The sequence below is a fragment of the Apodemus sylvaticus genome, chromosome 11 (assembly GCF_947179515.1).
Source record: "Apodemus sylvaticus chromosome 11, mApoSyl1.1, whole genome shotgun sequence".
In the NCBI taxonomy this organism is placed as follows: Eukaryota; Metazoa; Chordata; class Mammalia; order Rodentia; family Muridae; genus Apodemus; species Apodemus sylvaticus.
In genome coordinates this window covers 52349770-52926485 of record NC_067482.1, presented here as the reverse complement: position 1 = coordinate 52926485, position 576716 = coordinate 52349770, and the positions used below count along the sequence as shown (strand labels likewise).

Below are 576716 nucleotides of genomic sequence, written 5' to 3'. Positions count from 1 at the left end.
TTGTGTAAATATACCACATTTTTTGTATCCATTCCTCCATTGAGGGATACCTGGGTTCTTTCCAGCTTCTGGCTACTACAGACTGGTTACATAAACAGGACTCTACATTTTGCTGCATAGAGGAAACACACCTCAGTGTCAAAGACAAAAACTACCTTAGAGTAAAAGGCTGGAAGACAATTTTACATGCAAATGGTCCCAGGAAACAAGCCGGAGTTGCCATTCTAATATCAGATAAAATTGACTTTCAACCTAATGTCATCAAAAGAGACATGGAAGGTCACTTCTTGCTGGTCAAAGGAAAAATTCAACAAGAACTCTCAATCCTGAACATCTATGCTCCAAATACAAGGGCGCCCTCATTCATAAAAGAAACTTTACTAAAGCTCAAAGCACACGTTGGTATAGCCATTCTAATATCTGAAAAATATACTTGAAAGCAAAACTAATCAGAAGAGATAAGGAAGGTGTACTGGCTGGTTTTGTGTGTCAACTTGACACAGGCTGGAGTTATCACACAGAAAAGAGCTCCAGCTGTGGAAGTGCCTCCATGAGATAGAGCTGCTGGGAATTTTTTCCATTAATGATCAAGACGGGAGGACCCCTTGTGGGTGGTACCATCTCTGGGCTGGTAATCTTTTTTTTTTTAATTTTTTTTATTTGGTATATTTTTTATTTACATTTCAAATGATTTCCCCTTTCCTAGCCCCCCCACTCCCAAAAAGTCCCGTAAGCCCCCTTCTCTCCTCCTGTCCTCCCACCCACCCCTTCCCACTTCCCCGTTCTGGTTTTGCTGAATACTGCTTCATTGAGTCTTTCCAGAACAAGGGGCCACTCTTCCTTTCTTCTTGTACCTCATTTGATGTAACTGGGCTGGTAATCTTGGGTTCTATAAGAAAGCAAGCTGAGCAAGCCAGGAGAAGCAAGTCAGTAAGTAACCCCTCCATGGCCTCTGCATCAGCACCTGCTTCTTGACCTGCTTGAGTTCCAGTCCTGTCTTCCTTTTGTGATGAACAGTAATGTGTGAAGTGTAGAATGAATAAACCCTTTCTTCACCAGCTTGCTTCTTGGTCATGTTGTTTGTGCAGGAATAGAAACCCTGACTAAGACAGAAGGACTAGTCAAAGAAAAAAATCCATGAGAGGATCTTATCATCTATTTCCCATACACAAGGGAACACAAGATCATCCAAGTAACACTGCTATATTTTAACATCATATATTTCTCTTGCATATTGATAGAGACTTCAGTACCACATTCTCACCAATAGCTGATCCAGACAAAAACTTAGACAAATGCTAGAACTACTTCAGATTTCCAACAGCTGTGGACAAAGTTTATTTTCTTCGCTGTGGATTTGCTAGCATTTTGCATTTGTTTTCTTGATTGTGGCCATCTGACTGTGGTAAAATGGAATCTCAATGTGGTTTCCTTTAATTTATAAATTTTAGTGTATGTGTATGGTACATTGTGTCACTACATGTCTATGAAGATCAAAGGATAACTTGTGGAACTTATATTTTCTTTCCTCTATATAGTTTACAATGATGGAATTCAGATCCTCAGAGTTGGAGGAAAATTCCTTTACCCACTTGAGCCATGTCCCTAGCCCTCAAAATGGATTTATTCACATCTACCTAATGGCTAAGTTCATTAAACTTGTTTAAAAATACATTCTGTCCTCATATGTTTCTTATTCTGAGAAATATTTGGTCATTTCATTAGCCTGTTTTCTAATTTGTACTTGTTATGGTCTGGGTGTTTAACTTCTGCTATCCTTTGTATATTCTATATATCAATATTTGTCTTAGAACTAAATGGCCAAGATTTTCTAAAGGTTAACTCATGTAGATCCCTTTTGGTTATTGGGTTTGGTTCCTAAGTTATTAGAGTGCCATTTAGAAGGTTCTTACTTAAACTATAAGTTCAAGTAGGTTTCTTACATTTCCCTCTATCAACTTTAGCATTTCATATTCTAAGTTAGTGTCTGACCCATTTTGGACTGAATTTGTTCTGACTGAGAGAAACAGAAATAAGTACACTCTTCTGCAGGTATATGTCTGGTCTGCTGTCTTTTGTTTAATACCCTGTCATTTTTTTCCTAAGTATGTTCTTAGTGTCTTTGATACTAACTATGGCCATATAAATATCTTGTGGTCACTCCAGAAATCATATATACAACTGGCTGAAGATGTTATGAGATGTGTATAATAACAATTGATGAAAAGAAAATACGAATTTAAAAGCAAACAATGAAGTATGTTGGAGGTTTTGTAGGGAAGAAAGGGAAGGGGTAATAATATAATTAAAATCTCAAAAATAAAATAAATAATTAAAAATTATGGTAAATGTCATATGAGTTTGTAGCTGAGTTCTCTATGGTACTAAACTGCTCTGCATGCCTGTTTTATGCCAACACAGTGTGTATCATGATCAGTCTGTAATATAATTAGAGATCAGGTATTGGGTGATAACTTATCTGAGGTTCTTTCTTTTACATATGCTTTTTTATGTTGTTTTTATATATAACTGGATTATTACAACCACAAAAAATCACTTCCTTATTTCATCTTCCTTACTTTTATCCCAGTGGATTATATAATACAAAAGAATATTTCAGAGGATATGAGATATCTTACTCCTTACCAATTTGAAAGAAGGGCAGTAGGTTTGCAAAAATCCATTTTGCTTTTGTTTGCCTTCCCAGGTATCAATCATAGGCTTAGACAAGCCTTCTATTACTTAACTATTCTTCTATCACAGGAAGAGAATCTGTAAAAACTCCATAACATTTATAATTCTGATACACTTAATGGTGTACCCAAAGTTAATGATACATGAATAAAGCATCAGTGTTTTTCAAAGAGATAAGTCAAACTTTAGAAAATATTTCATCTTATAGTTTTACATGTTTTAAGTAACTATTTCTGATTCAAATCTGTGCTATATCAGAGCAAATATCATTATTAACTATACTAGAATGAATTTTGCATTGACAATTATAAACTTATCCAACACTTGCTATATACCAGACACATTTTAATTATAAATATATATATCTGCCATCAGACCTGCCATATCCAAGGATTATACACCCCAGGATTCAGCCTACAGTGGGAGGAAAAATACTCAGAGAAAAAAAGCTGCATAATTACTGATCTATATTGGATTATTTGTCTTGAGATGGTAGCATCTTGACTGCACATATATAAAGTTTTATTTTTAATTTTTGTGTTCATAGTATGAATTCATGTATGAGTGAAGGTTAATGCATGCCATGTGACACACCTAGATGCCAGAGAAAAATTTTACTCTCAGTCCTTGCCACCCTGTTTAACTTGTTTTTGTATTATTACTATTAGGGTAGCTGGCATGTGAGAATCTGAGGAGTTCCCCATCTCTTTCACACATCTCACCAGAGAGACACTGAAGATTAAAGCTACATGCTATTCAGGCATACTTCATTTGAGTTGTGGGGCTCTAACTCATATCTCTACACTGGTATGTCAAATGTTTTACCCACTGAGTCTTGTTGTAGACACTGTCTTCTATTCTTAACCATCAACAATATATTTAATTGTCCTTTAAAAATCATAGTGTAGCAACTATTTTGATGTTATTTCTATTATCTTAGACTGTAGTATAAGGATGTTGTAAAATATATGAAGAAATTTTTAGATTATATACAAGTGATATGCATTTTATATACATATTTAATCATATAAAGACTTTATTTTATGTGGAGATTGAACGTCATAACTTGAGAATACAAAAGTCATTAGCTATCATCATTTTATTTTTACAGTTATGTGGTAAATGATGTACCATAATTGTCTATAATTTATGTTTTAAAACAATAAAGAACAAAAACACAGAAAAGCAAACTTACTCAGAGACATAGCGAGTATGTGATGTGTATTCATTTAAATTATGAATTATTCTGTGAAGATTTTTGTTTCATCTGCCCAAAACAGTCTGACATATGATTTCGGTTTTGAGACTATCTCTGGCAATAAAGGAACAGCGCTGCTAATAAAAAGAAAAATGATGCAGATGTATGCAACCAACCATCAGACTAAATGCAGAGAGCCCAGTGGAGGAGTTAGGAGAAGGACTGAAGGAGCTGAGGGGGTTAGCAGCTCCACCGAAAGAACAACAGTATCAACCAACCCCAAAGCTCTCAGGTGCTAAAATATCAACCAAAGAGTGCACATGGGGTACCCATGACTCCAGCTGCATACGTACCTTATTTGGCATCAATGGGAGGGGAGTCCCTTGCTCCTGTGGAGGTTCAATGATTCAGGATACAGGAAAGCTAGGGTGCTGAGGAAGGAGGCGATGGAGGGCGCACCATCATAGAAGAAGGGGGAGGTGGAAGGGATAGGGGGTTTAACGGTGAAGGGGGATAACATTTGAAATGTAAATAAACATATAACAGAAGAAAATATAAAGGAAAAGAAAAAATGACAAAAACATAAATTTTCAAAGTCCAGAAGGTAGACATTCATTAGAGGTGGCAGAAGAAGACCTAAGAAGAAACAGGTGAGGTTTGTGAAAACATGCAGTAGAAGAGCTAAGAGAGCAAAGAACAGACTTCATGTTATGTGAGTCTCAGAGGTGACAGCAGTGCCAGCGGCTCCATCCAAGGCTGTCTCAGCCCAATTAATATGGTATTTACATTAAGATTGATTAGCTAAAACTTTCTTTTCTCTGTAACAAATTATTCCTGGTCACCCTTCTGTATAAAATTTGTTTACAACATGAAAATCTCTTGCAGAAAGTATGAATCACAACTTTAACACAGTTTCCATGCAGAAATATTCAAGTGTATCCTTAATATATAAGCCAAGAGACCATGGATACTAACCAAGGTATCTAAATACTCAGTCTCAAATAATGCTTTCTAAGAGGAAATAAGAGTTTTTTCAGAATTCTTCTGTTGTCTACAGTTTCATTTTACTGGAGGATATTATGAACTAGGAAACTTTCATTTGTATGCCTAAATTATGATACTAGAGTACTGATAAATGGCAGAATCAAGCGTGATAGAAATTAATGCCTGTCTCAATCACAAGTTAAGAGGAAATAAAGCCATAAAAGAATTTAAGATATGACTCTAAAGACCCTTCATTGAATCAAACTATATTGGTTCTACTAATGAGACTTCTTTATTATTTTTTTATTTATTGAATATCATCTTCCTTTACATTGCCAGTGGTAAACCCTTTCCCGATTCCCCCCTTCCCAAAGGCCTCTACCCCCTCCTCCCATCCCCTGCCTCCATGTATATACCCCTCCACCCAACCCATTCCCACCTCACCGCCACCCCCCCATATCCCTTTGTTGGGCATCTATTGAGCCTTCACTTCACCAAGGACCACTCCTCCCACTGATACCCAACAAGGCCTTCCTCTACCACATTTTTGGTTGGAACCATGTGTATCCCTTGGTTGATGGTTTAGTCCCTGGAGTCCTGGGGCATCTGGGTGGCTGACATCATTGTTTTTACCATGGGACTGTAAACCTCTTCAGCTCCTCTGGACCACTCTCCAGCTCCTCCATTGGAGACCCCATGCCCAGTCCCATAGTTGGTTGCTAGCATCTGCCCCTGTATGTGTAAAACTCTGGCAGGGCCCCTCCGGAGACAACCATAGCAGGCTCTTTTTGGTATACACTTCTTGTCCATAATAGATTCAGGGTTTGGTGACTGTTTATAGGATGAATCCCCAAGTAGGGCAGTATCTGGGTGGCCTTTACTTCAGTCTCTGCTCCACACTTTGTCTCCTTTATTGCTCCTGTAAGTATTTTGTTCCCTAGCTCAAAGGAACCAAAGCACCTTCACTAAATTCCTCCTTCTTCTTGAGCTTCCTATGCTGGGTGAATTGTAACTTCTTTATTTTGAGCTTTTGGGCTAACATCCACTTATCAGTGAGTGCATACCATGTGCGTTCTTTCGTGTTTGGGTTACCTCACTCAAAATAACATTTTCTAGTTCCATCCATTTGCCTAAGAATTTCATGAATTTATTGTTTTTAATAGCTAAATAGTACTCCATTGTGTATATATACCACAATTTCTGTATCCATTCCTCTGTTGAAGAACATCTGGGTTCTTTCCAGATTCTGGCTATTATAAATAAGGCAGCTGTGAACGTAGTGGAGCATGTGTCCTTATTACATGTAGGAGCATCTTCTGGGTATTTGCCCAGGAGTGGTACAGCTGGGTCCTCAGGTAGTACTATGTCTAATTTCCTGAGGAATTGCCAAACTGATTTCCAAAGTGGTTTTACCATCCTGCAATCCCAACAACAATGGAGAAGTGTTCCTTTATCCCCACATCCTTGCCAGCATCTGCTGTACCCTGAGTGTTTCATCTTAGCCATTCTGACCTGTGTGAGGTAGAATCTCAGTGTTGTTTTGATTTGCATTTCCCTGATAACTAAGGATGTTGAACATTTCTTTAGGTGATTCACAGCCAGTCGAGTTTCCTCAGTTGAGAATTCCCTGTTTAGCTCTGTACCCCATTTTTAATAGGGTTATTTGGCTCACTGGAGACTAACTTTTGAGTTCTTTGTATACATTGGATATTAACCCTCTATTAGATATAGGGTTGGTAAAGATCTTTTCCCAATTTTTTGGTTGACGGTTTGTCCTATTTACCGTGTCCTTTGCCTTACAGAAGCTTTGAAGTTTTATGAAGTCCCATTTGTCAATTCTTGTTCTTAGATCATAAGCCATTGGTGTTCTGTTCAGGACCTTTTCCCCTGTGCCCACGTGTTCAAGATACATCCCCACTTTCTCCTCTAGAAGCTTCAGTGTGTCTAGCTTTATGTGCAGAAATCAACCCATTCTTACCTCCTTGAGACTTCTTTATTATTAGAACACATTAATCAAGTGATTTTGTGCTTCCTCACTTTTTAGACCACCCAAATATCAGCTTAGAAATTTATTGCTGGCTGGTAGTGGCACATGTCTTTAATCCCAGCACTTGGGAGGCAGAGGTGGGTGTATTTCTGAGTTCAAGGCCAGCCTGGTCTACAGAGTGAGTCCTGTAGTAAGCCTGGTATACAGAGAAACCTTGTCTCAAAAAAAATGTATTAAATATAAACAGTTACTTTTGTACCTAAAACAAGTTCTTCATGTGTGAATCTTCAAGAATTTGAGGAATTATTCTTTTGTAATATAATAATAAAAACTATTATTAGATTATAATAATCTAATAATTATCTTAGTACTGTTATTATTATTATATAGATAATAAAATAAATTTTCCATAGTACTTTACATGCAGATGTATCAACAGTCAGATTTACACTCTACATTTTACTAGCTAACAGAAAAAATAACTAACTTTTAAGGCATTACACTTCAGCTAGTAAAAAAACAGCTATTACTGCAATGAGCTTCTGCATTAATAAAATACCTCAAGCTCAGTGACTTATAACGCTGTATTTCAAGAAATCACAAGTCTAAAATGAGCTTCAAATGACTAAACTGACTCTAATTATCAAATATTTAACATAAGCCAATATTTGTTTGTTTTTTCTCTATTTTAGGGAAGAGGCAGGAGGAGGGAATGACTAAAAGCGAAGCTAAAGATGTAAATTTTTCACCATTTGAGTAGTGGCACAATATCACTTGACACTGAGAGAAATAGATCATCTATATGAGCAATTGAAATACATACCTTAATTATATTTATTTATTATGTATATATGTGTGTACATATGTAAATGCAATATCAGTTTCTTTATGTGATCCCAGATCAAACTCTAAATATTTTTGTAAAATTTACAAGTCAAAGTGAATATTTTTGTGAAACATATACAATTTATATAATGCAAAAATTTTGACAAAAAAGAAAAATTTGGATGGCAAACATTCCTGACATCAATAACCATAAAACAAGCTATTAAAAGGTTATACTTTGGACCTAAGATTATTTTTTAAGACAATGAACAGTTTAAAAATTGACCCAGGTGTATAAAATTATGCTAGTTGACTGGTTTATTTGTTTGTTTGTATCTTTTGTTTGCCTTGTTTGTCAACTTCACACACAGCAAGCAGAAAAGGTCATCTGGGAATAGTAAACTTCAGTTGAGAGGATTCTTCCATCAGGTTAAACTATGGCAAATCTTTGGGGCAATTTTTGATGAATGATTGATCTAGGGGATCCAGCACATTGTGGGAGACCCCATCTTTGCATAAGTGGTATTGGACTGTATGTAATAGAAAACCAAACGAGGCAAGAAGTGCAGGAAGCTGAGCAGCATTCTTCCCTGGTCTCAGATACAGTTCCAGCCTCAAGCTTCCAACTTCAATTTACATTCTCACATAGCTCAATAATGAACTGTGATGTGGAAATACAAGCCAAACCCTTTCCTCTCCAAATTGCTTTTGTTCATTCTTATTATAACATCAACAGAATCCTAAATAGAAGAGTAGTTGGTTCCAGGAGCAGGAATGTTCTGATCATGTTGGAGTATTTTTTAATAAATGTGGGAGATTTGGGAACTTCTGGGAGGAAATGTGTTTGAATTCTGAAATCAGGGCTTAGGATGCTGTGCTCATAGGAGCCTAAAAGACAGTTGAGAGAGAAAAGCTGACTACCAAGGCCCAGCACACTAGGCTTCAGAATGGATCAAGAACAGTAGCAGCAATAGATCAAGGGAGCCCTCTAATAACATTTTGGAAAAAATATGTCTGCTATCTGCCCTTGTGATAAGAACTGGTCTGAGGTTAATTTAAAAATAATTGACTAATTTAGTTAACAGAGGTGATTGCAAGGCATCATAATATTCAATCTGTGGCATGGTTAGATTATTCATGACTGTTACACAGGTCTACAATAAGAAAGAATATTTGCCACAGAGAAAATACCAAGGGTGCAGTTTAAGGAAAAAACCCACCAGTAAACTTAAGATTGCAACCAAGGCTTCTGCTGGAAGAGATAAGGAGGTTATTGCCATTAAGGAGATAAAGATTCTACAGTGGAACAGGAAGAGTACTCTCAGGACAAGACTCACGCAGCTAGGCGTCAGCTTGTGAAAAGAGATCCTGTGGCTGTCTTCTATAAAGCAACTGAAGGGAAGGGGTTTTGTAAATGGAATGCTAGGGACTAAAGTCCACTGCAAGCTGGGAGAGTCATGCTGGCTTTCGAGTCACTAAGAATTCAAGAGTAAACGTGTTATGATATACTTCCCTCTGCTTTCAGAGAGTTACTAAGGGCAGGCAAGGGGAATCTATGGATGCCCCAAGAGGGTAAGAGGCTCTGAGAAGCTCTCTTACAAAGCCTTGGAAATAAAGCTTGAGTTGAAGATAGCCCTCCTCATGTTGAGAAGCCAGATCAGTGGCATATCTTCCAAGAAGAGCTATACAAGGAATAGAAGCAGCAGATGAGAAATATTTATGTTATAGGCAGCAAACATGAAAGGGGAGAACCATTTAAGCCCTTTAACACTAACTAAAGCTGTAGAGGATTTGGTTTTGGTCCATTTGTGCTTGAGTATGGTGTGTTTTGCTTGTTTTTCATTAAATATTTTTCTTTATTTACATTTCAAATGTTAACCCCTTTTTTCCTTTCCCCTCCGCAAACCCCCTATCCTATTCCCCGTAACGCGCCCCCCCCCCCACCGCTCACTAATCCACCCATTCCTGCTTCCCTGTCCTGGCATTCCCTTACACTGGGACTTCGAGCCTTCACAGGGCCAAGGGCCTCTCCTCTCATTGATGTCCAACAAGGCCATCCTCTGCTACATATGCAGCTGGAGCCATTGGTCTCTCCATGTGTACTGTTTGGATGGTGGTTTAGTCCCTAGAAGCTCTGGGTGTACTGGTTGGTTCTTTTTGTTGTTCCTCCTATGGGTGTGTAAACCCCTTCAGCTCTGTGGGATCTTTCACTACCTTTGATCCAGTATTTATACCCCACTCCTCGTTTTGAAATGGTAGTGTGTATTCTGTGTCACTACCCTTTGAAAATACATAATTTTGCTTTTTGGTCTTAGAGGGGGTTACAATTAAGGGAATGTCTAAATCTCAGAACTGAAGTTGGACCTTTATGTGGTTTGAAGCTGTAAAAGACTGGCTGGGAAGATTTTGAAAGCTAGGCTAATTGTATCTTTGCATTACGATATGGCCACAACCCTATGAGAGCCATGGAGTGGAATGTGATAGTTTAAATGAGTATGTCCCCATAAGTTCATGTATTTGAACATTTTGTCGCCAGTTAGTAGCACTCTTTGGGGAGGTTTAGGAAGATGTATCTTTGGTGCAGAAAGTATGGCATTGGAGGAGAACTGTAAAATATTAAGGCCTGGTCCTCCTACTCACCTAGGGGATGTGAGCTCTCAGCATCTTGCTCTATCTGCTTTGCTTACCTCTTCCTACCATACAATACCCGCCGCTGTGGACCCCAACTTTCTAGAACTAAAACTCAAAGAAACTCTTTCTTCTAGAAGCCACTTGGGTCATGTTGACATCAACAAAAGCATGACTAATACAACAACTCAGTATACCAACTAATGGTTTTTAAACTGATATTGGAATATAAAAATAACTATATGCCAAACAGAAGTTAAGGAATGTTGATTGACATGGTATATAGCATTAATAAAACTTAACTTACATAGTATCCAAATGATATAACATTGAAAGAGCATTGGAAAAGGCATTTATGAACTAATGTTTCACAAAATATCCTAAGTAATTACATGCACATAAAATTTTAATTATTTATTTTTTAAAAAACTGAGGGCATAAGGGAAGTATAATCATAATACCTTACATTCTTGAAAAGAAAACAGAGATGCTTTAAGGTTAATGATCAAGTACTAGCTATCTCAAGAATTTCTTCCAATTTTTATGAGAACATCTGATACTCAGAGAAAATTATTCCCTTTAACAAAAATACTAAGAGAACTTCAAATGATATCTGTGATCATGTGAACCAAGTTAATATTTTTAATTTAGATTACCTTGCAGATGTTAAATATAGCACTTAATGTAAACTAGAATTGTTATAAGTAAATTTCTGGAAATGTTGATGATTTTAGCTGTAGCCCCAAATTATAAAATTAGGCAATGCTTGAGGAAAATATATGGGTTGTACAGCATATAAAAAATTGTTAAAACAGAAGGCATTCATTGTATCTAGGTATTCAAGTACTTGGGCATAATTTTCAAAGCCAATTTCTTTTATAGTATCAAAAATGACACTATGGCAATTACTAAATTTCATACATTAAAGAACTGCAACAGCATTTAACATTAAAATTTAAACATCTTTGATCTTTTACTTCAGTTAGGTGGCCCTGTTCATTACTGCATTATGGCTTAGTTTTTCTGACGGGTAGCTGGGAAAAACATGATAGAATAAGAATGCTGATACTAGAGAAAAAACTCAGTTGCTAAAAGTACAGACTCTATAAACTGGAAGACCTGAGGTCTAATACCTACCACCATGTAAAAGTGCAGAACATCATGGCACATGCTTCTAATTCTAACTTTACAGAGATGGAGACAATAAGATGCTAGGAGTGCGCTATCTAGTTTAGCATGATTAATAGATATCTCGAGGTCCATGCAGAGACCCTATCTGAAAATATACCTTGGAGAATGTAGGAAGACACTGGAAGAGAATCTCTATATGGACACACCTAACATGATATATATATCTTGTATGTGTGTATATATCATGTATGTATCTATGTATATATCATGTATGTATTTATATATAATGTATGTATGTATAATACATATCATGTATATGTGTATATATACATATCATGTATGTATGTGTATATATATATATATATAAATATATATGAGTGTATATATATACATATATAGGGAGGGAGAGAAAAGAGAGGAGAGAGAAAAAGAGAGATACCACAGATAAATATTTTAAACTTTTAGGTGCACTCTGGGTAAAGAAATTTCTAATTATCATGTGATGTATTGTGCAATGTTAGTTTATGAACCTCATTTATATTATGAACTTTATACTTAAGACTACTTTCATATCTACCTTCCTATATCAAATTTCAAGCTATGTTTTCAGTCTGGGACTTTCCATGGAACTAGAGATCATCCACTAACCATGCCTAATTGGATAACAGATTCCCAGCATCTTACTGTCTCTACCTTTTTAGGCTTAGGATTATAAGAATGGTGTTCTGCATGATGGAAGGTATACATATATATATACATATATATGTATATATGTATATATATATATATATATATATATATATATATATATATATATATATATATAGGCATAGGCATAGGCATAAGTGTAGGTATAGGTATAGGTGGAGATGTGAAGATATATATGTATATGAATCCATATATAAATACGAACATAAATGAACACAAACATATAGAGTAACTTGTTCTTATGTAAAAGAATTATGCTCTGAGACCCAGAGTAAAAACATGTGATTTATTTTTGTATATGTGTATGACTCTAATGCAATTTAATTTGCCTGTTATGAGCAGTAAAAGATTAATGACAAATATGCTTAGACGCACAGACAATTAACAAACTGTACTATAGAACATCATGTCAAAGTGGCCATTGGTCCTCAGCATCTGATATTGCACTGTCACCATTTTACTTAGGACAGTGGTTCCCAACCTTCCCAATGCTGTGATTCTTCTATATAGTTCCTCATGTCGTGGTGACCCCAACCATCAATTATTTTGTTATTTTATAACTATAGTTCTGATATTGTTATGAATCATAATGTAAACATCTGACATACAGGATATCTAATATGTGACTCAAAATGTAGCCTGATCCACAAGTGGAGAATTGCCGACTTAAAGAAACTACATTGTGCCTTCTTTTTTGGCATATCTTAATTGACAACAGCTCATGTTTTGCCCTTTTCTAACAACAATTAGTAAAAGGGACTGAGCCCAAGCACTGTCATAGCAAAGCAACCTAGCTGATTACTAAACTAGGTAAAAGAATAATAAGGGGCTGTCATATTCAGTATGTACATGATGAACAAAGAGAAGACATATGCACTAGTCTGGATGCAACAGTGGAAGTAATATGCTACTTAAAATTCCTAAAATGTGTGTGTATGTGTGTGCATGTGTGTGTGCATGTGTGTATATATGTGTATGTTATTAATTTTTCTTTGACACTTATATACATATACAATACATTAAAGTTACTAATAAACCCACCTTATCCTATCCCCCCTCTACCACTCAAAAGTCAACTTCTTCTGTACAAGTTTCTTTGAACATTCATAGCTTGATATTTTGTCTTTTTTTTTATTCGATATATTCTTCATTTACATTTCAAGTGATTTATCCCTTTCCTGGATCCCCACTCCCCGAAAGTCCCATAAGCCCTCTTCCCTCCCCTTGTTCCCCAATCCACCCCTTCCCACTTCCCTATCCTGGTATTGCCCTACACTGCTGCACTGAGTTTTTCCAGGACTGGGGGCCACTCCTTCCTTATTCTTGGGAACCATTTGATATGTGCATTGTGTCTTGGGTATTCCAAGCTTCTAGACTAATATCTATTTATCAGTGAGTGCATACCATGAGTGTTCTTTTGAGACTGGGTTACCTCACTTAGGATGATGTTCTCTAGTTCCATCCATTTGTCTAAGAATTTCATGAATTCATTGTTTCTAATGGCTGAATAGTACTTCATTGTGTATATATACCACATTTTCTGTATCCATTCCTCCATTGAGAGACATCTGGGTTCTTTCCAGCTTTTGGCTATTATAAATAGGCCTGCTATAAACATAGTGGAGCATGTATCCTTATAACATGCTGGGGAATCCTCTGGGTATATGCCCAGGAGTGGTATAGTGGAGTCCTCTGGAAGTATCATTCCCCGTTTTTTGTGGAATCGCCAGACTGACTTCCAGAGTAGTAGTACCAGCTTGCAACCCCACCAGTAGTGGAGGAATCACCAGTACCTGATTTCTCCTGACTTTTTCATCTTAGCCATTATGACTGGTGTGAGGCAAAACAACCTTGATATTTTGTCTTACAACACACAAAATTTAACTAAGACTCTCTGTGTGACAATGAGTTTATCACTATACACTGGAGTCTGATGAACTCATCGACAGATGGTGCTGGCAGTGACTGTCTCTCTTCCAGAAATACATTAACAGCCAACAATTTAGCAGGGTGGATCCTATTCCTGAGAACCTGCCCTTAATGTATGCTTCTGATGACAGTGACAGTCTTATGCAGACCACATTTTCTGTATCCATTCCTCCGTTGAGTCTTATGCAGATAAGTGCAAATAACTATAACTTCTTGAAACTATAGTTGCAGGGCTGTTTTGAAATGAAACATATTAGCTTGGAAAACTGGAATATGTAAAACATAATCCACACTTCAAATGAGGTACAAGAAGAACAGATGAGTGGCCCCTAGTTCTGGAAAGACCAGTGTAGCAGTATAAGACAAAACCAGAACAGGGAAGTGGGAAGGGATGGATGGGATAACAGAGGGAGGGAAGGGGGCTTATGTGACTTTTGGGGAGTGGGGAACCAGAAAAGGGGAAATCATTTGAAATGTAAATAAAATATATCAAATAAAATTAAAAAAAAAAAGAAATGAAACATAAAATGCCCACCTTCAATGATTTTTTAAGGGAGAATGTGGAGAAGTTTAAGCTAACTATTGTGTCTCTGTCTGTATATATTAGAGAGACAAGAGGGAGAGATGAGGAGGGAGGAAGGGAAATGATAAAGTATAAATTCGGTACATGTTCGAAAGAAAGTCTCATGGTGTGAGCAGAAGGTATTTTGGGTAAGTCATAAACAGAATTCCATGGAAACAGAAAAGGTAGATACTCAGAAACCAAAGAGAATGGGATTACAATAAAAGAGTTTTGTGCTAACCAAAATAAAGATCGGACTATTTTTGGTGGAGAAAGAAATGGCTTTCTAAAGTCTGGGAGGCAGAACTACAATAAAAATGATTGAATATAACATGACAGGAAGAAATGAGCAAGCTTTGTTCCAGCATGTTAGACCTCAGGCAGCCTGATGCTGAAAGTACGAGGAAAAGAAGAGTCCAATGTAGAAATAGGTTTCTAGAAAAACCTGGCGCTCTGTCTTCACCAGATAGTTTGGGATAGAAACAATACATCAAAAACAAGAGTAAGGATCCAGGGCACAAAGAGGAACCAGGCAACACAGAGTGAAAGTTGGTTTTACTTTCTCACAATCAAGGAAGAATCCTCACTGTAAACTTCTACTTTTAAGGATAATGTTTTAAATTATCTTCAGCATTGGTTTTCTCAAATTTTACATATTTTCCTTATGCCACAGCATCCACTTAACATGATATATTAATAATATGCTCTTTGTGGATTCTGAATAAGCTGTCAAAATACTCAGAGCTATCACATTTTTCTAATTTCAGTCACTTTGAAAAATCAAACTTCTCCATCAAAAGATGACAGCAAAAATTAAAAGAATAAGAAACACGGAATTTATAAGTATTCTGTACATTTTAAGTATGTTCATAATAACTAGATTATTACAAATTTATCTGTAATTGTTATATCTTTGAGTGCAGGACTTGGTGACTCAAAATAAAACATGAAATCCATAGAAATGTGATTTTTAGATCACAATCTCATATCACAGCCTTTTAAAGTCTTAGAAAACAATGTATAGAGGGGGACCAAAACAAAGACAAATTAATTGCACAATTTGCCAAAATAATTTATATCACATATTCAGGATTGAATAATAAGTTCCATAATATCTAAGCAGGGCCAAATAAATTGTCCACCCATAGGATAACAACAGAAAACCCCGGAGATTCTGGACACCTTCATAATGCAAAATCGGTACCAGCTCCTGGAATGAGGTCAAAAACTAGAGAAGGATGAGCCAGTCCTGCAAAAGAAGCAATGTGTTAATATCCTGAAGTAACAGGAACAGAAAAGGGATTCCATGGTCCCAGAGAACAACACTAGGGAAGTCCTGAGGCTGAGCCACAGAGTGCAGTTGTTGAGCAATTTTATAAATTAGCTGAAATCTTCTCCAAAAATGCAGCAAGGTAAGAAAGTCATATTGATGGGAATCAAGAAACTTCAGTGACAGGGAAAAAACTACTTACTAAAGGCTGTGTGTTAAACCATAACTGGTAAATATTTATTATTTTATTATAAGTTGGGTATATTGCCATTAGGAAAATAGGTGTATCAAAACATGATTTTCAATGCTTGACAGAAGGCAATGCAATTGTTCACTCTCTTTCCAAGGCTATTAAATTATGAACAATTTGAGGTGGGCTAGGACGGTGAGTTTCAATTTTAAAAGGGCTATATATCACTTTAGGATATTGATAAAAAGACAGGCACTGAATAAGAAAACCTAGTATGGCTGCATATCTGGAAGTCTAAACTGCTCCTATAAAATGTCTTTGCTGCTATACCCTGACCTGTACAACCTACAAACAGAGACACTTGAGGAAGTTATAATGAGTAAGGCTGAAAATTTTGAAACAAAAATATAGGAAATGTACAAGAACTAATAGCTAGAAATCTCCGATTTTTCTTTTCTTTTCTTTTTTATTTTTTTTATTTTCTACATTCTTCGTTAACATTCCAAATTATTTCCCCTTTCCCAGTTCCTCCCTTCCCATAAGTCCCATAAGACCCCTTCCCTCCATCCATTCCCTAATCAACCCCCTCCCACTTCTCTGTCCTGGCAATCCCCTACATTGCTGCATCAAACCTTTCCAGGACCAGGGCCCTCTCCTTCCTTCTTTTTGGGAATTATTTGATATTTTAATTGTGTCTTTGGCATTCAGAACCTCTGGGCTAACATCCATTTATCAGTGAAAGCATTCCATGTGTGTTCTTTTGTGATGGGGTTACCTCACTTAGGATGATATTTTCCAGTTCCAACCATTTGCCTAAGAATTTGAATTCATTGCTTTTAGACTCCAGAGAGCCAAATAACCCTATTAAAAATGGGCTATAGAGCTAAACAAAGAATTTTCACGTGAAGAATTTCAAATGGCTGAGAAGCACCTTAAGAAATGTTTAACAACGTTAGTCATTAGGGAAATGCATATCAAAAAAACCCTGAGATTTCACCTCACACCAATCAGAATGGCTAGGATTAAAAACCTACAGGCACACACACAGGAGGGGCGAACTCAAGCCAGTGACAGCAGGCCCAACTAACACCAGAGATGACCACAGCACACCATCTCCAAGCAGTGCAGGAAGCCCGCTATACACACCCAGCAGCCAGTAAGGAGGCTTTCCTTATTTCTTCCTTGACCAAGATATCATTGAGTATAGAATGGTTCAGCTTCCATTTGTATGTGGGCTTTTTGTTGTTTTGGTTGCTACTGAGGATGACCCTTATTCCATAGTGATCTCATAGGAGGCATGGAATTAGTTTGATCATCTGTTGAGGTCTGTTTTGTGACCAATTATAAGGTTAGTTTTGGAGAAGTTACCATAAGGTGATGAGAAGAAGGTATATTCTTTTGATTTAGGATGAAATGTTCTATAGATATCTATTAAGTCCATTTGGTCCAAAACCTCTGCTAGTTTCAGTGTGATTCCATTTAATTTTTGTTTCCCTGATCTGTCCATTGAAGAGATTGGAGTATTTAAGTCCCCCACAATTATTGTGTGCGGTGGGATGTGTGCTATAAGCTTTAGTAAGGTTTCCTTTAAGAATGCAGGTACCCTTGTGTTTGGGGCATAGATGTTCAAAATTGAGAGTTCTTGCTGGTAGATTTTTCCTTTGATGAGTATAAAGTGGCCTTCTGTATCTTTTTTGATGACTTTTGGTTGAAAGTCTATTTTATCTCACATTAGAATGACTACTCCTGCTTGGAGAACTGTTTTCCAGCTCTTCACTCTTAGGTAGTGTTTGTCTTTGACACTGAGATGCATTTCCTATATGCAGCAAAATGTTGGCTCTTGTTTATGAATCCAGTCTGTTAGTCTATGTCTTATTATCAGGGGAATTGAGTCCATTGATGTTAAGAGATATTAAGAAATAGTGATTGTTGCTTCCTGCTTTTTTTTATGTAATTGTTATGTTTGTGTGGTTATCTTTTGAGTTTGTTGAAAGGAGATTACTTTCTTGTTTTTTCTTGTGTGTAGTTTTCCTCCCTTTCTTCCTGTTTTCCATTCATTGTTCTTTGAAGGGCTGGATTTGTGGAAAGATATTGTGTAAATTTGTTTTTGTCATGAAAAACCTTGGTTTCTCCATTTATGGTAATTGAGAGATTTGCTAGATATAGCAGTTGGGTTGGCATTTGTGTTCTCTTAGGGTCTGCATGACATCTGCACAGGCTCCTCAGGCTTTCATAGTCTCTGGTGAGAAGTCTGTGTAATTCTGATAGGTCTACCTGTGTATGTTACTTGACCTTTTTCCCTTACTGCTTTTAATATTCTTTCTTTGCTTAGTTCATTTGGTGTTTTAATTATTATGTGACATGATGAATTTCTTTTCTGGTCATATGTATTTGGAGTTCTGTAGGCTTCTTGTATGTTCATGGGCATCTCTTTCTTTAGGTTAGGGAAGTTTTCTTTTATAATTTTGTTGAAGAAATTTACTGGCCCTATCATTTGGAGATCTTCACTCTCTTCTATGCCTATAAGCCTTAGGTTTGGTCTTCTCATTTTGTCATGGATTTCCTGGATATTTTGGGTCAGGAGCTTTTTGCATTTTTCATTTTCTTTTTTTAATATTTTTATTTTCTATATTCTTTGTTTATATTCCAAATGATTTCCCCTTTCACAGATCCCCCATCCCCATATGTCCGAGGAATGGATACAGAAAATGTGGTATATTTACACAATGGAATACTACTCAGCAATTAGAAACAATGAATTCACAAAATTTTTAGGGAAATGGTTTGATCTGGAAAATATCATCCTAAGTGAGGTAACCCAATTACAAAAGAATACACATGGAATGCAATCTCTGATAAGTGGATATTAATTAGCCCAGAAGCTTTTAATACCAAAGGCATTTTTCATTTTCTTTGATGATTGTATCAATGCTTTCTATGGTATCTTCTGCATCTGATATTTTCTCTTCCCTCTCTTGTATTCTGTTGTTAATGTTTGGATCCATGACTCCTGACTTCTTTCCTAAGTTTTTATGTCCTGAGTTGTCTCCCTTTGTGATGTTATTGTTTCTACCTCCATCTTTAGATCCTGGATGGCTTTGTTTAATTCCTTTACCTATTTTGTTGTGTTTTCCCTTAGTTCTTCTAGGGCTTCTCGCTGTTTACTTGTGTTCTCCTGTATTTCTTTAAGGGAGTTATTTATGTCCTTCTTGAAGCCCTCCATCAGCATCATGACTTGTGATTTTCAATCCAAATCTTGATTTCCTGGTGTTTTAGGGTATCCAGGGCTTGTTGTTGTGGGAGAATTGGGTTTGGCTTGTGCCATATTGCCTTGATTTCTGTTAGCAACGTTCCCACATTTGCCTTTTGCCATCTGGTTATCTCTGGTGTTAGGTGGGTTTGCTATCACTGGTTTGAGCTTGCACCTCTTGCGTGTGTGCCTGTAAGCCTATCTCAGCAACCTTTGGTGAGCTTCTTTCTCCTGGCACAAATTGCTGTGGTGCTGGAGAGTTGCTAGGTGGATGTGGAGTCCTGGTGCAGTGTGTCCCAAGTGATCCTTTACTCTGGTAAAACCTGCCTACCAATCTGTTGCACAGTCACAGAAGCAAAGATGGCAGCTGAGACTCACTGTCTTGTAGTTGTATTTGGGTATGTACCTCTGTGGCCCCGATCAGCTATGGAGACAGGCTATGCTGGCTGTCTCCTCCTCACTGGCTTCTGGGTGTATAGCTGGCTTTCTGCAGTGCTTGGAGATGGTGCACTGTGGTCGCTTGGAGATGCTGTGGCTGTTCCGGATCCAGAGGTAGAGACTGGAAGGTTCTTGCCAGAGGCCTCTGGACTGGATCCTCTGCTCTGCAGGGCAGGCCTCAACCTGTGTAGGCTGCCTCTTCCTAGCTAGCTGCTGGGTATGTAGCTGGCTTCCTGCACTGCTAGGAGATCCCAGAATTTCTTTATTGTTAAGAATTGTTTTTACCATCCTGGGTTTTTTTGTTTTTCAATATGAAATTGAAAATTGCTCATTCAATATCTGTGAAGAATTCTGTTGGTATTTTGATGAGGATTTCATTGAATATGGAGGTAGAGTAGGATGCTTTGGGTAGGATGGCCATGACTGGCCCAACTTGGAATCCATCTCAAGGGGTAGTTCCAAGGCCTGACACTATTACTGAGGAGCTTACAGAAAGGAGCCTACCAAGGCTGGCCTATGAGAGGCCCAATTGAGACAGATGCAGATACTTACACCCAAACCCACTGGATTGGAGTCTGGGTCCCCTCTGGTTGAGTTAGGGAAAGGCAAAGAGAAGCTGAGAAGGATGACCTCATAGGAAGATCAGCATTCTCAACTAACCTGGACCTCTGAAATCTCTCAGACTCTGGGCTACCAACCAGACAGCATGCAGGAGCTGGTCCAAGGTCCAGGGCACATATGCAGCAGAGGACTGCCTAGTCTGGCCTTAGTAGGAAAAGAAGTGTCTAACCTTCAAGAGACTTGAGACCCCAGGGAGTAGGAGGCCTAGTGAGGGGGATCCTCTTGGAGATAGGTGGAGGAGGAATAAGATGAGGAACTGTGGGACAATTGGCCAGGAGGGGCACAAAAACTGGATTGTAAGAAAAATTAAGTTATGAAATTCAGAACAAACTACTTAAAATCAACTTCCTCGCGGTAATGTCAGAAATACAGATCACTTATTTCTATGTGCTGCACCTACTGAGCTCATCACAAAAACAACAAAACAAAAACAAAAACAAAAAACAAATCAAACCAAATAAAGCCCCCCCCCTTAAAGGAAAGGCACATTTTCTAAACTAGACCTTCCCTCCAGAATGTTTCTCTATTACTTGAAAGGATAAAACTAGATCAGGAAATTTGGAGCGACCTCCAATACAACACAGAATACATATATTGCCCAGAGAATCAAGTGGATTCTTTCTATTGCCATATTTTAATATCTATCCCCACGGTGATTACTGAACTAGTCAACTAATTGTCTATGAAAACAAGCTCTGATCACAAGATCCAATTATACTTAAGCCTGACCAGTGCCCTTATAAACTTTATATAAACTGAAACAAATCTTAAACATTTTTCTATGCAACTGGAAATATGATTAACACAAAAAAGCCAAATAAGGGAATTTATAAGGACCCAACTTATTAAAACATAAATGTTAGCATTGTCTAAAAGAAATTAACAAAGAATTTGTCATTTCTGATTGATCTACTAAAATGTCTGTGTTCAAATATTTAATTACTTTGAGAGTTGACTCCTTTGTTACATGAAATAAGGATGTTATTGGAAAAAGAAAACTACCAAAACTTCCTAAAGCTCAACCTACTTTACCGTTTGCCATGGCAACGGAACCCACAAGGAAAAAATAGCTGATGTTCAACACTAAGAGGAAACAATGAAAGCTGTCTTGTCATTGCATATATTAGTCAGCCTACCCAGCATGGCATTGTAAATTCTCTCAAGATGATTGCTAGATTGTTGACATGAACTTCGTGTACTTTCATTATCTTCAAATAGACCAACTAGCTAGATCTTCCACCATCCCACACAGCAGCCCCAGTGTCTCAGCATCTACGAGGTGCGAGCATTCAGAAGAGTCAAATGCCTATGAGAACAGGTGCAGCCAGCTGTTTCTGACATGGACACCTCAGCCCTGATTTCTCGTTTCCAGAAAAAGTCCCAGGCTCCTTGAAACTCTACTTCCATGGTAAGTAGTAAGAACAAGACAAAGCACCACAAGAAATTAATAAGAACACAGCTAAAATCATCCCATATCCCAGATACAAAGTATCACTCAACTAGAATTATTATTATTCTCCTTTTTCAAAAAGTAGTAAGATGGAGGAAAATAATTTGAACCCATCAATCCAATATATTTGTTTGCGAGCAAGCAATACATCAGACAGCATTAAGGAAGCTTTCACATTTAAGTAACACACAACACGAGTTGCTCCTATTGTATCCAAAATAACATGCAAAGGAATCAAGAGATAGAAGCAGTAATTTTACAATGATGTTTTAATGAAAAGACCAATTTACTATAAAATACTTTAAAAGGAATTTTGAATTTAAAATAACATTTTTGGATGCTTGGAAAATGGTTTACTTGGTATTAATAACTGTTTATAATCTAGGTTTATCTCATCTAAAATATTAACAAAGACTTGTTTTTAAAAAGCTATTAACACCACAAGTATATGAATATTTTACCAGAAACAGAAACTCAGAGTGCTCAGTCATCCAGAGAATGGCTCTTTAAACAGCTTCTCTGGCATTGAATCATTCTAGTTTTGAATTAGTGAAAAATTAATGTAAATCTATTTGATTAATAATTTTAATTCACTGTCAAGTGCATAAAACTAATATACAACATCTTGTTCAAAACAATACTATTCACTCAAGAATATTTTAGAAACATCTAGAAAGATGGGTAATAGTTTACTCTTTTCATAATTAGTTCTGAGCCTGCTACAGAAGCTAGTCATTAAATATCTAAAATGTATTTAGCATAATTGATATATGTGCATATGTAATACTTCTGATTGGAATCGATTCTATAAATAATGCATGCCACTTACAGCATACATCATTTTGGTTTGTTTTCAATACTTATTTTAAAATATATGTGGTTTTTATTTCTGTATCTGATTTCTGAAAAACCATGGATAAAATATTCACAGAATCTTTTGGTATTTAATGACTATGTGATTTCTATTTAAATAGCAGTACTCAAAGAACTCAAACTACAGGTGTCATCAATCCTAAAAAACAAGTTAGGAAGTTTAGTAAAAGTTAGTTCTTATATCCCTTCATTATTAATAAACAGATGAGTCTGTCCTGCAGAAATGTAACAACCTGGCCATTCAATAGCCTCAAACAGCTTAGATTCCCATTTTGTATTTTTCCTTTACTTTAGAGATATTCTTCATTTCTATCAATTCACTTACCATTTTCTTTCCATTAACTTTAAATCACTCAAATATTTTTGGCAATTCCCTTTAGGGAGATTTAAATATCCCTCAATAACTAAAGGGCAAAGTAAAAGCTTGAATTAGAATCTTTCAAAATCATTACGTTAAAATTAATGTTTGATGCTCTATGATCTATTTCTCAATCTTTCAAATTGCCCGTTTTTTTTTTTAAAGCAAGTTCTTCAATAAATGTCTGAGTGTTCACACTCTGCTATGTTCTTGCTCTATCTGTTGTTTTATAGTACAATAATTATTTGGAAAATAATCTGTATTGTTGAGAAAATGTGAGAAATCTAATTTAGGTACTTTCCCATAGGCATGCTAATAATGCCTAGACGTATGTGAATGTGTGTGTGTGTGTGTGTGTGTGTGTGTGTGTGTGTGTCCTTGAGTAGGAGAGGAAGTAAGGAGATGGGGATGGCAATCAATTGGTGTGGGGCAAGAGAAGGCAGGAAGTGAAAATGGAAAGCAGAGGCAGGTGGAAGAGTGTCATCTCTGGTAACTAGCCTGTGACCTGGGACAGAAGAGGAACAGCAAATCTATGGAGATGACCCTAACTGAGATTAGTAACAGAGGAAGATATAGAGACGGAAGAGGCCACCTCGTGTGGCAAGACTTCCATAGTATGGAGGGGGAAATCAATCCAACCACAAAAACTTCAACCCAAAAATTTGTCTTGCCTACAAGATGTGCAGGGACAAAAATGGAGCCGCGACTGTGGGAACAATGACTGCCCCAACCTGAAACCCATCCCATGTGAGAGTGGCAACCCCTGACACAATTAAAGCATAACTGTCTCCTGAGAGGCTTCACACAGCAGTAATGGAGGCAGAGGCAGAGACCCAAGCCAAATATTAGGGGGAGACCGGGAAGTCTTGTGGAAGAATGGGGGATAGAAGTAAGCTAGTCACCTGGATCAAGGACACCACAAGAAGACCACACAGTCAACTAAACTGGGATTATGGAGGCTCACAGATCCTAGTCCCCCAACCGGGAAGAATGTGGGAACTGGACCTAGACCACTCCCTGCACATATGTGGCAAGTGTGAGCTTGTTCTTCATGTGTGTGCCCTAACGAGTAGAGCATGGCTGCCCCTGCCGTTGGATGCTCTTTACCTCACCTGGACTGCCTGCTTGGACCTCAGAGGGAAAGGATGGGCCTAGTCCTGCTGGGGATAAATACCCCAGGGAAGGGTGGTACGAGGGGGGCGTTTTCCCTTCTCTGAGGAGAAAGGAGGGTGAAATGAGGTAGAGATTTGTAAAGATGTTGTAAAACTAGAAAGAGGGGGGGGAAGGGGACTGTGATCTGGATGTAAAGTGAATAATAAAAAAGTGGAATTCTAAAATCAGTCTCATGAGGGGATTAACGTTGAAGAGGGAGGATTTTTTCTTTCTTTTTTTTCTTTTTCTTTCTTTTCTTTCTTTCTTTTCTTTTTTTTTTAATGTAAGGAAAGAGTAAACCACCAGACAAGGGCTGCATCTGGTAGAACCCAGCCATCTTAGGGAATGTTGAAGCTTAAATCATGCTGCAAGGTCAAGGATGGAGTTAGGAAATGCAAGCTCGTCCTGACCAGTTGGCAGCAAGTATGCGGAGGGTCTTCTTTGTTGAATGATTCCATGTGGCTGAAAACTCTAGACTGATGTCTGTTTCAAAGCAAACTTGAGTAAAAGTTGTTAGTTGTAATTGTTCATTCAGCCTATGATTGTGCATTTTTATAACTGAACCATTCTAAAGCGCTGAGTACAAGAACTTATACATAAACTGGTAACTCACAACTAGTAAATGTGGAATAATGACAATGTGCGACTAAAGATGGAGATCCCATAATACCAAAATTAATTTAAGAAGACAAAATGTGACCTTCTTAATTAAGAAAACCTATGTAAAACCTATTTTTTCTGACCCAGACTAGACTTAACCACCATTAAGGTTTAGAACTTTGTTTGCAAGTTGTGTCTGAAGAAAAAACAAACAACTAGTTACCTCATAAGTGAAGCTGAGTTCAAAGGAAGGGATTTAATTGTATACTGCAACCACCAGGTGTTTAATTCAGTCACACATCATTATAAGACATTTCCCCATCACGGGAATCCAGCTTTACTGCATATTCAATCATGTTTCCCAATAGGTAGTTTTGTTCAGTGTCTCTTTCTCACTGCTCTTATATCAGAAGTAGGTAACATGTTAGGGCAAAAACTCATTTTTGCTTAAGCGTTAATGTGTTTTGTGTATTTGCTAACTACCATTTATGTGATGGATGGTTCTCACTCAATGTTACGCACATGTGCACTTTTTTGAGAAACTAGATTTAGAAGCATATAAAAAAGTGAAAATATACAGGCTGTTAGACTTGAACAGAGACTAGAAATCTGACTTACATTCATGGAACCAATAAAGCATTCACATTCCACTAAAAATAGGTAGAAAATGTATCTCTGGAATGGACATAAAATACAGAGAAAACAGAACCTCCTCTTACAATATATGTTAAGTATTAAAAATCAAGCACACCTGTACATTGCTATAAGCCAGCAATTACTTCCATATATATTACAGAACACAAGGTCTACCTATATTCAGAGGAAAATGCAAAATGCCTTACAGACAAAACAATAACATTTCAAGTATAGCATTTCAAGTATAACATTTCAAGTATAACATTTACCCCACTTGCATTGAATAATCTACTTTGACATATTAATAATACAATGACAATTGTGCTTTCTCAAAGCACAATTTGGTGATCAATTTTTTCAGATAATAAACTAAGCTAGGAGATAGTTATTGCCTTAATCTATATAATTTTGCAAGCTGTGTACTTCCATTGACCTCCTGGTACAGCTGTATAATCTTGAGATTAAGGTTACACTGGTGAGAAAAAATGACAATTGGGCAAAGCAATGATGTTTGGACTGTGGGTCTTTGCTTCCTAACCTTGGCCATTCTGTGCCATAACAAAGCAGATATTTTCAGTCCTCCATAAATTACTACTTCTGTAGCTTCTATCTGTCTCTCTCCCACTGGGACCATAAATTTATTCTCTAGAGAGATCCAGACATCTTCTTTTTTTCACTGATTTTTATTAATCTTCCAATATTTTCTCAGTCATTGCCAAGTTCAGGTCTTGTAAGAACCAACTGACAATTCCAGCCATACCTCATCAACTTTTGCCCTAAATTTTCAGCATCCAGCATTAAAGCACATGTTTTCACAGTTTTGCCCTAAGCATCAATAAACCATGTTGCTCTATTGAAGATGAAAAGAGATAAATAAAAATAGCAGCAAGAAGCTTAGAAAAGTAGCAGTATGTTTTTTTAATTTCCCTTTGGATGCTATGGTGGATTTCTGTTACTATGGTAAGATACCTGAGAAAAACAACTTAGGAAGAGGAAAGGTTTTGTTGTTGTTGTTGTTGTTGTTGTTGTTGTTGTTTTGTTGTTTTGTTTTTTTGGCTGTGTTGGTGTGGTCTTGCTGTGTGGGAGCCTGAGCAAGACAACACATCATGATAAAAATATGTGGCTAACACTGAAGCTGAAACCTTAATTCTAATGCAGCACAAAGACCACATGCTCAATGGTTTCCACAAGGCTGCAACTTCAATTTTCATCTTTTCCCAATACAGTCAGAAACTGTCAAGCAAACTCACCAGATCAAATCATTTATTATATGGATGTGGAATTTAAATGAATATTTAGGGTTTTTTTATTTTTTTATTTTTATTGATATATTTTTATATACATTTCAAATGATTTCCCCTTTTCTGGGTCCCCACTCCCCGCAAGTCCCATAAGCCCTCTTCCATCCCCCTGTTCTTCCATCCACCCCTTACCACTTCCCTGTTCTGGAATTCTCCTATACTCTTGCACTGAGTCTTTCCAGAACCAGGGGCCACTCCTCCATTCTTTTTGGACATCATTTAATTTGTGGATTATGTCCTGGGTATTCAAAGTTTCTAGGCTAATATCCACTTATCAGTGAGTGCATACCATGATTGATCTTTTGAGACTGGGTTACCTCACTTAGTATGATGTTCCCCAGCTCCATCCATTTGTCTAAGAATTTCATGAATTCATTGTTTCTAATGGCTGAATAGTACTCCATTGTGTAAATATACCACATTTTTTTGTATCCATTCCTCCGTTGAAGGACACCTAGGTTAGCAGCCCTATTTTTAGTAGCCAGAAGCTGGAATATTTAGTTCTTAACCATTTTAAAATGTAGAGGCTTTTTTCACAGGGCCACCTTCTTTGGGTGACCCTTGATGGCCTCTTTTTCTCCTTCTGGTGATTTTCCGCCCCATTGGCACCTGTTCTTAGTGATGGTCCGATTCTGAAGGAAGTTTAAGTAGACTATGACTAGGATTTGATACAGGGACAAGATGTGTCCAACTTAAACAAAAGTGTTTCCTTCTTACATAAGATAATAAGAACTGGTGTAAATGACTTCTATGCTATTCATTGCCTCTTAGCAAGACTAACATCTGGTAGTTTTCCCAGAAGACTGTGTGGGGAACCAAACAGCTTTGTTTCTAGATATGAGACTTAGTCATCACATCATGTTCTTGGCAATTATCACACTTCTGTTATACAAAAATGTGGCTAACATGGACAAATAGTTCTCAAATGTGGGCAGACATTCAAATCACCTAGTGGGGCATAAGTCCTGGATATTTATGCACCACTCCTAGAGCTCTACTTTATTAGAGTTGAGTTAAGTCCTGACATCTGACTTTAGAACAAATTCCCAGATAATATTCATGCTTCCAATCCAGGGATCACAGCCTGAAAACAAGGACATAATTTAAACCCTGATCTTGTATGGAAGGTTGACCCTCTGTCTTGTTTTATGATAATATCCATAAATACCTACTAATATAAAATAAATATAATAAACATAATACATTATATAAACATATGTCTTATTTCAATAGATTATATAAATATACTATCCATAAATGAATATAAAATAGTATTTATAGGTTGTATTTTATACTCACTAACAATAATCTGAAATTTGCTTATTTCCCACTCCCTTAGATGATATTTGGAATATATTTGATTCATTGAAATACACAGTATGATATTTAAAGAAAAGAACTACAAATTTTAGCTATCTATTGGATAATAGCATTTTTGATTTTCAAGAGGAAGAAGTAAAAATCACAGTGTTAATGAACACATTTGTGTGTTCAAAATAATATTTCCAGAGTGACAGACAGTTGATTTTAAAATTGACATGTCAATAAAATGGGTTATTAGGCATTAACATATGTATGTGAATCAATTTCATTCTAAAATATGTGAGATATTTTTCCTTATATTGACAACCAATGTTTTGTTTTAAATCTCTGTTTTGCTGTATTGAACTGGTAGTGATTGTTTTTATTTTCAGAGACTGTAGGAAAATCTTGAACTTAAAGGAAAGGCTATCAGAACTTTAACTGTCGCAGGAGTGGCAACAGGGTTCTGTTATCAGGAGTGTTAATTATTTATTCACACCTGGTTCACCACTGATTAACAAAACCTATTAAGGCCTTCCCTTGAAGACCTAGCTGTTGACATGTATTTGCAGCTGTTGTTGATTTTTTTTTTCAAATTAGCACATTATGTGTTTGGAAAACAGACAAAAAACAGCTGCAATGTCTGAATGCATTTATTATGTACACTTCTCAAAATGCTATTCAGTTTGCGTAGTAAATGATGAAGTCAGGGGGAAATGTACTGTTAACTCTGAGCTTCTAGTGCTTCTGAGTCTAGCAGAAATGGAAAGATAAGCAAATCACATTAAAACTTCAGCTTGCCCTTTGAAAACAGATTTTGAACATTTCAGAGGTCTACAATTCAATAGTTACCACTAACCTGTGATACTACAGAGCAATCTTTTTTTAGTTTAAGGAAATCCTGGAAAATATGACTAAAATAATTAAAAATGAAGGTGGCTATATATGGCTGTAAGTGCTTATTAAAATAGCATTACTTTGTTTTTCATGTACTACAAACATAAAAGCATTTTTGGCTTCACAGCCCCTCCTAAAGTCTTCTACCTTCAGGTTATAAAAATACATGGTATTGTAAAATATTACATTAATGACTAAAATTATTTTTCTTTTGTGTTTCACCACTTTATTGTAGGAGTGAAATAGCTGGCATTTCCCATGATTTGGAAATCCTCTCCAAAGCCCTTGATTGATCTGGACTCAGGAAGACATTGGCAAAGTCCAGGGATTCCCCATTGCTTTCAGATACTGTGCAGACCAATATGCTGTGAAACATTAACAGAGCAATTGCAGAAGTAGTCTAGGATCTAGCTTAACCTTCCACTCGCATATGCTTCTCCTTTATACTATATTCCAAGTCACGGAAACAAGGTTACTCTTGCTGATCCTCTCTACTGTAGGGCCAATTTCCTAATGACCTGCCTGTGAGAGGGGACAGACAGTCTAGCAGGCAAAAATTCTTCTGTTATCATTGCAAGCTCTGACAACACAATGTTCTTTCAGTCATATGTTCCATGGAGTAATAAAAGGTGTTTTTTCAAAATTCCACTGAAACATATTCACATTCATCTTTATCAGAGACAGGTGTTGTCTAATTAGCATTATCTGTTTACTTCATGGTTCTTGTCACAGGCACGCTCACTAGATCAGACATTCACATCTGTCCATGTTATTAATTACACAGAAAAAAAGACAAGATCATTTTCAAATACCAATCATATTTCAGGCCACTGCTCTTTGTCCATGCTGTTTCTTTAACCTGAAATAAACTAAGCGTGGTTCTTTGCCTACATGACATTTGACTATGTCAGCCAAGTTACTGAATGCAGTCAGATTAAACAGATGCTGTCTGTTTTAAGCACAAGAGGAATTTGTTAGTAGCCATGCACTTACTAGAAAACCAGCCTTAAAAAAAAAAACAAAAAGAAATCAAGAACAATTCTGAAGGATTGAACACACACCACCATGAAGAAATTTACTTCCTGATGACTAATCTACACACACACACACACACACACACACACAATTTTATAGAGAAATATTTGATAGACAGTGTTACCCATCTGTGTATTTCATGCTGGTTAGCGCAGAGATAATCCGGTTTTTTGGAATGTAGAATGTTTCTTTTTGCCAGAAAATAAGCCATAGAAAATTCCCTACAAGTCCAGAAGGCTTGGATTTGTGTAGGTACAAAGATGACTCAGGTTCATGTTCAGGCCAAGTGTCAACTCATTTACAATGTTTCTTAGCAGCTTCAACAATGTTGGTCTTTTTCTTTCCTGTGAATAATTATAACCTGCTTGTATATAGTCTCTTTTGTTTATATTAGAACTTGTAAATGCACATCTAATTTATAATTTCTTTACATTATATAGGTTTTTTATCCACTGGGGACTGAGCTCATTTTCAGATTTTTATCATATGAAATATACTTTGAGCAGAAAGAGTAGGGTGATAATGGTTGGATTAAAGTTGGGATCAAATAGGCTTACCAACCATAATGTGTAGGAGACAATATATAAATACAATCGTTTTAAAATACACACTGTGTTACAAGGCATATATCCTGCAAATGTCCTCAGAAGATATGAGTCTGTACAGTATTTTTATATTTTGTAAATGGTTTTTACTATAAAACACTAACTATACGATGAATTAGCTTATATTTTCTCACAGTCTAATTCACAGAGATCATGTTTTATATTAAGTTTCTGCTGCTATGACAAATACTTCAAATTGAGTAATATACAAAGAAAGAGTTTGAGTTCTCTAAGTTCTGGGGGGTGGGACATCCTTCGGAACGGGGGTCAGCATCTGTTGAGAGCCTCCCTGCCATATCAAGAGCAGACAGAAGGCATCACATGGCAAAAGAACAGGAATAAGAAGCCAGAGAAAACCAGGAAGCAGAGCTTGATACCCTGACCACTCACTGACATGGTGATGAACTCACACCCAGAAAGAACACTGATCCATCAATATGGTGGGGCATTCTGGACCTATAATTTCTCAAGGGTCCCAGTTCCCAATCCCACCTACTGACAATTTCATTTCAGTGTGAATTTTGAAATAGATGCTCAAATCATCATAGTGTTTCCTATGGTTTCCAATGATTCAGCTCTGCTTCGTGGTTTTTATGCTCAGGTAAAATCTCCTTGTCTTGTTTCTTGTCGATAAAATGGGAGAAAATTGATGAAATACCAAGTATGAAATAAAGTTGTGATGAAGGGGATTACAACCTCATAGAAAACAACTAATAGGACCTCTTAGAGCTCCAAGGGAGTAAACCACCAACCATAAGGCATACATGGACTGATCTGTGGCCCCCGCTACATACAGAGCAGAGGACGTCCTAGTCTGGCATCAGTTGGAGGGGATGTGCTTGGTCTTGTTGAGGCTTGATGCCCCAGAGAAGGGTGGGTTGGGGGAAGCATCCTCTTAGAGGTGAAGGGTACGGCGGATGGCGTGGGAGGATTGTTTGGGGGGACCAGAAAGGGAGACATTTGTAAATGAAATAATTAATGAAAACAATTAGGTTGTGGTAATGTGGAACAATAACATCCCATTACTCCATCATCTTCCTCTCTTGCTCTCTCTTCCCTCCCTCTTTCTTATCTCTCTTTATCCTCTTGCTTAGTCTTTTAACATTCTTGATCTGAAAAGACAAGATGGCAATGTGTGATCTTCCCCATTCTGTGTTAATAACAAAAGAAATATTTTCTTTTGTATTTCAAGTATTTATTTCAGTGACAAATTTCCCTGAAGTAAAATAGCTGGCATCTCGCATGGTTTGTAAACCATCTATTTCTAAGGTCCCCATATTGTTCAAGAGTCAGGAGGACTTTGGAAAAGTCAAAGGATTACCCTTCAATTTCAGATATTATGTGGAATAATTACTTCCATATGAAATATGAACAGGACAATAAGAGGAATGGTCTGAGGTTGGGGTTCAATTAAATAACCTGTAAGGAATTGGAAAGTCCAGGAAATCACTCCAAGAGACATGTGTTTTATCATTCAATATATGAATGAGATAAATTCTTCCATAACTTGAGCTTTTGATATAATCAATGTCCAACCAGGACTTTGACTGTTTGTGACTCTGAATAAAAGCAAAACAAACAATAACAACAAATCTAGCTCTAAATGTGTGAATCTGTAAGGATGGGATAATCCATAAAGAGTGTGAGATAAAGTTGCATATTAACTAGAATATGAAGGACATATTGTAAAACTATTGCTCAAAAATATTAATGAAGTAACTTGTTTGCATCTATGCACTTATCTTGGTTTCTGCATCTCTCACAATAACTTATGTGTGCCTTTGATAAGCAAACACATGCTATTTGAACACAAATTCTTGCACTTGTGGCACAAGATTTTTTTTTTTTTTTTTTTTTTTTTTTTTTTTTTTGCGAGACAGGGTTTCTCTGTGTAGCCCTGGCTGCCCTGGAACTCACTCTGTAGACCAGGCTGGTCTCGAACTCAGAAATCTGCCCGTCTCTGCCTCCCAAGTGCTGGGATTAAAGGCGTGTGCCACCTCTTTTTTCCACTGAATCATCCACCTAGGCCTATGTATTGTATGACAAACTTTTCCTAGGTAAACACAAACAGACGCCTATTCCACAGATTGAGAAACAAAGGAGCAAAATATACATACTACCAAAGTCGAACTTGGTCAATGAGTTTTATTAGGGTTACTTATATTTATATGGGTGAGGGGTTTCTTACAGCAACTAAAATAACTCAGAAAGCTGTATCACCAAAGTCTAACCTAAAAATGGGTGACAGGTCAAAGAAGCTGAAAACAGAGACTTCTGCAGCCTGCAAGCAGCTCACCTATTTGGAGAGCAGTCTTCTTTTTGGCTCAGTTCTCTTTTCTGGGCATCTCACTTGGTCTGAATTTCTTCAAGGCAGCTCCTTCCAGGCTTCTGGACTCATACGAAAGTCTTCATACATTTCTATCTTTATTCAAGACTGGTGCACTATTTTCTCCAAAACCTAAAAGGTAAAATTAGAAGAATACTTGTTATTTTTAATTTCAATCTATTTTTTTCTGTACATTAATAAAAAATTAGAACAACTGGACTTCATTTCTTTTGTTACTTCTAAGTTATGTTTTTAAAATGCTAACAAAATCATTTGGCTTCAAAAGAACACCTTTATATTCTATTTTAAAATAAACAACCATGTCACTGAAGGTGATTGTATACTTGTATTTACGAAGGCTTTCATTTTGACTTCCAGTTTTCATTTCAATGTTAAAAATTTAGTGAAAAAAAAACAGTCTTTCAGCTTAAAATCAAGAGTCTACCTCAGCAAAGGAGTAAGAAAGAGATGCTCTTTGGGTTTTGTTTGATTTGGTTTGGTTTTTTTTATCAAAAGTGGCAACTCTATAGAAAATAAGTGATTACAAATATTAAATATAATTCTTCAATATTTGGCAGGATCTAATTTTATAGAATTTTATGCTTCCATGAACTATCTTACATGAACTATCTAATGCAGGATTCCCTTCTTAAACTAATTGCTAAAAAACAAAAAACAAAACAAAACAAAACCATGCCAGTGATTAGAACGGGTTAGGCACCTGATAAACTTGTGTAATGTCTCTTATAATGTGACTTATTGTTGTATTTGAACTTTTAGTTACTTTTTATTTATTTAAAAATTTTTTTACAATCTCCATGTATGTTTTGGTGGATCTTTCACCAAAAAATTCAGTACCATGGACTAAATTCAGTACATCTATATATTTAAGAAAAAAAATAGCAGCAGATGATGGTAGTGATGATGCTGATGAAAAGAATGTATGTATGAAAATGATGAATATTTGTGTGTGTGTGTGTGTGTGTGTGTGTGTGTGTGTGTGCGTGTGTGTGTGAAAATGTGTGTGTTCATGACTCAAGCTGTTCTTATGTATATATTTTGGGAAACCTTAGTCTATAAAATACTTCTTGTTTTTTAATAAGAGCCTTTTACTATTCATGAGATTGTATCACCTATACAACTACTTCTGCCTTTATGTTTGGGATTTTCAGTTTCTAAATTTCCTTAGAAGAGTATGGACCATTAATTCCTTCTTTCATATATTTTTGTCTTATGCTTAATTATAAAATAAAATCTATTTTATCATTTGAAATCTATAATTATAGAAGACTCTCTTGAAGTAAATGTGAATTTCTCCTAAAATATCTATTTGAAAAAAAACCAATCTGTTCTTTTTTAAAGAAAGAAATAACCCCTTTTCTAGTGTATAATTTAACAGCAAGCTTATGAGGGCTTTGAAACTCTAAAACACCCTGTCAGACTTAGCTCTAAAGACAAAGATTGGGAAAGCCAGATTCATCAGTCAGCCTCTCCCATACGTGGCATGCAACTAGGGAAATTAGACTTCTGAGCTTCCATTATTTCATACATAAAGCAGAAGTAATACTGCTTCCTTCATGGGGTTATTTTTGTGATTAAATTAATATGTGAAAAGCAACTAAAAAGAATCTGGAAAATGCCTAATGCTGTATAAGGATGGACTTATATCTGTCCTAATACATTATACATGAAATTCAGGTGGTAGATAGTTCAAACTGCAACACATTGTAATTTATTATCTTTTTTCTAACAGTGTTACTTGGGTTGACATACACCATGATCTTTCATACCTGTTGATATCATGGGATTGTGCATATAGAGAAAAATTATGATGTCTTTTATAGAGAATATAAATGCTATGACACTTCCTTTAAAATTTATTTAGTCCAAAAGGAAAAAAAAATTAAATTTAGTCAACAGTTTCATAAAAACACAGTCAGTGATACTCATGCCTACACTTTTAAACTTTAGAGGAATGAATGGTTCATTCTTTTGAAAACAAAGGATTAACTATGCAGTATAATCATAAATTGAGTGTGCTTGAGCAGGGATTCCATGCCAAGCATTGTATTCTGATTCGCGGTTTCTAGGAAATTGTCTAGTACTTTTGGAAACATGCTCACCCAAAAACACCATTTCTTTTTTGAGACATGTCAAGCATACAAACCCAGCTAGCCTCAATCCTTCTGCCTCAGTGCTATGATTAAGCTATAGTCCAAAAATGTATTAAAGAAAAGAAACTATTATTCATTAGTAATGGCTTGTAAATACATAGTATGGGAAAACATATTTTTTAACCTTAAATGGATTGTGGCCAACATGTAAATGTATCTAAAACATTATTATTCATTAGTAAGATCATACAGATATGTACGACTACAAAACCTGATTTGTACAAATAACTGAGGGGGAAGAAGAAATGAGAAAAGCTCTACAGGACAATGAATATGTAACTACAGATAAACCGAATGGTTTATTCCCAGTTTCTAGTCTATAGGTAAGGCCTACTTGTTTCTTATCTCTACTCTCACCTATGTCGTTTGTGTCCTCTCTTCCAAGACAATTGACAAATTCATACTGCTAATGAAAAGCTAATTCAAAAATCCTTAGTTGCATTTGCTAATTTCCACCTCAGTTACAGTCATTTAACTATTCTATTAATGACTACAACCAATGCAAGCAACTCTACCACTGCAAACATCATGCCTCGCCCCCTAGTCAGAACCCTTGCTTATAAAAATTCAAAATTCAGTGGCACATATATACACAGATATATCTAGCACCTTGTTACCAATTTCCAGCCAGCTGATGAGCCCAATTTATTTCTTCTTCTCCCAACTCTCTCCTATAATGTTCTCTCATCTTGCATCCTCTCTCTCCTACCACCAATGATAAATTATATCTCCCCCTCTGGTTTTTATACATCATATTCCCACCTTATTTGTTTTTCCAAACTCACTTCTCCAGTTATCTGCCACTATGGACCCTTCATTAATGTTTGTATATCCTTCTTCTAAATAGAGGAGTTATTGTGACAAATTCAGGACTCTATTTGGGGCTGCTAAGTCAATCAACAATCTCCTGTACCAACTAATTTGTCTGTCCATATTCTGCTTCCCAGCTGAAACCTACAGATACATCTTATGACATCTCATACTGTTTTTCCCTGTGTTTCCTGAATATTTTTTAGATGATGAAAAGAATTTTATATGTGAGTATTAGTTTTTTACATTTTTCTGCTATTGTAACAGAATTCTGAGTATGTAGCACATATGAGCATTCATTAATATTGAGCCCTTCTCTTATATGCTGATGCCACAAATATTTGTACGTCAAAACCAACGTTGTTGGTCTCAGTGAGTGCACTTGGCCTCTGAGTATTCACTGCAGTTCCAATTAAAAATGAAATTTATAAAATTTTTTATTTAGTATTTTAATTCCTTATTGTAAGAAACAAAAAAAAGAAAAATTTACTTAGCATTTAAATTGGTAACTATCTTAGATCACACAAATAGTTTATCCAAATGTAGAAGTAGTGTCACTTCTTTCCCAAAGTTAGGAAGGCAAAATCTCAGAGCCCAAGGTAAAATCTCAGAGTGTATTTGGTATCTCCTAAGAGTCTGCTTTGTTCCTTATACAGTGTAAATGGCAGAGAAAATCCCTTAGACCTCTTTTATAAGGGTGTGGATATTATTGTTGAGGACTTATGATCTTACCCCCACACACAAAGGCCTCTACCTTGCACTTTGAATAGACCTCTCCATAACTCAGTTTTGTACCTGAGTTACACTGATCATACAAGGGAACTACTATAACAGAGTACTGAACTTTTCAGAACTGCTAGCATTTGATAATATACATGCTTCAATCTTAAAAACTCAAAATTATTCATATCACCAACCATTCTTACCTGCAATACCTTTCGATATTGAAGTGCTGTCAAACTCACTGTTCCAGACACATGATTTCCATAATTCTTTCACTTAAAATGCTGATCGTGAAAAGCCTCCTTTGCTTTCCATGAAATGACAAGATCACTTCCCACATTTATTTTCTTAACAAAGTGTAACTGTTTTATTATTACCACTAATTTATTATTAAAATTTTCCAAATTGTTAATAGTATATCTGTCATTCATCATTCAAATAATAACAGTCATTTTTGAATCACTAATTTGCTAATTCAGCTCAAAATTCAAACCTGTATGTTCCTGAAGACAATGATGATGCCTTGGTATGCAACGGAAGTGCTTCCTACAGTCCTCCCAATCTGTCACTCAAGTGTCAAAACTTAATACATGAGTTTTAGTAGTCCACAAAGTCCATTTGACCGAAATCCTGGACTTTTCTATTTCCTCAACTAGCACAATGCAGTGGTAAATATAGTAGATGCCAATACTTCTGGCATATTGTTAGCCCATTATGGGAAATATCAGAGAAGTCAAAAGTAAAAATCAATACTATGGTATTTTAAAAATGTTTTCCCTTATCTATATCCTATAAGAGTTTCAATACCTCTTTAGGATACATAGACCATTGTTTGAGTTTCATGGTTTCTCTGTGTTAAAACACAAGGTTCAAGGTGGCATGGTATCCCAGCATAACTGATGTAATCTTAACTAAGGTGAATAATTAAGAGTTTTACAGAGAATATAAGTATTATTTTTAGACAAAAGACAGCAATTGCAAAGATAAAATAGAAATGAAATCCCAAGCTTATTAGCAAAAATAAATTTATGTCTGTGTGAATGGAGTTTACAAAGTATGCACATTGTATCAAACAGAAGAGATGCTTCAAAGGTAGAGAGGAAACAGATTTCAGAGGGCATTGAGTTCTTTGATAAATACTTGGTATTTTCGTCTAGAGATTAAAAGTAAGTCAATACAAAAGGTGAAGAGAGCTGACATCATTTATATTTTACTGAATGGAATTCCTTATAATGAAGGGGAGGAAAAACTCAAAAAGTGGAGACCAAAAGAGTTAAAAAAAAAAAAAAAGAAACAAATAAGAAATGGCTTAGAAATACAGAAGGAGACTGGTTAAATTTCTGAATATAAAAATATGAATGAAGAGAAATTGGTGCTGTTTGATGACTGAGGTGTTTCTCATGTTAAGAAATTAACATGGCTATTTAAAAATTGCAAATTTCTAATTTTTATGAAATAAAGAAACTAAAACGAAATTTAATTAATATTTGTGAAGCCTCCATGCAAATCCACGCTAAAAGCTAACTGACAAGGCTCTCTATCTCTTCAAAGTAAACCAACTACTTAGCTAGGCGCATTGACATATGTACTAACTCAACTCAGAAAATAATTATTGAACACTTTCCATGCATTGTAGATTTCTAGGCACTGTAGATGGGAGAATGAATAAAACTCTTGTTCATGCACTACTAGTGCTAGGTAATATATATCACACAGGAAACATCGTAAATACAGAATATGCTGGTAAAGTCACCATGATAGAAAAGCTGAACAGGAATACAGAGACAGAAAGATGTGTCAAGTAAGTAAAATATAATCAGGCAGCTCTCTTTGAGAAAAAGAAGATGCAAGCCAAGGTAGAAAAAGAAGAAAAAGGCCTTCTCAAAATCAGGAGAAGCCTTTTCAGGAGATGATTGACTCATGTAAAAGCCCTGCTCTAGAACTGTGTGAGGTAGTTTAGCAGGAGCAAAGAGATCTATAGCTATTAAGTGAAGGGAAAGAAGCCCAGATAATAGTCGGTATACTACATGCCTGTGTATGAACTCCATCTTTTACAGTGAATAGTGGAAGGGGGTTGAGAGCTCTAGGCAGAGGGATGACAGAGGTACAAAAAGGACAATTTGACTAATATCAGTGATTTATTAGTAAGAACAGAAAGAAGTATGTATAAGTGAAGCACTAGTATTTGCACCTCCTGCCTACTCTTAAAGGTACTGAATTACTCATGGGTTCTAGTCATGGGCATAGCTACTACCATTTTACTATATGAAAAATACAATGCTGTCGTCTTCTCTCACTTCCTCTCTGCCTTCCTCCTACCCTTTCTCCCTCCCTCTCTTCTTTCCTTTCTTCCTCCCTATCTCCCTTCTTTCCTTACTTTCTTCCTTCTTTGTTACATATTTTGATCTCTTTTGGAATTATGAATCAAACGTTCATCACAATGTTCACCCAAATCACACAGGAAATATTGAGACTTAGATTCCTTGATTGTAACATGTGTAGTCACATTCTTGTTAAGTAATTTTAATTAAAATATCCTTTGAGTACTCATCACTCCAGAACCTCCTCAGTTATGTATACCATTGTAGCAATTCATATAAGTAAATTATACTCTCTCTAGTGTAAATTGTTATGGAGGAACACTCTAACATTTTTAAATAACCTATTCAAACACATGCATAAAATTTTGTATACTATGAGAAAAATAAATGTAAATAAATTTATTATGGTGAGGAAAATTTTCTGCAATAAAATGTTTTTGAAAGTAAGCTGACTATACCCTGCAGAGAGGTAGGCAGCTGCCATCTTTTTCCTCAGTTGGACTGGAGAGGCGACCCCGGGATCTGAGATATCCCGAGTCTAAGACCTCTGGGGACCCAGACCACCTAGCTGTGGGCTGCCACCTGCACCCAGGACCTGGGCAGAGCAGGGGTTCATCTGTGTGCCAGCCAGGCGCGGGTACTGTGCCCTTCAGAGAGGTCAGCAGCAACTACCTTTGCAACTATTAGGACGGGACAGGAGACCCCAGGTACTGAGATATCCCGAGTCTAAGGCCTCTGGGGACGCAGACCACCAAGCTGCTGGCTGCCACCTGCACCCAGGACCTGGGCTGAGCAGCAGTTAATCTGAGTGCCAACCAGGTGTGAGGCCTGTGCCCTGAAGGATCACCTTGCCATATTTGCTCCCTGCCAGAGCAGATGGGCAGCACCAGGTTCGGTCCACGGAGACAACCCAAGTATAACATTGCTTGGAGCAAGACACACCAGGGCTCCAACAGCACAAAAGAGGAGGGCAACACAACAGCAATCTGTGCCAGGGGAAACCCAGTCATCCAGTGTTGTGGAAATAGCCTTACAGGCTCAAAGGAGGTTGAAGCACCAGCTATTGACAACAAAACCAACTAACACCAGTGAGAACCAGATGGCAAAAGGCAAATGTAGAAACGTTATTAACAGAAATCAAGGCCATATGGCAGCATCTGAACCCAATTCTCCATTAACAGCAAGTCCTGGCTACCCCAACACACCAGAAAAACAAGATTTGGATTTAAAATCACTAATCATGACACTGTTACAGGAACACATAAAGGACATAAATAACTCTCTTAAAGAAATTCAGGAGAAATTGAATCAAAAGTTAGAAGCCCTTACAAGGGAAACACAAAAATCATTAAAAGAAATTCAGGAGAATACAGATCAAAAGATAGAAGCCAATAAGGATGAAATGCAAAAATCACTTAAAGAAATAGAGGAGAACTTTGGTCAACAGGCTGAGGTCATGAAAAAGGAAACACAGAAATCTCTTAAAGAATTACAGGAAAACACAACAAGCAAGCGAAGGAGCTGAGCAAAACCATCCAGGATCTAAAAAAAGATGTAGAAACAACTAAGAAATCGCAAAAAGAGAGAACTTTGGAGATAGAAAACCTTGGGAAGAAATCAGGGACAAATATCAACAACAGAATTCAGGAGATAGAAGAATCTCAGATGCCAAAGATACCATAGAAACCATGGACTCAACAGTCAAAGAAAATGCAAAATGCAAAAAACTTGTAACCCAAAACATGCAAGAAATCTAGGACACAATGAGAAGGCAAAACCTAAGGATTATAGGCATAGATGAAAGTGAAGATTTTCAACTTAAAGGGCCAGCAAATATCTTCAATAAAATTATAGAAGAAAATTTCCCTAACCTAAAGAGAGATGCCCATGAATATACAAGAAGCCAAAAGAAGTCCAAATAAACTGGACCGGAACAGAAATACCTCCTGTCACATAAAAATCAAAACCCCAAATATACTAAACAAAGAAAGAAAATTTAAGGCAGTAAGAGAAAAAGGCCAAGTAACATATAAAGGAAGACCTATCAGAATCACACCAGAATTCTCACCAGAGACCATGAAAGCAAGAAGATCCTGGGCAGATCTCATGCAGACTCAAAGAGAACAAAAATGCCAGCCAAAACTACTATACCGAGCAAAACTCTCAATCAGCATAGATAGAGAAACAAAGATATTCTATGAAAAAATCTTTCCAGATTTTTCCAATATTTTTCCAGAAATCAGGCCTACAAAGAATAATAGGAGGAAAACACCAATACAAGGAGGGAAACTTCACCCTGGAAAAATCAAGATAGTAAACTTCTTTCATCAAACCCAAAAGAAGATAAACCAATTAAATATAAAAAAAATAACATCAAAAATGACAGGAAGTAATACTCACAATTACTTAATATCTCTTAATATCAATGGACTCAACTCCCCAATAAAAAGACATAGACTAACAAACTGGACACTCAGACAGGACCCTACATTTTGCTGCATACAGGAAACACACCTCAGTGTCAAAGGCAAACACTACCTTAGAGTAAAAGGCTGGAAGACAATTTTACAAGCAAATGGTCTCAGGAAACAAGCTGGAATAGCCACTCTAATATCAGATAAAATTGACTTTCAACTTAAAGTCATCAAAAGAGACACTGAGGGATACTTCTTGCTGGTCAAAGGAAACATACACCAAGAAGAACTCTCAATCCTGAACATCTATGCTCCAAATGCAAAGGGACCCTCATTCATAAAAGAAACTTTACTAAAGCTCAAAGCATACATTGCATCTAACACAGTAATTGTGGGTGACTTCAATATTCTACTCTCCTCAATGGACTGTTCAGAAAAGCAGAAACTAAGCAGGAACACAGTGAAACTAATTGAAACTTTGGACCAATTAGATTTAACAGATATAGAGAGAGAATATTTCATCCTAAAGCAAAAGAATATACCTTTTTCTCAGCACCTCATGGTACCTTCTCCAAAATCGATCATATAATTGGTCACAAGACAGACCTCAGCAAATATAAGAAGATCGAAATAATCCAATGCCTCCTATCAGATCACTATGGAGTAAAAGTGGTCTTCACTAGCAACAAAAACAACAGAAAGATCACATACAAATGGAAACTGAACAATACTCTACTCAATGATACCTCGGTAAAGGAAGAAATAAAGAATAAAATTAAAGACATTTTAGAATTTGATGAACATGAAGGCACAACACACCCAAATCTACGGGACACAATGAAAGCAGTGCTAAGAGAAAAAAACCATACCCCTGAGAGCTTCCAAAAAGAAAATGGAGAGAGCATACACTAGCAGCTTAACGACACACTTGAAAGCCCTGGAACAAAAAGAAGCTATTTCACCCAGGAGGAGTAGAAGACAGGAAATCTTCAAACTCGGGGCTGAAATCAATCAAGTAGTAATAAAGAGAACCATACAAAGAATCAACAAAACCAGGAGCTGGTTCTTTGAGAAAATCAACAAGATAGATAAACTCTTAGCCAGACTTACCAAAGGGCACAGAGACAGTATCCAGATTAACAAAATTAGAAATGAAAAGGGAGATATAACAACAGAAACTGAGGAAATTCAAAAAATCATCAGATCCTACTACAAAAGCCTATATTCAACACAACTGGAGAATCTGGAGGAAATGGACAGTTTCCTAGACAGATATCAAACACCAAAATTAAATCAGGATCAAATAGATCATCTAAACAGACCCACAACCCCTAAAGAAATAAAAGGGGTCATAGAAAGTCTCCCAACCAAAAAAAGCATGGGACCAGATAGAGGGCTTCAGTGCAGAATTCTATCAGACTTTCAAAGAAGACCTAACACCAGTACTCTTCAGATATTCCACAAAATAGAAACAGAAGGAATACTGCCCAACTCATTCTAGGAAGCCACAATTACACTGATACCAAAACCACACAAAGATCCAACAAAGAAAGAGAACTTCAGGAAAATTTCCCTTATGAATATCGATGCAAAAATACTAACTAAAATTCTTGCCAACCAAATCCAAGAACACATCAAAATGGTCATCCACCATGATCAAGTAGGCTTCATCCCAGGGATGCAGGGATAGTTCAATATAAGGAAATCCATCAATGCAATCTACTACATAAACAAACTCAAAGAAAAAAACCACATAGTCATTTCATTGGATGCTGAAAAAACATTTGACAAAATTCAGCATCCTTTCATGCAAAAAGTCTTGGAAAGAACAAGAATTCAAGGCCCATACCTAAATAAAATTATAGCAATACACAGCAAACAGGTAGCCAACACCAAACTAAATGGAAAGAAACTTAAAGCAATCCCTCTAAAATCAGAGACTAGACAAGACTGCCCTCTCTCTCCATATCTTTTCAATATAGTACTTGAAGTTCTAGCGAGAGTAGTTAGACAACATAAGGAGGTCAAAGGGATACAAACTGGAAAGGAAGAAGTCAAATTATCACTATTTGCAGATGATATGATAGTATACCTACGTGACCCAAAAAACTCCACCAGAGAACTCCTACAGCTGATAAACAACTTCAGCAAAGTGGCTCGTTATAAAATCAACTCAAATCAGTTGCCTTTCTATACTTAAAGGATAAGCAGGCTGAGAAAGAAGTTTAGGAAATGACACCCTTCACAATAGCCACAAACACTATAAAGTATCTTGGTGTGACTAACCAAACAAGTGAAAGATCTATATGACAAGAACTTCAGGTCTCTGAAGAAGGAAATCAAAGAAGACCTCAGAAAATGGAAAAATCTTCCATGCTCTTGGATTGGCAGGATTAATAGAGTTAAAATGGCCATCTTGCCAAAAACAATCTACAGATTCAACACAATCCCCACGAAAATCCCAACTCAGTTTTTCACAGAGTTAGAAAAAGGAATTCTCCAACTCATCTGGAAAACAAAAAAACCTAGGATAGCTAAAACTATTGTCAACAGTAAAAGAACTTCTGGGGGAATTCGTATCCCAGACCTCAAGCAATACTACAGAGCAATAGTGTTAAAAACTGCATGGTATTGGCACAGTAACAGGCAAGTGGACCAATGGAATAGAACTCAAGACCCAGAAATGAATCCACACACCTATGTTCACTTGATCTTCAAAAAAAAAAAAAAAAAAGCTGAAAACATCCAGTGGAAAAAAAGATAGCCTTTGCAATTAATGATGCTGGTTCAACTGAAGATCAGCATGCAGAAGAATGCGAATTGATCCATTCTTATCTCCTTGTACTAAGCTCAATTCCAAGTGGATCAAGGACCTCCACATAAAACCAGACACACTGAAACTAATAGAAAAGAAACTGGGAAAAACCCCTGAAAACATGGGCACATGGGGAATTTTCCTGAATAGAACACCAATAGTTTATTCTCTAAGATCAAGAATTGACAAACGGGACCTCATAAAATTACAAAGTTTCTGTAAGGCAAAGGACACAGTCAAAAGGAAAAATCGGCAACAAACAAATTGGGAAAAGATCTTCACCAACCCTACATCCGATAGAGGGCTAATATCCAATATATACAAAGAGCGCAAGAAGTTAGAACCCAGAGAACCAATTAACCCTATTAAAATGAGGTACAGAGCTAAACAAAGAATTTTCACCTGAAGAAAATCAGATGGCCAAGAAGCACCTTAAGAAATGCTCAACAAAACAAAGAGAGAGGATCGGCGGCGGCGGCGGCGGCGGCAGCAGCGGCAGCAGTGGCTGCTCCAGCTGAAGGGCCATCAGCAGTGGAACCAAGGCGTCACAGGGACCAGTTAGGCCCTGCGCCCACGACCACTGACCTTCGCGGACCAGCCGGACAGCAAGCAGCTGCAGTTGTGCAGCGCCTTTCCTGCACGGAGGCCACTTCAGAACTCGGCCTCCCACCAGTCAGGAGAGGAGGATCCATCTTGGTTCCATACTCCAGGAATCGGACAGACTGAGGTACACAAACATAATCCGAGGCCAACACCGCGGTGGTCTGAGCCCGCGGTGGTCTGAGCCAGACGGGCGTTGGCCTGCACCCAGGCCCTGGGCGGGTCGGGGGGCCATCGGGGTGCCAACCCAACCAGGAGGTTTTTTGCCCAGGCCTGCGAGCGCGCCGCCGCCATTTTGCCTGCAGGACGACAGAGAGCTCAGGCGGGCAGACCTGTAACAGGCATAGCCTAAGGCTAACAAAGCGGGGGTCCAGGCCCCAAAAGGCACAGGACTGACCCCAAGAACTGGGCGGCTTGGTGGGCCATCTGTGAGTCAACCCGCCCAGGTGATTGTTAGCAAAGCAGACTCTCCCTGCGCTTTCAGGGAGCGCGGGCGCACACGCCCGCCATCCTAGTCACCTGGCAAACCCAATTAACAGTCAAAGCCGTAGGGGAACTTTGCTCGGACCTTGGCCTCCCAGGCTTTTGCCTGGACTCAGGGACTGGGCGGCCAGGCTAACCTTGTGTGCGATAGCCCGGTTGGCAGAGCGGCTGCCCAGCGGAGTGAGCGGAACTCAGGGGAGGTCACAGTAGCATACACCGTCGGCACTCCCTGGGAGTGCACACGGGCTCCATCTGCTCCACAGACACAATCTGGGGCAAGGCCTCAGGCAGAAGCCCTTAGCTCTACTCTCTCCGCTTCCGGATCCAGATCAGTCTGGGCGGCAGCATTACATCTCCAAGTCCTGCAAGTGGCTAGCTGGGCTTCCGGGCGGCCAGCTGGGAGAAGTCAGTGTGCTCCAGTGAATCCAGCGGGCCCCAGCGGGAGCCTTCGGGTGCCTGCTTTGGGATCTGAACAGCCGGGGCAGCAGCACACTGTCTACAAGCAGTGCAGGAGGTAAGCTGTGCACCAGAAGCCAACTGGGAAGGGGCAGCTTGCACTGGTGAGTCCAGCACTGACAAGATAAACTAACACCAGTGAGATCTAGATGGCAAAAGGCAAACGCAGGAACGTCACTAACAGAAATCAAGGCAATATGGCAACATCTGAACCCAATTCTCCTCTACCAACATGTCCTGGATACCCCATCACACCAGTAAAACAAGATTTGGATTTAAAATCACTGGTCATGATGCTGGTACAGGAACACATGAAGGTCATACATAAAGAAATTCAGGAGACAATGGATCAAAAGGTAGAAGCCCTTGCAAGGGAAACACAAAAATCATTGAAAGAAATCCAGGAGAATACAAAAGCCAACAAGGAGGAAATGCAAAAAACACTTAAAGAAATACAGGAGAACTTTGCTCAACAGGCTGAGATCATGAAAGACGAAACACAAAAATCTCTTAAAGAAATACAGGAGAACTTTGGTCAACAGGCTGAGCTCATGAAAGAGAAAACACAAAAATCTCTTAAAGAAGTACAGGAAAACACAAACATGCAAGTGAAGGAGCTAAGCAAAACCATCCAGGATCTAAAATCAGAAGTAGAAACAACTAAGAAAACTCAAAGGGAGACAACTTTGGAGATAGAAAGCCTTGGGAAGAAATCAGGGGACAGAGATACAAATATCAACAACAGAATACAAGAGATAGAAGAAAGAATCTCAGATGCTGAAGATTCCATAGAAACCATGGACTCAACAGTTAAAGAAAATGCAAAATGCAAAAAGCTTGTAACCCAAAATATCCAGGAAATCCAGGACACAATGAGAAGACCAAACCTAAGGATTATAGGCATAGAGGAGAGTGAAGATTTACAACTTAAAGGGCCAGCAAATATCTTCAATAAAATTATGGAAGAAAACTTCCCTATCCTAAAGAGAGAGATGCCCATGAATATACAAGAAGCCTACAGAACTCCAAACAGACTGGACCAGAACAGAAATACTTCCCGTCACATAATAATCAAAACACCAAATGTTCTAAACAAAGAAAGAATACTAAAGGCAGTAAGAGAAAAAGGCCAAGTAACATATAAAGGAAGACCTATCAGAATCACAGCAGACTTTTCACCTGAGACTATGAAGGCTAGAAGGTCCTGGGCAGATCTCATGCAGACTCTAAGAGAACACAAATGCCAACCAAAACTACTATATCCAGCAAAACTCTCAATCACCATAGATGGAGAAACTAAGATATTTCATGACAAAACCAAGTTTACCCAATATCTATCCACAAACCCGGCCCTAAAAAGGATAATAGGAGGACAACACCAATACAAGGAGGGAAACTTCACCCTGGAAAAAGCAAGATAGTAACCTTTCATCAAACCCAAAAGAAGTTAAGCATTCAAATTTAAAAAATAACGTCAAAAATGATAGGAAGTAACAATCACTATTCCTTAATATCTCTTAACATCAATGGACTTAATGCCCCAATAAAAAGACACAGACTAACTGAATGGATACGTAAACAGGACCCTACATTTTGCTGCTTACAGGAAACACACCTCAGGGTCAAAGACAAACACTACCTTAGAGTAAAAGCCTGGAAGACAATTTTACAAGCAAATGGTCTCAGGAAACAAGCTGGAGTAGCCATTTTAATATCAGATAAAATTGACTTTCAACCCAAAGTCATCAAAAGAGACCCTGAGGGACACTTCTTGCTGGTCAAAGGAAAAATACAAAAAGAAGAACTGACAATCCTGAACATCTATGCCCCAAATGTAAGGGCACCCTCTTTCGTAAAAGAAACTTTATTAAAACTAAAAGCACACATTGCACCTAACACAATAATTGTGGGTGACTTCAACACTGCACTTTCCTCAATGGACCGATCAGGAAAACAGAAACTAAACAGGGACACAATGAAACTAATTGAAGCTTTGGACCAATTAGATTTAACAGATATATATAGAACATTCTATCCTAAAACAAAAGAATATACCTTTTTCTCAGCACCTCATGGTACCTTCTCCAAAATCGACCATATAATTGGTCACAAGACAGACCTCAACAAATATAAGAAGATCGAACTAATCCCATGCCTCCTATCTGATCACTATGGAGTAAAAGTGGTCTTCAATAGCAACAGAAACAACAGAAAGCCCACATACACGTGGAAACTGAACAATACTCTACTCAATGATACCTTGGTCAAGGAAGAAATAAAGAAAGAAATTAAAGACTTTTTAGAACACAATGAAAATGAAAACACAACATACCCAAATCTATGGGAAACAATGAAAGCAGTGCTAAGAGGAAAACTCATAGCCCTGAGTGCCTCCAAAAAGAAAATGGAGAGAGCATACATTACCAGCTTAATGACACACCTGAAAGCCCTGGAACAAAAAGAAGCTATTTCGCCCAGGAGGAGTAGAAGGCAGGAAATCATCAAACTCAGGGCCGAAATCAATCAAGTAGAAACAAAGAGAACCATACAAAAAATCAACAATACCAGGAGCTGGTTCTTTGAGAAAATCAACAAGATAGATAAACCCTTAGCCAGAATGACCAAAGGGCACAGAGAAAGTATCCAAATTAACAAACTTAGAAATGAAAAGGGAGATATAACAACGGAAACTGAGGAAATCCAAAAAATCATCAGATCCTACTACAAGAGCCTATACTCAACACAACTGGAGAATCTGGAGGAAATGGACAATTTCCTTGACAGATACCAAATACCAAAATTAAATCAGGACCAACTAGACCATCTAAACAGTCCCATAATGCCTAAAGAAATAGAAGGAGTCATAGAAAGTCTTCCAACCAAAAAAAGCACAGGACCAGATGGCTTCAGTGCAGAATTCTACCAGACCTTCAAAGAAGAGTTAACACCAATACTCTTCAAACTATTCCACAAAATAGAAACAGAAGGAACACTACCCAATTCCTTCTACGAAGCCACAATTACGCTGATACCAAAGCCACACAAAGATCCAACAAAGAAAGAGAACTTCAGACCAATTTCCCTTATGAACATCGATGCAAAAATACTCAATAAAATTCTTGCCAACCGAATCCAAGAACACATCAAAACGATCATCCACCATGATCAAGTAGGCTTTATCCCAGGAATGCAGGGTTGGTTCAATATACGGAAATCCATCAATACAATCCACTACATAAACAAACTCAAAGAACAAAACCACATGGTCATTTCATTGGATGCTGAAAAAGCATTTGACAAAATTCAGCATCCCTTCATGCTTAAAGTCTTGGAGAGAACAGGAATTCAAGGCCCATACCTAAACATAGTAAAAGCAATATACAGCAAACCGGTAGCCAGCATCAAACTAAATGGAGAGAAACTTGAAGCAATCCCACTGAAATCAGGGACCAGACAAGGCTGCCCCCTTTCTCCTTATCTTTTCAATATTGTACTTGAGGTACTAGCTCGGGCAATTCGACAACATAAGGAGGTCAAAGGGATACAAATTGGAAAGGAAGAAGTCAAACTATCATTATTTGCAGACGACATGATCGTCTACCTAAGTGACCCAAAGAACTCCACTAGAGAGCTCCTACAGCTGATAAACAACTTCAGCAAAGTGGCAGGTTATAAAGTCAACTCAAGCAAATCAGTGGCCTTCCTATACTCAAAGGATAAGCAGGCTGAGAAAGAAATTAGGGAAATGACCCCCTTCACAATAGCCACAAACAGTATAAAGTATCTTGGGGTGACTCTTACCAAACATGTGAAAGATCTGTATGACAAGAACTTCAAGACTCTGAAGAAGGAAATGGAAGAAGACCTCAAAAAATGGGAAAACCTCCCATGCTCATGGATCGGCAGAATCAATATAGTTAAAATGGCCATTTTGCCTAAAGCACTATACAGATTCAATGCAATACCCATCAAAATCCCAACTCAATTCTTCACAGAGCTAGAAAGAGCAATTATCAAATTCATCTGGAACAACAAAAAACCCAGGATAGCTAAAACTATTCTCAGCAACAAAAGGAAATCTGGGGGAATCAGTATCCCTGACCTCAAGCAATACTACAGAGCAATAGTGTTAAAAACTGCATGGTATTGGTACAGTGACAGACAGGAGGATCAATGGAACAGGATTGAAGATCCAGAAATGAACCCACACACCTATGGCCACTTGATCCTCGACAAAGAGGCTGAAAACATCCAATGGAAAAAAGATAGCCTTTTCAACAAATGGTGCTGGTTCAACTGGAGGTCAGCATGCAGAAGAATGCGAATTGATCCATCCTTGTCTCCTTGTACTAAGCTCAAATCCAAATGGATCAAGGACCTCCACATAAAGCCAGACACTCTGAAGCTAATAGAAAAAAAACTGGGGAAGACCCTTGAGGACATCGGTACAGGGAGAAAGTTTCTGAACAGAACACCAATAGCGTATGCTCTAAGAGCAAGAATTGACAAATGGGACCTCATAAAATTACAAAGTTTCTGTAAGGCAAAGGACACCATCAAGAGGACAAATCGGCAACCAACAAATTGGGAAAAGATCTTCACCAATCCTACATCAGATAGAGGGCTAATATCCAATATATATAAAGAACTCAAGAAGTTAGACTCCAGAAAACCAAACAACCCTATTAAAAAATGGGGTACAGAGTTAAACAAAGAATTCTCACCTGAAGAACTTCGGATGGCGGAGAAGCATCTTAAAAAATGCTCAACTTCATTAGTCATTAGGGAAATGCAAATCAAAACAACCCTAAGATTTCATCTTACACCAGTCAGAATGGCTAAGATTAAAAATTCAGGAGACAGCAGGTGTTGGAGAGGGTGTGGAGAAAGAGGAACACTCCTCCACTGCTGGTGGGGTTGCAAATTGGTACAACCACTCTGGAAATCAGTCTGGCGGTTCCTCCGAAAACTGGGCACCTTACTTCCAGAAGATCCTGCTATACCACTCCTGGGCATATACCCAGAAGACTCCCCACCATGTAATAAGGATACATGTTCTACTATGTTCATAGCAGCCCTATTTGTAATTGCCAGATGCTGGAAAGAACCCAGGTATCCCTCAACAGAAGAGTGGATGCAAAAAATGTGGTATATCTACACAATGGAGTACTATTCAGCCATTAGAAACAATGAATTCATGAAATTCTTAGGCAAATGGATGGAGCTAGAGAATATCATACTAAGTGAGGTAACCCAGACTCAAAAGGTGAATCATGGTATGCACTCACTAATAAGTGGATATTAACCTAGAAAACTGGAATACCCAAAACATAATCCACACATCAAATGAGGTACAAGAAGAAAGGAGGAGTGGCCCCTGGTTCTGGAAAGACTCAGTGAAACAGTATTCAGCAAAACCAGAACGGGGAAGTGGGAAGGGGTGGGTGGGAGGACAGGGGAAGAGAAGGGGGCTTGCGGGACTTTCGGGGAGTGGGGGGGCTAGAAAAGGGGAAATCATTTGAAATGTAAATAAATTATATCGAATAATAAAAAAAAAAGAAAAAGTAAAAATAAAAGAAAATTAATAATTAAAAAAAAAAAAAAAAAAAAAAAAAAAAAACAAAGAGAACCATACAAAGAATCAATGGATCCAGAAGCTGTTTTTTTTTTTTTTTTTTTTTTTGAGAAAATCAACAAGATAGATAGACCCTTAGCCAGACTGACCAAAGGACAGAGAGAAAGTGTCCAAATTAACAAAATTAGAAATGAAAAGGGGGATATAACAACAGAAACTGAGGAAACTAAAAAAAAAAAAAATCATCAGATCCTACTACAAAAGCCTATACTCAAAACAACTCGAGAATCTGGAGGAAATGGACAATTTCCTAGACAGATACCAAATACCAAAATTAAATCAGGACCAAATAGATCATCTAAACAGTTCCATAACCCCTAAAGAAATAGAAGGGTCATAGAAAGCCTTCCAACCAAAAAAAGCACAGGACCAGATGGCTTCAGTACACAATTCTATCAGACCTTCAAAGAAGACCTAATACCAATACTTTTCAAACTATTCCACAAAATAGAAACGGAAGGAACACTACCCAATTCCTTCTATGAAGCCACAATTACGCTGATACCAAAACCACATAAAAATGCAACAAAGAAAGAGAACTTCAGACCAATTTCCCTTATGAACATCGATGCAAAAATACTCAATAAAATTCTTGCCAACCGAATCCAAGAACACATAAAAACGATCATCCACCATGATCAAGTAGGTTTTATTCCAGGGATGCAGGGTTGGTTCAATATAAGGAAATCCATCAATGCAATCCACTACATAAACAAACTCAAAGAAAAAAACCACATGGTCATTTCATTGGATGCTGAAAAGCATTTGACAAAATTCAGCATCCTTTCATGCTTAAAGTCTTGGAAAGAACAGGAATTCAAGGCCCATACCTAAACATAGTAAAAGCAATATAGAGCCAGCATCAAACTAAATGGAGAGAAACTTGAAGCAATCCCACTAAAATCAGGGACTAGACAGGGCTGCCCCTTTCTCCTTATCTTTTCAATATTGTACTTGAGGTACTAGCTCGGGCAATTCGACAACATAAGGAGGTCAAAGGGATACAAATTGGAAAGGAAGAAGTCAAACTATCATTATTTGCAGATAATATGATAGTCTACCTAAGTGACCCAAAAAACTCCACTAGAGAACTCCTACAGCTGATAAACAACTTCAGCAAAGTGGCAGGTTATAAAATCAACTCAGGCAAATCAGTAGACTTCCTATACTCAAAAGATAAACAGGCTGAGAAAGAAATTATGGAAATGACACCCTTCACAATAGCCACAAACAGTATAAAGTACCTTGGGGTGACTCTTACCAAACATGTGAAAGATCTATATGACAAGAACTTCCAGACTCTGATTAAGGAAATAGAGGAAGACCTCAAAAAATGGAAAACCTCCCATGCTCATTGATTGGCAGGATTAATATAGTTAAAATGGCCATTTTGCCAAAAGCAATATACAGATTCAACGCAATATCCATCAAAATCCCAACTCAATTCTTCATAGAGTTAGAAAGAGCAATTCTCAAATTCATCTGGAATAGCAAAACCCCAGGATAGCTAAAACTATTCTCAACAACAAAAGAAATTCTGGGGGAATCTGTATCCCTGACCTCAAGCAATATTACTGAGCAATAGTGTTAAAAACTGCATGGTATTGGTACAGTGACAGGCAGGAGGATCAATGGAACAGGATTAAAGATCCAGAAATTAACCCACATACCTATGGCCACTTGATCCTTGACAAAGGGGCTGAAAACATCCAATGGAAAAAAGATAGCCTTTTCAACAAATGGTGCTGGTTCAACTGGAGGTCAGCATGCAGAAGTATGCGAATTGATCCATCCTTGTCCTCTTGTAGTAAGCTGAACTCCAAATGGATCAAGGACCTCCACATAAAGCCAGACACTCTGAAGCTAATAGAAAAGAAACTGGGGAAGACCCTTGAGGACATCGGTACAGAGAGAAATTTTCTGAATAGAACACCAATAGCTTATGCTCTAAGATCAAGAATTGACAAATGGGACCTCAAAAAATTACAAAGTTTCTGTAAAGCAAAGGACACCATCAAAAGGACAAATCGGCAACCAACAAATTTGGGAAAAGATCTTCACCTGCCCTACATCCGATAGAGGGCTAATATCCAATATATACAAAGAACTCAAGAAGTTAGACCTCAGAAAACCAAATAACCCTATTAAAAAGTGGAGTATAGAGTTAAAGAATTCTCACCTGAAGAACTTCGGATGGTGGAGAAACATCTTAAATAATGCTCAACTTCACTAGTCATCAGGGAAATGCAAATCAAAACAACCCTGAGATTTCACCTTATACCAGTCAGAATGGTTAAGGTTAAAAACTCAGGAGACAGAAGATGTTGGAGAGGATGTGGAGAAAGAGGAACACTCCTCCACTGCTGGTGAGGTTGCAAATTAGTACAACCACTCTGGAAACCAGTCTGGTGGTTCCTCAGAAAACTGGGCATGTCACTTCCAGAAGATCCTGCTATACCACTCCTGGGCATATACCCAGAGGACTCCCCAGCATGTAATAAGGATATATGCTCCACTATGCTCATAGCAGCCCTATTTATAATAGCCAGAAGCTGGAAAGAACCCAGGTATCCCTCAACAGAAGAATGGATGCAAAAAATGTGGTATATCTACACAATGGAGTACTATTCAGCCATTAGAAACAATGAATTCATGAAATTCTTAGGCAAATGGATGGAGCTGGAGAACATCATACTAAATGAGGTAACCCAGTCTCAAAAGATCAATCATGGTATAGATCAATCACTAATAAGTGGATATTAGCCTGGAAAGCTGGAATACCCAAAACATAATCCACACATCAAATGAGGTACAAGAAGAACGGAGGAGTGGCTCCTGGTTCTGGAAAGTCTCAGTGTAGCAGTATAAGACAAAACCAGAACAGGGAAGTGGGAAGGAATGAGTGGGAGAACAGAGGGAGGGAAAGGGGCTTATGTGACTTTCGGGGAGTGGGGGAAAAAAAGAAATGCTCAACATTAGTCATTAGGGAAATGCAAATCAAAACTACCCTGAGATTTTACCTAACACCAGTCAGAATGGCTAAGGTTATAAACTCTGGAGACAGCAGGTGTTGTCAAGGATGTGGAGAAAGAGGAACACTCCTCCACTGCTGGTGGGATTGCAAGATGGTACAACTACTATAGAAATCAGTCTGGACATGACACTTCCAGAGAACCCTGCTATACCACTCCTGGGCATATACCCTGAGGATTCCCTGGCATGCAATAAGGGCATATGCTCCATTATGTTCATAGCAGCCTTATTTATAATAGCCAGAAGCTGGAAAGAACTCAGATGTCCTTCAAAGGAGGAATGGATACAGAAAATGTGGTATATTTACACAATGGAATACTACTCAGCAATTAAAAACAAAGAAGTCATGAAATTTTTAGGCAAATGTTTGTAACTGGAAAATATCATCCTAAGTGAGGTAACCTAATCACAAAAGAATACACATGAAATGCAATCAGTGATAAGTGCATATTAATTAGCCCAGAAGCTCTGAATACCCAAGACACAATTAGCATAATAAATGACTCCCATGAAGAAGTATGGAGAGGGTCCTGATCCAGGAAAGGCTTGATCTTGCATTGGAGGGGAGTATCAGGACTGAGAAAAAGGAGAGAGGTGATTGGAGAATGGGTAGAGAGAAAAGGCTTATGGGACATATGCCGAGGGGGGAACTGGGAAAGAGGAAATCATTTGGAATGTAAACAAAGAATATAGAAAAGAAAATAAAAGAAAGAAAAAAGGAAGAAAGTAAGCTAACTGTGGAGTACTAAAGGTGTAGAAACAAAAAGGGAAGGGATATGGAAGTATAATAAAGAAAGAAATAAGTGTAATAGAGGGAATTGATGAATATGAAGTAATTACATGGATCTTTGCACCGTTACTATATGTGTAAAAAATAAAAGTCTCTTGTCCATACAAACTAAAAATGACATAAATAAAGTGAGCTTTTTTATCAGTTGATATCGGCAATGTAAGTTCATGACACTGGAGAAATGTTGCATGACTTTCTACTCATACCCGCCTCCATGCTAATGCTAGGGCTTAAATGAGTTGTAACTACTCTGACCATTTACCTTTGTGAGTTCCGATGCATCTAACCAGACATCAAAACTTACTCAGTCTTTATTAATCAATGTCATTACTATTATTCCAATAAAATTCCTACTTCCATTTCTTCTTTTTTATATGCAAATGTCATCAATATTTAGTTGTATTGGTTCTCTGACTTTTTAAATTGCAACCCCTGTTGTTGTTGGAATCACTAGTTAGATGAAACAGATGCATTTGAATCATATGAGTATAAAGAGTCATTTTTCTGGCCACAAGGGCACAAGAAATTAATCCTACTTCTGATTAGTTGTAAACTTGCCCCTTGCCAAGCACATTAAGTCAATGAGAGAGATGAAAATTTAACTTCCCTTGAATCATTGGTTGATTTATACAATGGAGAATTAAGAATTCACCTTCACTGCTTTCAACTGAGACTCCCTAGTTTTATTACTACTCAACCCCTTCCATATACAACTATTTCGTAACATTTGGTCTATGCTGGTATAATTTTTCCCATGACTGTCCACCCAAGCTTTTACTGGTTTCTCTTCCTTATCAATACTATTCTTCTCTCAATAGGTGTTTGACAAGGAACCCAGCTAGGAATAAGTCACCTGTCCAGGAGTCCTTTATCTTGTTAACATTGCTCTTTGCCCACAGGCCTTTCCTGGATCACGGATAATTTATAGTAGTACTTCTTACTACGTATGTTATGTGCCCTGAGGCATGTTGTTGAAAATAACTGTAATACAAAAATATTCATTTATTTTGTTTTCAGAACAACATTTGCTAAAAAGTAATCACAAAGTGTATATTGTCCCAAATTCTAATTTCCATAATAATTGATATTTATTGAATGTTTATTGTTTTCCATTACACATCCAAATTTTTTCTATGTGTTTCTTCAATTAATTATAAAAGGGAAACTTTATGAACCAGAGTATATGTGAGCTCTTACATCAAGGAACAGGACAAGGGTGTAGGATTAGATTCCAGATTCCAGCTTTGAGAAAAGCTGTACACTGAGTTCCTAATAAACTAAGCTAAAGCTATATCATTCTGCATCACAGTCATGAAAACCTGGCACAAAAACTCCATTAAGAAAAGCATATTTAACCTCTAGGCATGATGCAGTAGTGCCTCCTTGGTTCTCCTTTAAAAGCCACAGACAAAGGCCTTTCCTGTTTCAGACTTTTACTTAAGTCCTAGAATTATGAATATAACTAATGAGAATTAAGAAATTAAAAAATATTTATTGGGTCATTATTTATTTCTTTTGTAATTTTTTAAAATGTCTATTATATGCATCTCTCTGAACATACAAGGCAGAGAGCATCCTTTCTTCCAGATACGCCAGTGCAGCTGCTTTTTGATTTTTACTTTAATTGTGCCATGTTAGGCAGGGTGGAAAGTTCTTCTAGTGAGTAAATGCTTACCGACTAGCTGCTGCATAAGCCCAACTCAATAATAAATATCCATAATATATCTATGAAGTAAAGACCTGATCCCCTACACATGGATTTGGAATAGTAGGGGTCAGTGAACCCATGGGAAGAAGCTGTCACAGATAATAACAAAACAAGCTAAAAATGAAATCTTCCCTCCCTATTTCTGCTTCAATACAGCCTTCCTATTGTTTCCCCCATAATAACAACTACATTTCAAAATAAATTGTTGCAAGCCACAGCCAATCATAAATGCAGAAGGAATCAATTGTTTTGGCATTAAATCTTAAGATGAAATCAGCCAACCCAACAATTGAAAAGCATGAACTCTAGATTTAATCAAATGAGGACAAAATGCTATTGCCAGAAGACAAAACTGCAATTCTGTGCTTTAAACAATAGCTAGATTGTAATCTTCAGATATTAAATGGAAATCCTTAATTGAAAGATTCCCTTGTTGTTGCTGCTGTTCTTTACACTTAGGAAATGTTCCACAATGTCAGAAAAATCTACAGAGTAGATTCAAACTTGCTGAATAACAAGCCACTAGCAAACAGTTAATGAGAAGTTACTTTATGGTCACCCCTGTTCTAAGGGCTTTTCATACCTGGATTTGTTGAGAGCCTAGTAACAACATCCTGGTACACTAGGTTGGTTTTGCACATAGAAAACACAACAACCAAGCAAAGAAAGTGTGATACTGAGAAAGAAATAGTGCATCTAAGTATAGGTAACAACAAAGCTCAGATTCTGCCCGGACTTGCTTGTGCACACTCTTGCTGAGATGGATAATGTGATATGTACCCCAGAGTTGACTCAAAAATTACATGATCATGCTTTCGGAATAAATATTAGGAACCTTTGCAAAGCTGAACCCAAACATAATGTAGTTTAGCCATATGGCTGTTATTAACATTAATTAACATTTGTAAAGCATCTTCTGCATGTAAAGTCATATACCTCGGGGTAATGTTGAAGAGTATGTTATTAGTTCACCTGCATCAAGAGAGCAAACAAACAAAAAGGGCCCAGAGACCTGGCCATTTACTTATTCTGATATTAAGGTAGATCTTGTCTTAAGAGTTTAATGCTTTCAACACCCTGGGGTCACAAATATTAAACTCATCAGAGTCCTTCCTGACATTTATAATAGAAATTCATTAGTACATTTGCATGAGAAGCAAGAGGCAAAAATGAGGAACTATCTAGAAAATGAGAGTCAGGGAAAAAGATTAGAGCACCAAAGACTATATGCTGCCAGATGATGGTTAAAAGTATAGAATTATTTCATAGCATAAATATACCAATCAAATCTTGCATTAATTAATGCATCTTAATTTAGAAATCGCATGTCTAGATATCTAATATATAACCAAGTGGTGAATAGAATCCTATATAAAGTGATGAATTGCATTATGACCATTTTAAAAGTATCTTGAAACTATAATAATTCTAGTGACATTTCCCCTATCTCTTATCAAATCTTTTCTCTATCATGTGCTCTCAAGATGTCTAATCCCAGCTCAAAACAGATTAAAATACCTTACATTTGAATAAAACCTCACAACCTTCAGCAGATGCTCTAGCCCTAAGAGAGAAGGCAGAAAAGTTTTCACTGACTTTCTGCTAAAATTCTCTTGGGAAGTTCAGTGAACAGATGAGCCCTACATAAGGCCTAGAGTAAAATGTCTACAACCAATCTCGAGTCTCACATCGACTCCTTATTTTATCTCTAGAAAAGAAATGAAAAGATTAAGCATTCCCATCACAAGACAATTATCTGGGTGACCATCAATAGATTCACTTCATCATGAGACCCAATGTTCCCAGAGAGGGGAATGGGCCATTTCAATGATAAACATCCTATAAGGCAGATTCACTGGTTACAATTCCTATGATGGGCCTGAGAACTGACTCACTGTTTGCATTGCCTCCCAACCCTGACCCCAAGAGTTTCTTACCTGAGTATATATAGCAGAAGATGGGAATGTCATCACATAATGTCCAAGACCTATAATTGGGCTTTCCACACTTTACTGTAACCCACCATCCTGATGTTTCCACTATTGCATTAAATACCTTAATTTATGATTTTCTTGTTTTGTTTATAAAAAATGTCATGATTGCTATCATGTTAGAACCTGGAATAGGGATAACCTACCAATGGGTGCCCAGGCCATGGAGTCTCATATCAAGCCCCATAGTTCTATTGCATTTACTGAGAGCTGGAGTTTTACACTGACATCCTCTATTTCTTTTCCTGCGGTCCTCAAGAATAATGGTAGGATACACTGAGAATAAAAACAGTCTGAGATTAAACAGAATCTGCTAGGTCACCGCAGGCTCCAAGACTGCCAGTCCTAAAGCATAATGTCACTTAAGTCTGGCATGTTACCTCCCATAGCCTCCTCCCAGGTATAAAACCTAAGGTAGAGAGCTGTCTGGAATCCCTAGGCATCAGTGTAAATGGAGCATGCACACTTGAGATTCCAATCTCAGCCTTGGGGCGCTGGCTCTCCATGAGTCCTTGGAAACTATCTCATAATGTCTGTGATTATAAGGATTTTTTTTTTTACTAGCTATGAGAGAGTTCAATCTCATGAGGCTCAGTTGGGAGGTAGCTATAGCACCCAAGCTACAATGGGCTCAACCAGTAGCCAGTGCACAGAGAAAGTTCTTTACATTCACTATAATATTGTTCCATAGGGAATGAACAAGAGAACACCCCAACCACTGATCCCTTGTGGGAGGCTTTACCACGCTAAGGACTGATTACATGGTTACCCGTATAAGACAGCACAAAATTTGTTACTCTCTAATAGTTATGGAAGCCTGTGCATACATTTTCATAAATCTGTGTTTTCATAAAATGTGCTTGGGAAACTGGGCTGCCTTGGAAAGGTTCTTTGATTTCTCTTCAGGATGATTTTGTGTTACCATGACTCCTCTGATACATTCTCAGGTAAATTTGTACTCATAAACAAAATTTCATTTCCTACATTCTCAAATAAAATAATAAGTCTTCTGGGGGGAATGCAACTTTTCTTCCTGCCCACCATTGAATTCCCTTGACCTTCTTAATATATGAATCATCTGCTCAGTAATCAGATGCAGTGCTAAGGTTTTAAAAATCCAGAAAGTCATGCCCAAAACAGGTATGCTCTTGCAGAACTACAACAAACATAACACTCCTGGCCTTCTCTTATTCCAGCTTCTGCCTAAATAATTGTCAACTTAAATGAATGTCTGAAGCACCTGGAGCATAGAGCCACCTGCTCAAATTTATTTTACACTGCATATATAATATCTTTTGTATCATTTTTCAGAAGGATTTTAGAGCGGAAAGACTCTCTTCTAACATTTTTGAAATGTAGACATTGCACATCTTATGAAAAGCCCATGCAATGCATCTGCTAAAAACATTTGCACAACCAAGGTCAGGTCTATTTGTTTATCAGGAGGAGGGAGAAAGCAAATCTATGCATGATTCATTGTATTGGCCTGCTTTAATGGACAATTCTGATCCCTGCCAAGATCTGATTGATTGTTCTATTAATACATCCAAGGGAAAAAAATGAAAAATAAATCAAGCAATCCAGTACCAACTTGGTCATGCTGCAGAGACATGGCTTAAAAGACAAAAAAAGCAAAAGCATTCTCTAAGCTTTGCTGGGCACCTGTTGGCTTTCTGTTAAATCAAAGCTGTGTCTGTGCATTAGGCTGGTTTGTGTGACTGAGGAGGGCACGGGGCATGGAGGAGCCAAGCTTATCCTGCAAATGAGCATGAAAGGGCAGAGGGATCTGGTTGGAATGATGTAGCTGTGTCTGAACTAGTAAGGGTAGATGTTTCATTCCAGCCACTGGTCTGTGAGGAAATGCTTTCCCTTCTAAATTTCACCCCTTAGAAAGCTCTCATTAAAATAAAAATACAGCAGGGAGAATTGACATTTTGAGAAATGTATTTGTTAGTGACCAAATAGTCTACATTCAGATGAGTTATTTTTTTTTCTATAATCTTTGTTTACATTCCAAATGATTTCCCCTTTCCCAGTTTCCCCTCCTCTGCCCATTCCCCAGTCAACCTCCTCTCATTTCTCTGTTCTGGTAATCCCCTACATTGCTGCATCAAGCCTTTCCAGGACCAGGGCCCTCTCCTTCCTTCTTCTTGGGAATGATTTGATATGTGAATTGTGCTTGGGTATTCAGAGCTTCAGGGCTAATATCCATGTATCAGTGATTGCATTCCATGTGTGTTCTTTTGTGAATGGTTTACCTCACTTAGGATGATATTTTCCAGTTGCCTAAGAATTTCATGAATTCATTGTTTTTAATTGCTGAGTAGTATTCCATCTTGTAAATATACCACATTTTCTGTATCCATTCCTCCATTGAGGGACCTCTGGGTTCTTTCCAGCTTCTGGCTATTATAAATAAGGCTGCTATGAACATAGTGGAGCATGTGTCCTTATTGCATGCCAGGGCATCCTCTGTGTATATGCCCAGGAGTAGTATATAGTAGGGTCCTCTGGAAGTGTCATGCCCAATTTTCTGAGGAACGGCCAGACTGATTTCCAGAGTGGTTGTACCAGAGCATTCATATTGTACCAGGTTGTACCAGGACCTCATATTTCCAAGGTCCCAATCAAGCCAAGATAAGTCCAGAAAAAGAAAGGTCTTCTGGACTTATCTTGGGTTTCTGCCCCCCTGCCTCCCTGCCTCCCTGCCCCCTGCCCTCCTGCCTCCCTGCCTCCCTGCCCCCCTGCCTCCCTGCCTCCCTGACACTGTAGAAAGTTATTCATTAATACTCACTGCTCACAGAGTGAGTTTTCCTGCACAGTGTCCTGCAATATTTGTACTTGGTGGTAATATCATTCTCTTGGTATTTCTTTCCTTTATTCTCCTTGGTGGATGTTCTGCAATTTCATTCTTCAGTCCTCAGTTATCGATGTGCTGTGCACTCAATCAGTCCAGGATTCTGTTCTCTGATCTTGTTTCTATAAATGTGCTCACGAGAAGATGACATCTATAATATAGCAGTTACTACATCCATAGTTCTAATACTAAATCCTTTATAAATTAAATATGCAAATGCTAGTGATCACAGAGTCAACGGTCAATTGCCCTGCTATCTCCTCTTTGTAATCTGGAATACTTTTAGAAGCTAGGAGGCTAGAAAGAAGCTACGGAAGAATCCATTAAAGGAAAATCGCTAATAGGGTATATGAATATGAAAACAGACAGGATATTGGGGATAGAAATTTTTAGACTAAAAAAGTGGGTGGGGCAGATGAGGATGATGAAGAAAAGAGATAAGGAAAAAGGAGGATTTTTTTCAAAAATTTCATACAGAAACTTACTACTTTGAAATTCAACTTTTAAGATCAATTTTTAAATATAGCTAAATGCAATAGTTTAAATAATAATACTATGCACGGCTGGAAAAGACTACTACAAGAAGCCAAGTGTTGTTAAACAAAAATGTCCAGTTCAGGGAATAAATATCATCTTTAAACTTGTTATTCATGGAGGTCCGACCTCCATCCAAAAGAACAAAGCGGATTTCTCTAATTCTTCTTGGTTACCCATTGAAACTTTATAAAGAGACCATAGTAAAGGCAATAGAACTTGACTACAGATAAATAAGAATCAGCCTGTAGCTGAGATGGAAGCTTTCATTTCTCTCAAATATTCTTCATGGGTCCAGAAAGTATTGGGTGAGCAAAGGCACCAATGGTCCTAATTCTGTGTTAACTACAATATCAATCCTCCATCCAAGATGAATATATAATACTATAATAGAGTATAATAGAGACAAAATTATTATGTAGAAAATAATCATTCTCTGATTTAAACTTCATGCCTACTCTACAGAAAGCAATTCATTTATGGTGCTGTGAACTCCAGTCAAAAGTTCACACCTGGATCCTACTAGTATAATATATATATATATAATTTGTATACCTTTATACTAGCTTGGATACTATTTAAACACTCATGAAAAAAATAAAATTTTCAGCCTTAACCCTAGAAGGCCTTTTGAATAGAAACGCACTAAATGTAGAGAGATACTGAGAATGTAGAGGTACTGAGAATATTTGGTGTTTAATAACATTTTCTGGGTATTATATAGCCGTTCCAATCATGACCTTAATGAAATTGGACTTGCTTGCAGAATAATAGGCCTGCCAACAGCTAACTATGAGTGAGTGAGGAGCTCTCTGGCTCTGTTCTCCCCTGCGCAGAACTGGTAACTGCTGATAAATGTCTGTAAATGAGTAGCTGTCACCAGTGTAGAAGCTGACAAAGTTTTGAGGGTGCATTCCAAACCCATAGTTGCATAGACTTAACTCACTTTGTCATAACACTCTATGATTCACTGAAAAATGATCCCCAGATTCAAATAGTATGCAAAAATAAAGAGTGCTTTATTCTGCAGAAGTCCAGTATGCTGGGGCTTACCATTTACCAAAATGGAGACACCCAGGTGAGCTCACAGTCACATTAGGGTGATTCCAAGGAGGGGTAGGTGGCCTTTATCTTAATTGATTGCCTCTGTCTCTAGGGATATTCCAGAACTATTGCTGAGAGTTGGGGGGCTGGACACTTTTGCTGGGCAACCTAGAAATAGTTGCTGGAGAAGCCTGGAAACTGTTTCTGACTTGTTGCCCTTGCTTCAGGTCAGGTGGCAGGGCAACTTCTGATAGTGGGGCTTTTCTTAAGTGACTTGCCTGGACTTGCCCAGTTCTGGGAAACAGAGATCTAGATCTAGTCTTCTGTTTAAAGCCTCTCACAGAGTCAACCTGTCTCAGTCCTCTCAGTCTCAAAACAAAACAAAAGCTTAAAATATAAAATGGAACTTATAGGGAAGAGCAGAAGTTGATGAGGCAGAGGAGAAACCAGTAAGGAGAGAGTAATCAGCATATGCGGAATAATTCAATGAAAATGCTAAAGAACAACATAAAAAAATTTTTAAAAGAAGAGATTTTTCTATCTGCTTGACCTTCATACAACAAAGTATTGTCAAGCACATAAATTAGTAGAGAGATAAAGAAAGGAAGGAAGGAAGGAAGGAAGGAAGGAAGGAAGGAAGGAAGGAAGGAAGGAAGGAAGGAAGGAAGAAGGAAGGAAGGAAGGAAGGAAGGAAGGAGGGAGGGAGGGAGGGAGGGAGGGAGGGAGGGAGGGAGGGAGGGAGGGAGGGAGGGAAGGAAGGAAGGAAGGAAGGAAGGAAGGAAGGAAGGAAGGAAGGAAGAAAGAAAGGAAGAAAGGAAGAAAAGAAGTTTATTTAGATTTCCATCAACAGACCTATCCAAAATGTACCAATACCTTGTCTTTTCTCCTCTACAGGTCATGCATTTTTGCCTTAATTATTTTTGCCTTAATTGATTATTTTAAGTGATTGCAAGATAATAAGTCTTAAATGGCATTGTAATACCCCCTTCCTTTTAGTTAATCTTAAAAACCTTAAAATCTTCCTTCCACTTTGATATCACTTATATTCTACCTCTCCCTTTCTCATAAGGTTATATTCTTAAAGAAATATTTTTAATATCAGCATTATACCAATTTTCCTTAGGCAGAATGAGAGTGGAAATAATACCACATATTTCTCATGTCAAAATAGTACAAACAAATGTGAAAAAATTTGAAAAAAAATAGGGTAAGATTACCTTTCTCAAAATCAAGAGGAGACAAAGGAAAGAAAAATATATCATTTCACTTTAGTCCTCCTCACTGTGTTGACAGAGAGAGACAACTAAGGAAAACCAATAGGCTAATGAATAAGAGGTGTAGTGAAGGAAAACAAAACCAAACTGTAAAGCATCAACTGTGGGGTGTAACAGAAAATAGTCAAAGAAAACAGCGTGTGAAATGTTCTCAAGATGCTGAAGAATCTCTTCACTTCTTTAGAAAACTTTTCTCTTAAACAGATTTTTACTTGGGAAATGTGGACACATTAATCTTTTTCATAATTATATGTATTTTCATACATATATGTATTTTCATGCATTAGATTGCTTATGTGTTTGTACATTTATACATGTAAATAATAAATATCTGAATGTTTGTGGATCATGTGCAAAACTTCAGCTGTGATAATGATTTACCTAAGGGTAATCATTTTCATTACACAATTGTTAGAATTAACAGTTTAACAAAGAGAGGGCACACATTTCCAGGAAGCCAGTTTAGTAAATTAATAGGCTTTCAAAATGTTCCTGGCCATCATAATTAATAATGGAAAACAAAGAGCTATGTGGCAAATGAGAACAAATTTATAATATCTCATTTAAAATGCTTTGCAAAGGAAAATCACAGCTTTCAAATAAAAAGTAATTGGAGCAATGAATTAGTCTACATTTTGATTAAAAATTGAAAACTTCATGTACTGTGCAATTCACCAGCTAGATAAACAGACACAATAAAAACATAAAATGGTTTAATATTTATATTATTAATGAAGAAATGTCTGAAGTATTATCTTTGATAAGTATTTTAAAATTAATAGCAGATTAAACACCTCAGAAATGTCATGTTCCAAAAGAAATGTATTACATATTGTGTAATGTTGGTTTGGACCAATATAATCTTCAAAATCTGACAGGTTAGTGCTAGAGAGAGACCTCAGTCAATAAAGGATTTCTGATTTACACTCTGGAACCCACATAGAAAATCCAAATAGTATAGCAAACTTGTTATCCCAGCAATGAAGGACAAACAGAAAGATCTCTGGTACCTGCTAGCCATCGTGTCTAGACAAACGTACTATCTCAAAAATTACAGTGGAGAAGGATTAAGGAAAACCTTTGTCATTGACCTCTGTCTTACACACACACACACACACACACACACACACAAACACCATGCATACATACAAAAATAGGTCCAACAATGCAAACTAATGTGACACCTTCGAAACAGATTGAAAAAGTAGTAATTTATTTTATCTTTATGAGAATACAATGAACACAAATTTTAAATATGAGAATTTTATAGGTGCCCATATTCTAAATTATATATTATACTTACACATAATATTGGTGAGTACACTAATTAAAATAGTCACCAATTTCCAGTATTTCTTATTGGAAATAAATGTGTTAATACTTCTTGGTTTTCTTGCTTCCACCTTGGCCTTGGAGCATTTTCATTACTTGTTACTGTGTATATTCTGATTCATTGTCACCTCACACACATGTTCTAAGTAGCTATCCCACATGGTTTTCAGTAAGGACACTCCATGCTTCTTTGTTCCCTTGGCTTAATGTTACTCCCCTAAGCATCATCCTTCATGAAATCACAAATTAATTTATGGTTAGGATTAGGGTTAGGATTAGAGTTTAAATTATTAGTAATTACAAATAAATTTTGTATTTACTTTACAAAAAAACAAATAGCAATTTCCTTAGCCGGTCATCTCAGTTATTCACAATTTAGTCATGCATGTCTTTGTAGATAAGGTTCTCAAAAAGCTCTGAGGTATAAAAATCCTGAATGATATATGTTATATAGATATATTTGATATTTTACATTCTGAATTTATAAAAGTACATTTATAGTCATTAATGAATTAACTAATATTCAAATATTTCATACATAAAGTAATAAGTGCTAAGGGTTGAATCAAAGAGTACTTGTTGCCTTCATTACTTAGGATGTTTTGATCTCTTAAATCATTTCTTTTTTTTTTTAATGTTTCTTTTTTTTTACAGTGTATTTTTTTATTCGATATATTCTTTATTTACATTTCAAATGATTTTCCCTTTCATGGCTCCCCACTCCCTGAAAGTCCCATAAGCCTTCTTCCCTCCCCCTGTTCCCCCATCCACCCCTTCCCACTTCCCAGTCCTGGTATCCCCCTATACTGCTGCACTGAACCTTCCAGAACCAGGAGCCACTCCTTCCTTCCTCTTGTACATCATTTGATATGTGGATTATGTCTTAGGTATTCAAAGTTTCTAGGCTAATATCCACTTATCAGTGAGTGCATACCATGGGTGATCTTTTGAGACTGGGTTACCTCACTTAGGATGATGTTCTCCAGCTCCATCCATTTGTCTAAAAATTTCATGACTTCATCGTTTCTAATAGCTGAATAGTACTCCACTGTGTATATATACACCACATTTCCTGTATCCATTCCTCCATTGAATGACATCTGGGTTCTTTCCAGTTTCTGGATATTGTAAATAGGGCTGCTATGAACATAGTAGAGCATATATCCTTATTACATGTGATTCTGTGGCAGAATTAACTGGCAAAAGTAATTAAATATGTATGACTCTGAATATATGTTTTCATATTTATGCAAATATTTGCTCTAGTTAGTAATAAATTAAGTAGTAGAATAAATTAATACTAAAGACATTATTATTTTAATGTCTTCAAAATGGTCACTAACAAATTTTAATTTATAATTGACCTATCATTTTCATTTGTAGATCCATCTAATTTAGTGTTTTGACTGAAATTTGACCTATTATCATCTTATTATAGATATTTGCTTTTGATGTTGTTATTTTCTTATTTTGCTTTTATTTTCTTTTTCATACTTTACTTATATTAATAATTGTATTGAATATATTTAATATGTAGTATATTGTAAAATACATATAAGCACAAAAATGGTATCATGAAGTAAGATAACATATCCATAATTTTATATAGAAATCCTTTCTCCTTGACTGTTTTTGTAGGTGTTCGTGAGGATGTGGGAACTTAAGCAGCAGCTAAAATCTACGTATTTATCAAAGTGTCAAACACAGTATAGTAATTTTATTAATTGTTGTTCACAGTTAGATCTCCACAATCTCTCTTTATATATCTGCCTTTCAAACCTTGATACATAACAGAACACTTATTAGTTATACAATACAGTAATTTTTAGTATTTACGTATTCTCTTCTAATGTTGTTTGGGGTTTATGAATAACTAATTTTTTGGAGCTGGAATAAATGTTGGTTTCTCTTGTTTTATTGTACAATCGTTTTAATATTACTTGGGACATTTTCACACTTCATCTCTCAGATCTTCTTAACTGACCAAATTTTCATCTTAATCATTCTGAGTCTGCACTGTGGTCATGACTGTTGCTCATATGAAATGATCTTTGAGTTATATTTTCCAAACTGAAGAGATAGTTTCCATTCCTAGCCCATATCTAAATTCTTTTTTCTTGTATCTCCTACAATGTGGTGATCTGGATGATTCTTCCTATCTGGCAGCTACATTTTTTGTATTTAGTCTATCTAGTCTTTAATGGTTCTCATTATCTAAGGCTTGAAATAATATGAAACATTTAAATATATAACTGCAGACTTCAGCATATCACTGAAGTTGAATAACTAAATTTCTACATAATATATACATATATAAATGTCTAGTTGATTAAATAATTTATATAGATGATGTCTTTTATTCTTTCAGGTATGATTCTAATAATTTCTGCAATTCTCTGCCTTATATCAGTACTAGAATAAATACTAAAGAGTTTCTTGGCTACACTTAATTCATGCTGGACAACTCTGTTGGCAATATATTGTGTACTATGAATTGTCATTCCCTTAAACAGACAGAGTGTACACTAAATATATTCAATACAATCCCTGAAGATTGTTGGATTTACTTTCTGCCCATGACTTTGATCTCTATTATTTTTACATGAGTATACCCTTCTTTCCATCCACAACATCATTGTAATATGTCACTCCATCTTGTGATAGTGTAAATGCCACTAAATTGGATTTTTTCCCACCCCCTTGAGGCTTAGCACTTCTTCACAGCATTCTAATTTGTCCAGATCGCTACATTTCTGGATAATGCATGTAACCAATGATACATTTTTGATAGATTCTCCTAGAAACCCTGTCTTCAACTACTTTCTCAACCTCACATGCCACTCCTTCCTCTCTATCCCTTTTTCTTACTATATGATCTCTGCCACTTCCTAAAAATAATAAATTGTAGTACTTTATCACTCAATCACTGAAATTGTATAGGTGCACATAATACTGTTTTCACCTAGGTTTTGATATCTATATCTGGAAATAATGTTGCAGTGAATTAAAATGGTTTATTTTATCTGCAAATGTCATTTTAGAAGATGTCAGCCTGTAAGACAACAGTCTATTTAACTATGTTAATATTCACAAAAAGTGCCAAAATTTTCATTTCTGTTACAGATATGTGAATAGATATATTTAATAATGGACATATGAATAATGGTTCATTTTCCTCACCTCATACATGTTTAAAATGTCATTAAGTAAAGAATGATTTTCATTTAGGGTTGGCAAATTTAAATTACCAACCTGTACTTGATAGCAATAAAATATATTAAGAAAATTAGACGTCATATAAATTAGAAATTCCCTTCCCTGATTTCTAATATCCTGATTTCTCCTTGTCCCCAGGCTTATCCCAATTCAGAAAATTCTAACCTGAATGCCACTTAAAATAGAATATACACTCTTCCTTGTCACCATTGCTCAAAAAGCAAACTGAATGATGCTGGGATCAATTCTACCAAGAGGTTTAAAACAATACTCAATACTTAGTCTAGTATAATATTCAAAATACCATATTCTATTTAAGTGGGTTTTTATTTTATTCCTTCATTTCTAAAGGTATTTAATAAAAGTATAGGATTTGAAAAGAAAGAAAATAACGTGTGGGTATTTGGAAAGGCAGCAAGTATGTGAAGCATGCAAAAATAATGAGAAAAAGATATTTGCTGATCTGAACTTCAATAGCCTACTACTCCCCTGGGAAGATGTTTCTACAGACACCTCAATCATTTATACTACTAGCCTTTGCTTTGCTGACAGGTGTTACATTTTGTTGCTTTTTTATTCTTTAAGTAGGTCAAGAGCACATATGTTTTAAATACAGAAAAAAAAAGGACATAAAGGTTCCAAATAATATGACCTGGGTTTAAAAATTACAGTATTCACAGGACTACAGTTTAAGTTATTCCCAGCATGGCTTCCTGAACTTGCTGCATTCTCAGTAGAAAACCATCTGCATTCCCCACAATGTGTGTCGGGCTACCAGCTGCTAATTGGAGAAACATAACATGTTAAGCACATGGTGTGTCAGGTAAGGGAAATCATAATTTTCTCCTTGAATGTTAATTTCTGTTAAGCTGCATCTTTCCTTCTCTCCTCAATAGTAAACTCCAGGTATGCAGGACATAGACTTAACTACTACTACCACTGGGGTGTCATTTCAAGTACTCACTTGTCCTTCTGTTTTCAATGATTCATGGTGTCCACATACTCCAGAATCTCAAACAAAACCATTTTCTTGTTTTCTGTGTGCTTGAAAAATTAACTGCATGGCAGGCAGATTTACAAAGAACAACATCAACAAAACTCTGTTCAAGACAGATTGATAGTCCATGGGCTAATCAGCACTTATTAGATATGATGAAAAATATAAAGAGTAGGCACAGCAGTGTATTGCAGACAAAGTTTAAGTTGACACCAGATCTAATATTGGGACTTTGTTTAATTCAATTTATATGAAACTGGATGTCACTCTGTAAGTCAACTCTGCCTAGGACTTACTCTACAATCCAAGCTATCTTTAAGTGCATGATCTCCCCCACATTAGCCTCCCAGCTGATGTGATCACAGGCATGTGTTTCCACTCAGCTAAATATTCTGTCTTTGTAAAGGATGCCTGTCTCATGTGGAGAAAGTCAGTTGATCATTTCTTCAGAAAACTCAGAAGGAAAGGAGTTGTCTGAATAGATATTTGGCATAAAAAGGACTAGTGTGGGTGTTGTCAAGTTGAGAAAAATACTTTCATGGGGTTGCTTTAGCTCAACTTGGGTATTTTAACACTTCTTTAATCTTACAAAATTACAATATGCTCCTATTCTTTCATGAAGCACCCAAGCCAACGCTGTACTTAAGGCTTAATAAATCTAAGCCTTCAAAACGATCTCACATGGCAATTTCTTTGCCTTTTTTTTTGTTTTATTGCACTAAACTATAGATTTTCTTCAATGCTAAAAATGTTCTTGTCATTCATGCTTGGCAGATGTCATGAGCTGGAGACTCCCTGTAAGTGTTTAAAAACTGTATTCACTCTAAGAGAAATTTATTTGTTCATAAATGTCAACTGGGCTTTTAAGCCGGTAGGAAGCAATACCCATAAAACTTTAAAGTTTTATAAACTTTTAACTTTAAATGTAGTCTAGAGGAATACAAATTAAGCTAGCACCATATAAAAGTATACCTGTTTTTCGCTGTGAGGTACTTGCCTACAGGCACACTGTACAGTAACTCAAGTCATATGATCAAGCTATGTTTTACTATTTAGTTGTGTGACAAGGGGTTCAATCAGCCTGAAACATGTTGACACCTCGAATATGTGTGTGTTAGGAAATAACATAATGTTGGACCTTTGGAACTTGGGACTAAAAGCTCATACTTTATATTTTATGGGAAATCTGATAGCTATGCATCAGTAGGCATAGGTGGTGCAGAAACTTTTAAATTAAACATGAAAGATGTAAATTGTCAGGAGTTAGGTTAGACTTCGTTTTAGTGTAGTTCTATGTCTAGATAAAGAGGACTTACTTGTTAGGATGTTCTCTATAAAATTAACATTATTTATTTTTATTATAAAGCTAGTTCATCCTTGAAAATATTCACAAAAAAATTAAAACCGCACATACTTACACATACAAAATGACTAGAGAACATGCAATATGAAATAAATATATTTGGCTTAATTACTTCTCGGGGCACCCAAAGTTAGCTTTCTAATCAAATTGGCTTCTAAAATAATTCAATACTGTTCTTGCATTAGCACAACTAGTTCATAACCCCATTCATCCCTTTCTTCATTTATTAAAAATTAATTGAATAGCTACTGGATGTCAAGCTTTCTGGAACTTTGAAGGGCACTTGCTTCAGTCTATACTTTGAACTACCACAGATCAAATGGGTTCCTAAGACAGAGTTTGAAATCCTTTATGTCTTCAAAAAGAAAGGCATAGACAAATTAGGGCATATGGTATCATGCAGTATACATCTCACTATGAATACAGTTAAGCATAAGTATAATGGGTATAGATGTCGGAATTCTCAGTGTGTATGTTTTCAGTTTGTGCAACAGAAAATATAGGTACATATGCCTTTTATTGCTGTTCTGATAACTAAATATTAAGCCACGTACAATGTTCTTAACAGATAACAGGCAATTGGTAGCTTGGGGTGGGCACTCACACCTGAAATCACAGCCCCTAGGAAGCTGAGGCAGGAAAATCACAAATTTGAGACCAGCTTGGGGTAATGAAGTATTGTGACCTTAAAAAGGACAGTTATATATAAGTATTAGTGGAAACAAATATAAACTTCTCAAATGTATTTATTTATTTATTCATTTTATATCCTGATTGTGCCCCATCCCATTCCTCCTCTCCTTCCAGTCCTACTCTTACAGGTCCCTCCCACACTTACCCCCTCTTTCTCCTCAGAGAAGAGGATCCACCAATTGGATATCACCCCATTCTGTGACATCCAGTTGCAGTATGCCTAAGCACATTCTTTTCCACTGAGGTCCAAACAGGTAGTCCAGTTAGGGGAAGGGGATCCAATGGCAGGCAAAAGAATCAAAAATAGCCTCCACTCCAATTGTTAGATGATCGACATGAAGGTCAAGATTCAGGTCTGCTACAGTGTGTAGGGGGACTAGGTCCAGCCCCTGCATATGCAATGGTTAGTGGTTTGGTCTCTCTAAGTCCTGAGTCCCCATGGACCAAATTAGTTGACTCTGTAAGTCTCCTTGTGGTGTGCTTGACCCCTGCAGCTCTCTCAATTTTATCTGCCAACTCTTCCACAAGATTCAGTGAGCACTGCCTAATGTTTGGCTGTGCATCTCTACATCGGTTTACTTGTAATAGCTAGAAACTGGAAAAAACCTAGATGTCCCTCAAATAAAAAGATTAATGAAGAACATGTGGTACATCTACACAATGTAATACTATCCAGAAATTAAAAATAAACACATCATGAAATTTGCAGACAAATAGATGGAACTAGAATTATTTTGAGTGAGGTAACCCAAACCCAGAAAGACAGGTATGATATGTACTTATTTATAAGTGGACATTAGCCATAAAGTACATGATAACCATGCTATAATTCACAAACATAAAGAAACTAAGTAATATGGAGAGCAGAAGGGAGGACAGAGTCTCTCAGAAGGGGAAACAAAATAGTAATCTGAAGTGGACAGGAGGGAACTGGGTAGAAGAGGGGATGAAGAAGGGAACCAGGATGGGGATCAGGTGTGGGGAGAGGGGTTGTGGCAGAGGGCTGGGAGTGAGAATGGCAATTGATGGGGGATATCTCTGGGAGTAGCTGGAGACCTGGGACAGGAGAGGTACTGGGAGTCTAGCTGAGACCCCCACCAGAATGGGATCTAGAGACTGAAGTGGCTTCCTCTTTAGCCAAGCCATTTCCATTCTATCTTCCATGGCCTCCCTACACCTGATTCCCCCAACTCCTGCCTATTGCCTTCCCCGTTCCCTCTCCCATCCAGTTAGTTCTCTCCCTCTATCCACCTCCAATATCCATTTTATTTCCTCTACGGAGAAAATAATTCTTCCTTGGGTCCTCCATGTTATTTGGCTTCTTTGGGTCTTTTGATTATAGTCTGTTTATCCTATACTTTATGGTTAATAACCACTTATAAGTGAGTATATACAATCCATGTTCTCTTGGATCCTGGGTACTCAGGATATTTTCTAGTTCTATCTAACTTCCTGTGATACTCATTATGTCCATGTTTTTAATGGCTAGCTAATATTCCCTTGTATAAATGAAACACATTTTCTGTATCTGTTCTTCATTTGAAAGGCAGATAGGTTTTTCTCCAATTTCTGGCGATTATGAATAATGCTGCTATGAATATAGCTGCCCAAGTCTCCTTGTGGGATGGGGGAGCATCTTTTGGGTTTACATTCAGGAGTAGTATAGCTGGGTCTTGTGATAGAACTATTCCCAGTTTTCTGAGGAACCACCAGATTGATTTCCAGAGTATTTGTACAAGTTTGAACTCCCACTAGCAGTACAAGTGTGTTTTCGTTGCCTTACAACTATGGCAGCCTGTGCCGTTAATTGAGTTTTTGATCTTAGCCATTCTGAGGAGTATAAAGTAGTATCTCAGAATCCCTCTGATTTGCATTTTCCTAATAACTAAGGACATTGAACATTCCTTTAGGGGCTTCTCAGCCACTGGGGAAATCTCTGTTGAGAATTCTCTCTTTAGCACAATACCCCATTTTTCAAACTAGGTTATTTGATTTGTGGTGTCTCAACTGTTTTACTTCTTTATATATTTTGTCTATTAGTTCTCCTCTTCAAGGGTTCAGAATTTTATCTTAAAATAGTGTAAAGAAAGGAAAGAGATTCTGATATAGAATACAACAGTTTTGTGACTATATCTTTCAGTGTCTACATTCAGTATGGACTAACTACAGCTACAATGGGAATTGCAGAATGAAGGTAGGTGGAATGATGGGTTATCACTTGGGAAGGAGTATAAAGAAACCAAACAAAACAGGAGAAAAATGTATGCTTGCTGATTCCGAAGAATCGAAGGGCTGGGGTCACAGGATGCTGATTTATAAGATAACCAAAAGGAAACCTGGAGTAATGACTGGATTGATATGTAAACTAAAATAATGTACCTGTGTTCTGCAGGAGATGAGCAATCCAGAGAAATTTTCTAGAACTACTTGAAGAACTGACATAGACACAAGCAGGTAGGACATGGACAGGGAGATCTCTTAGAATAGCAAGCAGAATATAGATAGAGAAATCTCCAGAGAGAAAGCAGAACATAGAGAGAAGCAGACTGGAAAAGCTTTATCAAACAGAACACAGGTCATAAGCTTGAATCCATAATTTGACTTCCAGTCAGTCTTTTTGTTTATAATATATTTGCACATTCCTTTCTAATTACTTTGGAGTATTACTATGTGAAGAGTATGTAGACTTTTAAAGTTTTAAACTATCATCATGTATGATCTCATTTCAGCTGATATTTCTGAAGAACTCTTAAAAATAAATAGATGAGAAAACCTTTCAATTGACATTTCTCAAATTTAAATATTCATAAGGTGATTGATATTTAAACATCATCTAATGAAGAGCTCAATTTCAATGGGTGAATCAATGCAACTGATCCAAATTTATTAGGTTGGACTAAAAAGAGTAGTTTATCAAATAAAGAAATATTATTTAAAACTGTGTTTTAAATATATATGTATGTGTAGAAAATTCATTTTAAAAGATGAATCAACTTTTCTTCCACTAATAATACTGTTTCAATTTGAATTTTATATATGCTATAGAATATTTTTATGGCAGAGTATTTCATCTCTTTTGCTGCAGAAATTAAAAAGATGTTTTGTCCTTGGGAGAAAAGCTTAATATGCTTAAATTTTTTAAGAACTAAAAGAGCAGATTTTATTGTAGGAAATAAAACAATTTAGTTGGCCATGCACTTCATAGGATTTGCTATTAATTAAAAGTATATATTGATGGACATCTGCGTTCTTATTCTTGTGAATAAGGCTGTACACATGGAGGGATCTATGGCTCCAGCTACATATGTAGCAGAGGATGGCCTTGTTGGACATCAAAGGGAGAAGAGGGCCTTGGTCCTGAGAAGGTTCGATGCCCCAGTATAAGGAAATGCCAGGACAGGGAAGTAGAAATGGGTAGGTTTGTGAGTAATGGGGAGGAGGGATGGGATAGGGTGTTTTTGGAGGGGAACCCAGGAAAGGACATAACAATTGAAAATGCAAATAAAGAAAATATCTAATAAGAAAAACATATACACTGAAAACAGAAAGCATTTGTCTTGATTACTCCCCCCCCCAATAAAAAAGAAAAAAGAAAACTCATATAAAGTTAGGATTACCTGGTCAAAAGTAGCTGATAAATTGTCAGAATTCAAAGCTCTCTTAAACATGAAAAGCTTTAAAAAATACAGACTCAAAAGCCAGATGTCCTTGTATAATGATATTTAAGTCTATGAAAACCTAATAAATTCCTTTTGAATGAGAATTAAACATCTTATATAAATATACTTGTTTCATTACAGAATACTCAACACATTGCATTGCCTCTAGAATGTGAGAAAATGAATATCTTGGAGTCAACAGAAATACTATGGATTTACAAATACTAAGTGTGCTGACATAATCATTATGGGAAGAATGGTGCCATCCTTCATATAAAGTAGAAAATGCTGAGAAATCAAATCACAAAACGAACATATTCTATACTTACTTGTTTATCAATCAGGAAGCTGTATCTAAACAGAAATACAGTGTAAGAATTGTTGTTCATGAGATGGCTTTATGTCTAACACATCAGAAATGGAAAGCATTCTAGGTAAGACAGTACCAAAAAAAATTAGAAAAGGCACATCTTAAATCATGGGGAAAAAAATGCTTCCCAACCACATCTGCCCCATGTTCACCCACAAAATCTATTATTTTCCATTTCCAGGCAGATATTTCTGTTCTCACTTAAGTTCTCTTTGTTACTTAGCTTCTCTGGGTTGTGATTAGTAACATAATTATCCTTTATCTTACAGCTAATATTCACATATACGTGAGTACATGCAATATTTGTCTTTCTGACTCTGAGTTACCTCACTCGGGAATTGTTTTTCTGGTTCCATTCATTTGCCTGCAAATATCATGATGCCATTGTCTTTAGCAGATGGGTACTCCACTGGGTAAATGTACTATATTTTCTTTGTCCATTCTTTGGTTGAGAGATATCGAGGTTGTTTCTGGCTACTATGAATAAAGCTGCTATAAACTTACTTAAGCAAATGTCTTCATGATAGCAAAGCAGCAGCTAGTAGAATAGAACAAGATTTTAACCAACTCTACTCATAGATGGCTAATATAAAAAATATATAAAGAACTCAAGAAACTAGACATCAACAAAGCAAATAATGCAATTTAAAAATGGAATATGGATCTAAACAGAGAATTCTCGATGAAGGAGTCTCAAATGACTGAGAAACACGGGAGAAATGCTAAACATCCTTAGCCATCAGGAAAATGCAAATCAAAATGACTTTGTGATTCCATCTAAAACCTGTCAGAAAGGCTAAGATCAAAAACACAAGTGACAAGGGGAACACTCATCCACTGTGGGTGGGTATGCAAACTCATATAGCCCCTTTAGAAATTAATATGGAGGTTATTTGGAAAACTGGGAATTGATCTACCTCACGACAAAGCCATGTTGGGGCATATACCATGTTGGGGCATATACCCAAAGAACGCTATATCCTACCATAAGGACACTGACTTGACCTTGTATGGGTCATGGAGAGGCAACCATGGGCTCTGAAAGTTTAAGGTTACCCATAGCCATGCCATTTCTAAAAGGCAGTGACTTACACTACTCCTCCAAATGTCTCCCTCTCACATTCTCTCAGCTTCTATTTCCAAGATGACGGCAGAGCCTCACTTGGTGAAGTAATATAGATGTCCCACATAAGACTGCACACTCAGTCTCTTCTTCTCAGCACCTGTGCCAGTGTAGAGTCCATGCATTAACTGCCACCCTCTAAAAAGGAAACTTTCCTGACAAATATTAGAAGCAGATCAGACTGGCAAATTTCTTCATTTCTAATGTTAAGGGTTTTTATAAAACTTCTGTCTAGAGAAACTATGATAATTTTTTTTCACCAATTTTGGAACCTGCAGAAATTCAGTTTGTTGTACCTGAACCTCCTTTAATGGATTTGTAACATGAACAAAATAAGGTTTATAACACTCAAATGTTGCAGAAATATGCTTTATGCCTTAAAGGTACTGCTGTTGTAACTGATGTTGGTTTTTATTCACACTTGGATTCACTTGAATAAGCTTCATCTAAGAAGGTGCAGAAGGAAGAAAAAGAATATTTAAAAGAATATACAAGAAGTGTTAAGTTATAGAGATGAAAGTTAACAATGTGCAGCAGATGTTTTATGTGTCTGTTTTTAGACTGACTTTTTAAACTTGCTAATCTTTACTTATTTAGTGATTGTGCATTCTTTTTATGGTGTGACCATTAGTTTTTTGTTGCAAATGTCATTTTTAAATGTTTTGTGATATATATCTAGGATATGTTTGAATTTCATCCCTCAGTTAGGATGTTAAATTTTCCCTGCTGTTAAATAAATATCCTATCCTTGACATTATAATTTGTATACTTTGTGTGTGTGTGTGTGTGTGTGTGTGTGTGTGTGTGTGACTGTGTGTCTGTGTGTGCAGAAGTCAAAGGACAACAACTTTAAGGACACTGAGGACCACCATTTCCAGCAAGCTTCATCTACATGATCACTCAATCTCTAGAGACTTCCTCAATTTCTTATTTAATGACTTCTCTATTTTTGTATTCCTCTGTAAGAAATTGACTTTGACAATTCCTTTTCATTAACTCATCAGCTTATCTCTTCTCTGTTGTTTTCAAAACAAACTCTCAAATATTCAATTTACCTAGTGAAGACTCAGGAGCCAGATGTTGTGGTGAAAATCAGCTAGCTCAGAGAGGCAAACAAAGCACCCAGCTGAACTTCCTACTTCACTGATGTTCAGGAAAGAAAAGGCCCCTTCTTCTTCTCCACAATTTCTTAAATATCCTTCACTACAAAGAATCTCCTTATCTTTCCTGGGTTTTCTTATGCTCACTCCCTGTCAGTTGCTCTACTTCTTCATCTACTGTTGACTTTATTTAGCTCTTGGGTTAAAGAGCTAGGGCTGAGCCACACCACAACAAGGGACAGGTTTTTGCAGTTCACAATCTTGGGGTTCACCATGTTATCAAATATCCTGTAACACTTCCCTTCCGTTTTGTTTTTCTTCTTGAGCTGCTTTCAGGGTTAAGATGAATTTGATGAAACCATAGAAAAAATTTAAAAAGCAATAATTGTTTTTTATTCGATATAGTCTTTATTTGCATTTCAAATGATCCTTTCCTGGATCTCCCCTCCCCCAAAGTCCCATAAGCCCTCTTCCCTCCCCCTGTTCCCCGATCCACCCCTTCCTGCTTCCCTGTCCTAGTATTCCCCTATACTGCTGCACTGAGCCTTTCCAGGACCAGGGGCCTCTCCTTCCTTCTTCTTGAGGATATTTGATATGTGAATTGTGTCTTGGGTATTCCAAACCTCTAGGCTAATATCCATTTATCAGTGAGTGCATACCATGAGTGTTCTTTTGAGACTGTTACTTCACTTAGGTTGATATTCTCCAATTCCATCCATTTGTCTAAGAATTTCATGAATTCATTGTTTTTAATGGCTGAATAGTACTCCATTGTGTATGTATACCACATTTTCTGTATCCATTCCTTCATTGAAGAACATCTGGGTTCTTTCCAGCTTCTGGCTGTTATAAATAGGTGGGCTATGAACATAGTGGAGCATGTGTCCTTATTACATGCTGGGGAATCCTCTGGGTATATACTCAGGAGTGGTATAATGGGGCCCTCCTCTAGTATCATGCCCCGTTTTTAAATATGCATTTACCAGGTTAGTAATTTTTCTCATTTTTATTAGTTATTTGAGATTTTAATGCAGTGCACTTTGATAATATTCATTCCCTCTCTTCCTACTATCCCTAGACAAATACCTCCTTCAATATTCACCCAACATTTTGCCCTCTTTGCCCCTATATTCTTTGATATGCTGCTTCACATACCCATATATAGGGGTCCTATCAGCAGGCACACCTTAAAGAAAACTGCCTTTCCCACCAGCAGGTAACAACTGACAATAGCTCCTTAGCTAGGTCTGAGACTCTTTAACTACCTCCTGTTCTTATGGTGGGATTAGCTTGTGCAGATTTTATACATTGTGATTTCATCACTCCTGTGAATTCACATGTGCACCTGCTCTGTTGTATCCCAAAACATTAATAGCCTCCCATTATTTACCACCCCTGAATGCTTCAACAGTTCTGCCCCTTTATCCAGAAAGATCTCTGAGATTTTGGATGAAGGGGAAAACTCTCTCTCAGTCTCTCTCTCTCTGTGTCTGTCTCTCTCCCTCCCCCATCCCCCTCTGTGTGTGTTTGTGTGTGTGTGTGTGTGTGTGTGTGTGTGTGTGTGTGTGTTTTAAAACTGAACATTCTGCAGCCTTTTCTCTCTACATCTCAGTAAGTTGTGAGTCTTTGCGTTGTGCGTACTGCAAACGGGACTTTCTGTGATTAGTCTTAAAAGATGTCTTTATGCATGGAAGTAACTATAAGTTGTTAGCAGTTGGTTGAATACTGTGTGTGTTTAGCAGAATAATAGAGGTAGATTCCTCACTAGAGCCTACGACCTGTTGAGCCATAATTTCTTAGCTCGCTAATGGTGGCACCTGTAAGTTTCTTTTGTGAAATGGAACACATTCTTTTCTTTCGTCTATCCAGAAAGTGGTTATTTACGCCACTGATGTTCTTGCCACTATTGCACAGGTGGGCATATCTTACCAAACCTGATTTACTGTAGCTCTCAGGATTTCATGCTGGGTGGGGCTGAAGATTATTTTTCTCCTCTGATAGTGTTCATAATAATTCCAGTACTATGAAAGATAACCAGTAGAGCTGAAGCTTCCAAGAGAATGTGAGCTTGACTTCTGCATGTTCCCTGAGCTGCACAATTCATTCAGAGCAAGACTTAGATGCAGACCTAACTAAATAGCCAAGGATCTTAGAGATTCAACTTTTAAATTTTCTCCTCTCTGCTTTCATTTCATATTTTTGCTTCTTTCTCGCTCTGGATTTCCATCCAGAAAAATACAGCCTTTTAAATTATTTACTCTGCATTAGATATAAGTTAATTTTTCTAGCCAAAGAGCTAAAGAAAATTTATTTTATCTTTATTTATGCTGCTTAACAAGTACTTCCCCATCACATCACAACTATATACTTAGAACCATATATTTTCATTTCTCATAGGTTTCAAAGACATGATGAAAAAAATAACCTTTTCATTTATTTTGCTTAGCTAGTAAGACCATTACATTAAATTCCCTTATAATTGAACAAAGTGTCTGGTAACATTTTAAATAGCAACAATATTTACATATTTCCACACTGTGCTCACATAAATATTTTTACATATTACTTTGTAACTTTCTGTGTTTGCATTTTACATAACATTTTTATTTTTTCCAGATTTGAATGTATAATATAATTGATCCACTTGCCTATGAACTTTCTATTCCCTATAGAAGGTACAAAGGAAATAAATATACAACTTCAAAGTATGGCATAAAGACTCTCCTGAACCAGATATCAATTAAGCATATTTTCCCCATTTAACAATCAATTATTACCAGTGATATTGCAGCCCCCAATGAGAAATTGTTCATTTTCCCCTTCATGCCTGTGTTGCTCCTCAGAATTCATTTTCATTGGATGCCTAACTTCTATTTATCTCTCAGGAATAAGATGATGTGTCACTTCCATTCAGAAAACATTCTACACTGCTTTCTGATTTAGGAAGAAAATTACTTCTGTGATTTAATCACAAAATCTTTCGTATTTTATTTTAATCATCTATCTATCCCCTCAGCTTTCATCTCACCATTAACACAAGTTTATGCCAAACCTGAAGAGTACTAGTTGTTTTTAATTTTTGTTTGTTTTGTTTCAAGTGAGGTAGATTTGATTTCTTTTAATAAACTTCTTAACTCTTATTCTGTGTCTTGGCTTGACATAGATTTCATTTGTGTGTGTGTGTGTGTGTGTGTGTGTGTGTGTGTGTGTGTGTGTATGTGTGTGTGTGTAACACTCTGAAGAGCTTCCTTTTACATTCTTAGCATTGACAAAGATATTTTTGATTCAAATAGTATCAGCTACTACAGAAAAAAGAAAGGGGGACCAGGAGTAAGGCCGCAGTGGTTCACAAAGCATGTCTTTAAAATGCATATACTATTCTGCTCACCATTCTCCACCAAAACCCACATGATTCTGTCCCTGAGAGAAGCCAAATCCTGCCATGCCAAGAGGAGAGCCATACACAACATCTACTGAAAAGGAATGTGCGTCAGTATGTATAGTCTCTAAACATGCTATGAACTTCACTTTTGTATTTAGTCAAAGTTGATATGCGGGAGCTGTAGTTTCCACAAGAATGGTATGGTATGCCTTCAGGAGGTAAGCTTATTATGAAGCTGAAGCCCTCATGTTAGATGGATACTCTGCAGGCGCAGACAGGACTGAGTTCAATGCTTCTCTTCTCTTCCTTCTTTGGCCACAGAATGACATAAAGACCATTGAGAACCACGAAATTGTCCTCAGTATCTCTTTGATCTGCCAGCACTGTGATATTGTGTTACACCCTCCAGAATTATAGGGATAAATGTTTGTAGCCTGGATACCTAGTTAGGGTAATTCATTATAGCAAATCAACAGGATAATCTACTAATATAATCACTTATCCCAACTGTTACAAAAAAGTAATATAAAGTACTTGCACTATTATCACATAAAATGCCCAGTGTTAGAGTGTCACCAGGATTGATTTCTTCAGAAAACTGTGAGAAAAAAATTTTTGCTACAGTATTCTACTAGACTTTAAAAAAAAACCTGAAGCTCCCAATCTGCTTATGAGATCTTCACTGCATGTGACTCTATGGGCAAATTTTCCAGTTTTATAATTTTCTGAAGTCAGACTTAAATGAAAATTAGAATAGTTGTGAGAAATACTATTTGTAGGTGTAGTAAAGTTGATTCAAAATCACCCTTACTGTGTTATAAAAATGAAGCATTCTCAGGGCATTCAATGTTTGACAAAAGTAGCTGAAGTAATATCAGATGATATTATTAATCCATAAACTGTCTTTTTGGAAAGCATACCAGTAATACATATAACATTTTATTTTTAAATTAATATATTACCAATTAGCTCATTGTAGGATATTTTAGATAGAGAAAATACCAAGTAGAAAAATTAATTCTAAGAAGAAAATGTTAATTATGTTTTCTCTGTAATAGTAAACATTTATACATGATTTTCTCTGACTAAAAGTAAAATCTTTCTCATGCCTTTTTAAAACACCAATGTGAAGTTTATGCAAAGAAAAATAACAGCAACAATTTAATTGATAAATGACAAACAATATTGCTTGGTGCCTGTAGAATGCATTACTGTGCATATATGTGGCTTGAGTGGTATTTCCCCTCCCCAAATCCATATGTTGAAGTCCCAAGACACTCCAACTTAGACTTTAATCTAATTTGGAGGCCGGAAATTTTAAAGAGAATTTGGCTTCCAGTAGTCCTTAATCCAGTAAGGCTGACATCCTGTCCCTAATTTCCATTCAGGAAAAAAAAAAGTCTTGTTATTTGTATTGTGAGTCTAGTCACTAAAACCCATTGTCTGTGTCTCTCATCACTAAAATTATATTTGCTTTTAAATAGTAGGAAACAGTTAATGTATCTATTTTAAATTTTGCAGACTACCTTCAGTTTTTTTGTTGTATTTGTGCTTGATTTCATGTAAAGACTGCTTTTAGTCATTTCTCTGCATATGGACATTTCTAGTACACGTTTACTGATTTCTCGATATTTTTATAGTGAGCATTTTAGTGACTGAATTTTGGTGGTTTTATCTATAGTATTTATAATTGACTTCATCATTATAGACATGTAAGCATTTGCGGTGGAAAATTCAATATTTATTCAAAGATCTATTACTAATCTTATAATTAATGTGGAGTTTTCATCAAATACTCAAGACTGTCACTAAGAATTCTGTAAGGCCCCAATTTTGTACATATCCACAACAAAAATATGATGCAGTTTTCAATAAATAATGTAAGGACTAATATTCCTATATGTGTATCTTCCTACTTTCCAAAGATTTTCAGTTTAATTGCAGTAACTTTAGGTTCTTTATCTTCTGGTCTTCATCTCCTTCACTCACAGTAAGTGTCTTCATTAGATTTGCATTTGTTTTTAATCTTTCAAAACTATAATTGTGTATTAAAGAATGTCTCTCATTCGTCATTTGTTCAGGTTCTTGGCAACAATCATCTGATGTTTTATACTTAAAGGATTTTAATTCTAAATTTTGTATAAGTGTAACCCTGCAGTATCATTTTATGTATTTATCATTTTATGTCTACTATATTTGGCTTAGCATAATGTGTCTACGTTTTATAAAGCTGGCAGAATTTTCTTCCTATTGAATGCAAATACAAAGTAAAAGTATCATTATGGTAAAAACGCCAAGGACCAGTCTCAGCATGGAGAGGGGTTCCTGAGAGGAATGTCTGGAAGCAATAAAACAAACAATGTGTTATAAGCTGGCTACTTTTACCTCTGTGCTCTTACATTTTGAGATTCTAAAAACTCTCTGGATAGCTCATCTCTCACAGATCAAAAGCCCAGTCTTTTATTTATGGATTAATTCAGTCATTACTCAGATTCCTTCTGGATTATCCCATGAATCAGAATCTCAAGACACCAGCCTGTTGATTGTTAGAAAGAACAGCAAGCAGAAGCACAGAAAATAGCATAATTATGTGGGATCCCACCCTGAAGTTTCCATTCCTACCAAGCCTGGTGTTGTCCCAGGCTGACCTTGAACTCAGGAAACTTTATGCCTTTGTAAGCATAAACAAATATATGGAGTGGAGTCTATTTCTGACTCTGTTGTCTGCCTTTGGATCCCCTTTCCTGTATCTGGATTGCTTGTCTGGCCTCAGTGGGAGAGGATGTGTCTACTGCATCTTGATGTCTGGGGTAGTACCCAAAGGGGAATTTCCTTTCCCTGAGGAGAAGGGGAGGGGGTAATGGGGTGAGGAATTTGTAAGGGTGGGACTGGAAGGAAAGAAGAGAGCTGTGATCAGGATGTAAAGTGAATAAAAGTAAATTAAATAAAAAATAGATTCTTTTCTCATGAAAAATGTAATTGATATTGGAAGTATAAAATCCTAAGTTAACCTAAATAACTTCACTAAGACATACAAAATTTGGAAATGGGACTCTGAGTGGTGTGTGTCTGTGTCTGTGTGTGTGTGTGTCTGTATGTATCTGTGTGTGTCTGTGTGTCTGTGTGTGTGTCCATGTGTGTGTGTATATGTGTGTGTGAGAAAGTTTGTGACTATGCAGAGTATATTTTCCATCAGTCATAAGCTAGAAAGGAGATCATGAGAAGGCAAGGAGACATCTTAAGAAAAGTGATACTGAGAGACAGTAGTGAAATACAAATGATATGAGTAGAATTGTAGCTATGGGAAGATAAGGAACCAGCTGAAGAGGGAGGAGTTCTTGTGGAGGACAGTTGGGGGAAGAATGAATGAAAACTAAGTATAACTGCATATATGTGTGTGAACTCTCATGAAACACATTGCCTTGTATGCTAACCTTGAAAACTAAATGGAAGAACTAATAAATAAAGGCAAACAACAGTCAGGATACAAGTGCCTCATTTTGACAGCATTCATCACCTCCTATAGTCTTTTGAAGAAAACAACAGTTTTTAAGCTATTGTCTCTGAAATGAAAACCTGTGCAAACTTAAATACATCCATATTGCATTATCTATTGTTTCTTTAAGTGGAATAGGGTAGAAACTGTGTGGATCCAGAGTCCCGTGGGACAAGCTACCAATCCAAATGTAGATATACCCATGATAAGTGTTTAATTACTTTATCCTTTGCTTCATTATGAACATCAATAGTAGAAAAAAATGCAAGAAAAATATGAATCAAAAACCACTTTTGAAACCTAATTCTGTTTCACCTAAGACCCTTATATTTAATCTTTACCTGGAAACATGGGTCCTCTGTTGACTTCCATGTCTGATTCTATTCACAAATTGAACTCCGTTTCAATATCACTTTTAAGATGTCCTCACAGGATGAATCCGTCATAACTTTTTAGCCATAGACATTGAACTATGTTTGTTTTTAAAAGTTATTTTAACAAATACATTTCTGTTGAATAAATATCCTCACATTCATCTTCTAATTAGTTTGCTTTACATTACTTTTACTTTTTCCATTTCTTTTTCCTATCTTCCTTCCTTCCTCCCCCTCCTCCTCTTCTTCCTTCCTTCCATTCTTCCTTCCATCTTTTCTTTCTTCTTTTGTTTTGGTTTGGTTTATATTTTGTTTTTGTAATTTTGACAGATTTTATTTGTGTACCCCTGGCTACCTTGGAACTTGTTCTGAAGATCAGGTTGGCCTTGTACTTACTGAGATCCACCTGCTTCTCCCTCTCTAGTGCTTGGATTAAATGCACATACCACCATTAAAGGCATGACATATTAGTTTTCTTTAAAAAAAAAAAAGATGTCTTCACTCATTGGCCAATATAAAACAGCCTCCCACTCTTCTGCAATATTTACCTCAGTCAAGCCAAATTGATTTAATCTAGTTTTTATTACATATTTTTCACTATTATTTCTTTATTTTAGGGGCAAAGTTTGGGGATGTTTGCTTATGTGGAGTTGTTTATATGGGAAGACTAGAAGGCAACTTTTGGGAGTTAGTCCTCCATATCGCTCCCTAGGGGTGAACTCAGATTGTTAGCCTTTCTCTGCTTAGCCACTGCACTTGTCCAGATTTTAGTTTATACCACTGAATTTAAGATTGGACAAAGTTGTCAGTGTACTTGCTTGGGCACTCATGCCTGGCTGAATATTAATTCATGAAGAACCTTTGTCTTATCCCTGCACCTCTCCAGTGCCTAGAATAGTAAGGTAGTTCTCCTTTAACTTTGAAAGAACACAAATAAAAACATTTTAAAATCAAAAACCTTTGTAATTACTACTCTATAAAAACTCCAGCACAAGGAATACATTCATTCATGTCCCCATTCTGTTAGGAACATTGAATAAGAATGTCTTATTTTGATGACAATTTGTGTAATTGATTAATAATGGCGATGATTCAAAGCAAGAACTGGCTAAAGGGCTGTCTTTTTAAATTGCAGTGTTCATTATGAAATAAAGTGTTTGTAAATGCAGTTAATTCTATACTTGTTCTTCTGGTCTTTGGACAAATTTAATGGAACCAATAACATATTTCCTCGCTTTTAATTATTCACAGTAAGTATTTTTGATGTTGCCAATTTTCCTAAAGAATGGCAAATGCTGCCTTTTGCTCAATAGCTTTGATTGTGTGCATTACATGCTAAACATTTTCTTTTTATGTAGCAGTTATTAAGCTTGTCGACACCCACAATGTCCCAGCATGGCCAAACATCCCCCGGGATATCTTTACTAAAAAGACATAATTTTTGACTGTTCACTCTTTGAAAAGTAATATGTAACGTGTTGTAAATATTAAATGGAAAAGAACCTCCGTCAATTGGAAAAGTGAAAGATAGTGTAAAGTGGGTGAATTATCTTCAGTGCTGGCTTTTTAAAATGCAAATGTCTGGTGTGTTTTCAGTTCTATGCCCTTTCTTCTACTTTACTGGTATTGAAGTATAACTATACTTGCATGTTCATCTAAGTATGTGTCTTTGTGCCTCTGTGTCAGCAAATGAGAGTGGATCATGGTGAAATGTGCATCATTCTTATAGAATACTTTGCTCTGCAGAAGGCATGGTGCTATCAATGTTTGCTGAACTATCTCAGTTCAGTTCCCCCACTCCCAGAAAAAAACACAACAAAAAAATTAAAAAGTCATACTCTTTTCTTATTTCTCTCAACATAGCAATTCTCAGGCAATCTAATAAGTGTGCATATAAATCTAAACTATTATTCTTTTTAAAATACTTTTTATACTTTTCTATGAATGAAAAATGAGAGCATTGCATGAGATACAATAAAACCAATATGAAGTAGGCATATTTTACACTAACTGACCTGGTGACCCTTTTGCTACAAATAACATTAAGCATCATTGAGCACTTTGGACAAACTTTCATTTAAGTTCTCTCTCTAAGAGAAACTCAGCAACGTCTTCCCAGAATCCTATCAATAAATGCTGTGGTCACTTGTGTGGAAAATTGACAATGGCTTTGTTCCATGAGATACAGGTGCCAGGAAGAAGGAAAGAGAAGATTTTTAGCCTAAGATTCAAAATTCACAATGGGCCAGAGGTTAAATAAAGCTAAAAGACAGTAAGTAAAAAGATTGGGAATAGCACCAGCATAGTGGTCAAAACCAAACACAGGAAGATAGTACTTGGGAATAAGAATAGAGAGCACTTAGTTTACAAAACTGACATATGAAACAATATAAAGGTGATAAGTAAGTAGACAGAGAGAAAGGAAGAAATGTAGAGAAGGAAAAACGATGGAGAGGGATGGAGAAAAGGAAGGAGACAGGAAAAAGGAGGGAAGGAAGAAGGAAAGGGAGGAAGGGAGGGAGGGAGGGGGAGGGAAGAAGGGAAGGAAGGAAGGAAGGAAGGAAGGAAGGAAGGAAGGAAGGAAGGAAGGAAGGAAGGGAGGGAGGGAGACCGTGATTCAGAGAGGATAGATCAACAGGATTGGAACTTACCTCTGAAAGGCATAAAGAAGGTTAAGTGAGTTTAAGCTCTGTCAAGGAACTGTGTTGTTTTTAATTCATTACAGTTCTGATTACTAATATAGGATGAGATGTGGGAAGACCTTTTACTACCTGAATGTGAACAGTTCATATATACTAATAAGTTATTGAAAATGTATCTGCACTATATCATCCATCAGCAAGCCTTAATGATAGTATTATGAAAAAGGGAAGCCCTTTCTACTTTATATCATGAGAGAAAATGTTTGAGGATTTTTGAAATGTACACAAGAGTCGCACATGCTATTACATGCTAATACCAGCATTAGGATGTCTAAGGCAGGAGGATCATAAGTAAAGCACCCTGATAGGCAGGTTATGTAGCAAGTTTGAAAGTATAAGTTTATATAACAAGACTAGTTTTGTTTTGTTTAACATGTAAAATTTAAATCTGGCAAACAAGGAGAAAACAGGATTTGAACTCAGATCTCACTGAGTCTATCTTCTGAACGTCCCACCCACTGCACCTGACCTGTCAAATCAGGTCATCTTTACCCACATACAACCATTTAGCTCTCTGTAGCACTGATGATTTTAAATGCTGAATTACCTCATGGGTTTGTAAATCCTACATAGTACAGTCTAGATGAAGAAAGTCCTACATGGAGCAGTAGTCCTTTTTAGGGACTGATGAATAATGAACTCGTTCATCTGTGGGAGTTTGTTATAGAAGCTTCAGCAGACTAAATAGCGGTGCCCCTTAGTGTCATTTCCTCCAGCTATGATACCTGAAAATAACTCTGAATGTTATGAAATGTTCCCAAGCAACAAAATTGTAATAACTGAATTGGTAACTCACACTTTCCTTACTGTATTCCCTTGTCTGTCTCACTTACTACCTACTGGGAATATAATTCCACTGAGGAATTCAGAGACTGTTTCAGCATCATGATGCACAAAGAACCAACATCATTGCTAGCCAACTGTGAGCTGGTGGTCCTTAGATATAAAAAGTGGTTCATTATATCCTCAGCCTTCCAACTTGCACTACAGCCTCCAGACAGGCTAAGACCAAAGAGATGTAAGGGTTGGTTGATAACCACTATGATAAAAGGAATTCTAGGGGCTGGTGGCTAGGCACCAGATCACAATAGATCTCTCTTAGTATATTTATTTCTAAATGTCTATGCATGTACCCTATGCATGGGTAATTAGCATAGTGATTAATAATATGTTTGGTTAGTCAATCAATCAGGGGTATTCAACTTCTTAGTGTATTGAATATAATACAAGTAACCACTGTTACAAGGTAAACTATCAAAGTGAAAATAATCCGCATAAATATTACCTCTCCATTCTTCCTGATCATCTTCTAGCTACTTAAATATGTTCTCCCTAGATTGAAGGGGCTTTATATAGATTAGCTTCACACACTCATACCAGTTTCTTAGGTAGACTATGTTAGTATACCTATTTTACCAATGGGTAAGTTAAGGCTTAACTAGTTTCTAATAGTTGCATACACAAAAATAAAAGTTTTTAAAAATACATGTAAGTAAATCACCTGTTTTTAATGGTTATCATTTTGCTTTCAAAAGAATAGATAGATGGATACAGTGTATAGAACTGTGTACTAGTCGGGCAGTGGTGATGCATGCCTTTAATCCCAGCACTTGGGAGGCAGAGGCAGGCAGATTTCTGAGTTCAAGGCCAGCCTGGTATACAAAGTGAGTTCCAGGACATCCAGGGCTACACAGAGATACCCTGTCTTGAAAAACCAAAAAGAAAAAAAAAACTGTGTACTGGCTGGTTTTGTGTGTTGACACAGGCTGGAGTTATCACCGAGAAAGGAGATTCAATTGAGAAAATGCCTCCATGAGATCCAGCTGTGGGGCATTTTCTCAGTTGGTGATCAAGGGGCGAGGGCCCATTATGAGTGTTCTTATAGAACCCTGGGCTTGTAGTCCTGGGTTCTATAAGAAAGCAAGCTGAGGAAGCCAGAGCAAGAAAGCCAGTAAGTAACATCCCTCCATGACCTCTGCATCAGCTCCTGATCTGCTTGAGTTCCAGTCCTGACTTCCTTTAGTGATGAATAACAGTGTGGAAGTGGAAGCCGAATAAACCCTTCTTTCCCCAACTTGCTTCTTGATCATGGTGTTTTGTGCAGGAATAGAAACCCTGACTAAGACAAGCTGTATTTTTTGAATATATGAAATCTGTAAAGCTTTATAACAAAAAACATCATAGGCAAGAGTTACAGGACTGTCCCGCGCTACCGTCTCGCCAGCAAAACGACGCGGCACACTCAGGTTCCTTCTGTAGAATGCTTTAATGGCTCTTGAGAGGCAGAGCATAAGCTTACAACCACGGAGACCCCAACGGTCTGAAAAACCGTCCCTTATATAGGCTGGTAAGCCCGCCTAGGACGTGGCACTTCCTAATTGGTTGCAGCTCATCAGCCCATATTACGCCACGAGGTAGGCAGAGACCGAAGGACGTTAAATCACTTCAGGCATGCGCACTGATTTGTTCGCCGGTTAATGATACATTTTAGCTAGATGCGAACGCCACCTTGTAATGGAGTTTGCAGGAGCAATGGGCGGCCCCTCACATCTCCCTCTTTTTGTTTTATTATGCAGCAAATAGATCTCCCAATAGAGAGGGTAGAGACAGTGGTCGCACCTCCCAGCTAAAAATATTGATCAGACCATGTGCGGGAGTTATCCCTAGGCCTATTCTGGAGCCCGAGATACTCTCGACCTGTCCTCTGCCGTTTTTCTGGGAAAGGGAGACTTGGGCAGGCAACCCTTATGCGGAACAACATGTCTCTCAGAGGGATAGTGGCCCTCTGTGCGATACCTTGTTCAACAACCCTCCTTGGGTGCTGTGTTGGACACTCTGCCCAGTGCAATGAACCTGAGTTCCGGGCGTGCAAGAGCTGTCCGGTCAGCGATCTATTGCTTGAGCATAGTTAACCATACATCAGTGGAAGCCCCATGTTCCAGGGCTGCAAGCGCCTGAGTAATAACCACCTTGTCTCGCTTATTTTGGGTTCTGAGTCTGCACACCATTCATAGGAGAAACACCAGTCCACAGCAGACGGCCATGCCAAACAATCCAACCCCCACCCATTCTTTGAAATAGGAGACGGCCGAAGAGATCCAAGATGACAGCAAGACATGTGGAGTTGATCTGGAGCACGGCCATCCTTAATTCGCGAAGCGTCTGCTCAAACTCAGAAGTCCAATTCTGCAAAATGAACTGAAAAATGAACTGAAAAAGATTCTTAGACAAATTAGTAATGAATGTGAGGCTTTGGTAATTGGCCAAGACCTTGGCCACCAATGGGAAGAGATGATGCTCTTATCCACCCCAGTGTCTAGAATACCTTCAAAACTTTTGCCATTAACTTGTAGGAGCAGCTTCGGTCTATCTTGTAAGCTGACAACCAAATAGGTTGATGCCCTCCAGGGGAAATTAGTCTGGTTGGTCACATAGCGCCCCTGCCCTGTCAGCATGTCAAAAGTCCACTCCTGTTGTTCTGGTGTTAAAGATGCAGCATTGACTCTAGCTTGCTCTTGAGCTGCTTCGTGCCAGAGGGCCTTCCATTCCATGTATTGGCCCATGCTGCTAAGTGTGGCTTTGGCCACTGTCTGCCAATCAGCAGGTGTCATAGAATCTCTTGCCAACCTATCCAGTTGTGCTAATGTAAAATTGGCGCAAACGCCATACTTTCTGACTGATTCTGCTAATTCTTTTATCTGATTATATTCCACGAGCGCATATACCCGCCCGTCCTCTAGGCCTTCAAAAACAGGGAAGGCCGAGCGTAGCTTCCTTCTCACCTTATCAGGTAGGAGGGATAAGGATCCTCGGCGGACCTCATACAGAGGGGGTGCCGAAGGGACCACCTGTGAAGCGGCTATCCCATAATATGAATGTCTTTGGTGTCTCTTATTGCCCTGCAAATGATGATAACTCTCCTCTTCATATTTTGCCACTTCCTCATCTAGCTCAGCCTCCTCCTCAGAGTTGAGGCTTTCATCCTCTGAGCTTTCAGGGCTGTCTGAACTACTTAATTGCAGAGCTTTCAGCTCTCGGACGGGGTATAAATTAGTCCCCTTGTCCGACTTTTCAACAAATAAAGAGTCTCTAGGTTCCTTAAAATACACTCCCTTGTCAGCAGACTTTCCAGGAGGGCCGTTTTCCTTATCTCTAGGTTCCTTAGAATACGCTCCCTTGTCAGCAGACTTTCCAGGAGGGCCGTTTTCCTTATCTCTAGGTTCCTTAGAATACGCTCCCTTGTCAGCAGACTTTCCGGGAGGTCCATTTTCCTTATACTGGGCCCATTTTTTCCTTTGCGCGCCTAACCTCTCACTGCGTTCAGTTTCTGACATGCTATCCTGGACTTCCTCAAGAACACTTCCTCCATTCGTCTAACGAGGTCCCTACCTAGCTTATTCCAAGAGGCCAAAGTTAGTGAGCCGGAGCAGGCATCTGAGCGTTGGTTGGCAATCTAAAAACCTGCGCGGAAAGCGAAAGTAAAAACCTGCCTGGAAAGCGAAAGTATCTACTTCGGTCTTATTGCACTTAACACCAACCTTGATGGATACAAATGTTACCACAAGTGCCCCTAGAACAATAACCAAGGCCTCAATACTATCTTCCTGAAGCGGAGGAAACTCAAGCCCAAGTCCAGAAAAAACATACCTCTCTGAACGTCTTTACCTACAGTTCTGAAACCTGAATTTAAGGGGTCTCCACTTTGGTGCTGACGATGGTCTGGTCGTATTCCCGGTTTTTCTGCACCAGTTGTCCCGCGCTACCGTCTCGCCAGCAAAACGACGCGGCACACTCAGGTTCCTTCTGTAGAATGCTTTAATGGCTCTTGAGAGGCAGAGCATAAGCTTACAACCACGGAGACCCCAACGGTCTGAAAAACCGTCCCTTATATAGGCTGGTAAGCCCGCCTAGGACGTGGCACTTCCTAATTGGTTGCAGCTCATCAGCCCATATTACGCCACGAGGTAGGCAGAGACCGAAGGACGTTAAATCACTTCAGGCATGCGCACTGATTTGTTCGCCGGTTAATGATACATTTTAGCTAGATGCGAACGCCACCTTGTAATGGAGTTTGCAGGAGCAATGGGCGGCCCCTCACACAGGACCCACAGAGAACATTCAGATTCTTCAGTGAGTTTCTACTTTACAAAGAGCAATATGCAGGATCATATAACATAGTGACTCTGAAAATTAAGAAAATACTAATGACAAAGTTTTAAAGAGCTAAACAGAAATTGATTTCTAGGAAAAGTTACTTTATTTTATTTATATAATATGTACAATTATTGGTTATTTATTTATTTACATTTCAAATGTTAATGTTATCCCCCTCTCAGTTACCCCTCCAAAAACCCCTATCCCATCCCCCATCTCACCTGCTTCTAGGAGGGAGCACAAAACCCATCCACCCACTCCTGCCTCGATGAACTAGCATTGCCCTACATTGGGGCATCTGGCCTACACAGGACTAAGGGCCTCCCCTCCCATTGATACCAGACAAGCTAGTCCTTTGCTACATATGCAGCTGGAGCCATGCCCCCCCCATGTGTACTCTTTGGTTGGTGGTTTAGTCCCTGGGAGCTCTGGGTGGTCTGGTTGGGTGATATTGTTGTTCTTCCCATGGGTTTGCAAACCCCTTCAGCTCCTTCAGTTCTTTCCCTAACTCTTCCATTAGGATCCCCAAGCTCAGTCAGATGGTTGACTGAAAGCATCTGCATCTTTATTGGTAAGGCCTCTCAGGGAACAGTTATACCAGGTTCCTGTCAGCAAGCACTTCTTTGTATCAGCACTAGTGTCTGGGTTTGATGTCTGAACATGGGGTGGATCCCTGGGTGGGACAGTCTCTGGATGTCCTTTTCTTTCGTCTCTGCTCCACTCTTTGTCCCTGAATTTCTTTTAGACAAGAACAATTCTCTGTTAATATTTTTGAGATGGGTGAGTGGCCCCATTCCTCAATCTGGAGCTGTGCTTAGCCTCTGGATATGGTCTCTACAGGTTCTCTCTCTCCTTTGTTGTGTATTTCAGCTAATGTCATCCCTGTTGGATCCTGGAAGCCTCTTACTTTCCTACTCTGGGACTTTCTAGTGGCTACACCCAGTTCCCCATCCCCCACTGCTACACATTTCTGTTCAATTTCTTGATCCTCTCTACTTCACCCTGTCTCCTCCCATACCTGATTCTGAGCCCCCTTTTATCTTTTCTCTCCTCTATTCCCACCCTCTACCTTCCATAATTATTTTCCCCCTTCTAGGTAGAACTTAACTGAAGCATCCACACTTTGGTCTTCCTTCTTCTTGAGCTTCATGTGGTCTGTGAGTTAGTTGTATTGTGGGTATTCTGAGCTTTGGGGCTAATATCCACTTATCAGTGGGTGTATATTATGTGTGTTCTTTTGTGCCTGAGTTACCTCACTCAGGATAATATATTCTAGTTCCATTCATTTGCCTGTGAGTTTCATGAATTCATTGTTTTTAATTACTGAGTAATACTCCATTGTGTAAATTATACCACATTTTCTGTATCCATTCCTCTACTGAGAGACATCTGGGTTGTTCCAACTTCTGGCTATTATAAATATGACTGCTATGAACATAGTGGAGCGTCTATCCTTGCTATATGTTGAAGCATCTTTTGGGTATGTGCCCAGGAGTGGTATAGCTGGGTCCTCAGGTAGTACTATGTCCAATTTTCTGAGGAGCTACCAAACTGATTTCCAGAGTGGTTGTACCAGTTTGCAATACCACCAGCAATGGAAGAGTGTTCCCCTTTCGCCACATCCTTATCATCATCTACCATCACATGAGTTTTTGATCTTAGCCATTGACTGGCATGAGATGGAAGCAACATGATCCTCAAGAAACAAAGGCACAATTGTTCTCTGTTTATACATGTAAAGTACAAAGAGATTGGAGATGACCAAGTGGAGAACAGACTATAGCCTGAGAATCTGGAAAGCAAGATGGAATACAGTCAGTCAAGAAGAAACAGATGTATGTAGGCTGGAAGAATTTATAAGAAAAAGGTAAAGTTACAAATGATCCACTCTCCAACTCCTGATGGTATTCCATCACTCCTGTGATAGAGAAGTCCAGAAAACCCAAGTTAGATGTTAATGTATGCCACTGGTCCTCTAATGTAGCTAAAGTTTATATTAATCTCCAGCAGTGGCTACAGAACACACGGTTGACAAAATTAATGCTGATTAACAACCCTCTCTGGAATATTTAAATAATATTTAAATGCCTTTCGAAAATGTAAACCGTCTGCTAAAAAAACAACAAGGCAGGTCTTTAAGGATTTCTCAAAAATAATCAGGCTTCAAACCTCAGCTTGAGTCGCAATATTTTGACAAAATGTCAAAAGGAGTCAAATTATACATAAGCATCCCATGCCCCTTTACCCCCAGCCCTGTCGGCATCCACTTAGCTGCCCCTGCTTTCCCCAATGGCATTTTGTCAGAGTTTTTCATCCCGGTTTTGTGACACTCAGGAGGCGCCAAGTACCTGAAGGACTATCAGATTCTCATAATGAGATTAATTTTAGTTCACTTCAATTTAAAAAGCAAATCTATGTTGGGCTGTATTGGGGGGAGACAAAAATGACACTGTGAAATTAAAGGTCCTTGTCCCTTGGCAGGCTGATAGGGCTGACCTTGAATAGAAGTGGACGCGATTCTCCCTGAGGCACTTTTGTCTTACTTTTTTACCAGTCAGCATCCATTTTTCAGGAGTCTACAGCTCCCAGCTGTCTTTTTCTCTATTGTAGTGGAGGGAGCAGCCTGAAGTTGGGGAGAACCAACTCAGCTACCACATAGCTCCCAGAGAGCCAGGCGTTGCTCATCCACATAATTACAGTCAAAAATTCATCACCATTCTGGAGAACAGGAAACTCTTTAAGGGAAATTAACTATCTTGTAAATATCCTAGAGTAGTAAATGAATTAGTTAAGAACCGAAGACTTCCCAGGCTGTTGCTTCTTGAATTAGAAGAAGGTTTCCTTTCGTTATGATGCTTTTTCTCTTTTCTAGCACATGCCTAATAGGATGCTTAATTAAATATTGGGATCTGTTTCCAAAGTATTTCAAGGGAGGTTAATCTCCCACTCCACCACCATTGTAATAAAGTAAAATAAAATGTGAAATAAAATACAGAGAAGAAGTAAAGGTGTGAAGTCAAGATGGCAAGAAAATGTAAACTAGTGTGGGGTGTAATTGTGATAACAGACACCAAAACTACAAACTCACAAAATAAGTATTAATGAGCTAAAGGGCTTATTATAAACACAGTGTTCATAGCAATGAAATCTCACTATGGTATAAAAGCAGCTGATGGGAAGTATAATAAATGTCAGGTGTGCTCACAACAGGAACCTTCCCCAGCTTTTGAAAGGGGCATGCAGGAGGGCAGAGAAATACCCAGAAGTGCTTACAGTTTATTGTAAGTATTCATCTCCTCATAAACCCACAAGAAATGTTACCCATTCACAGGGTTTCTATGGAAGGGTTTAATTTCTGACTCCAGGATATGTAACTCATGTGATAATTACAAGTGTGGAAGTTTGGTAATTGAAATATGATTTGTTTTTTGTTTTTTGGCTTGGCTTTGTTTGGTTGTTTGGTTGGTTGGTTTATTTTGTTTGTGGTTTTCCTTGAGGAAATGCCTTGCCAGGGATCCCATGTAGCTCTAAAACTCCAGATCTTCATGTCTCTACTTCCTGAAGGATAGAATTCCAAATGTCCACCAACTTCCTAGCTATAAAATTATACCAGCTCTTTTATAAGTGATCCTTTAAGAAATGATCAATTCCCTCAGACTTTGCAACATATTCCTTTTTTTAGATTTATTTTTATTTATTTATTATATGTAAGTACACTGTAGCTATCCACAGACACCGCAGAAGAGGGAGTCAGATCTCATTATGGATGGTTGTGAGCTTTGCAACATATTCTTAATATTGGCAGTTTATATAAAAATTATTGTATTACCCAATATCTTTTTTTAATTCGATATATTTTTTATTTACATTTCAAATGATTTCCCCTTTTCTAGCCCCCCACTCCCCGAAAGTCCCGTAAGCCCCCTTCTCTCCCCCTGTCCTCCCACCCACCCCTTCCCACTTCCCCGTTCTGGTTTTGCCAAATACTGCTTAACTGAGTCTTTCCAGAACAAGGGGCCACTCTTCCTTTCTCCTTGTACCTCATTTGATGAGTAGATTATGTTTTGGGTATTCCAGTTTTCTAGGTTAATATCCACTTATTAGTGAGTGCATACCATGATTCACCTTTTGAGTCTGGGTTACCTCACTTACTATGATGTTCTCTAGCTCCATCCATTTGCCTAAGAATTTCATGAATTCATTGTTTCTAATGGCTGAATAGTACTCCATTGTGTAGCTATACCACATTTTTTGCATCCACTCTTCTGTTGAGGGATACCTGGGTTCTTTCCAGGATCTGGCAATTATAAATAGGGCTGCTATGAACATAGTAGAGCATGTATCCTTATTACATGGTGGGGAATCCTCTGGGTATATGCCCAGGAGTGGTATAGCAGGATCTTCTGGAAGTGAGGTGCCCAGTTTTCGGAGGAACCGCCAGACTGATTTCCAGAGTGGTTGTACCAATTTTCAACCCCACCAGCAGTGGAGGAGTGTTCCTCTTTCTCCACACCCTCTCCAACACCCGCTGTCTCCTGAATTTTTAATCTTAGACCCAATATCTTTTTATTTAAACACTTTTCATAGAACACATTCTGATCACAGTTTACTAACCCCCATCTCCTCTTGGGTCCTCCCCACTTCCCAGACAAATCTATCCACTCTTCTTTCTTTATCTCTTTAAAAATAAACACACAAATAAAACAAACAAACAAGACAAAAAAGAAAAAGCATGAGACACACATGCTTATACACATACACACACACTAAATCAATAAATAAACACAAACAAAACACAAAATTAGAGACATAATACACAAGCAAAGAACCAGTAGGGTATTATTTTTAGACCAACAGAAAGCATTAGGAGAATCTATATTCTATCAGTGTTTACATAATGAAAGCTCTTAAAAATTAACTGATCAGGGAGATTAAGTTGGAGCAGCATTCTCTTCTCAACTGTTGATAAAGGTCCAATACTGTAGATGAAAAACACCTCTTACACCTCCTCCTTATTAGCATATATTATTCTTCAATCTTTGACAGTTTCATCTATATCACCACATTACAAGGGACCAGGTAACAGTGAAAGAGAGGAGAGAAAGACTTTAAGAATCAGAAGATAGAGAGAAGTGCCACAAAATGTTTCTGTCCAGATAGCTGTAGACACCTGCCCAACATGGAAATCTTCAACATCCCATCATGAAGAAAAGAGATGCCCACAAGACCTCACTCATTGTAGCAGTAATTTACTTAGCTTATTTTTTTTTTAATCCACATAGGATCCTTGCTTTCCAGAAAGAGAAATCAAGAAACCTACATGCTTAAGTTTCCTCGTCAGTCTTTGGTGTTTTATCACCCGGCTTATAGTTAAGAGACACCTGAGTGATCTTGAATTGCAAAGTGAGCAAAGAGAAGCAAATACCACACACCGAGATTTACTCCAACAAAGAAGGTGGCAGTGAATGAAATATCATTAATTCCTATTGACTGGGTCTCTATATCCTAGTTTCTGTCAGTAAAAGGAGATCTTTCTGTTCTCTTCCTCCAAATGGTTCTCTTCGTCTTCCAGTACATGTGTAGGAGCTTCTATCACACCCTTCTCCTATTATGGCTTGGGATGAGTAAAAGCAGAGTACCTTGCCAGGCTTGCTCTAAACCCACAGAACGTTCTAACCTGACACACAAGTCTGCTTGAATTCACTGCATTTGTCTGATGGATCTAACCATAGAAGATCCTCTTGTGCACAGCGACTGCCCCAGCTGACCTAACACATCCTTATAAAAACAAAGGTGCTGTAGATGTTGGTTTAGTGATATTTTTACTACAGGAGATATAGTAAAGGTACATTTTGTCTTCAGATTTAAACTTATAGAAAGTCATAGCTTTAAAAGTTGATTGTCCTATTTTTAATACCCTGGCTTCATGGACAAAATCCAACTACTCGTGGAGGTCAAAAATGACCTGGCCAGAGGCAATACCACTGCTGAGCTCTGCAGACTAAATGCCAATTCCCTTGACTTGAATTTAATGTATATTTCTTCCAGTTCCTTGAAGGTTCGCTGTTTAGCTCAGACGAAAGACAGGACAGGAAAATCTTACCTTAGCCAGCTGAATTTCAACATGTCCCACCCTGGAGCCCAGTTGTCCAATTGCATAACTATTTGAAAAGTGTCTAAAAGACTTGTGCATGCTAATTCTTGTTATTTCAGTAAGGTTCCAACAGGGAAAGGGACCCATTGCCTTTATCCTTATTCATTGTTCTGTTTTCATTTTTGGTTTGGTTTGGGCTTTGTTTTTAAGGGTAGAGGGATGAGGAGAGCATTTAGATGCAAGGCACATTTACAGAGAGCTGCACAATTTTCCTATGCCAGTAGGTCACTACAACCCGAGGGTTGTGAAGGCTCCGTCTTTCACCTTGACTGATAGGAGAATTCTATTCTGAATCAGAGATATCACATGGCATTCTGCTTAGTGAATGGCTCAAAACCTCTATCAATGATTAATTATGTACCTGTGGCAAGTCATTAGTCAGTCTTTATCAAGTGCTACTTTCTTTACTTCTAAATTAGAACTAAAATATGATTTATCTGGCAGTGATAATCATGAAAATCAATTAATATAAAATATGTTTATTATAAGTATTTTATTTATTTTTTAACTTTTTTTTAATTCGATATATTTTTTATTTACATTTCAAATGATTTCCCCTTTTCTAGCCCCCCACTTCCCGAAAATCTCATAAGCCCCCTTCTCTCCCCCTGTCCTCCCACCCACCCCTTCCCACTTACCCATTCTGGCTTTGCCAAATACTGCTTCACTGAGTCTTTCCAGAACAAGGGGCCACTCTTCCTTTCTTCTTGTACCTCATTTGATGTGTGGATTATGTTTTGGGTATTCCAGTTTTCTAGGTTAGTATCCACTTATTAGTGAGTGCATACCATGATATAAGTATTTTATTATCATTATGTATACCACACACATTTTCTAGCAGCAGTTTATTTTTACATTTATTATTTATTCTGTGTGTGTGTGTGTATGTGTGTGTGTGTATATGTGTGTGTGTGTGTAGGGAAAGAGACAGACAGACAGACAGAGGCAGACAGAGATAGAAACAGGCAGACAGAGAGAATGGGCTGGAGAAACAGAGGCAGAGAGATCAGCAGACAGTTTATGGGAATTGGTTATCTCATTCTACCATAAAGAATCAGAGATTGAACTCAGGTTTCGACTTTCAAGCAAGTGTTCTTGATGAGCTTATAATGAGCCCTTCCTAAAGCATTGTTCTTTATTCTTCTGTTATTTATATATTTAATGTTTACATCCCACTTTGGCTTTTTATAACTCTCCCCCCACCTCTTCCCATGTGTGTGTGAGAGTGTGTGTAAGTGTATGAGTGTGAGTGTGTATGTGCATGTGACTGTTTAATGAATGTATGTGAGTATGTGAAAGAGTGTGAGTGTGTGTTCTTTGGGCAAACATGCATTATCACTGTTCTATTTCCAATTCATATCTTCAGACCTTCAATCAAATCTCCCCCATATGTTAGACTGACCTCAGTCCTAACTCACAGCCTACCAAGTGCTAGGACAACAGGGACAATCCTCTATACCTGGCTTTTCTTCAGCACCTTGAATCTCACATTGCTACCACAGTCTCCACCTCTGTAGAGGCCACTCAGGCTGTGTAACTGCTACTTGTGTTACAGAATGCATCGATAATGATAGAAGTTAAGAAGTCCACATCCAACTCATTACAAGAAACCATGTGGTAGGATAAGAGGGCATTTGCATAAAAGAAAAATGAGAAAAAGCAGTTTCACCTACTACTCATAAAACAAAAACAAAACTGATCTCAAGACTTTAGATCCTTTATATGGAAGAAGCCACAGGAAGACATAAATCTTTAATGTAATGTCAAGTGTAAATACTACTTTTATGGAGCTGTTTGACAATATGTACAGTTCAGAACAAACCAGAATTGTTTAACTTTTGGTAAGATTTTGTTTCATGCCTGACATAGCTTGACTATAATGCTAATTGTGCCTTCTTTTTTCCTGTCTGCAGAATTTACTCAAGGGGCCTGCTGACTCTGCCTTATTATTATGGCTTTCTTTTTTCTTTCAAACTAAAGTAAACTTTGCTCCTGTCTAGGAAGAAGAAGCAGGTCAGGCAGTGTACCAAAGATAGGAAGTTCTTTTCTTCGCTAGGCTGTAACCTCCTCCCTAACATTACTGTAGAACTACCTACATGGAGTAAGTATCAAAAGCATCTGCTGACACATTCTAATTGGATGGATGCACATCTTTCCCCCACGTAAAAAAAAAAAAAAAAAAAAAAAGATTTCTAGAGGAAAAGATGGATCTGCTTGTCTTATTAAGATACACTCTATGTTTAACAATCTGCATCATTAGGAAATGGCTACTTTAAATCCCTTAGGCGATTTATTATCAATGCTAAAGAACCAGACTGAATGTCAAAAAGCTAGTTGAATGCATTTTGGTAGTGGCAAATTTCAATGTAAAATGTTTGGTATTCATGTGAAAATCTATGTGCATATTTTAACTGTTTTTCTACCTTAATCTCCAAGTGTTTCTGATTCTTAGGTATGTCTAGCATCTTTTCGAAAGGTGTTTGCTGCAAACTGAACTTTGACTTGACTTTACAGTGCATTTTCCTGTCCCGCACCATGTTCATGGTTATTCTTAAACTGTAGATCTGAATAGGCCAACTTAAGTAGCTCCTTATGCTCCCCATGAAAGTAGTTAAAGTGAAGTCAACTAAATTCTGTACTTCAGTTACAATAGAGGAGACAAGTGGGTGTAAGTGGCAGTTAGAGAGGAGGTCCAACTATTAATCTATTAGTCCATCAACAGTGGTGAAAGGAAGATGATAAGAATAAGGCATCATTAATAATGTTTAATAATGTTCAATTTCTAGGTAGTGAAAATAACTTTCATAACAAAGATCTTGGTGGTATCCAAACATTACTATGTTAACTTCTGACCAAAGACATAGGGTCTCATGGATTATAAACAATTTAAATAAATCCAGCATTTTCTTAAAAACATGTTCATTGTTTTACTATTACTTGATGGAAGACTTTGTATTTTTGGTTTTTATCGATACTGGATTCCTATGGTACCCTTTTGAAAGAATTCCTTTAGACATTAAGTAAAATAACTTCCTCTGGAGGCTCAACTCTGTCTTATTGATCTCTACTTGGGCAATTGTGCCAATTTTGTGCTGTCTTTATTGCTGTAACTCTCATAAGTTTTTAAAGTAGAAAGTATGAGTTCAGCTTTCTTCGTCCTTCGATGATATTTTGTTTTTCAATTTCATATGGATGCCTAGGAGTATTTCCTCATTTCTGCAGACCTTAAGAAATATTTTGAATCTGGGGAATGATGTCATTTTCACCATCTATCCTTATCTTGTGTTTTCAATCATATTTTATAGCTAAATTTTAGTACACATTTTGTGTTTGTTTTATATCTCGGGGTAAGCATTTTAACTTTTTATGACATTGTATATAATCATTTTTAATATTATATTTGAATGGTCAAGTTGTTGGTAAACAGAAACCAAGGAATGGTATTTCCCTCCATCTTTTCCCACCTCTTTGCCCTCTGCCTTTTCTACATATTCCCTGCCTCACAGCTCTAGTCAGACCTTCCTGCACACTGTTGAATAAGAAGACTGAAGAAAAGATGGCCTTTCTTTGCTCCTCATGTTAGGGGGAAGCGTGCAACCTTTCACTGGTAGATAAAATGTTAGCTGTGGAGATTTTATGGATGCCCTTTACATCGCTTAGAAAGTTCTTTTTGGTTCCCATGATGCTAATAATTTCAATTATGAATGAATGAATATTGCCTTTTGTCATTGCTTTTCCATTTCTAAGGAGATGATAAAGTGTTTTTCCCTTTTCTCTGTAATGTAATTGTTTGGTTCATTGATATTAAGAATCAGTGATCTTATCTTCCTGGGATAAGTCCCACATTACAATAGGTATCAACATTATTATTGATGCTGCTTATATGACGATTGCTAAGATTTAGTTCAGGATTGAGCAATATCTATCGATCAAGGTCATAGCAGCTTTTTTTGTGCCCTCTCTCAGGTCTAAGTATATTGGTAATACTGGTCACTCCAGCGCATTTGGATCTTCTCCATCTCCTAACTTTGTGAAAGAGCTGCAAAACCTTTCCTCTAAAACTTGGCTGGAATTCAGCATATGGGCCAAGTATAGTCTTTCAGGGGAATTTAAATTACTAATCTGTTAACTTTTTTTCCACATCCAATCATAATATCTATTTTTTCTGCTGGTACCTTGTATCTGTAGAGACATTCATGTGCTTTCCTAAGTTATCTTATTTGGTCTTTTGGCTTATATCTTGTTTTGTTTCAGTTCTGGGGATGGAGAGCAGAACTTTGAATGCAGTATGTGAATGATTAGGTACTGAGCTATGTCTCCAGCTTCAACCATTTATTTACATGCAGTTTTATATACTATTATCTACTATTGCCCTTTCTTTTAAAGATAAATAATGTTCTTTTCTGGGTTTAGTAATTTGAATCTTCTGTGTCAGATAAATGCTGAATATATCTATAAATTCCATAAGCTTTACTTTTTTTTTTTTTTAGAAAAGAAAGAGACATAATCTCAATAAAAGATTTAAACTTACACATAAATGCATTTATTAGATCTGTGTTAATCTGAAACAATCTTTTTGCAGATACAATCAAACAAAAAAGTTCTTGGAAAAAATATGGCTTCAGCATATTTGTAAACCATGTGAAAATTTGTTCCCAAATAATATTTTTGGAAGTCTGAGTCAGTAAAAAATGTAAATTATTCAAAATAAGAACTGAAAAAAGATGAAAATATAATTAATAAAAGAGAAAAATCAGTAAGTCTGTAAATAAAAAAATGTTTTTTACTAAAATAACACATAATTTTAGTAAGTCAAAGCTCTTGCAGAGGAGCAGGATTTGGCTTTACATACCCACATGACAATTTACAATCTTGAATAACTCCCATTCCTAGAAATGTATCATCTTCTCCTGATATTTGTGGGCAATAGGCCTACAAACAGTATAGATAATTATATGCAGGCAACTAAAACACACATACAAGTAAATCTTTGAAAACTAACATTTGCATACTTCATTGAAAACAATTCAGACCTAATATCCAGAAGTGGCATGAGTGTATAAAAAAAGAAGTTTATACTTCCATGGGCGGGTATTTTATAAACTTTTGAAATCTTCTAAATTGCAATCTGGTATATTTATTAAATTTAAATTGTAAGTAGACTTAGCCAGTTTCACTTTTGGAATGTATTCTATCAACATAAAAGTACTACTTTTTGAAGTGAGATTTTACCAGCAAATTGACATTTGCCCATGTGTCCCCATATTGAAAAAGCATAAGCACACAAAAAAAGGAAAACATAAGTATTCTTCTAATCCTGACTTGGAGAAAGTGCACCAATAAATTAGAAAAAAAGCTAATTAGAAAGAAGGGCAAAGTAATGGGCTTGGGCTATTTTACATAAAGAACAAAAATAAAACTGCATGTTTATTCCAGTAAACAAAGAAGGATGCTATTAATGTGTCAGCGTTCATTTCAAGAAAAGACACTAGAAAGAGAGTGCATTGTCACTATATTCATTTGTGTTGTTTGACTTGTTATGAAGAACAGATGTTTAAGAATGTGCATTAAATAAAAACAAAGAAAAGAAGAAGAAGAAAATTATTCCAAAGAATAGTAAGGGAAAGGGGCAGTGGAAACAGGAAAGGCTGGTCCTGAAACAGCAGAAACACACCCAACAAAAGTCAGTGCTATTTATTCATCATCATGACTAATGTAGAATGAGGAGTGTGTGGTGATTCCTCTACTGTGCTCTGGGACATTTGCTTCAGCCTCTGTAAGCACCATGGCATCAATCTCCTCTTTCACATCTTCTCTTCCGCACCCACAGCTGTTCCCCTTTCCATGGCAATAGCATTCTGCCTCTTCATGGGCACTCGAATAGATACCCACCGTATTAGAGACATCTACTCTCAGTCAAGTTGCCAGAAGTGGAGTATATGAGCATCTGGTTTTAAAAGCTTTGATCAGGTTTCCATCAGGATGAACTATCAACTATGTTAGTTTGCTAGCAGTTCATAAATTAGAATTCTATTATATGTGTTCACACCAAAGTCATGCAGTAATCATGAAGGATCTTTCAATCTTTTATACATGGAAATGACAACGTCAAAAGTCCATGACTGGGAAGATCATACGTCCTAATGGGGAAAATCCTGCTCTGTTTTATTTAAATTTACATGATATGTCTGTCAATTTGACTTCTAAATATTTATGTCTATGCCCTCGGGTTTGTGTTGCTGTCAACGTGGGTGAGGGAAACTTCCTTTAGCTATGGAAAGCGTAACTACAGAGATTCAGAACCTGTCAAAATATAAAAATAACTGCTGGAAGCTGAACCCTAAACAGGAAATGTGTTTCTCCCCTTTCACGTCTTAGAAACATTTTGGAAAATGTGGAAGAAAGAATGTAAGAGCCAGAGAAAGTAGTGGAGTGTCATGGTTTGTGGTCTTCCAGGGTATGATGCAGCTCCGGCATGCTTGAACTTGAAGCAATTGTGATCACCTGGATGAGAGCTGTTCATGGCTGGTCCTATTAGGGCTCCATTTGTGAGGGAGATTGGACTTGTAAGGCCTTTCTCCTAGGTGTAGATCTACAGGCAGTTTAAGGTTGCTAGGGGAAGAAAAGACATTGTCTTCAGTGGTGCCACCACTAGCATGTTGCCCATGAACTTGTAATTCTTCAGTGGCCTCATAAACAAACCTAAGTAAAGTCATTATGTCACACACACAGAAAGAGATGAAGGGGCGGCGGCGGCAGCAGTAGCTGGTCCAGCTGAAGGGCCATCAGCGGTGGAACCAAGGCGACACAGGGTCCAGTTAGGCCCTGCGCCCACGACCACTGACCTTCGCTGACCAGCCAGGCGGCAAGTAGCTGCGGTTCTGCGGAGCCTTTCACTGCACGGAAGCCACTTCAGAACTCGGCTTCCCGCCAGTCAGGAGAGACTCACCTCCATCTTGATTCCGGGCTCCAGAGATCGGACAGACTGAGGTACACAAACATAATCCTAGGCCCAACACCGCAGGGGTCTGAGCCTGACGGGCGTTGGCCTGCGCCCAGGCCCTGGGCTGTTCGAGTGGCCATCGGGGCGCCAACCCAGCCAGGAGTTTTTTTTTGCCCTGGCCGGCGCACGCGCCGCCATTTTGCCTACAGGACCCAGAGTGCTCGGGAGGGCAGAGACGGCTAACAAGCGTAGCCTGAGGCTAACAAAACGGGGGTCTAGGCCCCAAAAGGCACAGGACTGACCCCAAGAACTGGGCGGCTTGGTGGGCCGTCTGTGTGTCAACCCGCCCAGGAGGTTATTAGCACAACAGACTCTCCCGGTGCTTTCGGGGAGCGCGGACGCGCACGCCCGCCATCCGGGTCACCTGGCAGACCCAATTAACAGTCATAGCCCTAGGGAAAGTTTGCTCGGTCCTTGGCCTCCCAGGCTTTTGCCTGGACTCAGGGCCTGGGCGGCCAGGCTAACCGAGTGTGCGCCAGCACGGTTGGGGAAATCGGCTGCCCAGCAGAGTGAGCGGAACACAGGGGAGGTCACAGCAGCATACACCTTCAGAGCTCCCTGGGGGTGCACACGGGCTCCATCTGGTCCACAGACACAATCTGGGGCAAGGCCTCAGGCAGAAGCCCTCAGGTCAACTCTCTCAGCTTCAGATCAGCCTGGGTGGCCACACCACATCTCCAGGTCCCTCAAGAGGCTAGTGGGGGCTTCCGGGCGGCCAGCTGGGAGAAGTCGGTGGTGTGCTCCAATAAATCCTGCGGGCCCCAGCGGGAGCCTTCAGGTGCCTGCTTCGGGATCTGAACAGCCTGGACAGCAGCACCCTGTCTACAGGCAGTGCAGGGTGTAAGCTGTGCACCAGAGGCCAACGGGGAAGGGGCAGCTTGCACTGGTGAGTCCAGCACTGACAAGACCAAGTAACACCAGTGAGAGCTAGATGGCAAAAGGCAAACGCAGGAACATCACTAACAGAAATCAAGGCAATATGGCAACATCTGAACCCAATTCTCCTCTACCAGCATGTCCTGGATACGCCATCACACCAGTAAAACAAGATTTGGATTTAAAATCACTGATCATGATGCTGGTACAGGAACACATGAAGGACATACTTAAAGAAATTCAGGAGAAAATGGATCAAAAGTTAGAAGCCCTTGCAAGGGAAACACAAAAATCATTGAAAGAAATCCAGGAGAATACAAAAGCCAACAAGGAGGAAATGCAAAAAACACTTAAAGAAATACAGGAGAACTTTGGTCAACAGGTTGAGGTCATGAAAGATGAAACACAAAAATCTCTTAAAGAAATACAGGAGAACTTTGGTCAACAGGCTGAGGTCATGAAAGAAAAAACACAAAAATCTCTTAAAGAATTACAGGAAAGCACAAACAAGCAAGTGAAGGAGCTAAGCAAAACCATTCAGGATCTAAAATCAGAAGTAGAAACAACTAAGAAAACTCAAAAGGAGACAACTTTGGAAATAGAAAGCCTTGGGAAGAAATCAGGGGACAGAGATGCAAATATCAACAACAGAATACAAGAAATAGAAGAAAGAATCTCAGATGCTGAAGATTCCATAGAAACCATGGACTCAACAGTTAAAGAAAATGCAAAATGCAAAAAGCTTGTAACCCAAAATATCCAGGAAATCCAGGACACAATGAGAAGACCAAACCTAAGGATTATAGGCATAGATGAGAGTGAAGATTTACAACGTAAAGGGCCAGCAAATATCTTCAATAAAATTATGGAAGAAAACTTCCCTAACCTAAAGAGAGAGATGCCCATGAATATACAAGAAGCCTACAGAACTCCAAACAGACTGGACCAGAACAGAAATACTTCCCGTCACATAATAATCAAAACACCAAATGTTCTAAACAAAGAAAGAATATTAAAGGCAGTAAGAGAAAAAGGCCAAGTAACATATAAAGGAAGACCTATCAGAATCACAGCAGACTTTTCACCTGAGACTATGAAGGCTAGAAGGTCCTGGGCAGATCTCATGCAGACTCTAAGAGAACACAAATGCCAACCAAAACTACTATATCCAGCAAAACTCTCAATCACCATAGATGGAGAAACTAAGATATTTCATGACAAAACCAAGTTTACCCAATATCTATCCACAAACCCAGCCCTAAAAAGGATAATAGGAGGACAACACCAATACAAGGAGGGAAACTTCACCCAGAAAAAAGCAAGATAGTAACCTTTCATCAAAGCCAAAAGAAGTTAAGCAATCAAATTTAAAAAATAATGTCAAAAATGATAGGAAGTAACAATCACTATTCCTTAATATCTCTTAACATCAATGGACTCAATGCCCCAATAAAAAGACACAGACTAACTGACTGGATACGTAAACAGGACCCTACATTTTGCTGCTTACAGGAAACACACCTCAGGGTCAAAGACAAACACTACCTTAGAGTAAAAGGCTGGAAGACAATTTTACAAGCAAATGGTCTCAGGAAACAAGCTGGAGTAGCCATTTTAATATCAGATAAAATTGACTTTCAACCCAAAGTCATCAAAAGAGACTCTGAGGGACACTTCTTGCTGGTCAAAGGAAAAATACAACAAGAAGAACTCTCAATCCTGAACATCTATGCTCCAAATGCAAGGGCACCCTCTTTCATAAAAGAAACTTTATTAAAACTCAAAGCACACATTGCACCTAACACAATAATTGTGGGTGACTTCAACACTGCACTTTCCTCAATGGACCGATCAGGAAAACAGAAACTAAACATGGACACAATGAAACTAATTGAAGCTTTGGACCAATTAGATTTAACTGATATATATAGAACATTCTATCCTAAAACAAAAGAATATACCTTTTTTTCAGCACCTCATGGTACCTTCTCCAAAATCGACCATATAATTGGTCACAAGACAGACCTCAACAAATATAAGAAGATCGAACTAATCCCATGCCTCCTATCTGATCACTATGGAATAAAAGTTGTCTTCAATAGCAACAGAAACAATAGAAAACCCACATACACGTGGAAATTGAACAATACTCTACTCAATGATACCTTGGTCAAGGAAGAAATAAAGAAAGAAATTAAAGACTTTTTAGAACACAATGAAAATGAAAACACAACATACCCAAATCTATGGGACACAATGAAAGCAGTGCTAAGAGGAAATCTCATAGCCCTGAGTGCCTCCAAAAAGAAAATGGAGAGAGCATACATTACCAACTTAATGACACACCTGAAAGCCCTAGAACAAAAAGAAGCTATTTCACCCAGGAGGAGTAGAAGGCAGGAAATCATCAAACTCAGGGCCGAAATCAATCAAGTAGAAACAAAGAGAACCATACAAAAAAATCAACAAAACCAGGAGCTGGTTCTTTGAGAAAATCAACAAGATAGATAAACCCTTAGCCAGACTGACCAAAGGGCACAGAGAAAGTATCCAAATTAACAAACTTAGAAATGAAAAGGGAGACATAACAACGGAAACTGAGGAAATCCAAAAAATCATCAGATCCTACTACAAGAGCCTGTACTCAACACAACTGGAGAATCTGGAGGAAATGGACAATTTCCTTGACAGATACCAAATACCACAATTAAATCAGGACCAACTAGACCATCTGAACAGTCCCATAAAGCCTAAAGAAATAGAAGGAGTCATAGAAAGTCTTCCAACCAAAAAAAGCACAGGACCAGATGGTTTCAGTGCAGAATTCTACCAGACCTTCAAAGAAGAGTTAACACCAATACTCTTCAAACTATTCCACAAAATAGAAACAGAAGGAACACTATCCAATTCCTTCTACGAAGCCACAATTACGCTGATACCAAAGCCACACAAAGATCCAACAAAGAAAGAGAACTTCAGACCAATTTCCCTTATGAACATCGATGCAAAAATACTCAATAAAATTCTTGCCAACCGAATCCAAGAACACATCAAAACCATCATCCACCATGATCAAGTAGGCTTTATCCCGGGAATGCAGGGTTGGTTCAATATACGGAAATCCATCAATACAATCCACTACATAAACAAACTCAAAGAACAAAACCACATGGTCATTTCATTGGATGCTGAAAAAGCATTTGACAAAATTCAGCATCCTTTCATGCTTAAAGTCTTGGAGAGAACAGGAATTCAAGGCCCGTACCTAAACATAGTAAAAGCAATATACAGCAAACCGGTAGCCAGCATCAAACTAAATGGAGAGAAACTTGAAGCAATCCCACTGAAATCAGGGACCAGACAAGGCTGCCCCCTTTCTCCTTATCTTTTCAATATTGTACTTGAGGTACTAGCTCGGGCAATTCGACAACATAAGGAGGTCAAAGGGATACAAATTGGAAAGGAGGAAGTCAAACTATCATTATTTGCAGACGACATGATAGTCTACCTAAGTGACCCAAAAAACTCCACTAGAGAGCTCCTACAGCTGATAAACAACTTCAGGAAAGTGGCAGGTTATAAAATCAACTCAAGCAAATCAGTGGCCTTCCTATACTCAAAGGATAAGCAGGCTGAGAAAGAAATTAGGGAAATGACCCCCTTCACAATAGCCACAAACAGTATAAAGTATCTTGGGGTGACTCTTACCAAACATGTGAAAGATCTGTATGACAAGAACTTCAAGACTCTGAAGAAGGAAATGGAAAAAGACCTCAAAAAATGGGAAAACCTCCCATGCTCATGGATCGGTAGAATCAATATAGTTAAAATGGCCATTTTGCCTAAAGCACTATACAGATTCAATGCAATACCCATCAAAATCCCAACTCAATTCTTCACAGAGTTAGAAAGAGCAATTATCAAATTCATCTGGAACAATAAAAAACCCAGGATAGCTAAAACTATTCTCAGCAACAAAAGAAAATCTGGGGGAATCAGTATCCCTGACCTCAAGCAATACTACAGAGCAATAGTGTTAAAAACTGCATGGTATTGGTACAGTGACAGGCAGGAGGATCAATGGAACAGGATTGAAGATCCAGAAATGAACCCACACACCTATGGCCACTTGATCCTCGACAAAGAGGCTGAAAACATCCAATGGAAAAAAGATAGCCTTTTCAACAAATGGTGCTGGTTCAACTGGAGGTCAGCATGCAGAAGAATGCGAATTGATCCATCCTTGTCTCCTTGTACTAAGCTCAAATCCAAATGGATCAAGGACCTCCACATAAAGCCAGACACTCTGAAGCTAATAGAAAAGAAACTGGGGAAGACCCTTGAGGACATCGGTACAGGGAGAAAGTTTCTGAACAGAACACCAATAGCGTATGCTCTAAGAGCAAGAATTGACAAATAAGAGCTCATAAGGTTACAGAGTTTCTGTAAGGCAAAGGACACCATCAAGAGGACAGATCGGCAACCAACAAATTGGGAAAAGATCTTCACCAATCCTACATCAGATAGAGGGCTAATATCCAATATATATAAAGAACTCAAGAAGTTAGACTCCAGAAAACCGAACAACCCTATTAAAAAATGGGGTACAGAGTTAAACAAAGAATTCTCACCTGAAGAACTTCGGATGGCGGAGAAGCACCTTAAAAAATGCTCAACTTCATTAGTCATTAGGGAAATGCAAATCAAAACAACCCTAAGATTTCATCTTACACCAGTCAGAATGGCTAAGATTAAAAATTCAGGAGACAGCAGGTGTTGGAGAGGGTGCGGAGAAAGAGGAACACTCCTCCACTGCTGGTGGGGTTGCAAATTGGTACAACCACTCTGGAAAGCAGTCTGGCGGTTCCTCCAAAAACTGGGCACCTCACTTCCAGAAGATCCTGCTATACCACTCCTGGGCATATACCCAGACGATTCCCCACCATGTAATAAGGATACATGCTCTACTATGTTCATAGCAGCCCTATTTATAATTGCCAGATGCTGGAAAGAACCCAGGTATCCCTCAACAGAAGAGTGGATGCAAAAAATGTGGTATATCTACACAATGGAGTACTATTCAGCCATTAGAAACAATGAATTCATGAAATTCTTAGGCAAATGGATGGAGCTAGAGAACATCATACTAAGTGAGGTAACCCAGACTCAAAAGGTGAATCATGGTATGCACTCACTAATAAGTGGTTATTAACCTAGAAAACTGGAATACCCAAAACATAATCCACACATCAAATGAGATACAAGAAGAAAGCAGGAGTGGTCCCTGGTTCTGGAAAGACTCAGTGAAACAGTATTTGGCAATACCAGAACGGGGAACTGGGAAGGGGTGGGAGGGAGGACAGGGGAAGAGAAGGGGGCTTACGGGACTTTCGGGGGGTGGGGGGGGCTAGAAAAGGGGAAATCATTTGAAATGTAAATAAATTATATCGAATAAAAAAAATAACAATAAAAAAAAAAAAGAAAGAGATGAAGGTAGAATGAGGACTAGTAAGGAAGAAAGATCAGCAGGAATGGGAGGGTGACAACAGATAGGACCAGAGATGAATGGACCAAATATATCATATACATATGAGAAAATGTCACAATGAAATATGTACTTATACATAATAAACATTAACCAATGTAAAACAAAATGGCAATGAGAGCATAGAAGGAAGAAAGAGATTTCATATGCACACACAGTGTGTACGAATGCCCCACAATAAATTGGTCCATTAAAAATCAGAGGGTAGAATATACAGCCACACACACTTACACACACACACACACACACACACACACACACAAATTTGGGAGAGAATAAATTATATGGGACAAGTCTAAAAAGAATCTTGCAGAACTGGAACATTAGCTATGCTACATCATCCTATCTTTTTTGGGAAAGTGAGCTAAGATAAAAGGAGGAAAAATAATAGATTTATGTTATTTTTAATATGTTTTCACAAATATACCTCATATCTCAGGAAATAGATGAAAATAATTGTACGTTCTTTTTTAAAAGAAAAATCGCCCAGGCCATTGTTTCCTAATTTAAAAATGTTTATTTCAAAACTATTTTAAATGCGCCGCATTGCTTAGAATCAGTCTAATGTGGAGAAGGGAAAAAAAAACTAAACATTTTTTCAATCACTATTTCTGTAGTGTGCATCTTTTCATACTTTGTATAATAGCATCTTTTCACTTTGTATAAAATTATTTCATTGTTAAATATAAATAAGATTATTTAATACTCAATTTGTGAAAAACACCGTCATCCATGATAGTGTGTGGTGTTACGTGAGTTTATAAATCCAGTCCTTCTTGAGCTATATGTTCTGTCTCCTTCACCAGCATCTCCCACATTCCTTCATCCCTATGATGTTCTTGTAGCTAAGTGTTGCTTCTCTCTCCAATGCTCTCTCAGGTTATGTCCAAAACACCAAGGACAATTTGCAGATCAGATCCTGCTTATAACATCTCTAGTCACAGCCACATCTAGATAATAATTACTTCCAAATATGAGATATAATTACTTCCAAACCAATTTTGATAGTTTCTATTTATGTCTAAACATATTCACAAATGTATGTATGTCTTAATGCATAGCTATTACAGATTTTGCAAAACACATTTATAAATGGATTAATATTTACATCCTTAAGGGGATCAAATAACAAAATTGATGCACAAAGATTTTAAATTGATAGCTATCGAATAATATATTTGGGTATAACAATATTTTTGAAATTGTTGTTATTTTCCAGAAAGAAATCATCATAATGAATCACAACATGCTTTCTTGTCTTATAATACCTATTTTTTCAGTGATCCTGTTGCTTACCATACAATTCTGTTGACCTATTCTCCTGTGGAGTCACATCTGTGTGCAATGGACTGGGTGGATGAGTGTGGGATATATGGGTTTACATTCTTGTGTGGACATGAGTATATGTGTAGGCATGTGTATAGTCTATTGTTTGAATGTGGTTTTGTGTGTGTGTGCCCATGTATGTATACATGTTAAATGAATGGGAAATGTTTTATCAATGTATTGGAAAAAGCAAAAGAAATAATGGGCAAAAAACAAACAAATAATGGGCTCCAATGGCCTGAGTAAATGTTTCTGGTGTTAACATGATTTTTTGATTTAAGTATAATGGAAAGAAACTAAAACTGGTTCCTACAAGGTGATATGCTCCAGTATGTAGCCTAGCAGAGAAAATTATTCTTACATTGAATGTGGTAAATTTTTCAAAGATTCATTGTTTCTTGGAAACCAAGGTGATAGGATATTTTTTAAAATGGCACTTCAGTCTTAAAAGAAACAAGTTAGACATTCATAGAGTGGATTCAGAGGAAATCACATGACTCATGTGAAAATGACATAGAAAATGAAGACCAAGATATCAGAGGTTTCATATTCCTTTTCATTACACTATGAGTCCATGGGAGTAGTCTCTGTATTTTAACAAAAGCAGCTTCTAAGAGACTATTCTAATGCCACCATTGTCAGTTGACAGTTATCTGTCCTGGAAAAATTACAGTATTTGCTAGCCTGGCTTTAAGACCTTCCTGGCATACTATAGGGTCATACACAAGAAGGGAACAAGCAATAATGATTCAAGTTTATAAGTGAAAAGAGCCAGATACTTAACCTAAGATGTAGAAGCCCCACCACAAAGCAAAGAATTAGAAGAATTTTAAGCCCAAAGGCATCCAATTAAAGGGATCCCTTGTCGATAAATAAATCCTTGAATTTAAAAAGGAGTGGAAGTGGTATGTGGGAAGGTTTTGAAGGAGAAAGGGGAAGAGAGGGTGCTGCAACTATACTGTAATCACAGAAGAAGAAAAAGAAGAAGGAGGAGGAGGAAGAAGAAGAGAAAGAGAAAGAAGAAGGAGGAGGAGGACGACGAGGAGGATGAGGACGAGGAGGAGAAGGAAGAAGAAGAAGAAGGAGGAGGAGGAGGAAGAGGAGGAGGAGGAGGAGGAGGAGGAAGAAGAAGAAGAAGAAGAAGAAGAAGAAGAAGAAGAAGAAGAAGAAGAAGAAGAAGAAGAAGAAGAAGAAGAAGAAGAAGAAGAAGAAGAAGAATTCTAGAGTACCATTCCATGGTTTCATTTCAATTATCCCTCATAGAATGAGATGGGCTCCTGTTGATGTGATCTGATGTCATTTCCCAAGTTAAAATTTATCTGTCCCATGAGTGGACACACATTCACAGTCTGTGCCCTAAGTTCTAAATTACTACTTCATCTTATATCAAACAATGCTGTTCAGGCTGTGCCTTGCCTTGAGTGACTTCATTTTACAAAATATTGTTATCTCTATTTCTCTGCAAATGCAGAAGTAGGAGTATACCTCTGTCTATTGGCACATAAACACCACCACCTGTTTATGTTATGTCCAGTGTTGTTAGCTCACCAAAATGATCATTTCAAACAAAGGTTATATCCAATTAAAAGTCTTTATTCCAGCTACCTGGGACCATATCAGTATTCAGAGTTCTAGGTATGACTCCAAGTATCTACAACATGGGGTTTTCAAAAGGAGAAGCCAAGGGGGGAGTAATTGCCAAAGCAAGCGATTTTAAGCAAGCAGTATAAACTGAAGGACTGAAAAGAAGTTTGCTAGAAGGAGATTCTGAATAAACAAGCAGTTTTAGCTGAAGCTAAGTGAGCAAGGACATCCTGATCTTTGGTTCCTAGGAGAAAGCTGGGTAGATTTCCATGGGGTTCTCCATCGAGGAAATCAAATTCTACTTAAATCTGAAATGTCCTCAGCAAGAATACAAGAGGAAGGAGCCTTTGCATTGCCTTACCCTGTCACAAAATCGTGGGGCAGATTGATAACCTTAATAAAAGTAAAAGGCAATGACTATGAACTGAGCCAAGAAGACTGCAAACAGGAGAGCACATGTGCTGTACACAGCACTGTAACAATAAGCTGTTTCTAAGAGTTTTGCACACAACTGATTAGTGATGCCTCTAATACCCTCACCTGAACCTATGAGCAAAAGGACACCTAGGCCTGCGAAGGATGCCTACACTCTCTGCCTATTATCTGGTCTCCCAGCATGTGCTTATGGGACTAATAGGTGGAGAACACCTGATTTCACGGGGATTGAAATCATAACTGCACACAATATAGGTACAAACTAATCTTTCTGGACTTGTCCTTCACCTTGACTCCACAGTCTGGCACCTCAGCAGTTTGACTCAACCTTGTAGCTTGGCTAGACCTCAGTGTTGCAGCACTTCCTTGTCTGCCAGCAGCGCTCCAGCTGTGTTCCTCAGCATCTTATCAAACCACCTGCAGTGTCACTTTGCATTTGTACCAAGCCTTCTGCCTCATTTTCACTAAGGTCTATTTGAACTCTTTGAAGACAGCGGCCCAGCACTGTATATCCTTTTGTAGCTATTCTGTAGCCTTCATATAGACATAGACATAGATAAAATAATTGTGCAAAGTGTGATGTCAGATCTGAGAAGTAATATTATTCAGTAAGACCGGAATAAAAGAACCTGTTTTTGGCAATAACTAGTTATCAAGAAAAAAAAATAAGATTATTTTGCAAATTACAGCCAAGCAATCTGACCCCGCTTGCAATAAATTCTGATAATACGAAAAGATGCAGGGTTGTCTGCCTATATCCCTGGCATTGCCTGTTTAAATAATAACATCGCAAATGCACTGCTCAGATTATTACTTTAGGAGTTGTACTTTCATTACTGTCATTTCCCAAGAGTTTGGTCGCGAAAGCCAAATAAGAAGATGAAGAACATGGGTGACAAAACTCCAGGGTCAAATTTTAGGGTCTTTATGGTTCAAGCACTTATTTTTCTGTATCACAGAATAATGGTGGAAAGCACTGCCAAACCGATAAGGAAAAAAAGTTCTTGGAATAAAAGCAATTCCAGCAGCTAAATGAGGCCATTTCATTTTCTTCTCCACTAGCAACTGATGTTCTGTGAGAAGGTGAGGCGGAAAAAGCATGAGTTTCCATGCCTTGACTTGCCAAAAAATATTTTCAATAGTTTTGATCTGGCAGATATGACAAGATAAGCTCAGCCACCTGTCCCATTGAGCCCATTAAAGAGACAAGTAATGGCCAAGACTGTAGAAAGGAAATATTAATATGTTCAGGGGAGGAAAGGAAGAGAATCCAGTGACACTGATTTCATCTTCAGGGTGTTGATCTGAGTTTTAGTTTCAAGCAAAAGAAGGACTGCCATTTTTAATAGCCTAGGTTGTTATTTATAACACAATTTAACGTTTTATTAAAATTTATCTCTATTTTCAATATCCACTGTGTTTCCTACTTTAATGAGGAAATGAGAACAATAGCATTTTAAGTATATTTATAGGCCACCACAATTCTAGTCATGCTAGATGAGCTTTATCCTTATTCTTTCTATAGGATCTATTCTTTTCTAGGTCCCCAGTTCTATTATTTTATTTTAGAAATCTGAATTGTAGGGAAGATGGGCTGTTACATCTCAAACTAAAGAAAAATGGCTAAGATGCTTCTTTAACATATCAAAGCAGACATTGACAACCAGGTTCTCTGAGCAACTCGCAGTACCTATTACCAAATCATGATGGCAAGTATAGTCTGTGTCCTCCCTAAACTCTCCAGCACAAGGGTAAGATTTCCTTCTCCCAGTTTCTCTGATTCCTATAGAATCCAGCCATTTAAACTACTCTGCCCTTTCTAATCTTTGACAACCACTCTTGGTTTCTGCTTTCCTGGTCTTTTGGTTTCTGGCTTTTCACTCTCCTTACTCCTTACATGGTATGGTCCAACCTGCTGGACATGTTTCATTTATTACTTTCTTTCCCTATTTGAACTCATCAGAAACCTCTGCCTGGGCTCTCCCTTACATCTATAATCAAAACCTCAACCTCCTAGGCATAGTCACTTATCTTGGGAGAAACTCTAGCACAAAGGCTTCAACAACCACTCAGTTAAGCTCTACTATATAGATGAATATATGTCTAATATGGAGTTAAGCATATCCTCCTGGAAAGAAATCTCCTAAGTTCAGTTTCAAGGTCATTGCCAGGCCCAGGATGACACAGTTCATTCACTTGATTTACTGGCTTTGCCAGATGTTGGCCACTTATAATCTGATATTGTCGGTTGGATTTTCACTAGGCTAACTCAAAACAAAGAAGTAAAGGTGAAATTAAGAGTCCGTGTTCAAGACCCAGTGCCTTTTGAACCCACTGTTGGGAATAATGCCTATTGTTTTTACAGTATTGTCTTAACCAACTTAGGTTTGACCAACATCATAAGCAACAATTTTACAAAGCCATGAATACCAGGAGTTCAGAAGCTTTATGAGCCAACGTAGAAGTCATCTGCCAAGAACAGAACCTCTATCTTAATGGAAATTCCTGAACAAAATAGTTATGTGATATGCTCAAGTCAAAACCAGCAATTTTTCATTAAGTATATGGTGATAATAACCTGACTGATCAAACCTTAGGGCTATTCAAAAGATAAAAGAAAATACATAGATAGGAAAAGTTAAGAGCTGGGTATAAACATGACTTAAGTATGCTAATATTTTTCAAAGTCGAGAGATTACGACTAGCCCATTTTGATTAGATCATATTTCTTCATCTTCTGCCTCATTATATTACATATCGATTCTGAATTATTCATTTTATCTTATATCCATATGTATACAAATGATGACCCAAAGCACTCAAAACAAGGAAAGAAAACTTATATTTATAAAGGATAAGTCATACATTGATTGCTATATTGGAAACTTTACATACATGGTCTCTTTAAATCCTCCAATAACTCTTTTAGAAGGTAGTTCTTCTGTTCTATACTTGTAAGAGACAGTCAGACAGTACTTTAAAGAAACTGGTCAAGCAGAACTTTTATTTTTTCTCTTACTTGTCTATTAAGGCTTGTCCATTATGATGTCTTTCATTCTGTCTCATCCAGAGAGTAAAAACAAAGTCTGTTACTAGCCTTATCCAGTTTATCCCTCTAAGCAATACTATAAATAAATAAAATCTGTAGCTATCCATTCCTATAAATACAATACTGTTTAATATGCTACAGCCCATTGGCTCAGAATCTACTATAACTTCGCTACCCTATGACTATATCAATTGCTTGTATTAAGGTCTTAGTTCCCCAGGTTAGATGAAAATGTTTCCAAATTAAAATAAACTAGTTCATGTTTTCCAGTTGTTTTTGTTGTGTATATGACATAAATGTATATGTGCATTTACATGTGTAGGAGTATAACTCTGTTGGGTGTGCATGTTTATGTATGTATATTCCTGTAAAGGCCTGAAGTTGATATGCAGCATCTTCTTCTATTTTATTTATTAAGGCACGTTTTCTCTGTGAGTCTTGGATCTACCACTGCAGGCAGTCTAGATAGTCACTGTCCTCAGAGATCCCTGGCCTCTGCCTTGGACTTTTAGGATTATGGGCAGTTGCCATGTCTGCCTCACTTTTTGTGTAGGTTCTGAGAATCTGAGCTCTAGTTCTCACATTTTTTGGCAAGCACTTTGTCCACTGAGCATTTTGTAAAATAGAAAGCAAGGGCTGGTGAGATGTTTGCTGTTGCAAGTGCTTCTTGCTTTACAGAGGACCTGAGTTCAGTTTCTTGCATTCACCATAGGTAGCTCACAACTGCTTATAATTCCAGCCCAGGAGTTATGTCACTTTTATCCAGGTACCAACACATGCATGGAACATACACACACACACACACACACACAGAGGGAGAGAGAGAGAGAGAGAGACAGACAGACAGACAGACAGACAGACAGAGACAGAGATCACGAATTTCTCCCTCCCTAGGTTCCTTCTTCATTTCCCAACTTAGACTTTGACCTTAGCTTTCCACAAGATATTCACCATATGTACACATATGCATAGACACAGTTGCATCAGTCCTGAGTAACTGGCCGAGGAGTAGTCTGTTGGGCAACTATGAATGAATTCCAATGATCTGATACATTCTGAAATTTCTTTAGGCCACTTTTCTTTATAATTGCCTTCACCGTCACTTTTACTAACTACAAAAGACTCAAAAATAAAATAAGATCTTTGAACTTAGTATTTGAATAAATATAATATTCTCCAGCTCCGTCAGACATTTAGTTCACATAAAGAGGTTCTGAATGCCATTTGACCATTTCAAGGGATGAAAGAAAGTGTTATAAAAATATCTCAAGTACACTGATGAGGGAATCCAATGATGCTGACAGAAATTGTCGTATCATTGGAATAATTGTACAGCCTTTTAAAATAACAAATGTGAAGATGGTTATACTTATTAGATAGTCGGCTCTAATTGACCAGTTTTCATAATGTCTTCAGTAATTTTATATCATAGCCATACTCTATAGGACTAGGATTCTATATAACATATACCACAAACATTTTCATACCAAATGATTTAAATTTGTAATTTATGTGTTATTATACCTAATACTGATTGTAGAAAGATCAAGGGAACAAAACAGCAAGGAATACAAAGTTGTTTGTGTACAGTGGTTCTGGAAAGAGTTGGGAGAAGGAACAAACAAGAGTAACTACATTGTATGAAATTCTCAAAGAACTAATAAAAATATTTCTAAAACACAATAGAAGATGCCAAGGTGACTTATCTCACAGTGTCTGCTTCCAGATTTGCATGCTTCCTGTTGCTATCTGGGAATGCCATAGGGAATAAGTTAGATTCAAGTAGAATTTTATGCATGAAATTTGCTAGTCATCAACCATGCTGCCATTTCCAAGTGACAAATCCTAAGTGTTGCCACAATGGCTATGAAAATAAGTTACTAAGAAAACAATCAGTGGCGAATTAGACAGATATTTTCATTCTTCTTTTGAACAGTTGCTGAGCTAGGTTATATATAAACTAATATAAGAAAAAGTGATTCTTGACTGTTGAAAAGTTGAAAGTAGACAGTTAGTTAACTGAGGTGGGGGGCTGTCAAGGCTTTACTTTCATGGATTTTATTTCCCTATTTGAAACTGGCAAATATGAAATTATAAAGTATTTGTTCTCCAAGCAACAGGGCCAAAACCATGTTTCTCAGAGCAAGACAGATCTTACCAGTTATACAAGTGCTCCCTAAAACCCTGGCAGATACAAGTAGAAAGGAGTCTTTTCACACCCCCACAAAGTCCACATAGTAGTTATGCTGTATTAATCTCACATTTGTGAGTAGTTTGTGCCTTCTCATCTACAATCTATGTGATCAATCATTGAAATGAAGATTTACTACATGCTTAAAGGATTCTTGATGCCAGTGACACAGCATGCCAAAGGGCTGGATTTATCCGAAACATTAGGTACCTCTCTGGAGTCTACCTATTAGCTAAACACTCTGGGTTTCTTCAAGCTATGACACACATATTGTTGTGGGATTAATACCACGTGTCCAATTAACCGGTCCATAGAATTTCTATATATTTTGTCTAACAGTATTCTGAGATCGACCTTGGTGTAATATTAAAATAAGAACAGCATTTGAATAAATAGACTAAGCACAGAAAGTTGCCTTCTTCAATGTTGGTGGCTCTCAAATGGATCAATATAATTTGAATAGAATAAAAGGGTTTTTGTTTTTGCTGTTTGTTTTATATAGCAGAGAACACAAAAATTTATTAACAATGATGCATGAAAAATACAGAAGTATATGTCATGACCTAAGTTACTTCATTAATAATTTAAAAATATTTTATTAATGCTTTAAGTATTTCATATAACACAGGTTACTCTAATTTACTATTAATTTATTTGATCTCTTGCCCAACTCCTCCAAACCCACCTTGTCTGAGAGTGTGAGGTTCAGTACTGTTTTATTCTGTCCTTTGAACATAATGGAATAATTATTTCTCCTTGTCTCTCAGGCCTGATAGATTTCAGACCAGAATTTAACATCAGTGTCTCTCCTGATCTCTAAACCTTTGCTTCCTGGATTGTCAGCTTGCTAAATACATATTTCTGGGAAGCTCAAGGAAATCCAGTTAAATCAGTTAAAAAGGAAATTGGGGTTTGGGGTGGCTCATTTGTTAAGAGCACTGGCTGTTCTTCTACAGGTCCTGAGTTCAATTACCAGTAACCACAAGGTGGCTAATAACCATCTATAGTAGGATACAATGCCCTCTTCTGGCATGCAGATATACCTGATTGAGAACACTCAAATCACAAATAAATACGTCTTTAAACAAAGACAGCAAAACAACAAAAACCCAAACACAAAGAAACCCAGAAAACCAGGGGTCTGCATAGTGCAATCCTGTGTCAGTGTAATGAACAGAGAAATAAATCTGAAGAGAGAGAGAGAGAGAGAGAGAGAGAGAGAGAGAGAGAGAGAGAGAGAGAGAGAAGAGAAGAGAAGAGAAGAGAAGAGAAGAGAAGAGAAGAGAAGAGAAGAGAAGAGAAGAGAAGAGAAGAGAAGAGAAGAGAAGAGAAGAGAAGAGAAGAGAAGAGAAGAGGAGAGGAGCAAAGATGCTGAAACTGTTCTGGTTCCTAAAGGCTTCTACCAAAGAGAGACATACCATTTTTGCTTATATGTTTTTGGCCTACTGACTCATTCGGCCATTCTTACTTCTAGATTTTCTGGTAGTATACTCTTTCCTTTGCTGGAGTGTAGAGATTTATGTGCTTTAGTCAATAATTAACAGTGACAAACACAGTTTTAGGCCACTAATGAATAAACCCGTGTTACTTTCAGCAGAGTACATTTTCTGTATATTACTTATCTGCCCCTTAGGCTCAGTAGTCTAAAGAGGGAGAAATAGTACAAAAGTACATACATACAGATCTTAATCCAAAAAGGTTATTTTATTAAATAATTTTATACATATTAGTAGCTTACATTCCTAGGGCATACATATCCAATCAAATATTTGTTTTATGTCACAGTTGATGGTACTCACCTGTAATTTCCTCAATAAAGAGGCTAAGGGAGGAGAATCATGAGCCCCAGGCCAGCTTGGGCTACATAAGGAGACTCTGCCTCCAGCCCTTCCTCTTACCCCTAAATTGTACCACAATTACTAATTACAATTATTTCAGTCACTATTATCATGGTTGTCATCCTGGCTTGTTTTTTTTTTTTTAAATCTCTGATGCATCAAAAGTAGAACAAAGACCTTAAAGAGGTTCTCATTCTGAGAATAAAGGGAAACCAAGAGAATTCATCCTAATGCTACTCCTGTGGACCGCTCACAAAGATAAAACACATGTAGTGAAGAAACCACGAGTGGGGTTTTTCATAACTATTGATCATGTGTCACCTCTGGAAACAACACTCCTAACACTGAAGGGTTCCTTCAAAACTTTCAAAGTTAAATGTGTTGCCTTTAAAAGTAAAAGAACAAATGAGATATTTGCTTTCATCTGGGAAGCAGGTCTATTTTTAAAAGGCTGTAACCAACACTGTAGCTTACCTAAAGAACTCTGAGCACAGACGCTTAAAATTAGTTGTATTTATAACAGAATTTTACTAGAAAAATAAAAGCCCACAAGATTAATTAAATAAGGTTATATACACGAGAACGATGGTCAGAGAGTCCACTTATGGGTAAAGCTTTATACACTAATTATGTTAGTCTTCCATTGTCATGGGAGTTGTTTAAGATAAATCAGTGCAAAGTCTTCAAGTCTAAAAGAACAAAATTGAATCTCTTGGTCCAAGCCACTTAGTAGCTATAATGCCTCTACATTTTTAAGTTCTTAGATTTCAATACCCTCTTCTATTCAATGTAATAAACAATGTCCATAATCTAATAACTGAGAAAACTGCTATCTGATAATCTTCAAAGATTAAATATTACCCATATTGAGTGTGTTAAGACTGGTGTCTGGCACAAAAATGAGCCACAATATGCTAACACTTTTTGTTATTAAATCTAGTACTGTTGTTCAACATCCATGAAATGAACAACTAGAACACTCAAGTTCCAGGAGCCTATTGCTCAGCAATAACACCTTCCAAAATGCACTGCCTGTATAACTAGTCTAGGTCTCACCCTGGTGTTAGGGGTCAGCGACTTGGACCAGGTCCAGCCAGGCAGTGCTTTGTCTCCCATAATCTCAACTGACAGATGGTATTCAGTTGACAGAAGGACTAGTCTAGTGGGTCTGAAATGGCCTGTCTCCTCTTCAAGCTGACTTAGATGATATGAGAGGAGGATGAAGCCCAGTAGAAACTGTTTTCTTAAATATCTCAAATGTATACTTTCCTGCTTAAAGGGAAGGGATGTGTAAGACTTGAATTGTTTGGGCTATATTTTACTGTGAGGAACAGAAGGTGCACTCAAAACTCTGCAGCTGTGGATTCCCAAGTGTTATCAGCTAGAAGTTTCTTTATGCTTTCCATGTTTCCTAAGCTCCTTTAACATTATGTAAGGCCTCCTCCGCACAGTGCTGGTGCTCAGAAGGTAATTAGGTAATATGGTATCCCTGTGTTCCAGAAAGAATGGTTTTGTGGGGGCATCAGCACACTGTAGCTTCTACTGTTTTCTATTGGTAAAACCAGTCTTTCTTTATTAAAGGGGAGGGAACAGAGAATGGACAGAGGAGGCGGGGAGGCATGGCTATCTGTACACATCAGTACACATCACAGGTGTCCGTATGGTCTCTGTATAATGGTGACTGCAGGATTGGGGAAGGGGGAGCGTTGGGTATTGGTTATACAAGACAGGGTTTCTCTGGGTAGCCCTGGGTGTAGACAAGTCTGGTCTAGAACTCACAGGTATGTCTCTGACCCCTGAGTGCTGGTATTAAAGGTATGTGCCAGCTTGCCAGATTTGTAGGATTTATTTTATATTTAAAGCACACACATGCTTTCCAAACTGGGATTTTCATTGTTTATCTGCTACCTTCCTAAACAAGTACTAAAAAGAGAGAATCTGTTCTTTTAAGTATTGTCAAAGAGAACATTTTACTTTTAGCTTCTTAGGTTTGATTTTTGATAGTGTAAAAGGAACTGACAAAAGACAGATGAGCAGAAAATACAAAACAAATTTAATTTCCATCATATGCACAGGGTTTCAGAGAAACCCTAGGAATTGGCTGGCGGGGGTGGGGCTTCTTTGCCATCTTAATAGAGGCTATGGGAGGGCAAAAATGTACTTCTAGAAGAACATAGGACTTAAAGGAATAAATGGAAGAGATGTTAGCTTCATGACAGTGCCTGTGCATCTTATCCAGGTGCTTATTGCCTACTGCGGCCAACTTTTCCACATCTGCTATGAGACTCACACCTCCATACTTTAGGGGAAAGGATGCATGAGAGTTGAATTATTTGGGGTATATTTTATGGAGAGGAACAAAAAGTGCACTTAAAACTCTGTCTGCAGCTGTGCTTTCCCAAGTGTTATCAGCTTGAAGTAGATCTTTATGCTTCCCGTGTTTCCAGAGTTCTTTTAACAGCAAAAGGAATCTCTCTCTCTCTCTCTCTCTCTCTCTCTCTCTCTCTCTCTCCCTCTCCCTCTCCCTCTCCCTCTCCCTCTCCGTCTCTCTTCTCTTTTTTCTCTCTTTCTCTCTCTCCCTCCCTCAATCTCCCTCTCTTTCCCCTCCCCCACCCCTCCCCCTTTTTCCTTCCTCCCTTGTCCTCCCCCTCCCCTCTCCCTCTCCCTCTCTCTCCACCCAGAATTTTGCATGTCTCTGTCTGGTTTCTGGGTCTGTACTTTGAACACTGATTCCACTCTACCTGTCTACCCCGCTTTCCAAGAACATAGCATAACACATTCCATGGCACAACACATTCTATGCTTTCTATAGTTTCTAAGCTGACTAAGTAGATGCTGGGGAAATTCTTAAAAGCCATTACACTATGGTGCTCAATGTCACTTAATCATGAACCAAAGCAAGTGTGAATCCACAGTTGTACAGCCTAACACACTCAATCCATATATATTCTTCTCTCCACCTTACCATTTGCAGAATCTTTTAGAAGGTGACCTAAAAAGCAGGTGGCATTTTAAGCACCATTTAAGCCATGGGGTGCGACCAGGGGAAACCTGGATTGGAAAGAACTTTAGTTCTTGATCTCTTGTAAGTGAAACTCTTACTCTTGCAAGTGTCCAGGTGCCTACCCATGAAAGCACACCCCTCCCTGACGCTGCTTGAAAATCTCGAAGAAGCTGATGCAAATGGGAGCTACCCTAAGTTCCAGCAGTATCACAAACTTGGGATAATTCAGGATGGAGGGAACAAGCATCTTGATATCTAAGGAGACTATTTTTTTGGTAGTGGAAGGTACACTGGCTTATAGAACTTTGAAAATCATGATTGTATAGGAAAAAAAAAACTGGAAATGGGAGCTCTACCTAATGTTGAAAGATACCTTTTCAAGTTCACTGTATTTTGCTCTCATCTCTGGTATTTTAAAAGAAGGTTAGAAGCAATGCTTTTTCTTTGTTGTATGAAAAGACAAGCTCTATAGCATGGGAAAGGCAGCGGTAGGTTCGACTTTTTTGCCCTGCAAATAGAAGGATATACTAAAGCTATATCTAACATCTGGAGAAAGAAGCAGAGAAACCCTCAGGGGGAAAAAAAACGGAACCTAACTTCAGTGCTGAATCTGGGTGCACATTCTTGACCACAGAAATAGTTCTGACCAAAAAGACTGCTATTAAACATTGCTATCAATTACTTATAGAAAAAAAACATACCTAATGTTTTCTCCAATAATCAAACTGAATTCGCACATTTGTATCTTCTAAGGCTAAGTAACAGTTTATAACACTATAGAGTTTCTGTTCCCCTCCCCCCCCCCAGTCAATTGGAGACAATACTAAGAATTTGCTACACAGACAAAACAGGAAATCAACGACACAACCACAAATATAAAAACTTCTTTTTCATACTTACAACCCACTGTCACTTGACAATACTTTAATAAAAGCCTTGTTCAAGGTGATAAACTCTTTAGCATTTCCAAGTAAGAGAAATAGCTTAAAAATGCCAATGTCAAAAGCCAGCAGGTATTAGTGTCAGTGCTTTTATGAAAAACGTATCTTGCCAATAGTACTGTCTGTCTGCCCATCACTGAGTAGTATATCTAAGGTTTTGTATGGTTCTACAGATGAAACCAGGGGTTTCAATCTTCATAAAAGTCTTTTTAATCCACTTTACTAAACAATGAGTACTGAAACAAACAGCTAAAATATAGTGCTGATTTCCAAAGAACATGGCTGTCTGAAACTCATTGACATCCCTGGATATTGGTTCTAGTGAGATAAGTAAACAGCTTTATTTACAGAGAGCCAAGCTATTTAGTTCAGAGATACACTCAATTCCCCTCCCACTCAAGTGTCCCAAAGCTAGAAAAGAGATTCATCCTACCTCGAGGTGTCCCAGAACTGGCACCTTACTTAAGACTTGAGCTAAAGTCAATGAACAGTTTCAGTGATAATCATTGGAAATCTCATTATTGCTAAAGTAACCAGTTATTGTTTTAAACAATTCTGGCCCAAGCAATATGGGAAATAATATACGAAATGGAGTTAGCATTTTACAGGTAAATCATAATTTTCAATGGTTTCTTCTTGTACAAGCATGGTCATTTGTTTTAATGCAACCTTTACTTGGGCTATTTTAATGAGATCCTTGTTCCCCCCTCAGATTTTTCATATATATAATTTTCATCAGTGGTAATTCCTTACAGTTACATTTGATATATTCTGCCTCTATAATGAAGAGATAATACATGTGTCCAGTCCATCCTGCAGACTGTAGGGCACATTCAAATTTACCATAGTTATTGACAAGTAATAGTTTCAAGTGATGCTCAAAATGCCAAATCCTTTCCCCAAATGTTTGCCTAAATTTGGCAAAATCTCCTTTTCTTTCCATCCTTAAGATTGTTGAGAATGTGTGAAAAATAATAAATATGAAACATCCTATAAATTGTTGTAAATAAGGCACAATGTCTCTCTCAATGTAATTAGTTGGACCTTTTTAATGTGACGTATAGGTTGGAAACCTGTGCAGATTGAATATTTTGGCAAATTAAAACTGTATAAATAGAAAAACAACCAACCATCAATCTTTGCCAATTTTAAAGTAGAAATCATTTTTATCAAGTTCCTTAAAATATTTTAAAACATTCTAATGAAATCTCAAAATCACATAATTTATGAGTTCATGTTTATATAACTAGATTTTATTTGTGAAGATTTTTTTTTAACCTTTGAAAACTTTGCTATCACACCAGCCTTGTTTTTGTGTTTTACAGTTAACAAATAGCCAATAAGAATCAGTTGAGTGCAGCATCTAACTTGTGTTCATTTACTTCTGCAATATATAGCTTACATACAAGATTTAAATAGCACAGAAGATGTTATTTCTTGGCTAGAGACCAATTAAGTAACCACTGATGGAAGCAGTTACTACCTGCCTAAAAGGAAGTCTGTGGTTTCCTTATTTAAATTGCTGAGTTTTAATGTCCATCAAAAGGCTGTTATCGCAATGAATTATTCAACCATTTCAGTCTACCACACTTTACTACTACATCCATGGATTTCAAGCTGAAAAAAAAAGGTAGTCAAAAGTCTCTACCCAAGAACTGGAATCTTTTTTTTGTTTGTTTGTTTTTTGTTTTTGTTTTTGGACATTTACAAAGTGTTATGTCTGCTGTTTAAAAGTATATGTTTAATGGGAAAGCGTTTATAAATACTGAGAAGGAAGACTGAGATTTTAAATTTACCAAAAGTAGTTAGGGAATCGCAGATCACTAAGGATGAAAGGTCACTGCCTTTGGAGATATCGGGTGTCATTTCCTCTGTTTGTCCCTTGGTGGAGTTCTTGAGTCACATTCTTCCTTTCCCTTGTACTTACTGCTTTATATTTCTCTCCAGGACTGGCTATCATGTTTATTGTATTTAACCTTTTCCTCGTATTCTTGTGAATAATAAAGCGTCTATTATAAATGAAAGACTCCCGACCCTAAAACCCTGCCGCTGGCACTTGCTTCTTAGCCTTACTGCAAACTTTGTTGTCCTTACTTTTTGCCAGTCTTCTTTTTAAAAGGCTTAAGTCACAAAAGTGACCCCAAACACTATTCCCGACCCCGCTCTGTCACCGACATTCTTTACTGAAAAAGTACTTGAATTGTTAAGTTTGGAGGGCGATGTTTGGCAAAGAAAAGCAATCCGGATTTTCACTGACATGTATTAGCATGGGCTATCTGGATTTTAATTAATTTCACTTTTATGTCTGCTTTACTTTATATGCAAGCTTATTACGGGGCATTTGCTTTTAAATAACGTACATCGCAAACGTTTCAGTCTTCCCTAAAACATTGTGCTTCCTCCAAACGATAACTGATCAAGGCAGTCTTTAGAACACTATTCCTTTTCGGTTTTGTCTGCCAGAGAAGCCTCGGCGGCTGCAGAAGCAACTGCAACCAGCGTCTTTTATTTCTTGCAGCCGGTTACACTTTTTGATCCCATTTCCTCCTGAACCTTGCCTCTCAGGTCGAGAAGATAAAAGCAGCCTCGGGTCTGAGAGACCGGGTGGGGTCTGTGGGTGGGAGCGAATCCGGATATCACATTCCCCTGGTGAGGTCTGCTACTGGGAGGATTAAGTCCCTGGGTTCCATTTAATGAAATTGCCGAGCACTTGTGACACTGGCTCTAAGACTGCGGAAATGGGGCGGGGGGCGGGGGAACTGCTGCTTGCCTTCATTCCCCCTGCGCACCGGCTGGAGGCTGGAGCGATGGTGTCAGCGCCCAGACAGGGGGCGGAAGAGGATTGGGAGCAGCGGCCGCCGCAAGGGCGCTAGGAGGGTGTCACCCCCCTTTACCCCCCTTTACCCTCTTCCCGCCCATTCCATTCTGGTCCACAGGAACCGCTCTGGGGGGCAAAGGAGCTGCCACTTCTTGGCTGCTCTGGCGGAAAGGTCGGAGCTGGCGACTGGTGGGGGAGGGAGCAGAACAAGGTTTCCCGGCCCAACAGCAGCCTGGCCGCGCTGCTATCCATGCAGCACACGTCGGACCCATTTCCCACGCTGGCTTGGCTCCGCGGCAGAGTCGGTGGGGATAAGTGGGGAGGGCAGGAGGAGGTTACCTCCCTCTCTCAGAGGAAACCACTCCAGTGTGAAGGACGCGCTGCACCCCTGTCCCCCAGTCATCGTGGAGGAAATATATGCAAACTCTAGGCAAGAGTAAACCACGCAGTCCTTCCCTCCATCCTTGCCAAGAGCGGCGGGAGAATGCTTGAAGAGGCAGAGGAGGGTTATTCAAGTTTATGGTCTGGCAAGGGATGAGGGAGTGCATAATGTCTTTCTGCCCACGCGATTGCCAGAAGTTTGCAAAATTCTAGTAAGGCGACGAGTGGAGGGAGTGCAAGGTGCACACAGCCACGCATCGGAATGCACGGCGCAAAGCCTCGCAGTGGAGGTGACGTCCCCCCCCCCCCTTCCCTTTCCAGTCTGGATCGGGAGAAAGCAGGCATTCAGATAAACCTCTATTCTTTCCAAATGTAAGGGGGACATCGAGTTACTGCCACTTCGTCGGCCGCGGAGGCGCTGCGGCGCCAGCCCCCTCCTTCAGACTGCGGCGGTGCACACTGAGCCTGCGCGCCAGGCTTTTCTCGCTGATGCTGCAGTTACAGAGCTGAGAGCTCTGGTGGCCGCAGCCGGAGGGTTACCGGGGAAGGCCGTTCTATCCGAGGAGAAGGAGGAGCCACCCCTCCCGGAAAGATGCTGCTTTATGGGACAGGGAAATATTCGTCAGCTCCTGGCACGTACTACTCACCGCTCCGTCCTCCGTGCTTCCACCCCCGCCCCTCCCGGGAGAGCTTAGAAACCACGGCCGCTCCCCCGCCCCCAAATACACTCCTTCTCGCTGCGCTCCTCCAAACAACCGCGCGCTTCCTTAGCTCCTAGACTTTATTGGTATTTGACTTATTTAAATCATTGTCTCCTCTGGTCTCACAGAGAGTAAAATTGATTCTGTGAGCATTGGATATGGCATGCAAATTTGTCTTTAAAGGGGCCCTTAAATTCCCAGCAACATTCTTCGAAATAGTAAGGACGCTACCCAAATACCACTTACAGCCTTCGTTCTTCTTAATCTGTGGGTAGAGAGTCTTTTCCTTCGATAGTGTGAAATAAATGAGAAGTGGGCTTCGGTTCGAAAAACACCACCAGCCCTGAAATCTGACTTGGCAGACTGCGGTGGTCATGACTGAGAACCGGGGAAGCCTCACGCCAGGGAATGGCAGGGAGAATCACGAGGCACAAAGTCAAAAGGAGAGAAAAGACGTTAAGCATACTCGGAACACAAAGTTGCCATTTAAGTTTATTTCCCTTATATCCAGATAGGTGACGCTACACTTTGCCAGTTACTAAAAGCTGCAGGCTCTGCTTAGAAAATAATATCCAGGCTTCTAGCATGTGTTTTATTCCCCAGGCGCGTGCACACACGGTCTATCCCCAGTGAGAGCGGATGACAGGAATTCCAAGCATTTAAACAAAGGCAGCCATTCTCCCCTCCCCAACCCAGACCTCCAAAGTCTATGCTCCAAAAAAGGATCCTCTCTGGCTCTCCCTGGAGTTTGATGCTCTCTCTCTTCACTACTGCAGCCCGTCATGGTTTTGCAGAACACAAGCTTGGCTTTCGGAACTCACGTCGTCCTCAGCCTACCAGTAGCAATTCATTAACCCAGATGCTAAATTGCGAAACGAAGACACGTTGCGGGTGGGAGTTGGGGGCGGGAGGGGCGCATCGTCTGAGGGTAGACGTGGGAGGAAGGTATACTAACACCCTCACTTCTGCTCTTACCCACACAGCAGGGTTTAGTGAAGGAGGAAATCTACCAGCCCTAGAGGGGAAAAACCATCATCCCCACCCCCACCCAAACTGCCTAAGGAGACTGGACTTTGACTTACAGGGGCTGAGATTGGGCAGTTCTCAGTCGGCCCCACGAACCGAAGCCTGGCTTCCCTGAGCTGCGCGGCTGGCTGGTCCTTCCTCCCGCCTCCTTTCCCTGGGCCCTCCTCCCCGGTTCTCTGCAACTGTGTAGTTTCGGATAACGCAGCCGCCGCTGCAGCGTCGGGGACAAGTCTGAGTCCGGAGCCCGCGGGCTTTCCGCAGCAACCACCACTTTATGCAAACTTGCTGGTTTCCGGCTAGGGGGTGGCGAGAGTAGGAGCTTCCCCGTGGAGATTCGGTGTCTCGGAACAGCCACAGCCGGAGAGGCGGCGGCGGGAGCGCGCGCACCAGACTCTGCTAGACGCGAAAGCGGACGAGACAACTGCGGAATTCACCCGCCGCGCCAGGGCACTTCCGAGACAACAGCCGACTGGCACTTTTTCTGCCTTTGGCAAACTAGATTTTTTTTTTTTAAGCTACTTGGCAGCTCTGTTTGACTCCACCTCCCCCTCCACCCCCGCCTCAGTGCCTTTGGCTTTTCTTTGGAAATCCGGACAGAATTGAGCATCTTTGTTAATTGCCGTTAGGAGTGCCCGGTCGAGAGCTTTCGCCGGGCCAATGTCGCGGGTGCACGGAGCCAGGCTTGCTCACCTTTGAACTGCAAAGGGATCAAGTTCAGCTCCAGTTCCCCCCGCATTGAGACTGGAAGAAGCTGAGAGACTGTGCTGGAGAGAGTGAGAGAGGGGGGAAAGGGGAAAGGAGAGGAGGGAGGAGAGAGAAGAGGAGGGAGGAGAGAAAGAGAAGGAGGGAGGGAGGGGAGGGATCGAGAGAGAGCGGGGAGAGCGAGAGAGGCTGCAATCTCCTCCCAGAATCGCGCACAGCGCTGCAGATCCCACTGCTCCAACACGCGGGCCGAATGCAGGTGAGGGAAGGCACGGACTCTGCGGCTGAGAATCCAAACTTGGGCACTGCGCGGTGCGCACGGTTCGGCTCTCGCCCCCGCGGGCGAATGGTTGCTGCGGTTTCAGGCTGCAGCTTCGTGACTAATGACCTTGCGCAGAGTTGTTAAGAAAAAAGAGAAACCCGAGCTCTCCGGGGTGAGAAGCGACCTACTCTGGGCGTCTCTGAAGATGGCTCGGGCAGCTCTTTGGCGCGCCGGGAGCACCCAGACGCGGACGGAGCTGTGACGCGAGGCTTCTTCGCTGCACCTTGCCCGAAGCGACCTGCCGTGGAATTTTTCATTCAAGATATGTTGAGTGGCTTCCCGGCTGCTTAAGAGGAGTTGAGACTGGCTTGTTGCTCGCCCCAGAGCCTGGAGCAGGAAGCGGCTCCTGTTTGTCTGGACCTCCGGAGTCTAAACAGAGCCTGGGTCTGGAGTGAGTAACTGGAACGTGAATTGGACTTAACTCGAGTAGCAGTAAGGACTAGCTCTGCTGTCTGACGGGGAAGGCTGCAGGTTTGCTCCAGTCCCGCTACCAGGCTCCGCCGCCCTCTTGCAGAAGCGGTTCCAGCCCCTTCCTAGGGCTTGGGAACTGGATCTCAGGATCTTCCCGCTGCGGGGATGACTTTGTGCAGGCACCGAGCCCGTGGCGCGCAGTGTCCCGTGAACTGTGAGTACTGCGAGTAAACGGTGGCCGGCGAGCGGGCGATTAGCACCCATTGCATGAATTATGAAACAATAACTTTCGGAAGAAGCAGGAGGAGAAAAAAAAGAAGCATCTATAGCTGCCCCCTCCCATCAGCAGACTCTACGCGCTACTCTGGCCCCCTCCCTCCCCTCCCTCTCGTTTCTTCCTTTCCCGGAGAGGAGGACCGAGGGGAGGGCAGGCGGCCAGCCCCGGAGGAGGGGGGTGCCGAGGGGGGTTGTGGTTAGAAGGAGCAGTAGCAGCAGCAGCAAGAGAAGATGCTGAGGATGCGGACCACGGGATGGGCGCGCGGCTGGTGCTTGGGCTGTTGTCTCCTTCTGCCGCTCTGCTTCAGCCTGGCCGCCGCCAAACAGCTGCTCCGGTATCGGCTGGCCGAGGAGGGCCCCGCCGACGTGCGGATCGGCAATGTGGCCTCGGACCTGGGCATCGTGACCGGCTCCGGCGAGGTGACTTTCAGCCTTGAGTCTGGTTCTGAGTATCTGAAGATTGACAACCTTACCGGCGAGCTGAGCACCAGCGAGCGGCGCATCGACCGAGAGAAACTGCCCCAATGTCAGATGATCTTCGACGAGAACGAATGTTTCCTGGACTTCGAGGTGTCGGTGATAGGGCCCTCGCAGAGCTGGGTGGACCTGTTTGAGGGTCGGGTCATCGTGCTGGACATCAACGATAACACGCCCACCTTCCCGTCGCCGGTGCTCACGCTCACGGTGGAGGAGAACCGGCCTGTAGGCACGCTCTACCTGCTGCCCACGGCCACCGATCGTGACTTTGGTCGCAATGGCATCGAGCGCTACGAGCTGCTCCAGGAGCCCGGGGGTGGCGGCAGCAGCGGCGAGGGAAGGCGCTTGGGGCCGGCGGACAGCGCCCCCTACCCAGGGGGCGGCGGGAACAGCGCGAGCGGCGGCGGCTCTGGAGGCTCCAAGCGGCGGCTGGACGCGCCTGAGGGTGGCGGCGGGACTAGTCCTAGTGGCCGAAGCAGTGTGTTTGAGCTGCAGGTGGCAGACACTCCAGACGGCGAGAAACAACCGCAGTTGATAGTGAAGGGGGCGCTGGACCGGGAGCAGAGAGATTCCTATGAGCTGACCCTCCGAGTGCGCGATGGGGGCGACCCACCTCGGTCCTCGCAGGCCATCTTGCGGGTGCTCATCACCGACGTAAATGACAACAGCCCCCGCTTCGAGAAGAGCGTGTATGAGGCTGACCTAGCTGAGAACAGCGCTCCGGGCACCCCCATCCTACAGTTGCGCGCCACCGATTTGGATGTAGGGGTCAATGGACAGATCGAGTATGTATTTGGGGCTGCCACGGAGTCGGTAAGACGGCTACTGCGCCTGGATGAAACCTCGGGCTGGCTCAGTGTCTTACACCGTATCGACCGCGAGGAAGTGAACCAGTTGAGATTCACAGTAATGGCTCGTGACCGCGGGCAACCCCCCAAGACCGATAAGGCCACCGTGGTCCTCAACATCAAAGATGAGAATGACAACGTTCCCTCCATCGAAATCCGGAAGATAGGGCGCATCCCACTTAAGGACGGGGTAGCCAACGTGGCCGAAGACGTCCTGGTGGACACCCCCATCGCCCTGGTTCAAGTGTCTGACAGAGACCAAGGCGAGAACGGGGTAGTCACCTGTACCGTAGTGGGAGATGTACCCTTCCAGCTTAAGCCAGCCAGCGACACAGAGGGCGATCAGAACAAGAAAAAGTACTTCCTGCACACATCGGCCCCACTAGACTATGAGACCACCCGGGAGTTCAACGTAGTCATAGTAGCTGTGGACTCTGGCAGTCCCAGCCTCTCCAGCAACAATTCCTTGGTGGTCAAGGTGGGAGACACTAATGACAACCCTCCTGTCTTTGGCCAGTCGGTGGTTGAGGTTTACTTTCCAGAGAACAACATTCCCGGGGAGAGGGTAGCCACGGTGCTGGCGACAGATGCTGACAGCGGGAAGAATGCAGAGATCGCCTACTCGCTGGACTCCTCAGTGATGGGGACTTTTGCCATCGATCCCGATTCTGGAGACATCCTGGTCAATACAGTACTGGACCGGGAGCAGACTGACAGGTATGAGTTTAAAGTTAATGCCAAAGACAAAGGCATCCCTGTGCTGCAAGGCAGCACCACGGTGATTGTGCAGGTGGCTGATAAAAATGACAATGACCCTAAGTTTATGCAGGATGTCTTTACCTTTTATGTGAAGGAAAACTTGCAACCCAACAGCCCTGTGGGGATGGTCACCGTGATGGATGCTGACAAGGGACGGAATGCACAGATGAGCCTGTACATAGAGGAGAACAGTAACATTTTTTCTATCGAAAATGACACAGGGACCATTTACTCCACAATGTCTTTTGACAGGGAACATCAGACTACATACACTTTCAGAGTGAAGGCTGTGGATGGGGGAGATCCTCCCAGGTCGGCCACAGCCACCGTCTCTCTCTTTGTGATGGATGAAAATGACAATGCTCCCACCGTTACCCTTCCCAGAAACATTTCCTACACGTTGCTGCCACCTTCAAGTAATGTCAGGACAGTAGTAGCTACAGTGCTAGCAACAGACAGTGATGACGGCATCAATGCGGACTTGAACTACAGCATTGTGGGAGGGAATCCTTTCAAACTGTTTGAGATTGATCCCACCAGTGGTGTGGTTTCCTTAGTGGGAAAACTCACCCAAAAGCATTATGGCTTGCACAGGCTGGTTGTGCAAGTGAATGACAGCGGCCAGCCTTCCCAGTCCACTACGACTTTGGTACATGTATTTGTCAATGAAAGTGTTTCCAATGCAACTGTGATTGACTCCCAGATAGTTCGAAGTTTGCATACCCCACTCACCCAGGATATAGCTGGTGATCCAAGCTATGAAATTAGCAAACAGAGGCTCAGTATCGTCATCGGGGTGGTTGCTGGCATTATGACAGTAATTCTAATCATTTTAATTGTCATGATGGCGAGATACTGTAGGTCCAAAAGTAAAAATGGCTACGAAGCTGGCAAAAAAGACCATGAAGACTTTTTTACACCCCAGCAGCACGACAAATCTAAAAAGCCTAAAAAGGACAAGAAAAACAAAAAATCTAAGCAGCCACTCTACAGCAGTATTGTCACTGTCGAAGCTTCTAAACCAAATGGACAGAGGTATGATAGTGTCAATGAGAAGCTGTCAGACAGCCCAAGCATGGGCCGATACCGATCTGTTAACGGTGGGCCTGGCAGTCCCGACCTGGCAAGGCATTACAAATCCAGTTCCCCATTGCCTACTGTCCAGCTTCACCCCCAGTCACCAACCGCAGGGAAAAAACATCAAGCTGTACAAGATCTACCACCAGCCAACACATTTGTGGGAGCAGGAGACAACATCTCAATCGGATCAGATCACTGCTCTGAGTACAGCTGTCAAACCAGTAACAAGTATGGCAAACAGGTAAGAGAGATCCCAGATGTGTTTACATATCTCAGAGTGGGCTGATCACTCAGAGACAGAACAGCTTCTATCAAGTTGTGTCTTTCCTTTATGAGGGTCCTTCTCCTTTGAAAACTCGGAGATTGACGTGCATTTATATGCCACTGATGTACCAGAGGCCTGATAGGACAGAGATGTGTTCCTGGTTTTGTTTGTTTGTTTGTTTGTTTGGGTTTTTTGGTTGGTTTTTTATTTTTGAAAACTAGAAGGTGGATTTACATGGTGTCTAAAGGAAAGGTAGTGTTTTATGCTTCTCCTGGCACTTGACAGCATTAATTCATATATATATATAATGTTTACAGAGTAAGTATGTATATCTTATTGGGAGAGTTCTATGTGAAATTTTTCTAGAGTTACAACTGGTGCCCATTCTAATTGGGCACTGAAAAGTTTTAACTATGTCATGAATCATGCCAGATTTTACAAGTCAGCAGACTCTGATTCATAGATATGCAGAGCAGGGGCAAAATTCTTGAAATCCTGCCGTAGTCATTTGATTGGATGAAAATAGTGGCTTGAAAGTCCTTAATGATAAGCAAGTGTTGTGCATAATTGCATTTTTAATATTTTGTATCTATAACAACATTTATTCATAATGATTTGGCTCCTATGTGGGTATGCAATCAGCACCTGAATTCTTCATATTCAATATTCCAAAGCTTGTAAACAAAATTAGGTTGTACTTAGTAGAATATATTTGTGTATGTTTGGGGAATTATTAGAAAAAAGAAAAATTATGTGTTACTTTTGTGTGTTATTTTGATATAGCTGTTTCCTGGCATAATGTGGGAAATAGCAATATTACATACATATCTATGTGTGTGTGCACATATCTATGTGTGTGTGCACATATGTGTGTGCACATATATGTGTGTGTGTGGACACATATGTGTGTGCACATATATGTGTGTGTGCACATGTGTGTGTGTGTGTGTGTGTGTGTGTGTGTGTGTGTGTGTGTATGCTTGAGGGGAACTGACTATATCAGATCTATTTTTATAGTTTGCTTGTGTGGTATGCATTATGAAGAAGTTTACTTTTTATGCCCACCAAAGTTTGCCACACAGCAAATCACAGCAAATAAAATCCTTTTGGAAAGTGCTGAGATGCTAGCCAGAACACTTCCAAAAAAAGTGCATCATGTGTTTTACTACAAAAACTGACCTTAGGAATTACAGTTACAACTTGTTAAATGTTGTAATATGGTGGTTTTCTGCCAGATATGTTTTGCATGTAGAATGTGTCATCTGAGGAGAATTGAGGTGAAGGCGAAAGTTGTTATATAGTCTCATTCAATATGTTATGGAGAATAAGTACTAATATTTCATAGTTTTCATCATCATTAAATATTAAAATATTTTCTATATGTAGCATTTTATTTTATAGTATTTATTTTGGACAAGAAGAAGCAGAAGTAATATACTTTTAAAAATACTCCATTAAAATACCCTATTAAAAGCAGTAAAAAAAAAATAGAGGTTTGACCTACTGTGTATGGAATAGCTTTTGAAAATGGATCTTTGGATGCAAGTAAGCTTGAATTATGTATTTATATGAAACCACTATTTGATATTGTGGAGAGTTTATTTCTGTTGTTTTTGCTTTACCTGAAGTTAAAAGCCTTGTGTTATGGACTGGTGTTTAATGTCTTCATCAATTTTGTAAATAAGAAAGACTATAATGAAACATACAGCATTTTTCCATGATATTTATATACAACATTATATTTCATATATTTATATTTACGTGAGGTCTTGGAAAATCCTTAGAAAACAATAACATAAGTGCAACATAGTGGAAGATGGCTTTATACAGACTATTTACATCCCCTTACCATGCTAGCAGTGGTTTTGCCCTATGACAGTGACATTTGCATTCTAAATTTCTTAATTGTGTGCTTTTGAATGGGTAGATAAAATGGCAAACTTACAGATACTGGATGCAAACTTGAGGTTTGTGCTTTCACTTAAGCAGTGTTTTACTCATTTGTTGGGGCAGCGCTATATTGTTGAATTTTAAAAACACTTAATGTCCAGACAACTGGCATGCCATTTGAAAAGCAAAGGGGTATGCTCATAAATTAGCTAATGTATGGTGCTTGCCTTTCAATTGAGCAAAGTCCATTTACCAAAAAAGAAAAGCCACACAGTCAGTGGAATGAATCACTCAGCTTGCCAAAGGTGACTTTGGAAAACTTGTGTGCCATTACGTATTCCAAAGATGTATAACGTTCTAACCACAAGCAAATAGCTGACCTACAATAAAATAAAGGCAAATGAAACACATTCCCCCTAATGTAATTAATGATAGTAATTGATAGCTTCATCTGCTCAATATTGCTCTCGGGGGACAAGAGATTCATTTCAAAGTTACATTCTGCAACATCTGACAGGAATACAGTCCACTTTGTCTAGATTTCTGTTTGTATCTTACACAGCTACTTTTCTATTTCTACTCTTAAAAAGATTTAGTGTTCATAGAATGAAGTCATGTTTGCTTTCATTAAACTTTGTTCATTAGCACACAGGATTTTGCTGTTTCCCTCTTTGAAAGATGAATTTATCTAAAACTTGGGACTTCTATTCATTCAATTTATTAGACTTGAGACTTGTACTTTTTAAATTTCTTAGGGATCCATTTAAGATGTGAAATTTCATTTGCTAGCACGCCTTTATTTTGTTTATAATTTCCGTGAACTATCTTATGATAATCCTTTATATACACTAATAAAATGGAAGTGACTTTTCTTTCAGTCTTTTCTGCATGAGAGTTGCGTTTCTCGTATGTGATATTAAGGGTTACATTGTAGTAAGCCAACATGTCCCCATAAATGAAAGTATATAAATAGAAATTATACACTCTTTCCCTTCTCCTTCGTTTTTTGGGTTGGTTTCACAGGCCCTAGAATCATTTCAAAGATCTATTAGTACTTTGACAAACTCTAGATGTGTGTTGGACAGTGGGTGAAATTGTTTCTCAAATTCACACATTGGAAAACTGAGGGGTGGAACCTAGCTTTTCATAGTTAAGTCCTTTGAAAACAAAAGCCTTTGCAGTCCACTACCTGATACTTTCTTGAGCACAGTGGAGCTCACCCACTGCACTTCTGACATGGTCTCTCTTGCATTTAGTTCTTCAGTTGCTTGGCAAACTTGGTGACTTGTAACCTTGTGATGTAAAGGAACAACCATGCATCTGATTTACTAAAAAAGAAAAAAGAGAAAGAAAATGCATTTCATTTATTTTTTTAAATTTGTATTGAATAATTTTAATAAAAATTCAAAAATTACAACAATTAAAGCAGGACAAATGTAGAGATTCAGTTCTCCGACTATTCTCAAATCCTACTGAGTTTATCAGTTGATGTGCATTTTAAAGATAATGACTTTATACTTAAAATGTTTTATAGCCTTTCTTCAATGAAACATAGGGTGATTTTTATAATTGGGGTTGAATAAACATTTATTTTAAAATTCATTTTGAGCTGATCACACTGTACTCAGGGAGAAAAATCTTGTTAACTCTACTGACAGTTTCCCTTCTGTAAGGTACTGCTGATTTAGTCCGAATTATGATCTCCTTAATTAATAAAATTTTGATCAGTGATCATTATACACTTAATTAAAATAATACAAGTGAACTTTATAAAAAGATGACTGTGATTTCAGAAGCAAATGGGTACCTTTCTGTTAGTATCAGAGTGCTCCATTTTACGAAAATTAACCATCAACCTGCTTGTGCATCAGCACATATATTTCAGCAGTAACAAATCTGCAAAGTGATGTAGGCTCTACACAGCATTCTGATCAATCCTCTAGGAGAACGCTTACTAGATGGTTCACCTGGCGATAACCAAGGACTATTTCATGAAGCCCAGTGAATACGCATATATTTCTTTTGCATTTGGCTCAGTATTCTGGACAGAAACCTCATAACTAATAGGAGAGGGACATCAACTCAGCAATATTACCTGAGGTTTTGCATGAGAAAGGCATATGGAAATCTTCATTCAGATATGTGTTCCACAGTTGATGCACAACTTTAAAGGGGAGTCCATATAGAACAGGTTGAATGATTTCCAATAAACAAATGAATCAATTAATGATTAGTTGATATGAGTGATTAAAGATACAAATCTATGAAATTTTCACAATTTCTAGGTGTCATGAGCTTTTCCCCTTTTTACACTCAAGCACACATTCTTATGTAGCGACTGTGGTCATTAGTGCTTTGTCTAGTGCTGATGTTCATACACTGAAGAGTTTATGATATTTGAATGTTGAACCTACACAAAGGAGAAATTAAAGCACACTACTCAACAGCTTATTGCTTATACCTAAAATCATGAGAGTTATCACAGTTTAAGTAGAAAAGGTAAAACCTTAGCAATTCTCTATTTACAGAAGAGGAAACTGAGAAGCTAGCATAAAACCGTAGTCAGATTATGTTTATAAAGTTGTTAGAGATATGACATAGACCAGAGTCCAAGTGTCCTCATTAAACCACTTTTAGAGGCAAAATATCCTTTGAATCTCAGTACGTTTCTTTGTGTAGAATGCAGCAGTGGCAAAAGTCTGTTTCGGTTTACTGATGTCTTTGCTAATATATTTGACTATAAAAATAGACCTTTTTACAACATAGTATAATTTTGCTCTCCGCTCTAAGGCTTGTGTAGAATTTAAAATTCCGAACATTGATTTTAGTAAAAATTCATAATTCTATATCTCATGAAAGGTAGCAATTGATGATGTACATGAAATAGAGTTAGTGTGGATTTGATTAGCATAGGCTCAGAAACAATTGACAGTACTTTAAATTAAGCCCAATAGTAAGGATGGCCATCTTCACTAGGAAGGCCTTTTATTTGAAAACAATGAAAATATTCTCAGTATTATACATGACCAGCTTTGTATATTCTTATTGAAGTAATTGTTTACTCTTTTTCACCAAAAAAAAACCCGATAACTGTTCTTTTGGCTTCTAGATTACTTGATGTGTCACCACTGATCCTAAACATACAATGACACACTGCTTTCCTTTTCCTTGCAGTTTGTTTACTAGCTAGTTTCACAGAAGAGTGAGACTTTTTTTTCACTTGAAAAAAAATAAGGTGTTGTGTTGTTGTTGTTGTTGTTGTTGTTGTTAATCAATGTCAATTTGCAAAGGCATCATATGTAAAGTGTAAAATTTACTAATTTCAATGGCTCTTAGTACTGGTTTTGTCATAGAATCAACTGGAACACCCTCATTGCAGGGGGCAGTGATAGGGGGAACCTTGTGCAGTAAGTGCAGTCAAACCTGGTTTACATTCAATCACAGAGAACCAACTTCCAGATTGTGGCATTGATTCCCATTCATTCATTTCCTGTGCCTCTATAGAAAGGATGAAAGCATTTGAGTGGATCTACAGTCAAGTTTCCTTTTAAAGTTTTAATTTATGTATTTACTTTTTTATTTTTTTAAAGCCTTTAAACTCTTGTCTGAAGCAGAGTCTGTGTCATGCGCGCTGCACGGGGCTTTATTTAGCACTAGTTAGTGGGAGAAATCACACACAAAAAAAGCTGAGCTGAAACCACTAAAACTAATCTTAATTATCACTTCTGGTGAATTAATGTTTTTAAGGGCAGAAGAAAGGTTTATTTTCAGGAACTTAGTGATGTTTGTATCAAGCTCTAATGCTGTGTACAAACAACAGAACCATTCCAGCTCCTCTGAACCCAACAAGTCAGTTTCCCCCCTTGAGCATATTTATTCTTCATAAATCTATAATTTGCAATTAAAAATTTTATCTATTTCCAGAACCTCTCTATCAGCATTGCAGTTGAGTGTAAGAGTTTAGGTAGATTTTCTACAACGTGTTTGGGTTTTTTTTGTTTTGTTTTGTATTTTTAATTTTAACCTACATAAATCTTTATTTTCCTTCTTTCAGATGCGTGTACATCCATACATTACGGTGTTTGGCTGAATTCCACTCTAATATGATGCTCCATTTTGCACCATACTCTGTGATCACCTTGCTCCTCCGACACCTGCTGGAGCCTGCCCTTGGCCGTGGGGTATCAGCCAATCACTGTTTGATCCCCTTGTTGTGCATTATGTTTTCAAGTGTTTTCTTCCCTATTTAAGGAAAATAAATAGTTCAAAAGCAAGTTAAGGTCCAAAGAGGCAGTATTAATACAGGCATGTATTGTTCACTGATGTCTACTCTTCTGCTCCCAAAGAGATAGTTAGCAACTGTTAACACTTGTTGGGAAAAGTATTAGGGAAAAAAAAAATCCCCAAAACATATTTCAATAATAATAATCTAAGACTTTGGCTTTGTGTAAACAAAGGGAAATCCAATTTCTTACCTTTTCATCTACAGTACACTAAATTCTCAAATAAAACATTAAACTGATCATTGCTTTTTCTGTGTCATGTGATCACAACTTCTTCCCGCTAGGCAGACAGTTCTTGCCAAATCTGTGTTACAATTCTGAAAGTTACTATGCAAGTTTGTGTTTTTACCCACTCACAAATATTAAAGACTTCAAGCACTTTAATAAAACATACTGGTCTGTGATTTTCTGTGTCTGTCACAGACACTGCAATGGGTTAAATTTTCCTTAATCTTGAAATAAACAAAGAACCTATGGAAGTTTCAAGAGGTGGTTGTTGTTGATGATAAATTCATTAAGAATTTTTAAAAATTTAGACTTACCAAAGTCACTGGAGACAAATTCAGAAGAAATATATACCTGCCAGTTTTGTAGACTACTTTTATAGGGAGGCTTTTATGTTTGATGTCAGGTAATAGAACCTTACAGTTGTAAAAATTAAGTTCCATTGGTTGAGACCTTTCAGTTGTAGGAGTGATGGTCTAGGTAAGTTGATGTACTGGCTGGTTTTGTGTGGCAACTTGACACAAGCTGGAGTTATCACAGAGAAAGGAGCTTCAGGTGAGAAAATGCCACCATGAGATCTAGCTGTAAGGCATTTTCTCAATTAGTGATCAAGGCGAGGGGGGCTCATTCTGGGTGATGCCATTTCTGGGCTGGTAGTCTTGGGTTCTATAAGAGAGCAGGCTGAGCAAGCCAGGGAAAGCAAGCCAGTAAGAAATATCCCTCCATGGCCTCTGCATCAGCTCCTGCATCATGACCTGCTTGAGTTCCAGTCCTGACTTCCTTTGGTGATGAACAGTGATGTGGGAAGTGTAAGTTGAATAAACCCTTTCCTCCCCAATTTGCTTCTCAGTCATATTTTGTGCAGGAATAGAAACCCTGACTAAGACAGTTAGCATTCTCTGAACAACCTTTCTACCCCTTCCCCACATGTTATGTTTGTGCATTTATTTGTTATATTGTACATTTATGTGTTGTATATGGTCTGATTCTTTTATAATTATTTGTTGCACTATCTGTCCCACCCACCCCATTACAATTTTCTCCAAGTTCCCAAGTAATGGATAAGAGTTCCACATCCCCCAGGTTTGGTTTGGTTTTATTCTACCTCATCTTGTGTATGTAAATAATTGTCAGTCTAATGGCTTTTTAACAAATAAGGAAGACTATTGCAATAGCACAGGAGTGTGAAGTGGTGGGAACTGCTGCAGCCCATACAAGTCCCTAATGTATACTTAAGGGTTTTTATACCATTAGCTGTTTATCTGATCTTGCAAAAGGGCCATTTTCTGAAGTATCATTGAGCTGGCAGTGAAATTCCTGAATAAAAAACTTAATTATCATTTGCCTCTCATTTTGTTTCGAAGTTAAGACCCAGGCTAAGAGTCTAGAGAGGAACCCAGAATCTGTTCTGCTTCTCTGAGATGCCCATTTCTTCATCTCCAAGAAGAAACTCACTTCAATAGACTTAAAATATAGATTTTGCAACAAACTGTACCAACTTACAAACAAGAAGTGATAGGAGTTACAAACAAAGTCCAAGGAGTTGGGGTGGGTAGACTGTAGAGTTTGTGCCCATGGGTGGCATTACTGAAAACTTCTACAAACAAGAACCCTCAATATTTGCAACTCAGCCTGTGGCATTTTCTTGAGGAATTGTTTGATATATCCAATTTCTACCATAAAATAGGAAGTTATGACATACTACTTGAGTAGCATATATATAAGATATATATTATTATATATTATATTTATAATATATAGTATAATATTATATAATATATAATATATATAATATTGATAGTTATTTGTACAGTTATTGTTTTACTTGTGTCTGTCTTCACATGAGACTCTTCTACTTTTGGTTCCTAGATAAAGGCTCTACATCTTAGCATGAGATCAATTAGGGGTAGTTGGAGAAACATGCTTTATTTGACACTGTTGAGTGGAAGTTTACAGCTACTTACTGATTTAATAAAACCAAAGCAAAACCAAAGCAAAAGCTCACCATCATGCTCCAGGATTTTAGGTTCCACTCATGCGAATGAGAAGAAGCAAGCACATCCTACGCGTTGCAGCCTTCGGTGACAGCAAACTTTCTGAAAACTTCATACCCAGTCCTTGCTATTTTTGCTGGTTTTGCTTGTTTAGTTTTCCACAGGAGTGTGTGCCCAGTGACTGAAGAGGTTCCTGGTCCCTAATACTATCAGTTTGGGGACACTTCTTCAGACTTCATTGTAATGACCAGAACTTAACTGTTAAAGGGTTGTCCATGCATTGAGGGAGATAAAGCCACCCCTGGCTTTGTATAACTTAGTATTTGGATATTTTATTTTAAAATAAAAAGGCAATAATTAATTCTGTTTTAGAAAATCCAAGGAGGAAGACGATTATACTGAATGGGTTCATTCATTTTAAAAAGTTATTTTTTAATACTAGTAATATTACTACCAGTTATTAGTACATGTAATATTTCTTTTAGTACATGTAATATTACTACCAGTTCAGGGTGTGGAGCATAAAATCCCTCCCGGCATGAACTTAATAAAATGTTTGTAAGACATAAAAAGATGGTCATTTTTATTTGCATTGTGCCTTTTAATTTTCAGATCAGGAGACAGTAAATACATCTATGCTTATTTGTTCTTCAGAACAAATTGGAAATAAAAAGCACCTTCATTATTTCTGTGATGAACGCTAATAAAGCAACCAGCAGCCTTTTCATGAATGGTGGAACTCAGCTTAAGAAGTTTACAAAATTGATGACAAAATATTCCCTCAGACTCAAAAATACTGAAAGCATCCAAGTGAAATTTGTGGTTTTGTTGTGTTTGGTTATTAATTTTGCTGAACTAGGTTTTCACTGGGTAAGCTCATAACTCACTGTGCACTCCAGCCATTTCTTGCCTCTGTCTCCTGGGGTCTTGGGATTAAGAGCCTATGTCACCATTATTGCCTGAAATTATGTTTTCAAATGAAGGGATTTTTGTAGACTTTAGAGTTATAATCTTCCCCCAAACAAACAGATCTCAAAAGTTCCAAAAACATGTGAAAGAAGTTTGCATAATTTATTTTGTGTGAAGGTATATGTCTGCAATCCTAACACTTTTCAAAAGACACTTTCATGATTGAAAAGTTTTTACTGAGTTATCACTTGAGGATATCAGTATTCATTGTCATGTTCATATGTAGTATTATATGCTATTAATGCAATATTTAAAATCAAACCTCCAAAAATTAATTTCAGCCTGACTTTATTTTTCAATGTATGTTAGAACATGGCCTCAAGACCCTTCCACATTCTTGATAAAGTGATTCCATAGCTTGTCTTTCAGTGAACAGCATTTAAGAAAATAAATCTATAATTTTGTATTAAACTTTTCTTTCATGTGTGATATTTCTAAAATGCTTTCTCTCTATTACCTCAAGCAAGAATGTGATATGGAGATAAAAAAAAAAAAGCACTTAAAAAATCGTGGCCATTTTTTTACACAGATAAGAATGGAAATTCACAGGTGGGAGGTGGTGGGACACGCCTTTAATCCCAGCACTTGGGAGGCAGAGGCAGGCAAATTTCTGAGTTGGAGGCCAGCCTGGTCTACAGAGTGAGTTTCAGGACAGCTGGAGCTACACAGCGAAACCCTGTCTCAGAAAAAAACAAACCAAAAAAAAAAAAAAAAAAGAAAGAAAGAAAGAAAGAAAGAAAGAAAGAAAGAAAGAAAGAAAGAAGGAAGGAAGGAAGGAAGGAAGGAAGGAAGGAAGGAAGGAAGGAAGGAAAGAAAGAAAGAAAGAAAGAAAGAAAGAAAGAAAGAAAGAAAGAAAGAAAGAAAGAAAGAAAGAAAGAAAGAAAGAAAGAAAGAAAGAAATTCGAAGCAGGGTTATGGTGCTGCCACATTTAATGCCAGTTCTCCAGAGAAGAATCTCTATGATTTGGAGGCCAGTCTGGTCATCACAGTGAGTTCCAAGACAGCCAGAGCTCCACAGAGAAATCTTGCCTCAAACCAAACCAAACAAACACCCCCCCCCCAAAAAAAAAAAAACCCAGACAAACAAAACCAAACAACCACGAATAAAACCAATGCAAACCTTCTACACCTTAGGTAGGGGATTCATTGTGCTCAGAGGTGCTACTACCCCTACCTAAATTTTCTCTACCATCACATTTTCCCAGTGCCAGGAAGCAGTCTTAACCTAAGGGAGACTCTCATAGGCCTTTGTGGAATAGAGTACTTAGGCTTTGTGTAGAGTTAGCTTTCAAATTCATCCATGCTGGCTCTGGGAATGATTATGATGGGAACATCTTTTTGTTGTTGTTGTTGTTGTTGTTGTTGTTGTTGTTGTTTGTTTATGCTTTTGTTTTGTTTTTTATTCACTTTACATCTAGGTCACAGGCCCCCTCCCTCCTCTCTTCCCAGTCCCACCCTTACAAAACATAAGACTGAGACCCAGGAGTGTTGTGGGAGAGTGAGAGGATAAAAGATAAAAAGTCAGAAGGGTTAAGGACACTACAAGAAGACCCACAGAATCAATAAACCATTGATCATGGGGTACACAGAGCCTGGACCACCAACCAGGGAATATGGAGGAGCTGGACCTAGACGCCCTACACATTTGTAGAAAATGTAGCTTGAACTTCATGTGGGTCCCCTAACAAGTTCATCAGTGGTTGTCTTGGTCTTTGTTCCCTGCCATTGGATCTCCTTCCCCCTACCTGATTGGACATCTGTAATTTAATAATGTAAGATACCCTTAGAGCTTGCTTGTGTGCCTCTCCTGTGAGATGAGAGTTCACTGCGATTCAGGACCCCTACTGTGTCAGTAGGCCACAGTCTGTCTTTTCCACTTGGCAGTGCAGTTTGTCACCCAAACTTCAGTAACAAGTGAACAATTCTGTTTTCTTTGCCTTCACTGTTGCTTCTATTGTAAAGCCCCAACCTATGAAGATGAACCAATGCTAATGTTTAAGGTGAGCACCGAAAGTTGTGGTTGCTTAACAGGTTTCATACACATTTGAGAGATGGGTTGGTTAAGGAGTTTTGTTGTTGTTGTTGTTGATGGTGGTGGTGGTGGTGGTGGTGTTTTGTCAACTTGACACAGTTTAGAGTCACATGGGAAGACAGAATCTTACACTGAGGAAACGCCTTTGTCAGATTAGCCAGTAGGCAAGCCTGAGGGGGCATTGTCTGGTTTGAGGGTGGCTTGATGGATGTTGGGTAGCAGTGGGTTGCTCAGTCCACCATGGGCAGGGGCGACACTAAGCTGCTAACTAGTGTTGGGTTGTATTGCAAAACAAGTTGGGTTGAGAGTTCTTCTTGGTGTATTTTTCCTTTGACCAGCAAGAAGTGTCCCTCAGAGTCTCTTTTGATGACTTTGGGTTGAAAGTCAATTTTATCTGATATTAGAATGGCTACTCTAGCTTGTTTCCTGAGACCATTTGCTTGTAAAATTGTCTTCCAGCTTTTTACTTTAAGGTAATGCTTGTCTTTGACACTGAGGTGTGTTTCCTGTATGCAGCAAAATGTAGGGTCCTGTTTACGTATCCAGCCAGTTAGTCTGTCTTTTTATTGGGGCATTGAGCCCATTGATATTAAGAGATATTAAAGAATAGTGATTATTAATTCCTGTCATTTTTGATGTTATTTTTTAAATTTGATTGGTTATCTTCTTTTAGGTTTGATGAAAGGAGGTTACTATCTTGCTTTTTCCAGGGTGAAGTTTCCCTCCTTGTATTGGTGTTTTCCTCCTATTATCCTTTGTAGAGCTGGTTTTGTGGAAAGATATTGGGTAAACTTGGTTTTGTCATAGAATATCTTAATTTCTCCATCTATGGTGATTGAGAAGCGCCTAAAGAAATTCTCAACATCATTAGTCATTAGGGAAATGCAAATCAAAACAACCCTGAGATTTCACCTCACACCAGTCAGAATGGCTAAGGTTAAAAACTCAGGAGACAGCAGGTGTTGGCGAGGATGTGGAGAAAGAGGAACACTCCTCCACTGCTGGTGGAGTTGTAAGATGGTACAACCACTTTGGAAATCTGTCTGACAGTTCCTCAGACAACTGGACATGACACTTCCGGAGGACCCTGCTATACCTCTCCTGGGCATATACCCAAAGGATTCCCCGGCATGCAATAAAGACACATGCTCCATTATGTTCATAGCAGCCTTATTTATAATAGCCAGAAGCTGGAAAGAACCCAGATGTCCCTCAATGGAGGAATGGATACAGAAAATGTGGTATATTTGCACAATGGAATACTACTCAGAAATTAAAAACAAGTAATTCATGAAATTTTTAGGCAAATGGTTGGATCTGGAAAATATCATCCTAAGTGAGGTAACCAAATCACAAAAGAATACACATGGAATGTAATCTCTGATAAGTGGATATTAATTAGCCCAAAAGCTCTGAATAACCAAGGCACAATTAGCATAACAAATGACTCCCATGAAAAAGTAAAGAGAGGGTCCTGATCCTGGAAAGGCTTGATCTAGCATTGGAGGGGAGTATCACGACAGAGAAAAAGGAGAGAGGTGATTGGAGAATGAGTGGAGAGAAGGTTTATGGGGCATATGGGGAGGGGGGACTGGGAAAGGGCAAACCATTTGGAATGTAAACAAAGAATATAGAAAATAAAAATATATAATTAAATTAAAAAAAAAGAAAAGAAAAGCAAGTTGGGGGTTTGGAGAGATGGCTCAGCTGACTGCTCTTCCAAAGGTCTCAAAATTCCAACAACCCTGTGGTGGCTCACATCCATCTGTAATAAGATCTGACGCCCTCTTCTGGTGTGTCAGAAGACAGGTACAATGTACTTAGATATCATAATAAATAAATCTTAAAAAAGAAAGAAAAAAAAAAAGAAAAAGCGAGTTGGTCTAGCCATGGAAAGTAAATCAGTAAATGTCATTACCCCAAGACCTCTGTTTCCTGGAGTTCATGCCGTGGTGGCTTCTCTTTATGCTGGACTGACTTGAAGCTCTGCGGTGAAATAAATCCTCTTCTCTGCCAAGTTGTTTTTCTGTCATGTTATTTAACCACAGCAATGGAAAGCAACCAAGGACAAGGGCCTCAGAGAACCATGCAAGCATATGGGTTGTCAGTATTTTTCTGGAACTCCTTATCTGTGGCAAAAAATAGATGTATGTACTCCCAAACACAGACACGGATGGATCTCTGTATCTGTCAATTTGTATATTTCTGCAGCTATTATTCATTTTCTATGCCAACTCAGACTCGCATACAAACGTTTCTGTTTCCAGCCTACCTCATGCCATGCAGTCATTTTAAAAGGTGATGTGCTGGCATATCTGGAAAGAAAAATAAGGGCGCAGTGAATCTATAGAGAAAAGAGGTCTAAGAGTAGGAGCCCAGCAGCAGCTGAAGGAGCTGAGCAGTGGAGTGAACACTGGAAAGTTTGACTATTCCAAAGCTCTCCAGGACTTTGGAATGCCCCGAGTTCCCCTTTTAAAATGTAAATGTCCTCTGTTGGAGTTTGGTTGGGCTTTTAGCACACCTGGGTGTAAATTGCTTTAAGCAGATAACTAGGTCAGCACATCCCAAAGATCAATAGTCCTTAAGAAATGGAAATTTTGATTAGGGCCTTAGGGAAGAGTGGTAGCTGGAGCCTCTAAGGGTGAGAACTCACTTAAAGCACCCAGTGTCTGCATCTCTAACTAGATTTCCTCTCGTTCTGGAGTGTGTGTGTGTGTGTGTGTGTGTGCGTGTGCGCGTGTGCGTGTGCGTGTGCGCAATAAGAACTTATTTAAAACAACCAATCTCTCTCTCTCTCTCTCTCTCTCTCTCTCTCTCTCTCTCTCTCTCTCTCTCTCTCTCTCTCTCTCTCTCTCTCTCTCTTTCCCCCTCCGTCCCCTCCCTCCCTTCCTCCCCTCCTTGCTCCTTCTCTGTATGTTTGTGTGAAAAGTTAGAACTCAATTAAAATAACCAATGGCCCTCTGTCAATCTCTGTCTGTGTCTGTGAAGGGTGAGAACAAATTTGAAGTACTCAGTGTCTGAAACTAATTGGAGTTTCTTGGTGTATGTGTGTGTGTGGGGTGGTGCCATTCATGTATGTTTAATTTTTTTTGGCATTTGTCTGAAAGTGATGTTCTGATCTGAAAAAGGCTAGTTCTTTTCTGATCTGCCCTAGGCTTTGAGTTTTGAGGAATGAAACTAAATGCCCTTTCCCTTTCTCTCTACAGCATCTAGCATTCTATTTGCTGTATTCTATTTTCTTATTATTATTTTGGGGAAGAAAGAGAGCAATGGGGTGGGGTGGAGAAGAAAACAAGCTTCCAGCTAGTGTGCCCACACTCCTCCTACCATCCTTATTCAGCCAGTAAAGTGAAGCAGTTCCCACTTACTGGGGTTTTGCTAGCATGCATTTGTTTCTTACCTGATTTTAACCTGAGGAAACTGAGATATAAAAAGGATAATATTTTTTCACCTTTGGAAGAAACTTTAAAGGGAATTCTTTTGACAAAGGTTTGTTCACAGCAGGGTGAGTGCCCAGGGATCCAGCTGTCTACACTCTGGTGAAGTGGACTAAATACACCCAGGCTTGTGAGAAAGTAGGGGGCAGTATATTAGTAAAAGTTTTGAAAAGTAAGGAGAAGTTCAGACTTTTAATAAAGAATACTGTGATGATTCTGTAGCATGATAAGCCTTGGGAAAGAATGTAATCACTGTGGGTTTTATAGTGTACAGATATTATAAATTATGATTCTTTTCATTTATAGAAATTTGATTCTAGTGTGTTATCCGTGTAGCTTAGAAGCTTTATTTATTTGTTTGTTTGTTTATCCTGGTTTGAAGAATCTAAAAGGTACTAGCACCTTTTGCCAGCTAGCCATATATACTTCATCATGGATTCCTGGCCCTAGAGCAGTGATTCAATCCATAGTCATGTTTCATTTTTTTCTCAGTTCTCCTTGGAAATGGCAAGCTTTTCTGCCAATTTCTACCTTAGATCCTCTGAAATTCTAAGTTTGCCTTCGTAGTTCACTCCTAGTCTCTGAAAAAACAGAAAATTTGTACTGGTTAAGGCATCGAGAAAAGCCCACCCTCCAGCCCTAGCTGGATCTGATTGACATATCCACAGGTAAGTCTTCTGCCAGTTTACACACTACCCCTTAATCTGGTTACACAACTGGTTTACAGAGTGACATGGAATAAATTTGGGACTTTCCTGTGCATCTTCATGAAGGAAGATACTGCTTCTAGTTTGCCAGTAGGTTGTCTCCCTTCTGAGAGACTTTGACACTTCAGAGGGCTTTCATTACACTTAACAAAATGCTTCAAAAATATTTGTCCCCATCAGTTTGACCCTCTGCTTGTTCGTTTCCATGACACTGATCTTGTAAAGAGAGACAGCTGAGGTACACTACTAGCTGTTGTCAGAAAGACATCAGAGTTGTAGCCCTGTGCCTGGTAGAAAAGGAGGTAGGATGTTGGATGCTGTAAATCAGGGAGTCTAAAGGAGTCTCCAGCTAATTTAATTATATCCTGGTGATCCTGTTTCAATTTCATCACTTCTTAAATCCATTTTGTCTTGACTGCCTTCTTGCTGAGACCTTTCCTTTCACTTTATAGTTAGCATCTAAAATCATCAGCTGCTATTCGCCTTGTACTAACCACCAGCCCGAGTACTGTGTTAGGGTATTCATGCTCTTTTCCGTACTAAAGGACTGTGGTTTAGGTATCTGTCTGTCACACAGGAGGAAGGGAACAAACCACGTCCTCTCCTGTCCACCGCCTTCTCTTAGTACCCTTCAGAACTGACTCACAGTGTATGTTTACCTTCATATCTGAGGGTCCATATTATTATAGCAGCAATGGTGGTGGAGTTCAGTTTACAATGCAACCATTTAAAATGTTTGATGCTTCTTTTATATTCCATAGTATCTGCTGTGTATTTTTTATCAGTTATCTGTGTGCCAGTGTTAGGGTATCTTTTTCTCTGTGTGTGTGTGCAGGCACATGTACATGCATTTATATATGTAAGTGTGTGAGTGTGTATTTGGACACTAGAGAACAATCTCCCACACTGCTTGTCAGTACCAGTCCTCCCTCCCCCTTTTTCTATTGTTATTGGTCAAGGAATTCCAAAACATCTGCCTGTCTCTGAATCACTACCCGTGGGATTATAAACCTGTCACCACACATGACAATATTATTTTTTCTTATTTCGAGTCTGGCAATTGAATTCCGGTCCTGATATTTTGAGGACACATAACTTTTCTGTCTGAACCATTTTCCCAGGCCTCTCAAAGGTCTTAATATTTTGATGAGTCTTTCCAGGCTGCCATCACAAAATACTGAAAACTGGGCACACTGAACACCCGGAGTTAAATTTCGACTTCTCTGAAAACTTAGATCAAGGTGCTTGTTGTGATCACAAAAAGAGAAAGAGTTTTGGAGAATATCATATATGGTGGTGTGGGGGAAAGGGGCGGCACCCTTGCAGGCCCATGCCGAAGAATCCCTTCCCCTGAGGGACCAGACACACACTGACCTAGTAGAGAATAGAATTTATTCAGGGCAGAGGGAGGGGAGTTAAGAGGGCAGTGGAGGCAGAGAAAGGCAAAGAGAAGGAGAGAGTAGAGAAGCAGAGGTCAGCCATGACCTTGTAGAGAGAGGGGGGAGGGGAAGAGAGCCCAAGAGGGGCAAGGGAGAGGCTGAGAGTGAGTGAGGTAAGAGGGGTAAGAGATAAGAAGTAAGAGAGAGGAGGGGCTGAGCAGCCATTTTTATAGTAGGTCAGGCCTACTATACTTGACTGTTGCCAGGTAATGGTGGGGAGCAGCATACCTGGCTGTTGCCAGGTAATTTGGGGATGGAGCTTAGACAGAACCCTAACCCCTAATGGTGCTGGTCAGTGTGGTTTCTGGAGAAGGGGCTCACTTGGCTTGGATGTAACTGCCTTCTTCTTAGTCCTAACTTCCATGCTTTTCCTCTGCGCATGCACAGACAGCAATCTCTATCTCACCTCTGAGAAAAACCCTAGTCCTTATCAGATGAGGACCATAACCTTCAGATCTCATTTAACCTTAAATGCCTATCTGGAAGTACTGACCTTCCAGGGTTTATGAAGTCAATAGATGGACTTGGAAATACACGGTTCTGTCCATAGAGGAGTTCATTCTTTATCTTCACTAGGACATTCCAGATTGGACCATCATCTTTTTTTTTTTTTTTCTTTTTTTTTTTATTTGATATAATTTATTTACATTTCAAATGATTTCCCCTTTTCTAGCCCCCCCCCACTCCCCGAAAGTCCCGTAAGCCCCCTTCTCTTCCCCTGTCCTCCCTCCCACCCCTTCCCAGTTCCCCGTTCTGGTTTTGCCAAATACTGTTTCACTGAGTCTTTCCAGAACCAGGGACCACTCCTGCTTTCTTCTTGTATCTCATTTGATGTGTGGATTATGTTTTGGGTATTCCAGTTTTCTAGGTTAATAACCACTTATTAGTGAGTGCATACCATGATTCACCTTTTGAGTCTGGGTTACCTCACTTAGTATGATGTTCTCTAGCTCCATCCATTTGCCTAAGAATTTCATGAATTCATTGTTTCTAATGGCTGAATAGTACTCCATTGTGTAGATATACCACATTTTTTGTATCCACTCTTCTGTTGAGGGATACCTGGGTTCTTTCCAGCATCTGGCAATTATAAATAGGGCTGCTATGAACATAGTAGAGCATGTATCCTTATTACATGGTGGGGAATCCTCTGGGTATATGCCCAGGAGTGGTATAGCAGGATCTTCTGGAAGTGAGGTGCCCAGTTTTCGGAGGAACCGCCAGACTGCTTTCCAGAGTGGTTGTACCAATTTGCAACCCCACCAGCAGTGGAGGAGTGTTCCTCTTTCTCCGCACCCTCTCCAACACCTGCTGTCTCCTGAATTTTTAATCTTAGCCATTCTGACTGGTGTAAGATGAAATCTTAGGGTTGTTTTGATTTGCATTTCCCTAATGACTAATGAAGTTGAGCATTTTTTAAGATGCTTCTCCGCCATCCGAAGTTCTTCAGGTGAGAATTCTTTGTTTAACTCTGTACCCCATTTTTTAATAGGGTTGTTCGGTTTTCTGGAGTCTAACTTCTTGAGTTCTTTATATATATTGGATATTAGCCCTCTATCTGATGTAGGATTGGTGAAGATCTTTTCCCAATTTGTTGGTTGCCGATCTGTCCTCTTGATGGTGTCCTTTGCCTTACAGAAACTCTGTAACCTTATGAGGTCCCATTTGTCAATTCTTGCTCTTAGAGCATACGCTATTGGTGTTCTGTTCAGAAACTTTCTCCCTGTACCGATGTCCTCAAGGGTCTTCCCCAGTTTCTTTTCTATTAGCTTCAGAGTGTCTGGCTTTATGTGGAGGTCCTTGATCCATTTGGATTTGAGCTTAGTACAAGGAGACAAGGATGGATCAATTCGCATTCTTCTGCATGCTGACCTCCAGTTGAACCAGCACCATTTGTTGAAAAGGCTATCTTTTTTCCATTGGATGTTTTCAGCCTCTTTGTCGAGGATCAAGTGGCCATAGGTGTGTGGGTTCATTTCTGGATCTTCAATCCTGTTCCATTGATCCTCCTGCCTGTCACTGTACCAATACCATGCAGTTTTTAACACTATTGCTCTGTAGTATTGCTTGAGTGGACCATCATCTTTTATACACTCTCTCATTATATATGGTCTTTATGTTCAGGAGCGCACACACTTTCCCACTTTTCCTGTCAAGATGAACCTCAAATAAGTTTTACAGTGATGAAAGACTCATATACTTTATCTTTGTGGGAAAAATATATGAATCAATAATATGTATGTATGCACATACATTTTTAAATACATTTCTGTTTCCTACATCTAATGTCTCATGTATATCATTGAATATTTCTGCAGTTTCTAGTTTTCATTGAGGTTTACTTTAAATAACATTTTAGCTATATTACTTTTGCTAGCCAGTAAGTGTATGTAGGAATACTGACTAATGAAATAGCAGTATCTACCCAAAACAATCTAAAAATATAAATTATTTTTAATGGCAATATTAACACTTAGAAGCAAATACCTAGGTTGTCTTAAACATTAAAATACAAATGAAAAGCAGGAGTTAAATCTCTTTCTGTCAGCATTCCTAGGCAAGGAAACAAAACAGCTGAGCATACCTTTCCCAAGGAGTACTTTCTGAGCTGCTTAGGCTGGTTATACATTTGACCTCCAATGTATAAAAATGGAAACATTTAATATTCTTCTGTTCAGAGAAATGGCAATAAATAGCACATGCACATAAGTGTATTTACAAAGTTGCATTTAAACCTGCTTTTCAGTATATTTTAACTGTTGATCACAAAGACCAAAAATACTTCCATAGATAACATTTCTGGTGTCAGGAATCAATCAAGGTAATGTCTATTTCTTCCATACCAATATAACAAGAGGTCAGAGATAATAAAATTTACTCCCCTCAGTTTGTTGGGTTCCCCTTTCATGTTCTGTTTGTAGCATGAAATACATGCTTATGTGTATATGTTTATGCAATATACATATGCAGAGGTGCATACAAACATATACTACCCATATAAAGGTAATGCAGTTAATGTTTAGGAGAACAAATTTTCAGTGACTAACATCTATATGCCATTTAAGTAGTAATATTCTCGGCACTTAGCAAATAGAAATGACAGAACAGGATGGAAAAAAAATAGTCTTCCTCCAAGGCGTCCTTGGAACGCCTTATAAATCACAATAGCTAAGCTTAGGTTGCACATTATATTCTGGGAATTGAGTAATGTAGTTTGCGTGTATAAATTCATCAGTTGAACACAACAGCCACAACGTTTCATTGATAGGTATCTTTATATTGTAGACAATGGGCATGGTGAGTAGGAGAGTTACTTACTCTGGGTGACTTACTCCATCACATAATTTGCAAAGTGCAGAGCTACAGTTCAAGTACAGACAATCTAGCTACAAAGGCCACATTCCCAACCACTGTGAAGAACAGGAAGCAGCTCTGCATTATAGACAACCAGTTTTATGCGAATGAAATTGCATTCGCTCACTTCTCTGCAAGGCTTCAGTGATATTCTAACCTTGCAATTTTGATACCTTTTATTATGTTCTTGAAATTAGGTCAGTCGGTCCATTTGAAAAAAGTAGTACCACCTTAAACCTCAATCAAAGTGCAAATTATAGGATGGGAACCTGTGTGTTAGACAGATGTATTCTCTTTTTTCCTTTCCTTCAACCTGCTCTTAAATTTTTCAGAAATACCCCATCACAGACTGTTATTTTAATATTCTCCAATTCATTCTCTATTCACAAAGTGTTCTGCATATCATTAGTGCGAGTAGAAGAAACAAATTCATTAATCTTCTGTGAATTACCATTTGATGCAAGATAGGAAATGCCTTTTAATGAAGAATAAAATTTTGACAACTTTTTGTGAACCAGTACTTTAGAAAAATAGAATATATATTTTCCTCTTGAGTTTTCAAAAGCATATATGAAAAAAGTAAAGGAGTGAATTAGTTCCAAACTATTTGCAATAACTAATTCTTCTGTTCCTTCAATATAGTACTGATTGGTATGCATACCATGAAAATATAGCTACATATATTTACAGGGGATATATTCCAAATCCTCAGTGGATTCCTGCACCATACTATATGTCTTGTGTCATGCATACTGCTAGGGTTTTGAATATTTTCTTCCCAACCTAAAGGAGAGTGTGTATATGTGGGCCTGCAGTAGTGTCCCCAAGGAGTCTAAACTCAACAAAGCATAAATCCATTATTGATTGGATACATAATTTGATGGCCACATTAGGAAGTGGCTGGACCTAGGCAGTAGACATGGCCTACCATGTTTCTAGTTTCTTTCTCTCTCTTGTCCTTGCCTCTTATCTATGTGAGGTGAATTGCTAGGTATCATAGCGTATGCTCTGCCATAATATTCTGCCTCAGTACAGGTCCATGTACAATGGAGCCATGTGACCATCCACTGAGAACTTGGAATCCAGAAGTCCAACGAAATCTTCCCCTATTGTTTCTTAGGTATTTTGTCACAATGATAAATAGTGAATAACATACATAGTCACTGAAACAAAATATAATTTATAAATACATACAGTAAGTTGAATAACAATAACAAATGATGATATAAAAAGATTATAAGGATATACATTAACGAACCATATTTAAAACTACAAACATTTTACTTTCAGAACTTTCTATGTAATATTATGACTGTTGCTAACTATAACCAGCTGAATCTACAAGTAAGAGCTACTATTGCTTATTCTTTTGATTGTTTAAAAATTCATCAGTTTTTATTTAAAATTTACATAAATTTGTGTAGAATATCTAAAATGCAAAAGAACAGCACGGAAGACTATACCTTAGTGATTTTTGCTTTTAGTAAAATAATGCTGTTTTACTTTTTGCCATGGCTACTGTCTAAAAGAAAATGTCAATGTATTTTCCATTGTTGTACATTTTCTTTTGACGTGAGAAGCTTTTCTAAAATATTTACATCTCAGTATGACCAAAAGTCATACTGTCAGAGGGTCAGTCACAGCCATCCTGGTGGGACCATGGTGGCATGGTGCTGGAGTGGTAGCTAAGAGCTCACATCTTGACCCACAGGCAGGAGGCAAAAAGAGAGCAAGACTGGAGCCAGGAGTGGGCCTTTGAAACCTCAAATCACAACTCCTCTAACAAGTCCAAACCTACTCCAGCAAGTCAACACCTCTTAATCCTTCTCAAACAAATTTGGTAACTGGGGAGTAAGCATTCAAATATAATGAGCCTATCTATGGTAACCATTCTTATTTAAATTACCACAGATGGTTAAAACAATCCACCTTTGCTGCTATTTCCAACCAAAGCAAGTGAAATACAATAAATTGCTAGGGGTGCAGTTAATTTCCAGATCATACTTGAATTCTTATGGAGTGCACACACCAACTCCTTTTCCTTCTCTTATTACTGCTATTTAGCCACAGAAAATATAAAAGCAGTCATCACGATACTCCATCACAGTTTGTAATTGGAGAACTAAGTTTGGATATCATAAATTTATATATATATATATATATATATATATATATATATATATATATAATCAAGAATATGAACAAAGTCAAGTCTTGATCCATTTTATTTGAGTGGGAAGGCTTGCCTAAATTTATTATCTGGAAGAGGACAATTATGTATGATTTCCTAAGCTTTACTAAATATATAATTATACCAGAGCAGGTAAAAGAATAGAAGAGTTTGAAGTCCTAGTGTGCTTTGCATTCTTGCATTATGCATGCTTACTGAAGTTCACCGGGTCGTCTATGTGTTTCTTGGATATGTGTTGATGTAGGGTTATTTTGTTGTTTGGAAACACTTGTCAACTCCCAGTAATAAATAAGATGAGCACTAATCTCACAGTGTGCAGTAGACAAGTACATATGCTTGTGAGTTCCTTAGAATCCCTAGCTACTAATTTTAAGTTTTGTGATTGTTCTCTTGTAAGAACAGTTGTCACGAAAGCACAAGGCAGGGCTTGTTGCCTGGTGGCAAGCAAAGATTCCTTTGCTCTGTTTAGCTTCTGTTTACATTCAGACATTGCTTATGATTTTAAAAACATTCTATAATATTTGCATTGTGACAAATATATATATATATATGTCATTGCATGCATGTTCATGTGTGTGTGCAAACACATATACACTACCTAAATAAATCTATATAAATTAAGTTAATAGAAAATAAAGAAGTTCTGGGTTCTGCATTTTAGTGAGATACCATATAGAGAAAATGGGAATAATTTATGTGAAGCCTAATTAAAAAAAATACCCAGAAGCATCTCTTATCTTTAGTTATGCCAGGCAGATAACTGGAAATTACCTTGTGTTCATATTTGATGGGACTTTTAAAACAGTCTTTGGTTTGTAAGGACTGAGAGTGCTGGTACATGTACTGCAGAGTTAGTTTTCATGCTGTTTAGTACCAGAAGGAAATTATTGAGCACATACTGCCTTGCCCAAGGAAGACACTGAAATCAGAAAGTTCTTGTTTCATGGAGCACAATTCTAAGTGGGAGGAAGATGCAGAGTTTCTTAAATTCATTCGAGTTGTTATCTCTGATGTTGAGCAAATCCCTCAACTCTTTTTTTCCTGTCTTTTTTCCTTTGTTCATCATTGAACAGTCTATCTTGTTCATCATGGAACATTTTATGCAAGATAAGAGAAACTCTATAAACCCAACTGTAGAAACTGTGGCTACTAATGAAAATGTTTCCTACTATACAGGATACTAAGGACTTTTTGATAAAGACAGAGGAAAATTCAAAATGAAGTCATGATTCCAAGTATTTCCTAGAAAAATTAGTTTTTACAAAAATGAATATCTTGTTACCAAAAATAGCAGAATTGTCACCTTCCATTCCTGGCACTCAACTGTGGAAGAGAATTGAAGACACATTATTTTATCACTCAGAGAAATTGCTGAAATGTCTTATGGAAGAAAAGGGAAGAAATACGCTTCAGAGCTAGTGGGCAAAGTCTCAATTCACGAAAAGAAAAAAAAAATCAAGGATTTTGCTCAAGGGTCCAAAAAAAAAATGTTTGGCTTATTTCTTTTTCATCACTTAAAGTGTGTTACTTGCTGGGCTTTTTATTGAATAATTGAAAAAAATGGGTAAGGGAGGGACTTTTTCGTCAAAGGCAAAAGGTAGTAAGAAATAAAAATACTGGGGGAGTAGAAATAGGAAGTTGTATCTTTCTGCCCTTTCACGATTTCCTCCATTTCTTCCTGAACTTGTAGTTGAAAAGGTTTGGGGAAAAACTCAGCCCTGAGGAAAAAGCTGGAGACTAAAAGCAAATATTCTGTGGCCCTTCACTCCCCTCCCTCCTCACTGGCCCCCATTCCCCTCACCCCCATTCTCTCACACACACTCACACATACATCACACAAACCACCACCATCACAGGTATGAGCACACCCATCCTCAGAAGCTCATGTCACTTTGTTGGTAAATGATCACTATTTATGCTTGCAAAATTAATTAAGAAGCAAGAGTTCATTTGATGAGAATTAACATTTAAGGGGACTATTAGATTTTTTTGAAAGCTGCTTTAAGGAAAACTTTTATTAACACTCCCCTGATTTCAGGCTGTGGCGGAAAAGAGGCTAGAAAGACAGTTTGGCGAGTTGGAAGCTTGGCACTGGGCCATCTTCCTGCCAGACACGAGGCTGTGGGCAAGCTGAGTCTCCCCATGCTACTCTGCCTCCTCTGCAGCAGCCAGTTTATGATCAGCTGAGATGCTGCTCTTTTCTTCCCCCAGTGGCAGCCTGACAGCTTTTGCAGGACTTCTGGATTCCTCCTGCCACCTCACAGGCTGTTTTCTGATGACTTCAGAGGGAGTCAGAGGTCAGGATAAAGCAGCCAAGAGATAAGAATATTTTAAACACTAGGTGTCTTTTCAATTTCAGTATCTAAGCTACCCAGAAGAAATATAGACCAGTGAATATAGATTTTTTTTTTTTGTTCAGAAAATTTCCAATATTTCTTGATTATGTAAATAAAAGTCTGTGAAGCAGAGGCAGAACTCAGTTTATTGGAGGTTTGTTCCTGTTAACTTGTACAGTTCTTAGGAAGGTGTACCTTAGATATGACTCTAATAATATTTCCATTATCATTATATTTCCATAATGTGTAAATGAATGTTGTTCTTTTGTGTATTTTATTTCTCATTATTGGTACCCTCTTATACAAGGAATGTACTCAGAAACTAATAGTCTTGTGTGGAGACTTATACAGGAATAGTAACATAGTATGAATGAGACTATAATGGGAACCATACACACCCTGGGGGAAAGACTTAAAAATTCTTCGAAACGTTGAATCTTGACAAGAAAATGGCAATATAGCTTTGATTCCTTTTTCCTCTGCAGTCTTGCATCAATACTGCACCTTTTCCTATGGGGCACCGACTATTCTCATTTGAACCGAATCAAAATGTATTTTGTGCACACCCTCATTTACAATCCAACTGTTTTTGTTCTTATAGATTTCTAATGGGCTTCCTCCTTGGCTGTTAATCTTTAGACACAGTTGTTTGGCAATCCTGCTTTACTCTATTTTAGTCTGTGTGTGACTTAGGACCAAAACAGAACTATTTCATTGTAACTCTTCACTCTAAATTCTTCACACTTGACTTTTGGTTATTTTTAGATGTCAGAACACCTTCAGATGAGAACTATTGCCATCACTGAAGAGATGGGAAGGAAAGCAGTCTAGGGTTTGAGATGCTTGCCCGTGGAGGACTTATGCAGATGTGTGTGATGACGGCACATTGCTAGCTTGTGTACCCCTTCCAAGGCCCTTATTGGGGAACATACCAACTCATCTGACTCTGTGTTACTTCTTTCTAAAAATAGAAATGTAATCTTATTTTTTTAAGCCTTGCATTTTTTTTTTTAAAAGAGGACAATGTTATATAAAGTGCTCTAGAATTGGGTTGTCTGCAGAAAAATCATAAGGATTACTTTTTAAACAATTTCTTATTATTTTTTAGGGGCTTTCCGGTGTTCTTTTTTGAGTTAAGCACCTATCATGTGTTCTATTAGCACTATTACTTGTTATCAACTAACTTTTAAATAATCCTGCCTAAGTGACAGGTTGATGACAGCTTTTAAGATATTGCCTCTCCAAGTTATATTTCTGTTCATAGAGGCTGCCAGAAAAGCAGAGAGGCCTGGTGTGAGAATTTTATGGAGTAACTCAGAAAAGAAATGCAGAATGCGAAGGGAAATACTTGGAGGCCTAGGTGAAAGTCTACCCTTATTCTTAATTTCTCCCTGATTCACGTTGTTACAGTCTATTTGGCAATAGACTCTTGGATTTGAGTCCAGCTGAAAATTAGAAATTCTTTGATGTCATGATCAACTTTCTCATTTCAGTTAATATGTATATGTGTGAATGTTATTTTATATGTATAGGTGTATGTGTGTGTATTATGTATCTATAGAAATATTTATATGTGTGTATATAAACACATATGTATATATACATATATACATATATACTGTATACGCACATGCACATATATGAAAAAATAATAGTGCTAGGGTAATTAGAAATGTAGAAACTCTTCTTTTCCAGGAAATAATGCAGGCCAATAGCCCTGGTCTAGATAATATCAAAAGAGAGAACACAAAATTACATCACAGTCACTTCTGGAAAGTATTGAAAAGAAGTAACAGGAGGAATGGCATTTTGCAATGGTCCTTGTCAGGTTTCAGGATAAGAATGTTGAGTGGATATCTCCAAAGCATGCTCCTGTTAACACACGGCTAGGTTATTCCCAAAGGATGCTCTTGCTTAACAATGTTCATTTCCAGAGGATTCCCTTAGACAGGAGTCCTGCAAGGTGGAGTGAGAGCAAAGGAGCCGGTGTTTAAAAGGAGGATCTCAGTGTGGTCTGCTTCCATTAAAATTCTGCCCACAATATTTTGACACATCAGCTTCCTGATTTTTTTTCCTGAGAACATCTTCCATCTCCTGAGGCCTTATTTTCAGTAACTATTCTTGAAATTTGTCCCATTTATTTTCAGCCAAACTTTGCAGAATCTTTTTCTAGTTCTTACAGAGCAGTGGTTAGAGCTAATACATTGATTGAAACATACCAAGGGTAGAATTATCCTGGTATACATTGGTGGCTTAATAAGTTAAAAATACGAATGGCTATTTGCAGAAATTGGTAATTGACATGATAAAAAAGAAAAAGCCTCAAACAATAGTTATTTCAAATGAATCTGCCTGATGAAAAAGGACTTTTTCTTTCATACATTGAATCATTCATTTCCCTCTTACATGTTTTTCATTTTTTCAGTTTCATGTTATATAGTCTAATAACTATAAATAAATGTCATTGCGCTGGGTTGTTCCCCCTTGAGGATCAGTGATCTGGGTCACTTCTATCTGCAGTGTTATGATGAACGAATCAGCATAGGGCAATGTAATTAATTATTTAAAACAGATTATATGATGTGACTAATATTTTAAATACTTTTATTAAAATTACCAATTATTTGCTGTCATTGTATTTATATTACAAATTTTAAGATGCTGGCAAAAATCAGGCTCTGTAACATTTAACTGTTTTAAGATCCTTTCTACAGACAACATTGGACAGAATCTAAGAAAATAAGGACACTGCGGACACAATCAGGAGACTAATTCACTTCCTGTGTGAGGTTAGCTAGTGCCTCTAACCGGCGCTTTTCAGTGGTTTCAGGCATTTTATTTATTTTATTTTATCTCTTATTATTCTAATAGATCCCTAGGGTCCCTGTATCAAATTAGGATGAGAATCATGAGTTAAAACACAGACTTCTCTCACATGATTCTAATTGTTAGAAGTTACAAATGGGTTTCCGTTTGTTTGCAATCTTTGTTGGCAGGGTTGTCTTTCTTCTAAGCAGGTAAGGAAAAACACTTTTCTTGAATTTTTCAGCTTTTAGAAACTGCCTGGATTCTGTGGATTTCGACTGACTTTCATATTTTGAGCCATCATTAATTAGTTTTCATCATAATATTTTATTCCAACCCTTATTACTCTGCCCCTCTCTGATACAGTTGAAGCAGAATGATTACACTGAGTCCATGTGGACGATTATTTTTTAACAATGTTGTTTATTTAGTTGATTGGAAATTTTAATTTTTCCTGTAATATTTTTTCCCAGTTTTTAATACATTTTTCTTATTTTGACTGTATTTTGTGTGGGGGTGAGAAGGTATACTCAGGTGCAGGTGTTTTCAGAGACAGGAGAAGAAATAGGATCCTCCACAGGTACAGTTACAGGCAGTTGTGAGCTATCCAATGTCTTCTGGGAACTGAACTCTGGTCCTCTGCAAGAGCAGTTTGCGTTATTAATAGCTGAGCCACATCTCCAGCCTTTTGCCTAAAATCATAATGCTTCTTTGCTCTGTGAGGGATATACATAGATTCCCTAAATTGTGGAAGAAACATCTTTGGGAATCAATCTCTTCGTCTATTTTAGGTTTAAAAGGTAAGCTCCAAAAATTGAATAACCTTACTTCATAAACCACATATTTTATATCAAAATGGAAAAGTTTTTATAATCAAAGATTTTTCTTTTATGATGAAAAGTTTATTTTCATATAGGAAACTTTAACCTATTTTGAAACATAGAATATGATTTGGCTGCCATTTTAGTGACTTTACTCTTTTATAGGCTAACAAGGCTGAGGAATTTTATTATTTCTTGAACTCAAGTATAAACTACCTACAAAACATATGGTAATTGTTTGTTGTCATCTGGCCGAACTCCACTTGGAAACAGTAAAGAGTATGGCCAACGTTGAGATAGAGAAGGTCGCTTTCAGCTGAGTTGAACACTGTGTATCCAGTAGGATGTTGTAGGTGGTAGAAAGTATAGTTGAACCATGAATGAGGACTTACCAAGAACAGTGTCTTTAAATCCTAGGATGGCACATGACAATGACCTCAATGAACAAACTGCATGGTGAACATTGTCAGGGCCATTTTGAGGGCAATTTGATAAAATTATAAGAAATAGGAGATTCCCCTCTAATTTACATTGTAGTTGCATGGTATCACAGAATGCCACAAGAATCATTCTTGGAGTACTACTTATCAAGTGATGAAGGGTTTTAATTGTTCATTATAAATGAACACTTGGTCAGTTTTCTTAGATGTATTCTGCTTACTTACCTGCACATGCATTTTGTATGAAGATAATGAATCCTAGATGCTGTCATTTTTCACATCAAAACAAAAGAAAACAACCACACCCCACCTCTGGTAAACACTTGCTAATGTTGATTTGTCTATTTGTTTTACAAAGTCTGGCAGGAATTTGTATCTCCTTTCCTGAATGAACACGTTTCAATAGGTTTGTGTTTTTTTCTTCACCATGGAGGCATATTGAAGGTGGGTGAAGGAAAAGTCAGTCTTTGCAACTCTGAAATGCATTAAGCTTCTCTCTTGATTTAACACAAAATGATCAAAAACACGTGCATGCCTGCAGTTATTCTGGTTTTTTTTTCTATTGTAATCCTGGTGGGCTTTTTTTGTAGAAGTGGTTCAGAATACATTATCTTTGAAGAGGATTCCAATTGTCAATAAAACATGCCTGTAACATTATTCTTCTACAGGGAAGCAAAAGAGAAAATAGATAAGTGACTATATCGTTCTTTTTTAATACAATGCCCACAAAACTCCATCATGACTTTTGTATTTCATACGCAACCCACTAGCCCTGCTGATAAAATTATGGTATCAAGAAAAATAGTAACATGAAGTCATTGAGTAACACAAGTGTGGTACAGTGGAGATTAGACTGTGACTTGGGTTTTGAAAAGTCTATGCCCATCTTCCTCTCTATAATTTTAGTGTAGAAACACCAGACTACTATTTGCAGGTTTCATTTTTTTTCTTGTTTGTAAAGGTGATTCTAATAATACTTGCACAGCTCTAGAGCTCAGGTGAGAGTAAATAGGTGAAAGTAATTTATAAATTGTAATCTGCTATACAAAGTTTATCTATATTTAGGGTACAGATGCTAAGGATGCTACTAATATCCTACAAGTGACAGGGTAGCAACTCAGGACATAAAATTATCCAACACCTGATGTTACCAATGAATGCCATGGAAGTGAGACTTCGTCTAATTGTGAGTAATACCTGACACACCAGACTTAATGGACGAGAAGCTTTTATGAAGAGTTGTCTAACGAGACTCTTGATGCATCAAGTGCTGAGCTGGGAAATACAACGCTAGCCTCTTCCTTTTATCTATATTTTTATTTAAAGATTTATTTTTATTTTATGTATTGAGTGATTTTCTGCATATTTATAAGTGCATTTGATGCATGCCTCTTGCCCTTGGAGATACAGGAAAGCGTATCCCCTAGAACTGGAGTGACATAATGGTAAGACACTATGTGTGTGCTTGGGATCAAATCTGATCCCTCTGTAGAAACTGAACATGCTCTTAATCACTGAGCTATCTGGCCAGCCCTTTTTTTTTTGTGGGTGTTTGTTTTTAATTTAGGCAAATGATTTTCCATTGGGAAAACCCAGCTATAAGTCAGAGGACATGGGGATTTTTTGTACATTTCTCATATGGTTTGGTTTTCCTAGCATGGAACTTGATCATACTGGGCATGGAAAGAATGGGTAGTATATATGCTATTGGTGAGAAATAGACAGCTAACCTCCAGCTTTCTTAAGTTGAACTTCTATGGAAAAGAACATCTATATTCTTAAAGATGAGGCAATCATAGATAATAATTTGGAAAGCAGAATTTTCAGAAATACTCTTGTATTTCTGTGTATTCATAAATCTGTACAGTTAACAAATTTTAATTTTAGATGCATAGGAGTTTTGTCTGAATGTACTTATATGCACCATATATAGGTACTTATATGCATTCCTGGTGCCCAAGAATGCCAGAAGAAGGTGAAGAAACTGATGTGAAGTATTTTTATTCACAAGCCCACTCCCCAATCCTGTATATTCTTCTCTTGAAATCGTTTGTGTTTACCAGATCCTCTGCAACTGGAGATACAAACAGTTGTTAGCCATCAGGTGGGTGCTAGGATTCAAACTCGGGACCGCTGTAAGAGCAATCAGTACTCTTAACCACTGAGTCACCTCTCTAGACCTGACTTTTCTAGATGTATTTGTATAAAGGCTCAGGTACGTGAATGATGGAGGGCATGCCTGTGTAGCCTCAGAGGTCAACTTCAGGTGTCAGTTCTTGCCTTTCACCTTGCCTGAGGCAGGATCTCTTCATTGTTTTTCTCCTGTTGTACTCCAGACTCATTGACCCATGAACTTCTGGAGAATCATTGTCTCCCCATCCTATCCCTTTATTCGTGTGCTCTCAGATTCCAGAGGCTGGATTGTGTTATGGTATGCTTCTGGCTTTTAGGTGGTTCTGGGGAGTCAAACTGATGTGAAGCATTTTTATTCACAGGCCCCCTTCCCAATCCTGTATATTCTTCCCTTGAGATCTTTTGTGTTTACCGGTCACATTAAAACATAGAAGGCATCTTGTTAGAAATTGTCTTTCTTCATTTATGTTGAGTCATCCATTCACTGAGTTCCTGACAGGTACTAATCTAGAGACAGAATAAATAAAAAAATTGAAAGCAAAATGATGTTTATGCTTTAAGTTAGTATTAGAAGTGAAAGCTACTGCAATACTTTACTGTGTAAAGCTTTGGGTGTATGAAGGAGTAGGAAGGAAAGGCTCACGTCTCTATGTATAGTTTAAGCTCTTTTAGATTGGGTCACATTCATAGATGTCCTTAGGACAAATTGGTGCTTTCTGACAAAGGGAAAAGGAAGAGTTAGAGCAATACAGAGAGAGACCCCACGTGGTAGGAAGGAATTGGTAGGAGATGAAGCTGTAATGTACACCATAGTTTCAGTTTACAAGGTCTTCGTGTATTGTGTTAAGGCATTAGAAGTTTACAGACTTACACAGTTGTCGAGCCAATGTTGCTATGAATGTACAAAATGAGTTAATTTTAAGAAAATCATTCTAACCATTATACCCTTGAGCGGTATGAGTCATTCAGAATTTTGTCTTTCAAATCCTTCAAAATAATATCCTACCATTGATTCTGCACCAATTCAATTATTTCTGAGTGAGCTTCATTTAGTGAAGATTTTTCTAAAACATTTTGATTTTCAGAAGTGATAGCACTTAACACACACCCTTTGCTAACCTATTCTGATTAGAGTACTGGAAGATCAATGACACCCACCAGACATATTTCGACGATAAGAGTCTCACATCTTTTTCTCAACCATAAACATTATTGAAATCCTCATACACAGTAGAAAATATTTCCTGTATCATTGGTATATAAAGTTAGAAAAGAGTTATAATTTGAGAACATATTGTTTTAAATGTACAGATTGTATAACTGGGTTTCAAACCGCATGTGCTTGTTCTAACTTTGACTGTTATTGTTTTTAGTCTTTATAACATGTTAACCATTATATTTCCTCCTGAATAGACTTCCATGTTTACAGGTTTACCATATATATGCAGTTTTGCCTGAACAATTTAATTATTTTTTTTTGAGACATGGTCTCCTTATGTTGCTCTGACTGTCTTGGCGCTCACTGTGAAGTCCAGGCTAGCCTGAGACACCTTTACCTCCTGAGTGCTGAGAATAAAGGCTTATACCACCATGCCCAGGTGAAAAACTTGATTTTGAAGGAATTTTAGAACAGTAGATATCTTTAGACAATGCTATACATTTCTTTGGTCCAGATGATATTAACTTCTAAGTTTTTAATAATTAAATTTTCAAAGATGATTCTTTGACTATATAATTTCCCTTTTGCTCACAATCATTGAAAAATGTAAATTCTCCACATAAAAGTTCAAGTTGATCATCTTTAGTGTTTTGAGAAGTAGATATGATTTCCTTCCATATTCATATTAGAAACCATACCACATTGTTATTTTAGGATCATTCCTTCATTATCTACTGCTCTCTTTTCACTCTTGATTTCCTTTCTTTCTGGCTTCCTTGGTCTTATAGAGGAGCATCTTTGATAGTCTATTCAACACACTTCTAAACAAAGGAATTGATCCAAAAAGCAACGAGGTGGTTACAGACCCATTGTGTTTTTCCTTTTCTGCTCTGAACATGAAACTTGAAGGAAAATTTCACAGTAATCTGAAAATTTAGCATTAATATTTCTACCTCTGAACGTAACGGATGCTAAATTCTGTCACTTAATGTCAAGGAAGTTAGCATTGTGAGTCAGTGTTGGAAAATGTGTACGTTTGCTTTGCACATTTACTGAGTTTGTTTTCAATAAACATGGAAGGTGGGAGGTTGGCAGTTAGCGGTGGCTAAATCGATGTCAGACATTTGATGGTTACTCCATTGCTCTTATTTAGCTCTTACCTTTAGAGCTAAAGTAATATCTAGAGGGTAGGACAAACTGTATTGATAAGTGGTGGCTACATATAAAATGGCGTATTAAAATAAAAGTCTACTTATTCTTCAAGAAGTGCCCTAGTAAGAGCTTTTATTAATATATTACAACACTATGACCATGAACAAGTAAAGGATTCATTTTAGTTTGCACTTACATGTCACAATCCATCATCAGAGGAAGTTGGGGGCAGGAACTCAAGCAGTAAAAGAACCTGGAGTCAAGATATAATGCAGAGGCCATGAAAGAGGGCCACTTATTGGCTTAGTCTTCATGGCTTGCACTGTCTGTATCTTATACCATCCACAGTGAGATTTGCTCTTTCACATCAACCATCAATCAAGAAACTTCCCACCAGCTTCCTTTCAAGCTAATCTTCTGAAGACAATTTCTCACTGGACACTCCTTCTCAAATAATTCTAGCTTGTGTCAAATTGACATGAAACTAGCCAGCAGAAGGAGTAAATAAATGAGATGCTACTGTGACCCAATTTAAAAATATTGGGTTTTAGAAACAGAATATTAAAACTTCTTGTCACATATTTTGGGAAGTTCTGAAAGTCATAAGAAGAGTTCAGTTTCCAGGAACCTCTGATTAAAAGTATTAATGCAAGTGGAAGAGTTCTCACTTGGCTTGTATGGAATTTCACTCACCATATATGTCAGTGCTGTGCCTTAGTGACTACTTAAGTCATTATGAACAATAATGGGCTCTAAAAGAAAAGCCCAACCCATTTCTCTTAACTCCTCCCCACAGGGCCCTTTTCATTTCTGGCACATATCTTATTTTCCTTCAAGTATCTCTAACTGTAAAAAGAGAGATAACATCTTTAGCTCTCTTTTATTAATAAAGAAGCAGAATAAAAGGACTCCAGTACACATGTGGATACTGTTTTTTAGAAATATTTCACAAACCTTAATATAGTTAAAATATCAAAAACACATATGAAGAAGTTCACCTATCACCAAGTTCATATATTGACATTCATACTAGGCAATATTGTATTTTTTTCTTAGGAATTCACTCTGGATAAGTTGAGATGCTGAGCAGCCATTCTGTGAGTTGGCATCAGGTTATTTTGTGTTATGTGCCCAGCTGTCATAAAGCTCATGGTGGAATTGAGCTGGTTGTTGACAGGAACGTTTTCCAAACTCTGTTAGAGAATGAGTGGATTCTTCTTATAATTCAGTCTTTATAACATAATTTTCTCTGTTTTTATTCTTGAGAAGCTTACATTCTAGTGTATAATAACAGCACATTTTTGTAATATCTGTGCTGAGTTTAAGAGTTGTCATAAAGGGATGGAGATGTAGCTCAGCTGGTAGTGTTTGTCTACCTCTACCAGGTTTCAATGCCTGAAGCCCTTGAGTTCAAATTCCAGCACATACAAATTGGGTATGATGATACAGGTCTGTAATCAAGTTAAGAGGCTAAGAGGCATGATAATCAGATATTCAAAGGCAATCTCAATTCTGGGCTTCATAAGAGCCTTTCTAAATAGACAAACAAACAAACAAAAGAACTAGATGGAGTCTCTTCCAGGTATCTCTCTTCAAAGTGTTGTCTTAGTTCCTCTTCTTCTGCTGTGATGAAACAGTAGAACCAAGGCAACTTATACCACTCCTGGGTATATACCTAGGAGAAGCTCCAACATGCAATAAGGACACATGCTCCACTATGTTCCTAGCAGCCATATTTAAAATAGACACAAGCTGGAAACAACCCAGATGTCCCTCAACAGAGGAATGGATATAGAAAATGGGATACATTTACATAATGGAATACTACTCAGCTTTTAAAAACAATGACTTCATGAAATTCACAGGCAACTTGATGGAACCTGAAAATATCATCCTGGGTGAGGTAACCCAGTCACAAAAGAATACACAGGGTATGCACTCACTGATAAGTGGATATTAGCCCAAAAGTTTGGAATACCCAAGAGACAGTTCACAGACAACAAGAAGGAAGGCCAAAGTGTGAATGATTCAGTGCTTCTTAGAAGGGGGAGCAAACAATGTGTACCCCTTGGTTGATGGCCTAGTGCCTGGGATCCCTGGGGCGGGGTAGTCTGGTTGGCTGATATCATCATTCTTCCCACGAGGCTGCAAACCACTTGGGTTCATATGATTCCAACTGCAATTGTGGCAGAGTAATGCCTTGTCAGGCATCAATGGGAGGAGAGGTCCTTGGTCTATTGAGGGCTTGATAGATGCCCTTGTGTGGGAAAATCAACAAGGGGGGAGGGTAGGTGGGAGTGGGTTGGGTGGACGGGCATATCCTTTGAGGCTGGGGGAGGGAGGATGGGTGGGGGTTTTCTGGGGGGTGGAAAGGATATAACATTTGAAATGTAATTGAAGATTATATTCAATAAAAAGGGGGTACAACATACTTACAGGAGGAAATGTAGAAACAAAGTGTGGAGGAGAGACTAAAGGAAAGGCCACCCAGAGTCTGCCCTCTTGGGGATCCTTTTATAGTCGCCAAACCTAGACACTACTGTGGATACTGGGAAGTGCTTGCTGACAGGAGCCTGATAATGGTTGTCTCCTGCGGCTCTGCCAGAGCCTGACAAATACAGAGGTGGATGCTCACAGCCAACCATTGGACTGAGTGAGGGGTCCCAGATGGAGGAACTGGAGAAGGAACTGAAGGAGCTGAGAGGGTTTGTAGCTCAATGAGGGAAGCAACAGCGTCAACCAGTCAGATTCCCTGGAACTCCGGGGACTGGACCACCAACCAAAGAGTACACATGGAGGGACCCATGGCTCAGGCCATATGGCCTTGTTGGACATCAGTGGAAGGATTGGTCCTTGATCCTGAGGACCCAGTGTAGGGGAATGCCAGGACGGGAAAGGGGGAGTGGGTGGGTAGGGGAGCACCTTCATAGAGGCGGAGGTCTGGGGGTGGTGGTGGATGGGATGGGGGTTTCTGGAAGGGAGACCTGGAAAGTGGATAACATTTGAAATGCAAATAAAGAAAATATTCCCCCAAAAGATATTTAAACATATTACATTTTTTAAAAAGAGGCATTTAGATGGGGCCTTGTTTATAGTTTCAGAGGGTAAGTCCAATTTCCTCATGGTGGGGAGGGCGGGGAAAGGCAAACATGCATAGTGTTTAAAAAGAAGACGTTGAAGGCTCAGATCTGATCTTCAGCAGTGAGAGCATAGGGGCAGATACCTGCAGAGACACTGTGGACAGAGAGAGGGAGAAGGGGAGGGACAAGGGAGGGGAGAGAGAAGGGTGAGGGGAAAAGGGAGGTGGATAGGGAGAGAGGGAGAGAGAGAAGGAGAGAGAAAGAAAAAGGGGTGAGAGAGGGAGAGAGGGAGGGAGGAAGAAAGGGAAAGAGAGAGGGAAGGAGAGAGGGAGAGAGGGAAGAGAGAGATGGAGAGAGAGGGAGAGAGAGGGAGGGAAAGAGGGAGAGGGGAGAGAGAGAGGCAGGAGATAGAGAGAGAGAGAGAGAGAGAGAGAGAGAGAGAGAGAGAGAGACTGGATCGGACTTTTTAACTGCAATGTTTGCTTCCAATGTCATACTCCCTCCAACAAGGACACACCTCCAACAAGGCCAAATACCTTCTAATCCTTCCCAAACAATTCCAAGCATTTAAACACATGAGCCAATGGGGGCCTCTTCTCCTTCAATCCACCACAACTTTGGTCACCAAAAACTTCTGAGTTCACTCCACTTAAAAATAAGAGTGGTATTAAAAGCGTTTTGATTCTATATGTCACTTGAAATATAATGCTTGAATTCCATTTGAAATTTTATGCATTTTACTGATAAAGCCTTGACTTCATCCGAAAAGTATTAATGATCACAGAAACCACTAAAATAAGACAGCATATGCTTTTTTTTTTACAGTGTTTTGTTTCTATGAGTCACCAGTCACTCTAGGCACAGGCTCACACATTAGAGTCAGGGTGAGCAATCTGGGTCCACTCACATTAAACTCTGCTGGAAGTAGATGCTCCATTTGTGTCTGTTTGCAACCAGAAATGTTTGCTGCAAACACTGGGATTTTTATGGAGGGAGGAGGCAGTCGTAGCGGGGATTACTGTTGGTCCTCACCATGACTCATTAGAACGAGTCCTGAAATAAGTTTAGCTCCTCATCAAGCAAACAGTGGAGCATTCCCAAGTCATTTGTCAAGTGAGGGGGAAGACAGTTGTCCTGGTCCCACAGCCCAGCGATGTGAACAGAAATGTGTCATCACCTCATGTTTCTTTTCTTCTGTAGAAAACATGATGTGTTGATTTATTTTAGATTGTTTAGTGCTTAAGGTGTTTTATACTTACAGAAGTTATAAATTACCGGTCTTAAATTGTAAGGTGTTAATGTGAATGAAATTCACACTTAATGCAAGGAATATTAGTTGGGCACAATAAATCTTGTCCGGTTCAAGGTACTTTTATTGCTCTTAAAAATGAAGGTCACACAATAATACGATTCAGGGTAGTATTAAATACGCAGGACTTTTAAAGGCATCCATCATTTTCATATGACGCACAGGTATCCTTTTAAAGAATTCTGGTATTTTACCTTCAATGCAGTTTGGTGGTTAACTATTTTAACTCAACCATTTAGAAGTCCTTTTTGATTTTTTCTTTTTAACATAGTCTGGTTGGTTTAACACATAGATGGGATGCCGAGATCTCTCACTCACATATTTTGGGCAATTTCCATGGGGGTTTACTCTGGGTTGAGATGTGTGTGCATGTATTATCCCGGTTTACCTTTAAAAAAATACCATTGCTGCAAATGAAGAAACTGAGCTTTGCAGTTCTTCCTGTCTAGATCAGCTACAGGCCCCACCAGCACCTCATGGCATTTGTGTTCATCTGCGGCACTAATGAGAGTTTGAAATTCATATGCGGTTGATCTGAGGAACGCAGACAACCCAACTGTTTAAAATAACCAATGCTTTGCTTTTAAATCAGTGGGAGTTCTCTTTCCGGCTGTCCTCATCTGCTCCCGGTGGTTCCACGGACTGGAACAATTGAAGTGTTCCAGGCAGCTTTTTGTTTGTTTGTTTTGTTGTTGTTCTGGAGACATCTGTGAGCAGCGAGAGAGCCTGGTACTCGTGTCTTACTGTCTTCATTTCACTGTTGGCAGTGGGTTTGCTTTGGTATCTCCACTTCTATATCTGTCCGCGCTGAGTCACGGCTCACTTGGGATTGGCTCTGTCTGCCTTGCTGGACACTCTCAGAGCTTATGGGAGCAGCTGCCACCACATCCTGTGTGTGCTCCTACCTCTCAGCATTTCTCTTTTGTTATAGCCCCAAAGCCCCTAAAAGGATTATGTTCCTTATTTTAGTAGTCACCACCTACAAGGAGAATGGCTGCTGTCAAGGCAATTGTTTTCTGTATTTGAATATCTTTCCTCTCCAGATGTGTAACACTGAACTCATTCTCTCCCTCTTGCTGAAAACCCAGCTTGCGCCTTGGAGTAACCCCACCCACCCCCTGCCCTCCTTTTATCCTGCTTTAAAGTCACTGCAAGAGATGGACTTACTTTCCAGATCACCCAGATGAGCACTTTAGGACCCACGTGCAGGATGCAGTGAAGGTTGTGCAAAGAACAAAGCGGTCCTTGGCAGGTGGCATTTCTGGCCATGTGTTTCTGGGCTGCTCTGGTTAACCACGGGAACCTTTTGCTCATTGCCCAATAGGACCTTCCCCTTGCCAGCTCCCTGCCTTTGAGCATTTCTTTGTCTCCACGAGAAATGTCTTTGGATCCCTCCTCCAGCCTCAACAACACACTCATGTTTCATGACTCAGCTCCAATGTCACCTCCCATCAATGCGTTCCCTGTCTCTTCCCACGCCCAGTGAGTTGCTCCCCTTCCTTCAGTCTCTGTTCCACACACACTAACACTTTGCATGACAATTGCATTTCTACGTGTCTATTCCCACAGTAACGTGACCTTTTCAAGGAAAAAAAAAATACCACATTAAATTTATCACTGAATTCTTAATGCTGAAGCCGACTGTACCTTCAGGGAAAGCCTGTGGAATGGTTGGATTCATTAAATGAATGAATATAAACAAAAGCACTCCTTTATCACATAAAGCTGTGGTCTGTGCAGGGCAGTGCTGATGTCACTAGGATATAACAAAGCACAGCATTGTTAAAAAAAATTAACAAGAAAGTTAAGTAATCACATACAGCTTACATTTTATTGGGAGGATTCACATAATAATTGGTAAAGGTCAACAAAGTATAAATTTAGATGGTGACACATATTATGAAAGAAACATAGAGACAAGGAAAGATAGGGTGTGCCAAGTACACGTTTGATGCGGTTTTATACATAACTCAGAAAAGGCCCAGAGAAGAGGATGTCTGATGAAAGACCCAAAGTGTAGATTGAAAGAAAACTTAGACACAGTTTTCCAGGCAGACAACAGCAAACACAGAGACATCATCATAGGCATGATGATCCGTTGCATCAATGTGGCAGCAAAGACAGAGAAGTGACTTATGGGAGAATTAGTACCAGACAGATAAAAACAAATTAGGAGAGACCTAGAGTACAGATCACCTTGGGAGCCCTTCTTCATTTTTCATGTGAGTGCATGTGTGCACATGTGCATGTGTGTGCGAGCATGCGCTATGCTTTTTGTGTATGCATGGACTGTACATACATGTGGTTGCATGTATAGGTGTGTGGGAGTGCATGCAGAGGCCTGAAGTTGATGTTAGGAATTATCTTCCATCTCCCACCTTGTTCATCTCTAAGAATTCCCTGTTCGGGCCGGGCAGTGGTGGCACACGCCTGTAATCCCAGCACTCTGGGAGGCAGCAGCGGGCAGATTTCTGAGTTCCAGTCCAGCCTGGTCTACAGAGTGAGCTCCAGGATAGCCATGGCTATACAGAGAAACCCTGTCTCTAAATACCCCCCTCCAAAAAAAATGAATTCCCTGTTCCTGTTCCGGATTAGTTTTGCCTTAACTAGCTTGCTCTGAGGACCCCTTATCTCTACCTTTAGAAGCCAGAATTACTGCCAGGCACCAAAAGCTCACACATTTATTTATGTGACTTCTGGGCATCTGGATCCTGTTCCTTAAATTTGTGCTGCAAACACTGTACAGTGCCTAACCATCACCCTAAGTCCCTACCTCCATCTTGTATGACTCTGCAGAAGGCTAGCAGGCAGGAAGATAGATACCTTACAGTGTTCCACATAGTTCTCCAACATACCCTGTTTCAGGTGCTGCTGGTGAATTTGTGACATTGACTTTGAAAAGCTCCTAGAAAGTTTAGCACACTCCCGGTGTCTCTCCCTACATATGTATGTGAAGCAAGCCATGACAATACACAGACACAAGCCTCAAACTCTCCAATAGCCTGGCGGGTATGCGAGCACAGGAGGCAGACAGTGGAAGTCACCTGCCCCTGTGGTTAGACAGGAAGAAGAGGAAAAGCTTGCCAGTGTGTGTCATTGTGTGTCCCTAGGCAACTGCGGGTGGCTCAATGCTCTTTTGTAATAGGAGCTGTGGATGGACGGATGCTGTATGTGGAATCATTGGGGCAGTGATTTCAGCCATTCAGATAGATTTGTTAAGTAATAACAGCAGTGAGAACAATTCTCCTCCATTTTGCCTGTGTGTCTCTCTCCATTTGCCTTCTTTGGGAAGGCTCCATCAATCACCTCTATCTGTCCCGAAAACATACTAACATGCCAGACTTACCTTGAGGTTAAACACTTTTCTAGGAAAAAGATGATCCGGGGTATTCAGAACAACATGGGTTGACTTTTAGGACATTTTGAAAGCAAAGGACCTTTGAAAGACAAAAGGAAGCTAATCAAACAGGCAGTTTCGTTGCCAATCTGTGTTTTATAAAGAAAGATAACTTTCCTCATTTCCAAGAAGAGAGAAAAGATGGAAATTGAATATTAATATGTTAGATGTAAAGACATTTTATCTTTAAGTGGGAAAAATCAATTGTAATTTTTTGTCTTAGCTTACAATCTATTATGATATAAACATGTTAATATACTGTAGAAACTCCATCCATTTGTCTACAAATACATAATAACTTTTGAAAGGGTTTTTGAGAATTGTGTAACTCAGTTTAAATAAAAAATGTGAATAGATTAAGAATGATATATATTTTATATATTTATATAAAATGTACATAGATCTTCATGCTAATGCATGTATTTTACTTTTTTGATGATATCTAAATGTAGCTCAAAAGACTTGTCTTTTTCTTTCTCTTGACTTTTTTTTTCTAATCCAGCAAATTCTGTATAATGAAATGTAGGTCATGTTTTCACTGAATCTGACCTTGAAATGCTGACATCACCTCTCTGTATTAGAAAAGAGTGAGTGCAAGACACACTGGTACACATCAATGAAAACATAACAAGATGTATTAAAAATTCAGTAAGTGTGGTATTTGAACTTCAGCAAATGTTGGCTTCTCAAGGCCAATGTTCCAACTTTAGGGACTTTTACAGGGTGGTAGAACTTTCTCAACAGTTCTATTGATAAAGGGGGTGGCAGAACGTGAGTGAGGAAGGAGTGGGGGTGGGGGAACTGGGATGTTATAATCCTCCAAATGTCCGTCCAGTCAGCTTCTCCTCTGTCCCTGCCCTTTTGTGCAGCCTGCTAGGCTTCAAGTGCAGCTTCCTTGAGGCGTCACATTACTTTTCTCCCACTATTTCAAATCTCCTCGCCAGAGATTTTAATGATTTATTCATTTTATGGGAATGGATGTTTTCCTTGCACATATGTCTGTGTGAAGGTGTTGGACCCCCTGGAGCTGGAGTGACAGACAGAAGTGAGCTGTCAGGTGGGGGCTGGGAATTGAACCCAGGTCCTCTGGAATAATAGTCAACACTCTTTTTCTTTTTTAATAGCCAGAACTCTTAACTTTTGAGACATCTCGCCCTCTCCAAGGATCTTAGAATATAATAGAACTCTTCTTTGCCTAGTGTCAGTAAGAATCTACTGTCTTGTCTTATTAATTTTGCTGAGAATTAATAGTGCTGATAAAAGTTGGACATTAATTTAAATACTAAAGGCCTTTAAAAATTTATTTATATGAAAAATACAGGTGATTCATGTAGATTGTCCAACTGATGAGTAGAGTTTTTATGTCTATGTTTTTGTTTGATATTTTTTCCTTTGGTATTTTACTGGTTCTGCCAGCTGATAGAACAAATTAGTAGTGGATATTGAGTAGACATCCATACTTCTTGGGACTTTGTGTTGATCGACTTCAATGTATGAAATTTTCTTTATTCAAAGCTGTAATTTCTTTTTAATTACGTTATTTACGAGATGAAATGACTTACTGATCTGTGATGCCACTCAAAAGGTCTATGGCACTGATGAGTCTTTTTAGCCAAGCTCATGGGAGAACTACTGTGCAACCAGCCTTCTCTCTGGATTCTATGTGGTTGAACTAAGCTATATCTCTTACACAGAGATATGTCCAGGTAGACAGTATCCTGTGAGGTCATAAAAACATGCCTTCCTTCCAGTTACCATTGGAATTCTGCTTACAGCATACATTAACCAAGGACCCATATGCTTTGATTCTATTTGAAAAGAAAGACATCTGTAAGTTCACCATGTGGTTGGGTGCTTGCCCAAAGAAACTACCCTTTGTCTAATTGGCAGGACTAACATGTGTGGCACCATGGTCTCATTAGACACTAAATAGCAATCACTTAATCTCTTAGGGGTTTTAGGTAGTGCGGCCAGATGAGAATGACTTCTTAGCAAAAGTTAATAAATAAAGCCTTAGGGAAACAGTTTTTACATTTTTCGTTCTAGAAGGATTTACTCAGGGAGATTTGAGGAAATGACACTCTGCTCTGTATTTCTCAGCAGGGGCCAAGGACCTGCTCTTCCAAAAATCATACTGGGTCATGCTCAGGGAAAATCAACCAAAGGCTGCACTGTATTATATTTCTAAGGAAAAAAATCTGCTATAATTAAAAATTTTTAGTAGCCATCTGAGCATACTAAGAAGAAGTGGAAAGAATTTTAATATCATACTTAACATTAGCCACAAATATATAATCTATTTAATGTTAATTGTTATAAAATTATAAATGAAGGGCTGGAGAGATGGTGCTGTGGTTTATAATACTGAGTGCTTTCCAGATGACCCTGATTTGATTATTAACACCTACATAGTGGCTCACCAACATTTGTAACTCCAGCACCCAATGCTCTCTTATGGCTCTTAATACACAAACAGATGTGGTGCATTACATGCATGCAGAGAGCACCTATACACATGAAATAAAATGGGGGGAAAAGGAACTAAAAAGAAACATCTTACAGTCTCCTCTTAAAATCTGATATATATCTCACAACTAAGTTTGGCTAGCATCATTGTGAGTGTTCAATGATTATCTCGAGCAAGTGACCACTTTGTTACTTATCACAGTCTGAGTTGATTACTTTCAAATCTATGAAACAAGCTTGCAATGTGAGGAGGACCAAATCAAATTACCCAACTCTGTCTAAATAAGAATATATTTAATACTGTGTTGTATGCTCTATAATATACATATGAGCTTAAATAGCAAGTTCATAAAATGCATCATTTTATAAAAAATCCATGCAGCAAGAATATGAATTAGATAGGCCATCTTGTCTATTTGGCAGGGGGAAGAATTGCTTTTAGCATTTGCTTTGTCTGGAAGTCATAATGGAGATTAGAGACAGAACCATTTTGATATCATATTGGAGCATACCTGAAAACCACCCTTGATGACCCTCTGCAGTGTGGTTCATTCTTAGGCAGCTATATGAATCCATGATTCCTTCCCATGTGAAAGAATTATTAATGTTCAGGAGACTGTGTCTGCGTGATGTAAGAATATTGTAATGTATAAGCCAGAGTTAGTTGGACCTGGGCTTACATATCAGTCTTTTAGGTATCTTGATCTCCCAGCATCCTTAAAATGATAGCTGGACAACTGCATACAAAACAGTTCATAAAAATCTTGAAGCTATATTTGAATCTTTCTTATAAATTTTCATTTCCTAAGACTAGTGATTATTTTTCTTCTGAGGCAATAAGAAACAGCAATTAATATATCAAGCTTTTTTCTGACTATTAATCACTGTCTAACATATATGGAAGACTTCATAATGACTAAGTTGATGCAATATCTAATAAAATCCTGGTGCCTAAAGCTTTTTAAGGGCGTGGCTTTTTGCATCTAATCACTTGGCTTAAGACGGTTATGTGTACAAAGTCATTTATTCCTATTTTCCCTTGCCTCTTCAACTCCTGGCATGAATGTCTCCATTAATTTGATTTCTGACTCATTTGACTAAGAAAGGAATCCCCTTGCTTTTAATATTGCCAAATAATTGATAACAAATAATTGAAGAACAAATAAAATCTTTTATTAAATTAAAATAGTTCACCTCTTGAGGATTTTCAAACACCAAGGAAAGCATTTTTTTTCAGACAGAAAACTTTCTCTAATTGCTGTTTTGTAGTAGATCTTTAGATTAAAGCAGCAAGTCTTTTGAAAATTTCAAAGTACTTGTAAAATCTAGAATTAATAAACACATAAAGTCAACCTAATATTTTTTTCCTTTTAGTTATTATGAGCAGAACCAACTTACTGATTTTTCTTTATTATTAGAGTGAATCTACATATAATCAGAACATTTCAAACTTGATTACATTCTCCAGTGAGTAAGGTGTTGATACATGATTTAAATATACTATGATTTAAACGATGTTAGTTATTTATATATATTACTTCTGGACTGAGTTGTCTGCATCTTTAATTTTTTTTTTTTAAATTTTACCTTATTCACTTTACATGCTACTCACTATCCCCCTCCTGGCCATACCCTCCCACAGTCCTTCCCTCTTTCCTCTTCCCCTTCTCCTCTGAGCAAGTGGAAGGCTCCCTTGGTATACCCTCACCCTAACACTTCAAGTGTTGTCTGCATCATTTTTATTTTATTTTTTTAGTATTTATTTAGTGTGTGTGTGTGTGTGTGTGTGTGTGTGTGTATGATGTATGTATGTATACATGTGGACACAGGTGTGTCAGATGGCAACATTCAGGAGTTGGCTTTCTACTTTCACATCTAGGCTACCAAGATAGTTCTCAGGACTTAAGCCATAGTGCCAGCGACCTTTACCTGCAGAGCCATCTCACCAGTACAAACAGGATTACTTTAAAATCTTTATTTTCTAGTCCTGAGAGTATAGAGATTAGTCAACGAGGAGGACTGCTTCTTACAAGCATACCCATAGCAGGATTCAGATTGGAGTCACAGTACTTTACAGATGATTTCTCAGAAAGCTCTCCAAACAATTCAGGGTAAACTCATTTGAATATCAAGCGCTCTTCAGCTGCTTACAGGAAATTGTCTATGGCTGTAGCAGGTAAACATGGAAGCAGAGGGAGAAACTTCTCATAATGTGGAGGGCACATTCATTAGCCAGCCAAAAAGTTGACGTTTTAGCAAGCACTGCTGGTACTCCTGGGGATAGCTGTCTAGTCAGAAGTAGGAAATGTAATCCCAGGGGGCTCTGTTAGCCTGGGACTTCAGGATCAGTTCTGTTTTTGATCTCTGCTGTTTCTCAAATCCCTTTTCATTAATGATGAAACAGGGTCTCAATAATCTAAAATACCATTTGGAAAAAGAAACTGAAAGATTATTCTGTTCACCTTGTAGTTGTTTGGCACCTGACCTCTTGTCGCTTTACATTTGTATGTTTGCTTGTACTTTGCCACGTTTGCACATCTCAAACACTAAATCATCACCTAACATCTCTGTACTATTTGGAATGAAATTAAGATGAGACACAAGAATACTGGGAGCACATGGAGTAGGAATTTTCACGCAATCTCCCAATATCAAGTTTCCCACCTAGAATACCTTATCATTTAATTCATTATTGTAACAAGCAATATGTGTATTGTAAAAGCAGTCAATACCAGAAACATGTGGTATGTTAAAGACAGCTATAATCTCTTTTAAGCAGTAGCTAAAGAAAAACATACAGGTATAAGGATCTTAGTATTGTTCCTAAGTAAACATTCTCGAAATCAAATGCCATTAACTCATTTTTAAAATAATTTTTAATATTTAAATTCCATGGTAACTGTAGATCATTGTTCATCTTGTGTTTTAGAATTCAGGTGGGAAACATATTTTAGAAAATATTCACTCAAAATTGTTAAATTTGTGCTTAGTGAGTATGTTAGCATGTAAAGTGTTTTGGGCATCACTAATCCATCCTTATATCTAATTTTAAGACATGATTCAAGAACATAGTATTATAAAGTATTTAGAGTTTAGAGTTGACCCTAACTGGTTTATCTTTACAATAGGCCATAGTCAGTTTTGACAACAGATATTTTTCCTCCGAAAACATAGAAGTAATTATTACCGCAAAATCTTCATGTGACATCAAATAGAATGAAGTCTGTGAATGACACTGGTTATTTTTGAGATACCAGTCTTGTGATTTGCTGGCGGAGAGGAGCACAGAAGTCAAGTTGTACCGAATGCGATGGTGGACACAATGTATGTTTGGCCTTTTGACTCACCTGTATTGCATGTGCACTTTAAATAAGAAACATCCTTTGCAAATGAGATAGCTCCTGAGGGAGGCAGATTGCAGGATGTGGACCACTTAGCACATTTCATGGTACTTGCATTTATGTGTGAAAAAGTAATGACACCTGCCACTCATCTCATTGTCTGCATATTGCTTCTGAAAACTGTCTAGAAAGATCAATTTAAGGCCATGATATCAGAGAACCAGCTTGAATAATCCCTACTACCTTCATATATAAATCCCATTTTGTCAACTAAAATCAAAAAAGGCCTTGTGATGACATCTGGTGTCTTTGTGTGCAGTGTTCGTAGTCTTCTGTCCTGTAATAGAGGCTCAAATTGTGCTTACAGAGAGTTCTATAATGCATGAATTTAAAATTTTTCATTTTTGTTTCTATAGGCTCAGGTACCTTTAACTACCCTTCGACTCGCACACAAAATTTCCTTCTTACTGATTTTGTTCAACACTTATAGAGGAGATAATCATAGTGCATATAATTCTGTGGGCCTGGGGAAATAATCTTTCCTTAACTCATATTTGCAATTGTGTTTCCAGCTATTGGAATTTGAGAATCTAAATGTGAAATCGCGGACGATGGGAATAAACACAAGTAAATGCGATTTCCATATACTTAGTGATGTGTGCTTCACAGTAAACCTTTTACCTTGTTTTTCAATGCGACTGTGATGGCTGCAGGTGGGTGACAGCACTGGGCACTTTAATAGTTGAGAGAGTTGAAAAAGGTACCAGAGGAGCTGAAGCAATAATGACTTCAGATATTCAGGCTGATTAATTAGACTTCCTCCCCCACCCATTGCCAGAGTTTTTTACTGGAAGGCTGTCTGTTCAACTTAGGCAATGCGTCAGTCAATGGGGTGGGCCAATTATCTAACTTGCATATTTATAATTGGGAGGGAGTCAGGAAGATCCAAATTGCCTTGAGACCCAAAAAGGAACCTAATGACGCCGGTTAAGAGGCACTAGTAGTCTTTGATAAGACGTCACAGGAAAGAGTGGTTGGGGATAGAGTCCCAGAGGAATCTTTCTTTTTATAAGAAAAAAGGAAAAAAAAAAAAAAAGAGTTCCCCTTAATTGTAAAGCAACACTATTACAAGTAAGATGTAATTTTCAACTATAAGAAATCAAAGTAAGATACTTCTATATTATTTTGAAGTACACAACCAAATTAAAGTCTTAATTAATATTTTCTCTCTCCTAAGTATTCATTTGCAAAACAAATTGGTTTAGGATTTGTGATGTGTGATAAAGGTAATGAGATGTGGTTTAGCCTTTTATGATACTTCAGACAGTGTGCAGAAAGAAAACACCAGTGGTTTTAATCTACTAGGAGCTGCTGTCTTCCGAAATGTCATATACTAATGTTATTTGTAGAAATGCTGTAATGTGTGCATAAATAGAGGACATGTGAACATAGGGGGCACAGCACTAAACAATGTCCTATGTAGAAAATAAAGCAAGAAGCAAATTCCTTCTTTATTGAAGAAACAGTTAACTTTGTTTTATCACCTAGTTCTTTTTTTGTAGGGCCGGGACCAAAGTAAAGAACCCTGTGCCTGAGAGTCACGCATTGGGTCAATGAGCTCCATCCCCAGCCATATAGAAAATTTAAATGATGCCTTTATATTTGTGAGACGAGTGTGTATAAAGTGCTGAGTTGAGCCAAATAATTCTGTCAAGTCAAATTTAAAATACTTGTGCATATGTAAAGGATGGTCATGACTGTCCATCTGTTCTTGACTTTCTTGTAATCCCATATTAACTTTTAAAATTAATATTGGGTTGTAAATAGTTTCCCCATTAGGATTCCCCATAGTAATAACATGTGGCCACTGAAGCCTATGCATCCCTTCCCCCCACCTGCTAAATCCAGCGTGGTCACACATTTCATGGTGTAATATGAAGTCATGGGCCGTGAATGGGAAGATGAACCCCATTTCTTGAGAATCTAGCCTTTGTTTAATATGTAGTCAGGTAAGTATTAGCAGTCGGCAGTCATCCACTTCCAACTATGATCTAATCGGAACTCGAGAGCTAAATCAGAACCCTGGTGATTAGCTCCTAGTTAGTAGCAAGCTCCAGGGAAAACTTCGGTGCACAGGAAGTAACGCTAATGATTCATCCAGCAGTAGCTGCAGGGCACAGGCTAGTGCAGAATGACCTTCTAACCCAGTGGCTCTACTTTTCTAATGCTGCGAAACCCTTTAATACAGATGTTCATGTTGGGGTGACTCCAACCATAAAATTATTTTCATTGCTACATCAGAACTGTAATGTTGCTATTGTCATGAATCGTGATGTAAATTTCTGTGCTTTTCTAATGTACTTAATGATTCCTGTGAGATTGTCCGTCAAGTCCCCCAAGGGGTCTCAACCCACCAGTTGAAAAACTCTGCTCCAACTCATCTAAGGTTTGCCGGCAACTGTCCAAAGTACATTTTTAAAAAGAGAGAAGAGGCAGAAACAAAAAGTGTGATGGCTTGTTTGGAAAAATTCAGTCTCTGGAAAAAAAATAAAAAAATAAAAATCATTCTGGCTGGAAATCCTTAAAGCTTTGCCAATAGTGAGGAAACCCTTTGTCTCATCCAAGGTCCTGAGTGTAAAGAGATTTAGAATTTAAGCAAAGCATTAAAATCAGAGTGTAATAGCAAGGGTGACTCTAGGGCCTTCCTTGTATTTTAGAATTCTGACCTATGAGCTTGAGAGAGTTAAATTTTCTAGAAAAAGACTTTCCCTCATGATAAAGAAAACATTCAGAGGGAAGATATAAGTGATCCGAAATTAAAATCTTCAGAGCTGCAGGCAGAACTCCAATTCTGGTTGCCTCATCTGCCCTTGTTGAGTGTACTTTTATCTGTGGGAAATGGTACCCACTTCACTTTTCCAACAGCCTTATTATTGTGAGCCCCATGCTTCATACTCTTTGCACGTTAATAATGGGATGTGCTGCAGCACCATGGCATTGAAAAGGTAGGAGCTGGGTAGAGAGATGGCTCAGCAGCGAAAAGCCCCTGATGCTCTCACAGAGGACTGGCGCTAGCATCCCAGCACCCACCTCAGGCAGCTCATGACTGCCTGACTCCTGCTCCGAAGGATCTCACGCCCTCTTCTGGCATCTGAGGGCTACTGCACTTACCAGTTTAGAACCCCACCCAGACACACATATGTATTGTATGTATGCATATGTATACATATAATTAAAATAAAAGTAAATCTTAAAACAGAAGTAGGAGGGGATGTTTTAAGTTGTACTTTTTCACTCTAGCTTTGAATATTTTATTCCTCATCCATATAATTATGTGGCTGCCCATTACAGCGGATACATTCAGGTACTTCTGCAGATGTAGCACTCCTATTTGATTCCAACCTGTAAGACACTGTTATGTAACAATTAGATTTGCCAATTTTACTGGCTATTGTAGTTCTTATGTTTGTATATCTAATTCTCATTTAGTTATTACTAGGGATGTCAAAATTTTGAGAAGTTGGTGAAATGGCAGCACAAAAGGGTGGATTTGCTCCATTTGCAAAGGAGATAAAACAGAAAGACCTCTGATGGCCTGGAACCTGAGATCCCCTCCCTGCAATTCCATCATAGTTCCCCAAGAAACTGGGCTCAGTAAAAGCACCTGAAGCTAAGTTTCGAAATGGAGAGTTTAAAGTAAAATTTCTTGAAAACTACTCTGCTTTTCATCCCGTTGTCAGTGAGTTTGTTTACAGAGGTTCTAATGGATAGAAATACAATCTACTTTACTCAAGATTTATTTTCCAATCTCTGTCATTCTGCCATTTTTCAAATACTTTAACATCCACTGACTGCGAAGAGGTCCTGTGTTTAGGAACATAAATTCCTAGGCAAAAATCATGGTGGAAACACCTTAGTATGAAGCAACAGTGTGACCAAACGGAGTTGCCATCAAATTTTCATGTAGTTATATGGATATGATAGCTTCAGGTAGCTTTAGGAAATGCACTTTTTTTTTAAAAAAAAAAACAGGTGATCAATTTAGCATTGATTTTCAATGACTGTGATTCTACTCCCATGCATTATTTAAAATCATTGAATCTAGCAAGGCACCCAGATCAGGGTCAAATAAATGTTTGCCTAGTCCTTTGAGTAAAGACTTTCCCCCCCTATGATTCTGAAATTGGAAGTCTGGTTTGTTCGTTACTGAGCATAGACAAGCAGAGTTGTGAGTGTCTATGTATTTTTGAGAAACCACTTACGGGGCTGCAGCCTGGGCACCAGGACTTCCTGCACACAGCTAGCAGAGCCACATCTGCTTCCAGACTTGCTGACTTGGCTGAAGAGCGGCCCCCCCTTAGGTCCTGCTGCCAGATCAGGTGTGGAGACACCACGGAGCTGTCACTCCGCATGGTTTCCTGCAAGTCAGCTATCTCCTTCCCATCTGTGTTGATATTCTTTCATTGCATTTTTTTTCCTGCTTGTCTGGCATGCATATATTTGTCTGATAAGTCTCAATTTGGATCCAAGGCTTGCCTTCCCAGTTGTCAAGCAAAAAGGAATTTCTCCACGCATATATCTGTCTTTTCATTTAGCCTGCCATTATGACATAATCCCCTCCTTTGAGGTACTTTATGATATCCAGTGTATATTAGCATCATTTTATAATTTCCATTTAGTCTTGAGGATCTCATTCCATTAAGATCCACAAAACTGCAAATTTTATTCACATTAAAGTTTAAATAATAGACTATAGAATTACACGTGGAGCGGCTCTTTCAATTTTACAATGCTCTCTTGAGCTAAAAGTCACCTTCCTCCCTTTTAACTTTTCAGCCGGAATTGTAGTGAGTTTGATTATTGGCATTCTGAGGAGCTGTCTCGCAAAGTCGGGACTACATTTCTTATGTTTTATTTTTAGTATATAACAGGTTTTCTGTAGCAAACGCTTGATTATTTGTGCCTTGGACCATTAATTGGTGTTTTCAGCTATATTCTTGATTATGCAGCTAAATTTTTGCCTGAAGTGTCCAATCCCACAGGCTTCTACTTGCAAAACACCCCTTGAGTTTATTAAGAGTGCTGTACTCACAATGGCCCACGGAGCGGGCTCAGTGGGTATCCTGAGCTGGAAAATGAAAGGGCGGATGATTCAAGTGCACCATGCTCTGATTAGAGGGCTGTGAGCAGCTTTGGTCTCTTGCAGATTAACATCATTCCATGCTCTGTTTTCAAACAAGCAATATCTGTTCTAAAAGCAGATCCGACAGATCTTGCTAATGCACTGAGTTCCAGTGGCCCTGGCTTGAGAGAATACATCGTTTTTTCTTTCTTGTAGGGACTAAATCAGTATTGCCTTCACGTGTGTTGGCAGGTTTCCTTAGTTATGGGAATGTGGTTTGAAATGGTTTACGACTTCCTGCTTCTAAACAGTAAGGACTAGCGTGAGTGCCTTGGCCTTCTTGTGAGAGCATTTGTTATGGTAACTGTTTAGGGAAGTAAACAGAAAGACAAGCAGGATACTCAGAAAGACAAACAGAAAGATACTCAGGTGAGAATACTGTGGTTCCTGAGAGTTCAGATGTCTATCTTCAAGGATTCACTGACGACAGTAATTCCAATTGAGTCTCCAAATCTTAATAATACTTTTAAGTTACAGTAAGAAACTTGTAAATGACAATATAATGAACATTAAAATCTGTGTCTAATATAAACTAGACTATTGGTTCACAAAGTGTAGGTAGCACCTCCTTGGGGGTCATATATCCTGCATATCAGATATTATATTGCCATTCATAACTGCAGCAAAAGTATAGTTACGGAGTAGCAACAAAAGAGTTGCATAGCTAGGGATTACCCCAACACAAGAAACTGTATCAAAGTGTTTCAGCATTAGGGAGGTTGAGGTCCACAGGACTTGAAACTGCTCAAACTTCTTGTAATCAGTACTAGGGGAATGAAATCCATCTTACTCCCTGAGAAGTAGGAAAACTGGACAAAATGGTCATTTAACAACTCTAATGTCCCAGTATCTGTACTCTAAGTTGTACAGGGAACCAAATGTTGAGGAGAAAAATTTCCATTTTCTTTGTTTTGACTACAGCAAAACAAAACAAAACTCAGAGTAATGGTTCATGACTAGAAATCTAGTGTTTCAGGATGATGAAGCAGGAGGATAGATGCGAGTTCCTGGTAATGTCAGATATAAAGTGCCACCCTGTCCCAGTAAATAATAAACAAATAACTATCTATAAACAGAAATGGCATAATCAACACCCTTATTAGCAAAGAGGCTACAGAAGAGGCATGTTTGTTTGTCCCTATGTCTAAGGAATCTTTTACCTTAGGAAAAATGATTAAATAGCTTGCATCTAAACTTTTGCACTTTAAAGTATAAAAATGAAACTGCATCTTTCCAGGTCTGTAAAGGTCACATGTAAAAACACAAACATCATTTAATCACAATCCATTTATTTAGCTGTTTTAAACAGAAAGTATGTGCCGTTTAGATCTAATTATTTTCGCTATATGGTACTAATCTCCATATTTTTTACATGTAATCTTCACTTATTACCTTGAAAAGGGATTAAAATTTAGCCATAAGGTACTTAGAGTCAAGTATATTTAAACTGCTTTAGCTCTGAAAAATGCTTTTTTTTCTTAAATTACGGTTATAGAAAAAAACCTCGGAAATTTTTCTTCAACAGAAGCAAAACAAGACCTTCCACACATGCATCTGGGATCCCATCCAAAAGTGTTTAGCAGTTTGGCTGTAGACACCTTTGGAAAATCTATCGTTTCCTTCTCCTATCTGACATGGGGAAGTAACCAGAGTGTCAGTGCTCACAGAAAGAGTTTAACAGTTGGTCAGCTGTATTTTCCTGTCATATGAAATTTATGTTTTCCTCCCCAGGCTCCTTGCTAGAGAATAGAAAACTTGGAAAACCATATGTAAAGTAACTATGATTATCCCTTGTTTTTTTTCTTTGTTTTTTATTTTCTATATTCTTTGTTTATATTACAAATGATTTTCCCTTTCCTGGTTGGCCTCTCCCCATAAGTCCCATAAGCCCTCTTTCCTCTGCCCATTCCCTGATCAACCCCCTCCTACTTCTCTGTGAATCTTTTTCTCCCCTACAATGCTGCATCAAGCCTTTCCAGGACCAGGGTCCTCTCCTTCCTTCTTCTTAGGAATGATTTGATATATGAGTTGTGTCTTGGGTATTCAGAGCTTCTGGGCTAATATCCACTTATCAGTGACTGCATTCCATGTGTGGTCTTTTGTTAATGAGTTACCTCACTTAGGATAATATTTTCCAGTTCCAACCATTTGCCTAAAAATTTCATGAATTCATTGTTTTTAATTGCTGAGTAGGATTCCATTGGGTATATATACCACATTTTCTGTATCCATTCCTCCGTTGAGGGACATCTGGGTTCTTTCCAGCTTCTGGCTATTATAAATAAGGCTGCTATGAACATAGTGGAGCATGTGTCCTTATCACATGCCTTGGAATCCTCTGGGTATATGCCCAGAAGAGGTATAGTAGCGTCCTCCGCAAGTGTCATGCCCAGTGTTGTGACACCTCAGGATTAAATGTAATTACACATTTTAAGAATGTGTAGAGATATGAGGAATTATAAGTCTATAGGAAACTCTTCTGTTTTACCTTAAGGATTATGTTTTCTTTCATAATGATTTATAAACCTTTTCAGAAAAAAAATCATAGAGCTACCAAAACCATAGAAGGAAAAGGGAAAGGGTGGTCTTTTTTAAAAACTCAGGTTTTGTATAGCCACCTTGATAACATGCTTCAATGCTGGGACCAAGACAGTGCAAAAATGAAGAAATGTGTGAATTAAGTCTTAAGAAATAGTTAGAAGCTGCCCATCTTCCGTTGGTCACTATTTTTACCCAATTCTTTTATCTTGTGCTTAACATGCTTTGTTTATGGGTGGGAGTCTATCTGATGTTACATGCATCTTTGCACAAAGGTTTTCCAGTATTATTTTGAGGTAGTAATGTTGAATGTCAGAAAGATTATGCACCCATGCTTGGACTAAGAGTTGTCCTGTATTTCCAACACCTGTGACTTGGAGGGAAGACTCATGAGGCTGAAAAACATCTGCAACAGGTCTACCTTTCTGGAAAGGCTGAATTTTCTAGAAACAACAGGGACGGAGACTGTTATCACAGTCTAATGATAATAATGGATAAGCACTTACTGTGAGCCAGATACTGTATTCATGAGTTTTATTTGCAATATCCGGTGTGGATAGCCATTAGCCATGAGTTGTGAATAATTAAATGCTTTACATTCATTATTTTATCAATGCTGATAATTTACCTATTAAGTAAATATTATGCTTTCCATGTGTTTTTTGAAGAAATTCCTGTTAAAAATGTAGTTAATAAATAAGACATTCCAAACTGACTATCACATCTTCTTACTGCTGGTTCAAGTAGAGATGATAAATAGGTGACACTTAAAATCTATCCTTATGGGCTGGCAGGATTTTCAGCAGATAAGGAAGTTTTATCATCAAGGTAAGGGACCTGAGTTCTATTTATGTAAGATGTATGGCAGAAGGAGGGAACCAATCCTTATATGTTGTTCTCTGCTAGGCTCTGTGGCATCTGTATAACAGTAGTGCATATGGGGCACATGCACACACATGTACATGCTCACACACATCCACATAAATGTTAAAAAAGAAACCTGCAACAAAATAACTCGGGTTGTTTTTGTGTGTGTGTGTGTGCAAGAAGTAACATAAGAAAAAGCAAAGGATAAAAGTCAACAAAGCAAACACTATATAGACTTACATTATTTAGTGTTTTAATCGTGGAAGCAGTGAACCCTCTTACCCCTTCACTTATGTTGTTATTATCTTTTTTTGTTGTTGCTAGTCTCTCTGCTTTTCCCTTAGCAACTGCATCACCAAGGAATTTACTCAGCTTCAAAAACTGGATTCATCTTACTTAAGTGGTAGAGGGGCTTGCTTTTCCTTTATAGCACATGTCTAGATACTGTAACTCAGCAGCTTCCATGAAGAATCCTAATATCCTTCTGCCCACCATCTTTTGCCATTGATTTTCCTTTCTATATTTCTAAGATTATGGTTGTCTCCATTTAATACTTTGTATTTTTTTCAAGTAAAGAGAAAAATGGGCAAAACCTATTCCTTTGGATACATTGCTTTCTATTTTTGAAAAGATTGTCTCTTTAAAGACTTTTCTGTGTATCTTATTACCCAGACTCATGTCACCTGGCTTGTCCCTGGTACAGGCTGCAAGGGAGCAATTTATATTTTCTCCTTTAGCATTGATGACATAAGGAGGCAAGAGAAAGTATGGTTTATGTTCCCTGCCTTACTGGGACGGGAAGCAGTAACTCGAGTTTTCCACTACAGACTGCCAAAGCCTTCCACATCTCTTTGTTTCATGAAAGTTTCTTTAGAATTTTTTTCTCAATTCAAAGACCAGTTCCCTTTACCTCCCACAATAGGATTGCTTTCCATCTTTTTTTCTGAGCTCTAGAGCCCCTTTCACCAATGATTTCTTTAGAATTTATCTCCTTTCAAGTATCCAGAAAGGCATAATCCCAACAGGCTACATGAGAACCTCTCTTATTCTCATGTCTTTCCTTGTTTCTGTAGATAAGACTAGAGAGTACTAGAAAGGCCAAGTTACATAGCAGTGATCTAAAAGCCACACTTTGTTTCTCTCAACTGTCAGGCCTAGTTTTCTCATAGCATTCCTAAATAATGTCTTCACAATCATATACATTGGAACATATGTAAAATCTTAATCCCTTAAGCATTTTCTCAAAATTAATTGTTTAAAGTTGAGAAAATATTGATAGTGGACTAGCTATATGGTGGACATATTTTATTTATATAAATCAGCATCTGTTTATTGTATGCATCCTGAGTATGAGAGACACTATTGATAAGAGACAAAAGTAACAAACAAGAAAGAAAGAAACTTTACTCTGATACATTTTATGTACGGATATATTTAACATGTGGATCCCTTTTCCTGTAGCCATTAGATATTTGTTAAAAGGCTTATTATGCACCTGGGGAACTGTCTTAGGCACACACAGTTTATGAGAAGATTAGATTTTTGCTATCACTGAGCAATGATCTCAACATTAACATTACGTCTGAGGCATACATGTGGGGAGGAATTCAGTTAACATGCTTTTACTGCTTATAAACGTATGCAAGTAAGAAATGTACACATGTGCATGTGTGAACACGCACACACAGTGTATACACATCTCAATTTGGGAATCACAATAATTCATATGCTTGTTTTAATTTATGATTTATTCTTTTTGGATGGCTTCCAGTGTAGCTAAATTTTTAAAATATGTCTAGATGTAAGTATGCATTTGTTGGATTGAATTCTAACAACTTTGATTCCCTCCACCTTTCTTCCTTGCTTTATTGAATTGAACTTGAATGAAATCTTTTATTTGTCTAAGTCTATTTCTGTCTAGTAAGGAAGTTGAAATTGATCATACCTTGACTTTGTGGGCCAGCAGAGAACCATGACATTCCAGAGTATTGATTTTGTGGTGTTAAAGGGTGACAGATCCAGTGTTAAAGTGCCAGCAGAGAATTGGTTTTCAGATTGTACACCATAAGCATTCTTGGCTTTTGCTGAGCCATGCCTGGCTTTTTAAAGTAAAGGATAAAATTGTAATACTTACATAGTTTGTACTGCATACTTTTAGAAATATTAACTTCTTTTGTTTATTTACTTATTTATTTATTCATGTATGTATTTATGTATGAATATATATGTATTTATAGTTTTCAAGGCAGGGTTTCTCTGCATAGATCTCACTGTCTTGGAATACACTTTTTTGCTAGCTTGGCCTTGAACTCACAGAGATCACCTGCCTCTGCCTCCTGAGTGCTGTGGGAAAAGGCATCCAAAATCATATAATGACATGTTGAAATAAGAAGTCACATGTGCGATGCTATATCTTACTTATCTAAATGTATAAATCTTGGAACATGTGTTCATATGTGTGTATCCTGACAGTAATCTTCACTTAAGAATATTGAGTAATACTTCCAGTCATCATGGCCAATCTTTTGTAAGGCACATTTATTACTACATATGGAAGTTGCCTGAATACAAGAAGTCTTGTTAGTTCTCATACTAGTCATCCTTGCATTATTGCTTTGAGATTACAATCTCTTGTGCTTTCCTGCATTTGTGTACCATAGCATAAGAGTTGTGATATCCCAAAGTTCAGAAAGGTCAGAGGTCTGCAAATGTAATGGTTGGTAATTTTGTTGCTTCTGCCATTGTTGTCTTCTGGAACATAGAACATGGACAAGATATGTTATGTTGGCCACTGTAAATTTAATGTGAGATAAGATAAGTATGGTCACCTTTCATTGTTCACATTTTCTGGTAGGATTTGTTGCTTATAAGTGCAATGACTTTTGGTGAATACTTTGAAAATAATATTTTGATTATATGATAATTGCTTAGAAACTCTACTGAGTTAAGTCCAAGTGTATCTTTTAAACTAATCAGAGCACATGTGACTCATGGACTTTAGCCCATGCGTCATACTCATCTTTCAATTTCTTTCCACATCTTCATCCAAGTTACTATTCTTGCCTAAGATACTGACCTGCAAAGAAGAATAGAATGTAGTCTCTAATGCATGTGTTTTCTAACAACGTAAGTATTTTGCTTAAGCAGATTTTCTAGGAAATGACAGCTTTGAAAAATTGGGCATAGAAGCTACTGGAAGCATTTCAGTTCTAAGCAATCTAAATAGTGCAGAAGGGAACATGAAATATCACTGTGTTTGAAAGATGACAGTTTTGTCAAAGATCCTCTTTCACTCTTCAGCTTAAAACAAAATGGAGTAAGTCAAGAATATATCTGTTCGAACTGTCCTGTCCATGCATACTTACCGAGAAATCCCTTCTTTCTGGGGACATCTGATCAGACTGAAGAGAAACTGTCATTCTCTTGGCCTAATTTTTGGTTTGGTGAATTTCGAGGTCTTGGGATTTCATAAGAGAATATCCTTGAGAGCAGAGAAAAATCCATTGAACCTCTCTCTCTCTCTCTCTCTCTCTCTCTCTCTCTTTCTCTGTCTGTCTCTCTGTCTCTCTCTCTCCATCTATCTATTTATCTGTCTATCTATTCACACCTATATGTGTTTGTGCATGTGTGTACATATGGTTAATATTTAGAAATATAAACTATATTACTGTAATACGAAGTGTGTGTGTGTGTGTGTGTGTGTGTGTGCGCACATGTGTATAACAGAAAGGGAAATGGAGATGGATGGAGAAGGACAGAATGAAAGACCTTATCTTGTGAGACTAAAGCAAAAAGATCATGAGTTTGAAGCCACGCTAGGGAACATGGAGAAACCAGGCATGAAACAAAACGAGACAAAACAAAATAAAACAATACAGAACAAAACTATTATAGCAACCTTAAACAGCTTAAATTCAGATGCTCTACTGTTTACAGATATATTTAAAACACAGATCTTTAGAAACATTTTTTCCCCCAAGTTGGAAAGGCGCAGCAAATGTGACAGTATCAGCCTTCAGGCAAAAATTCATCAGTAACTAGAGAGGCAGTGGGGCACAGAGTGCTTAAGAATACAGAGATTAGAGAAGACTTCCTGGGCTTAACATTCCACTGCTGCCATGCTCTGGCTCTGTGATTTGGCCAAGTTCTTTGCTCAGGCTTGAGTTCTTTCTTTGTTCCATGTGATTGCTGATAGTATCTGTTTCCTCCTGACCCTTGCACGTTAGCCTGAGAGCCTGTAAGCACGCAGCAGAATGTTACTTATTATCACTAATTGAAAACTTTTCACATGTGAGGAGGCCAAGCATGGCAGCAGAAAATTTTAAGAATTAATTCAGAGGGGAAATTAAATGTTAAAAACTTTTTTTAGGGATTTTATAACACCTTTTCTTTCAGGAAAGTAATAAATGAATGCTGGCTAATGTCATTATAGTTTTAGTAGGAGAATCATTGTTCCTTATAATTGAATATAGAATATACACATTCAGTAATGTATTTTAGGGCTTCTACTAGAAGGTAACCACTGAGAAAATCTGGCTTCAGATTACATAGGCAATCAATGCGCTAATTTAAAGCTCATAAAGTAGACTCAGATTTTCTTGTTTCGATTAATGAGAGGTGGCCTTCAAATATTTATATATTTTAAGTATTGTTTCTTCCCACTGACAGTTAGAACAGTGGTTATGTTTGTCATATTAACTTTCAGAAGTGACTTTCATGTAATTCTATGTACACTTGTGGGGAGAATTTGCCTCGTATTAAGAAGGTACACAATAGTGAAACTATCTGTAACATCACTCAAACTGTTCCATGAAAAAGATTGATTTGTCATGGCACACATTAAAAGCATCCTTACATGTGATTTATTTATACAATTTACCACATTTTAGAGCCCTTCAGCTTTTCCAATTAATAGGATTGTCATTTTTATGTATGGATGGATTCTTGGTATAGTTTGGCTTTGAGCCATAATGTTATCTATCCTTTTAACTCTTTGGAAACGTTGACTTATCTTCACTGCATTAGTGCAGCTTCAAATTTGTTTCAAGTTCGAGATGACAAAGGTCACTTCATTAGGGCCCTCAATGGCCTTCCTTCCCTGTAGTCTTCAAGTATCTTATACAAAGTATCATAAAAAAATGTTCTGCTTCCATTAACAAAAAGTGAGCAGGGAAGAAAAAGCCAATTATTTGCAGCCCATAAAATCCTTATGATAATTTGGAAGACTTTAATTAAACTAATACATCATACTACACTTATAAAGACAAAGGAGACAAAAAGGGAAGCACATAATCCTTTTTTTTCTTCTGTTGAGAAACACCATATTGCTTTGTGATTAAGTGCTTTAAGCATTGTGACCTATTTTAAAATCTAAGATTTGCAGTCCTTTTCATATAATATTAAACATATTAAAAATTCGATGCAATATTGATTAGAACAGTGCCCTCCACAAAAGCTTCGAATGAAGCTGTATTAAAGCATGGCTTAAAAGCAATTTGTATTAATTTCTTACGATTTTTGAACCCTTCAAAATAAAGATCCTAAACAGTCATCTAGCACAGATATATTTTTTTTATCAAAAGAACGTTATTTGCTATTTTACTCTTGTTTTATGTTTTGCTTATAGCCTTATGGATAAGTCTCCTGGTGTTATTTGCATAAAGTCCACTTCTAATGGTAATAAAGTATAGATTGCTGAGTCTGCTAAGCCACAAATCACATTAAAATAGAATTATATTCATTTTTTAACCCACCAAACAGACCACATAAACAGTGTGCCAAATTTCAAATTTTGAGCCTGCTTTTCCTGTAAGCTCAAAGCTGGCTAACCGGTTAGATTTCTTTCTCCTCTGAGAAACATAAGTGTGTTTTGGGCTCTGGCTGTGTCCTTTCCTGTTTACTCTGCTTGTTGCTGGTGGTTAGACTGGTGGTTGTTCAGGGCTCCCCACATGTCTCACCGTTTTCCAGTCACGTGCACCTTCAGTGGCATTTGAGGACAGCGTAGCTTCCTCTTGCCGTCCTCTCATGAGCGCCTTCTCTCCTTTTTGTAGGCAGGTTATTGCTGCTTTTGGCACATAACGAGTAGCTTGTGCTGCTGTCTGCTCAAGGGTAGTCAGTAGCATAGTCTAAAGAGAATTAACAATGCTAGTTTAAGCTGGTATCATTTTATCTTTGTATTGTGAGCTTTAAGAACACAAAAACATTTATTAGTCAACGTTGGTCCTTGGTGAATGAAACTGTAGAGCTATGATCCCCTCTACACTTTTTAGTTATATAGCGAATAAATAGAAGATTTGGGATTAATATCTCTCACTCCTGGATTCACAAGTTTTTATTCTAAATAGTTATTTAAAATTAAAATTCTAAGAAAAATGAACTAAATGCAAAAGAAATCCTTCAATATGAATATTAAAACAGAAAAGAAACTTCCCACTGTACCGTTACCTTTGCTTTTTTTTTTTAAACAAATAGTTTATCTGCCTGCTTTATCTCTAGAGTCATTGACATGTTGTCTACATATAATGTTTAGGAAGATGGGTTTTGTTTCTCCTATCACGCTGCATACTATTATGTGTAGGTATTTTTGAGCTAAGGAAAGGAAAAGGGAAGTGCTTAAGACGTACTTAAAGGAAATCTCCAGTGTACACAGAGATTTTTTTTTTTTTTGGATTTTTGGTTTTTTTTCAAGACAGCATTTCTCTGTATAGCCCTGGTTGTCCTGGAACTTACTGTGTAGACCAGGCTGGCCTCGGACTCAGAAATCCGCCTCCCTCTGTCTCCCAGAGTGCTGGGATTATAGGCGTGCGCCACCACCACCCAGCTATACAGAGAGATTTCTCACTGCTTCTGACCGTATCTCTTATCTTCTTTAACAGTTGTCTTTCTCCAGTACCTAGCCAATATACTCCTTTCTCGTCACCCTCATGTGTTCCTCTGATTATTTGGCTCTCCCAGAATCTTACTACCTTGGTGTTCATTTTTGTCTCCCCTTAGTTGCTAAGTTATTTGTACTCATGTTTTTATGGGGTTCTTTAAAAGACTAAAAAGAAAAAATGCAAAAAAAAAAATCCCTTAGAATCATGCTGGTCTCTTGGGTTGCTGTGCATTTTTCTTTTTATGCCACTTACTGAACTAGACTTTAAAACCTTAGGAATTGTTGCTGACACTAAGATTCTATGATTCTAATAGAACACCAAGTCAATCAAGATTGATTGCCTGGCTACCCAGCCCAAGGAATTCTTTTATTAAGCTCCAAGTCATTCACTCTCTGAAGTAAGAGCAAACCATTTAAGGTGAGAAAGGGGTATTCATTACTATGGCATTTCCTTTCCTGGCTGATTTGGTGGCTAATAGCTAAAAGGCTTCTCTTCCTTAGTAATGTGTAAATAATAATGACAAATGTGACTGTGAATATATGTGTGCACACAACTCACACATACAAATAATTTAATTATGATCGAATATGATACCTACATAAGCTTCAAGAAAACAGCATACTGTGTTCATTTATAGTGGCTTAGGAAATGTAAAATTTTGCTTATTGTTTTTAAGCCATGTCCCAAAGGGAGGTAGTTGCCACTGTAGCATGTTTGTGTATTTGAAAGTAAGAATTAAATAATGATTTTTGTGCAAACAATGTAGTGAAAAATAGATTTGATTAGGATTCCCCACTGTTAATTTGGGTCCCTGAGTTATTCATATGCAATTTTATATAAAATGATTCCTATCTCCGGGTTCTACGAAGCTTCAATGTGGAGAGAGCAAAGTTAAGATTACTACTTCCCAAGGTCTTTGTAAGGTTAAGTTAAAAGCTACATATGATATTTTATAAATACTCTTGTGGAGAAAAAAATCATTCCTCATATATTGGCAAGTGCAGAGACGAAGATATAGATGTATATTAGATATAAACATTACATGACACAGGATCTTTCATTAGGAAATAAATCAAAGAAACAGGAATACATTTTTATGTTTATATTTCATGAGAAGCAGAGAGTTGGTGAGAAGTTTGTTGGGTAAGGGAGCGTGAACTGACAGTTATGCACTGGTAGGGAGATAGCATAGCCTCTTTGTACAGATTGATGTGAGGCCCTGTGTTTTCAGAGATAAGGATATTCTTTTGCTCCGGGTATCCACACACTTCAGCTATAAAAGCCTTTCACGTGATAATAGATGACCTGCTTGAGGAAAGAGGGTGAGGGGCCATCTGCGTTCTTCCATTTGCCCAATGTTAATGTGCCTTGTACTGGGGCCCTGGATGCTAGCTGTGACAGGTTCACATTAATAGTAATCACAGTTTACAGTTTTTGTAAATTATTCATATAGAGCGCAAGAAAAGATCAAATTACTATTGAAGATTATCTTTCTCTTTGCCCTTCGACTATCTAAATTCCATGCTTACTAGACTTCTCATTTTCCTTTTAAAGCGAGTTTTAATATTCAAAAACTGAATGAGCTTCTAGTCCAGTTAAGGGGGCTGTGGTTCCTCCCTATTATACCTTAGAATGACTTCCTTATTGGGCAGTCATGCACTCAAATATTAGTAACAACGTGAACTTCTCGATTGTGAAAATTAGTATGAATTTGTTCTCTGTGTTATGGAAAACACTCTGCCTTTTATGAGACGCCTTTCACTATTTCCTCGATTCAAACATCACTCAAGGAAAAATAATGCATATTCATAGAGTTATTTTACATATTGCCAATTATATGCAAACACATTCAACAGACACGTGCACTTAATCTTCTCCAATTACATAGGTGCATGATTAGAATTGAAGCATACCTAATGAAAATAAGTAGAAAAATACATACATATTCTTTCAGAGAATATATATTTTATTTTCTGTGGTTTTGGATTTTTTTTTTTAAAGAATCACAGGTATAAAAGCCCATCTATTTCTACATGAGAGATCTCTGTATTTTCTTATACCTGGATCTGAATACTTCTATTCTCTGAGCAGTTCAATTTTCCTCTCCTAGCACTTGTTCAAAAAGCACAAGAAATGGGGGGAGGGAGAGTTATTTTTACCAGACAACTGCTTTCTTATAACATTTGTAAGCCATATTCCTAGATTAATTTCCTTTTAGATAGAAACTGAAAGATGATTGAGATGTAGTGATAGCCTCATAGCAAGGAGTCCAGGATGACTTGGCTTCAAATGTGTGTGTGTGTGTGTGTATGTGTATGTGTGTGTGTGTGTGTGTGTGTGTGTGTGTGTGCACATGTGCATATTTATGTGTGTGTACCTTTGTGTGCATATGTGTGTATCTCTCTATCTATATCTTTATCTCTCTCTTTGTGTGGTGTGTGTGTGTGTGTATGTGTGTGTGTGAGTGAGAGAGAGAGAGAGAGAGAGAGAGAGAGAGAAAGAGAGAGACCTGTTGTCTCAGTGATAGACATGAATGAGGAGAAAGGTTGAGAGAGGAAGACACAGACTGAGTCTTTACCTGAATTGGCCCTGGCTGAATTGGTCAGGTCTGGTTTACTCGACCCTATCTCCTTAGCAGTGGTGATCTGAAAATTGAATCCACGGTGATGTTAATTTGTTGTTTCAAATCAAAGCAAACACATCCTGGTAGCATGAATTTCTATTCAGACCACCCCCAACACTTTTCAGGTCTGTGCTTCCAAAATGATTCATGATGAGCTCGATGATGATTTGAAATAGTCAGTTTTGTTTCTAAACATTAATATTTAATGTTGAAGAAGAATCCATCTATTTTGATTCTAGTGACTGGAGGATATAAGTATATAGTTGTATTTTTCCATGCATCAAAGCCAAAGCCACAAACAACTCTCTACAATTAGTTAAATTGTCACATAGTTCTGAGTAATATTTTAATAAGGGGATTTCATTATCTTGCATGATAGAATGGTGCATATATTATTTAAATGTGTTATATTCCTGGGTATGATGATAAGTTGAAATTATAAGTAAGCTTTGAAAAAATTATACATTAAACATTTTGACTCTGGGGATTTTTATTTTTTAAATGTTTCATTTATTTATTAAGAAGCTTTGCAGAAAACTGCATAGATGATCAACTTTAAAGAAAAATCAATCAATCATTCTCACTTGAGAAAGATAAAAAGAAATGTAATGATATTTTTATAATGTCAGACTAAACTTAAAAAATAGAACAATTGGAGACAATAATGTGCTAGCAAGGCATATAGCATTTGCCGCCATTCCGAATAGCTGTGTGATAAGATCAAAAGCCATATGACAAATGATATAAGGAAAGGATGTCCACACAATTTTAAATTTTCAAAATTGCATTTATGATATCATGGAATGACAGATAATTTGATTTACTTAGTTATCATTTCCCGAATACACATTCATTCGTTAACACAATGTATTAACAACCAATCATATTCAGATGCTGGGAAAGAATAGGTGGAGTGAACTTGATGTTTACCCTCAGGGAGGCAGGGCACTGTGCCTTGAATATGACAGAAGCATCAAATGAATAACTATGAAACTGTTAAATGTGTCGTAAGCACTATAAAAGCGTGTCATATACTGGAAGGCCAAGAACACAGAATGGGCAGATGGAATGTTTGCTTGCTTTAGGATTCTATGGCATCTACAAGTTGGTTTGTAAATAGAACATAAACTGAAATCTTTCAAACATCTTTAGTGAAGATGATTGAATTAAATGTGTGATGATAATCCTATGAAATGAGAAAAAGTAAGCTCAATTAATTTTATGATTTAGATTATATATCTGTGATATGTTTGATCAAAACATCTTGTATTTTATTAACTTCTCTTAGAGAAAAATATTTCTTGAAATAAATATTTAATAAGCATTTATGACATATTAAAGAATTTTAAACGTATTTAAATAACATGGGTATCTCACTGTCAACAGTGTTTCTCAAATCTTCCTCTGAAATGCAATTAATTTTCAAATGTCAGTCTTTTTCTATACTATATGTTTTATAAATAAATAAATAAATAAATAAATAAATAAATAAATAAATAATGAATAAGCAGTCGAGGGAGACAGCATCTACTTCTTTCCTAAATTTCTATTTGCATGTAAGTATGTTGTGACCTTGGAAGTTAAATTGAAGATTCTTCTCTCCTTGTCCCCATTCTTAAGAACTTTGTGTCATGAACTTTATTCACTGTGTTCATGCTCCAAAAATGACATTATCCTTTCAGTGATTTTTCAAGCTTACTAAAGATTTTACTATCATCATTTGTGACATCAAATTGAAAAGAAAATGCTTTGCATAGTTCCTTGTATAGAAAGCAAAAAGTGGCCTATTGATTGATCTCAAGTTCAGGAAAATACTTAACACCATTTAAAGCTTACTTTAGCAGCAAAATATTTTGAAGGCATAGTGTCATCACTTCTATTTGTGCAAACTAGATACAAGGACATGGGACACAGCCTGACAAAGCAGTCTTGACTGTGAAGAAGAGAGTAATTCAGGTTAATCAGACATGTGAAGCCCATTTGTACCCCACACATAAATTACTGGGTTTCTATCAAGAGAGAGTGAGCCATATCATAATTTCATTTAGAGCGAAAGCTACTTGGAGGGTGTGAACATTTAGATCTAGCTCACATCTCTGACACTTCCGGGATGTGTAAGTTCAGAAGCATCTGCAGCATAATTACCATATCACTCTGTTCTGATTATAGAATATAGCCTCTGCGCTCTCCATTCTCCCTCCCTTTGACATTTCATAGCCTTGAAAAGCTTGAACCCTGAAACAAAATTAACGCAATGATTCTTACACCATCCAAACATTTCTTGTCAGAGACAGCATCCTTGGGATTAGCCAGCTGTATTGATTTAGGTGCCCCAGGGTTGTTAATTGTAGTGAGAACTGCTATGTCTCTGTGACTTCTGAAAAAGGTCGTGGCCAACACAAATACATCTTTAAGAAGGAAAGAATACCCTTAACCGAGATACACAGTTCAAGCTTTGCAAGTAGGCTGGCAAAACCCTACTCACATCCCTGTAAAGCAGACATATATTTTTGTATTTTTTATAGGTGGATACAGTGCAGACCACGAACCCACCTGGCCACATTGAGGAATCGTGTAAAATCAATGTATGTGCTCGTAAGTGAAATACATGCCAACTTCCAACTCAATATGTTGGATCCTAATAGACCCAGATTTGTCTTGCGTAGAAAGAAATTGATTTCCGTGGGACAAGATCACTAGCTCATTAAACTGAAGCCCCAATTTTGAAGAACACACACACACACACACACACACACACACACACACACACACACACACAAACTCTGCAAAAAGAAAGCAAATTGTACTTTGCAAGGAAATAAGAACTATGAAGCCTTAAATATGGATTTAAAGAGGGATGTGTGTGACGTTGTGCAATCTTATTGATTACCGTGGGGAGAGACTTATGCCACCAAATGCAGGATCATGAAAAGAAGAACGGGAAATCCTTTCTTCACTTCTCAACTGAATGAACTCATGGAAAGGGTGGCCATATACATCTGCTCTCATTTCTGATTATTAAGATGGAGATTACTGTAAACATGCTTTCATTCCTCTGGTTTGAACTCATTGGAAGCATTATGCAGCCATCATCAGGGACTGCGCTAGATCAACAAAGAAGTGGAAGTGTATACCTCAGGACTGAATTCCGGAAATTAGACCATTTAATGGTATTTAATAAGGCTTTAAGGAAAATATATCACTGCCAATCAGGGAAAGTGAGGAACTTAGGGCTTGGGAGAAAATATAATGTTAAGTCATTCTAGCACCCACTGAATGTGATTTGTGATGCTGTAGAAGCAGAAGTTAGATCACAATGTATTTAGAAATCTTTTTCATCATTCCTGAATGAGTTTAGGATTAGTCACACAAGTGTTCAAGGAATGCATGTCCATTACGTCAATAGGAAACTGGCCTTTAAATTTTTGGTCCTATTCTTTCCTGTGTATAGAGAAGGGCATATGATAATATGATAGTATATATATATATATATATATATATATATATATATATATATATATATATATATATATCAAGCAAACAAGGATGAGCTGCATGCAAGAAGCTCTTTGCATTATCGTGTTAATTCCTCAAGGGAAGACACTGTATACATCTGCAGGCGGGTTTTTATATGAGTGTGAATGTAGGTGTGTACAATGGCATGTGCAGAAGGAGGTAAAATTTAACCATTAGCAATTGCACTTTGGTCTGTTACCTAGAACATAAAGAGGTCACATCAACTACTGTCTTAAGCCATTTCTTCTGCTATTTTTAATGATTATTATTCAGAAAGCAAGTGACTCTAAAATAGGATGTCTACTGCAGAATTTCACCAATTAAATATGATATTTGATGTGATTGAGCCATTTATGTGAAGATGGTACTGATGTCTGATAATAATGAGTGTCACTCATGTGAAATTAGTGTGAAGACAGTTGAAATACATATTATACTCCTTCAGACTATTTTCTTCAATGGCAGGACATGAATGAAGCATGGATGCTAACATTGAAAGGACTAGAGAAATATTTGTTTTCTTAATCACAGCTTTTTATTCTGTCACTAGGTTATGTGCATTTAGTCTTTACTTTTGTTCAACATAAAATCTGTAAAAAATAATCTTACATAGCATAAATCAGGTAGTATATATTTGAAACAGATGAGCATATTTTTTGTAGTCATCATGTGCCATAAAAATTTTGAAACTACTCTCTTTTGATGTGTTTATTCATTTCTCCTTGTCTTGCTGATTAATTTTATAGTTGAATTTTTACCTCTTCTTTCTATGTGACAATCAATTGCACCTGATCCTCTATAATGTTACAGGGATTTTTGTCTTTATTTATGCTATTATAATAAATTATAAGACAAACTGTTTGATTCTATCATATTAAATATTTTTTGTGACAAATACAATAAAAAGAACACTACTTTACAATATGCCTATGTTTCCTAAATCAATAGTTCTGTTAAGCACATTGATACGTACCACACATTCATCTTACTGGTATTTATTGGAGAATAAGGATCTTAGACACTGAGGAGTAAAAATTTTAGAATACTTTATAATACTTAAAGTATAATTACATCATTTTACCCTTGCCCCCATGCCTTAGATAGGTATCTTTTCTCCTCCTCAACATCCCTCCCATGTTTCTTACACTCCTGTTGTCTCCCTCTCTAGTTAATAGTCTCTTTTTTGATTATCATTGTTACATATAAATATAGATGCACAAATATATAATTATAACTTGCTTAGTCTGTTTTTGTTATTTGTGTATATATGGTTTCTGAGCTGTACACTTTGTTCTAGATAACTATTTAAATCTCCTTGTCCCTCTCCTACCAGTCTTTAGTTGCCTATAGGTCTTTGTTTAGAAGTGGGGTTCCATGAGACTGTCCCCTTCCACCACAGCTTGTCAATTGTTAAAGATATTGTTCAGGTCTTGTTTATGAAGCCATTTCTAGGAGACAGTGTCTCCTAGCAAACTTCCTGGTCCTCTAGCTCTTACAATCTTTCCACCCTTTCTTCAGGTTTGTTCCTTGAACAGTAGGTGCAGACACTGTTTTGAAGATGGGTTTGTTTGAACTGGGTTCCATACAATCTATTGATCTCTGCAATACACACAAACTGCTCTGGCTCTGTGCAAACTTGTGTTTGATTTTGAGTTCACCAAATCTGAGAAACCATACTTTGATATTCAAGGTCTAATAAGCTTTTGGTTATTTTGCTTAAATTTTAAGTTTGATAGTTTACTAGTTCTGTAAATTGATTCTTCCTGCTGATCCCATTATTAATAACTAATGACTTTCACTATTAAGGGAACGATACATTATATTGTATTTCAATTGTCACAAAGCACAACCTACACTTCAAGACCAAGGTAACAAAATGCACAGTTGCTGCTACTGTGCTCTTGATTGAACCAAAAGGAAACTTGCCATGGTATACATAATTGTGTTCTGGGATCAATAATTTCCCTCTATGTTAATTGAAGCAAGCAGCACCCAAGTACAAAATCATTCTTCTTACAACAGAGAAAAACATTTTGTCCTGCCTAGAGTTGAACGCATGCCTTGGCAAAATATTAGAGAAAGAAAACCAGTTTTTCTTGTTCTTCATACTCCCCCACTCACCCCCCCCCCCCAAGGACTGAGCTGCACATAAAGGTCTCCATGACTTCAAAGGCATTTCTGGGCTTGGATCAGGGTGGCTGAGTTCAGAGGAGTGGCAGACACTAGCCCCTGATGTTTATTGCTGTGGGCTCTTTCATCTAATGGTAATTCTTTGCTTAGAGGGAGCAACAGACAGAGCAGTCTTGTGACTGTTAAAAATCTCCAGATTAATGTTTAGTCGCAAAACACTTCTCACACACACACACACACACACACACACACACACACACAGAGAGAACAGTAAGTACTTTCACTTTACATTCCTGCTACTACTCCATCAGCAGAAGTTCCAAGAAACTGTAGGGAAGGAAAGCAAATTTCTACAGCTACAAATCCAGTATATATGTCATGTGTACGTTCTCACTGCAGCACTTGGACTTGCAAAGTAGTACTGCTTTCGTAATCATACAGTTAGCATGGCTGATAGTTTCCTCCTTCCTTCCTTCCTCCTATCCATCCTTCCCTCTTCCTTTTCAGAGAATTAGTTATGTAAACCTCTTGTATCATTCAGTTTCATTTCTAGTTGTTTGGGCAATTGATCTGGATGATAAAGTTCAAGCTTCTCACAGTTTTTGATTTTACAAGGCTAACAGTTGAAATGGGAGGTGTGCAGAAATCATGGCTGCCTCCACCTTCTAAGCTTCTCTTATGTCACTTTCTAAGAATCTTTTGGCTTTTCCTTATCCTCCCATTTTCTCATGAAAGAGCACTGTGTTGTGTGCAGGAACAGCTGCGAATGAGAATCAGCTCAAAAGTTGCATGAAAAATGCATTATCTGTTTTTTACACGAATGAAAATGTCACTTAAAAAAACCTGAAATTAAAAAATATTAAGGATCACAGTGATTGCTTTTCACTGTAGTCCCATGTAAAAAAAAGAATTCTGGTTATTTTTTCTATTAAATAAAATTATTTCAAAACAGAACTGATTTTAGCATTTTTCAGATCACCTTTTAAACAGAAATTACTAAAAAATCAACTCCATTCTGCCAATGCAGTAGCTACTCAGCTTACTAGTGACAACCTCATAATGAAGACACTAGTATTGTCATTATACCCATTATATAGCTGGGAAAATAAGACAGAGGGTCAGTTGCTATATAGAGCTACACTACAAACCTATCAGAAAATAGAACTGGGTGTGAACATTTATACTGTTTCACCTGGTCACACTCTGGCTTGCAAGACTTTGAGGATTGAAAATGTTATAAAACAGGGATATGAGGCTGTTGAGTTGCGTTCTGAAATTAGGGGTTGCAGAGATGAATTTTTTACTTCTTAGATCAGAGATCTATCAGCATGAGATGGAGTCAAGCTGCCTGACTGGATTTAAACAGCATTCTGAAGCTCCAGCATCCAGAAATATTGGTTAAAGATAGACTCTGATATAAATGATCTGCTTTAAATACTGTAGACAGGAAAGAAGGAAAGTTCTTTTCCAATTTACTTGCTTTGTGGGCTAAACATATGTTACTATAAATATGTAGCTTTACACTGAAAAAAATTTTAAATGCAGATTTTGCTTCCCATATCTCGGAGGACTGAAGAAAATGACATTTGTATTCCATAAGGAAGTGGAGTTCACTCTGCAGTGGAGATTCTGTGTGCAGGATCTTACAGCACCTCGCGCGCGCACACACACACACACACACACACACACACACACACACACACACACAGAGTGCTCTGAATCCAGACTGCATGGTCTTCAAACATTACTTACCAACTGACTTTCTTCTTCCATAGGCAACATTTACAAAGTTAACAACAGTGCCTACCTCATAAGTTGGCAATAACCAATTAAGGGCATTAATGTAGGCAGCCTGTGGACGGGATACTATGAGCTAATTCAATGTTTCCAATCATTAATTTTCTTGATGGTGTTTTTTTTTTTTATAATTGACATTGGCATGTATTGGTATAGGTGGGCTAGGTGTTCATGAGCCAAGATAGAGCTATTATCATTGTCAAAAAGTGAGATGAAAACTCCTATAGAAACTCACCATAATCAAGCAGACATGGACTCTCTAGGAAAATCCATCAGTTTCTGGTGTGCTGAACCCTCTGTGATCTATGCTTTTTATCAAGCAAATAGAAGTGAGAGTGGATTGGGAAAGCCATGAATAAGTCTTTCTAAGCTAATGATGAAGCTTTTCTAAGGGAGTGTTTGAAGACCATCACACCACCAAGCAAAAGGGTGTAGCTGTTCTTCCTGTTGTCACTGACCTAAAATTAGAAATTATTTTTGTATTTGTCAGGCACTGGCAGAGCCTCTCAGGAGATAGCTATATCAGGCTCCTGTCAGCAAGCCCTTGTTGGCATCCATGATAATGTCTGGGTTTGTTCAGTGCATATGTGATGCATCCCCAGGTGGGGCAGTCTCTGGATGGTCTTTCCTTGGGGATGCTCTCAGCCAACCATTGAACTGAGCACAGGGTCCCAATGGAGGAGCTAAAGAAAGGTCCCAAGGAGCTGAAAGGGTTTGTAACCCCATAAGAAGAACAACAATATGAGCTACCCAGTACCCCCAGAGCTCCCAGGGACCAACCAAAGAGTATACAGAGAGACCCATGGCTACAGCTGTGTATGTAATAGAGGATGACCTTATTGGACATGAAAGGGAGGAGAGACCCTTGGTCCTGAGAAGGCTGGATGTCCCAATATAGAGGAATGCCAGGACAGGTAATTGGGAGTGGGTAGGTTGGTGAGCAGGGGAAGGAAGGATGGGTTAGGGGGATTTTAGAGGGGAAACCAGGAAAGGCGACAACAAATGAAGAAAATATCTAATAAAAGAAGAAATTATTTTTGAAATCTAATGAAAACTATTGGACAAAAGGAGTAAACAGGCTATTTCCACAAATATCCAAGAAGTATATCTTTTATGAAGATGGTTTTATTTTGAAAATAGTTAAGTTCTAGTGTGGTGTGTTCATTTGAATGCACAAAATAGAAACAAAATCTATGCCTGTGTCATTGAACTGGATAAAGTTTAATATCTGTCAATCAGTGGCTTTCATCTTAAACTTCGTGATTTCTGGAGCACTGGAGAGGATTAAACAAATATCATGACCTTCATTTCTACCTATTTAAAACTTCTTTTTCAACAACGTAAAAAGATTAGTAGGTGTTACCTGGAAATGATGGCATCAGACATGGTGCTGTAGTAGTCTTGAAGCACATCATATCACCTGTAAAGATATGAGGCAATTCTATTTTAAGTTCATATCCCAGTTTAGACGTGAGGAATTGAAAAGAAAACCAACTTGGGATTTTTATTAGACTGTAAGAAATTTTTTCTGTATAGGTGACAGAGCTGGACCCCATGTGTTTTATGGATGTTAACAGAAGCATAACAACAGGTCTTATGCTTTTTTTTCTGTAGGGTTTTGATGGAGAATTCACATTATTGTGATTAAAAAGGAGTTACTTCCTACTTCTATACTCAGATGTTAAGGGTAAAAATGTAGGTTTCTCATTTTGAGACCCAGGCACTTTTTACAAGTGCAGTTCAGACTAGTTTCTAATTGCTGCTGTCTGATTGTGTTGGTGAAAGGTCTGTCCTTGTGGGATCTAAGTGGGATCCAGGTCTCTAATCTTTCTTCTTTACTGTGTATCTAGCTGTTAAAGGAGGGTCAGCATGGGTTTTTTTCTCCTGTGTGTATCTAGCACATGAAAGACACAGACATTCGGAATGTGTATTCTGGAAACATCAGAAACTGGATTCTCATCTGATAAAATATTTCAAATGGCTTCAGTTAGAAAACACAAACTTTCAGCTGACTTAAAACAATTCTCTATTCATTAAACACAGTTTATGCCATTTCAAAATTAAAGTTGAAAGTTGATTGTGATAGTCATGTTCTTGAAACAAGTGTTGGTAGTTTGTGGCAGTGAAAATATTAAGGACAACAAAACAAAACAAAGGAACCATAGGGGTGTTTCAATATTCTTTTATTTAAAAGTCACAGAAACGTCTTGCCTTTTTCATTGAGAAGTTGTTTATAGATGAACTTCCAATTAGTTTTAGATAAAGTTCAACTACATTTAAATGAATCACAACATGGGTCTGTTTTGTCATCCACCAGCCCAACTTTAATGTAAAGATAAAATGCAGTCTATATCTTGCTTGCAGGCTCTGTAATCATGGGCTGTTGCCATCTGAGATTAACATTTGGAATAAAGAGCATGATTAGAGGATTTGAAATTAGTGGGTAACAAGTTGAAATGACACGAAAGTTAAAACAGAGTACTACAGCAATCTATTTTGTGCAATATATTTTTCTACCATTTAATTAGCAGCTTAATTAGCATGATGTTTCTTGTTGTGACCTAAGCCACTGTATTCTCAAGGGGTAATACTCTCAAGAAGACAATGAACAAAAAAATTAACATAATTGTTGATGGATATGTCAGATGTCATCAGAATTAAAAGTAATTCTTTTTCAAATCAAATGCACACCATTTATTTCTTGAATCCAGAACTGATATTTTTAAAAAGATTCGTACAATGGAAACTATTTCCATGAAAAAAAAATGTTTGAAGTAATGCTGTGTTCAGTAGTCAAATGAGCCACATTATAAATTCTAAGGGACCACAAGTCAAAGCCCGAAGAATTCTTTTAGATTAAAAACCATATAGCTCTCACTGTTTTCAGAGCATGAAACATGAAAGTCAGGTATGAAGATAATTAGATATTGAAATGTATAATGGGATTCACAAGATTCTATTAAGAGGCATTGACATGATTCACAAAGGCTAGCATCATGGTAAGACTGTCAGAGTTCCCTCTGCCTTTGGATGGCTTGAAGGGAGAATGTGACTTCGAAATAATTTACTATTACTATTTGCGTGACATAAAAGGGTCTCTCATCCCTCTTCACTCTCGAGATGGTGTTCATTTGTTTCCATTACATGCAATGGAAGTACTTGGTAACTCCAGCGACGGTCATCTACCAGAAGAGTGGCTCTGACTTTTCACAGCAGACAGTGGCCATGGTAGTTTTCCTCTGGAACTCTGAAACAAGACACATTTTAGGGAAGGCTTATACAGCTCGTGATTGAAATCGTGCAAAGGAATGAAATATTTCATTAGGTGAGTTTTACCATTATATTAATGAAACTCATTCTGTAGGGAACTCTTTGTTTATAGGAGGTTATATTTATTGTTTGTAAAAGCATATCAGGAAGTTTTCATTTTTCCCTTATATCTTTTCTTTATCTGACCCATTTTCTCACACAACCAAATTTTTCTTTAATAGAAATTATCAAAGGCCATAATAATTATAGAAATAGTATGGGTCATTAACTAACGGCATGCAGTTGACTAAAATTTATATTTTCTAGAATACAAATCCACTAGATTAGTGATATGAAATTTGTTCAGGAAACAAACACAAAGGCATGTACATACATGAAATACATGAGTACACACACAAATATATGTAATTAATTGAAAAATGCTTGTAATACTTCTCAGATCATTATTTAACTGTTGTCATTAAGATCCTGCTTCATTGCCTGAGGACAAAGGTTGCATCTCAGTTTTCACAGTTAGATTTCACTTGTCCTCAAAAATCTATGCTTCACAGAGCCATAGAAACTGATGAACATTCCCCGACTTCCAGATTTGAATCAATTTCATATCATATTCCAACAAATGAACAAGTACGTGATTTTTAATGTGCATATGAAGTGTGTGTGTGTGTGTGTGTGTGTATGTATCTGTGTGTGTATGTATGTGTGTGTATTTTTCTGAGACAGGGTTTCACTCTAGAGTCCTGGCCTGGAACTCACTAAGTGATCCAGGCTATCTTGGAACTCACCACAATTCTCCTGTCTCAGCCTGGTTAGTTCTAGGTTTACAGGCATAAGACATCAAGGACCGATGTGAATTTAAGTCATAATTGGTTCAGGGAACATAGCTCAGTTGGCAGAGTGTCTAGTTATTATACTAAGGTCCTGAGTTTGAGTCCTTAGCTCATACTAAACCAGAGTGGTAGCATAGAGTCTAGAAATTCTTGTGCTCCAGAGGTTTGAAGTGGAATATTAGTTCAGGGCTGTTCCAGACCTCAACCATCTCCTGGCCTGCTTGTGCTATAAGAAATCCAGTCTAAAAACAAACAAACAAATAAACAAAACAACACAACAAACAAATAAAAACCCTAAAAAGACATAGTTTATAAATTGAACAATGAAGAACTTAGTCTATTAACTATGGACCAATCTTTGAGTAACATCGGAAAAATTATTCAGTTCCTCTTAGGTTTACACAAAGATAATAACACACTAATTGAATTATAAAAAATGTAGCTTATAACTTTTTATATATGTTTTTATATGACATGCCCAAATTACCTGCCATGTATTAAATAAAAGTTGTTATTGAAGAGAGGCTCAGCCAAATGACACAAGGTACAGCTCAGGTACTTCCAATAATCCACGTCTCTGAAGAAGTCTGCATGTAATATATATTGCTGTCATGTTATATATACATGTAAGTGCAATCTTATATAAAAACAAACAAATCACACACTCATGTGCATACGCACACATTAGCACATCTACCTGTCCATCCATCCATTTGTCTGCATATACATCTGTCTGTCAGTCTACTTACATACTTTACTACTCCATAGACTCAACTATCCACCTATCTTTTGTTTTGGAGACAGTTTGTTTTCTGCCCATACTGGCATTAAACCACAAAAATCTTCTGGCCTCAGAGTTCTGTATAATAGAATTATAGAACTGAGTATCCATGACCAGGTGTATGTTTGACTAAGGTTTTACCATATTCACAAGCTAGACTGAGATTTCAATAGCAGATTGTAACTAGAGTGTTAAAGGAAAAGTCTAGCTGTACTGACAACCTATGACATTGAAATGTAAGCCAAATAAACCCTTCCCTTCCCTGAGTTGCTTTTGTTCATGGTGTTTCTCACAGCAACAGAAAGAAAACCAGGACATGGTGTGTCTAAGAGCGTTTTTTTTTTTTTTTTTTAATGTTTGCAGGAATTGAAAGCTGATTTTTGAACTATTTGTTGGCTTAGACTTTATAACCTTAATAAATGAGCTCGCTGTTTTGCATCGCTTCAAAGGGGTGTTTTAGAATTGTTTGGAGCATACAAATGTGTTTATAAAACATGGTAATTTTTGTAAATGAGAACATAATAAAAATGATGATCAATGCATTACTCTGCGCTGCCTCCGCAAGGATTTCTGTGTTTAGAAACTATTCATTAAAACAAATACCAAGAAAATATGCAACAATTTCACTGTTTTTGTTACTTATTTTCTAATAGGATGCAGCAGTGGAATTAGGTAAATTCCAGTCCTCCTCTCCACTTTTCATTTTTTCATTTTTTTAAACATTTAGAGTGTGAACCAGCTATTTATTTGTTTATTTATTGCTACGTTTTTAAAATTTCACATGCATGTTGTAGTTGAAATTTGATGTTAAGTGCATTTCATGTGGAGAGTTGTACTTATCCCTTAGCAGTCATCCTTCCTTGCTGCTGAGTCTGCATTCTCGATTAACATACTCTAAAAACTGTGGAGACATTCTCCCAGTTACCATGCAAATTAGCATGATTATCTGAAAACATGTTCAGAAAAGCATACGCTTTTTAGGTACTTGCTAGTAATGTATGTAACTAATCTGGAAGATGAAATTAAATGTGTTGGAGTTAGGCTGGAAGGGCTTAGTTAAATTAATTTTAACGGTGTGGACATTTATTTTCATAAAATCAGGTATTGAAAAAAGAGCTCGTCAATTCTGCCCTGTTTGTATCCTGCAGATCTTTGAAGGATAAAATGATTCATTTCAGAAACACTTAGAACTGGTTCACTTCTAATAAGCCACAATATCTCAGTCTGGACCCTTGTTGCTCTGGCTGTAATCTCCCTCTCGTATCTGTACTTATATATCTCTGTATGTCTGTGTTCTAGTCATTATGGTTGTTTTCCAAGGGTCAAATTTTGCTGACAGGTAATTGCATTAAAAAATTCAAAAAATTTATTATTGAAAGTATATGTGTGTGCGCGTGCGTGTTCGTGTGTGTGTGTGTGTATGTGTGTGCGCATGAATATGATGTATGAGAATGTGCTCATAAATGATATACATGGGCAGACTAAAAGGACAACTCTATAGAGTCAGTTATGCCTCCAATTTTACAAGGATTCAGGAGATTGAGCTCAAGTTATCAATCAGGCTGATGTAGCAAGTGCCTTGACCCACTGAGACGTTTCACAAGCCTCGTGCCAACTCATTCTGAACCGTACTTCACTCTAATACTGTAATTCTTTTTCTTTTCAACTAGACAAAAGTACAAACACCACCATCTGGGATTCTTCTTTTATTAATCATTTTCCAAATTACCAAATCATTAATTATGAATTGTAAACAAATTTTTGCGTGTAGTTTTATGGTGCTTATAACTCTTAAGTTTTGGTGATGGTGGATTTTTGCATTCAAGTATGTACATATTTTATTTTATTTTATTAACGTATCTCATAGGAAGGTAAGCATGCATATGACTAATATTTACTCTTCCTTCACTGTCGATTTTAGTTCACTGCTTTGATTATAGGTAAGGCCCAAAAGACAATGGTTGAATTCATTTAATCCTATAAATGGGATATTTTCATGTTTTCTGGGATATTCAACAGAGTGTATAATGCCAGCCATTGAATAAACATATTGAATTGATGGAGTATAATAGGTTTGTGCATATAACATTACAAGAAAGGATTAAATGGTGGATAATACATTCACAGGCTCTATTTGCTCACGCTCCATGATATTCAGGACCTAGTCTTTGTAGAAATTCAGAGGTGGGAAAATAAATAAATGTTACTTATATGGAATAAATAGGTGATGTGAAGAGTCAGAGCTAGTGGATGTATAAGTAGGTGTCAAGGCTAGATGTCATAAAAGGAACTGTAAACTAGATAAAAAGAGTTAAGACATTGCATCCTATGTTAAAGTAGTTCAAGTTGATTTAGCAAGAAATTGAAGTCAGGGAACTGTGATCTCTAAACCCAAAGGGTAGAAATACTGGATTGTTGAGAAAAACATGTTAATGGCATAACACAGAAAGAAATATGGTTGGAGGAGGTGAACAGCACTTAAAAGATTTGATTTGAATGCTTAGCTGAAGCATATTTCCATTTAGAATCTCAATTTTAGTGGCCTCACTTTGTGTTGCATAAGGAGTAATGGATCCAAACTGGAGCCATCTGTAGACAACAATGCAGTGCAGTTCTCTGGAGGCTTATCTCATTTCTGGAGGAGTAAGTAGAGTTGGCAGCAACAAAACAACAAAACCACATGTACTCAGGGTTTACAAATACAGAGACAGGCTGTCCTTTTAACAGAGTTACATTTTCCTTGTAATAGCACAGTAAATTTATGTGGCACTTGGGGCATATAGAAAACATGATTATACTGTAAATACCCCCACGTTCTAATGCAGAAGAGTTAAAGAGACTCTAAGACATTAAAGTGTAATCTGAAGGAAGCCATGTCCATAGGGCTATGCCGATGTCATAGGCTAGGAATGCAACATAGCCACTGTATTCCGTTTCTACTACAGTCTAGATCAGTCGTTCTCAACTTGTGGGTCTTGACTTTTTTCGGGGGTCAAATGACCCTTTCACAGGGGTATGTCAGATATCCTACATATCAAATATTTACACTATTATTCATAACAGTAGCAAAATTCCAGTTATGAAGTTGCAAGTAAAACAATTATACCATTTGAGAGTCACCACAACATGAAGAACTAAAAGGGTCAAAGCATTAGGAAGGCTGAGAATTGCTGGTCGAACCTTACTGTTTATCCTATATACTGATTTTTTTCTAATTATCTCCAGGTATGTATTCCTTTGATTTTTTTAAGTGACTTATTACTAAATTAATTTTTTTTGGTAATTTATGGTTAAGTTTTTCCTTCTTGGACAAATAATTTCTGCAGCAAATAATATGGAAATGATTTTTCTTTTTTTGCTTTGTTTGGTTTGAGATAAGATTTGCTCTGTTAAGTAAGTTGCCCTTGAATTCACAAAGTAGCTCAGACTGGTCTTAAATTCAAAAGGACCCTGCCTCCTTTGCCTTGTGAGTGTTTGGATTTGGATTATAGGCCTATGTTGCCATGCCTGGCTTGGATATAATTTTTACAGCTTTGAATTTTATAGAAAATGTTTTTTTTTTCTTAAAAAAAAAGAAAAAATAACAAAACAATAACAACAATAACAATCCATAAGTTCATATTATCACCTTTTCCGGAAGACAGGAAAGGCAGTTTAGTGTCAGAAATTTTCAGGATTCTCAGTGTGGAGAGAACAGTCTTGACACTTACTTGTTTTCCTTCCTTCCTGCTTGCTTGTTTCCTTTCTTTTTCCTTCCTTCTTCCTTTCTTCCTTCCTTCCTTCCTTCCTTCCTTCCTTCCTTCATTTCCTTCCTTCATTTCCTTCCTTCCTTCTTTCTTTCTTTCTTTCTTTCTTTCTTTCTTTCTTTCTTTCTTTCTTTCTTTCTTTCTTTCTTTCTTTCTTTCTTTCCTTCCGTCCTTGTTTATTAAAACAAGAAATATTTACTCTACAACACAGGCAGTGGGAGGTGAGACTGCATATGGGCTGGAAAGAACTAGAGAACTCAACTCAAGAATTTTCCTATCCAGCAGTTCAGTTTCATCCTATAAGCATTTGAAAGAAGCTGAATGTTTTAGAGCTAGCCACCATAAGATAAACACTTTAAGAACGTGGTTCTCCTCATAGTAAGATCAATGAAGAAAGTGATTCTTTACAGAGAACCAGAGAATCTGATGGAATGTGGCCATATTTTCTGATGACATGCACACGCACACGCACTGTGACCTTGGATACTGATCATGAGGTACAGGGACAGATGGCTATACGATAGGGTATAGATGATTGGATGTTGCACAAGAAAGGAGAAAAAGGGTAGAAATGAAGTTTGCTTCAGGTTTTAATAAGCTGAATAAACTTAAAGAAAGTAAAATTTGAAATGTTGAAGATAGTGATTTAAAAGTGGAATTGCAAGTTCATCTGCATTTAGAGACAGATGAGTGAGAGAGGTGGGAAAGAGAGAAAATACAAGAGAGCACAGAGAAAGGTTGAGAACTAATTTAATGAACCATTGAAAGGTGACATAAGAGTCACATAAGTAAATTTTGAATGGCAAGACAATGTCAACTGGCCAGAAGAAAGAAAGCAGTCATTTCACTGACAATTGATATACTAATAAAATATACAATAAAATATAAATAATAATAGGAAAAGTCAGTAAGCCTGCCTAGGTAGTCAGGTATCAAATAAAAGTGAAATTTATCTCATTTAATTATAATGGCACATTTCAAGCAATGGAAATAAAGTTGATAACTTAAAATGTTCAAATGAAGTAATTTTTGTGAGCCATTTTCTTAGGATTACTTTCTCTGTGATGAGACCCCACAAACAAAACCAAGTTGGGGAGCAAAGGTTTTATTTGTTTTACACTTCTAATATCACTGCTCATCTAGAAAAAAATTTGGGGCAGAAACTCTGACAGGGAAGGCAGGTATCTGGAGGCAGGTTCTGATACACAGCCCTTGGTGCCGTGCTGCTAACTGGCTTGCCCCTAGTAATATTCTCAGCCTGTTTTCTTACAGAGCAGAGAGACTGCACCACTGACAGGGTGCTGGGCTCTCCTCCATCTATTAGTTATCAAGAAAACCATTCAGTAATTAAGAAAACGCCATAAACAAGCTAGATAGAGTTTAATCATATTTCAACGAGTATACATAACATAAAGTAAATTTGTTTGTTCATTTGTTTGTTTTTCTATTTTCTTTTTTTTAATTTCTTTTGACTGTGATCACAAGGGGAGGCATACATAGAAGGTCTGGGAAGGGATTTGAGGGACTGTATGATATAAAACTCTTAGAGAATCAATAAAAATGTTATGAGAGAAAAAAAGATAATGCCCTAGAGCTGCCGTTTATGGAGGCATTATCTCAATTGAGGTTCTCTTCTTTTGGATGACTTTAGCTTGTGTCATTTTCACATAAAACTAGCCAGCACAGCTGTGATGTTAAATTCACCAGGTAGAGTTTGAAATGACATGCCTAGAAAAGAGAAAAATTTGTTCCATTTAAGAGGGAACAAGCAAATATTGAGTAAACTCTTTTAAAACCATTGCTTGAATGACTGAAATCTCAATGTATCAATTTATGTAATAACAGTGCTCTTTATACAGAAAATACTGAATTTCCTTATTTCCAGATTTTTTTTTTTGTTTAAAGCACATATTAAATGACAGACCTACCAGACTAAAGTCACAGTTAAAATGTAATTTTCTCAAAGAAAACCACCATGCCCTTATCATAAAATGGTAGAATACAAGATAACGGTGTAAAAGTGAACTAGGCATCTCCAACTTAAATGTGATGGAATCATGTCCTATATTGTCAAATAACTTGCCTGAATTCCATTTTGGAGGTAAATGAATCTATTGTAAAGCCCAATCCTAACGCTAGTTATAAGAAATTGAAGAATAAGAAAATACTAGCTTATAACGATAGGATGTTTAAGTATTTCATCAATATTCACACCTGGCAAGAAGATAGATAGCATCAAGAAGGCATATATAAATATAAAGAAATATCACCAAGATCTGGTGGCTAAAATAATCAAAATTTTTCCACTGTGCACAAGCAGGTGTAGATGATCAAAGAGTCATAAATATAGAGATACAGAGGAGGGACAGGGTGGAGTCCACAGCTGATGGCCTGGATGTTCTTAGTAGTGGCTGGACTTCTGTGTTGGGGCGTGAAGCCTGTGAGGATGTGGGTGGGTACCCAAAGAGGGTGTGGTGAGAGCAGCTGCTGTACGGAATGGGAATACCTGCCAAGTGGGAATGAGTAACCCAGCTGCCCAGCAGCTCTGGGTTCAGCTGACATGGGAAATCATAAAATTGTAACAGAGTCAATCAGCGTGCTTATTCAATTTTCTCAGGAGCTCTTGGCAGCTCGGGAGGGAGAAGGGAGCCCACAGAGCATACAGATGGCAGGGTTGATTTGGTAATAGGATTGGAAAGGCAGCTATGAGAGAAGGTCAAGGACTGGAAGAAATCAATTGCACCCATGAAAGTGTGTGGAAAATGGTTATTGGGTCGGGAGAGTGAAAAATGGAGGAAGATTGAACACATGCAAGGGAGGGTGGGGATCTGCTAAATCCTGGAAGGGCAAGACTATGGAACTCATCTGCCTCTGGCACTTAGGGAGAGGTTTTTGTGGGTCGGTGTTGCAGGTGACCTGAAGGGACTATGCCACCATCCTACATATTATAGAAGTCTACAGTTTCATGCCAGTGAGCGTGAGTTGTCAAAGCTCAATGGACACGGATACTATCCAAGAATATCCAAGAATAAGGGTGAATTTTAAAGTGAAATGCAGAAACAAAGCACCCAAGTCTTCCAAAATAGTCAGAGAGGAAACACTACCCAACCTCCTGTCAAATTACTTAAATGATGCAAGTGTACCTGAAATGCTTTTACAGGACAAGCTTTTGGAGGGCACTGGAGAGTTTGGAAAGTTCCAGAGAATGCCCCCTTCTCTCTTTACACTGAGGCAGAGGGGTCATTACCAATTATATCATGTCATGCATGTGAAGGAAAGTAAACATTTCCCACACAGGGAATCTGTTTGTACTTGACTTTGGTGTGTTCCAGTCACTGAATCCCTTCCTGTTCACTGGGCCATGCCAATTTACAACTAAACCTTAAGTATCACAGGGTATTTTAAACCACAAGGTTCTTTGGCCTCCTCCACTAATCACCTTGTGTTTCTAATGTCCTCCACCTGTGCTTGGCAAAGTATTGTCTCTTGGTCATTCCTCATGTTAAGGTCTTAGGTCATTCCTCATCTTAAGGTCTTAAGGTCTCTCTAATCTACTTCTGTGAGATTTTTGTCCTTGTTTAATACTGACAAAAGTCTTAGCAAACTCACCAACTCCCATTTACAGATGACAGTGGTCAATTTCCTAGTCCCAGTGTTCATATTTGACTGGCTGTCCACTTTTTCTGTCTGGAACATTCTGTGTTATCATGTTTCCTTGGATTTTCTATGTTGGCAACTAAACATTATTAATCTTCTTCGCTGGGTCTATCCAATGCCTATGTCATGATGCAATGACAAGATTTTGACTTTATACATTATCTTCTAGGGTTCTCCATTTGATGCTGCTTTGTATAAGTTATCTACTGGGCTTCTCTGGTGGTATGGAAGCTTCTGGTCCCAGATTATCTTTGGTTTTGTCAACCATTATTTCTTGGACTAAGGCTAGCTAATTAATCTTGGGCACTTTGGTTTATGTATCTCTACATTGAGGACAATAATATGAAGTACTTCATGATCTTTTCTGGGGGGATTAAATGAGGGAATCATGGAAATATTTATAAATGTACTTGGTGCCTTCAATAACTAATAATTATTCAGGTTATCACAAACAACTGGACTGAAGCACAAACACTGATAATTTCCTTAAATCACCTCCCCCTTTTTGTTTGAAACTTCTACCAAAATGAGCATTGAACGTAAATATCTTTTGAATGGTAATGAGTGTGGACATTCCTTCCCTGTTGTCTTATGTTTATAGTGCTTGCAAATGAGCTTTTGAGAGATAACTAGCACTAAACAAGGTTGTGAGTTCATGGCACCTGTAGTTGCCTGATTGGGCTTTAGAAAGGAAAGACATCTATGCTAGCATGCCTGTTCTGTCTTATGTGATGCTTTCCACCATGCAAAGATGGAGTAAAACCTGCCCTCTGCAGTTGCAGTCTTTGATAATGAAGCAGCAGCGCTGTAAATTGAGTAAATCTGCATTCTTTAGAATTATGTGGTCTGTGGTATTCGAGTTTGTCAACAGAAATTAGGCTGAAACTGCTCAGCTTGCTCTTTTCATAGGCCATTCTCATACTCGTGAACACCATCAAACATTTACCCAGTTTGAAGACAATAAGTGCACACAGACCATCATAATAGACACTCAAGTCTATATTATACTACCTCAGTGCACCGGTAATTTGTATTCATATAAAAAGCATATACAAAGTCTGACCATATTTTACACATCCTCTTCTAATTCAATGTTGCTCCTATAATCTCTATAGCTCATTCTCCATGGAGTGATTTCTCTAAAGTGTAAAGGAAAGCATAGTCTTTCACTCTTACATTTCCGGTGGTGGGAGAATAAAGTCCAGTTTCCTAAAGCGAATCTACAGCATGCACTCACTGACTGTGTAGCAGCCTGCCTCTGTCACCTTCGCTCCTTTGATTCCAGCATTATTCATAAAATCAAAGCTATTCTGGAACCCTTTTTGTAAGTGTCACTCAAATGCCACAAGCTTTTCCATGTCAAAGTCTTTGAAACTGTTATTCTTTCCTTGTGGAACCCTCGTCCCCCTCAGGTCTGCAGTCGGCTTCGTCTCCATCATGTAAACCTCACGCTTAGTGCCAAGTCCTCACAGCAGTTTCCCGGCTCTGTCATTATGGTGTTCTGCTTTCCCATTTCTGTAGCATTCGTTAGGAATCTCAGTCTCTGCCCCTACCTGGCTCTTCCCACGTGGATCACATCTAAACTTAGAAAATAAAAGAACCTGCAATATTAGAGTTTCATTTGTTTTACCCACTTATTTTCTATTTTGTTACTGTATTTCTGAAACTTTTTTCTTTTTACACCTGAACAGATGGTTGGATTTTGAGTGATTCATTGATCTCTGATAATTTTGTTATGATAAGCATGTCCAGAAACCCTCTCCACATATGTAAAGGCTTATATGAATAAAGTGATACTGATTTTGGATTTGTACTTCTCATACAGGATCATAATGTCAGAAAACTTACTCTTTTGAGATAATTAGGAAATCGAAAGTAACTGATAAAATGGAATGAATATTGCCTTTAAACTCAAAAATTCTTGACTCATTGTGGATCTAATACATTCAATGGATTAAAGGAATTTAATTTTATCAATAGTTCCCAAGGATCTGAGAAATGAAATATAATGAAAAACAAAACACTTCATTTCTACACTTACTTTGATTTTGCTCATAGAAAGGCAAAACATGTTTCTCACCTGTTCCGAAGCAAATAGACAGACGTACTTGTGCATTCTCATGTGCGAATAAACATCACTTGTCTTGTGATTGTCTTTGACCATAGAGCCATGTTCAACAACTACAGTGTAATAATAATAGCAATACAAAACTAAAATATAAATTAATATTGATGACAATGTTTCTTCATTGTGATCAATCACAAAGTTGGTTTGAATCTCCAATGTAAAGATTGATCTGCTTGTTCCCACCTCATCCCATTATCTTTTTTGCTATCTCTAAGGAGTTGAGAGTGAAATGTGTCTTATACACAACTGTCCACTGCTGGATTCTTCATGCAATTTTGAAGATTCTGTGGTATAGAGTGGCCAGGTAAATACTGCACTAGCTGACCAAAGACATGGCATGCTGTTACTGCAGGCATCTATTTGTAAAGAAAGCAAATTTGGTAGTCCTGGTACACTTTCAAAATTCAGTTGATAGAAAGGACTCGGGACAGTGTTTCTCTGCTCTGAAATATTTTGTGTACTCCAAAGTGAGATACTTGACCAGAGCTTGTGCTCAGGGAGACTGCAACTAGAGCGTTCTCAGCTTATTTCTTTTATTGTCAGGAAATAATGCGCTCTCTGGGGAGTTAAGGGTGACATTTTAAAAAGTCTTAAGTAGATGGGCATTTAAGCACATCCCTGTTGATTTGCTTATGACTAGGATGAATTATGTACTGAGGGTCTAGGATAGTCTCCAGACATTTTAGTACGTGGTGAACAAACATAAAACCGAAAATGATATAAGTGCGGGAATCCACAAAAGATCTGCACAGGTAATAACTGGTGAATTTCAAAATCATAGACAATCAACTCTATTGTATTTTTCTAGGCTAATATATACATTAGTTTTTCTTATGTACTTGTTAAGATGTTGAATGTATTAATTCCAAAAGCTAAAAAATATTTTTAGAGTCACTTGCTCATCTCCCCCTCTTTTTCTCTAGTTTTCTTTCAGTAGAACAGAAACAATTGCTAAAGGAATGCCATTTGGCCAATTTCCATCTGGCATCACTCCGACTCATTTTCACTACAGCATGTGGAGTCTACTCTCTAATGCTATTTTTGAGTAAACCCTGTTATCAGTCCAACACCCTTCTTCCTCTTTTCTCACATAAAGCAGTTACCTCTTGGTAGAAAGGGTAGGGGGATAAATATAATTGGTCTCTAACTCTGTAGATTTAGATAAAAACAAGTCATAGAAATATGAGCTCACTAATTTCTAGTAATCTTTTGGGTGCTTTAGCAAACAAATATGCCATGTGGAAAGTTCACTGTGAGCCCAAGAATCATGTATTTTACACACAGATAATTAGAAAATTCTCAAGACATATGTTTTTTTCTAAAAACATTTTTGTATTTATTGCTTTGTACATGATACCAAAAATTATCATGGTGCTGAATTATGAAAAACCTCTTAAAGAGGTCTTTATCAACGAGTAATTGCAGCTATTTGTAACCCACTTTACAAGCAAATAAAGCCCCCATCTGATAATTCTATTAACAGCTCTATAATAAAATGGCAATTGAACATTTAAAAGAAAATATGTAATTATGAAATATTCATATTGTGTCACTATTGGAAAGCTTACAAATGTATCTGGTAAAACAAAGCTTATCATTTATGGTTTCATTCCTTAGCAAGCCTATAACCTTTTAAAGATTCAAATTAGATTAATGATGCAGTGGTATATATGTATGCATTATACAAAATGGAACATTAAGGCCATTATTTGAATAAATCAAGGTAAAAAACAAACACACAAACCAAAACCAAACAAAAACCGTTATGATTGGTTACTGGGATAGCATTAGCAAATTCCTTCCTTTTACCCTTGGCTTTCAGTGTTGCGCACATTAAAATTTATAGGCCACTGTTCTCTACACACACACACACACCCACACACACACACAGAGAGAGAGAGAGAGAGAGAGAGAGAGAGAGAGAGAGAGAGAGAGAGAGAGAGACAGAGACAGAGACAGAGGCAGAGAGACGGAGACAGAGTAGGTAATATAAACTTCAACCTTGTTTTGACAGTGCTTTTTCCCTCCCTCCCTCCCTCCCTCCCTTCCTCCCTCCCTCCCTCCCTCCCTCCCTCCCTCCCTCCCTCCCTTCCTTCCTTCCTTCCTTCCTTCCTTCCTTCCTTCCTTCCTTCCTTCCTTCCTTCCTTCCTTCCTTTTTATCTTATCCTGTCCTGCCCTGCCCTGTCCTGTCTGGTCTTGTACTGCTCTAGTACAGTCCCTCCCCCTCTCCATCCCTTCCCCTCCTAGTCCCCTCTCCCTTGTCTTCTCTCCCCTCTCCTCTTCTGATCTCTTCTCTCTCTCTCTCTCTCTCTCTCTCTCTCTCTCTCTCTCTCTCTCTCACACACACACACACACACACACACACACACACAATGAGAAAGGGTCTCATGTAGCCCAGTCTGGCTGTGAACTCGTGATTTTATTACCTCTGCCACTCAAATCCTGGGTTCTCAGATGTGAGCCACCCACCACACCTGGCTTTATTTTGAAACTTTGGAAATGGAACAAACCTCGTCATCATCTTAAGAGTTGGTGTCCAGAGGGCCAAGTGACAAATTTCTATTCCATTCTTGAAGTGCTGTTAGGAAGAGTTAAAGAAACCGAGGCCTATACAATATTTTTATGAAAGCTAAACGAATACAATGAATACAGACACAGCTATCATTGCTCTGGTTTGGGAGGTAGAACTACGTTATTTGCTCACTTGACCACCTCAAGAAAAGACAGCATGTGGACTGACTGTACTCCTTGCTCCTGGAAGGCTGGTGCAATCCGCTAACCATCTACTTTGTGAAGGCTGGGATGCACATCTTCTATGTAGATGCAGTGGGGAGACTTCTCTTCTCCTTCTACTTGACCTCTCTGCCTTTGACACCCCAGAGGTCCACTGGCAGCATGAGAAGTCCTGGTAGACATTTAACACACCTGTGTCACTTCTCAGTGGCCCTACCCTGTTCCTTATTTTCAGATGATACCCCACTCCTCTTGGTGGTGTTTCCAATGCAAATTCTCCCTTTCCTCTTCTTTTCCCTTTTTTCTTCAATGGGCAGCTGACCCAAGTATGCTTACGATTGCATTATTCTTTTTAACTCTTGCTTCTGTTCCGTTTAGTAGCCCCCATTTTATGGCTTTTTATAATTAAATATTCCATTTAAAGACTTTTTTTTTTTACAAAAACTGAAGTTATTTACTTAAGACCCAGGTCAGAAGTAAGATCTACTTTAGTTGTTTCTTAATATACCTGTTCACCTCTCTTGATAGCTATTAGAGTCTGAAACAATCAACTGTATATCTATTTCACTAAGCTAGACTGAGATGATCTGCACAACCTATATTTTAACTTTGCTGTGATATTAATAATAGGCACTCTTTATGTGCAAGGTGAATGAATGGATCTGTCAATAAGTTTTAAATATGGAACTATTTTAGTTCTTTTTTTATTGCTGTGTAAAAATACCAGAGAGAAGTCACCTTAAAAAGTGAATTATTAAGTTTGGCATATGGCTTAAGAGGTTTTGTTCCATGGTCACCAGCCTCTATTGCTTTTAGGCCCAAGGCCAGGCAGAACCATGATGGAAAGGTGGGCAGAGGAAAGTGGCTGCCAGGAAGCAAGGAAATCCAGAGAGAAGGAGAAGGCTTCAAGACTTAAGATATACTCTTTAAAGGCACACACATCATAAAATGTTCACTACAAACTCAATATTGCATTTATCTGTTGATAAAATTGGTTCTCTTCCAATCCATTCAGCTCTGAATATTGCCACCAAGTGGGGCCCAAACCTTCAACACCGAAGCGTTTATGAATAAGCACTTCAGAAAACAATAACAAGGACAACAATAACCTTGCCTAATAGCCATTTAATATACATTTATATTATGCCTTGCACAGAAGTTCTTTGTTTAACTTATGCTTTTATATCCATCACCACACACAATAAAAAACAATTTCATCATATTAAAACTCAGTAATTACAATAAACAAGTGGTGTAATGTTCCAAAATTAATTTCTTAGAAGAAAGCGTATTTATTTTCTCATATCCTCCTTCTCTTATGCTCCTGCTCTCTTTAGTTCCTCCCTCACTCCTCTCATTCCTTCTCTTTCCTCTTCATCGATGCTGTGGATTGTTTTCTCTCCTGAGTGGACACCATTATCACCAAGCGCAGGTTCAACATCAGTCCTTTGCTATACGTACAGAACTTTACTCTTGATGTATATACCTAAATTTAACAGAAAGAAAAGTTCTCTGGCAATGGAAGGAAACAGATCATAAAACCTAATGACCCTGTGTAATGAGGCACTTATTATGAAGCATTTCCAACAGTTAATCACTTTCACATCAAAATGAGATTCAAACATCTGGAGATATTTAAGTGAAAAACTTGAGTCCTCCACCTCATGTAAAAAGACCCAGTACCCTCAACTCTAGGATTGTTTACTCTGAAATGTCAAGTACCCAGCATCTGGTTTGAGTTTGGCAAAAATAAGTACAGTTTTATTCAATTCAGTCCAATAGATATTTATTACAAACCAACTTATCCATGCATCTCTGGATATAGAAAAGTAAACAAGACTTTGGGCTCTTGGTTCTAATAACAAATATAGGAAGGCAAAATATCACCAATTACCTATCAAAGGAGCAGTCAACAAAAAACAGATTAGGGCCTGCTTTTAACTGGCACTCTACTAGATAGCAACAAAATATGAAATAATGAGCATGAGTTCAACTCTTCCTTGACACCCGAGGGTGTTCTGGGCCAGTATGACTCTTCCAGTAGGCAGGGCCAGAAAAGTCACGTAATATACATGGTAGTTTTTGGACACTGTTCCCTTCTTAAATTTAAAGCAAGAGCATTTTGAGCAAAGTATGTTTGGGATATACAAGCCATCAATTGATCATTGCAGCAAAACAGATGTAAGCCATATTTTGTAGTATTTTTGAGGATTAGATTGACTCACAAAAGTAAGTCAGCTAAGGGCCTTTGTGAGGAGTTATATGGTCCTAGTTAAGAGGTGGAGGCTGGAAGAAGGTGGAAAAGGATTTAGAATACGTGAGCTGTACCTGGAACTAGTGACATTTCCCTAGGAAGGGGATGAGCACAAAGCTAAGGTCCAGACTTAAGGGAATTTAGGGAGGACTAATTCAAGGATGCCTGAAACTCCATTTTTATCAAAGGGATTTCAGCTCAATGGACAAGAAGAGTGGCTGAAGTGATTTTACCTCATAAGAGATACATACATTTTCAAGTAGGAAAGTAAGGCTCACTCTCCCCTATTCAATCTCTCTCTCTCTCTCTCTCTCTCTCTCTCTCTCTCTCCCTGTTCATGTATTTATGGGTGCATGTGTGGATGTGTGGATGAGGGTTCACATATATGTGGACAGGCTTACATTGGTCTTCTTGGAGTGCTTGGATTGCTCTCCACTTCTTTCTTTGAGGCAGGATCTCCCAGTTTAGTCCAGAGCTCACATGACTGCTCTTCTTCCCACTAAGCATTTATATGGGTTATGGGTTATTCTTGTGAAATCTGGACCCTGGTCCTTGCTGGGGAAGTATGTAACCTGACGAAATGTCTTCTCAGCCCTGAATTTTAGACATTTTTGAGAAGTAAAGCATTACAACTGAATTGCCCTTAATTTAAAAGAAAAAAAAAGGATTGAACCTGACATTGTAATAGCTCAATATTTTGATCTATGCAGTATATTTAGGTACAGAGTCTAAAGGTCTGATGTTTGGGGACTATCTGTAATCAGTGTAATCCTCACCTCTTAATTACTGTGAATTTATGATTATTCCATTGTTAATGTTTTGCTGTTCTGCATACATTTCCTCTGTTCTGTATTTGATATCAAACCTAGAGTCTGATTATGTTAAGAAAATGCTGTATGACTTAATTTTACCTTTCTTTCCTCACATACCTTGAAACTATCACCTAGTAAAATTTCAAAATTATATGTAACTATTCGGACTATCAGAAGCTTACTTGGGATAAATTGAATACTCTAATAAAATATAAATTCTTAACTTCATTAAGTGATGACATTTACTCATTACTCTTTGTGGAATAATAAAACATTTGAAGGCCACACTTGACAGTGGGGAATAATACAATTTGTAAGGATGGCCCTCTTTTAGACTAGTTCCAAAAAGTTAAAGTGAAAAAGAAATCTACAATTTGTCTGTGTGTTTGCTTTCATTCTATCTAAGCCTTAATCAGTATGTACCAGAGTGTGTAATCTTCCCATGTTTTAAATCTCTTAATTCTTTAACCTTCCTTTTTCACTCATGTAATAAAGAGGAAACATCATTCATCTAATTCCTATTCAGAAAATATGTTTGGCTACTTCCCTTCTTCTTGTTATTATAAAATATGTAGTGAGTAGTAGGTGAGCTGATGAATTTAATTTTTCAAGTACATAAACATGCACATATTCAATCCTCTAAATGTCATAAATATAATCAGGCCTTTAATTATGAAAAGTAGGAAACATTTCTAAGTGTTATGAAGATATATTGGGCTTCTGCTGGTGAACACATCTGGGGAGACTTGAACTCAATCAGAAATTCTAGTTTGTAGCTACTTCCTGTTGAAAGCTTTGCAAATCAATTTTTCTGAGACTATAGAGAGCTACTGAATGTAACTGTAGTGCATGATACTAGTAATCTTCAAAAAGAAATCCCTCTTACTCTTACACTTAGAAATCAACCAAACTCTTGGACATTGTAATCTTTTTCTTTTTCAGTTTTAGTGTGTGTGTGTGTGTGTGTGTGTGTGTGTGTATGAGAGAGAGAGAGAGAGAGAGATCTGGGAGCTGACTTAAAATACCTGGGTAAACTTTATGTAATTTACTAGTTTAAATATCTCCTTTAAAGTTAGTGAAATGTTCCTAACTCATCAAATTTAATTACAAATATAAGGGTATAAAATGAGTGAGTCAATCTCGCCGTAATTTTTATTAAAGCAAATGTGTTAATTAAGACTCATGAATTGACCATCTGCTTTCCTACATTATGTACGGCATGATGAGAATGAAAAAACAATGTAAGAGTTTTCCTATATTATTTGTGTGGGTAGCATAAATTTGAAAAGCATTAATGAACACAAAATAAATGTTATATTAATTAAAAAGAATAAAGCTCAATGATAATTAATCTGATGAAGACTAGCTATATCCATGTCTCCAACTGTGAACAAATTAAATAACTATGTAATAATTATATATAAAATATAATGAAGTGAATTAGGTACCGATCAGCCTCTTACTGAACCAGAACTTTCAGACAAGGATTTGAAACAATACAGGTAAACTCATTTATTAAATCAACAAATGCTTATTGGATTTACAGAGTCTCCATTCTTATAATGAATTTCCTGACACATAAATTGTGTAGATGAATTGGTCTTTTTAAAAAATATCATTATGCCCTTTATAAGTGGGAACTCAGAAAAAAAAAACTGACTAGTAAAATTTGGTCACAGGGACTTCACAGATATTTTAAAATGCACAGTATATATTTGAAGAATTTTTTATGATGCCTGTTTCTCAGGAGTTTTTGTGCAATGCCACTAGTGGTGTATTTTGCTTTAAAATGCATTTTCAGCTCTAAATCCCATGGAGTCTTTCTCTCCTGCAGTGAAACCCTTTAAAGAGGAATTTAAATTTTAAAGGTGCAATTTGAAACACATTTTCTCGTGTCAAGTTTTGACACTGACCTTTTAAAACATGTAAGATAAGACTTTCCTCTTTAATTACATTGCTTTTTTAAAAATTAAATTTATATTTTAATTCTTTTCACTATTAGGCAGTTCTTTAGAATGAGAATTATTTTACTTGTCTTAGATGTGGGGGAGCAGAAAGAGCCTAGTTTTATGTGCATGTTTAAATAAGAACTGAAAATAGACTTAGACATAAATTTGTCTCTGGATTTAGGCAGTAGAAGACTGAGCACTTGCTACAAACACTGTTATGGTATAAAAATGTATACCTGCCCTTCAAAATAGATTGTCAGGAGCTTTGATGAAAATTTCCATATAAAGGGTTTGTAGGGAAAAGTCGCCTATCAGTAAACTTTTAAAGATGAATGAGGGAGGAGACAATTGTTGAAGATGTCAGAGGTGTTTTGTTTCTGTTCAAATATAGAGAACCCCATCGGTTACGCCATTTGTACGTGGTTATAAAAATGTATGAAGTAATGATAAAGTTAATAAAGGAGTAGAGGCCTTAGTAATCTGTTGACAGAACTTTATTTTCACGCTTATTGACTTTTTCCTTTTGAGATAAGTGTTCCTAGTCCTGGAAAATTAAATGATCACAAATGTGCATTATTCAGAATAGATGTGAATTTTTTTAGGGGGTGTCCTTTTTTGTTGACACTTGTTTTTTTTTGGACAAGGGCATGCATGCTACTGTCTTCTTTCCGCCTGACAAATGGTGCCTAAATACATGTCTGCTTTCAACCCTGTCCTCTACAGTAGTCTATTTATAAACTCATTGCCAGAGTTCTTTTAAAAAAGAATTCAAGTTGCTTCTTTGTTCAGAAGCTTCTCATGGCTTTCCATTTCCCTCCTAGTCAGAGCTTGAGCCTCCAGGTACTGTGGGTCTGGCTGTGTCATGCGTCTACTCCTCTCTGCCACATTTTCTCTCTCACCCAGGCTCTCCAGCTTCAGCTTCTTCCTGGTTCTTGTAGCATGGCCGAATCGTCGCCAACCCAGGATAGTTCTCTGGCTGTTTAACTTCCTAATAGTATCTCTGACCTATTCCCTTGTCTACTTCCTCTTAGCTCTTTAGCACATGAAAGCAATGCGTGTTTCCTCTCTCTTACTGTGTGTGTGTGTGTGTGAGAGAGAGAGAGAGAGAGAGAGAAAGAGAGAGAGATAGAGAGACAGAGACAGAGAGAGATAGAGACAGAGAGACAGAGAGAGATAGAGATAATAGAGAATAGAGAATATCTGGTCGTTTGATTTATCTTTCTCTTCTTGATTTTAATTTCTAAGAGGATTAGACTTTCTGTTGAATTAAATAATTAAACAGAGAAATTCTTTATTGTTTCTCAGATTCCATATTCTAGTTGTCAAATGGACCCAAAAGGAAGATTCAGGGTCAAACAGAATGAAACCTTCCTTTTATGGTTGCACTTGTTTTTTTTACTTCCAAAGTCTAGATGGTTCTTTCCTGTAACCAAAAAGATGTTTCAAGAGAACTTATCAATTCCAGTGGTCATACGAGATTTTATGTGTAATTGTAGCTAGGCAAGCTAAATAGCTTTGCTTAGATTTGTCCACAACAAGTGGAAAATCCTGAGTTTACTGATAAAATCTTAAGGAGCAGTTGTTGGATTCCTTTACCTCAGTCAGGCTCATTCTTACTGGAAAACTGCGTGAGAATCAAGAACAAGTTTCCAGGGTAGCCGTTCTTGCTGTTAATGTATGTGATTTCATGATCCCAGGAAACCCAGCCTCAAGGGGCAATGAGTAAGAGGCATGTCAAGACCTGGAGAAGGAAAGTATTACCAGCAGGGAAGATTGCAAAACACAGCCCAACCCTGAGCTTTTCAATCGCCTCCTTTTCTTTCACCTGTGGTTTAAAACCTACTTGGATTGATTTGTACTCTAATTGCCTCTATTATTGACTGCTGTTGCATTTTCATATCCTGCCTGAAAAGGGGAGGGTATCTTTTAGAGGATTTCATTTCCTCTGTCACAGAATGAGACAGAGGTGTGTAGCTTCCTCACAGATCACAACATGGATGAGCACATTGTGAGTGATGTGTTCCTAGTTCTTAAAGATATCCTGTGCCTGACATTGGGAGAGGCCTTCTGAAAACATTCTGTCTTATGAGCTGAGACCTCCAAGACAAGCAATGCATATTCTGACGATGGAAATCAGTATGAGAAGGATTAACACTGACTTGGCTTTGCCTTCACATTCATTGCTGGCCTGCAATTACAGAATTAACTGGCTGGGCAGAGCATTGCCGTCTTTTTTAGATCATCTAGATATGCTCTGATTTAAATGTATTACACGAAGACTCTATTTAACTATATATATAAATATGCTTTTTCATTCTCCTGGGATCTGATAATGTTTGGGTGGATTGTGTGATTAATTAAATGCAGATGGCTTTGTGCCTGTACAAGAATTTTACATTGTTAAGGGAAATTGAATAGATAAGTAAAAATAGACTCTGTTGCCGTTTGCTAAGGACAAGTTAAATGACTCATCTTCAGATTGTCGATCCCTGCCTTAAATTTGATGGGGGTGTTATGTTATGATAGTTTCTTGAATAATTAAGTTAAAATTGGTTATGAAATCATTTATTTAGTAGATTTTGCTCAGATAGTTTTGAATATGTAGAATTTTTCTCTATCAAGATATTATGAACAAACTTCTTTGTCTGGGCTTACTAAAGGAACCTATCTCTTCTGAAAAGTGACTTTTCTAAAAAGTAATCTAGAAAGATATTGAGATTTGTTGTGGATGAGTGTGATGTCTTGTGTGATAACATGGCTTAGAAGTGATAGCCTTATGAGTTTTGAATAAATCCTGTTGAAGGCTTTGGGTACCAAACATTAAACAAGTACTGATTTTTAGAGGGTGATCTAAATATGCTCATGTACTACATAATATTTTGTTCTGGAAGGGATGGAGGGTCTACACATACTAAACTATACAGTCTATAACCTGTGTATATTCTATACAGCATTTTCCAGGTTTATATGAATACCTTCCATGATAAAAATTGTCTAATAACACATTTCTCAACTGCTTCTACCTCACTAAGTAATTGTTTTTGTTTATTGAATCCTGAATTCTCATAAACCAATTAACGAGCACAGTTTAGATCTTAAAGGCTTAATAGGTCAATCTAATTTATCAATCAAAATAATTATCTTAGGCCTTTCAATTCAAATTTTAGATAGTTTGCTAGAAAAATCAATTTATTATTACAGAAATAAACTTAACATTTGGGGAGAAAACTAGGAAATGATCTAATCACTTTCAAAACTGAATCACAGTAAAAGAAAATGTATGTGTGTGTGTGTGTGTGTGTGTGTGTGTGTGTGAGAGAGAGAGAGAGAGAGAGAGAGAGAGAGACCAGGCAATGAAAATGCCAGTAGGGTGGTGTGACCCTAGTCTATTTTGTTCTTACAGTTTAGATTCAGATATTTTTAAAACATGAAGACAAATTTTAGCACCTTCTAGAAATCTTTAAAAGATGACATTAAATTGAGTAGATTCTTCACGTTTGTTTAAATCTGACCTATTTGTAAAGTGTCTGATTGAACAACGGGAAGTATATCTGGTAAGCTCTTACTCGTGTCGACCATCTGGGCAACAACAAGTGAAAGATGACAAATCATATTGAGATGAGTCTAAAAATGGAAACCCATTATTTGGAAGAGCAACAGTACATTACTGTGCCAAAATGGAACCATACATTAAGTAAACAACAGTAGCTTATTTGAAGGAATTAACAGATTTTGAGAATAATCAATATATAAAAATGGTTATCTACCTTTAAAACCTATGGATGAGTCAAGAGCACACACGGGCATATCAGTAGAATTACAAGGATCCAGGGCTTACTGGAGGTGACATGTGCAGAAAATGTCACAAATGTGAACTCTAGTGAGAAGCAACCTGGGTGTTATATCAAATCGCAGGGTATGTTCATCTCAAGATCCTATCCCTGTTCTCCAAGTGCTAGAACCCTTTTGCACATTGTAAAAATAGCCACAAGAAACACAGACTGATTGCTAATACATTGACACCATTCCCATGGTGCCAATTTCTTGAGCATTGATCATATAGCAATAGTTGTGCTAAGAAATACTGAATCTCTGCACTAGATATAAAAGAGGTAGCCATTCCCATGTCACAGATAAAGCAGTTGAAGCTAAAGAGACTAAATAACTTTGTTGTTGGATCCTGTAAGTCACAGTATTGTGCCTGTTTCTAAAGGCCAAATCCCCACCACTTAGCCTAGTCTTTTTTATTGGCTCTGGACAACTATGGTGTCTGATTACTCTATATGGTTCACTAAGCATTGGTTAGATAAGAGATTCATTTATTCATAGAATATATAAATAAGTACGCATACTTTTATAAGAGTATAAAACACCTGGTAAAGCAACATGAACTTTGAACCGTTATCTGCAATGATTACCATTATCAATTTGCCAGATTCTGGAATCACTGTAGACAAGCTACTGAGCATGGCGGGATACTTTTCTAAAGGACATTAAGTGAAGTATGTGGCACTCTTCCATGCAGTGGGAGCCATGACTGTCTAAAACGGAGAAAAGTTGCCATGCATTGGCATTTCCCTTTCTGTCTGTGGAAGCAACGTAACTGATGCACCTCACTTGTCCCCTGCCATGCTTTCCAGGACATGATGGGGTGCATCTCTCTCCTTCAATTGTGAGCAGAGATAAACTTTCTCTGACTTAACTTGCCTTTTAAAGAGTATTATTGTTATTGCATGTGTGTGTATGTGTGTGTGTGTGTGTGTGTGTTGATATGCACAATGCAGTTTTAGACTTCCAAAAGGTGTAACGACATGCAGAGAATAGAGACTATTTGTGTTTAGGTATTGGTTGAGAAGTAGACATGCTAAATGCTCTTCCACAGTTAATTGGAGGTAGTTGGTGTGTCCCTATCTTGGCACACTGTCTCCAAGTATGAAGGAGGATAAACTGGTTCTGAGATAAACTGGTTCTTGTGGCCTTTTCCAGGTTCAGCTGAGAATTGGCTTAGTCCATATGCTGCAGACTTCCTACCCCTTGGGTTATTCTGAAGTGAATGTAAGGATTTTGTTGTTTTTGTCAATGCACTTGTCTTCTGCTAAGACAAAGATGTATCCTTATTGTTGATAGCCTCCCTTATTATTTCGAGTAACATGTGACCTGGGTTCAGACATCTGAGTTATTCAAGTGGTTTGGTGCTGTAGTCATGGTAGAAGAGTTTCTGGAATCAGAAACTTTCATTTAAACCCATACCCATCCTTCTGAATGCAGTTTTATTGTGTCTAGGAATATTCAGTTGAAATGGCTTCTGCATACTGATGTAGCAAGAATAGCAACAGTGGGAAGGATAAAGTGTGTATCCCAAAGGCACTATTCAGAACCTTCTGAGTGATGTTTCTCAGTGCTCAGGTTTTATTAACAGTTAAATTAAAAGTGAGATAAATTGAGGTAAGCTCCGTCACATTGCAGCACAGTAACTGGTGATCCCCTCGGATCAGTATGTCAGATATTGGCTGATAGCACAGAGGAGTAAGTTCTTAAGCAAAGGCCTGTAACCTGAGCACTAGTGCTCTCCTTTAAGCATGATTAATTAAACTCCTTGCCGGTGAGGTCATGGGAGTCCCTCCCACCCCTAGCAAATTCATTTGCAAAGCACACCTGCTTTTACATTAATTTGCAGGCATCTTCTATTATTTAGGTTCATTTTTACTTAAAATAATGAGTAAATTTAAAACCTTGCCTAGTGGAGGACTTCTTGTTATAAATGTTTTACAGTACAAGGTGGTAGAGGGTGGGCTTGGAAGCCACATGCTGCCTCTAAAAAGAAACATTCTTTTTTCATTGCGATGAATTAAACAGCCACAGCCTGGTGCAGACTAGCAGTGAGCTGTGCGAAAGGTCAGGTGTTGGCGTTGTCGTCTTTTGTTTGTGTTGTTATTTTTCTGGCTGTTAAATGGTACTGTAAGCCTTAAATAGCTGCTTTGCATTCCTAGGGGGATATTGTGTATTTTTATGAATCCATCTTGGTTTACTTATTTTGTGCTTCTACCTCTTTAGATTAAAAATTCATATATGTATTTTTTTAGTAGGGCATTTCAAGTCCAAGGCTTTTAAGCATCCACGCTTCTTGTGGTCAGTGCACAAGAGGAACTGCCCTTTAATACAGAACACAACTGTGGGAAGGGCTGGTCAGTGGAGGATAATCCACATGAGATCTTAAGACCTGAGAATTATTTCTTGACTGCCTCCTGCTTTTCTCCTGAACTCATTTGACTCTTAGCTTTTAGACATAATGTGTAGAATTAATTCCCTTTTAAGAGCAGCAGGATTTTGTTTTTCATGCACCATCCTTTTCTTCGTTCACAAGGGTTTGAATTTTGTACATAAGACAGTAACAAAAGAAAAGTAAGCATTAACTAAGATAAGAGCTGTCTGCTTGAATGTAATACCATCTCATATTATCAGCATCCTTAGAAATGGCCTTGATGCAGATGCTCATACAACAAACAGTCTGTTTACAAATTGTAGTATTTATAAATGAACAAAGACATGATGACTTTTCCATGTGAGGTTTTGAGACTATTTTTATTTCATAGAGTAGATAACATGGCTGACCTAGGAGCTTTCTGCTGGTAACAAAAGATGGAGGCTTGTAGTAGGCATTCTGATTTATCTTGTTCAGTTTTTGTTGCTATCTTGTCCCTTTCACTCTGATGCTCCTGTCCTTTGGCATTTTTCATAGCTTGACATGTAGCGGTAATGGTTCTATTAGCTTTGGCAAATCTGCTGAGCTTGCCATTTGTGGTGAGCTTGTCCTCACCACTACTGCTTGCAGGTCCTTGTTAGGAAGTGCCCTTTACTGACTATGCAGGAGCCATCATCTGGTATTAAACAGTTTCCGCTAGACCTGTTCTGATGCTGTACAAAATGATTTTAGTCTATGATGCCACCTTCTTGGTGACAGCTAAAGATTGCTGAGATTAAATAAAGGTCCTTGAAAATTTTAATATGACACTATAGTTGTGTACTAGTTCTATAGTAACAACTATTGGAAACAAGGCTTTTCAGAGAATAGGATATGATAGAAGACCCCAGAAGTCATATGAAAGAAACACTGTGCTTTTATCAGACTGAGAGTATCAGAAGCTTGAATGTGGGTGTTTAAATGAGTTGGAGAACTGACAGGAGTTATTCTAGATGGGGCTAGGCTAGCTCAGCACAGGTCCGAGAATGCTGCCTCTGCAGAACAAAAAGCACTCAACCCAAACAGAATCTCGCATTTCTCTAATTTTAGGGTTATCATTTACATTTCACTCTGAACGTGTTTCTTTTCTTGTTCTACTCAGCAGAAAGAGTTTCTTTTTATTTTTCAGCAAATGTAAAGGACTCAGAATATACAGAGGCCTATGAGTTAGGGGGCTATGTTTTTTTTTTTTTTTAAGAGGAACTGTCCTAGGAATGACGGAGCCAGTTCTCATGTCTGTTTTTCTGAAAATCTGCAATGAACACAGGATTTTCTTTTTTCTTTGCTAATAGCCATTCTTCTGCCTCCGTCTTTGTGAAGACTTCCTCTTGTCATTCATCTTCATAATAGTTTCAGAAGCTTGCATCATCTTTTTTCTAGATTATAATCCATCAAGTGTAGCATGTACGTGTGCTTCGTCTCAATTAAGAAAACAAGGCATTGAAATTTGATTTGCAGCTCTCCTGGAAAACTGCAGACTTCTAGTTATAGAGATACTACAGAGCATTCAAGGGCATACTTTCCTATTTAAAAGGATCAAAAATATTGAATTGCTCTAACATTGGGGAGATGTAACGTCACAATTCAAAGATGAATTTTGTGAAAGAACCTCACAGTTTAAGGGGAAGCAATTTTAATAGTCAGGAATCCAAGGAGTGAGATTTTGTTGTTCCTGATTTGGAGGCCTTTGTCCACTTTCTGGAGGGAGGTATTTAACTCTGGGTATGATGGTTAAATTTTTGTATTTGATACAACTTAAAGGCATCATGCAAGATTCTATGTGAGGGATAGTATTCAGGTCTCTGGGCCTATTTGGGGCATTGTTTTAATTATATTAATAGATATTGAAACATGCAACTCTCTGTAAGTCAAACCATTTAGTAGAGAATGTGTTCTGAACTATAATAGAGGAGACAAATCTAGCTAAGCATCAGCAGAAAAATGAACATGTGTGCATTTATTTTTCTGTGATCTTGACCATTGATATAACATGATTAGCTGTTTGAAGTTTCTTCCTTGATTTCTCTACAATGATCGATCCTAATGTGAAATTGAGAAATGAAGTAAATCATTTTCACCTTCAAGCTGCTTTTGACAGCATATTTATTACAGCAACAGGAATGAAACTAAGATGATTACCAACGTTAAGATTTTATTAAGTGAAGAAGAAAAATCAATGAATGTAAATGTGGTTTGAAGAAACTGAAGTGATTTTGACTGGATGTTTCTAAAGAAATAGAATCACAGGCCCCAAAAAATTGAAGTATGGTCATGGGACATCAGGAAGCTTAGTTATCTGAATAACAGGCAGAGATCTATTGATTCTGGATGTCACCATAAGTTTTTATAAGATGTGTTAGAAACATGGAAGGAGATTGGAAGAGAGGTCAAAATTCGGTGGCAACACTTTATCATGTCCAATAGACAGATGACAAGTGGTTTCACAAGTTAAGGAGAAGGCGAGAGGGTGAGGAGAAAAAAGTCTCCTGTAACACAGAACCCACAAAAATTAGGTAGACATGGATGTGCTGTGTTGACAAGCTTGCCAAAAGAGCACAGTATTGCTAGTTACCTAGAAAAGAAGTGTGTCCTGTAAAATACCAGGAAATATTACCCAAGCATCCAGACATCTCTCTTTTGCATCATCATTGCTGAACCTTGGGAGACAAGACCCTCTCCAAAAGTGATTCAATTGTTATTGTTTTTGAAAACCTATGATAGCAACTAAGAGACCATTAATAGTATTATATTTTTGTGTAATATAGTGCCATGTCTAATTTATACTTTCTTGTATATTTTTCTGTAAATTAATTTCAATAGGTTTCCCCTTTTAAGTAGTTCTCTCTCTCTCTCTCTCTCTCTCTCTCTCTCTCTCTCTCTCTCTCTGTCTGTCTCATTCTCTCCCTCTCTCCCTTTGTGTATTGTACATGAACCGTTAGGAATCCTAAGACAGATCAATGCTACATTAAACTTTAAGAAACTACTTCATCAAAACAACAAGCTTCACTTCCTGAAGATTGTCAGCAAGCTTGGGGAAAAACATGTCTGAAGCTTGTATTGCTATCGGGGTTTCTTGTTGCACTGCTGTCTTGCCATTAGGGTGGTCTTCAATAGAAGTCTCTTCACAAAGACATAAAAGATGTGTGCAGCAAGAAAAGGGTCAAGACTTGACTGGAGACTTTGGAAAGGGGGGCATGGCGTTTTAAGTGCTTAAGTCCTTGGATCGTTTCTAACATATCAAAATATATTAAAGTGCTCGGTATGGCTATTTTTTACCTTGCTTTAAAATTCCAAAATGGCAGGTCAGACTAGGCCAAGCATTGACTGGCTTTTTAAATTAATGTTTAATAAGATGGGATGGCTGCCAGTACCTAGAGTAGTGGACATGACTTAGGTAAGTATAGCTATTTTATTCACTTTTTGCTTGGGTCTGTCTAGAAAAGAGATCTCTCTCTCTCTCTCTCTCTCTCTCTCTCTCTCTCTCTCTCTCTCCATACACACATATACACACATACACACACACACACATACACACACACATACACACACATACACATACACACACAGAAAAATGTGTGTGTGTGTGTGCATGTGTGTGTGTGTGTGTGTGTATGTGTGTGTGTGTGTGTGTGTGTGTGTGTGTGTGTATGGACAGAGAGAGAGAGAGAGAGAGAGAGAGAGAGAGAGAGAGAGAAGTCCTGCTGCCTCTGTTTCTTGAGAGCTGTGATTAGAAGCATGTGCTATCACCACCAGCTAAACAGTTCATTTTCAAAGCCATTCTAGCTTCTTCCTCTTCCTTGCTTCTCACTTCCTTGTTTCCTTCCTTTATTGCTAGCATTATTATTTTGTAATTGTAATTTTTTTAAATAAAATTTTCTTTTCATTTAAATTCTCTCTCTCTCTCTCTCTCTCTCTCTCTCTCTCTCTCTCTCTCTCTCTCTGTGTGTGTGTGTGTGTGTGTGTGTGTGTGTACATATGCATATGTTCATGGAGATCAGATTGGAGATCCCTTGGAGATGCCTGGTATAAGTCCTGATACCCAAATTCTGTTTCTATGATAGAGCAGTATGCATGCTTAACCCCTGGACCATATCTTCATCTAGCCTATCCCTCATTATTCATGTATCAAGGAAGGGTTTAGTCTTAGCCAACCGGTATTTAAAATCAAATAACAAAACTTACGTTCTATGCTATTTGATGACTTCATTAAAACCACAACAGCACAATCATTTATTTATTTTAAAAACCTGTACTGAATTAAATTGATAAATATTCACTATGAGATTTGTGAAGGGAAAGCAGGATTGATAGAAAGTCAAGTATTTTTGAGCCCAGTGGTTGTTCTAATTCTTCGGGAAAAAATATGAATTTGGAGCAGCAGTTAGTAGGAGTAAACTCATGCTTTTAAAAATCAACTGTGGTAATATAATTTGTCAATTGTCTATCTTTGGTTGAATGGAGCTTCCTGATTATTAAATATGTTCTGGGGCTTGTTGCTGAAATTCTCTATTTTAGGCAATATTGATGGGAAATAAGAACTAAAATGTTTTTACATTTAGGGCATAAAATATATACGTAAACAAGATACTATGAACATTTGGAGATTTTAAAACCAACAAACTCTGTATACTATGTCATTCCTAAGATGGTGTCATATGAGAACGTTGGGAGAAACAGTCTTCATCTTGTGATTGATTGCCCTCAAAAATTTATTTTCTCAACTTTTCCTCTCAGTGACACTTTATATTTTCCCTTACATTTTCACCTCTTGCAATAAGTGTGTCTATAAGCAATGTCAATGGATTTTTATTTAGAATTAGAGAGTAAGAATGTGGAGAAAATTCAACTCAAATAAAATTACTGTTAACTTTATTGATATCTGTACACCTTTATTTATACTTTAGTGCCTTATAGAAAGCCTGCAAAGGGATTTGCAGTCTTAATGCATGGCGCTTGCTTTGTGCCAACTATTCTTTTGTATGTTGTAATCCTGGCCAGCACTTAATTAAATAGGTGCCCGAATTCTAATGTGAAATCCATTGCAACTGAGGGTAATAAAGGTTAAGAAACCAAAGAGTCAACATGAAGTGGACTCATGGCTTGTCAGGCATCAGTGGGATGAGAGGTCCTTGGTCCTGTGAAGGCTTGGTGCCCCAGTATAGTGGAATGCCAGGGTGGGAGTCAGGAGTGGTTGGGTGAGTGCCGGAGCACCCTCATAGAAGCATGGCAAGGGGGGGATGGGTTAGGGAATTTCCAGGTGTGGAAACAGGGTAAGAGGATAACATGTGAAATTTAAATAAAGAAAATATCCAATAAAATAACAACAACAACAACAACAACAAAAACCTTCTGTAGAAGTCAGTTAGTACCAGACCCAGTGGCAGGGCTGTGGGTACACACTCAACTTTCTTTCTGCAACTATCACAAAATTAACTTTTCACAAAATAGAAAACTTTGACTGCCAGGAGATTTTTAAGGACAAATAATACTCTGTGAATAATATGTCCAAAAAATATGATCATTGGTCACTGATACTAATCAATTCTGATTGCAATACCTGGACATTATAGTCTCAGTAATAAAAATGGTAGTAATTATACTGAGAGGGTAGTAGTGTCATTAAGCATAAAATATTCAATATGGATATTTTAAAAATTAAAAGTTAACCACTTATCACTTGAAACATACCTGAAGACCAACAGTATCTATGTAGTGGTGTGTGCAATGTGTATCCACTTTGAGCACATCAGCACACGGTGTCCCTAGGAGGAGATAACTTGGGACCAAACATGTACTGTGTCCTCAAGAAGCCTACAGACTAATAAATGCAACAATGGTGACATTAGAAAATATATTAGTGGTCATGTTTAACATTAAAATTTATACCATTTTGTAGTACGCTCTTATAGTCAGGGGTGTAGGCTTTACAGTTATACAACTGATATTTAAAATTTAACACCACTGGAACAAAGAAACTGGAAAGGAGCTTTAGTTGGTGATCCGGTATGCCATAATGGATGGAATTTTGGACAATACAGGCAAAATGAAAGTAGAGAGATGAAATGTTGGAGTTGGAAAATTTAAGTATACAAGGTGCTGAGTGATAGATGGGTTGGGGAGTAAATGAACACAGTTCGCCATCCAAATCATACATGCAGAAAATGAAAGGGGATGAAATTGGCAGGATATGTGCTAGGAAGTAACTGGACAATGTTGAAAGGAAGCTGTGGGGCTGAATATGAACAAGGTATTTGTCTATACATGTATGACATTTTCAAAGACTCAAAAGATTAATTGATCCTAAGGAAACATATGACTTTATAGCACAATAAAAGATAGATTTAAAAAAAATGTAGCACAACTGTTAGCTTGCGGTCTCTGAGGCTGTATGTGATCTACTTCTGCTTCCGTGGTCTTGGATATAATGGAAAGTATCACATAACCCATTTCATAGGACTAGGTGACAGGCGACTTTACAGAATGTACTGCACATCAGATAGTGTCCTAAGCACTCTCTAAGAAAAGAGCTAAATGGGTACTAATATTGTTCCTTTTGAATCTTTAAAAGGAGTTCAAATACATAAAGTGTTCAGGGCACTGGCTTGAACATAATAAGAACTCAATAAATGTTAGCTCAATAAATATTATCCTTAGCAAAGAAGCAGGGAAAGATATTAAAAACAGAGCAAATGTCACATGCATAAGCTACAAAGAAAAGAGTAAATACATACTACACTGAGCTTGCCAAACTCAGACGTGTGGACTTGTTTCTAATGACCAATAAAGAGACTCTTCCAAGAGGGATGCTGCACAGAGAACTTCTCAATTTCTACTTTACTAAAGACGAGGAATGGCCAGTTTTAATAAAAAGCAGAGTTGATTAATTAAGAGTCTTCTTTTCTTTAAGATGAGAAAACTCTGAAAATGTATGTGTTCTTCAAGAAGTTATTGTGGTGATTTGGAAAAAGTATCAGAAAAAAAAACAATTTTGATGAATGCATATTCCTTACTTGTTTTTGTTTGTTTGATCAAATAGTGATTAGTAAGCGAGTAAGAACAACACAGTCCTCTGGTTTATAGTGACTTCTCAATGTACTTCTTTCATATCTTTACACCTGCATATTTATTTATTTATTTGTTTATTTATTTTATTTAGTCATGTTTTGTGTGCGAAGATCTGCCCAGAGCCAGGTGCATTCTAAACAAACACTTTACAACTGAGCTACACTTTGAACCATGGATTAGCTTTTTTTTTTTTTTTTTTTTAATGTTCTTTACTTTTTCTGACACATACAGATTAAGGACACCTACTCTGTCATGAACTTATAGAGTCGTGATGACCAGATGCTTTTAAACTCTTTTCTGAATTTGATAGTCAGGGAATATTTTCCTTCCATGAAACTAACCTAGACATGGAAATTTGTTTCAACCAGTCTAAGGCAAACACATTGAGATACAAACATCTTCTCTCAATTTGTTATTTCATTGTTTTGAACTATATCTGCCATTCTGTTGTGTGGTTTGGATGAAAGGAGCTTGTGTCACTGACCCTGCAGGCTAGGTGTGCAGAGAGCAAGAGAACTCAGGCAAGGAGGCCCCACAGTAGACATGGAATGTCCGTAGTTGGATATGTCAACACTTCATTCCCCGGACACTCATTAAATATTTAATATGAACAAAATCCACATAAGTGGATAAATATAGAACATTCTCTCTTTGTTATCTTATGCACCAAACAAAAACGTTACATGGGAACGATAATTTCGGAAAGAATGTGTTATTGATCAGCAGAGAAGTTGAGGGGTAATTTTGGAAATTTCTCACATTTTTAGCAGCTATGCAAGGCAAACTTTCTGCGAATCATATTTTAATCCTCAGAAGCAGAATGTTTGATGGGTCAAGTATCAGTATGTCAGTATGTGCAAGGAGCTGTCTGAGCTCACAGACACAGCTCTGTCTCATGAAGTAATTGTCTGAAACAACTGATGCCTGCAATACACTGCCACAAATGCCAGCTGCTGACATCTCCGCTCAGAATGTTGTTCAGAGCTATGTAGGAGTTGCCCTACTACCAGGCACCGAGATTGAACTCTTGCCACATGACATTGTTTAAACAGAAGACCCCAAGACACTGCCACCAACTCTGGCTTTCAATAAACCGAAAACAAAAAGTTGAGTAATTTGCATGACTCACAGATTTTAAGAAACATGGCTAATAAATAAGGAAGCGTCACATCCTCTTTCCCCACAGTTTGCTAGAAATCAGAGAGAAGATAGAAGGAAGGAAGGCGATGATGTGCAGCCGCATGGACCCCTTTATGGCCTGTGTATTTTATGATACCGCAGTTACACCTTTGACACCCTGTTACTTATTGAATAGGAGAGTAAAACCAACTAGTAAATCATAGGCACACATTTAGCCAATAAGAACCAGCTTTGGTTTTTAGAGAGTACTAATTTTTAGAACTTTATTTATCCTGCTTATTTTCATTTGGCTCTATTAGTCTTTGTTCCAGAAAAACATCTTCCTTTAATAGATCCTCTTCTTGCGACATTTTAAAATGCATCACATGTCAAATCCAATTCACCTAAGATACCTAAATGCATGTTATTTCAATTAAATATGGATGATTCGAAAAGTGTATGCTTGTAATTGCATAAAACTGCCGTCCCACATTATATATGTTGCATAGATGAATGTTGCCAATGTATGCAAGAACCAAAGTCAGGCTTTTAAAAACACATAAAATAAATTATTCACATCACATACATCTATACATCTGATAGCGCAATTAGCAATCAAAACAACTACAGACTGCGATATAATGGAGGCATTTTGAGTTTTGTGCATCTTGCTGTTGATAAATTCAGTGTCTACTTTTTTGCATATTTTCTATTTCATTATTTTGCACTAAAAAGATAAAAATAAAATAGCAGGTTTTCTTTATTTTTGTTCCTTTAAAAATCTTCCTTCAGGCTTCTTTCCCCTCCCTTCTATGTTTTGCTCTTATTTTCCCAGTTTAGATAAGACTTGCTTTTCTTCCTTTATCTCCACTCTCTTTCCTGTTCTGCAGCAACTAACATTCATAATAATAATAGAAGTCCTGGACCCAGAACTGAGAAGATTTGGGAGGCCATCCAGGTTACTGCTCTGAACTTGCTTAGCTTCTAACCATTCCAGAATAAGGATCATTGGCGTTCTTTTCAATAGGATCCAGAATATCTGCATCTTTAAAATGTTTATTTCAATATTTTCTAAGTTTTAGTTGTCATCAAATTAGTCACTGTAGCAGAACTCTGCTTTTTCCAATTGTTATTTCCTTATAATGGCCCCATTTTTTTTTAACTACTGTCTTTTTTTTCTTAATTCTTCGGTCTCAGTTTATTTAGTGTTATACATCTATCAATTCTAGAAAAGTTTAATACCTTTAAGTAGAGTAGCATTTATTCAAAACACTCTTTGGAAATATGTAGAAACATCAAACTGTGGATTCTTTTCCTCATGTAGCCTCTCTTACTGAGGTGCTGGTGAATTACTTGTTCTCTAGTGTGCCTGCCTTGCATTTTGTGATGATGTTCCTACCATTTGTTTAAAGTTGAGTGAATTTATGTTTGCGTGTGTGTGTGTGTGTGTGTGTGTGTGTGCGCGTGCGCACGCGCGTGCGCACACGCATGTGTGTGTGCATGTGTGTGTGCATGTATGTGTGTGTGTGCATGTGTGTGTGTGTGTGTGCATGTTTGTGTGGTATGTATATGCACATGTTCATGCTTGTATATGTGCATGTTTGTGCATGGAGAGGCCCAATGAAGATGCCAGGGGTCTTCCTTAGTCATTCTCGACATTATTCTCTTGGAGAGAGTGCTTCACCTAGATTTGCCGGCCAGTGAGCTTTAGCTATCTGTTCTCTCCAGCCCTTTCAATACAGTAAGAAATGCAGATGTCTCACCTCAGTCCCCAAGAAGATTGACCCCTCATGAACTCCATCTACTTATGCCTGTACAATATAGAAAGACGAAATATGTAGTTATTCTTAAAATTCATTCAGATTTCAGTTCTACCATAACTATTTCAAAAAGTTTATTAATCTTTTCTTATTAAGTCAAGGGAGTGGGTTAAACTTAGCATGCAACTTTTAAGGAATAAAACTTTTACCAGACAATGGCTACAACTTGCAAAAGATAATGTAATGTTTAAACCCTCTCTGAAAATATTTTAAAAGTCTTGTGCACAATCTCCTAGATGGAGTTTTGTATGATAAGATTGCCACTAGATTTAACAAATGAATTTAATTCCATCATTAATTTATTTCTAGTTAGTTAATTAAAACAAACTAAAACTAAACAAAAACAACTAGAAGGGTCTTTTCTTATGGTGTACACTCCCTAACCATCTTGATTCTAAACTAGGGAGAATTGTGTTAAGAGTCAAATTTACTAATAAATGATGGGAGATCTGTTTTCTATGCAGGTTATGGAATTTGTGTTCATAAGATGAACAGTTCACACACAGTCATCAGTGAGTTTTCTTTGTTATGATTTTTTCTTCTAACGAGTTGCATTCCTTAAATTAGAGTTGTATGGCAGTTAATGTTTCAGATGTTTTACAATTTTCATAATTTTGCATTTTTAGTGTCTAACCTTTCATTGAGATCCCCTCACATATGATTCAGTACTTTAATGTTTTCCCAAATTGGTGCTTTATAAAAAAAAAAAAAAAAAAAAAAAAAACCACAGTAAGTTAACGCAAGTCTATTTGGGATTTGTGAAATTTCGTTTGAGAAAACACAAATTTATTCCCACCTAGAATTGAGCTGAGCATCACAAGCCTGGGCAGTCTTGTGAGCTTTTTCTTGTCCTGGATGAATGATCCATGGTTTAGGCTAGAAAGGATAAAGTCATAATAACAGGCTAGAAAACATGTAATCATAATAATCCAAAAATAGATCCCAAGACTGGACTGTTAAAGAGTTTTGCGTGGCAAGTAATCTTATGTTATCTAGATTTATGACCTTTTTTTAAAAAAAATTTGCTTTTCTGTTATTCTTTCACACTATTGGATATACTCTGTGTAGTTTAAAATTATATGTCTTCTAAGCATTGACAATTTTCATCATTAATTGGATGGCCTATTATCTTGATAATAATGAAGGCTATTGCCTGCTCACTGATAGCTCAATATGGATATAAAAACTATTCATGGCTACTAGCATAGACTCCTGAATAAGACCTAACAAATCTTTCTACACACACATGTGCAGACACACACACACACACACACACACACACACACACACAGAGAGAGAGAGAGAGAGAGAGAGAGAGAGAGAGAGAGAGAGAGAGAGGGAGAAATATTTCTCTTAGTGAGCATGAACTCGAAAAGATTGGAAGTGAGTTACTCGTTAATTTAAATCAAGAAACACTGATGTTCTTGCCATTTGGCAGGCAATGTCTAAGCACTGGATATGCAGATATGAAAAGGAACAGTTACTTTCCTTTAGGCAGTTGCTGTCTAGTTAATAAGAAAAATAAGTGTATTAGGTTTCAACCACTATGATTCAAATAGTAATTGAAAAAGTAGGTTCAGTGCAACAACACTGTTTTGAAGAGTAAAAGTTCTGTCTTACCCAAATGCCAGGATAGCTGCATTTCTTTATCATGTTTCTGCAACAGAGATATATCTCAAACTCATGAAGAAAAGTCTATTGGTTCAAGAGTAATAGTGCACATCATTGAATGAACTCACTAGAACAAGATAAAAAGACGGTAGATACTCCAATCTACTATCGATACAATTGCTTTTCAAAGTGTAATTGAAGTATAAACAAATAAGAATAGAAATGCTATGCATAACAATAAAGGTGGGTGGAAGATACAGCTGGGAAAATCTACTTGCTAATCTTCCCCTTTCCTCTGTATTCTGAGTCCTACAGCATTAATAATGTACCCACATACCTGGCTAAACTACTAATTAATTTAAAATGCATTTCAGTGTTCAATATATACTACATAATACTGCTATGCTATGAAAATCATGCTAAATTTATTGATACTAAAACCACAAAAATCTCAGGGAGTACGGAGTCCATTTGGCTTAAAGGTCTATCAGATTAGATAAATTCTCTTTTAAAATGCCGGGAAAGAGGACAAGACACCCATGGCAGGACTTGAACATTTTAACGTCAATTTGAACAGTTGATTGGCTCACAAACATTCTTTGCATCACTTTGCCATCTATGAAAGGGGAATAGTAATATTTACAGTTTCTATTTTATAGGATAATATAAATGCTAACTGGCATGATACGAATGTATCTTGAAAAAAATTTAAGAGGCAGGAAGGAGATATTAATTTAAGGTGTTTTTCATGCACCAAGTAGATATTCCAAAGATAGCACAGGCAATAAAATTAGAAGATGCAAAGTGAAGAATACTGCCTCGGCATTATGTACAACTAACTCACCTTAATTCCTCTTTTTTTTTCTTTACATATGCCATATTTAGTGATTAGTCCAAAGCAAAGAAAACGAAGATGTATGCCCAGCTAATTTATTTTAATCCTTAATTTAGTATGTTATTTATATTTGGGATGACTTGGATAGTTAACAGAGAGGCTAACAAACAAAAATGCTGTCAGGGTTCACTTACTTCATTCATGTCATCACTTTATAGAACATTCATTATTTATAAGGTATCTCAAGTATTGCAGGGATAAATTAAATGAGGTGCAGACTTTGCCTTCACGGGTAGCAGTTTACAAGTGATAATAGGGATAAAAATGTGTATGTAGAGATCATGTGTGTTCAGTCTTTAAGGACCATACTTTCAAAGAGTCATGGTGCAGAGTATACACATGGGATGGGAAAAGGATACATGATAACCTGAATTTTATTTTTGATAAGAAACAAACAGTTTGAAAATCAAGCTGTGTGCATGAGGTGGAAAGTATTATAAATTTATTGAAATCTCTGTGGTTGCTTTATAAAGAATAACCAATGCTGCCCAGGTAAGTAACTATATATGCTGGTGAAAATTGCCACGGCAACATTTACCGTGGCTTATGAAAATTTAAATTTCTCTCCTGAATGTTTTATTGCAGAGAGTAAATAGTTTTGAAAACATGATCAGTAGATCTAGTAGTAAAATAATGTTATGATAAAAACATGTACCCAGGAGTTATGATAATGATAAAAAATATGTCAGGCTCTAGCTGGCTTGGATCATTTCAAAATGGTAATACAATATCTGTAGGTCTCAAACAGGAGAGATAAAAATCCCCTCATGAATACACCATTTACATTATTGTGACCTTGAAAGCATGTCAAAATCGCTTACTGTTTAACTTCAATAGCTTAGCTGAGTGCCTCTAAGTCTGCTATAACTGATTCACATTGAGCTCTCCTGACCAGCACAGTAGGGCATTCCCAGCTCCTTGAGATGTGCATAAAACATTTAACAATGAGAAACCAGCATTTGGTTCTAGTGAATATATATATATATATATATATATATATATATATATATATGAACTAAAAAGAATCGTTGCATCAAATCTAAAGTGGTTTAGGGTTGCATGAAACTCTTATGATTTTCAATGTATTGAATCAGCAATTGTAGGCTGCATAATAAGGATTTATTTAAGCAGCAAATTTGTCCCCAAACACCGGATTAGACATGTGCAGAAATTAATGATATTACTTAGGACCTAGGTCTTGTTTCTGATGGCCACATGCAGTGACTGCTAATGCCCTTTGAAACTTCTATCCTGAGCCCTGCATGGACTCTCTGAATTGAGAGTGGACACTACTAGGAAGAGACAAGCATGCAGAGAGCAAATGATTAATGTAAGCCCTTCTACCACTAGCCAGAGGGTCATGGAATTCTTTTCTGCAGCATTCCAGAGATAATTGCCTACCATTTTATCTAGGAACAGTTTAGACCATTAAAAAATATAACAATGTCAGACAGCAGAATCTAAGAAGTTGATGGCCCATAGATACAGACACAAAACCAAGATGGAAAAGAGCATTGAAGAACATTTGCAAATATCTCTGTTTAAAACACAGCTAAATTTCTGTGTAGAGATGATTTTTTGATGTTGTGGTTTTGCTTTTGAGATATAGTTTTCTTTTTGGAGGGACGTTACAAGGTCAGAGGGGAGAGGGCAAATATGGAGGGATGGGGAGATGAGCTGGACTTGGGTGAATGATGTGAAATTCAGAAAGAATTAATATAATGTTAAATAAAAGGAACATACCTGAGTATGTAGTCTCAGAGGAGTAACAGGTTTGTTTTTAAATATATGCCAGGAGGTTCATTTTGTTTCAGAATGATGAACTGAACAGTTTTAATTAATGTCTTCTTTATAGTTTGAAAAAGTTGCACAAATTTTCAAAAATGGTCATGTCTTATGAATTGAAGAGCATATTCCTGCTATCTATAAATGTTATTTTCTGCAATTTCTACAAAATAATTCTAATTCTATTCTCCATATATCCACAAATGAAATTAGAACAGAAAGCATTAATCCTAATACAAAGAATGAATTTTAAAATTAGCTGAACATTCACAAACACACACACACAATGACGTTATTTGGATTTATGGTTTACTTATACAAGGCCAATTCTGTTCCAATTTGGCATCAGTAGTTCATAAGAGTGTCTTAAGTTCCAAAATGCTGCAGCCAAATATTGCTTCCATCATGCTGGGCTCGGGGCGAGGAGAGATGATCAAGTTCACTTGCCTTCAGAATGCCTAGGTGCTCCATATGGCTTATTTTCCCTTGGCAAGTGTGTCCTTAAAATCTCCAGGCACTCTATTATAATTGTACAAGTAATATAAATTAGCATTCTAGTGTATTTTTGAGTTCTTTGCCAAGTGAATGAGAGGTAAAATAGAAAGGAAATTTTATGTGTGTATAGCCATAGACTTGTGGTTTCTCTTGGGCATCTGAACACACTATTTCTTTCTTTCTTTCTTTCTTTCTTTCTTTCTTTCTTTCTTTCTTTCTTTCTTTCTTTCTTTCTTTCTTTCTTTCTTTCTTTCTTTCTTTCTTTCTTTCTTTCTTTCTTTCTTTCTTGAATCAGTGATCAGATCCTTCATTAAATTTTAAACCTCTGTGTAAGTTAGGCATTTTCTTACTATCTTTGTATTTAGAAGTTGATTATATGTTGATTCAAATCTTACCACATGATTTTCATCCTTTCTCAAATACATATTAGAGGTATTTTTTCTTTCTAATTTAAAACAAAATGGTCTCATCAAGCTACCAGGAAGTGATCTGTAAGCAGGCTGATGTAGAAATCCGGCATTTAACAAAACAAGTCCATGTCTTTGGGCAAGGGCCATGGCAGGCCAAGTATCTGTTTTCTTTCTACCTACCAATTTTTTAAATGAATATACAGCTTTGTTTCTCTAGGTGTTTTCCATGGATCTGGTAAGCACTGTGTATCTTGTTTTCTACTGTAGAACAGTGAACATCAATGTACAGGAAAAGCAGTTGAGCAGAGAACCAGTAAATATATAAAATCGAGATCCAAACTTCACCCCCAAATCAGGACCTGATAATTTGTACAAAACCTGTGAACATCTAATACTAGTGGGACCTTGCAGGAACAAAATCATGATCACTTTCCTTTCTATGTTTCTTTGTTTCCTTCCCTTTTCTTTGGCTTTTCTTTCTTATATTTTGGATATTTTTGTTTTATTTCTTCCTCTTTTCTGTCTTTTCATTCTAACATTTTGGGTATTTAGTTAGTGACACATTTACTACATGAAGACCTGAGAAATCGTATAAGAATGAAGCAGTAGTTTAAAGGTGTCTCTGAAATTAAAATAGGTATTACCAATGACTACTTACTACATATTAAATATAATTATATATAATCCTATATGGCATATTATATTAGCGCATATAAAATTACATATTATTACAAATAGGATTTTACACCTAGTAATTGCTATGTCCTATATGGAATTTATACTTATTCAATTGATTACATGCTAATGATAATTGCTAAATATTTTATGACAAGATTGTCATATTCATTAGCACACGATGATGCAACATAAAGAAAGGAGAAAGGAGCTTGAAGTCTAGCTAAGTTAGGCCAAGCACAGTGACCTCAGGTTTCTTCATGTGTAAAATGGGAGTGTTTATAGTTTTCTCACATATTGTCTGTAAGCCAAAGACATGCTTGATGCCTATAGTGAAGTCTAGCTCAAAGAAACCAATACACATCATTTTAAACCATGCTAACAGAGTACTATGTAGTAATCTTCTTGCCTGTCCATTAGATGGTATAGTCTTATGCACTTTTATTTTTTTAAATGTTTTTTTGCCATAGAAACTGGTAAGGAAAGGTAATATTTACTCAAGGTCACCTAATGAGTTATTCTTTGTCATTAGGGCTACAGGGTTTTGGCTCTGCTGTCTTATTTCAGTGCATTAGGCCACAAAGTCATCAAAACAAACCAGAAAAGAGCACCATCAAAGGCAAAAGTAATAAAATCAAAGGATCCTGGAGCAGTGTGGTACTAAAAGCCCTCTGCTATCTCAGTCCACATTCTCAGAGCTCTTGAAATGTTATTTGCAAAGCTTTAAAAGGCTTGACTGGAAATCTTCATCCCTTTTTAAGGACACAGCATATCTCTTGCTGACTCATGAATGCTGAATTAGCAATTGTAATATAGATTTTTGAATATCCATCAGAAAAATGCCAATACTTTTTGCATTGCCAAAGCCTTTAGGCATTTGCTCTTGAGAAAGCAGTACTATGGTTAGCTAAGCAGAAAGCTGTTGCTATAGCAGTAATGGCCAGGAGCAGAGAAGAGGGAAAAGGGGGGAGGGGAGACAGTGACAGAGAGACAGAGACAAAGGGAGACAGAGGGAGACAGAGACAGAGGACAGAAAGAACATGTCGGAAAGAGTAAGTATACTTAAAATGATTTGAAATGTTCAACTGATAATAAATTCAGAATTCATTTTTGATTTCAGCATGTGTATACAAATACATGTACAATATATGTCTATTTCCTTGTCAACCTACCAGGATTTCTATGCCAGAATCAGATAGGGATATAAAAAAGAAATGCCAGTCTTTGCATTTCCACCTGACTTTGGGGTCTTGTTTCTGTGGTGCTCTGTGAGACAACCATATTCTTCCTACTGTTTCTTTCCTTTGGGCTTGGCAGCGACTCTGCACTGAATGCCAGTGTGGTAACCTCAAACCTGCTTCCCTAAGTGGCTGAGCTCATTTCTTCTTCCTTCATGCGGTCTGTGGGATTTTTCTCTTCTGCGTTTCCCTTCACTCTCTTACCATGTAGCTTGGCCAGGCTCACCATACTTCCGTTATTGTGTTATCCTTTAAAAAAGGGGGTGCAATAAATATTTAAAGCATAAAGCATTATCCTGCCTGTTGTGTGAGAGCAGATATTTTTAAGTGAGCAATAATGTGAGGGGAAATGGATTTCTCCAAGCATTCTAAAGGTCTAAGCAAGCAGGGAGCAATTGGTACGTTACAGGATCCTGCTTGTCCTATTTCTGTGGAGTAAAGCCAATTTTTTTTCTTGGTAGATATTTTAAGAGATGGCAAGACAAGGAAAGAAACCAAAGTCATCACAAAAGCCTCCCAGTGTAGCCCCAGCCATCTGCATACAGTTCACAGGACTCTTCTGTTTATTTATGAGTTGTGGAATGTGTAAAGTCAACTCTTAGCTGTAAAAGGACATACAGTTGCTCTCATGTTATTTCTTTGCCCTTCCCCCCTTTTGCATTCACTGAAGATTTCTCTCGTACAGGGATTCAATGCCTTGCAAGAGAATTCCCGTTTGGGGGGTATTCAAATTCCTGTGCTTGAACATTTGAAATGACAACTAAAACTTACACTTAAGGGATGACTGAAAAATTTACATAAATGCAGTGGATCTTGATGTACATATATTGAAATATTGCACCTGCAAAGAATACTTTAGAATAGTTCTAGTGTTCTCCATAAAAGCAACAGAATTAAATTGAAGACAGAAACATTAATTTTCTAGTGTAACTTGGCACTTTTCAATATCATAATCTTAGATTGTGACAGACACAAGGAGAGAAAATGAAAGAGGCAGTATATTTACCCTAAGACCTCACAATTGCTTCCTAGGTAGATATTTTTTCCTAGATGTTTGTCTAAGGAAATTGATTTTGCAAACTTCATCTCAATGTAACAAGTTCAAAGAGGTAAATTGTTTATACATTACAGAATTAAATGTTTATGTCATTGTTAATCTGCAGCTCTGTTTTCTTTCTGATTAAAAAGAACATTATGTCATGGAGCCCCGGAACTTTCTTGATATGGTATTTTAGTTTAATCTATCCAAAATTTCACCCTCTAGACATTCTATGATAGTTATTTTTCTCATTTGATTTTGTGACCTCGTTGAAACATTTTCAGCCTTAAGCAGTACGCACAAGTAGATAGAATTGGTAGCTTGAATTTTTGACCTCTAAATGCAGGCTTGCAATTGCCTTCTCAGAATATATGAAACAGTACATCTACCAAGGAGTATGAGGAAAGGATCTATGGTAGGGTGTGCCAGCACAGGATTGTCTTATCACAGATTCTCTGTAACCCCCTATACTTTGCAGAATATAATTGTCTTCTAGAGGTACATCCAAAAGGTAGAAACTGATTGTTCCTACCCCAAAAGGCCATAGTGAGTTGTGTTTTTTTTTTTTTAAATAGAAGATGAGTTATCTCTCTCCCTATCCATTTATGACCCTTACTTCTAGAGAAGTAGTCAGACAGTAACATATTTCTCTTAGGGATATAGAATCTGATGCCACAGTTCTGTGTGTTTGTGGGGGACACAAGGACTTGGAAGATACTGTTGAGTATGAAGATGAAAGTTTGGAAAATGCTAGATAAGAATCAAAATCTCTGACAAGGCCGTCCTCTGCTACATATGCAACCCAGATCCATGTGTACTCCTTGGTTGGTGGCTTAGTCCCCGAGAGCTCTATGGGATCTGGTTGGTTGATGTTCTTCCTATGGGGTTGCAAACCCTTTCAGTTGCTTCAGTCCTTTCTCTAACTCATCCATTGGGGACCCCACATTCAGTGTAATGGTTGGCTGTGAGCATCTGACTCTGTATTTGTAAGGCTCTGGCAGAGCCTCTCAGGAGACAGCTTTCTTAGCATCCACAATAGTATCAGGGTTTGGTGACTGTATCTGGGATGAACCTCCAGGTTGGACAGTCTCTGGATGTCCTTTCCTTCAGTCTCTGCTCTGCACTTTGTCTCCATATTTGCTCCTGTGAGCATTTTATTCCCCTTTCTAAGAAAGACAGAGGCACCCACACTTTGATCTTCCTTCTTTTTGAGCTTCACGTGGTCTGTGAATTGTATCTTGGGTATTCAAAACCTTGTCAGACATCAATGGGAGGAGAGGTCTTTGGTTTTATGAAAGTTTGATAAATGCCCCAGTGTAGGGGAATAGAGACCAGAGAGGTGGGAGTGGGTAGGTGGGTGGAGGAAGCTGGGGGAGGGGGATAGGAGAGGGGATTTCCAGAAGAGTGGGGAACTGGGTAAGGGGATAACACTTGAAATGTAAATAAATTAAGGGAAAAAAAGAATCAAAGTCTCTGCTGTCTGTTGCCTCTAATTTTGAAATAATGCTAACTCTCCTTAATATAATAGAGAAAGGCATGACTTTTTTGGAAATACCGGTCTGATTACTTTCAGCAATTTTTATGTAGTCTGTGTTACATACCTGGAAACAAGATGCCTCTAAGAACAAAATAAAAATTCACTGAATACACCACACACACACACACACACACACACACACAAATACATAGAAATACAATATACAAAGATAAAGCCCATGCCTAGTTGCTCTTTGCTCTAGTCAGCATATACTTATATTTTAATAGATATTGTTCTGTACTGATTGAATGAACAAATAAAGGTTATATGCAGTGACCCAGTGATTTCAAGTATAGAAAGAGCTTTAGAGACAAGGGTGCAGGGAAGGCTCACCACAAAAGGTCTACATTGCCATAGGCTCCAGCTTGCATTCTACAGTATGCACACACAGGTGTCCAGTCTGACTGTGACCCAGTGAGGGCTGACTTAGCAGACCACTCTGGAGTTCATATCAAGGAAGGGAGCTGCAGGTGCCACACTGGATTGAGTGGCTGCGGAAATTTTCTTATCAGACTGATTTGTTACTTACATGGCAATTTTCTCTCATATTTGTTTGTTTAGACACTTATTTAATTTTATATCAACCCCTTTACATACTCATATATAAAAGGAAATGTTGATGCCTATTTTGTTTGATACTGTAGACCAAGCATTTACTCTTATGGTAATACAGAAGGAGCTTAATTAATGAAAAACTGTTAAAATAATGAATTCTAACATTTCGGCTTGAGTGTGATTAGGGACCAGGTATGTATTGTTTGATCTGTGTATTCTTTCCTATTTTTATTTTTTTTAACCAGCCTTTTCTTTGGAAATTAAGATCTTTTCACCTTCTGTATTGTAGATGTGAAATTTGAAATGAAGACGATGTAACTCATCTCATGAGTCTGTGTGTACGTGTTCCCACTGCAGTCTAGATTTTGCCCTTCAGAGACTTGCAGTGCATTTGCCTTTGACGTCCATTTACCATTTCATCCCAGTTTGAATGGACTCTTCTTTCCCATACAAGAATCTATTTAAATACATTTACATGGACTGCCCTTTCTCTTAGAGACAGAGAGTACTTCACTGTGTCTAGGCATTTGAAATTCTTTCACGAGCTCAAGAAGACATCCTCAGTAATGATTTTCCTGTATATCTTGGTGGAAAAAGAAACCATAGTATGCAGAAACACATAAATGATCTTGACAACCGAACTCTATTTTCCATTACACATTATTCGCACTGGTCCATTCTTTCATCTTCAAAGTCCATGACTTCTCTTAGCTAGAGAGTTGAGACTATCAGTTTAATTTCATATGGGGCTTATTTTAGAAAATTGCTACTTGTGGGGAGTTCTTCTTGCACTGGATAGCTGAATGAGACCTAGGAGTGTTTCAGTTATCTCTTACTTAATTGCATTCACTGGACTACCCATAAAAACTGCCATCTGAAAACTAGGTCAGTAAAATGGTTTTCCCTGTGTCCCTCATGTTACTAAGACAACAAATTCAAAAGTTAGCTTATCCCATTACAACATTACTGTAGGGATAAACAAAAAAGAATGATTGCTTAACTTCCTTAGGTATACTTAGCCATGCCTACAAGAGTAAGTTGTTCAAATGTCTGCTTTTTAGTCAGTCATCATTAAACCTGGAGAATACATTTAGTATTGGCTTTAGGATATTCACAGGGGCTACTTCCTTTTTTGTGCAGGGCTCTTGTCTCCAAGGTTGTATGTAACTAGAGGGCTTGGAAGAAGGCATAGAATCATGGCTATAAATTTGGCTTCACAAACTAAGTGCTCACAACATGACTATTTATTCATGTGCACAGTGGACGGAGAACTGTAGAATATTCAACTTAGTTTCAAAAATAATCCAAACATTCATCACTCTGTGTACTGATGGAAGAGAACTGAACTCTAGAATGGTACAGATATTTAAAACAATGCACATTCTTACATCCAATAACTAATTATATTCCTCCCCATACTTAAAATCAAGTAGATTTGGCCCATGACCTTGGGCATATAGCACGTTTTTAAAAATCTGCATATGGTTTAGCCATAAGAACAAAGAAGAAAAATAGCTTCTCAGAATGAGAAGCCACCTGCACTTTACATACCACTGATAGCCACACCACAAATATTCAGGAGGGTTTTGTCATTATCCAGAAATTCCTCTAAAGAGCTTAAATACTTAAGTAATTTCCTTTGCAGCAGTAATGGTGAATTATACAGGGCCCTAATTATACTATTAGTTTATCTAAGTTAAAATGTAATCTACTTAATTTGAGGGTTTTATTACACACTGGTCACCAAAGGTGAAATGCATTAAAAGCACACTGGCTCTTTTAACAGATTAGACATTTTCAGATGCTATATTTGATGGAAAACACTGTTTTCCATGTTTATTTTTGTTGCCATTATGAGGTGTTTTATTTTGAGCTAGAAGTATAATTTAGAAAGCCTGTAGGAAGCTTGCTTAACATTTGTTCAGAGGTCATTAAGTGTGGATCAAAGACTTGTTTCTTCTTAGAAAAATGAGTACCACTTCATGATACATCTACATGATATGGGATTTTTGTAATCAAATATCTCGGTGTGTCTATCTCAATGTGTTAGCATGCTTGAAATTTAAAAAGCACACAAATACTGTATAGATAAAAATAGAGATACTTTACCTTGCTTTATATTGAGTACTAAGAAACTAGAAATCAATTGACTCAATGCTGTTTAAAAGTATTTAAGAAATGATTTTAGAGGGCTGCGAGATGGATTAGTTGGTAAAAGTGCTTGACATGCCAACTTGAGGACATGAGTTCAAATTCACAGAAGTCATGTGTGATTTGAGTCCAGAGCAGGAATCTACATCCAAAGGCAAGAAAGCTGGGAAACAGAAATAAGTGAATCCCCAGAAGTTTTGGTCTAGAGGTTTGCTGTATATGGTAGAAATTCTCTAGAGAGACCTCTGCCAAACAAGGTGGAAAGCCAAAACCAATAGCTTAGGTTGTCCCCTAACTTCAGTATGTATATATACTGACTTACATACATATATACAGACAGACATACAAATAGACCAGCAGACAGACAGACAAACACACACACATACACACACACACACACACACATACATACATACATACATACATACATACATACACACACACACACAGAAGGGAGGGAGGGAGAGAGACTTTTACTTTTCAAAAAATTTATTTTTATTATTATTGAGTGTGTGTGTGTAAGAGCGAGATAGAGAGAGAGTGTGAGCGAGCGAGTGAGAGAGAGAGAGAGCGAAAGAATTTAAAAGTGCATGGCAGAGTTATTGAATTCCTTTGGAGCTAAACTCACTGACAGTTCTGAGCTCTCTACAATATGTTCTATGAATTGAATTTAGGTCTGCTGCAACACTAGTATGTACTCTTAACCCCTGACCCATGTATCCAGCCCCAAGAAATGATTTTGAAATTTAATTTTCATTTAAAAATTTAAAAAATTAGTTTGATCACCAGGCTTACTGTATATTATTTTGCTGATTTTTTTTTTTTTGCTTAAGTAGAGACAGACACATGATTCAGAGCCATGTGGACTGTAGCTAACTAGCAGTGTTTCTACCAAAGGCACTATTTTTACTTCCACTCAAATCATTGATGTGAGTATATGTGTGTATATATGTGTGTGTGCGGGGCGCTTTTCTTACATGGTATAGGATTTCAAAATTACTGACATTCACCTCCTAATGTCCATAGTGCCATCGAGGTTGAAATTATCAAATATCACTCCAGAAGTTGCAAAACATCTTGAGAAGACTGTCTTTTCTAAGATAAATATGTGTAACTGTGTTTTTACTGTGTTATAAATATGTGTACTCTAGCATTGCACAGGTAAAAATCAAACTTTGTCATTTGCTGTGTGGCTGGCAGACTTGAGGCTTTATTCTTTATTGTGGAATTAGATCAGCAAAATACACGTGCAGATTTGGACATTCTTTCTCCTAGTAAATGTGTGCGAGCCTCCAATACTAGCAGTCTGGGCTTTCTGCATGAGGGGATGATTCAAACCAGAGTTGCAGGCCTCCCTTCCTGCTTCACACCAGAAGGCTTTAGAATAAACATTTGGCTGTAACTTCTTTACAAGGCTCATCCAGCTGTCCTGTGAAGGAACTGTTGCCCACACTCACATGCATTAATGTCTGCTTGCCAAAATGTTTGTTTGCCTTCACATAGACAAAGGCACAAAACAATATGAGCAGTACGCTGTTAGATTATTGTTTCTTTAACCAGTCAAGTGAACTCAGATCTCTTCTATTCATAAGATTCACAATTTAATAGAATATTTTTTTAAGGAATGTTAGGAATTTCTTACTAGTTGGTATCTGCTGAAAATTATAGGTCTAAGTTAATCTTCCATTAGCTTTAAATAATGTAAAGTTTTATAATCCAATTATAGTGAGACTTTGATTTCATTTTTAGAGAATTACATTCTACATTTAGAGAAGCTTTTGTTTCCGAGTTTAAAATCCTATATCCTATCTTTTTTATCTTTTCCATTCCTTTACAACTATTTTTATTATTATTATTATTATTGTCATGATCATCATTACTGTTATTATTTTATTATTACTTGGTTCAAATAGCAGTTGCTCTTTTACCACTGAACTAAGTAATATATCATCTACAAGTAAGAGTGATTAGAATGCTATCAATAATGGTAAAATTTTATTTAAAAAAAAAATTTCCATGGAAGAGTACAACCAATTTCATTGCATCTATCTATCTATCTATCTATCTATCTATCTATCATCTATGTTGTTTTGTTGCAGCTTGTTCTATCTTGCATGAGTAGCACTGCTTCCTAATATATAAAATATATTGAATAAATTGCATATCATGGGTTATAGATGCCCATCATAAATGTTTATGCAATTGTGCTATAAGGCTCCCTTTTTATAAAAACTGGCTTTCAAAATAGTTTTCATGAGTCACTTGTAATCTGGCATATTCACAAGTACATAACTTTTCAAGTAGTTATCCTTTTACAGGGTTGCAGCTCAAAATACACTCTAAAATTTCAAGGATTTTGTAAAAAAGGAGGTGATTCAGACAGAAAACAGGAAGAGTAGATGTAACATCATCAGGTGATTGTCTGCATAATTCTGTTTTTGATGTGTGTGTCACAACACTGACGTTCTGTGGCATACACAGTGGTGATTCTTTTACTTTTTCTTTTTTTAGGGGGTGTTGCTGCTGAAGAGTCTCATACTTTGCTTTTATTATTTTCTCCTGAGGACAGATGCGATGAAGGCTGTGCGCCTAAATGAATACTTTTACTCTTAGCTAAATTAGTCTGGCACCAACACAACACTGCTAGCTTTCAGGACAATTGAAAATAAATGCTGTGGTTCAGAGGTCTGTCTTTTCATAGTTCTGTTAAATCGTGCTTAAAGTTCAGTTTGCGTTCCAACAGTAGCATTTAAGACAGCACAGTTAAAAATCTCTTAACATTTCCATTTACAACTTCCCCCTCGTTCTAACATTTTCTTTATTGATTTTAGGATGTTTCCTGGTAATAGCTTATCAGCGCTTACAGCCAATGACCTAAATATGCAATTAAAATTGCACTATCCTAGCTAGGTGATAAACTAGCACTAGCTATGGGGCTTGGAAATGATATTTTCTTTCCTCAAGACCTCTTCTTCTTACTAATTATAACCTGGAAAAGCACACGAGTTTGATTGAACCCTTTAGAGAAATCATGGTAGGTTCTTTATAGATATAAAAATGAAGATTCTTAAAGATGCTTTTCCTTGTTAATAAGTCTCATTGGCCTTTAACATTTCATTCCAAGTTTAAAAAAAAAAACATTCATTTATGGCATGCCAGTGGAGAAAAATGTAGCAAAGGCATGTTCCTTTTGTCATGCAAATATCTATATGAAACGCTGATATTCAAGAGAATATGGTTTGATATGAAACCTGACATTTTGGTAGTTATGTACTTACTTAGCAGAGAAAAATGCCCCACCTCAACTTACAAAATGAAAACTAATCTTGGGGAAGTAATTGACTCCTTTAATAAAGAACATGTGAGTTCACCTTTCTATTGATTTATTTGGTTATTATTTATTATTTGTATTTATTTTAAAAGGCAGAGTCTCACTTCATAGCCTTTGCTGGTGTTGAATTTGTGGCCATTCTCTGACTTCTATCTTTCAAGTGTCTGTACCACCCCACAGTTTGTTAACCTTTCCTATTTTAGATTGAAAGTCATTGCCTCATCAAACGTGGGGCAACTCTGTAAGATGACTAAATAAGCCGGTGGATGTAGTCTCTAGTGAACTTTTTCTCCTGTCATGGAACTCATGGTATTCTTTCTTCTGACAAACCATGGTGTGCTGGGACACGGCTTTAATAGCATAAAGGGTTCTGTTGTCCTAATAGTATAGACAAACTTGCGTGGCAAGGCACCCAGATCCATTTCTTTAGGCCCTCTATTTATATGTACTTAGGCAATATTAAAAGGAAAAGCATCTGTGATTTTTCAAAATTAAATAACCACATAATTTTGTTAGCTTATTTTACCTTTTTGGATCTCAGTTTCTCTGTGTGTATTGCATATATCTGCTGTTTCTTTTGAGAGTTCTAATTCACTACAATTAAATCATCAGTCATTTTCTTCACTAACACCCCCACATTGGCCTCCCGCCTCCAGCATCAAATCAGTTGAGTTCCCTGTTCCTCTTTGATATGTCTTTAATTTCTATTTCTGGAATCCAAAACAGAACATGGTTTTTATAATCTGCCAGCACAGATGTATCTGAATTAGTCTGGGACCTGGGTCTTCACTTTCTAACTCGAAGTCACAATCCTTCCCTTGAGAAATGCAATCTAACCATCAGTAATGTTATGTTATGTCTAGCAAGGTTACTTCTGTTCTGCTTCTTCCTCTCCCTTTGGATCCTTTATTCTTTGCCCTTGACTATATTTTTCTTTTTGTACCTCCAAAATGTATTTTTTTAAACTACAGATACTAGGTATTAGTTATTCTCATAAAATCATGCTTTCCTACAATTATACCATACTGCTTTTATGTGAAGATGTCAACTGAGAAATATCATTGACATTCATATATATTGTTTGTAGTAAGTGGGGCCTTCCTATATCTCAGTGTCCTCTCTCAGTCTTCACAGAAGACATCAGAATGGGCTTTAAACTGCAGCTTGATGGCTCAGCATTCAGTCTACTTAGGTATTGATTTCTCTCTTCACCAGGACTCCAGTTTTGATAACTGCTTTTCTCGTTCCTCTGAACAAGCCACAGACTATTTGTGCTAGAAATAGACATGGGGATAATTTTGTTTCACCTCATATTTTATATGAGAAAAATGGCATACAGAGAGCTTCAGTGGCATGCCTCTGTCTATTTCTAGTCAAGGCTGGGAATAAGATCCGTGCCTAGTTTTATTGCTAGAATACCTAACTCTCCACCTGGGCTTCATACTTATTTGTTAACTTTGGTTACACCTATGTCTTCCATGTTTGTGGCCCAGCACTTTACTATCTAGTTATAAGACACTGAGGCCAATGCCACAAACTGTACTCTGCTTGACTACCTATCTCCAAAATCTGGTTACAATCATCCATTGCCTGCCTACTCTTTTTCCCCTTGACTATATTTTCATAGTTGGAATTCACTGAAAAATCCTGTCAGTTCCACATGGCCTTTATGGCTTTCTCCTTCTAACATCCTGTCCTTTTGCTTATGGTGTGAAGATTCTCCTTCACACCAATCAAACTGATATCACAATATCTGTGATATCGATAAAAGTTGAATATTAGGTTCAATTATCAATTCAAACTAAGGTTTGGATACTAAGGTTTACTAGTTCCCGAAATGTTTTCTTTTTCTTTTCCTTTTTTTTTTCATTATGTGATGTAGAACGATTTTGCTTCAGAATGTCCATATAAAATCACTGAGGAAAACAGAATATACATTTTTCAATTTTAAAGCCAAGCAGGAAAGCATCCTTATCTTTGCTGAAGACAAAGGGTTGAAAACTAAGTGAAAGTTCAAGTTAATTGAACTCTTAGGACTTAAACTGTTTCAGTAGTATCTTGTAGGTAAGGGTGATTGTATGTTCTAAATATTATATATGTACAGTGATGACATCTTTGGCAAATAGCCTCCCTGGGCACATTCCTCTTCTTCCCATATTATTAAGCTGGAAACATAAGCATTCCTTTAATTAATGGTTACTTTTTTTTTCTTGCAAGCCTATAGTAAAGTTGAAAATGATAGAGTATGTATCAATATTGGCACATAGTTATTTAGAAATGACGATTTATAGCATTCAAGTCCTGAAAACTAGCATGCATAAAAGTCAGTTAGCATTGTAGTTACCTCCAGTTAAAGGAAGTCAATGTTTTTTTTCTTAAGGTAATCTTCAGGTATACCCTAGGAGTAGAGATTATTGGCTGAAAACAGTGGATAAAACATGAAAATATTGCCATTCACTCTGTACTATTTTATATTTTAGTCAAACGCCAAAAAGTATATTCGTAGGTAATAATATTTGTGATATAAGCATTTTTATTTTTTGTCAGGGAGCTGAGAGCAAAATTTTAGTATTTTATATTTAGGAGGCAAAACATGCTAAGGCATGAGTTGCTAAGGAAGTGAATCACCTCCAGGCTCATGAAGGCCTTTTGTTTGTAAGTAGCTATGTAGAGATAAATGCAGTAGGCAGTTTAGCAAGGGTGTCAAAGTCAGGAGAGCAAAAGGCAGAGGGCATTAGAGGATGGAGAAATAATTATTCAAGATCTTAGACAGTAGTCCAGTCAATTAATGGCTTCAGATACACTGGAGGAGAATGTGCCCTTCAGCAATACTACTTCATCTAATCAGATAGAATCTTAAACTGTCTCTTGAGACTACTTGAAGTATTTCAGGTTATTAATATGTTAACCAAAATGGTGGAAGAGTGGAAAAACCTCTTGGTGATCAAATCAAGGAGTGCTACTTGATGTTTCTTATTGAATCATAATGGTCCTTCTGAAAAGTCCCTGAAGGAAGAAAGACTTTCAAACTTTAGTGATGAAACTCTTACTTAATAATATTATGACCTTCAAATTTCCACATTTGTCTTTGGAGTTTCATCCACCCTGGCCAGGGCCAAGGTTAAACAGATGCTCTTATAGGTGTTCCAGAAGCAGCCTTTATTCTCTTCTCAAACTCAACAAAGACAAAACAAAAGCCTAGTTCAGGGTGTTGATTCAACTTAGCTGAACAGCAGACATCCCACCTCCGAGCCCTAGGTGTTTATCAAGGCTGCAAACAGGCTTGATTGTACCTGCTGCTTCAAAAAGATTGATGGATGTTGTCTTTTTGAAGTGTTACCTTGAGAAAAACTCTATGGTAAATCAATGTATTGGGAAGCTGACATGATTGATTACAGAGACCTGTTGTGAAGTGTAAGGGAGATGGGCCCTTGCTAGGATTTGCCATTTTTATCTTAGAAAGGAAGAAATGAGAAGTTTGTGGAGAAATAGTAGAACATTAAAGTTAGAGATGTAAGTTTGAATAATGGATGATATTTTCTAACTGTATGACATTGAGGGAAATTAATATTAGCTAACATCAATTTCTTATTCAAAGAATGCTACCAATCTCCACATCTTTTCAGAATAAAATACATTATATAATACACAAAACAATATTTCTCTTCCATGAATCAGTTATTGAGCACCTAGAGTGTCTTTACAATGGGGACATGGTGATATCTACCAATATTCAATAATTTGAAAGCTATTTTTTCTTGTATTTATTACTATTTCACAGCATACCTAAGCTGTTTAGATGGAGACCCAATATAATTAGTGTCCTTTTTTTTTTTTTACTTTTTCCATCTCTTATTATTTAATGCTTAAAACTAAAAATCACTTTAGATGTAAAAACTATATATGAAAGTATCAAAATTAGATCAGGTTTTCTATCTGATAGGCAAAAATTAGCTCCAAAGAGATCAGATTAATCAAATTTAAGAGCGAATGTAAATTTAAATCAACCATGCAGCCCTGCTGTACAGCGATTAACATTTCAAGGTAAAATGAAGTGTGATGAGAGTGAATTCCAATTCTGTGCAGAACGAAAAGCATTTTGTTTCATGGTGTATTTGAGCAAAGAATAGAAGTTTCAAAGAAAAACAATTGTTAATACCCTGGCTTTGACATCTCAAGATATAATTTAAACTTGAATATAATTTCTATTAAAAGGACTTCTACTAAAAAAAAAAAATCTTATAAGCCAGCTAAGGTTTTCTTAGTCTTAGCACTGTTGATAGTTTGGATGGCATAATTCTTTCTTAATAAACGTTTTTGGCATTGTGGTATACTTAACAGCATTGTTAGGAGCTAGCCATGCATGCACTCCAAGCCTGTAGCAAGTCAATTACTTCCATCGGTAACAGTTGTGATGCCAATTATACCTCCAGATACAAGGCATTGACTCGAGAATGAACTTAAATGAAGTTAATGAAGTTAAGAAGTAGTATCTCTCACAGGTACTACTGCTCCCAAACTGTGCAACATTTAACTTATTCTATCTGAAGAAATTCCTCCTAAAATATATGAAAAAATGTTGGTAGTTTTCTTCAACTCAAAGGCTATCTGCCTTTTTTCCCCTCTCCCTAATTAGAAAGGAAAAACAGGATTTCAGAGACTGCAGTTCCTTGTAGGAGGGTCTTTGAGACTCACATAGAAAGAGAGTGTGAAGAAAAATGTAGAAATTATCCTTGGTAAAAGCCAAGGACTGGACTAATGCAAGTCCTCTATGCATTTCACCCAGGAGCCTGCATTTTATAGTTATTCTTGGTTGCCATGGAAATATGCGTGAAGAAATTGGAGAAGTGGAAACAGAGGGTGGAAGGTTGTAGGGTTAGGTGGGTGGCAATAATACATTCTCAAGAATGTTCAAGTAGTAAAATGTACTCTCTTTATAATGTTTATTTTTTTAAAAGCTATTTTCAGGTGAAGCAAGTATTGTTATTTGTGCCCTGATTAGGATCTCACTGGTTCTAGGTTAAGTATCTCACCTCACATCATGACCTTGGCTCCCTCAAGCTTCATTCCTTCTGCACAGTGACTAGAGAGTGATATTTGCCTTTTTGAAGGCAAAACAGGATCACTGCTAATCTGCAATGTGCACAGATCTGCCGCTGTAGTACTGCTGGGTCTGCTGACAGGGCCAGGAAGCGGCAGGTGGCTGCCGTGCCTATGCAGAGGCAGTACTACTGCTGAATAATGGGCATTCTAATTTAATCCACCTGAGTCAGGAAAACACAACATGAATTAAAACTTTCTAAAGATGTCTGATTCGTCATGCTCGCAACACCGCATGCACGTAGTTTCCTCATTCAGTATCCAGCTATTTTTATGCTTCCTGATTTGCTCCTTTCCTGAGATACCAGGTGTTCATTGTTCCTCAAACAGGACAGTACAGACACAACATACATACTTGGTGTGACAGTAGGTAAACTGGCTGGCCACTGGCCACTTTTGCTTTCTGCAGTGAACTCATCTTCTATCCCTGGTGAGAAATCTCCTTTAATAGAAGTTATCCTTAATCACCACTCAAATGATCCTTTCCTGAAATCTGGCTTCTCTTGTCACCTGCTGTTGTCACCTTATTACGTTGGAATGAGACACAGTCATATATCACTGCAAATGAATCTCTCAAAATTTGCTAAGTAGGATGATCTTCTGCTATGCAGCATGCAGATTATGTTGGTAAACTCACAAGGACTTTGCAGATAGCACTAGGCATAACCTAATGATGTTCATTCCCTTGTTTCAAAGACAGGGGACAGGTAATTTATTGTATAGGTAGTCACTCTGAATAGGTCAGAACCGTGAAATTTGAGAATCCTTCATTTGAGGCTATCAAGTCATTGGGGAGATTAAATCTACATTGGGCTTTAATCTGCTGGATAGCTGCTGTCATCAGTAAAATGTCGGATCTGTCGGCATAGTTAATGGAGGGGGCACTGTCCTGGTAATCAGCAGCAGCATGCAGTGACAAGTAATTTTATTGAAGTACCAAGTAAGAACTTAACCCCCTTGATTTCTTCCCTTGAACCCATTTTCTTACATTGAATGGAATGAGGAAATTTTTAGAAAATACAGTGAATTCAACATCATTTTTAAACAAAATGTTTCTCACTCTTACTCCTAAATTTAGTGCATCTGAACAGTGATGCCTGGAAGAATGAAGAGATTACAAGGCAAAAAGTAATTTTAATTTTATAAGATTAATATAGGTTCTCCCTCCCCTTTCTCTTCCTCTCTCTCTCTCTCTCTCCCTCCTGCTCTTACCTCTCCCTCTTTCTTTTTTTGTCTAGGTAACTAACTGCCTTGGTGGTAATGCTTTGTTATATATACATCTTGTTTCTCATCAGAAGCAAGTTCAACTCCATCATGTCTATAAAAATATTTATCTTTCCGTTGGTAGAATCAAATATTCGTGATAAAAAGCAAGTTCTCTTCTCCATTTTGCATGAGGGTTCAGTATAAATAAAGGAGAAATGCAGGCTAATTTTTGAACTTATGAAATGGTATAAGATTATGTTGCAAAAGCTTCAAAGTCAGATATGAGAAACAGGCGATCTCACTGTTGGCAATATACACAAGCTTCATTTTTTCTTTCTTTAAAAATTTAAAACCATACTTGAAATGTAGAGAGTCACTCTCTTAATGCTTAAGGAACTAAATCTTCACTCAAATTATTTTAAATTAGTATCCTTTCTTGTATATATATTTTATGACTATATATATATACATATATATATATATGTATATATATATTAATTTGTTTACATGTGAATCAAGCTGCTTTCTGCAGGCTATTGATAACAGTAGTTTCATGACTGCCAGTGTCTAAATCTCTGCCACTCAGAAATCAAATGGTAGGATTTCATTTTTAATACCAAATCTTGGGATGTGTGATTATGAAACTGTACATCTATCTCAACTCCACATAATTTTAGAAGCTTTTATTTTCACTCTTTAAATCTGAAAATGACTACACTTTGTCAGGCATCTCAGTTGTCAAAGAACAGCGGTAGTGGCTGTGACTCAACCTGGAGGTTGAAACAGAGAGGTAATGAAAGACGTTCTGAAACGAGAAAACAAGGTTAATGGTGATATTTGAATGAAACCTTTTCAAACCCACTGTCAAAACACAACTTCTTTCCCCCTCTTGCAACCTCACTACTTGACTTTTCCTTGTGGGGTGTGCTTTCTGAATGCCTTTCATTTAATAGGCATATTTTTAAAATCTAATTTTGCTGTCTGCATCAGATCAGTGATCCTGTGGAAACCTAACAATTTTAGGCTGCCTGGATGCCATTTCCCTCAGGTAATTAGCATTGTTATTGAGGGTGACATAGGGGAAGTTATCACTCTCACTCTGAGTGTCTTACTTGCTCTAGACCAGAACTCCTCCACCTTTATAAAGGATGTGGTTTCGCCAACTTCTCTTATTTATGTGCTGCTGTTTCTCATTATAAACTCTATTTATGTCTGTCTACAGTGCTTCCTGGAGATTTTATAAGGCCTTATTGCATGCTCACAGCATGGCTGGGTTATGAATAGGTAGTCTGAAGAGCTAGGCTTCATAGAATGTTAGAGCTGAATCTCCGGCTTCTCATTTAACAGAAGGGGAACTGGGATTCAGGAAGACCACTCTGAGTTTCCCGAACAATCCACACTTTTCAACCTTCCCTCATTCTGGTCTCTTAGCATTAATTCTCCTTCTCTTTCTACTTTAGAATTATTTTCTCAGGATCTGAAAGAACCATTGATTTATATCAGTTTTTTGGAAAGAAAATTTCCCTTGTTTTGTTGAATAACATCACAGACTTATCCCATTCTGCTTCTTTGTGCATTGAGTTTACCCCAAATGCTTATTTTCTGTGTACATTTTAACTATTTATGAATTAAGTAATGAAAAGAAACCAATAAGCCTCATATATAAAATTATGATAACCATTCAAATACATGATTCATATGCTGGCAAATTTAATTTAATCATAGCTCCCGTACAATGAGTTACTTATAGATATACACCAAATATCTATAATTGGCCTGCAGAAATTCATACTGCAATGTATGGCAATACTCAGGACTGTCATTTCCTATAAGAAGGTGAATAGAGGCTTTGGCAAGCATTTACATTTTTTATATTATGAAATATATGAAGTTTTTAAAAATGTTAACTCAATATATTGGCCTTTACATCTCCTTTTCTAGCCCCCTGGCTTTATATGTATTATGACCTCAATGTTCTTCGTGCCTTTTGTCCCTTACTCTTCAACTGTAATTGACTTGTTATCCCTTCAGTTAACCATTAAGGTTCTTAACAAACATTTTTGAAGTCTTTCAAAGAGCTTCCCAGTTTTCTGTGTTTCTTTCGTCTTTTGTTTCCATAGGATTCCCTTTAGAGAAAAATAAACTTAATTTTATAAATCTAGTAAATGATGGAGAAAATTCATATGAAAATCTCATTGAAAGCTGGGCCTGTATATAAGTAAATAGATAAAAGCAAGCACATAACAAACCATTTTTTAATGTCTTGGTGCATAAGTACTGTTAATATCTCAATGGCAAGGAGAAAGTCTGTCATTAGGTGATAATAGCAAATGCTGGGGCATGGACCCAGGCTAATTAGCTGTTTACTGATTTCTTAGCATTGAGTTAGTATCCCTTGAGCATTTAATTCTTTATCTTGTTATTGTGCTGACACTCCACATGAAGCCTTTTTAAAACTCACATATATTAAATGAGTCTCCTCTCAGAGTGGATTCTAAGCTAAGTCTTTTAAATTCCTGCCTTGAAGTCTTCCCCCTTGCCACATATTATTTTATCATGGAGCAGTGAAAATGAAAATGTGTTGTCTGAAAGGGTTCTGCATTATATTCATAACATACCCAGGCACACTTACCAAGCAGTGCTAATATCTAGTTACTCATAACTAAGCCCTGCAGCTTATTACTAGAGTATTTCCTAGGGAATAACTCTTTTTTTTTTTAAAAAAATCCTTTTTCTTCTTTGTAGATGGTACTTTTGTAATGGGGCATTAATTTCCCTGTTTTTTCTAGTGCATTCTCTTTTTTATCACTTCCTTTGCTTGTCTAAAATTATGATATTCCTGACTCCTTCCTAGTTAACAAAGACACCAAATGTCACAGTACCTACATCCAGCTCAATGTTCTTTAACATTTGTCCAACTTTTTAGGTATCTGAAGATCACACTTATATCCAATGAGGTCAATAATACTATCCTAATCCTTATGGACTGCTGTCTGAGTATTTCACATTTTACTACCCTGACATGTAGCTATCAATATCCATCCCTTGTATATTCAGCAAATAAAGCTCCAATTCTGAAGAAGACAGCCAACATCCTAGGTGGGAAAGGCAGGAAGTTCAAGGGTGGGACTGGGCCAGTACTCAAAAGGCTTTGATTTCTTGAGGATATGGGAAAGTAGAGTGTTTGGATGAAGCACATATGAAAGAAGGGGGGGGGGTACTCTCAAAGTGTTGGCAGTGCCTTGAGTTGTTCCAAAGGAGAAGCATAGAGAACTAAACATTTATTGATTAACACTGGGGGTCACTTAGATCTTTTCTTATAGAGAAGCAATAAAATTAGTGGAGAAAATAATGAGTAAAGCCTGTATATGAACATGTATCACATGTTGGAGACATATTAAGCATCCCATACATCCATAAGAGACAGCCATTAGCATCATATCCTCTTTTATGATGTTTACAATGAATTGAGAAATTTTCTGTAACAGTAAATATGAAATTATCTTAATGCTCTGTTTATCTAATTATCTCCAATATCTCAAAACCACTCTGAAAATTTCTGTTTTGGTTACCACCAGCATATGTGTGTCCTTGCCTTACCCTTAGGGTTATCAAAACATGCTAGTCAGTGTTTTACTTTGTAGGCATTATAGCTGGTAGAGTCATGATTACTTTCTGCCTTTGAAAGCTTCCCATATGTCTAATGGTACCAAGAAAGCCAGGCATTAGAGAGGAGGCATTCTGTCCATAAATCTCTAATTAGATTTAGGACCTCTGTTTCCTGTGTGAGAATGATACCAGTCATAAGTTTTCACCCATGAAAATGAATCTGCAGTTGTTTTTTGGTGGAGGTGATTATGTTTCTCAAAATTAATCCCACTCACTTGTCTCTGTTTCCTCAGTGAAACAGTGTGTGCATGTGTGATGTAGCTCCTGGCCATGGTTTGGACCATTTAATACATAAAACTATTTTGTCTTCATGTTATTCTATAATATCCAGTTGAATAGCATTTCTCTAATGCTTTTATAGTCATCTTGCATGTGTGTATGAGCTTGTGCATACACACACACACACACACATACATATATATAACACACACAAATGTAGTTTCCTTTATCAATCATTTTATGAAATAACCACATTACTTGACATTATCTTATGTACATGTATGTATATGTACACACACACATACACACACACACACACACATGCACACCTATATGTGCACTCACACACACATGCACACACACAGTGGAAACTGAAGGGCAGTAGAACCCAAAGTGTAATTAACTCTCTAGAATTTAAGAAGGAAACGCCCTCATCCCCCAAATTCTAATTCATATTGCATTCTTTTCATGGACCCCAACTGTCAACCTCATGTATTTTTGCCTTACAAAACATGCTTTTCATCACTTATCTCTACCTTAGCACATAAAAGCATGCAGAGTATTTGGGGCACTATCCTCAGAGAAAATTAGCCACCAAGTTTTTTATGTTATTTTTTTTTTTTTACTATTTCTTTTATCAGAACAGCAATGACTGTTTGCAAAAGACCACTGGATGTTCATTTACTTCTTTCTCAGAGAAAGAAATCCAGTATCCCTTGAGTGCATGTAGAAGAGTGTAAGCTGATGAGTTGACTATTGTGAATTATAGAAATTTCTTTTAAAAATAATCCCTCTCTGAATTAAATTTTAGGCCAGACCATGTATCCAGGGTTCACACAAGATGCTCTCTTATGTCATTTGCAAATGTCCTCTGCTACCTTTGCTAGCTTTTGCTCTTGTGTGTTTTAAATAAATAAAGGAAAGATCTAGGGTTTTGTTCGGTTTTGTTTTGAATGTCAGTGCTCAAGCAGCTTCTCATGGCGCAACAACTGGAAGTTCATAAATTAGGTCAAGTGAGGCGCCACTTATACTTCGTCTGTCTCTTCATACTCTAAAACTCACAGGACAATATTGTTAATATAGTTCTATGAGCTGATGAAGTGTTGCTTGTTGCTGTGTGATTTTAGAAAGGAATTCCAATTTTGAGAATACACAGAACAATGTGGTTGAAAGTTATGAAAAGGAATAATGTTCTAACCCTACGTAAGAAACAAAAACTAAAGTAAAATCAATTCTTTCATATTCATTAAATATGGTTACAGGAGATCCTTATATTTTGCCTGGCTGATTTAACGTTACCAACAAAAGGGTCCCTTTTTGCAACTTCAAAGATCTCTTCAAATTCATATGTGTTTTGGGATCACAAAGCCACTAAAGGAAATTGGGCTTTTGCCTAGTAGTTATGGAATAACTTTCCCTTGTTCCAAAATATTATGGAACTAAGAGGATATTGTATTGGTTTTCTGCCCAGAAAAATGATGCCTCATTCCCCGATTACGCAGTTAGCTGTTCTCCATTCTGTAATCTCCACCACTGTGTGTGGCTGTCATGGTGTGTTTTGCAACTCAGGGTGACTGTGCCTCCAGGGCAATATCTGCTTCCTCTGGAGACATTTCGGGTTGTTATATGTAGCCTGGTGTTATTGGCATCTAGTGAAAGGAGGCATGGATGCTACTGAGCATTTGAGTGTTGTAGCTAGGCCCCTGCAACAAAGAATCATTGAACCCCAAATGTCAATAGAGCTAAAGCTGAGAAATCCTGCTTTGCACTCTTTTATATATTTTATGTTTAGTACCTTGAAAGATTGATATTGTATGGGGATTGGTCTTCTATTTCCCAAATTTTCTTAAGACACAAAGTTTATTCTATATATACTGTATGGTGAATGGCTCTCAAATGGAAGACTGCCTTTGATTATTAATTTTTCTTTTGTTTTTCACTCAATATACTCATTAGTAAAGTTTTGAAAAGACTAAACTTTTATATTTAGCACACAAATGATTCCCACAATTAAAGAAAGAAAGCATGCTGCATATTTTTTTTCAGAATGCTTGTTAGTTTTCTCTTCATACCCCACCAGAATGAATTTTCAAATTATATATTCTGTACAGAAATATCAACATAAATGTGCTTTCCTGAAGCATGCATCTGCTATCAGTGAGGCTGACTGAAACTCAGACATATGCTGGGTGGCAGCAGATAAGTTGGGAATTACTTGTGATAGGTAATCCACAAAATAGCTAGACCACATGCCAGTAATCAAGAATTCACTGTAATTACTTTAATCTGTAATCAGCTCAACACAGCGCACAAAAGACTGGCAGAGGAATTCTGCAACCGGAGAGGAAGTTGGTTAATTATTTCAAGACCATCTCTTTGTTCTTGTATTGATTTTCAATTGTGTGACCTTTTTATTCATTCATTTATATATTTATTCATTCAATGCAATGTGTTAATTACTCTAGGAGCATATTAATTACAGAAGGAACAATAAACAATAAATATATCCCCTGACCCCTCAATACATCCAAGCTCAGCATGAGAGATGAGCATATAAGCTCATAGACTCCATTTTCATTCTGTTTGTCCACTGAAACTGGGGAAGTTGGAGGTTCAAAGTTAATAGGCAGTAATTATGAGGGAGTTCTTAGTTTTTATACTGGAATGAAAATAATTATTGGAAAGCATACAGACTTCTGCAGGGATGCACATCTGTTGTTGTGAAGGCAGACAGCTTAGTTTATTCATGAAACCAAAGAACTTTAGTTTCAGCTTAAAATTTGCTTCTTGAAAGAATATTCTGTACATGTTATACAAAATGTATATGGGCTGCGAGGCTATCTCTGTTTCAGTTTGTTGGTTCATAACATTTAGGTACCTCTGCGTTCCTGTGAAGCAACCATCTTACCCTGTGCATGAAAAAGATTGTCTTTTGAAATGTTATTCTACATTACTGTTTTCTAAGACACCTTAGCTTGGTTCAAATGTTCAATACCTCAAAAAAAAAAAAAAAAAGAAAAAGAAAAAGAAAAAACCTACTATAAAAGCTTCTTACAGCCTGGATTGGCATTAGTCTTTTACAAAATGTAGTATAATATGGAGAAGGGACTTTATAATATGCAAAAGGACTTTTAAAGCAAAGAATGAAGGGGCTCAAATTTCAAAAGTGTTGTGATTAAATTAAAAAAACACCTTCAGAACTTTTATATAAGTTTAACATAAGCTAACACTAAGTGTTGCACACGAGAACATGTGATTTCAGAATGACTGACTAAGATAGCATATGGAAACGAAGAGTGAATAAATGCTCTCACATTGTCATGCCATATGAGTAATTGTGTGCATATTTTTCTAAGCAACTTAGGTAACAAATGACACAACACATGCAAAGGCTGGAGGAATATTTAGAATATAGGAAGTCAGCATGCTGGAAAGGCATATGTAAAAGTTGATGGTTTTAATACTTGCTTTGATGAATATGACTTCTGAGTATTCATTAAAAATTCATTTGTAACATTCTGAGTATCTTCCTGTTAATTCTGTTAAAGAAGAACAAGGTTCTAGTAGACAGGATGCTGATAGAATTCTGCCTGCAAAGAACTTTCTGATAAATATTATTTGAACTGGTGATCTTCAGTAGTGAATTTGCCTCAGTAAAGGGGTGAGTGGCCTCCAGAAACACTATAGTTTGGTAAACTCTTTACTGACTCCCCAGGAAAGAAATGTCAACATATGAACAGGGCTTGATCCAACCATATAAAGTAAAACCTGCTAATCTTAGAAAAACCCCAAGAACACTGGACATGCTGTGAGAAGAGAGTTGAAAGGAATCAATGATTACTGAACATTTTAATGGTCTACAGTGGTATTCTATTTCAAGAACAATTTTGTAGGAAAATACCATAGAAACAAGTGAGAGAGAGTACCTAAATTCTTCACAATGTATCTAATAGTTTTGGCCCAGATACAAATGTGACTGGAGTTAGATTCCAGCAGAAATAGTTGGCAAACTTACGGAAACTGATGCTTATGAAAACAGTATGTCCAAATTGGCACAGAAAAATCATCACGTTAGATGGGAGGCTTCAGGGACTCTATTGAAAGAGATTAGATCCATTCTCTTCTGGTCACTCAAGTTTGGAACCATACATTCTTTGAGTAGAAAAGTGAACACACAGTCCATATTTCCCTTGTCTTTTGCCAGAACCACTAAGTTATATTTCCATATGTAAAATGAACATATGACCTCACTTCTGTGTTTCCAAAGCTCTAATTAGCTAAAAATACTGAGTGTTTCTCTTCCTTCAGATGCTTCTAGTTTCCTTCAATGTTTTCATTTTTCACTGGTAAAATGAGTGAAGTTGGCCCTTCAACAAACAGTTTCACATAATTTACAAATTCATAATGAATGATCATATTAGAAATTTAAATTCATTTAAAAACTAACTGTATTACTTATTGCCTGATATTGCTGTATTGTTTTACTGAAGTCTCTAAACTGTCTAAAGAAAGTACTTCTACTAACATCATGAATTTAAAGATGTAGAAGTTTACTTTTTTGTAGCCGCCAGCAGCCACATGTAAACCGGGTTACCTGTTGAGAGAATCTTGGGGTTATAGGGAAGAGGGGCGATAAGAAAGTGCGGCTAAGTCAATGTTCACTGATCAAAGCCGTAAACTTTAATGGCGCCAGACCTTTTAACAGTTTGGGCAAACCCTTCCCCCCAGACTCCAGGCTGAGTTCCGGTGGAAGTTGTCTAGCTTCTCTTGGAGGTCTTCGTCTTGACTGCTCCGGCAGCTGGGTGGGTCACCTGTTTAATTCAGGAATTCCTATACCTGGAGGAACAATGAACTTAACCTTTACTACGAGCACTCCACCCTAGGTGGAGCAGGATCCTGGCTTACTGGGAGAAGTTAACCTTGACCAAAGTCAAACTCTGACCAAGTGCAAGACTGCCCCAATATGGCTCTGTACACTTTTTCTTCTTTTTATCGGGTTAACGCCGTTCATCAAAATATTTTATTACATACAATGAACATTGTGCCCAACGGTTATATCCTATCTGGACAAAAATAAAATATGATTTCCAGCCAAAAAATAAAAATAAAGATGTAGATGCTTAGGCAGTTATACAGTTACAGCTGAAAATTTAAAAAAAAAAAAAATCTGCTTGATGCCGAATCTATGCTCTTTGCAATGTACAACTCTGTCTCCCTAATTTGATTTAGGCATTTTTAATAGGGTTCTTTCTAAGCTGATCCTTGCAGAGTTTGAGTAAATTTACTCATCTCTAAGTTCACTGTTGGGCTTTTCAGGTTGCATTTCTGTGAAATGAAGTGAGTTGGTATTTTGCTTACACAGCTCTGCTTAGCAATCGTTTGCTTTCTGGTCATGGCCATAAAAGGAAAATGCTTTCTACAAATAGTGTCTCCAGCAGGAAAAAAAGTATTGTTGCTTTTGATGTGTTTTTACTTCTTTCTTCAGAGAAATCCTTACATGGTAAGCTGTAATAAGACATTTTACAGAAGAATAGACTTGGAAAGGCAGAGAAAATCTACCCAGAGCCAATAGAAACAAAAGTTTCTGAATGTGGCCCTCGCTTCCTAGGGCAGGATGTCTGTGGTTTGAATTCTGTTTGTAGTTTTGTTCTTAATTGTTTTCCTTAGAACACTGAGTTGGACTTCTGTTAGGGAGTCAAAAAATGAAATAATGCCACCTTTATGTGTGAAGTAATAGTAGGTTTCTTGGGGCACAAACAGAAAAGTTCTTTCATACACCTTTGCTGGCTGCTTTGTGGATAGCATTAGAGATTCTGTTTGCACAGGGTGATGAGATCAAATTGATATGTCAGCCCAGGCTTCTGTACAGGTCCATGGATCAGAGTTCTCTGTGGTTTCTTTGAAACACAAAGTACAGATTGAGAATTATTGCTGGTTTGAACTTTTAGTTCTGATTTGATTTGGTTGTCCCAGGTGGAATTAGCCTGTGTGTGAAGGTAGAAATAGGTAGAACTGAGGGTGAAGGGCCAACTTACTATTTCCCAAAGGCTCCTTCCAGAAAACTGTTCAAGTTTTAAAGAATATATTAGGAGCAGAAGGAGAATATGTAAGCTCTATAGTGGGGTTTCTAAGTGTCTGGGACTGTTGCCATGTCTTTGAGAGCAACTAATAACAAAATATTGACAAGAAGCAATGGGATGGCCTCTGGTAGTATGGATTAGAATGGCTTGTGTCTCAGTGTTTTTTGTGTTTTATCATTTGGTGTTTGTTGTTATTGTTGTTTGTTTGTTTACCTCTTTTGTTTTGTTTTCCCCTGAATTATACCATCTAAGGTGTTAGTTCTCTGGAGGGAAAGAAAGCAGTGGCTCAGACATGGGTAAATCCATAGGAACACACCACAGTGTCTCTACACAAACTGGGTCTCACAAAGGCTGGGTGATTCAACTAAATTTCCTTTTCCTTGTGATACACTGGAAGACAGGCTATGCAGTGTGAATATGTCTATCTTTTACTTTTATATTCATGAATCACCTGAGAGAAAAAAATGGCATTAATTTTATTTCCAACTTCATTGTAGTACTGTGCAAAAAATGTCTTTAAATTTTATCATGGGATGATGTCACATTTTTTGAGAGACTCAATTATAATTCTAGGTTAGGATGCAGTTTGAAATATCTGTGATACTTTTGAAGTATGTTAAGTGTTTAGGTATGTCAATCATGCTGGTTTCCATATGAGTACTTCTCTGAAAAGGGGTCAAATTTGGAGACACATTAGTTAGTATTAATAGTTATTATCCATCATCACGTGTCTTGTAGTATCTATCGTTTTCACTACTCTTCATCAATCTTGTTAGAAATGTATTCTGGCAACAGTATAGGGGAATACCAGAACAGTGAAGTGGGAAGGAGTTGATGGAGGAACAGGGAGAGGGAAGAGGGCTTATGGGACTTGCGGGGAGTGGGGGACCAGAAAATGGGAAATCATTTGAAATGTAAATAAAGAATACATCGAATAAAAAAAAAAGAAAAAAAACTAACCTATTATCAGACAGAAAAAAAAGAAATGTATTCTGACAGAAGTAAAAATTCATGTACTAGGTACTGGGACTCCAATTAATGACACCTGCTGCTATGAATATTTGCCTTGTGATGCTATCATACTTGGCTATGCTTTTCCTAAATTTCAGGTTGTTATACACAATCATCCTATTTCTCCCTATTATAATGTGATTTTTAGGGGAAAGAAGCATTGGATTTAGGCTCATTTGCATGTTAGGCTCCTACAAAATGGCACAGCTGAAACTTAAATGGTATGTCAGATTACACAGCTCAAATTTTAAACATTATGCTGTTGACTCAAGTTTCTGGCTCACTATCCTTGCCTTTTCCTAAGCAGTTATGAGGAAGCATTGCATATTTTCTCATTTAGCTTCCTTGATGATGTATCTTCAGTGCCTTCCATTTTATGATGTATATTCAAAGATTTCTGTTTGGGTAATAGCAATTCCTAGTGCTTCAGTTTTTTTCCTATTCTTTTTGTGCCTTGTGTGCATTTAAACAATATAACTAAATGATAAACACTCTGATGGGGAACATAATCCACGTTTATGTACGTGTGACTGATGAAAGCCAGGGTCTAATATGCAGAATTCTTGATCCTGGGAAGAGGCTTGTTGTTTTAAGAAGCAAACAAAAGCAATTTGTTCTTTTACTCAAGAGCATATCCAATGTAAAGCTGTCAAACCCTCCAGTGTTGCAATACATCTGCAGGGCCATATGTTGACAGATGTTTTTGTCTTTAGCACTGGCACTCAGATGTATATAGTATGACTTCTATGTAAAGATATTTTTCTCTACTTTCTGAAACTTTACCTTCAGAAATAGTTCATGCAACAGCAATAAAAACATTAGCAAATTGAAAGCAAGTTAAAAATACATAGAACTCATAGAAAGCCAAAAATATTACTAATCACATTTTTAGGTAGTTTTGGAGAATCACATGAGAATCTTACATCCTTGTTTTCATATAGCATGGCAATATGACAAGGTAGAGTGCAAGTTTCTGTTAACAAGAGAACACTGATACAGTAGAGGATACTGTACTGCGAAGACAGATGTGAAGTGACATTAAGACGTCATGTGAATAAAATTTGTGATAAAGGTCAACAGAAAGATGGCCAGACCTCAACCAATAAATCATAGCTTAGCGTACATCAACTGGAAGAAATAATTAGGCTGGATAACATTATAAAAATAAAAAGAAAGGAGAAACATTGAATGACTTATTTGGGAGTTTTTATATTTGGCATCTCATCTTTCTTTATTCAAGACAAGAAAATGTTCCTCCTTATCATACATGGTTTCTATGGAGGTGTATTTTTAAAGTCTATCTTGACAAAGACTGTTCTCTCCATGTGTTATTCCATCGAGGAAGAACAAAAATAGCATTGGTTGATTTCCCTGTTGCACCTACATAAAGCTCACACTTTGGCTTCATCTGGAAGCTATTGTCTGCAGAAGGAAGAGCTGTGAGGTGACTCATTTATACTCCCCTGTCACCTAATGATATACTTCAAGCACAGTCTTTGTTGGGCATTCACTAACCTTTAAGATACTTTCTGTCCCCAAGTACATCTTGTTACCAGGTTGTGTCCTTCATGGATAATTGTAAGCATCTTCTGCGAATCCAAATCGGAAGGTCTTCTCACTCTATTTTTTTCTTTTCCTCTCTCCACTTGGATATTGGTTATTATTTTCTCTGTCTTGTGTTTTATTTAGCCCTTACACAGGAATTTTTCTGTTAGCAAATGTTGCTTATATTTCAGTGAATGTGTGCGGAAATTTCCTCATTTCAAAAAATATTTATAAAAAATTCATTTGTTTGAAAATTAATTATGGTTACCTTATACTGCAACACTCATGGTGATTTCAAGTCTAGGAATAGTTGAGAAATTTGATTTTGTGTGTGTATTTAATATATTTTAGGCAATGGTAGTAGATATAACATAAACACATTCCAGAGCATTAATGGAGTAATTTATTTTTATCTTGCAGAGACCAGTTGGCAGAGATAGGATGGACCATTACTTTGGGTTTTGCTTCATGCAGTTTTTCTACTGTTCAGGTTCTTTCAATTTTGTAATCCCGTTACACATAAGACCTTTGAACTACTAGCTGTATCCTCAAATCTAACCTGCAGAAGACATACCATCACTTTTATTTCTCTGTGCACCTTGCTATCAGTAATATTGGGTTGATTAATACTCTTCCCCCTGCTGTGACAAAAATCTAGCAAAAACAAGGAACCATATTCTCTGGCAGGACAGCTACATTTTAATTATAAGTCTACATGCACTAATAAAACCCAATTGACTTGGTGGTCATCTGCGCTCTCAGGGACACAGTTCAAAGTAACTGGCTTAGTGTTCTCTGTCTCCACATTTTCCATTATTGTGCATTATTATTATTATTACAAATATTATTATTACTATTATTATTCTAGCATAGACAACAACCACAAGATAAGATGTAAAAAAATGGAAATAGGTGCCCCTAGGTTGTCAAAAGTAGAAGAGGGAAATTGCAGAAAGGGCAAGACCATGACCTCTCAGAGTTATGAAAGGACCTTTTCCTATTCAATCCTTCCCATGGATGTGACCATACGGAGTATGTCTTGATTATGGCTATATTATTCCAGGCCTATTTACAATCTCATATAAATTTTTTGAAACTGTGTCCTTGACTTTCAATTTTAGTGCTGGGAATTTAAACCAGGGCCTCCCACTCCACCATTGGCACTGAGCCTCTGTCTTCATGTGCTTTCTTCATCTTTATATAAAGATTCTAGTTATGGCCAGTGAAGTATCAGACTACTACTCTCAGTTTATCTTCATTATGTCAATTTGGTTTTTGTTTTGTTTTTTAAAATAAGGTCTTGTTGCTAGGTAGCAAGGTTTAAGAATTTACCCTGTCTTATCATCGTGCAAGACAAGATTCAACCTAGGGGAGAGAAACTTAGCTCCTTTGTTTTCCTTTATATTTCTTTGGCAAGTGTTGTCTAGTAATAGATTAAATGTAAGACATAACAATTGCAATGACATTGAGATTAAAAACAATCTTTCTACATGTTGACCAGGACTCAGCTGACATTTTTTACAACGTTCTAGATGATAATTTTGAATATTTGCACTATGTAGTCGTCTTCACAATTTCTCATTTTTTTGTCACTGTAACTAGCATAAAAGCAAACAGGAAAAGAAAAGTCCCTGTTGCACCAAGAGTTTATTTCACTGAACTCCATGTGCTTTATTGACTTTGGACTGTGGACTGTAATATTTACACTGCTGTGCTAGCCTGTGGTTCATTATAACCAGTGTGCGAACTTTGTAAAATGAACCCCATGTTTGGGTTGAGACAAACATAAATTCAGTACTGATTCAGATGTCATTGTCTGCACAGGCATTCCTTTACAGGAGGGGCACAGTACCTTAAGTGAGGGCAACTGTTCTTTGTGTGTGTTTGATCTTGACAAAGTTCTCTAGTATTGCCATGCCTCATTTTATTCATTATTAAAATAGAGATAACAACAGAGCCTACTTTTTACCTTGCTTATGAGCTTTCAGTGGGTTAATACATATCATGCAATTAGACCATTGCCTGGCTTCAGCAAATGCTAATGACACGGATTGCCCATTATTGTTAAAATCGTCATTGCTTGCTCCTCGGTAATAGGCTAAATTATTGAACTTTATTTTATTTTTTGCTGAAATCATGTCAAAGAGTGAACCAAATGATCAGTCATCGAGCTACGTGAGGACCACTTTACATTATTGGTTAGATTATGATCAAAGAATAGATATTTTTCATCCTTTACACTATTTCTCTTCATCCATGGACAGCAAAGGAATCAAGCTATTAAAGCATCTCTATATGCTCCAGCTGCATTAGGCAAAAAGGCATTCGTACATGTACATGTGATGATTGGAAATTGAAGGTAAATGGAATACACCTAAAGCACTGTCTTTGTTCTAAAAATTTAGCTATTTTAACAACAATGTGATTAATAAATCACATATAACATATGGGACATATGTAACATATATAACATATGTAACATGTAAGACATAAATGTGGGTGAAGATAGATGGAAACCTAGAACCAGAATTACACAAATAAACCTTAGGATTTCTCTATCAACCAGAAAGTCTACTTTTGTGGCATGACTAATTTAAACATAAAAAGTTTGCTTGAAATAAATGTAAAGACCCATTGTGACAGCAGAGATGGTCTCAGCAGAAAATTACTTGCTAAGAAAGCCTAAGAATCTTGCTTTTATAGCCAGCACTTATAAAAATGGTTGGTGCTTGGCAAAGAGACATAGGCAGAACTCTGGAGCTCATTGGCCATGTTCAGTCAAAGGGCAAGGTGTAGCTCAATCAGGGATGACATCAGTTGACTTCTGACCTCCAACAGTACACAAACACATATGCACATGTACCCATACACACAAACATGCACACTTATGGAACCACACAACTGACCACTGCTTAAAGAAAACTAATGAACTGTTTAGTTAGTTAGTTTTTGATTGTTTTAAATTAAGCCAAAATGTTAACTCACATTCAGGTGAAGGGTTTTCTATCCATTCACAAGGCCAAGAAGTATATGTTAAATTTGAGCATTTTCTTTCTTGAGTATTGAATGTTACATGCTATTATGTTTGCGACATAAATGCTGTAGGCCTTTGTCCACCCTACAACAGCAGGGTATAGCCACTTGGGGAGGGGGAAGTTGCAGGGGGTTTGACTGCGCTTATCCTATGCAGCTGCAGGGCAGATGCTGAGCAATAGGGAAGCTCTGAGGCACCCACAGTCATGAGGTTGGGAAAGTATTGGACTGAGCACAAGGTCCACAATGGGAGAGCTACAGAAAGGACCCAAGGAGCCCAAGGAGCTTGCAGCAACAGGAAGAACAACAGTATGAACTAACCAGTAACCCCAGAGCTCCCAGAGACCAAACTACCAACCAAGGGGTACACATGAAGGGACCCATGGCTTCCGCTGCATATGTAGCAGAGGATGGCCTTGTTTGACATCAAAACGAGGAGAGGACCTTGGTTCTGAGAAGGCTCGATGCCCCAGTATAGGGAGATACCAGGACAGGGAACCTGGAATGGGTGGGTTGGTGAGCAGGGGATAGTGAAATGGGATAGGGTAATTTTGGAGGGGAAACCAGGAAAGGGGATAATATTTGAAATGTAAATAAAAAATCTAAAAAAAAATAGTGGGAAAGATGGAACTGATACTGAGGTCTCCGGGCCTGCAACTAGGCTGGGGTCATGGGGTTCTCAGATTCTTAGATATCCAGGTACCTCTGGGAGTTACAGAAAAGCAGAGAACAGAGTCAGGAAATGGAGGGAACACAGGCTGTGGACACAGTCTAACATGGGCCTGGTGGAAGGGGAGCTCTGACTTGTCCCAGTGGTGAATGTCCTTGCTTGGCAGAAGCAATCTTGGTGACAGTTGTGACTGGGAGTACAGAGGCCTGCTATGGAGAATCAAGCTGTGGCTCTGTAAGCAAAGACCTTCTTCATGGTTCCCCAGGGTGGATCTTGAAGAAAAGAGACAGTCCATGCTTCTAAACAGTTTATCGTCATGGTGAAAAATGGATGTGTAAAACCATACCCAACTTCTCAAGGTAGGCCTGAGATTAAATACCTTTCCCAGGAAGGAATGTCTGGGAAGGGAAGCTTATTGGCTAAGCCCTCTGGGCCTCTAGGTACCTCATTAACATGAAGAACTCTGTTTTGGGCCTATGTGACTATAGAACACTTTTTTTATTTTTATGTAGGCATGGCATATGTTTCAAGTTAGGAGTCTGGCAGGTAGGGGGAGTTGCTTAAGCCTCTGGTTCCCACTGAGTTTCCAGGTCTCGAGCTGCACTGCCTTACCAAACTTCCTGGCATCGTTTTATGCCCCAAAACATGCTACTGGACACTTACATCCATTGATGGAAATTTATGAGTAAGTGGCTTGGTGTAGTTTTGTGTGGTTGGTTTATGGAGATACTGTCTGACTTTGTAGGCCAGGTTAACCTTGATCCTCCTGCTTCAATTTACCAAGTGCTGAGACTGCTGGCAAGTGGGCATTGTTATTGGCAGTCAGCTTCCTACACACCATTGTTTTTTCCTTCATTTATATGATAAAGTTTGTGCACTTTGTGAGGAGGGGTTGTTCATGTACATGTGTGCACATGTGCGTGAAAACTACTGGTTATTTCCAAATGTCATTCCTCAGAATGCATCAACCTTTGATTTTGAGACATGGTCTCTCTTTAGGATCTTTGGAACTTAAATTCAGCAAAGATTCTGCCCAGTGGGGACTGGGATGTCTCCTGTCTCTACTTCCCCTGTCCTAATATTAGGCTACTACACTCAACTTTCCACGTGGGTGGGTGGTAAGGATCAAACTCAGAACCTCACAATTTCACCATATTCACTTTACCAGCTAAGCCATCTACCTAGCCCTTGGCACAGTGCAATTTGGAAGATTTTTCTCTACTTTTCTTCTACCATAGCAGAGACTATGTTTTAAAGATTCTCTCAGACCTCTAGTTCCTCTAACGCACTTTTACATTAGAACCTTCAGATTATTAATTAGTTAGGGCTGCCATTTCAAAGTATCACATACTAAAGAGTTGTAACCATAAAAATTTATTGTCTCGGTTCTGGAGGCGACAAGTTCAAACTTAAGGAGTTCTCAAGGCTGATTCCTCCTGATGGCTGTGAGGAACAAGCGGCCCTGGCTCTCCTACCTTGGCATGTCTAAGCTCCTTCCAGTTCACCTGGCATCGTTCCTGTGTGCATATCTCTATGTCTAGATTTTCCCTTTTAAGAAGGCCATCATTTATCCTGGATTGGAGCCCACCCTAATGAGCTCACTCTCATTCGTTTCCCTCGGCAAAGGCCTTCCAAATAAGGTCATAGGCAAAGAGGTACAGAGCATTTAAGACTTCACCGTTAAGATCTAGGGCAGCTTGATTTAATCCCTAACAGAAACTATGAAGAAATTCATCGCTTTAAAGCCAGAGATGAGAAAATGGAGAGCTAAGCCACGGTTCAAGTCACATAACCCCTTTGTGTCTCAATTGGAAGAATACCAAAGCTTTTTTTTTTTTTTGTCTTTTTCACTCCTTTCCCTAGAGTGTTCTGTTCTCCCTCTCTAGATTAATTATTCGCTTTCTTCTGCCTAGGTAGACAGACTTTCTTAACTTTGGACACATGCATTTTGTTGAGAATCACACAGAACAGATTTAGTCATATAAAGTCACTAATTCCTAGTGACTTTGTTAGTGCTTAGCCTAAGGGTTCTAATTTCAGAAATAAGTATGGTTAGTTTTTATTCACACTTTCTACATAGAGTTACCATTACTTCGTTCAGGAAAGCTCACCAAAAATTCCTATATTCTGGTGATAGCTAGATATGTACTCTGTTCTTGAATTTGGACTTGTTAATATTTCTCACAGCTTTTTATTTTTGAACTGTTAGTTATGGAGATAGCTTCTGCTGTTCTGATGCTCTTATAAATGCATGAGCTAAGTACTACTAAGTATGACTGTGACATTTCTAGGTAGTGATGATGTTCTTGTGAGATCTGGGAAGGATTAGTCAGTCTCAAGAAATCCAAATCAGCCACTGACATTCATCAGCCTGAAACAGTAGCAGATTGCACATGCATTGACATCAATCTATAGTGTAGATATTCTTAACTTTTCCATCGAGTGAATAGGAGATATATTAAAATAGAAATTATTTATAGGCAGTGTTGCAGTAAACATTTCAAGTATGTGAAGTATTAAATGTATATTTATTTTGGGATTAATATACATTAGATGTGAGAAGTGAAGAACAACTGTTCCTATTACCTTTTATATTTAAGATCCAAAAATGATTTAAAGAAGATTTATAAAAATATTATAGATACTTCTATAACACTTAAAAACACGTGGAAAGATATTGTTCTCAAATACTGAAAATTTGTATTATATTATATGCAAATTTTGAGGTATATTCTTTTGGAAGTTGGGGTTTTAAATACTTTAAACCTGAGAGAATCTATATCTACTTGAACACATAAAGTGTGTCACTTATCTTTATTGTATAATATGTATAATATAACACAATAGGTAAAAATACACTGTTGTTTTTCACTAATTTTATTAAGCCAAAGCATTCTTACCAATGATTGAGGTGCATTGTGAAACACACATGAAGCATTCTCTTATAGGAATAGTGAAAGAAAAAGAAAGGATACTTATAAATACAGAGTTGGTATACAGTTTAAGGGTTGGAGCTATTGATCAGAATAATACTGGTGATGGAGCAGAAAACTTGACAGGCCAAGGTCAAACAAAAGTCAGATCAGTGTGTGTGTGTGTGCGTGTGTGTGTGTGTGTGTGTGTGAGTGTGTGTGTGTGTGAGTGTGTGTGTGTGTGAGTGTGTGTGTGTGTGTGTGAAACATGGACTTTAGTTAAGAAGGACAGGCAATTTCTAGTATCTAAATCATAAAGTAATGAGGAAATACATGTGGAAAGTGTCATGAAGTAGTACGAATCTTATGAAAAAGAAATTTCTTTACCAACTCTTCTGTACTGATTAGCAAAAGTTTTGTAGTAAGAAGAAGAGATTGTAGCTATCAAAGAAGGACGTGCCTAAGGCAACATACTGGTGTTGAATAAAAATAAAATAGTGATACAGCTTGAAATAAAAGAAAGTCAGAAGCAAGCCTGTGTTATAGACAGATAGATGAATCCCCCCTGCCTTCTCAGGGCCACATTTCCCTATATAGATTCTAGACTCGGTGTACTATATGTTCCCTGGGTCCTTCCCTTTTCATGTAGGTACATTTTAGATACCTTCCTACCCCCTTCCCATGTATTATACCAATACAAAAAATAAATCACCATCTCTGAGAGTCTGTTTCTTATTTCTCATCTACCTATGCCCTGCTAACTCTTACTCAGCTGAAAAATAGCTATGGACCATTAGTATCTATATAACCTTGATAGTATGTTGTTGCTCATACACCAGTCAAATGAATTTATCCAGTTGGAAGGAATTTTGGAAGATCTAGTGCTTGAGCTTTCATAGACTCAATGTACTAAGGGTAGACTAAGAACTGGAACATATAGCAAGTGGCTTCTACCCACACTGTATTTGGCTATCATAGTACAGCATAAAAGGACTTTTTCTATCTCTCCCTGGCCAAATGAACCAAGAGATGTGCTGACTGCTAAGCAAACTAACCTTAAAACTCCAATAGAGTGTATTTCTTGTTTGGATTATATGCTGTCTTCTTGTAGTTTTTATTTGAAAGGTTTTTCCTGTTGTAGAAATAATTTAATTTCAATCAGGGAATTCTACCCCACCTTTGTTCATTCAGTTTCCAGGTCAAAGACACACAACCCTTATTATTATAATAAGAATTAATCAGCACTAGAGCTCCACATATATTTACCCTCTAAGTTATTAGAATCTATTTCCTCATTAATGACGACAAATTATAATTTGCCATGATTTATCTGGGCTGCGCTCAACTTCAATTTGCCAGACCTTACTGCCATGTGTTTACAACTGACCTAACCTACGGCTCATTGCTTTTCCCCTCCTTCTCCCTCTCTTCATGGTTCTCCTCAGACTCCAAGCTTGGGAACCCCAAGTGCCTCTTAGCTCAACTCTGCCCAACTATAGGCTGTAGGCATCTACTCACCAATCAGGGATAATTTGGGAGGGGGGAGAAACAAGTTCACATAGTGTCACTTGGGTCTACTTGAAGATTCTATCCTTCTTGGGGGCAACTAGGTCTGGAAGGTGAGTATTTATTTAGCATTAAAACACCTAGTAAAACATTTGTCAAATCAGCTTAAGCACAAGACCCTGAATTAACTACATCTTGAAAGTGAAAAATCAAATGTATATTGTTTAATAGCACCAAGAGAAACTGAATGCTAAACATTAGACAATTCTAAAATGAAGTAGCAGCTTAAACTCTTTCCACATATGTAGTTAGTATTAAAATTTCAGTCATTTTTGTTCTTCTCTTTCCTCCTTACTTTGTTTTCTCCATGTTTCTCTCCGTTCCTTTGTTTTTCCTTCTTCCTTTGCTCCACATTTGCTTAGTTCTTTCCTTTGTTCTTCTGTTAAGATGCATAGAACTGGGTCCTAACTCTGATTTCCAACCCCAGAAACAATAAGAATAATTATTTTTTAGGAGAGATATAACTGCACTAAAGGGAACATATTTATTTGAGATGTTTTTACATTTGGAACTGTGACCAAATGAGCTATATAAAAGAATTTTTTTTGCAAAAATTTTCTCCTAGGCTCTGAATGAACTCTTACCACTTCAATGACAGTGCTTTTGAAAACAAATACATTGGTCACTTAATTCTGAGTCTGTCTGTACTGACCTTAACTGTGGCATCATGGAGATTTGGTTTTTGCATTTGATTCTTAATTTGAATTATTCTTTTCTTCGTCAAGGAACAAGACCAATGAACAATAAAGGAATTATTGCCAAAATGATATGCAATATTGAGCAGAATATGTCTTAGTTATATTTACATAGTCATGATTCTGCCACCAGCAGATGTTGGCATCATTCAAAATGGCATCATCTTGTTTTTCACAAGAAACAGGAAGTACAAATTACAAACAAACAAGCATCATCATTTTTTCCTCTCAGTTTCCTTTTAAACAGAATTTTCTTTCTTCTTCTAATCTGATGACATATTTTAGATCATCGACCCCGTTAATAATTTGATTAAAGTTAGGAATATATCCATGGAAAAAGAAAATATTTAGACATGTTCTGAAGCATTATTTTTTTAAATACAATTCTAGTGATGAACAGATTCTCTACACTCCACTAATCATTTGCACTTCAGAATTTAATGCCTGGAAATCCCTATTTTTATTACTATGTTTTAATTATTCATATGTTATATAATGGAATGTTCTTTAGTTGTTTTGTAGTTACAATTAATTTATAAATACTGGAGAAATGAAATACCTAAAATTGATCAAAAAATTTCAAGGGGTTAACCTAGTAGCCATAAAATAAATAATGAGTGAAGCCAGTCTATGTATTGATGTATGAGTTATTTTTAAATCTGTAGTAGAGTAAAGTGGACCTACGCAAAACAGATTTATGTTGCAAAGCAATGGTCAATATAAATTCTTTAATTAAAAGAGTCTAACTAACCATAATTTTTTTTCATACTTCTAAAGCTCATGTGGACTATGTGCAAATTGTTAGAGGATTTAGGCATTTCATAGTTGCCAGTCACGGGCAATCACTGTGATCAGGATTAGCACAGCTCAATACCTTTGCATCAAATTTCTAATACAGTTCTTTATTCAGTGAGGAATCATCTCCGGTGTGTCATGCAACAGGAAACAAGCAAGACAAATATAGGAGCATGAGTCCTATGCTGTTGGCATCTTCTTTCCATTTTTTTTTCTGTATATTTGTGATGAGCTGGTTGTCAACTTGATGGGATATGAAATCATGTAGCAGATAAACCTCTGGGCATACCTGTGAGGGATTATCTAGATTTGATTAACTTCCCTGTCTTAATATTAGGGATTATCTAGATTCAGTTAAGTGAGAACAGAAGTCCCAGCTTCCTGGATGGCACTAAAAAGGGAACATAAGCAGGACACCAGTACCGATGTCCTCGGCTTCATGCCTGTGGCTCCAGTGGAAATAGTTGCCTCAACTTCATACCATAGTGGACCACACACAAAGTAATTTCTTTGTCCCTTTGATCACTTTTGTCAGGAAACTTTATCACAACAGTAAAACAAGCAACTATTCCAATAGCAAAGAAACACTGGTAGCTAACTATACCTTTTGGAAAAATGTAGGCCAGTGATTTCCTCTTTAATTAACACTGGTGGTACACAGTAACAGAGATCAGAAGATTGGGAAGTGAAGCTATGTGAAATAAACAAGAAGAGTACAGAACCGAATTAATTGATCAAAGTGCTTCACTTGTCTGTTCCGAGGCAGACTTGCTGCAGGTATGATTAAATTGGGGACTTAAATGAAATCATCCATATTTGTTATTTTCATAGTTCCAGTGACAGACAAAACACCTGACTCCTCCTCCTCCTCCTCCTCCTCCTCCTCCTCCTCCTCCTCCTCCTCCTCCTCCAATCTTGTTTCTGAATTAGTTGATGTGAGTTAACCCATCGCTCTGGTAAAGGCCTTGTAATTGACTTGCATGGCAGCGGGAGCTGGCTTGGCACCTCTTTATGTATTTTACCAGCGAGCAGAAAGCTTGGACTCTTGTTAGGGGGGTTATTATTTTCAAGGCCTGCTCACCAACAGCTTACTTCCTCCAGATAGGCTCTGCAGCTTGTAAGCTCCACAAACATTATAAAAGCACTGCCAGCCAGGGGTGAAATGCTTAAAAGGATGCACTATGAGGACTACTTCATGTTCAGGCTGAATTTAACATCAAACATGGTCATAGCCTTTATCTGTAGTGGCCTTCCTTCCTTCACATTCACATGTTCTCAACTCCAACACAATACAATTATTTCTAACTGAGCCACAAACCTCTCCTGAATCTTTGCATGTTGCCTTATGCATAGGTCCAAGTGTACTAGTGCTCATATTCATAACCCTGAGCACATGTCCAAAGACCTGAGATCACTTTCAAGTAGCTTCCTCTGTTATTTTCTGCAATATTACTTGAGGCAGGGAATCTCACTGAACCCTGAGTTTGGCATTTCAGCTAGGTTAGCTAGTTACAAACATCCAGAGTTTGCCTGTCTCCATACCTACTCTCAGTGCTTGGATTCAAGACCTGTACCACCTCAGGTAGCTCTTATATGGATGCTGGTAAACTCAGATCTCCCATGCTTGTGTGGCAAACACTTTTGCTGAGGTGCCATCTTTCTAGCACCTGAATCAAATCATTTGAGTAAGGTCAGGGAAGAAGTTACAATTCATCTTGCTCTGTCATAACCTATCATTTGCAAGAAAGAGTGTGGAAAACTTTGAAACATTGTGGGTCCTTTTACCTACACAGACAGTTTGCTTAGCAGACCAGCCCTCAAACAAAAAGGAGGAATCAATGACTTCACTTTGCAAACTATTTTTTTCTTTCCACAAGAAGGATGAATGCTGGTAAACCAAAAGAATAGCTATTGTTATCTAAACCCAGAATGAAGGTGGAAAACAGAAAAAAACCCATCACATTTACAACAACCAGAGATCATTGAGGAATTTGTGTCAGCTCTAGCATGACTTAGGAGCCATTTCGTTTGAGTTCTAGCTGTCTTCTACCACCATTTCTGGCTCTGTGGCTGCAGTTGGGTCTCTTAACAGCTTTGGAATGTGGTGTTTGCGTGCCTAAAGGAGCCCTTTCATTTAAGAAATGACTTTTCCCAGAAAATTGAAAAGTGCTTTCAATAAGTCACACCATCTGCTGCTTTCATATTAAGTTAAAATTGGCCAAAATTGAATCTTCATTTATCCGACCTGCAGCTTTCTCCTGCACAACTTTTAGCAGTGTGGTTTGGGATTAACCCTTTGTAATAACCTTTAAATTTGTTGGATTGGGGCTTCAAGCATTTTCCATTCGTATCATTTGGGTACTTGCTTTTTATTTTAACAACACAAATAAAAAAAAAAAAAAAACAGTGGCCACATATAAATCACGACTCTTTAACTGTAGCAATATAACTCGTCCTAGGGAGAAGAGGAGCTTTAAAGGCCATCAAGTGGCAGCCAATCTTCCTCAGGGTATTAGAACCTGAGGCCAGTAATGATGAAAATGTTTTACTAATTATTTTTGGAAACATTAACTAGAAACCTGTTTTCTTTGTACCAGGTGGTCAAATAAATAAAATATATACTTGGGGAAGTTCTCCTCTCTGAACTTTAGTCATGAGGGAAAATAAATCTTTCATTGCCACGTCTTACCTTTTCAAGAACTGAAAGGAAAAAAAAATACTATTTTTGCTCATGGAAGCCACTGCCTTAGAAATAGCTGTGATTATTGTAACATGAACTCATGCCAGAGGTTAGTAGTAGAAATTAACCCAGCATCCCTAGTATTATATATATATATATATATATATATATATATATATATATATATATATATATATACATATATATATATATATATATATACACTAACTTTAACTCCTGTCTCAAGTGTTTCATATTTTCCATTTTATCACTACAGATTCTTATTGCCCACAAATCCAGCCAAAAAAACACAAGTTTCCCATATGCTTTAATGTCAAGGAACTGTGTTTTGTCTTATATTGTAGAAAATATTTCCCCTGGTTATTTATCACGCTGCCATTTTATTTTGCTATTTTTAACACAGGATTTTCTTATCAAGTGTATGCATGTATACATGTATATGCACCTTTTTTTCTGGAACATTTCTCTATATCACTACACTGACTTTTCTAAATGTCTCAGACTCCCATGGAGGTAATTAGTAAGAATGAATTGTTATCTGCTCTTTTACGGAGGAAAGAAAGCAAGGCACATAAAATTTAATTGATGTATCCACTCAGCTTGTTACTGCCGACATAACCATAGTCAAACAACAGTGCTCAGGTGTTTCCTGGGGATAAGCAGTCAAATAAAAGATGGAAAACCCTCCATCCATTCTCCATCCATAGACAGGATCTTTCTTTTCTCCTTGAAATACTTTTAGATTATATGTAGGTCCAAACAGTCACTGAGTCACTGATTTAGAATTTTGGACCCCAAGGTGTTTGTTTCTCATGCCAGTGTGAGGAAGTTGACAATGTACTGTGTATTTCTAGTACTATTTTTTTTGAGTGCTCTGGATATTAAAACATGATTTCCATGGCAAGCAGTAGACAGCAGACTTGTCTTTATTGCATTTCCTTGGACGTCATGGGACACATTCTGACACTTTTATGTTTTGATACTTTATAGTTACTTTTTAATACTAATACCATCTATTAAAATGATTTTGTGACTTCCTCAGTTATTATGACTAAAGGATGAAAACCGGAATGTAACAGTGTTAAGGACATTAAGTTTTAAAGCTTCTTAGCTTTGTCAATTTCTTACAGCCACTAATAATGTTCTTAGTCTTAGTCTTTACAGTTCACTAGTAATGATGAGGACCTGTAGTTTTCTTGACATTAAAATGGAGCATCCTCCCTCTGTAGTGGCTTAGCAAATACTAAGTAAGATAATTGTGGAAAGAAAATGGTTCTTGGTGTTTATTGACAAAGGTGCCCAATTGCCTTTCCTCTTTTGTCCCTGTTATTACTATGGGGCTAGGAAGGGAAGGCTTTTTCCAAAGTACCTCATATTGTATTGGATTTAATATTCTGTATTAGACATATCCTGTGCTGGGCACAGGTACACTTTCTTTTTGTTAAACTCTGAATACCATAATGATATCCATACATAGAAAAAATTAATAGCTACTTGGTCCCATTTCTATAAATGCTGTGGATGTTTGTATATAGTGAACGCTGTCACGATTCTTATTCCATGCATGGAAAGATATATGGAGTTCTGTGAATACTGATCCATATTGAGGCCAAAGCAATTTAACCCATGTTCAAATGACATAGTTAGGTATTCCGTTTCTCATGTATATGTTTTGACAATGGTGTAGAGTACCATTTTGAACTCAGGTTGAGTCAATGTCACTTTTGGTTCAGCTGTTTATTGACATGAAAAATTGTCAAATGGCTTTAACTATTTCCTCATCTGTGGTAATTCAAGTGTTAGATGAATTAAATGCATCATCAATATGGAATGCATGATAACATACATCACATAAAATAATGGCTTGAAACTTTGGACTAGTCCTTTAATCCCTATCAGGAGTATTTCTTTTGAAATATTAATTTGTTCTCTGTCTGCATCTCTATCCCTCCCATTCCCTCTCCATCTCTCCCTACTTCCCTTTCTCTCTGTTCCTCTCTTGGTGTTTCTCCATCCTTTCTTTATGTGTGTGTGAGCTATGAACAGGTCAATATTATTCTTAGTAAATAAAACAGTAGACTGCTAAGGTCGCTGTGACTAAATAATGATTCTCTGTTTATGATACAGATATTGGATTTCTTGAAAGAGCTATTGTCTCTTTCAATTTGAGTTCTTAGAGCTAGTTTATTTTATAATCATACTTTCATCACAATGAGGTTGAAGGAGAAATTCTCTCTCTATATCTTTCTCTTATGTATTATGCTGCAGGCTTATGAAGCCCATTTTTGCATGCTAAAATCTACAACATTAAAATACAGTAGTACTTGATAGATAGCTACCGTGCTCTCTGATACACTGAACTTGTGAACTGCCAAATGCAGTTTAAGGCTACAGCAAGGTAAAGGCACATTTGTTTCCTACAGAATGTCATGTTTTCCATAGAAGTAACATGAAATGCAAAAGAAGATGTATACCCTCTATTTTCCATTAACCCCCTTTCTCTTAAGAATGTTAAATGCATATGAATATATTTTAGCTAATAATTATATGTTTAGTTCAAACATAAAAGTGTTAATAGTTAACATAAGTGAACTTAGGCAACTTATGTACTCTCATGAGAATTTCATAATAGGAGAAACAATAACTTTTTGTAACTGGACCTACATAAATATTACCGTCATAATCTTAAGATTCAAATGCTATAGTTACTTTCTCTAAGGTGTTCGAATAGAATACAATAACAGCACATGTAAACTGAATCTGTTAACCCTGTAAAGCTGAAAGAGGGCCATGTTGTACTTACAATCTATAAAATTCAGATTGGGAAATCATGGCATAGTGAAATAAAAATAAGGAAACTCTGCGTTCAACAAATAAACTGTAATAAAAGTAATGTGATATGGACGGAAAAATCTGTCCTTCAAGGATGCATTGCAATAAATTCTTAGTGTGTAGAAACTAGGTTATCCATTTAAAACACAGAACATAATTTACATGTGAAAAAGCAACTAGAAAGACAAACACTCACTACTTAAAAAGAATTAATGTGAATTAAGTAACAATTTTGGCCCAGTTCCAGAAGTCTGTGTTACTCAGATAGACAGTGGAGGATGGAGTGAATATGGATGGAGTAGAAGTCCTGTCATTCAAGGGAGGTGGAGGATGGCTGGAGTGAGAACTTTGTTATTCAGTTAGATGGTGGAGTATAGATGGACTGAAGGGCTACCTAAGATACACTTCCTAGCCATTGGGAAAGGATCAGAAAAATAGGAGAGATTATTCTTGGAATGATACTGGCAAGATAAACATGTGATTAGAATAGACACTGCTTTGTTCAGTACTGCATGGCTGAAATTTTCCATTGTAAAACAAGCTTGAAAATACCAAATATTATTTTAGGATTACTCAGTAAACTCCTAGAATTAGAAAATAGAGGAACTTAAAGGAAACATGTGCTCATATTTGGAAATAACTGAATGCTTGAAAAAGATGAGTTAAATATTTTTTGGCATTTATAAAGGTCTATATTTCACTACTGTTTACCTTTCAAAAGGAAAGTTAGCGTTTAGAAGCTTTATCAAATTGATATTGGACTGTACTATAAAATGTTTAGAATTTAAATATCAAAACAGACATGTATAGGGATGTTCAATAGCATAAATAGGAATGTAGCAATATACTGTTTTATAAGTTTATAAAACTTTAAAAAAAAAAAAACTCTGTCATGCCCTCAGCGCATGTCTCAATCCTTCTATCTTTCTCTTGCTTAAACAGCCTGCCATGACTTCAGTGGCTTAGAAGCCATAGAGGTTGGTTTCTCTTTTGGAGTCTGTGAAAACCACACCACGTTGTCAGCAGATTTTGTACCTGTTCTATTAGAAGAACATAACAGCATCCGACTAGGCAATAGGACCCAAACGAGCTACAGTTTAAGAAATAAGCAGTCTCATTGTGTAGCTGAATATTGAGGTTGGTGATCGAAAGACAGTAGAGTAAGTGTATTAACAGAACACAGAGGACTGAGTCTAATTGGTACATGTGACTCCACCAAGATCGCTATGCTTTTGAATATGCCTATCATTTACTTGTGGTGATTTAAATTATAAAGTCAAATTATTATTCACAAACTCTCTGATACAAAATCTTTAGAGCAATGTTTGTTTCTGACCAGGAGGAATGGATACAAAAAATATGGTATATTTATACAATGGAGTACTATTCAGCCATTAGAAACAATGAATTCATGAAATTCTTAGACAAATGGATGGAGCTGGAGAACATCATACTAAGTGAGGTAACCCAGTCTCAAAAGATCAATCATGGTATGCACTCACTGATAAGTGGATATTAGCCTAGAAACTTTGAATACCCAGGACATAATCCACAAATTAAATAATGTCCAAAAAGAATGGAGGAGTGGCCCCTGGTTCTGGAAAGACTCAGTGCAAGAGTATAGGGGAATTCCAGAACAGGGAAGTGGGAAGGGGTGGATGGAAGAATAGGGGGACGGAAGAGGGCTTATGGGACTTGTGGGGAGTGGGGACCCAGAAAAGGGAAAATCATTTGCAATGTAAATAAAAAATAAAATAAAATAAAATAAAATAAAAAAGCATAGACAATAAATAAGACACTCAAAGTCATAATTTTAAGCCATTTATACTCATTTAATTTGAAGTATTCTGAAGCTGACCAGTTAGAAAAAAAATGTCTTATGTATTTTAATCACTTTCAATTGCATGCTTAGCTAAACAACTTATAATAATATATTATTGGTAGGGCATTGTGTTTATGGACCAGTCTAAAGATGAAACTGTGGGCTGGATATAAAGTGTTTGCAGGTCAAGCATGAGAATCATAATTTAGATCTCCATTAGCTATAAAAACAAAAAGCCTAATGTACATTTCTGTCTGTCTGTAATTCCAGTTCTAGGGAAAAAGAGGCATGAGGTCCCTGGGTCAAGCTAACGAGACTAGCCAAACAAACAGACTCTGGGTTCATTGAGAGACGTAAACTCAGGATATGTAGTGGAGAACAGGGGTAGAAAAGATGGGATAACGATTTCTAGTCTCCATGTACGTGTGTGTGTGTGTGTGTGTGTGTGTGTGTGTGTTTGTGTGTGTGTGTGTGTGTGTGTGTGTACATGCACCTGCACATACATACACACACACTATGAACACAGCACATATGCATACTTAAATTCTCATTATTTACTATTTTTCCATGTTGTATAGTCTATATCAGTTTCTGAGGTTTGAATGTTTTGAACACTTAACCCAGAATGTTTGTTATTGAATGCCTGTCAGACTGTAGTGCTTTAAAAGGCACCATCTCTTTTGATGAACATTATTGAAGTACAAATTACTAGTTATGTTAATAGTTTTCAAGGTTGAATGGTTTTTTAAAAAAAGAGCAAAATCCATTACAATTATGTAGAAGTGTTTCATACCAACCTTGTTTGGGGGGGAAAGTCATATTATTTCTATGACTATACAGTGATCCATAGCAACATGTAACATCAGCAGTGTTTTAATAGTACATGACTGAAGGAACCAATATTCTCAAACTATGGAATGTATCTTTAGTGTCGCCATGTTAACAGAGTTGAATTAGAGCCTCTCTGTTACTACACATAACATAGCAACTAGAAAAGAATTTCAGAAGGCTGGTAATAGGATTGCAGGAGATGCTGTTTACTAGGTGCTTGATGAAAACTAACAATTTATGTGGCTGTACAGTATATGTTTTCTAATCCTCTGTATTTCATATCTTTTTTCTAGTTCCCTAGCAAGGAGACAGAGAACTATCATTATCAGCCATCATTTTCAATTGTCTATTAGAGTTTCTCTCCTGATTGAGAGAGTTACCTTGGTTTGTCAGTTAATGTCATGGTCCAGCAAGGCCATGTCCTTTTTTACAGAGAAGTGGGAATACACTGATCACGCACGGGAGGCTCTATGACTGTTTATACTCTCTAGTGAATCAGAGTAGGCTCTTAATTAGATGGACTGAACATGTCTCTCATCTATGGAACGATCTCATCTGGGAGCTATAAATTTAGTCTCTGCTTTACTAAATATCTACATTGTACAGAAACACTAGTCATGATATTGTCAAACTGCATTTACTGTAAGCACAATTTATAGCACTCCTTGTTAAGTGGACTAAGTGGATGTTGGTCAGGATCTCGTGACCCTTAAATGTTTTCTTTTCTTTTTAATGAGAAACTGATTACTTCATGTCTCATCCTAATTCCTTCCTTCTTCCTTCCTTCCTTCTTCCTTCTTTCCTTCCCTCCTCCCTCCCTTCTTTCTTTCTCTTTCTTTCCTTCTTTCTTTCTTTCTTTCTTTCTTTCTTTCTTTCTTTCTTTCTTTCTTTCTTTCTTTCTTTCTTTCTTTCCTTCCTTCCTTCCTTCCTTCCTTCCTTCCGTCTTTCTTTCTTTCTTTCTTTCTTTCTTTCTTTCTTTCTTTCTTTCTTTCTTTCTTTCTTTCTTTCTTTCTTTCTTTCTTTCCTTCCTTACTTCTATTTAACTCACAAAGAATAGCAGCTATAATACACTGAACTAAGGACTAGAAGCCAATGGCCAAAAGCCATTTGCTCTCTAATAAAAAGCTCCTAATTAATTGCATGTTGTAGCAGTTTTTCTTTTAGTTTTCAATTAGCTTGGTCTTTTGATGCTGCTGATGCTGTTGATTTTTTTTTAATGAGTTAAGATTGTACTCACCAGACAGTTTGGGAGTGTTATTTACTCTGGGAGGCATCATGAGAGAGAACTATCATTTTGTTATAGAGCAAGTCAAACTTATGCCCAGTTTGTTAAGTGCATAATGTTCTATAGAATTATCATGAACCAATATCCATTTTACAGAAAATAGAAGGAAAATTTAAAAATCTGCCAAAAATATGATTGTTGAATATATGAATCTTTATAATGTTTAAGTATGCTGTTAATGGAAAATATGGATAAATTAACAGAAAATATCTACTGTTTATAGACTGTACAGAAAAATGTATATAAAAGAAAGTATTGAGAAGAATGATACCACATCCCATCTTTCCAGAAGTAGCTGTAAAGATGTTAAACTTACTGGAATATTTCTCAATGAACTAGAATATAAATGATGGTAATAAAGCAAAACTCTCATTTTAAAACAAAATTCCAAGAAGAACTTTATTAATAAACATTTTATATATCATAGGTCTGATGAAAACAATAAAATATTCATTCCCCAGGCAGCTTAACTTTAGTGAGTCAAAACAGTCAAGTTAGCCGGAAGGTGGAGGCGCACGCCTTTAATCCCAGCACTTGGGAGGCAGAGGCAGGCAGATTTCTGCGTTCAAGGCCAGCCTGGTCTATGGAGGGAGTTCTAGGACAACCAGGGCTACACAGAGAAACCCTGTCTCAAAAAACACCAAAAAAAGACCCAAAACAAAAAAAACCCAAAACAGTCAAGTATTCATAAGTGAAGCAAGTGATCACATTTCATATTAATAGGGAATTTGTCATGTCGTTGGTATCAACCTAGGAAACAACATGTTGGAAGCGGCACCGAGGAATCCACGTAATTGTGTTGCTTGTTGAATTGGAGAAACTAGACTGATGAATCCTGTCAAGGATGAGGGTACTCAACAACTGTTCATTAAACAGTATATCCAACTCCTTTCTGTATGACGTCCTATTTACAAAGACTTCTTCAATAGTTTAATGAGCCAGTTCTGTCCAAAATGAAAGTAACCGTACTCTTCTGTTTCTGCTTATATTCTGACACTCTCCATCTCCCACTGTCTCCCTCGTCCTTCCTCTTCCCCTCTTTCTTTCTCTCTCTCCTTCTTTCTTCTCCTTCTCTCTGTGTGACACACACACATATGCACACACACATATATGTACACACACATATGTATATACACACACATATATACATATATACATACATATATATATATATATATATATATATATATATATATAGAGAGAGAGAGAGAGAGAGAGAGAGAGAGGAGAGGAGAGGAGAGGAGAGGAAATAAAGAGGCAGAGAGAATAATGAGAATAATGGGGGAGAGAGCGCGAAGAAGAGAGTATTTTGGGTGAACTAATAAATTTCAAAGAATGGCTAAGCATTTTACTACTATTCATTTTATTGTATGACTCTAGAATTGGCAAATTGCAGTTATTTCTTAACTGATGTATAGTTTTCTTCAAGTTGAGGTGAAAATTCGACCATTCAGCACATTTTCAGGTTTGCAGGTGTGTGAACTAATAATTCTATAGAAATGTTACTTAATATATGTGGTTTGAACGTTTCAATCCTTGATGAGAAGATTTTCTTACCTGACTTTCAATATCTAACAAAAAATCCTTTGCCTCTGATTCCAGAAACTATAATCTCATCTGATGGTGAAATAAATTTTGTTTAAGTAATATATATGGTTTGTTCTGTTACTCAAATGACTGTTTTTCAATAGGATAATTTGACCCTGTTTTTGCCAATAGTCTGCATAATTTACTAAACTTTAATATTTTAGATTGATATCTTGTAAAGTGATACTTTTCACTAAAGGCTTGTGTATTCAGTGGGGATAGAGAAAGCTCATTGATAGTGATAGCTATTCATACTTATTTAGATTATTGTTTATGATGCCAGATATATTCCTACCTGATCTCTGAGAAATAAAACAAAACCTTGTATTAGTCTTCCTAGTATATTATAACGATTATTGTATAGAATATTTTCCTTTATTTAGAAATAATGTTCTGAAGCATTGTTTCTGCTAGAGTGTTAATCTTCCATTCAAAATTATAATCCTAACAAAAAGGCATCTGGGGCTGGACAGATGGCTCAGTTATTAAGAGCATAGTGACTGATTTAGAGGATCTGAGTTCAGTTCCAGAACCTACATGACAGTTTACACCTGTCTGTAACTCCCATTCTAGCATTCAACACTCTGACATACACATACTTGCAAGCAAAACAATAAACACACATACATAGCAAATAACTGCATTATTTTTAAATTACAAAACAGAAAAGGCATTAGGCTTGCACTAAACTAGTTTAGGTGAGATGTGTATTTCTTTAAAGCAGAAATTTTCACCCTGGAGCAAAGACTTATTCTAAAGAGCTTATCTGCTACTTCAAAATACCATTAAGTATAGAGATTTTAGAAGAAAACTTTTTCCTTTATATGTAGCAAAGTGCATATTAGTGAATTATAATATAGTCTGCTTAGTTCTGTAGCTAACGGGAAATTCAAATGTTGACAGTAAGTTAGTGGTGAAGCTAAGTCCATTATTCAGATATCAGCAATGGCTGGCAAAAGACAAACTAAATTTTGAAGATATAATCTCAAAGCTTAGTCAAATAAGAGATGTTTAGGTTTTGGTAATTCTTATATTTGGTGAGGCAAATACTGATATTTTTAATGTGAATATATGTCCACTATATAAAGAGAAGGCAGGTAAAGAGTAGAAAGTTCCAGATCTAACGCCTGACATTTGTATGCATCAGTGTCTGGTGTTAGTCAGTGTCTCTAAAAGAAAAGACATACTCATGATTTCTGAGAAAATCTACACATAATCATTTATGATTTTATAATGTTCATAGTTACTGATTAGGCAGTGATAGCACGTCTTTAATCCCGGCACTCAGGAGGCAGAGGCAGGTAGATCTCTGAATTTCCAGGCTATCCTGGTCTACAGATTAATTTTCTTTTTCTTTTTTTTTAATTTTTATTTTATCAGTTTTTTTTTCATTTTTATTTTTATTTATTTTTTTTTATTCACATTGCAAATGATTTCCCCTTTTCTGGGTCCCCACTCCCCGCAAGTCCCATAAGCCCTCTTCCGTTCCCCTATTCTTCCATCTCTGAATTTCTAGGCTAGCCTGGTCTACAGATTAATTTTCATGATAGCCTTGGATACACAGAAAAACTTAACTTTGAAAACCCAAAGGGCGAAAAAAAGAAAATGAAAGTCTATAGTTAGTAAATAAATATATGCTTTTTTATTTTTGTTTCAACTTTAGTAATAAATCTTTCACATTCATCTACCATGGCCAAATGATTGAGGATACACATTGTTTTTCTTGATGAAGTAATAAAATTTCAATGGGAATGCCAAAACATTTGTGATTTTGAGCACCAGTTTCATACTACCAAAAAATCTGTACTTTTGGAGAAATTGGTAGATAAGTTAGCAAGGCATGCCTAATTAAGCAGACAAATATTTCTGTCTTTATTGTATAAACATATGTAGATCTGTAGTAGTCTACAACATAGTTTCAACTACTAGAACAGTAAAACTAAAGTAAATATAGGTAAGACAGTTTAAAAGTCAGATTGAAGATTTTAAGGCGGTGAATTATGATGATATCTGGTATCCATCTAATGTAGAATAGATTTTTAATCTATTTTATTATTTATTAATAATAAAAATAACATTTACTTATTTATTATATGTAAGTACACTGTAGCTGTCTTCAGACACTGCAAAAAAGGGAGTCAGATCTCATTATGGATGGTTGTGAGCCACCATGTGGTTGCTGGGATTTGAACTCAGGACCTTCGGAAAAACAGTCAGTACTCTTAATCGCTGAGCCATCTCTCCAGCCCTAATGTAGTATAGATTAAAGCTGGATTTTTCCAATGGAATCTGTTATACTATCTCCAAACTTCTATACGATTATAAATGTTACATGACCTTATTTAGTTTGGTAACTTCGATTCCATATCAGAACCAAAGTAACATGCCTGTTGTTAGCTAACCCAAAGAAAACATTTTGAGCATTAGTTTTCTTTTTGCACTCTTTTGTTTTTGATTTTTGTCTGCTTATCTTGGGTTTTTTGTTTGGTTTGCTTTTTCCTTAGATCAATCCATGGTGTGGAATTGTTATCTATCTTTCTATCTTCGTATGCCATCTAGAGATGTGATAATATTGAAACAAATATCCATGAATACTGACTCTAAACCTGTTTGATGATAGGTTCTCTCTAGTTGTCATCTTATTCATTCTAATTCATATGATAAAACAGTCTAAATAATAGCAAGATCACTTAAAAAATTATATTGACATCAGGAAGGGATAAGGCAAAGGAAGATAGCTAGTTTATATTTTCAATATGTTAATAATTGAAAACTGTCAATGCTTTATTTTCCCACTAACTCTGAACGAATGCTGCTATTCTGTCCCTGTGTTATGGAACTCTAGGTTTTAAACCACAGGCATTTATAGCATTTCATTCGCTCAGACAAGCAAGAGTGATACTCAGTGCACAATAAGATTTCACTCTAAACTCATACCGTAGCTCAGTATCCCGATGACATGTTTTATTTTCCTTTTATTTTACTGTGAAAGACTTCTGGCTAAATCCACTTATATTTGCATTTTGGACTGTAAGTTTTGAGAGAGTATTTATTGCAATTTAGTTATAAGGATTTGAACAGGCACAATATTCTTACTGTGAAATTGGAAAGCAAATGAAATATAAAATGATATTTGTTTAAAATTTTTATTGGTTCCAACGCAGCTTAGTTGTTGTTGCTGATTTGAGGCACTACTCAAATGCTGAGCGGGCTGACACTGTTTGCTGTGTAATGGCTTTCCCCCTTTAGGGCTCTCAACCACCATGAATGAGAAAATATAAATTAGCTTGTTCTTCAAACATAAAAAGAAAAACTTCATCTTTGCCACAAGAGATGATTGGTTTTCTTTTTCCTTTTTAGTTTCACATATGATGAGTAATTTGTCCAATTAGGTACAGTAAAACTACACAAATTTAGAGTAATTGTGTGGAAAATTTTAATGGAGGAGTAGAAAATCTGATAAAGATTAAAAGAAGGATGTGCTTTTTCAGAATATTTACTGTGTGTCTGAAAATAGCTAATTAAACCATAGAATTTGACTTAATATATGACTGTCAATGTAAATTTATTTTTTTGCAATTTACACAGTTTTGCACATACACAGAAACCAGAAACCAGCACACTTTTCAATTGTTACCTAAACAATTCTCACTTCTTCCTTGCCCCCTACCAGCCTTTTTCACACCAATAAATTGCCTTAGAAACTTTTCTTTTAGGAACAATGCAAATATTACAAGGCCTTGAACATGTAATACTCAAAATAATTCACTTATTGCTTCATTCAATCAACAATATTTTCAGTGCAGTAGTCTACTAAGTAGTACCAAGATGTTCAATAAATATTTGCACCTATTTAAGAATGTTGATAGAAGGTAAACTTTGGGAAATTCTGATAGAGAATACATCTTGATTTTTTTAATTCTTAGCACAAGATAAATAATTACTGTCAACTTCTAAATTGAAATAAAGTGAAGGTGTTTGGTGTAGATATTGCTTGGATATATATCTCTTGTTTATAGACTTTTAACATAGGATAAGAGTTCCATAATTACATAATTTCCTTAACCAAAGCTGTGTAAATTAATAATTTTGATCTCATTGGTGAAGAATAATGATATTCAGGTAAACAGAACTAAACACACAAAGCTGTTTATCTCTCTGTAATAATTCACATAGGTCATACTGTAGAAAAATGAAAATCAATTTAATTTACTTTTCTGAAGTGATATTGTGGAAATGGTAGTAAAATTGCTTCTGGGTTGCTTTAAGAAATCATTTAGTACAATACATTTGATTCTTTAGTAATAAGAGAGCACATCTTCAAAACCTGGCTAATAAGCTAATCTCAGTCCATAGTGTTCTTACCCAATGGAAATGGTACCTCCCTGTTCCCTAAAGGTTCCATTAAAGGTTCCCTAAAGGTTATTAAATCCTAGTAAAAAATTTGAGAAGTTAAGTTTTCCATCAAGCAGTAAGATAACTAAACCTTAAAAAAATAGAGGTCTGTTAAACTGAGTTAACCTGTCCCTATTGCCTAACCCTAAATGTAACCTCAATGGGAAAAGCTTTGAAGGAACTAAATGGTTTTGAGTTTGAGAGTTTTTCTTTTCTTTTCCTTTCTATGTTTCTTTCTTCCTTTTCATCAGGAGAGTTGCTTGATGCAGACTTGAACTCTGGGATCTTCATAAAACTTGAAGGGTTTTGAAGTGCGATGGTAGGCACTTACAATAGGAAGGAGTCAAGGGGTTTCATCTCCAGCACCTGGAAGAAAAATAAGGAAAAGAAAAGACTACAACCTGAAAGAGGTTTTAAATTTCCCGCTGACACTTGCGTTCTGAGACTCACCTCTTTCGTCCGTGAAGTATGGTGCCAGACATCAAAGGGAAGGGTGACTGAGGCTGGCTCCAGTTCTGTTTTCTCAGGCAGAACACATAGAAACAGTAAGGCGGAGGACATCTACGAACAAGGGACCAGCTCTTATTGAATGTCCTTATTAACGTTGTGGGTTACATATTTCTACAAAGTGCTTAAGCCAAACCCCCGGACACCTATCGCAAAACTACAAATTGCAAAGCTTGGATTGGTATTTGGGGCTTAGTCTTCATGTTTGATAAATGCCATTTTTCTTTCCATTGAGGAAAGGCAATCAATAATGGATCATACTATCTATTCAGTGGTTCTTAATCAGCATTTCTACGTTAAAGAACAGAACAGAATGGAGAGGCATGAAATGGAATGAAATTTGACAAAAGTAAAGTAATACAAATAAGCATTCTGCAGGAAGTAACAGAAAATACTGTTAAAAGAAACTTCCCTTTCATGTACTCGTGAACAGGATAGGAATAGAAAGTTTATTTAGTTCTGTCATCCATGATTTAAAAAACTTCAAACCCTCTACCCTTAGCTGTGTTTTTGAGAATGATATTGCTAAATACTGCAAATTCTTTGACATTTCTGTCCCAATCACTTGATATATACCTAAAGTCACTTTATTTTTTTTTAAAAAAAAACTTTTCTTTATTGAATATCATCTTCATTTACATTGCCAATGTTAAAACCTTTCTGGATTTCCCCCCTCCCCAAAGACCCCCCAACCCCTCCTCCCACCCCTGCCTCCATGTATATGCCCCTCCACTTGACATCCCTTCCCCCTTTGATTTCTCTTTGTTGGGGCCTCCCTTGACATATTTGTACAAACTAAAGGTACAAAAATAAGTGACTTTTCATCATAAGTTTCTGCTAAAATAATCACCTTTCACCTAATTTTGAATTTGTCTATTATTGCTAGTTCCTAAATATGTGGCAGAGGATGGCCCTGATGGACATCAGTGGGAGGAATGACCCTTGGGCACAAGGGCGTTGCATGCCCCAGTGTAGGGGAATGCCAGGGCCATAAGGCAGGAGTGGGTGGGTTGGGGAGCACCATCATAGAGGTAAAGGGAGTGGGGATCGATCGGATAGGGGTTTTTCAGAGGGGAGACCTGGAAAAAGGATAACATTTGAAATGTAAATAGAGAAAATATCCAATAAAAGGATTAAAAAAAGAGAAACATTCTTGAAGTGCATGTCTCAGGGCAGACTGTTTTGTAGGGAGCATCTGTTGCTGTTCTTAGCCAAGTTGTTTAGCTTCCAGACAGAGGTGACAGGTCTCCAAGAAGGACCCTAAACCATCTGGTCATTGCCAAGATGTCTTCTTTGGGTTCTTTAAACTGTTGCCTCTATTTTTGAGAACTATTTCCTTTACTTTTCTCAGCATTCTTCACAAAAAGGACGTAGTTGCCAGAGGCTTTATTAAACTTCCTTGTTCCATAAACCCATAACCAAATGCTTGCATTTTGGGGGCAGTGGCATGGCGAGGGAGAGTTTGTAATGACTGCAATAATTCGGATGAGTGTTGCTGACACTGTTTTCTGATTTTGAGTGACATAGAATCTCAGTCTATTCTCTATTATAACTGTCATCTCATAGCCATAAAAATAAATGTATGGATGATGATAAAAATCTAAAAGGAGCCTAATAATATGTTTAAGATTACACCATTTATATAAAGATTGTTTTCTTAAAGAAATATACCCCAGGAACCCAAGTTTATCCATTAAACACGTTATAATCTTAATTCAGGACTGGGGCCTCTATGAATATTGGACAATATCTCAAGTGATTTCAAGAGACTGAGATTGATGTTAACACATACCCATCAGTAACAGCACAGTTTGTTTTTATATTAAACACTTGGAAACCGAGACAGAAATTAATTTACCTTATATCATAGAAATGATGAAGAGAAATGCTAGGTCTCATGATCAGGTAATGTGGGAAAGTTAGGAACCCAAGAACTGTTACTAAAGTCAGTGCTGAAATCAAAAGCTAAAGCAGGAACTGCAGGTAATACAACTGTAGTTTCCAACTGAGAAAGGAGTAGTAAAGTTCTTTTCAACTTTGTTATCCATCTTCTCAAAGTCCTCAGTCAAACAGTTCTTGCAATTTGCATCAATCAAGAAAGATGTCCTTAAGGCACCAACGATTTATTTTTAGGCTAATTGAGAGTAATTGTGTCAGCTAAGGATAGCAATATTGAAAATAGAGAATAACAAATATATTCTTTCCTTATTTCTACGATGGATGGCAATGAAGCAGAGATATCACAGGATAGAGGAAACAATTTGTCCTAGGTGGTTGGGACATATTATAGCAATACAAAAATTTGAGATGTTTGGAAAAAAGATAAAAATGAATTGGATATATATGTACATTAGTGGAAATTTGAGAGATCCAGAGGAAATAGGAAGGGCATAAGTCTTCATATGATGCTAATTATTGATAGCATTCTATAAATCCATCCTAGTCTTAAAGGAGACATTAGCATATTGCCACATGTAAATATATCAGAAATGGCAGTAGCTGTTAGTAATTCGAGAAATCAAATCCTCAGTAGTCCTGCATGACTGGTTGTTAATTAACAGAAAAAATAGCTTTAAAGGTCTTAAAGTGTTTGATAACTTCCTAAAAGAAATTTTCCCTTAAAAACAAAAAACAAAAACAAACAAACAAAAAAACCAAGCACATCTTGGTTAGTCCAATACCAGCTAACAAATAAAAGCCGATTTTGTGGTTGAACAAAATCCCAAGCTCATTTTAAGTACAAATTCCTTTTCTTAGACTTGTATTAGCAGTCCAAAAAAAAAAATCACACTGGACCCCTAGGCTTCATTATGTAGTTATAATGTAATTGAGTGGGATATTCATTCAAGTTTTCTCAAAATTGTTTTGGAAATGTAGAATAGGTACTTCCAAAATACTTGAGACATTTTACATCAAGTCACACTAAGGATGAGACCACTAAACTAGAAATAGGACCTTCCAAACCACACTGAGAGAGGAATGAGAAAATATACTTCCACTGCGTAGGCTTATAAATATCTGATGATTGAACACTGAGAGCTAACCAGCAGCCAAGGCAAATTAAAATTGGACTGATTTCCTATTTTATTTTAGGACAAGAGTAGATTTTTCAACCCCTGCTGACATAGATACGCAACTCTATTCCCCAAAATATGTCTGTAATATAGTGTGGCCACTAATATTTTATTTAATATACTTATTTATATTTTCATCTCTCATTAATATTTTATTTAATATGTCATTATTTTTAGTGATTCAGATATATGGCCTGGGCTGTAAACAGCTGACATGCGTAAAATAAGTCAGGAAAGCTATCTGACTTCAAGGAAATGGCTCAGTCTCAGATGATAGAGACTACAAGAAAACTTTCCATTTGACTTTGCTTAAGGTTACAGCCACCACCTACAGATAATATCCAGTGGAATTCCAATCTCTCCTTGTCTATTTGTTTTTATATGACAGAATATGGGGGAAAAGAAACTCTGTCAGTACCAGATACAATAATTGGCTTTATTCTCCTGAGAATATTTGTTTCTTTTAGTCTTCATTGTAGTATGCATGTTCTATCTTTTTTTTTCTTCAAATAATCTAGCCTGGGCCAAAATATAGCTTAATTAGACAAGTATCTGCATATCAAAATATGCAGAAGTCTCTCTGACTGTTTATCAACTGTTCAAGTTCAGCCAAGGCTACATTATTGCCCAATGAGTAAAAGCCCATCTGTGGCTCACTCACCAGCTGTGTGAGTGTGGGCATATTCTCTTCAGGGCCACTGGCATCTTGTGTGAAATGCAGTCAAATCAGAAGACTTACCCTTAATGTCACAGTGTGACAATGAAATGATGTCTAAACCACAAAGGTAGGCACACAGTGAGTGCTAGAACATATCAGGATACCTTTTAAGTCCATTTCACTTAATCAAGGGTGTTCCTAAGGAGGGTTCCACTTCTTCCAATGTTGCCTAAAATTTTTTAATTGGTTATTTTATTTATTTACATTTCAAATGTTGTCCTACTTCCCAGTCTCCCCTCTGCAAAACTATCCCAAATGTTACCCCCTTTGCCTTTAAAAGGTTGCCCCTCATGCATACACCCACCACTCTTTTTTTTCTTTTTTATTCGATATATTTTTTATTTACATTTCAATTGATTTCCCCTTTTCTAGACCCCCACTCCCCAAAAGTCCCATCAGTCCCCTTCCCTCCCCCTGTTCCCCCACCCAACCCTTCCCACTTCCCTGTTCTGGTTTTGCCCTATACTGCTTCACTGAGTCTTTCCAGAACAAGGTGCCACTCCTCTGTTCTTCTTGTACCTCATTTGATGTGTGGATTATGTTTTTGGTATTCCAGTTTTCTAGGTTAATATCCACTTATTAGTGAGTACATACCATGATTCATCTTTTGAGTCTGGGTTACCTCACTTAGTATGATATTCTCCAGCTCCACCCATTTGCCTAAGAATTTCATGAATTCATTGTTTCTAATGGCTGAATAGAACTCCATTGTTTATATATGCCACATTTTTTTTGCATTCACTCTTCTGTTGAGGGATACCTGGGTTCTTTTCAGCTTCTGGCAATTATAAATAGGGCTGATACGAACATAGTGGAACATGTATCCTTATTACATGCTGGGGAATCTTCATCAAAATCCCAACTCAATTCTTCACAGAGTTAGAAAGAGCAATCCTCAAATTCATCTGGAACAACAAAAAAACCCAGGATAGCTAAAACTATTCTCAACAATAAAAGAAATTCTGGGGGTATCAGTATCCCTGACCTCAAGCAATACTACAGAGCAATAGTGTTAAAAACTGCATGGTATTGGTACAGTGACAGGCAGGTGGATCAATGGAACAGGATTGAAGATCCAGAAATGAACCCACACACCTATGGCCACTTGATCCTCGACAAAGGGGCTGAAAACATCCAATGGAAAAAAGATAGCCTTTTCAACAAATGGTGCTGGTTCAACTGGAGGTCAGCATGCAGAAGAATGGGAATTGATCCATCCTTGTCTCCTTGTACTAAGCTCAACTCCAAATGGATCAAGGACCTCCACATAAAGCCAGACACTCTGATGCTAATAGAAAAGAAACTGGGGAAGACCCTTGAGGACATCGGTATAGGGGGAAAGTTCCTAAACAGAACACCAATAGCATATGCTCTAAGATCAAGAATTGACAAATGGGACCTCATAAAATTACAAAGTTTCTGTAAGGCAAAGGACACGATCAAAAGGGCAAATTGGCATCCAACAAATTGGGAAAAGATCTTCACCAATCCTATATCAGATAGAGGGCTAATATCCAATATATATAAAGAACTCAAGAAGTTAGACACCAGAAAACCAAATAACCCTATTAAAAAATGGAGTACAGAATTAAACAAAGAATTTTCACCTGAAGAACTTCGGTGGCAGAGAAGCATCTTAAAAAATGCTCAACTTCATTGGTCAATAGGGAAATGCAAATCAAAACAACCCTGAGATTTCACCTTACACCAGTCAGAATGGCTAAGATTAAAAATTCAGGATACAGCAGATGTTGGCGAGGATGTGGAGAAAGAGGAATACTCCTCCACTGCTGGTGGGGTTGCAAATTGGTACAACCACTCTGGAAATCAGTTTGGCGGTTCCTCTGAAAAATGGGCACCCACCACACTTGCATCCTGGGGCATCAAGCCTCCACAGGAATAAGGGCTTCCCCTCTGCTAAGACTAAAAGTTAAATTCTTTGCCCCATCTACTATGAGAATGAAGACAATTCTCAGCAATCTGTCGACATTCCAGACAATGTCAACATCTCTCTGAAGGGGCACACAGTCATTGTGAAGGGTCCCAGCTGGAACCCTCTGGAGAGACTTCAATCTCATCAATGTAGAGTTGAGTCTCCTTGGAAAGAAAACAAAAGGTTCCTGGTCCACAAATAGTGGAGTATCAGAAAGGAACTGGCCACTGTCAGAACCATCTGCAGTCATGTTCAGAACATGGTCAAGGGTGTTATGCTGAGATTCTGTTACAAGATGAGGTCTGTGTGTGCCCACTTCCCCATCAATGTCATTATACAGGAGAATGGGTCTTTGGTTGAAGTCCGTAATTTCTTGTGTGAAAAATACACCCACAAGGTTCGGACAAAGACAGGTGACTTGTTCTGTCTCTCAAGCCCAGAAGAAGGATGGATTAATCCTTGAAGAAGATGATATTGAACTTGTTTCAAATTCAGCGGCTCTAATTCAGCAAGCCACAACAGTTAAAAGTAAGGGTATTAGAAAGTTTTTGGATGGTAGCTGTATCTGAAAAGGGAACAGTGTAGCAGGCTGACAAGTAAGATCTTAGCTACCCAGCTCCACAAACAAGATCCTGAGTGCACAGTTTGGGTTCTTAGGGTTAATAAAAGAATTATATATTGAAAAATTATATATCGAAAAAAATAAACTTCTAGTTACAATTGGGCTTCTCTTATGTTTATATCCTTTTGAGATAGATGTGTTTCTATTTATTTATTTATTTATTTATTTATTTATTTATTTTTATCTTTAGAATTCTTTTAGGTAGAGTCCATTTAAATTTGTCATTCTTAATTTATTACCTGCTAATATAAATCCATTTTATTCAAAACTGAAGCTAATCATTATAAAAGAATACCTTGTTCTTCCCCAGAATAAGAATTAATTACATATTTATTATTACTTTAGTCTATTAATATAGGAAAAGCTTATGACAGAATCCAGTGGGACAGAAACACCAGTGAGTCAAAGACTTTACTGTTTAAAAAGCTGACAATTTATAGATGTCCCACAGGTTGGAAGTTTTGCTCTTCTAAAGTGAAAATTAAATTAATATAATGTGTGGAAATGGGAATGTTTATAAATGTACAGAAAATTATGATAAGTTTAAAGTACAATAATCTCAGAGATCCCCTTTCTTTGAAACAAACAATAAGAACATTATAAATGCAGCAATCAAATCTCTGACAGATGTGGCAGTAAAGCAGATTGGAAAGCCAAACAATAGTACTAATAAAGTATAATTTTTCTGCCATTGCTTCCTTGGTTTGTTCCTGCCACATGCTTTAAACTGTCCATCTGTCTAGAAGCTTAAGAATTCAATCATCAACCTTAATGAGATGATAACTAAAATAAATTCTTTTTGTAGTACTTAATATTTGAATAACTTATGCAGAATATTGGAGAGCTAGATTATGTTATCAGATACGCCTTAACTTTGAACTCTAGGATTTTAGGAGCTTACTATATGAAAATCAATCATCTTTAATTCTTAAGTCTTTTAGCTGGATTGTAGATATTCATATTTCCCTAAAGAATCACAAAATGCCAACATTTGTTGCTATTTAATGAATTCCTTTCTTTTTATTCTGAAAGACTCAAACTTCTCATACATAGAATTTATATCTCTTGATTATATTTTTTTCTCAAAAAGATTAAAGGAGAAAAAATACAGGAGAAAAGAAACATCTACAAATATAGATTAGAAATGTCTGTCAGACACTGATAATTTAATTGCCCCACCCCAGTGTAGATTAGACAATTTTTTAAATACAGATGCTCATTATCATCAACATTATTGTTTTTTGTTTTCTTTCTAGTGATGTAAGATGAAATTATTTCTTATAATTTCAAAGATTGTTTTGTATGCTCCCTAAAAATGCACTAAGAACAGATACCTCCTATGTTTATGTACTTACTGTTACTGCTTATAGACTAATCTATTTTATTCATTAAGTCTCTTTGTATTTTTACAAGTATGAAATTATTTTCTATATATACCTAAGGAGCATTGTGCCTCAGACCAACTAATGACCTAAGTCTAATCACTTTATATTTGCTGTCCTACAAAAAAAATCTGTTATTCTCATTTGATTTGCCTTAAATTATGTATTGGACAACTCACACTTAAATTTGTGGTAATTTTCCATTGCACAGGTGTCCCAGGGTCTTGGTTGATCTTTGTTTACTTTTTTTTTTAAATTTGGATTTCCTTGTACTATATCTATAATCATATTATGTAAATGACAAAAGCAAGAAATGCACATCTTTGCCATGTTGATCTACATACTGAGTTCCCTGTCACCCAGGGATATATAGCGAGCACATTTCTCCAAAACCCTGAAGCAAACAAATACAGAAAACCTAATATTAAATACACATGTAAGATTGTTGCATATGGGTCTAGTACTGTTCTTCTGAACCAATCCCCTAATGGAAAAAAAGAGCCAATCACTTGGTGAGTAGCTGGAATTTCCAGGTTGGATGGAGGAAGAGAGGAAGCAGGAGAGAGTTACTTCCTTTTGGAACCAGGATAGCAGAGGGGTAAGATGTAGCTGTCAGAACGCCATTGGAGGGATCAGATTTTAGTAACGCTTGTAAGATTAGATTTTAGTTGTTGCGCCCAGAGATTGAGTCACCATTGTTTCTGAACTAAGTTTGTGTTGCATTCTCCTTCATGAGGCGACTCTTCTGTGTTCAAGAGAGAAGGTATGGCAGGTAAAGCATGAGTTTGCCAGATGTGTACCACAAAGGCCATGGGAGATTTGAAGCATGGGATTAGTGAGGTAGTGACCTGCCCCCTGGGAAGCTAGTAATCTGGGTGGAGACCTTCATGGGTTATATTACACTTGTCAAACTAATAAGTTCACACATTTTTATTTATTTATTTATTTTTATTTTTATTCGATATATTCTTTATTTACATTTCAAATGAAGTTCCCTTTCCTGCCTCCCCCCTCCACGAAAGTCCCATAAGCCCTCTTCCCTCCCCCTGTTCTCCCATCCACCCCTTCCCACTTTCCTATTCTGGTATTCCCTTACACTGCTGCACTGAGCCTTTCCAGAACCAGGGGCCACTCCTTCCTTCTTCTTGGACATCATTTGATATGTGGATTGTGTCTTGAAATTTCCAAGCTTCTAGGCTAATATCTGCTTATTAGTGAGTGCATACCATGAGTGTTCTTTTGAGACTGGGTTACCTCACTTAGGATGATGTTCTCCAGCTCCATCCATTTGTCCACCAGAGAACTCCTACAGCTGATAAACAAATTCAGCAGAGGGGCTGGTTATAACTCAAGCAAATCAGTAGCCTTCCTATACTCAAAGGATAAGCAGGCTGAGAAAGAAATTAGGGAAATGATACCCGTCACAATAGCCACAAACAATATAAAGTATCTTGGTGTGACTCTAACCAAACAAGTGAAAGATCTTTACGACAAGAACTTCAAGTCTCTGAAGAAGGAAATGGAAGAAGACCTCAGAAAATGGAAAAATCTTCCATGCTTATGGATTGGCAGGATTAATATAGTTAAAATGGCCATCTTGACAAAAGCAATCTACAGATTCAACACAAGACCCATCAAAATCCCAACCCAGTTCTTCATAGAGTTAGAAAGAAATTCTCAAATCATTCTGGAATAAGAAAAAAACCAGGATAGATAAAACTATTCTGAACAATAAAAGAACTTCTCAGGAATCAGTATCCCTGACCTCAAGCAATACTACAGAGCAAACGTGTTAAAAACTGCATGGTACTGGTACAGCGACAGGCAGGTAGATCAATGGAATAGAATTGAAGACCCAGAAATGAACCCACACACCTATGGCCACTTGATCTTTGACAAAGGAGCTGAAAACATCCAGTGGAAAAAAGTTTACACGTATTTAAATGTTGCAACACAAAAAAAAATTGGAATGATATGCTCTGTTGCCTCAACATTTGAATATTAATGTATACAAAAATCTTTATCATAAATGTGAAGATCAACTCAACTACTTCTCTTTCTTTTCTCCCTCCCAGAGTCGAGGGAGGGCTGTGTGTGATCTTCCATGTAAATTTTCTATTGCTCTGGATCCTATTACTGTGGACACAATAGGTAAAATCAACACAAAGCATTGTTTTATTACAGGAAGGCAAAATGTATCAAAACAAGCTAAGAGCCAGGAGCTGGCAAAGCATTGTACATTCCAAAAGTTCCAGGACAGAGCTCTTCTTTGATTCTAATATCTTCTGAAGGCCAGCTGTGTCTCTGGATGTAGTCCTCTCTTTCTATCTTCTAAGCAGTGGGAAGAAGACCAGAGTCTTCCTTCTTGCTCCACTTTCATCTTCTCTGAGGCGTCTTTCTCCTACTTCAGATAACCTCTGTGAATGCAGTGGAGACACTCAGAGAATCCAATTGTACCTCCCTCCATGAAAGTCAGTTGGTTGGCAAACGAAATTCTATTTGCAACATTTAATTCTGCCTTACAGATAAGGAAACTCACTCATAGTTTCCATCAATTTGGATATCTGCTTTATTAAGAGGTCATTCTTCTTTCTGTGTTTCACTCTAATGTTATTTTTTTCTTTTTTCTTTTCTAATCACTTGATTCACTATAAGGAATAAAAGTTAACATAGAAAGTTCATTAAATATATTACTCTCTACATTCCCTGGTAAATTTCCTTTTAAAAAATTGGATAATTAAGACAAGTGAATAAAAATAATTCAGAGTATGTTGACTTACCTGTGCAATAGACTGGCTCCTGAGTTAGGTTCTGTTCTGTTTCATCGAAGTAACAATTCAGAGACTTTCTCTACTTCTCTGTAAAGAAAAGCTATCTAAGGACACGAACCTTCATTCCATACAATATGAAAACCCGAGGATTTTTAAATGTATATAGCTTCCAAAACAGATTTCACCAGGTGCAGTTTAGATGAAGTGTCTAAGATAGAGAAAGAAAAAAAAAGTAGAGAAGAAAATGGAGCATCTGCTTGAGTGACTCGGAAAATGCATACTTCATTTCCATTCATTTCAATAAGGGAGAATTGACTGCAGAGTGTTTGCTCCAGGCCCCTGTCTGTGCTTCTGTGTTTTACAAGGTAGCTTTTCAAAGCATTTTTTTTTTTGGTTGCTGTTTATGGGTTTATTTCTAATGTTTTAACATTTTCAATCCTGGTCCGTCCTGCTGGAATTTCCCCTTGCTTCTTCAGCATTGCTCCTGTGGCCTGCTGGGGACTAGCTCCAACTGTGTAATTTACCACGCAGGTTTATCGATCTCGTTCAGCTGTTTCTGGAACTCTATAGGTGTGTAAGGCAGTCATGCAAAGCAAGCAAGGAACAGGAGAACCAAGCGTGATTATCACACTGCCAGAGTGAAAAGTGTAAAATAAAAGAAACCTTTGTTTGTTAGGTTTTGAAACCTTTTGAATGATTAACCTACACCTTGCCCAGCTGGGTTTAATGACTGAATTTACCAGCTGTAGATGTTTCAGCACAGTGGTAGGCACACAACAAGTGCTTAATAAGTCTTTGTTAGAATGAATGCCATTGTGAAGATAGTATTTTTCTCATTAGTTACCTGTCAATATTCTCCTCTCCTTATCTAGGACCTATTTTCCATATATGTCAAGAAAGATTTACAAGGGGATGTAGCTCAGATGAACTGTGAACTGAAGTCCAACTGTGGTCCCATGTGTTTTCATTACTATGTTTTATTTCAACCTTGCTAGCACCTGCTATTAGGATTATATATGTCAGAGATATTGCTTTAAAGGAAAGCATTAAAGACAGATGCAGAGGAGGGGAATTCTCAGGCAGGGAGTATGAAAGGAAGGCTTCCTGGGGTTTCTGGCATCTGCAAGTGAAGGTCTTGAATGTTCTCTTGAACTACAGGGTGTCCTGGGGATCTAATAGATTACAAACCACTACAGGGGATAAAGTGAAAGTTCAAATGTCAAATCATGGATAAGAGGGATTTGCTACAGAAGGTGCAGAGATCACAAATTGGCCCAGGTATTTTTCCTTGCTAAAAATTAATAAATATATTCTGATTGTAAGTTCCCAAAACCTACTCCCAGATTCTCTCCAATCCATCCAATTCCATGCCCTCCCCATCTTTGTCTCTCAGAAAAACAGTCTATTCACACAAAACAAAATAAAAAATAAAGTACAAGAAATACACACCACACACACACACACACACACACACACACACACACAAACCCCAAACCTCATAAAGACAGACAAAAAATAAAACATCATAATAAACAACCGAAATACTAGGAATACAGGAATATAAAACCTGCCCCCCAAAACAATATAGAAAAAGAATCTATAAAGAACACCACTGAGTTTATTTTACATTGGACCAGGACCTTTCGTACTGGACTGTGATGTGAGGAAATATAGCAAAGAGGAGCTTGTGGTAATCTATTTCTCTCAAAATATATGCCAAGATTAATGTTATCTTACAGCATTGTTTGGATATAACTATTTTATTTTATGTATTTTTGCATTTTACTCACATGCATGTATGTGCAGTATGCTCCTAGCAGCCCTAAATGTCAGGAGTGGGCATCAGATGCAATGGAATTGGACTTTTGGATGGTTTTGTGCCATTCTGGGTATGCTGTTCTCCCAAGCAAGGTCTTCTGAGAGAGCAATGGTGCTCTCAACTGCTGAGCTAGGCCTCAGGCCTCAGTTAACTTACACTTTAAGGCAAGAAAACAAAACAAATGATATGCAGCAAACTTATCTAAAACAGGGTTGATTATTGTACTAATCTGTGGATATAAAGGTAATAATCTCGAGAGCATTAGATACTATGTCCTTTTAACAGTGTTGCAGTGCTAAGTTCTTCCCTAGGCCCTAGGGTCTTCCCAGCTAGGTTGTTTTTGGCCCAATCAACAGTATGTGTTATAACTTCTGTTAAGAAGCAGGGCTTCAATCCAATGAGAAAGCATTGGTTCAGTACATGTTTCTTAGTACATGTTCAATTTTATCTTCTCGTTAGAACACTTTGGGAAGCTGTTAGGTAGGAAATGGATCCAAATTTCTGTCAGCATCTGGCATATCTTTATTTGGAATCATTCTTTCAGAAGGTGAAAATATCTGTTCTGAAGGAAGTTATGTCTAAAGATACGCATTTTATGATCTTTGTGTTTTCTTCTTACTGTAGAGGTGGGGACGTAGCATAGTCTTGTTCTAACAAGAGTACAAATGAAGTGTTCGCAGTAGGTTTGTTTGTTCATTTGCTTTTGTTTTGCTTCTTGTCTAAAGGAAACATTCGCATGACTTATTCACGGTTTACAACAGAAACTTCCATTCTATCCAGGTGTGAAGAAATGCTGATTTGCTGATTTATTTTAACTTGATTTCCTTTTTTTAAAAAAAATTAATTTTGACAATTTCAAAAATACATACAATGTATTGTGAATGTATTGACTTTCTGTTACGCCTTTTCATCCTCTTCCTGTTCTTACATTTTTTGTAACTGGTACCCTTCTACTCCATGGCTTATTTTTTGCTGTACCTGTTGGAGGTAGCCATAGCTCCTGAGAGTTCATGGATACATCTATATTCCATCTACAAGACAGAATTTCCTAACACCCCTCCCCATTCTCCAGCTTTGATGTTCCTTTCCTGTCATTGCTGATGCTCTCTGACAGTATAATGGGTAGGGGGGTATATTCTTGAATCCACAATAAATCACACCAACAAAAAATTCATTTTGTACTTTTTCTTCTGTATAATGAATAAGGCATTTGTACAAATCGAAGCTTAGCAGCAAGTCTCTGAAATGGAGCATCCAAGTAACCCACAAACTGGAAAACATCTTTTTTGAGCAATTGGCTCTAATTTTTTGTGACATCTTTGTATGGCAATTTATACTGTATTGTATCAGAATGGGGAATCTCAGCCAAATATGGCCTTCTGCTTCTTTTGAATAGTCAGCCAGATAGGATTGATTTTTTTCTTTATAGTTGTAAATATTGAAAAATAACAATAGTAACATTTTATGGAGTGGAAACATTATCAGAATCTCAAAATGTTGTGTCCACAAATAAAATCTCCCTTGTCAATTTATTTTTGTGTGTTCAATGACTATTTTCATGTCAAAGCTGCAAGGTTAGGTAACTGCAGCAGAGATGTGTGGCTCACAGAACCAGAAATATTTATATTTTGTGAAAAAGATTTGCTAAACTGTGGACTAGGTTTAAAAGGAACTAGTCAGAAATGGTGAAAATTAGCTAACCAATCAGCTCCATGAACACTCAGGAGCTATGGCGACCTCCAACACATACAGAAAACAATGAGCCACGGAGTTAGAAGTGAACCAGTTGCAAAGAATGTAAGAACAAGAGGAGGATTAAAAGGGGTAACAGAAAGTCAGCTAATTAATGGTGCCTACATTACAGCAATCCAATGAGTTAGGTTCTAGAACATTTGTTTTTCTAAATCATTTTGTTGTATAACTTTGGCTATATTTGCCAAGAATTATCAACTTCGCTTATTCTGTTTCTTCATGGTTTTCATGCGATAAAATGCAAAACACAGAGGGGCCAGTTCGCACCTTCAGAAGAGGTAGCTCTCGCAGTCAGTCTTCACTTTGACATTGAGTATTTTATTTCTAACTTGCAAAATCAGTACATAAATATGATGCATATAGAAAGAGCCTTAGTTGAAATAACATCTTGAGTGGAAGGAAGAGTGTATCCTCCTGGAATGAGGTATCATGGTTTCAGAGCTGGTTTTGTAGTAGCTAGCCTGTATCTGTAGAACTAAGAATACTTCTGGATTCTTAGTAACTCAAGTGCACATAAAAACAATTGTGTATAACTGCATACCAGTCAAGAGTTAGCTATTTTACTTTCCCCAAATAAGCGTAGCAATTAACGAATCCACATGTCTCAACATGAGTCTTTTGTGCACCCTTTCATCTATGGACATGAAAGAAAGACTGGCATTTTAAAGTATGGAGGAATGTTGAGACTTCATTACATGAAGGCACCCCTAAAAAGTTTAAAGACCTGATAAAAATTTGTTTGAAGGTTCTGGCAAGTATCCTACCACTAATGCTCTATAGAGTCCTAGGTATGTTTGTTCAGTAGCAGTGACACAGGCAAGAATGTTTCCAGATTCATCAAGCATGTCATGTGTTCATGTGCAGGAAAAGGTCTCCCAGCATTAGACAGCCCTGCTTTTAATATAGAATGCAGCACTCCTCCTACGCCAAGAGCCTCCTCACGACTGTTTCAGTGCTTTATGACTGACAAAGAGTCATTAGAAGTCGGTTTGATGGACATAACTAAGTGAATTGGAAAAAATAAAAAAAGCCTCTCAGCCCATTCAGAAATAATTGATGTGACGGAGACAGCTGTATGTGAGTTCCAGATAAGGAGACAATTTATGAAGAAACTACTGAAGCTAAAAGGGAAGGTGCAGATTTAAAGTTCCCAATAACATTGTCTGTTAGACACAGCACTATTCAATAAGGAAAAGATTGAACCTGAGCAACTTTCCAATAGACGACATCCTTAGGGGCCCATCCTCTTGCAGATAAAATTCCCATAAAGGTATTGTTACTAGTTATAAAAAATGAACTCTAATGCCAAACTATCTTCACTCCTAACCCAACGATGCATTTACTCTTTCACTCTAAGCATTGTATAAAACACAGCACTAACTAATCTTGAATCTCCTCTTGATTTTCCTCAAATCTATCTCTAGTTTAGCAAAGAAATATGCATTTTCATTCTGTAGGTTGGAACTTCAAAGATTTTGGTAAAGAACGGAGGGTAACATTTTTACAAACAATGTCTTATGAAACATTATAAATGCTTCTCATGTAATATAGATTATTTACAATTTTTTCAGCAATTTGGAATGAATAAAATTAAGTTATTGTGTTTGCTTTAAAATATTTGCATGTTAATTCAAAACTATTCTTTAGATTTCACCTGGATATCTTATACATTCTCAATGATTGTAGAATTTTTTTGTCCTTGTAAGTTCATGGACTTAATTTTTTATGTAAATGATGGCTGTGGTCATACATTGCTGCCCTTGGATTGCTCTTCCCAGGGAAGCAGGGAGACAAGAAAGAGGCTGCCCTCTCAAGTTCCATGACAATAGAAAAACATGGCAGGCAGAGAACTGCCTCTATGTGATACCAGAAAAGAGTGAATGGATGTGAACGGTTTCATCAAGCTGGTTACTAGTCTTGAGAAACTTTAAAGCAATGCTGATAGGTTTAGTCACATAGGAGTTGAGGAGAAGACCAGCCACATCACTATTCTTGACTTAGAATCTCCCCTGGAGTTTGAATGTACTTGTGGCCATGTCTATACTATTGTGGTTAGCCTCCACTACCTTCTTCTCAAGCATACGCTTCTAGTATGTAATACTGAAGCCCCAAAGTAGCTGACAAATGCCTTCATAAACTAATTGACCACCAAAATGTGTTTAATGAAGGATATCATCACAATAGCTCTTGAAATATGTGGTTGTTATCCTATGTGCATTATTACTTTATCGATAATTTGTGGTTTTCAACATTAATTAGGCCTAATATTTTATGTGGACTTTAGAATTTCTACCAGGAATATTTGCAAATTACTTAGCTAGAAGAAGAAGAAGAAAAAAAAAAAAGAATCCTAAGTGAAATGGTAGAAGATAACTCTGGTTACTTAGCAGTGGCCTGAGGTATTGTACCTTTTATAGGATGTGTCTCCGAGGGAGCTTACGGCTCTTTTTATGAGCCATCTCATTAAATCCCCCTGAATTAAAAGAAAGATATTATTATCTCTATTTTCAGACCCTGGGCCTAAGGCATAAGAACCAAAGGTCAGCTAACTTGGCCAAGGTAACAAAGAAAATCTAGAGGGAATTTTGAAATATTTATTTTTCTCGTTCTCTCTGTGATTTTAATGTATAATGTATATATTTTTTAAAACACATACACTCTTTAGATGCATCCATGCAAGAATTTTCTTTTGCCTTTGTGGTTATTTTGAAATTAATTCTGTTTTACTTAATTCAGTGTCCACTGAACTCCTTCATTCTCTTTGCAACTTCAGTTTTTTTAAATAACAAAATGAAACAACATTTTAAAATTATTTCACATTTTTCTTTTCTGTATTAATAGAGAGTATGCGTTCCTGTGTTCATTTTAAACTCTTGCTTTGATAGTTGGAACTGATCCTAAAAGATATGAAAGTCATTAAAGTAGAATTAAGAATAACCTTTAACCTTTCTTTCCACTTTCTTTTTTAGAATGATAAATACTTAACCCATTGCATGGCCTTTGTAGTCCCTCCCTTAATCTTTATCATTAAAATTTCACTGCTCAGTAGTGTTTGCTGAAAGGAACAGGTAGCTTTAAGAAAGCTGTAGTAGTGACATTTTCAAAGGAAAACGAAATTTCTCAGGCAATTCCGTATACTTTTTGGCTACCTGATAATGATAAGTGGGAGGGAATATAAACAGAAATGAAAGTAAGATCAACAAAAATGATTCCTTCGTCCAAATCCAATGATCATAGAAACATAAAAAGGTTAGAGGTCTTTGTAAAGGCCATGTCTGTAGGCTCTTCGGCTAGTAAGTTTGCTCCCATGATATATAGACTACCCACAGTGAAATACTGAGGACTATTTTTCCATACTGCGATCCCAATTCCATGAAATATTATAAAGCCCGTAATGGTGTTTAATGTCCACCAATCTTTAGAGCTTGAAGAGGAAAGAAGAAATTTGCATGCACTGCATGTTTCTACTAAGCTTACAATGAATGATATAGTAACAGAAACATCAGCAATTTGCAGGGTTTGTAGCAAATCTTTTTTTTTCCTATGACAGAATAAAAGAGACATTTGTGGAAGCAATTCATAAATCATGGGTAAATACCACAATTCTTAACTTTCTCATTTATTAACCTGTGATGTGCAGATAATCCTTATAACTCTGCAGTCCTATTGGTCATGGTTATGATTAGTGATTTTTGTACTGTGAGCTTTCGAGCTAAAATCAGCCAGAAAGGCTTCATAAATTTATACTATGTTTTGGCAGCAGTAAATTCAAATTGTGTGTTGGGAATGGAGAGTGTGGATTATAAGTATGATAATTATGTACATTTGTGTCATGTTAAAATTCATGAGAGGCTAATGTATGAAACTACTACTAAGAATTTCAGACAGCTACCAAGCAACATTTGGTATATACTTTAGATATTATACCACATAACCAATACTGTATATTTCCTTACTGTTTTTGTTTGTCCTCAGAATAATGCAGCATTAGTTTGTTCTAATAATAAACTTGAATTTATTTTGTTATTATTTATATTAATTTAATTATATAATTCAGATAACTTGCATGTCTCATGCCCAATAGTTATGAGCAGCCATTGACACTAACATAGATACTTGTTGGTTCTAGTTGGAACTTCTTTAGCACATGTAATAAACAAAATAAATATTACAGTTGACTTTATTGTATTTGAATGAACTACAATTATGGTAACTACATTCAGTTAAATTTTTTAATTTATTTTCCATTCAACGGTTGAAGAAAGTTTTGCAGATCATCTCACAATATGCCTTAAATAGATACTTTATAGGAACAAAGTAATAAGTACTTTGTGATTTCTTAATACTCCACTCATTTATCAGCTGAATTGTTTGTAGCTGAATTCCAGCAAAGATGAGATTAAAAGTCTGTATCATATCGACTGGATTTGAATGCATTATCTCATTTGAAGTATTAAGATGACATTTTTTTCACAATGGATTATATTAGTATATTATTTCCTCCCATAATTACTGATCATTATTTTATATTAAGTGTATTTGTGGAAATATGAAGACTATTGAATGGAAAAAGATTGAATATATAAACTAGTTTATTTAATTTCAATGCATTTGTGGGTACGATATTATTTACTTATATTTGTTTCATAAAGATTTTGTTTACAATAATAAACTATAAACTCTAGGCTTGTCTTAGGTGATATATAGTTATCCAAATATATTTCAACCTGTTTAATAATTTTGTATTGAATTAGTGTCTGTAGATTTTAAATATGTAATTAATGTATTTTAAGAAATAAGATCATTTACCATCTTATATCTTAGTGACATTCAGAATCTTTTCTTTTACAGCCATTTCGTAGAGTGACGTTTTCTGTTGTGAGTCAGCCTCAGGACCCACATCAGGGGTCACTGCAGAGTTGCTATGACAGCGGGCTGGAGGAGTCAGAAACACCAAGCAGTAAGAGTTCATCAGGGCCAAGACTGGGTGCCCTTCCACTCCCAGAGGACAACTATGAGAGGACCACGCCGGATGGCAGTGTTGGTGAGGCAGAGCATATGGAAAATGGTAGGGGCAAACACAACATCCACACACATAATCACGCTAGTGAGCCCGTATAATTAGGCTTGTTCAAAAGTTAGTCTAAAATAGAATAAAAAAAGAGCAAAGTAGATTACACCAAAATAATTTTAAAATACCAAATACTTGGTAAAATAAAGAACTTACAAATAAAGAAACATAAATCTATAGATAAAATTCATAAAATTACACCATCATTTAAAATAGTGTATCGGAAATAAGTGCGCCTAGGCATAAACTGGAGCAGTTTCTGCTCTGAAAATGCTAACTCAGTCCACAATTGCAAAGTAACAGCCACTAAGGGAGGTCTTGATTGAGTGTTTCCTTCTAATCATTTTTGTCATGCAACTATTTCTTCAATTAACACAAACCAACCTTAGCAGAAGTGAACACCATGAACACACTTTGCTTAAGATTTTCTTTCTTTGAATATTCAGCAATGCAGTTTGATCCTTGGCTTTTAAATGCCAGATGAAACGGATCAGAAATGAGCAGTAGTGTCTTGCTCTCACTAGCATGCATTCAAAGCCATTACAACTCCTCTCTCCTTAAAGTACATGGTTTATCTGGATTATTGCAAGAGAAAGGGAATACAACAAACTATAATTTTCCCCTTTCTTACCTCATTGTGAGCCTATCCTCATAATTATCAAAATTGGCCTCCTCTGCCTATTGTTTATCAAAAAATTATGTTGCAAATAATACTTTCACATTTGCTTATGTTCCCAAAGTCAACCGGGTTATTTATTTTCTAGATTTTGAGTATTCGATAAACACTTGAGGAATGAGTTTATTTCAAACAATGGAGTGGCAAAGCTTTTCCTGACCGCATTTTTTATTTCTAATGTGAAATAGATACAATTATATATCAAGAAAAGCATGAGAATATATTATGGATTTATGTTACTTAATCCTCTTATAAAACAGGACCTTTTTCTTGCTTTATATCAGTTTCTTCAGTGGTGGAATGGATATTGATTATATTAAAGACAGTATATTAATTCAAAGAAAAACACACCTTTTGATTTAGAAATTTGACTGTGAATATTAAAATCCAGTAATACATAAATCAAAAAGTGACCCCAAGTGAAGTAGTCTACATTAAATCATACTGAGTTATTACCTTTCTAAGTATCGATCTTTATTTGGTATGATAACAAGGCCTGTTGATTGATGTCCCTCTTGATCAATTCTCTAGACTTTAAAGGCATTTTGCCTCATGGCTATAAGGCATGCTTATCTGTGTGTATGGTGGTGTGTGCTAATGTAGAAAGGACTTTGACATGATCTTTAAAAAAACATTTTTCAACAATTTTATTAAATGAGTATAAAATTTTGGTGTGAATTAAAATGCAACAGAGTATTTATTTATGGCAAATGTATTTAAAGTTCATATATATGTATGCATACATATTCATACATATATATTAGAATAATCCTTAGACAGGGTTCATTGCCCTTGAGGATTCTATTTTATATGAAGTTATCTTTTAATAATAGTACAAGTTTACTTGTTTTTAAAAGTACTTTCTTTAAATAAAGAGGACTGTATTAGCAAGTCTTTCTTTTTTAATGTCAGTGGTTTTTGTAACTCTGGCATTTTAGTTTTTATTAATTTTTTTACTTTTACTTTAAATATGGTATGCATTTTAAGTATAATCAGGAAATGATGCTTAATTGAAGGATAATTATGTTTTGTAAGCTCACTTAGGGAAATTTTCAAGAAACACGAATGCCATGGAAAAGAACAGAGGAATATATAAATAGTGTAGAAAGTTCACTGAAAAATTTGCTAAATAAATTCCACTTTTTTCATAACAATGTAGTAAGTTCTATAAACAGAAGTGGCATAGTATCACAACCAATTTTTCTACACATGACTGACACTTGAAACACAGGTTGTATATAAGTGTTTTTGTATCGGTTGCCTGTAATCTATATTGTCCCTGATCTGTATATAATTATAGATGAGATGGGATGCACTTTGAACAATCTAGACACAACAGTTGACATTTGAGTAACAGTTCTGTTTGGATCTAAGTCTGCTAAATTCTCATGTGCTTATTAAATATAATTGTATTGCCTGAGTTCTGGTAATTTCATCTTCAATATTAATGGGCCATTCTTGTATAAATAGAATTGGAACTGAAACTGGTCAAGTATTCATATAATTGGAGTACAGGTTATCTGCAGTTTTTTGCTTGGTTAGCTTTTCATCAGAATTTATTTCGATTTTCATTTGGATTCTCTATAAAAATATCATTTTACATGCTGTCCTAGTTCCTAATTATTATGATTTCAAATATTTTCTTTCAGTTTTAACCTGGATGAAAATGTGCACACTTCATTAAATGTCTTTGCTTAAGTCTCATCACAAAGTTTAGAAGATAATTTGCAACACAGTAGCATATAATCTTTCTGTGTCATGTCACAAAAGAGAAATAAACTAGAGTTTCTAATAAGATGTCAAAGACACTGAGCCAAGGAAGGTACTAAAATTGAAAAACTGAAACAAAATGCATCCAAATATATTTATATTTTACCAAAAAATGTATTGTTCTTTCATAACTTATTATAAAAGTAATTCATTAATAAGGCACATGAGTTTTTTTTCTGTTTAGATATCTTTACATAGTCCATTTGCAGGAAAAAATAGTACAATGTAAAAGTTCACATAATTTATTGCAACATGATTAGCATAGAAACTCACTATTCTAAAGTTCCAGTGAATTTCTAAAATGTTTAATAGCACTCATGTCACTTAAGATGTTTCAGGAAAAGTATATATTTCTCTATGCCAATGATCACTAATACATTCCTTTCCTTTTAATTACCATCCACATTATGACTTAATGTTGATGATTTTATTGATAAAAATGAGGTACTTGATTATTTGATAATATAATAATTTTTTAATGCAATAATATATTAAAATACAGAGTTCATAGTGAACAGTTATAATAAAGTGTTGAATGATATAATATTTCATTGCATTGAGGAATTGATAACTCATGTTCAGAATAAATATTAAGCATAATGGCATCATTACTTCAAAGATAAATATAGACTATATATATATCTTTTTGATAGGAAACTAAGCTTCAGAATTTCTCTTGGAATGGTATATCACTTTCTTTTGGGGCTATTGTATTTATTTTAGTTCCCACCTTTAAGCCCATGTCTATTTATTCTTTGAAAAGTCCCTCTCTCAGACAACTTTGCAAAGCTTCTTTGCCTTTTCTTCACACGTCTTTAATATATCTGGCGTATTAGTAGCTCAGATACAGAAAACACTCTACTTGGTTTCTGATCAGACATGGTCATCAGAGGTGGTCAGTCCACATCACTCTTTTGAGTTTGTGCCTTGTTATTTACATGCCTAGGAAATAAATTATCTTTGCAATACCACTGTAGTCCAACAACATATGATTATGCCTTTACATTATGTTCCATATATATATATATATATATATGAAATAGGATATAAAATCTACATACATTATATATACACATACTATATGAGAGAGAGAGAGACAGAGAGAGAGGCAAGGTAGAAGGGAGAGACAGAGAAAGAGGGAGAAGGAGGAAAGACATCTCCTTGTGATATGCATAGTAAACTGTATGTGTATTAATGTGGGCAAGGCACTAGTAATTTTAGGGCCTGCCTAGCAACCTACATAGCATCTGTGCATCTTAATAATAGATAACACATTTATCACATAAATCAAAGAAGAGGGCTGAGTAAGGGCTGTGAGTTCTGATCAGTGGGTGGATAAGTTGGCATTAAGCAGGCCAATGTGGGAGATGGTTTCGGAACCTCCTTCAAACCACACTGTAAGAGATATATTTCACCCTAGCCGTAGTGCCCTTCACACGTATTATGTGTTATGCCACAACAGAGGAAGTATTGTTACTGCTTGCTTGACATGTAATTGGGTCAGACTAAGAATGGACTGAGGAAGAAAATGGTATGCATATTTTCACTAGGTAAACTTTTAAAATAGACCCCAAGACAGGTTTTAAAAGTTAAACATAGTGAGAAATTTGATTCTTCTAAGTCCTTGATGAATTTCATGAATTTATTTTTTTCAAATGACTAAAAATATATTTAACATTTATGCAGAAATTATTTTGAAGCCCCTTCCTAAATTTTGTTAACCTTATATAAGATTGGCTCCATTATTTTATTTATATCCTGTCTTCTCTTTCTCTTCAGTCTACATGCTTTTACTAGAATTTAAAATTCCTTTATACTGGAAATCAAAATATGGTACAGTACATGGTGAACCAATTTTCTTTTTGGCATTAGATTTCTACATTACATTCAGATGAACATAAGGATTCATAAGAAGAATCTGTTTTTCAATGGCCAATCAAATTGTTAGGAGACCTAACAGCGTTTTGTGTGGAATCAAGCATCCTCTACTTCAATACCCATCTGTAATGACATCTCTAAGGCATTCTTAGTAGTTCATGTCAGACTATTATGTTTTCTTTTCTTTTTTTATTTCGAAGAAATTCTTTTTTTTAATTGGATATTTTCTTTATTTACATTTCAAATAGTGTCCACTTTCCTGATTTCCTCTCTGAAAAAAAAAAAAAACAAAAAAAACCCAAAACTATCCCATCCCCCCTCCCCCTTACTCAGTAACCCATCTACTCCTGCTTCCCTGTCCTGTCATTCCCCTTTCCTGGGGTTTCGAGCCTTCTCAGGATCTGTAGGCCTCTCTTACCTTTGATGACTAACAAGGCCATCCTCTGTACATATGCAGCTGGAGTCATGGGTCCCTCCATGTGTACTCTTTGGTTGGTGGTTTAGTCCCTTGGAGCTTTGTGGGTATAGGTTGGTTCTTACAGGACTGTAAGCTCCTTCAGCTCTTTGGGTCCTTTCTCTAGCTCCTCCATTGGGGACCTACACCCAGATACATTGCAAAAGCTTCTCTCCTGTCCCACGATCTTTATATAGGTGTGAATAGCACAACCTTAAAACTCAAAATAAATACCTTGCATTATTTTCCATAGGAACAGTGTGCTGTGCCTTGATAGGAGTTTACTTTCACAGTTCTGCTGGTCTCCTTGCCAATCCAGTCACCAATATCTCACTGAAGCTAGGTTTTCTACTTTTTAGGCAATCTATGATATGGCTCTGTACCTCCAAGTGTCTGGAAAAGTCTGTAGGCCACCACTGTCAGACAGCCTTGTTCTTCCCTGTCCCTCGCGATTAAACTGAGGTAGTGATTAGACATAATGTCAGGTCTCAGCCGATCAAGATGTGTCCTGAAGCTCCTCTGGAGCCTGCCAGTAAAAGGAGCTGTATAAACTAAAATAATCTGAGCTTGTACTATCCTAGAAGACACTTACCACTGCAGTAGACAGAATCAGGTGGTTTGAAAACAAGTCTTGAAGCAGAATACCATCTGTTTGAAATCCACTTTTGTCTTTTTTCTAAGAGTGTAATTTATCCAGCATTCTGCTTAACCCCAGTTTCTTGTATCATATACCTCATCTTTGTAGAATAAAACAATTTTGATGAAAACAAAATAATGTATAAGTAAAAATGACTTGAAATCCATCTAAGAAATGTTAAAAGCTGCTATTTAGTGTGGTGCACAGTAAACTTTGTTCTTAATTTTAGGGAGACTTGGTGTAATTTAATATCTATTGCTTTCATTAAATGTTTAGTCTTACAAGGAAAGAATGCCAAAATTAATGGTCTTAATGTATTCCCACCATGACTAGTTTGTACTGAGTTTCCTTCCTAGTGGAATGTCAGGGGTTGAACCAGGAGACAGAGCAAGAGCACAGCAGGATTGGGAGGAAGTTTTCTGTCTTCTGACATCAAATCTACCTGAAAATGTACACTTCCTGTTTACCGCTTTTATTGCAACTATTTTATATATTTGTAAGCAAAGCATTCCCTCCGTTAGTAAAGCTGTATTTGGTCAGTGTCAAAATAATATATACATATATATATGTAAATATATATGTATATATATCCTGTTAAAAAGGATTTTGCAGTTTATATTCAGTTTTTTTTTCAGTTGAGTCCATTATTCTTATCATACATATTTCCCTTTGAATGCCTGCAAAATAATCATACTTACAGGGGAAATGAAAAAAAAGTATTCAATTAATATGCACCCGAAAATCCAAGTCCTTTATTTTCTAATCTCAGTATTAATAATTAATACTGATAAAAATACATTGCTGTGTTACCCTTTTTATTATAATTTTGTCCTTTAAAGCTCCATCACTCTGCTGAGCTCTTATGACCTTTAAAAAGACAATGGGTTCTCATCTAACCTCCAAGTGACTTTGGAGGTCTGTTAGAGGATTTGTTCCCAGCAGACATGGCATAGGACTTCTGTAGAATTTTACCCCTATTTGAAAATACATTGGTTGTTTATCTCCTTAGTTAAAAGATTGATTATGGTCTTTCCTGCCTGTAACAGACAAAAACAGAAATACTTTCTCCCTCTTAATCTCTATGTCTTTGTCTCTGTCTCTCTGTCTCTGTCTCTCTCTTATACACACACACACACACACACACACACACACACACACACACACACACACACACAGTGTAACTGGTAACTGGTTCTTGAAAATGTATTTAGCCTGTCTAGCTCTTGGATATATCTTACTTACTGAGAAACTGATTTGTTTCAATATTCCTCTTTTAGAGAAAAACACTATTTACCTCTTCTATTGTATCTCTCTCTCTGTTTGTTTGTTTGTTTCTTTCTTTCTCTCTCTCTCTCTCTCTCTCTCTTTCTTTCTTTCTTTCTTTCTTTCTTTCTTTCTTTCTTTCTTTCTTTCTTTCTTTCTTTCTTTCTTTCTTTCTTTTGTATTTTTGTAAGCAAAGCATTCCCTCCTTGAGTAAAGCCATGTAGAACAGTGTTGCCTATAACCCTTGTTTTGTGATTATATGGAAACAAAGTTATGATTATTCATTTTGACCCAACAAACATGCATTGAAATTGAAATATGACTGAGGCTTTGTGAAGAAGTTTGAGTAAATGAAAAAGAAGCCCTGCTTTCACAATGCAGTTCTTTCTGCCAGGAGATGTAGCCTTGGTTGTAGTGAACTAGATATGATGCTGAAAGGAATAAATGCACTGGTGAAGATCAGACTGATGTAAGAAATGAAACAAGGATAGGAAAAATGTATCAATAAATGTATCATATTACACATGAAGATGCAGGTTGGAAGAAGGCTTTGATGTATTGCTTACCTCATATTCTCTTCACCTGCATTCAGTGTAGTTTAGATACAATAGTTACCTTGTCTGGAAAGCTTTATACTAAATCACAGATATTTAAATCATCCATGTCATATCAAGTTACTGTTAATATTAGTAACTGTGTCTGTGTACATGCATGTGAAATGTACATGTACATATGTGGGCACTCATGTGGAAAGAAGTTCATGTTTGGGTTCTTCTTCAGTTGCAGTCAGCTTTCTTTTTTGAGGTAGTCTCTCATTGAATAACTAGAGTTCATAGATCCTACTCCTCTCAGTAGCCATTGAGCTCTAAGGATGTCTCTCAGTGACTGCACTAGGATTGTAGGTACAGTGTTAGCTGGTCTCTTTCACTCAGATCCTGGAGATAACTGACAACTTCATTTTAGTGCTGTAAGCAGTGTCTGACCTTATCAGACCCCATCTCTCTGTCTTCCTCTACCCATATCCCTCTCCCCTCCCCCTCCTGCCCCTTCCCCGCCTCTCTCTCACACATACAAACACACACATTTGTCTCACTATGAATCACTAACTGTCCTGAAAGTTGAAACTTAGACCAAGTTGGCCATTGTACCACAAAGATTTAGCTGCCTCTGCCTCCCAAGTCTTGGGATTATACTAATGTATTTTGTTTAAAATCTGCTTTACACTCTCTCTCTCTCTCTCTCTCTCTCTCTCTCTCTCTCTCTCTCTCTCTCACACACACACACACACACAGAGTCATTAAAAGGGCTAAATAGAGTCATTAAAATTTTTAGAAGTTAGTATTGACATAATTGGCAGTAGAAAACAGATTCAGATCTACACTATAGAACAAATTAATTGTATGTCTGTGCTCTCTCCTTATTTATAAAAATGGCCAATACTAAGTATGTTTATTCTAACAATAAACCAATATATTTAATAAGGACCTATTAAGAGTGTTTTTATGTCATCTCTCTGTTCAGAAGACCAATTATGTTCCCCAAGCTAAGCTCATGAATGGATCATATTATAGTAGATCAGATATGCTTATTTTCTTTAGAAAAAAATCACAATTTACTTTATTCTTTGTGTTTCTTGGACGTTAACATTGTATTGGGACACATTCCATTCTTATCTACAATTTGGAGAGGTAGTTTGCTTTGTTTTAAACTCTTGATTTGGTTAAGTGCTGCCTTGTTCTTGCAGGCAGAGTTTTGATATTGGGTCTTATTATCTTATTTGCATTTTTATTATTGTCTAGATAGTATGATTAACTTTCTATTAAATATGTGAGACAATGCAGATTTAAGTGCCTCTTCCAAACAGCCTTTTCCTGTTTGTATGCAGCAGTGTCAAGGAAATGACTTTTAAACTATATGTGTTCAAATGAAAGGTACGTCAAGCTTAAGGTTGTTTCAGAAATAAACATATCATAAAATCTGCCACAAGCTGTTTCAACATCGTCCACAGGCTTTCTTATTTTTAAACATATCTTTCCATCTTTTATTTTAATATCTGCTGTAAAATGATCACCATCTACTTTGGTGAGCTCTCTGGAGACCAATATGCCATCTACAACATGCACATTGCTCTGACATTGCATTGCTATGAGTTACATTTTCTCTTCCTGAATTGCGTGTATTGTTTCTCTTCTATGTAAGGCCATATGTCACTAAACCCAAATCCCCCAGAGAAAGTTCATCGATGTTATAGTGCAAACTCTATACAAGTCCAGAATTTGGAATATTATAAGAATTCAGAACTAAATGCAACCATTGTTTTTTGAATAAAACATTTAGTCTATTAAATTCCAATTCAAGAGCCAAAGGTGAATGCTCTTTTCTGTCTACATCCGTAAATATTGTAGGATAGAATTTTGTGGAAGTAATTAAATGTGTAAAAGTAATATAGAAGAGCAAAATTTATAAGTAGTATAGGTTGTATGATATACCAGGGGATATGGAAAATTATATCTAAACCTTAAATGTGTATATGCATATACATATATGACTGCATTCATGTAAATATGTGTGTGTTAGAAGAAATTCTGAGCAAGAACAATTTTAAGCAGCTTGTTGCAGATTCTATTATGTGATTATTTCTAAGACATCTTTACGTTTGTCATAGTTTTATTTGAACACATAATAAAAGCTATTTTTCTTGAGACTGTTACATATTAACAGTAAAAGTCTCTTTGGAGGAGACATTTAAATCTACACATGTTGCAAATATTCTTTCACACTTTAATACAATGTTAACATAACAGGATATATTATATAAATGAGTATGATATCTAATAAGCCGATATACAGAATTTTAGGAAATATTAAGTGATAACATTGCAATAATGTTGCTAAAAATAGCAATGGGGAGGGCAAGATCCTTATGTATAGAAAAAAACAGGAGAAAGATATTGCTGATATTCATCAGTGGAAGTTAGATGGCTGCAAAAACTGGAATCAAGAAGTATAATATATATACATATTTGAGAAATTCCTAGATGATGTTATAAAAGGCAACCTACTGAGTGTATTCTTTTCTATAAGTATAAATGAACTGATATCAAGACTTATCAGTTGATGCTCTCACTTCAAGCTATTTTTGAAATAAAATTTTCATCAAAGTCTGAAACTTGTAACAAAATACTTTTGCTATCTTTCCTTGAATGCTATGAATTTTTTTTCACCAAAACTAGTTTTGGTCTTCTCTGAGCACTTTTATATATTATTATTTTATTTTATTGTGATTAAAATGTGTCCATTTCACAGAGGTGGAACTAAAAGAATATTTGAATTGTTACATTTGTGGGGTGATTGAATCATTGTTAACATTGCCCTAGTCATCATCAAAGCTTTGCTATTGGGATTCAAAGATCTTTGATACTGCAATAGTGAATAGTGCGATGCAATTTCATTAGAACACAAGTAGATGTGCTACAGAACAGGAAACCATGAAAACGGAAATGGACTGGGAAATACAATTGAATGGTGTAGCTCAAAGATTGTCTAAAGGTGTCATGTTTTATATATACATATATATATATATATATATATATATATATGAGCACACAAGAGTGCAGTGCTAGAAGAGAGGCCTCCCATTGGGGGAAGACTTCCTAATACTGATTTTTCAGGAGACTACCTCTTTTTATTTTATTTTATGCAAATATAACCACCAATACCACATAAGCTTTTTGTGTGTTCGCTGTTGCTTAGTAGCAACATGATTCATGAAAAAGGATCATATTGGTGAAATATATCCTATAGCTCAATAGACTTACTATAATAATCATTATAAAATAATTTCTCAAAAAATGGGAGCTCTTAAGTATTTTTTTTTTAGTTCATATCTCTAGATATATCCATTATTTGGCTATATCTAGAACAGGATATGCTCTGTCCATCGACTTGGAGCATTGACAATAATATGTATAATTATAGTTTGGCAAACTATATCAAGTATTATTTTTCTTGATACATAAAAGACACTGTTATCAGAGCCCCAGAGTTAGAGCCAAACATGTTATCTAATTCTTAGCAATAAGAGTGTAGTGTCAAATTGTAATATTGGTTCAATAAATTTTTAACAAGAGAATCTCCCTTTCTGGAGACAGGATGGTCTTTCTTCCAAAAGAAATATCCTTTACTCAAGAGATCTTGGGAAATCACTATGCTTCTTAAAGTACTCCATGATGAGGATGAACTCAGAGGAGCTTTTCACTCAGATCCATGAGGCCTGACTGGGCCTTTAGAAGAATCTCTCTGGACAAAGTATTCTCAACTCTGAGAACTTAGAATTCTTCCACTAAGTTCCCTTATTAGTACTGGGTTCTAACACAAGTCCATGTCTCTAATTAGAGATCACTTTCATTCCTCCTTAGGCTTTAATCTCTTAAGGTCATGGGCTTCAACCTTCCTAATGCTGTTACCTTTTAATACAGTTAAATGTGTATGTTGTGGTGACCCCCAACCATACATTTTTTTCATTGCTAATATCACAACTGCAATTTTGCCACTGTTAAGAATTGCAATGTATATGTCTACTATGAAGGATATCTGACATATGAACCCAAAGGGAACCCATAGATTGAGAACTACGTCATAGCCTTAAGGAATTTACATAGTCTGTCTTAAAATATGCAAATTGTTTTCTCAATATTACCTTCAGAAACATATGTATAACAAAACCATGTAACTTCATACACCTTGTTATAGTCAGTCAGCTGTCCTTGAAGTACTTTAGTACCCAAAAATAATACTTTAATGGTTTATCTACCTATGTGACACTTGCCTTTCCCATTATAAGAACTATCTCTTAGATTGGTCCATAGTTGACCCTATAAGCATAACTCTGGTCCTCACCTGTAACAAAATGCCTTCAATTTACCAAATTGAAGAAAATTGGTTGCCAAGCTCTCATCTTTCTTCTTTCTCTTCACATCAATTGAAGTGATGTTGAGGATGCATCGTCTCTGAACAAGTGGCAGGACACAGCATGCTCAGTCTGAAGCATATTTTTATCAGAGATCTTCCCTTTCAGCTCGCTGCCCTTTATGCGATGTGATCAATTGCATTCAGCCTTCACTATTTCTCTGAAAATTCAATTTTGAGAGCCTCTGCCAGTTTCCTGGACAACCTGGGTTCATCTCTTTCTCCAAGAATAATGAAGATCTGAAATTTAATTCTAGCCTATTTCAGGTCTTGCCTGTTTTTATCTTCTTTTCTGAAATCAAGTTCACATGCTTTTCTTTTGTAGCCCAGCCCTTAGTGTTCTGAGTGTCCTTAGGATCAAGAAACCATTAAATTAGTTCTATCAATTGTCTCATGGGTTTCCAGATACTCAGGTGTATTTTCTTAAGTAGTCCCCATTTTGTTATAGTGTAAAGAAAACACAACTCTTAAGTAGATTATTCTGCTTTTGGTATTTCAAAGATTTTTATTTTTTAAAGAAAAGGTGAAATATATACCAGTTTTGCAGTAGTAAAAAGCCCTGGATTTCTCTGATACTCATTTCATTTCTTAAGGAAAGTTAGAGTACTTTCCTGGAGTCCAGGACTCAGCTTCACTTTCTCTCTACTGAACTTATCCCTTTGTCTCAATGACTGAACTCACCATTCTATCCACGTCTGTCTTACTGAGACTTGATCTATGGCCTTTGGGAATTAAATAATTCATTCTCATAGTAAATGTCAAAAATGAGTATCTGACAAGACATTGCTCAATATCTATTTATGTTATTTCAGACTATCATATTTTCTTTGGGATACCTTCTAGAAATGTCTTCACAAATTAGCAGGTCTTTTAAATGTCTTTTATAATATAACATAAATTCTGCCATCTCACAGATTATAATTTATTTATCTGCATACAAACAATTAGAGGTGCACGTCTTGAAATGTAGTTCAAACCTCATCCATCTGAGCAAGAGATGTTGGATAAATTTGCATACCATTTCCCTGTTTATGGTAACAAAACTATAATTGCCATGGTAACAGCTCTCCATGAACTGTTATACAATTATATAGGAACATGCATGCACATACACATATGTACACACACATATATGTTCACAAGCACACATTGTAACTAACCATTAATACAATATTATTAATTGAATAAGATTACTTATCTACATAGTTGTTAAAATCATTCTTGAATATACTTCCCTTTTCTATACCAAATAAAATCAGAAGTCAGATTTGTAATATTAAATATAAGATTTGTCAACTGTTCACTGTCTTTTAATTTAGCCAAGAATGTGAGTTTTCTCTTGGCCCTGTTAAAACCTCTATTGGATTCCAATGCTCTGTGTTCAGAACACATGGATTTTATTTGCTGTGTGCAAGCTCCAGTGTTTATCACAAATATAATTATATGAAAACAGTAGAGAAAGAAAACATTGTAATGCCACATTTATTTTCTGCCAGTCAAATGGCTTTTCATTTCAGATTCTTGCATAAGTTTTACTATATTTATTGATAAGGAATAGTAAATGGCAAAATCGAGTATCTGACAAGACACTGGAAAATATCTATCAAGGATATTCAGTGTCAAGTAATTCTTGAAGGCATTACAAACAGTACCAGATACCAGTGAATGTAAAGCCTTGTAATGATCATGGCCAATATCAGAGTGGATAAAATTTGCCAATTAGGCATCCATTCACAGTTCTTATTCAGATACTCATTGAAATCTCTAATTAAACCAAATACATTTATAAACCTAAAATCAACTCTTTTGGAGCATTTGAGATTATTTTAAAAGTACAGTGCAAAACAACCAATTATAATACAGTTCAAGCATAAAAGAATAGACCATACCAGTCATTTATAGTGTCTCTTATATCAGAGACAAATGAATTAAAAATCCATTCACTCCTATTCCTACACACAAGGTACAATACCAGGAAGAATAGCAAGAGGTTTTTAGGAAAAAAATGGAATATTGGCTTTACTAAATATCTATTAGTAAAATATAAACATCATAAGGAAATATTAGGATAATAAACTAATGCTTTTATAGTATATAACCACCTACTAAGGAGTATTACTCATCCAACTGTTTATGAAATTATCCTCATGAAATTGCGATAATCTATATTTGCAGATAAATGTAGATATGTAAAAATAACACTCAGAAATTTTAGGTGTCTAAAACATACTAGATGTTATTAATTTTGTGCTACTTTACTTCTTTTAGATTCAAATGACTACATTTGCATTATCTTATTCAGTGCATAAAATATTTAATACAATCGTTAGTATTTTAAGATTCATTTTGTTTTATGCATTTAAAGCTTTGTCTGTACTTATGTATACATCCTATGTGCATGCATATGTTTGCCAAAAGAGGGCTTCAGAGTCCCTGAAATCAGAGGTATTGAGGTTATGAGCCATCCTGTGGGTGCTGAAAATTGAACCCAGGTTCCCTGGAAGGAAAACTAATGCTCTTAACAAATAAGCCACTTCTTCACCACCAAGTTATTTCTACTTTAAAAACAAATTGAGTATGAAAATATCCTTTGAGTTATATCTAGTAGAAGTGTTTGTTTAGTTCTCAGCAAACCACTTGCTCTCTTGCTTACTTGTTGTATAACACAAGCAATAACTTTGAGCCTGTCATCCTTTGCACAGAATTATTCTTAGGTCTTGGTTTACTAGAAAATTAGTAAGCCCTGCTTAGAGGCACATATCTGTATTCCAAGGCTTGGGACATCTTCAAAGACAGGTGAGTTTTGTGTGAGACAAGTTCTGTGTACTATAAAGCAAGTTTAGGCAATCCAGGTCAATATATTGATAACTGGTCTCAACAAATCAACCAACTATCAAATCTCCTCAAAAACAAAATGTTGAACAGAAAAAAAGTATAGCATATTTTTTTCAGTCTTTTGCACAAAGCAATCTCTTATTTGATCATCATGAACCAATCTGACCATGGTGTTGATTTGAGTCAAGTATTCTTGTCACTAAGTCAGAAAGAGACTAATAAATGTGTTTGTGTTTTTGCTAATTCCATTTGATAATGATTTCAGGATAACAAGTTAATATAAATTACCTCATAGAGGGTAAGAATGAATGTCAGGTTAATATTCATGTCTTAAATTTGATTCTATTTCATTGGTAGTTTATAAATATATACATACAGACATATTCATGCAAACACACATGGAGGTAGTATGTGGTGAGATTGTTTAGCAATATATAAGGAACCTACAATATTAATGCATTAAGAATCAGATTTTGAGGAACCTGCTATGGTTGTCTCCTGAGGGACTCTGCCAGAGCCTTACAGAAACAGAGGCAGATGCTAGCAGCCAACCATTGGACTGAACACGGGATCCCAATGGAGGAGCTGAAGGGAGACTTGGAGGAGCTGAAGGGGTTTGCAGCCCCATGGGAAGAATAACAATGTCGGCCAACCAGAGCCCCCAGGGGTCCCAGGGACTAAGCCCATCAACCAAGGGGTTCCAGATGTAAGTGGCGGAGGAATGCCTTGTTGGGCATCATGGTAGGAGAGATGTCCTTGGTTCTATGAAGGCTCGATACATGCCCCAGCGTGGGAAAATCGAGAGGGGGCGTAGGTGGGAATGCATTGGGTAGAGGGGCATCTTCTTGGAGGCAGGGGGTAGGAGGATGGGATGGGGGTTTTCTGGGAGGTGGGAAAACCGGGAAATGGTATAACATTTGAAATGTAAATAAATATATTCAATAAAAAATAAAAAGAATCAGATTCTGACCAGGCAATTGTGGTACATCTGTAATCCCAGCACTTAGGAGGCAGAGGCAGGCAGATTTCTGAGTTCAAGGCCAGCCTTGTTTACAGAGTGAGTTCCAGGACAGCCAGGGCTATACAGAAAAATCCTGACTCATTAAAAAAAAAGAAAGAAAGAAAGAAAGAAAGAAAGAAAGAAAGAAAGAAAGAAAGGAAGGAAGGAAGGAAGGAAGGAAGAAAGAAAGAAAGAAAGAAAGAAAGAAAGAAAGAAAGAAAGAAAGAAAGAAAGAAAGAAAGAAAGAAAGAAAGAAAGAAAGAAAGAAAGAAAGAAAGAAAGAAAGAAAGAAAGAAACCCAAAAACTAAACAACAATGGGAAAAGAATCAGATTCTGAAGTTTGTCCCTGGACTAAACAATTCCCTTTCATAGAGGAAAACTAATCAATGAAGTAAGTAAAAAGAATGATTGTTGAAAAAATTATTTAATATGTTTAGCCTTGTGTAACAAAGCTGAAAATTTCAAATCAGGTGAAAAATCATCAAATTTTATAAAATTAAAGATTTTTTGCTGACAAATATCTTTAATAAAAATATTTCATATGCAAATCACTCCTTAAAAATACTAGAGAAGCCACACCTTTTTATCATACATGATTAAATTAGAAAATGTGGTTTTTTTAATTAATATTTTTATTTTCTATATTCTTTGTTCGCATAACAAGTGTTTTTTTTTTTTTTTTTTTTTTTTTTTTTTAAGGCTTGGGCACAGAGGCGGCATGGCTTCCTCACTCCCTAGATAATACTTGCTTTAATTATACCTACCAACGATCTAAATTATTAGGCTTGCTTAAACTTGCTTAAGCTATGAAGGTTCATTAACTCTAGTAACAAGTTCAAATAAAGCATAAAGCATTTCAAATAATCATCTTGAAGACATGGCATGGGAATACATATTATGTACACAGGAAAAAAAAATAAAAACATCTTCCCTCCTTCTTACCTTTGTATCTTATCGAGTCCTTTGATAATTATGTGTTTCTCAGCCTTACAAAAACATATCCATAACTCGTTAGTGCTAGCATTTTAGATGTGTAATTTTTCCTTCTAAAGGAAGAAAAGTTCTTAAGTTAAAGATAGAAAAAATAGATTTAAAAAATCTTTAACCTATAGGATCACATATTTTGGGGGAAAGCACATGCAGAAACGATGTGTGTTACAAAGAGGCTCTGGTAAAAATAGTCAATTCCACTGAGAAGTTGGCATCCCAGGCTTGCTCGTAATTGACCTACTCATTAAGAAGCCCTCAACCCCCATCTGTCCCTGCTGCTCTTTTGTCATCGTCACATATATCACCCCATTAGTGAAATGGTTTTCATTGTCCTCCTGGGTAGGATGCAGAGCTTCTTTGAAGGGCTAAGGGATGTTCCCAAGTTCATCAAGAGAAGAGAGAGCAGCAAACACAATATAGCTACATGGCAAGATGTCTGCCTCTGAGGTCTTTTCATTTCAGCAGCTGGAGAAATATTGATGCATGTGATTCCACAGACATGTTCTTACTAAGCAAAGGTTACTGCCATTGACTCCCACGAGTGCAAGGGCCATTTTTAAATTATTTTTTGCACTTCATTTAGCTGCCCTCCTTGATTGGGCTTTATGAACTACATAGTTGTACCTGATGTGCATTATTCCCGTGTAGAAAATTTTATCTTATGGAGTGGTATACAGGGAATTTGGCTTTTAAGTTACTGTATAGTTTTGATATGTATTTTGAAATTCATGAATTAATTTTAAGAAGACAGAGGATTGCATTGCTCACTGTAGAGACATACATAAACATGTGCATACATACATATATACATTCATACATGCATGCACACATACACACACACACACACACACACACACAAACAAACAGGCCCCTTAGGTCAGTAGAATGGATTAAACATGTAAGAAAGTGGGTAAGTGGTAGGGAAACACCCTAATAGAAGCAGGGGATGTTGGATATTATAGAGAAGGTTTTCAGAGGGGAAACCAGGAAAGGAGATGACATCTGAAATATAAATAAAGAAAATATCTAATAATAAAAGAAAAAAGGAGAAAATAACTTGGAAATAACATAATAAATTGTGTGTTCAAAAATAATTTTATTTTGGAAGTGATCAGCTAATGTCAAGGCTTCATACACAGCAGACTTGGTAGTCTCCTACCAGATGGAACATTGTATATTTAAAGATGTAATATTCCCTACAGTAAACATACTTCTATTAAATTGCAGTTAGAAGTTTATAGTGTATGTACCTTAAAAATAGCTCTTTTCTTAGTATTTAAAACACCAACATGGCATATAATAAAATCCTTTAGCTAAAGTGGTAACAAAAACTACATGATCTAATAAATTTTCCTAACTATTCAAGGGTGGTTTTGCCCATTAAGATTAAGGTGTAATATTGTATGTTTGAAAATAAGGCTATATTGTAGTATTTAAACTATTGCTTGAGGGATACTTAATTGGAAGTTATCAACTTTTTTTCCATTTGAAGATATGTTTTATACCTAACACTTCTTTTTAGATATTTATTTTTCTTAAATACAAGCTTATGAAATTGCTTAGACTTAGCAGGGTTATGTGGACCAGTCTCAGAAACAGTAGCAAAACCTCTATGTCTTCAGAAAGATGTGTAAAAAGTTGGTGATTCTAGTTGCTGTTGAAAACCTGTGATAATCCAATGTAAATGCACTGGTTATTCATTATAACCGTTTCTGTGCTCTGGCATATTAGGCTTTTTATCCTCTTTTTCTTACCACTGGAAACCAGCCATAACTGTCCTTGGCTTCTGCAATGGTTGCTATAATAAAGTCTTTTGGATTTTCCTGGTAATAATCCTTCATGGATACAAATCAAGATAGACCCAACTGCTCGCTGAATTCTATTTAATAGTGAATTGTATTCTTGGGCGATGGCAGTTGTTATTTTTCTATGAAGGTAAAGATTTGATGTTGAAATAGTACTTAGTTATTTATACCATTGCACAGTCTCACTGCCCTGACTAAGAAAATTGCTCCATAAAATACTTGGTAATGTAAATGCGAGAATGAAAGTTATGTATTATATGATTTATAGAAATTATGGCTTGTAAGAACATGAGCATCTCTGTAAAGTAATCTAATACACATGTTGGCTAATATTCCAGTGATGCCTTGTAAAAATGACTGCTGCTGTAATATCTGCAAACCAAGTACCTGTCCAGATTTATGCCCTTGGCTTTTCTGATCACGCATGGCCTGGCTGTGCAAATCTGAATTTGATGTAGGGAAATTTAAAATAAACATCTATTTCTGAGGCATGGTTCTTTCATAGCAGATTCCGTTCTATACAAATATTGCTTTTACTTGATTTCCCATCCACTTCTTACATAGACAAGAAGTGGATTTGTCTGTTTAGAGTAGGTTTTTTGGTTGATATGACCTGGAATCTGAGTCTTGTAACAAATCCTGACTGCTTGGTTTGCCTAACAACAGGACTCAGGGCTGTACAAATATTCTCTATGAATTAAATTGTTGAAATTGTGTTTAAATTAATTTGTTTTCTACATGAAGTTGGAGATCTAAAAGTATACTTGAGAAGTGATGACACTGTAAGGGGTTAAAAGATGGTAGTTAAGAAAGGTTAGAAAGAAGCAAGGAGGAAGAAAAAAGTGATACGTCTATTCTTAGCATCAGAGAGTTTGCTGTGAGCATGTGTCTCCTAGTAACATCACAAACTACTCTCACTAAAGCTCACCAACATGACTACCCAAACATGAGCTGAATGAGGATCACATCACCCCACGTGCCCAACTGGATGGAGGAAAGCAAGCTCACATTTACATTACCAAGGATTTTATGGAGCAAGTTTCTTAGTGAGGGCAGTGAGACTGTGCAATGGTATAAATAACTAAGTACTCTACACAAAGAAATATAAGCAACCCTGGGATGCTGAGAACGGGAGAGGGGCTCTCCCCAGGGAGGAGCCCACCAAGTGGTCAAACTGTGAATCCTCACAACGTACACAGAGGTAATATTATACATATGGGTTCTTCTATTTAGGAATATTTATGTATATGCATATATGTATGCATTAACAATAAGAGAAAATGGAGCTGATCAGTTTGAAAGTTGGACAGGGTGTAGGAAGGATTGGGAGGCAGGAAGGGGAAAGGGAGAAATGTAATTGAATTATAATCTCAAAAATTTAAAGTCTATTTAAATTAAAAGCATATTAAAAATAATGAAGTAAAGTTCATAGCTTAAAAAAATTGTGGGACCTTTGGGAATTTATTTTCTTGCCTTCATTTTATTTTAGTTTCTGTCATCACATGTTCAAAATGGAGTCTGACTGAAAGTTCTATTGGGCAATCTAATATATTTGGTCTGTAAGATTTGATTTAAAAATAGGCTTTTAAGAGTTAAGCTTTTAAAGACTAAACTCGTTTTAATGATTGGGAATGTTGTTCAGTGGTAGAATACTTGCCTGGCATACACATGGGCCTAGGTTGGATCCGCAGCACTGCCAGACAAAAACATTAGTGGCTTTCAAATGGGATGTTTCAAAGACTGAAGAATTTACCCATAGAATGTAAAACTTTATAAAGATATATTTTTGAACACAGAAAAAATGTGCAACAGCAAGCCATGGAAATATTTTGTGTGTGTGCACAAGGTACAAATAAAGAATTTAAAAGACAAAAATGTAGTTTCTTCTTTTACAATATTCTTAAAATAAACCCAACTATTGTTTTTTACAGTGGAATTCATGTGGCATATGGCTTATTTTCAAGTTCTCTCTATCCAGGAAATGCTTTACTTAACTAGAATATAAAAGAGCATGTAAGTAGAGCGGGCGAAGTCGGGGGAAGAATAGGTCTTCCACATACATTAGTAGACCAATCTGCTGTTTATTGAATTAGCTGATCATCCACCAGTGCAGACAGCTGATTGAAATACAAAAAGATTCAGCAGTTATGCGGAAGTATGAAAACACACGCACATGGTCTACCCTTCTGCGGATCTATCATCTGTCAAATTTCTCAAGAGTATACCATATTTTATAGGCTTGAAATAAAACATTATGAATACATACATACATAATGAAAGAAGATATACGCTTAGAGGGAGCAGCATTGCCCAAAGTTAGCATTTTTATTTCATGTAATTTAAATTATGGTATTGAAAAAGGTATTTTATGTGTTAGTTGAATTCTACCTCTGAGCATATTGCTTATCTGTTTGGGTGAACATGAACAGGTTGAGGGGGAAATACTTTTTTTTAAAAAATTTTTTTAGCAAGTGTCTGAGATGCTTCATAGCCAAAGCACAACTGGTATTTTAAAAATGAATTAAAATGCATTAGCTACGAAGAGCAGGCAGAGTATTTCGAGTGAACGATGGAATGAACAGAATGTTATGATTCGCTCCCATTCTGCAGATCTATGAATAATCATTCCTTGAGGTTTGAACATTATAAATAACAGGCCTGAGTAGAGATATTTCTACTTTACAAAGGAAACCACCCATTTGGTTTTCATTTTCATTTGAGTAAACTCAAAATGGCTTTGGATGGCTTCTGCTAATTGTATCCAAGACCTAAGCCCTTTTCTACAAGGGTAATGTTTTCCAGTTGTACGTGAATTCCTATGTTTATGTGGTTAAATTGAATCAGACTTGACAACTGTTGTTTGACTTGGTTATACTATGGCAGTAGATGCTAAGAGGAAGTAAGTAATAAAATAAGAGTGGTAAAAGTGAGAAATGTCAAAAAGAAAAAGCTAAAGGCAAATTAAGCTCTAGGGATGAATGATTGGAGAAGGACATACTGACAGGTTGTAAGTCATAGCATAATAAAGGTAACTGTTACGACATGTCTGTTATTCTACGGCATGCTTTCAGACATGCACTCCAGAGAAATGGAAATGAAACTTCTCAGGTGCTATGTAATTTCATGTATCGAGCTTCTTGTGAGATCTGGATGGTGTATGCCATTGGAATAAAAACATAAGCAACAAGCAATCCTTATTTTTATAACCTTAATTATCAGTATTTACAATATCAAGGTGTGAAATATTATCAAATACTTGTTTTAGTTTTATATAATTTCAAACAAAATTCATTTGAAAATGATTAAATTCATTTAAATGATTAAATGATTTCTAGATATATTGGCAGGATGAATAGTGCATATATGTGTGTTTATTTGTATGTACATAAATATATGTTTATAAATGAATTTATTCAATATTAGACTTACTACTTTAGTTTAAATAACATGAGGATGAACAAACCAACCTGTCTCACTCACCATAGTATCTCATACTAGTATAATATCAGTTTATAGTGGATGCTCCGTAAAGTTTGCTGAATAAATAATGAATAAGTAATACTTTCAAGATCTAGATTTTATCTAAAATTTATTATTTTATTGTCTTGAATTTGTCTTTATTTAGTCTAACTTGAATTGTGCCAATGGTGAATTTACACACAATTGCTAATGACCATGAAATAGAGCTTTTTTTTTTTTTTTTAAAAAAAAGGAATAGAAGTTAATTCTAAACATGTTCTAGAGATTTGATGAGGAGCCTATTTTACACTTGGGTTGTTCTTGTACAACAAGTATATTTCTACCTTCATTTTCTTAACTGAAATAGCTAAAAATACAAATTTAATCTCTCTCTCTCTCTCTCTCTCTATATATATATATATATATATATATATGTGTGTGTGTGTGTGTGTGTGTGTGTGTGTGTGTGTGTGTGTATCTATATTTATGTATTAGGTTTTAAGTACTGCTTAAAACCTAATCTGTGGTATACATGTAAGCATATATACCTGTCTTGTAATTGCACAGTTTCTTTTCTTAAATCTCTGCTCATCATGGATTTTAATTACTCAATAAATTGTAGAAAAAGTAATATATTTTTTTCACTATCCTCTTCAAATGTATGGGGCTGTAGTAATGACTGAGTGGTTAAGAACACTCTCTGTACCAGCAGAAGGCTCAAATTCAATTCCTGGTATCCACACGGCAGTCCAGAACCCATCACAACTCTAGTTCCAAAAGGTCTAACATCCCTCCATGATCCTCTTGGTCCCCAGGCATGCCATGATACACACACATAACTGCAAGCAAAATCATTAGTTTATGATAAAGTAAAACAGAATAATCAAAAACAAAAATGTTAAAATGCATTTTTCTTTTAAAATTGATATTTATTTGTGAATGTTGTGACTGATTCCATCTTGAAAAGATCACACTCCCATATGTGCTTCCCCCACTGTGCTCCTCACATCTTTGCTTATTATGACCTTAAAGGCCAGAAGAAAAGACTGCTGTAAGATTCAGGTTTTTGTTGTAAAGTCTAAGCTGTGGAAGAGTTTCATTAGGTTTTCAGCACTGCTGCTGCTGTCTGTAGTATTCTGTATGTATCTCATTCTTCATTTTACAATAATCCCAGCATATATTTTTAAAATCTTGTTTTCTTTCTGGGATAGAGGTGGTGGGGTGATAGGTGGTTTTGAGAAAGATCTGCTAATTTCTGCGCATAAAAATTCCTGCTCTGGGTTTCCTACATAGCCCGTTTCCTAACATCATGTTCTGGTTTAAAGTTCCCCTGCCACCATATGGTGCTTCTTTAGCGGTGCTTTACTTCTAGAATTTGCATTTATTTTGTTACTTTAGCTCCTATTCATACTGCCTTACTGTACTCTATTGTTAGCACTTCATTCTTTTAAAATATCCACTTAGTATGATGTCCGTTACATCATACTAAGTAATTGTGAACAAAGTATACGTTTCATTCCAATCCTATCATTTTCATTAGATCACTGAGTGTCTAGCAATGCCTTTCTCTCACTGCTGTGGTTTTGAAGTTATATCACTTGTATCTCTTTATGTATATATATGTATATACAAATATACATACATATATATATATATATATATATATATATATATATATTTACCAACTCTTACTTTAAGGTTTGATATAAATGATAACTCTTTAGCCTTAAATATTGCATTTCTTTTTTTTAATATTTTTATTTTCTATATTATTTGTTTGCATTCCAAATGATTTCCCCTTTCCCGGATCCCCCCTCCCCATATGTCCCATAAACCTTCTTCAATTCTCCAATCACCTCCCTCCTTTTTCTCTGTCTTTATATTCCCCTCCAATGCTAGATCAATCCTTTCCAGGATCAGGACCCTCTCCATACTTCTTCATAGGAGTCATTTGTTATGCAATTTGTGCCTGGGGTATTCAGAGCTTCTGGGCTAATTAATATCCACTTATCAGAGATTGCATTTCATGTGTATTCTTTTGTGATTGGGTTACCTCATTTAGGATGATATTTTCCAGATCAAACCATTTGCTTAAAAATTTTGTGAATTCATTGTTTCTAATTGCTGAGTAGTACTCCATTGTGTAAATATACCACATTTTCTGTATCCATTCCTGCTTTGAGAGGCATCTGGGTTCTTTCCACCTTCTGGCTATTATAAATAAGGCTGCTATGAACATAATGGAGCATGTGTCTTTATTGCATGCCAGGGAATCCTTTGGGTATATGCCCAGGAGAGGTATAGCAGAGTCCTCAGGAAGTGTCATGTCCAGTTTTCTGAGGAACCGCCAGACTGATTTCCAACGTGGTTAGGCAAAGGACACTGTTAAAAGGACAAAACGGCAACCATCAAATTGGGAAAGGATATTCACCAACCCTACATCTGATAGAGGGCTAATATCCAATATATACAAAGAACTCAAGAAGTTAGACCCCAGGGAACCAAATAACCCTATTAAAAATGGGGTATAGATCTAAACAAAGAATTTTCACCTGAAGAAATTCGGATGACCGAGAGGCACCTTAAGAAGTGCTCAACATCATTAGTCATTAGAGAAATGCAAATCAAAACAAACCTGAGATTTCACCTCACACCAGTCAGAATGGCTAAGATTAAAATCTCAGGAGACAGCAGGTGTTGGCGAGGATGTGGAGAAAGAGGAATACTCCTCCACTGCTGGTGGGGCTGTAAGATGGTACAACCACTCTGGAAATATTGCATTTCTATCTTAACATGTGTTGCTTCATCTATCTTCCTAACATCTGCCATATGTCTTGCTAGCATATGGTCTCATATACAGGGTTATATTGTTAGGGTAACCAATAAGCTCAATATGGAAGGTGCATAAACTATAAGTTTTCAGACTTTGGTCTCAAATTGTCGGTATCCATGTCCATTTTTATGATAATATTGGAATTTATACTCTGAAATCTTACTCACTCATACATATGAGAAGTTGTCAGAAACTGTAATTTTCATTTCATCCATGCCAGAGATTCTCTCCTCTGCATGATCAGTGATCTGACTCTCTGACATTGCAACACACTGAATAAAGAATAAATATAAGATTAGATCTTCATTCTTGTACCAAAATAGTCATTAACAGTTGTGCAAAGCATACAATAATGTCATGCATATTTTATCTGAATATATGGAAATGTTTCATAAAATACCTGTTAGTATATACCAATTCATCACAGCTATTTTAAACATACTTATAATTGTTACACTTGTATTAATTTAATTTCAGAGTATAGTAACTATTGATGACTACACCCCAGATAAGCACAAAGACTTTGCACAGTATTATTCCTGACGTGTACAGGGTCATGAGGCCTATGCATTTGAGGCCCACCCATTAGAGCATCACCTAAAACACTCAGTGGTAAAGAAATCTTAAATAAACAAATGGACCTATCAAACTTACGATATACTCATTAGTAGAGATGTTGAGTGTATAGACAAGATCATAGACAATCTTATGTTTCCCTTCTAAAATAATATCAAGTATATGGTAAGATGAGAAAACCCATCGTTAAAATGTGATTTTTTTTTGGAAAATAATATTGTTTTCATTGAGTAAAGTCATACAAAATTAAGGTGAGTTAACAACTAAAACTGACTTACCAAAATGAATAAATTATAAGCAAGTACTTGATTATCAGTTTTGTGTAAAGGAGGGTGAGACATGACAATTTACATGTACATTTCAAAAATTGTCAAAACATATTTAAAACATTAAAATCTTGAAAGTGAGACACAATAACTTTTGTTTCCTTTGATTGAAAACAGTTTTTTCCCCATAAATATATCATAATTATTGTTCCCCTCCTAGACACCTCTCAGTTCCTCCCTGCATGCCTTTTCAACTGGATGTATTTTCTCTCTGTCTCTTATTAGAAAACAAACAGGCAAGTTACACCTTTTCCCATTATTTATTTATTTGTTTGTTTATTTATTACTCACTTTACATCTGATTGCAGCCCCTCCTAGCAGTACCCTCCTTACAAGGCTCGTTTCTTTATCCTTCCTACCCTCACATCTGAGAAGGGAGTGCCCCTCCCCCCCCCAGTACCACCTCTCTTTGAACCTCAAGTCAATGCAGAACTAGGCACATCCTTTCCCACAGAGGCCAGACAGGAGAAGTCCAGTTAGTAAGCAGGAAACAGAGTCACGCTAAGTCCCACTGCAGTTCTTGGAGGACCCCAATGAAGACCTAGCTGCACATTTACAACCTATGTGCAGGAGACTCTAGGTCCTGCCCTTGTTTGCTCTTTGGTTGGTGGTTCAGTCTCTGGGAAGCCCCAAGGGTACACATTACTTGACTCTGTTCGAATTCTTGTGGAGTCTCTATCCCTTCTTGGTTCTTCAATACTTCCCCCAAACCTTCCACAAGACTTCCTGAGCTCAGTATAATGTTTGACTGTGGGTCTTCATCTGCCTCAGTCAGCAGTTGAGTGGAGCCGCCAGAGGACTGTCACGCTATGCTCCTGTCTGTAAATCCAGGCTAACAGATACACATTTAATCCCAGAACTCCAGAAGCAGAGCCAGGAGGATCCTTGAGTTTGAGGGCAGTCTAGTCTATATTGTGATTACCAACACAGCAATGAGTATCTGTGGTAGAGAAACCCCATCTCAAAAGAACCAAACCAAACCAAACCAAACCAAAGTAAAGCAAACCAAACCAAACCAAACCAAGTCAAAACAAAATAACACAAAAACAAAATAAAAGATCAGGCTTCTGAGAGATAATAATAAAATATAATAAGATAAAATAGAAAGTAAATACTGGAATGAGATAAAACAAAAGGAAAAGAGTTTAAGAGAAGGCATAGGAAACAGATCCACTTGTTTGCACACTCAGGAATCTCATAAAAACCACTAAACCTGAAGGCATAATATATACACAAAGGACTTGATGCAGGCCTATGCACCAAGTCTAGAAGGTTTAGAATGTTTTCATTGAGCTGGATCTTCATATATTAATAAAGTCATTATTGAAGAAAAATTTATCAAAATAATTCTCAGATTTGCACATGACAGTACTTCAATTACCACGAGAATTAAACATGAAGAAATGATACATATTATTAAGAAAATTGATGAAGAACATTTTTAGATATACAAAGGGGAATAGTGAGTGTTTTTCTTCTGGAGTCAATTTTTAAGCACATATTGCTGATGTTAATATATAACACTGAGTTTTCTTGTATGTGCATAAATGGATCTTTCTATATCTATATAGTAATCTTAAATCTAATTGTAATTCAACTTAGTAATAGTGGCTAAGGATCACGCTTAAAACAATGTTTCTAATATCATGAGAGTACAATTGTTTTATTAAATTATTTTTATTAATTTTACTGAGTTTAAAATTAAACACAGATTTTTCTCATCATTAAACTTTCAATTTATTTCTTGGAAGCTCAGGATCCTGATGTACTATATCTCAGAACTGTAGCAATGCCATTATCCTTTTCCTAAAAACAGAGCTAAAAATAATATTGTAATCTACAGTTCTTTTGTCTCCTCCACAATTTTTATTGGTTTTAAACAAGCTTCAAATGGTACAGAAATAATGATCTTTTTCCTTATATTTATGTTTGACATAAGTTTCTTCTCAATGGTTTTAGAAGTTCAGTACTGCATTATAACTTTATCTAATGCTTAATAATTACATGGTTTTTATGCAAAATACTATTTATTCCTTTCAAAATTTATATCTGACAATGTCACCCCAATGACAGACCAGTCTCTAGTATTCTTCCAAGTGACTCACTGTCCCACTCCTTAGAAAAGTTCCAAGTCTCATTCCCTCTCTGGTGGCATTTGTTGTCACTAAAGACAGCTCTTAATCTCACTGTCAAAGAGATTGAAAGTAGTCAGTGCAGCCTCTTGACACTCTAACCCTACCTATAACTCAACAGATGCTAGCATTATTTCTTAAGACATTAAGACAACTGTATTAAAAATATTATTCAGCAATTATTGCCAAGGCATAAGAACAAAAATAATTTCCCTAAATATTGTATTGCCTGAAGCCTATCCTAACAGAGAGAATAGTAGCTTAATGTGTAACGGTGACCAATTGCTCTGGAGTTTCTGTCAGACTCAGAGCTGAAACAGCTGTTTTCCAATTCTTTCAGGAAATTTATTTTACAGGCTTGATCACCAAAAGAATAAGGAAAGTAATGCTGCTATCTAGAATCTGTAAGTTTTTCCTGCGTATCTTTATTTCAGATACACCAGGCTCTTAGACAGGATTGAGAGAATTAAACAGAGTACAGGTCTCCCAGAGACTAAAACATATCCTTGTCACATCATATTCAGTATATCTTCATATACCCCACCCATACCTCCAATGCTTTTCCCATCAAAAATCCCACAATGGCTGAGAGAATGCCGTAGTTTCCCTGGCATTGTGTGTCTAAGGTTCTTTGACTGCAAAGTGTTTTTATTTTCAATCCAATCATTCATCCTTACTCTGCTCAATATTTAGAAGGCATCTTAGTGTGTGTATTATGCATCTATTTCCTTTTAACACCTTAACCACCTTTGATGCTTTCTCCATTGTTTTCCAGCCACATGAAGAAAAGCATCCATGTTCTTTTATTCTCTGAAAGTTGACCAGAGGCTTCCTGTGTTTAATTCACAAACTTACACCGCAGCCAGTGACAATATTTAACAAATGTGATTCTTGGTATCAAGGTTATACTTTTTTTTTCCTGCACTTAGAATCTGTAAAAGTTAGACTGTTGAGCTTTTCCAAACTGTGCTCCATACTGCAGCATTCTGTGAGAGCAAGTTCCCAGCATTCTCACAAAGCCATCACAAACTCTCCACTGTCAGTACTTCTTCAATACATCAACATCTTCTCCTCATTCCTATATTCCTGAAAGGGGAAAAGCCATCCCATCCTTCTTGTCACCATGTGAAATCATTTGTACCATCCATTTCTTCATGTTGCCGTGTGAAATCTAGCTTGTATTATTCTTCATGAATAAAATTTCTACTGGGAATGCCTCAAGAATGGTAATGACTTTTCCACTAGGTTGATCCCTACCTTTCAAATATGACATTTTTATGTCTCTTGCTCGAGAACCTTTTACCTGACAAAGCTACTTATGAATATTGTTTTATGTAACTTGGTAAGTTGTGGTATAAGTTTTCCTCTGTCTTGGGGCATGTGCACTTACCAAGGTTATGTTCTTATTTCTTCTAATGCTATGATAAGTATTAAATATACTGTACATACTATAGTAATCCACCCTTCCTTAAACCAAAAAAAAAAAAAAAAGATTTAGTTACCTATGAAAGTCTTAGTATATTAGGGATTTGTATGCAGAAAATAGTCAAGTTCATCATGTTGACTGTAACTGTCTGGCTGAAATCTCAGAGCATGTGGATTCTTTATTTTTTTTTCTCCTGGCTTACAAGATTCCCACATTTGATTCATCCAAAGATAAATGCTGATCCTAAAATAATCACTCTGGAGCAGTTAAGTTTATGAATAAATTGTTTTAATTTAAAATATGTAGGCTTTAATTTTTGAGAGAAATTTAAACTTTATAATGTTTTGTATAGCAATTTTTAAGTTAAATACACAACAGATAAAAGTAAGAAACATGACTGAACTTCATAAGAAGGACATGTTCCATCAGATAATTAATTTTTAATATGGAAATACTCTTTTAATTCAACAAGCCTACATGGTACTTATACCTTCAGAATTCTGTGATGTTAATCTTTTATGATAGCAATTAGTTTCCAGGATTTCTCAATTTACAATCTGACTAATGCGATTGCCTAAGCTTTAGGTGGTTCCTGTTAAATAGACAGGAAGGTTAATCAGAAGTTTGTCAGAGGCAAAGGATGTTGAGAAACTGGAATATTTTGAGATACATTGTCTAAACAGGATCATAGAAAGATGAAAAGGATTACTAAATTCCAAACCTCAAAGGTTTTTCTGATAGCTGCGTTCCTAAACATTGGGATTAAAAGCTGAAAATACTCTTAAAAACAAGAATGCAAACACATACTTAGACAAATCCTTATCTTTACAGAAAGCTTCAACAACATTGCAGCCTTTTGGTAATAAATACACTAAGAAACATATTTCTGTGAAGAGTCAAGCTTTTATACAAACAAAAATTAACTGCTGTGTTTAATTCTTGCACCATTTGTATACCTAGTTTTATATTTTACATTGCTGTCCTAAATAAATTTAAATTTGCAAGTTAACTTCTGCAATGTCTAAAATGTCTTTAAATAAACAATTTAAAAGAAACACTTCAGATGAATATTTTGCATTAGAATATAAACACAAAAAGTCAAAGACTTTTTTAAAAACCAAACACATAATTTTTACATGTAACAGGCCTTACACTTTGCACATGGTTTTATTTCATATATTTGTATTAAAATAATCGTAATAAAATGCAAATCATATATCATGTCTTTATTAAACATTTTGTTTTATTTTTCTATATAATTCTATTTGCTTAAGATGTCATATGCTGTCACAATTAAAGCATGAATATAAATATAATTAAACTTGAAATTTTTACAAATTTTATTAGTTCGATCTCATAAGGTTTGTGGACTCCTACTAAATTAAATACTTTTTCCATTAATGTAACTGAAGGCATTTTAATGTCAATGTTGTGTATCCTTAGGAGAATATAACAAACAAGACCATTTTGTGTCATTATGTAGCAACTGGATAGTGACAGCAGGAAGAAGTAGCAGAATACTGCATATTGGAAAGCAAGTAGGTTAGGGTTTGTTATTCTGTCTTGTCCTGTTACATTTCTCTTTAACTCTGTTTTTACAAATTTATGCCCATGTCCTAAAGTCCATAAACTACTTGGTTCAGTTAAAATGTGAGAATTGGATGTTACCTTATTATGTCTAGCATGCAGCAACATTCTTGGAGAATTATAGTTGCAAGTTTAGTGATGGTCATCCTTCTAAAGACCTTGGTAGACCTCCATGGTGACATATGCATTTATTTCCAATACTCTTGAGGCACAGACAAGCAGATCTCTGAGTTTGAGGTCAGCCCAATCTACAGAGAGTTCGAGAATAGCCAGAGATACATATTGAAATACTGTAAGAAAAAAAAAAGAAGGAAAGGGAAGGAAAGGAAAGGAAGGAAGGAAGGAAGGAAAGAAGGAAGGAAGGAAGGAAGGAAGGAAGGAAGAAAGGAAGAAAGAAAGGAAGGAAGGAAGAAAGGAAGGAAGAAAGGAAGAAAGAAAGGAAGAAAGAAAGGAAGGAAGAAAGGAAGGAAGGAAGGACAAAAAAACCTAGTTTGCCTACATTATTTTTGGGATTTATATTTCTTAAGGAAAAACAGTAGAAACTACGCTTTGACATGGTTTTGTTGACACAGTCTGGATGGACACCATGGTGCAGCAGCTGCTCATTTTCCCCTTACATATTTCACCATCTCCCTTCCCCAGGTGTTGCTGCCATCACTACCTTCCCCTTCCTTCCCTTTCCTCATGGCAAGACGCATGGAAGAAGAGTGCTGTTAAGGCCTCTCCATTAATCAACAGGTATGGCGGTCCTCAGCTGCCCCTCTCTGAGATTTCCACTGCTGGTCTACCTATCATTTTTACACATAGAAGACAGGATTATCCACTACACAGAGCCTGTAAGAATGAAAGGACTATTGGACTCAGTTTTTCTACATTTCCCACATGTGGCACATTGCAATCTTTCCTCCAGTTTGTACAACTTTCCCCTTGAATGCAGCATATAGAAAAATTACTGATACTGTTCTCAAATAGGTATTATGCCCAACCAACTGAAGAGACAGTAGTATTTATCAATATGTCACTTTCAGCATTCTATAAATACTTTCTGATACAATATGTTTAAAAATAGCTCTCAGAGACTGAACCACCAATCAAAGAGCATACATGAACTGGACCTAGCCCCTCTTCCCAACCTGCCAACACACATATGTAGCAGATGTGTAGTTCAGTCTTCCTGACGGTCCCAAACAATTGGAGCAGGGCAGATCCCCAAAGCTCTTGCCTCTCAGTGTAATATGTTTTTCTAGCTGGGCTGCCGTGTCTGGCCTCAGTGGGAGAGGAAGCACTTAACCCTACAGAGACATGATGTGCCAGGTGAGCAGCTACTCAGAGGGGGCCACCCACCCTCTCAGAGGAGAATGGAATGAGGGCATGAGTAAAGGGGATTGGATGGGAAGGGGACCAGGAATGGGGCAGTGATTTTAAAATAAAAATTCTTTGTGGATTTTAATTCAGAATTTAGTCTTTGCATTTTAGAAGCATGATGCAAAATGGTATATTTTGTGAACCATATCACTGCGTTATAAAAACGTAGGTGTAAGCCAATTCACATATATCTGGATTTATATCCAAACTGCCAATCTGGTGTTAAACACAATGCAATGTAATCACTCATGGACAAATTTTTGCCAACTTGTCTGGTGGTCTTTGAGGAAGGTCGAAGGGGCGGTTGTGTTCAAGCTTTCCCAAGATACTCTTTAATTCAGATTATTACATTTTGAAAGGAACTGGACCCTCAGGGCACAATCTAGCAGAGTCATGACTAATAAAACATAAATTCATAGTCATACATGGGCAACACCCATCCTCTTGATTTCCTCTTCCACTGGTGGAACTAGTCTTTCTGGCTCCTGCAGGGGCTTGCTGTAGAGATCCTAAGGCTCCTCATTTTGTCCTGTGACTTTCTCTGGCTCTTTGAGACATGTGAATACAATATTGCCTTTGGGCTAGGAAGACAGTTCGCAGATGTCTTTAAACAAAACTGAGTGTGCCTGTAATTGCGATTGTGTGGGAGAACTATGTGTGCAGTCCTTAGAACAGACGTATATTAAGAGAACAAATCTCTTTTACTTATATATGTTTAGCTGCGGTTCAAGACAATAAAAAAATCTCTCTACTGTATCTAAGTTTGTTGAAATGTCATCAAACCTGAAAAGGCAATGAATCTCAGACAAGGTGATTAATCTTTAATTAGTAACATATGGCTTCCTATCAAATGATCACTGCTTGATTACCCTTCAGAAGGCCTCTCGCCAATGCTTTTATTTTTTATGTTTAATGGTTTGAGCCTAGACACAACCAATTCTCCTGCCATCACATCTGACTCAATAGATGGAGTTGTTCATGCCCACAGGTATTCGTGTAGTTGGAGTGCCACATGTGAAGAATATTTCACCAATGCCTGTTTAAAAGACATGTAGTTACAGCTAGAGGTTCCTGTGTCAGAATTTGGGTCTCCATTTTCTTACAAATGTGTCCATATTAATGTATTACTTCTAAAAGTGTTGATCTATGTAAAATAGTGTGAGCCCTTAGGACTGGTGATGTCTAACATAGCAAAGTCACTAGAAGTGTCTTGAGTGAAATGGCCCTTTTGTAGGTTCTGATGCATCCTGTGCCATGTAGATACTCATAGTGACCTCTCAATTTAAAGAGGACATAGCTTCACACAGCTCTTGATGTGTACCTCTTTAGTGTGCATGTTGAGTGAATGTTTACAGAGCAGTCATTTCCCCTCCCACAAAAAGATGAAATTTTATCCTCACTTACATTTCTATTTCTATATATTACTGTTTCTTTTATATTCCCTATAGCTTATGACTTTGGGCTATTGTTAAATTCTGAGGTTATTCAATATAATTTTCTCAGAGGAATGACCTATATATCCCTTCAGGTATAAAATCTATAATATTTAAAAATGTATAAAATTTTCACATACACTAATTGATTATTCATTTCCACAGAATTTACTGAATAATAGAAAAAAGTCAGCATTCTTATATCCTAAATATGAAACAGGTTCAAGAAAGGTGTTCAATAAATTCGAAAAATGCAAATCACAAACATTATATGAAAATCAAGAAAATGCATATCAGCAGTGTAAAAGTGAATTTATGGACATGTCTCTTCAGATTTCAAAGCAAGCAGAGAAAAATTTCTTGGATTGGAAGAAGAGCTTAAAAAGTTATCACATTTAAAATAACTTTAAAAAAGAGTGAAATGTTGCTGAAAAATGGATACTGAACAAACTTTAAAATAATTTGCAATAATATTGTGTAGGAAAAAATCAATGTGACCAGAAATAGTTATTTATGAATTTGTATTTCCTCTATTAAAAAGCCTTTATGATAATATGACTGGGACAAAGCATCCTATGATGCATTAATTTAAGTATATCATATTCCTTAATGCCTACTTTTGTGGCAACAGCACTTCTCAGTGTGTGATAGGGCCAAATACATTAATTTTGAGCTATGCATTTTCAATGAAAGAGGCAGTTTCAAGAGAACACGTTTGAAACAGGGCTCGATGGAGAGGCAGCATCCATGTCAAAATATCCCGCCTGACCACATTCTGCCAAGAAGTCCAAAATGAATGACTATCCGTTCAGATCTAGAAATGCATAGATTAGTTTGTGTCTTGTTTTTTCTTTATGTAGACTAGCTAGTGCATAGGACCCATGATCTTTTATGCTTTTATCTTATTACTCATGGAATTTTAAAATTGGAGAGATAGAGATCAGTGGTTGACAAATGCAGTGTGAGATAACGCATGCATACTCCATGCCCAACTGGAAGGCTTTCGGGTGTCTGCATGAGGACTCTCCATGACACAAGATGTAAAGGTGGATCACTCTAGTATAATTTAGTTCTCCACATTCTTTCTCCCTCCCTTCTTTCTTTCCTACCTCCCTCAGTCCCTTCTCCTCACACTACATCTTGGTAAGGTTGAGCTGAAGTCTACCATTTAACTTGAATCTGCTTATCAGTATTTTACTTGGGAACAGGAATGCTACTTCTTTTCCAAATAAAAGTATTTTCAGACTTAAACTCAGAGTGATACTATGTCAAAATATCTAAATGTTTATGTATCTCTGTATATTCATGCCTGGTTCACAGCACAGCCAAATATTTTTCCATCACTTGGTAACAAATTCTTTTCCTGTTCTAGTTATTATAATTTTCCCCTTTATATCAGAACACTTTTTTCATAAAACAAGAAATTCATGATGGGTCACCCCATTTTGTACTCCTACTTAATTTGTTTGAAGAGTCTAGAAATTACCTTGATATCTCTTCAGACAAGAAAAGGAAACACAGTTCAGAATAATTTAAGACTTTGAACATATTTTTACATAAGTATGTGTGTCTTGATTGTAGGCAATATATAAATAGAATAAATATGATTATAAAATAGTTAAGTTTCAAAATAAAAAGCAGTTTTTTAGTCTTTATTATAGTGAATCTTTACCAAAATTTAAGCAAATTCAGCACTAGAAAAGATATTATTAAGTTAATAATAATGCTAGTAGTGAAAAAGAAAAGATTCTCTGAGTTAAAATTATTGACTTAACTGACAATATGAGATCATCTGGAACAATAAGTTTCACAGAGGTCAAACTGAAGCAAAACAAGAATAAAAACCCGGTTAAGGCATGTGCTGTCAGAGCTGTACTAATAAAAGCTACTACAAAGTAAATTCTTCACTTATGCACTCTTGCTTAATGCCAAATTGCTGTCAATGTCCCTTGGTGAGTTCTATTTATGAGCAGATTACAACACACTCTCAGAGGCCCTGCACATCTAGCTCTCAGTGAGTGCCGACACAGAATATATGGTCTTTCTGGAGCTGTGAAATTTAATTAATTTGCTGGCAGAGTGCAGTGTTCATGCCACATGCCTCTGCCCTGACCCTGTTCAGGACTTCCATTTTCAAATGTGCTTTATATATTGTAAACCTATATCATCTTAATGAAACTTTTCCATGTGGTAATTTCAGTGCTTGACTTAATTTTCTCAAAAGCTCCAGTGCCTACATAAATTCTTTTTTTTTTTTTTTGCTGGAATACTAACTGTCCTTTGCTAAGTTGCATGAATATATGCATGCCCCCCACCAGTTGTTGATATTCAAATCTCAGAGCATTACCCTTTAGTTATCACATTAAATATTAGATTCTTAGGTCAATTTTAAAACAACAAGAACCCTCTATCTGCTTTGTCTCGCACTTCTATTGTAGGTAAATGTCATGTGCAACGTAATTAATATCTTCCACTCAGCATCATAAAGAGCAATATGGAGCAAATATGCTATTGATTAATCATCCCTTCAAATTCTCACCTACTGCATAAGTCTAAGTCTCTTCGATGACAACACCTTTAATATTATTTCTGCTTTTTATAACATACTGAAGTCCGGGGAGTTTAGAAATTGGTACTTTGCTCTAGCTTTGCCAATAAACGTCAGAAGTATGATTTGTCATCTGTAAAATGGAGAGGCTAAGCTAGTTAAGAATGATTGTCAGTAAGACAAAGGGTTTCACTTTTATTTTTAAAGCTATGTGCTTGAGAGGGATTCTAGAACTTGTTTTCACTCCATGAAGTAGAATAGTATGATCATGCAACTAATTACCTCCCTTTGACACAGCTTTGCTTCATACATTTTCAAAACACTTATGAAAAAAAGAAATTAATTCATTGTTAATTCATAATTTTAAATTGTTACAACTTACTACTGGAAAGGTATGTATGCATGGATGTACATAACCATGCATTCATATATGATTGTGTCATGTATTTACATGTGAGTGTTACCCGTCATTGGAGAGAGCCTCCCCTGGGGTGCCATATGTTAATGGGGAAATTGGAGTCCAGTCTTGGGGCTCTTAATGCAAGAATTCAAGAAAAAAATCTAGAAGACAGTTTTATTAGAGTTCAGAAGAAAAACCCCAGGGCAGGCCAGCTGTAAATCTCAGTAGCTGCCAGAGAAGAAAGATGGAGAGGGGTAGAGAGAAAATCACCATGCCATTTATATACAGCCACGTGGCAGACGAGCAGCCACATGTGGGTGATGAGGGCTTTAAGAAAGAAAAATGGAAAAAAAAACTTCAAGTGCCAGAAAACGAATGCTCAAAATCTGGACAAATGCAGAAATTAAGAGACAGAAGAGAAAAGAAAGGAAATAAATAGGAGTTTCTACTTTAGGACCCAGAAATTTTGGCACACATAATAGAAACCTGTGGAGGGATATAACAACTTCACAGAGAGCATAAAATTCTGGGAAGATGAACTGCTTTTCCTAAATAAATATATTTCCAGAGAAATCTCTTTAATTTGGCTTATGGCAAATCTTTGACAGGGGGATTGAGTAGCTGAAGTTGATTAACACTTGTTGAAGGAAACTATCTCGTGTCCACACCAGAAATAGAATTCATTCATTTGAACAGAGTGAAATAGATTTTGGTTTATGGACATCCAATGGTACTGTAATGTGTGTTTGTGTGTGTGTGTGTGTGTGTGTGTGTGTGTGTGTGTGTGTGTGCAGTGCCACTAGCATATTTGTAGAACTTCAGTAGAGATTGATGAGAGAGTGATCACAAACTTTGTGTCTCTTTGTTCTAGGAACAAATGATTGCAGGATTATACAAGGCATGTAAATATAAAATTTACTACTTGCTCTTAGAAATGTTCATTAAAAACTGATCCATATAATCTGGTGTTGAAAGCCTCTACCTTAATCCCAGCACTCAGGGGGCATAATCAGAGAGATCTCTGAGTTTGAGGCCAGCCTGATCTAGAGGGTACGTTCCAAGACAGTCAGGGCTACACACAGTAATCACGTCTTGAAAACAAAGCAAAAATAAATAAAAATCAAGAGAGAGAGAGAGAGAGAGAGAGAGAAACTAGTCCATAAAATAACCCATGTTGTTAATTTTCTCTATTATTAACATTCATAAGATAGAAAGTTAGACATAATGATCTCTCCTTCTAATGCCATTTGTCAACAGCAAACAAGCATTTATGCTGGGGGAAAAGGCCTTTAAAGAAAGTGGAAAACAACCCTAAAGTACTAGAGAAAGACATGATACCAATAACTCTATACTGTCATTTGGTGACTTGATTTTCAATTTTTCCATTGGGACTATGTATTGTAAATTTGTAAAAATCTCTAAGAAGAAGTTGACTCCTTGGAGAACTCTATAATATCCAGTGACATTTTTTACTCTGCCACTAGGAATGGAAAGCCAATAATTTCCTGTGGACCTACTATTCACCTTGTTATCTGTAGTCTACATGCTATTTCTCTACCGCAATATGAATGATAATAAAATTGTAGCAGATGACTTATGAAAGTAATTTGCTTGACTATTTTCTAGTCATTAAGTTATAAAATGTAAAGTGTTTGCAGAGAGTCTTAAACTATCTTTCCTGGAAGAGATTATGAAAAAGTTATTTGATGAAACCTAGCTGAGGAGGGAGAGAGAGAGAGAGAGAGAGAGAGAGAGAGAGAGAGAGAGAGAGAGAGAGAGAGAGAGAGAGAGAGAGAGAAGAGGGAGAGGGGAGGGAGTGAAGGAAGGAAGGCAGGTAGAATGATATTGTAAACTCTTTAGGCAGTAAGAGAACTGTTTGCAAATATCCTAAATCTTTGTTATTGAATGTGTTGCAGTAGGATGCTGAAGTAATGATCTTACTTTCCAGCTGAAGTTTTCTTTTGCTTGAATGCACTACATAGCTTCCTAGCTTGAGTCAGTGGAATGACATAGCAAAGCAGATAAACATTTTTGTACATGAGAAACAAAACACCACTGGGTTGCATAGCTTGCTGGTTTTCTCGGAGAACATGGAGGATGGTCAGCTCTTTGCAAAGTTTGGAAAAACAAAAATTCTTTATAATCTGAGTTTCACTTCTTTCAGAGAAGTGAAACCTGTAAGGAGTGGGGGAGGTGGCTCAATCTAGAATCATGAGCTGCCACCACCACTCCTTACCTCTAGAAACTTTGGAATGCAGTTCCCTGCTCTTTGAGTTTATAGCAAACAAGACAGAGACAGTTACTGAAGATTTCCAAATAAACATTAAGCAGACATAGCCATCATTATTTGTGCTTGTCTGTCCCTCTAATCAGCACAGCAGACACCAACCAAACAAACAGAACATCTCGTAAAGAAAACTGTTAGCAGAGATGCATTAGCTGATTTCAGTTGGTTATCAGTTAATTGAAGGGGATGGCGAATACTTGTAGATGAGAGGACCACACATTGTTCAGGGTTTTAATGCTTTTAGATCATTCCTGAATATCCTGTCTGAAAAACCAGTGACTTGATGTCATGAAGAAAATGCAAAAAAAAAAAAAATATTTTTGAAGCAACAAAGGAACAGAGACTAAAGCTTGGTTATCCTATGAAAATTCAACAAAAAGACAAAAAGAAAGTTCAATCCATCTCTCTATTTATAGTCAAAATAAAGAAGAGGCTGGGAAGGGCAATAGTTTTGTGAGAATAGTTTACATTAGATTTATTTTCCAATAATGACTCCAATGACATTTCTTTATTTTTAATTGGTTATCAAATAAAAAGTTTGTATTTGGTATACCTTTAAATATATGAGTTAAACAGATATTGCCTGTGTCACATATAATAAGTTGTCTTTTTCTAGCACTCTGAAATTCTAATTTCTTGAAAACGAAGGTAGAGTTAAGCTCTTTCTGCACACTGAGGTGGATAATTCTAGGTTAGGGGAGAACATTCAAATGTGTTGGCTTCAAGATGAGTGAGAGAAAGAAGCGGTGCTCAAATAATCATGATACGTTCGAGTCACTTAAAATTAAAATTCTGGCTATCTCTCAGAAATTGAAGACAGGAAGGGGATATTTATGTATGGGAGGACAGAGACGGGAAAGTAGAATAAAGCCAGCCAGAACAAGTCGCATATGCTTACAAAGAGCAAGAATAAAAGAAGTTACAATGACTTTAAGCAGTTTGTTTAATGCTGTTAGGTAGACTGCTTGTATTTTACAGAATAAAGTAAGCAGGTGAAGTGGTAGCAGAGAAAATTAGTTGTGCAGAGCGTGGAAGGAAAAGCCAAGGTGTGTCATAAGGTAAAATGGATTGACATAGTCAGACTAAAATAGACAGCGTAGCCACTGAGAGTTGTCTGTCCATATATCATGTCAACTACAGATCAAACAAATCTGTGAACTACCTTTGAAGTTGACAGAATAGTTCTAATACAATAGGATACCATGGGAAACATGCATGTGTGTTTGTTTATGCTCACAATCTTTGCAAATTTTAAAAGGAACCTCAGAAAATTTAAAAAAAAAACTGTATGAATTGCAATATTATCTTTAATGAGCCCATTTTAGTTTTAGGAAGAGTACAGTGATTTCTATCATAAATTATATACTTTTCTATTATTGGAAATATTTTGACAGAATAAATTAGTTGCTCATGGTTTATAAAATGGTTTAGAAGTAAAAACTGCAATTTTTGGACATCAAAATATTTAGAGGTTATAATGCTTACTCTATATTTTTCAGAGATTTTTAAAATAATCCATAACCTAACTAAGAAAAAGTAAATCCTATGTTTTTATACAAATCACTACTTTTTTGGAAGTTCACATCAGAATGTGTAGAATTCAAACTCATTCATTAGTAAAGAACGATTGAAATATTAAAATTATTAAGTGATAAGCCTAAACGTAACATAACAAATGTACAATAAGGTATGCTTTATACATAACTATATTTCCTTCTGCGTTTAATGGCAGTGCATATAAAACAGTAGGAAAGTAGACTTTAAGGAGCAACTTCAAGACTGTGTGACATTTTGTGGTAATAAAAGAAGGCATTTTCTCGAATTTATTGTGTGAATCTCAAAGCACTAGATTACCCAAAGAAGGTGGTTCCAAACTGAAGTAGTGAGTCATGTGTAAACATGTAAGCATTGCACTTAGAAGTAAATATGCATTTAGTTTTTACTTTCAATTAAAATTTATTTATGAGATTTCTAATGAGAAACTGTTTTTTGAAATTTGGTCATAAATTGAAGGGCACTTAAAGGAGCATTTTAGTGAAATGATGTCCTTTCTCTTAAAGGCAAGTGTTTATTATAAATACCCATGGCTGTTCAAAGTGGTATATGCAAAGGAAATATGTAATATCTACATCAGCATTACTAGCCAAAGTGATTAATTATTTTCTGAGCTTTCATGAATCTTACTGTCAGAGTTGTAAATTATGTTGTTTTTTAGGAAGAAGTAGAAATAAAATTTACAACCTAGTTTTTTTTCTTAGTATTTTTAGGAAAAGAATAAGAATCAACTCTCAGCAATTGTTAGAGTGCCTACCTTCCCATGAGCAAGTCACATAGAATCACCGTTCCAGCAGTTGCATAAAACATTACCATTGTATGGATTAATTTCTACCAGTAAATACATTGCATCCAGTTAATTGTCAGTGTGCATGGGTCACTTGTGTTCTTATGATAATGGCTCTTTGGGATTTATTTTGCTGACAACAAAACTCAAGTAAAAATGCAAGTGAAGGTTATCTTGCATTTTATCAAAAATGGATGCCAGCATTATTTTGTGTAATTCTCTGATTTTAATAAGTGCTTGCAATTTGTCTCTCAACTTTTAATAAATTGTTGAGACCCACCATGTATTTATCATGAGTTCTAAATGAAAGGGGAAACTGAAAGATGAAAGACTTGGTGATTGAAAAATTCCATGGGAAATCAAAGTGCTGAAATCAAAGTGCTTGGGCTGAATTACCTTGTATTCAGTGTGGGTAGACAATCTAACCACTCAGTGATCTATTCACTGCCTTAAAAATGGAATAAAGAGTAGCCCACATTAAGCTTAATAATAATAATAATAATAATAATAATTCTTGCACACATTATTGAAGTACAAAATAGAGGCATATTTTCCATTAATTATCAAAAAAAAAACCAGAGTCTCCAAATACATCTTAGAAAATTTGGTATTCAAAATGAAGTTATAAACTCATGGATCATGAAGGTATTCGGGGAAATAATTGTAGAATTTGTGTTAAATAGCACATTCACTGTGACATCATATATGACTGTGTCTTTTTTACATAAAATAGGATGAGGAAAGGGTAGAAAATATGCAGTATCAAAAATGAAATATACAACACTTGCAACTTTAAATTAAGAGAAAATATTAATATAATCTCATGTATCATTTAAACAAAATGTCTTTGTTCCTTTCCATCTAATTTTCTGTGTTAAAATTTTCTTGAACATGATTAATGCAAGTCAAACTTTTCCACTATTCATGTGAAACTCAATGTAAGTTGTATAACTTAATTTGATGTAGAAAATAAAAACCAGGATCAAAATGAAACAGAAAAATACTATTTTATAAAAAAAATAAAATTATTTGATATTAAAAATACAATAAGTTTATTTACCTTTTATTTGAATATAGAATTAAAAATATTAAGGTTGAATCAATTAAATAATCAATTTGAATGGGACCTGAGAACTTAGAAAAAAGGAACCCAAAAGTATTTCTTGACATTTTATTCATATCTTGGCATTTAGCATTTGTTGATCAACAGGTATCCAAATTTCTCTTCTTTCAACAGATAATCTCTTACATAAATGATACAGTTGGGTCTCATTTCTTACATGGGAACATTCATAAAATACTGTGTTGCTAACAATCCTCTTTCAAAGTAATGAGTTTCAGTCATATTATCTTCATAAAATCATCTAAATAGGCTTATAAAAGAACCGTGAAACATTGGCAACTTAAAGCTCAAAGCACTTAAAATTCTAGAAGGAAAGAAATCTGTTTTACAAATCTTATTCATGAGGCTTTCTCAAATTAATCAACCTTTGGCATCACTAAATATTTGGCCTGCAGATTATATAAAAAGTTGCAATGTGTATATTTGTATATCCATGTATACATGCAGGTACTCGGCCTTTTATTGTTACTAATTGAAAGTAGAGAGACAATCTGGTAAACATTTTATATTTGTGAACTATATTTGCACCTAAGACTCTAGAAACAGTCTTGAACTCAGATTAATGTTTATTTTGGTGGGTTTTTTTCCCAGTTTGTCTCTGCTTTGGGGGAATTGTCAAGAGCTTGGTTAGTCTGCCACCAGGAGCAGCCAGCCATCTTGTAGAACACATGATGATATCACTACAGTTCACATAATACAAGTTACTCCTTGTCCCACAATTTCATCATTTATTTGTACATGACAGGACAGGAACATAACTAGCTTCAGGACAGGAATAGAAAGGACATCAACTAGACAAGTCCTGGGGTACTACCAATTCCCTCATGGACCACAAACCTACGTTACTTAATAGTGAAAATAATAACCTACTGATTAAACCATTGTATTTGGCTTAAAACCTTCGAGTTTCCTATTTGTTTTGGAGTCTGGTGGTATTAAAAACTCTTGCAGCAAACTCTCTGATCCTATGGATCTTACTACCTTACTGCCTCTGGTCTTCAGTATTCCCTGAAGCTCAGTAAAGGTTTTTTGGATAGATCCATCGGTTGAGACTGGCCTTTACGCTTTACATTTTGGTTGTCTGTGGTAATTATTGAGTGTTTATTTAACTTTAATTCATATTTATGCTATTTTTTCCTACAAAGTCTTGGATATGGCTTTTAAATCTTTAAGAGCTATACCTGTATTAATTAGTTCACAACTTACTACTTTCAGTTCAACAATTGTTCATTTTAGTTGTTTTGTACCAAATATGATTGGCAAAAATTTGCTGTGTATTTATCCGTAGTTTTTAAAATATAGTCATTTTTATTTTGAGTCTATGTAATTTATATAGTACAATGAAATATAAGTACATTCTTTGATGCATATTTATATCTATGTCAGTCAATTCTAACACAAAACTGGGAAATGAATTAGTTTTGTATTAATCAAATCATCCAAATATATTAATTAAATAATCTTTATTTTCACAACTGTAATTATATGATCTATTTTAATTTAACGGCTAAAGATGTAGAACATGAATTTGATTCTTTTACTTTCTTGCAAATCACAGTGAAACATTAATTTTAAAAACGTTGCTTATGTTTGTTTGAACAGATTATTAAAATAGTCTTCAGGCTTATAATTTTTCTAAATCTGTTCTTTTCCGAGATTACAGATGAAATGTAAAATTACTTGTTCACAAAATTCTAAGCCTTTAGCTCTCAAGACAAGTGCTGTCTAGAGAGGCTGAATTTCTGAAGAAGTTCCATTAAGTAGATTTATAAAGGGCAGCAGGTGACGGAATGTATTGGGATAAAGATTTAGTGGTAGAGTACCTGACTTGGACAAGCAAGATAAAAATATGTAAGACAGGGGTGGTAAGAAGAAAGCAAGAGATGGAGAAGAAAGCAAAGCAAGGAGAACAAAGGTTTTCCTAAATTTTTAAGTATTCCTCGTCAAATTATTACAGATAAATTACGTTCCGTATATGGTTGGCATGATCAATCTCATCTAAAAGCATTTCTCTACCTGCAAATATTTTTTGTCCTGGAATTTTTTTCACACTAATTATTATTCAGCACATACAACATGATTTAGGTAGCTAACTTGCCCTCATTAAACACGGTCTGCTGTTTCTGACCACTAACATTATAACTCATCAGACTCCCCGAAGAGTAGCTGTATAAATCAAAGGATTTTCATTGTGGCTCACTTACTGCAACTGCCTAGGCCTAAGGGATAAGAGACACTCTACAGGTAATTGTAAAACCTTATTCTACAATCAGCATATATTCTTGCAACGCAGGAAGTACACTGTCATAATTGCTACCTAAATTGCATCTCAGTCTCTCAGACTTGGAGGCCCAGATTCTTAAATGTCTCCAGTAAATTAAAAAGAATGTTACACTTTCACCTTCCATAAAAAGTGTTCAGGATAAAAACCCAATCCTTTGATGTATCTGATTACTCATCAAGGATAATTTTCATTGTTTTGTGGGCAGGATTTGATGTCCATGAAGTGTTCCACTAAAGATTTAATGTGTTGCCTCTAAAATGTGGAGTAGCAGTTTTTATGAAAAAGGGAAAGTTTAGCAATATTTGGAAAGCAATAAATAGAAATGCATTTAAGGTGTTCTTTGTGCCTTGTTGAAGGGAATGGCACATGGATTGAGTACGTAAGCATTTTCCCCTTCTTAGTTTCCAAATATAAAGACATGTTAAAAGTAGAAAGACATATACAGACTATTCAACATTAGTTGAGTGGCTCCATCTTGCAGTTGTTAGTTGACTGTTTTACATATTTCATCAATTTGGGCACAGCAACTTCATTTTGTTAATGGTTAGGATTTGACTATGTAAAGATTTTGTTCTGCTATAAGCAGGGAAGTAAAGTTACCTTGAAAAATGCATCAAAGGACTGATAGAGCAGAAATGAAAATTTAAATTTCAAAACTATTTTCAAGGACAAAGTCCTATTATTCTTGTGAGAGAATATTATTCAGTGAGCAGAGCTAAATAAAAAGAAGGGTCGTCCACTTATACCCTTCTTAGGAAAAGAATTATAGGATACAGGAAACTCTCCCACTCTACTTCCATAGTGCAAAAAGTCTGAGGTTGGGCTAAAGCTCTTAGTATGTTATCAAGATTTAAGGATTCTTCCTATGTACTAATATTTAAACAATTAGGCAATGAAAGTAGACATGATCTCACAGGCCTTTCAGTCTAGAACTGGAGGAGACAGGTCATGCTATGAGTTCGAGGCCAGTCTTGTCTACTGAGTGAGTTCTAGGACAGCCAGACCAGTACAAAGGAACCCTGTCTCGAAAAGTCAAAACTAAATGAAATAAATTCAAAAATGTAGACATTCAATATAAACAAAAACAATTTACTTTAAAGTTATTTTAATTTTATTCAATTCATATAAAGGCCGTGGCTGACATGATGAATAGCAGCATGGGAGGATGGGAAAGCAGAGATTGGCCCTGAAAAAGGGAAGAAAAAAACCATCATAAACACAATTGATTTTTATCCTCTTGGTTTCCACTGTGTGTGAATTATAATTTCAGATCTTACCTTGGAAACTAATCATAAAAGAATCTGATAGCTTGCTGCAGACGTTTTCTCAAATTGGGACAAATAGGACTTCCGGCATATCGAGAATCAAGCAATTCTTACTGTTGGCAGTATTCTTTCAAAAGGAGAGCCTGAATATTATATCTTCCTGACTATGCTCTCACGTCTTAAAATTATAGCTTATGCCTTTGAATGAATGCTATACAGATTGTAATAGGAGGAAAAAACACACAATTGGGTGTATTTTTAGCAGGAGTAAACAGTGAGTTTTAGAGAGAAAACAGTACAGTAAAAGGTCTCAAACCCTAAAATTCTTCTTATATATTCCAATTCCTTTTGCTACTTTATTCCTATGATGTGCATTTCAAGTATATGCTGTATATTTTACTACATATATATGTAACTTATCCTCAGAACATTCTCCATATAATTTTAACGAGTACATGTAGTTCTTAGATTTTTGTTCAAAATGTACCCCCTAGAAACCAAATATGTAAATAAATACCATTCTATATATAGTATCTAATGTTCTTTCTTGAATATATTGATTACATTTATTTTTTAAATATGTTTTAGATGAAACTTGTACATTAGCTACTGTTTAATGTCCAGGCACATGGGAAAATACTAATCATGTGTTGTTTTTCTCTTACTACGAATTCAGTGTTCATAGGGAAAACATACATCTTGATAGCAAAAGAAGTTATTATCGATGAAAATACAAGCTACTGTAAGACAAGACATTAAAGGGGAGGATGGATGGAGAAGGAGAGGAGGGAAGTAAGTCTGCCCTAATACATGCTCAGGCCAGAGGACCTCCAGCAAGGAGAGCACGTGCACAGACCTGTACTTCTCTTCTGATTCATCCTTGTAATACAGAAGAATCTTGAGACGACATGCCTTTTTTTTTTACATTTATTCTTTTATTAGATCTTTTCTTTATTTACATTTCAAATGTTAGCTCCTTTCCTGCTTTCGCCTCTGAAAACCCCCTATTCCATCCCCCCTTTCCCCTGCTCACTAACTCAACCACTTGTGCTACCCTATCCTGGCATTCCCCTACCCTGGGGCATCAAACTTTCACAGGACAAAGGGCCTCTCCTCTCATTGATGTCCAACAAGGTCATCCTCTGCTACATACTTGACTGGAGCCATTGTACTCCATGTGTACTCTTTGGTTGGTGGTTTAGTCCTTAGGAGCTCTGGGGGTACTGGTTGGTTCATATTGTTGTTCCTCCTATATGGCTGCTAACCCTTTCAGCTCCTTGGGACCTTTCTCTAGCTCCTCCATTGGGGGCCCTGTGCTCAGCCCAGTGGGTTGGCTGAGAGCATCCCCCTCTGTATTTGTCAGGCACCGGCAGAGTCTCTCAGGTGACAGCTATATCAGGCTCCTGTCAGCAAGCACTTGCTGGCATCCACAATAGTGTCTGGGTTTGGTAACTCTATATGGGGTGGATTCCTAGGTGGGGCAGTCTCTGGAAGGTGTGTCCTTCAGTCTCTGCTCCACACTTGGTCTCTGTATCCCCTTCCATGGGCATTTTGTTCCCCCTTTTAAGGACTGAAGTATCCACACTTTGATCTACTTCTTGAGATTCATGTGGAGACCACATGCTTCTCAACTACCACTATTCTATACACACTCTTTTCCATGAGTATATTTTCCACAAAGAAAAGTTGTTTTTCTTGAAACCAACAAAGTTAAATTCCTTTTGTAGTTGTTTAGAATCTAGCCTTAAAGAAGTACCAGGTTTTGTTAGTAGGCTTCTATGTGAACGAGAACATCACCTTAAATTATTTCTTGGTAGAAGTCAGAAACCTGAACCTGACAGGGTTCTTCTGTTTGGGAGCATGCAATTAATCCAAATTCCTTAAGCCTCCCTATGTATGCATGTGTTTGTGTTTTCCCTTTTTGCTTTTTTGTTGACTAAACAACTTTGTCTTTTCCATTAATTATTTATTCATTTTAATCCTGATCTCTGCTCCTCCCTCTCCTGGTGACCACAGCAGAGTCATTCTCCCCATCTTCCTCCATTTTACCTATGAATGCTCACCTGTCCCACCCCTATCCTCGGTATTTCCCCGCCCTGGCATACCTAGGCTCTCCAAGGCTAGGCACTTCTCTCACTATGGCCAGACAAGGCAGTCCAGTTAGGCGAATGTTTTCCACAGACAGGCAACAGCTTTAGCGTAGCCCCCACTCCAGTAGTTTTTGGACCCACATGAAGATCAAGCTGCACATCTACTACATATGTGCAGGGGGCTGGGGGCGGGCATAGGTCCATCCCATTTAGGCTTTTTGGTTGTTGGTTCAGTCTCTGAGTATCCCCAGGGGTTCAGGTTAGTTGACACTGTATGTCTTCCTGTAGAGTTCCTATCACCTCCTGGGCCCTCAGTTCTTCCCCCAATTCTTCAATAAGAGTCCCCCAGCTCTATCCAGTGTTTGGTTGTGGAGCTCTGTATCTGTCGGAGTCAGCTGCTGGTTTGAGCATCTCAGAGGACAGTTATGTTAGGCTTGTGTTTGGTTGTCCTGGGTGGATACAGGCCTTCCTGGAGTTAAACAGAGCTGTGGACTGGGGATTAGGTTTCTGCTCCGTGATTTCAGGTAGAGGTGTGGACGGGAAGGAAGACAGAGCTCTGAAAGGACAGGCAACTGAACAACTCTTCTTATATTAGCATCCATAAATACCTCTTTCCAAGAATTTATGGGATAGATCATGAATGAAATTGTAATCTCCCCTTCCCTTTATCACATTTTGCGTCTATCTCTGTCTGGGAATATTTACTAAGACACTTTTGTTGCTAGCCATGCCCGAGAACAAAGAAGCATTTCAGTCTTAAAAGGCTGTTTTATGCCAGAATGCAGCGCATAGCCTAACTGGCTCTTTGTGGCTATTGCCCATTCTCTCAGTCCTCTGCCTCCCCCCCCCACCCCCCAGTGTAAGAGCTTGTAAAGTATTTTGCATCTCACTTCTCCAGAACACATAAAGGATCTCTGCGTGCTCTCGGAGGTGCTGTGTACATTTCCTTTCCTTGAAGCTATATGGTTTCACACAAGTAGCAAATTCCTAGGTATAAAAGAAGCTTAGCTGTGTGTTCCCAGGTGTGTCAGGCCAGGCCCGTTCTGTGAGTTTCTCAGGCTCAGAAGTGCACCATGGGAAAATAACTTAGGAAAGGCATCAACAGGAAGGAAGTGAAGCAGGAGTTTTGTTTGGTTGTTATATTTAGATAAGCAATACAGAGCAACAATTGAGGAGGAGGTGGTTCAATGTATAAGTCTTCTGTACTTGAGAAGAAACACAGAAGGGGGGCGGGGGACTAGTAGGAAGGAAACCCTGCACTCCAGTGTGGAGGAGCTGAGTAATTAGATTTCTGGCTTGTGGTATATGTCTGTGATAAACGGTTTGGTGAGTACTTCAGAGGCACTGCACTCTCTCTGAATTATGTGTTAATTAAAGTGATCATCACAGCAGTTGCTCCAACATACACATGAGGAAACTGAGGCTGGCACCTACTTCTTTTGCCCTTGTTACCCGTGATTCCTTCCACCCAGGTGGTCAGACAGGCTTCCGAAGCCTGCGCACTGCTCACGTTTCTTTGTCAGGCACGTTTCCTGTATTGGGTTTTGTTAATGGCAACTCTCTCTATGAAAGACCTATTATGTTCCAGGTGTTTTACTGTAAATTATATAGTACCGAAGTGATAGTTTTGCCTTCTTCCTGGCACAAATAGAACTTCGTATCAGTCGAAAGATTCCTCTGGAAACATCAGCTTTTAACCCATTCTGTTACAGTTCCACTTTCTAAGTATCGCAAGCAGTCTGCACTGTTTCACAGAGCATGCATTACTGTTAATTATATCAGTCTGGTAGAAGATTGGTAGAATACACTTGGTGTAGCTAGAAAGCCTACATAAATGATATCGAGTAGTTTTAAGAAATAAAAACCCATGAATTCGCATGCTCCTGGCTCTCTTTGTCTACTTCGCGGGTCTTTCTTGTTTAAAGCATAGTCTCCAAACAGAAATGATGTTTCCTTCCAGCTCCAAACACAGCAGTTTGAGGCTTGACAAATAAAACAGTGGATGAAAGGTTATACACATTCCAATAGCGTAATTTACTTAGACTATGACAGAGTCACTTAATGTTTAAGATGTCAGGTCTGAATTGCTTGAAATGCTTAGAGAGATTTCTTGGCATAGGTGATTCAGAAGGACGAACATATAGGGCCAGCAGACAGAGTGGATCGGGTCTTAAAGGAAGTTCTTGACCTTGAGTTTCTTAATGCACTATTAAAGTTAAGTGTCTTCCTAGACTCAGAAAATTTAAGAATGCATTTACAGAGCCTACAAGATGGCTCAGTTGGTAAAGTAAAGGTCACTAGCCCTTAAGGCTGATGGATGAAGTAGTCTCCAGGACACACAATGTGAAAAGTGTAAGCCAAATCGTTCTGACTTCTACTTGTTCACCATGGTACACAGCACATGTGTGCTCATGTGTGTGTGTGTGTGTGTATGGAGACACACACACACACACACACACACACACACACAAATAAGTGACTACAATTTAAATGTTTTTTGACTCAACAACAATAAGTACAATAAGAAACTATCAGAGTTAGATCTGTTGGCTCCAGCCTATAATTCCACTGTTTGGGAAGCTGAGACTGGAGGTTTGCCATGGATTCTAGGCCTGCCTGGTATATACAATAAGACCACGCTTTAAACAAAAATAAATCAAAAAAGTGTGTGTGTGTGTGTGTGTGTGAGAGAGAGAGAGAGAGAGAGAGAGAGAGACAGACAGACAGACAGACAGAGACAGAGAGAGACAGAGAGACAGAGACAGAGAGACACAGAGACAGAGACAGGGAGACACAGAGAGGAAGACACAGAGAGTAGAGACAAAGAGAGACAGAGAAGAGGGAGAAAGAAAATCTACCCCTGATTATAGCCAATTTTTCAGTCTGGTGAATCAAAACAAAATATCTCCATGAAGACTGAAACCAAGGTTCCAATTACTTCATGAATTCTGGCAACAAAACAATAGGAAAAATCAACCCAAACACCTGCTGTGTGTTTATGTAAATCAAGTTCAGGCAGGATTATTTCTTCAAGATTTCTCAGGTAACTGTGGCTCAGAAATTCCAGCTTTGCTGTTCCTATTGCGCATCTAATCAGATCTTAAGATGTGTCTTTCAAGTACTTATTAGAAGTCCAGTTTCCACAGCTCCAAACTGTTCAAATCCAAATCCAAACTTCTCCTTCCCCACGTTTGCACCCAACATCCTTCAGAGTCATTATCAAACATTTTGGGCTGGATATGTGATAAATGGCATGTCATGAATTGATTGTTTTCTTTCTAGGACAGGCCTGTAGGACTCACATTAACCATACATTCTCCGTTAATTAAGAAAAAAATCCATCCCTGTTTTAAATGAAAAGCTACAAAGGTTATCTGAAGAGTAAAATCTTGAAATGATTTTTATCTGTAATTTGGTTAACATTTATGGAAAAAAATCTAATATGCCCTGGGTTATGTGATAGAAAGAAGCCAGTTCTAACATGTCTTCCAAATAAAAAGGGGGAAATCTTTATACTTAACATAAGTATTTGCCAAGTTGTCAGAATATCCTTATAGAAATTGAGTGTGCCACTTTTTCTTAATCTGACACCACTAGCTTGTTTTCCGTGGCTAAAATTTGTGGTTGCTTAGGAAATGGGCTGACTGATTGTTAATTTGTGTGTTTATTTTACATCTCTTGGGCAGAATTGTTTTTTACACTGTTTCAAATCCAGCTGACCCCTATCATTTAAAGAGGAGTTGAGAAAAAAGATCTCAGCTGTCTAAATTGACCTAGCATTTCTTCCACCTCTGAAATCTAATTATTTGTTTTTCTAGTGTAGGTCCATGGAACAGACTTGTAATGAACATAAGTTTCCTTCAAAGAGTGAGGTCATCAAGACTATTATAAAGCCTGAACTATTTTATATAATTGTCCTTTACAACACAAACAAATTATCCCTGAAACTGGGTTCCACTTCACAGATCTTATTTTGCTCTTAAAAACCACCGGCCACACCCACATCATCCCACAGCCCAAGCTGAATATTTAACTTGACCTATAATTACATAGGCAGAGCCAGCTCTACTCTGTCCCAATTGTGCCACGCCCAGCAGAGATCCACACATTTGGTAACATGTTTTCATACCCATCTTCAAGTAAACTGATTTCAAAAATATATCTCTAGGTACCTGATTGGTTTCTTTTTTTTTCTTTTCTTTCTTTCTTTTTTTGAATGGACACTTTCATTTTCACAAATATATCTTGATTATGTTTTTAGATGAGAAATAAATACTTGGCATGGCTAAGTGTCATAAACAAAATGATAAATAATTTTGTTGCCCAATGAAAATATCATATCACTGAGGAAATAAAACATAGAGAAGCAAAATCTGTAGCATTTATAGGGATGGAGCATAGGAGACAAATTAAATTTGCCAGTAAGTGTACAAGTGTGTAGCAGAGACAAAATTCATAATCAGAAAAAGATTTTAGAAGACAGAAAGACAGTTCAAGGGACTGTGGGTTTAGCAGTGACTGTATAGTTAGGGAAGACTGGAAAGTATTAGGAGACAGAATCAGGGCACAGCATGAACATGCTTGGGAATAGAAGTAAATTGCTGTGAGACCAACAGAGTGTTCTTTGGAAAGCTGTTTGGACTGAGGTGTTAGAATCCATCTCTTGCTCCACTCAACCAAAGAGCTTGGTTCCTGGTGTGAACAGAGACCATGTGCAGTTTTCAAATGAAATACTGCATTGTTGGAATTTATGCAGCAATAAATTTTATGAACTCGAAGAATTTCCAGTTTAAGAAACAAACAAACACCAAGGGTTCACACTGAATGCATGGAATGCAGGTAGATCAGTGGTGTTAAGGATAGCTGAGCAGTGCCGTGGGAGAGGGTAAATGTGACACCACTGTCCACATGTGAGACCAGGCATAGCCTAAGTAGACCAAGGTCACAATTTCTGCCATCTGTTTTTTTTTTTTTTTCTCTTGCCAACTTAGTTCAGGTTCCTTTGTGTCCATGGTCAGCTTCAGGGTAGAAGTTTTATTACTTCCATTATGATATATATCAGTTTTGCCTTGAAAAAATTGTTCTACTGTATTGAGTTACTTTCAAGGAAAGAACTAGAAACTGAGGAACATACCTTGCCTGACAGCCAATTTCTTTTTGAAAATTATAAGGAAAACTTGAGGTTTGCTAGCAAACGTTATCCTTTGCACTAATTTCAATTTGTTTCCTTTTTATTGATAAGGCAAACCTCTTTAATGAGCAGGAAAAGGACAATGGCCGGAGCCTTCTGATGGGCGATGTAGATTTGTGTTACATACATATCGTCTGGCTGAAGTAGATTCTAAATTAGTGAAGAACTAAAATAAAACAACATAATTTTTTCCTCTGTTTTCCATGGTTTCTCCTCAATTCAGGTGGCCACAAGTCTGATTTAATTACTCTATTTTTTGCCTCATTTTTTTTTACTTATTTTCTCTCTCTTCCTCCTCTTTGTCCTTTCCTTCCTCCTCATTCTTGTCCTCCCCCTCCTTTTCCTCCTCCTCTTTCTTCTTTAAAATGAGAGTTTCTCTCTGATGACTACATATAGCTCAGTGGGTGGCTTGGAGAAGAAAATGAAACAGAAATTCTCCGTAATGACTGCAGTTTTGTATGAAAGTTGAAAACATATTCAGGCATGCTCGGTTTCATAACAGAAAGCCAGATACTTAATGAGTTAAATTGGATAATGGGGACTTTTCTTCACCACACAACCCTCCCATTTTTCTTGATAATGATAAGAAATAGTGGAAGGTGTCATGAGACCTGACTAACTAGAAACTACCTCTTGTATGTTGGCTAAGTAAAAGAGTAATCGTTATCTTGAGTTAATTTAAAGTAGTTAACCAACACCCAGGGGGAGCCAAGACAAATTTCAGCATTTACAGTAAGTAGTATTTTAGACTGTATGTTGGAAATGACAGCACGTCTCAGTATTCATTGTGGTCTGGCCATGTTTATTATAAACCACCATTCAAGAAATGTTGGAGTGTCTGTTAAATCATGATTTAAGAGGGGAGAGGGTAAAACTGGTAGAAGAGGCAAGTAGGAAGAAATTATAACCACAGAAAAGGAATGAAAAACGGTCAGGACTTAGATGCAGGTCACTGTTAGTACACTGAACCTGATGCTTAGCAACTCTCCAGGGGTTGCAGTTACTGTCAGACTTGCTAACTCTTGAGCTGGTCAGACTGCAGAGATTTCCTGAGTTCTGGTGTAGGTCAGAGGGGAGGCAGAGGGATGAAGAGAGGAAGGGGGAGAGAGGGAGAGAGAGAGAGAGGAGAGAGAGAGAGAGAGAGAGAGAGAGAGAGAGAGAGAGAGAGAGAGAATGAAGAAGGGAGGGAGAGAGAGGATGAAGAAGGAGGGAGAGAAGGAGGTAAGGAGAATGAGAAATGAAGAGGGATTGAGGTGAAGAGGAAGGGATAGAATTCACAGCTCATTGAACCATCTGAAATCATCCTGCCTCCACCCCCACCTCCAACCTCCACCTCAAATGCCCACCCAATTAGCTTTATAAAAGACAAAGGAGAGAATCCACACTGGAGATTTCTAAAACTACTTAATAGTGAAAAATTCAATATTTTCACAATCTTCTGAATACTTTTTTTTTCTTCATTACTAATACAGTATGTAAACTTCCTTGGCCCACAGAAACTCTTTATTGGGCTAGAGAGCTTTCATTTATCTCAAGAATTTGTAATGCTCCAGGTGTTTTTCTTTACCTTAGGAAGGCTACTAAATGTTCAAATGACTCTACCCTATTCCCTGAAGATGTTACCAGCGCTCCATTATATTATGCTTTAGCATGATTCTGTTAAAGAATTATTTTTCTTGATTTTGTGTTAGGTTTATTAGTTTATTATCATGAAGGTAGTTATTTATTTAGTCATTTATTCATTTACTTATAGCTCCTGACTCTCTGGGAACGGCTTAGAAGTAGTTTTCTTACCGTGTTGACTGTGAGGGGGAAATACCCATTGTTCTGAAAGTGTAATTATTGGAAAATTTGTCAGTCCTTAGTGTTTTTGTTGTTGTTGTTGTTTTGTTTTTGAACTGGCCCTTCCCATTGCTACCTTAGCCTGAGATGTTAGTCCACATAAGCATGTCAAATTTCCCAAGACTGCCTTTGGCCTTTCACACACTAACCCCTGCAGGTTTGTCCCTTATTTTCTTCTTGTTCTGCTAAATTCCTACCTCCTCTGGTGAGCATTTGTCTTCCTTAGGAAGAATTTGCAGCTTTCATTATGTAGTTATTTATACATGCCTGCTGTCTCTTGAAAATGAGGTGTTTTTTTTTTCTTGTCAAAAACTACAATTCATATCGGAGTGGGCTTTAAGATAGAAAGTCTCCAGAATTGAAGCTCACAAATCAAAAACTGATTTGTGCAAACTGAAAACCACAAGTTGTTTTCTATCTAATTAGAATGTATATATTTAGAAGCCAGCAAATATGGCAATATAAAATAAAAATCATTTGCTTGCCACTGACAGGGTCATATTGGTAACTTCTCGTTCCTGCCAGGATTTTAGAACAAACATCAATGGGAAATGGTAGAAAATCATTGTCCTGCTTGATCTCCAGGGTCAGCAAGTGAACACTCTTGTTTAGCTTCACTGAAAACATAGAGACAACCAGGTAACTATTAAACTAAGCATTTACCATAATGGTTTGACTTCATACTTACAGCAAGTTCTTGGAATCTGTGCTGTGCTCATTTGTTAGCCGTGGTTTATTTTGAACTGTATTTGTATTTCCGAGGGCACGGTGGTGCACACCTTTGATCTTAGCAGAGACAGCCATTGTGCTCTACAGCGTTGGTTCTAACACACCCAGGGATGCACAGAGAAACCATGCCCTCCCCCCCAAAAGACCTACAAAACAACACAAAATATTATAATTAATGATTACTTAAACAAATAGTGAGTTTTAACATTAAAGGCTTCAATCAACATTCAAACCACAATAAATGATCAAGCATGTTGATAACTAAAAGCTTTCTGTACATGAGATTGTAGGAAATATCCTAGTTAAATTTCCATCTACTCTTACTTGCAGCCCAAAGCTAAGGTCTCCCTAAGCAGTGTAAGGTTGCTCTGTCACTCTTCCTATGTTTCTAAAACATTTTATGTTACTATCATTTTATGGAAATTACGTTTAAGTGCCTCTGCCACATTTTTCTGTCCTACTGATGACGACGCACACCAAATAAATATTTGTCCTGTTGCTCTCTGAGAAGCGTTTCTTGATTTGTTTGGAAGTCAGAGGAGCACTAGCTCCATTAACCAATAACAATAATTAATCAACCTTCGGTAAGACAAATATTAGTCCTATTTCCTTTCCCCACTTTTTTCCTTCCTTTCTTCCAGCTGCTTGGAAAATTTTGATGTGTATTGTAGTACATGTAAGAGGGTTGTAATATGTTAGGAACTTTACTCAAGTGCTTACAATCAAAGACTATACTGTGGTCAAAATGATCTAAATTCTCCTTTAGAGTCATATGATTTCTGCCTATCCCTTTCTTTAGGCAGTACTAAGGTTTCATATAGACCAGCATTCTTTATTACGGTGTACAGCTTTCTAAAATTTACTCCTAGGGATCAAGTTGTATTATATCTATTCCATTATTATTGACATTAAATGTTTTAAGGGCTTGAGAGATGACTTAGCAATTATGTGCATTTTTTTTTTATTGCACAGGACTCCAGTTCAATTCCCAGCACACACATGGCTTCTCATAACTCTCACTAAGTCCATTTCCAGGGGGATCGAACATCCTCTTTCGACTTCTGCAGGCAACATGATTGCATGTAGTGCATAGACCTAAAGGCAAAATACTCATACGCAAAAATAAAGTAAATTAAAAAATATTTTTAAGAAATAAAATTACCACTTTCTCCGTGTGTCATTTTGAAACTAAATACATTTTTCAGGTTCGATAGTAGAAGGCGCAGTATATGCCTGGTGTTAGAGTGCATACAAGTCTTTTACATCTACCTCAACCTCTCCAGCTGATTTTTTTTCTCCCATTATCTGAAATTCCTTGATGGTTTTCATTTCCATATTGAAATGAAAATTTTATATATGGCCTAAACAGTAGAGTATTTCCTAGGAATTCTGGGAATTAAGTTGTATTAAGTGGTTATGAGAATGAAACAGTTATCACATCATCTGGTAGCTAATGAATGCTTCTGTCTCATTCCTGATGTGTTTGCTGCTTTTATACCAAGGATGGCTATAACAAAATACTTCAAAGGCTTGCAAGCTATGTGTGAATAGCTGTTGAAAATTTTCTACCTTTTTTGATAAATAATAAAATCTTGGCATTTATTGATGTTAGAAAACATTTCCTAAGTCAGTCAGGTGTTATTCCTGTCCAGGATTGCTAGTTTCTAAACTTGACTTGGCTTCCTGAATACCTGACCTGGAAAGGGGTTTCCCTTTCCCAGTCTTTACTTTCCTCATCACAGTAAGAAACTAGTTATTTACTAAGTGATTCTCTACACTGAAATTTTATTAAAGAATTATTTTAAAATCAGGTTATGTGTTCCAAACGCCTTCAAAGGCAGAGAGGCAGAGGATCATAGGATCATTATGACTAGAGGCCAGGCTGGACTAGAAGATTCTATCACCCACAATCATAGACCTAACAAAATAAATAATCAAGAGTCCATCTAGAAGAATCTTGCTCAGTACTTGGTAGGTCACAATGCCATGCTCTCAGAAGGTAAATGGTTCATGAGTTGTAGATGTGTGTGTGCACAGGCATGTGTATGAATATGCACATATGAGTATATATGAGTGTATGTGTGTGTATGTGTGTGTGCACTTGTGTGTGTACATCCATGCATGAGTGTCTTGGTAGATGCTTATGTGTGCCTGTGCATGTATGTACACATGTGTGTTTGTGTCAGTGTGTTTATGGAGTCTTTTAGGTTGATTAATGCTAACAGAAAAATGGGAAAACAGAAATGTAGCTTCAAGTATCTTCTAGGCTCAAGTCTCTACTACACCATGTAACCTCAGGTGAGTTACACAAACTTTATGTGTTGAGATTTTTCTCACTAGAAAAAATTATATTAGCATTATAATAATAAAATGTTACTGTGAGTCTGATTAACAGCTAATACATTGCCTGGAAACATTTTGCAGTTGATCATTATAGATTTTTCTTCCTAATGCAATATGATCCTTTTAATGTATGTAACAAACTACAATAATTAATTAACATACAATGGGTGTGAGTGATGGCTGAACATTGAATAATATATTTTCCCTCTTTGATAAATAATCAAACCATATTGTTCATTGAACCTAAATAAAGGAATTGGCATAAAGTCATACTTGAATAGAGAAATTAATTACTATCTCTAATATCAGTAAAAGTATTTCATTTTAAACAAAGTCACAAAGAAACAATTTCTAATAACAGTTGGCATGGGTTATGAAAGAATGTCATCAGATAGCAGGACAAGTAATCTCTTAATAATTATTTTGAGACTACCTATTATTAAAGTTGAACTTCAGACTGATCATCTGTTTAACGAACTTTTCCAAATCAGATAATTTTAAAGATGAGACTAGGCACAAAATGGTCAATATTATACATTCCACTGACAATCAATTATCTGAAAGGTATCTTACAAATGACTTACTTTTTGTAGTGTAATCTGATAATTGATAATGAATTCTCTCCCAATCATAACAGAAAATCCTCTCACTCCTGAACATCATTCTTCTACTGGCTAATATGACAGGCTATAAAAACTATTACCTCAGTGATTTCACCATCTCTACAACAGCAGTCTAGTCCTCTCCCTGCTCTAGGAAGATGCCAGTGCTCTTGAAGAAGGAAGAATTGTCGAGTTTTTTTTTTTTTTTTAAATATGAATTGTCGAGTTTTCTTGTCCTTTAGAACTTCTTATTTAAAAGTATTTTAGGACTTCAATAGCATGCATAAATCCCATTTTAAATAATGCCAGACATTAGATATTAACATTTAAACTAGAACTTCATAGAAAAAACATGTTTTCCCCAGTATAATAACATTTCAAGGCTATAATAATCTTTAACTCATTTTAGATCATTATTGAAATTAAGATATTATAATTAATATTGATTATTTTTCTGCTAAGAATAGATGTATATGTTAGGGATTTCTTTGCAAGATTAATATAATTTATTCCAGAGAATGATATGGACAGAAAAAAATTGCACCTCAATATTTGTATACAATTTACTCACAAGTAAGAAAATGAGGCTTGCAAGGAAAACAAAATAATTTTTAGGTATGAGTTTGAAAAATTCTAATGCTCAAGTTTACAAATATGTATTTTATGAAACTCCCCAAATTTTTAAATAATTTCAAAATTTATAAAAGTGAATTAGTTCTGGTTGATTCTATATATAGTGAACATTAATTTATATTAAAATATTAATTTGATCATATTTTATACACTTTATTGTTTTAGCCATGAAAGATTAAAAACAAAATAGGGGTTTCTTAGTTGAAAAACTATCCCCTCTCCTTACATCACTGTCTTTAGTCTTTGTAGATTATTATTAATGCCATTATCAATTACATGGTCAATAATTTATTCTGAGGCATTTCAAAGCCACAAAAACTGTCACAGTACTTGAAGGCTTTTTTAAGTTTATTTATAGAGTATTAATGCTAGGAAATATATTTGAATATTCAGAATTAAAATAGATTTAGTTACAAGGTGAATGAATTTGATGGATGACAGAAGATCTGAGGTGAATTGAAAACGTCACAATTTTTATAATATTACTCTCACATTGAGCTTCCAAGTGCTGACTAACCCAAGGTCAAGGCAAATATTTTACTTGAAATAAAATCAATTTTAGACAATAAAAGGCCTATATTCTATCAGTGAATAAAATATAACCTCTTTAAAGATTCCATTTTAAATTAGCAGGACATATCAGTTTATGTATTATAATATAGTATCCAAGAATAATAAAAGTTTATAGTTCACCTTCATATTAACCTTGATTCTGAGTGGGAGTCCTATGCCAGGATTGGTCTAAGATGATCACCCTTTTGTTACATAATTAGGCTTTGCTTATATTAAAAGCTTAATTTCATTTATTTTGGTCTAATTTTGAGATAGTAGAATTCATACATCTTATACATTATAGTATATTCATCAGGCTGGGCAGGTTGTATTTCATTCCTGTGGGTACATAGACCCTATTGGTAAAGATTGCAGTGATTGGTAAGGAAAAAGTTCAAGTAATTTACAGTAATACCTGGTGGTTCTTTTTATGTACTCTTGAAAATTATTGTAAATGGTTTTACATGTCCCCACCATAAAAAAACAAAACAAAACAAAACAAAAAAACAAAAGCCTGGAACTGGAGAGGTAGCTCAAAGGTTAAAAGCACTTCTTTTGCAAAGGAACCAGATTTTGTTTATAGCACCAACATGGCAGCACAAAATCCGGTGTCTCTCCAGTTCCAGAGGATCTAAGGATCTAATGCTCTCTTTTGACAACTGTGTGGCCATATATACATATATGTGTGTGTGTATATATGTAGTGTGCATGTGTGTGTGCATACGTGCGTGCGTGTGTGTGTGTGTGTGTGTGTGTGTGTACTTTCATTTTCATAGTTTATCACTATGACCATCCTTCTTGAAGTTATTTCACAAACATTTTCATCAAACTTTCCTCTTAAATCTTTCTTCCAGCTTCTCTCACCTCCCTTTTTCACCCCACTTTTGCTAGCTGTTACACTTGTGACCTGATGTGATGTTTCATCCTAAGAATCTTGACCCCACCTATTCCCCCACTTCTCCTCTAGGATGCAGAATTATGGTACTCCTGGATCATGACACTGAGGCCTAGGTTCATTTACTGAACACACCTATCATGTAGCGCCATGGTTCAAGTTTGATATACTATTTCACAACTTGAAACTCTCGGAGTAATAAGAAGACCAGTTGTATCATATGTAGAATACCATGTAGAGATTCAGAGTGAATGGGTTTTATTTTTCAGCTACTGAACTGACCTTGGTGTACCTAACAGTAACAGAAAACCCTATCTATTCTTCCTAGTATTGTGTCTTATGTGCTCTTTCACTTAGTCAAGACCTGACCCTGAGTCTCATAGCACAGGGCGCAATTACTTCAAGCAATATAAACTTTGTGTTCTAGATTTTAGAAGTGATTAAATAAAATAATTTCATTGTTTTAAACACCGAACCTTGCAATTAGAATTTCACAGGCTCATCATATATTCTTTCTTCAAAATTCAGCTTTTCATTTATAAAAAAAGAAAGTAACAACTTTCTTAGTATTAACCAAGCAAGGGCTGATGGGACCTTTTAATGACTGGACTTGCTCTTTAATCCTATATTAAATCAGATTTACAGAAAAAATAATTTAGGAGGAAAGTCAAATATTTAATTCATACATACATATCTATGTCTCCACATGTGTATATGTGTGTGTGTTTGTGTGTGTGTTTGTGTGAAGAAAAAAGTTCAAGTAATTTATAGTAGTACCTGGTGGTTTTACTAATGTACTCTTGAAAATTACTGAAAATACTTTTACATGATGACATAGCCAAAAACTAGAACTGGAGAGATGGCTCAAAGATTAGAAGCACTTACTTCTTTTACAAAGGAACCAGATTTTGTTTTAGGCACCAACATGGCAGCCCATAATCCTGTGTCTCTCATCTCTCCAATTCCATAGAATCCAAGGATCCAATGCTCTCTTTTGACATATGTGGACCCATGTGTGTGTGTGTGTGTGTGTGTGTGTGTGTGTGTGTACTTTCATTTTTATATAATCTAAAAGTATTATTTGTATTAATTTTTATTTTTATAATCATTATTAATTGAGGCAGAACCTTAATGTCTTCTTCTGGATGGCATTGATCTCACTTTTTAGACCAAGTTTGGCTTGAACTCATAGAATTTAGCCTACCATTGCCTCCTGACTGCTGGGATTAAAGTACTGTAGCACTATGCACTACAAAATACTATTTTTCACTGTATGTACCATGAGCCAAATAATATGTGACCAAAGATGAAACTCAAGATTCAGGAAATTAAGAAAAGTTTGTTGTAAAGTCAGGGAATGAATCAACATTTAACTTTCAACTTAATCATTACATCTTCAATAAAGAGTTAACATTAATTTATAGAATGTGAAACAATAAACAAAATATTGCGGCAGCAACAGCAAAGTACCTGTTAGTAGTCAGATTTGAAAACCTAAATCCGAACTCAATCTGTATTTTCAAAAAGAAAAAGAAAACAAGCATTACCAGGACAAAACCTAGGAACTAAGATAATAAATATTTTGTACTCAGAAAATGGGTACGTAATTACTGATAGCTTTTTGTTTTTTCATTGAATTGTATTGGGCATAGTGTTTGAAGGATTTCTAAACCCATAAAATGTTAACAAATCTTTGTGTCTAAATGTTCATGGCTTTTGTACAAATCAAGTGGCCATGATCTGTATGCATTTCTTGTAGAAAGAAACCGTTAAGTGACATTTTGAAATATTTTAATTGCATGTTCAGAAGTGCTAGTGGATATGCCAAAGTGAGAATGGTTCCTGAAACTAATTAAAGTGGCTTCATTTATCAAAAGCACGAGAGCTGTTAAAAATACTAATAATAGCATTGGATCAGGACATTTCTGTTTGTCTGTTGATACTCAATACTGTCATAGTGCCCCACACCACTGAGTTGAAGCAATCTTTGCTTGACTTTGACAAAAATGTCCCAGACCTTCTGTACTGAGGCTTCTTTATCTTTCATGGGTATCCATATTGCTGATGGTGTGGATTTGAATCAAATAAATGTGGTCATTGTTTCCCACTGAGTTGAGAAGTTGAAGGAATCAGTAAAACACATTCTAAGCACTACTACCTCAACACTAATCTGTCAAATGCTAAGTGAAAGCCATTAACATAAATTAAATATGGGTAATACAAATTGAGCTACCAAGAGGGGATACTTTGTATGGGTTAATATTAATGCAAAGTCTTGCCCTGTAACTTGACTCTATATTAAAACAAATAACTCCAAGTTATAGAACAGAATAACTGCCAGACCTTCATTTGTCATCTCTAAGAATTCCAATATTCAGGGAACTAAGCCATGGTGATTAAGCTTTAGGATGAATGGAAATGTGAAAAAGTATTCTATTAGGAACTTTAGATTAGGAACTTCCTGAGTTGCCCATGCCTTAGTGATTGCTTGTAAGCCATTGTACTTCTCTGATCATTAGTTTTGTTTTATGTAGATATATGAGAGTAGGAGACACCAATGCTATGTATTTTTTTCAGACAGCTCTAAGCATGATGCTGAGGTTAGTAACATAACTGAGACAATGGCACAGAACAGGAATGCAGCATCAGAAGTGTTTTGTGGTTAGTAATATAACCGTAATCCTTTTGATAAGTAATTCTCCAAATCCATTCTGGTGTCCCATGATTCATCTCTGAAGACAAAGAGTTTGCTTGCTTTTATAGTAATAACATTTCCTGCTCAAATACATTGAAGATCAGTTAGTCATGAAAACTGAAGTAGAATGTGGCAAAGGAAAGTTGTTCCTAGATTGTTTTAGAGGTCCAGAAAAGCCTAAGCAAGTACCAAGAGAAATGTGTCTTAAATGTGAGCTATGCCGGGTAATGGCAGCAAGCGGGCAAGATGAGCATTTCCATTAAAGGACAAAGGAAGGGCACGTGGTGCAGAGATCTTACATGTAGCCTTGTCTACAAACTTGATTTGTCTCTGTTTTGAGCTCCAAACTGAGCTAATTATTTATTATTGAATAGTGAGTTTCTTTTCAGGAAATGGTGTGGCTCATGATGTTCAGTGCTTCAGCAACTGTCATTCCAGGGTAGGTGGGTTCTAAAAGGGGATTAGAGTTCAGCAGTTTTAATGTTGACTAGAATGGAAAGAGCATATATTAGGGACGAAAACATCTTGGATGTTAGTAGCATTTATCTATGAAGCTAACCTTGTGTCTTGAGAAAATTTCCGTAGTCCTCTGGCATTTTATTTTCCTGTTTATAAAAAACTAGTAAAAGACCCTGACCTCTAAAGCCATGTCAAAGTAAGATGCAAACAATATATGTGCCCAGAGAAACAGAGATTCATATCAGTTTTTATCTGATTTACATTAAACTTTTGTATACCTGGAGGGGGAGCAACTTTTCCATATCACAGTTTATATAATGGTGGTGTATCTCTGTTATGATGTCAGGCATGTGACTTGAGAAAGACAGACCCTGCAGGACTGCAGTTTGAGCTTAATTGAGAGTGAGGGATTGAGCTAAATAAGGTTAAATACTCCACTGTTCTCTCATCAGCTTCTATTTCTTCTGTTCTGTTAGTATTAAAAGGACCACAATAAAGAGATTTGCTACAATTTCCTGACCTGTGTCAGCCTACAATGGTTTTGATGTGCCAGGTCACAACCTGGGAATATGTTAATGACTGTGGACAAAACATAGTTCTTTTTTATAAATCAAATAGTTGACATAGGAGAATTGGAAAGAGTATTGCTTCTTCTTTCTTAAAATAAGAAAAATATGGACCATATATTTAGAACTTAAGGACTTGAGAATTTCTTTCTACTCTTGAATTTTAAATATGTAAGTTACATTTTCTTTGGCCTCCAATTGATTTGTCTTTGTGAGCTAGATGACAGCTACTGATTACATTAATATTCAAATCTGTCCTGTCTTCCTAAGAGGTCATTTAAAAAGAATAGCCCGTGTTCTCCCAAGAATAGAATTACTTTACTTCTTGTAAAGGTGGTTTGTATGTGTAAGGGGTTTTCTTACATAGACAAAATAAATTTATCTACTGTGCTATCAAGTAATTTACTATTTTATAGACATTGTAGCAAATATGCGATGCTAAATGCACAAAATCTATAGGTGATGCTACTTTTAACCTGCCCCATTACAAAACAAATCAAACAACAACAACAAAAATAAAATATGAATCTAGAAATCCATTATGAAGAAATGGTTGAATTGTGACAAAGGTGATCTTTGCTCAACTCACTTTTTAAAAATCTAAAATTAAATTTTCTTCTAGTAATATAAGATTACTATATTTGACAATACTTTCATCTATAGGTGTAACATTAAATTGCATGGAAATAGTTCAGTGTTAGAAAGAAATTACAACTGGAATAAGCTACAGGTTAGACAAGGCTATACATTAGACCTTCCATGATTTTATTAGTGAGAACTCCAATCAACAGTATTCTTCTGCATGCCTAGAAAATATTTTCCTTTTTCCTTCTTCAAAGATACTCTAACAACTAGCAAGTAAATCAAAACACAGTCCGAAAGTGATAGCTATCCCTTTAAGTGAAGGTAGCATACCTCATATTTCCTGTTCACTTTCTCTGAATGTGACTCAATTAACTCACAGATCATCTAGGATTAGGAGAAATTAATAATTCGAAGTATTTTACCCCCAAGCATGTGTTTGTAAGGCTCTTTTTACTGTTCATTTCTTTCTGGTATGTCTGTTCTTATAAAGGCACCCTCATACCATCTCTAAGCTTCCCCATTAAGATGTTAATTATCTCTACAATCTCATTTAACAACTGTAAAATGTGTAGGATGTTATGGATGCTATTTCTAGAAGATTTATCCACTGATAATAATAGAATTATGTCATTAATTTAAAATAATGTAAGATTTGTAGAGTTATATTTACTTATTATATACATACATTATATAGGATTGGGGAATTGGGTTTCAAAGTATTTATATATTTTTAGAAGTATCTTGACTAGTACTATAATAACATGTCTGATCAGATGAAGCATTGAACAAAAAAGTCAAACTTTAATGCATTATGAGATAATAAAAAGTCTTCGGAAACACTTATTATGGAAACTCATCAGTGTCTACCTGGGAACATAGACACTTCTAGTATATTAGGAAACATGATTTCCAAGAGGTACACTTTATAGTTAATAGAGGTCATTCATTAAGTCACCATAAGGACAAGATGGAGCTACTGGGGGAATTAAATTCTAAAGGTCAGGTTTACATCTATGAAAGCTTATCATTTCTTGGAGGGCACATAAAATACCAGTTCATAAAACTTGTGTGTTTCATCTAATTTGTCCATATGAATCACCACTTGAGAAACTTCAGCCATCCCAATAGACAGATGGAATCTACATGAGGATACCTTATGATTAAAAACCAGGGACGTAAGTTATGAAATTTATATTATTTTGGCAATATGTACCCACAAACATATCAGCCCCACTGAACTGCCCTACACTCTAAAAACAGACAATAGCTAGATGCTGAATATTATAATATGTTAGCTAGGTGGACAGATAAGTGGATAAAATAGAACTCTTACCAACAAACTCCTAGCTGTAAACAGTTGTCTACACTGTAGTCCGACTTACCGTAAACAGAATTCTCAGTTTATGAGAAACCTAGCATTTTCCATATGCACTGTCATATTCCATTCTCTCTCTAATATTCATGCTTCATTAGCATTTAGCACACAGGCCTTGGTTTTCTTGAAATGAAATATAAATGTATTGCATTTTTATATTTGTGAATAATATACGATTTCAGTAGATACCAAGGTCTTGTTAGTGTTTTTAAGACACTAAATTTATTAAATCCCTACTCTTCTATATTTTATATGCAAATAATTTCTTTGATGTTGTAACAATGCATTTTGAAGTTTATGACATGACCTGATGACGATAACCTGATTACTTTTGTGCTAGTGTTGAGTGCTACCAAATTAGCAAGAGATGTTTCATGGTGTAACACTGGGAATGGAAGAGCGCTCTCTCTGCAGCCCTCTGCAGAAATGGAAGTGTGCATGCATGCAGTGATGCTTATTCCTATAAAACACTGAAAGCAACTTGGAAAGCAAACAAGGCAAGGGGTTTAGGAAACCTGACGGCTTGATTTTTTTTATTTAAGCTGTAATTCACCACAAGTCCTCCCACTATTTTTTCATAGATCACTAAAAATATTTTTTTGCAGATGATTTTGATTATCATTTATTGCAGCAGACAAAGCATCATGTAGTAAAGATAAGGTGACTTAATTGTGAACTTTATATGTCAGTGGGGCAGACCTGTATCAACTTTTTTCTTTTTGTTTTATCAAGACAGGCTTTCTCCTATGTAACCTTAGCCATCCAGGACTTTGCACTGTAGACCAGGCTGCCCTCAAACTCACAGAGATCTGCCTGCCTCTGCCCCAGAAGAGCTGGGATTAAAGGTGTGCACCACCACCTGCGCCCAGTCTGATTTTTCATTTTTATTTCTGAAGAATAAACTTGGTTTTCAATTATTTTATTTATTTTATGAAAATTTTTATAAGAATTTGTAAGAGAAAGAATAGTAGAAATAAATTCTTGCAAGCTAATCTAAAACAGTTGCACCCTAAAGACAGTGGAGATAGGATTTCACTCCTTAAACACATTATTGCTTGAAAATGACATCTCAGCAAGCACGTGTATCCCAGAAATAGATAGGATTTGTAGAACATCACAGTGTGTGTGGGAGGCTGCAGTAAGCCCTACCACCTATAGTATGCCTGCAGATTGCATGTTGCTTGTCTGTTTATCAATGCAATGTCTGTGGACTGTCTGTGATTTGCATATTGCCTGAAAGTCTTTATGTTCATTAACCTTTTACAGGTGCTGCACCATTCTATGGAGCTGCAAATACTACAGGAATGGGCAGTAGTTATTATGACAGAACAGGGGCAGCCCACTAACTTGTTTCTGGCACACCCTTGGGCAGTGTTTGATAGAGGATTCAATGACTTAGATATTTATGACCAACTTCAGGAGAGAGAACGGAGCTATTGTCTGAATGAGGGCTATGTTACCTTGTTGCATGTTGGAGATGTATTTATTTCTGGTTACCTTGACAACACTTTCCTGGTGGCAGAGGGTGAGGGGAGGGAGAGGAAATGGACCAGTAATGATTTAAATATAAAATCACCAGAAGTTTTCCCTCAAGATGTGACTAGAAAATTTGGCAGAATTTAATCACATCCTGTTGTTTTCTAAAACAGTTTTACATAATATATATGCTTCATGGCAAAGCAGAATAGAAGATCATGAGGTTAGAGTGTTGATGAATAGATTCTAATAGGTTTAAACTATACAAAAAATCAATTACACTAAGTATTGTATTATGTTGATACTCTTTAAAATTAAGAGAGAATTCAATGAGACACCAATTAACTGAGAACAACATTTATCATTATTTTGTGTTTTCTTTTTTTTTAATAAAATGCTTCTATTTTGTAATGAAGGGGGGAAATTAGAAAATGTAGGCTGTCACATAACTCAAAGAAGTGGGCTGTATGTTTCTATCTTTATCTATCGTTTATATGTCTATCTATCATCTATTAATCTATGTATATATCTACATATCTCTATCATCTGCATCATCTCTTTATAATCTATCTCTACCTATATATCTATCAACCATGTAGTTATTAATTAAATGTTTAAATAAAATATAATATCCTCATCCTTTCTAGGCAGTGCCTGAAAATATTTTCATTATTCAATATAGCATCACTACTTCACCAATGTGTTCTTTTATTCATAGTACAGTGATTAAGGGGCAGAGAAATCTCCCTGAGTAAAGGTTTATTGAGTGAGTACTAAGCAAACTTTGGTAGACTAGTTACTTAAAGCACCAGAAATTATTTAATCAGTGAATGCTACTATGACGGTGTCCATCCCATCGTTAGTGTTATTAAAAATAGAGATACTAATGATTTTAGTCTTTATCCATGAAGCAATGTAAAGAGCTGGACACGGAGCAAAGCAGCAACTGAGCCTGCTTCTTCTACTCAGTAGTATTACAATGTGAAATGCTGTTTGGTTCAATTTTTCATTTTATTCAAATTCTCATAAAAGTGTCTCATTCAAATTATTAACATTAATAATTCCTTCCCCTTCTTACTAAAGACCACATACTAATCGTCTGTAAATTCTGCTTATGCAATGAAGGGAAATTGAAACTGAGTACAATAAGTAGGGAAAGTCTCCTATTTTTCTTGCTAAGGAGCAGATTCCATTGAGATAAATTCTCAGTGCTTTGTTTATCCTTTCCTCACCCCACAGCATTTCTTTCGATGAAGATGTATATTTTAGAAACCAATCTAATTAAAAAACCTCTAGCCTGTCACCTGTACACTGTTTAATGTCTTAAAAAATGATATCTCTTGAAATATGGTATTGACTCAGCCTGACTCCTCAACCCATTTCAAAGGTACGCTTCACTTTTGAGAGTCATCCTTTGTATTTAAACTGAGTACTTTGTCCTCCTTTTAGCACTTGGGAATAATAATTTCCAACATAGATCAGCATAAACAATGTCAATAGATTTGGTCATGTCCATTGCTATTATCAAAAGACATGGGATGGCCTTCTCATGTAGCATAAAATAACAAAATTCTAATATAATTTGGAGGATAACACGTTATTTCCACATGCTCTGTCACTTACCTCACTGAAAGAGAATTCTAGGGTCATTCTTCCTCATGAACTTCTAATCACTTCATTTGGTGATAAATTAAGCTATCAAAATACTTACTTGCAAATTATGACAACTGAGCATTTGAAATATGGCTATAACTATTAAAACACATGAAACTTAAAACTAATAATATAAAATATCTCATTAATGACATCACATTGATAACTTTCCCCATTGTATTGAATAAAATGCAGTATAATTAATGTCACTTTTATTGACTGACCTTTAGTTTCTCAAAGCTTTGCAACAATGGTATGTTAACATACCTTTGTGTTTCATATTTATGTTTTTCATTTTATTCATGTTAATTGATATAAACAGGATTTTTTGTGTATATATATATATATATATATATATATATATATATATATATCCAACAATTAAAGACAAAAAATGATGCAACATTTTCTAGTGCTATTATAATAAATCCCTACACAGTGTCTTTATACAACAATAAGTTATTCTGATACATTTCTTCAGTTCAGAGACCTAAAGGGAGTCCCACTGGGCTGAAACTAATGTGTCAGCAGAGTTAGGTTCCCTTTGAAGAAATTAAGGGAGAATCATTTTATTGCATTTCCACTATCCTCTATTTAGCATTTTATTCATCTTCAAAGCAACATTGGGATCAGCACTTTCAGCACTGTTATTTCTCTTATATTTTCTGGTTCTTATATAATAACATGACCCTGAAATTACATCACCTCTAACTGGACAAACCAGAATATTCTCCATTTCGGGATCATCTGATCTGCTGCTTTAATTCTCCTTTGCCACATAAGTGGATATATTCACAGAATCCTAGGATTAGAATGAAGGCATTTATAGATTTCCATAACTCTACTTACCACAATGTTTATACCTGTACTTGTAATTAATATAATTAAAATGAATATACAATTCACTTGTTTACATAAAATTCATTATCAATTATGTATGTTTATGTAGATTTTTTTCTTCCTCACCAAAAACCTCATTGTCTCTCTTTAAACTTTCTATAATTTTCTTCATGGTACTATTTTTTCTTGTGATCTATATCCCATAAAATCTTCAGATAGTTTTTATCTTACCCAACAAGTCATAAATAAAGGTTAGAACATAGCCACATTTAAAAAATATGTCTTCATTTTTAATTAATTGCTTCTGATTAGAGCAAAATCATTCCAATTTTGCTGTAGTTTGCTGTGTTACTCGGGTTGATAAGTGGCACAGCAGCCATGTAGGGAAGACAGAACGTGTCCTCCAATGGAAGAGCACATTCTTCAGCAGGGGAAAATAAGTCAACCTTTCATGAAGAAGAAAATACTTTGAGAGAAAAAGGAATAAAGGAAAGGAGAAATCTACTTTTTTCTCTAAGATTCTTGGTTATTTGAACAAACTTGTTCAGAGTATTTCAGTCCATCTTGGGGTAAACTATTGTTAAATGAAAAGTAAATTTCCCAGAAGCTGGAGAAATGTGATAGATGTTTGGCAATACTTTATTTTAACCTTTGTATGTAGCAAAGGTTAACTTTTCTTGTCAACACACACTGCATTAGATGTCATCCATCACACTTTACTTTCAATGATGGTTTTGGATAACTACACATAATTGCAAGGCTGTTGTTGAGAGTAGTGCTAAGAGTCAGGAGTTGGTGACCAGGCAGTGGTGGCGCACGCCTTTAATCCCAGCATTTGGGAGGCAGAGGCAGGCAGATTTCTGAGTTTGAGGCTAGCCTGGTCTACAGAGTGAGTTCCAGGACAGCCAGGGCTACACAGAGAAACCCTGTCTGGGAAAACAAAAACAAAACCAAACCAAATAGTCAGGAGTCAATCACTGTATTTTGTGAGAGTTTTTCAAAGGTAATATCACACACTTTAGAATTATGACCATCTATAAGGCACCATATGGTAAGGTGCAGACCTTATGCATTGCTTTCTTATTTTCAGTAAGGCTAATGATTTACCTTAAACCTGCAAAAATTACTCACTTACCATTTGTTATGCACAAATCTAAATATAACTGGAAAGCAGACGCTTGAATACCAACAGTCTTGCCACCGTTGTACCAGTGCACATCTAATCTGATAGACTGATATAATGGTCCATGCCACCAAAAATCGATATGGCTCTTGACAACAATTCTCCATTGGTAGATGTAGCACATAAATTTGTACTATGAATATTAGACACCAAGGAGGAAACTTCCAGTTCAACCCTAGCTTCACTGCTGTATCCTCAGCAATAGGGACATATTATTAGTACTAACATGAGACCACCAGTAGTGATAATGTTTTATTTTATCCTGACCATAAGAAACTTACTGGATAACAGATAACCTATATTGAGTATTTGGGTTTTCATCCAACAACTTTAATCATTTTCCTCCTTGTGGAAGCCTTCCTTACAGCTATCTGCTATCAATACTGTTCTCCACTCTTCCATGTGACTTTCCAATTCTTTCACACACCATATGCTCAACTTTATATAGAGGGCTCTTTGATTTTTCTTTTATCAAAGAATTAGTGAGCAGGATATCTAAGGACTCACTATCATCTACTTCAAGCAACAATCAGTTTGCTTTGGGATTCAAAAGCTAGCAGGATACTTAACACAAGGTTAGCAAGGCTCAGTACAGCACGAAAGATTCAATCAGTTGTTTTGTCAAACAAGTAGTATTGGAGCAGCATAGAGGATGGCACAGTCTCATTTAGCTGTGTGTATACACAACTTTTCCCCATGCACTGGCTTGCTTATTCCTCCTGCCACTCACTTGCAGGGCTGTTTCCCACCTCCCACCCGTGCCTGGCCTGGCAAGATTGGCTCATGCCCAGCTGAAAGTCAGAGTAATGCAGGGCTTGATTCTTGTCTTCTGTGATTACCGTTGGACTCTTCTCTTTGGGTCTGATAGATATGCTCAAGGCTGGTGCTGTTGCTGTGGCTGCAACCATTGCTTGTTCCTGGACTACATCTTGGCTCCTAAAGGGTCGAGACCTACACAAATAATCTCTACAACCCTCACACTATCATATGATGGTAAAAATTATATAATATGGCCCGGGAGGATGACATTTAAGTTTTAGAGGTAATCTTTTAAAGCTTAATCTTCTCATCTGTTTTATCACTTATCTCTTCCAAGAACTATTGTTGAGGCTTTATCACCTTCTAAAAGCTCAAGAGCAGAAAACTTCACCTGAAATATTTTTCCTCACTGTAATTCTGTCTTAATATAAATCTTATCATATTTGTTTTTAGGTACTACTGGCTATCTTCCTTATCCCCCACCCCTTGTCCTCAAATGCTTTGGCTCCTTGCTAACCTAGTTTATACAGAGACCTAAATCATTCAGATTCTGAAGCTTTTACCCAAATATATCACAGGCACACACACACACACACACACACACACACACACACACACACACACACACACCACACTTAAAATGTGGCTTGGTAAAGCCATTAAAACACCACAGGAGTTCTGGTCATTTCCTGGGTTATTTCTTCTCTTAAATATCCTGTGAATGCAGTCCTGTCTAGCCAAGTGAATTGAACATCCAACACCATCTCTCATATTATGGATTCAATCAGTATATTTATCTTTTCTCTACTGCCTACTAGTCTGTGATATTCATGTGAAATTCAGCCAATGATAACCAACTTCTCCTTAGGACTCATATAACTAAATTTTTCAGGGGCTGGTTTTCCTGGTATTATCTTAGGATATGCACCCTTTCTCTCAAGGAGTGATTAGTAGTCATAGTCTCTAACAGTCCAGGGCATTTGAATAGATCTCTGTCTTCTCTGCTTCACAACTTCACAAACTAGGCTGTGGTGAGCTGCTTTATTTCTTCTTTAAAAGTTTCAATGAAAAAAAATTATTAGTGAGAATTTTTCTGAATACTAGATCTTCTTCTCCTGGCCCATTTTGGTACCTTCCTCCCATTCAAGCTACAGAATCATAGACGTTTGTTCCCTTTCTCTGTACTAAAAGTCATAACTGATGTGTATCGTATGAAATTTCTCTATGTCTCACCATACTCATAGAACTGATTTGTTCTAAGGTTTTGAATCCTAAAAAGGGTTCTTTATCACATGAGACTAACTTAGATTCTTTCCCCTTCTGTCTTACCAGCTGTCTGAATCAGCAAGTTCACAGTCACATCTGTGTCATCCCTTTTCTCCACCTCTCATTCAATTCAAAAGTTAAAGTAGATAGTGTATCCACATGTCCTTGTCTCCTTGTAATTCCCCCCCTGTGCAGATACATTTTTTCTGAGATTTGTTCATAGGAAGAATGTCTACTCTTCTACTGCATGCTCAAAAATCTCAGGATATACTCTAGTCTATCTTCTCTTTATGGGTCATTCCTGTAATCATATATCAGACCCCATTCACTAAGTAGATATGGTACATAGAGGATGATTTTTCCTTCTGTAAAGATGCTGCCATCTCAAATGGCTCAGCTTTAATTACATGTCTTACTACTCATAGAAGAGATCACACAATTGCTACCAGAGTAGGGAGGTATACCTTCCCAGAGCACATGAAGAAAGGAAGCCATACAGAGATTTCCACAGATGGTTTTTCCTCAGATATATCCACCTCAGTCATTTGTCTTAATGCCTTTTATAGGGGACACACAACAGTTCCTTTCTAACTTATTTTTCGTGCTATTGCATCTCTGTTGGGGGTACTAGCTGTGCGATTTTCCTAGGAAGATCAAATGTCTGTTCACCTCAGTTAGGACCCAGATTATCAACCACTCAAGTCTATCATCATAAGCCAGAGAATGATTTGGGATCAGTTATAGAAGCTTTGATGACTCTCAAGTACCTACAACCAGTGCAGAGCTCATGGGTCAAGGGTTTTGAATCACAAATGTTAAATACCTAGATCTCTTTGTCACACCAGCAGGGAAACTCTATCAAATAACATTTTCTTCCTCAGTAATTGTTTGATGATTATAGAACATAGGGAAGGGGCCTGATGAATTAGGTAATGTTTTAGAGTTTCCTGGTCCTCATCATTTTGGAGAGCTCTCATACTATGAGCCTCCCATTTCCTTCAAGGGGGGAATGATTCATTCAGGGAGATATAGCTACATGTCAAGAAGGTTGTGAATGTTATTTGCATACCCAAGTTGCTGCTTTGTATGGTAGTGTTGAGAAGATATTATAAGAACATCCTTCAATATGTTGTCAATTTGATAAGGCAAAAGGGAAATAATCCACTATGAGAACAGTTCTCCAACTATGATCTGTGAATCAGACTCATGGATGCTCCCCAGCTACTGGAGAAAAATAATCAATTGCCTGGCACTCACTGTGCACTTATACAATTTAAAAAAAGAACAAATAAACAAACAATACAAATACCAAAATAAAACAAACAAACAAAAACCTATGAGGATGGATTCCAAAATTTCTCATATAGGTGACAGCTAGTAGGCAGTAACATATTTAAATGAGATAATATATACGAACAAAGTGGTTGTTTTGGCAAAAGACTAGGGATTTTGAAAGTATGCAAGTAGAAAAGAAGTTATTAATAAAAGGAAAATAATGGATCTCTGGTCAGTTGTCTCAAATTGTCCTGGATAATTCTGTTAACTAAGTTGGAAGGTGTGCTATTGTGTTTGTGAGGCAGCTCCTTAAATGATCCTGTATGGAAGCAATCTTAGTGGTCTCTATGCTTCTCTATACAAGAAGAGGGAAAGAGGAAGGCAAGGGAGAAAGAAAAGCAGAAAAAGGAGGAGAACAAAGAGAAGGTGGGGAGAAAGAGGAGGAGGAAGAGAAGGAAAAGAAGAAGAAGGAGGAGGAGGAAGAAGAAAAAGAAGGAGAAGGAGAAGGAGAAGGAGAAGGAAGGAGAAGGAGAAGGAGAAGGAGAAGGAGAAGGAGAAGAAGAAGAAGAAGAAGAAGAAGAAGAAGAAGAAGAAGAAGAAGAAGAAGAAGAAGAAGAAGAAGAAGAAGAAGAAGAAGAAGAATAGAAGAAGAAGAATAGAAGAAGAAGAATAGAAGGAGGAGGAGGAGAGGAAGAAGCTGGAAACCAATAGATTTAAAAAAGAGAAAAGGAACAAAAATTAAGTATATTTTAGAACATGCAGAGGAAGACAATAGCGAATAATTACCTGAAAATTCATCTGAACAGAGCACCTCTACTGTTTCTTTCTGTACTAAATGACTTGCAAAAGATTATTGAACAATGCATCTGAAAGTATTTATTGAGGGAAGACCGAAAAAAAGATGTCTATGGTTCTTCTTTGAGAGATGTAGGACCAAAAGATATATTACATCATTTGAAATATAAAATTGCAATTCTCTGTATTGTTTTGCTATCAGCTACACCAATTAATGCAGATGATGCTAATTAAAAATAAATTTAGAATGTGATTAGGTTCTCTTGCCATTGTTAGGGAGAATTGATTCTTCTATAGATCTAATATCGTAAAGTAAGAAGTTAATGATATATTGATGTATTTTAAAGCACCTAATTTAGACAATAATTCTGAGGAAAACATTTGTGTTAATACCAAATATTAAATGACAAATGTTTTCTCTTGGAATAGGAATGGTGCTATTTGAGGACCCCTAGAGCAACACACATGTTGATGTTTCAAATAAATTATTGCATGTGGCTATTGCATCTCAATTTTTAGTTTTATAAAACTTTATAATACATGAATTCTCTTGCACATGTGCTCCTTTATGTGAGAGCTTACAGCTGTGAATGGCATAATAACTTTAATGAATAAAATTATGTGCTGCAGAACTTGCTACAAGATTTCGCAGTTCCATCTGGACCACCTTTCAAGCTGGAGAGGCTGAAAGTGGAAGAGATTTGACTAGATTATGGAAATCATCAGGAGATTACCTCTGTTAGTTTCAGGATTTAGCAGATAAGTTCAATAAGTAAAGCTAGAATGAGGTCCTTTGCCCACTGAAAGAAATGTCTACTTGTAATAAAGTTTCTCTTCACTAAAGGAGGCACCTATAGATAGGAAGCTAGCTCATATTCAAATATCAAGGTTTGTAAAACTTTCAAAAAGAAGAAGACTTGAATTTTGATCGTGTAGCATCTTTCACAAACACAAGGAGTACAGCTGTCTTCTTTGCTGTAGCTTTCTAAGCGTTTACATTTGAGAAACCATGTATAATACTCAGGTACATACTGGCTTGTCTTTTTATGCACAAACGGGAATCCAATATAAGCAAGGATGGGATAAAATATAGATTAAGGACAAGACACTGTCAGCCACTGTTTCCTTTTAATGTTTCTTCCTTCCTTGTCTCGTGAGCTTCCATTCCTTATCCCAACTTTTATTTAGTTCTCATTCAAAATATATGATACAAAGGAAAAAGCATGAAATAAAAGGAAAAGAAAAAACTGTTGATTTGGTACTGTATGAAAAACCCTGTATGTGACAAAACAAGTGGATTTGGAAAGACAAATAGTCTATTCTGAAAGGCATTCTTTTTATTATGACATAATGTTACAAACAAAAATCTTGTTATTATTTTTTATATATATATATATTTTATTTTCTATGTTCTTTGTTTACAATCCAAAAGCTTTCCCCTTTCCCAGTTCTCCCCTCCCCATATGCCCCATAAGTCCTCTTCTCTCCATCCATTCTCCTATCTTTCCCCCTCCCTTTTCTCTGTCCTGGTACTCCCCTACAATGCTGGATCAAGCCAGTCCAGGATTAGGGCCCTCTTCTTCCTTCTTCATAGGAATCATTTGATATGCTAATTGTATCTTCAGTATTCAGAGCTTTAGCACTAATTAATATCCACTTATCAATGATTGCATTCCATGTGTATTCTTTTGTGATTGTGTTACCTCGCTTAGGATGATATTTTCCAGTTCCATCCATTTGCCTAAAAAAATTCATGAATTCACTGTTTTTAATTGCTGAATAGTACTCCATTGTGTATACGTACCACATTTTCTGTATCCATTCCTCCATTGAGGGACATCTGGGTTCTTTCCAGCTTCTGGCTATTATAAATAAGGCTGCTATGAACATAGAGGAGCATGTGTCCTTATTGCATGCTGGGGAATTCTCTGGGTATATGCCCACAAGAGGTAGGGAACCAAATAACCCTATTAAAAAATGGGGTACAGACCTAAAGAAAGAATTTTCACCTGAAGAAATTTGGATGGCTGAGAAGCACTATAAGAAATGCTCAACATCATTAGCCATTAGGGAAATGCAGATCAAAACAACCCTGAGATTTCACCTCACACCAGTCAGAATGGCTAAGGTTAAAAACTCAGGAGACAGCAGGTGTTGGCGAGGATGTGGAGAAAGAGGAACACTCCTCCACTTCTGGTGAGATTGTAAGATGGTACAACCACTATGGAAATCAGTCTGGCGGTTCCTAAGAAAACTGAACATGACACTTCCAGAGGACCCTGTTGTTATTATTTTTAAAATTAACTGTTTTTATTACATAACAGTATATTCTATTAGGATATGTGCACAAACACATGTACACATGTAAAAATCAAAGACTTAAAAATATGTGAATTTGTTGATGAAATTAGGGTTGTATCTTTTAAGAGAGGGGAAAGTTATGCTTTTGATAAATATATAGGCCTAAAAGTACATAAACTCAATGTAAACTCTATTTTTTATATCTTAAGGTAAACACATGTTGGCTAAATACTGAAATTCTATGACAAAAGGCTTTGGGTAAAATAAAAATATCAAAAAAGTATTCCTCAGTTCTATTTATATATACTAATTAAAATATGCTAGGTAAGATCAGACAATATACTTTAATTCCAAAACCATAAATATTAAGATAGTTATTGTCCCTGCATCAGTATGAGTGTTGAAATTTTCCTCCAAATTTATTTAAAATGGTTTAGATGCAAGTTAAATGTTTTTGTTTTTTGCTAAAATTGTAAACATACACAAACATATCATTAGTGAGATTAAAAAGAACACACAGTTAACTTACAGTGAATTAATTTCTATTTGGAGAAATTGCAATAAATTAGATCTCAAATTTTACTGTTTATATCACTGTATTCAATTCATATATTATGTTCATGATGGCCAGTAAACACTCAGATACCTACACTCACAAATTCAAATATATAAGATTATACTCACTGGTAATCACTGGGGTTCCTCGGAAAACCATTTACTCATACTTGTAGCATATGCTTACATTTTAACAGGAAATTGAACAGCATACCTACTAACATATAGTCATTAAATCATGAGTTGAAGAAAGCAAGCCAAAACCTGATTATAAAGAAGCCATTTGGAACAGTAACTTTTGTTGTTATTTTTATTGTTGGAAATAGATTCACAAATTAAAGAAAAATTCAATATTATGTCCATATTTTATGTTGGGAACAAAAATATTTACCCTTACTTTAATGATCAACCAAGTAATTACTTTCTTAACAAGTATAATATTTAAGCTAAATTAACCAATTAAAAACAATAACAGAACAACAAAGGCATCATTTGGACAGCACTTTTTAAAGTAATTATAAATTCCTTAAAATAATGATTAAGTATGCTGAGCCAATGCCTACATATATATGTACACACACACACACACAAACACACACACACACCGTCAATTGTCTATTAGAAGAAGACACAAGCAAACAACTCATTCCATGTCAATATTCCTTTTTCTTAACCCCAGTGGGAATTATCAACAAGCTTTAAGAGTACATAGTTGAAACACAGGAACTGGAAAACAGGAACACTGATCTTAATTTTAGCTGTACAGTCAAGGAAGGCAAGGCATGCCTTGTGGAAAGTTTATTCTGGGTCTGTGTTAGACTCTCTAGGGGATAAAATGATCAGCACCCAAGCACCCTGGCTTCATCAGCAGTACACGTTCATACAGCTCCCAATGAGACACATCATTCCTATTTCAAGCAATACACATGATTTAATAGTCTTTAAGAGCCCAGCAGTCTCACTCCACTATTCAAAGTGCTCCAATATATTTAATGTAGACTGGTTTTTAAAGTAAATTAGCATGAATAAGCGTGATAGCATCGCAGGCTCTACTTAGAAGACTCTTGGGTACAAGGGGTGAAATTTTTTGCTGTCTTGCTAACAAAATTAGCTTCTGATGCATGACTTGAGTAGGAATAGAGATATACGCCAAGAAAACTGGAAAATACTCTCTGTAAGTCAATAAAGTCACTACTTTAACTAAAAGTAGACTTTAGTAATTAATTCAGATTTTACTGTAATTTTGGCATGAAATAATTATTCCTTGAGGGACTATTCTCAGCTCAACTTAATAGAAAACTCAAGTGGAAGAATGATGTGTGTGCCTGCTCTATTGATTTTTGTCAGTATCTATAACCCCAAATATTTTGACACGTGCATTCCTGTAGTATCCAAAGCTCCCTGCCATTTACAATTTTAATTCCTCTATAGAGATGAGGTTTATGTTGATGCCAGCTTGTGGTGCTCTCTTGGAGGTCAGAAGAAATGTAACATATATTTTAATTAGTCTAAACTTTTGCTATGGGTAGATAATTTTATCTAATCTTTAGTACTTCCACAGACAAATGCACACTTTAAAAAAAAATAACAACCAATCTTCAAGAATGTGCAGCTTTGGGGAAAGCACAGCTGATGTAGCATCACGTTTGTTTTAGCATTGCTTTAAAACACTTAGCGAGTGCTTATTTGTTTTAAGCTTGCTGATGACCTCCCAGTCTCTCCACTGTAAACAGGCTTTTATTTAAATGTATCACTTTCGGACTCTTCTTGGCAGACTTTCCAAAGGGAGGACTTTGCTTTTATTGAAAATGAGTAAGTACAGAGTGAATGTAAAGGAAGTAACAACACACAAACTAAGCAATTACGAGGAGGGTGGGGTAAGGAGTCTGGAGAAGAATGAAATCTGAAAGACTTTTCTAGTGCATAAACATTTTACTACTAAATAAATAAATAAATAAATAAATAAATGATTTTCTTCAGCAGCAGCATTGGCTCTCTATTGGCACAAATCCTTATTTAGTTCTCAAAAAGTATTTCTCCATTCTAACTAACATTTGTTGAGGCTTGATCCATTCAAAACTACGTATTGAAATCCTAAATACTGGCCCTGGTTGCCTCCAAGGAAAGATATTCATGTAGACCCAAGTGATGCTATGTAACCTGCTCCCCCAACTCCGTTATCCATGATTGGTGTATAAAGATGCCTACAGCCTATAGCAGGGCCAAAGAAAGATAGATGGGATTTCGGTTCCTGGGTTTGGGGTCTGAGGCAGGGACCGCAAGGAAAAGGAGGAGAGAGAAGATGCCATGGGGTAGGATAATCATTAAATCATGTCCGTGAAGGCTAACCAATTGGAGCCAAGAGCTGCCCACAGGAAACATGGCAAGGTAACTCAGGACTATTGACTGGTATTTAGACATAAAAATAGACGGCAGATGTCTGCCCAGCTCTGGTGCTGATTAAGGCTTATGATAATAAAAGGTTGTGTTTCTTTTATTTGGGAATTGAATGATTAAAGTCAGGGTAGAAACCCTTACTGGAATTAAATATTCAGTATAACAAACATTAGACAAAATTGAATCTTGTTACAACCCAACACAAGTATTTTAGATTGCACAAGGAGCATAATGTCATTTTCCTCTTAGTCTTTTGATACTGGAGAGAGTGACCACCTAAGTACCACCAAGATTTTCAAAGAATAGCAAACTTTGGGATCTTTGTGATTTACTCTTGTCATCAAATTTCCCATTTGTGATATCTACAAAAAAAATCTCACCTACAAGAAATGAACTTTATAGAGATATATTTGATTTCTTTGTGTATAAAATAGATGTTTCAATCCGGATGTTCCATTCTCCCATGTCATACAGACCAAAGGAAACAGAAGGAAAAAGAGAGGGGCAGAGGTTGGTGGGGGGGGGTAGCTTAGGAAGTGGAAGGAATGGAAAGAAGTAGAGAGTAGAACCTACAATTTAATTGGAAAAAGCCATATGTAGTTGTTATAGATAGCTAACAGTACAGGGCAATGTACGGTTTGTTTAGTATGAAGAAGAAATTGAACACAAAACATTGATAGCATCCATTCTCCATAATGTATACTTATTCATGCCAGGCACTGTTAAAAACATTGTCTATTCATTTCAAATTTCATCCTCCCTGGCATATCCAGGTAGAACCATGTAGTTTCCATTTTAATGAGAAAACAGAGCACAGAGCAATCAGTCAATGTATCCGAGATTATACTACTGAATGGCTAAAATAGCAATTAAAAATCAGAATGAGCATCTGATTTCAGAGTACACAGGATAAATTAATGTCAGTAGAGCTCAAATGAAGTACAAAGAAGCAAAACTAAAACGTAAGTCAAAAATACTTGCTGAGGATTTTAGTTTATGAAATAGCATTTTTCAAATATGATTCACAAGTTAACTGTCTTCAGTTTAAGTTCCTATTCCTAAGAAGGTAGAGGGTCCAGAATGAAGGACAGAGCTGGGCAGGAAGGCAGATTATGAAGAACAGTCATCAGGCATGATACAACCATGACAGTCCTCACAGCAGTTCCAGTTGCCTGTATATTATTGATCCTGATGTCAGTCCAACCAAATTGATGAGAACCTTGTAGGATCATACTCCTTCACACTGATCTCATAGACACTTGTGGATTCTGGTAGTCACAAAATTATTTTTGTGAGTCTATATACTCAAAAATGATCCCATCAGTGGCGGCTCGGCGGCGGCGGCAGCAGCGGCAGCAGTGGCTGCTCCAGCTGAAGGGCCATCAGCAGTGGAACCAAAGCGTCACAGGGACCAGTTAGGCCCTGCGCCCACGACCACTGACCTTCGCTGACCAGCCGGACAGCAAGCAGCTGCAGTTGTGCGGCGCCTTTCCTGCACGGAGGCCACTTCAGAACTCGGCCTCCCACCAGTCAGGAGAGGAGCATCCATCTTGGCTCCGTACTCCAGGAATCGGACAGACTGAGGTACACAAACATAATCCGAGGCCAACACCGCGGTGGTCTGAGCCCGACGGGCGTTGGCCTGCACCCAGGCCCTGGGCGGGTCGGGGGGCCATCGGGGTGCCAACCCAACCAGGAGGTTTTTTGCCCAGGCCTGCGAGCACGCCGCCGCCATTTTGCCTGCAGGGCGACAGAGAGCTCAGGCGGGCAGACCTGTAACAGGCATAGCCTAAGGCTAACAAAGCGGGGGTCCAGGCCCCAAAAGGCACAGGACTGACCCCAAGAACTGGGCGGCTTGGTGGGCCATCTGTGAGTCAACCCGCCCAGGTGATTGTTAGCAAAGCAGACTCTCCCGGCGCTTTCAGGGAGCGCGGGCGCGCACGCCCGCCATCCTAGTCACCTGGCAAACCCAATTAACAGTCAAAGCCATAGGGGAACTTTGCTCAGACCTTGGCCTCCCAGGCTTTTGCCTGGACTCAGGGACTGGGCAGCCAGGCTAACCTTGTGTGCGACAGCCCGGTTGGCAGATCGGCTGCCCAGCGGAGTGAGCGGAACACAGGGGAGGTCACAGTAGCATACACCGTCGGCACTCCCTGGGAGTGCACACGGGCTCCATCTGCTCCACAGACACAATCTGGGGCAAGGCCTCAGGCAGAAGCCCTTAGCTCTACTCTCTCCGCTTCCGGATCCAGATCAGTCTGGGCGGCAGCATTACATCTCCAAGTCCTGCAAGTGGCTAGCTGGGCTTCCGGGCGGCCAGCTGGGAGAAGTCAGGGTGCTCCAGTGAATCCAGCGGGCCCCAGCGGGAGCCTTCGGGTGCCTGCTTTGGGATCTGAACAGCCTGGGCAGCAGCACACTGTCTACAAGCAGTGCAGGAGGTAAGCTGTGCACCAGAGGCCAACTGGGAAAGGGCAGCTTGCACTGGTGAGTCCAGCACTGACAAGATAAACTAACACCAGTGAGATCTAGATGGCAAAAGGCAAACGCAGGAACGTCACTAACAGAAATCAAGGCAATATGGCAACATCTGAACCCAATTCTCCTCTACCAACATGTCCTGGATACCCCATCACACCAGTAAAACAAGATTTGGATTTAAAATCACTGGTCATGATGCTGGTACAGGAACACATGAAGGTCATACATAAAGAAATTCAGGAGACAATGGATCAAAAGTTAGAAGCCCTTGCAAGGGAAACACAAAAATCATTGAAAGAAATCCAGGAGAATACAAAAGCCAACAAGGAGGAAATGCAAAAAACACTTAAAGAAATACAGGAGAACTTTGCTCAACAGGCTGAGGTCATGAAAGACGAAACACAAAAATCTCTTAAAGAAATACAGGAGAACTTTGGTCAACAGGCTGAGTTCATGAAAGAGAAAACACAAAAATCTCTTAAAGAATTACAGGAAAACACAAACATGCAAGTGAAGGAGCTAAGCAAAACCATCCAGGATCTAAAATCAGAAGTAGAAACAACTAAGAAAACTCAAAGGGAGACAACTTTGGAGATAGAAAGCCTTGGGAAGAAATCAGGGGACAGAGATACAAATATCAACAACAGAATACAAGAGATAGAAGAAAGAATCTCAGATGCTGAAGATTCCATAGAAACCATGGACTCAACAGTTAAAGAAAATGCAAAATGCAAAAAACTTGTAACCCAAAATATCCAGGAAATCCAGGACACAATGAGAAGACCAAACCTAAGGATTATAGGCACAGAGGAGAGTGAAGATTTACAACTTAAAGGGCCAGCATATATCTTCAATAAAATTATGGAAAAAAACTTCCCTAACCTAAAGAGAGAGATGCCCATGAATATACAAGAAGCCTACAGAACTCCAAACAGACTGGACCAGAACAGAAATACTTCCCGTCACATAATAATCAAAACACCAAATGTTCTAAACAAAGAAAGAATACTAAAGGCAGTAAGAGAAAAAGGCCAAGTAACATATAAAGGAAGACCTATCAGAATCACAGCAGACTTTTCACCTGAGACTATGAAGGCTAGAAGGTCCTGGGCAGATCTCATGCAGACTCTAAGAGAACACAAATGCCAACCAAAACTACTATATCCAGCAAAACTCTCAATCACCATAGATGGAGAAACTAAGATATTTCATGACAAAACCAAGTTTACCCAATATCTATCCACAAACCCGGCCCTAAAAAGGATAATAGGAGGACAACACCAATACAAGGAGGGAAACTTCACCCTGGAAAAAGCAAGATAGTAACCTTTCATCAAACCCAAAAGAAGTTAAGCATTCAAATTTAAAAAATAACGTCAAAAATGATAGGAAGTAACAATCACTATTCCTTAATATCTCTTAACATCAATGGACTTAATGCCCCAATAAAAAGACACAGACTAACTGAATGGATACGTAAACAGGACCCTACATTTTGCTGCTTACAGGAAACACACCTCAGGGTCAAAGACAAACACTACCTTAGAGTAAAAGGCTGGAAGACAATTTTACAAGCAAATGGTCTCAGGAAACAAGCTGGAGTAGCCATTTTAATATCAGATAAAATTGACTTTCAACCCAAAGTCATCAAAAGAGACCCTGAGGGACACTTCTTGCTGGTCAAAGGAAAAATACAAAAAGAAGAACTGTCAATCCTGAACATCTATGCCCCAAATGCAAGGGCACCCTCTTTTGTAAAAGAACCTTATTAAAACTAAAAGCACACATTGCACCTAACACAATAATTGTGGGTGACTTCAACACTGCACTTTCCTCAATGGACCGATCAGGAAAACAGAAACTAAACAGGGACACAATGAAACTAATTGAAGCTTTGGACCAATTAGATTTAACAGATATATATAGAACATTCTATCCTAAAACAAAAGAATATACCTTTTTCTCAGCACCTCATGGTACCTTCTCCAAAATCGACCATATAATTGGTCACAAGACAGACCTCAACAAATATAAGAGGATCGAACTAATCCCATGCCTCCTATCTGATCACTATGGAGTAAAAGTGGTCTTCAATAGCAACAGAAACAACAGAAAGCCCACATACACGTGGAAACTGAACAATACTCTACTCAATGATACCTTGGTCAAGGAAGAAATAAAGAAAGAAATTAAAGACTTTTTAGAACACAATGAAAATGAAAACACAACATACCCAAATCTATGGGACACAATGAAAGCAGTGCTAAGAGGAAAACTCATAGCCCTGAGTGCCTCCAAAAAGAAAATGGAGAGAGCATACATTACCAGCTTAATGACACACCTGAAAGCCCTGGAACAAAAAGAAGCTATTTCGCCCAGGAGGAGTAGAAAGTAGGAAATCATCAAACTCAGGGCCGAAATCAATCAAGTAGAAACAAAGAGAACCATACAAAAAATCAACAATACGAGGAGCTGGTTCTTTGAGAAAATCAACAAGATAGATAAACCCTTAGCCAGAATGACCAAAGGGCACAGAGAAAGTATCCAAATTAACAAACTTAGAAATGAAAAGGGAGATATAACAACGGAAACTGAGGAAATCCAAAAAATCATCAGATCCTACTACAAGAGCCTATACTCAACACAACTGGAGAATCTGGAGGAAATGGACAATTTCCTTGACAGATACCAAATACCAAAATTAAATCAGGACCAACTAGACCATCTAAACAGTCCCATAATGCCTAAAGAAATAGAAGGAGTCATAGAAAGTCTTCCAACCAAAAAAAGCACAGGACCAGATGGCTTCAGTGCAGAATTCTACCAGACCTTCAAAGAAGAGTTAACACCAATACTCTTCAAACTATTCCACAAAATAGAAACAGAAGGAACACTACCCAATTCCTTCTACGAAGCCACAATTACGCTGATACCAAAGCCACACAAAGATCCAACAAAGAAAGAGAACTTCAGACCAATTTCCCTTATGAACATCGATGCAAAAATACTCAATAAAATTCTTGCCAACCGAATCCAAGAACACATCAAAACGATCATCTACCATGATCAAGTAGGCTTTATCCCGGGAATGCAGGGTTGGTTCAATATACGGAAATCCATCAATACAATCCACTACATAAACAAACTCAAAGAACAAAACCACATGGTCATTTCATTGGATGCTGAAAAAGCATTTGACAAAATTCAGCATCCCTTCATGCTTAAAGTCTTGGAGAGAACAGGTATTCAAGGCCCATACCTAAACATAGTAAAAGCAATATACAGCAAACCGGTAGCCAGCATCAAACTAAATGGAGAGAAACTTGAAGCAATCCCACTGAAATCAGGGACCAGACAAGGCTGCCCCCTTTCTCCTTATCTTTTCAATATTGTACTTGAGGTACTAGCTCGGGCAATTCCACAACATAAGGAGGTCAAAGGGATACAAATTGGAAAGGAAGAAGTCAAACTACCATTATTTGCAGATGACATGATCGTCTACCTAAGTGACCCAAAGAACTCCACTAGAGAGCTCCTACAGCTGATAAACAACTTCAGCAAAGTGGCAGGTTATAAAGTCAACTCAAGCAAATCAGTGGCCTTCCTATACTCAAAGGATAAGCAGGCTGAGAAAGAAATTAGGGAAATGACCCCCTTCACAATAGCCACAAACAGTATAAAGTATCTTGGGGTGACTCTTACCAAACATGTGAAAGATCTGTATGACAAGAACTTCAAGACTCTGAAGAAGGAAATGGAAGAAGACCTCAAAAAATGGGAAAACCTCCCATGCTCATGGATCGGCAGAATCAATATAGTTAAAATGGCCATTTTGCCTAAAGCACTATACAGATTCAATGCAATACCCATCAAAATCCCAACTCAATTCTTCACAGAGTTAGAAAGAGCAATTATCAAATTCATCTGGAACAACAAAAAACCCAGGATAGCTAAAACTATTCTCAGCAACAAAAGGAAATCTGGGGGAATCAGTATCCCTGACCTCAAGCAATACTACAGAGCAATAGTGTTAAAAACTGCATGGTATTGGTACAGTGACAGGCAGGAGGATCAATGGAACAGGATTGAAGATCCAGAAATGAACCCACACACCTATGGCCACTTGATCCTCGACAAAGAGGCTGAAAACATCCAATGGAAAAAAGATAGCCTTTTCAACAAATGGTGCTGGTTTAACTGGAGGTCAGCATGCAGAAGAATGCGAATTGATCCATCCTTGTCTCCTTGTACTAAACTCAAATCCAAATGGATCAAGGACCTCCACATAAAGCCAGACACTCTGAAGCTAATAGAAAAAAAACTGGGGAAGACCATTGAGGACATCGGTACAGGGAGAAAGTTTCTGAACAGAACACCAATAGCGTATGCTCTAAGAGCAAGAATTGACAAATGGGACCTCATAAAATTACAAAGTTTCTGTAAGGCAAAGGACACCATCAAGAGGACAAATCGGCAACCAACAAATTGGGAAAAGATCTTCACCAATCCTACATCAGATAGAGGGCTAATATCCAATATATATAAAGAACTCAAGAAGTTAGACTCCAGAAAACCGAACAACCCTATTAAAAAATGGGGTACAGAGTTAAACAAAGAATTCTCACCTGAAGAACTTCGGATGGCGGAGAAGCATCTTAAAAAATGCTCAACTTCATTAGTCATTAGGGAAATGCAAATCAAAACAACCCTAAGATTTCATCTTACACCAGTCAGAATGGCTAAGATTAAAAATTCAGGAGACAGCAGGTGTTGGAGAGGGTGTGGAGAAAGAGGAACACTCCTCCACTGCTGGTGGGGTTGCAAATTGGTACAACCACTCTGGAAATCAGTCTGGCGGTTCCTCCGAAAACTGGGCACCTTACTTCCAGAAGATCCTGCTATACCACTCCTGGGCATATACCCAGAAGACTCCCCACCATGTAATAAGGATACATGTTCTACTATGTTCATAGCAGCCCTATTTGTAATTGCCAGATGCTGGAAAGAACCCAGGTATCCCTCAACAGAAGAGTGGATGCAAAAAATGTGGTATATCTACACAATGGAGTACTATTCAGCCATTAGAAACAATGAATTCATGAAATTCTTAGGCAAATGGATGGAGCTAGAGAATATCATACTAAGTGAGGTAACCCAGACTCAAAAGGTGAATCATGGTATGCACTCACTAATAAGTGGATATTAACCTAGAAAACTGGAATACCCAAAACATAATCCACACATCAAATGAGGTACAAGAAGAAAGGAGGAGTGGCCCCTGGTTCTGGAAAGACTCAGTGAAACAGTATTCAGCAAAACCAGAACGGGGAACTGGGAAGGGGTGGGTGGGAGGACAGGGGAAGAGAAGGGGGTTTGCGGGACTTTCGGGGAGTGGGGGGGCTAGAAAAGGGGAAATCATTTGAAATGTAAATAAATTATATCGAATAATAAAAAAAATAAAATAAAATAAAATAAAAAAAAAATGATCCCATCAGATTCCAATAATTGGATAATTGGAGTCCAAACCCCACTGCTAAACAGTGGGCCTGCCTAAAACTTCAAGGCACACAAAACCAATGGACTTGACTATGAACAAGGTACTTGTAGGGAAGGGTAGGACTTGACAGGTATGTCTAGGGGACAGGGACAAGTCTGAGTGAAAAGCCACCAGAGTGCATTATACACATGCATGAGATGTCTATCAAAGAACAAATTCATTATGCATTACAAGAAGTATAAAAGGAGGCAAAACGCTTTTAGGGTAGAAGTTCGAATTATTTGTCTTTAAAGACAAATCTCACCTACAAGAAATCTCACCTACAAGAAATGAACTTTATAGAGATATATTTGATTTCTTTGTGTATAAAATAGATGTTTTAATCCAAATGTTCCATTCTCCCATGTCATACAGACCAAAGGAAACAGAAGGAAAAAGAGAGGGGCAGAGGTTGGTGGTTGGGGGGGGGGTTAGGAAGTGGAAGGAATGGAAAGAAGTAGAGAGAGTATATTGATATGCCAATAATAAAGCAAACCTCAGTTCCTTTTTCTGAGGCTGAGGTTTAAAAATAGGCATTTGCTTAAGCTTTTAAAAACATTTTGAGACTATTTGGAGGCTGGAGAGATGCTCTGCCATGAACAGCCTCTATTCATTGGAACTAAGTTCTCTTCCCAACACCCACATAGGGTGGCTCACAACTGCCTGGACCTCCAGTGACAGGCAGACAGCAAGCATTCGTTTGGCCTCTATGGGCAGCCATATACATGTGGCGTACAAATTCAAAGACATATGAACATACACAAGAATAAAAAGATAAAGAAAACAATAATTTTAAGAGGAAAGCAGTGACTCTTTTTAAGATTATTTTTTCTCCAGAATCCAACCATTTACTATTTTATGGGTAAAAATAGACTGAGTTCATAGTTCTAAAAATATAAGATAAAGTGGGCAAGAATGATGAAGTGTTAGATCCTATATTTGCATGCTTTGGTGCAGATTATAGGAAAGACTTTTTTCATTTTTTATTGCTTATTTTATTTATTTACATTTTAAATATTGTCCCCCTTACAACAGTTTCCCCCTTCGTAAGTTCCCCGTCTCATTCCTCCCCATTTGCCTCTATGAGGGTGTACCTCCACCCATAATGATGCCAGATAAGGCAGTCTTCTGCTACATATGTAGTTGGAGTCATGAATCCCTCCATGTATTCCCTTTGGTTGGTGGTTTATTCCCTGGGAGTTCTGGGGGTCTGATCCTTGATATTGCTGTTCTTCCTATGGGGTTGCAATACCTACAGCTCCTTCATTCCTAGGGAAGATAGGGATTTTGCCTTTTATTTTTGTTATTTCATTTGGAAGTATTTGGGTAGCCAGTGAGTCAGTCCATAGCATCTACATTCAAGGGATAAAATATATGTTAATGGTGATTACTTAGATTCTAGTCTTAGAGAAAGCTGAGTAAATCTAATGCGCCATCTGTAGTAATGAAATGAGATACTGCACTTAAACTGATCCAATAATTAAATATGTATTTATTAAATCATTTTAATAGTTTTAGCATATGACTTCAGGACTCAAAGGCAACTTCTTCATGATTACCCTTGAAGCTTCACTGAAGAGTGAATCACAGAGTCAGCTTTCTTTCACTGTGTGAACAGACTCTCCCCATGAGCTTCATGATTAAAGAAAGTCATCATTTACAATGACTGCACAAGATATAATCACTGCTGCATGATGCAAGGTGGCAATTGCAGGCAGTTGGAGAAATGTCATGAGAAGTTGATGATAAACTCCTGCCATCAGGGTATTACCTACGGAAAAAAGCAGGTGTCCTGACATCCAGACAGAAGGCCGGGTCTCTCTTCAGCAGCTGGAGAGGAGGAACAGGGACATTACTCAAATGAATTGTTAGAAAATGAGATCAAATGTCACAGAGGTGACATTTGATTTGTACAAATAGGTGTTTTCAGTTTTAGTATATTTCAGTTGCTGCACATTTTGGTGTTGTTGATGGCAGATTGTATAGGAGCAAACTGGCTTCTACCTTTGGGGAAGAATCTAGTTGGAATGATCCTATGGTTTCTAAAATGTAGAATTATTTTCAATGTCTGACCAGATTTACTGTTGAAAATAATTTTCAGATTATGTCCAAACATATGCCTCTAAAACACATCATTTTTAAATCAGGATGAGAGCTGTTTGTTGTTTAATTTGCAGCTCATGTGCTGAGAAATTTGGTGAAAATTGAGAGATCAGACATTGTAAAGGAAATGCTATGTTTCCTTTTCTTCCATCCATTCACTTAATGAATTTGCAAGGTCTCCTTTTAAAAAGGAACAGTTTCTAAATGTATGCTCAATCTCCAGTTTAAGCTTTTTGTCCTTTTTTATAAAACTAAGTAGACAAAGTTGCATTTTTCTAATGCCTACAGAAAGTACCTGCTAGGCCATTTGTCACTTGCTCTTTGTTTTTCCTGTAGTTCGTTGGAGTTTGTATTTAAGAAATTCCCATGAAAACCCAATTTTAAGGAAGAAGTTTCCTATAAACTTTACATTATTTCTTTGACTTTCAACTTCCACTCCTCTGTTCACAGTATTCTCAAACTTGCTGATATGTAATTTTAGATAAATTCTCTGGCATTTGCCTGTCAGTTATATTTTATGACCCATCAAATGATACATCAAATGTTTAGACTGCAGAGAAAATCTCTGGTTTGCTCAGTTGTTAAAGACACTTAACTGATCCTGCAGAGAACCTGGGTTCAGTTCCCAGCACTCATGTAGTGGCTGCCAACCACCTGTAATTCCAGTTCCTAAGGCTCTAATACCTTCTGGTCTTCATATGTTCCTGCTTGTGTACAGTGAATATAAACTCATGAAATTCTCTCTCTCTCTCTCTCTCTCTCTCTCTCTCTCTCTCTCTCACACACACACACACACACACACACACACGCACAGGCACAGGCACATGCAGGCACATAAACACACTCTCTCGTCTGGCACATATGCATGCACATTATTTTAAAATCTAAAAAGAGCATACCAAACTTTGCACCTATGAAAAGTGGGAAGGGTTGGGTGGGAAAACAGGGGAAGGGAAGGGGACTGATGGGACTTTCGGGGAGTGGGGGTCCAGAAAAGGGGAAATCATTTGAAATGTAGATAAATATATCAATAAATTAAAAAAAATAATAATGATTTTTTGTGAAAGTTTTTTAATTTCTTTATTTACTCTTTGTATATGACTCCTTTATATGCATATACAGCTGCATTTCAGAAGGGGGCATCGAATCCCATTACAGATGACTGAGCCAATGTGTGGATGCTGGGAATTGAACTCAGAATCTCTGGAAGAGCAGCCAGTGCTCTTCACCTGTGAGCCATCTCACCAGCTCATCTAATTAATAATCAAATAAAGAGGAATGTGCCAATTCATTAGCACATAACTCAACAAAATTAAAATAAACATTAGTTATATATTAATTGAAATAAAAATATTATTCATCTGTAAGTGTTGCACGTTTTTTAGTATACTAGATATGTAACATGACAGCCCAACTTTACTCTAGGAAAAACTTGCAAACTAATCTGTTATATGCAGTCCACTTTACAAAGCACAATTATACAGCCCATATTTCTTCTGGGGCCATTTTTTCCACCTGTCTCCAATTTTTGGCAATGGGAATTCCAGTCAAATAAGTAGAAATTAAGCAGCTGTTTGAAATGTTAGTCAATTCTTTTAAGTTTATGGAGAACAACTAATTTATTCATGTTATGATATAAGGTGGGCACACAGATATACCAAGACCCATTTTATGTTATTGTTAGCATAAAGAAACAACATTTTAATAACTATTAGTAATCATAGTAGAATGGGAGCAGTCTGACTTCAAATAGTAGCAAGTTCTAACAGAGTCTAATCGAGTAATGTTCTAATGAGTGCTTTGAATATAGTCTGAGACTTAGATTTGACATTAATTTTCAGCCAATTATTTTGCTATTGGAATATACTCCATTCTCTCTACATATGTTCAACATTCTGTTTCTGCCTATATAGCAAATGTTTGTGGGCAGCTTTCGGGATACTTATTTTGAGCTCAGATCCTCCGTTACCAGCCATACCGATGTCCTTAATGCTGAAAAGGCTCCAGCTTTCATTTGGTCTGACGTGTACTGTTGATGGTGCTAAACATGGCAGTTTAAATGAACATGCATTTTCCAGGAAACCTTCAGAAACAAATAGAAGGTTAATATTTTGAAGCATTTCAATGACTTCTTTTTGTTTTGTTTTGTTTTTGTTTTGAGATTGTATTTTAATTGCCACATCTCTCTCTTCTTTCCCCTTCCACCAAAGCCTCCAATATACTGCACCTTCCACACTCCTTCAAACTCATGACCTCTTTTTTCATGAGTTGTTGAGGCATGTATCTATGCATTTGTATAAACATATACATTCCAAAATAAAACCTGCTACGTACATATAATATGTGTGTGTATGTGCTGAACATTTGTCACTGGACAATCCATGTGCTCTTCCCTGGAGATGGTGGATCCATGGCTGAGTCTTGAAACTGTAACAGTCTTTTGTTGCTGCAAGAAACCCCAGGCATGGAGTATTGTTGTCGCTGTGTGAGAAGCATGGTGAGAGAAAACGCAGTCCATGATAACACTTAGGAAGTTGGGAGAATGGGTGCCATAGAAGCACTTTCTGTTGTGTAACTTGTTATTCTGGGGTTTCCTTAAGCCTTAGAAACTTAAGAATAATCAAGTTTACGTGCAAATAACATATTCTGTCAAATCCTTCTTTTTCTAGGCTTAAAGGAATTTACAATTTTGTTTGCTTCAATTTTCTTTCTTTTACAATTTTTTTTTAAATATGTGTAAACACAAGCAATACTTTCCTCAAAATTTGTGGTCCTCTGAATAATTGGAGGAATGTGAGGTTATGTGAGGCACATCAGTAATAATCAACTTTAGGGTGCTCTGATTATACCTACTTTGTCATTTCTGAGTAAGAAATCAATGGGATTGTCAGAATTGCTCACAGAGCACACATTTGTACTTTGAAAACATATTTTCATTTCATCTGATCATAAAACCTTATTAAGTACTTTTGGAAGAATATCTTATCATGTATTAACATGTTAGAAATTTAGTTCTTGTCACATATTCTTACATAAAAGAATCAGCCTTTAAATGAGGCAGCAAAGAGCATACTTAATTAGACCTCTACCTACAAGAAATAAGGGAAAATATATCAAAAATATCAGGTAATTTCAAGACTAATTTATTCTCATCTACATTTTTAAAACGTAAGATGATCATTTATAATTTCAACCTTTCAAGCAATTTTGAATGTAAATACATTTTATTTACATGATCAAAATGCATGCTTACCACTTTTTCTCTGATAAATCACTCAAAGTAGGCTTATTTCCAAATGGCAGAAATTTTTCTTGTGTTGAACTTGCACAGAAATTAAGCCCATCATCTCTCTGTGGGTTCTTATGATATTAATATAATATCCCTCAATTAACTGTTGTGGTAAAAATAAGTCAAAGTAAGTATCAGACAATGGTTCCATTAACCTGTGAAACCACAAGGTTACAATGCTGGAGCAGTTGTGTGGAATTTATAGGCAAGTTGGTCATAAAAGAAATAAAATAAGAAGATGTCAAATGTATTAATGCATTTTATAAGAAGATCTTAAAGGACTGGGCTGCCGTAAGAGAGTACTTCAAATTGCTTTTTCATTCAGTATGCCAATTGAAGTGAGGACATTATTCTTGGAACTTGTTCTGTTTGTAAAATTCAACATGAGATTTTTTTTTTTTATTCCTGAAACTTGGCTCTTTTCCAGACATGTAAGTGTCTAAAGCAATATCTTAAATTACAAGTTAATAGCTAATACTAGGCTTTCAGACCATTTTTCTTCTCTTTTAGTCTTTTTTTCTCTGCAATGCAATGAAGACATATTTTAATGTTTGCATTGCTTGTATTTTAAATTTTAATAAAATCTTTATGCTGGGATGATACAAGACTCATGCTGTGATAACTCTCAGGTATCAAGAAAGAGGTTGATTGTAATTAATTTGTTAAAGGGCACTTTGCTTTCAAACTTAATTTTACAGTAACTAGGTATCAAATCACTACAGCATTTTAAAAATACAAACATGAGCCAATTCCTTAAAATACATTTGAAATTGTATTTAAGGAAATTTGTTTTACTTTAATAAGATAAAGAAGGTACTATTCTGGTTGAGATCAGCATCTCAGCATTTTAATGGGAATGAACTAATTTTGAAATAAGAAGCCCTTAAATCAACATAAATAACCATTACTTTATTATGGTCTGATTGTCGTTTAGATAAATGTGTTTGTTGTATATAAATATATAATTAATTATATGCTCATTAAAGCAATATATACTTTTCATACAATTATCAAGTGAACTAGCGACCTTTCAGTAAGAACCAAACAAACTTAAAGAAACAAGTTATAGGGGGCTGGAGAGATTGCTCAGCGGTTAGCAGCACTGACTGTTCTCCCAAAGGTCCTGAGTTCAAATTCCAGCAACCACATGGTAGCTCACAACCATCCATAATAAAATCTGACGCCCTTTTCTGGTGCGTCTGAAGACAGCTACAGTGCAGTTAGATATAATAATAAATAAATAATTTTTAAAAAAGAAAAAAAGCTTTACTTCAAAAACTTCAATGTTTTCTTTCAACAAAAATAAAAGGCATGGAGTAATAGAGTATGTTATCAGAAAGAAACCATATTCATACCCACATTTGCTTCACTTTCAGTTGTACGAAATGATGCATACAAGTAGATACCCCAGACACAAGTAGGATTACAAGAAGCCAACCCCCCGGTGTTGTAGTGAGTCTTGCCTTTGAGTGGGTACAGCACCATGAGAGTTTCAAGTCTTTCTCTTGTGCCCTTGCTTAGGAACCTCCAACTCTTACTATTAAGCACTGAAATTTCCTGAACCTACAAGACAGAATAACTGACTCCTCCCTTAAGTAGTGGCAGTTAGATATTTTGTCACAGTTACAATGAAGGCAAACAACACAGCTGCTTTTGAACTCATCTATTTATGCTCTGGAGAGAATTTATGAAAATACTGAGGCAGTTCTTTATGAAGCTAATAATTTCTATACTTACAAAAGCCCAAATCAATTATTTGTATTGCAAAAAGGTACACACACAAATAAAGACATTTTTGTAATTATTTTTAGTTTAGAGAAAACACAAAGTTTGTACACTTGCTAGGATTCACAGTCAAAAATAGAGTGTGGTATGCTCTTTCAATGTCTCAGAGAGAAAAATTCAAATTAATTCAATCTGTTCTGTATCTGGGAAGTTTTATTTTTTTTTTTACATCATTAAACTGATGCACCTAAATTCAATTGCTTTCCAAGGTCATATAAAAGATAACCACAGTTTTCTATAGCTATGCCAGAATGAGAGAGAGAGGGGGGAGGAGGAGGGAGAGAGAGAAGGAGAGGTGGAGGAGGGAGGGAGAGGGGGAGGGAGAGAGGGAAGAAAATTTATTGTAAGGGAGAGTGTTTATTTTGGCTCAAGTTATGAGAGATATTATTATCAAATTGGAGGTGGGGTTACAATTTATACCTCAAGTCAGTTCTGGCTACCTGTCCTCAATAAGCTAATTCATAGAGGCAAGTTAATAGTGGCACATAGAAAAAAGAAGATTTTTCAATGTCATCACATTGGGAAGAAAGACTAAGAGAAGATCTGACAAACTCCTCAAATGCATCTTTGAGTTTCTGAAGTGAGATCAAAATTTTAAAATGTGGCCAAGAGTTTGCTCATGTTTATAAACAGTCCTGGTCAAGGTATCAGTCTTCCTGCAATTGTCCCATCTTTATCTGGATTTCAGTCTCTTCTGTCTGAGAAATTGTTAGAACTATTTGAAATTTATCTCTAGGTGGCAAAAAACCCCTCAGGGTTGCACCCTTGAGGTTCCTGAGGAAATTTTCATTTTCTTTGGGGTTCATTATTACAAAAGTCTAAGAGATTGAAAGACCCAAGTTTCTCTTTAGTATAGCTTCACTTCTGCTTAACAGACTGGTTACTATGTTAGTCAGCAGTCCTTGGTTATAATGAACTTGGTATAAAGATAAGGTAGAACCCCATATTGGAAGATTTGGAAAGGAGAGCAAACTACCCTGTATGAGAAAGCAGTCAGAGACAGAGTTGGCAACATGAGGACTTGGCTATGCCCAGCATCTAAAATCTTCAAGAATCCCCTAAAACTATATTACCCTCTAGAGTTCTGCACCTAACCTCATAAGGCTGTGTGGTACATTTCTCATTCAAACTGCATCATATTGCTATTTTAATTTAATCTGAGGATTATTGAGGCTTGATTTGTCTTACGTCAGGCCAAGAGAAAAGATGCTATACTTTTAAGTATAATCTGCCATCTTTGAATTCATAAGATACATGCCAGAACTAGACCAGGAATATCGTGAAGGAAACTAACATGATCAAAATACATTGTACGACATTCTCGCAGGACTAAAAATGAAGAGGAAATGACAGTGCAAGCTGAGTAATAGACACAATAATTGCTCTGCCAACTTTGTATGGATAAAACACAAAATCTTTGTTTTATCTGATAAATCTATACATCTGAGAGCAGATATACTAAACCTAGAGTAAGGATGCTCTAGGAAGGAAAAAGGGAATAATGGTGTTCATATATCCCATTGCCAGAAAACAAACTGCTTAGACAGAAACAGCAACACGTGGTTGTATTCACATGAAGAACGGTTCTGTTTAAAAGTTGTGTGTGTAGGATGTGTGTGTGGGGGGGGGATGGGCGTGTAGTGTGTGTACCTGAGGCATGTATGGAGAGGGAGCTTTGTTTATACACCAGCCTAGAGGTCAGCATCAGTCTTCTTCCTCTGATTTCTTTTCACCTTCCTGAAACAGGGACTCGCATTGAACCTCAACCTCACCCTTTCTTCTTTGGCTAGACTGTGTGTCCATCAAGCTGCAAAATATCTCCCTCCCGATCTCTGAGCCCCTCCTCCTAATGCACCCTCCTCCCCCCCCCACACACATCCCCCCTTCCCTCATTTGCCACAGTTCCCAGGGCAAGGTTAGAGTTGAATGCTTGTAGAGAAGACACTTGGCCAACACAGCCACCTCTCTAGTCCTTAGAGCAATTCTTATAAATCTTTGTATTCAGCTTACAGCAGCAAAGAGCCAAGGATATTAAATGGGAAAAAGAGCATCTATGGATATATGTTAGGAAGTATTTTGAGTATTAATTAAGAGTATATTTTTTCCATGAAAAGGGATCACATTGAATGCCAGATAGTAACTGGTTTGACATCTTTCATACATTAGCACCATTCAAATTATTTGCCAGAATACTATCAATTATTTATGTATGACAGGGGAAAATCCATCCTAAAGATAAATGTGGAATCATTTAGAAAGTAAATAATTTGCAATTAGAATGAATGATATTTAACAACATTCCATAACCTAGGATTTTGTTTTGTTGTAATAGTATTCATATTATTTATAACATCTTGTAATTAGAATGTATTTTTTTTCCTCGAGATTTCTTGCCTTCTTATGTCTCACAGCTTAGTTTTGCAGGAATTTCAGTTAGTATTTAAAAATTATACATTAAGTAAAACCTTTAAGATATTTCTGAAGTAGGTATCGGTAGTTATTTGGTGAATTGGCTGTCAGGGCTAAAATCACCATACTTCCAAATACATTTATATTTCTAATTTATATACTGAAGTTTATATTTCTATAAAAAGGAAGTGGCTTTTTAAATGCTCTTTTACAAAATTATAAACAGATGGTGAGAATACAGAGAGAAAGAAAAAAATGTATTTATAGAAAATGCATGCAATGGTAAATTAAAAACAAAAACAAGCACAAAAACAAAAACAGAAGCTTACTGTACACCCCTGGTTTGCGGATGGGACTTACTATGTCCTGGCTACGAACTCACAGATATCTGCCTGTGTCTGCCTCCTGAGTGCTGAGATTATGACTATGCTCTTCCACCTGGCCAGATTGACACTGTTAATGAGTGCAATACAGATAAATTTGCCCTTGTTAATCCTAAAAAAGGAGACACTTAATGAAGAAATATACTTGAGTTATTCTATTGTTCCCTGGAATCCTTTCTTCTGCCTTAACATGTCAATAACAATTATTTTGTTATTGATCCTTTAACTAAGTTTATGCAGCCGGGCGGTGCTGGCGCATGCCTGTAATCCCAGCACTCTTGGAGGCAGAGGCAGGCAGATTTCTGAGTTCAAGGCCAGCCTGGTCTACAGAGTGAGTTCTAGGACAGCCAGGGCTATACAGAGAAACCCTGTCTCCAAAAAAAAAAAAAAAATTATGCAGAGAAAGAAAGACATATACAAATACTGAGAGATTTGGGTACAGAAGAGAGTGTGGAGTGCAATAGAGTAAAGGTAGAAAGGTCACAGAAGGGAAGGGAAGAAAAGGGAAATTGTATCCCACATAACATCTGTTACTTCCACAATTGCACATTGCTTACCCTAGCAATATTGATTTTTTTAACAATCTCTTTTTACCCAAAATCGTAAGAAAACATTTTTCTGTCCCCTCTCTGTTATTTTGACAAAGCTTTAAAATCTTATATGCATAAGTGACTCTATGCAATGCACTCCTACAGTTTTATTGGAAATAACTTTTACGTATATTGGAGGCTTATCATTTGAGGTTCATGTGGCTTTTACAGGGGCTCTTGAGTCTCTCGTCTACCTCCTCTCATGTGATATTGTATTCCCTACACAGAAATTACACATCACCTGTTTCTTTTGTGTGACCTGTTACTGGAATGTAAGCTAATGTGGAGCACAGGATATATCAAAGACCAGGTCTGAGTTAATAGGAGTGATGAATATGTCTATATAATCTACTGAAGTTGCTTCTAATGAAATAATTGTTTTCCTTTCCATTTACTGGTGATGATTTCTTGACTCATGGTGTATCTGAAAACATAACCAAGGCTATGAATGCCTTAGCCGAGGTTATGAATACCTTATCCAATGATTTATTCTTTTAAAGATTCCTATCTGCTGTTTCTCATAATAGAAACAGCTCTACTTCGTGGCTGTTTCTGTCAAAACCTTAGCTCACGAATACTCAGCAAACTGCTGCTTGCTTTTTCCTACAAATAAATCCAATGCAGCTTTTTTTGGACTTGTACCCATGAGTTATGATGAAATGCCAAGTCCATGACAACTGGACAACACAGTTTTATAGAGGTACACTCTAAGTACCCCGGTGATGATTCCCAATGAGTTTTTTTAAGGTTTATTGACATAATAACATACGTCAGTCAAATAGAAACACACAACATAAACAATGCAACACTTTGTTTATGTCAATCAAATATTGCCATGAAAATAAGGTTAAAAAAAAAGATGTCCTACAATCGTGGCATGAAAATTCCTTATTCATCAAAACCTGATACAAAGTCCATTAATTCTTCTACAGTGCTACACAGTTCAGAATCTGTCTCCTAAACTCTTGACTTGGCTTTATCCCTAACTGCTAAATATAATTTAACACATTCTTTTCAACTACAGAAAACTTAGTAATCTATGAGCCTTCACTATGACTAATGACATACTATTGTATACACATACTATTGTATATACACTATTGTACTAAGACTGTTGAATTATCTTTGAATTTTCTAAAGTTCCAGGCATAATGCTTTATGCCCAGTATTACTTATAGAGTGATTTAATTGAATCATACATCTCATGTAGTTAAGTGTATATAAGAAACATTTAATGCAAAAATATCAAAATCTTACTTACTTATTTCAACTTTTACTTATGTCCATATATACATTTATCAATGTTCAGACTCATTTTGTGATGTGATTCCTGGGGTATATAGCTTCCAGCAATAGAAAAAGAATTGCTATGGTGGTGGGTGGGTGTAATGTATTCTATTATATTTATGCAATTAAAATATCCAAGGCCAGCATCCCTCCAGCCAAATCCAAGTAATCATTATGAAATGAAATGAAGTAGCTTCAAAATATCTGAGGACATTACATTAATACGTACTAATGACCAATGTTCAGGTTCTAGCATTTTTGAGTTAATGTGAAGGAAATATTTAATTTCCCCAAATGACTGAAGGAAAATACTCGAATGTGTGCAAATGGCAACAGAATATCCACACATTGACAATTATGAGATTACAAGTACAACGTGAGTTTGTAAAGCCACTCTGCAGGTAGTATTTTTAAGTAGTGAACAGATTTGAAAGCATACTCTTGGATATTTTTGAATATTTGCTTCTGAAAGTAGACACAGAATTTTTATGAGCACACAATAACTATAAGAGCCAGCAGAGGAAGGATTTCAAAATATAGTTAACATTTCAAACAAATTTATTAGGAAAAACACTACCACTAATTTTATTAGGTAGAAGAAGAGAAAGCACAAATACCAGGGTTGCCATGGGTACTGCCTTGAAAATACTCAAAGGAACCACTTACTTAAGACACAGTGGGGATAATGGCCAGAAATCCAGAAAATTTGATCAGTAGAGGGAGTAAATTTATATTATTGTTAAGATGATTTATTAGGGAAATAATAATTTTATAGTTTGTTCACATAAAGTTAAATGGAGAAATTGCATATAGGATGATTCTACTTGAAAAAACTCGGGTTATACACCATATCAATAGTGTTTTAAAGTAATAAAGGAAGGTAAGGATAATCGTAGGGAGAGAATGGTGTCAATAGAGGATATAATTTCATTCTTCTTGTTTACAGGTTCAAGTTTTAAATTAGGTGGAGGAGTTGAGTGTAGTGAATGTGAGAATTTATTATTCTGAGTGGCTTGACATTTTTGCATGCAGTGAAGAAGTGGGGCTGGGGATTGACTTTGAAACCTGTCCACCTGTCTGCAGAAGACTTATCATCATATCATTCTTCTTCATCATCATGTTATTTTTCATCATCTTCTTCTTCCTAGTCCTCCTCCTCTTCCTGCTCCTCTTTCCTCTCCTCTTCCTCCTCCTCTTCCTTCTCGTCTTCATCCTCCTTCTTCGAAGCCTAGTGCAACTCTTACCACCTCCAAAATTCTCCTTTCAAATACCTTTTCATTTAATTTACCTTAAAATATAATTTCATGATGAATTCAAAATTGAGTTAAATTATTCTTATTCACAATTTAAATGAATTTTGTGTGTAGAATTATTATAAAGACTATAACCCTAGCAAAAACAAAATGCTCAACCTTGTGTACAGAGCCTGATACAGAGCCTGGGAAAGTACTATCAAATCTCTGAGCAAAGGCAAAATAGGCACTCAGAATGAATTCTTCACTAACTCTGGCTACCCTGAGTAGAGAAAGTGAAATTAGCACTCCTTTCGGTAATGAAAAACACATATGGAATAAAATTCAGGTATTTACTTATGCAGACCCACTGCAAGCATGGCCACCACGATCATCATAAATGCTACCATAGAATGACAGCAATAATGATTGTACCTTAAACCAGCATCATCTATTTGATCAAATGCTGCTTAGAAAACAAAAATGGAAGGACCACATTGAAGTTGAAGAGGTCACTTTGAATCAAGTGTTTGTTAAGTTTGTCTTAGACTGTAAGACCAATGATAATTGAAATTGAGCAAACCCAGGACAATTCAATGTTGATGCTAACATTTTAGCTAAATATTAATACTAACATTTTCTCTTATTGAATGTAAATACAGTGATACTATTTTCCTTCAGTATTACATCAACAGATCAAAATGAGTTCCACCCTTTTTAGAAAGTAGATTTCAGACAGCTTTAATAATATCTTTATTAGTAGCTCCAAAATGCAACACCTTCTTTTTCAAACCATCAGTATTTTTCATTCTTATGAATATGTGGAAATCTTAATTAACTTAGAAGGAATGCTAGAGAAGACGATTATCAGTTTGTGGTAATTGATAGGATAATGAAAAAATGTCTCCTGCAAAATTCTGAAGCTTTTAGTCTGGCTTGACTTTCTGCATCATCAGCTAGCTTGCTTTTGTTTTAATCCTACTGAATCAGTAAGAAGAAAATATTCACCTATATAATTTGTGAAGCTATTCTGATCATAGAGCCGAGGCCAACAAACACAATCAGAACTTCATGTAAAGACAAACAGCCCTGTCTAAGACAACATGTGGGATCTCTTAAACTATTTCACTATTTGCTTTCTTCAATATATTTCAGTTTCAGCTTGCCTGGCATGCATATAACTAAATCCATGTCATGACACATTAAGCACAAGCTTCTGTTTGGAAAGTATATATGTAATTTCCCTTTTCCTTCCTCACTTACAATCCAACAAATCAAAGCAATGTTTTGAAGCTATGCTCATAATACTCAGCTTTTCCACCAGATTTCACATTAAGGATTTATACCACATAAAGGTTTTATATGAAGGCACATATATAATAACTATAATTTTCAGCTAAAATTTGCCATCATCTGCCCTTGTAATGCCACTGACAATGTATACCATCTTACTTATGAAATTTGATATAAACTGAAGTAATTTTTAAGTATAAATATATTATTTTTATTTTCATATGCATCTCTTACTAATTTGGTTTAGAACCAGAATATCATCTGAAGGTAAAAATACTTTTATGTAAGAGCAAAATATTTGTAGTCTTCTTGTCTCCACAAACAAAAAATGAAGATATAATAGGTAATTTTGAGGAAGCTTCAAAGAAGGTTAGAGTTCTATTTATATGTATACGGATATATAAATAATTACAGTCTTTAATGAGGCAGTTCAAAAATACCGATCACAGGTAAATATATGTGACTATTGATGCAGGATTTCAGGTTGAGGAGGATATCAAAGTGAAAGATACATATGATTAAAATCTTTACAATTGTCTGATACACCTTTATAAGGAACTGCAAAGAAAGTAAGTCTCTCTATGTGAAATATGTTTTCTTTTTTTTTAAATTTGAAATGGGGTTTCTATGAGTAATTCCAGCTGCTTGAAACTCATTCTATAGAAAATACTGGCCTTGAACTCAGAGATTGCCCTGCCTCTGCCTCCTGATTGCTGCAATTAAAAATGTGTGCCTGTACCACCTAGTGAAATATGCAGTCTTTGAAACATATACCAATGTTAAATATAGTATTATACGATGAGAATTTGAAACCCATGATCGTATGTCATTTTAAGTATGTAAAAATGTTATTACATTTTACATATGTATATATGTTTAGTCTATGTATATCATGTGCATGCCTGTCAAGAGGCTGGATTTTCATTCTTTATGAGTTGAGAGGCGGATGCTGGGAATTGAAGCTGAGTTCTTTAGAAGAACAGCTCAATGTTTTTAACGACTGAGCCATATCTCTAGCACCATATGTTGACTGAAGTTTATTTGTTCTGTGGCAGTTAGGTATAATAACGCAGAGGATAAAATGGTAGAGACATATAGTTTCAGCATTCCTTGAGCTCAGAGTTAACTAGAAGATTTCCATGAGACACAGGAACACTGGACACACATAAAAATACACAAAATATCTTAGAAAAAGTCTATGATTTATTGACTACACATTCTATTTTCTATCTTTTTGTATTTTAGGTCAAATTGTATAAATTTATGTGTGACTAAGCATATGTATGTGTGTGTGTGTGTGTGTGTGCATTTGTGCATGACAGGAGAACTTTAAAGATATTAAATAATGAAGCAGCTTGCAAACCAAAATCAAACTTGAATTTAACAGTGAACTTGGGAATCATTGCTCTTGGTAAATCTTCTTCAGTTCTAAGAAAGACAGTACTGGCTGTCAGCAAAATGAGAAAAACAGAAGACCATGGATGTATTTCAGGAGAGGTGTGCTGGACAATGTGGGTTCATAAGCTCATTCCTTCAGTGTCTTAGCAGTTGACAAGCTGTAGCACTTCAGCAACGCTGGTTTAGTAAATCAACTGTGGGGTTCTCTCTTCGTTAATACAAATGTAATCCAGCCTCCATTATGATCATTCACAGCACCACTAGCCATTTGCTTGAGTAACGAAGGACTATATAAATTCACACTGTGAAATCCTGTCTGATCAGGATTCATATTGATTTCTCCTCACTGTGAGCAAAGATTCTCTTCTAAATTGTTTTTTTTTCTCCCCTTGTTGTCATTCCTTACTTTGCTATGTGAATTGTAGGATGTAAGAATTGTAGGACTTCTGTGATTTGGAGAAAATATTTTTTCCAGGCTTATGGCTTATGTAAACAAAAAATAATGTATGTAAGGAACATTTCTCATATATATATATACATATATATATAAACCAATTATATATATATATATATATATATAATTGGTTTATGAAACAAAATTATGCATTGCATATATATTTGACATTTCTGTCTGATTAAGTAATGGTCTAAAGATCTCAAATGGTACAATGCCCAGAGTAATAGATTACATTGGTCTTGATTCATTAAGACACCTTCAATAGGATCCTTAACTGGGTTTGTGGAGCCCTCAAGGAAATTCGTTTCCTAACTTGAGAAAGTAGGTTTATCACTCTAAAACAAAATCCTTCAATTTGTTGCTTCCCTCTCAAACCTTCTGGAGAATTATCTCTGTGCAAAATAAGTCAGGGAAGCATCCTATCCAAACAAAAGACTGTGTTTCTTGTTAAGAAAGGATTTCTGAAATTCAACTGGTCATTTACTTTGGGTAAATGTAATAAACAATTGCAGAGTTATACTGGTCAACACAGTAGATACTGGCTTTGTTTATGTAATGAATGGGTGTGAATGGTATGGCTTTTGAACTGGACTGCTCTCAACTTGGAATGTCTGCCCCTGTATATGTTTAGCCCTTTTTAATTCTAAAGGGAGACAAGGGAAAACAAACAAACAAAACAGCTTGTATGCTCTTTTTGTTTGCTCTTCTATGGGACAGACCAGGATGTAAATAACATATCTAGAATTTAGCCATTACAACATTTCTTTTAAAAGGAGGAGAAAAAAACAATCTAGTGTAGATCTCTGAAAGAGGCAAAAATAGTTAAATGAACATATAGCCACTCACAAATACAGAGTGGGATTTGTTGACAATGTATTTGCTATTCTATAGAAATAAGAAGCTTGAAAGAAGCCCAATTCTTCACCTTTGTGTCCTTTAAATTTTTAAAATGATACCATACATAATTTCCATGATTCACAATATGTATATATTCTTTTTTTGAAATACTGGAAAGAATTATTTGTATATTAAGAATTGAAACAAAAAATGTCCTTTGAATTACCTCTACTGAAACTTGAAACTGCAAACACTGTGTTATGGTTAACAGTTAGGCGCCTATAGATTTTCTGAAACAACAAACTCTGCTTGCGACTGATTGTACACAGGTGCCCTTTGGGGATTAATAATAATTTTACAAATCTCATGTGTTCCACTTGGAAAACAACCCCCAGGTTTGCTGATAAAAGTCTCCCTGGCGCTGTGGAGTTTTGTGATTTTACACAGTTGATGATGATTGTTCCTAATGGTAGAGTAGGTAATGACTTTAAAAATTCACACTATAAGCTCTGAAATTCCTAGTGCTTAGTTTTATTGTGCATAATTTTGCTTACTGTATCATTAAACCTATTTAGGTAATGAGGCAAAACATTTTCTAAAGCATGGTGTGAAAGGAGAAAAATACACTTAAAGCAATGCCTGACTGAATATTTTTGTATTTTCTTATGAGCTTACTTAATAAAAACTTGTTCTTCGATCCGAAGCAAACCAATTCCATGGTTGAAATCTATTTCCACCTGAATGTTTTATCTATAAATTAAATATATCATCTTTGGGTAAGCGGAACTTATCATCTATTCCTTTCTAGGCTCAGTTTTTGATTGAAGAAAACTTGTAAATATTTAATTCATCTTTATTTCGTTCAGTGTTGATTGCAACAATAGTGATCAGGAAAGTCATCAGGCTATGAGAGAAATAGTTGCAAATCAGATTTAGAACTTGCTTTCCAAAGGGATTATGTAAAGGGTTACACATAATATATAAAATTTAAGCTGCAGTAGGAGGTAGAATATGGTGAGGTTAATAAGGAAAATGGGTACCAACAGACAGGGAGTTAAGAATATTATAGCAGGAATAATAGCTGAAAACTATCAAGAGGTAATGGGAGTTTGAGGTAACAGAGAAGCGGAAATGAGATTAGCAGGTCAACAACAAAGAAGCGGAAATGAGATTAGCAGGTCAATGTGACAGTAATTTTCTTCAGGCAAAGGGTGTTGGTATGTAGATACAGCAGAGAGAGAGAGAGAGAGAGAGAGAGAGAGAGAGAGAGAGAGAGAGAGAGAGAGAGAGAGAGAGAGAGAGGTTGACTAGTTGACAAAGGCTCACTGCAGACATTGAGACCAGGAAACAAGTGTGACAAGCAGACAAGTGAGAGAGAACATGAGGAGACAGAGAAGGTGAGCTAGGGGTGAGAGTAAGAGCTGGAGACAGAAGGAGAAGCAACCTAGCCTCTGTGGTGCAATCAATAGAACCTTTGACCCTCAAGGTCAGATGGGATGACTGGAGAAGCCAGGCATAGTGTTTGCTGCAAACTAGCTTTGCATTAAACTACTTAGAGATTTCAAAACAGGCGAGAGAACTCAGATGACTCTCTTGTGTCTCTTAGGTATTTAATGATCCTTATTTTTACCTGGATACCTAAATTCCCTCAGGAGAATTGCTGGGAACAAAAGTTTTACCCTCAGACCCATATCAAATTCCTGGTCTATCTCACATTAACAGTATACAGGACGATTCATTGTCTGCAGTTTTACTTTCTGAAATTTCAATGATTCCAACTCAATGTGTTGTCTGAAAATACAAAATGGCGGATTCAAAAAAATGCATAATTCATGAGCTTTAATGTGTGCAGCTCTAAGAAATGTGATAAAATCCTTCACATTAGCTTTTGTCCCATCAGGTCACAAATGTCACCCTGTATTCCCATATAGTCACAGGGAGGCGGGGCTCGTCTTCCACAGGTGAGCCTGCCTCCTTTTGCTTAATAACCAAACTGAAGTAGAAATGTTGGGAATTTGAATAGGCCAAAGAGTAGCTAAAATGCATTGACTTTAATGGAAAAGGTGAAAGGTCTTTGCCTAAAGGATGATGACATTTCAAGGATTGTAGTAAGCATGAAGCTGGTAGACACAAGCTTGTGAGTAACAAAAATAAATCTGTACTAGTTTTTTAAATGAATATTTAAATTCTGAGGAAACAACACAACACAAACAAAGAAGAAAAACCACAAAACAAACAAAACACTACTTGATGTCTCCTGAAGAATTCACCAATATTTCAAGAGACCATATACTTACTTAGAGTTGCTACCAGCACACTACTGTTTCCCATTCTATTTCAACAGTAGGCACTGTGGATAATCTCTTATTGAGCTAATTTATAAGTTAAAACATAATATAGTGTATGGATACACTGAAACATACATATCACTCCATATTAGTTGTCATTTTAGACTCCATAGGAGTTCTTGAAATGCATCCTGGACAGATCAGCACTGCTCAGTGGAGGAACTGGGAATTTTTTTTTTTTTTTTTGCTGTTCTAGAACCTAAAGTGATACACACACACACACACACACACACACACACATATATATATATATATATATATATACACATACATACATATATGTATATATACATATACATACATATGTATACATATATGTATATGTAATTGGTTATTTTATTCATTTACATTCCAAATGTTGTCCCTCTTCTATGTCTCTCCTTCACAAACCTTCCCATCCCATCTCCCCTTCCCCTTTGGGAATCCTCTTAGAGACAAATGGGGAAAAACTTTGTGAAAGGGTCCAAGAAGGAGGGCAGAATTTGAGATGTAAATAAAATAAAATAATTAATAAAAAATGTTCAGAACATGTAAAGGATGAGGAAAATTAAAATCAAGGCAGGTACTGAGGCGTGCCTCAGAGCAGTACAGTCAAAAGGGCTGCAACCTTGATCTTCACTTGAGTAGAAGCCTAGATTGAAGCTTATTAGTAATGATGAAATTAAGATTTGACATAGTAATTTCTCTGGGTAGATGGATGCTCATCTGACCACTGAAAACTCTGTGCATGTAGACAAATAGACTCTAGGAACGTAATGTGTCACAGAAAATTGGAGAAAAATTATTTGAGGAAAATGAAATTTACTTCAGAGTTCTTGATACTTGTTCAATAAAACATAATTCCCTGTGCTACCTGAAATAACCCCCAAGGTTGATATTATTTATACTTTAGCTTCTATGTTATTCTTTTGCCTCAGCCTCCAAATCTATTATACGCTAGGAAAATAAAAATAATAAAGAGTTGGATAGAATTATCAGAATAGTCAAAGGAGAGTCTGCAATATACCCAGTACAATGTGTAAAAGAGAGCTTATTCTGAGCAATATCTGCTATAACCTTTTTTTTTATCATTATTACTTAAGAAAGAGAGCTTGGTGATGAGGAGACTTTGTAATTGAAGATCATGGTACAAGTAATTATCACAGTCAATACTGATGCCTACACATAAGTCCTGCTTCTTACTTGTCTTATTATGTTGCTTTTTACATATTAGACTGTTTTAAACCACGTAGTCCTTGAAATTACATATACTCAACCATTATTCATGGGATATATGATTCTTACTTAATAATTACCATAACATTCTGATATATACTTAATTTTCTGTAATTTAAAAAAAGTCTTTGAAAACCAAAGTAATATATAATCTTACTGAGAAATTATGTAGCTGTTTAGGATGGTGGTATCTGCTCCTGCTTTAGACTGGCTTCTTGAAATGCACAATCTTATGTCAGTTCTTTTCTTAAGAAGTATCAAAAAAGGAAAAGGTTAACATATATTTCATAGGATATCTAGAGCATTTGCCTTGCATTTAGAACACATTGCTTTTGCCATCTTGCATAGCATCTGCCCCTAATTTTCAGCTAAATGAAATGGCTATTAGTGTATAAACAGCAGTAAGAAAGTGACTTGTTTCTTAATGTAGTTCTACTGAGAGTTGGAAGAAATCCCAACTCCTGCAAATTTGGAGGTATTTGGAGAAATTCAGTAATGGCTTGTCACTCTGCAGAAATATTTTGATCATACATAATAAGAATTTTGAGTCTTTTATTATTCGTTAAGTGTCAAATAAGTTCCATGTGATTGTTTCAAGTAGATGATTTATTTCCTAATTATCATAGGTAGTTAGCCGATGAATGAAAGAAATTTTCCACTTGCCTATTATATTACATTCTCTAAAATTCATGGAACATGCAGTCCCGAATGTGAATTTAAACTTGTTCATGTTATCTCTCAAATACAAGATGCAGTTTCATTATTTTACAAGTTCTGAACCTCATAAATTATAATTCAAACTACATCTTTGGAAATCTAATCTTCATAAAGATACATACTGTAAAATATATTTTCTGATACCCACATAAAATATGAGTATAATAAGAATATCTTGTAAAACTCTCTGTGGCAAGTGCTAGCATTTCAAGGATATACTGAAAAAAATTAAAGGAATGGTCATTAGATGTAAGATCAATTTTATAGACAAATAGTATTGTGTATACATTCCCAGATGACTTCACATAGCCTTCAGTTTTTATAAATATAAAGATTTTGCCAGTAACTATGTGTCACTTTACATCACTCCTGTGGAGCATGCTGTACAACACAATTAATTAATTAATTAATTAGTTAATTAAATTTTTAGAAGAGGTCTTTCTTTGTAGCCTTGCCTAGAACTACCTCCTCAGACCCAGGCTGGCCTTGAACCCACAGAGATCCGGCAGAATCTGCCTCCCAAGTGCAGGTATTGAAGGCATGCACCACATACCTGGTTGCCATAGACCTTTTAATTACCCAACTTTTGAAAGCTTTTGACCTTTGTAAACACTCAACTACATGTTTTTTTTTCTCCCAGTCTGCACAGTTTGCTTTGAGATGTTGCTGAAGTTCCCTCCAATCATAGACATTTCACATTATCTCTGTGACTTGTGTCATTCCCACTATTTCTGCTCAAGTTCTACCTTCAATGGATTTTAAATTTAAAGTCTGCATATTTGATGTAGAAGTGAAGTAATGAGGAATCCTGAGGCTGTGATCCGAACGACGGCAGCCAGGCAAGCAGGAAATAAGTTAACAACAGTGGGCATACCAAAATGAGCATACTGTGAAGACACGTGTTCCTAGTTTTATGAACATATTATGGAGCTGACAGATGCTATGATAAATTTGTATAAAGATATTGTATGCAGCATAATTTTTATGTATTCCCTTTGAAGCTGCAAGTGTATGTGTCTGTGAGCAAATATGTGTTAGCATACGTGCCTTTCTGCCTGCCTCATACCCTTTCTAGAGAGCTCAACATTCTGCCACTTTGGCATCCTATGAAATAGAAGCATTCCTACACACCATTGGTACTCTCAGCGCCTCTTGCATTTTGGCTATAAACTCTTGTTGCATTATTTGATTTTCATTTGGAGAATGACAGAAACCAAACATATATGTAAGGAGCACTTCATGCATTCACCCTGGGGATGCATTCACTGATCCCAGCTTAATGTTGTGTGACCACTACTTTGAACACTCTACATCTAGCCATGTCTCAAAGGTAGTCAGCTACTGATGGTCTAAAAATTGGCTAATAATTAATTAATACAATCAATCTGTGCAATAGTATTATCTCAAGGATGTAAAATCACTGTATTTTAATCTAGGAAAAGTAAGACTTTATCATCTATTGCTAAGCTTTTCTTTTAAGTCAATTTAATACATTCTTTTAGTAGAACTTTCTAACATAGTCCATAGGAACTCATGAGCTCCCAAGAGGAAGTGGTGCCCAGGGCTGCTGACATAAATCAGGGAACCAGCCCCAACTTGCTGCCTCTCTGCTAAGTCTGGATAAAGTAGCTACAAGGACTCTAAATCACCAGCTGAGCTTCCTTAGAACCTAGACACACAAAGCACTGTGCTCTGTGTGCAGAGATATTTGCTTTATGTCTGATCAAACACCTCAGTCTTTTGAGTGCTAGATCCACTCCTACATTATTCTTTCTAGTATTCTACATTACTTTTATAGAAATCCTGAAAATACCTAAATTTATATACTTATATGTATGTACTTATATACATGTACTTAACTTATATATGAATATTTCCCCATATACATAGAAACATGATATTAAAATATGGAATTCAAAATTGGTATCTGACTTCTGGTGTTGCTAAAATTGCTTACCACAGAATTTTGTAAATGGGGAAAATTTTTATATCAAATTGTCCAAAAAAGGCTTAAATAACCTATACTGACATGACATTATTGGTTTTGTATAGATAGAGATAAATGATACTTATGAACAGGACTATGCACTCAAATATTTTAAAGTGTTTACATATTTTTAACAGAACTTTTTTTTTGGCTATTTCTCATACTCAAACTTCATTATTTAAATGTGAGAAATATATTGCTAACAGGGGAGATGACATGAATATCATTTTAATATCTTTAAGTTTAAGGCTTAGCATTTAAGGATTCTGCAATCATATTTTTAACATACTCTTCCCTTAGCTAGAGTTTTTCATTGAAAAAAGCATTCGATAGACAACATCGAGGAGAGCTTATTTTTTTTTAATTTAATTGTAGTTTTTTTTTACTTACTTACTTTTCACCCACTCACTGCCTGCCTCCGGGTCGCCACTCCCACAATGCTTCCTCCTCCTTCCCTCCCCTTCTTCTCTTCCCAGCCCCCCCCCCAGCCCCTTCCCCCATGGATTCACCTACACTGGCCCTTCAAGTGAGGAGAGCTGATTTTACAAAAGAATACTAAGATCACTTACTTCAGGATACCTTGAAGCTTTAAGTGAGGAATAGGAAAGGCATTTTTGTATCAAAAAGGTAAGCACTTCAGTGAGTGAAGAAGCCCTGGCTGGCCTGTGGCTTTGATTTGTTTTGATGTCTGACTATATCCAGTACAGTTAATTAAGTGAGGCTGCAGAAGTGTGATTTGATACACTACTAGTAATTTTCAGAGTTTATTATAAAATTTTGTCTTGTACATCCTGAAATGTAGTTAATGTTAAATATAGCTTAGATTTTGAAGGCTTGCTTGATTTCTTTGGCTGCTAATCATTCATGTGCATTTGTGACCAGAAAATCACTTAAGGATATTAATTCATCACTGGCAACGTTGCCCAAATCAAAAGCATCTACGTCTGCTTATTTTAACGCGTAGGTCTTGTGCCAACTTTAGTTAATGCCCAATCAACTAATCACAAATTTAAAATGGGAGTCTTCATTTAAAAGTCTGTCCTAGACATCTAGATATCTAGGGCAGATCTAAGACAGTGACATTTAGAAGAGAGTTCTTAATTAAGTGATAAGTTAGGGGCTCCTGACAGAACTTTATGCCTATATTTTCACTCATATAATACATATACATATATGCATATATGTCTGGTATATATATATATATATATATATATATATATATATATATATATATGCATACACACTCACACACACACACATACACAGGCACACATACACACATTCACATCATAAAAATAGTGTGGAGTCTTGACTCACAGCTTTAAGAATGAATTGTGTTGCAGGTCTTAAAGCCAGACTTCTTTGCATCTGTCCTCTTCCTTGTCCACTCTCCAACATCTATATTATGGCTAAAACCCTGGATAACATACAGGAACATTCAAGGATGGGGCTAGGAAGTCAGATCTGGAACCCCAGATAGACAGATAAAGCGCACAATGAGAATGATACCAAACATCAGGTTGTAAGGACTGAGCTCATCCTAAGAATGTGGACTTAAGAGTTTCCCGTTAATCTAGTCATGAATTTCTATAGTAAACAGAGGGTTTATAGAAGAAAATAAACAAAGACTATAGAAAAACAAAGACTAATGCTAAAAGATGTTAAAGTAATTCAATGGGAGTATTCCTGCATAGCATCCATGAGGCTCTGGGGTTATCCTTTAGCACTACTAAGCAATTAGGCAAGCAAAATTAACAAAAATATATTTTACATTATATAATTGATATATCTATATTTAGAATATATCATATATTTTAGGTCTTGGTTGTCATTAATGTCTTCCAACACCCAATTAATCCTGAGCTGCAATCTAAGTTTGTAGCATTGCTGTCCTTAGTAATCCTGTGACTGAGAGGAGGAATTATTTGGGTTGGGTACATTTTAGGAGATGGAAGAGTGTGCTCAGTGTATTCAATTATATTCACTTGTCCTATAAGACAGGGCCTTTCATTTCAGAAATCTTTTTTTTTTTGCAAGCTCAAATTATCTCTCTTAGGGCCTGTTTCTAGAGCTAGTGAACTGCACCCTTTCATGTACCAATTTTAGTACAGGGAGGAGGCTGAAAATGGTACTGTACCACTCTTTTCAGAGTTCTGTGACTATTTGTGCCCATTAGAGAGTCCATTCACTGATTAAAACTCCTATCCAAAGATAAGCTATGGTTAACTATAAGAAAAAGAAAAAGAACAGGAAAGATGAGAACGCACACCCACACACATGTGTACACCACACATACACACACACACACACACATGCATTTGCACATACTCAAAAGCAGGAGGGGTGTGGTTTTAAGTTTGTTTTCATAATTTGTGCAACCAAGTTATATTTTTTAGACATGTACATTTTAAATCATAAGTAGCATCTTATTTTAAATTATTGGTACTTAGAAAAGAACAACTAGAAATAAAAGACTGAAAGTTTTAGTAAATCCAATTACTTATGGCTTGGCAGCAGGAATTGAAGAGCTAATTTACTTATAATGAACTATATCTGTAAAGAGAAAAGGAAACATGTCTGTTACTGAATTCATCATCAATGACTTATTCTCCAGTTTCAAACAACAAAAATGTAGAACTCATCTGCCCTAGTTTCTACATTTCCAGACATTAACCATTGTTCATTTTCTCAGAAATTTCAGAACATGAAATGACATTAACCCAGACAGAGTATGTACAGATTATAATATAAAATTTTAACAACTATGAAACAAATTACATAATAATTTCTGAACAAACCAGAGTTCTAAGGACCTGACTCCTAAAAGGACAATTGCATATAGAAGGAACTATGTCGTCATTGCTTTCATATTGATTTGGATATGCTCAAAATCACATATAATATAAAGATCAAAGGGGTTGCTTTTAGAAGACAAAGTTCATTTACTACTGTGAGGTGAGGATGTGGTGGTTTGTTGGTCAAATGTCCTCCTCAAGATCACGTATTTGTAAAAGTTTTAAGTTCTCAATTAAAACTCTTATCCAAAGACAAGCCAGGCTTAAAAGTCGAAGAAGGAGAAGAAGAAATGGAAGGATGAACACACACACACACACACAGACACACAGACACACACACACATAAGGAGGAGGGGTGTTATTTTAAATAACCATCTAAAGAGATGCTTAAGAGATGCATCTACAACCATCAACCAAAGAGTACACATGGAGGAAACCTTAACTCCAACTACATATGTGGCAGAGGATTGCCTTATCTGGCATTAGTGGGAGAAGAACCCCTTGGTCCTGTGGAAGTTCGATGACCCAGCATGGGGGAATGCTAGGGCACTGAGGCAGGGGTGGGGTGGGTGGGGAAGCACATAGAAGGAGGAGGAGGGCAGAGAGGATAGAAGGTTTGTGGAGGGGAAACTGGGAAGGGTGTTGTCTTAGTCAGGGTTTCTATCCCTGTACAAACATCATGACCAAGAACCAAGTTGGGGAGGAATGGGTTTATTCAGCTTACATATCCAACTTGCTGTTGATCACCAAAGGAAGTCAGGCCTGGAACTCAAGCAGGTCAGGAAGCAGGAGTTGATGCAGAGACCATGGAGGGATGTTACTTGATGACTTGCTTCTCCTTCCTTACTCCGCTTTCTTTCTTTCTTTCTTTCTTTCTTTCTTTCTTTCTTTCTTTCTTTCTTTCTTTCTTTCTTTCTTTCTTTCTTTCTTTCTTTCTTTCTTCGATATATTCCTTATTTATATTTCAAATGATTTCCCCTTTCCTTGGTCTCTCTCCCCTCCCCACAAGTCCCGTAAGCCCTCTTTCCTTCCCCTGTTCCCCCATCCACCCCTTCCCACTTCCCTGTCCTGATAGCCCCCTACACTGCTGCACTGAGCCTTTCCAGATTCAGGGGCCACTCCTTCCTTCTTCTTGGACATCATTTGATATGTGAATTGTGTCTTGGGTATTCCAAGCTTCTAGGCTAATATCCGCTTCTCAGTGAGTGCATACCATGAGTGTTCTTTTGAGATTGGGTTACCTTACTTAGGATGATGTTCTCCAGCTGCATTCATTTGTCTAATAATTTCATGAAATCATTGTTTTAATGGCTGAATAGTACTCCATTGTGTATATATACCACATCTTTTGTATCCGTTCCTCCATTGAGGGACATCTGGGTTCTGTCCAGCTTCTGGCTATTATAAATAGGGCTGCTATGAACATAGTGGAGCATGTATCCTAATTACATGCTGGGGAATCCTCTGGGTATATGCCCAGGAGTGGTATAGCAGTGTCCTCCGGAAGTGTTGTGCCCAGTTTTCTGAGGAACCACCAGACTAATTTCCAGAGTGGTTGTACCAGCTTGCAATCCTGCCAGCAGTGGAGAAGTGTTCCTCTTTCTCCACATCCTCACCAACACCTGCTGTCTCCTGAGTTTTTAATCTTAGCTATTCTGAGTGGAGTTCACCTGAAGAACTTCGGATGGCTGAGAAACACCTTATGAAATGTTCAACATCATTAGTCATTAGGGAAATGCAAATCAAAACAACCCTGAGATTTCAGCTTGCTTTCTTATAGAACCCAAGACTACCAGCCCAGGAATGCTACCACCCACAAGGAGCCCTCCCTCTTGATCACTAATTGAGAAAATGCCCCACAGCTGGAGCTCAGGGAGGCATTTTCTCATCTGAAGTTCCTCTCTCTTGTGTCAAGTTGACACAAAATCAGCCAGTACCTGGGATGACATTTGAAATAAAAATAAAATAACTAACAAAAGAGAAAGAGAGAGAGAGAGAGAGAGAGAGATCTAAAGAGAAACCATCATGAGTTGAACACTTGGTTCAGAGGTGGTGGTGTTCTTTTAAGATTGTGGAACCCTGAAGACATGGGTTCTAGCTTAAAGAAGTGAGTTACTGAAAGAAACATCATGAAGTTCTTAGCTCCTCTTTCACTGGCACCCGTCTCTGCTTCTTGATCTGCACAGCTCTGAGCCAGTGCCCTGCTGTCACAGCCTTGACCTTCTGCTGCTATGCTTTCCATCATTGTGAGGAACTGTGCTAACTTGAACTTTGAGTCACAGCATGCAGTTATTTCCTTAAATTGTTTCTATTAGCCTACCTGTACAGCAACAGGCAGGTAGCATAGCACTAGAAAATGTAAATAATACAAAGGCAGACTATATTTTCTATGCCTGTGAGACACAAGTCACTAAGCTTTCAGAAAGCATATAATATTTTAAGCTATGGTACACTTTGTAGTACACCCAGTGTACTCCTGGGAACATTATTAATAGCTATAGAGACTTTTGTCACAGTAGGTGGGATGTAGCTAACATTTTTGGGGTAATATTTATGAATGTTGCTAAATAGCCTTTCCTTCATATTGTAGTACCAGAAAACAGGACAACACAGCCAAGTTATCAGTTCTGTCAGCACATGGAGCAGATACAGGATTTGTTCTGATGATCACCGCACTTAGGAGGTTTAGACAGGAGGAGTTCTGTGAGTATGTAGTTAACTTGAGATACATTGCAGTCCAACAAGCTATCCCTAGTCAGACTCAGTCTCAAATCAAACCAGGAAGTGCAAATACTGGAATAAATAATCATCTCAAGTATGAGAAGTGAGATTAGAGACAAGTGGGGAGAGGCTTGGGGTACATGTGTCGAGAATATGAAAGAGCTTACAGCAGGCAGGTCTCAAAGAGAAGATATGACCAAACATGGACATATTTTGTGCTAGATTAAAGAATTTCAATTTCTTGGTTACTGGTCTTTTTGATACTATTCTAATGGAATATTTTTCACCTAAGAAAATAGAATATTAATATACTTTTATTATTCAAACTATTATGTCAAATGTGCAATAGGCTTTTTGTTCCTTTCAAATGTATTTTTTCCCCTTTGGTGCAAAAAAAAAATTAACAGAGAATTTTGGAAACATATTCAAGTTACTGCTTAGAAAAGTATTCTTTCTATCTGACAATTTTCTTTCAGTGTATTTATGGGGAAAAAGAGATTGCTTCCTTAGATAAGTTCTTGATTTCTAGCATCAGGCTTTCAGGATTCTGACAGGCTGTTCCTCCATTACCTATTTAATTGTTTTTATGACATTTGTGATTATTTTAATTGTACATAAGTAGTATGCACTCTGTGTACTAGGATAACTAGCTTCAGTGCTCAGCCTCCATAAGAATCAAGATAAAATGAGTATTTATTTATTTCACTTTTAATTAACTCTTAAGAAACTTTACTTGCCTTGGTAAAATTATTTGTTTATAATTATCTGCATGTGTCACACCATGATAGACAACTTTTTAAGATCAGAGAAGCCTTTGTTCTTATCAGATTAAACACCTTTCATAAAAGGGTTGGTCTCTAATTGTAGAATTGCAAGTGCCTAAATTGTATGTGAAGTCATATATCTAAAAAAAAAAAAGGGTCAAGTAGCTTGTGTAGGACCTTCAAATGTGTGTTCATATGGTTTAAGAATAATACATTACAATTTTTGAACAGTTAAGAAAAATGTTCATTAAAACATATTCTAAAACAAAAATTCATAAGCTAGCACATAGACAGAGGTATTGAAATCTGATTTTTTTTTTTTGGTTGTGAAATATTGACTTCACTTGGGATCTAGCTGATATACAATAGTAAATACGACACAGATTTTTGAATGACTTTGTTTTGATACTCATTTGTCTACTCTGTTCTTATTTTTAGCTCAGCCTTCTTTTTGTTAAGGTTACTTTGAGATAAAAAGCATAGCTAAAGGCTGAGGAGATTTCTCATCACTAAAGGATATTGCCTCCAAAACTGACTACAGGAGTGCAGTTAACAGGGGAGGCACATGGTGGAAGGAGACATCTGACACCAGCAGGGCGTTCTCTGACCTCCCCTCTACCTGGTGTGTGTGTGTGTGTGTGTGTACAAAAGAAAATATTAAAGCTACTCTCATACAGCATAAGCCTAGCCCAGAGTCTTGCTGCACCAGTCTTCATCCTGAGTCATCCAGTGCTCCTCCCCTTTTAACCTCCTCTTCTGTGTGTTCGTACTTGACCCTTAGAGGCACAGGAAAACACTTCTCCTCACCACAAATGGCCTTCGCTCCTATGTGGCATCCATTTACACACCAATTTACATATCTATAACAGGGAGCCATTGGTTATCCTCATTAATATCTTTTATCAATAATTATTATGGTAAGTAAGAATCATGTGTATTCTAATGTTCAAATGTTTGATTTTTGAATTCCCTATAATATTAGTATAGGCAATACATTTTAAAATGGACGACAACCACAAAAGAAAAAAAGAATCCTTCTACTGACTGCTCAGGAGTTTTCCACAAACTTCAAACAAACTTTTGAAATCAGAGAGTGTCGGCATAGAAGAAGTTTTATTAGCTTATTTGTACTGCTGTTATGGAACTTTTTCAGGATGGTTGAGGCCCACTGTGATTTCTCCATCCTGTCTACATTCATTCTGTAATCTCACCATCTGTTTCACTTGAAATGGCTGACTCTGAGGGCAGGGAGCACATCTTATCTGTGAGAAGCTATATGTAAGTGTGGATTTTCTGTCAGCACTTAAAAAAATAACAGAAATTCAAATAGGGTTGACTTAAGCCTCCCTCGTCAGCAGTTAGCCTTGGAGATAGGAATCACTCTTTCAAATGGTAATTTGCACCTGTTACCTTCATCCGCAGGTTGGAAAGTTCTGGCACCTTAAATAATTACACCCCTGTGGTGTGAGAGAATGCATTCTCCACCCTGAGACAAAGAGGCTGGGACATAGATCATACGCAGCTTTTCTGAGTTTTCTAAGCAGAATTTTTGGAGAAAGAAATTACAATTCAGGTTACTTTTCGTAAAGAGATCAATGTTTTAGAATCCGAGTCTCCCTTGGCCCCAAACATAGTGAAGGCGTGCCTTTCAGTAAGAGATATACTTGTCCTTAACTTATTCTGGAAGCATCCATCTGATATGACCTCAGAGAGCATCTCTGATCCTTAATACCATTTTTGCTCTCTGTTTCAGCAGTAGCTGACAACATCTGAGAACCACAAGCAGGTGGCATGCAAATTGGTTTTCGGTGCATATGACTGTAGACTGCAGTACCCCAAATGGTAATGCTGCCGTGTAATTAAGCTGCAACTAAGTGGCAGGGATCTGACATCAGACAATCACTTAATAGAGGAAAATGGGAGGTGGTTCATTATTTCAAACTGTGTGTCTTAAAGTTCCTTGAGGATGCAGAAGGTCTTCCTTGGCATTTGGATGATCTCAAAATGTTTTGTGCAATTATTTTTTGGCAGGCGTAGTAAAATGTTTCTGATAGTGATAAGTGTTTCCTTGGCAGGCGTCATTAGTTGTTCATAAGAAGTGTAAGGGGACTTTCACCTCGGATTTTTCACTGTCAGAGAACATGCTGCCTGCCTTTATATGTTTCTTGTAGCTTGGAAATGAAAGAAAACCATAAGAAAGCCTAGGCAAAATCTTCATAAGGTGTTTTAAATATCTAGGTTTCATTCTTTTAGTAATGAAATAGCTCAATCTGGATTTGGCTAAGTGCTGTGTTGTCTTTTTCTCTACTGAAAGTAAGAGCTAGGAAACTATTGTTCTTCCGGTATAGAGGCAATAACTTATTAAAATCACATAGTACTCTAAACATACGGCAGCGCTCACACTCAGAAGTCAGAAAAACTCTAGGCTCTCGTACTCTATTCTTTACCTCTCCCCGCCATTCTCTGTTTGATTCTTTAATAACATTGATTATGTTATAATTATCTGCTGTAATGTCTTCATTTTATGATGATGTACTTTTATTTCGGAATGTGTATGTGTGTGTATTGGTGTGTGTGTGTGTGTGTGTGTGTGTGTGTGTGTGTGTGTGTGTACATATTTGGATGCACAAGGATTGTATGAAGTCATCAGATCCCCCGGAGCTGCAGATACAGTTGGTTGAGAGCCAACCTCTGTTGGTTCTGGAAACAGACTCAGGTCTTCTGGAAGAGAACAAGAATCGTTTAATTGACCTCTTTTTTTTTTTTAAATGGCCAGTCCTTACCTTTGCACATTACCTTGGTTGATTCCTTTTCCTTCAAAGCTCGTTCTTAAAGTCTGTGACTCTTGGCATTTTTCTTCTACAGTTATGAGAATTAAGATGTAACTGGCTCAGGTATACTGACAACCTTAGAAGAGCCCTAAGTTAAAATGTTGGTCCTGTTAGTGGGAGCTGACCCAGGCTTTGAGGGTGCTTCTTGCCAGGTCTCTATCACTGGTTATCTGCTTTTAGGGGCTCCTGAGGCCTCAGCCTCATCCTTTTACTCCTTTGCTTCCTAGCTATTAGCTGAAGTGTTTTTGCTGCAATCTGCCTTTCTACCTTACAACAGGCTCACACAGCAGTAGATCACACACCCCTCCCAATCTCTGAGTCAAAACTAATCTGTTATATTCAAAATAACAGTTCCCAGGTAGAATGTTTTTCAAAGATGCATGTGACTGGATTTGATCTCCAGATACACAAAAACAAATAAATATGAAAATATACTATAAGCCACAACCCTCTTGTACGTACATACTTAACTTTCTTGTTTTACATTCGTTATCTAATTATTTTATTATAGTAGCATGAAGTTGACTAGCAATTATTTGTGACTTATAGTCACTAACTGTATGAAACTGTTGACTTAATTATTCATGTATATTCATCAGTAATTATTTGTTTATAGTAGTCAATATTAATAACATTTAAGGTTATGCTTAGATATATCAAATTCATCATGAAGGAAAGTTTCCTTGGCCTCACTTAATAGCTACCTTATAATATATATTATATAAACCAAAGATAATATAAAATATTATATCATAGATTTTATCACATTACAGTATATGTTATATATTATTTTTCTATATTTTATAAGTTCTTAAAATAATATATATATTATAACTATCATAATCAGTGAATTACATAGAAAGAAGTATCATATACTATTTCTGTCTATATTTTCAATGACTGAAACATTAAGATTCTGTAACCTTTTGCAGAGCAAATGACTGAAGAAATGTCGTGGAGAAATCTTGACTTGTTGGGAAAGAAATCTTGTCTTTTCATACAAACATGGTCACTGGAGAATGTGTTCCAGAAAATATTTAGGCATCATTCGCTTCTCTCTTCATCTTCCTTCCATGAAGCAGAAATTAGTATTGTAGGGGTTGCTTTAAATTTAGGGAACAAATAACGATGATAACAAAATTAGTGAAGGGAACCGACTGATTCAAAAAAGCCTGGCCACAGTTGTTCTAGGCCCAGGCCTAGAACAGGCTTCAAAGAGCAAGCTTATCCTACAGTTTTAGAAACGTGGCCAAAAGCCGAGCTATGATTGTAAAAAGAAAATAAGTCACATTATCTGGAAGGTGACTATTCTCAGAAGTTTGACCAAGGTAATCGGTCCTGTAGAAAAGTTCAGAGGAAACTCTTTGATCACTCATCTTATACTTTAGAACAGCTTTTTAACTCAAAACTATTGGTATCAAAAGAACTTCACACATCACACCCACTTTTAAAATAAAGTCCTGCTTGCTTAGTATGCTTTTAAATTTTTGTTAAGATACTAAAATGTCACTAGTTCTTATAAATATTGTCCATGATAAGATGAAACACTCCTGAACACATTCTGCGATACTCATAAAACGAGTGAATCAAACCACAAATAATAATTTTTCTTTTGGGGTTGGAAAATTGACTATAAACCAAATACAAAGAAAAACAGCCACAGGGCTGTTTGAGATGGAGTTATGAGGTAGAGACCAGGTGTGGGAGTATGTGCTCTCGGTCAAGCAGGTGGAGCAGGATGACACCAGGCATGAAATTGACATTGTTGCTTGTTGATGTGATAAAGTACCTGACCAAAACAAGTTCACGAAAGAAAGGTTTATTTCAGCCCATGGATTCAGAGAAGTTAGTCTACTAATGCCAGCTCAGGCTTGGTAGCCTGACAATGAAGTGGCTCTTCACTTCACTTCCTACGGGGGGGATATATATATATATATATATATATATATATATATATATATAGAGAGAGAGAGAGAGAGAGAGAAATGCTAGTATTTTTTGTTTGTTTGTTGTTTTGTTTGTTTGTTTCTTTCTTCCTTTTAATTCATACTGTAACAGAAGCTTATGGTCATCTTCCAGTGGATGCTTCATCTTTAGTAAAATCTCTTTAGTAAACACCCCACAGACTGACCCAGAGAGCATGCTAAATGTAGTCAGGCTGACAGTGAAGAATGTCCGTTGCAGTAACTTAGTTAAGAACTTACAAGAGCAAATAAACAAACAAGATGATGCTAGATCATCTCTAAACAGAGGCAAACAAAAAGTATGAGACAGAAAAAATTATATAAAAGATACGATGTTTATTTTATGAATTTTATAATATTGGATTTTCTATTACAATATTTAGACACTGGTTTTTCTAAGGGTTCTGTTATGTTCTCCTGTGCGCTCTCTCCCTTTCTGTCTCTCTTTCATTCTTTCTCTCCTTTGTTTGCTTGCTTTCTTCCTTCCTTCCTTCCTTCCTTCCTTCTTTCCTTCCTTCCTTCCTTCTTTTCCTCCTTCATTCCTCCATCCTTCTCACTACTTACTCTCTGTTCACATATCTGTTTAACCTCACTCCATGATTACATAAAAAAAAGAAGAAAAGATACAGAGGCACAGGAATATATCAAAAATGCCTCTAGGGTTTTGAAGAAAGGGAATCACATTGAGACCTCTTTGTAGATCCTGAAGTTCTAAGGGATTTGCCCTTGAAGGAATGTAGCACCTTGGCTTTTTCATCCCCTTCTTTGCTGCTTGGCTCACACAGTGTTTTCCTCTTCTGTCTATTTCCATTCTGGCATCCCAGCTTTGTTTGAGGTACCAAGACCAACACTGGGATGGAGCTTCAGACTCCATGATCCAAATAAAACTTTTCTCTTTTATTTTTTATTAGATATATTCTTTATTTACATTTCAAATGTCCCCTTTTCTCTTCCCCCCCCAAAATCCCATAACCCACCTTCCTTCCCCCATTCCCCAATCAACGCATTCCTGCTTCCCTGGTATTCCCCTACACTGCAGCATTGAGCCTTCCCAGGACCAAGGGCCTCTTCTCCCTTTGATGTCCAACAAGGCCATCCTCTGCTGCCTATGCAGCTGGAGCCATGAGTAACTCCATGTGTACTCTTTGGTTAATGATTTAGTTCCTGGGAGCTCTGGGGGTACTGGGTGGCTCACCATAGGAGGAACTTTTCTCTTAAGTTAGTTGTTCCCGTAGTTTCATTATAATGCTGGAAAGGTGACTCATACACCTAGTATAATGCTCTTTTTATTTTCTTTTTGTTGTTCTTGTTATTGTTTTTTGTTTTGATGCTTCCCTTTATTTTGCATTCTTCTATCCAGAACAAGTATGCACCTTGTATTTAGCATGCTAAAATCCACATCTAATTGTGTCCACAGTTTCTGACTTTGCAAACATAAATTACATTTCAGACTCCTGATTGCTGGAAGCAGTATAATTCTAGACAAAGCTTTGGAGGAGCTCAGGACATTATACTAGTCAAATTAGGCCACAACCTTGACTTGAACAGTTTTGCAAGGGGAGACAAGTAACTGTTGCTTTAGTTAGTATTGGCTTGCTGGTTCCTCTCCGACGTTTTCTTTGGCCACAGCTATTTCTCCTCAAACAAACTGTCCCAATTTGCTCATGTAGCATTCTGGTCAAATCAACATGCTGCCTCCTGCGTCTCACATTGAAGCTAGAGAAATGGAACCAAGCGAGTTGGCTTATTCTTAAAATGATAATGTTGCTCTTCCAAAGCATGTTTTTATATCCCCAAGGATCAATAAATTCTGTCTAAAGGGTATAGAACAGACTGAGGATTTAAACATCTACTCGTGGAACTGAGTATGTTTTCTTCCTTTGGGAGGCATGGGTACAGGAGGGGACAAATGGCAGGAAAGGGGATGGGAAAGTTAATCATAAAGGTAATCGTCTGGATCCAAGCAGCATTCCCTCTGCGGCAGGCTGCTAGTGCCTCTGATTGTCAGGCCGTTCAGAGAGTCAGTGCTCAGGGGGATAGGCACCAAGGTTTTCTTCAGCTGCATCTGCAGCCTCGCTCCACGGTGTAGTGTAGAGCACTCAGATTTAAACATGCCTGAGTGTTGCCAGCCTTCATCTTACTCATTTCTTTATTTGAGATGGCCATTGCTCTATTTTCCATGTCCTCTAATTCCTAGGTAAGATAGGATAACAATGATTAACATTGTATTTGTGGATAGCTTATTTAATCACCTATGTGATATTGAGTCAGGCATTTATATTTCCAAACACCAACGATAATATTTTGCCTGAAACAAAAGACCAGTATCTTTTTGATCTTCACATGGTGCATTGAAGATTAATCCCATAAACATAGAGTCTAGGTTTTTGATGAAGAAATTTAAAATTCCAAACCACTATGTAAGTTTATGTGAATGTGTGGATATTAACAGACAGCTTATTCAGATAGCTCCATGTAAAGGGACATTGGTTAAAGCTTAGTTTATTATTTTTGTAGATAAACACTAAGCCTTGGGAAAGGACCATGATATATGGAAGTTAACCTCAAGAATTTTACCTCTAAGCAAGAGAAAAATAACAGAAAAATAAATTAGATATAGTAAACTACAGTAGCTATCTCAGAGCCACAAGGGAAATAAAACAATATTCAGTGAATCAGATGAAAAAGGAAATCACTTTCAACAAAATAATACACAAAAAGAAGTTAGCACCATTGCAAGATATACTGTTTCTGCGTCAGGCTTCTCACCAAGCACCATAACATAGAAAACAGATACATTTAGGAAAAAGAGAAGACAATGGAATATGATTATATCATCATTGCAGAATGGCATCTCAGGGGATTGTGATATATTGGAGAAATAGTCAAAGAAAACAAAAACTAAACACTTAACTCTTGTCACTCAATATTAGAGTATGGATGAGTATAGAACATTGCAAAATACTGAAATGGACAGATAACCAATAGGAATGAAAGCTTTGTACGGTATATATTGTACAGGTTCACCTTTGAAAATCCAATCTGACAGCAAGACATTAAAGTAAAAGAAAACGACAGGAGGCACTCTGTGAAAATATCCTGTGATGAAGATCGTATATATGAAAGAGACCAGCAGCACAAGGAGTGAGCAGGATTTATCTAGGATATATACAAGGTGGTGGGGAATTTGGTGTAGTGACCCCTTGAGGGTATGAATGGTGCCATTAACTGCAAAAGAACAGAGAAGTCAAGTTAGACTTATGAATGCAAAATGGTGTATTGATTTAAATGTAATTTTGCTTTGCTCCTGGTTTGTTTTTATTTTATTCATTTTTTTCAGAGACAGGCTTAATGTGGAGCTGAGGATAGCCCAGAATCACTTTGCAGATGAGGCTAGGCTCCATTTCACATTGATCTGCCTACCTCTGTCTCATAAGTGATAGGATTAAAAGAGTGTACACACATACCCATCCCCCAATGAAAAATTTGAAGTTCTTGAAATATTTTAAAAGTACAAAGGTGAACAAAAAATTAAGGATTTGAAGGGAAGAAAGATTTTGAGTCATATTCAAAGATGATTTTCAAAATTTTTTGATACATGATCCTTTTTTAATAAAAGTTATATTTGAAGCCATGACATTACTGAGAAAAATTTAAAAAAGAACAGGAAAAAAGATGTTATGGAGAATAAGTAATCTTAGTGTGGAGAGGAGGTAGAATCTGGATGGACACTATCTTTCAGGAAAGGAAAGGAAAAGCAGGAATAGAAGTCAGGGACTTCCCATTTGTCTCAGTTATTTCCAGACTTCCTGAAGGAAGAGGCCTGGCACCATTTTATTTACAAAGTGGATCTCTGCAAACTTCTACAACTTCTCTCAGATGGTGAAGGTATGAATTAAGGGGAATGAGGAGGAATTTGGGTCAGAGCAGAAAAGAAAAATATCTAAACTTGAGAGGGCAAAGGGGAACATTACAACTTCAAGCAAAACTCCTGTGTGAAGGTGACATTCTACTGTAACAGAAGATGTCCGCATATTGAAATAAATAAATAGATAAGTAATAGTTGTGACTGTCAGTATGACAAAAGAATAACGAGTTTATGAGTATAGCAATTGCCACATTTGAGGGTGTCGAGAAATTTGGCTGCGTAGAGGGCCATCATTCTCAAGACTGACGAAGTGATATTCTGGGAATTTTATGCAAGCCCATGAAAACAGACACAACTTCTGTCTGCTTTTATATATGCTTGGTTTTGATACTCCCATAAAATAACTGTTTTACATAAACATTATTGTTCCTGTCTTTTCATGTTCATTTTATGTATAATAATAATCTATGAGAATCTATAAAACATGGATTCTGATTTGATATTTTGTTGATTGGTGTTTTTTCATTCTACGGAGTCAATGATACCATTTTATCCTTTTAAAAAATGAAAAGACATTAATGACATAAAAATCATAAGACAATAAATTACTATCATCCTTCCATGTCACAGTTATTACTAATACCTAAGCAGTAAAGCAAACAAAGAAATGAGGGTTCATAGTAATATAATTTGATATCTTAAAAACAATTATAAGAATATGAAGATAATTAGTTGGTTATTTTTAGTAAGTTTGGACGCAGTGCATGAAAAATAACTATGAGATTCACTTGGGCTTTTGATCCTTTAGGGAGAATGGGAAGTGTATTTGTGAATTTTCCTTTAGCTGAGACAAATGAACATGGTCCATTGGGTGGCATTTCAGTCTTCTGTTACTTTTCCTCAGCTTAGTGTCTAGATAGTAATGGTTTGAGTGTCTTGCCGAGTACTTCCTTTCAGTTTTGTCTATTTTTACCTTTGCATTTTTCAGCATTCTTCTCTATAGAGAGATTTCAGAAGACAAAACAGTCATGAAGGAATGTGTAAATTCAAGGCATCTTCTGACTGTATCCCAGCTCAGGGGTGACACAGAACTTACTGCAGCTTTAAGAAAGAAAAGCAATTTGACTCTCTGTTCACTTGATGTGGTAATGTTAGCTATTTTGTTATTTGTTAGTTATTTATGTGGTAATGTTAGCTATTTTTCCTCAAGGTGTTATCTGTAAATGTCCGACATTCTGATAAAACTTGTGCTGCTTTCTTGGTGAGTCTCTATTTCTCTTTCTGTTTAGAATATTTGGAGACTAGATCAAAATTCTTTCATGGATTATTTTTTTTTTATGTGATGGCAAAGTTTCAGCAATGTCAGGGTTTAAAAGGAATTCCACAAAATCTGTGCCTAGGAGTTCACAGGCATATGAATGTTTGTACGGCAAACACGAATAGCAAGAGGAGAATGAAATAGCTAGGATATGGACATAAACCAGAAGTTTCACCAAGCAGCCCAGCCATTCCCTGCTTTCTTGGGAGATGTCACTGTGTGCTAGAGGGATGACTGCTCTTTCAAATGATGACAGCACTTAGAGGCCTTTGTCAAATTTAGTTTCTGATTTTCTACAGTTTCTTAGAGATGCATGTTAGTCACATAGCTCTGACTGAAGCTCTCAGTACCAAGCAATAATTTTCTCTTTGTATCCAATTACTGTAACATGCCAGCTCCCAATTCCTGACAAACAAACTCTTCTACCTGGTGTTAGTCTTCTACGGGCTTTCCTTTTCCTTAAAAGGAAAGTTAGCAGAATTGTTGTTGATAATTCTTTTAAAATACATTAAGTTTTTTTCCCCTAAAATCATAAAAAAATGAACCACAGTGATTCTGTGCTATGTGAAAGAACATAGGTTTTACCTGTAGAATTTGAGGGGATGCTGGTGTCAGGTTTCAATAACATCCTCAAGAGGGCACTGTCACCTGTTTTATATACTTTATCATTTCTGTTCTTTTATTAAGACCCCTGACAATACTTGAAGGGAGATTTTAATCCATTTTCATTGAGATTTTAATGTTGCATCTTCTGTATCATGCACAGTGCTCTTACCTACATTAACCCCCGTCTGTTTTTGTTAACTGCCAAGTACTGATTGTTTATCACTATACAAGCTTCACATTACTGACATTCCATAGGTTAACCCAGCTAGGCTAAAGAGTCCAGCCTAGGCTTGTTCCCTTAGCTTATAGATGATAGCCTCTTAACAGTGACTTTTTCCACTTTTCTATTCAAACAAAGCTCATCTTACTTTCCACACTCCCTTTGCACATCCATGCTTGTTTGGGGAGCTCCACACCCAACAACTAACTTTAACAATTAGAGAACTGCAGTGTGAACCAAGAACTTCTCCTGCTTAGATTGTTGTGATAATTATGAGAGTGCTTTTGAAAAACATTAGGCTAGCTTCATTCATCTTATGTTTTTAAGTTTCTCCTCTGGACTTGCTCTTGTTAACAAGCTTGTAGTTCTTCTACATTGAGTGGTTGTTTAATGTTTGAAGGGTTTTCAGAGCATATATATATATATATATATATATATATATATATATATTAGGAAAGGCTTTTGATATATTCATCTAAATATATTTTTTAAATCATACATGTGAACATATACCTAGTTTTATTGTATTTTGTGGTGATTGCCTACATTGCCCAGATAAGCAGAAATTTCTAAACTATAACAGTATAAACATTTTACAGTGTTATTCTTTTAAATGATATTTATTTTCCAGTATAATAAACCATTTCTATTGCAAATACTATTGAAGAAGGAAAACCAATTAATCATAGCATATATTTCCACTGTGCAAAGAACTATCCATTATAAATGCATCATAGGGATTTTAAACAACATATGCACTCTTTAATAATTGTTAGTGAAATAAAAGAGGTCAAACAGGTCGCTATTGCTACCAAACATTCTGCAAATAATGATGCTTATTTGTAATTAATTCTGATAAACTTAGTTAAAATTCAATGGTCTTATGATAACAAAACAACTTGAAAGGTTCAGTTTCTTTTTTTCTTGTTTGAATTTTAAATAATCTTATTTTCCAAGCTGTTGAATTTTCTTTTCTCTATGGTTGCATAAGGCCAACATAATAAACAATTGGAAAAAAAAAAGAGATGAAATGGCCTCTAATGTTCTAGAAGATTAGGCTGATGAAAGACTTCATGAGTATTCTTTTCTCAGCTGTTACTGAGGACAAATATTCACAACCAAATATACCTTGTTTTATACACGTGATTGCCAATTTTTAAGTTCAAAGTTCATGCCAGTGTTCTCAAAACTTAGTCATCATGGCCTCGTTGGTTTTGCTTCTGGCACCAGCAGCAGAACTTGCACAGCTGCATGTTCTGGACAAATGCTTCCTGTGATGGGAGCTGCTGTCCCAGCCTCCCACTGATTATCTCATTTCTATTGCTCCATAGGCATAGGACAACGGTCATTTTCCCCTCTCTAGATTCATGTTTTAAGCTGTGCTCATTAGTAATGAAAGAGAAATATAGAAAGGGCAAAGAGAGAGACTATGAAATTAATATGTTAGATAGATTCCTGAGTTTTCTCTGGAGTTTATCATTGGTGCACATTGAAACCAAAGTGATTTGTAGTGTTCTGTGTTACACTGGATGTCTCCCATAAGGACAAAGACAACTGTGCCAGACGCCTTGACCTGTAATGAAGTCATTTTGATCATTCCTTGCTTGAGGCTGTCATTTATTTCAGTTAAAGCTTACTCAAAGCCAGAAATATTCTCATTTATTAGAAAATGCATTTTGTTTAGCCCTTGCACATAAACATTAAAAGGTTTTTGTGTATGCGTGTGCAGGGCTACTGGCTGAATCCAAGGAGTATGTTTGGCTGGTCCAGTGCTCTAAAACTATGTTAGATCCTTTAGCCCTTAAACTATTCTTTCCAAATGTCTCTAGGTCTGATAATGCATAATGTTTGTGTCTGTATAATAATTTAATTACGTTATTGGTGCAATGGCGAGATGACATAAGTATTACAAGTGTTTATTGCCTAGCCAGACTACCTGAGTTTGACTCCTGTAATCTACCTGGTGGAAAGAAAGTACCAACTTCTAGATTCTCAAGTGGTCACCTGACCTCCACATGTATGCCAAGGCACCTACCCCTAAATAAATAAACAGGTGCAAAGAAGGAGTTATCCATCTGAGCAATTACAGTATTGAACACCATTTTATCATGCAGTTCTCTTTCTGCTATTCAGGTAAGGAGCTGAATGGATGTGTAACAGTGCAGTGGTGTGCCTTTGGAATGGATGTGTAACAGTTGAATAGAAGATGAAATCATTCACTGTGAGTTCAGTTTTGAAGATGAGATATTGATAGGCAATTTGCCTGGACTACTTAATTGTGTCTGTAGTCAGTTCTTATACTACAAAAAACTAAAGAGGTCCAAGTGTGGAGACCCATGCCTTTAACCCTAGCACTTGGTAGGTAAAAGTGAGAGGATCTATGTGAGTTCAAGGCCATAATGATCTAAATAGAGAGTTTCTGGACATTCCCCACCACATCACACCCACAAACACAACCAGCAAAATAAAACATACCCATACAAACCCACTCCCATCAGTGCATTCAGCTACCCCAACACATGAAAAACCCCAAACAAACAACAAACAAAAAACAATGAAGAAACCAACAAAAAAATCTCATATAAACAATAAAAACTTAATAATTGGAGTATCACAATTTAGGCTAGAAACTTGTTATTCTGCTTTCAGTAGAGATTAGGTTTTAATAGGACCTGAAAAATAATGACACTCACTAATCCACAATAATATCATTATTACTAATCCTCAGGCTAGATGTCAGTGAGAATCTTTCCTTGTCAGTAGAATTCAAGGCTAATTTGCTGTGATTAGCATAGAATTGTTTCACAGGCTTTCTGTTCATTTATGCAAGGACTGAGCTGTTGGTTCCAATTCACTGAGTTTACAGGGGATGCCCAGGAAAGTCGTCAGAAGCTTCAAGCTTTCAGCACAAGTAGTTTATTTTTCCATATGCCTGATAGTGAGCTTTTCCGAAGAAGGCACCCCACTGGCACCACTGAAAAGAGAGCGAGGCTAAGTGTGATTCCTTAAGAAAGGTTGTTGTAGCCACTCACAGCAAATGCACTTAACCCAGAACACTGCAAACACCTCCTCCAAAGAACCTCCTATCAAAATGCTACCCTTGCAGAGCCCCACAATGGAAAAAGGAAAAAATACCCCTTGAGAATAAAAGAACCTACGAGGAGAGAAACAGTAGTGATGGCAACTAGAAAGCAGGGAAACACACAAACAGAAAAACTAGCAGTGGTAGATGCAATTTAAAAGTGAAGGTTAATTTTACCACTTGAAAGGAGTCTCAAGAAAGGTTAAGCCACTGTAAGAACAGTTTCTTTGAGCATTGGGGCACTGTTGGCATGAGTAAGTATAACCCAGGTCTTAGCAAATTGTTCTAGTGCATGGGATTCCACAATTTGAAGGTGGAAGACATAGGTTTGTAGTATAGAGGAATCAGATATGGAGATACGTGAGCAGCCAGAAATAAGCTACACTTTTTACGTGCTCAGTGAGCTAGACTTCTCTTTACTAGCTAGAAACACTGGGACATACATGTGGCCACTGTTGTTTTAATCCATTAACAGGGTAACAGGGAACTTGACCTAAATTCAAAATGTATTTATCCAAATACAATGAGTTTGCTCTATAGATTGCCTAGTAGGGGATCTATTAAAGAGATTGTGAACAGATCTGATTTAGGATACTTGTCTAGCATTTGTGAGATTGTGGCCTTGGGGTGGCAAAAACCTCAAATAACAAAGCCAAAATGAAACTATGTCTTTTCCTTTAAATAGCCCTACTTTCAGTAATCTAGTGTTTAACCTGAAACCATCCTGCTATTTAAAAATAGCTCATAGTTAGTGACTGCACTGAGAGGACCCATACATGGTAAGCACAAGTGTGTCCCCAGACTGTGCACGTGCATTAGAATAGAAAGACCTTTGTTCCTGACACACTGCAAACTTTCTTGCATTGGATTAGGAGCTGTGGCTGCCAGTGTCTGACTGTATGACGTAGCTGTCATTGGAATCCTGCGTAAGACTGCACTTCAGAGTGTTTTAAGGCGACAAACAAAGGAATATAATTTAATCAAGCCTTTCCTTCCAAAATGCAGGCAGTTTTCAGTTTATTCTATTTTTTTATTTTATTTTATATTCTTTGTTTACATTCCAAATGATTTTCCCTTTCCCAGTACCCCCCTCCCCATAAGTCCCATAAGCCCTCGTCCCTCCGCCCTTTCTCCAATCAACCCCCTCCTTCTTCTCTGTCCTGGTACTCCCCTACAATACTGGATCAAGCCTTTCCAGGACCAGGGACCTCTCCTTCCTTCTTCTTGAGAATCATTTATGCTTAAAGTTTAACTACATGGGAATATATCGTGGGGGCCTAAGGAAGTACTATACCTTTTAATAGGATGTGAAATAATAAAGTTAAGCTAATCTATATTGCTATCACCATAAATGTATAACTTTTGGTGATTAAAACTCAGGAGATTTATTCTTAAGAGTAGTAAAATTAGCTGTATCCCTGATGATCTGTATTAAGCCTTCTTTCTCTTATCTAGTTTAGGATATTTGCTCTCTACCTATCAACACTGTCCGTGGCTCCCCAACCAGTCCTGGATTCTCATGACCACCACCTCCTACTTCTTTTCTGTGCTACTATTAGATTCCATGAGTGAGAGAGAAGGGCACTATTTATCATCTATCTCACTGTGACAGGCTTGTTTGGGTTAGAGTGAGATCCAGATCCACCAATGCTATAACAAAAGATAGAAATTTTATTATTTTTAGACTGAGCAGTATTTTCCTGTGTGCATTTGCTGCATTTATCTATCCACTCATCGGTTGATAGACATTCAGGATTAGTTAATGGCTTGCTAGTATAAGTCTTGCGAACATGTACTATAGACATCAGGAGGGTGCACTAATTTCATCTGTTTGTAGTACATACACAGAAATGTGATTGGCAGTGCATAGGATAATTTTGGGGGAGGACATCATGCTGTTTTCCTAACAGTTAAAGCTGTTGTTTGATTTTGTTTTCATGTATTTTTTCCCTCCTGTTTTGTAGTTTTCTTTCTAATGCCATTAACTTGGATCTTTTGTCTCATCCAAACTCCAAAACTCAGGCTACCTTCTGCCGACCTCCTCTGTATCTCTCACCTTCTGTACTCTTTATTTACTCTGTTTATTGTGCCTTGTGTATCAACATCCACTTGCTATTTATCACTTATCGATCATAACGTTATTTCATGCTGCCATGTAGTTATGATTTATCCCTATAGCTAAAATTTAATATTTTAGGGTTCAGCAGCTGTATTTCATCACACTTTATAATTTCTCATTGCATTTAACAAAATGCATCAACAATACTAAACTATAAAAACTAAACTTTAATGACCATTTGGAGTTACTTTCAACAGAGACAATGGTAAACTTCATACTGAAAACAGTTGTAGTACCTGGATCATAGAACAATGTTTACCTCAGCAAGCAACACAGAAATTTTTAGAAGAAGCATTTGTACAATCGATCTGAAGAGACCGTGTTCAGGTTTCTATGTATAAAAGAGGTAGTAATTATTCATACAAAAGCTGGAGTTCTACAGCAAGCAAGAGATACAGGTTAATCTCATCATGAAACTGGATTTCATAGAGAAAGTATGACTGTAGCTTTAACAATGCAAACTTTAAAATATGAAATATTATATATATTTTTTTAAACTTCTCCCTTCAAAATATAATGCTAGATTTGCTGAAGAAACACTGTTTCACATTTTGAAAATTTATGAAAACAAATATTGATTTTTGAGATACTTATGTATTATATTCATCACAAATTAATATTGTAAAGAATAATATTTAAATGCCCTTAGTTGCCAATGAGTGAGTACACACTGTGGAGACTCCAAGATCTTTGGATGATGGTATGTTCCGTAAAATCCAGTTGTAGATAATGACAGCTTTGGGGAGCAGATTTCTTAAAACCAGAGATAGACCCTTTTTCATTCTATAAAGGATCTGGCATGAAAATAGTTCCTATACCTAAGATTATAAGGACAGCAAAATCTGTATGTACTCTTTTGAAAAATTAGTTATTTAAAGGAGTGTGTGTGCGTGCGTGTGTGCATTCTCTGTTTTTTTGTGTGTGTACATGTGCTGGTGCCTGTGTATGTGTCAGTAAGCATACTCATATGCCATGAAGCCTGTATACATAACACAACTTTCAGAAGTCAGTTTTCTCATTTCCATCATCTTGAAGCAGGATCTCTCTGATTACTGCTATGCTACATACTTCAACCAGTTGGCTTGAGAACATCTGAGCAATTTTTCCATGTTTAATCTCCCCTCTTACCATGGGAATGCTGGGATTGCTGGTGTGAGCCTTCACATCTGATTGCTTTTCTTTTCTTTTCTTTTCTTTTCTTTTCTTTTCTTTTCTTTTCTTTTTTTTTCTTTTCTTTCCTTTTCTTTTCTTTCTTTTCTTTTCTTTTTTCTTTTTTTGGTTTTTCAAGACAAGGTTTCTCTGTGTTGCCATGGCTGTCCTGGAACTCACTCTGTAGACCAGGTGAGCCTCGAACTCAGAAATTCACCTGCCTCTGCCTCCCAAGTGCTGGGATTAAAGGCGTACACCACCACCACCTGGTTAACACCTGATTGTTTTAGATAGGTTCCACAGACTAATAGGTCCAAGTGATTGTCTAAGATGAAATACAAGATAAATATTTTTCAGATATTATAATGTATTTCTTAGCTTCTAGCCTGGGCAAGTGATATCTACTCGTGTTTTTCCTTCAAAAATAAATTGATCCTAGATAGCTAAGTGATTAACAAAATTGTGTATTCTTTCAGAAGACCTGGGTTCACATCCCATTGCCAACACAGCAGCTCACAACTATCTGTGATTCTAGTTCCTGGGAATCTGATACCTTCCTCTGGCCATCTGCAGCCACCAGATAATCATGTAGGGTAATATATACATGAAGGCTAAATAGTCAAAGACATAAAATAAAAAAGTATGTCATTTAAACCGATGTTTTCCAAGAAGTAGATTTAAAAATAAAAAGAGAATCAAAACAAGGTATTAAATTTTCATTGTGTTTTAAAGGCCGATTAAACATAGAAGGTGAACATGTTATGATTAATTTTATCTAGATTATAGTGAAGGCTCTAATGTTTTCTAATTATTATTGTTTTTCATCAATCAGTAGGACTAGTAGAAGGGTTTTTTGTACTTTTTTGTTGGTTTTTTTTTTTTTTTACTTTTTTTCACCTGGGATATAGCCAAGTTCACAGAATGTATTCTGTGAAGGTACGATGTGATGACAAATCTATTAATATTTTCCTAATTTGGATATATGAATGGATAAAAATTTAAGAAAAATTATTGTAGTACTATTATGAAGTACTACATAAATTTTTTAAAATTTTTAAGGAATTTCAGTCTCCAGGAAACTGGTCTTACTAAATAAATTTGATCTGGGTTAAGTTTTTTCAGTCAGAAAAAATGCAAATAAATGTACTTCATTCAAAACATTTAAAAAAGCATGAAATGTTTTTCCTTAGTCTTTTTTCTTTTTCAATTTTCAAAGTGCTTTTGGCTTTTCATAACAACAGCCTAGTTATTTTTTTTTTCCAATTCTCCTCTATGTACCAGAGAGTGGCAAATTTTTTGTTTGATTTTTCTGATTTAAGTAATCATTTTGTCGATTTGCATATTATATTTTACTCTTAAACTACCATGGCTAATGACAGCAAAGTCTTATAGGAGAAAATATGAAACAAAATAAACATCAGTTTGAATAGTAGTAATTCAAATAAAAAGCTTCAAGCACTGGGGGTTTGATTGCATCACTTCACAATTAGCTTTTCTCTTCTGTTGATGAAAGATGAAAATAAAACATTGCTGCCTCCCATTGTATAAGTTAGGAGAATCAATGCACCTGTCAATCAAAGTGTCATGCCAGTTAAAATGGGAAGAATCTCATATTGTTCAACTCAACTACCAAAAAAGCATATGTACTGTATGGGATTAGGAAATATTCACACCATGAGGAAACATCTCATATGTGATCACAGAAAACAACTTTAAAAGTTAAATATTGTTTGATTTATATAGTGCCCTCAGGAAAATACACCTTTGAATTTTATTTGTGTCTCTTTTTTATTCCATTGATTTATTCCCCCACAAAACCAGTTACATAGGAAAGCTTTATTTATCACCCACTGAACGGTGGGAACACTCGCGGAAATGTAAACTTCTGGGAGATCCTTAGCCGATCCTCTCAGAGCCTAGACAAGAAGTGAACCTGAAAAAAATGTAGTTTCTACAAGTCAATATAAGCATAGAAAGCATAATGAACTCAAAGAAAGAGCCATCTAATACATTTTACAGATCCAATGAAGTTTAAATGTTGTGTGGCAACAGTAAGCAATAAAATTCTGAAGGATAATACATGTCAAACCAAGAATTTGTAATGTCTACATATTACAGTAGATAGTTCTATTTATGAGCAATAGGACAAAATTTAGTTTATATGTGTATATATATATATATATATATATATATATATATATATATATATATATAAAAGACCAAAAGGCAGGACAAAAAATGCATTGCATATGTGTATAAAATTCTCAAAGGATAAATATTTTTCATGAAAAAATACTCAAAACAATTTCAAAGCAAACAAAAAAAATCCATGGTTCCTATAAATTCCAAGCAAGAGACTATCTACGAAATTACCTGATGATTTTCGGTATCATGTAGGATCTTTGAATTTGTGCATTCTGTTCAAAACAGGATACCCATTGTAAGGCTCATTGTTGTTGCTTATGTAAGCAACATTAATTTATTTGTTAAACTTTCATTTGCACATGCCAGTACATCAAAGCAAAATTTTGTCCAAAGCTTATAAACCTGTTGCACACATAGCATTATCTTAAGCAAAGAAAATTTATTCAAGAAGTACTTAATGTATGTGTATGACATTCAGTGGCAATGATGATTTTTCTCAAATTTTATTTCATTTTAATGAGTTTTCTGAGGACAATAAATACAATTTGACAACTGATTTAATTAAGAATGTAAAGGACCTTTTCAATATAGGTAATATTTTGGGAGAATTACTGAAAGAACAAGTTAATTGCTTGGCAGCCTTTCACAACAACCATGTTGGCAATCTAGTGGCAAAGTTAATGAATACTCCCTTATGCAGACAAATGTGCTTCAGAATGATGGAGTCTTTCAGTAGTCGATTGTAGATGCAGTCACTGGGAAGGAGAACAATACACTGAGCAGAGCCAAGTACAGGAAACAAAGGAGGTACTGATGCACAGAATTGAGAAGCTCTTTCTAGACTGACACTTACAGCCACGTATGAGTGACTGCAGACCTAAAACCTATTGTCCCATTCTCATTGGAAAGAGACATTAACCCTAGCATAAGATATAGAGGAAAGGGAAGTAACCTTTGCAGTTACACAAAGAAATCTCAAGTTTCTCCCTTAGAATTTTCTTCTAAAAAATCTAATATCTGCCTTGACTTTGGGTCATTAATCCTCAGGATTTATATATATATATATATGGGCTTTTGCATCTGTTTCTGAAGGAACGTCTATAATTACTAATTTTTGAATTAATTTGGAGCAACAAGCAGTACTGAAGATGTCCTTCATTCAGAGAAGAAATGTTCTAGTTTTATTTTTGTACACGATTACACTCTGTATGATTTTGTAGTCTTCTTTTTTAATTTAGAGGTTATAATACAATTACAACTTTCCTTACTTCCCGTTATTCCCTTGAAACTCTCCCGTGAGCATGACCATTTGCTCCCTCAGATTCATGCCTTTTTTCACTAGTTGTTATTGTATACATATATCATATGCATATGTATTCATAAATATAACCTCCTTAGTCTATACAATGTTGTATACTTGTATATATGTGTTTAGAACTGAACACTTGGTAATTTTTATATAGTCTTCAGTAACATATTTCAGAAACAATAAGCATGTTTCTTTTTACAAATATTCAATAACCACTATATTATTGCGATTTTGTGAAATTATTTTCCAGTCATATTTAATGCACTTTGACAACATGTCATTATCATTGAATCTAGTAAGACTACTTAGATTGCATTGATTTAAATTTATAGAATATTTACGTAAATTTTCTAAAGTTGATATTTTTAACATTTCCATTTTGTTTTATATAGTAGTAAAATGGTGCAATCTTTAACTTTAGTTAGAGAGTTGGATATTTTAGCTTTATGTTGTTATGTAGTTTTGGTATAAAAATGTAACTAAAAATGAATTATTCTTTGAAGTTAGATAACTTTCATAATTTCACTCAATTCTTTCAGATCCCATTCCCCCTTTCTACTCATCAAAATATGTGTCCTTTTTCTTTTAATCCCGTGAAGACCAATTTGTGCTTCCCGCGTATTCTTGAATGTGTAATCGTCCACTGTTGGATGGCAGACCTACCAGGGCTTACATTTTCAGAGAAAATTGTCCCTTAGTCTCCCAGTGACTAACAATTGCCAATAGGACCATGGCTTGGGATGAGACTCATGCCGAGCTACCATGTCTGTGCTGGGATTTGGCCTGACTTGGGCTTGCACTTGTTGGCGCATGCTGTCTCAAGCACTGTGAATTTATCCTTGAAGCTAGCTGCCCAGACATCATCGGAACACACTGCATCCTTGTAGTCATTCATCACCTCAGGCTCTGACCCTCTGTCTGCACCTCCTCCAATTATCCCTGAGCCATGTGAAAATGATCCAGAGGTTTAATATATGTTTCCTACAGGGTGGGACCATCTGAAATATCATATTTTCTGTCCTTACTCAGTTTTGGGTAATGGTGTTCATCATCATCTATTCCAAATACAGCTTCTCTGTCACAGGGTGAGACATGCATTGACCTGTGAGTATAGCCTAAGTCATTAGGACTCAGGAGTCAGACAAACAGTAATTTTATCTATTACAAGATAGTTGAGTGAAATATCTCTTAAGTGAATTAATAATTACTATAGCTGAAAGAAATTATAATCAAGATTATTTTATAAATTAGGTATCTTATTCATTTATAAATATGTTTGAAGCATTCTGCTCATTTACTATATAAAACATAGTTTTTTACATACACATACACACATACATGCACACACACTCACACACACACACACACACACACACACACACACACCAAGCAAGTTTGTTTGCATGTGCGTATAATACAGTAATCTTGTAACAGAGACAGGAGAATTTCGATATTGAAGTCAGATGGAGCTTCATAATGCAACCACTCAAACTAATTAAAATATAAATGAGTGCGTGAATGAATGAATGGATGAATGAATGAATAGACCTGAATTCTTGTACAGGTTGAAGACATTGATCAATAGTAAGGAAAGTGGACCCACAATGTGGCACAACAGAAAGCTAGTCTGGGCGCCCTGCCACCCCTCCTTTCTGTTCCCCACAGCTGCACATGTGGTTGATCAGGCACACCTGACCCAACACCTGAAGCAACTGTCCTCATTCGGACAAGAACTGCTTGCATATTCATAACCAATGTCTACAAAAGTTTAAATCTTGTGTAGATAATTCAGTAGCTTGTGGCTTTAAGTTCATTTTCCCTTTGCTTCTACATATGATTAAATTACTGTTTTGTGGTTATAGTGTCCTTGGTATCTATCATGGACACAGATATCTTTCTGTGATAAGAAATAGTATCCGTTGATGTTTAAATAGTGAGGTAACACCCATGACGAATTAATTTATTTGAAGTCACTTAATTATATTTTTTTAAACATTAAATTGCAAAGAAAACTTTTTTTCCTTAGATGTCCAGGTTACTCACTACTCCGCTAGGTTTGTAAATGGCCCTTGGACCAAAAATCTGATTAATGTTGTTCAAGTGGACAGGTTTTATTATTTTTTATTTACTGTCAAGCACAGTTTTTACATAAAATCATTGCTAGTGGACACGGGTAGCTTTAATCCTCCCCAAGAATTAATTTTTTTGTCTGCCCTGTCTTTAAAGTCCTCAGATATTCAGTTAAGATATTTGAAAATTAGTTTGCAGTTCTTTTATAACTGCAAATTTTCTTTTTTTCTCAGAAGGCCTCATCCATGTTAATCGAGATGTTAGTTTAATTCTCTTACAAGATTAATGTCAATAATCACTTTCATTTACTTACACTACCCCATTCAATGCTCTGGGTAATGCATGCTAGATACTATTTTGATTACATGTTACTAAAGAATTTGCCAAAGACTTTCTATTCTGAAAGAAATGGGGCTTAGGTGGTCACACATCTTACTTTCTGTCTGCCATTCACAAGAAGGGAGACGGTTTCTGTGCAGTCGTCTGATTTCACATTCTCACAACTCATACTAGCAATTGCTTTCTATCTCTTGCCATCTTCTGTGGTCTACTAGAATATTTATGGTTGCAAGCTTTGCAATACAGTAGAGTGTTCTGTCTTAGAGTTTTTATTATGAACCATTTGTGGTGGTCTTGAACGCTTGTGATCTTAAACTTAAGTCTATTTCAGGGAAAGGGACCCGGCAAATAGTATTTTAGACTTGGCTTACATGTGTGAGACATCAAATAATGTCATTATTTGTCATTTTCACTCTTAGAACTATGTGCATGTGCGTGCATGCATGTGTGTCTGTGTGGGACATTTAAGTAGTGACATGATGAAAATCTAATGATATAAAATCCAAGGTTTACAATTTAAATTGTCTTCTAGGTGTAATATTTTCCTACCCATGAAACATTATTCTTCAAGTGTACATTTCCTTTTCTTTTGCCTCCTCTGAGACTACAAAGACCAGAAAAACAAAATCCCTTTTTCCAATTTTTATTCATTACATAAATTATCTGAATTTTGTCAGTGAAAAACATGGTCTTTAGGGTTTAAACTAATGTCTGTTTTCAGTAGTACCAAAATGTACCAGGCAGGGTAGTGTAATTTTAGTCACACAGCATACACTTAAAATTCACTGATCTTAACATCAATGTTCCCGCAGTTAAGGTTTCATTTCCTTTGTTCTGGAATAATTCTGCCTCCTGTACAATCCAAAGCATGCAAATTGGAAATGAAATTTTTTTTTTTACTAATTTTCTTAGAATTGATTGCTTGTTTGACTGAGCTGACCTTTCTTTAAATCTGAATTGATTGACCAATTGAGTCAATGTGGTTAAATTGGTTGTGCATATACAAAGAGACTTTGTTTATTCAATTTAAGATATTCTGAGTAACCATTTCCCTCTGCTTCTGTTCTACTCCAGGAAACAGTCCACTTTATGATTCATTTAATAATGTGTCAGAAAGTGACTGGAAATAGAGCAGGACACTGGGGACTCTAGCAGAGGATCCTGTAGTTGTTTAACATCCCGAGAAACAATTTTTACAAATCATTTCAGATTCTTGTGTAGTGGGAATGTCACACTTGTGTGTTATATTAAAGATGTTATCTATTCTTTGGCTTCTATAAAGTTATCAGAAAACTGTAGTCATCGCCAATGTGATTACCATCTATTATAACTGTACAATTTCCAGCATTTTGAAAAAAATTGGAGTGCATCATGGGACAATCAGATATATCTGAATGGGTTAAGGATATTGCTTTCTATTTCTCAGGTTTACAAGTCAAATTTTCATTGTACTAGGTAACATTATGTAGAAAGAACCTCCCAAATATATAAAAGAACCAATATAAATTATAATATCTTGGTAGCAGATTTTTCTAAGAATAAGAGTTTTCTTGTTCATTTAAAAGATCTAATTTCCTTTACTTTGTCCCACTTTTTATCTTTTGGACATCAGTAACAAGCCCTGGACCTCTGAAATTAATAATCAGAAGTATAGGAGCGTTAGACACGCAGATTTCTAGAGGAACCTGCCCTCAGTGCCAAAACAACTACTGATTTTATAAATGTAGCCTGGTGTGCCAATTGTAGTTCCAATGAAGATCAATAAACAAAACTTCCACAGTACCTTTCCTCTTTTCATACTCAATGCTCATATTCTTTTCAGAAGCATTGTTTTTAAATGCCATAGGGCAGTGCAAAATATAATTTTGTGTTTCTGTGTATCCCACAAACCCTGGTGTGTGTGTGTGTGTGTGCGTGTGCATGTGTGTGTGTGTGTGTGTGTGTGTGCTCTTTAATTGCTGTAAGATATAATCTTGTGGTCTTTAAGCAAAGTTTTAAAAGAAAAAGGCTTCACTTATGCTGTTGTGGCCTTATTGATGAGATGAGTAGGTTTTATTGTTGTAACAGGAAACAAAGCTGCAACAGAGTTTTATAGACAGTGTGCTAAACTCAGTGCATCTAGAGATGATTTGAATGCCTGCAGAGGTCCTTTGGGTGAGATGTGGTCTTTCCACAAATACCCATGAACTGGAAGAATGGATTCCACTGGGGTGTAGCTGAGGTGCTGGATGGACTATTAAGACATGGGGCAAGGGAGGACCCTGTGTTGTGTGATTAGTTCTCATGAGAGACAAGCATTCTTGGCCATTTTTATGTGTGACAATTGACTCCTTTCAAGCATCTCTCTCATCTTCAGTTTTATCAAAAATATTTTTTATGTAAATCTTCAAGTTTATCAGAAAATGTTTATAATCCGACTTTCAATCAGCTTAGGAATACTTTTATACCTACCATTATTATATCTATAAAAAATTCCCATGAAAATATTCAATTCTAACATGTTTTTCTACATTTTCTACAATTTTATCAGAAATATTTCCATGTAAATCTTCAATTCTATCATAAAATGTTTCTATCCCATATTTCAATTAATTTAGCAATGTTTTACATGTCTACCACTTTACTCTTTAATTTTCCATGAAAATTGTCAATTTTAGCATGTTTAACTAAAAAAATTTTCCATGTAAATCTTTAATTTTATCCTAAAGTGGTTTTACTTCACTTTCCTTTCCTTGTCAATAAATAAAAAAAATTAAAAAAGAAAGAAGAAAGAAAAGAAGGAAGGAAGAAACAGATGACTAAGTTTAAAAAAAAAGGAGGCATACAAACAAAAATGTGACTGGCAGATTATCTGCTTTTCAAGTAAAATAAAGATCTGCTTTTCTTACACATTTTCTTAAGATATCAATGGGACTGTAAATCTTTCTCCTTTGCTTTTAAATGATCCATTTATTTTATGTGTAGTGTAACGCCTATGTATACGTATGTGCATCAAGTTCATGCCTGATGCCTGGGGCCATAAAGCAGGCACCATAGGTCCTGGAACCTGGAGCCACCATGTGCATGCTGGGAACTGAGCCCTGGGTCCTCTGCTAGTGTGGCAAGTGTCCTTATGTTGAGCTGTTTCCTCAGCCTTGAGATATCAAGGCTTCCTTAAAAGTTACTGTACGATGCCCATTCTTTCACATCCCAACCAATATAAACCTGAGAAAGCTTTTCTGGAATAAGAGTTTAAAACCATTCATAAAACCTTTATCAAGAACTGTAGGAGGTATTATTGTATCTTACCTACCACCCTCTGTGCCAGCAAGCACTGTGTACACAGAAACAGCCATTATCACTGCTATTCTTCCCACAAATGGACTGTGAAGTTTTGTTTTTTCTGTTTCTTTAATTTCTGTTAAGAAACTGGCTGGATGGTGGTGGCGCACACCTGTAATCCCAGCACTCTGGGAGGCAGAGGCAGGCGGATTTCTGAGTTCGAGGCCAGCCTGGTCTACAGAGTGAGTTTCAGGACAGCCAGGGATACACCGAGAAACCCTGTCTCCAAAAAACCAAATCCAAAAAAACAAAACAAAACAAACAAACAAACAAACAAAGAAAAACAAAAAAACCTGATTCACAGTCAGGTGATTTTTACAAAGCCACTGTTTACCTTGCAGTCCTGACTTTCAAAACAAGGAATCATTTATTTTAAAGACTACGAGTACATTCTACATTTGAGGTTGGAACTTTGCCGTATTTGGTATAATCACATAAACACACATTTTATTCCTTGGTAATCTTGCAGCATCAGCTCACATGGCACTTCATAGATTGTGAACACAATACATTCTCATTAATTAAGATTATTTTAGCTTGGACAGGTCAAGTTGACTTTGATTGTCTGCATAGCAGTTAGAGATGCTTAATTTAGAATTTAATTTGGGTGATACACATTGGTGCTTTAGGCATGGACTGAGACCACCTGGGAATGCTGTGTATATCATTTGTGCTGCTATTTATGGCAAGTGACACAAGAACACCAGAAGTTTCACATATTCTTGGGCTTTTTCTTTCATATTGGCGATAAATATGAGTGTGGCAGCTTCAGTCCAGTGTGCTTAGCTGAGTTATTGTAACATCCAAGAGAGCAATCCTTCGGTTAGGAGGAGTGCGCACCACCCTAATAGCAGTGCTTAGTGGTAAGGCTGCCTGAGAGGCAGAAAAGAGATTTTAAATTAAACGGACTTCACTGAAAATTGTCTTCACTTTGCAGTTCAGAGTCAGGGTTACAATTTTCAACTTTCTTTTTCTTCACTTACCTGTTGCTAAGAGATCACAGTCTAGGTAAAATTAATGCTTCTTCAATTACTGAGCATATAGTCAGCATGGGAGAGCAAGTATGACCTGTAGTATATAGGTAAGAACTTTAAATTATAAATGGCATAAGAGAAAATTATGGACATATAGATATTTAGCAAATGGTTATAAAATATGTCAGAATAAACTAAGAATTCTTGAGTCTTCTACTGTGACTATAGAAATTCACTTTGTCTTTTATGATTTGGGGGGGTTATTTTTGTTTTTCCTTTTTTTCTTTTCTGCTTTTTAAGTTAAGAATCAGAAAAGAAATATTTGATTGAGATAGAATTGGTAGACATTATTTTCTCTAGCTGATTTATAATAATAGCAGACATATACTGGGCCTCTGAATTCTGTTTGTTGGAGGAAATTTTATTATATGTTAAGAAACTTTTAAGCATGCAATGCAATTTCCTGGTTAAAAATTACATTTTGTCAAAAACAAATGTAAAATTGAAGAGTACATGCTTGAACATTTTTTGAATGCACATTATTTTTCTTTAATCTTTTTCTACAGTCCAGATTTTATTCCCCTCCTGGGTTCACCTCTAACTATTCCACACCCTATACCTCCTCCCTGCCCTTGTCTCCAAGAGAATGTCTTCACTCTCCCACCCTTATACCACCAGACCTCCCCACTTCCTGGGGTCTCAAATCTCTTTAGGTTTAAGTGCATCTGGCCTCTGACTGAGGCCAGACCTGGTGGTCCTGTCCTGTATATGTGTCAGGGCCTCATATCAGCTGGTGTAAGATACCTGGTTGGTGGCTCAGTGTCTGACAGATCAGGGGTGCCCAGGTTAGTTGAGACTGCTAGTCTTCCTATAAGGTGGCCCTCCTCCTCAGCTTCTTCCAGCTTTTCCCTAATTCAACCACAGGGGTCTCCAGCTTTTGTCCATTGGTTGAATGTAAATATTTGTATCTAACTCTTTCAGCTACTTATTGGGCCTTTCTGGGTAGTCACGATAGGCCCCTGTTTGTAAGCACACCCTTGGCTTGTCAGGCCTTGGGGCATCCCCTTGAGCTGGATCCCAATTTGGGCCTGACACTGGACCTCCTTTACCTCAGGCTTTTCTCTATTTTTGTCCCTACAGTTCATTCAAACAGGAACAATTCTGGGTCAGAGTTTTTGACTGTGGGATGGCAACCACCTTTTATGTCTGTAATCTAGTTAGAGCTACACTTTAATCAGAGGTGAATATTTCTTTTATAAGCAAGAAAAAAAACTACTACACTTTCTATTGACCAGCACATCCCTCACCAGACATACCTACTCACTGAATGGCTGACAACTCCACTTGGAATCCAGCTGAGGTGTGCGGCACTGACGGGACAACCCAAAGCAAGCCCCCCCCCTCTCTCCTTCCTTCTTTCTTTCTTTCCTTCCTTCCCTTCCCTTCCCTTCCCTTCCCTTCCCTTCCCTTCCCTTCCCTTCCCTTCCCTTCCCTTCCCTTCCCTTCCCTTCCCTTCCCTTCCCTTCCCTTCCCTTCCCTTCCCTTCTTCTTCTTCTTCTTCTTCTTCTTCTTCTTCTTCTTCTTCTTCTTCTTCTTCTTCTTCTTCTTCTTCTTCTTCTTCTTCTTCTTCTTCATTTTCTTCTGCTTCTTCTCTAATTTGAAGCAGCACATGAAAAAGAATAGAAGAATCTCTCTGTGAAATGAAGGGTCTATGACGAGAGGATGGATGTGGTCTACTGTGATATTTCTTTTATATTGAAGTGTCATTGACACATAGGATAAATATTATCTGTGGCATTTTTTGTTTTTTTCAGAAAAGGACTGAAGGTTTTTCTATTTAAATACTAAGATTTATTCAGAAAAAAAACCAAACACATAGCTTTATCATCATCCTTGTGCTCTTGTTTAATAAAGGGTCATAATAAAAGTGATATTTCAAGTGGAAAAGTAGTTAGGTGTCATGATTATCCATTGTCACTTGCCAGAGTCAGATCCTAATTTGTACCAAAGTCTTAGATACCTGTGAGCCTGTTTTGTTGTTTTGGAATGTCAAGATGATGGTTTCTCCAAGGTACTTTGACATGAAATTTGATGTTAGATAGAATTTAATATGTTCTAGTTAGGCCAGTAGCATAATACACAATTGCCCAAATATTTTTTACCATTTCTATGGTATTATGGTGTTATTATATATATGCCATAAGGGCTTGACAACAACAAAAATTAAAATAAAGCAACAACTGTAGCTGAGGTTGTAGCATGTAGCTCAGTGGTAGAACTCATTTGTGATGTGTGCACAAAGGCCCTGAAATGAATGATGACCAGAGAGGGAGATAAAGATAAAGAGATAGATAAATAGATAGATAGATAGATAGATAGATAGATAGATAGATAGATAGATGGATAGATAGATAGAGACAGATGGACAGACAGACAGAGACACAGACACAGAGGCAGAGATAGACAAAGACATAGAGGAAGAGATGGAGACAGAGACAGAATGAGATTCCATCCATTAATGAGGTTTTCTCTTAATTCTAGTAATTTTATACATGTTTTACTAAAAGAAATCTATAAAAATGATACAATATACTTAAAGTAATAATTATATAATCCCTAAGTATCTTTCATGAATGTACAAAGCAGCTACAAGGAAAACAAATATGAAAAGCAGAAGATCTAAACTTCATGCTCATGAATACAGGTATGAGTTTGCTCACATATGCAAAAGAGACTTAGTGGAGGTCTGTTCCCAAGTATACTCTACTTTAGGCAGAACTGAGAAAGCATTAAATACAAATAGCTGAAGACACGCCCACTCAGAATCCTGAGAATTTAGTGCACTGTTTTGTAGGACAATTTTACTCCTTTACTCAACTCCAGTGATTTGACGTACAACAAATTATCAGAGATTCTTTTGCAGTAATTATACTAAAGTCAATTTTAGTTCAAAATGGCTGATGCTCAGAGTCTAAATAATAGAACTGACATCACTAAGATGCAACATTCTTCCTGGAGTTCAGAAGTGCTCACATGGTTTGGTTGTCTTCTGTAATTTACCAGACTGGAAAGCAACATGTAGAATTTTTAGATTTCAAAAATATGTTCTTTGAAATTAAAATATAATTAAATCATTTCCTCCTTTTCTTTCCTACTGCCAACCTTTCTCATTCACCCTCTTACTCCCAAATTCATTAAATTTACACACACACACACACACACACGCACACACACACACACACACACACATCTTAGAAAATTCCCTCTAGATCAAATACCATATTGACAACAAAAGGTCATTTCATTGTTAAAGATTGATTGCATATAAACAAAAAATATAAATAGTGTGTGAGACAAAAACACCTCTCATACTAAAAGAAAGAATATATTAAATTTCAAGATTGCATGTGTGTGGGGGGATCACTGTGTGTGTGTGTGTCTGTGTAAATGTGTGTATGAATATCAGAGAATATATTCCTAAATATAAAATTATTGCATGATCAGTGCATATGAAGTTCATATTTATATGATTTCACGGATAATCAAGTGATAATAGATTCCAATTTTCTTTGAAAAAATAATGGTTGTATTCATTTTGTTGCCTTGAGCCGTTGCATTGATTGCATTATTTGGAAGATTGTCAGTAAATATTAGCTTGAGGAGTAGGCTAAGATAACTCTTAACCAGGTCACTAAAGAAAATCTTAGCAAGGCACTAGCAAAAAAATATAGACATAAAAAATGAGTACATAAGACTTTTATATCAATATATTAGTTTATTCTTTATGAGTTTAGAAGGACTTCTTTTAAACAAATAATTCAACAGGCAAACAAACATATCTGGCGAATCTTGAAAAATTACCTCTCGATCAAACAGAATATTGACAACCAAAGTTCATCTCATTGTTAAAGATGGAATACATACACATAATAAATAAAGAAACCAAAGTGTGTACGTGACAAAAGTGCCTCCCATTCTAAAAGAAAAAATGTGTTAAATTTCAAAGTTCTTCTTCTTTTACTTACTATCTACTCCCTAAGTCATAACTCTAAACAGAACATGGGTCTGCATTCTTGTGATCCAAGATTCAGAGTGGTGACACAGGGTATGAGCTGAAGATCAGCTTGGGGTATTTATATCATGATCTTTTCTTCAAATAGACCAAACTATTATATAGTTTTACAATAGATTTTATTATATGTACCCAGTCTATGACAACTTATAATTTAATCCAGTCCACATTCACTTTGCAAAGAGAAACTAAAGAAGAAGAAAAATTACAAATGTGATGGCTCTAACAGGATAGCAAGACATTTTTGATGTTTGTTTTTTACTTTCGAGCGTGTGGGACTGATTCTTATCTCTTTAGTTTTCGTTGATTTAATTATCTCAGAAAAAATAAGATAGTGGAGGACAGGATTCTTAGTCTAGGATCACAGACCATTTGTTGTGTATCTATACTTTCCTTAAAACTTTCTTGTGAACCTAAGATTATTCTAAAAAGAAAATATGGAATATAACAATGAGTGATAAATAGAAAAATAAATAACTGGACAAATTATTGCTTTACAAACATTGCAACAAATTGAAGGCAAAGAAAATGTCCAGGAACTGTATTTGTCATGTAATCTCTCACATACCCATATGGGAATACATACACAAGAGCGTGTTTGTATATGTGTGTGTGCATATATATGTATATATGTGTATATATGCACAAATATATACACAAATACATTTATATATGAATCTATTTGTATATACACATATGTGTATGTATATATGTATACACACATATACATGTATACAAAGATATTCAAGGCAAATCCTAGCACAAAGATTCAATAGATATTTTTCTTGTAAAAATAGATTACTTTGCTGTAAATTTTCTGTCCAATTTTTTTAGTAGTATTTGATTCTTCTTAATAACCCTGAAATGTCACACCTCAAAGGTAATTCTGACCAACTTGCACATTCCTTCATAACTACCAAGAATTTCCAGGGTAGCAGAAGTTCTCCCTAGTCTTTCTTCATTTGAGAAGGGAGGTTGTGTCCAGTGAACTCCTTCTGACATTGTTCTTTGTCACTGTTTCCATAGACTCTGAATATTGCTCCAGGGCTAGAGTATAAATAGGATTAAGAGAGCCCCGAGCCGCCTACATGACTCATGTAAGCCATAATTACACTGGCCATGTGTCTATTTCCAGGACATACTTAAGGCCTATAATTCAGTGTAACATTTGTTCTAAAATATGATTCCAGACAATCCCTCAATTACCAGAGCAAGGTTGGGGTGACACAATGGATGATCTCTTTGTTGAATACCCATAGCTTCTAACTACACATATGTGTATGTATATAAATACATACACATACATGTGTGTATATATATGGTTGGACACTCACATATTTTTGTTGCTGTTAAGTTCGAGCTAAATACTAAGTTGGTAGCAAATATAAATACCTTTAAATACTATTGTTTTCCTTCTTGGTGTCTTTATTTTTAGGAATAAACAGTGGTTTTAAAAATGGGAGTTGATTGCCCTCATAAAGCACTTCCCTGCCAATTTAGCAGGCAAAAATCTGCTAAACTCTAAAAGCACTACTCCATGAAGAAATTTCTGTTAACCTGACCCACCCATGTGTGCACACTTTGCTGACATACGCAAGTGGAATGGGTTTCTTCATGATCCAAGTTTCTTTGTAAGAATTTAGCAGAAAATGTAGAAACAGAAGAAGCATGCAGAACCTTGCATACCACGAGAACATGTGTAAAGAGCAAAAATGATGTAGTGATGCCTTTTGTGCAAGATGTTACCTTTAGACCTAGAATTACGTTAGGAAAATGTTCAGATTTAACTTAAGGATTACAGAGTAAATGGTACCAAAATTTTTCTGAAAGTACTATACATTTTTGTTGATAGTGAAGCCCTCTTATGAGTGAGACCTGATGATCCTCTATTCACCTAGTTAGTATCTCATATATTTTGTGGTGGTTGTATTGAACTTAGTTTTCCAACATTCAGGAAAAGCTAATCTTATCACCATTTTCAATCCATGTGATATTAAGTATTTTTCTAATATAAATAGTAAGTTTCAAATATATAAACTAATATCAAATTTCAGTTATATTTTAGTTGGTTTTCCTTTAACATATAGATGATAGACTGAATTTATGACATATCATTTTTTTAGAACTAAAATGCTGTATAAAATCTATCATAGTCCCAATATTTAGATTGCATTTTTAGGTTAAAAGAAAGATAACAGCTTTTGTATTCACAGTGTACATGAGTAATGCAGTCTTGCTAAACATCAAAAGCGAAAGGAGGTTCATACTAGAGTGAATCTTCTTTTCCATTGAAGGCTAAACTAATACAAAGTCACTTCTAAAAAAGATGTGAAATATCCATGTGTGGTAATGAGTCTTTTAAATCCACCATCAGTTTCAACCCTGAATGTTCTCAAATGATGAGGATTTAAATGACTAATATACTCATTTCACTGTGCAATTTTTGAGATTTATTTAATTAAACACCATTGCCACAGTTATTTAAATGGACATTTGACAATGAATGCCTCTCAAACTGGCTGGATGATGTTTTTTAGCACCATTGATCTAGCTAAATCCAATAATAAGACTGACTTTTTGTTTAATAGAATTCTTTCTAGAATGTTCCACTCCATTAGTAAAGAGTTGCTCCAGTTACCTTCTCAAGGACGCTAGCTAATAAAACAGAGACGTTTGTGTCTAGATGTTGAATGTTTATATGTAGGCAGTTGCTCAGGCAACCCTTTTTGTAAATACATAGGTTGTATTAATAAAATGACCACCATATTAAACTCAGACTTTTTATTTAAATCAGAAATTTTAATCGTTATAATTTATAGAAAACATGCCCTCTAAAAATGTTGAATACTTTTCATCTTTATTTTTCTATGTAACTACTATTAGAATGTAAAATACCAAAATAATGCGTAGTTAAAATTATTTTTTAGAAAATAGAGCAACAATTGTTTTCCTCCTATTATAAATATGAATTATGAAGATGAGCACATATCTGCTAGCTTTTGTATTGTCAATGCGCTGGTTCAATACAGGAACATTCAGAGCTATATTGAACATAGTTTATAGAAGGCTCTTGAATGGAAAGCATCTTGTAGCAATCGGCCGAGAATGCAGGAAATACTGCAGCTGTCTCCGGAAGCTTTATTCTTCCCAGGCAAGAGCTCCAGGCCCCTTCTTGCCCTTATTTGCTTTGAGAGACTAACCCTGTCAGCTTGATCAATGGACTTTGACAGAGGCAACAGTAATTCAAATCTCATTCACAGGTAGCATAGTGCTTAATAGATTTTTTAAAAACCATCTCTGGTGAAGGGAAATGCATAGCTTTAAGTATTAATTTACTGTGGAACTTTTATTCTCTCCAAAACCCAAAAGCCCATCCGGTCGGTAAGTATTCATTTTGGTTATCTGTATCTCATGCTTGCCTTGTATGCGTGTTTATTTACAAACAAGCTAATTTATTCTTACCTCATATGAAAGAAAATTACTTTTCTATTGAAAGAAAAAGATGAGGAAGAAAAGGTGATGCTGTGTTTCATGGGTTCGCATTTTATGAACTGAATAATATGGTTTTGACAAGAGCATCCTATCCTAATGATATTTTGGAGGTGCAGAGGAAAGATGATGATTTGGGTAAATGCAGCAAATTGTAGTTCTATTCTCTTTGCTCTTGAACTTGACAAATCAATTCATTACTGATAATAAAAAATAGGGTAGGTTTGCAGAGAGAGAGAGCTCAGTTCATTGTATCTCTCCCACACACCTTAGTTCATGCAAAGAGTAGTTGCTCGAACTTTTGTTAGTACATGTTCCCATCATCCTCCCTGCCATAAACTTTTTACATTTCAGTCAGATTCTTTGCCCTTTTGTTCATTAAAACGATCAGAGCTAAAGCATTTACAATGAGCTTTTTCTGTATTGTCAAAGAGATTCTATAATTAATAATAGATACCAGTAATAGGATGTTTGCTTGTTGGTATATCTGGAGAGTGCTAATACCTTATTTAAATGTTATTACCTTTAGGTTAGCTTACATAAATGACTACTGTTGCTACTAAACCAGTGTCAGAACTATGACTCACTTTTACTATATTTGTTTTTCTAAGTTTAGAAATGCTACACAGTCAGTTTTCTTTGGAAAACAATATTAGAGTAATCAAGCACCCACACATAGATATATGTTAGCACACAGCTAGGAAATAGAAAACAGCTAATATGAAAACCCAAGGAAATAATTATAGGCAAATAAAAATTCACAAATTAATGTAGGGCTTTTCTGAGACTTTTTATCTTGGACAGAAAGTATATATGAAATGTATTATTAAATGTGATAGAAGGAGACAATTTACAGTAGAACAATGTTCTATTGAGCATTGTACATATATAATCCCAATGTAAATATCTATAGGAGAGTAACTGATACAAAGAAAATCACACATATTTAACAAACCAGTTCATTTCACAGATCCATAAGAACACACACATAAATAATTATCCTTAAATATGAATGGCCATGATACACAAAAAGGAGATAGAAGGTCAATAAAGAAGTGTTAACACTAGGAGAATATATAGAGAAGGGAGCAGCACTCTATAGTAAGGAGTCGGGGCATATTTCTTGGAGGAATGCATCTCAAATTTGGAAAGAGTGTAAGAAAAACAGAGTTAAGGGAAGGTGGCAGTCATAAAGCAGGCACTAGCATGTGGAAGAACATGAAGATCAGAATCATTTTACACAGCAGCTTTATCTCAGTTGTACAGTACAGGTGACACTAAGGCAAGACATCAACTCTAAGGATGGGAGGTGTGATAGCTGACATCCACTCACCCATTCAGTTATGTGCTGAGTTCCTTCAGTGCTGGAACAGAGACAAGGTACAAATGCCACCCTATCAATTGCTCCAGAGGAAAAAGAGAAATGACTCCAGGGTAGAGTCGTTGTTTATTGAACTATGGAAGTGGAGGATAGTAAGTTCTTCATTTGGTGCTTAAAGATGGTTACAAGAGGGGAAATCTATGTGTTGAATAAATCTACTTGGGAGAATCAGAAAATTTAATAGAGAAGCTGACATTTGGGCTGAATCCTGAGGCTGTATAAATACGAGAGTATGTGGACAGACGGAGGGGAATAATAAAGCAAGTGAAATAAATATTTGTAAATGGCAGTGAATACACGGGGCATGGTTTATGGAAGCCATAGAGTGCTGTGCTGGGGAGATTAGGGTGTGTGCCATAACACTACACTTCTGAAAAGGATTTAGCAAAGAGGTCTTATCCTTCAGCTTAAAGAAGAGATCATGCCCTGACTTTAGCACCAGTTCTCTGACATTGATTCATAGCATACATACACAAATAAAAAGGTTTTAGTCTAGTTAGCACACTGATATATATTACTTTATAAATTATCCTGATGTATTGAATAACAGAGACATTATAAGATGTCAGACCTTTGTAATGTAAGGGTCTGGGAAAGCTGCTCATTTGCCAAGCACTTTCCTGACGCGCATGGTATTCACATCTGTAGGAGATTAAAAAAATAAATAAATAAAACAGTAAAATTGAGGAATTTACTGAATACATTATTGATCCACATAACTGATCATGTTTGTCTGTTTTAATAGAAATGTTGATTTTATGCAGAAAATAACGATTACATGGAGACTGGCCCCTTGACAGTCTTATGCATATAAGTGGTCAGATAAAGATATATTTTTAAAAGCTTGTAGCTGTTTGTTCATAAAACCACTGTCTAGGTTAATACAGAAGAAATGCATATGTCACAACGATACAATAGTAATTTCTATGACTTCTGTCATACCTCATTCATATCAAGACTAAATGGTAATCAGTGATACGTTATAATTATCTGTAGGATTATCTTACTGCAAAACATATAGCAAAATAGCCTTATTTTCCTGTAGTGCACATAGAAGTGTTTCAACGTGTCTAATTTTGGTATATCATTGTCTATGTATAATGCCTCACATTATGAATATTTCAAGTATCACTACCTTCCAAGCAAAGTGCCTAGGTATATAGTACATACTCCTAAAACACATTGAGCTACATTCAAGTCCCTTTACATTTAACTTTTTTCCGAGGTTCCCTGGGCTATTTTGTTTTCTGATTCTTTGTTTAATTATACTGTCCTATTGCTTTAAATTCATTCCATCCTGTCACCATAACTGCAGGGCCAGACTCAACCATATCACCACTCTAACCTGAAATCACTCAAATATCTCTTTGTTTATGTATTCATATGTTTACGTGTTCTATCTTTTGCCATGTACACACAACACATTTCAAAATGAGAGTGGCAAAATGGCATACACATATAAGCAACACTAAAGAGACTCAGCGGGTCATATTTATATACATTTATACAAACACATAAACACACACACAACAACAATAATAAGAACAACAAAGAAAAAGAGGTGCCATGAACTGGATAAAATGGTGTGGCTATATTTTAATTAAACTTAAAAACAATGAGCACAAGTCACTTGTCCACATGTCTTTTTCAGCCTACACCAACAGAAATTCAATCAAACAAATGAAAATACAGCAGTCTCACTTAGTGACCGCATCATTTAAAAATAAATGTAATGATGTTGAGCAAAAATTATGGATGTCACTTGAAAGGAAAACTTGTAACTTTTTGTTCTCTCTACACTATGAAAATGATGAGATTTTCTGTGTGGTTAAAAATTTCATCTATTTAAGTGACCTAGTACTGGCCTTGTGCATTTAAAATTCATGCCCACTGATCTATTGCTCACCATTTGTGCTGGGGAAATTAATAGGAATAACAAGACAATGTTAGTGGCCTTTCTTCTTCTCCTGTTCCCATACATAATCAGTCACATCCTTCTCATCTGCAGGGTGCTTATTAAGACTACTGAGAAAAACTTAGAAAGGAAGCCTGAACTAGAGAGAGTGCATGACCCTCTGAACACCATTCTTTCTTAGAGACAAACACAGATAAATGATGGTTTGGTCTGTGTTACATGCATCCCTTTGTAACAGTTTACTGCCTTCAAATAGCTGTTTGGTTATTCTTGTTTGCTTGTTTTGATTTATTCAGCTCCATTCTATATTCATGAATATGACCTTTACATTTGCCTGAAAGTGCACCTTTTGTGTGAATGATACTATTTATAAGGGTGCCACAGTGCTGTTTATATATTGGCCATGCATCATGACAGGAACAGCCAGAGATTAAGAGTACATAAGAAGGGAGAGTAATTGAGGCCCTAGAGCTGGCTCTACTGATCAGGCTCCACTTAAACCTACAGCAATGAGGAATCCTTAGTTCTTTGTAGCCTTCCTTCTTTTATTGAGTATTTTATTTATTTACATTTCATATGTTATCCTCCTTCCAAGTTTCCCCTCCACAAGCCCGCTGTCTCCTGTTCCCTCTTCACTGCTTCTATGAGGATGCTCCCCAACCTGCCCACCCTCAGTGACCCAGAGTTCCCCAGTTCTGGGTCATCAAGCCTCTGTAGGACCAAGGACCTTCCCTGCCAGTGATGCCAGATAAGGCTCTGCTAGACTGTGCACCCACTCCTACAACACGCAGTGGAAGCTCAACCCCAGGTTCTCTAACACAGCCAGGATCAATGGTGAAGCCACCACATCTGCTCCACCACCCAGAGTCACTGGGAACCCTGCCCAGCCAGTGGCTCGGGTTCCTTCCAGTTTGAATCTGCACCCGGAGCAGACCTGGGGCACTAGCTCTGTAGCCTTTCTTTCTGTGACTGTAATATCTTCAAATGAAAATATGCATAACACACAGAAGAATGTGACTCTGTCTGGAATATGAGTATGTTTAAAATAATTACAGATACCAGGGTTGTTGTTATTGGAGGTAACATCTGTAACTACACTGAATTCAGCGAGGAAGTTCATTTGTCAATACATGTGTTATAGCTCGAATTTATTTTACTCCTTGCTTTCCCCTCCTACCTTCTCTTCTTCCCTTTTTCATTCTTTCTTTTCATTATTTTGAAGGCAGCTCTGCTTCACCGCCAATGTGCTGTACCCTATGTTGTTTTGAAACATCTTCAGAAAAGCACTTCATCATCTATTTCTTTAATTTACATCTATATATTCCACAGTCAGAGTTTAAGCATCTTTAATTCCAGAGCAATGTGAAATTCTCCAGGAATTTCTGACAGGCATTATGGAGACACAAGACCAAGTCTTGGGGCATTGTGAGTTAGCTCATAGGACTACCTATATCGCTACAGTGTCCTTGAGGTCAAACTAGATGAGACAAGTCCTGGCTCATGTAATCTGAAGTATCATTGCTACACTGTCAGGACTTGTCTGTGGTGTTGCCACCATTTCAGAGAGTTTAGCTCTGTGGTACATTGATCAGCAAGTTTATGTTACAAACTCCCATAGCACCTATCATGTTACACTGGCTAATCCTACAGTCAGGCTATAATATGATAGCCCTCTCTGGTAGCTTTATTTACAAACACGATTATTATACTCATACTTTATTCTGTCGTTCTTTGTGGCCTATGAGTATGAAAAGAAAAATACCTTTAAATTTTATTTTTTCAATTCCAGGGACTCTTAAAGGAAAATCTTAATAAATAGAATGTTCTTTCAGCTTACTTTCTGGAAATATAAAGAAGCCATTAACACAAAGAGTTTTACTGTCCAAAACTGATTCCTTGTACTGAAGTTTTTTATCCCAGTCCTACATCTAAATCAGTGTTTGTGCTGCTGTACTAACAAAATCATTACATTTTTTTCAGACAAACTGGTAATGAGTTTTATTATTTTCTCAAATTCTATATATGTCAATAGTCACAGTCACAATAGTGCTTTTAAAAGTAATTTTTGCAGGTAGTATTGTTATAGACTTCCTTTTATGAAAATCTAAGAGATTCCAGGAGAGTTAGCTTGCAAGACTATTGTAAAGGGATCTGTCTAAAGAATGCACCACAGATAGCTGTTGAAGAAACAATAGCTTTTGTATAAATAGTTCATGAAAGATTAGATTGTTACATAATTGGAATTAGAGTTGCCTAAATCTTCATGAAATTGTTTATTTAATGATGAAACATTATAAAACTTCCCTTAAACCATACAAGTATGGAAAAGTTTTGAAATAGCGTAAAGAGAAATACACAGTTATTAGAGATGCTATTGAGTATGCATGTAACCACAAATTTGCCATGATAAGCCTCGAGAAGTTCAGTGATGAATAGACAAGCCTTTTTAAAATATCTTGTATCAGCAGTCTAGAATGAGATGCACAGACTGCAGAGATCAAATGTTAGAGAAATCAAATAAAATTAATCGCAATTTTTAAAAAGAAAAGTTAAAATACTAATCTCCTATAACATAGTATCCTATAATATCTCTCCCTGCTTTTTCTTTGTAAGATTGGGTGGAAATAATTGTGGGATGATGGAAACATGTTTCACAAGTCTGAAGCATGTGCTTCTTGCGTTATGCCCTCTACAGTAGAAATATGGTGAAGGTAATGAAAAGAAGGCCTTAATGACACTGCTTGTAGAATTTGATATGTGATTGTGAAGGTTAAAAAGCAGATGGTCCCAGCTAAGTCTTGCATAAAGATCTATAAAATGAAAGAGAAAAGAGTTTGTAAAGTTCTTTTGAAGGAAGAAGTAAAGGCGGCTGGTTTGGATCAGCCTGCACCTGTGGTCGTTAGGTCCGAGGTGGTATAACTGATTTTGGAGGATAAGATCTAAGTTATACAAATGAAAAAAAAAAACTCTCGTGTAAATGTTTTAAAATATATTTAAACTCAGAAATGGTGTGATGCAATGGTAGGAGTCTGTGCAATACTTGATAGCGATGGGGTAAGGTCAGGACAGAGACTGAAAGGAAGTAATGTAGCATCCCAGCCTTGAAAGCAGAGCAAAAGGGGTCCAAGGCAAGAAGCTGATGTGGAAGCTGTGGAAGTTGCCACACAAGAATCACTTTTAGCGTCTTTACTAATCCAATTTACATAAAGCCGAGGACCACTCATTTTTATTTTAAAACAATCCAACATTTTAGATGCATTTTATAGACTGCCAGTCAGTGCAACTTTTATTTGGAAGTTGGAATGTGAAAACCTTGGCAAGTAGAGAACTGGTAAAAGGAGTATTGTATGCCAGATGTCAAAAGTTGCTTAAAAGACAGAGTAGTTAAGAGTTTGGTATCAGTAGGATGTTCAAGCAATAAACAAAGAATAGCATACTACAAAATAGATACACATATGTGTGGTAATTAATTTTCACAGCTTCATTAGAATTCAGTAGGAAACAGACTGTAGACTATAGCCAATAAATATTCTGAGATAATTGGGGGTGGAGGGAATAGAGCTATACCTTACAGACCGAACAAGATAGATTTCAGGTAAATTAAAGACCGAATATTCAAGGCTAGAATACAAAAAAAAATATTAAGAAAACCACATAGCAAACATTCTGACTTCAAAGTGAATCACTTTTACCACATTAAAAAAATTCCATCAGGACAAACAACAAAACTTATTTAATAAACTGACTTTGTTAACATTAGAAGCATCAATAGCCTAGGATGTTCCCCAAGTTTAATGAGGGGGAAAAAGCAACAAAGTGTGAAAATTACTGGGATGTGTTGACTAAATTTAATTAATAAAGTATAGAGCTCAGGATGAGAAAATGTCCAAATGATGAGTGAACACAAGATAAAATGCTCACTCACACTATTAATTGGGAAATTGGTGATTATTGCAACATTTAAAGGCTACTTCTCAGCCCTGATATTCTAATACAGAGTAACATAGAGCAATGCTGAATTCATACAGAACTGGAAATGTTAATATACTGTTGGTGAGCAGTATAGATTTTTGTAGAATTAGACAGTTTAAAAAGAAACTTCACTAAACAATTTGAGTTCAAGATTGTCACAGCCTCTGATGTATAGGTTCCCGCAGACAGACCTTCAGAAGCTCTCAACTGCAAGCATACTGGGAAGTACCCAAGAATTCTGGCAGTATGTCTGAAAGCGCCTGTTGCATCTTTTAACACACGTACTTAAATCCTACGATTATGTTTCACTTAAGCCAAAGTGGGTAATCTGGGGAGTTTGGTACGTAGTGTAAGAAAATGATGATTTTTAAAGGAATAAAAAATGATTGCAGATTGAATGTTGTGAAAGTAACACCCCACAGTAACAGTAAATACACTGTAGCAAATACAATCTGGAGTCTCCCTTTACAGGCCTCTGCTCTTTACCACCTAAGCCTTCCTCAAAATAGTAAGACCAATTAACCAGTTTACATCCACCACTAAATCATTCAGATAAAGTCTCAAAAATCTTAAAATTGGACCCAAATGTTAAAATATACTTGGGTATATACTCTAATTGTATTGAGAGTTTGAGGTGAAGAATGTCGATGTCACATGGTTTTCCAATTTTCTCATCACACATCTGTCGACCATCTTTAATTTGTTTAAAAAGTTTTATCCAGCTAGGACACTAATTGAGTCATGAAAGCTATTCATCAATTTGAATTGTGTCATAACATTTTACTTAATATCATGAAATATCAGAATTTGTTGACTATCCAAGGAAATATGACCTTTTGTGCTTGTGATGAAAAGAACATGTAACAATCCATCAGTAAGTTGGCAGTGTTATTAAGAGCTATATAATCATTTATTTGTTAGAAACATATTAAAGGGCACTATTTCATGAATCAATTGTTATCGATAATTAAAACAAGACTATCCCTTAGTAAAAGTAAAATGTTCACATTGTATTTATTTTTGTCTTTAAAAAGTAAACACCCACAGCTAACTAAATTCATTCACAGACAAGAAAAAACAGAAAATTTCAATGTGAAACAAAGACTAAACTTTTCATACATTTCAGAAATGTCACCACAATAGGATTCATGAAGAATCTGCAGTTTTGGTTTGTTTGTTTGTTTGTTTGTTTGTTTGTTTGTTTTGAGTAAAGAAGAAAAACCCTAAAAGGAATGTCCATACTAAAGTGAGAAGCCATAATGCAGTTTTCAGGGAGAAGAGGTACTCTGTAATCCTTTTCTAAGATACTTTTTCAATAGTAGGCTTTTCATAACAAAGAAGTATGTAGGAGCTCTAACCAAAAAAACTACACAGAATCTAATATCATATGTATTTACTCCCCTAATTAGCCATATATTATTTCTTAGTTTCTACACCCAACAATGAGTAACCATATATTTTGCACATTTTGGTTATTATGGTCAGTCATTACATCTCACGAATAGAAGCATAATGAACTTGGATGCATTATATATTATTTCATAATGTAACTATTAAATTTCTTCTGCTTATAGCTTAGCCAAGTATCTCAATGACACACCTCTAGAATAACTTGTATTTCATTTTTCTGCCTATTTAAATATTACATAATTATTATTTTAAGTTCTTTTATGTGGTTTTTGGCCACAATAGCTGAGATTATGAGAGGTTATCTAAAGAACATTATCAAGGTTCATTTTTCCCATTACCTACTTTATAAAAGAATGTCAGAACAATACTCTTGTAAGCAATCTCTTTAATAGAAAGCAAATCTGGTTAAAAGCTTTTGTCTTCCTTTTCTCCTTAGTTATAGTTAAAAACTAATTAGTAGAAAGTAGAAAATAGATAACTTGTTATATAAAACAAGGAAAAGGCTTTGGCAGTTCTAAAATTCATGCAGGAGACCAAAATGCAATCACATATACACTTTCCACGTAAAACTAACCAGCACACTCTTAAAATTAGGGTCTGATCACCAGTAGACCAATGCATGTGAGAAGGACATATCAATGCATAAACAGAAGATTGTAGACTGTATTTATTTTTCCCCACAAAATGAAAAAGACTTTATTTTGAATTATATAAATATGATCAAATATTTTCACTATATTTCAGAAACTTTCTAATATTTTAAAAGCAAAAAAGCTAATTTAAAAAGGTGCCGGAGTCTACTGGAATGTGGAAAAAACTGGAAATCATTATATTAAATATCTCAGAGTCAGGCAAATAATTCATGTGTTCCTTCTTATGCAGATTACTGCTCTGTGTATGTGTTGGGGGGTTTGCGTGTGGGTGTGCACTTACTTGCTATTTGGGTGGGGGTACAACATGCAACTAGAATGGGGATCATTGTGAGGAGGAAAACGGTCTTAAGGGGGAGAAGGTAGAAGGGCAATGGAACATTATGGACATAAAAGTGAAATGGAGGCAGTGTGGGGGGATAAAGGAACAACAGCGTGGGTGGTGTACTAAGCAATAGTGTGTTGGAGGAATATCAACAGAATGATACTGCACAGTGAAACTTACATCTTTGTACACTAACTTTAAAAGACTAACTCTTACACCACCATTACCCCAAAGGTAGCTAGACAAAGGTAGCTTAGAAAGAGCCTTTGAAAGGTAAGATATTGATAATGAATTGTGAATTTATCAGAATTTGATTTTACTCACTTTTCAATAATAGGTTTATTTAGGATATATGGTTGGTATTGAGAAACTTTTCTTCATTACATCCTTTTTCATAAGGTGATATAAACAATTAATTATAAAGTTTCGCATTTTTTTTAAAGTCATACTCTTTTAAGTCTTTATTATATGCCACCTGGATGGGATTGTTTGCATGACTGGACTGTGTCCTTTAACCTCACTAGTTGTGGAGAGCATCAGAGTTTTTTCACTATCCTTTCAAAAAGTGAAAAATCTAACTTCACTTTTGTTTGTGTCAGCCGAATTGTAAAAGATTACCTTCTTAATCTTGACATTCAAAGGAGACATCCCGCTATGCTGCAAATGTTCCAGCAGGATTAAGGGAAGAGAACAGAGTGTCTCTAAGAGCTCTCCACCCTGTCTACAATATGCTTAATTCTCGGTGGAGGGCTGGGAAAGAGCATCTTCTCCAAGCCTCTGACCTCCTCAGAGAAGTCAGTTGTGTCAGTGTTACAAAATTAAATTTACTAAGTCATAGAGAGGATTATTGCTACAATCTATTGCTTTCTTAAATTCCTCTCCAGTGCATTTTTTGGTGATGTAATAACCGAAATAAAATTTCAATCCTTAAAAATAATTTTTGTCTCAAAAATTCTGAAAAGGAATTTAAGTAACTATAAATATGGAACTCAATAATAATTTCCTAAATGGCATGCATTCTTAATCAGTGTTTTTCCTTGTATTGCATTTATCATATTCAAAAAATGCATATTGTTCAGGGATCACATGTAGAGATTTGATAACTTCTTTGATAGATTATTAATAAATGTCATTAACCTTTCTGACCTGACTATTTAACATATTGACCACCAACTAAGAAGGAAACTTATATATGATTGTCCACAATAAGTATAAGAATAGACTACGGGTATATATTTAAAGATGGAAACTATATGATAGCTTTTTTTGATAAGGACAGTAATTTAATTCCACTCCACTAATAGACTTTGATGTGAATTAGAAACCATATCCAGAGGTTAGGCATGGCCTCCAGTTGATGGATGCGGTTGCCCACCCATCTCAAAAATATAAATCCAAATTTGCTCCTCTCAAAAGAAAATGCAGGGACAAAGAGTAGAGCAGGGACTGAAGGCAAGGCCATCCAGAGACTGACCCACCTAAGGAATCCATCCCATCTGCAGATACCAAACTCAGACACTGTTGTTGATGCCAAGTAGTGATTGCTGACAAGAGCCTGCTATAGCTGTCCCGTGAGAGGCTCTGCCAGAGCCTGACCAATACATATTTGGATGCTCGAAGTGTCCCATTTGACTGAGCATGAGGACCCCAATGGATATGTTAGGGGAAGGACTGAAGGAGCTGAAGGGGTTTGCAACCCCATAGGAAGAACAACAATATCAACCAACCTGACCTTCCCCCTCCAAAGCTCCCAGGGACTAAACCACCAACCAAAATGCACATCAAGGGTCCTATGGTTCCCGCTGCATATGTAGCAGAGGATTGCCTCCTATTTGCATCAATAGGAGAGGAGCCCCTTGGTCCTGTGGAGGCCCGATGTCCTAGTGTAGGGGAATGCTAGGGAGGTGGGGCAGGAGTGGGTGGGCAGGTGGGGGAGCACCCTCATAGACGCAGATGGACAGGAAGGAGATAGAGTATTTGTGGAGGGAAAGGCGGATAACATTTGAAATGTAAATAAATAAAATAACCAATAAAAATGCTTAAAATTATATCTATTAAGCTTTACTGTTGATAATTTAAAACACAAGTGGAATGTGTTTGAGTCAGCTTGCCTGACTGCACAATTGATAGGCCAGTGTTAATCTTAACAACTTATAAAAGTGAGGATCAAACAAAAGATGCTCTGTCACTTCCTGCACATGTGGACATTCCTTTTTTATTTTACTTTTTGTCTTTTCTTCTGCATGCAGAAAAGACCGGCTTTGTTCTATAAATGACCAAATCTAACCTGCAGATGACATATTTAGTGTCTAACAGCAAGATGATCTTTTAAAAATGCCAGAAAGTAATGAACAAAGTTGAAAAGGGAGAAATAGTGGATTTTGCCAGCTGGAGAAACCTCTAGGAAGCCTAAGCCTTTGAATCGGTTAATCCAGTACACTCTGAGCTTTACTTTGTTTGCAAATGTAGAAACTCCATGTTTAGCCATGGAAGGAAGGACTTGTTAGTTCAGGCAGATAAACTCAGGCCAATTGAGTTCCTGCTTTATGTGATCTGAATTCTCTATACTATTTTCTTTCTTAATTTTCTTTAGATGACAGATTTGTGTAAAGTAGAAACAGAGGAATGTTGATTTTATTTATTTTTAGTTGAAAATGAAAACTAAGTCTAATTCTGACATACATTATTTCCAAAGATTTCTTAGATGTCACTCTCCCTTCTATTATTATTAAGAAGTCAGCTTGGGCAGCTGAGATGTGTTTATGTCTTTCCCAGTGAACAACCACAAATACTCATATACCCACAGTGGAGACAGAGAGAGAGAGAGAAAGAGAGAGAGAGAGAGAGAGAGAGAGAGAGAGAGAGAGAGAGAGAGAGAGGAAGAAGAAGGAGAAGAAGAAGAAGGAGAAGAACAAGGAGGAGGAGGAAGAGGAAGAGGAGGAGGAGGAGGAAGAGGAGGAAGAGGAAGAGGAGGGAGGAAGGGAGGGAGGAAGAGGGGGAGGGAGGGAGGGAGGAAGGGAGGGATGGAGAGAGACCGAGAGATTATTATATTCATATCACTGTTCCTTATAATATTTCATTTGGGTTTGGGAAGAGATGTATATTATGTAAAGTGCACAGTATAGACAAAATTTTGTTTTCAGAAAATTGGTATTTGCAGACGCATTGTATGTTGTCTGTCATCTTTAGATGCATTTATATTAATTTAAGTATATAAATATATACTGTTGGGTATCTCTCCTAAACCAGGACATTACAGTAACTTACTTGGTATCCTTACTTCCCAGATGATTAGGATGCCAAACGGGTGCAAGTGAAAGCACCAGAATAATGCATATTTGATCAAGATTTACTTGTACACTATGAGATGATTGGCAGAGAACAAGCAATATTAAGCACTCAGCTCTGCTCAGAGGAACTACACTGAATCCATAGCCAAGAAGACCATCTGTTGAATATGAAATTCTTGGATCAAGACATTATAGATACATTTCCCCAAACAGCGGGGACAGGAGTCTTTCTGGAAACAAAATCACAACAGGGTTGCATAAACACCCAGTGAGAGAGAGGCAAATAACTGTTCTCTGCATCGTGGGGAGCAGACTCACTCACTGCCAGTGCCGAGTGTGATTAATTACAAGGCACGGTTCACAATGGTGGGAGTAAATAAATGTGTGGCAGGCAGTCACCCTGCTCAAGTAATTTCTAAATCAGTGTATCAACTATGAGCCATAGGGGCATAGAAATCTTTCCACCTGCTGTGATATCTGCCGAATTTTTCACTCTAAGAATGCACAGTGCCGTGCCTGCCATACATTGTACTTTTTAAAGATAGAGTGATGTCTGTGTGATATTCGATGGCAAGGTACAATCAAAACTGTGGACAAAGGATTGGTTAATACTTATCCTCAAGGTAAACCTCAAATTCATTTATACACTTTTACATTTGAAAGTTTTTCTTAAAACAACTTTAATCACTGTGTATAGGGCAGTATGATAAACTGACACGTTTATAGGACAGTTGTTTAGTATGCATGGAAAGATGGTTGTTGATACGTAAATACCCTATGCAAATGAAAAAGGGCAGGGATTGCCAGGTAGGAAAAGCATTATGGTAGGAATAATAAGAATGAGAAAGCATATGTTAATTAAGAGACTGGGATTTCCCTAACTGTGCCCATCAGAAAAGCTGGAAACCACTATAAGAAAATGTTGATGAGTTCATAATTAATCTTAATTATTCCCTTTTCTGCCATTCAAACTAATTGTATGAGAAGATTTTACCTTATTTTTGCCCTGAAAGTTGTGATTCATTCCTAGAAACTGGACAGTAGGACACTGTTAATTATTATTAATACACAATAGATGCCCCTTAATTAGCTAATGGAAGGAGTGAATGATTTTGCAGCAAAGGCATGCTTCTTAGCACTTTGTATGTATTAACTCATTGTGTTCTTATAACAATTAGAAAGGGGAAAGAGACGGTAAAGTTTCCTAAATGCTTTTGTAAGAAACTAGAGTTTTATATACAATGACAGGAGTCACATAGCAAATTCCTTTTTCTAGATTCCATATTCTCAACTTATTATACAGTAAAAGAGCTAGAATGTCTTTCCAACATAGGCTTTGGGTCTGTGCCTGCCTATATGGAGGTTATCTTTTACTTGCTCGGATAGAGCATTAGTTGAGGACACTGCCTTGTTCTGGGTCATTCAGAGAAACATAACCATAAAATGTATCGGTCTTGAAAGATTCAAAGGAATCTATAAGTTCAGGGCAATATTTTTGCCAGCAAAGTATAAGCAGCATGCATAGCAAGTAGTAGCCTGGATGGACTCAGTCTTAAGAATCAATCCCGAAGGCTCAGTTCCTTCTCTTCAGTTTCCCCTTGTCTTTTCTTTGTGTCTCATGCATGCCATAGATTCACTTTGCATTATGTTCTTGCTTGCCTTCCTTCAGTTACTTAAATTCTTGAAGGCAGGAGATCTGGTTTAATAGATTTTATAAATTAAACTACAGCTCATAAGAAATACATGTCAAGGGTATCCGTGATAATTATCAGAATTAGCAATGGAAAGTACATCCTCCGAATGATTTGACTTAAAACATTATTGCTGACTCCTTGAAAATGAATACTTGATGTTAAAATATGAAAGAGTGCCTCTTTTCTTTGATAATTTTTGTGCTAATGCCTGTCATCCTTTCAAGTCAGTCAACTTACTGAAAGTCTTTAAACATAACTAAGCTTAGTTCTCTTTGCCTACCTAGTCAAGACAATGAAACCTTCGAGTACCTTAAATGGTTTTTAATAATGAGGTAATTTAGAGTTCTGCACTACCATTTGTTTTGAAGGTGTTAAGAGAATACATTCTATTTAACAGCCCAAAATGTCCTACACTTATCATTTATACTCTCACCTCCTAATATGGTCTCTTCACACTACAGTTTTGAAGTATTTCAGACATGTTATCTTGTAACTCTGCCTGAGTCCAAAAACACATTTAGGGACACTGCTTGTTTATTTTAGATAAGTAAATTCCTGGTCATTCATCACCTCTCACATTGAAAATGTCCACATGCCAGCGACATGATGTGTTGGCAAAAGTTTGCAGAGTTATGGCAGGAGATATACAGCAGAGATACATGTTAAAAATGTTTTAATATTATAAAGTTTTAAAATGTTATGGTATATAAAATACATAATAAAGTGTATTTTAGGAACGGAAAAAGAACTTGTAATAAAAACAGTAAGAACATACATGCCTTTTAAAGGCCACCTTGCTATTTTTACAGTTTAAAGAGTTTTGGCTACTTTACCAAAAATATAAAATGCCAAGATTTTCTTTTTACTTTTCTTGGCACTACTTGCATATGAAACTAAGCAGGATTATAAATTATTCTTACTTTTGATAGGTATTATGTCCAAAATGGCTTAAATCATAACTATGTTTTCACATTGTTTGAGTCCCAGTTTAGTAATATTAAGGCTAATATTAGAACAGTGACACATTTAGATATGATTTCTTACTTGAGAAACTATAAAACCATTTTGAAAAGCTCTCTGCAACAATTCCCCCCCCATAATTCTGCTTAATGACCCTCCTTGAATAGTAATTTTAGCTAATGGAGAAGTAACATTATATTCGGAGCGCCATCAGCTCTCAGAGTCTTAGAATAAGGAACGACAGAGAAAAGGCTGTGGTAATGAGCTCAGCGGTTTAGCTTTCATAGGCTTCTGTTGAGTAAAGTGAGCCATTTTCTCCCGAAGACCCTAGATAACTTCGTGAGAGTTTAGAACCACTCGTCAAATGCAATTTGACCTCATAATTACCCCTGAAGATGTGATTAAGGCACACCTGACTCAGATGTCATGTACCTAGGCGCACCACAAGTCAACACCCCTTCCTCTCCTTTGATTTTAGTGGCTGATTTCCAAGTCAGCAAGCTCTGAGAACTGACTTTCCATTTATAGTTTATTCAGGTCATCCCACTTATGCCATGTGGGGCGACAAAGAGGTGGTCTTTTATGGATGCAAGAGTCAAAAGCATGTTCTATTCTCTGAGACTGTTTTAAAATGAAAAGAGCCTAATTTCCCACAAGTCACTTGTAAGTTAATTTAAATATAAATGCTATTAAATACTGGGGAAAAATGAGGCAATATGAATATTTGCTGCAATCTATCCTGAAGATTTAAAAATCACTATATGTGTTTTCTACAAAATTTCTAAATTTGGTTTAGATTTTTACTTTTTCAAACATTATTAAAGAGTAAAAATTAAAATATGCCTTCAATTTGTCAAGATATTTTAATTGTTCCTTATTTGACTAAGATAATGGAGTTTGGCAAATATGCAAAACATATTATTTATGTTGATTGATTACCATTCCATATCGTAATGATATATCAAACTTTTATGCTCAATTACTGGTTTGTGGTCTACATAGTTAAGTATTAATAAAATGCAAAGGGTCAGATAAAAATAAAGTTGCCACAAAGAGATCAGTTAGCTCCCAGTCATTGTCTCAGGTACTGTAAAAAAAATGTACCCACCAAATTATATTATATAATAACATAATGTAGAATTCTTCTTCTACTTACCTATTTATAAAATAAAGCTTTGATTTAACTCAAGAACTTCAGAATATAGAAAAACATGTGAGATGGAAGATGAGTCTAATCAAACACCAGAGAGAAATAAATGATTAAAAGAAGTAAACACTAGAAGAATTGATAATAGTTGAATTGTGAAATTATAATCAGATTCTATTTGAAATACAATGGTTTCCATTTTAGTGTTTTTGTTGTTGTTGTTGTTGTTGTTGTTGTTGTTGTTTTTAACAAATCCATCAATTGATGGATTAACTATTCTTTCCCTAAAGGAATGAATAAATTTTCTACATACTCTGCCTAACTGCATATTCTCCAAAGTGCCTGGTACAATGCTGATGATGCTCAACAGGGTTCTTTCTGTGTTCCCTATGTATACTAGGAAACATTTTATTTCTGTATATGTAAGCATGACATTATACATTTCTATACAGAAAAGAAAGGGCTAAAATTTTATACTTTGTTAGCTATAAGACTGAAATCCTAAGTAAAATGTACATGACCTTGTGAGGATAGGCTTTAGGGAAAAGTACGGAATTTATGCTGTAGGCACAATTTCAGGGCCTCCCCTGAGCTTGATAAATATCTCTATTCTTCAGAGGAAACTGGTTCCTGTTCTCTAAGAGTATCTGTTGCACTACTATCACCATTGATATATCCAAGAATTCTTAACTGGTTAAAAACTATGTGATGCTTTAGAAATATGAGATTAAAGTCCTTCCCCTAGTAAGTTACATACATTATCTCAGAATCACAGTTTTGCCCACAAATCTGTATATGTTTCTCAAATTACCAGTTCATGTAGATAACTTACATGCAACTTAAATGTCTCTAATATTTAAAGATTTTTTTGTTGTTTGTTTGTTTGTTTTTTTTATAAATAGGCTGGGTAAAACCAAGGGAGACACTTGATGCCTCAGTTCTATTGGCCTTCTTCTAAAGTTTCAAAGTGCCTACCAATTTGTGCTGGTGAACTTTCAAATAGATTTCAAATAGATGCTCATTTTCCTATCCATGTGATTGAACAGAGATATGCAAGAGAAACCTGTATGTCCATCTTTTGCCAGATACTGCTGCAATCCTAGTACCCAATCCTGCTGGGGAGAGTATCCCATTGTTATTAGTATATGTGACACTGTACAAGTATATGTACATGTGCACGTGTGTGCGTGCGTGTGTGTGTGTGTGTGTGTGTGTGTGTGTGTGTGTTTAGTCTCTGAGGCAAACTGGCCCACTTCTCTATTGTTTGCTTCTACATCTATCTACCAATGAATAATGTACAGTAGGACATCAGCTTTCCAGTGACTTCAATGCTGTACTATTATTTTGCACAGATATTACCTGATTTTCAAGCAGAATAGGATAGTCTTTGTCAAAAACCACAAGGAATTATTTTGAACCTCGTATAATAAATGCTTTGTGACAAATAAAAAATAGCAGGAAGACTCATTTCCATTACATGCATTTCATTACCGTTTTAGGAGAATCAATGACAGCGCAGCTTGCTTCCCTCTTGCCCTGTGTGATAACCAAAAGGCAAAATACATTTTTTGCATCATTCTTGTCAAATAAGACACACAATAGACCTTGCTATGGAAAATGACTTATAGACTTCTTTCTGGTTCTGAGTGCTCATTAAAAACATATCCTCCAAGATCATCTTGATGTGCCTAGGTGGAAAAAGAACTTTGTATTTCTTTAGCAACAGGGGAACTTTGTCTTCTAGAGGTTTATTTGGAAGTTATAGAAATTGTACTGAAAATTAGAGTAAAATCTCTCCATGTATGTTATAGAATATTATATGCTATAAATATATTAGTTGGAAGAAAAATCTTTTAAAACCCAGCAAGAGTTTTTTAAGAGGCTCCACTATAAATATTATTACTCTATAGTATGTCATGTTCATTCTCTCCTATAACCAACTCAGTGTCATTGTGAACATAGTAAAATTACACCTCCTAACTTTTTTAAAGACAACAATCTAAATGAAGACAAATTAAGTAATACCATATGTGAGAAAGTATGTTATTTAACCAAACAAGCTAATTCAATATAATTAAGGAACTAGTGTATGTCTAGTCGGTAGTTCAAGTCAGCCTATTAGTTCAGCTAATAACTGTGATCTGTAGGTGATATTCCCTCTTCTATCCTTGTACTCCATTCATGGTAGACATGTTTTCATAAGACATGCATTGCAAGTTCATTTTCATCTCTGTATTTGGAGACATCTCTTTAATTTCCACATTCTAAAACAGTGATGATTCTTGCCTATTAGTATCACAAGCAATACCTGAATTAATGCATGCAGAAAGAAATCTGGAAATTAACATTAATAAAGGGTTATAGTTCCACCTTTCGCAATAAAAGTCACCAAAACAAAATCAGTCTGCAGAAATGTTAGAATTTCCGTAGGTATCTTCAATAATCTCTATCATAGAAATAGTCACCATATCCTGATATCTGCTGAGTCAATTCACTGAGATTTGCATTAAAATGAGAAGACTGTCTTTCACCCAAATATTACATAAGAACATTTTAAAACAAATCAATGAAAGGCTACCTAACACGTGTTGACTGTCATAAAGACTGAAAATCTTCACAATGGATTTTGAGGTGAGATGTGTATTTTGAAGCTAAAAAGTTGTTTTGGTTTATCCTGCGGAATCACAGACAGGTCCTACTGAGATAACAAGAAGCATTTCTGATAAACAGAAGCAAATCAGCAAGGCACACACATCCAGCCAGGGGACTGGAAGCAGTTTCACAGCATCTGTTAGAGGCAAATGGAACTTGGGAGAGCTTTAGCAAAAATCCTGCCCTTCGTCCAGATAGCACTGATAATGAACACATAACAAAAAATGGATGGTTCAGCTGAAGGCTGCTCCTGGAAAAGACTGCCTGCAGCAAAGAACATCTCCCTTTTAATCCTTAAAAGCATCTAAGTTGAGCCTCCTGATCCATTTGACCAAAACAGTTTGCTTCAGGACACATTATTTGTAAGGTAGTATCAAATACCAATTTTTCATACAATTCCTCTGTTATGTGAAAAGACAAGATCCTTTGGTTGAAACACTGATGGCCAAATTGGTAATTACAAACAAAAGGCGAAACATTAAGGTAACAAAATAAATACAGTACATGTTTCTGTATTTTCAGAGACAAAGACCCTGGCCTATAGAGAAGGTACAAATGTTATAGAGCAAACTGAATTGTAGACCTGTATAATAGCACAAGATTTGTTCATGGTTGCAACTGTGGCTTTAAATATCTCTGATGCTATTTCCTTTCTTTTTATTTTAGGCTATTAATTGTGTTTATAGAAATTAGTCCCATGGTAGATTATACACCTAGGGTAAATTATATTTCTTTGGTTTAGTGAGTCCCTGTGTGCCACCCTCACTTTCACCCTGAAGTATAAAACAGGAGTGTGATTAATGGAAAGGGACCCAAAGGGATCTAAGGACTCAATGGGTACACCCACTAGGGGGCTATATAGCATCTCTCCTACTACTGAGAGTCCGTTCACTGCCACAGAGCTGTTCTCTGCAACTCCTTTACAGGGTTAGCTTCTTAGGATACAACTGTACTTATTTTATCTTGCAAAATAATGTATGGGAAAGCTTTTGTATATAGATATATTTTGCTCTAATGAAACGCTGTAAGTCATTGACTATTGTTTTATTTTTATTTTTTTTTTTTGCATAGATATTGTCTTAGTCTCTTGCTGCTATAACTAAATACTGGAAACATTTTATAATAACAAAGAGAAACGCCTTAGTTCATGATTCCAACGTCTCGGAAATCTGAGGCTAACTGATGGAGGCAGAGTCTTGCTATGTCTTTCCATAGCAAGTGAGATGAAGAAGTTTGTTCACAGACTGGACAGAAAGTGTTCTCTCCTTAGGTCAGGAGGCCGGAGCCCTCATGGCTTCCTCAACCCTAAAAATCTCACTGCTTTACACTTGTCTTGTAGGCTGTATCTCCAACACATGGACCTGGGTCTCAAAACCATGGCAATATTTATACAAACCTCAAAATCTATACCATCTAAAGGGAAAAGAACCAGGTCCCTGCAGACAGCTTCACACTAGTGTATTAAACTCTGGAAGTGAAATAATCAACCGAGATGATCCAGAGGGAGATGATGTCCTTTGTAAACAACAAAACACACTGATACAACATGCCAAAGGAATCCTGTAGTTTAGAATTCAGAAATTATTTGGGTGAACTTGTAGGCTGATTTGCATATCTAATTATTAGATCACGGGCTGGTGAGATGGCTGAGTGGTTAGGAGTGCTGACAGCTCTTCTGAAGGTCCTGAGTTTAAATCTCAGCAATCACATGGTGCCTCACAATCATCCACAATGAAATCTGATGCCCTCTTTTGGTGTGGCTAAAGACAACTACAGTGTACTTACATATAATAATATAATAATAAATAAGTCTTTAAATTTTTTGAAGAGATCCTTTAGTATAGAATTCAGAAATTATTGCGGTGAACTTATAGGCTGATATGTATATTGAATTATTTGATTGATACATTTTATTCTGGTCAATTTTATAAAATGATTATTTCATCCTTGACTGCAAATCAACACACTGTTGCTTGATTTCTTTAATATGATTCAACAGGAACATTATGAATGCCTGAGCATTTTATCTTCACAAAGCTGAAATGGTCTTGCTACATTTTTACTTATGTAAATAGGTAACATAAAAGCTAGTATATTGAAAAAAATCTGCCTGTTGATAAAAAATTTCTCAATAAATATTGAAATAACCTATAGGATAGTTGTTTTTAACCTTCCCAATGCTGCAACCCTTTAATATGATACCTCATATTGTGGTGACCCCAATCATAAAATTATTTTTGTTGCTATTTAATAACTGTGATTTTGCTATTGTTATGAATTGTATTGTAAATATATGTTTTTCTAATGTATTATGCAACTCTTGTGAAACAAAAGATCACTCAAACCTCATAGGGTCATGAATTACAGGTTAAAAATCAATGCTATACAGCCCTATTTATAATTGCCAGAAGCTGGAAAGAACCCAGATATCCCTCAACAGAAAAGTGGATGCAAAAACTGTGGTATATCTACACAATGGAGTACTATTCGGCCATTAGAAACAATGAATTCATGAAATTCTTAGGCAAATGGATGGAGTTGGGGAACATCATACTAAGTGAGGTAACCCAGTCTCAAAAGATCAATCATGGTATGCACTCACTAATAAGTGGATATTAACCTAGAAAACTGGAATGCCCAAATCATAATCCACACATCAAATGAGGTACAAGAACGGAGGAGTGGCCCCTTGTTCTGGAAAGACTCAGTGAAGCAGTATTTGGCAAAACCAGAACAGGGAAGTGGGAAGGTGTGGGTCGGAGAACAGGGGGAGGGAAGGGGGCTTATGGGACTTTCAGGGAGTTGGGGGCTAGAAAAGGGGAAATCATTTGAAATGTAAATAAAAATACATCAAATAAAAAAAAAAGAAAAAAAGAAATAAAGTTGGACTAATTTACCTAAAAATAAAAAATAATAAAATAAAAAAATCAATGCTATAGCAGATTTTTCTAATAATCTACATATACCCTGATTCATTTATAATATATGAAACAGTTTTTTTTCTTTCTTTTCTTTTTTTCTGTAAATATGCTCAGAAAGGAATTATTTCTGGTTCCTGGAGTAGCTTTAGGTTGGATACCCCGGATAACCTATTTCTCAAATTTTAATTCACCTTTCCAAAATAGAAGATGTGATCAAGTATGAAAATACTAGGTTGGGTCACTGACTCTGGAAACAAAGTGGGGGAGAAAGCAGGTGAGAGATATAAAAAGCATCTAAATGAGAATTTGTTTTCACCTTGCCTAAAATACTTGGTAAAAGTACACAACATATTCTCTCACTTAAAGCATAGCAAATTTAGAATTTATTTTGGTAGCCTATAATTATGCTGTGAAATTTATAATCTCATATAATTTAATCAAAACTGTATCTAGAGTTAAAAAATAAATGATTCATTGTTGGAAAACATAGATAATAGTTTAGGAATAATCAAATTTGATGCTCAGGACTAAACTGATACATGAAAAAGGATCTGCTGCCTTTGTGTCAGAAATCACAGGAAAGACATACTTAAATTTATTTAAACTTAAGTGTTTAACGGAGAGTCATCTTAGTAAATAAGTAAATCATCCTAGAAATTATAGGTCATTGTTTCTTTATTCTTGGTAAGGAAATGTATTTGTTTTAAAGATTTAAAGCTTAAATATCTGTCAGCATGTGAAAGAGAACAACTCATATTTGTAGATTCTGTTCTTTTTATTTTTCTTTGCATTCATTACTAAGTTTTTTTCCTCAGAAGTAGAAATAAACAACTCCCACAAGCATATTTCCAGTAGAAGTTTATGCACACTGAATGAATATTAATTAACCTATTTTGCTGTTGTGATGCTTTTCTATTAGAATGTATAGGGAAAGAGAGAGAGAGAGAGAGAGAGAGAGAGAGAGAGAGAGAGAGAGAGAGAGAGAGAGAGAGAGAGAGAGAGAGAGAGAGACCGGGGTGGGAATTTCCCAAAGTCTTATCACTCTGTAATACCAAGAAGAGAATGAAGGCTTGACTGTTCTTTTTTTTATTTTTTATTTTTTTATGGTTGACTATTCTTTGTTCTCACTAGAAAGTGACATATTTATATAATTAAATATATGTATAGAAAATAACCACACATTTGCAAATAAATATTATATATACCTACCATTCGAATTCAGCAAAAATTTTTCTTAAATTATCATTCTTTAATAATAATTTCCCTAAAAATCCTTGTATTTTAATTTGTTTTCTCTTAAGTAACTAAAACAAGGATAATTTTTAAAACCAAGTGGCATAGTTATTTACAGGCTCAGCTTTATAAATTTTTCTATGAATAGTTTTGCCTTTTATATGTTCAATAGATTATACTCATGTCTCAATTTTGAAATCAAAAATATTTTTGAAATAAAGTATTTGAGTGAGAGCCAACATGTTGAAGGAGAAAGCCAAACTTCATTATTATTGGGTAAGGATATTTACATGTTTTATAGTAAGAAGGTTTATACACAGGAATAATATTTTTTGAAAAAACTTTCAGATCCTGGTTTATCTCAATGAAATATTGTTTGGGCCTAAATAGAAAAAAGCATACCAGTCTCAACTAACCTGGACCCCCCGAGATCTCTCAGACACTGAGCCACCAACCAGGCAGTATACACTATTTGATATTAATGCCCCAACACACATACAGCAAAGGGCTTCTGTCCCTGATCTGGCTTCAGGGATAGAATATACACTTAAGCCTAGAGACTTGAGGTCCCAGGGAGAGGGCAGGTCTAGTGAGTAGTGGGGTATGGGGTGGCGACATCCTCTTAGAGACTGGGTTGCGGGGAGGAGGAATGGGATGAGGAACTGTTAGAGGGTGGATCAGGAGGGGGATAAAGACTGGACTGTAAAAAAAAAAGATTAAAGAATAGTAATAATAGTAAATGAAATTTGTTTTTTTTTAAACCTCATATGTTTAATCTAGAGAAAATATACAAACTGTGTAGTTGAGAAGGAATCACAATGTAGAGTCTGGTAGATAGATTTTCTTGAGGAAGTGCAATGCACCTGAGGTGCACAGCTTCAGTCAGGATATAATTTTAGACAAAGCAAGCTGAAAGGGAGGAAGTGGTTTATGTCAATGTCAAGCAAAATTCTAAATGGAAGCTTGTATGTTTATGTAGACGATGAAGTCTAGCAAGATATGTTGAGCCTAACCTAGCAGAGATGCTGATGTATAACTTCATGTATAAGTGTACATAGTTTCTGAGACTTAATAAAGGGGTTGTAGAGGCAAGATGAGACATTCAGCCTTTTTATGTGCTTAGCATTGGAAGCCCGCAAAAGTTTAGGATTCCTGCCATCCTGTGAGTGAGGTAGCTTTATTCTCTGATTCTCTGTGAGTCATAAACAGTGTAGTGGGAGCTAATCCAATTAGCAGAATATTGGAAGAACATTAGCAGAGGTCTCCTGGTCTTCAGTGTCTTTCCAGTTGACTCCAGTTTTCTCAGGAAGTCATAAGAGTCAGAGAAACAGAACTGTGGTATGAATAGCTGTACAGAAAGTTAGAAAAAAAATGTTTCTTTATCTAGATCATTCTGGACATGCATTTTTCTTATATCTTTGGCATGTGGAAAATTGGTTTCATAATCTCCAGAGAAAATTTGCTAATTTTTGCCTGGAGCATTCTCTTTGCTGATTCCTATCTGAATATTTTCAACTCTCAAATTAATTTTACCCTATTTGCTATGTTGGCTGTAATGAATCATATTCAGAACCAGCATAAAGTTTTACAAAAGACTACAGAGGAAAGAAAAAATGCATCTGGTTTCTTCAAACTGCTTCTGTTGATTCTGACTGGGTAGCATTTTTTCTCTCTCTTATTCTAATTTATATGAAAATCCAGATAGAAATGAAAGTAATATATTAGCTGTTTTGGGAGAAAATGTTAAGTCAATTATACTCTCTTGCAAGATTTATAAGAACTAAAGTGAGTTTAAATTTGAATTGTCAAAGGAAATTTTACATGCATTAAGCACTCAGAAAACCCATCATATGTATTTAATTATGTACTGGGCTTTGAACTGCTGTATTTAAAGTGGTATTTTTATCCTAAAAAACTGAGATTTCTCAGTGAACTGATTCTATGCATCACTATGCATTTAAATTATACCTGTGGGTATAATTCAGATAGTCATATACGTTGGCAGTGAGATTTGGAGAAGAGAGTGTAGGTGTTAGACAAAGAAACAAGGACTTTCTCCCTTACTGGCATCTGTTTTAAAAAGCAACAATTGTCTTGTCTGTCTAATGTGAGTACCTTCAACCTCAGGTTGTTCTGGATTCTTTGCTATAACTTAGATTTTTAAGAATATGTACACGCTGAATTCCTGAATATTGGGCTGTTATTTTTTTATAAGTAGAAAACAGCTTATCTCAGAAGAGTAAGTACTGACCTTTAAATCTTCCTTTCAACTGAAATGTTTTGAAGCTGAATGTATTACAGGAACATATTAAGCTCACATTTTTTAAGATGCAAAGCATTGCAGAGCATATTGAGCTATTCAAAGATATACGAGATGATCCCCATGTGTGCATGTTGCATCAGTATATGCTCCTGGTGAAATATGGACAGATCAGGCACTGTGTTACAAATGAATGTATGTGGGCAGAATATACAGCCTTAACAAACATGTCTCTATGCATGAGAACCCTCACATTGCTTTGACCCCAGTGACTTCAATATTACTAATGTGGATCATTTCTCAAGCCTTACTAATATTTTCATATCTGCAGTAACAGAATTATTTGAAATGGAATCAGATGTTGAGAATCCCATTAACAGGCATCATACTTCAGACGGTGATTTTAAATAAAGAGTGGTATGTCTGGTAGCCTGAAAATGTAGCCACGTTTGAAACAATATTAGTGTTTGTTTTATTCTTGTCTGACTCTTAAAAAAAAAAGCCATAAACCCAGAGTTATAATATCACCTGGTCTCAGTCTGAGCCAAATATAAAATTGAGGAAGACAATGTTTTGAATTTTTAGCCATCGTGAGAGGGTGAAGTTAAGAGGTGGAGGCAGTATGTCTGGAAGGGTCATTTTTACATGTGGCAGATTGACAGTGAAGATAAAACAATGAGGAAAAGCAGTCGCGAACAAAAGCTAGAGGCTTGTGGAAGGCACAGAAAGGCAGCACTCAAGTATCATGGGATCAATTTAAATGGTGGTAGCTGAATATGTCATTTGAATATCTAGGTTTCACTTAATTTTGTTTTTTGTAACAGCTTTTAATTTTATACAGTCAAAAGGATGACTGTTAATGAGATCTAACATTTAAAAAAATTACTATTTTTTTAATTATTTATATTACATAATATATGGCTGTTACATCTTGCTAGAGATACAATAAAAGTTTCATATAACTTAAAATTATTAAGCAATTGTTAATAACAAAATAAAATTTTCTCTTAAATTTGATACTACCATTAGAATACCCAAGAGGAAGTTACAGTTTGCAGTAGTGTCTTAAGATCAAATATTTAGTCAGCTCTCCTTATCAAATATATGACATAGTATATAACCGGTGTCTTTTTTTCTTTTTCTCTTGTTTTTCTTCAAACAATATCTTTTTCATTTTAATAGTTATGCACCCTAGGAGATATCACATAATTTATGTACTTCTTTTCTGATGTGTTCATGTACCTTACATACATGCATATATAAACATATATAATTTATTGATATATTTACATAGGATTAAAACATAAGATATATAATTAAAAATATAGGCAATGTAGATGAGTCATTTATTTATTTATTTTCAATAGAATTGGAAATTTTTATGTAGTCATTTTGATTCTATAAGTATTGCCGCAGCTAGTTATACCTTATGCTATGTACTTTTAGAAAACAATTTGACTTATTCTTCTTAGACTCAATATTCTGATTGTACTCTACATTTTCAATTGTATATTTAAAAATTATTCTGCAGCCTATTGCTTTGTGGGTTTTACACTTGTCAAAATTTACATATTCTAATTTGATATGAGCTTTGCTGTTAGAGCCTCAAGTTCTGTTTATTGTTCTACCAGAGCACAGAATGATTTAAATCTGTAGATTATCCACACATTGTCACAAAGCTTTGGGTTTGATCTTCCATCAATGAATAAACTGTACATGGCAGTTCATACCTCTGACCACTTGTATGCTACCAAGACTCAAATCCCAACATCAGGATTAAGAATTCGCAGTCACCTTCAGCTACAGGTTGAGTTATAGAACAACAAAAGAAGGGACTCAAAGCAAACAAACAAAAAGATACTGTGAGCCATTGGCAATAGGAACCATGGGAGCTTTACAGTAGTGTGTTATCTCAAATGGTGTTAAGTTATCCTGTCCGACAAATGCACTTAAAACTAGTGACTATAAAAGCATCCAGCTGTCCCATATGTATGCCATAGCTTGGCCTCTGTAATTTACATTAGAAAGGAAAATCAGCTTTTTCTTATAGGTAAATTGTACCATATTTGAGTGAATGAATGTTTAGTACCTCTTGACAGAATATGATCATATAACTTAACACTGTTGTTTTTCAAGAAAATGTTAGTTTTTTTGCATTATAATACATTGTCATGCACTCTGTGTTCTCACACTATTTTGAGCAACTACTTATAATGATTTAATTTGCAAGACTGTGTGGCTAATACGCTTTCTGTTTAAAATCCTCACACTGAGCTTTCTAAGAGGGACGTGGTCTACATATAAAATCATTGCAAAAGCATCTGAATTGCAGGCAGAGATGCATTACGAGCTGCCATGACTGTTTGTTGTGGCTGCCTAGTTAGCTGCCACTTGAACAGCTGAAGTATGAGCTTACTGATCCACTAAAGCCAGCTCAAACAAGAAGCACACCAACCTCAATGGGGCATCAACCTCATACACAGAGTTGAGTTGATAAACTCTGCTGAAATATGTGTTCATGGGGTAGGAATGCTATGTGACATAAAGACACAAGTTGGTCTTCATGAACAGACAACAGTTTCTATAGAATATTCTAAAATATTCCTTTGAATTTAATAAAATGGCATAGGGCTGCATTTTAAAATTCATTACACATACCACTTATAATTATAAAAATCATCATTTAAATTAAAATGCAGCCATTTGGCCAACCATCCCCCCTCCCCAGGGCTCCCAGGGAGTAAGTCATTAACCAAGCGGTACACATGGTTCCAGCCACAATTGTGGTAGAGGAATGCCTTATTGGGCATCAGTGCTCTGGAGGAGAGGTCCCTTGGTACTATGAAGGCTCCACAGAAGCCCCAGCGTGGGGGAAGACAAGGGGAGGTAGGAGTGAATTGGGCAGAGGGGCATCTTCTTGGAGGCAGGCTATGGGAGGATAGGTGGGGATTTTCTGGGAGGGTAGGAAACAGGAAACGGTATAACATTTGAAAGGTAAATGAAAAATATATTCAGTATTCAAAAAAGAAAATATACAATACAAAATCTAACTTGGAGACACAATTACTGAGTATTTATCATACCTCATGTATTTCATTTGAAATAAACAGTGTGTATGTTAATGTAAATCTAGAAAGTCATTTATGTGTAATAATTGACTTTTGTCATAATAAATTAATAACTGAAGTCTAGCTTACAGATATAACTCATATAAATATGAATAACTATAATATATATCCTACAGGTTAAAAAGTGTATATGGATGATTCTCAAGAATTGAGGTTGTCTACCTGTAGTAAAGTGCAAAAAATAAAAACTTGAATAAACATCTCGAATATATTTAACTATGCATAGTTGTTGAGCAGGAGAATTTGAAACTCCCTGGATACAGTCTGTTTCTTACATGTTTATTCTCTAGAGGTTCCTGCCTTACAGATTTCCTCTTTCCATCCTGGAGAAAAGGCAGACCTCTCCATGAATAAGTCAATCTCACTAATTCAGAATCTTTGGCGAATACTACTATATGTGTGTAAATATGTTAAACACAGAGAGTTAAGGCATACAAGTAGAAAAGCTTCAAGTTCATTCTGTGAATTTATGCCAAGAAAATAACCTATATACTTAATTTAAATATTATACAAAAGATAGTTTGTTTACTTCCTGTGAGTGCACATGCGTGTGCGTGTGCGTGTGCGTGTGTGTGTGTGTGTGTGTGTGTGTGTGTGTCTAAGACTGTGCTCACCCATACATGCATATGTGGAAGGTAGAGGATGGGTTCCAGCATCTTCATTCATATTGTTTTAGACATTACCCGTATTCAGTCTCTCTGAATGTCTTAGTCATGGTTTCTATTCCTGCACAAGCATCATGACCAAGAAGCAAGTTGATGAAGAAAGGGTTTATTCAGCTTACATATCCACATTGCTGTTCATCACTAAAGGAAGTCAGGTCTGGAACTCAAGCAGGTCGGGAAGCAGGAGCTGATACAGAGACCATGGAGGGATGCTACTTCCTGGTTTGTTTCCCCTGACTTTCTCAGCTTGCTTTCTTATAAAACCCAAGACTACCAGCCCAATGATGGCACCACCCACAAGATGCCCTCACCCTTTATCACTAATTAAGAAAATGCCTAACAGCTGGATCTCATGAAGGCATTTCCTCAAGGGAGGGTCCTTTCTCTGTGAGAACTCCAGCATGTGTCAAGTTGACCCAAAACTAGCCAGTACACTGAGCATACAACATCACATTTCAGTAAAGTTTTCTGGATGTCCCAGGTTCCATCTGTCTCTATTCCTTCATCCCTCCTCCTGTCCCAGACACACACACACACACACACACACACACACACACACACACACACACACCATGAACTCTGCCCTGCCTTGAGTTTATAAGGCTGTAAATGAACAAAGTTCAAGTTCTCAAACTATATAGCAAACACCAGTGAACCATCTCTGTTGTTTTCTTTAAATAACAACTAAGTAAACAGAGCAAGAACAAAGAGTATGTTTAAGGCAATGTATGAGCTGATCAAACATTTATTCATTTCTTTCTTGAAGGTCATTCATTGCTTATCTGTCACTGCTCAGTCTGTACCGTCTTCTTCCTGTGTGCTTATAGGGAGATGACATTCATGTTTAATTGGAACTTGCTGATGTAGCCTAAATTTATATCAGAGACTGATCAAAAGGTCCCTGAAAAGTTGTGGTGAGTTTGGTTTCTGTTTCTTGAGCCTGTGGTCTTCTGTTCACTGGGGTTATATTACCTAAGAATATAACATCTTTAGGTAGGTACAAAGCTGTTATGATGGAGATTAAAAGGAGGCTTATTCTCTGTTCCTTTAGATGGAAAAGCTACTTCCTGGTTTGTTTCTGGGTTAATAGTAGACCAGCATTTGGGAAAAAATATGTATGTCATAGTACTAACATTTTTTCAGAATTATTGATACTTCCTGGGCACAAGAGATCGGGACTTGACTATTCATTTCAAGTCAGTTTTCAAGAAATTTACTTGTAAGTAAAACAGAAATGGCTACAATCATTTAAAGAAATCTGATTTAAACATTTTCTACTGGTTCAGATATCCAGGGAATTTGGCAATTTGTTTTAGAAAGTGATAAGGTGTAACTGTTAGGTAACTTTGTTGAAAAAGGGGTGGACTTCAACTCTCTGCTGTTGAAAATATATATTCTTATGACCTTGTTCAAGAGTTTAACCAAGCCACAATTTTTATATTCTTTCTCAAAGCAGTTTATATACCTGACAAAACTGCCCAAGCAATATTTCTGTAACTAAGCACTGGAGTACACAAGGAATCCTATGAGTACACATGTGATAGACTGTAAATTGAAGACCAAATAGTAATAGAAGTGCATTTTGCATTTTTCCCCTTTCTCCCAATGAATCAAGGAAGAATGACAATAATATACTTCATAGAAGGCCCATTAACAGACATACGAAACTCAAGAAATGTAGTTTTCTGGAGAGACTGACTAAAAACATGTGGTAAGAGTTTTGATAATTAGAATGAGTCATTGAAAGTCATCTATTGCCTGCTTTAGCTTGCGTAGATGACATGGGAAGGAAAAATGATTCCTTCTGAGACAGAAACAGGACACCAGTCAAATGATAAGCGATGCCAGTGTAATGTTCTTCCGACTGAGTGAGGGGCCTCTGTACTCAGGTTTGCACTGGTTATTTCTCATCTTTTTGATCGCTTCAGTTTTATTTTGGCCTTTACAGTAATAGATTCTATATCCATATAATGCAAGAAAAAGTTGAAATTTCTTATCTGAGTTATATAAAAATAGGTCATGATATGATATAAAAATGCATCACTTTAGAAGCCAGTAAAGTAAAAAAATTATTTCATTGCTAATGTAAATAAGTAATTATTTTAGAAAATGAGCCTGAAATTTCCCTTTGTGATAGAATTTTTTTAGACATTTTATTTAATTTATAATTACATGCAAATATTTTTGCCTGGACTAACAAAGAATTTTATTAGTAGGTATAAAATTTCATCAAGAATGAGATAAAAACATCAATAGTTTGTATACTATCAAACTGAAGCATGAATTGATGTTTTTCTGTAAGATATGAAGCACAGTACTGCCTTATTGTTCTAATTTGCTAAATTTCTGAGAAAGATCATAAAAAAGAAATTTTTTATAAAATGACAAATAAAATCTCATCTTAAATTATATGTATATTATCATTTAAAATAAACCATAGTCATGTTTGTCGTATGCAATTTGCAGTCTACAATCAGTAATAATCACTATCACAAATTAGAATGAAAAAAATTGTCTTACACTTCTTTTTAAATATGAAATTCATGTGAACATAGCTGAAAGGGTTCTAATGAGAAAAATAGATAATTCAAGTGATATGTTCTGACATACTCTAAAATTAGAGCCACAGTCTTCATAAAGTGCGACATAAGGCATACAGTAAAAAACACATTTCCAGTTATGAGTGCCACGTAATTGAATAATCCTCTTAAGTAAGTCGCATGCTATTTCAGTGACTCAGTATTCATGCCACATGATTTTCCACTTGCATATTAACCCTGGTATTAAGATATTCAATTAAGAATGTCATTTATTCCCTAAATACACTGGATTTTTCTATTAATCTATGTCCTCCTCAAACCTGCTACCTTTTTTTTAACAATTACATGCTATTCCCTTCAGTTAATAATTCCATCAGGATAAATATTGATTGTCTCTATCATTCCATGTCTCTATCAAATCCTCCACAGTTACTTTTATTAAAGAGAAAAATCAAGTAAGATAATTTATGTAAAATAAGGAACATGCATGGCACAAAATTGCAGTAAATTATAACAAACTATTGCCAAATATCACTTGATTTATTCAGCCTAACGAGTGAGCTGAATATTACAAGCAATATTATGAATATTGGAGACATGGATAAAGCAGACATACTAGACCTTACGAACACCTGAAGATTGACTTAAGATAGCATTTTTAAAATGGTTAGAAGATTCTTATTCATGCCATAGTAGTGTTTCTCATGAAAAGCATCTTTCCTCTGTGGACCAGATATGCATGGATATCTATGCTTGTCTTAAATATTTTTAATATAATGTCATTGAATTCTTGCATCCAAGATAAGGGTCTGAATTATTTTTAGCCTTCAAGAAATCTAAGAAAATGTAGTTAAAAAATTAATATTCTCCAGGTACATATAATGAATTGGTAGACCTCTGATTCAGAGACACTCTAATCGCACAGTAACACCTAAACATCCACAATACGCTGTCTCTCCATGCACACAAACACTTAAGAAACTAATCATTTAATATTGATTATTTAGTGTTTCAATGCCAACAAAACTGATGTCAAATAGTTAGATTTGCCCAAGATTAAGTTGAATTAGCAGGTATCCACTGCCATTGAAGTTTATCAGACCTGGAGAGAGAGATAAGAAAAATAAAGCATATAAGGAACTTAATATATAAGGCATTTTATGGGTATAGAATGAACAATTAATCATATAGCTGGTGTTTTTCTACAAGCTGTAGGCTGAGTTCATGATTTTTCTGGCTGCCTTTGGATTTAGTCATGTTTTTGAAGAGATATCTGGCCGGGGTTATTTGTATTATTATTGTAGAACTAAGGAAGAGGTTTCATAGGAAGTACAAAGAAAGTTCTGCATGTTAAACTGATGCAAAGATAGTTTGCTATCTTATATAGTACAGAATTAACTTTGCTGAAAGAGTTTCATTATTTTGCCCAAACAACTTATAGCTTCGAATATCAAAAAATCTTAGAACACAGATCAGTAAAAGTGCTTCACATCTGAAAGTTATGGTTATATCAGCACAGGAAAGTTTGTTCTTTTTTGTTTTGGTTTGCTTTTGGCTTTTTGTTTTTGTTTTTGTTTTTGTTGAAACATAATCTATTCTGCGGAGAGTGGGTGATAGCCTTTAGGCTACAGACAGCATGTTAGGAAATACAGTTGATTTCCATCACTCAGCTTCATAAGGGTGAACTACCAATAACCCTGTGTGTAACCATTTCTTCAAAGGATGGTGTTTATTATATGTTTTACTCGTGTGTTCTCAATGGTGGCATCTAGAATGTTTCTTGGTCTGTCTCTGGAGACAAACTGAGTTCAAATATATTATAGGTCACTCACTAGCAGCATAAATTTGGGAAAAATACTTGCTTTTTAAAAAAATTATTTTCCTAGTTTTCCTCTCTCTTGGAAACCCCCTCTCCTACCCTCCCCACCCCACCCCACCCCGGTCTCCCTGCTTCTATGAGGTGTTCCTCCACCCATCCACCCACTCCCACCTCCCTGTTCTCGATTCCTCTACACTGGGGCATCTATCAAACCTTCATAGGACCAAGGACCTCTCCTTCCATTGATGAGTGATAAGGCCATCCTCTACTACATATGCAGTTAGAGCCATGTGTACTCCTTGGTTGGTGGCTGCTTTGATCCTTCTTAGGAAGGGGAATAAAATACTCACGGGAGCAAATATGGAGACAAAGTGCAGAGAACAGACTGAAGGAAAGGCCATCCAGAGACTGTCCCACCTGGGGATTCATCCCAGATATAGTCACCAAACCCTGACACTATTGTGGATGCTAAGAAAGGCTGGCTGAAAGGAGCCTGATATAGCTGTCTCCTGAGAGGCTCTGCCAGAGCTGTACAAATACAGAGTCAGATGCTCACAGCCAACCATTGCACTGAGTGTAGGGTCCCCAGTGGAGGAGTTAGAGATAGGACTAAAGGAGCTGAAGGGGTTTGCAACCCCATAGGAAGAACAACAACCACCAACCAGAACTCCCAGAGCTCCCAGGCACTTGTTTTTTTTTTTTTTATCTATCAATAACATGAGGACCAAGCATTAAGTGAGTCAGTATGAGTAGATGTTCCCACTGTTAATTTGAGACGTTGTATATGGAGACAAATGCTGGTTAACGGAGATGTTTACTTAATGTTTCTTTTCATCTCATGTATTTGCTTTTTATTGCAACAGCTTGCCAGCAGTGATAGAAAAATTTCCTTTGTTGAATAGTTTAAGAAGTTTTGGTGAGTCTCCATGTTCTTTGTGAAGCAGAAATGTATGGGTACCAATGTATGATATAGGTACTATGTAGACATCATTATTCTAAAACTCATATTTTAAAAGTAAATCCAGAGCTGTGTCTGGCATGACTGATTTTGTTGAACTTCATGTTAACAAATGTAACTTTTGAATTGTACAAGTGATTTGTATGTCCCTGAAATTGATTATAAGGGCAGCAAAATTCAGTGTTTGCCAACCAATACAGAAGCAAAGGCATTTTAATCTATATTTAAGGTCTTTTATGGGAAAACCACTTTGAAATGAGAATCTGCCTTTATCAATACTGTATGTGTTCAGTAGTCTTAGCATGCTGTGAGCTCACAGGATGATCCAGACTCCCAAATCCATGCAGCAGAGCCTCTCTTGTTTATAGTATTTAAAATAAATTGTTTCAGTTCTCTGTGGGATTGTTTCCTGTTGAGAAGAACCTCATAATTAAAAGCAGCAACTGGAATAGAATTATAATGCAGGTATTTTGACAATGCGGGCACCTGGTATATTATCTTGAAATAAACTGACCTATGGCTATTACCGATAGTGTTCATTCTAGGGGAGATTTGCATAACTACAGAGAATTAGTCCCTCTGCCCATCTTTTTTGAAAAGAGCATAGAGTATTTAGTAGAGAGGAGGTAATTATGCTATTTGGGATAATAGTCAGATTTACTGTCTAGAATGTTATCCTGAACACTACATGAATTTCAGTATAATTGCTCAGATCCTGTTTTGATAAAAGTTGATTCATTTTTTTCAGGTCTTTCTTTAGTCTCTCCTTTTATTCCTATAGTCATTTCTTAAGCAAGCACACTTGCATTATATCAACTCTTCTATTTAATATTAATATTGACCTTTGTCTGTGTCTAGACATTGTCTATTGGAAAAAATTAGAGTCATCATAAATCATACTTTATTTTTCCAAATGGTGACTGCTCTTTTGTTTGTCTCTTTACATACCCATCATTATCTGCAATACTTATAAACCAAGTGAGCTCTGCAGATTTTCATGGGTGTCCACAAATACCAACTTATTCATTCTTTCTTCAGAGTGAAAAATCACCCAAGAGCACAGTGAAAATATTCTCTCTCAAACTGGCCTTATTATTAAGAGACAAGAGTAAAATGATTGTATTATTAAAGCAAAATATACTTGCTATATTTTTATTATGGTGACATTTGTATATAATATGCTAAATGCATTATCTACCAATACAGTATTTTCTCATTCAGCCTTAGTTCTTTCTTATATAAATATATTATCTTTGTGATAATAAAAGAGAAATAAAAACCAAGTATTTTAAATATACCATCTTACAAATTATCCATTAGTAGTATAAACGATTGCTACTTGCTTTTAGCTTAATGGGATTTGTAAGATTTTAGAAAATTCCAGTTAACTCTTTGTGACCATCAATAAAATTCTTAGTCTCTATCAAATTTAAAGTTTTAAGTTAATCACTTGTGTTCCTTAAGCTTATAATCAAAATTATATTTCAACATAGTAAGATATTAATGAATGATTTTCCTGGAAAATAGAAATAATCTAACTCAATGGAATATATATTATTGCTGCCATTCAGTTGGTAGATAACTACCAATTTTGCGTGATCTTGATTGAGTAATATATCTTTATACTGTTATTGGTATATATAGCATCCATGACAGATGTTTTGATGATGAAGAAATTTAGCATATTCTTTGAAATAACCTAGATACAATTAAGAATTGTTATTCCATACTGCATAAATCTGCCTATTTCTCAACTATAATTCTAGTATTACAAAACATAGGTCTGAAATTTTATTAAAGTATAAAATTATTTGTATCTATTTTAGCTGTGTTTGTCTCAAAATATGCTATCTCAAACACATCTACACTGGAGAGTGTGGAGGAGTCAGGAAAGAGAGATGAATGTGCACAATTAATAAAATATGCAATTTTATTATTTATTTTAAACCCCCAAATAAAATTGCCTGAGCACTGTCTCCCATGGACTTCTCATAGCTGTTACAGGGCATCCTCATTCACGTGGTCCACAAAGCTAACTGTGAAGGCAGGAAAAGGTTCTCTCTTGAAATGGATGCTTCATTTTCTTCCTCCCAGTAGCCATTCAAAGTCCTCTGTCTATTTATATTCATTATTGCTGCTGCAAGAACAGAGTGGGTTTTCATTACTTCATTGGCATGGGAAACATTGATTCAGGTTTGCTGTCACTTCTGACCCATTTCCTCCATTCTCTACTTTTATTCCCTGAAAATTCTACCAGTATAGAAAACAAAATGCACAGTTTCAAACAGTACGGAATGAATAGTGTATCACAGATTAGGCTGATATGTGTCATTTGAATTTAATAAATCCCATGTATTAAAAGAGAACACAAAGAAGCTCATGAAAACAGTAGTTTGAGGATTTTTTATATGTCATGCTTTAAAATAGTGTATTAACATTACCACCACCCTGAATGTGCACTATATTATTATTATGGGCAATTTTGATTTCTTCTAAGGTATTTTGCTAGTCACAAAAAAATTAGTTTCATTCCAGGACTGATAGATTAAGTTTACAGTTTGATTAGGGGATGGTTGCAACTATTGAGCTTGACTCATTCAATGTACTTTCAATTTAGCCTTAATTTTCTGTGGCTACTATGGTCATCTAACAAGTTCTTTTTAAACTCAAACTCATGTATATATATACAAAAAAATCCTCACATAAACTGCATTCATTGTGTAGCATGGGATCCTTAGGATTCTGGTTTGTTTTGTTTTATTTGTTTGCTTGGTTTTGGTTTTGGTTTTAATTTTACTGTAAGTAATAAGAACAATATAGTGTAATTCACTTTAATGACTAAAATACCTAGGAAAAAATCAGAAAAAAAATATATATTACATGCTTTCTTTCATAATAATTATGAATGTGAAGAAACACTAGAATTGAATTTTCTCAATATTTTTAATTTTTTCCATTGGTTTAATTATTCATATACTTTACATCTAGATTGTTACCCCCTTCCCATCTCTCCCCCACTGAGTCTCTATTCCCCTTTTTTGTTGAGAAGGTGGTCTCTCTGGGTATCTCTCCACTCTAGCACAGCAAGTCTCTGCAGAATGTGAGGCATCCTCTCTCACTGATGTCAGACAAGACATCCCAGATAGGGGAAATGGTTCCACAGAGAGGCAACAGATTTAGGTATAGCCCCCACTCCAGTTGTTGAGGGACCCAAATGAAGACTGGGCTGCACATCTGCTGCATGTGTACTTGGGTCCTAAGTCCAGCCTGTTTATACTCATTGGTTGGTTGTACAGTCTCTTAGCACCTACAAGGATCCAAGTTAGTTTCTCTGTTCGTCTTCCTGTGGAGTTCCTGTCCTGTTCAGGTACTCAGTCTTTCTCCCAACTCTTCCATAAGAGTCCTTGAGCTCCCTCCAATGTTTGGCTATGGGTTTCTGCATCTGTTTCAGTCAGCTTCTAAGTGGAGCCTCCCAGAGGACAGATATGACAGCCTTTGGTCTTCAAGCATAAGAGAGTATCATTAATAGTGTCAGAGATTTTAGCTTGCCTATGGGATGGGACTGAAGTTAGGCCTCTTATGGCCATTCCATCAGTCTCTGTTCCACATTTGTCCCTCCATTTCTTGTAGCCAGGATATATTTTGGGTCAAAGGTTTTGTGGTTGTGAATCTTACATATTCTTATTTATATTACAAATTATTTTCCCTTTTCTGGTTCCCCCTTCCCTGAAAGTCCCATAAGCCCTCTCCCCCATCCTGTTCCCCAATTAACCCCCTTCACTCTCCTGCTTCTCTGTCCTGGTATTCTGATATAGCACTGCATCTAGCCTTTCCAGGACCAGGGACCTCTCCTTCCTTCTTCTTGGGAATCATTTGATATGTGAATTGTGTCTTGGGTGTTCCAAGCTTCTGGGCTAGTATTCACTTATTAGTGAGTGCATACCATATGTGTTCTTTTGTGATTGGGTTACCTCACTCAGGATGATAGTTTCCAGTTCCTCCCATTTGCCTAAGAATTTCATGAATTCATCATTTTAAATAGCTGAGTAGTATTCTATAGTGTAAATATACTATATTTTTTGTATCCATTCCTCCATTGAGGGACATCTGGGTTCCTATACTCAAAGGATAAACAGACTGAGAAAGAAGTTAGTGAAACAACACCCTTCACAATAGTCAGAAACAATATAAAGTATCTTGGTGTGACTCTAACCAAACAAGTGAAAGATCTGTGTGACAAGAACTTTAAGTCTCTGAAGAAAAAAAATGAAGAAGACCTCAGGAGATGGAAAGATCTTTCATGCTCATGGATTGGCAGTATTAATATAGTAAAAAAAAATGCCATTTTGCCAAAAGCAATATACAAATTCAATGCAATCTTCATCAAAATCCCAACTCAATTCTTCATAGAGTTAGAAAGAGCAATTCTCAAATTTATGTGGAATAACAAAAAACCCAGAATAGCTACAACTATTCTCAACAGTAAAAGAGCTTCTGGGGGAATCAGTATCCTGGACCTCAAACATTACTACAGAGCAGTACTGTTAAAAACTGCATGGTATTGGAACAGTTACAGGCAGGTAGATCAATGGAATAGAATTGAAGACATAGAAAGGAACCCACACACCTATGGCTACTTGATCTTTAACAAAGGAGCTAAAATCATCCAGTGGGAAAAAAAGATAGCCTTTTCAACAAATGGTGCTGGTTCAACTGGCAGAAGAATGCAAATTGATCCATTCTTATCTCCTTGCACTAATCTCAAGTCCAAGAGGATCAAGGAGCTCCACATAAAAACAGACACACTGAAACTAATAGAAAAGACACTGGGGAAGACCCTTGAGGACATAGGCACAGAAGAAAAGTTCCTGAACATTACACCAATAGCTCATGCTCTAAGATGAAGAACTGACAAGTGTGTTGGTATCTTTATCCCTCTGCGAGAAGTCCTGCTTAGCTAGGAGGTAGTCTCTTCAGGTTCCATGTCCCCACTGCTATGAATCTCAGCTAAGGTCACCCCAATGGCTCCTGGGAGCCTCCCCCATCCCATCTGGAACATTCTAAATGTGAACCTCAACACCCACTCCTGCAAGCTGCAGATTTCTATTCATTTTCCTGGCCCTCTCTCTTGTTTCTCCCCACACTTCATCCTGAAAACCCCATTTCACTCCCCATTCCCTTTTCTACCCAGTTCCCTCCCTTCATATGCCTCTTACAAATATTTTATTCCCTCTTTGAAATAAAATTCAAGCATCCTTGCTTGGGACTTCCTTTTAGTTTAGCTTTTTTTTTTTTTTAATCTATGTAATGTACTTTTGGCTGCTTATAACTGAGTACACACCATGTATGCTCTTTTGGGTCTGAGTTACCTCACTCAGGGGATTATTTATACATCCATCTATTTGCCTGTAATATTCATAATATCTTTGTTTTTAGTAGCTGAATAGTATTTCATTTTCTGTATCCATTCTTTGGTTGAGAAACATTTGGGTTTTTTCCTGTTTCTAGATATTATGAATAAAGCTGCTATGAACATAATGGAGCACATATCCTTGTGATATGGTGGAATAACTTTTGGGTATATGTCCAAGAGCAGTACAGCTGGGACTTTGAATCATTTACCTCTTTTCCTTTTTTCCTTCCAACTCCTCATATATATATTCCCTAAAGAGATAAATACAATCTTGTATCTTCTTAGTCCTTATAATGTTATATGTGTATTATTATTCAAGAGCTTATCACTTAGTGTTGAATGAACAATTTAAGAGACCCTAAGGAAGACTATTTCTTTCATTTTCAGCATTCTTTAGTAGCTTATAATCTTTTCTGTCTAGGGATAGAGACCATGAGATTTCCCTTCCTCCATATTAGCATGTCCATTGGTATCATCCTTGATCAGGTTTTGTTTGGCCAGCCTGTTGAGACTTCATGAGTATAGCAATGTTGAACCGAACAGGAAAGCCAATTTAACAAAATAATTGGATCTCACAAATCAAAAGTCAGTTTTAAATATACTCTGTGCCAACTAGGTTCAGTCAGTTATCAATACTGAAATTCTGTGTATTCTCACAAACTAGATAAGGGGGGAAAATTGAATTCAAATACCTTAAGTGTAGCTTACTGCTGCCCCTCCCCCCTTTTTAGATAAAGCTGCTTATGGAAATCTAGGATAACACTCTGATGTGACAGCTCATCCTCCTGTTTCTGGGAGCTGTGTAATTTAAAACCATTCTTTTTACAAGTAGCTTAATTGAGATTTTTGTAAGATCTAAGCAGACCAATGGAAAAGAAAAGCCATCTTAGGAGCTCTCAATCCTTTAAGATATGTGCTTCTTACACTAGAAAGCTTTGTCATTCCCATGCTCCAAATATCCTGAGACATCCCTGATCTTTGCTGTTTTCACTCAAGTGCCGCTGTATCTAACTCCTTTGGAGTGACAATTATCTGGAATAGCATGGGACTTTTGTGGTTTTTCAGAAGTCAACTCGGTTATAAAAGAACAAAACAAAACCATAAACAGTGTTCAGAAGCATTGTTGGTTATTACAGATAGTGGCTAGTGCTTTGATGATCCCTTCAGTTTATTGAAACTTGTGGGATCACACCATGAAAAACTCCAGACCCATTCGGGTGTGTCCTGCTTTTGCAGTTGCAACACACTGTGGCAAAACACAAAGTCCATATTTGGCAAACCTCATTACAAGTTAATTGTGTAATGTTTTACTTGTGTTTACAATTTTATACTGAGTTGTGTTTCTAGCTATCCAGGCTGCACACTACATGAGGACCTCAGTTCCAGCAGGCCTGCTGGGGACTCCCTGATGATTTCATCACTTTGCCTGGTATAGAACTGAGCAGGGTAGACTTATGCCACACTCAGAATACCACTGGAACCGCAATTTAAACAAGAGTTGCAAAACAACCAGGACAGCTTGCTTAAGATAAAATTCCATTCAAGTGATAGTAGTCTACGATTGATACCATTTGTTTTCTCTTGTCAGTTATAGAGTGAAAAAGTAGAAGGAATCTGAAGCACCTCAGGTCTCAACAGAGAGATCAGACATATTCAGAAGTGCAAAGGAAAAGTGCATAGGGAAGAGACACTCACAGGCAACACAGAACCCCTGTAAAGCTGAAGGGGAACTCAGGAAGAGAGAGAGAGAGAGAGAGAGAGAGAGAGAGAGAGAGAGAGAGAGAGAGAGAGAGAGAGAGAGAGAGAGAGAGAGAGAGAGAGAGAGTCGCCTGTGGAGTGCTGAGTTTTTAAAGCCTTTGGAAGCCTTTTCCTTCCTTAATTTAGAGTTGGCCCCTTTAAAGGATGCTCAGATGATTACTTGGCCCACAACTGTTGTAAGGCTTGTCCTGAGGAGGCCTTGAACATGTTGAGGTCTTCCATCCCATCGGTAGAGTACCTGCTGGTAAGAGATAAAGTCCTATCAGGCCTTTGTTTTAACCTGCCAGGCTTTTGTCTCTACTAAGAGGGTTAGGGAGAAACTGGCCCTGGAAATTCTTAACCTTTGTTACATAGCCCTGGTCCCTCTGCCTACAGGCTGACTCTGGAGTCTGTCTGACTCTTAATCTTTCTAAAAAGCATTGGTGATTTTTTTATATTCCAAGACTGAAACTCCATCCCTATTTTTCTCCAAAGTAAAGCAACAGTTTGAGTTTTTCAGTTAAATAGACTAAAATCAAAGGAGAGCATTAATGTAAGGGTGGAGAAGTGGCTCAGTTAGTAGCATTGGGGACTTGCATTGATCTTCAGTGTTAGGATTTAGCAGCAGACTACCTTGGCTGGTTAGATCCAAGGGATGATACAGCAGAGATCATACTGTGTAACCGATCTTACTCAAGAGGTTTATTGAGGGGTGAGAGAGAGAGAGAGAGAGAGAGAGAGAGAGAGAGAGAGAGAGAGACAGACAGAGACAGAGACAGAGAGACAGAGAGAGAAGGAAGGAGGGAGGGAGAGGGGAGGGGGGGAAGGAGGGACGGAGGGAGGGAGGGAGAGAGGGAGGGAGGGAGAGAGGAAGGGAGGGAGGGAGAGGGACAGGGAGAAGGAGAGGGAGAGAGAAGAGTGAATGGAAAAAGAGTGTGATAATTAGGTATGAGAGAGGGATGTGGAAGTTTTAAAGATGTATTCTTGTCACATGGGGGGATACAAAACTTAGACCGTGGAAATGTGTTGCATTTGTCAGTCCTGTGTGATGACTCAGCTTCTAGTACTGAGTCCCTGACTTTTGATAAGCAGAACTTATTTAAAAAGCAGAACCAAATAGATACTTGTGATATCAGCACCTGGAGGAAGCTAGACTAGCTGTTCAACATTGAAAAACTCTCCAAAGTAAGACAGCCTATTTCATAAACAGGGTGGGTGACTTAGGGAGCTGCAGCCAAGGTTGACTATGGCTTCCACATGCATATTGACATGTATGGACCTATCTTGAAACACATATACCTGCACTTATATATATGAACAAACACACAAAAAATAACTGCAAATATAAAACAGTGTTAATGTGCTGGTAAAATATATGAGCCAAAGTGCAATCAAGTCTATAAGGAACTGTATCGCATTGTTTTGTTTATGTTTTAGAGCATTCTGACAGTCTGAAGGTTTTATATATTTCAGATCATATTTTAAATTCTGAAATGTAAACAGTCACAGAGACTTGTTAACATGTCTTTAGTAAAAGTCGAGTAAAGTAATCCCTTGAACTAAATTCTTACATCCCAGCATAGGCTCCAAGTCAACTCAGCAACTGCTATACTTGTGGTTGTTTCCTTTCTAATAGAAGGTTTTAAACTTTGCAATGAGCAATGCTCAAAACTACTGTACCTACTTGAAGCATTTGGCAGAACAGAGAGACGTATTATGCTGCTGAGACACAGTTAATATTTTAGCATTCATTAATTCATTATTCCAAAGTTATTCATTGTGAATCTCAAATGTGCCAAGCAGCTCTCTAGGCTGGATATTTATCAAGCCAATATGTTTCATTTTTTGTTCTACTAGCATGTTAACATCATTTTGATATTATTCTTGCTAAAAACATGGCATTTCCAGTTTGGAATAGACTGTATTTGTTCTTCTACTGAGCAGAAAGTCAGAAATAATAACAGACTGAAACACTCAAGCAAAAGTACCCCTTTCAGCATATTAAGGATGCAAAACAGTTTTCTCCTTCATCCGGGATTGGGTAAAGATGTCTGTTAGGACACCGAGGTAGAGAAAGAGTTCAAATTTGATGGAAGGGTGGGAGGCAGATTATTAATAAAGTCAGTCATGGTGGAACTGCTATAAACAAGTGTTACCATTTCAAATGTCAGGCTGCATGACAATAGTGAACTTGTATTCATTTTCAAATGTTTCAGATAATTTATTGTGCTTTCCAAAGAATAGAGATATTTAGTATGGGAATTAAAATTATTTGCATTTGTTCTCTTTCTTAGATATTAAATATCTTAAAAACAAAATGCATATGGAACTTAATTTTGTGACTGTCAGATGTCTTGCAGAAGGGTTTACACTACTATTATTTGTTGAATAAAGATCTAGGTACATGGTTCTATTTGTAAACAATATGACTTTTCAATGCTTTAAAAGTAACAATAAAACAAAGACAAAGCAATAACAAAACAAAAACATAGATACTATTTTTAAAGTAATTTTTTAATCTATAATTAAAGCCTTTACACTTTCTTTTTCCTCTCTCCTCTCCTTTCTTGCTCCTTCTCAACTTCAGAGCCTCTTTTCCTTGAATGAGTATATATGTATACACACACACACACATATATATACAGAGAAAGTAAATATATGTAAACACACACACACACACACATATATAGCTGACCATTTAGTGTTGGGTAACAACTGCCATGTGGAATTTTGTGCCGATCAACTGTTCCTGAATGTGGGGAATGGTTGATAGTCCCAGTGTCACTTCATTGTCTAAAACTGTTTTTTCTCTTTCACAGCACATACCAGTAGCAAATAGCTTCCTGGTTAAAGGCAGAATCTTGATGCTCTGCCCACTTCTCCTCTGCTGTCCTGGGATTTTATCTGGTTTAAACATATGCAGTTCTTATTTATGCTGATTATTTTACTTTATATGTCTTTTTCTTTCATTTTTTTCCCCCTTAGAGATCAGGAACTAACATGAAACTGAATGGGTAGGATCTACAGGGAGTTGGGGGAGGGGGAAGAGTGTCATCAGAACATATTGTATGGAAACAGTCCATTTCCATACAATAAATCATATTTTCTTTAAATCTGTCTTCAGCTTTGCAAGACAGTAGCTAAGGCTGTGTGAATCGCGATGAGACTCCACTGTTGTTACAGAACTCAGAGTGACTTTGAGGGAATCCTCCACTGTTGTTACAGAACTCAGAGTGACTTTGAGGGAATCCTCGAGCAGAGTGCTGGGAATAGCCTAAATCCTGGACTAACTTTACGTCATTAGTTGCTCTTTCCTTGGGACACTAAACAATCCTCAAAACATGTTTTATTAATGTTGCTCTAAAAGATATGCTGCTGCCTACTCAGCTTCTTTGGGAAACCCATCTAGCATTTTTCCAGTCTAAAAAGGGATTTTAGTTGAAAACAAATTTAGTGTTAGGAGCCCCCCTTTAAAAGGGGTGTGGGGATCGATTGTCAACCTGACTAGTGTCTAATTTATTTCTGTTGGAGATGTTCTGACCTGATCCGAATTATAATTTCTCTACTGATCATATAAATGAACCATAAATGTGGAAGAAAGTAAGGAGGCACAGAAGATATTTATGGTTAGATTTGGATACTCATGATCAAATTTTAAAATAAGACAGCCTGCTCATCTAAATGTGTGCTTAACAGACGGCAGCTGTTGACTCATTAATCTTTTTTTTTTTTAACCTGTTAGGATACTGCTGAAATCTTTTTGCAATTAAGGGTATATGTAAAATATTCAAGTGTTTGGTATCATTTACCTATGTCTTTCTTTTTAATATTATCTTTGTTTCTGGCTGGCACTGAGGTTTTGCATTAACTTGGCTACTTTATGCAGGTCTTCAATTCATTTCAGACCCTTTCTGTATTTCTCTGACTTCAAAGAGGAAATGGTTGACCAACTCACTCATTTCTTGTTTTTGTTTTTGTTTTTTTTTTTTTGTGCTGATGTTATAATGTGCTTAGAATCACTTTTACGATTATGCTGCAGTCATATGTTACAGCCTGCCCATTTATGTAAAAGAGTAGACACTAATAGCTCTAACACAACTTCTAACCAATCAAACTAAGATGAACATGTCATGGACCTCTAACCAGGGAGCACCAATACTCACTAGTGACCCCAACTCCAAGGAGAACCAAAAAGCTGTAAGATATTTATGTCAGTTGCATTTTTCGGTATAAAGACTGAAAGTAGAGACTCATTGTCTGTGTGCAATTCTTCTGGACACTATCGCAGGTATTTTATTTTCATTTCTCCTTTCCTATGTTTTATTCCTCTCCCCCGGCCCCCATTTTTGCCTGAACCCATTCTTCCTCATTTTATGTTTTCCTCCATAGTTCCTTATTTTGGTTCATCATTTCAAAATCTTTATTTTCTTTTCTTCTTTTCTATTTCTTAAAAGTTCAATAAGCATTGTGTCTTGTTTCTTTCCAGATTTTTTTTTAATTTACCTTGATAAGCTTCTTCAGTTGCTATGCTATATTTACCACAGTTTTCCCGAAGTTTTCCACACAACCCATACAGTAGAGGGATCAATATAGTAGAAAACAGAACCCACCCATCCTTACTTCCATGTTTCATTCCTCTTCTTGTGTCTTAAGCACCTATTTACCGTACTTATTCCTAAGAGTTTGAGGAATAGAATCTTGTTTACTCCTCATGGTATCTCTATAAGAGATTAGGAGGTTAATGGCTAAACCAAAATAATTAACTTGTATAAACCTGGAGGTAATTGGTAGGATTAGCGATACAGGTGTGCCTATTCCAGGAGCCTCTGTTGATCTCAACCATTCCCTTTAGATTACTTTTTTTTTAAACAAATTGCATATCACACATTTCTTATTTTTAGAAATGGGTATAGCATGTGGTACTTACTTGTTACAATAGAAAGTGTCCCTACTTTCTGACAGGCAGCATCGAAGAGTGAACTCCCATAGTTTATACATACAGGATTTTCTGGGTATGTAGAGCTATCCTCGCTTGTGAAGAGGGATAAATGTGTGCTATACAGAATGACAGTTGAGCTATTTATCTCAATGAAGGTGGGTGTGCAGAATATAATTAGCATAGGGTCACTATTCAAAGGTCATGCATCAATGTCCAAAAGACATGCCAGGTGCTTGGTGTCCTGTATATCTTTTAAATATTGTCTTCATTATCATGCCCCAGGTGCTGAAAGAGTGAAAAAAAGCTTTTAAATCATAACTCATTCATGTTAAATAACATACTCATTTATGATACAGGGAGATCAGGGAGGCAGCATCTATGAATATAGGCTAATCTAGTTTTGAAATAAAATGATAACATTAAGAAGGAATAAAAATGATGGAAAATATCACAGGATTTGATATTAACTACAAAGAAGTAAATTAGACAGGTCGTCATGATTACATTATTATTTAAAGTGTTTAAAATTCAAGAATAATCAAGGGTGACATTTCTTGTAGGCCGATAGCCAAGGTTTGCTGCAAACAGCAACATTATAATCTATTGATGCTTGGCTGTGTGGGATATTTTATTTTTGTGGAAATTTTATGTCCAGTATCTTTTAAAATATAGTCAAGAAAATACATTTCCTAGCTGAGAATTTGTAGTTATTGTTATCTTTCAATATGTAGAGATAAGCACTCCCAGTCCTAAAAAAATTCTAACAACACTGAACACTTTAATATAACTATCAGGGGTGGGAGAATATACATTTCTCATACAAACTCATTTATTTTATGTTACTTAAACTTAGCTCAAAATGACTTAATTAAGTATGTTCGTAGTAGCTTTGTGGATTAGTTTGGAAAAAATTTCATTTCAGAAGAAGAAAAACTATGTGGATCTTTTTACTTATCTACAAAACAGCAAAGTTAAGCATATCTTTTCCAGCAGGAAAGGTTCATAATGCTACTTCCCATCAGTTGGTCACCCTGGGGTTAAATGTTCAATATGATCGTCATTATATACATTATATATGAATAACTATCCAGCTAGAGCTTTTGTTTTATGTTTTGAAAGCAAAAGCGTGTTAAATGCTAACTGTTTCGGAATGTGTCATGCTAAGTGTCTGGACACACTGTAAGGAGATATTTTATTTCACTGTTTTCTCAAATTCATGAATAATGTATAACCGCTCACACTTCTTAGATCCTCTTAGACTGAATTCTGAACCTGACTGCAATTGCAAATGCATTTAATCATAGGCAGTCCCCATGTGTTCTTTGGAAGCCATGTAGGTATATCATGGGCAGATAATTAGTCCTCATTTTGAATAGACAACATTTTAAATAGTAAAATGACATTCTTTAACACATCCTAAAAGGTAAACGAGTCCCTAAATGTATTCACAGCTTTTATTCAGCAAAGTAACTTCTACTTGACACTTCTTGAAGACAAGTTCATGTCAAGATGTTGTTTTCTCTTTAAATTCTCTTGCTTGCTCTTAAGCTCTGCATTACTGAGCCCAGTTAACATGCAGAGCAGGAATCTGCTTCGTAACTTCTCCCCTTCTTTGGAAGGTAATTTGCTGCTTGGTAAGGACTTTATGTCTGTTATACTTTTTGTTCTGTTAAGATTCTTTATATCAAATTCCATTATCAAAATGCTAAAATACTTGTAGAGGTCACCCAAAGAATGAGATTACACTGTTTCAAAGAAAAACATTATAGTTAGTTTTTTTTTTAATTTTACAATCTTTTGTGTTGCCAGATGCACGAAAAATGGAATTAAGATTTAAATTCCAAAAATGTGCTTTTAAGATGCATAAAATAGTAATTATATAAAAAATTGTTTCTTTGGAGGAAATGAGAGATTATGCATAGTTAAGTTGAAGACAGAGTACTAATTATTATTTATATCTTTATTATTATATACCTGCAAGTAACAGAAGATTTAGTTTCTATTAACTTTGAACAGCTAGTAATTACAGCAATACACTGCAAACTGTCAGAAAAATCATTGACATATGGAGGGCTAATCTTCTAAATTAAATTACAATTCCTCTTCTAAGCAAAATGTAATATGCATTTTAACATTTATTAATTCAAATAAATAAAAATGTAAACAATTTTAAGGGATGGCTTTCCTTCAATAAATTTTCTGGGCATATATTAATTAAATATGCTTGTCACTACAAATGATATCGTAAATACATATATGGGTGATTGTTCTTTTCAATACTGTCGTTTCCCCAAACACTGTAGAGAAACCAATATTTTAAGATAGTCACCTTTTTCTTCACTTTTGTATAAGAATAAAAGAGAACATTGAGTAAAAATATATTAAAATAATATGGACTAAATATTCATCTAAGTATACAATAGGTAGGAAGAGCATACAGGAAGTGGAAGAGAGCATTAGGTTTAGTAACCACACATAATAAGTTGACTGCCACTATATTTGAAGAACTTAATGTCATGAATTTACCCTAACATTTTCTCACTCTTTCCTCAAAAAATTCAATTGGCTGGTAAAGGGCAGAATGCAAACTAACATTGTATCCCTGCGAACTTGCCACTTTGACTTGTTGATTCTTATGCCTCTATTGACTTCTGTACGAGGCATGTTTTCTTGTGTTGCTCCAATACACAACCTGAAAAGCAGCAGAGATCTCCATGTATTTCAAGGCACCTGCTCCCTTTTCCTTCATTGTGTTTTACTCTTTGTAGTTTTTCTCTATTCCTACAGTTTATGTTTTAGCCCCAGCAGCAGCAAGGTAGCAGCGTCCAAAAACTCAAATTTTGGATGCTATCCAAGAATTGAATTTATTTAAGAAGTCAACCTCAGACAATGTTTTGTGTATTTTTTTTTTTTTGGCAAAAGTTAAACGATCAGTATTTTCCAGCTCAACCAAGTGAATTATGATCAACATGTCTTGCATAATCTGATTGTTTGCTAGAAATAGCTGTCTAAAATGATATTTTTTCTTTTCTTTGTTGAAACAGCTAAACCTTTTACTTCCAATTTACCAACAACATACTCAGTATAAATAATAATTAGCACTTTGTCATCTACTTAACTGTGTAACTCCTGTGTACTTAACTCCTTTCTTCCAACGTACCCCGATTATACTGCAGTTTACACAAATCTTTTTTCTTTTCAAGGAATGACAAGGATTAATAACTTTATAACTGAGTATACTTTCTTAGATGTGGAATTTAAAATATACATATGTCATGAATTTGAGACATTCTTTTGGATGTGCATGACTATAATAATACAAGAAACTTGAGAAATTTTATTAACATTGTAATTTATTGTATTTTGACTTGAAGAATTCTTGATTCCATTGAACAACAGCTGAGGTTTCACCTGGGAGGGAACAGGTTGAGGGGGAAATATTGAGTTCAGGCCATTACATCTCAGGGTTACTCCAACATTGGATGCTTCCATATATGCTTGATTCCTTTTCACCCCTTCATCTCTCCAACTTAAAGTGTTTCCTTTATTTCAAACTGAGAAATTAACTATGATCAGCCATCTCTACATTGATAAGCAGGAACCTTGCTTTTTCCAGCTATGACCATGTATAGAACAATAATTTTTCTACTTCATTTCAGCTCCAATAAGTAACCACATAATATTTTGTCACATCATCACAATTCATAACCTATATTTATATGTTTCTTTGTTGTGTTATTCATTGAGATGTTGTAAAATGGAGAAGAGCCAGATCTGAACGCAGATTACTTAAGCTTGGAACCACATTCCTATACTCAGTAGATGCAAGCTCTGAAATGTATGCGATAAACAACAAGTCACATGCAAAGTTTTCAGAATCATTCTTGACCAATCATTATTTCCTGAATACATGAATGACCATTTTTAATAACACTTGGATCTCCAGTAATCTGTTCTATATACCCTGAGCTTGCAAACTCCATGTAATTTATGTTCAATGAAATCTCTTTCATGTGGAGATTTTCACCAAGTTACTGTATCTTGCCACATGATAGAAATCTACTAGTTGTCAGCTTATTTGCAGAATAGCAAATGCTGACAGGTTAAAGGCAAAACTTGCCAGTGATTTCTATCTGATGGTCTTAAGTTAATCCAGTGCCCATGAATTTGAAGTGAGACACTTAAAAGACACCTTACAAAGCAGATGGTTTGGAGAGTGTTTACATTGTTCCAATACTTGTAGCTTTCTCCTTTACTATTGTTGCTCTTTCTTATAGGATTGATTTGTTTGACTTGCAAGAGATACTTTGGCCAATCTTCTAAAACTTATGAAAATGAACCCCCCTGTCTGTCTTCTTTGCCTAAGTGCTGCAAAGAATATCCAGGAAAACTAATTCATTGTACACACAGGAAAATCTGTTTACACCATGAAACCTATTTTCTTATGTGAGGCCAACTGCTGGCAAGCTCAAAACTGAAAACATTGGCAAAAGCAAAAATGCACACAAACATAAAAAGACTTAAATAAAAGCATGCACAGCAGATGGTGGAGATGAATAGTTGATTGTTACTGTCTGCTAGCCCACTGTACAGTCTTTGAATTGTTGTAGTACCACAATTTTGCCACAATTTTCCAGAAAATTATGTTGACTATTAAGCTCTGATTTATACTTTTCTTAATTCTTCTGTGGGAGAGATGACATGCTAATTGCACTCTTGAATTTTTTACACTTATGAGAGTGTTAAGCACAGACAAGTTTTGCCAAAGACAAAGTCCAAATGTATATAATTTGACATTGTGACAGATTAATACTCAGGCATTAGAAAGGCAGTGCAATTAGTTTTAAATGTGACCTACATCTTACTGTCTGTATGTCTTTAAAGAGTCATACAGGTAAGTTCTCCATTTCTAAAGACTCTGCTGCCAATTGGCTGACTTAAGTAAAGCAAAATCTCTCAGTGGACTTCAGAGGGAAATGTGAAATCTCATCACAATTACACTTAATGCTTGAAAATTGTAATCTAAGGTATTAGTTATCAATCCAGAATGTCTTGAGATAAGAACTGTATTTACCGTAGACTTTCTAATATGTTATTGAACATGTAAATGACTCTTTGCATTTAGAGTTATCTGAGTTGTTTTTTAATGAAGAACTAGTCTCTTTAGGACAACTTTAAATAACAGCTAAAAGTAAATTTTCAAATGCAGGTACCATCATGTCCAAATTAAAATTGAATTAGCTCCTGGGCATATACCCAAAAGATTCCCCAACATGTAATAAGGATACATGTTCCACTATGTTCATAACAGCCCTATTTATAATTGCCAGAAGTTGGAAAGAACCCAGGTATCCCTCAACAGAAGAGTGGATGCAAAAAATGTGGTATATATACACAATGGAGTACTATTCAGCCATTAGAAACAATGAATTCATGAAATTCTTAGGCAAATGGATGGAGCTGGAGAATATCATACTACGTGAGGTAACCCTGACTCAAAAGATGAATCAGGGTATGTACTCACTAATAAGTGGATATTAACCTAGAAAACTGGAATACCCAAAACATAATCCACACATCAAATGAGGTACAAGAAGAACGGAGGAGTGGACCCTTGTTCTGAAAAGACTCAGTGAAGTAGTATAGAGCAAAATCAGAACAGGGAAGTGGGAAGGGTTGGGTGGGAAAACAGGGAGAGGGAAGGGGACTGATGGGACTTTCGGGGAGTGCGGGTCCAGAAAAGGGGAAATCATTTGAAACGTAAATAAATATATCAATAAATTAAAAAAAATTGAATTAGATTGTATTAAGTGTTATATAAAGGCAAATAATTTATTTTAAAATATCCAATATTCTACATATTCTATTGCATGTGGTCTATCTTGTCTCCCAGCCTCTGTGTGTTCCTGCTCTTTCATTTTTCTCTCTCTGACTCTATCTCTGTCTCTATCTCTGTCTCTGTCTGTCTGTCTGTCTGTCTCTCTCTCTCTCTGTGTGTGTACATGTGTATGTGTATGTGTGTGTGTGTGTGTGTGTGTGTGTGTGTGTGTGTATGCATGCTGAGGATAGAACCTAGCTGTGTACAGAGTAAGAAAGTATTTTACTACACATCAAGACTTGATATTATTTAAATGACAGACACTAGAAAGATTGGGATTTTCCATATACCCATATGGGTACATATATGAAAATTTGAAGTAAAATCATTCTCAAACAGCATAAACTTTGTCCAAATCATTTTGTAATTATCTCAGTGCATTTTAAACCAACTCTTTATGGGTTATGACTCTCAGTTTGAAAAACACAAATCCAAAGTATGTCCGTGATCCGTGAGGGTGTTCCCACAGAGCAAATGCAATTCGTCAAGAAGAATGTCTGGTGCATCACTCATAAGAGATTGTGCTACAACAATGCAAAACAGTGTTTAAGTTCCTAGTAAACTCAGTTTGGCTGGTTGATTCTCAAAAAAATGCACTACTGTCAATCAGAAGCCTTAATGACACTGAAATATAGAGCTAGCAGTTGTAAACTACTTGACCAATTAGGCCATGCATAAAGATAGCCTTGAGACCACAGATAGGATTTTCCAATTAGACTTTCTCATAGTGTCCCTTACCATTGTCACTGACCCCTTGACCTGACCCCTTGGTTGAGTAGTAAAAGTGAACTGTATGGTTTAAATTACATCTGTTGATATTTCCAGTTCACTGTGTTCCTCTTTTGGAGGGAGAAGTTCAACCAGGAAAAGTATATATAGGCCAGAACATGAAAGAAATTGTTAGGTGTGACTGAGTGGGAGGAGTTCATCCAAGTCTCCTTTCTCAATAGCCAAAGTCACTTCAACTTTACAATATGGCTAATGGAAATGCACTGCAGGAGAAATTCACGCCATGATAACAGCACATAATATGTGCTGTGACCATCCTGAAAACATGTAACATATAAACTGTCTCACTTCCGCGGCACTCATTCTGCATACTACATGCTTACTAAGTATGTGGCTAGCCTGATGCTAGCATGTCCCGCTCCCATGTCCCATTCTTTCCCTAGGAAAATAGACTTTACAAAAGAATATTGGTAGATTTCAGTGGACCATATTAATTGATGTTTCAATGGATTCAAAACCATTGGACAAAGGATAGAAATTAAAGAGTCAGGAGACTTGACAATAGGTTAGCTTTAACACAACTTTGAAGGAACGTCATTGGAACTGTATTTTAACAGTACGGAGATAGACATGAGCTATGAAATTAAGAAATACCATACTAATGTCATTCAGTTCTGGAAGAACATGGGGTTTGTAGAAATGACATTAGTGGATGTGCTTGGTAAGAGGCAAAGGAGAACATAAATGAAAGGAAAGAGATTAAGAGTATGGAGGAAGTCAGAACCAAGTAGGGACATCCTTGCAGAGTCTGGAATTTATAATGAAGCTTATGGAAGAGGTGTTAAAATGTAGAGACAGTCATACTCTAATTATTGTTCTTAAATGATTCCAAAGTTGCACATGTTCTATAAATATCACAAGTACTGGGCCACAGTGCCTGCCTCTCTACAGCTTAGAGGCAATGTGAGTTTTATTTTTTCTAATTTTGAGACTCATGCTACCTAATTTTAGAATGGCTTAGTTATCATTGCTAAGAATCTCAGAGACAAATATAACTAAAGTGTTAGGAAGGAGAAGCCTTCAGGTTTACCCTTGAAAAGTTAGTTACTTGTATCTTATTGGACAAAGTGAAATTGGACTATGTTAACTGATCCTTTGAAAATACCATATCTAAGTTGAAAGTTTGAAGGTTCTTAACTAGATACTTGATATTTAATCTCACAAGATTCACGAACTCTGTAATGGAAGTCAGTTTTCCCCTCTCATCCAGTAGCTAAAATATGAGCAGTCTGTCTTTTCTCTAAGAAGAAAAACAATAGTAATATGTACCTGGTTGCTGCGGCCACTGTGAAATTTCCCACAAAGGTTGGGTCTTAAGACAGTGAAAATCAGTTCCAATTGAACTAAATAGGTCACAAACCTTGCACAAGTCTTAGAAGGCTGAAACCCATTTTTTTTCTTTCTCTGGAGTCTCAAGGAAAGTATTTCTATGTTTTCGTTAGTTCCTGGAGCTTTCCCACATTGTTGGTCTGTAGCCCTAGCTCACATCTTCAGTGACAACAGTGGCAAGTGAACTCTTTAAGCCTCTCTACTATAAAGGTTTTTTTTTGAAACATTGTTTTCCATTCATTGTGTTACTTGACCTATTCATGGTTTCCAGGGATTTCCATAGTAACACTTTGGATGGGATAACTCTTCCTGCCACAGAAAGGCTGCCAAAAGACATGTGCACTTGGAGTTTGCAGCAAATCCACACAGCTAAGCAGGGTGGAGGGTGGTGGTGGCACATACCTTTAATCCCAGCACTCGGGAGGCAGAGGCAGGCAGATTTCTGAGTTTTAGGCCATCCTGGTCTACAAAGTGAGTTCCAGAACAGCCAGGGATACACAGAGAAGTCCTGTCTCAGAAAAAAGCCAAAACAAAAACAAAAAGCAACAACAACAACAAAAAAGAGCAGGGTTGACTGCAGACATTAGAGTGTGCCCAGAGCTGACTTTTTCACTCTTTGTAGGCCTTCAGAAGGTGCATTGGTGCCGTTTTTACACTCCCCAAATAAATAGGAAGTAAATAAATGCAAACATTTCAACAAGAAACAGCAATCAACGGAACAAACATATCCAGGTTCATTGATTTCCAGCCCTACCTTTCTCTGCTCACTGAGTCTTGTTAGCTGGTCAGCAGAGGTCATTTCCTCCCTTCCCTTTTTCTGTCCTTGCTGTGCATGCTGAGCTCTTCACCATTCTTGGCCGTGATCGTGATTGCCACTTGTAGTGTCAACAGATCAACCTATTGACCGTAGTTGCGAAGCAGCATTCTGTACTGTTTAAAAATTCTCCCCATGAACGTTTGTTTTCTCAGGGCCGACCCAATGTCTCAGAACTCCAGTCTCTTAACAGTACTTCTGAACTTGATGTTTACTGGAAACCTTTCTCAGTGGTTTAAATCTTTGCCTGCCTCTTCAATCACGACCACTAATGGAATCACTCACAGATAGCTTATTTTTACAGGGGAATTTGTAGCCAGAAAAGCTTCTCTGTGTGTTTTGGGAAACAGTCCAGTGAACAACCCAAAAGCAAAGAGATCGAGAATATTCATGAAAAATGTTTATCAATTAGCATAATTTTATTGTTTTTCAAGATGACTATATAGAAAAGCAAAAAATCAACAGCATGGATTTCACTGCTTTAAAAATTCAATTAATTGATTAAGTTCAAAATCCTGTATTTGTTCTTGTCTAAAACTAATCTTACTACATGACAATTTGACTCTATATATAACTTAACCTTTATTATGATTTATTTTATGCTTCTGCTAAAAGTGTTTGTAGGGGGAAAAAACCCACCATGAAACATCTGTAATGCCTTGCTCACTACTCTTTTACTCAACACAACACGTAATGCCAGATAAATTCATTTCAATATTTGACAAAAATCACATGTGCACAGTGCCTATATATTTAATAGAACTTCATACTGCAGGAGCTGTTGTTTAACTTCTCACTACAAAATTAAATATTGTCTCATGATGAAGAGGAAAATATTTGAGAAAATAATGTCTATAGCATGATTCATTATCAGTTTCCTTTTGCATAAATTTACTCTTGCAATATAATATAATATAATATAATATAATATAATATAATATAATATAATATAATGCAATATAATATATTATATTGTTTTGGAAGCAAAAAAAGATTCCTACAGACTTTAAGAACAGAACCTAATTTGTTACAGAAAGAGAATCTCTATGTACTATAAACTTATAGTTTGAAAGATATCTTATTTATTGTTGGGCATATATTCTATAGCTTCCAGACCAGCGACACTAAAACATTACACATAATTATATAATTATATATCTAAATGACAGAGAGAAGAGAAAACTCATAGTTTACAAGAGATTAGCAAAATCCATAAACCCTCACATAACGAAATCAAATAGGATAGAATCCAAAATATTGCAAGGAAAATCCCATGATTTGTTATTATTAAAGTGGGAAAATATACATAGAAAAGGATGTCCCCATTCTCAGTGGTATAAGGAGGCAGGAACTGGTGAAATAAATGCCCTGCTTCTATCCTGGGTCTCAGAGCTTCAGCTCATCTGCAGAACTTCTCCTTTCCCTGTTCTCTGCTTTATCACATAACACTCCGTTACCTCTGATCTGGCCCAGACGAAGAGTGGAATCAAGGGGAAGCCATCTCTGATGTTCATTACTTGCCTGAGTTGTCAGCCTAAAGTTTTCTGCTGCCACGCCACTTTCAAGGGCCAACCAGCAGATTCACATGTGCGTGGTTATTTCAGCAAGAATGCCTGAGAGGAGTGTGCATAGCCACAGCTGTGTGAAGTACACATTCAGAATGACAGTGGTCTAAACCTCAGGGCAGTAAATGCTTCTTGCAATACATTCAATTGCCATTTAACAGAGTTTATTTAGCCTAAGGTGTGAAGAAAAGTTGCTGATGCTTTCAAACCTCTTTAGACATTTTAATATTGTATAGACATGACAACAGTGAATGAAAACACTCCAAGGTGTTACACAGTGAACTTTTCAATTAAAGCAGCTGAGTTTCCAATGCTTTATAAGAGAGCTCATTGTTTAAACTTCTTAATTAAAAGGGATCATAATTCAGAAAATTTTCTTTGAAATGGCTGTAACTGAAGTGGCCAGAATTTCGCCTATGAAGGAGACATGAATCAAGTCAAAAGCATTGCTTCCAGATCCTAGAGCTCATTTGGGAGCAGTTACTGTATCATGGGCAGCACAGGTCATCTGTGCTCTTTATTTATGTGATCTAGTACCGCCTCACCCCCACACCCGATTCACCTCCCTCACCTCCAAACAAACAATTAAGGTCTTTGAACAACTCAGGCTTGTGGCCTCTCCTGGTTCTACTTTAGCATCTCCTGTTGGTTTTGCCTGGCTTGCCCATGAGCAACATTCATCCTCATCACTGTCTGGGGGCAGGAAGGGGGAATAGATCTGTTGAGACAGCTTTGTTATCCAGATCTCCTTTTCCAATGGCAATCATCTTTAGAGAGGACAAATTCGACTTTCTCTTATGATGGTAGTCACAGAAATCTCAGGGCAATTGCAAATGCAGCAAAATCTTTGACAGGCATTAGATATTTGGCCTATTGTCATCATCTTGACCATAATTTTAACCTCTGAGTCTTAGATTCATTAATTTCTGATTTGATAATATTTTAAGTTGGCGATGATTCCCTTAATATTGACAGACTTAGAATGATAGCCACCCTCCTAGCAACCCAGTGGTTTGGGGTAAGTTTAAATGCAGTGGCAGACAGATAATGTGGTTGTTCACATTATGTTACAAAGATAACTTCATTTAACTATTCATACTTTTCTTTTGAAAAACCATGGTACATAATGAATCAATCTTCAGAGAACAAAGTGTAGGAGATGATTCTCAGCTAGATTCTTCAGATGACCTAAGGTTGTCAAGCTTGGGAATACTTGCTATTACCTGCTAAAGTTATTTTTCAGGCTTCAAATTTTTAAATAATTTAGTATAAGGCCATCTATTTGTGAAAATTCAATAATACTTAAAGATGCTTTTATAAAGCAGCATTTTTAACATCTGGAACTCAAGCTTAAAATATTTTCAAAATAGAAGAGGGAAAAGTATCAACACATACTTTCTGTGGAAAGAAAAAAAGACATTTCCCATTCACAGAATTTTATAAAGAGTATACAGATACTCTTTATAGATTTTAAAGATCAAAGTGGAGTATTTTTATAGATGTTTAAAATTTAAAACACTGAGAAACAATTCCTTTATCTCATGAGTTGTGCAATTTGTATATGGAATGAATAAATGATTCATATAGCTTAAAAGTAAAGCTTCACTGGGAATATTTCAAAGCTCAATACAACATAGGTTCTCTTGGGTGAACAGTAAGAACAGTATATCATCAGTTCCAGTCAAAGTCCTGGGGTGCAGTAGCCAGGATTCTGACAAGAAGCATCACTACACACACCAACCCTTCCTCCTGGAAAGCTGTCTTTAATTGTCAAAAGCAGTCTTCTGTGTTCTCCTCCAATAATGATGCCTGAAATTCTGTAGAAGTTTACATGTCTCTGTAAATCTGAGCTTTCATTTCTGTTTCTAAAGATTATACACATTATCTTTCTTTTTAGTTTTATTGTTATTGTTGTAGCAGTTTTGGTTTGTACTTTACAAGAGGGTTTCTCTGTGTAGCCTTGGCTGTGCTGAAACTTACTCTATAGACCAGACTGACCTTGATCTCACAGAGATCTTCCAGATTCTGCCTCCTGAGTAATGGGATTAAAGATGTGTGCCACTAAGCCTGACCATTTTATTTGTTTCAAAAAATTAAAATGTTGCATCATGTTCTCTCCTCTTTCTTTTTCTTTCTTTTTCCCCAGCTCTTCCAGTGCATCCTGTTATTCTCTCTCAAAATCATTCCTCTATGTATATGTATGTGTGTGTATGTGTATATGTGTGTGTGTGTGTGTGTGTTTGTGTGTGTGTGTGCTCAGTCTGTCTAATGTTACTGCTATGTATGTGATTTCAGGGCCCATCAATTGGTATTGTGTAAACACTCTAGTGGCTTTTCCATGGGGAAGAGTAGATTTGTTCTGAGTTACCTCTAGTTTTTGTCTAGGTTAAGGTCCCTTGACATTCTCCCCTTCCATGTTAACGTCTCCATCAGTTTCTGTCACCTTTGTAGAGTTTTATTTAAAGCAGCACCTTGTACCTTTGCCTACAATCCTTACATCTTCCTTCCCTAGTACGAATTAAGATGCTTTAAGAGATAGAACTTGACTTTTTTAGATTAGGGTATGATTTCTTTTCCTAGTGTAGGAAATTTAGATATGTTTATGATCAAGCCAGTCTTTCTACTAGGTAGTAAATTGTATGGTTTGGTGGCATCAGTTTTCGGTGCTGTTTAAATGTTTTCTTCCCCCAGATTCTACCTTTATCTTATGTGCTTGAGTAACAGTAATTGACCTCTAAGTAACTTCACAGATATATTTAAGAAAGGAACAATGTGATGTAATGGAGAAACCCTAAAGTGAGCACCAAAACACTCAGTCTTTGGCCTCAGCTCGCCCACAGGCTTGACCCCTCACTGCATCTGTCTTACTTGGTCTTCAGTTGAACCAAGAAGTAAATGAATTGTCGGTAGGAAGGTACTCACATATTCTAGGTCATCATTCTAGGATTCCTTGAATTATGTCTTGTAACTCTGCTTTAGAACAGGAAGTTAATTTTATGTCTAAGAAAAGGTTTAGCTTTCCTGACCATTGTAATCTTTCAAGTAAATTGCATAATTCTGTTAAAATGAGTTACACAAGTAAGGTTAAATAGGAAAGGATCTACTGAGTACCATTTCTACATATGTTCTTCTTAATAATTCATAAGAGTTGGGGCTTCAGACAGCTTACCAGATAAAGGCACTTGCCACCAAGGGTGAAGTCCTGAGTTTGATTACTGAGATCCATATCGTGAAAGAACCTAGCTCCTGTGTTGTCTTCTGATATGAACATACAGTCCAGAGTTTCTGCAAAAATGTATACATGTAAAAGTGCACACATTCATAATAAATGAATAAATATAGGAAAAAGGTTGAGAGAACTTAAAAATTTAAAAGACTTATAAAATGTTGGTTAAAATCACTTTAGAGAATATTATAGCTCCAAATAGAAAAGTTTATGTTTCTATTAATATATTCCATGCTAACAAGATTTGAAGTAGATGTTTTCCATCTTTATTCTCTGCAAAATAATGGTATTTCATAAATGATTTATTAATATATTAATTAATAAATATTTAATTAATGATAATTAAAGTGTAAACGACACTCAGTAAAGACTAGAAGGAGGTAGTGGTCATCAAATGATTACACCCTCCATAATCCTACACAGGATATAAGAGGGAATTATGCTCAATGATCTTTATTGTTCCCATTAAAACTTAAAATAATAATAATAATAATAATGTGCCTGCAAAATTGAAATAAAAGTATATATTCACAGAGAGCTATTGTCCCACTCATCAGCTCTCTTAATAAACTGCATCATAATAAAATTGCATGTGTTAATCACTGACATTGCTTTTGAAGATTTATTTCAGTCATCAGGATGGGAAGTTCTGATTGCTCCTGATGACTCTCTTATAGTTGTTCTTGATTATTTTCTAAATTTGATGACAAACACTGCAATATGTCTCAGCCAATTAGGCTTGTCAACTTTCAGCGTGGTCCCCAATCATGTTCTTGACTTTAGAAATAACTGGAGGTCCTTATTAAAAATCATCATGGTTTTTGCTTTTGGGATAGATGTGTGGCAGCTTGAAAATAGACCGTGGCTAAAAAGAAAAAAAGAAAAGAAAAAAAGAAAAGATAAAAGAGAAAGAATTAAAAAAGAGACAATGCCTTTCATTAAAAGCTTTAAGAAGAAAACATTTTTAGTAGGAAATACTGTAGAAAGGGAAGAGACTGAATAATTCTCATGTCATTGATTAGAAAATGTGCCAAATTTAAATGAATGTATGAAGTACTTGTAGTTCTTACAAACATTTTGCAGAAATGCTGAGAAGAAAAAGTCCCAGATGCTAGCAATGAGAGAGGCTCCCAGGGCCCATTGGTGATGAACTTAGCCGAAATACCCAATGGCAGTGAGATACAACCTTAAGAGACAACCTCCCGTGGCTAGACAGAGCCCCCAGTGGAGGGATGGGACCACTGACCCACTTCAAAAATTTTAACCCAGCATTATCCTTGTCTAAAGGAAATGACAGGGACAATAATGGAGCAGAGACTGAAGAAAAGGCCATCCAGAGACTGCCCCACTTGGGAATCCCTTCTATCATCAGACACCAAAACCCAATACTATTGCTGATGCCAAGATGTACTTACAGACAGGAGCCTGTTATGTTATGGCTGTCCTCTGAGAGACTCTTTAGAGAATATTATATTTCTCTAAACACCTGACTAAAACAGATGCAGATACTCAGAACCAACCATTGGACTGAGTTAGGATAAGGGTTGAAGGAGCTGAAGCAGATTGCAACCCCACAGGGAGAACAAAAGTACTGATTACCCTGATCCCTCAGAGTTCCATGGACGAAACCACCAACCAAAGAGTTGGGCCTCTCCATGGCTCCCCTGACATATGTAGCAGGTCCTTTGGAGGCTTCCTACTAGAGAGAAGGGGGATGCTAGAGGGGTGAGGCAGGAATGTATTAGTGGGTGAAGGATCACTCTCTTAGAAGCAAAATTGAGTGGTATGGGGTAGGGAATTAGTGCCGGGGAGACCAGAAAAGGGAATAATATTTGAAATGTAAACAAATAAAATGATTAATAAGTTTATTAAAAAAGAGTGAAAAAATAGAATTCATCGTATGCCCTCCATTTTCAAGTTATTTTCCTTCAAAGTATGTATGTCAGTCAAGATATATGTTATCACAGATTTAATATTTCCTCGTTTAAATCAAATGGATCACAAGAATAATATTGAAAGAAGGTATTAGAGCTTTTTGAAAGGAATAATGAAAAAGTTATTCAGCGTTAAAAAATAATGAAAATGTGTATGTGTGTGTGTGTGTGTGTGTGTGTGTGTGTGTATGGGTGGTGGTGTGCACATGTATATTTGTGTTCATTAGTATGCCTGGCATCCATGGAATCTAGAAGGGGGCACCACATGCTCTAGAAGAGGAATTTATAGCTGTTTGTGAGCTGCTGTGTAGATGCTAAAACAAAACCCTAGTCGTCTAAGAGTAGGCAATGCTCTTAACTGCTGAAAAAAATCTATGTAGACCAGCCCCCATCACATTTACTACATTTGATTATTAAAGTTAAAGGATAAGTTTATCCAAAAGTCAAATAGTAGTGTGAAAATGTACAATGGATTACATATTCCAGTAATCCATCCAGAAAGAAAAAGGTAAACAAATGATTAAAGGATGTTTATTTATGACATTTAGCAAAATAAAACTTAAATGATTCTTGGACTCATGTAAATAGCTCTCATTTTGAAGCTAAACTACTTTGGATCATATATATGCAACTTATTATTTCTGAGTATACATGTAATGTAGGCATCAGAACTGGTTTAAACTCCCAAGATGTAGTATTTTGATACTCATATAATATTTATTGGGATGATAACTTATCATGTTTTAATGAGTTGTATATTTAATTATGAAATACATTAAATGAACCCCTACAGGTTATTGGTTTAGAATCCGTTGTGGTAGTAGAACCAGTCTCTGTGTCTTTCTCTCTAAAAAAATAGTAAATGCCAGTAAATACATTTTTAATTCTAAAAAAATAGTTTAGAATTACATATCATGATATTCATGCATAGCAGTGATTCTTGACTGCAACATTTAATCTCAGTTCCTATGAACTCTGTGGAAATGACTTAGTTTGTTGGAAATGGAATAAATTTTTCCAATCATTTGATAAATAACATTAATTAGAAATGTACATAATTCCATCAGTCATTTATGAACTTAACCAGACTTACTCAATACATTATATTTCAGATTCCCATTCAGCAAGCACATTTGTTAATGTGCTTCCATGTAACACAAAAGCACTGTCCTGCCACACACATTAGGTCATCTGTCACAGTGATAGAGGGTGGTGGGTGGGTGGGCAGAGTGGAACTCTAGGTGCTATTGTTAATGTGCTTAGATCGTTCACTTGCTTGTACCTTGTTTCTGTACTTTATACCAATGTGCTGTCAGTTTAGGATGTACTTCTCAGCCACTGTTGCATCTTAAAATGTATTTTAAATATAAGGTTCTGCCTATTTGCATATCTATGAATAATGCATAAGTGAATGTAATCCAATTGGCAAAGGCACACTATTTATGGGATAACATATAGATACAGAAAATGATCCTTTTGGATTTAATAATTTTTCTTGTCTAGATGGAAACTTTATATCCATTGAAATATACATATGCACTTAACACTTGAGAGTATCTTCATGGCTCTGTAATACACCAGATGAATATATATAACTGGCTATTTTACATACTTAAATTACCATTTCTCCATTTCTATCTTCTGAAGTTTCTAATTTTGCAAAACCTTATCTTTACTATACATGAAATAAGTAATGTTTGTGGAGTACTGAGTATCAGGTTCATACGCATTAGGAGAGCTGGTTGGTGCATGTTCCACACTGATGACTTCTTCTTGAATTTCAGATTCAAGGCCTCTTCCGGATGTAGCGCTGACTGGCAAGTGCACCCGTGAATGTGACGAGTATGGCCATTCAGACTCCTGCTGGATGCCAGTGCGCACGTCCCCAGAGAGGAAGAAGAGCCAGCCCAAACTCTCCACTTTCATGCCTGTTGATGAACGAGGAAGCCAGGAAAAGCTGGCCAATGGCGAGGCTGCCATCATGGGTGACCGCAACAGAAACCTCCTGAACAAAAAGTTGACCTCATCCTATGAGACCTTCAGTGCAGCTAGTTTCAGCAAAAATGAGGAAGCCAACCCTGAGGATATTCCTTTAACAAAAACAGGGGAATATAAGCCATCTCCTGTCAACACTCTCACTAGAAGAGAAGTTTATCTGTAGGTTGTCAAGGAGCAACAGTAAAGTTCTTTTCATGTACGAGGAGAGTTAGGGGCAAAAACATTACTAAGTAAAACCATTTAATCACAAAGAGGGGGCTACCAAAGAGAAAAAGCTTTGCCTGCCACTTCCGCCTCCAGATCAGGCCTTTAGTGTTACTGTTTGCCTGATGACAGTGTACAGAGTAGAATCCATTCTTGTCACTTGCATGTCTATACCCTTCACTGATCCCCAACACCCACCCTCTTATCCCTACCCGGCCTCAAACCCTAATAACAACAAAACAACAACTACAACAAAGATGGTTGCAAGTTCTTTTCATGGTAACAAGTCTGATTAGCAGAACATAATACACTCTCATTATCCCTAATCTGAAGCATGATTTTTGGTCACTTTGATTTGTTTGAGTGTCATCTGGCTTGTTAATAAAAGAAGGATGGGTTAAAAATATACTAAAGATTCTCAATGCTTTTTTATTGCTAAAGTCAGCCCATTGGAATTGATAAAAATCCCTTTAACAGTGCAGTCCTTATATTGGGGATCCTTTGTAAAAGTAATTTAGGACGACAGAAGCTTTAATATTCTAAGAAACAGAGTGAAAATTAAAACTCAGTAGAAGAATGCAGTTCCAAGCTGCCATATGTTGTTATTTTTCAGGACAAAGGCATCAACTTCTGTTCCATACATTCACAGAATATACTCACCCAACCTTTATAAAAACAATTACATGAATTATAATTTGTAAAAGTATATTTTGGAATAGAATCACTCATGAATGAACTTGAATTCTTATGTCATTATGAGGCCAAAGATCACATGGCAGATCAGGGAAATAATTAAACTGATTTGGTCTTGACATAGAAATCCACTAAACAACAGAAGGAAATGAACCTGTGCACACACAGAAACACCCAGAAGCTAGCTAGTTGGTTTTATATTAACTCTTCTTCCAGAAAAAAATCTTGCTTTTAAAATGAACTTTAGTTAAATGCTCAGAAAATGAAAGAACTAATAAAACAGATATCGTCTTATAATAAGCAACTGATCAAAGCCCAGGTCTATTCTCATGTGTTACAGTCAGGGAGCAGTCTACATTTTAACATAATGTTGATGCATAGTGAGATACAAAAAGACACACTGGAACATGATTTCATGGGGACTTCTATTGTCATTTCGAGATCCCAGCTGTTCTTGGTGATCTTATTATCATTTCTAATTAGAATTGCATTTTTCACTTGGCCAAAACACAAATGAATTGATTTCAAATTCTGTGCAATACAGAACCATTTTGAGACTCAAACATTTAAACAACATAACACTTTAATTGACTTGTCATTACTGTAATTTGACTATTATTCAATGTGCGTCTTAATCTCTGAACATGAAAGAATGAGTTCTGGACAATTTTATTTAACACAGTATATGCATTTCAAAGTTGGAAAATGTATAGTTTTTTCAAGAGATACAGAATATGTAGATTTTGAATGCTTTGCTCTATGCAAGATGATTTAAGAAAACTGAAATTTGAGCTGGGACATTCAGACGAATGTGACAATCCATGGACAATATAGGGGATGACAGGTAAAGAGAGTAAACGTTCTCATCACCGAATGCTAGTTACTTGGTTAAACCATAGCCTTGATGGTGTTCTACAAAACTGTAGAGACACTGTAGCTTTGGGCAGTTTCATGCTTTGCCGATTTTCTTAGATTATAAGGTGAAGAAACCTAGACTATAGGTTGATAATTCACTGTAGGATATCAAAGTACTTATCTTTGAGGAACTTTTCTCTGGTGGGTCTTTTGGGATCATTTCCTTATGCTCTTTCTTAAAGCGGAATTTTCATTTTGATGTTAGTTTATGTATCATAGGTAGAATGACAAAAAGATGTAATTGATATAAAAACATTGGACTAAAATACCAATAATTGAACATGCTCATGTTTGGTTATTATTTACACTATGGAAAGATGAAATTCTAGAACTTTGTTAGGAAACTGCATTCAAGCAGTTCTGCCTTGTATAATCTGTAAGTACCTATTAAGACGAAATACTTCTAAAGATACTTATGAAAATGTATACATATTTTTCTTGCACGTTACAAAGGAAATAATTGCATAACACTGATGTTCAACACTTTTTATATGCATATTTTCTTTCTTTCATGGGACACTTGAAACCACTAGATAGCTCATTTCACTCTTAAAATCCTTTGGTTGTCTATAAAGCTAATACAGGTCACACTGGACCTACAGATTTATTCAATCCACATTCCACAATGATGTTTGCACCACATGCCAGGCAGTCATGTCATTGTCCTTTAACGTGTGAACCTCTCTTTAGAACTAAAATGGATGTGAAAGAATAAAATTCAGTGTACTGTAAGTATTCGAAGTAATTCTAGTAGAATTAGTTAACATAACATGTTTATTATATAATGAGCTGGCATGACACAGAAATCTATTTTGTGTTTGTATGACTTTTATTTTGACTAGGTTAAATCTGGTGCCACTCCGTATATAGAGTGCTTTTGAAAAAAAAATAAAAACAAAAAAATAAAGAAATGAGTGAATGCAAAATAAGCAACTGTGCCTTTTATACCTCTTGTTATGGTAAACAAACAAGCAAACAACAAATAAACAAACAAATGAATAGTTGTTGGGTTTGGATAATGAGGGGAAATGGGCTATTCCCAGCTTTTTGATTCTGTATATTTATCCATGTTTATTTTCTGAGAATAAATAATATATTTAAACTTTGCCTTCTGACAAACTCAGATAATGGACCAGTCTTAAATATTATTCATTCATAAGATAATATCCAGGCATTACTATGGGGCTGCTTAAAACTCACTGGACAGTGAAATCATTGGTTATAGAATCACACAGGGAAATACTATCAGGGGTGAAATCAGTCCGTTTTTGCAAGGTAGAATATTGATTTAAAAATTTTGATTTTTGTTTTCTCTCTTTATGATGGTCTTTCATTTTTGGTTGTACAGTACATAAACTCTCTTCATTTTCTGTACACAAACTCTCAAGTGGACTTCTGCATGATAATACATTAGGACACATTTACAAATTGAGTAACTATACAAATGTATGTATATTTAAATGTCTGTAGCATCTATCTAAAGTTGACTGCTCTGTTTGAATCTCGAGAGAGCATTGTTGTCTGATTTTCGTTTGTTTTTGTTTTTGTTTTTTGTTTTTAAACTGGCCTGTTGCCTGAGTTTTGGAGAATGGAGGAGGCATTATTTTTATGAGAGAAGGAACTAAGGTGGTACAGAGGATGTTTGCCTGAAAGGTTACCCTGGGAGGCCGGGTTAGAGGAAAATACAAAATGAAATACACAGGCCAGAAAGAAACTGCCAGGAATCAAACAGCCATCTTAAAACAATTGTATGAAATCTTAAGACCTATGACATTTCAAACCATAGGATAGATCAGTAGTATATAAATAGATGCCTCCTTAAAATAATCAATTAAAGGAGCAAAGTTCATCAGGGATATGATAAAGCTTATTAATTGTGACCCAGGCGTGGTGTGTGTGACATCTGGATGCGGCATCATTTGTTCAGCTACCTAGGGTTTACTTTCAGACAACTTTTCCTACATTTTAAAGCACTTGCATTCCGTGTGGTACGATCTGTTTGTAATGTTAATCATTGACTATTGTTCTGCTACTTGGATGTTGATAGTGAAGCAGAGAACAATTAATCATCATTGATTATGTCACTATGCACGCGACTTTGCTAAACATGGCGAAATGTATTAAACCCTCGTCCAACTATTTATGAAACACTTTACATAATTTAATTTGCTTTTGTACAGTTTTATGTAAATAAATTGCTTGTCATTTTTGTCTTTCCAAATTAAAATATAACATGATCAAATGGTTTCACACTTGTGTGTTTCTCTGTTGACAATGAATTCCATTTTGACAGGGAAGAAAGTGACTTGAGTGCTTTTATCATTTTGATTTAATATGCATGGCTTTCTTCTAGGTTAAGGTAAATCAAGGCAAATGATGGGATGGTAACTGAGGATTTAGGGTGAACCATGGGTTGGGGGGGCATCTCTGCAAGGATCAGAGAGCAAAACAAAGAGGAGAGGATGAAATCTCAGTTCAGATTGACCTTGTCAACCTGGACCAAGCCTTTTAGAGAGTCTGATGTCAGGTGATTTATTCCCACTACATTTGAAAATAGTGTAAATTGGAACAAAGTTTCCAGGAGTGCTGCAATCTCTGGTACACGTGGAGATGTCATTATATCAAAACTCAACTCAGGGTACATGTCAAATCTTCCAAGAAGATGGGTTCTAGAGATAAGCTAATTGTACTAGTTTAAGGATATAAGAAAGAATCATCCCTGGTCATCATACAGATGGCATAGATGCTTTTAACCACCTCTGGTACTGGTTGTGAAAGCCAGGACTTTTACTCTCTGTAAAAGTCATTTAGGTTACTAGCTACCTCTGGTTTATAGAAGCTTGTTATGACCTGGCCCAATAAGTAACACAGATCATCAGACAACTAATTACTTCCAATTTTCAGTTGTCTCAATAGAAGAGGTTTAGGTTCACGCTTTTGAGAAAAAAAATCATATGTGTTTAACATTCCTGGCTATCGTGGGATCTGAGAGTAAAAATATCTTCGTGCTCCTATCACATGTATAATTGGCACATTACATTTCTTGATAGAAAAATGGAACTTATAATGTTCAATCAAGATATTTCCGGGCCAGTGACACATCTAGCCTTAAAGTCTCCTACTATATACAAGAAAATATTTTTAAAAGATAATTTAACAAGAATTTTAGCTCCATTGGTACTTACAAAATTTTCACACTTAAGATCAAATTAACTGTAAGTCATAATATATCTTGTATAGGATTATTAACATTATTATTGTAGTTTTTTGCTATGGGGAAATTAAACTTAGGACTTAATACATTATGTTATTCCATAGATATAAAATCCCAGACCACAAAAATCTTTTTTTTTTTCGGCTTTTTGATAGCCCTGGCTGTCACAAGAACAGGAAGGCCTCGAACTTAGAAATGCACCTGCCTCTGCTTCCCAAGTGGTGGAATTAATTCCCACCACTGCCGAGCTCACAAAATTCTTGTATTTAGGTCAAGTCAAAGACAATTAGAAAATCAATGAAAACTTAAAATATATATTATGTGAGGTATGGGAAAAGTAATTTGAAAACAGAAATAAAATCTATAGCTTTGCTTTTCCTTGATTATTCTCTATCTATTATCTATCTTTAAAGCATTTATCATCCTCTGTGTTCTAATGTTTCTATTTACATTTGTTTGAAGATCATATTCTTGACTATAAAAATACTACTTTATCATGAGCTTAATAAGGTTCAAACAACTGACTTCTCTAATTATCTTTCTTCCAGCTCTGAGGCTTGAGAGAATCTTTCCTGGGTACAGTGATATGTTGCATGGGATGTTTATACCACCTTACTGCACTATGGAGAGTCACCTTAGAAAGATTCCTACCTTGAATTTGTCTCCTCTTCTCTGCCTTTCAAAACTTGAAAACTCAGTCTTCTCTTTTCTTCTTGTAGATGGGATTATATATACTTTTTCAAGCCGATATCCTGGTGATTTGACTTTTATTGCCAATCTTCCTCTCTAAATAAGGAAATTGGATAAAGTCTGATGAGGAAAAGTACTTTAGGATATAATGAGGGAAGCAAGGACAGGTCAATCCATTTGACTTTCTGTTGCTCTAAAAGTAGTACAGCGTGTAAAAAACAAACCACCATGCACTTTTCAATACTCAACTTAGTATTAGAAAAGTTTATGTATAATTTTACCATGACGTCACAGCCCCATGATAATATTTTAAAACAAAGTAAAACAACAACCCTCAGTGATATAGAGAAGTGCTTCAGAAGATATATGAATGGTGAGGTTCCACACAGTGATCTGGCTTAGTACCACACAGTACCCCCAGAGCTCCCAGGGACAAAACCACTAACCAAAGAGTACAATGGAGGTACCCATGGCTCCAGATGCATATGCAGCAGAAAATGGCCTTGTTGGACATCAAAGGGAGGAGAGGCGCTTGGTCCTGAGAAAGCTAGATGGTGCAGTACCAGGACAGGGGGATGGGGGATGGGTTAGGCGATTTTCCGGGGGGCGGGGAACCAGGAAAGGGGACATTTGAAAAGTAAATAAAGAATATATAAGATAATAATAATAATAATAGACTCATTACTGCCTTTGCAAAAAACCAGAGTTAGGTTCCCAGAATATAATTTAGCTGCAGAAATGACTTCTTAGATATCTGCAGACATATTGACAGACATAAACGCACACATACACACACACACACACACACACACACACAGAGAGAGAGAGAGAGAGAGAGAGAGAGAGAGAGAAATCTAAAGAGAAAAAATGCTTCATGGTGTTGGTTGTAAGGCTAAAGGTGGATTTCCCACTGCCATTTTGAAAGTTAGTACTGGGATGTGCTTCAGGTCCTTGCAGTAATATTACACTTTGCAAAGCGTTTTTGAAGGATTTATCTAAAACTTCCAGAATTTGCAGATATTATTTGGGTCATAAAGGGAGGTAGACTTCATGGTCATTAAATGTTTTAAAAATTAAAATAAAAATGTAAACACATATTTCTACCCATATTGATATTTTCATCCATTTAAGGACACATATAGCAATCAAAGTTCTTTTCCCTGATCTCCTATACTGAGAGGAAAAGAAACTCCACATTTCCCTAAATATACTAGTCCATGGATAGTACAGGAATTTGTGTGGTGGAATACTAAGTATGTTAATGATAACAATTTATTTTTGCTTTGTTTTGTTTTGTTTTGTTTTGTTTTTCAGAGACTGGGTTTCTCTGTGTATTCATGGATAATCTGGTACTCACTCTGTAGCACAGGCTAGCCTCAGACTCACAGAGATCTACCTGCCTTTGTCTCCCAAGTTATGTGCTTACAGGCTTGTGATACTACTGCCAAACTTGTTTTTACTGAAAATTATACAACATATCTGGGCAGTAGTAATTTGTCTCACATTCATGACAACAAATATATATATATGTATATATGACTACCTTGCATGTTAGGAAATATATTTTTGGTGGAAATTGGCTAAATGGTAAACGGTCTAGCTTTAAGGACAGGAGTTATAAAACAAAACAAAATGTCAAATTCCATCACATAGTTTTGACATCCTAAAATTAATTTTTGTTTTTGTTTGTTTTTGAGCTAGCTGTTTGCATGCAGATGTCGTTTGCTGAGTTTTGCTGTATTTTTTTTAGTGGTCCCCGACCCTCCACTTCCTGCATTTTCAAGACTGTCTCTACACTTGCATAGTTGTTTGCTGTGTTCTTGGTTTGTTTCTCCATTGTAAAGCAGACCTATTTTTTGAGGAGACTGAACTAATGTCAGAAGCTAACCTAACAACACGTGACTTGCACTGCAGTTTGCTTTATTTTGATGGAAATTCAGGACTTCAACATCTTGAGTAGGAAGGAGCCAGAAGAGTGACTAAACTTGCATTTGTTTATTTTCTGTTAATCTTTATTCCCTTCTCCAATATTTGTTTATAAACTGCTTGAAGTTGATTAAGCAAGATAATATGATTTTTACAAGCTGCAGGAAATAAGAAAAAGATAGAAATGCTCAAACATGCAATGCTAGAAATATATGTATTTCCTTTGCAAACCCTAAACTTTATTGTTTCCTGCTGTGTTCATTTGCTAAATGGAAATCTTATTCCTGGGTTGAATTTCATATGCATGACTCACGTGGAAATAACTTTGTCTCCTTCTTGAATGTCACAAGGAAGGTAAAGAAACTGGTTAATAAACATAAAAATTGGTCTCACATAATTTCAGGTGATGATGAGTGAACATTATACCTCACTTGTGATGTTCAGTGCTATTTTTCCATTAAAAGTTATAACTAAAATGATTAATTAAGAGAAAGGTCTTAAAAATGATGAAGGTCCACAGAGTAATGTTACATATGTAATCATGAAGATTAGATTGGGATTTGAAAATAAAAGTGTTAATTAATATGCCTAATTTTAAAAACAGTCCACTAGAGAAACAACAGTATATGAAAATAAATTTAAATGCAGAGAGAGAAAAATAAAATATTTTATTTTGGCAATTTATTTAAAGTGCATTACAATTCTTTAGACTTCATCAAATGAGAAATAACTAGATAGGACTGCGTTGGTATTTCTAAGGATTCACTCTACAAAATTACATGGAACATTTTATTGTAGCTTTATAGGTTGCTATAAAAGTTTGACCACATTTTTAAACCATTTTTTCATGCATTTCTATAATGGAAGTGGGATTGAAAATATTAGGAAGAAGTGAAGAAATAGAGTCGTTAGCTAGACTGTTTATTTAGAGTTTTAACACCTGCTTATGTATGAGTTCTTTGACAGAGCCTCCAGCACAGATGTAATATACTACAACAGGTCTTTCTCACAGAAAATCCACAACACATGTGTGTTGACAGACCACAAGGCTGTTAGATTATTACCTTTACCCCAAATAAATATCTGGATGTGCTCAGTAGCTTTAGGACTAGGAGATTTTATTTTTCCAAAGAATTTACAGAGAACATGTTTCTACTGAAGTACCACAGACAATTTTTTTTTTTTGAGGAAAAAAGTGCTTATTCGCAATTACAGCATAAAAGTCACACAGTAAGAATATACAATGGTGAATATAGTGGCATGAGCCAGGTGAGGTTTTTGTTTGGTTGTGCTTGGTTTTGTGTTTTCAAAATTGTATGTAATCAATGTGTTATGTATTAATAATTGTTTAAAAAAGTTCTTCCATCCCAACTGACATTCTCATTAGGCAAAATAATCTGGAAGAACAATTGAAGAAAATAAAATGTAACTTCTTTAGTTGCATGGAATGGCTTAATGTCAATAGTTTGTAAAGGCATCAGAATGATGAATAATGAGAATGACTCTGTACTGAAACTCTTTTCAAAGTTCTGGATGCTATTGCCAAGGAGATGGGCAACAAGATGAATTGCAGGGCTCCTATCACAAGGAGCCCAGCATTTCCTGTGCTTTCTATCCTGTTTGCACTTGCACTATGCCCCATGCTATGTCAATTACTGGAATATATAAAACAATGTCTAGTTTACTACTTGCTTCTTTGCTTAAATTGCTAAGAATATTCCAGATATAATTTGCTGATTCCCTTCACTTTTTTATTGGATAACAACAAATAACGTAATTGATGATTTAAAATTGCCTCTACTTAGAATGTATATGTGCTTCACAGCCAGTATTTTGTTATCCCCTGCTTTAAAGGCTGCAAGTCATCAGAGAAACACTCCCACTTGACTCTAAATGAAAGTCATATGATTATAATGATATTGTCACAGGTTGAAAAATAATCTTCACTCTATTGTAATCAAGCCCAAGTCAGATGCGTCACCTTGGAGCTTCAATTTAGATGAAGACTCCAATTTATATCTTGACACTTCAAGAAGGGAAACATGATATATAAACAGAAGAATATAGTCAGGCTTAATTTAAACCTGTGATACAAATATAAAAAGAGATTCAAGACAGAGGATGGGAGCCAAATTACCAGAAGCTAATTTGGAAATAGCATTTGCGTTGATTTCTTTCATCATCGTTCTTAGAAAGAAGTGTATGATCTCTGCACTGTTAGCTCCCCCCAACATCACAGCCAAAGAATCTACACACAGCTCTAGTCATTCTTCCAGGAAGATTTAAAATGACTAGCATCAGATAAAATTTATTTATTTCACTCAACAATTGTGAAATCCATCCATCGAGGAAAATTAGGATTCTTTTAATGCCAAATTTATTTATCTGATAGACTGGATTTAATTGTAATAGATATGGAAGCTCATTTATAACTGGGTGAGACAGCATAATTTTTAGATTAAGAATCAAATTAGAAAGCATGTTTTACAACGTGAGATTGACTCACTTTCTCACTCGTCTCCAAGTGCGTAGGAAAATTTGTTCTATAGAACTACAAGTCTTGCCTTCAATGGGGCTTCTCATCATTAACAAAACCATAGGATCACCTGATAAACAAAACAAAACAAAACAAAAAACCTGAAGCCATATTATAACTGCAGTAAATGTGCTCATATATATCTTTTCCTCTTAAATTATTTCATTTGTTCATTTCCACATGAAATGTAAAAGATGAGACAGATATAATAAGTTGCTTATTGTATAATACAGGTGGAATGTATCCCAGAGGGAAGAAAAATACTGGAACTTAAACCAACATATAATCATTGAACCTTGCTATGATCCCTGATAAGAGAATGAAAGAGTTTGGAAAAATCGTGACTTTCTCTCTCTTAGCCTAATTCAGAAAGAATACATAGCCAATATTAAGAACCAAACACAACCAAACTATCCCGAAAAACACAAAAGCTCCACGTCTGTCATGTGGGATACATGGTAGACTGATGCCTCAGCATCTTGGGATGCTCTGCCTCTGTGTCCTTGATAGCTACAGTGAGTGTAACCATTACATTGTGCTTGTTTCCTTAAACATCTAGTGTTTCTCTAGGTTTTCCCACAGGACTGACACCTCCCACTCCTACACTCCTCAGGTGTATCATTCTTTCCTGTGATAAAATACCATGACCAAAATGCAACTTCTAAAGGAAGGTTGGTAGGGTTATTTTTGTTGTTGTTGTCTTTCTTTGTTTATGTGTGTATATTTTGTTTTGTTTTGCTATTGTTGGTGGTGATTGGTTGGCTTTTTTTTTTGTTTCATTTTCTTTTTTGAGTACTAGATACATGAGTGGGGGAAGGTCAAACAGAAACTCAGGCAGGAGTTTGAAAGCCGGAATTGAAGCAGAGAATGTGAAGAAAAGCTGCTTACTGTCTTCCTCCTGAACTCCTAGGAGCTCAGCAACCCTTCTTGTACCACATAAGCTTACATACTTGTGGATGGCATCTCTTACAGATGGAAATCAAGAAAATCCCCGCCCCCCATTCTCCCTCAGACCAATCATATCCTGGCAATTCCTCTCTGTGTGTTCCCATTTCAAAGGGTGCCAAGTTGACAACAAAACTATCCAGGGTTATGCTTGCTCTCACAAACTCATGCATCTTTCTCTTGGATGCTACTTTCAGGACTGAAACCACCAGGACTGCCTTTGCACTTTTGATGGAAGCCTTATGACCCCAAGAATCTCATCTTCTGAATCATAGCCACATTACAAATATCACAGGCTCCCATGGGGTGCAGCTATATATACAGGTGCTGCTAATTGTATGGGCACAATGGTCAATGAATGCATAGAGAGACATACAGAGGGATATAATTGATGAGAGCCAATTTGTGGTCTATGTGCACATCATGTGCAGATGCTCACAGCCATACATGTGACGGAGCATAGGGTCCCCAGTGGAGGAGCTAGAGAAAAGACCCAAGGAGCTGAAGGGGTTTTCAGCCCCATAGGACGAACAACAATATGAACTAACCAGTATCCCCAGAGCTCCCAGGGACTAACACATCAATCAAAGATTGATGGAGGGACCCATGGCTCCAGCTGCATATATACTAGAGGATAGCCTTGTCAGACATCAGTGAGAGGAGAGGTCATTGGTCCTGTGAAGGCTCGATGCCACAGTGTAGGGGAAGGCCAGAATAGGGAAGTGGGAGTAGGTGGGTTAGTGAGCAGGGGCGGGGGGAAGGTATAGGGGATTTACAGAGGGAAAAGGAGGATAGGGGATGGCAACTGAAATGTAAATAAAGAAAATATCTAATAACAGAAGACAATATCCAATAAAAAATAAACAGGAAAAATACAAAGAGAGTTGGAAATGGAAATGCTGGCGTGCAGATGATTCATGAGGTACCCTCAAGGCATCAGCCTATCCTCCCCACAAGTTTTTTGGCTTCCTCCTTGTGATGGAATCTCATAGGCAATCATGCCTAACTTCAAATGCTCCTTTTCTAGCCAAACCACAATGTCTTCAACTAATTTGACCCTTTTTCTCCCCTCTCCATCATTATTATCAGTGCAAATCTGACTCATTGTTGCCAGAAGCACCCTGTGATCCCCTGAGTACTAGATGTGTGGTGGAATAACATTTTTTCTCTTTCTGATTCATTAGCCCATCTCTTTTAAATACACTCCTTCATGTCTCCAAGCACTATATATACATAAACAAGTCATTTGCCAGGATTTAACAGGAATGGCTCCTAGTCCAGTTACAAATAAAATCTCCATTTCCACTTGAAACCTCATGACCCTGACTTTCAAGTGTCCCAGTTTGCATCAGTATTTGGTTTTCTGAGACCAAACCAGAGTTTCGCAATTACTAAGTATGCACTCAGAAACAAGTCCCAACAAAATATCAATCTTCTCTTTTCAGTTATTCATTGCTTTCAAAAACAAAAACAAAAATAAACCAAACACAAACCAAACAAACAACAACAAAAACCTGAGAAAAGGAACTTTAAAATGGTTTACTTTGGCTTATGGATACAGAGATTTTATTTTATTTTCTTTCCCATGTGTCTTTGTTATGGCCCTGCAAGAGTGATGTGCATTCTATATACTGTAGGAGGTCACTGGAAATTGAGTTAGGAGAAAAATTAATAGAGTTTTAATATTTCTATAAACACACCCTAAATGACAAACATTCCTCCTGTTGAGCTACATTTTCTTATTGTTTTGGTTTTATTGAAAACAGACGTTTCCCCTTCTCATAATATATACTGCTACGGTTTCCCCTCCCTCTACTCCTACAAGTTATTTCTCCTCTCTCCTCCTATCTGGGTCTCCCAAACCTGTTCGGTCCTTCATGAGAAAACCAAAAGGCTTCTAAGGGATTATGCTGTGCTGTGCTGTGCTGTGCTACTCTACACTATGCTACACCTAACTGTAGCGTAAAAATAAAACAAAACTAACATCAAAATAGGACAAAACACATAAACACAAGGAAACAAGCTCAAGAAAAGGTACAAGAAGTAGTTATGGATGCAGAGACCCATTCATTCACACAGTCAGCAATCCCATGAAAATATTAAACAGGAAGCCATAATATATATCCAAAGGTCCCAGGGTTTAAAAGAGAAAAAAACAATTAAACTAAAATACAATTGAATTAAAATAAAGATACTACAATATTTTGTGTTTCAAATTATGTTCAATAAAATAGAGTAGCATTTTACTTTAGTGGTGTCTTTTTGGTTAAATGATGCAATTATTAATTTTTAACTAAGAAAACATAACTAAATAAAATATATTAAGATAAAACAAAATCACTCTTTTCAGAGTTGGTCAAGACAAACAGATGGGACAGTGCAACAAGGCAATTGACGTCGATCCCAGAATTACCCATGCATACACTCAGGAGTACCCTAAAATATTAAATGAAAAGTTAGAACATGAATGCAAAGCATCTTGTGTAGACTTGTATAGGCCCTGTGTGTGCTGCTTTAGAATCAGTGAGTTCTTGTATTCAAAGCCCAGATTATTGAGCAACCTTGATCTCTTGGTATCCTGCATCCCCTCTAGCTCCCACACTCCCTCAACTCCTTTTCTTTGGTGTTCAGAGCTCTGAGGATTTGATAGAGACATCTCATTGAGAGCTGTGTGTTCCAAGGTCTCTTTCTGCATGATGTCTGACTCTGTGATTCTGTATTGGTTCCTATCAACTGCAAGAGAGAGGCTTTCTGATTTTGGCTGAATATGGCACAGATAATAATTATATATCTTGGTATGGGTTACCTCACTCATGGCATTTTTTTAGTTCCATTTATTTACCTGTGAATTTTATGATGTTATTTTTTTTCTAACGAATGAGTAAATATAGCACATTTTTTCTATACATTCTTCTGTAGACAGGCAACTATATTGATTCCAATTTCTGGCTATTATGAATAGCAGCAAAGAACATGGTTGAGAAAAGTATTTAGGGTAGGATGAAGTGATTTGGGGTATACGCCACAGTTGTATAGCTGGATCTCGGGGTAGATTAATTACCATCTTCTTGAGAAATCACCACACTAATTTTCATAGTTTCTACACAAGTTTGTACTTCTACCAGCGATGATTGTGTGTTTTCCTTGATTTATATTCTCACTAGCATGAGCTGTAAACTCTGGTTGATTTTAGAAATTCAGAAAGGTATAGGGTGAAATCTCAAAGCAGTTTGATTTGGATTTCCCTAATGCCTAAATGTGTTGAACATTTCTTTAAATGTTTCTCAGCCAATTTGAGATTTCTCTTTTGAGAATTCTGTGTTTAAATCCATACCTTATTTTTTAAATTGGGTCATTTGTCTTCTTGATATCATGTGTGTGTGTGTGTGTGTATTGGATATTAAACCTCTATCAGATCAGTAGTTGGTAAAAACCTTTTCTGACGTTTATGCTGCCATTTTGTCTGATTAACCATGTCCTTTGCCTTATAGAAGCTTCTCTGTTTTATGAGGTCCAAATTATTAATATCTGGTATTAGTACCTGTTCTAAGAGCTTTTCTTTTTCTGTGCCAATGATTTAAAAGCTTGTCTCCACTTTCTTTTCTATCAGATTCAGTATATCTGGTTTTATGTTGATGTCTTTAATTCATGTAGAGATGAGTTCTTTATGAGGTAATGATTATGAATATAACTTCATTCTTCTACATTCAGCCATCCATCAACATTTATTGAGGACACAGTCTTTTTTTATTTTCAGTGTATGCTTCTGACTTGACTATAAAAAGTTTGATGTCCACAAGTATGTGATTTTAAGACACCTCCCTTTTTCAGGTTAGAAAGTTTTTCTTCTAAGATTTTGTTGAAAATATTTTCTTTGCCTTTGGCCTGTTTGTCTTCACTATTCTTTCATTCCTCTTATTTCTGGATTTCCATAGTGTACCAGATTTCCTGGATGTTCTGTGTCAAGATTACTTTAGAATTAACATTTTCTTTGATAGAAAGTAGTCGTTTATGCAATCATGCCTTCAATGCCTAAGACATCTTTCATCCCAATCTTGTAGAGTGATGAGTTTTGACTCTGAAGATCCAGTTTGAGTGTAAAAGTTTTCATTTTAAGATTTCCGTCAATTTGTTTTCTTATTGATCTAGTTCCACTTTTTTTCTGTCTTGATCTGTTTTATTTGTTTTCTTTTTTTTTATTCGATATAATTTATTTACATTTCAAATGATTTCCCTTTTCTAGCCCCCCCACTCCCGGAAAGTCCCGTAAGCCCCCTTCTCTTCCCCTGTCCTCCCACCCACCCCTTCCCACTTCCCCGTTCTGGTTTTGCTGAATACTGTTTCACTGAGTCTTTCCAGAACCAGGGGCCACTCCTCCTTTCTTCTTGTACCTCATTTGTGGTGTGTGGATTATGTTTTGGGTATTCCAGCTTTCTAGGTTAATATCCACTTATTAGTGAGTGCATACCATGATTCACCTTTTGAGTCTGGGTTACCTCACTTAGTATGATAATCTCTAGCTCCATCCATTTGCCTAAAAATTTCATGAATTTATTGTTTCTAATGGCTGAATAGTACTCCATTGTGTAGATATACCACATTTTTTGCATCCACTCTTCTGTTGAGGGATACCTGGGTTCTTTCCAGCATCTGGCAATTATAAATAGGGCTGCTATGAACATAGTAGAACATGTATCCTTATTACATGGTAGGGAGTCTTCTGGGTATATGCCCAGGAGTGGTATAGCAGGATCTTCTGGAAGTGAGGTGCCCAGTTTTCGGAGGAACTGCCAGACTGATTTCCAGAGTGGTTGTACCAATTTGCAACCCCACCAGCAGTGGAGGAGTGTTCCTCTTTCTCCACACCCTCTCCAACACCGGCTGTTTCCTGAATTTTTAATCTTAGCCATTCTGACTGGTGTAAGATGAAATCTTAGGGTTGTTTTGATTTGCATTTCCCTAATGACTAATGAAGTTGAGCATTTTTTAAGATGCTTCTCCGCCATCCGAAGTTCTTCAAGTGAGAATTCTTTGTTTAACTCTGTACCCCATTTTTTAATAGGGTTGTTTGGTTTTCTGGAGTCTAACTTCTTGAGTTCTTTATATATATTGGATATTAGCCCTCTATCTGATGTAGGATTGGTGAAGATCTTTTCCCAATTTGTTGGTTGCCGATCTGTCCTCTTGATGGTGTCCTTTGCCTTACAGAAACTCTGTAACCTTATGAGGTCCCATTTGTCAATTCTTGCTCTTAGAGCATACGCTATTGGTGTTCTGTTCAGAAACTTTCTCCCTGTACCGATGTCCTCAAGGGTCTTCCCCAGTTTCTTTTCTATTAGCTTCAGAGTGTCTGGCTTTATGTGGAGGTCCTTGATCCATTTGGATTTGAGCTTAGTACAAGGAGACAAGGATGGATCAATTCGCATTCTTCTGCATGCTGACCTCCAGTTGAACCAGCACCATTTGTTGAAAAGGCTATCTTTTTTCCATTGGATGTTTTCAGCCTCTTTGTCGAGGATCAAGTGGCCATAGGTGTGTGGGTTCATTTCTGGATCTTCAATCCTGTTCCATTGATCCTCCTGCCTGTCACTGTACCAATACCATGCAGTTTTTAACACTATTGCTCTGTAGTATTGCTTGAGGTCAGGGATACTGATTCCCCCAGATTTTCTTTTGTTGCTGAGAATAGTTTTAGCTATCCTGGGTTTTTTGTTGTTCCAGATGAATTTGATAATTGCTCTTTCTAACTCTGTGAAGAATTGAGTTGGGATTTGTTTTATTCTACCGCTCGGATTTACAATTTTTTGTATTTTGAATTATTTTTTTATTTGATATATTCTTTATTTACATTTCAAATGATTTTCCCTTTCTTGGATCCCCTCCCTGAAATTCCCATAAGCCCTCTTCCCTCCCCCTGTTCCCCAATCCACCCCTTCCCCTGTTCTGGTATTCCCCTCCACTGCTGCACTGAGCCTTTCCAGAACCAGGGGCCACTCCTTCCTTCTTCTTGGACATCATTTGATATGTGAATTGTGTCTTTGTTATTCCAAGCTTCTAGGCTAATATTGCTTATCAGTGAGTGCATACCATGAGTGTTCTTTTGAGACTGTGTTACCTCATTTAGGATAATGTTCTCCAGTTCCATCCATTTGTCTAAGAATTTCATGAATTCATTGTTTCTAGTAGCTGAGTAGGATTCCATTGTGCATATATACCACATTTTCTGTATCCATTCCTCCATTGAGGGACATCTGGCTTCTTTCCAGCTTCTGGCTATTATAAATAGGGCTACTATGAACATAGTGGAGCATGTATCCTTATTACATGCTGGGGAATCCTCTGGGTATATGCCCAGGAGTGGTAGAGCAGGGTCCTCCAGAAGTATCATTCCCAGTTTCCTGAGGAACCGCCAGACTGATTTCCAGAGTGGTAGTACAAGCTTGCCACCCCACCAGCAGTGGAGAAGTGTTCCTTGTTCTCCACATCCTCACCAGCACCTGTTTTCTCCTGAGTTTTTGATTTTAGCCCTAAGCCAGTAGCTTATGCTCTAAGATCAAGACTTGACAAATGGGACCTCATAAAATTGAAAAGTTTCTGTAAGGCAAAGGATATTGTCAAAAGGACAAACAGCAACCAACACATTGGGAAAAGATCTTTACCAACACAACATCCGAGAGAGGGCTTATATCCAAGATATGCAAAGAACTCAAGAAGGTAGACTCCAGAAAGTCAAATAACCTCCTTAAAAATGGGGTACAGAGCTAAACAATGAATTTTCACCTGAGGAATATTGAATGGATGAGAAACACCTAAAGAAATGTTCAACATCCTTAATCATCAGGGAAATTCAAATTAAAACAACCCTGATATTTCACCAAAAAATTTTAAAAGAGAATTTTTTAACTTCCTTATATGTGATATGTTTTATCACATTTATAAAGGATATTGTAAGATCTTTATCTTGTCTTTCAGCTTTGTAATTATCAGGACCTACTATGGTAGGGTTATTTAAACCTCTAGTTGTGACATATTGTAGTGGCTATTATTGTGTATTTATAGTAGCATCTTGACATCTAGGTCTGCTACAGTTTTCAGAATGAGAGGATAAATGTTCGATTTTGAGAAGGTGAAGGAGACTGGATATATGAAGCTTGTCTATTTGTTGAGCTTACCTACTTGCTTTTCTGACAAGTGTGGCTGGCAAGTTCCCAAAGAACTGAGGGCAGAGATAACAGAATGAGTTGGAAGGAATGTTGGTGGAGATCTGTGTGATCCACTGGAGAGGGGTCAACATCAAATGAGGTACAAGAAGAAAGACTCAGTGAAGAAGTATAGGGCAAAACCAGAACAGGGAAGTGGGAAGGGGTGGGTGGGAGGACAGGGGGAGAAAAGGGGGCTTATGGGACTTTCGGGGAGTGGGGGGCTAGAAAAGGGGAAATCATTTGAAATGTAAATAAAAAATATATCGAATAAAAAAAAAAGAAGAGGCAAAAAAAAAAAAAGATAAGGAATAGACCAAAGAATGTGGTCTACTACACACTGTAGTTGAGACAAGGGGATTGGATTTAGAAGAGAGGAGGGAGAGGTGAAGACATGGAGTTACCTTAACTACTTTCCTGATACTGTGGTATTCCCTGGGCATCAAGCTTCACTTCTTAAAGGTTCTGAATATCCCTAAAATATTACAGATTGGAGGTCAAGTCTTTAACACATACATTTACATATCTCAATAATATCAGAACCTCGAGACCAAATCTTTAACACATAAACCTAAAAATCCTTATAAATAATCTTTCTAACAGCAGAAGAAAGGATTAATTTTAGATAATAGGTAGGAGGAGTGCTGAAAAAATGCATAATTCTTATTCTTAGCTTCCTTAGTGTTGTGTGACACCGTTCCCAGGGAGACATGAGCAAAATCCTACTGTTCAAAGATAGGAAACTGGTAGATAACAGGCCAAAGTAAAGATAATACCAGATTCCAACTTGGTGAGCCAATGAATTTTATTAGACTAACTTAGAATATGTTAAGGGACATCCTGAAACCTTTGAATTATGTCCCAAGTTTAAGGAGATTTCCTGCAGAGTGGAATGGTTACTTCTTTTATTCTACATGTTTCATTTTCCTTTTAGCATTCTGAATCTTAAGAATAAAACTTCTTCAGGATAGAACTTTTCTAGGATAGAAGTTCTTTTGTTTGTTTGGTTTGGTTTTGTTTGTTTGTTCTGTTCACATCAGTTTATTGTAAAAGGGAGGCACTGGAAGTATTTGTGTGATGAAATAGTTGAGAACGTCAGCGAAATGGGGAGCTTCAACATGATAACACTTGAATAGTGATTTCAGGCTACATATTTTCCAGGAATGTCAGCATATCTAAGTAACAGATTGAAATCTCTATTCCTTTTTGTGCCTGGTACTAGGGCTACTACTGTTACTTGGGATACTTTTCCTTTAGACTTCTGGAAACATGCTGCCACCTTTGATTACAATTTTGGCTGCACTCCTTTAAACTAATACTCTACCAACAAGAGGAAGAATCGTTACAAAATCTTTCCCAGGCGTGCTTGTATCATTGCCGCTGGGACTCGGTCCTCTGGTCCCTGCTCTGCAGAGAGACCTATACGCCCGGTCCAGACAGATGAACAATCTTAATCTCCGAGTAAATGGCTAAACAACACTCAGTGAAGATTTTCCTCTCGCATTTTATTCTGTTCTGTAGATATATGAGGACAGATAAAGTTGTAAATCAACACAGAGAATGCAAGCACTACTCAGAATCTTTATTTGAGTTTCCTACCTAAAAATTGCATAGAAAGAATGTGCCAATCCAATTTCTAACTGTTAAAATTCTTACCTTAGTAGCTTGTATTTTCTTTATAGGACTGTTTCTAATACAAAAATTATAATAATCCACTTTGGTATTTTTAGAATAACATTTGCGAGTTATTATGGTGTGGTAATTGAGAATATTCTCTGTATATTCAACTAGTCTGAATATTCCCTCGTGCATTATTTTTCACTTTGATAATTGCTAATAAATAAACATCTATTTTCACTGTTCAGAAAAAGAGGGACTGTGATTTCTAGGAATGTAAAATTCAAAATATAAGGTTATAAAATCATACGTTTAAAATTATCCTCACTTTTTCTTAAAAGTTTTGTCATAATCTTCAGGATATATTTCATTATCTGAAATACAAAGTAGATAATTATTAATGCTGGAACATATTAAGTTGAGGATAAGTCAAAATAATGTAAAATGCATTGTGCTTTGTATGTATGTGTTTTATATGTGTATGTATACTTGTACATAAATGAATGAAAAGGTACAGAATTGTATATTATAAGAGGAATCTCTGAAAAAACTGCAATAAGAACTGTGCAGGCAGGACCACTAAGATAGCTCAGTATGTAAAGGTGCTTGCCTACAAATCAGAAATTAGATTTCTAGGACCAACATGATAGAAAGACAGAACCAACTTCCACAGGTTATGCTGTGACCTTCATATGTGTGCAGTGGCACGAGGGTATACACTCATATACTTGTAAATAGTGAAATAAACATAAACTTAAAAAATAAACTTTAAGTGAAATAATTGAAATAAGTGAAAACTTGAATTATTCTGTTCACTTTTTAAGATGTTATCTTCTTACCAATTGTTTCTTAAACTTCAAAATAAAAAGAGGTGAACTTTCTAGTAATCAAATCTAGCTTACGAAATATTATTACTTTCCCAGGAGGATCTAAAAGCCTAATAATATGGGGTTGTGCTAGGGAGTGGCAGTGCTTACACACAGGCGGGTAGCTCACAGGGCTCTCTTTCTCTTGTTCTTCTCAGATCTGTCAATGACTTTAAGGTAGGAATAGTTTTATTTTTATCTGCTGGCTGGAAGAGAAACAAAACTGACTTCTCCCAGTGGAGATAAATAAGACTACTGTGTCTCTTACTGCAATTACACGTAAAGATCCCTTTGGTTGTTTCTGCCCTGCATGTGGCAATGATTCCTCATTTATAGAGAACCTATTTAATGGAACTGAGGTAGAATATAGCCTCTGATGCAACTGAGCATAGCCAGAACTTACAGACAAAATGAAGCAACCATGACCCTTGCAACATTTTTTTCATGGAGACAGGTGGTGAGCACTGACCTACTATCCAATATGAAAAATGACCAACAAAGAAAGGCTTTAAATAACTTTCACCAGGATTCCCTTATGGCCACTCTGTTGTTCTAGGCTATTTGGCATTAACACTAGACTTTCTCTTTCAAAACGTTTTCATGTGTTAAGTCTTTCGACGTGTTTGTATGTTTATAATAAAAGGAAGGTAAAAATTAGAAACAGAATATCCTGGGTTTCTCTTTTTGAGAAAATGACTAATTTTCTAGTTTACAAACTAATTTAGCACAAGTACACACATACATATACACACATATACATACTAAATTACTTTGTTACCTAGAAATTTAATCATTGTATATGTGCGTGTGTTTGTACATATTAATTTATGACTGGTGTTCGATCACGTGATTTACAAGGAAAGTTATATTAACCCTAGCTCATCAGTCAGACATTGGAATGTCATAAGGATTTGTGTTTCCAAAACTTTCCAAAAGTTGTATGCAGCCCCTCAAATGTGCTGGCATTCTTATTTTGATGGTGATATAAACCAGTCTGTACATTAATAGGGATAGTATGGACATTTTCTTCCAATTTATATCTGTTTAATATCTGTTTCATCCTCTACAATCTTTGAGTAATACAGTTTATAATGTGAAGACCTTTTACTCTCTGATTAAATAGGTGTCTAGATATTTTTGTAGATGTTGTCAGTGGAATTGCTTTCTGGATCTCCATCTCAGATAATTTGCCAATATGACACAGCAATGCCACTGTGTTTTCTATGTTGGTTTTGCATCCTGCAGCTTAGCTGAATTGGTTTCTCAGTTGGTGAAATCTTTGGGATTTTCTTCACAAGAAGACTGGCAAGTAGTTGCTATCTAAATTCTTCTTTTCCAATTTGTACACTATTTGTTTCTTTCTCTTGGGTGACTTGAACTTCTAGTACCCTACAGAACACGTACATAATTGTCTTATTCCATATACCAGAGAAAAAGGTTTAAAATTTTCTTCATTTAGCATAAGGTCAGTAGTTGGCTCATATTATATGAACTTTATTATGTTTAGATACATTACTTCTATACCTTATCTCTTCATTGTTTGATCATGAACAAACATTATGCATTATTAAATGACTTATCTGTATCCATGCAAATAATCTTTTTTCCCCTGCATTGTTTCAATGTTGGTTAACTATCCTTGCATACCAGTAATAAAACCCACCTGATCATGTTGAGTAATTATTCAAATGAGCTGCTAGAGTCAGTTTGCTGTTTTGTAGTTTGTTTGAGATTTCTGTTTGATTGGGGTTTTTTTGGGTCTTTTATTGGTGCCATTTTTGTTTACTTTTGTTAATATGTTTGCTTTTTGTTTGTTTTGTTTTTATCTTTAGATGCATTTCCTTAAGGAACTGGAATTTTGGAGTTTTTCATTTATTGTGCTTTCATCCATTTTTGCCATTAGAATAATCGTCATTTGCCATAATCAGATTTGAAAGAAGAATGGTGTGTCTTGTCACATGGTTGTGTATGAGTCACAACATACCCAATGTGGGGTCTGTTCCTGAGTAATTCTGTATCTGTGTAGAAGTTGTACACAGGTTATGAACACATGATAACACAAGGTGTTCACCTTTGACCCAATTTGTAATATATAGAGGAGAGATCAGAGTCTTACAATCTTCCTTGAGGAAATGTGCTTCATGACCACACCCTCTCTCTACTTCTCCCACTTCCCAATCCTTCTGTGGGCTGTGATACCAACAATATATGCGTTGTTAGGAACTGCCCAGTTATAAGTCAGCTCACTTAATCTTGCCAATCATTACTAGATGAGTGGCCCTTGTATTTTAAAAAAATAATTTAAGAAAAATTAGAAAAAAGTTTTTATTTTGTTTTGTTTATTTTGTTGGTAGAACAGAAAATAGCAATTGTTCACAATTGACATTTCTAGATGGGAAATTTCTTGAAACAGACTTAACCTTATTTGTTGTTATTATTCACGTTTTCTATTTCCTCATTCTATTCGGGTAAGAAATTTGGATTTTTTAAAATTTCTTTGTTATTCTATATGCTGGCAGATAGCTGTAAAAATGAAAGGATATTTATACCAATTATTTATATATTTGTTTTTCTGTTTTAAAAAGTACCACTGTCTAGGATTAAATTCCAAGAGTACACATGGAGAGACCAAGGACTCCACTGCATGTGTAGCAGATGCCTTGTTGGACATCAAAGGGAGGTAAGGTCCTTGGTCCTGAAAAGACTTGATGCCCCAGTATAGAGGAATGCCAGGACAGGGAAGTGGGAGTGGGGAGATTGGTGCGCAGGGAGAAGGGGAATGGGTTAGGGGGTATTCGGAAGGGGAAACCAGGAAAGGGGATAGCATTTGAAATGTAAATAAAGAAACTAATAAAAAAAAAAGGAAAAAAGAACCACTGTCTGACATGATAAACCCTATCACTCAAAGGTCACAAAATCATTAGTAATATCTGAGGGTTTGCGAGTACATGAATACAGCCATACTGTGTTTTTGTAAATTTCATGTAATATCTAGGAAAATTCTTTTTAAATATCTTGTAACCATGTTTCAGTTTTTCCATATTCTAGCCAGTTCCATTATCTCTTCCCTTTCATTCAATTATTTAGGCATGCCCCAGGTCCTAAACCGAATTTGCTTTGGGGATTTTACAGAAGTAGTTTTTGTCTTCTAAGATAGTGGCTCTTTTTTATGATTAAAGTCATGCATGCAACTATAAACTAGGCAGGCTCTTTGGGTCCATTTTGCATTCATGAATCCCTTCACATCCTTTCAGAAAAGCCATCTTCTGATCTTAGCATGACTAATGCATTCTGGGTTGTGGTCATAACACCCATGGTAAAAAAAAAATAATGAAATTAAATCAAACTCTGAGCTTTAGATGTTTTGCCTCGATTCTGTATCTACACTGGAGCTCTTTTTAAGGACGATCAGGAAAGGACTTCTTTTACACTAGATTTTCCTGAGGAAAGGCAGTGGGTAGAGGGAACTATGGGTTAATGCATGAACAGAATTATGTGCTTTTCCTTCTTGTTTCCAGGCATTTTGTCTGAGTTATTTATAAGTAGCACAGATGCCTCAAATGCCCTGTAATTTTGAATGAGTGTCTATTTTTAATTACACAAGGTACATAAGTATTTTAATTATATATACAAGTATATCATATGAGATTCTCTCTCTAAGAAAATGATTTAATTTCTCCTTCATTAAATAGAGGGATCATAAAATCTTGTGAAAACATTTTCATCTTAAGATGTCAGGATCTTTTTGTTTTAAAATATGTGCAGATTATTTTTCTTAAGTTTCTCTAAGTTAATGAAGTGTATGAAGGTAATGAAGTTGAACCACAACTTGTTAAGTGTGACACAGTACTCAAAAATATTAAAGAAAAAGATTCTTCTGCATTAGAATCTATTTTCATCATGCTTTATGAACAGAATACAGAAAATGGGAGTGGTAGAGCAAGAGGGGTGGATGGGGGTTGGGAATGGAGCCAAGAGAAATGCCACATAAATGAGTGTTTTGAAAATATTTTAAAATATGAACACTTCAGTCAGTGTGAACCTCTAAGCACCCTGCTTAGTTGGTTCAGGGGACCAACCTTGAATGTCTTCACTCCTGCAATCCTTCTGCTCCTGAGGTCCAAGAGGAGACCCAAAAGGGTCCTTAAATTTATTCTATCTTTGCATAATGCATGGTTGTGGGTCTCTGCATCTTCTCCCATCTGTTGCCTTTCTGATGTTGAGTGGACAAGGTACCAAGGCTGGAGTTATCACAGAGAAAGGAACTTCAGTTGGGGAAGTGCCTCCATGAGATCCAGCTGTGGGTCTTTTTCTCAATTAGTGATCAAAGGGGATGAGCCCCTTGTGGGTGGTACAACCTCTGGGCTGGTTTTCTTGAGTTCTATAAGAAAGAAGCCTGAGCAAGCCAGGGGAAGCAAGCCAGCAAGAAACATCCCTCCATGGCCTCTGCATCAGCTCCTGCTTCCTGACCTGCTTCAGTTCCAGTTCTAACTTCCTTTGGTGACATACAGCCATGTTGAAGGTGTAAGCCGAATGAAGCCTTTCCTCCCCAACTTGCTTCTTGGTCATGATGTTTGTGCAGGAATAGAAACCCTGACTAAGACAGTCTTGAATTAGACACTGAACCAAGCCAGACATTTCCTATGGTGCCATATGACCATGTGGAGCTAAAAAAAAAAAATCATAGTCACTGTATTATGAAGCCCCTTAAAAGGAAACAGATTTGATGTAGTAAAGTCATGCAGGAAATGGTAACTGTTTTACATTTATTTTCTCTTTTTTTATTAATCATATTGTTTGTATATATTTCAAATGATATCACCCTTCCTAGTTACCCTCTCCTTAACCCTCCCATCCCATCGCTCTTCTCCCCTTTCCCCTATACCTCTATGAGGGTGTTCCTCCACCCACTTCACCTACTCCTGACTCACCGCTATAGTATCCCCTTATGCTGAGGCATCAAACCTCTACAGGACCAAGGGCCTTCCCTCCCACTGATAAGGCCATCCTCTGATACATTTGTATCTGGAGCCATGGATCCAGTATTGGAAGGGACAGGAGACAAGTACAGAGGGTCAATAAATTGAATAAAAATATGTAGGAGTAGGGGATGAGGAACATGGGTACCCACTATCTACATTTATTTTCTGTGTATGCACATATTTGTGGATTCCAAGAAATGTGTGCTCTAAAATAGCTTCAACTTTAAAACTGGTTACATAGAATATAGGAACTAGTGATAGTAAGAAATAATTTAAAATTGACATTTTTGTAATAATTTGGATGGGGGGAATGATCTGAAGATACCTTAAATAACCCAAGAATAACAAGAAGCATTATGTACGAGGTAAATGACTCCTTTGAAGGTAATGTTGATAGTTCTGTTTACCATTTCCATAAGGATAAAAGGTTTTGTTTCTAATACAGTAATCTGTTTTCTTTTTTGTTGTTTCACATAAAGGAATATATGTTTTTCTTAGGGTTTGGGTATTATGCTAGATAAAAAATGTACAAATGAATAATCCTTGTTCTTATAGAGTTTACAGTCATTAAATAGGTGCAAATATGGTAGTATATTAGTAATAACCATAAAAGATTTAAGGATAAAGAACAAAAGTACATACTTTAATATGTTTATTGCTACCAGAAAGCTGGGCACAGTGGTCTACTCCTCCAATCTTAGCACTTTTAAGGTTGAGACTTAAATATTGCTATGAGTTCAAGGCTAGTCTAGACCATATGACAAACACAAAGCCAACCAGGGTCATATGGTATGATCTGGTCTAAAAATTTGAAAAAAGAAACTATAAAAACATTTTGAGATAAAGATAAAAACACCATATACCTTTGGTCTAAATATATGGGGAATAGCTTGGCAGGTAGGTAAGTATTGATCTGAATCAGAAACAAGAAGGTGAAATTGGTCAGTGAAGGCAAAAAGAGAAAAGCAGTATGGTAGTGGAGATGTTAAATAGATTGACATCTAAATTTAAGGTGTATTACATACTGTATAAGAGGCAAGATGAAGGTCATTGCATATGGAGAACAGTAAGAACAACTGCCAAAATAAAAAATAAATAATAGAAGAGTTATACCAATATATCATTACACTATCTTATGATGGAAAAAAGATGACACATACACACAAATCTGAACATGAAATCTTGTAATATAAATTCAAGAAGTAGAAGATTTCATGTAAAAAGTTTACAGTTTAGAGGCAGAAGATTTGCTATTTTATTGATAATTCAGTCTTTCTATTCTAGCCTTTTGAAATTTCACAAACAAATATGAAGATACTCCAGATAGTTAATGAGTATTTTCCATCAGTCCTCCTTGTCATTAATATCAGGGTAGTAGTATGATACTTTTTGCCACTGTTAATAACATTAAAAATTCTGTCAGTTTCTGCAGACAGACAAAGCCATAAAATGTAGGATAGATAGATAGATAGATAGATAGATAGATAGATAGATAGATAGATGGATAGATAGAGGCAGGGAAAGGGATAAAGTCATAGATAAGAAAAAATTTATTAGGGAAGCTTAGTTGGGTAATTATACAACATGGAAAGCTCCCTTATAGGTCAATTAGAAACTACAGACTCTGGGTGTGAGAAGAATAGCTATTGTCAAGTTATATGGCTTCTGAACAAGATAATGCAAGTATAATGATATAAATATAAGTCTGATACTAATGTGAGAGTTGCTGATAATCTGGAAGTCTATTGGCTAAATCAGGCAAAGACAATCAACATAGCTACAGAAACAAAGAAGTACAAATTGAACCTTCTTTTATATTGTTCTAATAAAGGTCCCTGTCAAGTCCATGATTTTTATCCCCAGCAAATTCTTGGAAAGTCATCCTGAATAATTAAAAGTCATAATATACGTGGGTGGACAAAAAAAAAAAAAGGAGAGTTGTTCTTTACCTATATGACAAATTTCTGTTGGCACAAATCAATTGGAATTCATATGTATATGATAATTATTTTTATTTATTCAAATCATAATTTCTACCAATATGGATTCAAGGTTATTTCACAATTTTGTTAAAAATTCATTATTTTTAATTATTACTATGCTCAAAATATTATAGTCTTTTACTTGATCCATACTTCCTTTCACGCTGCACTCTCATTGGAACTCTATTTCATTTTTGTTTTATTGAGGGCACAAATTTTTGTGGTTGTTGTTTTCTCTCTCTCTCTCTCTCTCTCTCTCTCTGTGTGTGTGTGTGTGTGTGTGTGTGTTTGTGTGTGTGTCTCTCTCTTCCTCATTCCCTCCCACTCTCTCTGTCTGTCTCTGTCTCTGTCTGTTTCTCTCTGTCTCTGCCTCTGTCTCTCTCTCTCTATAATTGATTACCTCACTTCTGGAATATGACACTTTAACCATGCCAGGCAGTTGGTCTTCTTTCTCTCAATGAGCAGCTAGACTCTCAGAGGCCTTTTGGTGCCAGGCCTCTGCCTGATTAGGAATGATTTTCTTGTGTATATGTTTCACTTCCCTTAATCCTTTTGAGAATGACTTGCAGTTTATTAACATTTCTAGGCAAACCCTTTAATAAAATTCCAAGTATTTCCTCTAGAATTTAAACATGTTCTCCTTTAACTGCATGGCATTTCCTAAAGGGAATTTGTTTCCCCTTCCTAGATTTAGCTACTTAGGTTTGAAAATCAGATGTCACTTTAACTTTGCGACTTTGTCAAGCACCCTTCAGCTTATCTTAATGTGGCTGCCAGTTTCTGAGATTATGAGAAAACAGAAGGGCGTGTAGTTTTTAAGGAATGCGTTTTTTCCAGTTGATGAAGAACCAAACCATAGTCCTTTTATTGTGTATATAGAAGCCACTAAACTTTTAATTTTAAACTCAAATTTTTCTTGGCTCACCTAGGACTAAGATTTAATAAAAGACATTCTTCAAACTGTTTATTGAACAAGACGTTTTTTGATCTTCATATTAAAAATACACTAAGAGGCCAAAATGATTCAAGAAACGCATGTAAACAGATCAGTAATCTTTGTTGCCCCAGGAAAAGTTATGGCTCTTACGTCAGCAAGTCAGGATGATTGGAGAATTCCATTCTGGCCTCCTGGTTCTTTGGAGTGAAATGGATATGGATGAAGCTGATGGGAAGAGACACACATTGTTATCCATATAGTTTATGTGGACCATTCCTTACTTTGTAAAAGCTGTCAATGCACAGACATCTGTCCATAGAAATTAGAACTTTTTTTTTTTTTTGCAAATAGTAAACAGCAACAAGAATTTAGTTTCCACAAAGGACAACATGTTCTAAGGACAACAGAGTGGTTTTGTGGCTTAAGGGATAGCAGGGCAGACAGTATTGGGAAACTGGAAGCTTTCCAGAAATTGCATATCTGTTCCTTCTTTCCCCTCCCAACTCCCTTGTCTGTGCTTCTTCCTGGGCATCTGTTTCCTGCTTTCCCTGCTGACCAGCTTTCCAGGGTACTTAGTCCATATGGAGCCAGAAGGCTTCTATGTTCCCCTTCCCTTTCAAGAGAACAACCTTAGCTCAGATTGGAGTTTCATATTCTTAATTCTAAATATCAAAGAACATTCTTCTGCCTTAGCCTTATTTAGCCTTATCAATATCCATGACTCAGATGTCCTGGTCTCAGGTACTGACTTGACTTCTGGGACTGCTCTGATGTGACAGAGTTTGGTCAAAACAGGGAAGCCATTCTAGACATTCTTAGATAAGTATTAATAATTAAATAATTCTAACATTATTAGAGTTGTAAGCAAAGTATTAAAACTGTTTAAAAAATAATAGGGATGAAGGCCATAGAAAAGTCAGTGTAAACAGACATAAAATTTGCTGTTTTCAATAACTTCTTCCCACAGGGCCCATGAAAATGTGGACTAGTAAGTGTCTGGTTGTCAGTCTTATTTGTGGATTTTGAGTGATAGTCATGTATCATTAATTGTCACTTGTGACAGACATATGATGTTATTTGTTCTACATCAATTAATGAGTTCTATTATACAACAAAACATACAATATAGAGAAAAATGTCTTTTAATGATAAAACTGCTTTTATAAACATTAGATTCAATAAACACATGTTCCAGAATCAGCACAAAGTTAGAATATGAAGTCACATTTCCATCTCATTGTTTCAGTTTCCACATATGGAATATAATGTGATCTTATAACTGCACTGAACTGTTTTCAGTATTTAAAGTTATGGGTCCCCAGCAACGTAGCACTTTAATATGAACCAACTGCTTTGCCTTTTCTCAGCATAAAGAAAGCAAAATTGTTTTAACAATGGAAAATATGCTTCCTCCTGAATGGTTTCTTGAATTCACTAACAGTAAATGTTTGAGTATTTTATAAGCATATATCTATAAACACATATATCAATTAAAGTATTTTTGTACATAGGAAACATCAAAATGTGTTATATATAAATGTATATGTATGCTATATTATGATCTTGAAAGTCCCCAAAAGATACCATTTGGTAAATGCTTGGATTGTATGTAGTCTATGGTACTAAATAGAAGTGAAGGATGAAGTTGTGATTTAGTGGAAGGAGGTAGGTCTTTGTGGACATATCCTTAAGGGTATATTTGAATTATACTTTTTCCTCTGACTTTTTTCTCTTTGTTTCTTATCTGAACACAGGTTGTGCTCATCCTCTGACTCCTTCCATTTCTCTCATGATATACCATGCCACTGAAGAGATAAAATAACAAGACTAAGTGGCCATAGACTAAATCCTCTGAAAATGTCAGCATGTATGTATGTATGTATATATATATATATATATATATATACATATATAGTGCTATTTATCTTATAGTAATGCAAAGAAAGAATGTCTCATGATTTCACTGTAGAAAATTGAGATAACTGCAAGTCTATAGACTGTTGGATAATACCTGCTACAAATATTACATGAGCTTAGGTGATAAAATAATTCATTGCACTTTAGGGAAACCTGTTAGGATATTTACAGATAAGTTTAAGCTAGTTTATTAAAATCTGGCTTCTTTTCATGTATTCCATAGTCATAAATGTTCTGGTATTTTAATGCTTCTTCCTTTGTAATATTCTTTTAAGCTTGTCCAATTTATTTAAATTTAATTAATCTTGGCATATGGCCATTTTAGCAAGTAGACTTAAGTTTCTAGTAATAGTCCAAATTCATGTGTTAGGCACTTAAATTATAAAAAGAAATATATTTCAAGACAAAATATGTTGTGGCTCAAAAGTAATGACTACTTTACTAGCAGAGATCACTCTGCTGCTCAGAGAAATAGTCCAGAAGTGAATTCAAATGGCTAATGGGAATTGTAACATAAAAAATAAGTCAA

The 576716-nt window shown here is 36.7% G+C and overlaps 1 protein-coding gene and 1 pseudogene across 5 annotated transcripts; both read left to right on the top strand.

Annotated features, from left to right (window-relative positions):
- Nucleotides 1-132486: 132486 nt before the first annotated feature.
- Nucleotides 132487-549592, top strand: Pcdh7 (protocadherin 7). 5 transcript variants are annotated; one of them, XM_052198928.1, is made up of 4 exons: nt 132487-137561; nt 327584-327800; nt 359062-359157; nt 545351-545415. In XM_052198928.1, the coding sequence occupies exons 1-3, from the start codon at nt 134388-134390 to the stop codon at nt 359148-359150; spliced, it is 3480 nt and encodes a 1159-aa protein (XP_052054888.1). In that variant the 5' UTR covers nt 132487-134387; the 3' UTR covers nt 359151-359157; nt 545351-545415. The 5 variants fall into 5 exon arrangements, with proteins under 5 accessions (XP_052054888.1, XP_052054887.1, XP_052054886.1 ...); XM_052198927.1 differs by lacking the exon at nt 359062-359157 and having other exon boundaries at nt 327584-327776; nt 545351-549592; XM_052198926.1 differs by lacking the exon at nt 359062-359157 and having other exon boundaries at nt 545351-549592.
- On the top strand, nt 314413-314986 carry LOC127696344 (60S ribosomal protein L9-like; annotated as a pseudogene).
- Nucleotides 549593-576716: the final 27124 nt, after the last annotated feature.

Excerpts from the sequence above, each read along its gene's own strand:
- Pcdh7 (XM_052198926.1), top strand. The coding sequence starts at position 134,388 with ATGCTGAGGATGCGGACCACGGGATGGGCGCGCGGCTGGTGCTTGGGC. Across the intron at positions 137,562-327,583 it reads GTAACAAGTATGGCAAACAG|CCATTTCGTAGAGTGACGTT; the intron begins GTAAGAGAGATC and ends TTTCTTTTACAG. Across the intron at positions 327,801-545,350 it reads GGCAGAGCATATGGAAAATG|ATTCAAGGCCTCTTCCGGAT; the intron begins GTAGGGGCAAAC and ends CTTGAATTTCAG.